This window comes from Marmota flaviventris, chromosome 12 (genome assembly GCF_047511675.1).
Source record: "Marmota flaviventris isolate mMarFla1 chromosome 12, mMarFla1.hap1, whole genome shotgun sequence".
Classification (NCBI taxonomy): domain Eukaryota; kingdom Metazoa; phylum Chordata; class Mammalia; order Rodentia; family Sciuridae; genus Marmota; species Marmota flaviventris.
The window spans coordinates 67,867,126-68,405,812 of record NC_092509.1 but is presented as its reverse complement, the minus strand read 5'-3'; the positions used below and the strand labels follow the sequence as shown (position 1 = coordinate 68,405,812).

General features: G+C 39.9%; 3 protein-coding genes across 9 annotated transcripts; 2 read left to right on the top strand and 1 right to left on the bottom strand.

The window, feature by feature from the left end:
- Positions 1 to 198,129: 198,129 nt before the first annotated feature.
- Smyd2 (SET and MYND domain containing 2) lies at positions 198,130 to 245,728 on the top strand. Its single transcript, XM_027934705.2, has 12 exons — positions 198,130 to 198,465; positions 217,400 to 217,463; positions 225,891 to 226,001; positions 228,297 to 228,357; positions 229,064 to 229,188; positions 234,995 to 235,062; positions 237,562 to 237,664; positions 239,557 to 239,667; positions 240,584 to 240,704; positions 241,837 to 242,011; positions 243,941 to 244,049; positions 245,314 to 245,728. Exons 1-12 carry the CDS (start codon positions 198,293 to 198,295, stop codon positions 245,392 to 245,394), a joined length of 1,302 nt encoding a protein of 433 aa, XP_027790506.1. The 5' UTR covers positions 198,130 to 198,292; the 3' UTR covers positions 245,395 to 245,728.
- Positions 245,729 to 245,785: 57 nt separating this feature from the next.
- On the bottom strand, positions 245,786 to 425,983 carry Ptpn14 (protein tyrosine phosphatase non-receptor type 14). Of its 4 annotated transcripts, none has more exons than XM_071600087.1 (19): positions 425,808 to 425,983; positions 354,052 to 354,379; positions 340,214 to 340,383; positions 309,249 to 309,346; positions 307,093 to 307,160; positions 297,293 to 297,363; positions 296,186 to 296,273; positions 291,402 to 291,490; positions 287,989 to 288,076; positions 287,104 to 287,186; positions 284,347 to 284,404; positions 281,011 to 281,089; positions 277,382 to 278,856; positions 272,540 to 272,683; positions 271,185 to 271,403; positions 268,213 to 268,341; positions 265,530 to 265,764; positions 261,525 to 261,688; positions 245,786 to 256,088 (listed from the first exon to the last, which is right to left on the bottom strand). In XM_071600087.1, exons 2-19 carry the CDS (start codon positions 354,223 to 354,225, stop codon positions 255,960 to 255,962), a joined length of 3,561 nt encoding a protein of 1,186 aa, XP_071456188.1. In that variant the 5' UTR covers positions 354,226 to 354,379; positions 425,808 to 425,983; the 3' UTR covers positions 245,786 to 255,959. The 4 variants fall into 4 exon arrangements, with proteins under 4 accessions (XP_071456188.1, XP_027790505.1, XP_071456186.1 ...); XM_027934704.2 differs by lacking the exon at positions 425,808 to 425,983 and adding an exon at positions 425,012 to 425,536; XM_071600085.1 differs by lacking the exon at positions 425,808 to 425,983 and adding an exon at positions 424,779 to 424,988.
- A 26,288-nt stretch (positions 425,984 to 452,271) lies between these two features.
- Cenpf (centromere protein F) lies at positions 452,272 to 521,400 on the top strand. 4 transcript variants are annotated; one of them, XM_071600082.1, is made up of 18 exons: positions 452,276 to 452,352; positions 469,471 to 469,673; positions 471,073 to 471,269; positions 477,686 to 477,807; positions 478,204 to 478,295; positions 480,448 to 480,739; positions 482,298 to 482,500; positions 490,662 to 490,787; positions 491,741 to 491,869; positions 495,626 to 495,748; positions 501,147 to 501,282; positions 503,646 to 507,040; positions 508,636 to 511,491; positions 512,711 to 512,833; positions 513,262 to 513,421; positions 514,548 to 515,024; positions 516,722 to 516,900; positions 520,404 to 521,400. In XM_071600082.1, the coding sequence occupies exons 2-18, from the start codon at positions 469,512 to 469,514 to the stop codon at positions 520,605 to 520,607; spliced, it is 8,976 nt and encodes a 2,991-aa protein (XP_071456183.1). In that variant the 5' UTR covers positions 452,276 to 452,352; positions 469,471 to 469,511; the 3' UTR covers positions 520,608 to 521,400. The 4 variants fall into 4 exon arrangements, with proteins under 4 accessions (XP_071456185.1, XP_071456183.1, XP_071456184.1 ...); XM_071600083.1 differs by lacking the exon at positions 452,276 to 452,352 and adding an exon at positions 467,855 to 467,947 and having other exon boundaries at positions 516,743 to 516,900; XM_027934756.2 differs by lacking the exon at positions 452,276 to 452,352 and adding an exon at positions 467,855 to 467,947.
- Positions 521,401 to 538,687: the final 17,287 nt, after the last annotated feature.

The following is a 538,687-nucleotide window of genomic DNA, read 5'->3' as shown; positions in this document are numbered from 1 at the left end:
TCTGAAACCATGAGACCCCAAATAAACTTCCTTTGAAGGCATTCCTCGACTATACATTTAAAGTAGAAGTTCCCAGTTCCCCCCACCTCCTGTGATGACACCCTCACCCCCCAACCCTGTGTTATTTTCTTTCTCCTAACTTCTTATTACCCGCCATCTATTAAACCAACTTGTTCATTTATTATCCCCCTCCACTAGAACTTAAGCTCCCCAATGGCAGAAACACCATCTTTTTTGATGATGGATGCATCCCTAGGACTTAAAACAATGTCTCATACATTGAAAGCATTCAAGAAGTTATTTCCAGAACTATATACTAACAATGACAATGAAATTGTCAAAAAATATGAAGGAGGAGGTTAGTAAAGAATTGAGGGTAGAATCTAAATGAGTGAAATTCCCATTCTTAAAGCAGGAAGTCAGCAAATAACATCTGACTCTTACAGAAACACCCAACAAATTAATTAAAATTGTACAGCAAAAGTGGCTGCCTCTACAGTGGAGGAGATACTGTTGCTATTCATAGAAGCCCCTTGTGCACTAGTTGATGTTTTTAATGTACTATCTAACACCTAGATTAAATTTTTAAATTTTAATTTTTGCACCACATCCCCTGAATCTTTTCCAAACAAAATGTTTTATACCTTACTCTGTATTATTCCTGAGCCTGGGTTATTATTGTCCAGCATGGTTTCCATGTGGGCAGAAGAAATTAGTGGCCCTGTCGTCCATCAGACCTTCTGAATTTGAGGGCTGGCTCCACCATTCCCTAGCTGTTCCACCCTGGGTAACTTTCCCAACCTCTTCCACAATCCACAAAGCAGGGATAATAATACTATCTACTTTACAGGATTAATGCTTAAATCAATATTCTGTGTGAGTGCTTAAAATAGGATCCAGCAGTAATGAGTTAAGAATAAATACAGGGAATAAAATGGATGGAGGGAAAACGTATCACAATAAACTATGGGAAGGTGCAAACTGAAAGTCTTAAATATCCTGGGACTAGGGGACCCCAAGGATCAGTCTTACATTCTGCCTTGGAGGAACATGCTATGTCATCATCCTCATAGAAGGTCTCTCTAGCATCTTTAAGAATGACATGCAGCCGGAAGCGGTGGCACATGCCTGTAATCCCAGTGGCTCTGGAGGCTGAGACAGGAGGATCATAAGTTCAAAGCCAGCCTCAGCAAAAGCAAGGCACTAAGCAACTCATTGAGACCCTGTCTCTAAAAAAAAATACAAAAAGGGGCTGGGATGTGGTTCAGTGGTTGAGTGCCCCTGAGTTTAATCCCTGGTACCAAAGGGTGGGGGGAGAATGACGTGCCAATGATTAGCTACATGCTAATATCTCAAAGGCCTCTAGTCTTCAGAGGTAGCTGTCCTCTCTTCAATTCTGTGTGGTCCCCAGTATTGGAACACCCCTTAAGTTTCCCCATTTATTGTGTAGTCTTGTGCAATCCCCATACTTTGAATATAGGAAGAATCTATAACTGTGATAAGAGATAATTCCATGGTTTGATCACATTATATGGCAAAGGCAAAGGTATTTTACCAATATAATTAAGGTCCCTAAACAGCTGACTTTGAGTTAATAGAAATAGATATTATCCTGAGTGTATCTGGTCTGGATTGCATAAGCTCTTAGAAGAGAGTCTCCTGCTGGCCTTGAAAGAGCAATCGTGTTGTAAACTGTCTGTGGATGAGACCACATGGTAAGGGCCAGAGAATAACCACTAAGTGTCCCTGAAAGTTAACCTTCATCACCAGCTAGCAAAAAATCAGGGACTTTAGTCCTGTAGCCACAAAGAACTGAAATATGTCAACAATTGGAGAACCTGGACAAAACCCCCAATTCTTGTGGGAGATCATAGTCCTGGCTGACCACCTGACTTCAGCTTCATGGGACCCTGAGCAGAGCACCCAGACTCTTCCCCATGAGGATGCTGAAATAATAAATCTGTGTTGCTTCAAGTCTCTAAATTTGTGCTAATTTGTTACAAAGCCTTAGAAAAAATAATGCATACTACAATGTCAATGGCAATGTCCAGTAGGGTGACCCGGGCACTTGGTGCAGTGGCCATCATGCAGAACCTTGGGCCTAACATGTTCCAGCTCAAGGAACCTTAGTCCAGGAGGCAGAAAAGGTGACTGCTGAGGAGACTTCTACCCAGGGCATCGTGTGGAATGTGTCTTCAAGAGAGGGCTGGGTACCTGGTGATTTGTACATGTTATAGCCTAGGGCTAACAAACGCTTTTCAGAAAAGGAGACAAAAAAGGAGAAATTTAAGAACAGAGGAGGATCTTGGTATGCTACAAAACCTGTAATGCAATGAATTAGGCAGAGGCCGGAAAAGGAAGAGCAGTAATCACAAGAGAAGAAAACTGCCTTCACGCATAGCAGGCATGAGCACTAGAATAAGACAGATTTGGGTTCAAATCCCTCATCCCATCTCTTATTCTTTGCTCATAAATAAGTTACCTGAACTGCAGTTTCATGATCTCTTAAATAAGCTTCAGAATACCCCCATTACCAGGCTGCTATGAGAATTAAGACACTATATCCCAATACAAAGCCAGGTGCACCTTAGACAACCAATAAGTGGCAGTTGTTACCATAGGATAGTGAGATATTAGAATGTCTTATTTTTTATGGTTACACAACAATTCATCAAAAAATGCAGTGGTTGGAAGCAACACAAATTCATTATCCCATAGTTTCTGTAGGGTAAGAGTTGAGACATAGGTTGGCTAAACCCTCCAGCTTTCATGGGGACAGTTTCCCCAAAAAGGAGGATATACATTTGGGAATCAGACACATTTGGGAAGAATGGTGCCAGCCATGGGGATAGCAGCCATCAGTGTAGGAGTGACAGGGAAGCAGAGCGAGGGATAGCGAAGGCCTGATTGGTGCTCATCAGAAGCAGCTGTCAGACAACAGACCAGGAACAGAGAAGACAGTCCGAGTCAGCACCAGCCCCCTCTCCCACCTTTCAGTTTTGCATCTGGAGCTGTGTCTTGCTAGCTAATGGAGCTGTCTGAGAGAATGGCACTGATTCACCAGCAGACAGATATTATTTCTGTACATCATCAAGTTCATGGCTATTTGTAATTCTGGTAGGTTAAAATAGCCTCATCCAGAGAATGGTATCCCTATCCAAGTGAACATTCATGGATGGTCTGTGTACCTCCAAAGTACTTGACTCCCTTCCCTTAAATATTCTTCTAGGGCCTGGAGAATGGGATATCCTCAGAGAGGGGATATGTCCACCTGTTTCCAAGCACCAGCTTCTCTCTAATCATCACCACGGGGCTGAGCATCAAGGATGACTCACAAATCCTTACTGGCAGATCAGTTCATCACTTATCTCCCATCACCCTGCAGTACACACCACCTGGACCAAACACAAGCACCAACTTACCAATACTCTGTACTTTCTCTCCAAACCTGAAATCACCTCAATCCTGGGAACACTTGAAGCAACCAGGCTTGATGATCTCTCTCTCATGGGCAAGTTCATAAATCTGATTTATGATTTGAGAGTAAACCCAAGACTTCTGAATCCCATCTAGCCTGCTGTCCACCCCACCCCTCTTTCTACTAGGTCTCTACCATCCATTTTCCGCCTCACCCTAAACATGTCTCCAAGCTCAATTAATTAATACTCAAACAGAAGTCACAGAAGTCTCCCAAGTGCTGCAAAAATTCAGGATGGAAGCTGCAAAAATTCAGGATGGAAGCTGATCAGAAAATTTTGCTTTTCTATCTCCCTTGTGCTGGGGGCCATCTTCATGAGCATGCAGCCCATGCCATCACAAGGAACCCTGTGCCATCAAACAGGACCCTGTGCTCCAGAGGGTTCTTGCTGGCTTTACTACTCTGCTGATACCCCCTTAAAACTCTGAATAATTTTTGAACAAGGGGCCACACATTTTCATTTTGAATTGAGCCATGCAGATTATGTCACCAGGGCTGCCTGCAAAAAAATGTTTTTTTTTTCAAACTGAGGAGAGAATCAAAATCCCTTTTCTTATTGGTCAAATAAGCCATAGGTATTTGTTGTTATTTAGCATATCAACATGACCCTTCATAAAACTGGATTGGTTCTCCTAGCCTGCAGACCATGAAAATAGCCAAAGAGAAACAGGTATTTGTAGGAGCAACATGGAAAACATCATGGCTGGACTGCCACCTCAGGAGGACACCTGAAAATTCCTCTCTTTCCCCTACCACCTCCATCCTGGAACCCTTCTCCACTCTCAACCCACACCCCCTTCTCCACTGGAGCTGTGTCATGGACAACATTCCCTTGAAATCTCCTCCAATATATTTTGGCTTGCTGGTTCCTTCCCTCATCTCCTACTGCTCATCTGTGTTTGTTAAATATTATTTGGCACATAGTAAGCTCTTCAAAACAAGAGACTTGGATTGCAAAAGCAGGCAGTGGGTTTGTGCGTTGTGCAGGAATGAGCCTGCCCTGATTCCTCTCCCCATCCCTCCCCAATCTACCCCAACACCATGACACACGAGTGTGCTGAGAAGGAAAAGGAGCAGAGCCCCCACATGCTGGTAACTTACCTGAATTTACAAGTGGGGATTCTAAAGGAGGCTAGATCTGAGGCTGTTGAATGCTCCGTTTGTTTTCTAAGCTTGTTTCGTCCCTTGGCACTTCAACCAGAACTTTCCCCAATGAACCATCATGGGTCAGGAGCTGGTAGCACCATGATCTCTAAAGTGCCCAGTGTGAAAAAAACAAAATAGTTGTTGATGGACATAGCTCTTCAGCCAGGGGTTCTGCTGTCCTCAGGTCATGTAATGAGTGTATATTCTGATGCTACAGCATTTTTCTGACAATGGAGTTTTGATAGAGAACTCCCAAGGTGCAGGGCAATTTCTCCTTTCAGTGTAAGACCCCCATACCCTCCTGTTCTCAGAATAGTGCTTCCAACCTTAACAATGACAGTCACAAGTAGCACTTCCTATTTCTCAAGGCACTTGCTAATCCAGCATCTTAGATGATCTTCTTGGCACACCTGAGAAAGAAGAAACAGAGCAACTGTTAGCCCCATTTTACAGAAGAGGCAGCTGAGTCTAAATGATGCTCATTCTACGCGGTAGCAAACAGCCTCATGTGTGTGACAGCACAATTGAAGCCATAATCCTAGATTCTGTTTAGTAATTAATGGGTTAAAGGTGCAGCTCAGTGGCAGAGCACCTGCTTAGCATGCACAAGGCCCTGGGTTCAATTCCTATAACCTTAAAAAAAAAGAAAAGAAAAGAAAGTATTGAGTTCTCATGGCAAAGCATAAGCAATGAGAAGTCTTTTATCCTTAGAATATGAAAACGTCTACACTCATTTCCTATTTAGTCCTAATATTAGACCCAACCTGCCTCCAATTAGGCCATCCGGGCATCGTTGTAAAAGAAAGAATGGCCAGGTAAGAAGATTCCCTGAAAGGAGAGAGGCGGTTCCAAGGCTGCAAGAAAAGAGCCTGAATGGGCAGGTTGAGAATGGAAGAGCAGAGAGAGGCACTGATTGAAAAGAAATGGGGGGAAATTATCCCAATTCTAGCCCTGCTGGAAAATGGGAAAGTTATTGCTGCACAAAGACCCTCTCGAACCGCCTGCCTTCCAAAATTTCTACTGCACTCTCTGCAGTTACTTGTGTATGGCAGAAGCAGCATCTTTGTATTATATGAACAGTCTGCTTCATAATCAAATACCATCTGTCGCTACATCTGAACTTGTTTTCAACATCTGTGCGTTCTGGTCTTAACAAAGCTTTAAAAACTAATTCAAAAACTTTCACAGATCACTGACTAAATATGTACATGGACCATCTTTCCACATTGGTGTGCAATGTTTCTTCTATAGGTGCCTCCCTCTGCCCAGGAAGAGGGAAGACGTACACACTTGGTGGCTTTATTAAGCTTATTTCCTAATGGCCTTGGGTAGCCAAGTGCAAGAGAGGGACACTTGCTTATGCACCGAGAGGACCCATCATATTCTTTCTTGGTGCCAATACGGTCCCTTTCTGCCAATGAGAAACCTGTAAGTTGATCAGCTACCATACCCCAATTACTCAAAATGACACTACAGATAAAACGGCAACCAAGGGGAGAATCAACTGTATGGCTCATACGCAGCTAAAGTGTGTTTGAACAAATGGTGAAGTAAAACCATGAGAGCTCTCGGGAGGATAAGGACGCTGTTACTTTGCACATGCTTCAGAAATGTGAAGTACATCTTTACAGAACTTTTGGCCAACCCCCTGGCAGATGTTGACCAGTTTTGCTTATGTATACATCAGTTGCAGAACACTAAAACAGAGATTGGAAATTTTAATTTAGTCAAGGCAGTTGGGCTAAAATGATGGCTTTTGTTGAAACCATTAAATAGAGCTGCCTAATGAAGTACAGTACAGGGCTGGCAAACAGAGCCCTGATGGGAGGCTCCTGCTTCCAAGCAGGAGAGAGGGAAGGCAGCGGCCGAGCGGGTCTCAGAAAGCAGCCAGCATGGCGTCCTTGGACAGAGCCAGAGGGCTTGGGGTGGTGAGGCAGAAAGCATGGAAGGGCTGGGAACCATGAGCAGAGGGGTACCTGTGTACGGTATGGACACTGGTGGCAACTCAGAGGCGTGTGTGTGTGTGTGTGTGTGTGTGTGTGTGAGTGAGCGTGCATAGGTGTTGGGGGCCATTGAGGATTTTATTTTGGAAATATTTCTCTTTTCACTTTCAGCTGCACCTTGGCAAGGACCGGCTGGTCAGGAGGGAAGTGTGGGGTACTGAGCAGGTGCATGGCCTCTAGAATGTGCTTTGAACAAACTGAGAGCATAAGGCAATGGGAGAGCAATGGCCGACTATAAATCTAGGGAGCTCATGGGAGGGGAAGGAGGCGACCAGGTTAATGAGTCTGGTGATAGATTCCTGTGCTCCAGGACACTTGGTTGGTTGCTTGAAGGCAAGTAGCCATTAGGTGCGACCGGGTGGCTCTTCCTTTTGCAATCAGGGTCAGCTGAGGCAAAGCCAAGACAGCCTTGGTATTGATGGAAACCCACTTTAGTGAGATGAGGCTAACTGATAATATTTAGAGGACTGGACATCACTTCTTATACAGTGCCTAATATATTAAAGGAGATGAGACCTGTGTGTATTTTTCTGTCCTTTTCCTGTTTTAGCGGGAATTTTACCATTTGACTACCTAATAACCTAGTAGTCATGTATGTTTAAAAAGATAAGAATTTTAGTAAAAATGATGATTATTGTTAGGGCATGGTTTTGGTACCAAGGATTGAACCCAGGAGTGCTTTCCCACTCAAATACATCCCCCACCCCTTTTTAAATCTTTTTTTTTTTTTTAAATTTTGAAGACAGGGTCTCACTAAGTTGCTGAGTCTGGTCTTGAACTTGTAATCCTCCTGCCTTAGCCTCCGAGTCACTGGGATTACAGATGTTCCCACCACACCAGGCTGGGCGTACCTTTTATGTGCTGTGTATATAGAGAGGTGAAACTGAATTCAGTAAACACCAAGCATTACAGAAAACAGAAAGATCCAGCCCTTGTTCATCCTGTAAAGAAGAGGATGAAACAGTGGTTAATTTTCACCAAACAGCTGTTTATTTTGAAAGCCACCAATGGAATTTGTCAATACTTGCGAGAAATTATTGCTTGAGATTAAGTAGATGTTGGTGTATTTGTTTAAGCTGGCTCATATGTATAGACATGACCCTAGGTATCCAAGAGACAAAAATCCATACCCATGAAAAATCATGTTGTTACTGTTTAGTAATGGGGATGTGGGCGTAACCTGGTGATGTTTGTTCTTCAAGTGAACCTGGCAAAAGCCCAGGATTAAAGCCAGAAAGTTCTATGTTCTAGGAAAGAGTCCCAATATCTTTAGGGGTTAGCTCTCTGTTGTGACCCCTGGCATCCTGTGACATTCATTCTGTACACAGATGATGTGTAGTGGACACAGAGAGTCACTGGCCCCTTGAAATCCCTCTGTAAATTCACAATGTCCTTGACCCCAACGCTGGTGATGGCTGCTCCAGAATGGTGAAAATTCTCATGTCTCAGTTTTAACCATGGTTATCAATAAGTCTTTCATAATTACAGAGGCATATTAATCCCACAATTGGTTAAGTAATATTCATATTCACTCAGGTAAATATTAAAATAAGGTGAATTTCTTCAACACATATTCACTGACTGTCTGGTGGAAAATGACCAGGAGAGTTCTGGGTGGTAAGGAAAATGGTCTGGAATGAAATATTTGCTAAAATATTTATATCCTAATTCTCAAAGATGGATTCTGTCTCTCTCTCTCCTATGTGATTGAAATTTGTCAGTAATCTTTTTCACACTGGTTCTGTTAAATATCCAGATTTGTCTCAAAATGAAGATGTTTTCAGGAGGTTAGGAGTAAAAGAAAAGAAGTAAAATCCCACTTAGGTCCTTTATGATTGTTGTATCTCATAAAGGGAAAATAGCAGATGCAATTTTGAAAGCCAAATTATTTGGAGGAGGGTGAGAAGAAAAATCCGGACTCAGTTGACATTGATGATCACCCCAATGTACAGTTTCCAGTTCATTTCTCTTTCCCCAGGATATAGTATCAGTAAATGTCACTGCACTTAAAGGTTGGCCAATATTTCTATAAGAAATCCCTATCCTTTCTGCTGTGGGGTTGCTATCACTTGGCAATTTGTAAACACATTGGGCTGAAGAGTGGTAGACACACTGACAGTCCAGCTGCAATCTTCTGTGGCAATTGCCAAAAAAAATGAAAGCAAAGAAGTGCTTGGAATTTTCATTTATAGGGACACTGGTAAAAAAAAAATGGAATGTTCATATTTCTCTTATCTTGCTGCTACTTTTATTCCTATCATTCATGTTTATCTCAGATTAAATTCATGTTAGAAAAACTAAAGTTTAAATGCACATCAAAAAGTCTAGGTGGATTTCTTTTTAGGATGGTGTCCTTGTTGTGGCTTTATAAAGGGACTTAAATATGGTTTTTACAAATGTGATTTCTTACTGGTAGGAGCTAAGGACAGAACTTATCCCTTCTTCCCAGATATAAGATTTTTGGCTTTCACCTGGACACAGTAGAATTATTCTTATCCTTGTGTTGTTTTCCTCAAGTTTCTTTGGGTTTTCTGAGTGCCCTGCATTTTAGTCTGCATCGGTTATTTGGTGGGCCACTTCTGTGGAAACCATTCTGTGCAAGACCTCACACAAGCTCACCCACATGACCACCTCAGTGTGCAGCCACAGAATTTGACTGACTAGAGAACTTTTATTGACAACTGTCTGAACAGATTTTTCAACTGAATAAACCAGATCAACTGATTCCTATGACTTGGACAACTTGAAGACACACGACTTCAGTCATGATTAGTAAATATTTTTTGAATGAAATATGATGTAGGAAGGGATTTCTAGATCCATCATCAGCTTACTAAAGACCCGGATTATAAGAAGGAAAAGTTTTTGTTGACTTCAGTGAATGAAGTCATTCCCATGTCATAGGAATGGAGTTGGGACTTGAAGATAAAACTAGCGTCATCACTAGATCAGTTTTATTCAAAATGAGGTTGAAAACTCCCTTAAAAATAGATAACAGGTGACTCCTAAGGGAACCTGGCACATACAGCAATTACTGATTGGCTGAACACAAAGCCCAAAGAAATGGAGTGTGAAATTAAGTAGAGCTCACTAACACTACAGCTCCTCCCAAGAAGAGAGGTTTATTTTCTTGGCTGTGTCATCTACCTCTGCTCCTGTGTTTAAATACTTCTAAGAAAGGATTGGCTCCTACCCGAATCTCTAGAAACTCTTAGTGATTCTGTCTCAAAAGGATTCTTCCATCTGGGATTTCTCCAATCCACTACTGTTTCACTATTTTCTACTTTTTTTATTCTGTTCTTCAAAAAGTGTGGGCGGGGGGGGGGCAGGAGAAGAAGGAAGGAAGGAAGGAAGGGAGGAAGGAAGGAAGGAAGGAAGGAAAGAAGGAAGGAAGGAAGGAAGGAAGGAAGGAAATGAGGTAAAGAGAAAATAACAACTCTTGTACATATTTCCCGGACTTCCATTTTTTTCTGATTTCAACGATGGCTCCTCCCATCACCTTGTGCTCTGATGTGCTGAGCTGAAAGCCATTTGAGGACTAGCAGAAAGAGAACAACCTTGGCCTTGCTGACAAGACACACCGCAGCATCTGGGGTACTCCTGGGAGACCTGTGGCCAGGCGAACCTGGCCTTACTTTGCTGAGCTTGTAAAACCTAGAGGATGAGGTCACATTTGGCCATGACTATAAATAGGATCAGTGACAACTAAAACCAAGAGGGAGCATGGCCTCTGATTCACAGGCTGACATCTCGGAACAAAGGAATGGGGCATGCATCATTATCTAGCAATCTCAAGAAGATTTCGACACAATATGGGAAATAATTCTTGCGCCTCTCTTATTGCTTCCCTTGAATTCCTTTGATCTTGGAAAGAGAGCCCTTGGATTCCAATGTCAAGATGAGATAGGATTCTCTGGAATTCCCTCTTGCCTGGTGTTTTCTAAGAAAAATTATTCAGCCTTGCCTTCTAGTGAAAGAAATCATGGCAGACCTCTAAGATACACCATGAGTTTGTAACAGGAACCACTTTATCTATTATAGATAACACGTTATCTATTCACAGGGAGATCTAACCTGGTCATTTACGTCCCCACTGTCCTCAGGGTTGCTTTTTATTACATATAAATCATTATCTTCAGAGGACTCACCCTTAAGATAATAACTTAGTAGGACTGAATGAGAGTAAAAGAGCATTCTGCACTTCCAACTCAGTCTATAAGAAACAGGGTCCCACCTTTGGCAGGTGATAACCTTTCAGGCAATTGAGGAGAGCTATTTGTCTTCCACATCATTGAGAATTCATATGAGGAAGCAACCTTCTTCCATGTCATGGAGAAGCAGGACCAACCGCCTAGGAATCATCCTTCTATCTCTTTGGGATCTCTGAGTCTCTGAACTCTCTTTCAGCTAAACAGTGTCAACCTGCATTGGCAAAATAACAGGATCCCCAGTCCCGAGTTCTAACATTAATAACAGTATCTGAGCAGAGTCTGTTCAATCAGAGAAATGCAAGTACAACTCTCAAAAACTGCCATCTGGTCTAGGGAAACATGTCACCGTTCAGACTCTACATAGCATCAGTGTTGTTCTCACAAATTTAGCACTCTGCCCCCCCTCCTGCCGCCTCGCCCCCTTCCCTCACTCCGCCTCCCCCTTCGCCCTCTCCACAGCTCTGTCATTTGAGAAGCCCCTGTCTTCTACTTTTCTTTGTCTTTAATTTTTCATATCGTTCGCAGGACAGATCACATATTTGTTGTGATTTATTCAATACCCAGCCCTCCTCTGACTTGGGAAAAGGCTATCACCTTCCCCTCCTGCTCCGGCAGAATCTGCCAAGCCCGCAATTTCTGCTTCTTGTCATAATCCATGTGCTTAAGCAGTCAGGGGAGACTGCCTCGAGATTCAGCAGGTCCCCAAACCTGCTTCCCACCCATTATCTGCCCACTTGGATTAATTACGGAGGAGGCAGGGCAAGCCTGGGCTAGAACCATGGGACATGACCTCACTGACACTGGGAAACTCTTTTATTTCTTCTTGTTTACTCCTTAGAAAGGAAGGTATTTGTATTTGTCATAATACATATACCTGTGATTTAAGTTTGCCCTAACATGCTGGGGACATTCAAGTGTTAGAAAATGAAACTTTTCTGCCATCGTAGTTAATGATGACGGGCCAATACCTACTGGCTCCATCTTCCAAATGGCAAAGTGTTCATACTGAGAGATGGACAGACAGAGAGAAAGATGCACAAAGAAAAATAAACACTCCAACTACTGATATAGGTCACTTGTCTATTAAGATCAATTTCAGTAAGAAATCTCTAGAAACCAAAAGGAGGAATAATACCATCATCTGGATGTCAGCAAATATTTATGAGCATCAGTCATGTTCAGAGTCCTGCTGGGAAACCAAAAAGAATAAGCCTCAATCCATTTCTTATAAAAGAACCAGATGATGCCCATTATAAGCTAGTCTAGCAAACAAAGGACCCAGCAAGGCTTTTTAAAAAATAGGTATTACTCTGTTCATTTACTCTGTTCTTACCTTGTTCATTATTATACAGGCACAGATTTTAGCTCTCTTACTGCACAGTAAACTGCTTAAAGTCAAAAATCTATGACCAACTACATATGATAGGAGCCAAGAGGAAGTGGATTGCCAATGATTTCAATAGGTGAATGGTCACTTGCCATCGGTGATCTCACCAGGCAGGTCAGGGATCTCTCTCTCTCTATCTCTATCTATCTCTATTGCTATCTCTATCTCAGTCTATGAAGGAGATGCAATAGGGAGAGCACTCAGGAATTTCATCCGTTGTAATTTTTGCCCCTGTTCTTTCAGAGTATCCCATACTTCTTGTTTGTGAATGACTGATATGCCACCACAGTCCTGTCATAGCCACGTATGAATTTTTTTTTTTTTTTTTGCCAAGACTGTATCATGATGTGTGAACTCCAGGCGTCTGTGTACTCTTAACACTTTTGCTGGAAGTTTGTTTTAAGCCTTCAACCTGGATGGACCCCCAGCCCTCTTCCTGTTCTTCTTCAGTTTGCCTCCTCGGCAGCTGGTCTTCCCCAACCCTGCTTTTTTCTGTAGAATCATTAGAAGTGGAACCTCAACATTTTGACGTTTCTTTCTTTCCATACTGCTTAGAGTCTCCCCATTTCTCCAGAAATCCTGTTGATCCACATGAAATATATAAAAGCCAACCCCACTACTGTATTTTCTCAAGCAAGTCACCTAACCATCTTCATGTATCCCTTCTCTAAAATGGAAAAAATACTAACCCCTCTCCTACAGAATTTGGTGATACTCGAATAAGATAAAATTATATGCATGTGTAGCAAAACTGTAGAATGTTTTACAAATGCAAGGTGTAACTGATATCCACGCTGCCCAAGAATTCTTTTTTTTTCCGTGACATTGAGAGCATCCTTTGACATTTGTGGATCTTTGTTTTGCCCACCTTTCAAGGCAGAAATTTGTTTTGAGATCTTGAGCAAAAGATATTGTGGCACTACAAATTACCATGATCTAATTAGGCCTCCCTCCATAAATCTGTCATTTGAAAGCCATTCAGGCCTGCTCAGCCCAGCCCTTGATTTAAACTGCTCCAGGAGTCTAGCCGAAGACATGTCCAGGACAGAATCCAACACAATATTCTGGTCTCCTCCCACTGCTCCCTGGAGGATGGGCTGTTCACCAATTTTGGCCACAATAACAGTTATGTAGAAGAGAGATTCATTATAGTTTGGGCATAGATCTTAACCAGTGCCCATGCAACCTCGTGACAACATTATTTAGCATTCAGATTGGTTGTGAGCTCTTATTGGGAAAAGAATATTGCTGAAGATGAGCATTGCTGGGCCCTCGAAGCAAAGAGAGACAGGAAAGATGCATATTTTCTCCATTGAATTGACAGGTGTATCCAGCATGCCCTAACTATGATGAATACTTTGCAATGGCATATAACATAGAATTATGGTTTTAAAAACAACAACAACAACAAAAATTCTGGTGCTAGCCAAATCAACAAATAGCCATTCCTGGTTGTTATTCTGGGTGAAGAAGATTAAGAGGAAAAAAAAAAAGAGGTCTGGAAAATCCAAAGCAGTGGGTAATCCAACAATCATTTATACTGGGCTTTAGAATGTGTGTTTATACAATGTGTGTCTCTGAGGTTCTGGATACTCATACCTCACGATGACAATTCAGCAGCATCAATGTGTCCTTCCCCAGGAAAACCTGGGAATGGGAAATACTTCCTTGTGTTCCTTTTTCCCATCCCCTTCCTCACCTGTGATATTTCTGCTTTCCTATCCTTGCTCCACCATCCCCAAACACCCACACCCCCACCCCACACCTCTACCTGAATATGCACCTCATCCCAAGCTGTTTGGGTTTCAAAGAAATGCTCTGTGTGCACAGCAAACAGAAAGGGGTAGAATATCAACAAAGCATTATTAAACAGCTAATGGACTTGTATTCTCTGGAGGAGCTGCTGATATTGGGCTGGAAAAACCCAACGCAACGCAAACGAACTCATGGAACTATACCCCCCTGACTTCCTCAAATCAGAGTTGGAAGGTATGGAGCAGTCAGGTAGCTGGCAAAAATGTCATAGGATTGGCCACAAGGATAAGGAAGGAGTTGTGGTGTGAGAATCCGACGAGATGTTCCAGCAATTTCACCGAGAGAGCAATCAGCCGTTCATGCAGCTAGAAAGGGGCAGGAGGAAAAAGGGGTGATGTCAGAGCCCCTGGCAGCACGTCAGGGCCTCCCTGCCGTTTGCCTCCCCTCCAGTGTGTGGAGGTTTTGCTAGACAGCCCTCGGCTCCAACCGGCTGACGGCAATAGGAAGGTTCCAGTGTGTGTCTAGTGCTGAGGGATGAGGCGATTAGGGAGGAGGAGGGCAGTGAGCAATGAACAGAGGATCAGAGGGAAGAAGGGGGAGAGGAATTACCCAAGAAAGGGCCACTTCGGCTTCCCCTTTCACGTCGGTTCTGATTAATGGGGGAGGCGAGTGCCCACACATCAAGGGGAGCCCACACCCGGGCTTTTCAAGCAGAGCCTCACAGGAAGGAAAGTCTGAGGAAACCTGAGCAGGGGCTTGAAGCCGTACGAAGGAAAGGGGTCAGATTCATGTTTTCAAAATAAAAAAGCCTGAGAAGAGAACAGTGAAACGGGCTTGGCCCCAGAGGTCAAACAGCACATTCAAGTGTTTTATTGTTGCTATCAAAAAGATGCTGGGAAAGGAAGGGGAAGAAGGAAAAACGCTTTCAAGTTTTAAGTTCCTTTTTTCTTTCCTCAAAAAAAAAAAAAAAAAAAGAGGCATTTGAGAGATGGAGCAGCAGAGGATTATTTTCTTCTATTTTGGGAGACGATGCTGGTGTCATTGGACTCCAACCAGCCCAGGACTGAAGAGGCAGGCGGCTGAGCGTGAGCCTGTTTCTCTGAGGCTGAGAGTGGGACCATGTGAGCGCAGGAGCCAGGTACAAGTGCACAGGGATGTGTGCCTGCCCCTGACACCCCTGAGCCAATGGATCAAGACACAGGCGGAGCTGTCACTTTGGGGCTGTTCCCTTCCACTTTCAAGACAAGAAAAGAAAGGGGAAGAGAAAACAAACAAAAAAAAACCTTCCCGAAGAACCACTCTGGACTCCATGCCAACCTGAGACAGCTGCTGATGTTGAACAACAACATCAAGGCCCTCCTGTCCCTTCCTGCCCCTCCTCCTCCTCCACCACCACCACCACCACAGAAAGAACTGTGAAAAGACCAAGAGCTGGTGGGCGGCCAACAAGAACTAAAGAACTTGCAGCTGGTTAAACCACCTGTGCCTTGTCAGATTCCAGCCAAAACAATCCCTTCCCCAGAGTCTCCGGTTAAAGAGAGAGGGAGAAAAAAATCTGATAATAAGATGAGAATCAAGGGGTGGAAAGTGAGTGTGGCAGCTTCCGACCTTGCACTGAGCCAGTTGGAGAAGGGAATATTGGGAACTGGTGCCAACCGAGGTCAAAAACCCAGCCCTGTGTTCATGAGAGAAAGAGAACAACTGGATGCAACCAAGCCAAGCAATCCAAGCTCAGAATTCAGCTTCGCTGAGGGGCAGTGCTTTGCCACCCCAAGGCTGATGTCCGGATCCTTGTGACGAATGGCACGAGGAAGGTGGCAGGAGTTCGTATGTTGGGTGTGCATGGAACATTCCAGAAAGAGCCCCCTCACCCTTTCTACTTCCAAAAACCCAAAGTTGTCAGTGGCTAAGCACTCTCTGATTACATTGCTTATCTGTAATGCATGGTCTGCCCAGGAGGCCTTTGTTCAGAGGCTGAGGTCCCTGGCCAGGCCCCATAGAAGGTACAAACACACAGGATCAAGAAGACATCAAAGGGTTAGTGAGAAACAGCACATCTTGAATGAGACACATTCTCAAATTCACTCTCTAATGTGGTGTCCTTCTCTTTCAACCCCATTTCTTTTCTTTCTTCTTCTCCTCACTAAAAATGAAGTTGCCCTAGGTTGAATTATTTTTCCTCTAGCTGCAGCATTTAAAAGGAGTCACCCATTGGTCTGAAGCACTAATAAACGTCCATTCTAAAATTAGAAATGCTCTCTTTGTCCTTTGAAGAGTGGCTAAATCTCTACTGTTATCATTGGCCAGGTACCCTTGGCACGAACCAGAGTTGAGCTGATGTAGCCCCATCGCAGTTGATACCCATTCAAGATCATTAAGTCATTCCCTGTAATAAAATTTCATTTTCAAAATATTTATTTATTTAAATGAGGAACGCCATCCCCGCTCAGATTCCAAGACAGTGTTGCGATCTGAATGTGGTGAGAATGAAGAACCTCTTGGTTGGTATCCATTGTAAACACCTAAAGTCACATCCTGTTATTCATTAGAGGAAGGAGTGGTATCATTGGTGATAATGGGAAAAGAGGCAATCGTTTTTCTAGAGTCTTCATTTTTAATTACAAGGTAAATCTTCATCATAACAAATTTCAACCATATCTTCTTATTAAAAGCACCCCTCTTGAACGACACTTTTGCAGTATTCTGCTCCAGATGGGTAATTTTAATCTAATTACAGCAAACAAACCCTAATTGAGGAATGTCTTATAAAGATAACTGGCTTGAACTCTTCAAAAAATGTCAAGATTAAGGAAGACACAGAAATGTTCCAGATTAAACGAAACCAAAGAGCCCTGGCAACTCAATGAAATGCATGATCCTGAATTAGATCCTAGGCCAAAAAAAAAAAAAATAGTTACAAAAGAATTCCTGGGAAATCTGAATATAGATTCTGTAATAATACATCATTAATATTTAATTTCCTGATTTTAATATTTTACTGTTTTTGCTCATAGAAAATAAATGAGTTACTGAGAAGCAAAGGGGTATACTAACTTACTCTCAAATGGTTCAAAAAGAAAAAATCAACGAGTGTATATATGAACATTTGTAGAGACAGAAAGAATGACATAGCAAATTGAACCAAATAGAAATAATTTGTTAATCTGGGTAAACGGATGTACAGGAGGTCCTTGTACTATTCTTACAAAATTTCCTTACATTTGGAAGACTATTTCAAAAATGAAACCCCCTTGATTCTCTGCCTAGGAGAACTATTTACATATTTGTAGTCCAATACATATTGTCTGTGGTAGGTAGCTACTAAAATGGTTCCAAATACCCGCAAATTTGGGGTATCTGTGTCCCTTGTGTGTGGGATGAAGCTAGGGAGTTGGTTCTAATTAACTGCAAAAGTGATGGACATCATCACTTCCCATCACATTCAAGATTATGCTGAGAAAGACTATGACTTCCATTTGCTCAGTCTCCTTCTTCAGCTTTTCTCATTCTGAAGGAAGCTGGCTGCCATCTTGTGAGCTGCCCTATGAAGAAGCCAAGTTTACCTGTCAGCTTTCCATTACGATAGCAAGTTTTTCTTTGGCTCACAGTTTTGGAGGTTTCAGCCCATGACTGCTTTGGGTCTGTGGCAAGGCAGCATGCTACATTATGGTAACATCATATGGCAAAACCACTCACCTCAAGATGCAAAAGAGACTCCATAATCCCTTTCAAGGTCTTCCCCCAACGACTGGAAGATCTCCCTCTGGGTCCCACCTCTTAGAGTTTTCACCACCTCCCAGTAGCACCAAGCTTGAGATGATTAAGCCCTTAACAAATGGGTCTTCGAGGGGCATTGTAGATCCAAACTATGGCATCAAGGAACTAAGAGGCAGTTTCCAATGGTTCCTCCACTGAGAAACCCAAGCCTTCAGTGCAGACAAGAAACAAAATCCTGTCAACAGCCACAATTGGACATGGATGCTGATCCTTCCATGGTGGAGCCCTGAGATGACCATGACCCTCATTAACATCTTGATTATACTCTTGTGAGAGACCCTGAGCCAGAGGACCCAGGTAAGTGGTACCAAGAATCCTGACCTGCAGAAACTGTGAGATAACAAATATTTGGGCTATTTTGTTTTATTGTGGTGCTGAGAATCAAACTCAGGGTCTCAGGCATGTTAGACAAGTGCTGTGTCACTAAGCTACATCCTGAGTCACACTATTTGTTGTTTTTAAGAACTATGTTCTAGAGAAATCTATGATAAAGTAATAGATAAGCAATACATTCTCCACTTCCTTTACTTCTTTTCTATTTTCCTTTTTTTCCCTTGGGAAGAAAAAATGAACAGGATCATGGACAGCCTTCTATATCATCATATATAATTCTTTCTCTTCTTTTTAACACCTAAGTTTATTAAAAAAAAATTGTTCAGGTTGTGCACTGTAAAGAAGAACCTTGAAGGGGAGAGTAAATAGAGAGTTAAAATTCAGTCTCTGCTCCATTCAACAAATGTTGCTCCTTGGCATGTGCTTTGTTCACCTAGAAACAAAGGACTCTTTTTCTAATATATGCAAAGGTGGCCTTTGGGCTAGTGGCATCTCTGTTCATAGTTATATAATATTCCTTGGTATCAATGTGCTATAATTTATTTAACCATTCTCATTTCGCTGGCCACCAATACTGCTTCCTGTATTGTTATTAAAAACAGCACTATGATTAACAATATCCTTGTATATAGATCTTTGCATTCCTGTACAAACATTTCTGTAGAAAAGATTACAACATAAGATAGACCATAACCTATGTCCATCTTTAAATTTCATAGATCCTGGCAAATTAATCTTACTAAAAGGTTTTGCCTGTTTATAGGCCCAGCATGGATAAAGAAATTCCTTATTTCTTGATCTCTTCACTGGCCCTGGATGAGCTCAATCTTTTAAATATTTGCCAATCTGATAAGTGAAAAATTTTATCTCACAGTTTTATAGATCCGTTGTAGCAGACCAAATATTTTTAACTTTCTCTTCTCTGAGTCAAGACAATTTCATGTAATACTGAGTCAGTCTTTTTCCTCAAATATGCAGGCAATGTTGAATAAATCTGCTAGAGATCAGAGAATCAGTCTCTACCCAACCAAGGCTCATTCACTCAGTCCTATCTCTTGTGTGAAATGTGAGTAGGAGACAGAAACACAATGCCAGACAAATGCAGTTAAGTGTAAGGTTTCAGCAAAGGTTTTCCAGCATTTGACTTTCTGATCACAAGTCTCAATAAAAATCTTGTCAACTCTTTACCAGATTTGCTTCTTTAGCCACCACCAACCCCTTTGCAAATAAGATAACTTTCATCCAATTATTTTGATGTGGTTTGTATGAGCAGAACCAAATGGTAGTGAGAATACCAAGGTTTAGGACCTGCAGCAATGTAAGTTTTGCTCCTTTGCTAGGTGTATGTGTTAATCCAGAGCCTCTGAAAAGCACATGCCAAGATGAGATTACAGGTGCAAGAATTTTAGTGAAGGAATGGCCTGTGGTGGAAAATGCTGAAGGACACAGGAAAAGCTGGAAGAGTCACCAGACAGAGATGCTAGCCCGACCCACAGGGAAGGAGAGAGGTATAGATTGGATGGAAGCATGCTAGATTGCCATGCAGTTTAAAGAATGTTCAGCCAAACATTGGGGAACCCTCCAAAAAAAAAGTCAGGAATCAGAGGAGTCCGGTGTCTCCTAGGACCCAACCTACCTTAATAATCCTACCACATTCAGTCATTGACCAAAGAAGCCTGTGGATGGACTTCAGAGCACAGCAGTTGGGGACCTTGGTCTATTACACTGCCTAGAGTTGGAGGCTCACTACAATCATTGTCAAGGCCACCACCACCCATTATCAATGAGCTCAACTGAATCCAGGGCCTGAACAGAATTATAAAAATCGAAAACAGAGGATCTATATTTCATTCTTAGTTTCTCAATTCCATCATTTCCATGCAACTGTTCACCTTACTGTCACATAATGAAAGATGGAATTTATATCTGATTGTCGATTGCATAACTTTCCTAAGTTCCTATCAGTAGAAGGTAAAAACCCATAAAGTAAAGAAATAACAGGAATTCTGTGCAGAAGAAGCAAAGAAATGAGCAGGAATTGGGACATGGGAAAAACAAAAAGGAAAATAGAAAAAAGAGGGATGAACCACTTGGCAACAACTGAGACATCTTCAGAGGCAGGTGGCCAAAGAAAAATTTCCATTGGGAGGTTGGGGGAAGGAAAATAAGAATGTCTAGGATAAGAATCAGAACAAGGTTTATTTTTTCTGCAAAGCATCAGCAAACAGATATACACATTGCCAATTTCCTACTTGGTTTTTAAATGCAAATTTTTTTTTTTTTTATATTGGGGATGTGGATTAAACACAGTGCCTCTCTAGATGTAGGACTCAGTTTTATGGTTTAACAATTAGGGGTCCCTCAAAATCTTATGTGTGAGGCAATGCAAGAAGGTTTAGAGGTGAAATCATTGGGTTATGAGACCTTTAACCCAATCAGTGAATTAATCCCCAATTAATGGGGATTAACTGAGTGGTAGCTGTGGGTAGGGTGTGGCTGGAGGAAGTGGTCTCTGGGTGTGTGCCTTTGAGCATATATTTTGTATCTGGAAAGTGGAGTATCTATCTCTCTCTCTCTCTCTCTCTCTCTCTCTCTCTCTCTCTCTCTCTCTCTCTCCTTCCTGGTGTCTCTCTCTCTGCTTCCTGGTGTAATACCTTGAGCCGCTTCCCTCCCCCACACTCTTCTGCCATGATGTTCTGTTTTATCTAGAGCCCCAAGGAATGGAGCACGCAGTCTATGGTCTGAGACCTCTGAAACCTTGAGCCCCAAAATAAACTTTTCCTCCTTTAAAATTGTTCTTGTCGGGTCTTTTGGTCACAACAGCAAAAAATTTGACCAAAACAGAAAATGGTACCCAGAGGTGGGGTTGTTGCCATGACTAACCTGACTAGGTGGTTCAGAAGCTTTTGGAGCTTTTTGGAATTTGTGGAAAGAATTTTTGGAAAGTTTAGTGATGCAAGCTGGAAAAGCTTTAGATTGTTGTAAGCAGAGCTGAACGGGTGATTCTGGTGGGAGCTAAGAAGACCAGAATGCTGTTACAACTGTGGACAGTAAAAACAGTTCAAGAAGTTTCAAAGGAAAAGGAGGACAATATTGGTAATTGCACTAGAGGCCACTCCTGTTACATTCTGGCTAAGAAGTTGTCTACATTTTACCCATGTCCTGAGGTTGACTTTAAAAGCGATGGACTTCTTAACCTGGTGGAAGAAATTTCTAGTTGAATTCAAGTTTATGTTCCTCAAATATTCTTTTAAAGGCCGTAAGCTAGAACTTGGAAATGTCTCATACTATGCAAAAGCTGTCATAACAATTCAATCAGTGTATGTATTTGTGCAGGTCAAATCTTTTCCTTACCTTTTAGATTGGAAACTCCATAGGAATAGTTTTGAGAATATAAATATTTTCTAAAGTCTCTGCATCTCTCACAACAGGATCATGATTTGATCACAATCATGATGCTTGAATACTACTCATCTACATACAAAACTAAAGTACCTTTGTATGCACATGCTAATGAAAATCCAAGAGGCTTCATGTTCGTCTATTTCCTTCTCATTTCTTTACTGCACTTGATACTGTTGATTAATCACTTATCAAATGTCCCTTCTTTCTGGACTTCCATGGTATCAACTTCTTGGCTCTCTTTCTAGTTCCCTGCCTCCTCATCCTGCCTATCTTTAGCTTTCTATCATTTCTTTATTTTGGATATCACACATCAATCATTAAAAAGCCTTCTATTTCATAGCTTTCATGATCACCACAAACCTAATGCTCCTATTTATATCCCCAAATCTTACTGAGCCTCTGGCCCTCCAACTTCGAGGATCTCTCCTCTAAAACATTCTATGATGGTTGATCATTTCATTTGGTCCAAAGTGTTCTCTTGCTGTCACTTATCACTTTTCCCTTCATCAACAGCACCATGTCATCTTCCATACCCTCAAGGAATTTTGGGTATTTTTGAATTCTTGTTCTTTCCTCTCCCCACACATGACTGCTTTACCAAATTGTATTTCTGTTTTCTTTGTGAAACAATACGTCAGCTTCCTGTTTGACCCTAGTTGTCCAACTAACTGTGGTTTCCTAGTCCTTTAGAATACAAGTAAAAACTGGGTCAAATCTCCTTTCACCATTTAGGAAGAAACTCAGGTGTGTCCCAGTGTTTCCAGAGTTTTCTGAGAATCACACACTTCAGCTTGCTGGTCCCTATTTGCTGCTTTAAATAAATTTTAACCTTTCTTATAGATCATCTTATACATCTGTTCACACATCTTGTATTTTGTGTGGACTATCCAAATGAAAAACGAGCCTTTTTCCTCATTTTGCTCTAAATATCTCTCACTCAACAAATTTCTAGAGAGCAGACTTCACTGAAGATTTCAATAGCAATGACAAAGAGGCTCAGGTGGTCATCCTCAGAGCAGATAGAAAAACTAAATATTCAACTGCTCCTTTTTATTATTTATTTATTTATTTATATGGACAGAATGACTTTTTGTTGTTGTTGTTGTTAATTTTTATGTGGTGCTAAGGATCGAACCCAGTGCCTCACATGGGCAAGGCAAGAGCTATACCACTGAGCTACAACCCCAGCCCTCAACTGCTCCATTTTTAAGAGTTAAATATGCATTTATGTCACCAGGGAATGTTCACTAACCATTCCTCTACTAGGACTCCAGCCCACATAATGTTTCTGAATTCTCTCTCTTAATTCCTCCTCCTCCCCTCCTCCTCCTCCTCCTCCTCCTCCTCCTCCTCCTCCTCCTCCTCTTCTTATCTATCTATCTATCTATCTATCTATCTATCCATCTTTGGTCTTCTTAGGCTTCTCAACCTCAGTTTCCAAAGTTTCCATTCCTTTCTTATACAGATGCTGTTGATAAAGGGAAAAGTGATAAGGCTCTCATAACCCAATTGTATCACCTCTGAAAATGCATACATTGTCTAACGTGAACTTTTGGGGGACACCTCAAAAACTAGTGAGCTCTCACATTATATAACAATATTAATAGCTTCATATTGTACTCATTTTTGCAATCCCTACAGAGCCTGGCCCAGTGACTGTCACACAGTAGGTTCTAAGTAAATGCCAAAGAAATTTAATTTGAACAGGGTTGATTTCCTTTGAAAATGGGAATTATTTTTTCATGCCATAATTATTCTTTCAATTCAGATGACTAATCTCATTCTAACAGGTGAATAAGATTCAGAAATATATGATATATATGCTACCAAATAATTTGTTGAATTATTTTTTGGCATTCAAATGTTCATTTCCTTGGAAACTATTTAACAGAAATTTTGTTGAGGGCTGTGGCTGTGGCTCAGTGGTACAGCACTTGCCTAGCATGGGTGAGGCACTGGGTTTGATCCTCAGCACCACAAAAAAATAAATAAATAAATAAATAAAAGTAAAGGTATTGTTTCCATCTACAACTAAAAAAATTTTTAAGAAAATTTTTTTTTATTAATTTAGTAAATAGTCATTAGACACCATCTGTATATAAAGACCTAGGCTGGGAGTTTTTTAGGATCCAAAACTAAATCTCACATAGTCCTACTTCAAGATGGCTGAGTGCCATGGTGCAACAAGCATATAGATAAAAATAGTTAAAATATAAGGCAAATGTGCAGCATACAGATGTTATATTCTCCCAGTTGGTATAGGAATGGTCCAACTAAAACCTTCAGAGGTACACAGGCTGTTGGATACTGGTAGTAGTATTGTGACCATGTGGTCATTGACATTGACACTAGTGGGTTTACATCAAGTTCACAATTATGTTTTTACTGCCTGTTTTAGTTAGCTTTTTCATTGCTGTGACCAAAAAACCTGACAAAAATGACTAGAGGAAGAAAAGTTTATTTGGCTCACTGTTTCAGAGGACTCACTCCGTAGACGGTAACTGCATAAGTCTGGGCCTAGAGTGAGAGAGAACATCATGGCAATAGGGTGTAGTGAAGGAAAGCCATTCAGGACATCATAATCAGGAAATAGAGAACTATGCTCACAAGGGACAAAATATAAACCCCAAAGCCATACTCCCAGTGACCTATCTCCTCCAGCCACATCCTACCTATCTACAATTACAACTCAGTTAATCCGTATCAGTTGGTTAATCCACTGGTTACGTTAAAGCTCTCATAATCCAATTGTATCACCTCTGAAAATGCATATATTGTCTAATGTGAACTTTTGGGGGACACATCATATCTAACCATAACATTTACACGTTTTATTTTGAAAAGCTTATAATTTTAAATACCTTTATAAAACAAATAGAATTTTTGACTTAGAATTCACGGCTTTTATTTTTTTTTAAAGAGAGAGTGAGAGACAGACAGAATTTTTTTTTTTAATATTTATTTTTTAGTTTTCGGCAGACACAACATCTTTGTTTGTATGTGGTGCTGAGGATCGAACCCGGGCTGCACGCATGCCAGGCGAGCGCGCTACCGCTTGAGCCACATCCCCAGCCCCTTTTCATGGCTTTTATAAATGTTCTCATTTTTTTTTTCTCAAAAACACAATCAACATTCTACTTCTACCCACTGAGGATATCAAAGATAGCTATGAAATTCAGCTGGACGCCCTCTAAGTCAGTAGCGTGATCTCAGCTAATTGACCACTTCTAAGTGAAAAAGGCCCATTTAGTTGAACCCCATCTAAACACCAAAATCCCTCTGTAATGCTCTTGCCATGTGATTGTGCACCTGGGATTGGCTATTCTCTCCAGTGAAAAAGGCCTCACTACCTCTTCAGGCTGCCCATTCTAATTCCACACATCTCTCTGAGAAATAACTTTCCTTACAGCATGTGAAAATCTGTTTCTAAACATCTTCATCCACTAGTAGCAGTTCTATCCCTTGTGGGGGGGGCCTCAAAAACAAATCTAATCACTCTTAAACTATAATATTTCCCACTGAGTCTTTTTCTTTTCCAGACCAAAAATCTCCCTCTAGACTAAGAAAAGCCTCAAACAGCACTTCATTGAACTTGATTTGGAGTCCTTTTTCTGGCCTACCTACCTTCTTTGAGACATACTATTCTTCATTCATTTCTCTTTTAAAATATGACATCTAGACAACATGATTCATGGATGTTCTAAACACTATGGAAGAAGACAAGAAAGCCACCTCCTTCATTTTATTTATTTATTTACTTATTTATTTTTGGTACTGATAATCAAGCCTAGGGCACATTACCAGGGACTCACATCTTCAGTCCTTTTTATTTATTTATTTTATTTTGACAGGATCTTGCTAAGTTGCTGAGTTTAGCCTAGAACTTGTGATCCTCCTGCCTCAGCCTTCTGAGTCACTGAATTACAGGCATGTGCCACTGCTCCTGGGACCTCCTTGTTTTAAAAGATACTATTAATACCTCTTAAAAGGATTACTATTTTTGTGGTCCTTTTCAATATTTTTTATATACTGAAATTTATGTACATTAAAATGTCTCTTTCTCACATATGCTGTGCCTGAGCCATATGTACTGGCCATATAGTAAGAGCCTATCATCTGTCATTGTTAGAAGTTATCCCGTATGTATTAATAAAATTAATAAGTATGTTCTTCAGAATTTGTCTAACCATTGATTTAAACTTTTTAAAGTATGATTGAAGGTAGAATCCATAGGATACTTTTACCACCTTCTCTCCTCAGTGATATCAGTTCTGCACATGAACTTCTTGTAGCATGGACATTCAACCAGCTTCTGACCTACCCTGATGTCTTTTTTTTTTTTAGAGAGAATTTATTTATTTATTTTTAGTTTTTCGGCGGACACAACATCTTTGTTTGTATGTGGTGCTGAGGATCGAACCGGGCCGCACGCATGCCAGGCGAGCGCGCTACCGCTTGAGCCACATCCCCAGCCCCTACCCTGATGTCTTTAGAAAACAAACTTTCCTCAGTTTTCATCAGCTCTGGATATGATAAGGTCCCATAGAATACAAAGAGCTCTCATTGGTTTTGCTTTTCTCTGCTTTTGCAAATCCTTCTGGGCCAATAGAACATTCTCCCCATCTTCCTCCCTTCAACTCCACCACACCAGCTGAGTATAGTTCTTTTGGATGTTCCCCGTGGTGTCTAGTACTTGGGAATGTACAGGTTTTTTCAGTTCCTTTGTGTCCTCTACTAGGCATCATTGCCAATCCACTGGATACAGTTGCTTTGGGTGAGCACAGCAACTATCCCTTCTGGATATAGTGCCTGCTGCCTCTGCTGAGAACCAGTAGATGTGTGCCAAACTGGTTTCTCATGAAGCACTGTTTCCACCTTTGCCAACTCTTGCTCAACACCATTACTAGAATCCTCAATTTGCCAGAGCAGGCTGTGGTTTGTGGCAGATTTGGTGAGGCCAACTTTTTCACATTTTGGAGCTACCATCTATTGGAAGGCGCAGTGCAGTACTGCCTGGAACCTGACATCTTCATCAGTGTTGTGTGTGCTTTGGTTTTAATGTGACCCCTCCAAAATTCAGGTGGTGAAACTTAAGGGTCAATATGATAGTACCAAGGGGTGGGACTTCTAGAGGTGATTAGCTAGCAGGTCCCCACTGTGAATAAAATGGAAGCTCTTATAAGAGAGACTTCACACAGCATTAGGCTCTTATTCCCTGTTTACCTTCTGCCCTATGCCATATGAGAGCCCAGTGTTTGTCTTCATCTAAAGATGCAGCAAAGAGGTACCATTTTGGAAGCGAAGAGCATTCCTTACTAGACTACTAAATCCTCCAGCCACCTTGATCTTGGACTTAGCCTCCAGAACTGTGGCCAATAAATCTCTGTTCTTTATAAATTACCAATTTTCATTTGTTTTGGTGTTTGTTTTTTTAAGCAGCTCAGACTGACCAATCTAATGATTTTTTTCCCAAAATCTTTCTTTTAGTTTACATATCTAACTTTTCTCCCAGGGCCTGAACATGAGCTTCTATGGTTGAACTAGGGAGTGGGTCAGATTTACTCTTTCCCTCCAATCATAGGCTTTATTTTCTTATCAAGTTTATAACTGGTTCCCTCTTCTTATTGGATGAACTCTTTCCAAGGATAGCTCAGCATTGATTGATTAGACAAAAAAAACTTGAACCTCAAATTTACCCTCAACATGTGACCTCTAAAATACACACAAACACACACACACACACACACACACACACACACACACACCGTGGGCTCCTTTCTTTTCCTTTTAAAAAAATTTTTAAATTTGTTTTAATTAAAAAACATGATAGTAGAATGTATTTATGCACTTTAATATGTCATACATAGATGGGATATGATTTCTCATCTTTCTGAGTGCACATGTTGTGGAATCATATTGGTCATGTAGTCGCCTAAATACATTCGGTAATAATGTCTGTTTTGTTCTACTATCTTTCCTATCCCCACATCCCCTCCCCTCCCCTTCCACCACTTATCTCTACCTAATCTAAGATAACACTATTCTTCCCTAGTGCCTCCCGCCTTATTGTGAATTAGTATCTGCATATTAGAGAAAACATTCAGCCTTTGGTTTTGTGGGATAGGTCTATTTCGCTTAGCATGATATTCTCCAACTCCAACCACTTACTGGCAAATGCCATAATTTTATTCTTCTTTAAAGCTGAGTAATATTCCATTGAGTATATAGACCACATTTCTTTATCCATTCATCTATTGAGGGTACTTAGGTTGGTTCCATAGTCTAGTTATTGTGAATTGAGCTGCTATAAACATTGATGTGACTGCGTCACTATAGTATGCTGACTTTAAGTCCTTTGGGTATAAATCAAGGAGTGGGATAGTTGGATCAAATGGTGGTTCCATTCCAAGTTTTCTGAGGAATCTCCATACTGCTTTCCATAGTGGTTGCACCAATTTGCAGTCCCACCAGCAATGTATGAGTGTGCCTTTTTCCCCATATCCTTGCCAACATTTATTGTTGCCTGTACTCTTGGTGATTGCCACTCTGACAGGAGTGAGATGAAATCTTAGAGTAGTTTTGATTTGCATTTCTCTAATTGCTAGAGAAATTGTATTTCTTCTTCTGTGAGGTGTCTGTTCAGTTCCTTAGCCCATTTTATTGATTGGGCTATTTGTTTTTTTTTTTTGTTTGTTTGCTTGTTTGTTGGTTGGTGTTAAGTTTTTTGAGTTCTTTATACATCCTGGAGATTAATGCTTTATCAAAGGTGCATGTGGTAAAGATTTTCTCCCAATCTGTAGGCTCTCTCCTCATGCTATTAATTGTTTCCTTTGCTGAGAAGAAGCTTTTTAATTTGAATCCATCCCATTTATTAATTCTTGATTTTACTTCTTGTGCTTTAGGAGTCCTGTTAAGGAAGTCAGAACCTCGTCCGACGTGGTGAGGATTTGGCCCTATTTTTTCTTCTATTAGGTGCAGGGTCTGTTTGAGTGTCTAAATCTTTGATCCACTTTGAGTTGATTTTTGTGCAGGATGAGAGACAGAGTTTTAATTTCCTTTTGCTACATATGGATTTCCAGTTTTGCCAGTACCATTTGTGAAATAGGCTATCTTTAATCCACTGAAAGAGAAATTAGGAAAACTACTCCATTCACAAAAGCCTCAAAAAAAAAAAAAAAAAAAACCTTGGAACCGATTTAACAAAAGAGGTGAAAGACCTCTAAATAAAAACTACAGAACACTAAAGAAAGAAATTGAAGAAAACTTTAGAAAATGGAAAGATCTCCCATGCTCCTGAATAGGAAGAATTAATATTGTCAAAATGGCCATACTACCAAGAGCACGATTCTTCATAGACTCAGAATAGCTAAAGCAATCCATAGCAAGAAAAGTGAAGCAGGAGGCATCACAATACCAGATCTTAAACTATACTACAGAGAGCTATAGTAACAAAAACAGTATTGGCACCAAAATAGACTTGTAGACCAATGGTACAGAATAGAGGACACTAAGACAAACCCATATAAATACAATTATCTCATACAGTGGGCTCCTTTCCATGTGTATGTCCCATGAAAAACTTTACTTTCAATTATCTTATTTTGGTCCTCAAAAAAATCCATATGAGGCAAATATTATGATCACTGTTTCATAAATGGGGACACTAAGACTCTTAAGAGTTTCTGTGACTTTCTAAAGGTCACATAATAAGATAATGAAAGAAGTGTGACTTAACTTTAACTTTTAATTGCCATATTATTTTCCCTTCATGTATCCAGTCCTTCTTCCTCTTTGGTCTCCCCAAATTTCAAGCAATGAGACATCTTTATTCTTCAGTTCCACATCCATATCCATTAATCAAAAATCCCTGTCAAAGATAGACATGAGACTATTTCATTATGACCTGTTCTTGGTAAAGACATCCTAGGTCTTGGATAATATGAAGTTTTTGCAAAATCCCCAGGGAAAATCTGTATAGCACCATATTGTCAAATAGTTTCCCTGATTTATGTTTTTTTATTTCTTTTCAGGTTAGAAGAAAACTTGTTCAAATTTAGTCTTCTGGTACCTCTCATTCCTACTAGTTCCTGAAAGACTTCCAACTTGGCTTGCAGTGACCAAATTTACAAGACTTTTCACAACCTGGAATCTAAGTTTTCTCTAGTTCCATACCTTAAAAGAATCTGTGATTCCTTCTTTCACTGACTGAATTCAAATACTTGTTAATTACTTATGCTATGTATAAGGTCAGGTGAAGGAGGTACAGAAACCAGACCTTGGGGTCCCCTGTCTTAAGAGGCCCAGTCTAGTGCAGCTGACAAACACATAAAAACTTAGTAGTCATCAGTATGATAGAGGCAGGAACAGAATCTATGGCCAAAAGGAGGCCTTGAGAAGATATGAGGGTTAATTCTATCCTGAGGCATCTGGGGAGATTAAACATGGCTACTGTCTGTTATACTAGGTCCAGAAGGATGACTAGGAATTTTCAAAGTAAAATTTAAATGCATGAAAGTAGTTATCATAATTATTAACACAAATCACTTTCCTTAGATAACACAGCCAACAAAATTTTCTACTCAAGAGACCTAGTGAATTTTCTCCTGCTATCATATTTATTCCAAATGCCTCAGTCTAACTAACCTTCAAGACTTGCACTAGTTTGATTCACTGATTCACTCAACCAATAGGTTGAATTTATTTATTGTGATTCTACTATGATCTGAGCACTTTTCTAGGCACTTATTATACAATAGAAAATAAAATAGAAAGCCTTCACCTCAAACTTAATCTCAACTGTGCCTCTGGGAAGCTCACCTGCTAGTAGAAGATGATAAAAATAAATACATATGTGTATATACATACATACATAAATAGAAAATCAGATATGTGTGATAAGTGCAGAAGGGAAGATGGGTCGATGAATGCCAGGCAGAGGTGGAGGGGTGGTCCAGGAAGACCTCCATGAGAAGATATCATTTAAATAAAGACCTTAAAGAAATAATGGTATCAGTGTGGCCTTGACCCCTCAAGGCCAAGGAAGTCCTAAGTGGAAAGGTTCTGAGGCAGGAGTGTTGGGTCATGTCTGAGCAATAGCTGGAGTCCAGTTAGGGTGGAATCAAATAAGTGAGATGGGCAAGAGGGGTGAGCAAGGCCAACGGATCAGACACTGCAAGGACTTTTACTTTATTCTGAGTGATACAGGAATGACTGCAGGGCTTTGAGCAGAGAGGTAAGGTGACCCAATCCATCTTCATAGGATCGTTCTGGCTGCAGTCATAGAAAGACTGAGAAGGCAGTGAGGGCAGACATAGGAACAGAGGAGAGGCTGCTGAACTATTCCAGGTGACAGACAATGGACCAAGCTAGGTTACGATGGTGATATAAAAGGATAAATTTTAAGTATAAAAATTTGGGGGGTACCAAAGATTAAACCCAAGATCACTTAACTACTGAGCCACTTCCCTAGACCCCCTCTTTTTTATAGTTTATTTAGAGACTGATTCTTGCTGAGTTGCTCAGGGACTCGCTAAGTTGCTGAGGCTGGCTTTGAACTCAAATCCTCTTGCCTCAGACTCCAGAACTGCTGCGCCATTGGAGGTTAAGGCTTCCATAGTTGAATTTTAAATAAATTGATTTGGCCCCATAATAGGGAGTAATAAGCTTATTGACAGAAATTAGCGGAGATTATTAAAGCAATGAACATATGAAAAGGGAGACAAGGTGTGAGGCTGAAGCTCCGGTGCCCTTCTGTGTTTAGAAATCAGCAAGAACAACACAAACCAGCCAAGGTGAAGAGGAGTGGCCAGTGAGCTGGAGGAAATCCAGAAATGTGTGATTTCCTAAGAGCCTAGCAAAGGGGAAGCTTCAAGAAAGAGTGCGTCATTTACATAGTTAAATGCTTCTGAGACACTAGGAAGATTAAGAGTTGAGAAGTGACCACTGAATTTAGAAACATGGATGACACTGGCGACTTGGATGAGAGCAGTTTGGGTTATTTGGAGGAAAAGAAAGGAGGTCTGGAGTGAACTGTGCATTGAAAACAGATTGTGACATACAATATCACCAATTCTTGAGTATTGCCACAAAAGGAGAATAGAGAAATAAAGAAGAAACTTCGGGGCAAAGAGGGGTCACAGCAGGGATTATTTTAAGACGGGGATATAAATAGCAATGGTTGCATGCTAACTGGATTGGTGCATCAGACAGGAGGAAGGGGATAATGCAGAGGAATTGCTGGAGGATGTCCTTGAGCAGCAAGACTCAAGGCTACTCACGGTATCAGGTAGCACAAGTGAGGGGTTTTCCTTATCTAGGAACCTGAACGTCAAATGCAGAGCACAAAGGTGGTTGTAAAGGTTATGGAATTTCCCTTCTGAGTCTGCTTGGGAGGGGAGAGATTGGATATTTGAGGAAAGAAAAAGGGTGTAAAATAATTGTCTAGGCCAGAAGGAAAGTGAATGGTGTAGGGAATGATAGTGGAATTAGCAACCAACTCTGAGAGCAAACTTGAAGTTTAAGCCAAGGCCACTCACCATCGTGGTGTATTTTTTCCCCAGCCATCTTCAGCTAGGAAGGTAGAGGTGCCATTAGACTGAGTTAAATTTAATCAGGGTTGGGTTTTTGTGTTTTGTTTTGTTTTGTTTTCAGACAAGTCCAACAAGGAGAGAAGGGGTAAGAGAAAATGCTACAAAAGGAAATTACTGTAATGATGGACTTTGGAATCTCCACTAGGGAAGAAGAGAGACAAGGACATCATTCAAGGGAGTGACTGTAAAGTGGTGGTAGGATCAAAGGAGATGCATGCTAGTGAAGCAATTGAATTGCTGGAGTCAGAGTACTAAAGAGAGAGAGCTGAAAAGACAGAGGGGTTAGTCAGAAAGCTCTTTTCTCATCTCTCCTAAATGACAGTTGTATTGCAGAAGCAGGGACTAGATATTTACTTATTTGTCTATTCCCAGAAGTCTCTATTCAAAAGTTCATATAATAGACATCGCCTGATGAGTGGCCCATTACTGTGCTTCCAATTTGATGATGACTTTCAGGAGACAGCAGGAGAAGAGTGTAGCTGTACGATCAGAGGAGCAAGATCATTCAAGTTCAAGTTTAGACTTTGCCTTTTGCTCTTTGCAGTGGGCTCATTTCTTAACTATTGTGAGCTTCACTTGGCTCATCTGTAATGTGAAGAAAATAAATAACTGCCCTGTGGTTATTATGAAGATCAAATGTGATAAGGTATGTGGAAGTGCTTTGTAAACCAAAAGGCCAATTAACAATAGCCTGAAATAGTCGCAAGATCATGAATCATCCAGTGAAGGGAGAAACATCAGCAGCCAAGGACTTTTGAGGGGGACTTCTGCTCTGCTTTCAACGTCCATGACTAAGTCAAACATCATGCTTGTCGGGCTCCAGGCTCTGCACTTTTCTCATTTATTCAGCCCCTTTATTTCATGCTCTAAAGCTCTATGTCCTATCAGAGAAGGAAATAAAAGGGGAAAGGGGGAACCATAGAGGAGTGGTAGATGGGAGGATGGAAATAACAGTTTCAAACCACCTATGTATACCAGGCACTTTGCAAAAACTCTCACTTATTCCTCTCTCCACTGGTATTCAGTGTAACTCTTCCAGTTTACAGATGAAATAATGTACTCAAAGTTTGCTATTTTGAACCAAATGACACAATGAGGAAATGGTGGAGTAAGGAGTTAACATCTTCTCTTTTTGAATCCAAAAACCAAGGCTTTCTTGGGGTAAAGAAAATCCCAAGCAATTTCAATACCCCTCCCCCCAAAAAAAAATTACTTCTGGGAGGGTTGTTTTTTTAAATCTCAAATTTTCATTTCTCTGTGTTGCATAAGTTCCCAGAACAGGAAGAGCATGTAATCAAAGAGAAGAAGCATTTTAAAATAGTAAAATTACTAAAATTCTTAGAGCAAGGAGTTATTAACCCAAAGTGAAAATCACTTAAGTTCTACTTAGCTTCTCATTGGCTCAGAATTTCTCTACTAGAAGTTTTATGGCCCCATAAGAGAAAGAAAGAGCAATGTACAAGCAGCTCAGATTCCTTATGAGGCACCAAGATATTGAGTGGTCTCTGGTCAGGATATCTACTTTTGAAGAAGTATTGGCTTAAAGGGAAATGCCACAATTTCTCCTGGCTCTTAGAGCTTGCTGGGCCCTGCTGAGAGGTTCTCACTTAGGATTTCTCCATGAGTTTAGAATCAGGTGTTGACCAGGCTGTAGCCATTTGAAGGGTCAACAGGGATGAACATCCAAAATGACTCCTCTCCTGACTGACATTTGGTGCTGACTGGTGACAGGGGGTTCAGTGAGCACATCAATCACAGGGCCCATGTGTGACCTCTTCATACAGCTAGGGCTACTCACAGCATGGTGGCTGGGTTCTAAGCACAACAGTTCCAAGAGTGAATGCTCCATGAAGTAAGAGACAGACACTTCCAGGTTAGGTCAGAGCCGTGCTGAGAACTGGCATAGCCTCGCTTTGGCTGTGCTCTATTAGTCAAGGCAGTCACAGATTCCACCTGGATTCCCAAAGACAGAGAAATCAGCTGTATTCTCTTAGTGGGTGAAAGGCAGGTCACACTGCAGAAGAAGGCAGGAGATGGGAGATATTGTTGCTTCCATCTTTGGAAAATGCAACCTGCCATAGTCATCAACCCAGTGACATGACTGAAGTCAGCATGGCCTCGCAGTCAGGCCAGTTTCTGGCCTTGGAGTTGGATCTAGCCCACACCAGCCTCTCTGCCCACATCTCACACCATGCGCTTGCTAGGCTGCAGCTACACTCTCTCTTTTCATTTTTACCCCAGAGTTTAAGCACAAAATGCCCAATGCTTAGTTCTTCTCATTCAGCCTCCCTCTTATCATTCAGGTCTCTGCTCAAATGTCACTTTTCCTGGGAGAACTTCCCTGACTAATCCATGACTTCTTTATGTCCACTATAGCCTTTGTGTTTTTGCTTTCTTATCTACCATCTCTGTCCCACCACTACAGCATAAGTCAGTGACTTTGTCTCTATTTTGTCTACTATAGTATCCCCCAGAGCCTACACTAATGTCCACTGCATTATGGACAGTACATTTTTATTGAGTAAATAAATAAAGGAACAAATGAATATCCCTGCCAATCACAAGCCAATGACTGCTTAGATTCTTCCTATGATGGGATTCTGCACTGCTAGCTATTTTATCTTTAGAATCTTAGACAACTCCTGGATGATGTTATCAAATTACCTAACTAGTCAAAAACGTCCATTATTATTTATTAATAAGGAGTTTTCAAACTGTAATTCCAAGTGCTTTAGCTCTGCCATTGAACATCTCCCCACTCCCAGGAAGAGGCTAAGGGAGAGAAAGGGGAAGAGGAAACCGGTGTTGGGAATGGGGGGGCATCATCGTTTTCATCATCAATCCTTTCATTTGTTCTATTTATTGGGGTTTTGTGCAAGATTTAATTTGGAAAACAGTTACAGTGCTAAAAATTAAACCAGATGATCTCTTCAATTCTGTTCTATGCTTTCATGGTGATATTTCTCAACATGAGGCCTTCCAACTCTCCTACCTCATAGTTAATACCTTGGATACCTACACAAAATTCAGATTCTATGGATCCTACTGAATTGAAACTTCTGGCCATGTTACTAAGGAGTTTGTATTTTAACAAACACATTAAGGAATTCTTAGGTACTTTAAAGTTTGGGAAATACTGCTTCATGAAAAGAGAATAATCTGGAAAAAAAAATAGAGAAATAAACTGTCATGCAAATAAAACATTCTTTCCTTGCAGGAGACTTCTTGCAAAAGTAACATCTGTTCTCAGCATATACAGAATTTTTTGGAGGAGTGGGCATGGCTGATTGACCTTAAAATATCCAGAACGTGTATTTTCTTTCATAGAGGCCCTGACTGGTCCCACTAATATTTCTCTTTAGCCCAGTAATTGAAGCTGTCACGCATATATGTGTACACACGCGCGCGCAAAATGCCTGTGGCCAGCATCACAGCCAACCTATCACCTTACTCAGCTGAGTCCTGCCAGTTAAGCACTTGTCAAGTGGTATAAGAGCAGGGCCCTTAAAATTGCAAGCATAAAACAGCCAATAAGAGTATCGTGTTCAACTAAGTAATAAGAAAAAAAAAAACCGAGACCAAAAAAAAAAGCTGCAAAGTTTTCTTTGTGATCATTGTTTAACACTGTATGTAATTAAATATTAATGAAAGTATGCTACTTTCATTTTGTGAGCAATTTAATTCAATTAAAAATAAATGGGTCTCCTTGGCTCAGTGGGCATACTGATATACAGAATAGCACTGCCCTTAACTTGGTTTCCACTGTGTTTGAATCCAGCATTGAGCAAAGCTACTGAAATACAACCCCAGGCTAAGGCCTGCTTAACTCCTTACAACCCAAGAGCAGGCCTCTACCAGTCAACTGAGTACTGCTCTGCAGCATTCACTAACTACAAAGCATAATGCAGTTTAATTTAAAAAGACGTTTTTATCAAGCATTTGCTTTGTGGGATGAAAAGACATTTAAGACATCCCATAAAAGTCAAAACTGCTAATCTCAGGGAGCCAATCTGTGCATTGGTTTGTAATTGTGTGCGCAATCACACACACACACACACACACAATCTATATCTATCTATTGTATATGTGTGTGAGAATGAGTGTGTAGACACACAAGCTGGGCTGCACACTTAAGATTAGTGCACATAGCCCCAGCACGGTTATCTATTCCTGTAATGCTCAGGAACTGAGGCAGGTGGATTGTTAGGTTTGAAGCCAGACTGGGCAACTTAGACCCCATCTGAAAATTTTGAGACCCTATCTTAAAATAAAATAAAAATGGCTATGGGTATAGCTCAGTGGTAGAGCAACCCTGGATTCAAACCCCAGTACTGAAAAAAAGAAATAGTTCACTTTATACAAATATTTTATACCTCAATGGGAGAAAAGGAGATTTCTTCTACCCTGGAAGACCTTGCACTCTGGCATTATTAGGCACCATGAGAGGCTACATGGACATCAAGAAACCTCCCAGTTAACATCTGGCTGGGAAAACTCATTTTTAAAACTTAAGGGCATTTATTTTATGATAAAAACATACTCCGATCTTAAAGTATCCTTAGGAAGAACTCAACAAACAAGAAGTAGGGTAGTACATTTTTGTGCTCAGGGTCATCAGCAATAGGGGCTCCCTGGGTGTGGGAGTTTTGAGGTTTGGAAGGTGGGGGGAAGAGAAGAGAGGAGACATTGGGGACACAGAAAGTGGCATGGGCCAGAATTAAAGTGTCAGGGAGGCAGCAAGGGAAGTGGCAGGGATCGACCCAGGGTCCTACCTCCTGCCTAAGGGGTTGGCCAGGGAGTGGGGTGGGAGGTGGGTCGTGATGGCAGGAAGCGCCAGGGCGGGCAAGGGGCAGATGATCGTTGGTCCTGGGCACCGGTTCCAACCCAGGTTCCCGGATGACTCTCTGGGAGGAGCGGGAGGTAATGGATCCGCGCCACAGCGATAGCTGGCGCTTCTCTTTCATTTCACCCAGAAGAGCCGTTGTTTGGGAATGAACTCGGGCATTCCAGAGGCCACGTCTAATAATAACAATGTTATCAAGGCTGCGAGGCTGAAGCGAGCCCGAGTGTGTGTGTGTCTCCGGGTACCCAGGGGCCAGCGCCCAGCTCTGAAAGGAGAGCTGGGTCCTTGTGAATGGAAAGGAAAATGCCAATCTGTTGAAAAAAAGTTCGCTGCTAAAAACGAAACCCCGGCCAACATTTTACAACCTGGACACATTGTTAATGTGGTGGTTTATCTGGCAGGAATAGGAAGCTGTGTTTGAAAACAATGCATCCTTTTTAGGTGCAAGGTCAGCTTCTGTGGGACCTCAGGGTTACAGTCACCACACTGCCACCCCCATGGGAGAACAGCCCCAAAGCCAGGCCATCAGCTTCCTGGGCGGAGGTGGGGGGGACACTTACTGGCACAGGATTGAGGGAAGATGCTATGCAAGAGGGCTTTGGGGGAGCCCACCGCACACAGGCCCCATTAAGCCCTGTGAACCCCACCCCTACCAGCTGCAGGAACAGGTAGAGGGAGGAGAATCCAAAGGAGCCTCCTGGAAACTACTTCTCAGTAAGAAAGAAAATGCCAGGTGCTTGAGCCAGCCCTGAGTGAGATAGCTGACTCCTTCCCTTTGTGACTTGAACAAGAAATTTAACCTCCCCAATCTCCAGTTTACTCCCCTGCCAAAGCAGATTGAAAATGATGCCCACCATAGAGAGCTGCAGTGAGGACTGAGCACAAAAGGGACACAGTGAGCTTGGTGCCTGGCCTCGGCAGGGCCAGCGCCCAGTGAGGGGCCTTTGGACTGGCTGTTCCCTCTACCCAGAACATTTATTTTCCTTTCCCTCATTTCCTACAGGTCCCTTCTCTGTTTTATTTTTCTCTATTGTGTTTACCTGATACACTATGGCTCTTACTTTTTTAATCTTATTTACTATCTGTCATTCCCAGACCAGAGGAAAGCTTTGAGAAGATTTTGTATTTTGTCTACTGCTGAATCCCTGGAACCCAGAATGCCTAGATCAGTGTCCAGTATGTAATGGTTGTCCAAAAGTATTGAATAAAGGTTGTCCTCGTTCATTTTCTGTTGCCCAGAGCACCTGAGACTGGGTAATCTTTAAAAAAAGAAAAATAGATTTATCGGACTGACAGTTCTGGAGACTGGGAAGTCCAAGGGCAGGGGACTAGCATCTGTTCTTCCTTATTTCATGGTAGAAGGAGGAAGGGCAAGAGAGGGTGAGAGCTAGAAAAATAAGAGAAGGCTGAGCTCTCTTTTCTAACAGTCTACTCTCATCATAAGCACTCCCAAAGTGATGACAAAATTTATTCAAGGAGGCAAAGACCTCATAATCTAATTACCCTTCATTAGGCCCTATCTCTCAACACTATTGCATTGGGGTTTAAGTTTCCAAATCATGCACTTTAGGGAGCACATGCAAACCATACCAATGATGATAAAGATGAGGGTCATAGTGTCAAAAGTCCCCAGTTAACCTTCTATTTTCAAATTTCTTTGAGTCAGCACTCTCTACTATAAGCAACTGAGAGGCAAGAGCTGTATCTTTTAAGACTAGATTTTCCACAGCCATAGACCATTTTTAAATTTTTTGTTTTATTTTTTTAGAGAACAAAAAACAAGAAAACCAGTTAAATGTCAATTTCAGACAAACATTACATTTTTAGTATAAATGTATCCAAAATTTGCATAAGACATACTATAAGATTGTTTATCGGAACATTGTTTATCTGAAATTAAAATTTAGCTAAGTACCCTGAATTTTATCTGGCAACCTATCTGTAGATCTTTTGCAGAGTAGACTTGAACCAAGTACTTGCTACATGAGTGACTAATATGTTCAAAATCCAGAGAAATCAGAGCAAACCTAAATAAAATTAAAAAGTCAGGCTCAGAGAAGTTCTAAAATTTTTAAGAACTAGTTTTTCATGGGTAGGAAAAAAGCCTTGATCTACATTTTCCAAATCCCATGGTGTAAATATGCATTCTAAGGACAACTGCAGGCTATGAAAGAGATACAACTGAATAGAAGGTTGGAAAAGCAAGAACACAGTCAGCTTTGGCAAGCCACTACAAGCTAGTTTCAGCACAGACTCCAGCCTAAAAGCCACAGGGTTAAAGAAATTAAAAAACAAGCAAATATAAAAAGTGAAAAATAAAATCCTACTACACCCTATCAAGGTCTTATTAACCACTTCCTCAGGCACACTAACTCAACCTTGAAATTCTGAGATAGAAGCTATTACCTCCATTTTTTTTTATAAATGGAGAAAAGAGGAGTTCAAAAATAGTCTAATTATACAGTTAGTAAGTCATCCCAAGCTCTTCTGCCTAAACCATTCGGCCTCTGTAGTCACTGGACATGGAAGACAAACAAGCTTCGAAAGTCAGCAGGTCAACCTCTCTGTTGCTCAGAAAAGAAAAACAAGGCAAGAAGCAAAGGGGTTAGAATTCCAGTCAGAGCTGGGATTAGAACCTGTATCACTTGGCTCCTGCCTTTGAACATGAGGAGCCTATGAAATAAGCATGGGCACCCCCAAAGGAGTCAGCATGAAATGAGTCTGCTCATTCTTTTTTTTTTTTTTTTTAATGTTTTGCCAATCTGGACTTGGGTTTCTGCTTTCTTCATTTCACCCAGGTGATTTGCAAACCTACAGAACAGGGAATGTTTGTTCCAAAGACATGGTCAGAGTAGCAGTGGCAGCTGCAGAGACACTGGTGGTGGTGACCATGAGGAAGAGGAGGAAGGAGAGGACCTTTTTCTTTACCAAAGATCAGCAGTGTGACACATTGCTTGAAATGAGAACCCACACATTCTACAAAAGTCCCCAGCATATGTCTCTCTTTACTTCCCCCTCTAGGGCTCCCAGAGAGGACAGAGCCATGGATGAGACCCTGCTCTGTCATGACCATGTGTATGGCCACACTTGCAAGTTTCTTTGCCACTCTCAATTGCATTTTCCCAGCTAGAAAATGAAAAGGGGATCTCTGGGGCCTTTTCCAAAAATGACATCTATGATATTCTCTCTTCAAACCAACTTCGTCCCTCCTTCGCTCTCACGCTCATTCCTCATTAACTTCTTTTTTTTTTTCCCCCTTTTCATTTCTTAAAAATCCTCTTTCCCTTGCATCCCTCAGCCCCATCCTGGCTCAGCCTCCTCCCCCTTCTGCACCTCAGCCTTGCTTTCTCTCTCTGTCTCTTCATCCTCTATACCCTCGCCCACTCTACCTCACACCCCCACACTGCTGGAAGCAACATTGAAACTCCCAAGTAAAAAGAAATTCTCTTAATAAAATGAAGAAAGAAAACAGGAAAGCCAGATCTCCTTCAGAGCAGGTGGCCTCCGATGCTACTCTTCTATTCATCTGTGTTCTGCGCCCTTCTCTCATCTAGAGAGCACTTTGCTAGCTATACAAACAAAAGATATGCAGATTATTATAAGTATAAAGAAAAAAAAATATTGTCTTAACTAAACCTTCCCAAATGTAAGCCCCCTGAATGGGGAAACTGGGGCATCCCAAGGCCACATGCACCCTCTAGAATGAGAAAGACACTGGCCTCTGCCCGCAGTCCCTCACTGTGGGCAGCACAGAGCCCTGAGAGGTAAGCATGCCTTGAGATTTCCCAGCTTGCTGGAAACTCTGAAAGCAAATAAGAGCCCTCAAGGCTCATTAGACCTATTTAGACAGTTCTTCATTGGGAAAAATTAAATCTTCCAAACACAGATAAATACAGCCCTGTGACAAATGAAGTAGCTAGTCACGTTTAAACCCAGCTCCACTGCTGACTAATGTACCAGTTGAGCCCCCCCAGGCAAAGTAAACATATTTCTTTATCTCAGATTCCCTTTGGTTGGGAGAAAAGGAACACAGGGCTACCACGTATGTGTATGCGCAGAGATGGAGGCCGGATGCAGGAAGAAAAGTGGGAGGGGCAATGCAGTAAGGTAGGAAATCTGCATCATGAAGGTCACCAGCTGAGCAGGTAACCAGGGCACATCCTGGCTCTCTGCCTAGCTTCACCTAGGTCATGTGATATCCTTGAGGATGTCTCAACTCAGCCTTGCTGGCCACTCGCTCGCCATTACCTTCACATGGTAGCTTTGAGACTCCAAACACACAGGGTGACAAAAGAGTGCCCTCAAAATGGCTCAGTGCCCGCCCCCTCTGTATTTCTCAATAGGCCCTGTCTTTTCCAGGAACCACTCCTTTTCTGGGAAAGGTTGGCAGCATGAGAGAATGACCCCATCAGGAAATGGCCAGGCCTATGTGAGGCCCTCTCAGAAGAGATAGTGATAAGATAGAAGAGGGAAAAGAGAGGGCTTTGCTGACTCTTGGGAATCTCCATTCCTAGAGGGTAGCTACAGGATCTCCAGCTGCCCTTCCAATCCACTGGCCTCTAGCCATGGGTGGCCACTGAGCACTTGAAAGGCGACTGGCCTGAATCAAGATATGCTGTAAACATGAATTACACCCTGGACTTTGAAGGATAAATACGAAGGAAGGAGGAAGGGAGGAGGAAGAAAAAATGAATTTTTAATAATTATTAATATAATAATTACATGTCAAAACGATAATATTTTAGCTTAAATAAAATGTATTTCTAAAATTGATTTCACCCTCCTTTTTAAATGCAGCCACTAGAAAACCGTAAGTTACTTTGGTCTCATCTTCTATTTCCATTGGACAGTGAAGCTCTAGAGAATCTTTGGCCACACATTTGAATCCAGGTTTTCTCAAGACTTTATTTCCGGAATTTTTCCTCTTTATGAAACCCTTGAATGCTAGAACTGAAGTGGAGTGGATTTGTGCTTTCTTTTTCCCCAGCATATGGCCCCTAAAGTTAAACTCATCCCAAATTCCCAAGCCATGCGATGGAAATCTAGCCTCAGGAGCTCCTCACTTTAGCATCTGGACCTCTTTCGTTTTATAACATTGCTTGCTCTTGTTCCTCCCACTCCTGTCCTCAGAACATCAGCCCTTCTATGCCTGCCTTTGGTTTGGAAATAGCAGGGTAAATAGGCTGATAGGAACCTGAGGAGAACATCAAACCTATTCAGATTGGTCCACTTGACCCAACCCAAGCAAAACACAGCTGCATTGGTCTAATTCTTTTTTAAAATGCAATAATTCTCATTTGTTTTCAAATACTCGGTTCATTGTTGTTGTTGTTGTTGTTTTAATAGGAAAACGGAAGCCAAAAGAAGAAAATCATTCACCATCCCAACCTCAGGCTAGCCATTGTTGATGTTTTAGGGTGCATCCAGCCAATATTTCATTTTTGTACAACAGAAATAAAAACTAGAACATTTATTGAGCACTTAGTATGTCCAGGTACCATGCTGAACATTTTAAACATATTTTCTTCATAGTAATTCCAAAGTGGGTTTGGTTATTATCCCTAGTTTATAGTTACTAAGACTTTACAAGATTAAATATCTTGCCCAAAGAGAAATAACTGGGTAAGTGACCCAACTGATTAAGTATAGACCCCAAACTGACTGCAGACATAAAGCATTTAGCCTCTTTGATGCAAGTCCTCCAAGGAGAGATGCCATCACCACCTCTGTGGAAAAGTTCTCTTAAAAGCATCCATTTCCATCCAACCCTCCTGAACTCACAGTACCATTCTTTATGCACTTCCTAACCCACCATTAACTGCTTTCTATTTATATAGTCACTCACTCATTCAACAATACTTGTCAAATACTTCCTTCGTGCTTGGTGGTATTTTAGGCAACGGGACTACAGCCGTGAGCACAGTTGACGAAGTTCCTTTACTCTTGTGGCAGATGGGCCATAAAGAAACAAATATATATTATACCACAAAATCAGTGATACAATCAGTAAGTACAGCAAATCGAGTAGATGTCGAGGGGAATGGTGGTAAGTTTCACCACGGTAGGTTGATTTATTATTTGCCATTATTCACACTATACATAGCCAAATCTGGTTAAAGCCATTGCTGTGTTTTAGGGTGGTCAAGGAAGACTAAGAGGTCAGGTGATATCTGAGCAGAGACCTTGAAAGAGGAAAGGAAGGAAGCCATTTGGGAGAGGAGCTTCCCAGGGTGGAATGTGCTCTAAGCTCAGAATCAGACCCTCTATGTCTAAGGAAAGCCAAAGGACCTGGTGGTGAGGAGGACAGTGATAGGAGATTAGAGATGAGCAGAGTGAAAACAAATCACAGAGATCCTTCTGAGCCACTGCAGAACCCTGGCTTTTAATCTGAATGAGATGGGAAGCCACTGGAAGGGTGTTAGCAGACACGGGACTTACATCTCAGGTCACTCTAACAATTGTCCTGAGACCATATGGGAAGGGCAGTGTGTGTGGAAGCAGAGGGACCTGGAGGCAGGTCTCGCTGGCAAGGATCAGCATCGTGAAGGAGGCCCACAGCAGTCAGATTCTAGGCTTGTTTTGAAGTCAGAGCCAGAAGGATTTGGTGACGGATGAATGTGGGATGTGGGAGAAAGCAACAAGGATTTCAGCTTTGGGCAACCTGAAAGAGGGGAAAGCCGGTACCCAAGATGGGGAAAGTATAAGAGGAATTTTTTTGAAGGGTGTAGAAATCATGGCACAATTTTGGGCAACGTTAAGTTGGAGAGGCCTACCCAACATCAAAGTCAGTGAGGTCCAGTGAAAACTTGTCTGCTAACTGAATTAGAATCATCCAAACTTGAGAGATGAACTTTCAAGTTCTAAGAATGAAGTTATTTGAAAATATCACCCTGAATCACTGTATCTTGACAGCGATTAGCTTACAACAGAGATGCAGTCTTTACGCCAACTTTAGACCTTCCAAATAGTAGATCTTAAATAGGGAGGAAGGAACCTCAAAGGACACTGTGACGAGATAGCCAGGGAGGTTCATGAATAAACCAGCAGAAAGAGGCATCAGGAGCTCATGAAGCTGCTTGGAGAAGAAGGGAGAGATCAACCCTGTTAAATGCTACTGACAAAATACAAAACAAACTGAAAATTGGCCATTGGGTAGTACATTTACCCAGTGTTGGCAAATGAGGCAAGACAAGAAATTATTCCAAAAGGGCACCAGATGAGGGATGTAATGGACCACATCCTTTCATCCTTCATGACTCTTAGGAAGACCAAGGGGTCAGTTATCCTCATTCAACTTCTTTCTTTGTTCGAGTTTCAGATGTCTCATTATCACTTAGAAATATTCATGATAAAACAATGATCAACTGTGATTTAAGTTCATGTTGATTGGTGCAGTTTCCCATTTGAACTACTCTGGAACCAACACACCTCTCAAAGCTTTGGTGAGGTGACAATCCTTTCCAGCCTTTTATGAACAAGCAAGATGGGTTGTATTTTGTTTGTTTGTTTATTTGTTTGTTTTTGGCTTATTTTTTGTCATAAAGGTACATAATACCTTTATTTTATTTATTTATTTTTATGTGGTGCAGAGGATTGAAGCCAGTGCCTCACACGTGCTAGGCAAGTGCTCTACCACTGAGCCACAACCCCAGCCCTAGATGGGTTATTATCAGATTATCATGCCTACAACCAGGAAAGGACTCGTGTCAGCTGCAGAATATTATAATATGTTATGTGAGTGACACTTTACTAGCAAGTGAAGAAATCATATTTGCAGTAAGTTCCTTGGGCTTTATACTATGAGACCTAAGGAGCCCAGTAACTATAAATCAATGCTAATTATCTCATTTTGCCCTTCCATTTTCTGACAATATCAAGGTAGTAGTCTTCCGCCAAATTCTATCATTAAATTGTCTAAAGCCTTGTTCTGGACTGTTGAGCCTCCAATCTCACACATACATGATGTGCTTGTTTTCTTGCCTCCAACTCGTTCTGCTGAGTTAAACTTGAATCTCAGGATGTACATCTCATGTCTCCTTGCTCATTCCTTAAATAATTCATCCAGAAGCTCTTAAATGTCCTTGGCTAAATAAGGTCCAAATCATGTGAAATGGGGATATGAGTCACTCAGCAAGGCTGCACTTGGAATTCACTCAGTCCTTCAGTGTTAAGAGCAGGAGAGAGAGATTTTATCTGGATGGTGATAGAGGACAATTTCCAGAGCCTAAAGGAAATGCCAATCATAAGCATGTGTCCTTCCTTCAAAAATAAGAAAAGTTGGCTCTGGGAAGAAGAGAAACACATCAGAATTATTTGTATCTGGAGCCTTGTCCTCTAAATTCAGAGGCCTCTAGAAAGCAACAAAGTTGAGAATGCAGACTTTGCTCAAAAAATTGTTATTTTGAATAATTGCAGCTTTTTTCTCTCTAAAACTCTACATGCTCTTTCAATGAGCTGGACTGTTTTTCTAGCCTTCTGAAGAGTTTCAGGAGTGTTTCCTTTATCCATTCCACCTATGGTGCTCTAGAAGCTTCCATCTTAACAAGCAGCAGCTCTTTTAAAAGATGCACATTAGGGTTTGTGTAAATGAAGATTTTAAAATGTTTGAGAACTCTTTGTGACCTCAGCTGCCCAAATCTACATATCCTACAGAGAAGTTTCTCAAAGTGTGGACTACATTCATTCCTTCAACACATATTCATTGAGCAACTATTGTTCTAGGTACCACTGAAGGTCCCAGAGTGCGCAGCAATGAACAAAATAGATAAAAAATATTTTTTTTCTCATGGAATTACATACTAGTGGCACAAGACTGAAAACAAAATAAATAAGTGGGACATATAATAAGTCAATGATGGTGAGAGCCATGGATAAGTCAACCACAGAAGAAAGACAGAGTGTACCCAGAACACAGGAGGAAAGAGGGTTATCATTTTAAATAGAGTTGCCAGGGAGAAACTCGTTAAGAAGATATCATTTGAGCTAAGACCAGAAACCAATGAGGGTATGAGTCTTGCAGTACTCTTTGAAGAGATCTCATCAGGAACAGGTTACTACAATAGCACACATCCTGGGGCTAGGTCTGCCTGGTGTATTCAAAGTACAAGAAGAAGACCACTGTGGCCCAGGTAGAGGAACAATGGGCAGAGTAGTGGGAGGGAGTTTTTGAGGACCCAAATCATGCAGGTCCTGTAATGATTTCAGCTTTTCTGTAGTGAGAGGAGGAGTCACTGAGAATTTTGAATAATGGAGTGCTATATTCTAACTTATATTTAAATATTATCACTTGGTTACTGCTATGGCTTGGATGTGGTAGTTTCCCCAAAAGTCCATGTACTAAACCCTTAAAAGGTGGGGTCCAGTGTAATGTAATCAGGTCACTGGGAACACTGCCTTAGGAAAGGATTAATGCTGGACTTTTGAAGTCAATTCATTCTTGTGAGAGTAGATTATTATAAAACAAAGCCACCTCTCATACTTGGCTTCTTCTAAACAAAGTCACATCCTTTCTGCTTCTCTATATGTGGTGACCCAGCCAAGGGTGACTTCACCAGAGACCAAAGAGATGGGACTGTCCCAACGCAGGATTTTCATCTTCCAAAACTGTAAACAAAGTTAAACCTTTTTCTTTATAGGTACCCAGCCTTGGTCATTTTGCTATAGCAGCAGAAAACAGACTGGGAAATCTGCTGTGTGAAAGTAAATGATACAGTAATAGGAAGGGAATTAGGTCACCAATTAGGAGAATATGGTAGATGATCATCAAAATGATCTGGAGCATCTCTCAAAACTATGAATTCCAGGACTAAGCTTAGATATGCTGAGCCAGAATGTGGGGCCCTGGGACAAGCATCCCCCATGAATTGCTTATATGTAAGAGAGTATAATGGCCAATCTTTTAAGGCATACCAATTATCAATTTATTGCCTCTAAGTTCCAAATACATCCTTCATTGCCTGCTCTACAAAAATGAATCTGAGCCCTTTAAATCCTTTTTCCCTTTGCCAGCTGGCACAATGTTAAATTTTATCAGTAGAAAGCCATGGAGAGACATTGAAACAGGAAGGAGCTTTCCATCCGGGTTCTGGTGTTCTGGTTTTGAAGGTTCTTGCAGCACACTTTTTCCAGTGGTTCTCAAGCATCCACCTCCTTTAGTGCATGGAGCTACCCCAGCACTCAGCTCCTGGAGATCAGACAGGTTCCTGCAGCACACAGCAGCCAGCAGTACTCCATACCCAGCAGCTTCCCCCAACATCTCAGTGTCTCCAGAGAGAGACTTCCCTCTGAATCTCAGGTATTTCATAGGAAGTAACTTCAGAAAGACAATCTCTCTGAATACCTGTTCCAGCACACAAAAGAGTTGATTTATAACAAATTCCATTAGTTCAGCCACTCCTCTTCTAACAGTGGGCCACACCTAATGCTCTGTGCAATAATGTCTGGGTCTCAGCCCTTGGAAGAAGTGGGGCAGGGGAGGAGATATATATTTAACCTTTGTTTCAGTCCTAAGTTTAATGGTCACTGATTATCTATGCTAACCCTATTTTGTTTTTGTTTTTTTTTCCGGTGGTGTACTAGGGATTGAACTCAGGGGCACTCAACCACTGAGCCACATTCCCCAAGCCCTCTTTTATGTTTTATTTAGAAACAGGGTCTCACTAAGTTGCTTAGTGCCCTACTTTTGCTGAGACTGGCTTTGAACTCAAGATCCTCCTGCCTTAACCTTCTGAGCCACTGGAATTACAGGCGTGCACCACCATGCCCGTCTCTATGTTATTACAGTTCTCTTAACTTATTCCTGGCCAATTCCTCATCATTGTAATCCTCAGTTATAGAAAGTAATATTTTTTGAGACTGAAACCAGGTTTTCATGCATGCTAAGCCTATGCTCTACCAGCAGCCCCAATAATTCTTTATACTAACTTTTCCAAATTCAAATTAATGTGTGGTTACTTTCTCATGATTGGACCCTGACTGTTAACCTATAGCATCACATACTAAAAGTAAGCTTAAAAGTTCAGTCTCTTACTTACCAAGTCTGAATGTTTAAAAATGGCTGGATAAACCAGGCATGGTCATGCACACCTGTAACACTTGTAATCCCAGCAATTTGGGAGACAGGGCAAGAGGATCACAAATTCAAGGATAACCTCAGGAACTTAGTGAGGCCCTAAGCAACTTAGCAAAACCCTGTCTCAAAATAAAAAATAAAAAAGACTGGGGATATAGCTTAGTGGTAAAATTCCCCTGGGTTCAATCCCCAGTACAGAAAAGTTGGATAATGGTTGCTTGGTAGAGCTTTGCACATGTACATTGTAAATAATTGTTTCCATCTGCATTACCACTGTCTGTCTTCAACTGAAGAGCCTAGAATGCATAATCCCTTTAAAATGCTGGGATTCAGAGCCTAAAGGAGCACTTCTGCCTGAATGGTGGGCAGTGATGGATAGGCTTTCTAAGATTAATATAAATAATTCCTGAGCCCTCCTGAAAGTTCTTCAAACACCACTATCCTTCCCACAAAATAGATACTTTTTTTTTTCATTTTTCAACTGGTTACAAATGGAGAAACTGAAAGCCCTTGGATTAGTTAGTATTGCCCAGTGATTACATTATAAGCTTTTTAGTCAAATGCACTTTTATGTGTGAACCCAGCCCTATCACTAACTAGTTTTATGATCTTGGGAAAGTTATCTAACTTCTCTTGAAAGTTATTTAATCTCCCCACTTTCCCACATTTTATTGGTGCATTATAGTTGTACATAATGGTAGAATTTGTTGTTACATACTCCTGTGTACACATGATGTAACAATGTTATTTAGACAATATCATTCTGTGAAATTTGCATAATAGAAATTACTTCCAGAGGAATGGAGCCATTGTATGACCCAAGTATACTCCTTGGTATTTACCCTAAAGAATTAAAGTCATCATACTATAGCAATACATGCATACCCACATTTATAGCAGGACCATTCACAACAGCCCAACTATGAAACCAGCCTACGTGTCCATCATTGGATGAATGGGTAAAGAAAATGTGGTATGTATACATAATGGAGTTTTACTCAGCAATAATGAAAAATAAAATTATGTCATTTGCATGAAAATGGATGGAACTTGAGAACACTATGTTAAGGGAAATAAGCCAAACTCAGAAAGTCAAGGGTCTTTTGTTTTCTCTCATATGTGGAAGCTTGGAGAGGGAAAGGAAAACAAAAGTTGGGGGTGGGGTGTCTCATGAAAACTGAAGGGAGATCAATAGAATAAAGTAGGGGAAGGAGGAGGGGAGGGAAAGGGGAAATATTAGGGAATGATATTGCCCAAATTACATTGTTACATCAAGTGTATATATGAATATGGAACAACAAATTCCACAGTTATATACAACTATAATGAACCAGTAAAAAATAAGTGTGTGTGTGTGTGTGTGTGTGAAAGATTTACTTCCATAGGGTTGTTATAAGAATTATACAAAACTATGCAAGTAAAAAATTTCACCTGTAAATGTAATGGTGGTTGCTCTTGCTAAAAAAGTGCAAAACAACATTTGCATCTGCCTGTTTAGTCAATATGTTGTCAAATACAAGTTGATGCCTGTGAATAGGCAAGAGACAAGTGAGGGAAAGGTAGAGGGAGGGTGGACATGACCAATACATGATATATGCATGTATGGAATGTCACAATGAAGCCCAATGATTTATACAACTTATATGTGTTCATAATAATATTAATAATGCAAGTCAATTTATAGTCAAATTGAGTGGTTGTTATGGGTCCCAGTAGACAGAGCTGGTGCCATTCCCATGGGTAGCTCCTTTGTGCTTTCACCTTGGTTTCATTTCCTACCCTCATCACCATCTCCAGACACAGGGGGTCATAAATAAAGGTTAACAAGTCATAAGAAAATTCTAGAAAGCACTGTCCAATAAAAATATAGTATCATCTCTATATATATTTAAAAGTTGTAGTAGCCACATTTCTAAAAAGGAACAGGCAAAATTAATTTTAATCATATAGTTCATATATATATATTTTTTTAATTTATTCCAGATCCAAACCATAATAATTATATATATATTATGTATATGTATATATATAATTGCTATGGTTTGGACCTGGAATGTCCCCCCAAAGCTCATGTGTTTAAGTCTTGGTCTCTAATGCATCAGAGTTCAGAGGTGAGGGAAATGATTAGATAATCAGGGTTCCAACCTTATCAATGGACTAATTCATTGAGGAATTCATGGGTTAATGGACCTCTGGAGGTGGTGGAAACTTTAAAAGGTGGGCCTCGTTGGAATAAGTAGGTCAGTGGGAGCATGTCCTGGCTGGGTATATTTTGTAACTGGTCTCTTCCGGCCACCCTTCTCCTTCCCAGTCACCATGAGGTGAGCAACTCTGCTCTGTCCTATGATGCTTCCCTCGATGATATTCTGCCTCACCACAACCCCGTAGCAATGGAGTCAAGTTGCCAAAGACTGAAAATTCTGAAATTGTGAGCCAAAATAAATCTTTTCTCCTTTTAAGTTGTTCATCTTGAGTATTTTGTCACAGCAATGGAAAACTAACACAATAATATGTTATCATTTTTTTAAGTAATTAATATTTAAAATACAATTGAGATATCTCAATTTTTTCCCCCTGTATTAGGTCTTTGAGATCAGTATGTACTGTAGGCTTACCACATTTCTCAATTCTGGCCAGGCACTTCAAGCTCCCTATAGAGTGAGTGACCACCACAGGATAGAGCAGAGGAGGGACAGCCTCCCTCATGTTAGGAAAAAGATACAGAGACTCACAGAAGCTTCCTGAATTGTCCTTCCTGAGTCACACAGCCAGAGAGTGCAAAACCAAGAACAGGATCCCAAGCACCTGCCACCTTGCCTGAATTTGAAACCCAATTCCACCCCTTATTAGCTGTGTGGCTCAGACATGTTTCCTTACCTCTCAGAGCTTCAGCTTCCTTTTCTATAAAAGGAAATGATAGCATGTTCCCAAGAGTTGTGGCAGGGATTAAATATGGTGATGATGTAAAGCACTCAGCAAGCACTGGCTAAATGGAGTAAGAAGTCATCTTAATCAACGGATCACACTGTCTTTCAACCAACCTCAGCCTGATTTAGCAGGAGACAGAGGAGGGACAGCCTCCCTCTGCACACCAGTGGCATTGGATATGGCCTTAGTCTAGCCAGCCAGAACCATGTTACAATGTTCCCATGCTGTACCTGCCCGTCACTGCTTTTGCCTGGCCCTCCCTTTATTTACAAGTCAAGAAACAGAAAACTGGTTTTCCTTCCAAGGTTCTCTTTATAACAGAATCATGATGACTTTTATTAAAGTTCAGCAATAAGATCCGAAATTGTAGGAAGACATTCATTAAATGCCCCACAAGTCCCCTTCCCGGGTGACTCCAAGGCTCCTGACTCACCTGGCTTCCCTATTGACCCTCCTTGTCCAGCCAGAAGCCACAGAGATTGCTCAAAGGGAGATAATGTCATTTGTTGACATTTCCCAGGTGACAACAAAGTCAAGCCCTCTTTTAGGGAGCTGAGACTTTGAATATAATTAGCAGGTCAAATTACCCTCAGGGGATTGAGGCTTGGCTTTCCTCCTTGTCAAAAAGAACCACAGCTACCAGAGAAAGGATAGAAGTTGAACCACAGAAACTTCTCCTCGGGGCCCTTCTTTACTGAAGGTTCTCAAATGGAGCAGTACATGAGGAAGGAACAAAGGGTTCCAGGTTCTATCTCTCATTGATCTTATAAATTTACTTCTAGGGACATTTATTTTGAAAGTTAGAGTTCCTAGTCTGATCAGCAAATGTGATATCTCTGCTTTCAATGAGAAGTGGATATTATGCATCCTACCATTTGTAAAATCCTAGGCTAAAAGTTGTTTTCAAGTTTCAAGAAATTTATGACCTATTTTAGAAGAAATAGGTTTACATAATATAGATGGCAATATAATATAATGTGTTACATATGATATTAATTATCAATATATAATTATATCTATATAATTAGTCATATAAGACTGTTAATTAAAGAACTAAAGATGTGGTACACGGAGCAGTTTAGGAATTAAGAGGCGTGAAATAACATCAGGCTGGAGCGATGGGGGGAGGCATGAGCCAGGAGGTAGTTTGATCCTCCAGTCAACTTTAAAGGCGATCTTAGGCAGTTTCAGGGGTCAGTAGGGAAAGCTGGCTGGAGAAAACAGGAAGGACAGTCCTTGGCTTGTCTAGGGGACCAGGAGGGACAGAGCAGGCTGATCTCAGGGATTCATTAAAGTAAGTGGGAAAAGTAGGTTCAACACTGTTTTGTCAATAGATGGCTCCAGCTCCCACCCAGCCAAGCCCTATGCAGGTCCTTGGGGAGGGAACTGTTGACAAAGTCCCTATAGCACTGCTGAGCCCAAACTACCTGAAGGCACCTGCGGAAGACCTCAAATTCCAGCCTTCAAGGTTGGGTCCACTAACCAGCTCGCCTACTAAAAGACTTGGCAAAGGAGAAACTTGGCCCTTCCTCTGAGCTTCTAGCCGCACAGAGACTTCCCAACAGTGAGTGAGTGATGCAGACCTGACCTTGAAGTACAGACTCACTGATAACAAAAACAAAACTAGAAGTGCAAAGTAGAAGAAGATTCACTGAAATTTAGGTGAGAAAAGCAGAAATGGGGCACCCCTATCAGGAGAGCTTTTAGAAATCTGAGAACTTTTAATAAATGTGATCTTATTGCATTTACACCCTGGACTTGGCTTCCTGAAGGATACATTATGATAGTTCTATAACGCTGTGAACTAATAAGGAGGCCTCCTTCATTAAACTGAAGGCATTTTTAGCTATGTTGATATTTAATTCACCAAAGTTATTTTGTTTCACATTTATTATATGGAGGTCTTATCCTGGTTTTATAAAATAAATACTCATCACAGGAGCTGGTCTTAATTGCTTCCTGCCATTTGCCTATCTTATTTAGGCCTTCTCTTTGAAATTATGTTTGCACTTCTCCTCTTAACACAGTTTTTCTCAAGAGTCCAGCAAGAGTATTTTAAAAACATACATGAAAAAAAACTTGAAAGCAAATATACCCATTTGGTTGCATTTAGTTTTAAAAGTCTTCCCAACAAAGCACCTTTAATTTCCTGACAAACTTCGGAATCTGTAAACAGTACCAAAAAAATCACATTAAAGTGTTCATTTAACAAATCCATCACACGGCTGTGCTGAGTGTCTGGTCATCCTCAGTCTACCATCTTACCTGAGACTTTAGTATTTTTCCTAGGAGTAGACAACTTCCTTAACTCATACCTGAAACTTACAGAAAGCTGATGTCAGCCCAAAGCAGTCCTTCCTTCTTCATAGCTTCTTTCCCTTTGCCAGGGAACTGAAATCAGATGAGTTGCTGACATCTGGTGGCTGCTAAGCAGAGTGTAAACTCAGTCTTAGAAGGACTTTTGCCTCTGATTCCAATAAACTTCTCAATCTCTGATGCCTGGAGATCTCTCCTTGAGCTAACATATATACATGCATGTTTTGTCCAAAAGGAAAGCAGGAATGCAAACTAAGAAGTAATGGGAACACTTTCCCATGGTTCTGAGAAGATGAGTGTTGGGTGCCAGAAGAAAAAGTTGACCTTCCAGGAGACATCCAACACTGTTTGGATTTAGACAAAGATTATTTTGACCCCAACAGACTTGATGGATCATGCAAAATGCATAGCACAAGGGAGTCCCTTTTGGTTTAAAGATAATTCTTTTCTTGAAGCTGCAAATAATTTTCCATTCATTTATTCTTCACCACTCAAATATATTTTTAAAAGCTCTCCATTTTGTTGGAGGCCATAAGGTGGGACATGGGTTTGGAAACCCTCTATGTTCTTCTACTCTTCTACCTCTTGACTCATTGAATCCAACCAGGAGTTGGTGAAGCATAAGAAACCCCAAACCTTTGCTCATAGAAATTCTTAAAATTCATCTTCAGAGAAAAATGTAGAATCCTTACTCTGGATAGAACAAAGGCATTCATTCACCAGGTATGGCAAGTGACTCTGAAGTATTAGCGACTAAGGAAGGACACTTCCAAAAATTGCAGACCAAAAGAAAATTAGTCACTATTGTAAAATGCTATTTGATTTTTTCATAGCATTTATGACTCAATAAATGCATTTCATTTGTTTGTTTACTTGTTTTTGCCTATTTACTTTTGATTTTGCCTCCTCTTCTCAACATACCCTTCTTCCTGAAAATGAGGAAGTAAATTTGAGAACAAAGACCTTGCCTGTCTCGTCCACCATTATGTCCCCAACAGCTAAAACTTCGTAGAGTACATGGTAAAGTTCTCAAGACTTTGTCTAAAAATAAAAATTCCTTTACAGAATTTCTCTCTGGAAAGTCCACAGAAGCATCTCATTCAGGGACCCTATGGAAGCTCCATAATGACTCTCTACCGCATTGATTGACAGCCCAGAGCAAAGGCCAACAAGCAGAGGCTGGTCTAACTTCCTCCCCGGGGCTCCTGGAGGTTGCCTAGTGTTAGCATGGATGAAGGGGGATGAAAACTACCTTCACCACAAGGCCTTCCAAATGCTTCCAGGCACTGAGGACAGAATTCTTCATAGGCAGGTTATGTCACAGCATATGTTCTTGGTGCTCGATTGCTATCTGAGTGTGCAGTAATCTGGGGGGGGGGGGGGGGGGGAGGGGCAGGGTGCTGGAAAACTTTCCCTCTGTCTCCAGCTGAATGGTTTCCTGAGGAAATGAGAAATGGGGGGTGGGGTGGGTGGGAAGGAATGAGAAAATTCCAGTAAGGAAAAAAATGACTTTTGTCTTTGGAACAGGGAATGTTATTGGCAGATCTGAAATTCCAGTACTTCTGTGTGTTAGAAGAGAGACATTTAAAAATAAAAAGAGAGAAAATAAAAATAAAAGTCCATGGGGCATGAGACTTTAGGATAAACACCGAAAAGGTAACATGTTTAAAAGAAGAGGTTTGGGGAAGCTTGGCCCAGAGGGCTCAGAATGTGGGATTCATGGTCTTTCCCTCCATTCAGCCCAGGAGAGAAGGTACTTTCTGTCATCCATTAATATAGTTTATGGTTAAATTGCAGGACCCCATGTGGACTGAAAGGGCCTCTTTATCTTTAAACAAACAGAGGAGGAAAGAGGTTCTCCCCCACCCATAGCCTAGACCAGTATTATGAGACCACACCATGGGTTTTTCCATTCCAGCTATCAATCTTCCCTTGTTATGGTTTGAGAGGAAAAAAAAAAAGAGAGAGAAGTATGAGAGAAGGGAGGTGTACTCAGAAAGGTAACTCAGCCCCAGTTTAGCAGACTTTGAAATAGGGAAGTTGGTCTGACTTTTCTTGAAGACTAGATGGAAACTGGGAGTTGGCAAGAACATGTTGTGAGTGCCCACCGCCACCACATCACACCATCCATAGCTCCATCCAGCTTCCTGTGACACCCAGGCTTACCCTTGCATGCAGTGTCCCAGCCCACAGCACTACAGGTCACATCTGAGGTTCCCACTTAGATTGTTGTCACAAAGCCTTGATTAAGTGACTCCTGCACACAGCATCATGTTGGATCAATGGATATTGATTGGTTTGGTCTTGCCATCCATGTGCCCTCTGGGGAAAACCAGTTCTTTAAATACTAACCCAAAACAAAACACATAGGCTAGATAAAAGCTTCAAGTTTCAGATTTTTATGAAAAAATAAATTCATAATTGACTGGTGAGAATTACAATAAAGCTCTTTAAGGAAATTGCTAGAGAAAACGTCACTGCCACAACTACCATATTAGAGTTTAGCCTCTAAGAACAACCAAATAGCCTTCTTGAGAAGCATCATGCATGCTAATGACAAGGAAATTTTTTGCTTCATTTTATTTTGTTTTGATCACAGTGCCATATGATGGTAAATATCACAAGTTTGGGTGCCATACAAAATGGGGTTAGAAATTCACTTCTTTTTCGGGACTGGGGATGTGGCTCAAGTGGTGGCGCGCTCGCCTAGCATGCGTGAGGCACTGGGTTCGATTCTCAGCACCACATAAAAATAAAATAATGTGTCCACCTACAACTAAAAAATAAATATTAAAAAAATTCACTTCTTTTTCCTTTTAGTGTGTGACTTTAAGAAAACTGTGAAATCTCTCTGTGCCTCACTCTTCTCATCTAGAAAGTGGAGAGAACAATTATCATAAGAATTGTCATGAAGGTAAAATGAAGGAATCCACAACAAGCATAACATGGTGCCTGTCACATAGCTGATTCCCTGTAACTGACTACAGAGAGAAAGAAGAGCGTTTTCTGGAGGACAGCTATGGGCAAGGTTCTGTTCTAAGCACTTTGCTTACATTATTCATTTCACCTCCTGAGAATCCTGTGGGGTAAGCACTACTCTTATCCTCATTTTGTACTTAGGAAAACTTGTCCATGGGTCATTTACCCATAGCTACATGGGTAATTTGGTTCACCATGGGAAATGGTGAACCAAAGCTATCTAGCTCCAGAAGACTTCCTCAGAAAGGATGTGTCCAGTTGTTGTTCTAAACTGTTGAGCTGTGATTTTTTGCCTAGAAAACCCGAGTGGAAGATTTCATCCCTGTCCCCCTCATTTGTTGACTCCAGTCAGTGAACATCCAACGTCAACTGGACTCTGCCTCCTTGGAAAGTCCCCAGGCCCAGTCTGGATGGATGACCTCTATGAACAGTTACCTTTGACCTGGCCTTCCAACTGAAAACAAAAAGGAGGACAGTTACATAAAATAATGATGACCTACATTCTTGACACCCTAAGTTGCCTCTGGAGCCCCAGAACCAACACCAAGCATCGCCAGGAGAAAAATACAAACCGATGTCCAATCTGCTGTTATCCCTCAAAGGCCTCAGCATTAGCTCAGCTTGGCTGAGCATCAGTGGATATTGATTGGTTTGGTTTTGCCGCCCATGTTCCCTCAAGGGAGGACCAGCATTTTTTAACATTAATCCAAGATGAAATTTAAAACAAAAAATACATAGACTAGATAAGAGCTTAAAATTTCAGAATTTTTTATGGAGACATAATTTGCAAGAAGCTTCTTGGAGTTACAGAAGGATCCTTTAAAGAAATTGCTTACGTTTTAAATGCTAAACATTATGAAATAAGAGGGAACAGCAGTCCTCCCTTTTCACGGGGGAAACATTGCAAGACATCCACCAGATGCCTGTAACCGTGGAGTCTAGTGAACTCTATATCTGAATACCTTTCCATCTTAACCAAATTCTCATCATACACTGTAATCATAACTTTTCCAATTAAGGTGTGACAGCAAAACTAGCACAGATTTCTTTTTTCTTCTTCACAATTTCAGATACAATATTCATTTTTATGGTAGCTCTTAGCAACCTCTGCATTTTTTTTTTCTGTTCTTAAGTCAATAACTCTCACCTTTTAAAGGAAACATTTTAAGCCTTCTCTTTGGCATATCTGAATTGTCAGCATCACTTTGGGGCCATTATTGAGTTAAACAAGGGTTACTTGATCATAGCACTACTGTGACAGTCTGATAACTAAAATTGCTATTAGCAATTAACAGGTGAATAGTATATAGAGTATGGATACAATGAACAAAGGGATTATTTATGTCCCAGGAGGGTAGAGTTAGGCTGGCTTGTGATCTCACCACACTACTCAGAACAGCACTCAATTTAAAACAGATTTCTTATTTCTGGAATTTTCCATTTAATATTTTTAGACAGCAGATGACCAAAAGTAATGTAACTGTAGAAAATGAAAATGCAGATAAAGGGGGATTATCATACTGCCAAATGAGGGTCTTGAAACAGGATTTAACAAATGAGTGATAAAATCTTATAATTATTCCATTTCATATTCTTCATGTACACATAGTTTTGTTGCTCTATTAAACATGGCTTCTATTAACTTGTTTTGCTAATTGGCTTAGAAGATACTTCCTCCAAATAAAAATCAAAAGTTTAATTTTTTAAAATCCAAATTAATGAACATCTTATTACAGAAATTTTAAGTTATGTTTGCTATTCTTTTCTTTTTTAAAGGATGCCCAAAAAAATCCACCAATAAAATCTCTGGAGTTATCAACATCAGACAAGCAAAAGCAGTGACTGAGATCCAGGGTCATCAATACTGAGTTAAAGTACATGGCCCAGTCTTTATAATGTCTCCAAAGTGCCACTACCTAGTTCCCTGACAGGAGTCAGAAACTCAAGTTCAAATACAGAAAACCACAAAATTACCTGATGACACCTAAAACATCACCTAACTTGTCCAGGTCTCAGTTTCATCCCTCCTATAGATGATCAAACCACCTCCCCAGGTTCCTCAGAGATGATAATGATGACATCGATGTTGATGATGATTGATGATGGTGGTGGTCATGGTGGCGTTAATGAAAACAGAAGCTACTATTCAGTGAGTCTTACCATAAGCCAAAGCATTATTCTAAGTCTTTGACTTAAGTTAATTCACAATATCCTCTTGGAAACCCTGTGCCAGAGATTTCTTTACAAATCCCTATCTAGTATGCTCTCTGGTACAAAGGACACTGTGCCAGGTTGCATTTTCAAAGTGTAGCCACGACAATATCTTCTGTCCCACAGGCACTTCATAAAATGTGTTTTGACACTTCTCTCATGTAGAGTAGGGTCTATATCTCCTCTATTTGAATCTGGGTGGGTTCACACTATGGGAGAAGCCATGCCCTGTGATTTCCAAGGATAGGTCATAAAACAAGTGACTGCTCTTACTGAGTTCTTCTTGGGATGCTTGCTCTTAAATCCAACCACTGTGCTACAGGGAAGCCCAGGCCACATGGAGAGACCTGTGTAAACCCTGGTCAACAACTCCAGTGAAGATCCATGCCAATGGCCAACGGTCACTGCAGACCAGTGAGTGGGGATACCTCAGGTGATCTCAGCCCCAGCCAAGGAGTCATGGCTGGCCTTCTAGTCTTCCCAGTGGAGTCCCCAGCCTACCAGATCTGTCCCTACTGTAAGTCTTTTCTGCATTCCTGGTCCACAGCAGCTGTCAGCATAACAAAATAAGTTGTCATTTCAGGTCCCCTAGTGGGGAGTGCTTTGTGATATAGCAATACAGACTCTGTTCTCTCCCTTAAAGCCTAATGAGAGCCATGCTTAGGACCTCCTTGGTCCTATCCCTAACATGTGCAGGCCTGGAAGCCAGAATACAGACAGAGGTTAAGGTATCATATGTTGAAACATTTGAAAGCTATAAATCAAGCTAACAAATAGTTAAAGTATGTTCAGCCCTCCTATATTGATTAATACACCCAAATAACAACACTGAAATGTTCTAATTTGAAATACCTATACTTCTCAGGGTTTTGTACTGGAGCATGAGAGCTATGTGAGAATTGACCATCGGCCTGTGGTTTGCCCCTTCCTCTTTCTGTATCCACCATCTCCACCCGACACTGCAACATAGAATATTGAAGCTTGTGGCAGTGGTAGGATCCAACTTCAGAAGAGGGACACACAGCAAGAGGGAGATACTTATCAACCACAGTAGAAGTCCAACAAACTCTGGAGTGGGCTTAGGGCCATTTAGGTATGAAGTTCCTAAACATGATCGAGAAAGAGGGTATGGTCTCCAGATGGCTTTTCCTAAAGAGGAGCACTGCGAGAGAAAATCCATTTAGAGGCCCACTAAACACAGGGCCTAGGGTAGGGTCCTTCCTACCTTGGTCTAAGGATAGCACTGCCCCTGGGCCTTGCCTTGATCCCTCCTCAGAACTGAGGAAATTATAAAAGACATACCTAATATCTTCCTGTGGAAACATGAAAAGAAGAAAGAAAGTTTAAGGGCTTCTAGAATCACTTTACCTCACCCTGTGCCAAGCTGAGGAAAGGATCAGGAGGGCATTGCTATATATTGTTCATGGTGTCTCCTGGCTGGCTCTCTCTCTCTCTCTCTCTCTCTCTCTCTCTCTCTCTCTCTCTCTCTCGCTGGGACTTTCCTGTTTTTAACAGAGCATGCACTTCCTGTGTTGTTCTCCAATTCAACTCTGCCAACAATTGGCCAGAAAATTCATTTTATCCTCATTTGCCTCCTTAGGTGTAATTATCAGTGGGTTAGGATTCAAGAAAGGGGAATGCTCTGGAGGCTGATTTGTACCCTGAACCTCCAACACTGAGCAACTCTCAAGCACTCCTGCCTCCACGCCCTCCACCCAGGCCCCCTTCTGAACTCGGCCTTTCAGAGCCCTAAGGAGACAAACAAACTGGCTGAACTGACAGGAATTATTGCATCAGGCAAGCAGTGGAAAAGAAATAGAATCAATATTGAGATTGTTTTCAACTGTCTACTTTAGCCACACACACACTCTAAAATGTAAAGGCGTTAAGATGATGAAAAGACTGGGGATCTGTAAAAAGAAAAAAAAGATTTTATTAATGGAAATATATCTGGGGGAGAGGGTAGGATCAAGGATAGAGGACCCGAATCTCCAGCTCATAACCTAACTGTCCCTCAGCGACACTTCCTATTCACTGCCCACGAAGTCAGGAGGCTACAGGAGTGCAACAGCCCCTGTCTGCTCCTGTTGCTGAGAGAACAGAACAAAACATAAATATGAAGCTTGGCTCAGTATCGCCCTTCCTGTCACCACCCCCATCACCACCAGACTCTCCTAAAGCAAATTCCAATCCACTAATGAACTTGTATATGCATAATAAGTTACACTGGGCAGGCACCAATGAACATGCTCGTCTCTCAGCATGAGCAATTTAGGCGGAAATTCAGCTCTATTACATTATTAAGGTTGTCTGTCAGACTACAGAACTACTTAGGGTTAATACACATTATTAAGAGTAAGATAATATCAATGGGGTGATAGAAATGGAAGAATTTGTTTCCAGTCAGCAAAATGATGTCCAAATGATATATGCATATTTATAAATTCATATGAACATATATATAAGAGATGCTGAGCTGTCATGAGTTTTGGAAGCCACTAGCACAGGTGTTATATAACATATATGAACAAGTTATAGCCAATGACTAGAAAATCAGACATTTGTTTTTTCCTCCTTGAAACTTAAGTGCTGTGGGGACACTATGTATTTGTGCTATTGAATAGGGAGCAAAATGACCTATGACCTAATAAATTAGATCTTTACTTAGATATAATTTATTATTATTATTATTTAGATCTTCTTTATTTAGAGTTCTGGAATAATTGCTGGTGACCTGTTCCTCTCACTGGAGATTCCTGATGCTAGGTTGTCATTATTGTTGTTGTTTTTTTTTAATCTCCACCTCCTTTCATCTACACTCAAAATTTTCATCTCCCTTTTCCTCTGGTACCACTGATGCCCTCTGGAATGTGGAGTTACAGCCCCCTGAGCTAACACCTTGTTACTCAAAGCATCTACAAGCTGCCAACAACGCAGACTCCCACTAACCACCTTCCACCCCACCTAAAGATCCTCATGAGATCTGTGTGCACTTTAAAATTTGAGAAGCACGGCTCTCAAATGCCGCCCCGCATACACGTACACACAGAGCAAGCTTTCTGCTAACTCACTGATCAAACTTAATTATTGTGAGCTGATCATCAATTTATCCTATTACTCACGCCACGTGGTTCTCTCTTCCTTAATCTGACTCACTCTCTCTCACGTTGATTTTGTTCCTCTCTGGCGCCTTCTCACAAAGGCCGGGCATGGAAAATCAAATAGAAGTCATTTCAAGACTATTCTTTTTAGCAAGTTGGGTAAAAAGCTCAGTGAGGAAGGAGTTACGAAGTAGATTCTTAAAAGGACTTCTGATTATTTGCACACAACCCAGATGTCAGCTGCAGTCGCCCTGTCACATGAGATTTAGATTAAATTAGCTCAAGCTGACTGTGATGGCCACTGGAAAGCCCAATGCCCTCCTTAAGACTGCTGCGGATTCCAGGGGTGGGGGCATGCTTCTTGGGCCACTTTTGGCTCTGAACTGGTGTCCATAAACTGTGAGTCTTACTCAATCTTTATAGAAAGTCGTTCTGTCCTTGATTGTACCCCTTCCCAACCATGTTCAGAGCCTTCACTGAATGCTTAGGGGATGGAAATGGTTTACACCTCAAGCAATACCGAATCCTCATGGGATATTTTGTTTTTAATGTTCTTTGCCAACTCCACTCGGCAGTTCCAGGTTCCCACCCTACTGACGGTTTGCTGTCTCCCTCCCCTGGTCTCTGCTTCTCCATTGCCAGATTCCTGTCCCATTTCTCATACATGATACTTTGGCACTTTTGTTCTAAGGGTACCTTCTACCAAATTGTTTCCTGAAAATGAGTCTTTCCTACATCATTCCCTAGTTAGAGCCGGGTCAGCCCACACTGTAGGAGCAAGACTTCGAGCTATTGCACTGTCCTTGGATTTTGCCAAAGTGATCTGGGGGTTCCTGGCTTAGTAGTTTCAAGAAGTGCTGGGAATCAGACAGGTTCGAAGGGGAGGATGAAGAGATGCATAGAAAAAGATTCTACAAAAAGAATTTATTTCTTATTTGCCTTTCTAATCCCCAGCTAGTACCACATTGAACCACTTCTCTTATACTGTCTATTTACATATTGACTTATCAAACTTAAATAAAATACAATTATACCTCTTTTCTTCATCCCAGCTGTTGTAGCTCATCCACCACAGCTCTTGACATCCATATACCACTGAATAGTTGTGAGATCCAACATGGTTTGGATAGTGATGGAACAAGTACGTTTTATCCTTGCAAAATAAATCTCACCAAATGGTTTATTCAATAAGCAATTACAATGACCAACTTCTTGGAGGGTTTTGTTTTATTTATTTATTGGGTTTTTCGTGTGTGTGCACTTAATACATCATAGATAAGAAGCACTTAACATTGGGCCTGGTACATTGTACACCCTCAATTTTATTGTGTGTCGTTGATACTTGACATTAGTACCATCTTCTTTACCTGTGCTCCTGACTGCTCCCCTTCTAATGGTGGTAGAAAGAGGCCAGCATTTCTATTCCTCAAATACATCTCTCACCCCCTACTTAGACGTAGAAAAAAAAAAAAAAAAAAAAAAAATATATATATATATATATATATATATATATATATATATATATATATATATGGCCTAGCAGCCATTATTCTTGACCTTGCTTGATCCACCTTGAAGGAAGGGAAAGGGATATATATCTAAAGACAGGTAAGGACTCCTCCAGTATAGCAGAATAGCAGAGGTGAACAGGTACCTCCTCATAACTTTTCATGGTTTTCCACCTGCCTTATGCTTTTCTCAGCAAGAAGAGCAAGCTGAGCCCCTGGACACCATGCCTGGGGCCTGGCCTCCTGGCGGACAGAGGGGGACCCATGTCAGCCAAGACAGAAGGCTGGAGGGGAAAGGAGGAAAGAAGGAGAGTCACCCAAGTCTTTTGGACACTTCTCTTGCCCTCCAGCACAGACTCTAGCATCAAAACTGGGAATCTCTGAAGGTTAGCCAAACCCACAATGGCTTCCATCCCCCAGCTGAGGACAAGCCCGGGAAACCACAGGAATCGATGGGTTAATGCGAATTTTCCAGGGCTGGAGTAGTGAGAGTTGCAGCAGCTGGGATGAGGAGAAGGAGAGCCATTATTTTTAATTTCAGCCAAGTCCATGTGTTAATAAAGGTGTTGAATGAAATGTGAGGATGGTGACTGGGGGCGGGGAGGCGTTAAGAGAAGAGCCCGTCACTTTTTAAATGTTTGCCCGCATGATCTTTGAAATCAAGAGTGGAGAATTCTTGGAGTCTGGCAATAGCAAACACTCTTCATCACGCCCTTCAGTGGCTGCTGACTGCAGACAGCTTTTTTCCCCCTTAACAATAGGAGAGATGGAAAAGAAAAGGCAAGCTTTTGGCCTCAGGGTTTTTTTTTTTTTTAAACCACAGCTCTTTCCGCTCCAACCTACATCTAAGAGGAAGGGAAACTATCTTTTGTTATCACTCAATCTCCCTTAAATTTAAGAACAGCTGGGGATATTTTTCATGATTCATTAAATTCACATCATTCCAAAGAAATCTTCCTGCCGATTTATCTCTGCCTCAGCAGTTGGGGCTCCAGGAGAGTGCTGTTTCCTGAATGCCATCAACCTGGGTCCACTGTTTTGGGCTGAGTCTGTGATCTTTCATGCTGGAAAAGCTTTTTTTGAGGGTGAAAGAGAGCGGGAAAAGGAATCAGGGTATTGAAATGAATCTTTCCAGTCAATTTTTCCCTTTCTAGAGATAAAGAGAAAGTCATACGGCTGTCACAGCTAAAGACTAAACCCCAGCTAATGTCCTCAGCAGGGAAGAATAATTAGTAAATTCTCTAATTAGAGTCCTGTTTACATTTCTCTTTTCATGGAGGCTAATCCTTGTGTTTAAAGAAGATATTCTGCCTTGATTAAAACCATTGGTTTTAATCGGAGTCCTACTAGAATCCATATGGTAAATGCAAATGTGCCCGAGTTCCATAAGTATTCATTCATGCAGTCATTCATTCATTGAAAATCAACAATATGTTGAGTGCTGTACTAGATTATAATGCAAATATGACATGATCTCTATCCCTGTGGACCGGGACAAGCATGACAAGCATCCTCCATGCCAACTGTCATCTCTTAGAGGTGGTTCCCTAGAGCATCCTGAGGCCATGTCCTGGTTCTAGAGGAAAAGGAGCTCAACAGAGTTATTGATATCCATCAGAGTCTGGAAGTGGAGCATCCAAAGGTAAGGGAGACTGCCCAGGTTATTTGTTGAATACCCAGAGGTGTGGAGACTGTACCACGGACTTTCAAATGCTTTCACAGGATCCTCACACAGGCATGCAAAGAAAAAATTGAGCAGGCTTAGAGAGGCAGTTGGGGAAACCCTGGTCTTTCCCTCTCTAGGAACTTGCAGTTCTATATTCAAGTGGCACAGGGGCCCAGATGTATCAACGTGTGTTAGGGTCTGTAAACAAGTCAGGATGGCACCTGGCATTTTGCCAGAGGGAGTGTTTTGAGAAGTAATGCCAGTGAGCCATTAAGTGTGGAGATTCCTTATTGGTTGACTGCTGTATCTAGTTTATGTTAATTAAGATAAGCTGTGTGGAATGTATATATACCCTTCCTGTCCTACAATAAACGGCTCCCACTCCTGCTGTATCCATGTACACAAGTTGTTCGTCACCCCCCCCCCCCCCCCCCCCGGTTATTTTGCTGCGGCTGGACTGCGGCAAACGTGCTCACATGCAGATACCTGAAATTAAAAAGTCTTTATTATCATAATTCACTGGGCTGCATGGGCAGCAGAACATAAGTATCACAAGCTCACGTTCTGGAACCAGCTCATCTGGGTAACATCCTAGCTCTGCCATTTGTGGCTGAGTGGAATTAGGCAAATTCTTTCACCTCCCTCTGCCACAGTGTTATCACCTATAAAGTGGAGTAATAAGAATCTAGTTATTGGATTGTTAGGAAAGTTAAAAGAATTATAATTGGGAAGGTATAGTGCCAGGCTCTTAGTAAGTACCATTGTGTGCATCCGTGATGTGGTTATGGCTGGGTATTCCTATGGACTTAGCCTGGTCACATAGATGAACACCTTCCTCTCTCCTTCCCTTCATCCCTTGTGGGTTTCCTTTCAATAGAATTAAGTCCAAGTAGGAAAAAAAATAAAGAAACAAAAATTTCCATTTTCTCTGTTTGGGGTTAGAAAGCCTCAAATCCTGAGAGATTAACTCCTCAATAAAAATCAAGTATAACCACATCTGCCTCTTCTGGGATGAAGTACAACAAGCTTATTTTTCAATAAGCTTTTGAGGAACTTGATAATGGTGATATTTAACTGATAAGTAAGAAACCATGGGCACAGTCACTGGTCCTGAGTAAGCATAAGATAAAAAGCTTAAGGAATTCCAATAAATTATTATTTCACTAACTTCTGTGGTGAAATACAATTCTATTCCCTCCATAGTGTTTGTGTCCTTTCTACCCGATGACCAACAAATGCCACATTTGTGACTTTCCCTCCCTATGGTGATATTGCAGGAATGTTCGAAAAAATTCTCAAAGTTGGCTTTTGCCCCCTGGGAGCTTGGCTACAGAGACTCCTAACACTCATATCTGAAGGAGCAAACCACTGGAAAAAAGGTATTACCATAGGGCCTCTAGTTGTTGAAAGGACAAATTGAAAAGGGGTCTGGATCATGAAGTTCATAAGGACAGATGGCTGAATTTGAGAGGGCTGTTAGATGACCAAGTCTCAGTGGGAAGGAAGGAAAGGGAAATAACAGGTAACCTACAAGAAACCAAGTACAGTGGTCCCCCATAACCACCATTCTATTTTCAGTCATCCTTCCATTTTGCCTTCTGCAATTTGGGGCACCTGTGATCAACTATGGTGCAAAAATATTAAATGGAAAATTCCAGAAATAAGCAAGTCATAAATTTGAAATTCTGTGCCATTCTGAGTAGCATGTGAAATCTTTTTATGTCCTACTCTCTCCCACCCAGGTCACTAAGCATTCCTTGTTCAGTGTTGGAATGGTTAATATGAATTGTCAACTTGATTGAATTGAGAGATGCCAAAGATTAAGAGGGTTATGGGTGTGTCAATGAGGGTGTGTCTAGGAATGATTGGCATGTGGGATAGCCAACTGAAATGGAGACCCTCCCTAAGAATGGGCAGCACCAATAGGATGATGACCTGGATGGAATAAATGTTGGAAGAACAAAGAAGCAGCAGCAGATACAAGCTCTATTCTTGAACAGGTTCTTGATTGCTGCTTCCATGGTCTGATGATATTGGACTCTGGCTTTTCTGCTTCTCCAAAGCAGACTCTGACAGTGATTCTCCAGAAGGCTTAGGTCTCAGACTAGGGTAGCATTGTTTTGATCCCTCTTATTCTGGGGCTTCAGCCTCGTGGACTGCGCAGCTACTGTTCTTCCAGCTCCCCAGCCTGCAGGCGGCCATTGTAGACTACCCAGCTTCTGGTTGCATAAGCCAACCTAATAAGTCCCCTTTTTATAATTTTACTTCCTATTGATTCTGTTCCTCTAGAGAACCCTGACTAATACAAGTGCATCCATGCTGTTTATGCTAAATGCCCATTAACTACCTAGTAGCTGCCCCAGTTATTACATCAACTAGTGCTATAGTTTAGTGCTAGTGTTCATCCTTACATAGTAGCCTATGTTATGCCACAATGCCTTACCTATATCATTCACCTCTTTTCATCTCTCTCTCTCTCTCTCTTTCTTTCTTTCTTTTTTTTTTTTTTTTTTTTTGTATTGGGCATTTGGCCACTGAGCCACATCCTAGCATTTTATTTAGAGATGGGGGTCTCACTGAGTTGCTTAACGCCTTGCTTTTGCTGAGACTGGCTTTGACTTCTCAATCCTCCTGTCTCAGCCTCCCGAGCTCCTGGGATTACAGGTGTGTGACACTGTGTCCAGCTCCTCATTTCATCTTATCATGTAGGGGTTGTGTCATCTCACAGCATCACATGAAGAAGAGTGAGAACAATAAAATCTTCTATTTCATTATTAATTATTATGTTAGTCTCTTACTGTGTCTACTATGTGAATTAAGCTTTATCATAGTTATGTATAAGAAAAAAACACAGCATGTGTAAGGTTTGGTACTATGCAGTTTCAGACTTCCATTAGGGGTCTTGGAACCTACACACCATGGACAAGGGGAGACTACTATCTTCTCAAATAATTTGTCTCATTTTGTTGCCAATTAACCTCTGGATTGATATTAACTTGTCCTTTTTATAGATGAGGAAATGGAGACTAAGTGCCTTAGGGTCAAATATTTCTGAGTCTGGGATCCAGTTAGAGCAGATCCCCAAAGCACTTTCCTCCTGTTTCCTGGAAAGCATGAAAGGTGAGAATATCACATATAAAAGATCTCACAAATAAGAAGATGATGGACCTGTAGAAAGTCTCTACATAGAAGATTGGGCATTAGAAGGAGAATCTCTCAGGAAGATTTGGAAAACACCCTGTGCAAAAAGCAAAAAGCAAAGGGGGTGGGAGAATCATAGAAATGACAGAGAGAGGTTTTCAGTTAATTCTCATTTGTGTGTGTGTTTAATTTTAACTAAATCTTATTAGGCGCTGTAAAGACTTAAACTTTTCCTTAATTTCATAATGAAAATTGCCTTTCGGAACCATTTTATTTCTCATGTATATGAAGCTGCAATATACAGATAATTTTCCATAATGAAGCCAAACCACCAACAACAAATCATCTTTCTAAAATGCATAGCTCTTCATGTCACCTCTCTCCTTAAAATTCATTAATAGTTTTCCATTTCTCTAAAGTTGCTCAAATCTCTTCACTATATAATACAGTGATTTAGGACTCTGGCTTTGTAAAAAGACACTATCTGCATTTGAATCCTAATTCTAAAATTCACTAGCTACACAATCTCAGGCAAGTTACATAATTTAAGTCTCAGTTTTTTCCCCTGTAAAATGGGCTTAACAACTGTACCCATAAGGTTTTTGTAAGGCCAAAATTATACAAAATACACAAAGCTCTTAGCTTTGAGTTATGAACCCCATTGATGACTGTGTAAGTCAGCTTTCTGTTATCATAACAAATATTGGAGATAAATTAACTTATAAAGAGAAAAGTTTAATTTGGGGCTCAGAATTTTGGAGGTGTCAGTTCATGACCCATTGGCCCCATTGATTTGGACCTCTGTCACTGGTGGGAGAATAAGGCAAATGAAGATTGTTCGTCTCATGGTAGCCAACAAATGAAGAGAGAGAGGAAGAGAGCAGAGTCCCACAATCCTCTTCAAGATCACACCCACTATGATCTAACTTCCTCTCACTAAGCACCACCTTTTAAAGGCTCCACCACCTCTCTATAGAGTCACAGATTATAGACCAAGCTATTAAAATGTAGGCCTTTGGGGGACATTTATTATCCAAGCTATATCAAGGACTTTATCCCCATTAATTCTCCAACATAATTTCTTAGTTTTCCCTACTCCCTGGTATTTCCAGACATACTGAATTTTATTTCATTTCCTCTAAGGGCACAGTTTTCTCTCTCATGGTCTGTGCCTTTGCACCTGTTATTCTCTCTGTGTAGGATATTCTGATTCCTTCTCTTGACATGGTAATTGTTATCATCCTTCACACGTTAGGTGCCCATGTGTGTGCTACTATGGCACCTCATGTATTCTGTACCACGTCACTTCTCAGTTGACTACTTTCCTGCTCAAGTATATGCACCATGAAGCCTTCCCATGATTTCCCTAAGATAGGTCCAGTGCCTAGTATATACTTAAATATGCTTAAATATTTATAAATGAGTGATGGTCACAATGGTATTATGGAATACACATGGCACCCAATCACCCTTCTGAGAGCCCAAGAAGATGATGGGCTTTTGCTCAAGCCTCTCATCCCTGATTATTTATAGCCATAGGGAAACTAACTATTTTAAGGGAATCATAACTCTAACACCTCTCTCTGAATCCACTGAGTCCCAGGCAGTGACCACACTGGAGAGCAATGGGCTAGTGCTCCTAGGACTAGTAGTTACCCTTGTTTAAATAAATATATATTAAGAATTCCGGGGCTGTAGCTCAGTAGCAAAGCACTTGCCTACCATGTGTGAGGCACTGGGTTTGATCCTCAGCACCATAGAAAAAAAATTAATGAAGGTATACTGTCCATTTACAACTATAATACAGATTTTTTAAAAAAAGCATTCCAAGAGGCTATAGGTGTGGCTCAGTGGTAGAACACAAGCACATGCTAAGTGTGCACAAGTCCCTGGGTTCTACCCCCAGCATACACAGAAAAAGAAGGCACTTCAAGATGGTGACAGTAGAGTAATAAAAGCATGGGGGCTTCCTAAACATGGCACCCCATGCTACTGCCTATGCCAATGAAGCCAGCCCTGACCAAAAATCCTGTACCCAGGAGGATCTGACACTGTTTTCCTCTAGGACATTAGGCACTTATGCACTCTCTCTTCAGGAATCAAATGATTTTTTAAGATAACAGCTGAAATGACAAGCTTAAAACTAAGAAATGAATAACTGATAGTGGAATTTCTGGCCTCTATAACAGAAATACTTTTGATGGGGCTTAAAGGTCAAGCAAAAACCTTAAATTTCATTATTTTGCTAATACTCCCATCCCATATTAATTTTTTATTTTAGTATTTGTAAATGTATGTGTAGTTTATACATACACATATTTATTTGCTGCATTAAGAACATTTCTTAGGGCTGGGATTGTGGCTCACTGATAAAGCACTTGCCTCACATGCATGAGGCACTGGGATCAATCCTCAGCACCACATAAAAATAGATAAATAAAATAAAGATATTGTTTCCATCTACAACTAAAAAAAATTTTTTTAAAGAAAATTTCTTTTCTAACCTCATTCTCTCCATCAGTAAAGCTGACATTACAATATTAATTTCTTAGTATTCCCTCCTCCCTGGTATTTCCAGACACACTGAATTTTATTTCATTTCCTCTAAGGGCACAGTTTTCTCTCTCATGGTCCAAATAGATGCTCTGAAGGTGATCCAAATAGATGCTCTGAAGTTTCATATTAGTAAAGAGATTAGAAATCTCCCATTGATGCCCCATAAACATAAACATTTATGTTTACCAGTTAAACAATGAACTCTAGAAATTCAGATGTTAGGTCTCTGCAGCAAATTCCATGATAGACTGACATGTGGTTTCTGAGTTTACCATAGCTTAGTAGCTCTCAATCCTGTCTACTCATTAGAATCACTTTGGAAAGTTTCTAAACACGAAGACACCTAGGTTCCCCCATCAACAAAATACCTGATGCCCAGTGTGGCCAGGGCATCAGTAGTTTACAAGACTCTTCTGATGGCTTAAAGGTGCATCAGGACTGAGCACCTGCTCTAATGAGGCAGGTAAGTCAGTCACGGGCTCAGGAATTGGTGAAATGCAGAGAAATCGGTGTTGTGAGCTGAACTCCATCGATGGTGACAAAAATCACGTGCTGCTTAATAGCTTATTAATTTAAATCCACACACAAGGAAAATAGGCTGCTCCCACCAACCATCATTATTATACATTTGAAAGCAGTGAAATCCCTTTACAAAAGAGAGAAAGAGAGAGAGAAAAAGAGAGGGGGAGAGAGAGAGGGTCTAGCTTAAGCCTTAAAATCATCAATAAAATATAATATCAGTTTCCTCCCATGCTACAAATCCCAATCTCCATCTGAAACTGCCTGATCCTAAATATATCAGGAGCTTGTTCTAATCACAGGAGATGTATTCTGAATAGGACCACTCTTCTCCCAACGGCTAAGTCTGCAAGTCACTGTTTTTACCATAGCTGAAAAATTAATTCCTTTTCAGAAATATCCTCATCTCTTCCTAAAAGGGGGTGGGGGGAAAAGCTTTTTTGATGTCAAGTGACAGGATTATGAAGTGACCCTCTGGGTCAGAAGGAGACTTTTCTTTTTCTCATCAAGGAAATCAATTTCTAAGTCCAAGTCTCTTAAAATAATATATTCTTGTGGCACGCATGCAGCTTTTTTGATCTGCTATGAAAAGAATAAGAGGTAAAGAGGATCAGGGGTGGCGATGGAATATTATAATCTGCCACACTCACACATCAGCCTTTCACTAAGTAATTCCAGATAAATTGAGGATTTACATATTTAAGATTAAATGGGAGAAAGAGTACTGATGCATAAATAGAGGAATACAAAGATATAACTGAAGCAAGTTAACTCTTAAAACTTGAAGTTACTTGGGGCTTATTTCACTGCTCCACTTTTAAGTTCAATGTTCATTAGTGACTAACCAAGATAATCTCTTTCAGATCAATTGAACTCACAACCCGCCCTTAGGGAATTTTTTCCCCTGTCCTCAGAAAATCCCAATTACACCGACAAGCAACAGTTAAATGCATACAAAGACGCATAAACGCAGCAGATGGAAAACACGGGGAAGCAGCTGGAAGTGTTTCCCTCAGACCTGTTTTTAACAGCCTGTGCACAAATAATGCCTCTCTAATACCGAGATAAAAATAAAACATAAATATTGAAAAGGTGACTGGTCACAGCAACAAGATGGCGTGAGATGCTGTTATCTTCCCCGGTTCTCTTACCCTTGGATTGTTCTAGATATTGTCCTGCTTTGGGGCTTCTGAAAATCGGATTTGACCTCAGGATCCTGGTTTTACTGGATCAACCAAAACTTGAACTTTTCCCTGATGCTGTTTCCAAGAATCAAGTCCCTGTACATTTTGTCAAAAGCCACGATTTCACTCTCAATTCCTAAAGGCTCCAATGGCAACTTAGCAAAGCAGCTCCTCTCCTCCTTCAGGACTCTGATCCCATAGGGCTCAGTGCTCTTCAGCCTGTCAGTGCTCTTAAAATAACAAGGTGATCAAGGAGCCTGCATCTTGCATCTAGAGACAGACTTCTGACCCACCATTAGGAGAAAAAACTGGGTCCTTTTTCCTGTGGTGATAATCCAACCCATGTTCCCTTTAACTGTACATACCTCCCCTTATATTCATTTATCCTTCCAGCATTTTCTGATCTCTCACTAAGCCCAAACCTCTGTAGCAAAGAAAGAGAGGAATGTGGATATGGTGGAGTCGGGGTGGGGATTGGCATATGCCTGCAAATGGCGGGGACTTCTGAAGTACTATCCACGTTTGATTTCTTGATCTGGGTGCTGGTAACTGGCTGTTCTCTTTGTAATAATTTATTAAGCAGTATGTTGGGGTTTGTGTGCAGTTTTACAATCATCAGCTACTTTTCAGAATAAAAAGAAATGTGAAATGCAGAAAGAAGAAAAAGAAAGATATGGAAAACCGTATCAAGGAGTTCCCAATTAAGTAGAGAAGATAACATACAAAGTTATTTTGCATATAACCAAAGGATACTTGTGATCAATGCCATAAGATAGATAAGATCACTATAGGAATTAGAAAATGCATTGGGATAGACTGAGGCTATGAGATAAGGCTTCATAAGAAAGGAGCTGTTGAGATCCAAGATGGCAGCATTCTGTGTCACTCCTATGACCTTTGATTCAAGTGGGAATACTGCTTCACTGGGAGTGATGGAGGACCCTCCACAACTGCTCCCGCTCAGGAATCACACCTCCATACCCACACAGGGCTACAGGCCTCAAGGTCAGAACAGGACCCCCAACTACTTGCACACACAGGGCTCCTGGCCGTCCACCTGTGCAGGAATCCTGAAGGCCAATCCCATGCAGGATCCCCAGCTGCTACCCAAGCACAGGAACTACAGCCACCACTCCCACATGGACCCCCATCTACCAACATGGGGCTCCCCCAGTCGCCTTCATCTTGGGACTCTTCAGCCACTGCCATAGTCCCCTACGCTCTGTAGCCTGCCTGCACCTGAAGACATGGCACAGAAAGGAGCAGTTCAAATAGGCCTTGAAAGATGAGCAAGAATGAACAACCAAGCTGGGGCTTGTGGGAGCTGGGCATTGACCAGGAAGCAGGGCAGGAGCAAAGAGACTCTAGGCAGAAATGGGAGACTCCCAGCTTAAAGAACAGGAGCAGAGGGCTGGGGATGTGGCTCAAGCGGTAGCACGCCGCTTGGCATGCGTGCGGCCCAGGTTCGATCCTCAGCACCACATACAAACAATGATGTTGTGTCTGCCAAAAACTAAAAAAAAAAAAAAAAAAGAACAGGAGCAGAAACCAAGCACAGAGAGAGATGCAGGGAGCTAGGAAAGTTAGTGGAAACTGGGGAGTGGGAAAGTTGAAATCTAAATTAAGGAGTCTATATTTCATTCAATGGACAAAGGACAACCATAGAAAAATTGTGATCAAGAGAAAGCATTATATATTAGGACTGTGTTTAGAATGAATTTGGTAATGATGTACAGGATGAGTGGAAGAGAACAGAGCAACAAGAAGTGCCACTAGATGATACTGGATTATCCTTGACCTTCAGAACACCACAGCGAGGGAGGGAGAGGTGGCTCCCTAAAGGCTCTCAGGAACTCAAGGACCTAAGTCCATGTTGCCATGGGTTCCTCCTTCACTTATCATGCCCCCTGTTTGTTGCCATGGGCAAAAGGTGCAACTTATGCAGTCGAGGGGGAGAAATAAAGAATGTCCACGTGCTTCTGCCCTTTTCAATGCTTTATTCACTCAGATCACCCAATACAATTTCACTCTATTGGTTCCTCATCAAGAAAATGACAATCCTTAATGCTAGGCACTGCAATAGACATAATCAATTGACAGCAAACAATTTTAGATTAATTTTAAGCACTGCAAACACACTTAATCATGACAGGCTCATAATGGACATTCCCTCTGCATGCTTAGCCCAAGTGTCAGATCAAAAGTCTCAAGCCTTAGGCTTTAAGTCCAGCAGATGCACACTCATTCAGACCGTGGTGATCAGGTCAGGAACCAAGGCAGGGTTCTCCTAGGGTGAAGCTGACGGCTGGAAGTCTCAGATCTCACCAGGGTCAAGATGTGGCTGTAGAGTTTGAGAGCAGTGAGGAAGATGCAGAGGATCAGGCAAATGATGAGAAGAGTTGGGATGTCAGTCCAGGTCCTCATCAGGCTCTCCAGCGTGAGGGCTCCGTGTCCGCTGGCTGGATGTCTGTTCATTTGCTCCATCATTTACACTAAATCTTGGGGCTTCTGACCACCCTTTCCATCTCTATCAGCTGCCACCGGATTTCTCAGTGACGTCATTTCTCCTGGGGTTAAAGCATCTGGTCTGGTGGTCCCCACCCTGATTTTCTTGCCTCCCCCCATTATTGGGGGGAGGACAACATGACAGAGACTTCACTCTGAGCTTGTCAGGGTGGGGAGAAGTGACTTGTTTATGTCAGGGCTATGTCTGATGATCATATTGGAGGGCTCCATAGGCGTGCCTGGTGAGACTGCAGGTTTTAAAGTGGAGTTTTTAAAATGGGGTTGCTTAGGCTAAGGCCTGAAGCCATCCTTACACTGTCTTTCTTGAAAAATTCCTCACCACATTGTCATTCAGCTCCACCATCATATCTTTCCTATACTCATTCATTTTACTCTAGGAAAATTTACATTTACAGAAGAAAGTTGCAAATATCTGTCGATCTGAATAAAGTAATGCCCAAATCTCATGGCCTTTCTTTTTGCATTAGAGTTTAACTCCCCTTCCCCTTCTAATCCATTCTTGCAGTTTATGTGGATAGGATGCTGCTCATGAGCGTGTGTAGATATGTGTGCATGTGTGGGAGTGTGCCTAACTATGTCTTCTTGGTGCTTTTTATAAAAGTTTAATTCATTCCTTTGAGAATTCCAATAACTCAAAACTGTTGCTACCTCACTTTTCACAGCCATGAGAAGACAACTATTAGCATGGTAAGAAATAGCCACAGTGTCACTAGTTTTGCTCCTGTGGCTTCTCTTCTTAGACTCTATCAGGAGATGTCAGAAATAGGAAAAATAACTTAAGAGTCTATGTTTATTGGTATGTTTATTCTTTTTTAACTGTAGACGAATTGAGACATTTTGTAATAAATCAAAGGAGATAAAGGAATTAGCTCCACTGTTTGTTTATTTATATCAAGGGCTTTTAGTGGAGCCAGAATTACACATATTTCTTTATTGCTTTTCATGCATTAGAACAGTTGTTCCCTGTCTGATTCTGAGGTCTGCTGTGTCAGATGACTTGTGCACAGTGTTTTGTTACTTGTTCTGTTGCTGGTACCTTGCATTTATAAATAAGGACAGTTTGAGGAAGGTCAAGGTTCAAAAGGACTCAATGACAATGGGAAATAAACCTCTCTCTCCATTTGCACAGGTTTGCTCACACCCCACAGCTGGGTCAGGTTCATGGTCAAAGGGAAGCTTATTGTTGTTGGCTGGCTGGGAAACCAACTGTCAACTTGCACATATGGCTGTCTTAGTTCCCACCGTTTCCTCTGTGACTCATTTATTTCAGGTGCTATAGCAACAGGTCTGGGATGCAGACTTGATGAACTTGAGTTCCTCTCCAGCCTGAGTTCAAAGGACCGCCTGCCCTTCAATGGGTCAAAAGAAATTTTTTTTTTTAAATATCTGTCAGCTGACCCAGAGCTGGCCACAAGATAATAAAATTTTTCACCAGGCGTTAGTAGGATCTTGGGAACTATTTCTAAATAACTTAGTATATTGGATTGATAAAAGCTCCCCTACAAACTAGAACCTTAGATAGTAGCTTAGATCTACCAGAACCAGCTAAGACACTAACACTCTGAATTGGACCAAGTTCAGTGGTTCATGCTCCCAGGCCAGGTGTAGTTTCCATGGAGAAGTGAGAATAATCGGAAGAATGTAGTAAATTTTTTTCATTAAGCTGAAATGTGTTATCCTTTAAATTTTCTATCTCTGATATTTAAAAAAAAAAAAATCATTCAAGGCCTAGTTCAACTACTAGCTTCTCTTAGAAGCCTATTCAGTTATCTTCAATCTATCCTGATGGTTCCCTTAATTCCTATAGTACTTGATATTTATCTTACTCAGTGATGTTAAAAAGCCCTTCCCTTTGTGAAAATGATAAATATGTGTTTTACACTTACACATGAGTTAAGGAAAAGGTGGTGGGTTGACAGCTACATGCAACTTTTTTATTTTGTCAATCCATCTACTTTATTTTTAAAACCCATCAACAAAATTCAAAGGTCTGCTGAGATGTGTCTGAAGAATTCTAAGGATCATTCTAGGACAGCAATTTTTAGCATTTCAGTCAGTGTTTATTCCTATTACCACAAATTGTTCCCACAAAATCTTAGTAAGGTGCCTGTTATTGAGATAATCCTTTTACATTCATTCATCCATCCCATCAGTTAAAAATACCTAATATGTGCTGAGTGCTGACTTCTGACTTCAGGAATCTCCCAGTTCAGAGAGGTTGGCATTTGTGTAAACATATACTAAAAATAAATGTGCATTCCAGCCTTTGTGAGTGTGTGTGTGTGTGTGTGCGTGTACCTCAAATAAATATCAGACAACTATACAGGGTACTTTTCTGGTTGTATTTATTTAGGTATATATTCTCTTTTATTCCACTCCCATTCCACTGTCTTCTCCATAGCCAGCCTTCTTAAAGAGTATCCTTATCCTTTTATTTGAATGTGTTCTTGCAAAATATATACGGCTGGTTTGAATGAATGTGTTTTTAATTTTGCAGATGGTATTACTACATATCATCTTCTGTTCTCTGCTTTTTTTTCCATGTCAGATCCCACCCATGCTCCTGGCATGCATACAATTTTGATGGAATTGATTTCATCTCCTCTTTTTCTTTTTCTATTCCTTTATTCTTCTCCCCTCCCCCCATCCCTTGGCCTTAAGGTCTGTGTTTTTAAAATTTGTTTAAGACTTTCCCACCCCTCATCACACAGATATTCTCCTGGATTTTCTTGTATCCGTTTGTAATTTGATCTTTCTCATGTAGCAATTTAATCCATCCTAGTGATTTAATGTGCAGATTCAGTTTTTTTTTCCCCCCCGCTGTAAGTCATCCTGTTGTCCTGATGTTGTCCCTGCAGTCAAGGCTCCCCCACTTGATTTGAAGTGCCTCCTTTTTTGCACAATAAGTGCCTACATGTACCCATGCGTGTCTCCAAAGTAGGTATTTTTAGAGTGACTCTCCCAAGGTCACCCGGTCTGTAGGCAGCTTAACTGAGATTACATGCTCTCTAGTCCATTTGATCACATTGCTCCCCCAAGATTAATAAAGCATACTCTGAAGTCACAGGATGTTGAGCTGGAAGGGAGCCTGGGGGTCACATAGGCTAACCTTTTCATTTTACATTCAATAACTAAAGCCAGAGAGGTTGAGTGTTTGCCAGAATCACAGAGCAAAAGAGCCTGAGCTTCAGTACACTTCAGGCCTACTGATGCCCAGGCTCCTGCTCTGTCCCCTGTACCTTAGAGCTTTCTCAGGATAACCCTAGGGCCTACGCTGACCTCTTGAACCAACTAGTATGGCAGATACGTTCGGCGTTCAAATTTAAAACATATCCTGACCGAATCTACTGAGTCCTGTTATCCAAGAACAGAGCAGAGAAACAGGGAGAGAGGGGGGAAAAAAAAAGGAAAGAACACTTCTGTGTGTACACGATGGGTGTCACAAAATCCACTGTATTTACTGGAGTGAACCTGAGATCATTCCTCAGTGCCTCTTTGCTTTTTACTTTATAGACAAGTTAACCAAATTTGGTTATCTGATTCCCAGGCAGATGGTAGATTATAAACAATAAATCAGAGGGAAGGGGAGGGAGTTAATAAAGACACCAAGAGGAAAAGGAATTAGAAAGATTACAAAAGAAAAGAATGAAATTCCAATAGCCTGACAGCTTGGCACCACAGTTTACAGCAAATCATCTTCCAAACTCACTGGGAACAGAGTTGAACTCTGTATCATAGCCAGATAACCAGCATTCAGTATGTGAGTCCCCAAGAGCAGGTTAGATTATGTTGATATATTCTGTTCTCAATGCAGGAAAGTGTGCAATAAGTATTATCAGTATTTTTATCCAAAATGCCTAAAGCAGTCATCAAAATTGGAGGTCAACGGAGAAGGCTTAGATGCAGTGATATTACAGTCTCAACAAGCACACCCAGTGCCCTGATCTTGGTTTCTAACACCATTCTCCAACAAAGGAGCCAGGCTCTTGGAGAAATGGCCAATTCTAGGACTCAGAAAGTATATAAACAAGAGGAACCTGGAGCCATTTTTTTGTGCCAGAAGGTAAGAAAAAGCTCCAAACAACATCGGTAATAATAGAACACAAACACAATGAGGTGGGAATATACCAAAGAGACAGAGAAACCAAAGAATTCCCAATATCCAAAGCTGAAACAAGTTGAGCCACAAAATAAACAGCATCGAACTGAATTATGACCAAATATATACAACAAATACCTATTGGTCACAATTACATAAACACAACTACATAAACAATTTATTGGATGAATAAATGTGGGAGAAGACACAAATCTTCCATGCAGAATTATTCCAAATAATTCATGTAGATACACCATCCTAAAGTAGAGGGTACAACACTTTTCACTCTTTCAGGATGTACTCTTCCTTTCATAGAGTATATGAAGAAGGGAGTAAAGAGTAACTCTACAGTGGAGAAGACTGACAAGTACAATCTCAGACAGGTGATGAAGGTCCCCATTGACAGAAAGTCTCATTGATAGTACATGCCCTTGGCAGCATGTGATGAAACTACGCTTTACCTCGATAGTTTTCCTCCTCAAAACCAATAATCTCAGTCTAATCATGAGAAAACCATCAGAAAAATTCTAGTAGAGAAACAGTGAATAGCACACCTGACCAGTATGCCTCAAAACTATCAAGGTCATCAAAAACAAGGAGAGTCAAAGAAACTGTCACAATCAAGAAAAACCTAGGTGCAAATGTGGTATCCTGGGTGGAATCCAGGAAAGAAGAAAAGAAAACACACACACACACACACACACACACACACACACATATATTTGGTACCAATTAGAAAAATTAATAAACAATGTAAGTGTTACCATATTGGCTCATCATCCATTGTGACAAATGCACCATCCTAACATAGGGTGGTAGAAATAGGTTGAGGGCTTTCTGAGAACTCTATACTAACCTCAGAGCAAAGTCAAAACTGTTCTAAACCAAGCACACACCTGTCATCCCAGGAGCTCAGGAGGATGAAGCAGGAGGATTGCAAGTTCAAAGCCAGCCTCAGCAACTTAGCTAGACCCTAAGCAACTTAATGAAACCCTGTCTCAAAATAAAATATAGGGCTGGGGCTATAGCTCAGCAGCAGGCACTTGCCTAGCATGCATGAGGCACTGGGTTCAATCCTCAGCACCCCATAAAAATAAACAAATAAAATAAAGGCATTGTGTTCATCTATAACTACAAAAAAATAAAATATAATAACAAAGGAAGGGGGTGCTGCTGGGGATATGGCTTAGTGATTAACAGCCTATGGGTTCAAACTTTTGCAAAAAAAATTCTAAAACATAAAATTTCTTTTTTTAAATTTTTTTACTTTTAGATGGACATAGTATCTTAATTTTGTTTGTTTATTTATATATTTATATATTGGTGCTGAGGATCAAACCCAGTGCCTCACATGTGCGAGGCAAGAGCTCTGCCACTGAGCCACAACCCCAGCCCAATAAAATTTCTTTTAAAAAATTAAAAATGAGGTTCAATCTCTGGAATCACCAAAAATAAAACAAAATAAAAATAAAAATTAGGACCTAAAAGCCATCATATATCAGAAAACTTGAATCCAGAAATCATAACATCAGGGTTCTGGGTAATGAAGCTTTTGTCACATATAATTTGAATGGCAATTGTTATGGTTTATATCTTAAAAGTGTCCCCCAAACATCCATTTGTGCTACAAGCATGGTCCCAGTGTGCGTGGTCCTGTTGGGAGATGGTGGAACCCTTAAGGTAAGAGAAAGCAAGGCTATTGGCGATGTGCCCTTTAAGGAGATATTGGAACTTCAACCCCTTTCTCCTGCTTTCTTTCCCAGCCTCCATGAGGTGAGCAGCCTCCTCCACTCCTGTCTCAATTGCCATGACGAGCTACCTTGCCAGAGAGTCAAGAACGAAGGGGCCAAGCAACCAAGGACTGAAACCTCTGAAACCATGAGGTTTAAGTTTATTTAAAACTTAATTATATTTATTTGAAACATAGGGTAATAATGTCTGATTCATTCTACTAGCTTTCCTACCCCCACATCCTCTCCCTTCCTTTCACTTCTCTCTGCCTAATCCAGAGTGTACCTCTATTCTTCCCTAGCCCAACCCCTTGTGAATTAGCATCCACATATCAGATAAAACATTTGGCCTTTGGTTCTCTGGAATTGGTTTATTTTGCTTAGCATAATATTGTCCATCTCCATCTATTTACTGGCAAATGCTACCTTAAATAAACATTTCCTCCTTTTAAGTTGTTTATTTCTGTTATTTTGTCACAGCAACAAAAAGCTGACTAACAATAATATTTTCAAATACAGCTATCAGGGGAATAATTTATACATTTGAGTAAAAAAAAAAACCATAATTTTACACTCATAGCCAAACTCAACCCTGAATATTTAGAAAGCCATGGTGGTCCTACTCATCAGGACTTCCCAGAACCTAGGACAGTAGATATCAGGTATTGGGCTATCTAGTTGAAGTTTAGATAAATAAAGAAAGGAAGACATTTAAGATGACAGGTTTAAGTCAATTTAATACAGCAAAGATTGTTCTCTGAAGATGGAAAATAATTTAGAGTTGTAAATTACAAACAGGTAAAACTGAAACACTCAAAGATTCGGAGTGATCCCCTTCACATCCACTAGGAAGGTTGTTACTTAACAACAAAGCAAAACAGAAAATAACAAATGTTGGTGAGGATGCGGAGAAACTGGCAGCATTGTCCAGTGCTGGTGGGAATGTAAAAATGGTACAGACGCTATGAAAAATGTTCTGGAGGGTTTTCCAAAAAATTAAAAATAAAACTTCCAAGGGATCCAGCAATTCCACTGCTAGATAAATATCCAAAAGAATTGGAACAGGGCTCCAACAGATATTTATATAGCATGTTCATAGCTGCAATATTCACAGTAGCCCAACGTGAACGCAATTCAAACGACCACTGATAGATGAATGGATAAGCAAAATCCAATACATGTGAACACACACACACACAGAGGCACACACAGACACACACATACACAATGGAGTATTATTCAGCCTTAAAAAGGCTGACACGTGATATAGCATGTACAAACCTTGGAGACATTATGTTAAATAAAATAAGTGCATCCCAAAAGAATAAATACATGATTCTATTTACATGACATGACTAGAGTAGTCAAATTTTTAGAGATGGAAGTAAAATGGTGGTTTCCAGGGACTTGGGGAGAGGGGAATGAAGAGATATTGTTTAATGGATCTAGAGTTTCCCTTTTACAAAATGAAAAGTTCTAGAGAGGGTCAGTGGGAAGGGGTACACAATGATGCCAACATACTTAATGCTACTAAGCACTTAAAATGGTAAATTTTATGTTACATATAATTTACCACAATTTTAAAAATTAAAATTAAGACATTTTTTTAATTTTTAAAATTAAAATTAAGAAATCAACATACAACCACCACCACAAAAAGATTCAGAGTGAGATTGAAGCAAAGTTGCTCAAATACCATTAACCTGGAAGTTTGGCAAGGGGTCAAAAAAGAAGTCTAGAAATCCGTGAGCCATTTCAGAGAGCATTTGCAAAGCTGCCCAAGAACAGATGGTGAATATTTTCATACTTGCTTTTTTAGCTATATTCTAGACATTTCTATTTTCATTGTCATTAAAAATATTTAATTATAACAATAACCTCTAAGTCTGCTTAGTGCTTTTTCATTTACAAAGCACCCTCACATCCATTTGCATTTGCTCCTCCGAGCAACTTCGGAGGGGTAGACAGGACAGCAAGCATTGCCTCACTGTAGATTAGCCCACCCCTCCAACATTTTGTGCAGAACACTCTGCAGCATGGGAAGCCACAAACACAGCTGGAGCCAGACTGCCTGCATTGAAATCCCGGCTGCCCACTTCCCCGAAGCATGCCCTGAACCTTTTGACTTAGACCTCTGTGCCTTGTCTTTCTCATCCATGAAATGGCTTGTTTGAGGATGACACGAGTTCATAAATTTACCACTTAGAATGGTGCCTGGCACAAGAATGTAGGGGGGAAAGTACACTCATACATTGCTGGTGGAGCTGCAAATTGGTACAGCCACTCTGGAAAGCAGTATGGAGATTCCTCAGAAAACCTAGAATGGAACCACCACTTGATCCAGTTATCCTACTCCTAGGTTTAAACCCAGAGGACTTAAAATCAGCATACTACAGTGATGTGACTGCTCAATTTACAATAGCTAAACTATAGAACCAACCTAAGTGCCCTTCAACAGGTAAATGGATAAAGAAAATGTGGTATATATACACAATGGACTATTTTACTCAGTCTTAAAGAAGAATTCAATTATGGCATTTGCCGGGAAATAGATGGAGATGGACAATATTACACTAAGCAAAATAAGCCAATTCCAAAGAACCAAAAGCCAAATGTTTTCTCTGATATGTGGATGCTAATTCACAAGGGGTTGGGCTAGGGAAGAATAGAGGTACACTCTGGATTAGGCAGAGAGAAGTGAAAGGAAGGGAAGGGATGTGGGGGTAGGAAGGATAGTAGAATGAATCAGACATTATTACCCTATGTGTATATATGATTATATGACCAGTGTGATTCTACATCATGTACAACCAGAAGAATGAGAAGTTATACTGCATTACTCTGTATGATGTGTCAAAATGCATTCTACTGTCATGTATAACTACGTAGAACAAATTAAAAAAAGAACAGTGCCTGGCACATAATGAATCTCAAGAACGTTAGTTGAATTGCTGTTGCTATGGGTTGAGAGAAGCATGGGACAAAGACATGATAACAAGACCGGCTGGATAGGGCAGTCTAAGGGGCGGGGGATCTGCCTGGGAAGATCAGGGAACTTTCTTAGAGGAGACATATGGGCTTTGAATATGGAAAAGGAGAATGAATAACCGAGAGCTGGATAACATGAAGCAGCTGCAGGCCTGTTCCCACTAATAACCACACCCAGACTCACAGCACCTGTGGTCTTCAAAGCATGACCGCATCCATCTTTCTACCCTGCTGCTGAGACTGCAGGCCTGGGAGGCAGCCAGGGCCAAGGCCACAGTGATCTCCACTTCAGGGATGAGTATCTGTGGGCTCAGTGTTTAAACAGTCAGTTTAGGGTCTTAAACGTTCAGTGGCTTAAAGTGGCTTAAACAAAGCAAAACCAGCACAAAATGAGTTCCTCCAACATCTAGGCTAAGACCTCTCCACCGTGCCAAAGAGAAACACGGGTCTTTTAACCCCAAATTCATTCACTTGTTCAGCTGGTCTTTACTGAACACCTGCCAGGTACATTATTCTGAGCCTATGGGTGAAAAAACATCCACTGTAGTGCCTATATCCTTGCAAGAGGGAACACAAATTATGCCATAAACAAGCCAACTGAAGAAAGTTCTAAGCTGCTAAAAGATGAAGAATGAAAGAAAAAATAATGAGTCAAAAGGGAGAGGTGATCACTTATATCATGAATTTGGATGCCAGGGTGAGAAGCTGAAATTATAAACAATCTCAGGTCCATGATGCACCCTAGTGCCACTCCTCAAGGGAGGAGCCCCAATGGACCGTCTCTCTCCCAGCTTGGGTCTGTAGGGTGCAAAATGTGGCCTGCAATTCAGTCTCAATCCTTTGTCCTCTTCTGAGAGAACCAACATTTCATCCTCCAGCCCCTCACTAGCCTCCTCTCCCCCCTAAACCCATTGTTCCCCCCATCTCCAGACCTTGCTCTGCTCTGAAAATCTTTAGGAAGAAGAAAATGTGTGATGGTTTTTTCTTTCCTAAGCAATAGCCCAGTGTTCACGGGTTCACCCAATGAAATGAGAAGGTTCCACTTTTGGCCCACCGGAGTCCTTGGATTGTGGGTTGCTCAGCTTTGATTTTGACCTCATTCAAGCAAAGAGAAGATCACTTCAGCCACCACACAGGTGGTCAGTTTGGAGCCGTTTCATATCCCAAGGCAAACCAGGAAATCGCTGGGTTCTTTGTCTTTGCCCAAACACAAGCCCTCTTCTTGTAGACCAGGACAGGGGTTGACACATCCCATCCAGATCAAGGTAAGGAAAGACAAAGAAGGACACTTCTTTAAGTCAGAGGGGAATGCTCAGGGGAGGCACTCAACCCAATGGGGCCCTGGAAGTCAGAGAGCTCCTTCCAGCTCTGTGGCTTCATTTATTTCCTCTGCCCCAGCTGGGTCCTTCACCCCCTCGCTCCACATATTGCTTCTGGAAACAAAAAGTGGTGATGTTAGGAAGTCACTACCTGTGCCCAGATGGATAAAGAAAGGCTCATCCCGGCCTCCAGCTCTGGCCTATCTCATCAGAGTCACAAAATGGGAGCAGGGCGGTATAAAGGAAGCCAAAGGCAAGTCCCTAAATCACTATCCCCAGCTCCACCTCCCAGACTTTCAACCGCAATAAAACCTACTTCCTGACAGATCACAAAGGCAGCCCAGCATTTAGGGGCAAAAATAGGCTTTCTTCAGTGTATCTGCTTTCATTTCAGGCGGTCTTTGATTTGAGCTGAATAAGCAATACCAGGCTGGCCGGGGTGGGTGTTTGAAAAGACTTTGGTAGGGTGTGAGATACCACATATGCCCAAGTCAAATAACCTAACCATCAGCTACATTTGAACCCCTTCCTCTGCAGTCCAGTTTCTTAGAACTGTTCTATGGCAGTACAAACTAAAGAGGACTTCCATCTTCCCCTGACCCCGCTGGCCTTCGCAGCTGGAATGTGCTGAGAATCACTTCTGGCACTGAAAAGGTTAATTGTCTCCTGCTGTGAAGTAGAAGCTGAGAAAAGGGTCCTGGGCAGGGGAGGAATTATGGTAAATGAGGTTTTCTTTATAGTACTGCTCATTCTCAACATGCTGAAAGGGCATTAGTTCACAGTCACTTTCTCTGGAATTACCAAATCTGCTCAGGAAGCCTTCATTAGGATATTAAACAAGACTTAATAAGTGAAAGCGATTTGCATCGCTGATAATCATGGGCATTAATCAAGACAGCTTCTGTCTCTCTCCCTGCAATATGGTTCATGTTCTCTTGTAAAGCCCCTTTAATTCTGGAGGGCTTCTTAAAAGGGAAATATTACATTTAGAAAGCCATTTTTAAAATGATTTACTTAGCAAAGATCACTATAAATAATGTTCTACTCCCTTCTCAGCTTTAACTATCAGGATAATTAATACTGTGAGGTTTGTGTCACCGATAGAGCCAGATGTGTTCCCATTTATCAGACATGGGTTGCACTTATTCTAATAAGTGCTTCAGCCTTTAAAGAGAACATTAAGTATGACCCCAAATCAAATGACCACATTCTACACTTCTGCTTGAAGTCGCTCGTCGCTGCCAGGTTCTAAGCCGGACCAGGGGCCGTCACCTTGCACCGTAACTTCTGTACCACCCAAAAGCCCTCGATGGTGAGCAGTAAAATCAGGCAACCTGCTCGTGGTGGTCCATAAAATTAGAAACAAATAAAAGAAAAGCTATTTAGGAGTGCTGCTGCTTCTCTTTATAAGGCAGCTGTCTCTTGTTAAAACCAGTGGCTTCAGAATGAAGGGACTCCCAACCCAGGGAAGCTTGTTTTATGACTATTAGAAAGAAGAGGAATAAGAGTTAACACTTTGGTTTAGGCAAGTAAAACATCAAGGGTTTTGCTGGATTTTTTTTTCTCTCCCCTTCTCTTTTTTTTTTTTTTTTTCTTTTAAATTCCTGGTTTTCAGCTTCACGAATGGATTATTTTTCAAGGCTTTTGGAACAAAAGATCAAGGCAATCTTGTTACTTTTCATGGTTTAAAACAGTGTGGGAAACACCAGTTTTCTGTATATAAAGCAATATAAGTTGGGGGCAGGAGAAGGGAAAGCAGAGAATGGATGTCTCTGGGGTGAACTTGTGCCTGCAAAACGGTTCTGCCCAGTCTCACCACTTGCCCCTGGGATTTCTCCCTCCCGGGGTCTCTACCCACTTAGCCCTGTTGAAGCTGTTTGTGGCAGAGAGATCTGTGCATCTACAGATTTCTAACACACCTGGAGTTGATATGTAGACACCTGCACGCACCCAAAGTTGGGCCACTTAGAGGTTTCAGATCTCTTGCATAATTCAATTGCTGCTTCTGCCCTACTTGGGAGATAGCATCTACCCTCCTTCTCCCTTCAATTCAAGCTGCCTCATTTGTTATGTCTCTGCTAAAATTAACTCCACACTAATTTCTGGAGGCTTTGGAGTTTATTGCTGGAGGAAAAAAAAAAGGAAAGAAAGGTTATTTGCTGGCAGTAACTAGGGACATGATGGTTTGCATGCACTAGGGCTCAGCACACTATTTAAATGGAGCTCAAGAGATGAGCTTTCTGTGAAGCAGAGGAGACTTGATCCATCCTAATGGACTGCAGCGTGAATTATATGCCCTACTTCACCACCTCCCTGCTTCACTAATCTGGGATAGTTCACATGGAGCCGTTTATCCAGAATGGAGAGGATGTGATTTCCAACTGAGGGCGCTCGCTCTCTCTCACTCGCTCTCGCTCTCTCTTCTCTACCTTTCCTGTTCTTTTCTTGTTTTTCTTCCTTTTTTCTTCCACCCCACACTACTTTGGGTATTGCTGTACCCATTAGGAAGATACCTCCACGTTTTTGTTCTTCCATAATAACTTGGTGACCACCTCTCCTTAGGCACCTGTTAAGTATCAGGCAACTGTGCTCAGCAATTGACAAGCACTGTCTCCAATCCTTCAAAAAAAGATGAAATTATCATTCCTCATTTACAGATGAGGCTCAGAGCCACTAAGTAACTAGTGCACATTCTCACAGCCATTGAGTGATAAAGCCACCCAGAAGCTGATCATAGCCCATTGGGTCTATTAAATGCCAAATCTCTCACACCTTTCCAAAATCACCTTGTCCCCTTTTGCTACTCTTGGGTAGAATGAATGATCATGTATACGTGGGGATGAACACTAGAAATTTGGGTGCCGCTTCACCTACGACTGTCATTATTCCTGTCACAATCTGAAGGGTCCTTTTACCTCTTGTGATTAGAGAGAAAAGCCCTACAACCATGAGCATGGTTTTTGTCACAGTCCCAGAAGTTACAAGGCCACTTCTATTATTTTCAGGACACAGGGCAAAGGCCAGACATCTTAAAAACGCAGAGAATTAAAGGGTTTCCCCAAAAAACATTTAGATGCCAGAAAATAATCTATGCAGTTTACACAAATGTCAGTGTTCAGAAATACTTTCTTCGTGTTAGACCTGTAAAATGTTAGATACAACCACCTCTTGATAACTCAAGATAATGAAGTTTGAGTACTAGTTGCCATCACTTTTCTTCTTTCCCAACTCAACTATTCATACATTTGGGGTGGGGGGAAGATAACATTATAGGGATGACATGCAGATTAGATAACTGTCATACATATCCATTTTTTAAGTATTGTAGGGAAGAAAAGTAAAGAGTTAAAACTATTTGTTTAAAATAATTTAAGATACATAAGTATAGCAGTTGTCCACCTTAGACTGAATACATGCATTGAACTTCTATTTCCTTCAGACTCTCCACTAAGATGAGAATCTTTTTGTTTGTTTTTTTAAGAAATAAACTCATAGGGACAAGATGAGGGAAAAAGACAAAATCATATTTTGGAATCTGGAAAACAGATGCCCAAATGATAATTGACAGCAGATTCAAGAAAATTGCATCATCTCTCCCACACACACACACACACACCAAAATATATATATATATATAGCAATAAAGTTGGTTTAAACCCAGAGTCTTGTACTTTTGGAAGTTAGACTTGAAAAAGAGGAAGGCTGGTTGAAAGTCTGGTGAGAAGCACAAATCTCCATCCTCAGCTAAGGGAGACAGATGCCCCTCCTCTGATCAACCAGCTGAAGACTCAAGACCTGCTCTCTGGAGAAGGCCTCTGGACCGAGGACAAGGGACACTTGAGGTTCGGAGTTGTAATGAGATGAGATGTCCCCCAAAAGCTCATCTGGGAAACAATGCAAGAATTTTCAGAAGTTAAATAATTAGATTAGGAAAAGGGTATCCTAAATCAGTGGATTAATCCACAGATATGGTTTAACTGGGCAATAAGTGTGGGCAAGTAGGGTGTGGCTGAAGAAAGTAGATCACTGAGGGTGTGACTTTGGGGTTTATATTTTGTCCCTGGTGTGTAGAATAATCTCTCTCTCTCTCTCTCTCTCTCCCCCCCCCACCCCCCGTCTTCTTGGCTGCCATGTCCTGAGCCCTTCTATCACAATGCTCCAACTCACCTCAGGTTCAGAGCAATGAAGTCAGCCAACAAGAGACCACCCTTCAAAACCATGAGTCAAAGTAAATTTTTCCTCCTTTAAAAGTCCTTGTCAGGTATTTTGGTCAAAGTAATTAAAAACTGACTAAAACAGGGTTACTATAGTGAAAACAGAAAGAACAGCAGAAAATTCATGTCATGAATATTGAGCCCCAACTATCCTGCCTCCTCACCATGACTTCTTCCCCACTTGGCTTCCAGAATACTAGCAGCAGTATTGCAGGATGGACCTACATAAAAACTGGCCCATGAGGTCAAATGTCATAATAACTGGGGTCCAAAAAGCTAGAATAAAGTAAAAGGAGAAGAGAAAATAATTAATAAAATATTTGAAGGAAATCTCCCAAGGGTAAAGGGATGTGATTTTCTATATTTATGGAATCCACTAAGTACTCCCAACAGTGAATAAAAACAGATGCATGTCAAGGCATGCCATTGTTAAATTTTAGCACACTGGAGACAAAGAGAATGGCTATACCCTCCCAGAGAGTAAACCCAGGTTTCTTAGAAAGGATCAAGCATTGGTCTAGGGCCAGACTTTTCCCCAGAAATTCTGAATGGTATGAAGATATTTCCTTCAAAATTTTGAAGAAAAATTATCCCTGTGAATGAAATATCAAAGTAAAATAAAGGTACCTTCAAACACACAAGATCTCTGTTATGTGTCTTTCGCCTACACCATTTCTCAGATAATTACTGGAGAATGTGCTCCTCTAGAATAAAAAGGAAGACTGAAACCCCCCAAAACAATGTATCCCATGCTTGAGGGGGTAGAAGGAATGTCCAATTCAATAAAAAACTGACTAAAACAGGGTTAGAAATTGTGACACATCATATCTAGGTAGAGGATAACTTCCCATTCTTGGGATTGACCATGATGTGGAGTTCCACTGATAATGTATTCATATATGAATATATGATGGTGAAGGATGGACCTACAATAATAGCTACACAGCTGTTCTGGTGGACAGCCCAGGTAGGAACAGACCAGGAGGCTCTGGGAGAATTTCCTTCGAGAAAATGAAATTAATAAGATGCCCATTGTGTTCGAAAGTATTGAATAGAGAGTTACATACCTGAGAGGAAAAAATGGGGAAATGAACTAATGATTAGCACATAAAACACTAAATGAATTTTTTAGAAAAGGCAATAGTAAGAATATACAAAATACTGTAAAAGAAAAATAATCCTAGGAAATGCATGGAGCATCTGTGAATAGCATTTGCACAGCCATAATAATATGAACACTGAATACTGGTCTAATCAAAACCAACTCTGAAAGAACAGGAAGCATGTGTAGGGTGGGGCAGGAAGGCAAATCCTCAATTCTTAAGTGAGACATCAATAGAATACCTAAAACCAAAATACCAAAAAAGTAGAAATATTAATATGCTCTCTGAATATATGTAGGTAAATGTCAAAAGAGTCAGTTGAAAATGGCAGAAGCAGGGCTGAGGCTGTAGTTCAGTGGCAGAGTGCTTGCCTACCCTGTATGAGGCACTGGGTTTGATCCTTAGCACCACATAGAATTAAATAAATAAAGGCATGCTATCCATCTACAGCTATTAAAAAATTTTAAAAAGAAAATGGAAGAAGCAAAAAATTGAAGGTACTAGGAATGCTGGTGGGTACTTGAGACACACCCTTTAATCTGATGAAAATTAAAACTAGCTAAAAATCAATAACATTTTAAGAATATCTATTTTTTAACTTCTCCCAGAGGGTGGTTTGGCAAAATTATTTTCAGCATGTAGCCAATTATATTTCAGGACAAGGATTTTAAAACTGCTTGTTGGGGCCTATGAGTAGGTTCTGAGGTCAGTTTAGTGGTACTCTTCAGCAAATTTGGAATAGAATAGTACAATAGAAAACGCCACTACTTTTAAGCAAATACCCACTCACCATTTATCCTTCAAGGAATATATTCTAAGTTTTAGGTAGACAGGCATATGACCACAAACTAGAATAAATTTGCAGGTATTATCATATAGCTAGATTTGGGCCAGTGAAATAGGAAAAGTAGTAATATGTGTGCCACATCCAGGTCGTCTCTGGATGTGGCACACATATTACTACTTTTCCTATTTTTTGTTGGGACATCCCTTTCTTCTTCCCTGTAGGCTAGCACAAGAATTTGTGGGTGAGCCAGATTCAAGCCACTCAATAAGGACAACGCACTGAGACAAAGGAGACCAGCAAAACAGAAGGAGCTATGTCCCTGAACAACCTAGTCAGACAAAGCTACATGAGGAGTCCTGAAACATTTCACTGCCTGAGAAAAAAACCTTTATCTTATTTAAGGCAAGAGCTTTGGATCGCTATGCTATAGCAGCTATTGTGTAACTATACATAAATAGAAAATATCAGAGCACACCGCTTATTATTATGGTAATTATTGTTTTATGAAATTTTTGTTTCATTGTACATGTGTTTGTTCACATACATGTTTCTTTTATCTTTCTCTTTTTATTTGTTCACTTTAGATATACATGACAGCAGAATGTATTGTGACATATCATGTGTATATAGAGGATAACTTCCCATTCTTGTGATTGAACATAATGTGGAGTTACACTGGTCATGTATTCATATATGAAGATAGGAAAGTTATATCCAATTCATTCTACTGTCTTCATGTTTCTTTATACTGTATTGGGTTTTAACTACTGGATTGCAGTTTTTAAAAAAAAATTCTAAAGCCACTGCTTAAGATACATCTCTCATGTTTAAAAGATGCTGTTTAGTGAACTAAGTATTTTTTAATGAGGCCTCAGAGTAGAAGGGAATGTAAGCTAATAAACCCTGTGACCCAGGTTACCCTATTAGTTGGTTACCTGGGCCTCAGTTTCCTAATATCAAAAATGACTATTTCAGTTTATAGTGTTTCCATCCCTTTCAAGTCTCAAATTCTGTTATTCAATTGATTTGTAATTCAACTCAACATCCTTTATCATTGGTAAGTATCCAAACAGCCAGAAAGATTAGGGACCCTTTATACAACAAGCTGGGGAGAAGCGCTATCCAGAGAAAGTGAGATAGGCATAGCCTGTCTTTATTTAGGTGCTATCGAAATAAAGATCTACTTACTCAAATTTGAAAGATGCTGCAAAATGAGAAGCTACCAAAGAGGTGGGTTGAAACTGTGCCACTGGGTAAACACGTAGACTAAACAACAGAACGATGATAGATATACCCCAGTTGTCCTCCAAATCTGGGAAGGTAGGGAGAAATAAGAAAGATAAGAATTATTACACAAAGATAAGAATTATTAAAAAGTAGTAAAAAAAATTCAAGGAAGTGGGAATATTTAAAGGATAACGGGCTGGGGTTGTTGCTCAGAGGTAAAGCGCTCACCTGGCATGCAGGAGGCACTGGGTTCGATCCTTAGCACCACATGACAATAAAATAAAGATATTGTGTTCACCTGTAACTAAAAATAATTTTTTAAAATAAAGGCTAAGAAACCTAGGGACCTTTGGGTATTTCCCAGGAAGAGCAGTATAATTCTAAACCAAGAGCCCATCAACATATTCTGGACACCCATCAACATATTCTAGATATAGATCAGTGATTTTTCAATCTTTTTTTTTATTTATTTAGGAACAGAATAATTTTTCCAAATGCAATTTTACACTGTATCCCTAAAGTATTAAAAAAAAAACATGTTTTTAATGGTTGAATTCATGTAAGGGGCATCCTACTTGCCATCCCAAGTACCATTTTTGTAACACAAAAGTTTAAGTTTTTCAAATATTTTTCACCATAATCTATAGGACCACACCTCTTGCCAGCACACACACACATACCTGGAAAAAAAAAAAGTTCCATGACAACTTTACATTTTTCAGTCTATTAGTCTATTCTGTTCTGTTCTATTTTTTAATGTCAAGCTTGATCCACTTGATGGACTTCAACGCCCATTAATGAATATGTTCCAACCACCAGCTGAAAAAGATGTGGATTGAGAAAAGATGGATACAAATAGTTACCTCAATATCATGTTAAATTTCTTCCTTGGTGACATAATTAACAGGAACAGACAATCATAACTGATTGTTGGTTTATAGTTGTTGAGGTCTTAAGGACAGGATCAACAGGTCCTTGTTAAGAATGTCTTCAGAAGAGTAGGGAGTCTGGCTTTGTCTTTAACTCCTAGAATTCTTTTTTTTAAATGAGGGGGGCGGTTATGCTAAAGGCATAAATTTATTTAGTAAAAATAGGAATTACAGATCATCTGAGGCTACTCATCAAGATGTATGTATGAGATTATTAGAGATGCTATATTAATAAACCATGGTCATTGTAATTTTGCAAAAAGAACTGAACTATGTATATTAATGAGGGACATCACAAAGAACACATCATATACCATAACATAATAAAAATCACTTATTATGTATGCTTGCCAATATTTCATGACTTTATAATTAGCATAATTATTCTAATCAGTAATTAATTATTCTAATAGACAAATGCTTATGAAACATTTTGGTCTAACTCCTAGAATTCTATGGTTTGACTTTGGCAATGGGGGTGGGTGAATGGTGGAGGTGGAAGTGGGCAATCATTCCTACTTCTTAAGCAATGCACGTGGTGGAAATATTACACAGAAGAAGGTCCATTAGGTTTGCTGTGTTGATACACTCTGAGAGAAAATTAAAGACCCAGACACTGTAACACTATACATGAATCAATTTCACCTAGTAAAAGCAATGCTCCTTTTCAAAATCCTTCTTTACTCATCAAAAAGCTACTGAAAAAAATTAAAATGTAATTTAATAAAAAAGTCATCTGGGCTGGGGTTGTGGCTCAGTGGTAAAGGGCTTGCCTAGCATGCATGAGGAACTGGGTTCAATCCCCAGCACTATATAAAAATAAAAAATAAAGTAATCTACAACTTAAAAAAAGAAAGGAAAAAAAAAGTCATCTGGGATCTGGAAAAGAAGGCAGGATAAATCCTACAAGCCATTCACAAATATCTAGTTCATAGCTCATGTGGGAAAGAATACAGAGAAATGAGTGACAACTGAGAAATAATAAATTCTTATAGAATTCTAGTTGACGTACAAACAAATGACTGCAAATAGTGCCATTCTTCTTAAAGTTGATGTTTGAAATTAAAACTCTCCACATGTAAGGAAGAAACAATAAATGTGCCCTCAAAATTCTAATAATTTAAATAATTAACAGTTCATTTTTGTGTGCCTTGTGGTTGCAGCCCAGAGTCTAGGAAATGCCTCAAATAAACCAATCCACTGGAGTAGAGAAGAGCAGAGGCTGCGGGCTGGCCCACACAGCCCTCTGCCGGTGTGAGCTGGGGATGAGGAGCTGGCTGTTGGTGAATAGGAATGGAGACAGCTCCAGAATTCGAAATTCAATGATGAGCACACTGAACGTCAAGCACTTGCAAATGGAAGGTCTGTGCACCCTTTGTAATTAATTTGTCAGCTACATTTTAGAAGGTGGCCAACACTCTGCTGCTAACTTGGCCACATACAAAACCAAAATAATGGATGAGTCTGAAACAAAGGAGTTTCATCCGCGTGCTAATGAAGTGGGAGTGAGAATTAGAAAGGTCACATGCCACTGAGTCCTAAGCATTATTTGTAACTTGGTGTATTCGGAGGGTTTTATTCATTTGGGTGATTAAGTTGTTCTTTGTAACCTTAACTTGATCTACTCCTTGTATTACCGCTTCTCAAACATCTCTTCAATTTCCTTATAAGATTTCAAAATAAAACAACCCATAGAATCTTTGGTGCTCAATAAATGGCAATTCCTTCTCTTCTTCCCTTTAAAAGTGATGTTTTGGGAAAGGAAGGTAGATGTGATTCTGGGGTAATGGCTTCCCTTGGCATCCTATTCTCGTACTGAGAAGAAAAAAGGTGAACATTTGGTGGACCCTACAGCACCTGCAGAAACAGAGCAGTCATATATGATGGGAAATTGACATGATAATGAGCTCATTTGTATTCCTCTTTGCGGCCCTTCCACTGACTTGCTCTCCGACTGCTTAGCCAAATCCTTTTGATAGAATCTGACACGGCCTCCTCAATCTGGAGGTTTCTGTTTTTCTATTAAGGCGATCCCGAGACCCATTACAATTCACCATTTCTGCCATATTCATCCTTAGAGAGAAATCAAAAGAAGAGGGGGAGCAGCTTCAGACAAATGAACTTTGGGAAAAACATTAATTCTCCAATACTGAAAAACTTTCTTAATCTCAACTAATTAGGTATGAAGTTCAATCTGAAGGAGAGTAAATTTTATGTTGAAAAGTTGTTTTGTAAAAACTATCTCAAATCCCCATTAGAATGAAATGGAATATAAATACATGTTTTTTAAAATATTAATGGTTGCACAACACAAAAATATTAAATCATTTCCAAGTAGAGAATATTCTTTAATGGATAGCTAAGATAATATGGTCATACACAGCAATTATTTGCATACAAACAAGGTGCTAAATTCTTCATGAACTATTTAAAGCAACAGCAACAATATTTTTGTAGGGGTTTTAGACAGAGCCAAAATTACCCAGGATATTTTCAAAATGAAGATGCACAGTCTCATTCCAAACTTGTGCCTTGAGGACACTTGTATGTAGAATGACAGGAAAAGCATAAGTTTCTACCCTTTGGAAAAACTCTCAAGTTGATTTTGTGCACCCTCTTAACCAAGAACAAGAATTCATTGAACATCCACTGTCTTAAAACATTTTGCTTAGGGGTGGAAATAGGAAAGACAGTAGAATTAACTGAACATAACTTTCCTATGTTCAGATATGAATACAGGACCAGTGAAACTCCACATCACGTACAACCACAAGAATGGGATCCCAATTAGAATTAAGTTATACTCTATATATGTATAATATCTCAAAATACACTCAACTGTCATGTGTACCTAAACAGAACAAATTTTAAAAAGAAAAAAAAATGGTCAGTACTTTATCCTAAAAAACAACAACAACAACAAAGAAAGATTTTGCTCAGATAATCTTAAAGATGGATCTGGTTCCAGATTCAATGCTTTGTCCTTAGTATCACGTGCCTCCTAAGATGAGGAAGCCCAGAGGTATTTTCTAACGAGCTTTAACGAAAAGTTAAGAAATTGATTCTGGTCCCAAACAAAAACATGTTAGTCCCTGGATACTTAGCGAACAGAGCGCAATCCAAACTTCCTTGGATGTACAGAGGGGTGGAGCAGATTTTTCCTGTAGGAAGAAAAGGCAGCAGTTATGCCCGCCAGCTTGACTTTCTCTCTTCCTACACATGTGGTAGGAATTGTCACCTACCCCAGAGCTATATTTTATACCTGAACAAGCCTTTATCCAAACACGTAGTGTTTTCTTGCTAGGACACATCTGGACTGCTCCTTGTCCTGGAGCTCTGAGATTAGCTGGCCAGATTCCAGCAGAGACAGCTTTTTATCTTTCTCACAGTGACAGGCAACATTTGGAAGCCCCAGAGATCAGGCACAGGAAGGATGTTGATGTTATTGTGGATGATGTTGCTGTTGTTATCTGAGAGAATCATCTTCCTTGAGTGCCATCACATCCATGACATTGTCACCTGACAGGCAAGACTCTATAGCAGTCTCTCTCTATCAGAATTAATCTAAATCTCTCAACCTGTCTGCAAGTGTCCCCCACTAATTGCCACCATATCAGGGCCCACCCACCCCATTAATCTATTCTTTAGCCTGATTCATCCTTTGCAGATGCAGGGCCCGGTTCTTAACCCACTCGGTGTGCACCAAGTCTTTCCTAGAGGAAGCACCATCCTGGTGAGCCCCCAACATCTTCATTACACAGAGGCAGGGGCAGCTGCACAGGCTTGCAATGCACAAATCTGGAAGTCAGATTACCTGGATTACCTGGACGTGCACCCTACCTTTGGGCAAATCATTTAAATTCCCAGAATCTCTGTTTTCTAATCTGCAAACAAGCACGGTTTCACCTGTTGTGTGAGATCAAGGCTAAGAGAGCTTGAAGAATACCAGCATCGGCTTCTGAGTGTCTGCCTCAGAACAGAATTGAGTAAGATTATAGTCTCAGTATATAAATCACCAGCTGGAGGGCTCATCTGTCCCCCATCCACCATCTTCACTCAGTACAAGGGAGATGACAGCTTTCGTGTGTGTTATTGAGTTATTCGACTGATGGTTCTCTGCTTTTAGAATCTTCCCTAAGGACTACAGATACCATGAGGCTGTGTCACCTCCCACAGGATCTTCCCAGACCTTTCTACAACACCCAAGTTGAAGACCCTTTCTCATCTGCTCTCCTTCAAAAAGGGAAAGTATAGACAGCCACTACAAGCTAGAAAAGAGACCTTTCTTGGAGCTGAAGACACCACGGGCCATCTCCATTTCACTTCCCAATGGGTGGAGGCAGTAGTGAGGATCTCTGGGTCAGGAAAGGTTGGGGAGACCGCCAGAGCCTAATCTGGGAGCTGACACCCCTGATTCTGCCATAGCTGGACCTTCCTCACACAAATCATCGTCCTTGCTTTTCTTCAGTTGCAGCTTCTATAATATGACAAGGTTGACTGGATCATCCCTAAGGTCCCTTCAAGCCACATGATTCAGTAACCTACATTAATGCCTAGTAGTCAGCAGTAATTGTACTGCTGCATATTGTCATTATGAAATTGCTCATATTTGTGACACCTCTTTTACATAGTTTACATGTCTTTTGGTAATATAAGCAATCATAATTCTCTGACCAGAAGAAGGAAGTCCTAGGGAAGAAAGCCACAATCTACACAATAAACCTTCTTCAGATGTGGAGAGAGACTGAATTGGGGTCCTCACCATGAACAGACGGTACTGGCCCCAAACAGCATCCTTTTTTTTTTCATATATACATATATACACACACATACACACAATAATAGGCTTTTACCTTGAGCTTCTTCCTATGTGCCCCACTCCACCAAGTTCAGGGAGGAAATCTCAGGAATTTTGCTATGTTGGAACTTTAAGAATACTCACCCACATATAGACATATAGAGCCTTTCAAACGATCATGAATAAATAGAGCAATATTGTACCTAGACCTATTTTTATTTTATTTTTCCCTAAAGCGTGTTCTATGTTCTTCAAAGCAATTTTTCTTTAAAAGTATATTTTTCAACTGGTCATTCTCACCACCTTCTTGTGCACCTCTTAATTTTCTGTAGGACAGATTTATACATTCCAGATGCTGAGAGGGAGCCGCTATAATTCCACCTGCCACATCTGGCCCTTTGGCACGCCAGGCCAGAAGCTTCAAAGTTGCATCTCTGTTCCATACGTGGTTCGACTGCTGGCTGCTGCTTTATCTCCTTGGATGTAATTTTCCTTTGATTCACCTATAATTCTGAAGAATTGATGCATTTGTATCCATTTTGAATAAGGTTCTATACAAATGCTTCATTTGATCTCTGAGCAGACCTTTTTATTTCCTCTCATGTGGCCTCGCCTTTAATTCAGGCATATGCCTTAGAGCAACTCAGAACCACTGTGCCGGATTCTTTGCACAAGCAGTTTTGTTTGTTCCAAGTGCCCTGCTTCTTGTTCTTGGAGGGAGAAAAGGAAGCGGTGGGGGGAGGGGAGCCATTCATGTTCTTGTTTGAGAAGGGGAAGGGACAGGCAGGTGTGGCTCACTGGTGGCTACTCCACCTCTTTCACATTCAGAGGCAGCCTTAAAATTACACTCCCTTCCCCCCCTCCCCACCCCCGCCCCCAACAACCCGATTCCTTTGGGAGGGACTGACTAGGAAATACGAAGTATTGCTACAAGCATCATTCCTTAAAGTGTGTGCTAGTTCATCAGCTAGAAGCTTTGAATAGCCCCCTGCAGAGAACACAGTGTATATTAACATAGTAAATGTTCTGAGAAGGCTAGGCATGGAAAAACAGACACATTTGATTTTCTTAAGCAGTTTCCTAAACTTACTTAAATATAAACTCTTTTTTTTTTTAACATATCGCCCATTAACCTCCCACCAGAACCCAATCTGCCGGTGCTGCTGTGAGGGAATGTTCTTGATTCCCCTTACTGAGCACACAGCATCCACAGCCCAGTGGCTCCTGCAGTGCTGTTGGGGAGTTAGTTGGGCATTCACTGGTGTGAGAGTGCCATCGTTCCCAACAACTGTAATTAAAAGAGAGAATGTGCTGGAATAGTAATCACTTTTCCTGAGCATCTCAAACAATGAAAACAAACAAAAATTAACTCTTGTCTCCAAAATATCAGAGAAATTTTAGAATAATTTTCCCAAAAGAAATTCTATTTAAGTAAAGATAAATAAGGGAAAAGGATATTGTATCTGCTAAGTTTGAACATTAAATGCCCTTCAAAAGTCCCTATGTAAAAGGCTTGGTCTCCAGAGTACTGCCATTGGGAGGTGGTAGAAGGGTTAGGAGGCGGGGCCTAGTGGGAGGTTTTTAAGTCATTGGGAGTGTGCCTTCAAAGGGATTATGGAACCCCATCCCCTTCTTCTTCCTCTTTTGCTTCCTGGCTATGTGGTAAGCAGTTTCCTAGCCACATGGTCCCCACTGTTGCCATCTGGATGATCCACCAGAGGCCCAAAGCAATAGGTCTGTGAGAACCTCCAAAATTGAGAGACAAACATTTTCTCTTTATAAGTTAATTATCTGAGGCATTGCATTATAGTAAGAAAAAGTTGTATCCTAAGAAAATAACTTTGTGGAAATTTTATTTGAATGTCTAAGTTTTGACTCTTTTACCTAAAAGACTTTACCAGTCTTTTTACTTATACACCCTATGGTCCATATATATGGACATGGTTATGGTGGAGCCCACATCTTTCCTAGATTTAACATTAGAAAATTCAGCTGTTCACAAGGGACTCCAAAGACCCAGGGCATGTCCCTTTCCATTTGCTAAAACCCAAGATGTGCCTTTCATAGTGAATGAGTTCAAATGACCATCCGGCATCTTATGTCTATGAAGTTTGCTTTTCTCTCTTCTGTAGGCAGCAATTCTATGAAAATTGTAAAACTTTTAAGATTGAGATGAATCTACATGTAGGATCACTATTATAATAATACAATGTGATATATAGTTGTTAGAACAGACTTTTAAAATAATGACTTTATAAATTACTTGACTATTTCTAAAATCATGGAGGGTCAGGGACATCCTAAAGGTTTCAGTTATTCATTATTGTGTTTATTAGAAAAATTCTATGTTGTTTTTTTTTTTTTGTGAAATTGGAGGGTTTTTATTTTTAAGGGATTTTTGAGCTATTTATCTGATTTGTAACTGGTTCATCTTCTCCTTTCACTTTTCTATTTCTTGTACAAATCAAATTAAATTAGTAGATCTGAGATAATTTTAAGCATCACGAATATGTTAAAAGGCGGGTTTACATTGAACCACATAGCCTATGATGTTTGTTTCAAAATAAGAGCTTTTCCAAAGTGGTAATGACAATTGAAGTTTTCAAGGTCAGTTTTCTATTTGAACATCAACTCCAGCTATCATCATCTCAGATGATTCTCAAAAAGCCCTAAAAGGCAGGTGAGTAAGATATTATCATAAATCTATGTATAAGGGAAATGAGATTCAGGAAAGTTTAGTAATTTGTTCAAGGTGGCATAGTTGGTAAGGGGCAAAGTAAGATCTCAGAAGTGGTTCCTCTAACCAAGAGTGCCTCTGTCATCTCCAGGAACCAGGACAAGAGTACAAATGGAAGCTTATAAGTCAGACATCTGAACATTGAAAAGTTATAAATCAAATAACAATCTTTTTCTTTGAACCTAGGGGTACTTAGCCATTGATCCACAACACCATCCCTTTTTTGTATTTTATTCAGAGATAGAGTCTTGCTAAGTGGCTTAGAGCCTCACTAAGTTGCTGAGGCTGATTTTGAACTTACAATCCTCCTGCCCTAGCCTCCTGAGCTGTGGGATTACAGGCATGTGACCACACACCTGGAACTCACAAACTTTTAAATGCAGTATGTTCTAGTCTTCTCCTTGGCAAGCATTTCTTCACAATGAAAAAATAGAGAAGCAAGTGGAAAATAAGCTAAAATTTATATATATATATATACTTATATTCAACAGCCAGTTACTATTGAACATGTCTAAATTTTATATTGATAGGCCAGAAATATTTGAATGAGCAATAAAATTACATATATATATTATTCACACATATGTATGTGTATATATATATATATATATATATATATATATATATACACACACATATGGATATTATGTGTACACATAGACCTAAATGTATATGCATACACACACACACACACACACACACACACACACACACACTGGAGAGACAAAGGAAGGAAAAGGGGGACAGAGATAAAATACTCATTATTTGTATTCATCCATAAAATTTATTTATCTTACTTCTATTTCAGCAAAGTCACTAATAACATTATGATAAAAAATTTCACGTAATCTGTGTTCTGTCCTCAGTGATACCAAATTTATTAATTTTTCTTAAACCATTGAGAAATAATCATTTTATTAATTTCAATTTGGAGAGACTTTGCAATAGGAAGTGGAATTGTCAGTAGAAAAAACAATACTTAGATTCAGTAACACACCATGAGTTTTACATTAATGGAGTCATATATGAAGATTACCTTCATTTCAGAAAATATTAGGAAGTATTGGATGTTTATCATATAAATTATCACTCATATTGTGATTTCATTATCTCTTAGAGCAGTATCTAGAGTGATACAGTATTTCCCATGTCCTTTCAATTTTTTTCAGGGTTTGACTATTTAAGGAAAAAAGCCAAAAATTTTGCATTATGCTATTCAATTTACTAAAAATCTCTTTTCATTTGAGACTACTTCTTGTTGCTTCTTTTCTGTGGTCATATAAATGTTTTTCTTTCCTTGTTTTTGCTTTAATATTTTTTATTTATGTTTAATTTTGCTTTTGCATATATCACACATGACTCCTTTAAATATAAAAAAAATTCTCTATATAACTTAAAAGTATTTTAAGCCATTTTTGTAAATGAAATAACCAAGCTTAGAACTATTTGAGTGTTTTGTAATCTTTTATGACATTATACAGCAACTTAGAGTTTATACCAAATAACCATGTGTAGCACAAATTCAATTAATTTCATTTTCTACCAACATCTACAGTCTCCTTTTGAATTTTCTATCATTTTTCTTAACTGGTGAATCTCTTATCTTATGTAAGTTAAATCTAATTGCTCTAACAGCATTTAGTTAACAGTCTCTTATTCATCTTCGAGTAGATTTAAGGTCAAATTTTATATGTTTCATATTTAGGCAGATCTAGAGAAGAGGGCACATGATCTTTGAAGTGTTACAAAAAATATCATCATTATCAGTTGATGTCATGTCTCCTGGTAACAAATTTAAAATATGCACATAATGTGACGTAAAGAATGTATCTACTTCCACTGCCATGTTCATTTTTCTCTAATCAACCACTTTAGTGCCATTACTACAGGCTTGCTCTTGACATTCTTAAATCAGTGCCTAACTTTGAAAGATGTTTTCTGCCTTTCTTCAATTATAAAATTATCTCAAATGTAAAAACTGGAATTTTCATTTATTTTGATTTCTTTATTTTCTTTCCAAAATTATATGCAATAAATGCTCTATTTCAACATCATTTTGGTCACTTGCACAATCTAGTGCATAATATTTCCCATTTCATGCATAATTTCTTCTCCTATTTTATAATACCTTTGCAATAGTCAGGTTTTACTGCAATAACAAATAGCCCCCACTTCTCAATGCCTTCCAAGAATAAACACTTATTTTTGCTCACTGAGATCTTAGGTAGAACTGTGAAAAGAGTGGGCCTCTCTAAACTGTTCTGGACTCCTCTGAGCTCCAATTGAGTCCACATATCTTCACATTTCAGGACCCAGGATGAAGGAGCACCCATGATCTAGGGCCTGTGGTTCTCATAGAAGAAGTAGAAAATCATTGATTGATAGAGACAAGCCAAACCATATAGGCATATTTAAAACTTCTGCTTGGACAAGCATATATCATGTCCAGTCACGTTCCCCTGCCCAGAAAAACACCGGGCCAACCCAGAAGTCAATAGGGTAGAAAAGTATATTCCAACTAGAGGAAAGCAAAGCAAGGGCAGGGAAAGCATGAATAATTATAAACAAACAGTACAAGACCATGCTCTTGATCACAAATATTTGCTTTCTTCCTGAGAACCAAAGTCCCATCCAATCAATTCTTTGGGCTTCAAGCCTAGGATCCCTTAGTGTCCATTAAATCAGGTTGCATCTTCTATTGATCTGGAGACCTGTGAATTTAAAAGACAAATCAGTGCTCCCTTTCCCACCTCCATATGCACATTCAGCATGCAGCAGTAAGTCAAGAACAGGAAACCTCAATGAATACTTCTGTTCAGAAGGAGAGGAATGGAAAGCACCAGTTCACAGCTATTCTGAAATCTCACTGAGAAAATACTGCAGGTAGAAAATGTTCCAGGGCCCACTCCCATTCCCTGGGAGCACTGCCCCCATCTACTTCCTCCACTCTGCAGGAGTTCCATTCTCTTTTATTTCCATCCTTAGCCATATTGGAAAAGGGCATTGGAAAATACCATCTCCTGGTGGTCAAGCAGCTTCCTAACCCTGCTTCCTGTCCCTACAAAGTTATCTTACATCACAGTGAAGTCTGTTAGTCCATGCTAAAAGCACTTTTGGTAACATAGGCCTATTTTAAATGTTGGAGTGTTTGGTTTGCTTATTTTTTAATCTATTTGATTCTAGTCTACTTCTATGTTAATAGCCACATGCACAATTATTTTCAACTCATGTACCTCCCTCTCTGGTGTACTTTCCTCCCTTAATTACAGGAACCTTTAGCTTGTCAGACCTCAGTGGGACCATGCCCTCCTTTTTTGCTCTAAGCTATTTTGTCCAACTGAAATAATTCACTGGGAGCCACATTATTAATCCAATCAAACATCTGAACCAGAGGTGTGAGCCATGGATCTGATTTGGTCCTATTCCCAGGCTGTTTTAGCGGCTACATTCCCTTGCCCTCAGGTTATTTGTTAAAATGAGAAATTGTTTTTTGTTTTTGTTTTTGTTTGGGGGATCGGGGGCGGGGGCAAAGCAGTAGCATATATTAAATCAGCAAATCCCAGAATTTTTTTGTTCTCCCTTTCCCCTTTCATTCCTCATTGTAAACAGGGCAATTCTTTTCTCAGCTTATCATTTTCATAGTTTCTGATCAAATGCAGGTAATAATCACCCACAACATTCTGTCTCAAAGCCCTGTGACACAAAACCACAAACTCAATGGGTACCAAACTATCCACCTAGGATAGTTTTGCCAAGTGTTTCATTAATGCACACTGTGGTTGTTGTTTTTCCAGATCCCTATTATAATTTGCTCAATACCTGAAGCAATGACACATCTCTGAAGGTTTTGTTATGGTAAAACCCACTCTTGATACCACCTCCTATATTAATCAGCTTTTGTTGTTATACCAACCACAAAAAAAAAAAAAAAAAAATCTGTAGCTTTTAACAACTGGCACTGATTTCTTGCCCATGTTGCTTGAGGCCTATGGATTAGAACAGTTCTGCTGAGTTCTACTGGCTCCACAGGTTCTTCAGGGCTCCAGTGGGATTCTGATTGGCCTGACAGATCTTGCCTACCTGAGGCCCAGGATGAAGGACCACCCACTACTTCAGCATGTTTTCCCCATGGGAGAGGGCATAAGATCAACGGGGAGGTAAAGACAAGTCACAGAAGCACATTTAAAGTTTCAGCTTGGATTTTATGACAGTCATATCCATAGACCAAAGTGAGTCATATGGCCAAATTCTAGGTTAGAGGGGTAAGGAATTTATCATGCCTTCAACAATGCATCACAATGAAGAGGAGGAATCAAATAACTAGGAATAAATAATATAACCTATCAGTACCATTGATCATGTCATTTTGAATTCTCCATTCTAGATAGTTAACATTTGTTTCATTTTTAAACACATATACATCATTGCATTAAGTTCTTCAATATGAAGAGCAAGTAGAAGAGATTTGGTCTTGTGGCAATAAATTCCAGAGCCTGAAGAAATGCCATATAGAGGCATATTGACTTTCAATGTCTATACTTCTCTCCTCAAGATCCAGCTACAAATATTTTACAGACTGATACCAGACAGTCCACAAACTGCACTTCTCTATAATATAAACCTGAGTGGCAGCTAAACATATGGGTTAACAGCAGCTACCCACATTAAGACAATAAAGTTAATTCTAGACCCCTTCTAAAGGTGGGGATATGGCTTCCTACTAAAGGTTTTCAGGCAGGATTATAGGGTGTAGGGTACCTAAAGGTGAAGGAGAGGAAAAAGCAGATTGAGACAGTGAAATGAGAGAGACCAAGGAATGTAGGGAGGCACAGAGGACACTCATTGATAGGAAGAAGACCTGCGTTCTTACAGAGTAATGGAGAAGAAAGAGTTTAAGAAGGTATTTTTTTAAATATATATTTTTAGTTGTTGATGGGCCTTTATTTCATTCATTTATTTATATGCGGTGCTGAGAATTAAACCCAGTGCCTCACACATGTGAGGCAAATGTTTTACCACTGAGCCACACCCCTAGCCCTTAAGAAAGTAGTAATCAATGCTAAGAAATTGCCCTTGAATTACAGGTTAATGAGGAACATTAAGGAACATTAGCACTCATCAGAAGAAATCTACTATCAAAATTAGAACCATGTGCCTTGAAGACAGAACACATTTACAGACATTTCCATCTTAAATATTGAAGTGTTCATCTATTCCCAAATTAAGGACAGTAGACATATTGAGCAAAGGTTGCCATTTATCAGGAGAGGATGAGGCTGTATCAGGTGCCTGGGAAGAGACTGATACACCATACCTGGGTAATCTTTGTACAAAATTTCACAACAAGTGAGGGATGACAAACAAGTACTATGTACAGGGATACAGTCAAAGGGCCTAGAAGATTGAAAAAGAGGAGATGGAGAGACTAAGATATTAACACAGTCTTGGTCTACTTGGTCACAGTTTTACATGTGCCCAGCCCAGAGAACTTCCTTAAATCTTTATCCTTTAGTTATGTTGCAGGTGATTTGAACATAGCTAAAACCTACACAATCACAAAGTGTGCTGTGCTCCAGTTCTGCTGTGTCTGTCTGCTGCTAGGAAATTTTTGATATAAATAACTTAAAATGCCTCAGAGAGATAGAGAAGAGAGGATCATTATCTTTTTCTGTCTAGGCTGCACAGATACAAAGTCCTCTTCACAAATGCCATACAGCAAGCAGCTGACCCAGAAATACAAAGACTGACTTGCAAAACCATTATTGTGCTTGTTTGAGGAAAAAACCTTGCTAGATATTAAACCAAGAGGGAGCCTTGGCCTCACTCCATGGTACAACAGTCTTACTAGTTAAAATTTGTAATGTGGCATATTAGAAGGTATTTTATGGGTAGTGCAACCATATAATTTATAATACACACAAAGACTATTGTCAGAGTACAGGAAGGTACTAGTAATTATTGAAGGACAATGGGGAGACACTAGGAGGGCTGGTGTATATGTTAGATAGCTTCCAAAGATGGCCTCTCTCCATAGTCTGTGCAGGTGTTGCTCTTCCTATCTAGAGATGGAGTCTAGTTCCTCTCCCTTTGAATCCTGAACTGGCCATGTGACTTAATCTAACCAACAGACTTCAGTGGAAGAAATGTGCCATTTGCAGACCTATCTTATGCTTGGTAGCTGCTAACTTCTTTCTCTTCTTTGCTGTGAAGAAGCCCAGAACCTAAAAGACACAAGCACACAAGGGATCCTCAATCAAACCACTTGGAGTACAAAAGGACCACCCCAGTGTACTACAGAATCATGAGAAATAATAAATCGTTGTCTTAAAGCACAACGTTTTGGAATGGTTTGTTATGCAGCAATAGACAACTGATCACCATCCTGCTAGATAACAGTTCATCACATACAACATTGCTTAAATTAGTATTCATCCATAAAAGCTCCACATTCAATTTCACCACAATTTGAGAGTCCTTACAGAGGTAAAACCCAAGAGATCTGAAAGCACGAGCATAGTTGCCAGATATGTATGATGTGACCTTGAGCATAGGCAACTACATTTAGAAAGTGTTCCCTCAATAATTTCTCCAGAGTTTGCAAGGAGAAACCAATGTTAATATTTGCACTGATCTCTACTTTTTTTTTTCTTTTTAAATATCTTGCCCAATTGTTTCTGATAACAAGTTTAACTTTGGATGTTCAGGTATCTGTTTACAAACTTGTTGTCTTTGCTAAGTAGTTTGAAAAGTCAAATAAATCTCTCTTACTCAGATCCCTTTAAAATTCCTAACAGTAAAGTCCTGAAAAGCTTGTCATTCATCAACAACAGTAGGTGAGTCCTACTGTGACACTGAATAAAGTAATTGTAGCAGGGCAGAAATGGGGAGCAGGGGACAGCCTCTGCTGAGGTAGAACACTCCCAGCCTCTACCCATGTGGTACTTGCAGCAACAGCTAATAAAACAAAACTCTGAAAGCTCATGGTACCCTTTAGGAAACCAGCTTCCTCCTATAGAAGAAATAAGTTTTGTCTGGGAGGTGACAGCAGTTGGAGATGAGCTATGCTATAATGCAAGTAAAAATCAATTCTGCAAGTCTCTAAATATAACCAAGCACTAGAACATGATGTGAACAGGGAGGAAGGCCAGTATGACCTAGTGAAAACTCTTCATGCAAGAATATTACAAAATTATACCTTCATAGTTTGCTTTCAGTGAAATTTTCAAGTAGAAATCATTTGAGTAATGGTTTTAAGGAATAGATAAACATCATCTGAAATAAGTACATCCAATTAAAAGAATGGATACTTCTACCTGCTTGACAAATCCTTCACAAATAGAACAAGAGCAAACTTGAGCACAGATGTTTTTGCTATTTTTAGAATTTTCCAACCAGGGATGCCTGACTTATTGCAGTTTTTATTAGTTTGGTCAGCCACTCTAAAAATAGAAAGCAAAAGGAACTATAGAGAAATAAAATTAATGATTTCTAGTAGAATCTACATATTGTTAGTGAACATCAAAGAAGGATCGTTGTATTATATGCTTTGGGAAGAAACAGTTTTGGATGAAAATGTTTTGATCTGCCAAGCTAACATCTATAGCACCACTTTTGACAACCTGCCAGATTAATGTACTATTGCTACCTATCAGTCAAGGTAAAAACAAACAAAAACACCAAAACAATATAAAACAAAAACAATTATAAAACTGAAAAGTAATCTGGTGCAATGATCATGTATGTTCATACTCCTTCTACTATTTTTTTCTCCCTTACTGATTGTCTACAAACTCAGTTCTTTCATCTGCTTTGGCCAGTGAGCCTTGGTTAATTCACAGTCATTTTTATTCAGATTGAAAGGCATTTCACTTATGTGGCCTCTGAATCCTGCAGCCCAAAAAACCAGGGTGACTTGCTCTGCAACATCCCTAGGAAAGAGAACACGGGCTCTAGAGACTCGGAGACTTAGGCTTGAATGTGGGCTCTGCCACATGCCAATATGTCATCTTGGATTTTTTTCATCCCAGATTACTACGGGGCGGGGCGGGGGGGGGCATTTTCTGAACTTCAGCACAAGGAAGAGGTACCAAAGTTGAATCTGGAAATAACCCTGAATGGAAAAGGAAAAGAAAAGAGTTTGATGAACCATAGTCACCCAGAATTTATAGAGTAGAGGACCAAAGAGGTGCAATTTGGTAAAATATGTGTAGGAGACTTTCTGAACTTTTCACTGAAGAATATGCTATTAATACACAAAATGAAAATCCACAAGGCCAAACAAGGAACAACTAGGAGCTGTAGTTGAAAACACCTTTTGCAAATTACACAATACTAAAAGGAGTTCAAGGTCTAACTGGCTAAAATGGAGAGACTGGTTCATTCAGCAGAGATTCCAGAGCTATTTAATTTAGCTCTAAGTAGAATAGAAATTACTCTAGACTAGTCCTTTAAAAGCTTTAAGTAAGGTCAAAAAAAGAAAGCTGGTCTTTAATTAATTTAATTACCTTAATTCTATACAAATATAGAACAATAAATTCTATAGACATTCAACAATGTAAGGGTCACAATGTCCAGCACCCAATCAAAAATACCACACATGATAAGTAGCAGAAAAAAATGTGACTGATAATTAGAAGGAAAATAAGTCAATAGAAATTGATACAGAAATGACAGAGATGATGAAATTAATAAACAAGAATATTGAAAACAGCTATTATAAGTATGCCAAAGAATTTAGGGGAAGATGTAGACATAATGAAGAGTGGAAGATAGTAAAATAAATAACTAAATGAAACTTCTGTCGTGAAAAAAATATATCTCAAATGGAAAATTCAGTGGATAAAGTTATCAAAGATTAAAGGTTGAACACTATTTAAATAAAGTCAGTAAACTTGAGGACAGATCAGTTCACACTGATCCAAAATCAAGCAAAGGGGTTTCAGTGACTATAACATTATATCAGTAGTGTAACATATGTATACTGAAATACCAGAGAAGGGAAAAATTATTTGTAGAAATGGTGGTCAGAAATTTTCAAAACTTGAAAGCAAGAAACCTAGAGATCAAGAAAAAAAAACTTCAAGCAGAAGTTTTATTATTTTTTCAATAAGAAAACCACATCAAGCCACATCATTATCAAAGTGATATAAACAAGTGAAAAAAAGGAAATCATAAAAAGTCACCAATGGAAAAAATATATCACACACAGGAGAATAAAGATAAGAATGTCAAACTTCCTATCAGAAACAATTAAAGCTAGAAGACAACATAATAAATCTTTGAAGTCCTGAGGAATTAAAAAAAAAAAAAAAAAGCCAGCCTGGAATTCTATACCCAGTAAAAATATCCATCCAAAATGAACATAAAGGGGCTGGGGCTGTAGCTCAGTGGTAAAGCACTTGTCTCCCAGGTATGAGGCTCTGGGTTCAATCCTCAGCACCACATAAAAAATAAATAAGTAAATAAACTATTGTGCCTATCTACAACTAAAAAAAAAAATTTAAAAAAAGAAAAGAAAATAAATATTTTGAGAAAAGCAATAGGAAGTATCTCAAATTAAAGGAATAAAGGGCATTGGAAATGATAAATATTAAGTTAATATAAAATACTCTTATTATTTTTTAATAATTACATGTTTGTATAATTATTTCTTTAAATCTTTTTCAGATGTTGATAGACCTTTATTTTATTCATTTATTTATATGTGGTGCTGAGAATTGAACCCAGTGCCTCACAAATGCTAGGCAAGCACTCTACCACTGAGCCACAACCCCAGCCCCTTATGTAATTATTTATTAAAAAATAAAACCAGGGGGCCAGGGTTTTGGCTCAGTGGCAGAGCGCTTGCCTAGCATTTGTGAGGCACTGGGTTCAATTCTCAGTACCACATATAAATAAATGAATAAAATAAAAGTCCATCAACATCTAAAAAAAATCTTAAAAAAAAACATATTATGGTACTTATGGCATATGTAAAGAACACAGTTTATGTCAAAAATAATAGGATAAGAAAGTACATTATTACAAGTTTCTAAGCATGAAGTGGTAAGATAGCATTTATAGTTTGTTATGGTTTGGACCTGGAATGTCCCCCAAAATCTCACCTGTGCAGAGGTGGAGCTTTGGGGAAATGATTGGATCATGAAGGTTCTGCCCTCTTCAGTGGATTAATGCATTCATGGCTGAATAGCTACCAGGAGATGGGTGGGACCTAATTCAAGGAAATAGGTCACTGGGGGTGTGACCTGGAAGAGTTTATCTTTTCTCTCTGGTCCCCCACCACCACCCATTCTTGTTCCCACAAGCAGAGCAGATTTACCCTTCTGCCTTGATGTTCTACCTCACCTCAGGCTCAGAGTAATGGAGCTGACTGATCAAGGACTCCAATCTCTGAAATGACGATGGGCCAAAATAAATTTTCCTCCTCCAAGTTGTTTGTGTCAGGCATTTTACACAGCAACTAAAAGCCAACTAACACAAAGTTTAACTGTGATAAGTTAAAAATACAAAGAGCAAACCCCAAAGGAGCCATTAAAAACCAAATGAAGTGTAGCTAACACACAACAAGGAAGATAACATGAAATATTTGAAAATAGCTAATTCCTTGAAAGAGAAAACAGAAAGAGAGGAAGAGCAAAGAGAGAAAAAGACAAATAGAAAACAAATAGTAAGATGATAAGTTAAAACAACTTCACCAAGCAATCCATTAAATGTAAATGTTCTAACTGCTCCAATTAAAAGAAAGAGATTGTCATCCTGAAAGAAAAGAAAAAAAAAAAAAAAGAAAAGCAGGACCCCACGGTGTGCCTATTATAAGACATATACTTTAAATATAAAGAAGAAATAGGTAAAAAATCAAAGGACAAAAAATACATACTAGGCATATACCAAATTAGAATAACGGTAAAATAGCTACATTAATATAAGACAAAATAGACTTCTGGATATATATATAATCTGTAACAAAGATAGCCATTTTATAGATAACTATCTTGCATATCTTATGTTTCCAATGTGGTAATAAAGGAGCAAAATGATATGAAATGATGTTGAAGAAATTGAGTATAGGATCAGACCATGTAGATTTTTACAAAATAAAAGGAAGGTGTTGCTGAGAGCCATAGCCAAGTAGAAATGATGCATGGCATTTTTGGTTGAAAGGTGATACCAGCAAGCCATTGAGATGATAAGATTATGTTAAGATCTGCATTCAATTGGATATTAGACTCCTGCTGTCCTCCTTGGCCTGCTACTTTGGAGCTCTAGCAGGACTCCCGGAGAGTTCCCATTGGTTGGGGAAGTGCGGTAGGAGGGATTTTCCTGTTGGTGTAGTGTGGCCCGGGAGAACACCTCGTGGGTGGTTTGGCATATTTCCCAGGAGTGTGCGTGGCATTGGCAGGAGTTTCAGAAATAAAGTTTGTTCCTGCTTGAGTGGCTCGTGATTTTGTGTCCAGCCAGACTGCGGCCAGGTGTTAACAGGTTTTTTTAACAAGGGCACAATTTCATTTACATTTAAAGAAAATCTTTGAGGGGAGAAAGGATTGCCCAGGGAAATAAATGCATGCAGGAAGCCTAGTTAGAGCTAGCACAGAAGTCTAAATGATAGACAAGGGTGATTTGGATGAGAGTAGTGATTTAAAAAAAAAAAAAAAAAAAAAAAAACTAAGTGAAAAGGACAACTTCAATATTCTTTTAAAAGTTTGAAAGGTATAACAAAAGCTTTTAAAAGTTTAAAAGACATAACGTCTCACTGGTTGGGTATAGAGTTAAAGGAGATGGAAAGACATGACTCAGGTTTGTGGTATGAACTACAGGATGAAAACAGTGTCATTTTCTGAAATAAGAGCAGACTAGAGGAATAGGCAGCTGCATTCTGAGACTTTCAAATGGAAATAGCAAGGAGGCAAATAAATGCATAAGTCAGAAGGGAGCAAAGAAAAAGCAGAAAATAAAATCTAAGAGTCATCAGCATGGAAATGGTGTGAAATCCATAAGATGGATGAATTTGCCAAGGAAGAGAAAGGAGAGTGATTGAGTCCTGGAGCACTCTGGTGTTTAGAAGTAGAGCAGAGGGAAACCATGGAGAGATCAATAGTATGAGAGACAAAATGACAAGGTCACATATATACCTCCATTTATATCAGAAGAAAAGAGTAGAGACAATATTACAGAGACGGAAATGAGTACTTCCAATAATAGAATGATAATAGAATGCTCAGATTTGGGAATCACAACAAGCACCAAGCAATAAGAAATTCTCAAGTAGACATGTTATATAACATCAGACAAAGAGAAATTCTTAAAAGCAATCAGAGAATAAATAAATGTTTAAAAAAATCAGAAAAGCTAGATGAGTCACAAAGGAATGATGAGACATGTTTGGGGTTTTGTTTGTTTGTTTGGTACCAGGGATTGAACCCAGGGGCACTTAACCACCAAGCCACATCTCTAGCCCTTTTTTATATTTTATTAGAGACAGGGTCTTGCTGAGTCACTAAAGGCCTCTCTAAGTTGCTGAGACTGGTTTGAATTCACCATCCTCCTGCTTCAGGATCTCTAGGATTACAGGCATGTACCACTATGCCCAGCTGACAGCATGCTTTTAACCCCAACAATGGAAGCCAAAACTCAGTGGAACTATATCTTCCACCATGCTGAGGGGAACTAGCCATCAAGCTGTAACTGTAGACAGAAACCATTAAGTGCAAAATGAAGGCAATTTCAAACCAAAATGTAAACATACATAAATACATAAGAAAATTATACAAGGGAAAAAAACAAGAGTGACTTACCCTGTCAGATATGAAATATTATGAAGATACAGTAATTAAAATAGCTGAATAAATGGCAAATGATTAAGCCCACACATGAACAGCCAAATGTAGTGCCCCCCAATGCAGTTTTGGGGGGAATGGTACTAGGGATTTAATCTAGGGGTGCTTTACCATTGAGTCACATATCCCCAGAGGTCTCACTAAGTTGTTTAGGGCCTCGCTAAGTTGGCAATTCTGGCTTTGAACTTGGAAGCCTCCTGCCTCAGCCTCCCGAGTCGCTGGTGTTACAGGGATGCATTGCACCCAGAAAAAAAAAATGTAATTCTTAATAAAGTTAGCTCAGACTTAGGAAAAAAGATAGACTATTCAATAAAAATTTCAAGACAACTGTATAGGCACTTTAAAAAGAAATTAGGATCTCTATCATATTATACCCCCCCCCCAAAAAAAATGCCAGAAAGATCAAAGATCTAATGCAAAGAAGAAAAAAATGAAACCTTAAAAGTACTAGAAAAAAATGAGAAACTTTAAATTTTAGAATGAGAAAAACTTAATTATGACCTATAAAAGAAATATGACTATAAAAGAAAAAAACAGTAAATTTGACTTCATAAAAATAAAAAGTTTGGCATGTTAAATGTTTTAATCAGCTTTTTCACCCCTGTGAATAAAAGACCTGACCAGACAATATCAGAGGAGGAAAAGTTTATCTGGGGGCTCACGGTTTTAGCAGTCTTAACCCATAGACAGCAGGTTCCATTCCTCAGGTCTCAAGGTGAGGCAGAACATCACCGCAGAAGAGTATGGCGGAGGGAAGCAGCTCATGCAATGATCAGAAAGCAGAGAAAGAGATTCCGCTTGCTAGATACAAAATATAAACCCCCAATGACCCACCTCCTCCAACCACACCCCACCTGCCTCCAATCTTCACTCAATTAATCCCATCAGGTGATTAATTCACTGGTTGGGTTAAGGCTCGCACAAGCCAATCATCTCCCCTCTGAACCATCTTGCATTGTCTCACATGTGAGCTTTTGCAGGGGACACCTCACATCCAAACAATAAGAGTAAAGAAACTCTGTAAAGTAAATAAACAAACTACAGTGAAGGAAAAAAAAAAAAGACAAATGTATTAATGCTGAAGTTTTTGAAGAAACCAATAAATGACACCCCTCTACCCTGCCTTATTTCAAACTGAGAAATAAAATTTCAGATATATGGGATAAATAAGTCTAGGTATCCATCAGTCAAGATGAGGACTATAGTTGTTAATTCTGTCTTATATACTGGAAATTTGCTAATAGAGTCGATTTTAGGTACTTTAACCACTAAATAAATAAATAAAAGGTAACTATGTAAAGATGATGGATAATTTGTTTAACTGCAGAAATCATTGCTCTGTGTATGTGGTGTGAAAACATCATATCTATACTTTAAACATATATGACTTGGGCTGGGGATGGGGCTCAAGTGGTAGCGCGCTCACCTGGCATGCGTGCGGCCCGGGTTCGATCCTCAGCACCACATACAAACAAAGATGTTGTGTCCGCCGAGAACTAAAAAAAAATAAATATTAAAATTCTCATTCTCTCTCTCTCTCTCTCTCTCTCTAAAAAAAATAAATAAACATATGACTTTAAAAAGAAGGAAAAGAAATAGCAACTTTATTTCTGGTAAAGTCTTAGTTGTAATGCTCAATAAGAAGACCAGATGGGCCTGCTAACAGGACCCCAGGTTGAGACAGGTCCTGAAAAGTATGACATGCTTGATACATAATATTAACACTGGCTTTCTGTCTTCAACACACCAATCTCCTACCTCTCTCAGGAACTTTGTGCTTGTTTCTCTTCTGCAAATAAATGAGCTTTGTTAGATATTCTCAGGTTGGTTCCTTTTCAATAGTCACACCTCAGTTCAGATCTGTATTCCTCACAGAGACCTGCTCAATACCTGCCTGAAGTTGGCCTCCTACCTTCATCACAATTATCACAGTCACAAATTTTCCTATTTATTTATTTGAGTAGCTATATGATATTTCTTTTCCACTAAAATATAAGCTCCATTAGAACATAGATTTGTCTTATTCATCATTGTGTCTCCAGAACAGTACCCAATACAGATTATGTGTTCAATAAATATTCACCAGCATAGACAGAAGGTGTGCTGACACAGCCTAGAAGGGTCTGTACCTTGGAGACGTGTGGGACTAAAAAGTCACATTAAAAAAAAAAAATGATAAAGAAAATAACCTGGTAGAGGGGGCAGAGCCCAATAGTCCCATATGGCAGGAACTCAAATATGTAAAAGGAGAGCAAAAGTTAAAGCTGAAAATATAAGCAGAGAGTAAGATCATAAAGGAGTTTTGCTCCAAATTTGGGCATTTAGTAGTCAGATTTACATTTTGAAAAAGTTCTTCATCCCTGACATTAAATAAAGTCTATGGCTAGGCTAATTTCTTTAAAAAAAAAAAATTAATGAATGAGGGCTGGGGTTGTGGATCAGCGGTAGAGCACTCGCCTAGCATGTGCAAGGTGCTGGGTTTGATCCTCAGCACCACATAAAAATAAATAAATAAAATTAAAGGTATTGTGTCCAACTACAACTAAAAAATATATATCAATGAATGAATTCAATATGGAGAATGGGTTTGAGAGGAGCACTTGTAGAGGTGGTGGACCAACCCCAAATCTTCTGCAATCACCTGAGAAATGTTGGCTGCCTTCAGGAAATACCCTGCGGTGGAGAGAAGTGCTTAGATATAAAACCACCAACAAAGGTTGATCCCTCTTCCCTTGCCCCCTGATCATGTCTCTTCATAACTTTCTGAAGGGCAGAAGTCACCATTCTGATTACACTCCCCACATGTCCCGCTGAGTGATTACTCTCCTGCACTTGGGAAAAATCACAAAACAAAGGGAGTCTCACAAGGTAGAGAAAAAATACTGGGTTTGAGGGGCTGTGGCAGGGAGGCAGAAAGCGACTAGTGCAAGTCTCTCCACCAAGGTGTCCTGTTGGAGCTGCAGTTACCCTTCCACAATGATCCACTTTGCTTGAGGACAACAGGAGGGAAGACGAACAGGTTTTCTTTTCAGTGTCCTTCATTCTTCATCTCAAATTTGTCAAAGTCTCTTTTTCTGATTCTGCAACCTAATCATTAGCCCTAGACAGCCTTTGAGCATATCCCTATCTTTCAAACAAAGGCCTGAAAAAGAAATGGCAAGAACCACTCAAATGAATCTTTGGGCGAATCTACAAAATTCTGATTTTCCTCAAGGAGAAGGGCTCATTAAGTATAAGACCCTACATTCAGCCATGGCCCATGTTTACTAAAAAACGAAAAGAGGGAAAACTCTACAAAGCTAGCTCCAGAAAAAGAGGGGAGTCCATCCTGTGTCAAACCACGATCCTAGAAATTGAATGTTTAATTCATAGAGTAAATTACAAGAGATTACTTGTACAAGTAGCTGCAATGTCCTTAAAATTATTCTTTAACTGAGGAAAAGTTTTTTGACCTTTGGAGAAAATGCTTGCTTCTAGCTATGACTAAAAAGAGATTTCCTTCTTTCTCTGTTGTGTTAAGAATCTTTTCTTCTTATAAAGAAGGCACCACAGTGATTTATAACTGTCATAAAAGCCTGGAATCCTTTTGAGGTTAAGCTACTCAGCTATTCAACTTTTACTACAGAAACTTTGAAATTCAAAAAGAAAAAATAATGTAAGTTTTTGAAGGACATGTGTTGCTGTAGGTGATCCTGTTAATTAAAAGTGATTGCCTGCTAGGAAATCATACTTTAAAAAGTTTCATGAATTTATTAGAACCCTGAAGGTATCTTTGTATGCACAGAGCTTTACATGCCATTTATGCAATTTTGTTTCAGATCTGCTTAAAGCCTTGCTGACACTCCCAGAGCAGCTAAAGCTCTGCTAGCATGCGTATGTGTTTTGGCTAATTGAATTATGTGAAAATACATACTAATGAAGCGTTAGCAGAGGTGTTTGCTGAGTAGACTCTGAGTCTAATTTCTTCTAAATTAGGAGCATCTTTTTGCAGCAGATTAATGTTTTAGGAAAGGCTGTCTCCTTATAGGGGAAAAAAAACATCAGTACATTGTCTAATATCGTGATTCATTTTTTTGCATGCTAAAAAGCTTTCTGCACACCTGATGAGTATGTTGCATGGGAGAAATCTAAAAGGCTTTTCTAATAATTTTTTAAAAGTGCACTACTCCGGAAAGACCAATGGTGTGTAATTATCCAATCAAATTAATGAGCAAATTATTAATCTTCTCTTAAAACATTTGAGGCTCACCCCCCCCCTTCTTTTTAATACACTTTTAAGAATGATTGTGTTTGGTTTGGTTTGGGGTTTAATGAAGATTATTATTTAATGGTTCTATTTGGATTTTTTTTCCTCGTGTCTATATGGAAAATATTACCTCGTAACATTTGTTGCTGTAATTCTGCGATCCCCTGATGCTGGTATTTGAGAAACACGCTCTGGCAACGCGGCGGTTGTTTTTCACGGGAACCCAGGGAGCTATCAAAGTCAGAGAACGTGCCTCTGTTTGCAGGAGAGGTGGGCAGGCAGCGAGATCCTGCGCGCTCCTCGCTCGCTGGCTGCGGCTGCGGGCGGGCAGCAATCAGCTAATTGCCTACGAGGAATGGGGAATCGGTGTGTGTTCTCCGCGGTCGCCTTGCGGGTCACAGACACCCGATAGCGGCTGTTCTCTCGGTCTCATCATCGTCTTGTACCTTGTGGTCTGTTGCAGGGGATGGGGCAGAGCAAGAGGAGCGGGCAGGCAGCGCTCGTCACAGCGCGAGAGAGCCAAGCCCTTAGCTGTCCGTGAGCGCTCAGAGCGAGCACCACCGGGCTCGGGGACAGGAACCCGTGAGAAAACAGCTCCCGCGCTCTGCTCTCCTGCGAGTGCTTTAGGACGCACGATAGCCTTTAGAAATAAATGTAATCAGAGACTAATCTGGAAATCGTCCATGCAGCAAAAATATCGGATGCTTGGAAATAGTACAGCAAGCCGTGGAAAACAATTCGGGGGGCTGGGGGGTTACATATATAAGATCTAAGACAACATCCATACAGTATAAAATTAAATGTCACATCTATAGGTACATGTGTGTCATTTGTGCAACCAAAGAGAGAATCGTCCTTCATTATGAAAAGATGACCATCTTGATGGAAGTGGTGTGAGTCACGTAGGACCATGAAATCCGAAACAGAAAAGTTGCTTTTTCAGTTAACAGTTAGAGTTACCAACCCCAGAAACCCTTTAACCAGGTCTGTTTTCAGTTTCATCACAGAGAGCCCCAACCATCTTCAAGGATCCCCACATCTCTCATCCCCACTGTCTGGGAGAGTTCCCTGGCCAGCTGGCATTTCCGTTGCTGTGATTATCATTGGTCACACATTTATGCCATATACCTCAGTAGATCTTTTTCACAATTCTTCTGCCTCCCTATCTGTGTTTTTCCCACAAATCTCCATCCTTTAGATTTTTTTTAGGACAGCTCCATCATATTTTAGTAGGATTCAAAGCCAGGATTGAAAGAGTTCAGTCCAAAGTTCTTATTCTGCACTTTCTAGTCATAGGTTCTTGTTCTGTTCCTCAGTTTTCAAATCTGCAAAATGGGCAAAAACAGACAAACCTGTCCTGCCTACCTTACAAGGTTTTTGAGATGACCAAATGTGGAAAAGGCTAAAACTTAAAGTGAACTGACTGTATTCCTGAAGAGTAAAATACCTGTATGATCTTATCGGGTCTTCCCACTTCTTTAAAATTTAACATTGCTTTCCATACCATGTTAACAAACTAGTGTAACTACTAATTTCCTGAAAGACAAGCTGATCAGCCTTGAAAAGTAGCTCTAGGGTGGAGATGAACTTACAGGTGATTTTTTAGGGTGTGTTCTTGGGATCAACACCTGGGAAAATGAAGGAAGAGGCGAGAGCGAAAGGAACAGAAATGGGCAGGGGGGGACGTTGAGCTGTGAGGCCGACTCTGCAGTCCTCAACCCATCCTGCTTGGAGCTCTGGGGCTGGAGTGCACCTTCAGGATTGGCGTGAGGAGGCTGTAAGTTTTTTCTCCCTATTTGAGCAGTCACTGGACTCAGGCATTCCCTGAAAGGGTTTCTTCAGCAAAGGCAAATGCCTAGAAGCAACTGACAGGCTAGGGTTTTCCAGCAGGAGGGAAAGTCCTCTGTTCTGAGCAGGGAGCTGCGGAGCACCCATCACAACATGCACCACGCTGATTCTTTTGCTTTGGGCTTTTTACTTTTGGAATATGCCTGGTGCATTGTCCTGCTGGCAGAATATATTGATTTTCTGTGCTGGTTTTCAGGAATTTCCAGGAGTCAGAACATCCAGGCTTTAGGTATAATTCTGTACAGGTCTGAATTAGCTCAGCATTTTTAACAATTTGTGTGGCAGATCCCTGGTAAAAAGCTAACTTACTCTCACACACTGTCTCTCTGCCCCTAACCTAGTGTTGTTTGTGTTACCCTCTGGGATCTGCTTCTTAAATCATCCTATCCTAACTTTACCCTAGTCTCACCCTTCAGAGGTCTATCTCTGAGTCTCAGACTTGACTTCCAGGACCTGCTGTCACATATCAGTTCTGCACACACCCATCCCTGGACTCCAATCCAAATCAACGTCCCCTGAGTCCCCATCAGAGAAAGTCAGATATTACTAATCTGCTGTGTCTCCTTAAGCAAAGTCATTCAGTAACTCTTTCAACTATAAAGCAAGAATATACATTGTTTTCTGGTTTGCCTCAAAATTATGAGATTTTATAACCCAATCAGACAATGGAAATACACATTGTGTTTCTATTGAGTGTGTATGTTTATATGTGTACATGCTCATGTACATGTTTGTGTGTGTTCATTTCATGCACATGTATTTGCTGAATGGTAGGTGGATGGATATGTGTGTCCCATAGCTTGCATGAATTGTGCAAATAGTTCATATTCTATCCATGTTTCATTTGTGTGCTTTTGGGGAACAAGTCATTATCATGCAATAGCTAATTGTAACATAAGAGTATTTTACAAGGAATTTTTGATTAATGTTATAGTATATGGAGCAAAAGCCTAGTATCTAATACAAACTAGATTTTCTAATAGCTGTCAGTAACTACCATATCATCTTCTAAATAGCTAAAGCCTATGTCTAGCACCAGTTTTCATTCATTCATTCATTCATTCAATAAGCATAGAATGCCTTCTATGTGCCAGACGCTGTCCTAATCGCTAGAGATGGGGCTATAACTAATTCACAGTCCTTGCCCCAAGCAGCAACCAGATGCCTTAATGCAAATTTAAACATGGTCATTAGAAAATGAAATTAGGCTGTATAGAAAATAACTATATTCCTTTTAGTAAGGTATGTTTTTAGTGATATGTCTTTTTAAAGATGCTCAATTTTTCTTAGGAGTTTATGTTAATATACATTTACATAGAAAGTTTTCCCCCACATACTGCCAAATATAATAGCCATTCAGTTACTTGAATCCATATGGAAATTTTGTACTCTTAATTCATTTTCCAAATCATTTTATTGGGCCACTGTAAAAAAAAAAAAAAAAAAAAAAAAAAAAAACCTCAAATGAAAACATATCTTTATTGTATTTTAAAGTATTTCCATATCTACTAACAACAAGCCTCACAAAAAGTGTAGTAAACCCATTATACTGAAAAGGAAACCAAAGCACAGAGAAAGTTAAGACTGTCCAAGATCACTCCGCTGATCTAGTAGGCAGATCTCTTTACACTGAGAAGCTTGTGTATTTAGGGTTTTCCATAGTAAGTGAATGACCATAACCTCAGTCGCACATGCCACTTCACCCCTACCAACAACCTCAGTGCAAATCTCTCAGCTTGTCTGCAATCTGTGTGGCTACTGCACAAAATGATTTACCATCAGTTGATATGAATTGCCAGTTAAGGAGGATAGCTATAAATTGATTAATGTTATAGTATATGGAGCAAAAGCCTAGTATCTAATACAAACTAGATTTTCTAATAGGGCCTCAATTTGTTGAGCCCCAGGACACAGTTCACACCTTCTATAATCTGGCTACGTGCTACTGGTTATAAGAGCTTGAAATTTTTCAAAATGATTACATATTTTAAGGAGTGCTTACAAATTCTCTGTGTACCTTGAAACATAATCCCTTAGCAGGCAGCAGAGAAGTTTCTGCCCTTCCGTATCATCTCCTCTCCCCTTTGATGTTCAAGTCAGTGCTCAGTAAGAGCACCCTGATCTTAGAGTCTATCAGGAGGACGCCTCTCACCAAGAAGCCTGGCTTCCAACGGGGAGGACACCTACAACGCTAGGATCCATAAAACGAGCCCTTGTCCTGCACCTACAGTAGAAAGTGAACCCAGCCTGCAATGCTTTACGAGGTTCAGAGACTTGAGCCACAGGAGACAACTGAGAGGAGCATGGCAGGTACAGTGGATGTGGGGCTTGCTCCAGAAAGCTCCATCCTAATAGGTTACAATCCTTCTTTCACTTCCCTTTATCTTAAATCCATCTGGCCTCTTTATGGATAGTAACCGCATGAAGCCATACTACAACGAAAAACAGAAAAAAATCAGGCAATCTACATATTTAGTTTCATAAGACAATTTACAAAATAATGCTGAAGAAAAAGGCATTTGATATCTTTGGTATAATTTTATCTTCATAAATTCAAATATTAATGATGGAGATACACACACACACACACACACACTTACATGGAAAAACATTGCAAAGATAATCAGCGAAATTCACCCTTCTTTTTTCTTAAATGAATGGGTGTTTTCTGTACTAAAAATGGCTTATTTTTCACACTAGGAAAATATGTTACTTATAAAAATAAGTATAATCCAAGCCTACCACATCTATGTATACATAAATATTTTTAAAGGTGAGAATTGGCTCCATAATAGGCATGTGCCCTTTCACAGTGCTGCTTGGTCCAGTCAATGACTGGATGCAAAGCCCATCTCCCAGTTTCCATGGGAAGGGAAGAACCTAACTTCAATTAACTCCAGTTAGCAACACTTAAGAATGATTTCCAGTGTTAAATTTCACATTATGAGTAAACATAATTCTTCTATGATCAAACTCTATAAGTTTAGGGCTGGGGTTGTAACTAAGAGGCAGAGAGAGCACTTGCCTAGCATGTGTGAAGCACTGGGTTCAATCCTCAGCACCATAAATAAATAAATAAATAAAAATAAAAGTATTGTGTCCATCTACAACTAAAAAAAAAAAACCTTTTTTTTTTAAAAAAAAAAGTCTAAGTTTAGAAATGGGGTGGTGGCTCAGCGGTAGAGCACTCACCTAGCATGTGAGAGGCCCTAGGTTCAATCCTAAGCACCACATAAAAATAAATAAGTAAAATAAAGGTATTAAAAAAAGTCTAAGTTTAAAGGAAAAAAGAAATAATGGTCAATGATGACTTTTCCTTTTTCGAGAGAGTCAATTGCAGTTAATAGTTACTTCATTTTCATCTTTATTGTTTTATGTATTTTTAAAATTTTGCATAAGATAATTAACATTACTCTAAAATTTTGCCAAAAGTTCATTCCATGATTTCACAAATACTCAATAAAAATAGTGACTGTGTATATCAATTTGTCCTTGTTGACATGATGTTTTGTATTTATTTTCATGTTCTTTCATGTGCAGATTTTCTTTCCTCAAGGGGACTGCTGATTCCTAGTGGATCTTCTAGTTGTTTTGTTGTCTTCAGAGAGTTTTACACACATTGAAGTTTGCATGTTCATCTGTGACACTCTCATCTACGCGCATAAAGGAGAAAAAAGCTTGCTCTGACCAAATTCTGACTGCTACCATTGCTGATCTTCTGCAAAGTCAGAAAGTGTTCCATTATCTCTTGCATTTCTTCTACAAATATAAATATCTGATCTTGAGACTGCCTGAAACAAAGTCGGTCAAAAACAAGAGAGACGTGTGAGCTACTCTTACTGTTGTTATTGTGCTCATTATGGGCCTGAAAACTCATCTATGTTAATTTTGACCAGACTTTCCATCCTTTTCCTCCAGGCACAAGGCCACACACTGAGCAGGCATCCTTGCTGTGAGTTGAACAAAGCGATTTGTTGTTATTGGCAAGTTGGCCAATTTCATCATTAATCGATCATTCACTTTTTCCAGTATGGTCCTGAGGTACTCCTCTAGGGAGTACAGGAAGGCAGCACGATGTGCTCTGTGGAGCATGGCAGCCACCAACTGTGAAAGAAGATTTCAAGGTATTTCATCAATAATGGAAGGTCACTTGCCTTTGCAACAACATGCATTTCAAGTAAAGGAAAATCAGGCCTAGGGGTTCCATCATTTTGGGCTTTTCAGCAAGTTTTTGTTATTAATGCCCTTCCTAAGCAGTGACTGTTTTTCCCCAGAGGGATGTAGCATAATTTTTATATAAAGGAAAGTACCAGAGGGACCTGTACTGTGTCCTGTACCCCCCACTGCTTTGCCCTTGCTGTTGATTCATCTCTCATCTGCTATTATATGTGAAGGCACAGGGACAATTCTGTGGTGCCTAATCCAGAGCTGGATGCTCCATGCACAATGTGTACTTGTGAAATTAATAGAAACTCGCACACACACAGGGTATGTTCCAGTAATCACTGCACTCCTCCATCTGGGTATATCTTATTGCATCCTGCTGAGCTGAGAGCAGAAAATGGAAGCACCAAAGTGTTGACTTATCCTATATCATGGAGCAAGTAGGACGGAAATGAAACCAGCACTCAGGTTCTACTTTTGCTCATATTTTTTGTGACCAGAGATGATGAGTTTCCCACTTTGAAAAGATAAACCATGGTCAGAAGATGGTACTGAGAGAGTGACTGAGTTAAGAAGGTATCTTAAGAATTGGGCCATGGTTGGTTCTAAAAGTTCAAATCATCTGGTTAAAATTAAAATAGGGAAAGAAATATGTGTTTATGTATTGAATTGACTCATTGGAATCCTTGATTTGGGAGAGTTCACAGGTTGTGAACGTGACATTCATCTTGAACATAGTCTCCACTCATTCTGCTATGCCAGGTGGAAGAGTGGACTACTCAGGCATCCCAACACAATTTCTGAGAACCTGAAAATGAACACTTCAAAAAGAAGATGGCCTCATTTATACACTATACCATGTGGTTCTTGCATATATTTCCCAAGTTAATTTATTTCGTGTAAAATGGATAAGTTACCTCTTTACCAGTTCTGCTAGGACAATCTGGAGTGTATAATAAGCACTCTTTCTACAAAGGATTTTCTGTTCCTTCCAGTTAACAGCTAAAGACAGAGCCACTGACTCCCAGTTTCAGTGGGAAGGTAGGAACCTAACTTCAATAAACCCCAGTTAGCAAAGCCAGATGTTTTTCATGAACCAACACAACCCCTTCCTGCTTTGGTAATGTTTCACATCTCTGATTCTATCAAGCCCCAACTCACCTTTCTCCCTTCTCCCCCATTCTATTTTTAAAATACTCAGTTGCCAATATACAAATTGAAGTTGAGTTCAGTTCATGCTGGACTCTTGCCCTTATTTCAGTAGTTATTACTAATTAAAATCTGTCCTGAGCAGTTGATCTAGTGTCCTGCTTTGGTTATCTGTGACAGAAGGGACACTTCTGTTGTATTTACTTCTGTATTTCTGATGTTTGTTTGTTTACAGCATCTACTTAATGGGTATCTGTTGAAAGAATAAGTGAACATGAGCTATAGCTGTAGCTCAGTGGTAGAAAGCTTGCCTAGCACATGCGAGGCACTGGGTTCGATCCTCAGCACCACATAAAAATAAATAAATAAAAGAAAGGTACCATGTCCATCTACAATTAGAAAGAAAGAGAGAGAGAAAGAAAGAAAGAATATATGAACACATAACATATAATGAGTACTCATTATGGATAACTCATTGAGCTTTCAGTCTACAAAGCCCACTCACCTGATCTACACCCCTGACATTTTATTCTTTGATGGGCTCATGGTACACTACCTTGGAATCCACTTCTCAGCTTTCCCAGAATGTCACAACAGGAACTGACTTCTGCCTATCACCTGACCCATTGAACATAATTCCATTGACCCAACAGTGCTTTCCTTCTCTAGAACACATTTTTTTCAAAGGTATTCAACCTATCTATCCCGAGTGATTTGCAGGGAGGGTGGATTTTATCAGCATGGAAACTCTTCAAGGTTGTGGGTTCTAAATTTGAACTTGAGATTCTCTTCGGTTCAAGTTGCAATAAGTGCTGGCAAAAATGTGACCTCTTAATTCAAGAATAAAGGCTCTGAGGGTTTTTTTTTTAGCTATCAAGTTGCTTTTACAAAGGAAGATTCTGATGAGTCGAGTGTAAAAGAATCAGAGTCTGAAGGATTTAATTTCTCTTGTAATATTTGACAGTTTTGTGGTAAAGGAGATATTTATTAATAATATGTATGTGGGCTTTCACTCATCCAAAAATGTTCAAAAGGAGATGAAGACATTTTTCTAATACCACTGTCTTATTAGGCCCTCTATTCCTTTTCCTTCTCAAATACAGAGACTGAAAAGTTGCACTAAATAGTCTCAGGCTAATTTTGCACTGACTAGAAACCAACACTGTCCTAGATAAGATTAATTCAGGACATAGAAATGAAGCAGAACTTTAAGTTCAAATCATATTTCTAAAATAAAACAAGAACAAGAGAAAAAAGAAAAAACAAAAGTTGTCCAGATTCATCATCCATGGAATGTAGGACCCCTAAAATATGGGCCTGGTTTGAGCATGGAATATATATAGTTTCTTTTTAATGTTATCTGTTGAAAAAAGGTTTGCCTATAGCTATAAATATTTCTTATGACTATCTCAGAAAGTTTCAGAGGCCACTGGCCTTTCTGACCAAATATGGGTTTCTTCTGGGTTCAGAACTATCATTTACCTTTACACTTTTACTGCCTGGAATGTTTCAGGGAAATGTTGGGAAGCACCCTGGATCCTCTGGACTCTGATGTGTCCTTCTACTTCCAACAATTAAGGAATTCGTAATCATATATAGATTTGCTCTATGCTTAGGATTACAGAAGAGAGAGAAGACAGAATAAAGAGAAACAGTCCCTATCCAAAAGAAGTTTATAACCTGGGACAAGACACAAGATTTACACAGATGAAAGAACTTATAAGCAAGAGTATCCTAATAATAATGATGATGTCAATAGCTAATATTTATCACATATTTACTAGTGAAGGGCACTGTTCTAAGTCCTTTGCAGGCATTATGTCATTGTCCTCTGAGTATTGGTCTTACAAGACAGATGCTAGAATTATCCCCAGTTTCACAAAGGAACACACATCTTTAGGATAGGTTGAAGACCTTGCCCAAGATCACACAGCTGGGGAGTGGCAAATCCAGGATACAGAGTCAAGGTGGGCCGTGGGCCCAGAAGCAAAATGACAGACCTCTTACCGCCACTGCCTTCAAACATGTGCATGCACATTTAAAGATCAGTGCACATGTGTGTACATACAGAAACTGAAAGCAGAACTTGCCAATTCAATCCAAAAGGAAACATTGCTTTAATATTTTCCATGCATTTTAACCTGCAATTAATTAAAAAATATTTATTAATTAATAATAAATATTTTATTTATTATTAATTTTCATAAATTTTTATAATTATTATAAATATTTATTAATATATATAAGTTAAAGCTTTAAAACACAGACTTTCTGAAGGAAGAATAAAAGAACACTGAAATTTTTTTTTTTTTCAGTGAAAAGGGAGCAAATATATGCCCTCCTGGGGATGTAGGACAGTTTTGATAGAAAAGAGATTAATTGAGCTGGAGTAGAATTCCACGGAGATGAAACTGGGGAGAGCAGTGTGGCGTCTGTGTACGATTATCTATAATCTGAAGGAAGCCATTTTCTTTTCTTTTCTTTTTTTTTTTTTCCTGGTATCAGAGATTGAACCCAGGGGTGCTTAACCACTGAGCCACATCCCCAGCCCTTTTTCGTATTTTATTTAGAGACTCACTGAGTTATTTAGGGCCTCGCTAAGTTGCTGAGGCTGGCTTTGAACTCGTGATGCTCCTGCCTCAGTCTCCCAAGATACTGGGATTACAGGCGTGCGCCATGCCCGGCTAAGGAAGCCATTTTTAGACCACCATTTTGTTACCATTTTCCTCCATCTTATTTTCTTACATGGCAACCCAGTTGCTTACTATCACTGACCCAGGCCTTGTTCATCAAAATGGAATAAAAGACAAAAGAGAAAGAGTCAGCCTCATCCTGAATTGAGGCTGTCGAACCAGCTCAGAGAACTCCAAGGGGGTCAAATACAGACAAATTTGGGGCAGCAATTTCCACAGAGTAAGCATCAAATTCATAACTATTTAACAGCATTGAGCAGCAGCTTCTTTCAATGCCTCTGTCCCTATTTCCCAGTCTCCCCTCTTTAAACACCCTGCAGCTTAAAGTGATCCCTTTAGTTGAGCAGTTGCTCAAACTTCATGTCTTCTAAATGTTCCTTCCTAATAGGAGAATGTTACTTCCTAATAGGAGAATGTTACCCAATTCCTTTTTGCCCCTCCCTTTCTGACCATGAAACTTTCAAAACAACCCCCATCAGGTTATGTATTCTTTTTTAATATTTATTTTTTTAGTTATAGGTGGACACAATATCTTTATTTTATTTTTATATGGTACTGAGGATCAAACCCAGTGTCTCACACATGGTAGACAAGCACTCAACCTCTGAGCCACAACCCCAGCCCCCAGGTTATATATTCTTAAAAACTATTTCCCCTGTGCCCTCCAAGTTGCTGTAACATAGGATCAGAACAACATCGAGGACTCAGTAATAATAATAATAATAATAATAATAATAATAATAATAATAATAAAATAGGCTTTAAGAAAATGCAAATATAAATAAGCCAAGAGAATTCATCAGAGACTTGAAAAATCAGGGTTCCTATTCAACTATAATTCTTTAAAATGAACCAACATATTTATGTTTTAGCTCTTAGGCCATTTCTCTTCTCCACCCTTGGTTTTCAAAAACACACATGCCTCCTTCAGCACACCTTTCTGCTCTCACCACCCACCTTCATTACTTCTCCACTTAGCCATCAGTTTTCCAGTTTTCAAACTGCCCTGGGGTTTAGTACCAAATTTTGCTTCCACTGCTATTTTGTCCTACCTGGATCCAGAAGGCCTCTTCCTGCTTTGATGGGGCCCAGGTGAACTTGTGTAATAAAAGAATAAGGCTAACAGAAACATCATAAAAGCAGGAGAGGTTATTGCAAATGTTCTTTCCCTAAGTAGATACATCCCCAAAACATACACAGGGAAAATTAATAAGTATGTGGGACTAGAAGAGGAAATGAAACAAATATGGAGATCGTGGGACATCAAAGGAAAGCTCACCATCATGTCCAGGGAGGGTTGTGCATTAATGTTGTATGTTGGAAGAGGAGGGACTCATTATGCATTCCTCTCAAATCAAAATCTTAGACCTCTGGACGCTCAATGCATAACAAGGATATTTGCATTTCACACTGGATGATGAATTGTATTTGGCTCGTCCACGCTGTTTTAACACAAAGATCACATTAGAATCAACGTGTATTGAGCTGTATGGGTGCTCCACGAGGGCCTCAGTTACTGGGATAAGTAAACACAGGATAGGCAGTGGAAGCGAGTCATTCTTTGAATAGATTCTGGTTTTCCAGAATCTTCTATAAGAAACCACATATAAAATGAATGACAATATCTAAGCAAGTAAATTATTCAGCAGACATAAGTGTTTTTGGCTTTTGTTTGTATGTTGGTACAGGGGATTGAACCTAGTAATGTTTTACCACTGAGCTACATCCCCAGTTCTTTCTATTTTGAAGCAGGGTCTTGCTAAATTGCTCAGGCTGGCCTCAGACTTGCAATCCTCCTTCCCTAGCCTCCTAAGAAGCTGAGTAACCAGGATGTGCCACTGTGCCATGCTTCAGCAATGAGCTTTCAAGAAGGAATTTTGCTCACTTTCTCCTTAAGAAATAAAAATAGAGACTGTAGGCATAAATATTCATGTGCCCTAAATAATGACAAGCAGAAAGTAAGAAAATTGTCACCATTAAGAAAATAATTAGCAACTGTTACTTGATAATGCTGATAACTTTGATGAAAATGGATTGAAATAACATACAGGTGAAGGAAAATAAAATTTTTCATTCCTCCAATATATATAAAGAAAGCAAAGGAAGGACTGGGGGTGTGGCTCAGTGATAGAGTACTTGCCTAGCCTGCTAGAGCACCATCCAAAAAAAAAAAAAAAAAAAAAAGCAAAGGTTTAAAACTCATTCACAGGCCTGGGGTTGTAACTCAGTGGCAGAGTGCTTGCCTAGCATGTGTGAGGCACTGGGTTCAGTCCTTAGCAACACATAAAAATAAATAAAGGCATCCTGTCCATATATAACTACAAAAAAAAAAAAAAAAAACTCATTCACAGTCATAGCAAAGGTACTTTGGACTTTGGTTTTCTATCTTTGCTCTGTGACATTGTATTTTACTTATCAAAAAAAAAATACTAAAATCTATTATTAAAAAACTGTTTGCTAGCTAGACACAGTGGCCCATGCCTGTAATCCCAGTGCCTTGAGAGACTGCATGAGGATCACAAGTTCAAGGCCAGCCTCAGCAACTTACCAAGACTCTGCTCAAAATAAAAAAGGACTCTGAGTTCAATCCCAATTACTCCCCCCACCAAAAAAAAAAAAAAAAACCTTTTTACTTAGTGAAAAACTATATTTTTGTACAACAAATACAAGCAAGTGTGTTAAATTGTGTTAAATTCTGGTTCCCTTAATTATCCACAATGAAAGAAAGCTGAAGGCCTAAGAAAGAATAACCATTCAACAGATGCTGACAAGCACCAGGAAAGAAGGTAACTATAGCCAAGAAGCTAATCCGTTTCCTAGAGCTCCACTTTTGCCCTTCAAACATTTTGTTGCTAGAACTAGTCACTAACTTACTCAATTAGTACATTATCTTATGATTTCACTTTGGAAGGCATCAATATTTCAAAATAACCTGGGTTTTGAACCAGACAGACTAGATTCTAATCAGTGACCTGCCATTTTTTAACCAATGACCTTTAGAAATTTCATACAATTTCATGGATCCCCATTTCCCTACCTGCAAAACTGATGGTAAAATAAGACCTACAATGCAAGATTCATCTCTGGCTAGAATTGATAAATACCTAAAGCATAAAGCATACCAATGGCAAAGAACATAAGTAGACATTTCTCAAAAGAAGACATACAAATGGCCAACAGATATACAAAAAAAAAAAATGTTCAACATTATTAATCATTAGGAAAGTACAAATAAAGCCACAATGAGTTATCACCTCCTACCTATTAGGATGGCAACTATCAAAAAAATGAAAGATAGCATTGGTGAGGATGTGGAGAAAAGCAAACCTTTGTATACTATTAATGGTAATACAAATTAATATAGCCATTGTGGAAAACTGTATGGTGGTTCCTCAAAGAACTCAAAATGAAATTACCCTATGAACTAGCAATCCTACTTCTGGGTATTTAACCAAAAGATGTGAAATCAGTATGTTGAAGACATGTATGCATTCCCATCCTCATTACAGCACCAGTCATATCAGCCAAATTACGGAATGAATCTAGCACTCAATAACAAATGAATAAAAAGAAAATGTGGTATATATAAACAGTGGAATCTTACTCAGTCTTTTTTTTTTAGATATTTATTTTTTAGTTGTAGTTGGACACAATACCTTTATTTTATTTATTTATTTTTTAATGTGGTGCTGAGGATCAAACCCAGGGCCTTGCACATACTAGGCAAGCACTCTACCACTGAGCCACAATCCCAGCCCTTACTCAGTCTTTAAAAAGAAAGAAAAAGAAAAGAAAAGAAATTCTGTCGTTTCCCACAATGTGGATAAAATTAGAGAACAATATGCCAAGTGAAATAAGCCATGCACAAGAGAAAGATACCACACATTTTCACTTACATGTGGATTATGAAATAATTGGATTCTCAGAAGTATAGAGTAGAATCATGGTTACCAGAAACTGGAGAAGTGGAGGAAATGGGGAGATGATGGTCAAAAGGAACAAAGCCTCAGTTAGACAGGAGATTAGTCTGATTTTTTTTTTTAAGTTATCACACAGCATGGTAAGTATGATAGTGTATTGCTACTGCACATTTCAGAATCCCTGAGAGTGAATTTCAAATGTTCTCACAACAAAAAAAGAAGTATTTGAAGTGATAGATTTAGCAGTCTGGCTTGATTTAATCCGCACTGTAGTCATAAACCAACATCATCCCATAATATATACAACTATAATTTATCAATTCACAACAAAAATTTTATAATAAGTAAAGCATAACACTTTGCACAGGGTAAGCAAGGAGATGTTAGTTATTTTTTTCTTTTGATATTTTACATTCTCAATGTGACAAATTCAAAATTCCCTAAGAAAGCATGGATCTTTAAATACATTTCTAACCTCCTGGAACTAGATAACACTTTGTAATATTAGGTGATATTTTTTTCTGCATTTTCTCTAACACTCTGGATCTGTCCTTAACAACTCGGCTCAACAGCAGTTCTCAAACCTAACTACAGCTAGAACCTGCTGAGGAACTTTTAAAATAACCCCCATGCCTGTGCCCACTCCAGACCCATCAAATCAGAAACTCTGCCAGTGGACTTACTGCATGCGTATTAGTTTTGGGTGCTCAAAGAGATGTACATGTGTGGTTGAGAGCCCCAAGCTAGAACTTCCTGGATTCTGTAACTCAGAAAAAGTGACAAGGGAAGACACAGATTTGAGAGATATCTCAGAGAAAATGAGAACATAAGCCCTAAACAACAAAAAAAAAAATTTTGGAAAATATATGAAAACTAAAAGCCAAGTTTTTCCACTACCCCCATTTCTTTATCCCACAACCAGAAGATTCCAAAAGCTAGAGAAAAATATGGCACATTTTCATTTACATGAATGGAAAGAAAATTCCTGAATGGAATGGAAAGAAAGTTCCAAAAGGAGGTAATGAAAGCTTTGAAGCTGGTAGTCCCTGGGAAATGGGAACCCTGCCCCTGACCTTCCTGGAGTGGAGGACAGAAGGGAGACAGACCCCTTCCTGATGCAGTTGCAAGCTCCAAGACCAGAGGGTGCACTGCCCGGCTTCCTAAATAGGTGGCCACTGGAACTCAAAGAAGCGCCTGTGATAAAACAAAGCAAGACCTAGTTCACAGAGCCAAGAAGCCAGAGCTGGGTCCTGCCACCCTGGGAGCAGCATGGCAGTCTTTCCAGAATGACCTAGGAGTAGCCATCAAGAGCTGATGAGAGTCAGCAGGTTAATGTTAGGTCATCTCATCAGAGGCCAGCTTGGAGAGTTGATGACTGAAGGGCTGACACCCCCATCTTCCACATCCACCAATGTCATCCTAAAGCCCTGGGATTTAGGGGAAACTAAGGAATAGAGGAGACGATTCCTGGATTGAGGAAAGTTCAATATTCTACACATGATAGATGAGCTTTGAAAAATAAGTTGATTATAGAAGAATTAATGGAGTCCTACATCCCTTGTACCCAAAATTGTGGACAGAGATTTCTACCCTCCTCCTTACTTTACTGCATTTATGAATTTTAGGGCCACATACCAGGTTCACCTGCACTCCATACTCTGGCTGCACTGAAGATTCTTCCCTTCCTGAACACTCCTCTGGCCCTCTGTGCACACTTACTTTTTCTGCCTAGAATGCAGACCTTCCTTGGAAGGTCATTTGCTATATGAATGAATTAAAGCATTAATTAAAATTATAAATAATTATTATGAGCAAGCCACAGTGCTACTTCTTCAGTGTAATAGAAAAGTTTCCAGAGTGCTGTTTTTTTTTTTTAAAGATCACTCCTAATAGCCCTGAAAGTATGCAAGTAAAAGATCATTCTCCCCTTTGGCATCGTTCCTTATAATCACATTCCCATTGTCAAGTGCATCTACTTTAATTAGAATAGATGGAATAGCTAGCTAACCAAACCCCAAGAAAATCATTTCCAATTGGCCTCTTCAGACCAAAGTTATTTCTATGCATCTATATAATGCCAGTGCCTTCAATCAATCTGTAGAAAATCAATTGAATGACTGATTATAACCAGGGGATTCCAGAGTGGCAAATGCCTAATTTGTACCCAGTAACAAATAAACATATTTGCTCCATGAAATAGCTAGCTGTACAGTGGCCATGTGCCCTCAAAATTCAGCTGGGTCCCTAAAATATTTGTAGTACCCTTTCTTATATTTTAATTTCAAGAAATTAAAGAGCTAAATAGGACCTCCATGCATATAAAAGTAAACTTAAATACCGAAAAAAAAAGTTAATAAAGATGAAAACAGAATATTAAGCCAGCTTCAGAGGAGAAATGTCTGTTTATTTGGGAAATCAGGACCAGGCAAGAGTAGTGTACACATGAGAGCTGGAGGATTCATTCATTTAAACTAAAAACCAGATTGATTGATGGGATCGTCCTGGGTTTAAACCACAGTGTCTATGAGATATTTCACATTACTGGGTGTTCGTTATAATGGAGACACAATCATAAGCTTCAAGTCCTATAGTGCCTGCTTTCATTCCCTGCTGGCCCCAAACTGTACCCTGTCCTTCATGATGAAGACCTCATCTTTCTGATTCACCCTGGTCATCCCTCTGGCCTGGGAAGTGTCAGTTCTAATGAGCAGGAGGAGAAGGACTGAGATTCTTCAATGAGCTTGGAAGAATGGAGGGACGCCAGTTAAATGCCATTCACACTCTAAATAGCCATTCAGATTAGTGGCCATGGTTCCTAAAGGACAGATCCCACACTGATGTGTGTGCAATCCCCTTTCGAGGTCAGTGATCCATGCAACTCAAGTGGTGATGGGATCCGACCCTTGGTGTCAAAACCTGCACCTGTTAGGCTTGGAACAATGGGTCATTCTGAAGTTAGCCACTGCAACTTGCTCTTTTCCAGACCAGTGAAAAGAGTATCTTGTTTCTCTTGGAACTTGAAAATGATGCTATTACAATGTATAATACAGACCAGCTAGCACCCTCACATTTTGAAAATAACGCATATCTGTCGTATCTTCCTTCCATTCCAGTGGACTGTAAACAAGGCTCACATGAACGGCTGGGTAGAGAAGCATGAATGCATACACAGATACCCCAGGGGTACTCATTAAGTATATGTGAAGAGCACAGTGGCTTATAATCTGAAGTGCTCCATCCCAGGCTCACTTCTCACACCACCAGCCTGAATTTGGGTAAGTCCAGTCATTACGTTTCTCTGTGCAATGGAGAGAGTATCAACCTCAGAACATCACCGGGGCTCAGCAAATGTAGCTTCCCTCTGCTTTGCTTTCAGTCTCAACCTCCTTGAAAACTTTGGATTAAATAATTTCTGAAGTTTATTTTAATCCTAAAGTTCTATTATTCTACTTAGTTCTTGACTTAAAAGTGTTTTATGATTTAGTGTGATCATAAGACATTGCTCCTTACATTCCAGCAGAGGAACCCTAAGGGTTCCAGCCAGGAACCCTAAGCATCACTAGATTACACCATGAACTAAAATGTGTATTACGCAATTGCCCGAATCTGTATTTACTTTCTTATTCTCCCAAAAATAAGAACTGTGTCATTTTTAATGAGTTTAAGAAGGTAACATTTTCAACTACATTGCCTTCAGTAAAATAATCAAAATACTCTTGGAATTTTGAAAAAAGAAGATTCCATATCCTCCCTTCACAGTAGCTGTTAGTTTGTAGTCACACTCCACCAGAAACTGGCTGGTGGCTGACAGTCCAGTTTCCTGTTTCCTCCTGATCACGCAGCTAGACTACATTTCCAGGTTCCCTTGCATTTGAGAAGTCAGGTGACTTAGTTTTACCCAATAGAATGTGGACAGGAGTAACAGGCCACTTATAGTTCTGGCCCATAAAATCCTTCCATGTATAAACTTCCCTATCTGCCCACTTAATGGAGAGAACTTCAAGGATTAAAGGATGTGTGGCCGTAAGATGGCAGGTTTCCCTATCCCTAGGTCAAATTCGTGTTGGATTGGTGTTGAACCAAAAACCAGTTTGTTAAATGAGTTTGATGGGGGATTTTTTATTACCAGAATGAAATAGCCCTGATGAATATTATGTGGAAATCACCTGGCAGCCTTCAAGTACACCACCGGGCACACTGCCTCAGTGGTCACAGAACAGAAGCGCTCAGTGAGCATGGAAAAGTGTTCCAATAACACGGGTTACTGAATTAACTTTAACACATAGTGAGAGCAAGAAGAAAAGAGAGGGGAAAGTTAACCACTGAGAGAACTTGCTAACTAAATCCTGGGGTACACCAAGTTCACATGTCCTGCCTCTGATTCAACAATCTTCCCTCGTGATGGTGTAGTTAGGAGGACCAAAGATGGGGTTCATGCAACCCAGAGCCTCAGAGAGCTTTATAAGTCCCCTCCTGTGCCTGCAGGCTGCTGGAAGGATCTTGTCTTCTCCCTGCCTGTCTGGAACTGCTCATTTCATCACAACCAATCACAGGAAATGTCTAGGTCCAAACCTTGTCACCTCAAAAAAGTGGTAGATGAAAGTGTGCCTTGCAGTTCTTTTGTCAAGAGCTAATGTTCTGCCAAATAACAGGGAGGCAGCTCTTTTCCATCATGAAACATGAGTTGTTATTTTCTTCCTTGTTATTTAGCGCTGTGAAATCCTCCAGAAACTCTTCAATCATCAGCAGCTATTTTCCTCAAGACAAATCAAAGTATAATAAATGGTGTTTTGCATATTGAGAGGATAATGGAAATTGCAAAAAAGAAAAAAAAAATCCTCTGCTCAATTATTCTAAGTTAGCCTAATTTGGGCTCCCTTACTAAGATGAAGACTGGCAGCTGATAAGAAATTAATCACCAATGACATAAGATTATGCTCAGGGGGCTAAAGCTTATAACATTTAGTTTTTAAAAAACTGAAGTATCTTATTTTTGAACATTAAGTAAAATATGGATCCATGGGGGCTAGGGATATAGCTCAGTTGTTAGAGTGCCTGCCTTGCATGCCCAAGGCCCTGGATTCAATCCCCAATACCACACAAAAAGAAAAAAAAAAGCATGTGTGTGTGTGTGTGTATCTCCATCCATGCAATCACATTTCTAAACATCTTTTGGAGCCTTGAAAACAGTCTATGGAGGTGAGAAGCCAGGAACCCTAAGCATCATTCACTCATGGTAAAACCATCTATAACTGAGGGTATCCTTGAGTTATAGATTTGTTCCAGAAGTTTATGAATCTGTTTCTACAAGAAAAGTTTGAAAGGAAGTGACAGAAAAACATGATATTAAAACATTTAAAAACAGGATTTCCACATTTCCATCCAATTAAAAATCATAGTTACAAGTGGATATTTCAATAACATTCCATTCAGTTATTTTCTATTCCTCAGAAACAACCAAATAACCAGATGATATCTAAAATACCTTCAGCAAAAACCTCATGGGACAAGGGTGACAATAAATCTCCAACTATCTTCTAGGAAACAGTTTTTGTGTTCTGCTCCATGATACCTCGGGAGATCTCTCTCTCTCTCTCTCTCTCTCTCTCTCTCTCTCTCTCACACACACACACACACACACACACACACACACACTCACACACACACACACACACACACACACATCTGTTGTAAGCTACAGTGAGAAGAAGGAAACATAGAACCTAAAAGGAACCCACAGTTCCTTTCCAAGTCCGCCTCTGCTTCCCCTGGGTTTGCTCACAGGCTGCGGGTGTTCGGGAAAGAGGACAGGCTCAAGTGGCCCAGGTCCCTTTCCTGGTGCTTTATCCCTGGCTTTCATTTTCTGGGAATCCCACAGAGTCAGCACAATCAGGATAAGCCGAGCTCAGGCTTGGACAAAGAGCAGACAAAGTCCCCTGGAGCTTGGTGCTCCCCGCTTCACAAAGCTTGAGGGGGGGGGGGGGCGCGGGGTGGAGGGAAACCCAGAGAACCACCTGAGGCAAAGAAACTCGGAAACCTTTATCTTTCAGCTTGGGTCACTTCTTCCCATCTAAATGCAAAAGTGATAGAAGAGACAGGTTTCTCTAGAACAATCAGTTGGAAATAGCCAGGAGGTTGTTTTGTAGTCCCCCGGGCAAACATCTGTGCCTGTGGAAACACCTGGAGAACTGACCATATTCAGATTCCAGCTAGATGTTAGGCACCATGTAGACAATGTCCTCTCCCCTGTGGTGGTCATTTCCGTAGCTAATTGTTTACCTGATCCTTTGGAGAGGCTTTGTTGGAGAGCCCTAAATTATCCTGGTGCTCCCTCACCTCCACCTGGGAGTAGAGGATAGTGAGACACACCAGGGTACCTGGGTCAGACATAACCCTTGCACCAAGGCCCACTGCATGGCAGCCTCTGTTATTTCCAAAGGACAAACTAAAAAGGATGGTGTTTTATTTTCCTGGCAGAGCCTCAGTCCTGCACAGAAAGGATCTACTGTCAGAACAACCCAGCAGTTTCAAAGGCCAGAGGGTCCCTGAAAGGAGTGCAGCTTCCTGCTGTGTACTAGGGGTCACACCTTGTGGCAGGCGAACGTGCTCAGCTCCTTGCTGGCTGCCCTGCCCTGCCTGAGGAAAACGAATCCCTGCTTTAGAGCCAGAGGAACACAATGACCTCCTTATCCATTTTTAAACAGCCTCTTCCCTTGCAAATCTCTGCTAATAAGCACAGCTTATCTTTATTTACCAGGTAGCTCCTTTCCCCACTGAGATACCAGAAGGCCAATGAAGGGAAGCAGAGAGAAAAGCGTTTTCTACAAAATGACAAGGAGACAGCACTTTCCCATCTAAAAATACACAGATGTCCTTCCCCTTAGTGAATTCGAACTTGTTATAGATAGTTTGGGGACAGCTTGAAAAACTTTTTAGGAGAATTCAGTGTCGCCTGTAATTGATGGGGTTACCATTTAACTGTTCTGCTTATCCTTTCACTGACTGAACTAAACACCACAATGTAAAAGAAACTTTTAACGTCCTCTGCTTTGTGGCCCTTACCTCTGAACAGTTACTCTTAAATATTGCAAATTCTTAGATTAAAGGAGATTAATAAACACTCTGGGTTCCCCATCTCCTCCCTGCTATAAACCAGCAAAGGCCCTTATCTGAGTTTAGATAATGGGAATTTCTTTCTTCTCCTTCTCTTTTTCCCCTCCCCCTACCCCTTACCCCTTCCTTCTTCCCCCTCTCCTTCCCTCTTCTTCTTCTTCTTCCTCTTCCTCTTCCCCCTCCTCTTCCCCTTCCCCTTCTTCTTCTTCTGAAACACACTTTGTAACTTCTGTGCCATTAATGCTAAAAATGCTACTTTCCTAATTAGATGACTCCTGTGCTGTATGATAGCACTCAAGCCTATTTTATTTTTTGGAACTTTGGAACACGCTGAACAATATAAGCCACAGCTTGGCATAAATGTATAACAAAAGGCACAAAATCTGGGCCTCCTAAAAAGGCTAAGTTTCAGCCTGGCAAAAACCAATAGGTCTAGTGAAGACTCTAATCTCTATCCCAGTTTCATAGGGAGCTCTAGAGAAACAAAGTGGGTGTGGTAAGTAAAAGCCAGGACCCTCCTCCTCTAGGTCACAATATTGCAAATTTCCAAAGGAAAATCTTTTCCCTTTCTAGAATGGTAGGCCATGTTCTACCTGGATCACTTATGAAAGGTTGTTACTAAATTCCAGAATCTATTAAACTGTGAGGGGTTTGAGGGCAGGGAACATCTTTTATTCATTTTTTAAATCCTTAGGTTAAACACACACACCAGCAATGGTGGTGGTCATGATTATGGTAGCAACTATAATTTGTTGAGCACTTACATTGTGCCAAGGACCCCATTACATTAATTTATTTATATCCTGTATATACATTAATTTATTTATTCTTCACAACAACCTATAAGGCAGGTACTATTAACAACCTTATTCTGAAGAAACTCAGCAACAAACTCAGAGGGCTATTAAATAACTGCCTGAAGTCACACCTCTGGTAAGTGGTAGAGATGGAATTCCAACCCAAGTCTTCCTGACTCTGGAAGTTGTGAATTGGACTGGTCCATGGTAGTCCATGGTAGTCCATGGTAGCTTAATAAATGCATGTTGAACAAAACTGAGCAGATGTAACAATGTGGTGGGATGCCTCCCTCCTTGCTTTCAACTCCTATCTGACTTTCAAAGGCATTTGTTATAGATCCTATGATGATGATGATGATGATGATGGTTTTAGTGCTCCAACTAGACTCCAAGTCCCTTGAGAGAAGGAAACACATTATTCACAATCCATTCTTTATGTACATTTTGAATCCTTACTATAGCTCTGAAAGGAATATATTCCTATTTTTCAGATGAGGAAAACTTGCCCATAGGTGCAAATCTAGCGGTAGAAGATTCAAACCCCTGTCCTGGTGTTTCTGGGAACTTAGATTGTAAAGATGTACCATTTTTATTCTCAATGGGCCTTCTCATTAGGTAATACCCAACTGGTAGCTGAGGGTATGGGAAGGGGTCACCTTTCCTTGATACTTGGTCACTTGGTGCCCTTGTTGGCACAATAGTAGGTGCTAAATAAGAATTTGATGAATAAATGTTGAATATCATTAAGAAAGTCTCCTTTGGCTGCGGTCTGCAGAAGTAAAATGTAAAAAGGATCATAGGGAATAACAGCTTAGTGATCCCACATGGTCCCTGGGTCTCAACAGACTAGGATCTTTGTATCTAATAAAAGGTAGCAGTGATGTTCTGATGGGTTTCTGTTACCTCTCAAGAATTGCAAGTGAAATTGGGGAATAAATATTTTGACATCTAGACCCAAAGCTCAGGTCATTTCAGCACAAATGAGACTAACCATCAGTGATGGGATGGCAGAGGTAAGGAACCTTTCATAGCATCAGGCTATGAAAATACAATTCCATAGGATGTGGATGAGGCATGGAAGACCAGCTTCAGATATGAACCCTCCTTTTAGTCTCACAAAAATTAGTATCCAGCACATAACTCCTTGCATACAGTCTAAAGGTGAGCCTTATTCCCTGTCCTTCCCTTTGTCCTTCCTCATGTACATTTTTGGCATGCCACAAAGTCCCCAGCCTTGAATCTTGGTAACATTCCATTTCATGTGAGGCAAGTCTCTCTATTCTCCATCTATAGGATGGACTCAATTCGTATTTCCTCTACCTGATTCAGAATTCCTGGGGGAATCAAATGAGATTATTCATTCATCCTTTCAATAAACATTTATTGAGTAGTTGCTAAATAACATACAAGATGATGTACCAGAGTGGTTCTGATTCTTAGGAACCCAAGAAATGTTCAAGGTAAGGCAGATCTAGATTCCATGATGGAAATCCTCAGTCAAAGAGAAGTCCAGTTACGGGGTTGTCAGAGCTCACAAGGAATATGAATTATTCCAGCAAGAGGTGATAAGGAAAGTTGCTGCTTTCCAATTGAGTCTCCAAACTTTAAATGGAGGCAGTCTGTGTCTGCTACAGACACAGCAGGCAAAGATTACAAACAACTAATTTAGGAATTGCTTTCTGTTCCATGCAAATCTAGTGGTAGAATATTCAAATGCTTAAGTAGATTTCAAGCAAGTAACAGATAATACTTACTGAGTGCTTAAGAGGTGCACGGTACTAAAGTCTTTACATATGTAAACTCAGGAGTCAAAACTGAGAGGCAAGATCTAGTATCATTCCCATGTCAAAAAATGAGGCAACTGGGGCAGCAAGAGATTTCATTTCTTGCCCAAAATCAGACAGACAATAAATCTCGTAGACACAAGATTTAAACACAGGTGACCAAAATTACTTCAGGTGCATGTTCTATGAAACCACAGAACCCGCTAATATGTATGATTATAATGCACCAATCTGTTTTTTACAAATAAAATAAAAAATAAGCACATGTGATCAGAGTTCAAACACTGCCTCTCAAAGGAACAAAAATAATAAAACGATTTCTCAGAAATTTAATCTCCCTAGAGCTGTTTTCAGGGAAATAAATGATGGATACTGGTGCATTGCGACCCAGCTTATCTGGGAAATCACACTTCAAATTGAAAAGCTTTCAACTTCCTCCCTGGCATCTCCTGAAGTAATTGCAGAGTATTTCATACTATGGCCGGTAGATGGCAGGAAGTGACAAGAAAAGGACTGGAAACCACAGTGGGACTCCCCACCACTACCTCCAGTCTAGTTCCCAACTAGCAGGACAAAATGCATTTTACCTCCAATATGGTTTATTTAAAGGAATAAATCCTCCCTCAAAGGCTGCTCCTAAGTAGAAATCATCGGGGGTTTTTTTGTTTTGTTTTTAATTCTTCTGTCGCCAAGTGGTAATGACGAGGAGAAACTGCCTCTGCAGCCCTGCAAGGTGTTGACTCCATAAAGCTGTGTCCAGCTCTGGCTGGAGCTGACCAGGTCACCCCATCCTTGTCAACAGCCTCTCTTTCTAGGGGAGAAAAGCTTGGCGCTGTGCGTGTGATAAAGTTGGGAAAGTATGTGGCGACTTATGAAGAGTGGATCCCTGTTGAGTTAAAACACAAGTCAGCAGAGATCATTCAACAAAGCTGAGCACCTGTTGTGCCTTGGATTTGAAAAGCAATTGAACCTCCTCCTGGTTCACCAGCAGCCAGCAGTACAATGTGGCCAAATGAGCCGGGAAAGAAGTTTCTGTGGGTTCATTCCTGAGCAGCTGTGCCATGAAAATGAGAGAAACCAAAGACATGCTGGAAACTCTAATTAAAGAAAACCTCAGAGAATCATATCATTAGATTATAAGATCTCTCAAGTGTAAAAGAAAACTCAGAAGCTGTAAAAGAATACATATGATTAACTTGATTACATAAAAATCTTAATCTTCTGAACTACAAAAAGCATTTTTAAAATCAAGAGAAAAGTCAGGCGCCGTGGTGCGTGCCTGCAATCCCAGCACAGGAGGCTGAGGCAGGAAGGTCACAAGTTCAAAGCCAGCCGTGGCAACTTGGCAATGTCCTAAGCAACTTAGCAAGACCTTGTTTCTAAATAAAAAATATAAAAAGGATTGGGGATGTGGCTTAGTATTTAAGTGCCCTGTGTTCAATCCTTGGTACAAAAAAAAAAAAAATCAAGAGAAAAAATTTAAAATTGCAAGTCATATGGCAAAGAATTAATATCCTTATATACAAATATTCTAAGAATGCCTCTCTAAGTTCATGAATTTCTATGTCAGCAAATCTTATAAATCAGTAATCTTATAAATTAATCTTACTGATCGGCAAAGGACAACAGGGAACCCATAAGAAAAAGAAGAAGAAAAGGGCCAATAAAACATTAGAAATGTGCTCAATTTCATTCACAATAAATAAATAAGAATTTAAGAAAAAAACAATAACTCAATTTTCACCCCAGGTTATGCAAGTCCAGCATTCTCTAGGGGTATCGGTAAGTTTAGTTTGGTGAAACTTTTTCAAAGACTATTTGACAACATTTACCTTTGGTTAAAACTAAACCAAATGTCCTAAGAAGCTGGCTTTGTTCTAAATCTTCTCCCTCCTTTTTAGGCCAAGTCCCTATCACCTCATCCTCCCCCAAAAAAACACTGGGTAAAGTTTTTGTGGGTTTTATGGGTAACTCGGAGAGAAATGAATGGAAGCTCCATCCTTGGTGACATTCATTAAAGAATACTTTGCAAAACTGAGCCTGCTGCTTATTTGCAGAAAAGCATGCTCAGCTCCTAAAATTCTTCAGTAACACTTCTGCTCAGTTCCATCCAGATATCTTCCTTATTACTAAATCTAAAATTAAGTGAAGAGTTTTTGGAGTGGGACTATTCCTGTTCGTTTTGTAAAAGAAGATATTTGAATGATCCTGTTCTCTATAACTATAAACCTTTCAAACTTGAATCTTGAGTCTAAAGATAAATTGCCTTTCAAACTCTTTCCAAAGAATTTCCACTTAAATTTAGCAATTCCTGCACTTAACCGTCACTCCTTTGGATTTTCCCCTACAAGTCTGCATATCTTTTTCAGCCTTCCCCACAGCCCCCTAGTTCTCCTGGCCATCAATATATGCCTTAGCCGGTGGTTCTTTCTAAGGGCAGGTCAGGCAGGAAAGGCTTGTAGCAACTCATCAGGAAATTGGATGGATGCATCTCTTCCCTCCTTCCTTGACCATACTCCCCATGGAAAATCCAGCATAGTTATGGGAAGAGATAATAGAAAGTTTGCTGTGGAGAAATAATACAGGGAACGTGATGGGGGGGGCGGGGGTGGAGCAGGTAGGAGTGCTCTTATTAATAGGGAGACAACTGGGGATGGGATCAAAGGATGAATTCTGATGAGTACATAGAAAACCAAGCAAAGCAAAACATGAGATAATCATCAACTCAGGAAAACAAACCATTGTGCAAGAAAAAAGGCATAATCATAATGTATTACATGGCTCACGTGTGAAAAGCACTCATATAGTCTGAATAATGTCAATGCTGGATAGGAGTCTAACTGAAAGTGTAATTTAAATATACGGGGAGGATGCAGATGGGTGGACAAGAAGGAATCTGTGTATAGTGGAAGAGGACAGTGAAGAAGAAAAAAAAAATGTTTCTCTTCCATTTAAGAATGATTTGTAAAACTGAGGAATTCTGAGTACCAGAAAATAAGACGAAAAGGCAGAGGAGCCAGGAGTATTTAATGCCAGTGGAGGCAGAAGTGTACAAAGCATTAGTGGACTTTTTTTGCTTTTGTCTTTTTTTTTTTTTTTTTTTTTTTTGGTTTATTAATACTGAAGATTGAATCCAGGGTTACTGAACCACTGAGCTGCATCTCCAGCCCTTTTTTATATTTTGTTTAGAGATGAAAAACCAGCCTCTACCTCAGAGCAAAGCCTGTCCAAGGAAGGGACATGACCTTTGTCCTTGGAAAAACCCACAGAGCACTCCTAAGCACATTCCCACCCTGCTAAGTTGTTTATCTACAAATAACAGGAGAGATCTGCTGTGCCAGGTGTCCCTGACTCAGTCAGGCTAGGTGGAGATCCATAGCAACCCCCTAGCAGCCACCAATCAGCATGAGACAGGAAAATACCTGGGATGCCAGATGACCCTCCCAGAAGTTTATGGTAGTTGATAACCTGTTGGGAAACCATGTAGTTCAGCACGTACACCCCTCTTGGCTCAAACCAATCAGTTCAAACGAATACCCCTTTTGTACTGACCAATCACCCCTATCCAACTTGTTCCCGCCAGTGAATGTGCTAATCATGTTTTAGAGTTGTTATTTGATTTTCCCGTGGTGTGTGATGATTTGCTATGATGTATGTGAAGTCCCTGCCCTCTCCAAAAAGTATATAAAAATGCTGCAAACCCTGGGCTCAGGGCCTCTCAGCGTCACCAGTTGCTGTGTGTGCGTGTGGAGGACCGAGCTAGCTCGCAATAAACACCTCTTTGCTGCTTACATCGATCTTGGGTCTCTGGTAGTCTTCGGGGGTCCCGAATTCGAGCATAACAGAGACAGGGTCTCAATAAGTTGCTAATTGCTTTGCTAAGTTGTTAAGGTTGGTTTTGAACTCATGATCCTCCTGCCTCAGCCTCCTGAGCCCCTGGAATTACAGGCATGCGCCACCACTCCCGGCAGCATTAGTGGTTTTTATAATCAGCCTTGCATAACGATTTGACTTTAAACTATGTGCATGTATGTCTTTTATTTTTTAAAAAACATTTTTTTCTTTAATTTAAAGGTTCATTGTCATCTAGAGAGATGTCCATCTTTCTTGGCCTGGAAACACCTACTACAGTTTCAGAAAAACTATATAAAGTACCAGTTAAATCATGAAAGTGAAAGACAAAGAATCGTTTTAGGTGGGAAAAATCTCTCAGGTTAAAGCTTTTCTACAACAAACCAAAAGATAGAAGCTGTGGAAAGCTGTTGGACTATTCCGTGTCATTAACTAGATAATACTTTCAAAGAGCTGATTCTATCAAAAACAAAAAGGGTTTTATTTTTTTCTTACTGTGTTAGTGTCCTAGAGCTGCCATAACGAAGAAACACAGCCCGCATGGCTTTAACAGCAGAAATGGATTTTCTCACAGTTCCAAAGCTAAAAGTGCAAGACCAAATTGTTAGTAGGGCTAGTTTTTTCTGAGCCTTCTTCCCTGCCCTGGGGTTAGATGTCTATCTTCTTTCTGGGTCTTCATGTGGCCCTTCCTCTAGGCAAGAACATCCTTGTGTCCTGTGTGCCCCAATTTCCTCTTCTTCTAAGGACACACTCAGATTAGGCTAGCTCCACCCTCATGGCCTCATTTAACCTTAATTACCTCTTTAAAGACTCTAGATCCAAATACAGTCACATTCAGAGGTACTGGAGGTTTGGGCTTCATCATATTCATTTTCGGGGGTGGTGCATAAACAGTCCATACCACCCATTTTTCCCCACTAAATGAATAAATGCAATAATTAACACATAGAGAAGGAAGGTGATTTCACTCACAAGAGTATGCCAAGAGCATCAGATGCCCAAAGAAAAAGAAGTCATAAGAAGAAAGGGCAGTTTTGTGTCCAGATTCTGGAAAAAAGAGGAATTGGAACATGAGTTCTAAGAGTAGAAGTGGCAAACTCAAATGTTACTGAGACCCAGGGAGGTGAAGCACATGGATCAAGTTGGAAGGCCAACACAGGTGCACATACACATAATCGAAGTATGAAGAAGACAGTGGCAGCTGCTCATTGAACAGAGGCTGTACTCAGCTCCAAGCAGGTCGAATGGTACCTATTATTGCCAATCTTTATAATCTTCCAAGGAAGCCAAAATCTAGATTTTCGTTTAGATGACTGCTTTGAATTTTTTTCTAAATACTATCCAAGTCAATTAAAATTCATTTACTGACTAAACCAACTATAAAACATGAGTTTTACTCTTGCTCTAGGTGTTGCTAAACTACAAAGGAACCTGAGGGAAAGAACCAAATGCAATCAGCCCTCCATAGCCAAGGGTTTTGCATTCAGAGATTGAACCAACTGTGTGTCAAAATATTCACACACATACACACACACACACAAACTGGATATGACTATTCAGTCATATACAGATTTTTTTCTGGTCACTTTCCCTTAAATAATACAGTGTAACAACTATTTGCATTGCATTTGCAATGTATTAAATATTGTAAGTAATCCAGAGATGACTTAAGGTATATGGGAGAATGTGTATAGGTTATATACAAGGGTTATTCCATTTTATATAAGGAACTTGAGATGCCTCAAGCTTTGATATTTGCAGGGCCCTGTGGAATCAATCTTCCATGAATACCAAGGAACAACTGTAATTATATTGAATGTATATATCTAGCACTGTCCTAGGAACTGAACATAATTTAATTAAACCTTCCAGTCTTAAGAAGAAGTTATTATTATCCCCTGTTCTCACCCTGGGAGTCTCAGGTGGTACACATCCAAGGTTACCTAGCCAATCAAAGGCAGATCCGGATTCACCCCAGGATTATCCCCTGTTCTCACCCTGGGAGTCTCAGGTGGCACACGTCCAAGGTTACCTAGCCAATCAAAGACAGATCCGGATTCATCCCAGGGTGAAACAGCCCATGTGTGTCCACACCACCCCCATCTTCTATACCAGCTCTTTTCCACCTTGATTGGTATATGCACATTACCTGGGGAGCCTTTAAAAGTCTCAAACCCTAGGTCACACCCAGATCAGTAAAATCAGAATCTTTGCGGGTGAGAGCCAGAAATCATTCTTTTTAAAACCTCTCTGGATAATTCAAGAGGAAACAAGAACTATGAACCAAGAAACACTGGCAGTATCTGACAGCTTGTTAGAAATGCAGAATCTAGACCCCACCCCAGACCTAATGCACCAGAACCTCAATTTAGCAAGATCTCCCATGTGATAAATGCACATCAAAATTTGAAAAGCATTGGTCTAGGAGAAAACTAACAAAGGCCTAAATAAGCCCTCCCAAGTCTGGCTTCATCTTCAAATTTTATTTATTTATTGCTCTTTTAAAAAATTTTTTTAGTCAACAAATCATTTATAAAGGAGTAATCCATAGACTGAAAAAGTATTGCAATACACATATTTGTTTACAAAATATATAAAAACTGGAAAACTCAACCATCAGCAAATAATGCAATTAAAAGTTAGCAAAACAAATAAACAGGTATTTCATTGAAGAGGATAATCAAATGGCATATAAGTATATTAAAAAATATCCAGCATTATTTGATTATTTGTTGTTAGAGAATTTCACATTAAAACCATAATGGGATACCTAAGAGATTGTCTATGTTTCTCTCCCTCCCTCTTTCTGTGTGTGTGTGTATGTGTGTGTGTGTGTGTGTGTATACACATGTATATTTACATATATGTGTATATTATTTTGTATTTTCAAAATTAAAAAGTGTTCAAAAATTTAATATTTTCTAAAGTTTTAAAGGAAACTGGGGGAGGGAGAGAGGAGGAAGAGAAAAGAAGGATCTATACCTCCTGACTAGTAAACCAGATCCCTGAATCTGAATGTTATACTTTCACCTCCAGGGACTTCTTGTGTGCTTCATTATTTCCTTTGGCATTTTCTCCAGATTATTAAAAGATAACTGGCCCTCTCTTTTCCATTTCAGACTCTATCTCAAGAATAAGGAAACAGAGAAATTACCATCAGCCAAGGCTCAACTAAATATAGATCAAGCTTCGTGCAAATAATTGGTGTTCTGCAAACGTTCATGGAGCATCCTCTTTGAATGCACACTAAATCATCAGGGAGAAACAGAGGTGGTAGCCTCGCCCTAACCAGCTGGCTTTTACCTATAAACCACTCCGGACTTCCCATGTCCATGTGGAATAAATGTAATCAGGATAAACCCATCTCTCTGGAGCTCCTCTCTGTGTCAGGCCTGGTCTGCAGGGCCCCCAGCACCTGATCCTTCCTGCCTTCGCTCTCCCCCTCCTTGTTCATTAGGAGCTGCCATGCCCGGCTCTGGGGAGGTGCTGGGCTGGCCCTGTGTGTTTTACAGCTCTTTAATTCTGCCTTATTATCTTCTGTTCTTACAACCATGGTCTTTGACTACTGCTTTCATTGTGTTTTCAGGTTTCTCTTTGATGCCTAAATTAATACTAATGGGAAGCTCTCTCAACTGTTTGCTTACTTCTCTTTCTACTCAGCTTCTCCCAGCATTCCTTGGTCTGTGCTGTGTGCTCTTCTGTCAGCCTTTCTTGGGACTTTAAAAGCAGCCCAAGTATGTTAGTCGTGGGGTGCCCTCCAGAGCTGAGCGGTCCAGAGGGGTGAGAGAAAGGAGACTGTACAAAAACAAGGTGGCCACCTGGATGCCACCTTGGAACTACAGTCCCTTGGCTCAGCTTCTTTGTCAATTGAGATGAATGACTGCCCTTCACACTTGGTTAGTATTCCTCATTTAGCCTGTTAAGTCCCATGGTCCCAGACACCGATAAAAAACTGAAGAATAAACAAACCACTTGGGGTAACTTTTAAAATAAATATCATGTGTTGAGGGCCACAGCCGAGTCAGGGTGGCACCTGGCATTTTTGCCAGAAGTAGTGGTTGAGAGGTGACACCAGCGAGCCATTAAGATGATGACTTTTGAGTTCTTGCGGAGTTCCCGTTGAGTTCCGGTTGAGCTTTCGCGGGGGATTCCTGAAGAGTTCGCATTGGTTGGTGAAGTTCCGGTGGTGGGAGTTCTGGTTGGTGTGTGGGGTGCCGGAGAGGAGCCTCTTGGGTGGCGTTGGGGAGAGTTCCTGGGGAGTGTGCGTGGAGTGCTATTGGAGTTCAGGCAATAAAGCTTCCTGTTTGAAGATACAAGTGCTGTGTGGCGGTTCAGTGACTTGTGCCCAGCCAGACTTCAGCAATCATGGTTTTAGAGTTCTACTCTTTTGGAAAAAGTAGTAGGTGATTGATTTATGAAAAAATATATAAAAGATATGTAAGCTCTAGATTATTATTTGCAACCTATTTTTATCTACCTGAGTTAATTTCATTGAAATATTTTAAAACTTGAGACTGAATGAGTTAATGATTCTTCTAGAGGACAGCTCCTATCATTTGAGGAGCTGGGGGAAAGCTTTCTTTACCCCAAATACTTTCTTCCATGACTTGCAATATCTGAAATTTTACCTCTTCTGAAGTTATTCCTTTAGGTTGTTTCCAAAGAAAGGAGCACAGCCTTGGGAGGTTTTGAATATTAAAGTCATGATTATACCTATTTGGGCAGGGGACTCCATTGACAGGTAGCTGAGATCAAGATGGAGAAAGGAGATATCTGATAGGATGTTTCCAAAGAAAGGAGCACAGCCTTGGGAGGTTTTGAATATTAAAGTCATGATTATACCTATTTGGGCAGGGGACTCCATTGACAGGTAGCTGAGATCAAGATGGAGAAAGGAGATATCTGATATCATATATATATATAATATCATATATCATATATAAGGAGGCAGGGAACCACCTGCCTCTTTATAACTTTGCCTGAGAGCAGCTGGAATTTTAAGAAAAAAATGCTAACCACCTGGTTTCTTTTGCTTTGTTGCCCAGACTAGTCTTTAACTCATGGCTCAAGTGATCCTCCTGCCTCAATCTCTTAAGTAGTTAGGACTTCAGATACCCACAGCACTCATCTCTCCTTGTTTCTTTCCCTCCTTAAGCAACAGTATTCAACAAGTCTTTACCAAGGGCCAGCAGTTCTGGCCAGAGTGCAAAGAAAAAGAAATGGAACAGAAAGATAAAAGTAAATTAGTCACCAATCTTTTCTTGTAGATTCAGCATATAATCCACCAAAGAAACATACAAAGGACACGAACATATAGACTTTGCCTTTGAAAACTTAGTGTGAGGTATGAAGAGATACACATACCTGGAGGTTAGGAACATATGTACATATTTAAGTATATACACAACAAACATATGAATTATACAAATATGTATTCAATAAATGCCTTTCTTAGTTGACGGTTTAAGAATATAAACTTACATATACACATACAGTGTTCTATTCATAGAAAAAAGTGCAAATTAATAACATCTTCTTCACTGCTGATCAGCTCTGGATCAGGAGCTAGAGGAGCTGTTCCCTTTTTCTCTCGTAGCCTTGATTCAGAGAAATGTTCTCTTATTCTTTATTATTGCCTCTCCTCCATCTCTCCCATTTTATCCTTCTTTTCTTTTATTTTTGTCTGTACCCAGGATTGAACCCTGAGGCTTAACCTCTGAGCCATATCCCCAGCCCTTTTTTATATCTTATTTAGAGATGCTGTCTCACTGAGTTGCTTAGGGACTTGCCAAGCTGGCTTTGAACATGTGATCCTCCTGCCTCAGCCTCCTGAGCTGCTGGAATTATAGGCGTGAGCCATGGCATCCAGCCCTTTTCATATTATATAAACTTACAGTCACATGTTAGCCAGCCAGGATTTATTCTACACTTTCCTTATCTTTTCCCTATTATTTTCTTCCCCTTATTTGGTTGATTTTGTTTTCTTTATTGCTGTAAGATATCCATCCCCCAACTTGATCTTCCAAATTATTAACTTGACTCTTTTAAATTACAGGGGGCGGGCATTTGTTTTGTTTTGTTTTGTTTTAATTATTGCTTCTTGGTTGTGCTGGAGTTGAACCCAGGGCTTCACACATGCTAGGCAAGCTCTCTACCACTGAAGTACATCCCTGGTTCCAAATCAGTGTTCTGTTGGCAAGTCTTTTTTTGAGTTGTCTTTGATTTTCCTTAAGTGGTCTCATTGTTCTTCAAGTCAACAAATATGTCCAAGGCTGCTCTGCTTGACTCAGGTTGCTCTATCTGATCTTCAGATTTGGATGTGTCCTTGGATATTTGGATGTGTCCTTTTGTGTGTTGTGTGTCTTTTCCTGATCATAGGGGCCTCTCCCAGTTGTTGGGACTCCCATGGAGTCTATGTCCTTAATTGCTGCAAGCCACCTGCCATCTCTTGCAACTGCTTGGCTCAGGACCTGACAACAAGGTCTAGAGTAGGGAATGAAGGGGAAGTGGGATGAAGTCAACTGCCATTGGCCCCAAAGCCCTGGAAAGCTCTGGAAGCTGAACAAGTAACTCACACTCCACTGTATTTTCACATGTAGAGTCAAATCTGGCTTTAAATTTTTACTCACCATTTGAGTGACCGAGTGCATGTCCTTTAAAACACTGGGCTCCTCTTCCTCATGGATCATTGACAATTAGCCACAATTCTCCTTATGCCTCCAGTATTCATTGTGAGGATCAAATAAAACACAATTAAGTCAGTTGTGACATGATGGATTCCTGTGATTGCTATTCTCCTCAATCTTCCTCTCTCTCTCTCTCTCTCTCTCTCTCTCTCTCTCTCTCTCTCTCCCCTAAAGAAATAGAACTGGAAGAGAAAAGTATTTGAAAAAATTATGAAATATATATAGCTGCTGCTAGAGACCTACAGGAAAGTGCTCACAAACAGAACAACCATATGTATTTTCCAGAAAAATGGCAGATTTGTCTGTTCAGCAAAAACCACAGACAGCAAGAAAGAAGGAGAGTGACTGCAAACATACCCCAGTGCCTCCTCCCTTGCCACATAGAAAGCAAGGGTAGGGAAAGGAGGAGAGCGAGAGCAGGCTTCCAAAGAAGGGAGGAAGGTCTCTTGCCAGACACCATTGATGAAAGAAAAACTTGGTACAAAGTACATTTAACAGTTTTTTCAGCAAGTAACTATTTGCTCATCGGGCAGCTAGCTCTACTCTGTAACAACAGTAGTGAGTACTTACAGACATGAAGAGGTTGAAGAAAGCAGAAACAAGGAAAGAACAGCAATTGGTCATTTCAAAGTTCCTTTCCTTGTAAGGGTTAAGCAGACTTCCCATATCGTACTAGCTAAAGCTGGCCTTGTTCAGGATTTGGCTATTTCTCTTTCTCTCTCTCTCTCTCTCTCTCTCTCTCTCTCTCTCTCTCTCTCTCTCTCTCTCTCTCTCTCTCCTGACTTTCTAAAAGGTCAAACAGCTCAGTTTCAATTTGACTGCATGGATCATTAACATGAGTGATTCCATTTCAGTTTGTTCTGTAGGGGCCCAATACAGGAGCTCAATCCAAATCAATGGGCCCCAATAAATTTTACTTAACACCATTTTCAAGACATTAAGCAAGCTATTTTCTCTCTTTGAACTTATTCCCTCATCTGTAGAATGGGGAGATAACAGTTTCACCATGGGATTTTGTGATGATAAATTGGGATTAATAACATTATATGCAAAATTCCTGATGCATAATAAATTCTCAGCAAATGAGAGGATGCTGTACATGTGTTTCCCTTTTCAGCCTGCTCATGCTGCATTTGCTTTTCTTTACAGACTTTTTAAATTTTTTTCTAATTTAAGCCTCCAACCCATTACTCATAAATTTAGGTGGGGTGGCTGGGGGAAATCTTTCTTGAGTTGGAAAATGACAGCCCTTTGTGATTGGATTGAATGATGAGTTTTTCCTCTGCCAAGAATAAAAATAAAGTGAAAGTGACGTTCTCATCAACCTAGAACAGGCCCCAGAGAGACTGGCAACTGTCACTACGCCATCGTGGGGACACACTGACAAGTAGGGACACAGAGTGCCTGCTGTAACACCGTAGCTCTAATTATAGAATCTTTAATTCACTGGCCTACTTTGGCAGGCATGGCCCCCAGCACAGATTCATGCAGACAAATAAAGCTTCTGCATATTAACACTTGGCTTGACAGCCAACAAACACTTACCCAACACCTGCCCAGTGCTAAGCACTGAGCATTAGGGGGAAGCAAAAAAAAAAAAATTAAAGAGGTGGTCCCTGCCCTTAAAGAGCTTATGGTCTACATGAGCTAGTTGCTGCTGCATTCTTGCTTTAAAAAGTGATATGTAGGGCCACACAATTCTGATTTGCAGACCCTTGTTTTAAAAAAACCTTTAATTTTGTGTTATTCGGCCCTGTTCATTTTATAGTTTAAGTAACTGGAAGGCCTGCAGAGTTTGTCTTATTTGTTCATGCAAAACATCATATTATTTAAAAGAAAATAACAGATGGGTGATAGTTTCCAAGAACAAACCTAATGAACTTCTTTAAAATCATATTAACTTCCTTTGTAGGCATTAGGCAAGCCAAGTGAAGTGTGTGACCCAAGTCTTAATCACATCTTTTTCTGTCTTTTTAGTCAACACACAGATGCAGAAGAAAACTGGTTTAAATGGAAAAAGGGACCCTTCCAAAGAAGAAGCATGAAAGTTACAATGTGTAGGTTGGCAGCCAGCCTTGGGGATAACTGGGGTCTTAGCAGCAACCTGGTGGCCACTTTCTCACCTCCATGACACAGGAGCCCATGAAGTTGCTCCACCTTAAGCTATATGTAGATAGTTCTCCCAGAAGGAGCAGGTGGAGGGCAAGCTCCCTGAATGGCATCTATTTTAGGAACGTCTATGGCTAAGGAATTAGAAAAAGATAATAACCATTTACTTGCAGAAGCTCATTCAAAGCCTATTTAATTTAATCCAAATGCCACACAGCAAGAACTTCTGGTCCTCAGAACTCTGCACACCGCCTCTCAACCCAACTATAATTAATATGTGATATAACTAATGATCTCTACAGCTGGGTACATGTGGGTTTCCATCCCTGCTCCCACACTAATTGGTTCTATAAATTAGGCACATTACTGACCCACTCACTGTAAGTCGAAATTGTCATGTCTATAAAGTTGGGCTCATGAGTAATCCTCAGGGGACATTGTGAGCTCATTGGCACGTGGGAGTGAAGGGCCTGGAACAAGGAGTCATCCAGGGGTGGTGGCGGCTTTTCTTCTCTGTTCTAACTCTGGTTTTCCCAGGTGACCTTATTTGTGTGATCTTTCAGCAAAGCTCAGTTCTGGGCTCTTTATTAGAAATGTCCAGATGTGTTCCAGAACACCTCTGGAGATGAAGGACTACAGAAGCTACTTGGGGGGGGGGGGGGGAAAAAACCTTCCACTAAGAATCACAGCCCTGGGTGGGACTAAGTAATCACCCAGACTTTTCCAGATGAGGAAACTTGAGCAAAGTATAAACTTCTCAGTGAGTTAGTTTTCAAATTGGTATAATACCCTGCCTCAGGAGAGTATTATAAGGGTTCAAAATAATTAACTTTTACAGTGCTAAAGATAGTGTATGCCCACAGTGTTTAAAATAAGAAATACCTTCTCTATTCCACTCCAGCAAATTGATGACAAATTACAAAACAACATACTGTTATTTATAAGAAAACTTGGACATAACTCAAATTTTATGCAGGAAACCAGAAGGGATTAATACTGCCTAAAAAGAATGATCAAGTTAATGTCTCATGCCTGAAAACAGATTGATTGATCACCATGTACAACAAACTCCCCAAGTTAAAGGAGATTATTTGATTCAGTCCAAGTTCTCATGCATCAAACAACAGGCAGAGCTGTTCTTCTTGTGGTCTTGGTTTGCAAGAACTTTGCTTTGCTGCCTGGCCCCAGAGTCCTCCTGTCACTGTATGATGACATTGGAGTATCATGTTACTTCTCTTGAAAGAAGGGAAACAGCAGTTCTTTAATTCCTCTACTTTCCATAAAATATAAAATTTATGTATATATGTGTATATATATATATATATATATATATATATATATATATATATATATAAATTTCAAATAACTACCTGATCTCAGTCACACATAAGTAATGTTTTTCTTCCCCTATCCCCCCAACCAACGTCAGAATCCAACACACATCTTTTCCCTTTTGCCAAAAATGGGTCCCCATCAAAGACCTTGGTATGGTCTAAACCATGTACCCCCAATTCTACAGACTGTACCAGGAGACAGGACCTTGAAGGAGGTAACTCAGGTTAAATGAGGTGCCAAGGGTGAGGCCTCTGATTCAACAGGATGAGTGTCCTCATGAGAAGAGAAGAGGTACTAGTAGCATGTGGGCACAGAAGAAAGACATACAAGGTCACAAAAGACACCATCTACGAGCCAGGAAGGAGGGACATCTCCAGAGACAAGTCCTGATGGAGCCTTGGTTTTAGACCCTCAGGCTGCAGAATTGTGAGAAAATAAATGCTGTTTAAGCCACCCAGTCTGTCATATTCTGTTATGCCTGCCCTAGCAGACAAATACAGACCCCTCTGGTTCCCTGATGTGGAGAGGGAAAACATTAATGCATGTATCCCTGTAGGATGAAGGAGAAAGCCACGAAAACATTCACTTTTCCCCGCTAAATTTACATTGGCAAAAAGGGAGGGAAAAAAGTGCGATAAGGCCTTGTCATTTTTCTGTAAGGAAAAAAAAAACACAACTGGATTTATCTTTTTGTAATTATTAAAATGAGAAAGTCCATCTCTTCATTCCATAATGAAAAATAAATTGTTTTCGTTTCCCTATATTTCCTGCTATATTTTGAGGTAGGATGTAAAATCTTGGGAATAGTGTTTTGTTTTTTCCAAGTGTTCATTTCACTCAAAGCAAATTAGTCAGAATCACAGGCAGTATGAATCTGTCATCATTGTGACCCTTGCTCTCGGAACACGACTGTGCTGAAATCCTGAGATAAATCTTTATGCCAAAACCCTATTATTTAGAAATATAATAAAAATAACAATCAGAGAATGACATCAAGACTGTGAGAACACTGCCCTCCTTTGCACATCAGAAGAAGCTAACTTCCGCTCGTCGCTGGCTGAAATGACAATACCAGAGCCTGGAAAATATCTGCTTGTTTCCAACATAAATAGTCTTCTGTCCTCTGGGGGAAAAATCCTTTTTTTTTTTCTTTTTTTTTTACTCCATGGCTTCAGACAGGCTACTGGCTTGGGCACACTAACACCTTCTGGAGATGGCATGGAAATATCATTCAGTGAGTTGAAAACAGATAAGGATGTGTTTTTACACTTACGGATAAGTAGATATTACTTGGAGTGTAGTGATCACTTTTGTCAACAGGCTTTCTCCTCCACCCTTGACCTCTGACTCATTTAAAGGCATAACGGGGAGTATTGGTTGGTAGTGGAGGGAAGAGCATTTAGGTAGAAGATACTGGCAAGAGTGCAACAGAGATAAAATTGAAGAGATGAAGCGAGGCAAGAGGAAACATCTGGATACCTGGCAAGGCTGACCTTTGACTCCTCGCCTGAAATGGCTCATTACTGACTTTTCTTCATTGTTGACCAATTATCTGTCTTTTTTTCCTACTTTTGCATATTTCTCTAAAAACAAGTAAGATAAAGATTGCCATTTACTTTAAAGGTTCATAAGATGTCCAGTCAAATCTCTAGGGCAGAACATACTTCAATAATTCACAAATAGTTGAGCATTTTCTTAGTCTGCTCTTCAAAACAATACTGAACCCGAAGAACATGGAGCCAAGAAGCCAGGCAGTTTCCTGAGTCCACTCACATCTAAAAGAAGACCTGTGACTGTGTTCCTGGATCTGACTAGGCAGGTTTGCTTTTGTTTTCAAGCAACAGCACATTGATCTGGAATGATCAGCCATTTAGGTTTTAAAAACATTTTATTTTAGCCAGGCATGGGGGCACATGCGTGTAATCCCAGTGGCTCAGGAAGCTGAGGCAGGAGGATCATGAGTTCAAAGCCAGCCTCAACAAAAGCAAGGTGCTAAGTAACTCAGTGAGACCCTGTCTCTAAATAAAATGCAAAAAAGGGCTGGGGATATGACTCAATGGTTGAGTGCCCCTGAGTTCAATGCCTGATAACCACCCCCTCCCAAATTTTTATTTCATTGCAGTATGATCACTTCACATGAAATCTAGCTTCTCAACAAATTTTCAGTGTACAAAATGTTTTTGTTCCATGCTGTACAGCAGAGCTCCAGCACTTGCTCATCTTATTTAAATGAAGTTTAAAGCCATTAATGAATAATTCTCCTTTTATCCTCTCAACCCCTAGCAATCACCATTCCTCTCTTTGATTCTATGAATTTGACTCTTTTAGATATTCAGAACATGGAGTCCTGCGGTATTTATCCATCTGTGACTGGCTTATTTCATTTAGCATAATGTACTCAAGGTTCTTCTATATGACTTGAAATATGGCCGTTTAAAGCAGTAGATCAAGCAGATCCATTCTATACCAAAGCCCTCTGCCCAGGGGAAGCCCTCTCCAGGCTCATCTAGCAGGTGCTCCTGAGTCTTGCAGAGCCACAGGGGTCTGAGGCTAACTCTCAGGCACAGTGGAGCAAATTCCATAGGAGCTGCAAGTTTGATTGACACAACACAGACATTGCTTTGGAGAACAAATCTCAGATATTTTTTGCCTTATCATATTTTACTTTCTCAAAAATGAACTATTAGATATTTCTGTGACCTTGGTCTCTTCCCTCTACTTCAGTTACAAATTTCTGATGACATTTCAATCCTGACATGTTTGAGACTCAGCTCTTTGATGACTAAAATTAGTAAAGTGGACACTACTAACTGCAATATGAAAAACAAATGCATAGGGATTTTGATTTCAAACAGCATCTCGTTACACCCTGATTATGCAAAGAGCTAAAATAAAATTTCTACTGTATATTCTTTCTCATTGTATTTTTAGAGTTGTTTTTTGTTTTTTGGTTTGGGGCACTGGGGATTGAACTCAGGGGCTCTAAAGCTCTGAGCCATACCCCCGGCCCTTTTTTTTATATTTAGAGATTGAGTCTCTCTGAGTTTACTTAGGGTCTCACTAAGTTGCTGAGGCTGACCTTGAACTCATGATCTTCCTGTCTTAGCCTCCTGAGCTGCTGTGATTACAGGTATGTGCCATCCCGCCCTACTCAGAATTTTCCTACAAAATATAGTCTATCCCTAAATAATTGCTATTCATAAACTACTGGATCAAATTGGGTCCTGGAAAATTCTCAGTTATATTTCATTGCAGTGTTAGTATACAAAAGAGGTCCTTCAATAAGAGGTTCATCTGCTTATATCTGATAATTTGTTTTGGCTATCAGAGATAATAATTCCTTTCATGTTCATGTGGCAGCTCCTGCACTGTATTTTTCCTCTGGACAAATATTGTTTTTATAGAGTAGCTAATTCTGTAAAAACAGATTTAATTATTTCAAAATCAAAACTTAAAATGCAAATAAAAAGTCGATGTTTCTCTTGAATCCATAAAATACTCAGAAATTATCAAGTTATTAAATATTTATCTTCTTCCTCCATCAGTCATATTCATTTTAAAAACTGTCATTTTAAAAAAAATATGACTTTACTTAGAAATGGGGATAAATTGTAGAAAGATAAGAACAGGCCAGGTAGGATTCCACTGGACTGAGGACACAGCACCCTCTGGTGCAGGTGATCCCTGTCTCCACCTCATGATGCTAGTGGACAAGGACAGCTCAACTGGACACACAACTGCATGTGAAGAACAGCAACCAGTGGTTGGGTGCTTATCTGGAATTATGCTATGCTATTTATATGTATTATTTCAATAAATACTGCCATGAAATCTCTAAGAGAGACATCACTATGCACATTTTGAAATGAGGAAATTGAATCTTTGTGAGATTCAGCAATTTGGTTAATTAGTGAGTGACAGAGCCAGAATTTAAACCAGTATGGCAGTGGTTTTTCATTATCCCATGATAATGGGTAATCCCAGTGGCTCAGGAAGCTGAGGCAGGAGGATCGTGAGTTCAAAGCCTATCCAAGTCCAAAGTTATTCTCATAATATAAAGATTGCTTTTTAAAAAAGTTTCTTCATATATGTATGTTCAAATTTTTTAAAAGCTGCACAATGTTTGATGACAACTAATAGAATTTGGACTTGTTTATTCTTATATTTTAAAAATGTATCCATTCTCAGAAAAAATATCAGTAGAGGAGGAAGAATAGGAGTAGGGAGGGGGGACACTAGGGACTGAAAGAAGCATTATTAATGCATGTATGATTATGTCAAAATAAACCTCACTATTATGTAAAACTATAATATACTAATAAATTCATTTAAAATGTATTCTTTCTTAACAGAAATATTATTAAATATTATTTATTCACAGAAACAACCCAGATAAACCAAAGTTCTTTGGGGACTTGAATAATTTTTAAGAATGTGTAAAGTAGACCTGAGAGTAGAGAATCTGACAGCCATAGCATTGTATTATGCTGTCTGACACAAATTAAAGATGTCCCAAATTTGCTGGGGATGTAACTCACTGGTAGAATGCTTGCCTACCATGCATAAGGCCTTGGGTTCAATCCCAAACACCAAAAAAAAAGACACCCCAACTTCAGAGCAAGCAGTCCAGTAAAATCTACCATCAAACAAGGAAAATCTTGTCAATTAAGATTTTTTTTTCCTTTCCCCCAAAACCAAGGCTTTTGTTGTATTTTATGGGGTGGGAATTCTTCATTTCAAGATTAAAGAGAAATGATGGGTTGGTTCCTAGGTGTAGTTTTAAGTCAGATTTTCCTGGACTCTGGGAGATGTCCATATTGCTGCGCCTTTACCTACAACTTTCTTTTGAAGTCAAGTAATAAATTTCTCTTCTTTATAGGTCATAGTTTAGAGCATAAGAGAGTGGTTAAGCATTCAAAGTCAGACTGCTTGCTTCCAAATCCTGGCTTATGGGCCACAGGCAAGTTACATTTACTCCTCTGAACCTGTAACGTTATAGTAATAGTAATATTATAGGGTTCTTGGGAAGATTAAATGAGCTAATGCTTCTCAAAAGTAAATGAAATAAATACCACTTAGGACTCTTAGCATACCATCCTTAGTGTATAGTAAATACTTAATACATTTTGCTCTTATTACCATGATTTGGGGGTCAACTAGTAAATAAACAGATTCCTCAATGTGGTCTCACTTTCCCCTCTAAATTCCACTCTGATTTCAGTGAACAGTTGGTTCTTTCTTTGGCAAGGAATTAATGCTTCCTCTTCTATCACATTTTTAGTAACAAAGTGACTAAGAATAATCAGGAAATTTTTCAAGAGGCAGCTCAGCTGGTTGCTTCTCCCTTTTGAGGAGCCATCTGTCAAAACTGGGGATTGTAGAAATCAACTGTGGACCTCCATCTCACACCTGCCTCTGCTGAGAACTGTGGGTGTGGCCTAGAGCAGATGGTGTCCCCCTTTGAGAAGGGAAGGGGTCTCAGTGCACGGTTCATAAAGAGTCTTATAGCAGGGCTGAGAATATAGCTCAGTTGATAGAAGGCTTGCCTTGCATGCACAAGGCCCTGGGTTCAATCCCCAGCAACACACACACACACACACACACACAAAGATTCCTGTAGCTATGTCTTTCTATGAGGGTATATTTTCAGATGTAATCACCAGTGTTTTCCTGAAAAAGCAATAGAATATCCAACGTGTTCATTGTATTGTACTTTGATACATATTTAAATAAAACCCAGTACATTTTGCAAACATCAGCTACAAGTATAAAACATCAGCATAAGCATATTGTTCTTTAAATTTCCAGGTAAAATGTAGATTTAAATATGTGCATGGTATTTGATCCATTTTCTTGAGCATTTCTGATTTATCATAAGAACAGAATCTAATCCTAGACTGATTTCCCTTAGGGATTAGTCAACATTTATTTTAATGCCTCTTAAATCGTTGGGTTCATAAAATCTTACATCTCTCAATTTAAATCAAATATTGATTTCCTGGAAATCCTGGTTAATGTCAACAATCCCTTGAATCCTTAAAAAGTAGTTGGTAACTCATGAAAACATTTGAAGCAGATTAACTCTTAGTGATCACAGTTTTCCTACATGGACAGCAATACATTTTTAGCCTTGTTTATTCACACATTTTAATGAGGAAAACAAAAACAAACTTTGAAGTTAGTTACCAAATATTTATTGAGTACTTTCTGTTTTATGATACTACATTTTTTGTAGTATCATAAAATATTTAAAAAAATAATTTATTCACTTCAGTTAATCTCTCAATTATCTGGGTGTTAATCATTCCTTTTTTCCTCCTTCACATCATTGTTAGAGATTACATTTACACTCATTCATTCGTAAATGTTCTTCAGTGAATTACTATTCTAGTTTTCAATCAAGCTGTCCAAAAATGAACAAGTAAGTAATATGTTAGAATACATATGTACAAAAGTATATATATTTGTGTGTGTATGTATATATATATATATGTATGTATATATATATATATATATATATATATATATATATACTATGCATATACAAATATATATTTTGTATATATATTTGTATATGCATAGTATATAGTCATATGTATATACTTGCTTACTAATTGTAGAAGCTTAAAAATAGCAAGGATTATATTGTCTTGCATTTATTGCTTCCTCTCTCCCATATCTAATAAAATAGTGTTCTGAACATTGTAAGGATAACCATTGCTGACTTATTGCTGTCATTCTGGAGAGCAGAGTACCAGTGCTAAAGAGCTGAACCTATTCTGTGATATTTAAAGGGGAGTTCTTACAGCATTAGCCAGGAACGAAGGAGTGAAAAGCATATACCATCTTCATCCATCAGCATTATCATCAACCAAGTACAATAATCCAGGAACTCCCTGGGTAGAGTGACCTTGGAGTCTTCCTCACTCCTTTGTGTCTCTCTATGCAGGGAGGGGATGAGGAGGGAGATCATGCAGGAAAAGGCAGCCCCCCTGGCTGCTTCTTAATGGTTTTGAGAAATATCTCTAAGTCTCCTCCATTAGGAATTGGAATAAGCCTAAAAATTAGGAGACAGTGAGAAAGCATACAAAAATGTGGAAAAGATTTGGAAATCAGATTTGCAATTCTTTGGAACAAAAGAAACAAGAGACACTAGAGAGGAGAAAAGGAAAGGCATGTTAGGGAACCTGGGAGGGAATCCTGCCCGGGATTCTGATCTGCAGCATCTGGGGAGTGAACAAATAGATGGCTAAGCCACTAACATGAGCTTGAAGACTTTACATAATGTCCAAATACATTCATTGACATACTCAAAATGAGAATTATTTGGAGTAATTATAACAACACATCCTTACAGATGTTATTTTAGAAATGTGACACTCAGCTTTACAGACTTTTAAATAATTTTAACTGAAAACTGGAATTAAAATTAGGTAATAAAATGTCTGGAGACTGATCTACTACTTAAAAAGTGAAGCCACAGATATGAAAAGCCCAGTTGGTTGGAAATTGTGTACGTGGCCAACCATCAGGCAGTGTACCTCCATACACAACTCCACGGTATGGGTCAAACTGTCAGGATGCAGACTTTCTAAGGATAATATAGCCTAAGTTCTTATTCAGATGTGCAGGATCCCTTTTGTTGGGTGCAGAGCAGGCTGAACTGTGTTGTCTGCAGGGCAGGCTGAACAGATGTTGGCTGCAAGATAGCCCACGCACTCAAACCCCGCTCTATCTGGTCCTTTATCACCTGTTTGCCTCAAGTCTGAACATTCAACCCTGCTTAAGGCTGAACACTTAACCCCGCCTTGGGCCAACAAGGCAGCTTGCAGACCCAGAGGCCCCATTAGATTTGGGCTATAAAAACTCCCTCCTGCCAGGCCCCCTCTCTCTTGCTCTTTCTCTCTTGCTCCCTCTCTCTCTTGCTCCCTCTTTCTCTTGCTCTTTCTCTCTTGCTCTTTATTTTTCTTATGCACGCTCTCTCTCTCTCTTGCTCTTGCTCTCTCCCTGTTCATCTCTTCTCTTTTCTCTCTCTCTCTTTCCTTCTTTCCTTTCTCTTTGTTGCACTGCTGCAATAAAGATCTTTTGGTTGCTCTGGGTGTTGTGGTCACTTTCCTTTCACGTGCAAGGCCCTGGGTTTGATCCTCAATACCCACATAAAAATAAATAAATAAAGTTTAAAAAGAAAAACTGCAATGCTATTTGCTGGTAATTTATGCTTAGTTCTATCTTTTAATTGGAAATAGAGGCATCAGAGTCTTCTCACTGCAGCACTAGAGAACTAGGTCACAACACATAGTGTGCATCAGAACTTTCCAGGCTGCTTGCTGAAGTTGGAGATTGCTCAGAATTCCTGCCCTCTCACCTCCCCATCTTCACAGCTCTTGATTCCTCAGGTCTGCAGTAGCTCCAGGGATTCGCACTTAAATCAATCCTCCTAGGCAATTTTGATATAGATGGTCTAAACACTTGGCAATATATTGCAAATATAGCCTTGTACACTTTTTATGGGGAGTACCAGGGATTGAACTCAGGAGCACTCGGTCACTGAGCCACATCCCCAGCCCTATTTTGTATTTTATTTAGAGACAGAGTCTCACTGAGTGGTTTAGCACCTTGCTTTTGCTGAGGCTGCCTTTGAACTCACGATCCTCCTGTCTCAACCTCCCAAGCCACTGGGATTACAGGCGTGCATGGCCCTTGTACATTTTTTTAAATATCATAATGAGATGGGGATTTGGGATTAAGAGAGCACTATACTGAGTCTCAAAGGAAATATTCAGGCAACAATGAGATGCAAAAAGTGCCTAGGAACAATCAACTCCTGAGCAACATGCCCTTGTGAAATGAGGGCAATGCACAAGTGCAGGGAAAACAGGTGGAAAATTGTGTAGCTCCATCCTGGCTCGACCTCTACTCCAGCACTTAGCACTCAATGTCTATAAATATTAATAACCCACACCAAAGGGTTGCTGTCTGTCCCTTGGAGATAGCCTGCATTCTTCCTTAAATGTATAGTCCTTGCTTTACCTCACAGATCTCTCTCTTGAGATTGCCCCCATGCTCCCTTGAATTTGTATCTACTTTCCTAAATAAACCTATGGCTATGCCTTTGGCTTGTATGTGCTAAAAATTCTTTTTCATTGGGTATGCCAAGAACCCAGCAGGTCCTGAGTCAAGTTTCCCCTTCTTCTTCAGAACTCCTTGGACCCTTCTTCTAAGACATGTCTTCTTCCATGACAATAAGATGTCTTAATGTTTGCCACATTTTAGTCTCTCCAGGTCTATAAAACAATTCTAGAAAACAAAATCTTTACTATCACTACCAAAACCATTGACATTAAGTCAATTTTAAGGAAAGAGAGAGAGAGTGAGTGAGTGTGTGTGTGTGTGTGTGTGTGTGTGTGTGTGTTTTGTTGGTGAAGACAGATCAAAAATGATAGATGGATGGATGATAGATAGATAGACAGATAGATAGACACATACATATGATAAACTATTCAGAACCCCTTCTGCTTAGGCTTCATATGATATTGCCGTGGGATTAGAAATACATTTCCAATAGAAATACACTCTGTACAGGAGTATTAATGCCCAAGCCTGCAACTATGTTAATAATTCAAAGAGATGTTGAAATGAGAGTATCTTGACTTTTCTATTTTCTTGAGATAAACATGCCAATTTGCAATGATGAGATATTCTGAGATTGCCTGGAAAAAAAAAAAAAGGTATCTATAAAATCAATTTGTTGTCATTCCTTAAATTCATTTAGACCCAACTTTTATTCACTTCAAGGAATTGAGGAGGAAGTGGGGAAGTGGGGTGTAGATATATCAGTCAGGCTGCATTTCTTCAGACCTCCGTTCTTCAAGGCTCTTTTGGTCAAGTCTCAGGGCTCACTGTGAGGGAAAAAAAAACAAAACAAGAAAAAAACCTGATGTTACCATTCAGACAGATAAATGGGAACAAGAAAGCCTTTCCACAGCTCTCTCCCCAGAGCCTAAGAGGGTGCCTAGAGAACATAGCTTCTCAATCAATAGTTGTTGAATGAATTAATTCTCCTATATGTTGTTCATAAGGCATTTAATTTTTTTACTTCTTCACAAAAAAAGAGAAATCTGAAAATTTTTATACTAGTCTAAATCTTCTCCATATCTTTGTACATACAGATATAGAGGTTTTTATACTATTAGGATCGAGTGTGTATTAATTACAACTCAAAAGTTGTTTCATGGACTGGAGAGGTAGCTCAGTGGTAAAGCACCTGCATAGCATTCGTGAGGCCCTGACTTTGGTCTCTGTTAACACACACACACACACACACACACACACGCAAGCACACACACACACCCCAAAATTGTTTCATGATCCTGAGTTTCTTCTCCAAAACTGTTCTGAGTGAACTACAAGAAGCGTCATTTCTCTTGTCCATTGTGATTGCCTCTCCCAATTTCAGAAATGCTCCAAAGTCACAATCCATGACTTCGAGATGGCTTCTCAGTTAAAGCCACAGCTCCAAGGAGTAAAGAGGCAAGAGCTTAGTTCAATTGCTATAGTGCTGCCTAAGAAATTTTCTTGGGTCAATTTAGCTAAAATGATTTTGTAGCCCGTTCCTCCTCTTTTGAAGCTATCTGGGAACTAGAAAAGACTTATTCCCGGCCCCCCACCTCTCCTCAGCTTACCTCTGTCCCAAATACAATCAAAAACTCTTATACACAACACACACACACACACACACACACACAACTGTCTAAGACAAATTCCAATTAAATGCTTCTGGGATTGCCCTCCAAAACTTTAACTTTTCCCCCAAAACACTCTTACCTGACTTTGTTATCAGGTATATAGAATCCAAATTTCCTGTCTTCCTTGCTGTGGCTCCTTTCTAGTCTTTATTGTTTATTTAATGTGGTCTTAAATTCAAAGCAGTCACACCATATTCCTTCAAAAATGAAAGAAAAACTATCAGAGAAACAGCAGTTTCAATTTCAGACTTTAAAAAATCTTCATTATGTTGTTTCTATTCCATGTGGCTTTACCATGTCGTTTTTTGAATCTTGCATTGAACTCTCAGAACCGTGCAGAAGACTGAGCCCTGTCCCTGGGGTGAAAACAATTTAACGTGACTCCAAATTTGCTTATTTAAAGACAGACGTCACCCATCTACCGAATGACCATAGAAAGAAAGTATCTGGATCAACTTTATAGTGGTAAGATTGAAAACCAGAGCTTTATAAATTACAATTAGCTAGTTGACCCACAATGCAAAATCCTATAAGGACCAGACTATCAAGAGTGATCCTCTCTTTTCTGATCTGAAGGTTTGAGTCTCAGAAACACACACACACATACAATGTGGAGGATGTCACTGTGGAAAAAACCACAAGATAATGAGATGAAACATTGCCAACACACCACATCAGTACATGAGATTGCAGTGACAGTCATAGCTTTCTTCTGAAAAGTGTACGAGAACCCCATTGCAAAGATGGTGTTTCTTCTTTACTTTTTATTTTTATATGATAATTTCAAAGATGCCTTATCTTTGTTTCTAATAGACAGAAACGTAAAAAACTATTTCTCTTCACTTAACTGCCTGCAAGGAATTAATAATAAATGAGCACATAAAAGCATTATAGGTTATATAAAAAGATATGAAAAATTTTGCTTTATATGTGTAATAAGAATTGTAATGCATTTCACTGTCATGTACTTAGAAAAATAAAATCAATTAAATTTTAAAAAAAGCATTATAGGACCTTTCAATTTCAGAGAATCTTAAAAGCAGAAAGGGCTCCAGAATTCATTCACTGCACTGTTTCTCAAACTTGGTTATGTTGGACCCACAACTGGAGAATATGATTGTACAGATAGGGAGGGAAACTGGGCGCATGTTCACTTAAAAAGCTCCAGAGTTGTTTTGCTATCTGGCCAGTGTGTGCAAATCTAGTCCAAACATCTTATTTTCAATGAGAGAAACTAGAAATCGTAGAAACCAAGTGAATTATTAAAGAGTCACTTAAACCCATTTTGGAAAGAATAAATATTTTCAATTATTCAACAAATGCTAATCACATATCTACTATGCACTCTGCTAAATATTAGGCAAAAACAGTTCGAAGCCAAATAAGACATAGACCTTATCCTCATATCTTTTCTAGTCAAGGCAAATAATTGTTTAATTATTAAATGAATGATTGCATATTAAAAGCTAAACTTGAAAACTATAAAATGCTATGCAGATATAATGTGTAATTAATTACTGCTTCCCTACATTTAAACTCTGAAATTCTATCTGAAGTAAATGTCCCTAAACTGGTTTTTCTTTTCAGGAAATAATGGTAACTTTTCACATATAATGAGACTTCCTAATGATACCACATCACTAATTTGGGAGGACTGATAAGTAACTTCCTTGTACCAACTGAACTTAGCAGGTAGAAACCACCATGCTCTATCTCAGTTGACCTAGGTACATATACTTGCTCATCAATATGAGAGGAGACAAACTTCAGCTTTTCCAAACTATTTTACTACTGCCCCTCAGCAGAAGACATAAGATGATAACAACCCCTTTGGATGTATTGAGATTCAGAACGTACATTTCATTTCCAACAAATGTTTTTCCTGAGTACTGTCCTCTCCATGGTCCATCTTCTATTAATCCCTATGTCTGCTGGTGATGCAGGTGCCCCCTGAAAACCCCATGGTGGGAAACTATGTCAGCTTAAGTACTGAGCTGGGGTGGGGGGGACCTGAATTTCTTTTCCATTCCTACAGCTAGTGCTGGTGCATTGACTCCCTGATAGAGTGCTCTAGAAGATTAGCAAGGGCATTCATTTTCCGCTAACTGCACACAAATACCATGAGACTACTCTGGGGCTCGCTGATACCTCACACAATCCTGTTTTCCAAGTTTGCTTTTTCACTCTTCGGTGTCTTTTTGTGTGCCATTTGGCAGTGTCTCTATTCCGCAGGGAACTAACTTTTGGATTTTTTTCATTTGTATCCAGATTCTCTTGTTTTTCATTTGGGGCAGAATTTTACTAATAAATGCTTGAACAGCAATGGCACAGTTATGAGTGGTTTTTATTGCCAGAATAAAACACCCACTTACTAGTTACATAAGAAGGTCCTTGACTGGCTTGGGAAAATTTCATTTTATTGTTAAGAACAAATAATAGAAGGGAAATTTCTTGCAGACAGAGTCACAGTGCTCCATAAAGAAGGATTAATGATATAATATTTGGGGCACATCCCTAACACTTTAAGAAAGGCATCCTAAAGGATAATGATAATTCTTTTTCTACAAATGAACCTTCAGGTCCTATTTTCTGGGGAAAAAATCCTGAGATGATGAACCATATATCTCGCTGAAAATGGCCTCTGATATGCTTGCTTTTATGAAAGAACACAGATACAAATACAGGCTCATGTCCCCAAAGGAGAGTTACTTATGGGTTTATAATGTTCAGCTATTCTACCGTTGATTTTCCTTCTTTATTCTTGTCTCTATCCGGAATGAATTAAGTGTTAAGTGAAATTACCCCACAAGAGGATGTGGTGGAAACTTTCGTCCCATGACAAGGATCCTTTCATAGCATTTGAATCATGCATTTCCTCTTGGAGTCCGTTTCTGGAGGGAGATGATCCTCCTCAGTGACAATGCCTTCAATCCATCACTCAGAGCCAAAGTCTTATCTCAGGTTCGCTCTCAAACACTATGTACCAAGCATCCGTGGCCATCTTTCAAGCTCTTTTCCTGTTTATTGCCTTAAAACTGGGAAATGGTTCACTGAACAAAGGCAGGCCCCCAAGGCCAAGCAGTGAACGGGACACCCTGATAAATATTCAGGCCAATGTCTTTCAAACGTTATTGTGAATCATCTTCCCTCCTTCCTTCCCATGCTTCAGTCATCTTGCTGGCTCCGAATTGTCACCTTTTGTCTCAGGCCTCAGCTGCCTTCAGTTTACTGCATATGACTGCAATTGTCTTTGTCTCCTTTATCCGCTTCACTGTGTCTCATTTTCCTAAAGTATCTGGCACCCATTTTTCCACAACATTGTTCCTTTTGTTCCAGGAAAAAAAATAATCTGGGGATGCAGCAGAAACACAGTTCCAAAGGCCACGGGGTGACATCCTCTCTCACCTGATCTTTATTCATATCTGGTTTTTAATTGCATTTTTCCCCCATTTCTCAAGCACCATACACCTCCCTTCCTCCCTGACAGGAAGGAGCATTTTATTTCTCATTCAAAACGCTTTCCTACTGATCTCAATTCTTCAGAAGCTCCAGAGGCCCCTTGTTACCTGTTGGTTTGTCTCATGTTGGTTGATCTGTTGGCCTTGCTGTAGTTTATTACCTTTTCAACCTTTTTTTGTTCCCCCTCCCATTTCCCAACTTAGGCCAGAACTTACAACCCGCTGTCTTTTCTCATCTTCACTATCATTATCTTCAGACCCAGTCTTCCCAAAATGGATTTTTTTTTTTTTAACCAACCCCGTGCTCTTTAAAGAAACAAAGAGGAGAATTATGTGATGGTTTCCACTGTCGGAGCGTCTGAGGCTTTGTTTGAGCGAGAGCTTCAAATCCAAAGCTAAACCTTGACTTAACACACAAACTCAATTGACTAGAGGAGTGCCCATGTTCAAGCCCACCAATTGGCTGAGGACGCAATCAGAGGGTTATTGGCAGGTATCTTCTTATCTCCCTGGTGCACTGAAAAAACTCAATTCATTAAAATAATAAAAAAAGATCTTGGTCCCTCATGTGAGCGGCATGTGATTTTCCATGAACGTTCAGCTCAGAAGGCATCGTGCCTATTATACATTCCATTTATAAATCAAACACCCCTCGTCCTGCGGCTGCACGCTGACATGTCAGCGAGGCTTGGGTCAGCCGCACACACTTCCACGTGAACAGCAGATGAAGGCAAAGAGACAGGGAAGCGGCTCTTTTTTGCCCCCCTTTTCTACCAGTAATAGGCAGCTCGAACGTTAAAATTGGGCTGAGACTCCAAAACCAAAGTCCCATGAACCATAGAAGCAAAGAGACTTGAGATAAAAGGCAGGATCTGTCTGTTCTCTTGGATCCTTCACCTTTCTTTCCTCTCCCCTTCATCATGTTCATTGGAAAGGAAAGTATGTGCATGTGTGTGAATTAAAGAATATATCTAGGAAAAGATGGGGAAAAATCTGGCCCAAGAAATACTTTGGTTTCTAAAACCTCTGAAGGCGGTTTGGGCCTCCGAGACCAGGGCTTTGTCCATGCCCAGAAGTGAACGGGGAAAGAGGACGTGCAGGTTGCCAATCAGAAGGTCGTGGAGAACCCCTCTGAGGAGCTCCACCATGAAAGCAACAGGTACCAAGTCAGCCGGGCCTTGTTTTAAAGTCGCTGTGCCCTGCCTCATTGCATGTGGAATCAGTGTGATCTGGTGGCCTCCAATACATGCCCCAAAAATGCAGTTCACCAAGATCCACTGGGGAGAAGATCTTGTTAAGAAATTAATTTCCTACGATCAAGGTATGTCAAAAATTTCCAATCTTTGCTCCTTTGTCCCCACCCCTACGACTTCTAACCCTATCATCTTTTGTCATGAGTAATAGAAAACAAAATTAGACGGAGGGTAAAGGAGAAGAACACCAGTGGCAACTTTCATTTCCTTGGATTTTTTTTCTTTTTCTTTTTCCTACTACTAGACAAGAGCCAGGGAGTGAAGGAGTTGAGGGGATCCAGAAAGATCAAACACAGACAAAAGTTGAAAACTGTTCCCATACTTGGGGATTGAGCCTATGTACAAGCATGGGAAAGACAGAAGGGGAAAGGAGAAATTTAAAAGTGGTCATATCATTTTTTACCTTTTTTTCTTTCTATGTGTTGATTCCAAAGACTTAGAGACCATCCTGCTCTCGAGACTTTAAGAAATATAGAATAAATAATCCAAAAAACCTCCTAAAAAGGAAAAAGAGTGAAGATAATGAAAGAAGAAAACAAGTAATTATTTTCTTTGAAATAATGAAATCTTGTCAAAACAAGTAGACCATGGTGTGTTGAGACAACAGAACTAGTTGCTACCATTTCCCTCCAGAGGACAGATCTAAAGTAGTGTCCTGGAATTCTAGTACAATTTAGGATAAATTGGTCATGTCAGAAATGTCTCATCAAAGGGTTCAGTTATCATACAGAGTAATCTTTTTCAACCATCGGTTGATATTTGAAATAGCATTTAGTGTAATTTTCAAAAATATATAGATTAGAGGTTGGAGTTGTGGCTCAGTGGTAGAGCGCTTACCTAGCATGTGTGAGGCACTGAGTTTGTTTCTCAGCACCGCATATAAATAAATAAATAAATAAAGGTTCATTAACAACTAAAAAAATATTTTAAAAATATAGAAAGAGATTATAAATGAACTGAACAAAATAACAAGGGACAGGTCCAGGTACACAAATGTGAAAAATAAAAAAATTCTCAGTTCTAATATATGTCAGAAGTTGGAAATCATTGAGATAGTAACTTGGCCCATGATGAATTTAAGGACTTTATATAACAAATAATGTGCAATTTTTTAAAACAAAGAATTAACATTCCATAGTAACAGAAATAAATCAGTGTTTGCCTTTATGGCATGGCATTTGCCTGAGGTGGCAGATCTGAGAAAGGAAAAGCCAACTGTCCTCTAACTATAGGTCAGCTCTCCCTAGCAGCACAGAGACCTTCCTGCCTGGACAGACCAATGTTGAAGTGAGCACACAGTAGCCTGCTTGGGTTTGACACAACTCTCATTGTTAAAATCAGTGTTATTGTTTTCATTCAATGCAGCAACTAAATTGAAGACATTTTTTCTTTCATGTGCATAATGTATACTTTCTGAGCATTTTTATGTTAGAGTGTGATATTGTTTTTTAGGATAGTTTTTAATTCTTTAATTAACTGAGTACAGATGACTTATGTTTTCAAGGTATTCATTTGATTTTGCAAAGTCAGCTTCTGCCCCGGCTGGCAATATCCCAGGATGCATAAAGCAGCGGTGATAGTCGTAGTGGGATAAAACTGAATGGATTAATATTTAAAGAAGGTAATTTGCTTAGAAGCAATGTTTAGAAAATATATGCCCCATTTGCTCACAACCGTGTTGTAACTAGTTAAGGAAGAATTATCTCTAGAATGTCACATTACCTAAGTTGCCAGTGTAGAATGCAACATTAATAATGTTTTTTATTTTAAAATATTTCCTGGGCTCTTTACCCAGATGTGTTCTTTGCTGGTAACTTAAGTCAATGTTGTTCTTTCTTTAAGTTCTTATTTGTCAAATAATTGTACAAACTGAGATCCAGACCTTTATCAAAAAGCCATGTTAGTTCACACTGTGATTAATCTTGCATTAAAGCATTTCGATAAGTGCATTACTCAGAATCATACTCTGAAGGTGAAGTACTTCTATGTAAACATTTCCATTAACAAGTGGGAAACTAAAGAGGTAAGACTCTAAAATGGCCCAACCAGGACAGCAATTGAGTCTCCTGACTCTTGGTCCTGTAGTTTTCCCATTAAATCATGTTGCCCTGATCTTATTAATTGGCAGGGTTCCAATTAATTTTAAAAAATGGGAGATACTGATTCTTGACTAAGAAATGTGATCCATCAGCTTACAGAGATGTGAGCAGAGGAAGGAGACACCACCAGTGAATTATAGGAAAGAAAGGCTTATGTGCGCTCCTGGGAAGAGAACTCCCTGGGGCTAAATGGCCAGCCAGTCATAACAACTGACATAAAAAGAGATGGAATTGTTTTAGCTATAAATGGCTTCACTAATAAGATACTTAGAGTTTTTCATTTCTACATATTTTAGGTAGGGTTAAATTTGAACCAAAACAAAATAATTCACTTTCAATAACAAAACAGGAGATATCTCTCTTCAGCATAACTCCATAAAGAGTAATGTATCTGCAATGTCCTTAGGTCACACCACATGCAGCAAGCGGATCTGTCATTAGAAAGTTATTACTGAGGTTTTTTAAATGTCAAACACGACTTGTAAGCTCCAATATAGATCGTCAAGGACAGAAAATTTTGTTAGCAATTCTTGGGTTACCACTGGTTTATTTCAAAGTTAAATGCCATACATACTCAAGTTATTTACACATAGCTTAAAATTTCAAATAATTCAAAGACTTCTTAGAAAATAAAAGTTCCCTGACCCAAGAGCAATCCTCCAGAGGTAACCTCTTGATTCTTTCTGCTACTTATTTTATGTTAATATGATCTTCCAATAACATGTTTACTTGTATAGAATAAGTTTTCAAGATCAAGGATCAATAACTGCTTTCATATCTTAGAAATTAAGAATTTAGCTTTGCTTCACCATTACTGCATTCATCACCACCATCTAATATATATGGATACTTTCATATATTACTTTTGTATGCATCATATATATGTATTTTCTGTATTCATTACTGTCATATGTGTGTGTGTAAAATATATTTATATATGTTAGCACTCTCATATTCACCTAATATGGTTACATCTTACCGTTTGTTAGTTAGTTCATATTCAGTATTTGTAGTATTGTTACTATGCTCATCCTAATCATAGATAAGCATTTTATTAAGTTGATTCTAAGATTTTTTCCCATATTTTAAGAACTCTGAAAATGGTATGTGTGTGTGTGTATATATTTTAAAATTTTTTCTAGCTTTGTTAAGTTATCCTACATATATATATATATATATATACATATATATATATATATATATGTATATATATATATATATATATATATGTATATATATATATATATATATCTCCTATATATATATTTAGTAACTTGGCCCATGATGAATTTAAAGACTTTATATAACAAATAATGTGCAATTTTTTAAACAACAAATTAGCATTCCATAGTAATAGAAATAAATCAGTTAGCCAGAGAGCCTTTGTAATATAGTTGACATTGCATATATACAAGTTTGCACAAAGCTAATAATGTCATGACTAATAATGTCATGACTCGTTGAGCATATACACAGTTGGCACTAGCATACTGAGTTTAACTGCCACATAAAGTATCTCCAAGAAGAAATGAAATTGTGAAAGTTATTATGTACATAGAAAGACAAAAAGAAAAAAAGGAGCATAAATTTATTATTAGTAACATAAATATTTGTCACTGGAAGAATGACAGCAATTGAATATTTACTTGCAAAGCATAACCAAGTGCTTTATGAAATCTAAGAATAAAGATACCCATGAGTAGATGAAACTAGGTTATGTTGGCTAATAAGAGTGTGGAAAGGATTCTCTGTCACAGTCAATGCAGACAGGAGGAAAGATGGAAGATATTTCAAAGCAACAATAGACAAATGTGACTGATTTATGTGGACTAACATTAAGTCATTGTGTCATCATTTATAGAGATTTTTTCTTCTGTAGTGGTGCATAACATATTGGTGCATCTTATAGTTGATGATATCTTAGAGTCAACAAGGTATGGACGGTAATATACAATGATTCTATTTATTGTTTTGAATAACATTTTGTTTCCCTAGTTATTATTTTATTCTTTCATTTGGTTGTTTTCTAAATGCTCATCACAAACTCAACCAAAAAAAGTGTTCTCTAAAAGTACAAATCTTCCCCATGAAAAGGAAAGACCAGAAAGATTCCCAGTTTCATCTGACTGGTCTGATCTGCACAGGTGCTCTGTAAGTCTACTGCATAACTGAAGTCCTAGAATAATTTTTGAGAACTTGCATGTCAGAAAATATCTTTAATCTGAATAGTAATTTTACAGAATATAAAATTCCAGGTTGGAAATTATTTGCTGTCAGAACCTTTAAAATGTTATTTCATTATCTTCTAACTTCCAGTGTTACTATTAACTCAAATGTCATTCTGATATTATATGCATGTGACTTAGTGTCTATTTCCATTCTCTCCATAGGCTTTGTTATCTTCTCTTTATCTCTGATATTTCAAAATTTTATGGAGATAATAATGGGTGTCTCTTTTCATCCATTATGCTAAGTTCATGGTGGGCTCATTGTCACTAATGAAATTTCATAATTTATTTATATGATGATTTCTACCTCTTCTGTTGACCCATTTTCTCCTTATTGAGCTCATATTATTTGAATATGTACATTCTTGAACTAATCCTCTTAAGTTTTTAAAATTTTTTCTAGCTTTGTTAAGTTATCCTACATTATTAGAAATGTCCACTATTTTATCTCCCTCCTTTTTTCCTTTCATTTCTGCAATCATATTTTAAATTTAAAGGGTTCTTTTATATTCTTAGAGTATTCTTTTTTTATAGCATCATGTTCTTGTTTCATAGATATAATGATTTTTTATATTTTTGAGGCTAGTTTTTCCTCAAAATGTTCTTTATGATCTCTGTTTTCTGTAAATGTCTTTTTCTATTGTTTGGTCTCTGTCTTTTCTGTTAAAGCCTTCTCTCAAATGTATGGTTATCTTCTTAGATTTTTAGATAGAGAACTAAAGAGTTGATTGGAAGCTTTAAGGGTGTGAGTCTTCAAGATGAAAGGACTTCACTCTCAGATGATTTATCATGGCCTTTTAATACTGGATCCTTTGCCTTCAGTACTTTTAGGTCTATGCTCCTGGACTAGTCAGAGAAGGAATTTCAAGTCTCTTTCCTAATTTTTATCATTTAAGGAGTCTGGTAAGAGAATGAAACCAGTTTTCTCCTCTCTTATTATGTAGGCTTTTATCTGATCACCCTGTTTTTTAGGAGGTTGCTCCTTCTGTTGTGCCAGTCCAGAGACTCTCTGGTTCATGTCTCCTGAAAGTAAATCTCTTTTCTTTATATTATGGTGTGAGAGATGGAGAAGGGGAGCAAGTGCCACCTAAATAGCATGAGTATACTTACCTGGGGCTCAACTGATTCTCTAACACCCTCACTGTTTTAGTCAGCTTTTTCACTGCTGTGACTGAAGGATCGGACCAGAACAATTACAGAGGAGGAAGAGTTTGTTTGAGGGCTGGTCCATAGAAGGCCAGCTCTATTCCTTGGGGCTTGAGATGAGGCTGAACATCATGGGGGAGCGTGTGGCAGGGGGAAGCAGCTCACATCACGGTAATTAAGAAGCAGAGATAGAGTCTCCACTCTCAAGATTCAAAATATATGCCATGCCCCAATTCCCACCTCTTCCAGACACACCCTACCACTTCAGTTAATTAATCCCTATCAGGAGATTAATTCACTGATTGGGTTAAGATTCTTACAACCCAATCATTTCTCCTCTGAATCTTCTTGCATTGTCCCACATGTGAGTTTTTGGGGGACACCTCAGATCCAAACCGTAACATTCACCCACAATTCTGTTTCGGGTCCCATTTATACTTTCATGATCATAGACACCTTGTTCTGTTGGTTCCTGAGGCCTTTTGTGGTTCAGAGGCTCAAATTAGATTGCTTCTGAGTTTCATCTGATTTTCATGGTCTGATGCTTGTCCATTGCCTTCTCAGCTGCCAACATTTTGTTACTGGCGTCTTCTCCCATGCTCTCTCTGTCCTTGAAGATTTCTGCCTTTAAAACATCTTTACTTTCATTTTAGTATGTTTTTAGGAGGAAGATGTAATAATCACATGTTTAATTCATCAACTTTAATTGAAAACCTCCCAATAAACTGGAACCTAAATATGACATCTCTTTTGTAATGGTGATCCATATAATGGAATTTCAAATAAACTTCTATCATACAACTTTGTTCATACAGCATATGCAACAGAGAAGTGCTAATATGAAAATGATATTTATGTCTATGTTGTTTGAGATCTGTTCTGGTAACAGGAAAAAAAAAAGACATCCTCTCTAGATGCACTAAAGTGTTAAAACTGTTTATATCAGTTAATAACAAGATAAGTAAAATTTTTCATCTTGCCCATGTCTCCTGAGTTTGAATTCAAATTTTTTTATTAAGTAGATACTGTTGGGTTTCTGTTACCACCCAATGGAGAGAGGCCCTGAGATAAATAAAATATTTGGAGACTGAGTCTCAACAACAAATCCAAGTGGCGTAAGTGTTAAGTTTGGATCATCTGGCTGACTCTGGCCCCATGAGGTACCCATGATGATTATGTCAACAACCCACCAGTTCACCCTCACTGTGGTACAGTGTGTGCGTCAAAGGGCACTGACCCCACTGACATCTCCAAAGACGTAAGCAAGCAAGGGAATCCTTCTGACTTGATCCCATGGACTGAGGCCTTAAGACTGTTAACACATGGCATGGCATTCTATTGGCCACAAGAATTGGCACTGAGCACGGATCACTTGCCTGATAATTGAAGGAGGGCATTCCTTCTCCTTGGGCATTTTCAAGAAAGCAAATAGCCCAACTACTTTGGCAGCCTCTCTAGACCTGTTAAAAAAAAAAAAAAAAAGCCAGCTTTCAAAGACAGCAATTTGGATGGTAGAGAAGAGAGGAATGAAAAAATAAATAAATAAACAAAGACAACTAAATTCTTGATCAACACACCCAGAAACCTGATCTACCTCTATATTTTCTTTCTTTTTTTTTTAAAGAGAGAGTGAAAGAGGGAGAGAGAGAGAGGGAGAGAGAGAGAATTTTAATATTTTATTTTTTTAATTATCAGCGGACACAACATCTTGGTTTGTATGTGGTGCTGAGGACCGAACCCGGGCCGCACGCATGCCAGGAGAGCGCGCTACCGCTTGAGCCACATCCCCAGCCCAACCTCTATATTTTCTAATGTATGAGTCCATCCTCTCCCTTATTTTAAATGTTGGGTTAAATTGGGTTGTTCTTTCTTTCTTTCTTTTTTATTTATTTTTTTGTTGTTGGGGAGATTACTGGGGATTGAACCCAGGGGCACTTAACCACTGAGCCACATCCCCAACCCTATTTTTTATTTTATTTAGAGACAGGGTCTCACTGAGTTGCTTAGGGCCTTGCCAGATTGACGAGGCTGGCTTTGAACTTGCGATCCTCCCGAGCTACTGGGTTAACAGGCATGTGCCATAGTGCCTGGTGGATTTTTCTTTATGAATAAACCTCATCACGTGTCTATCTTATCTAGACTATCCACCACGGTTATACAATTCATTGTGGGGAAAGAAAGCTTCTGAGCTTGCCCATATTTATTTACTCAATTAACTAAGGGAAGAGTGTTATAATGGCTCTGACATTAAAATTCAAATATTACTGATAAAATGCATTTACTACATGGGCTTATTTGCAGTTCAGTGAACTCCTTATCTTCACCAGTTGTTTTTATTAGATAAAACAAGTATATTTAAATATCTTTGTTCACAGACAGCATTTTCTCCTCTTTTGGTCCTTGATTAACATGAGCTCTGCTTGGGTGTAACTTTAAAAAGCCATTTTACTCCCTCACCAAAAGAAACCTGTCAAAGTCATAAACATAAGAAAAAAGGGGAAAGAATTGTCATAGTCCAACAAAACATCTGATTTTAATTCAGAAAGTAAACACAGATGAGGATTACTCCCTATAGAAAATCACTTGAAAGAATTTTTGCACTTTACTGTCCCAAAGATTAATGTATTATTGATTAAATAACAGTACGATAAAACAACTCAACATATAGCTGTCCTAGTACTGAATAATGCAGGCAATTGTAGAAAATGAAACCAGATAATTGAGGAGAATTAATATACTTTGCAAATTTAATTATTTGATTGGCTATCTTCAGTAATTTAGATAATTGTCAATTTTCCCTTTTATTTTGAGCAGCGTAATAATTTTCTAAACAAAATGAGAACTGTAACAAGTATAAACATGCAAAACAGAATAATTGCAAGGTCATGGTCCTTAAAAATCTTCTCCTCTACCACATTCACCATTTCATCAACCGATCTAGGCTCATGGTTTTAAATACCATCTATACACCAATTAGGACCAGTTATAAATCTCTTGCCCCCACTGCTCTCCATTCTCCAGACTTCTGTATAAACTACTTTTATGACAGGTAACTCCTTCTGGATTTCTAATGGGCATCTCCAACTCAGAATGTTCAAAACTCAACTCTTGATCTTCTCCCTCAAAATATGCCCTACCTGGTCTTTCCCATCCCAGTGGAATGCAACTTTATCTTTCCAGGTACTTAGGAGAAAACTTTCAAGTCTCCCTGGACAGTTTCTTTCTCCCAAACTCATCTCTGACTCATTGGTAAATCCTCTCACTTGGCTCTCCCATCTCAACTTGCCCAGAATCCCATCGCATCCCTCCAATCCCAACTGTACTGTCCTGCACTGAGTCACCATCACTTTTTGCTTGGATTGTTGCAACAGCCTCCCAATGGGAGAGGCTGATCCCACATATGTCTCCCTATGAGATTTATTATTTTATATTAATTTTGATCATCATTCCTCTGCTCAAAATCATCCAATGATACCCTATTATATTCAACATTTAAATCAAAGCTTTCATTGTGACCTCTATGAATTCATCTTCTAATTCCATCCTGATTTCATGTTTTCTGCTCTCTCCTCTCTTACTCTGTTCCAACCATCATCGAGGCATGCGCTCACCTTAGGGTCTTTCTCTACTATTCTCTTCCACTTTCCTTCCAAGTGTCATGTTTGAATGAAACCCTGGGAAATTCCTGTTTAAAATGGCAAAGCTTTTGCTTTGCAACTACCTGTTCAATGTCCCACTTTCCTGCTCTGTTGTTCTGCTTTGTCTTGGCAATGATCACTCTCTAACACTTCTCTGGGCTACCATGTTTATTGCCTCTCTCTTTTTCACCAGAAGGTAAGCACTGTGAATCCAGGCATCTTGTTTGTTCACTGCTGTATCCCATCATCTATACCAGTACCTAGAACAAAATACATGTGCTGAATAAATAGGAATGACAGACTCCTAAATATGCCTTCTTTACTGATGACAAAAATGGACTAATTCCAAGACTAAAATGAGACCTTTCTAAACTTGATAAAAGGCTTTACAACTTGCATTGTTTATTTTCTATTGGTTGAAAACTTGAATACTTAAAAGTATATAATGATGCATGTAGTACCCAGTACAAATGGAAAGACACTAATAAATAAGCTTTAACATTTCACACACCCACACAGAGCACATGTCCACAGATTTCAAAGTTTGCCTATGGATCCCAACATGCTTCTCTGGTTTATCTTCACCCAGAGTGGTCCAGGCAGATCCATTGTTTATATTTATGTCTGATTCTCATTTTGAGATAAAGCTTATTTTTCCTCCCTTTTTTAACTCTAAAAATTTCGAACCTAGAAAAAAGCTTTAAAAATAGTATCGTGAACATCATATACTCCTACCCAGTTTCTCCATTTTTTCCACATTTGCTTTCTCTTTTAGATTTCTCACAAATATTTCTAATATTTTTTCCTGGATATTTGTTGATATCATGACATTTTACCCCTAAATACATCATCAAGGATCTCTTAATAACAAGGACATAACTCATTCTCTTTTAGACCATCATAAAAGGAGCATACTTGAGAAATTTAACATTATTATCCAATATATAATCCAAATTCAAATCCCCAAATATCCAGTGCTGTGTATAGCTTTGTTTTTTATATTTAGGATACAATCATGGGAAACAAATTATGTTTAGTTGTCATAGCTCTAGAATAATTCTATTTTTCTCCTCCTCCCCTACTTCATCTTCCTTCTCCTATCCTTTCTCTTTGTCTATTATATATTGCTGACATTTTTCAAGTGTCTGAGCCAATTGTTTCCTCAGATCAATATTAAAGATTTTTAGCAAAATCTCTACCTAAAAATTAAATTTGTAATGCATACCTTAATAGCTACAAAAGAGGCTGTACAGTGGACTGATACTAAGCCTAGTCTACGCAACCAGACATACCTGTATTCAAATTCAGCTCTGCCACTCATGAACTGTGATAAGTACTTGGCAATTCCTGCTTCTACTACAGAATTTATAATATGGAGATGATCATACTACCCACCTTTCAGGAGTATTGGGTAGATTAAACAGGTTAATAAATGTGATATACTTAGAATAGTACCTGGCATGTGGTAAATGCTTTGAGTGTTAGCCCTATTTATAGTTTTAAGACAACCTTGACATTTCTATTTAGTGGCTGAGATATGATGTGAGAAATACAGGGTAGAAGCTTTTCATTTTCCTTGAGTACATAGTAATTATAAGCGGTCTGGCTTGGAATTTTAATTAAAATGTATCATTGGTTTTGGCACTTCAGAGTGTTTTGGCCTCATCTCTTTTTGACAAACAGAATCAGTTGGAGATTTAAAAGGGAAAGTAAAGGTGACACTCACAGATGAGCAGTCTTGACCTGATGGGCCTCTAGAGGGCAGCAGAGGCAATCATGCCTCTGGCGGGGACCTGTATGAGTCACTCCTGTCCACAAACCATAAACAGGATGGGAGGTCTGCTTGACTCAATAGACTAAATTGGTGTGCGATTGTTCACTTGGGGACATGAAGTGAGTAACCATGAGTAATGTCAGCATATATTATCTTTTTGGTAATAAAGCTAATCTTACATTTAACTGTTTCTAGAGGCTAAATATATCACACTAATGTGCTCACCTCATCCAAACCATGGTAACCTGAGGCTTATTAGATCTAGTTCCAGCAATTTAATTCTTAGCAAGCAGCTGAGTATTGAGAGTGACTTAGTAATATAAATGCTGCCAGTTCCAGTTCCCTATGGGCAGGGAGTACCATCATTTGTATACAGAACAAAGAGTTCCTCTGCCTGGCTGCCACCTCTTTCTCTAAATTTTCCTAACATGCATAACTTCATATCAACTTTAAGACCATTTCATAAGTGTTTCTTGCTGTCAGAACTCAAGTATTTTTCTAGAGTTTAGCTTTGACCAAGATTTGGATAGGGATCTGTTTCAAAAATAGCAAAGCATTCAGAAATAAACTACAAATGAGGATTAGCAACATTATCAGCATGATTCCTGATGGTCTAGGGCAAAAATGGGTAAGAGTATAGAATCTAAAAGCAGATAACTTGTGCTCACATCACAGCTCTTCAGCTAACTGGCTGTGTGATCCTGACCACGTTATTTAATCTCTGTGCCTCTGTTACCTTGTTTGTAAATAAGAGCATCTACCTTATTGGATTATTAAGAGATTTTAAGAAGTTAATATCTGTACAACACTTCCAGCAGTGCCTCTCCCTTGGTAACCACTATACAAATGTCAGTTCCCATGATCTAGAATCTGAAAATCTTTCATAGCATTCAAGCCTGTCCCTCCTCCACTCTTCCCTACTTGACAATCAGGATGCACACAACAATTAGGGTTCAGTGTATCCATAGAGCATCACCCTCCACATGAAAAAAAGGAGCATTTCCCCCTTTCACTGAAACACATAGGAAGAAAACTTCTGCATTTCTTAAGTCTTCCTCTTAAAATGCTCTTACTTTATTTAGGCCCCCTGTTCTCCCTGGTATCATCTTTTCTGGGCCAGCGAGGATCTATGGGATTCTCTTGATGCAGGTCATATTACCACTTATATCTCTCTTGTTTATTTGCATTGTCACATAGCCATTCTGAAAACCTAAAGAGCACCACTTACCTGGGCCCTCACCATGCACAAACTCCTGCCCTCCATTTTTTTTTTTTTTTTTGCATAGGAGATTAATCTAGGAGCGCTCTAGCACACGGAGCTTCATCCCCAGCCCTTCTTATTTTCTATTTTGACTTAAAATCTCATTAAGTCATCCAGGCTGGCCTCAAAACTTGTGATCCTCCTGCCTTGGCCTCCCTAGTTGCTGGGATCACATGGGTGTGCTACTCTGTCCAGATATACCTCTTATTTAGAAAGACCCACAAAACCACATTTTACACAATTCTATAAGGGCTGGGCAGATTTCATTAGTTAGAGTGGTTTGGGAGTATATGTTCTTCCAGGTACTCCAGTGGTCTAGTTTTAAATATTTGATTTTACCTTTGTTGGGGGTTGCCTCTCTAAAACATAGTGCAACATAGCATTAATGGATTTCATCCCAGACATACTTTCAAAATTTTAAGAAACCTAATAAAATCAAAATAGTTTGTTAAGCAGTCCATTGTGAAAATTGTAGAAAATGTATTGATAATGCCATAGCATGCTGTAAATATAGGAGGGTGGTGAAGCACATGGCTTTTAGAATCAAACTGCAAGTTTCCAAATCCCAGCTATTCCCCTGAGCTTTGAGGTCTTGGGCAAGACTCTGTGGCCTTTACTGTTACATGGAGATAATAGTATCTACCTGTTCTACTCCTCTTGGTACACAACCTGTTGCTCTCCGTTTGTAGATTATGCACACACACACACCCAAACACACCCACCTGTTATGGGGCAGACCGTTCAGAAAATATACCAAGTCCATTTTGTCTGAATTGGAGAGTCTTTATTTAGCCAGCCAGCAACTGCTCCCTGTAGGACTCATAACTATCTCTGCAAGGAACAGCCCAAGCCTGAGAGTTTCAAGGTATTTAAAGGCAAAAACCGCACCTGGGTTGCCATAGCTGCAAGCAAGCAAGTGGGTTTATAGAAGCTGAATTAAGCCGTTAGCGAAACAATGCAGTGTCCATCATATTTTCATTCTGGGTACATTCAGTATTTCCCATGGGACTTTTCATAATAGAAATTAAAGAATGGTTACTAATGTCTACATAATCAATCTCTGACAAGATATGTTGTATAAGAATTGCCATTTTGTGTTGCCAAACATGCTATGTTAAGCAACTATTGAAAGGTACAGAGGAGGAGGTTCCCATGGGAGAAGCATTTCTCATATGACATGGAATCTCAGAGTAAAATGAAGTCTGCCTGGTCATTGCCCAGATAGCCTGGCCCATAACAACCTTTCTTGCCACCATGAAGGCTGTCAGCCACTGACTGTACAGAGGAATGGAAGCCCTGTTCCTTTCCTGGCCCACACCCCAGAGTTGCCCTGTGGGGCCAGGCTGAAGCTACCTCCTGAAGCACTTGGACCTGACAGAGACCCTTTGCTTTGACTGAGTCCCTTTCCGTTCCTACTTCTACTACTCTGTTACTTTTATCTCCTGGTGCCACCCTTGCCTTTGAACTCCATCCCAGTATCTGCTTCTGGAGACCTAGGACTTAATACTTCACCCTCATGGGATCTGGAAAGGATGGATTACCATGGCACGACTAAAGCACCAACAACAGTATTGGCTCTTGTTATGCTCCAAGGATGGATCTATGACACCAAGTATAACCGCTCAGAAATATACAGGGACTTCAAAGATCACAAATACACAAACTCTTGAGAAATGTTGAAGGAGCAGAATGATCCACATAATTGCTTCCATTCACATCCCCGGTTGCACCCTTGGCCTTAATTACAAGGGAATAAATGCTTCTGGCTGAGCTGTAATGGGAAGAGGCTGCCACTGTGTGCTCCCCTGAGACCCACTGCAGGCATTCAATTTAGCTAATAAGTATGGATACTAGAAGACTTGAATGTTCTCTCTCCTGTGCGCCTTTTTTTTTTTTTTTAAATAAGTGAAACTCTTTGGTTCGTCCTTTAACCGGGTTTCATAGAGTAGTTTCAAGGTGGCTTGTTTGAAGGTAAGCAGCAGGAGTCTTAAGAACTTAATTTTAAGAAATTCAAAGAGCAAAGAATGCTCTTTGTTCTTTGAGTTTCTTAAACCTATATTTCATATCCTTTCATAATAATTTGTCTTTTAAATATACACAAATCACCAAGGAAAAAAGGCATCTGAAATGACCTTGGGCGACCAAGTTCTTCTGTTTTTAAACAGCATGCACAGGGCATATTATTAAGATTTCTATATGGTAGCATTTCTAGTACATAGAAAGGCTCAGAAAGAGAATTTACCATTTCTTTATTTTTCAGTTCAAAAATAAGGGCAAAGAAACTTACTCATAGGATTTCTTTTAAAAAAAAAATAAAGGTTTTCATTTATCAGCTCCTGGAAAAAAAATGATATAGGCAAAATCCCAACATGATAAAACCAGAACTAAAGTAATAGTGGCTGGGGGCGGGGGGGGGGGCTCTAAGTGAATTATTATGATCCTAGGTCCTAAAAAAATTATTCTTCTCCCGTTCTCTCATCTGACCCCACTGCAGACTGGCTTTTGTCCACTTGACAGCACTTGAGCCATTAATGATCTCCTCCAGGCCAAATTGAATGTTCTCTCTTCTATCCTGTTCACTTTAATCTATTTGTTGCCTTTGTTCGACTCCACCACTATCTTCCTCCTCCTCCATAAGCCTCTCTTCTCCTAATTTTGTCTGATCCTTTAGTATTTCTTTTCTTTTCCATTTCATAAAATATTTTTAAAATAAAAATGAAAACGGTAATTAGAAAAGAGAGAGAGAAAAAAAGAACCCAATCTAAAATACAATTATTATATTTTCCTCTATTTTTTTCTGGTTAGTTTTATGAATAGGATTTCATATCCTCATTCTACCAATATTTTCTATCAAACATTTTCTTTTAATTATTTCGCACATTGCTAAAGAGTCTTTATAACCCCCCTCCTTAATTTCTAATACTTTCCACTCTCTCTCCCTCTGACTCTTGCCTCCTTGGTCTATTCTTTCCCCATGGGAATTCAGGACTCTGCACCCCACCCCTCAATCAATCCACAATGAGCCAAAACCTGGATCTCAAATTCTCCTTTCTCTGTTCATATGTCCCTTTTGTTCTAATGATATAAAGGGGCTGGGGTTGTGGCTCAGTGGTAGAGCGCTTGCCTTGCAGATGTGAGGTGCTGGGTTCAATCCTCAGCACCACATAAAAATAAATGAAAAAGTATTGTGTACATCTACAACAACAAAAATGTTTTAAAAAAATCATTTAAAACAAAAAACCTCCAGTGATCCCATAAAATTCAAACCAAAACACTACTTACTCTGCTGGCAGTTAATTTGACAGTTTATATATATCAAAGATGTATTCTCTAGAATGTCTAAAATACATATTTCTTCTAAATAATTCCCAGGATTTTTTTTTCAGAGTTTATAGAAAAGTGACATGTAGATACTTAGTAGTTTTGAACAAAACAGAAATAGAATACCCTTTTCCAAAGTCTCTCCTAGGTTACACTAGTAAAATATTAGTAAACTAAAGGTGGGGGTGGGGGGCTTCCATGAGCAGAAAATAGTTAGGAAACCCTAAATTAATAAAAATTACCAAATTTCTTTACTGTAAGAATTCTCAGAGCCATTAAAATATTAATCCCCAAACCTAACATTGGTGGTTAAAAATCCAAAGAATTCTAACATCTATGAGTTGAGGGTTGGTTAAACAAATTACAGTGACTGTGTAGCCATTACAAATTATGATATAGGTCAGTATTTATTGACATTAAAAGATGTCAATTACATATGGGAACATAATAGTATAAAATTTTGGATGCTATCTTTCTAGCTAAATCACATAAAGTACAAATACATAAGTAAAAGATGACATAGATGTATACCAAAAAGCTAATAGCAATTGTTTTGGGTTGGTGGGTAATACATGATTTACTGTGTATTTTATATTTTCATTATTATTATTATTATTTTACAATGAATATGTCTTATTTAATTAGAAAAGGAATAGATCTATCTCAAGTTAACTTCTAGAATGAAGTTTTTGGACTAGATGATATGTAGGATCCCTTTATCCAAAGTTTGATGATTTCATCTAAGATGTTTCATATCAGCAGTGACGAATTTTTTGGAAATGAAATTAAATGCAGCCAGGCGCAGTGGCATACGCCTGTAGTTCCAGGGGCTCAGAAGGCTGAGACAGGAGGATCAAGAGTTCAAAGCCAGCCTCAGCAAAAGCAAGATGCTAAGCAATTCAGTGAAACTCTGTCTCTAAATAAAAATACAAAATCGGGCCAGGGATGTGGTTCAGTGATTGAGTGCCCCTGAATTCCATCCCTGGTACCCCCAATCCCTGCAAAAAATACATATGCAAATAACCAATACATTCATTTTTATATTAAGTCATATAATGTATCAAGTTTTATCAATTTGTATATACTTTACCCAGAAATTCCTAACAAATTGTTGTAAATAAGAATGTAAGAATGTAAATAAATCCAGCATGGTGGCACACACCTACAATTCCAGAGATTCAGAAGACTGAGACAGGAGGATTGAAAGTTTGAGGAGAGCCTCAGCATCTTAGCAAGGCCCTAAGCAGCTTAGTGAGACCCTGTCTCATATAGAAAATAAAAATGGCTGGGCTGGGGATGTAGCTCAGTGGTTCAATCCCCAGTACCAAAATTTTAAAAAAGTAAATAAAGTTTTAACCTGACAAAGATGTTCATTTCAACATTAAAAATTTTTTTTAAAAAGGGCATCAACAGTATCTAATAACAATAAAGTAATTAAACAGATGAGAGTACATTGTAGAATATCACAATCTGAAGCCATTAAAATTATGTAGGAAAATGTTTAATGTCATAGAAGGAGATTCACAACCTGTTAAGTTGAAAAATCAGGTTATAAAACAGCATGTACGATATAATCCCTTTTTTGTTGTAAAATATTTATTGTTTATAAAGAAAGATATAGAAGATTCTACAATAAAAATTTTTATCTTGGTAACCACTAGGTTTATATTTGTTTTCTAAACTTTATAAAATTTATACACATCATTTATAGACCAATAAAATCAGTGGCCTTGTAAATTTTTGCTGTAGTTCATTTCCTCAATATTCTAAGTAAAAAAAATAAATCATTTCTGGTCAAAGAAAAACACAGGATTAAATTAAACTACATCAGTAAATATTTGCTTAATATTGATAGTGTTAATAACACTGTTAACAATGATACTTAATCTCTTTTTCCAAAAATAATGAAATTATGGTAAAAACAGAAATAAATGTTTAAAGAAACAATAGTTTTCTATTTAATTATGGGAGGGCCTATATTTCTCAATACATAGTAAGTAGTCTGGTATATTAAATGATGTAGACATGCACATTAAGCATTTAGCATAAGCTTATTTGAAGACGCAATAATGTGTGTTAAGGAATAATTCCTAGTACTCTGTGATGATACTGTAATGCTATTTGTAACTATCATGCCGTTCTGAATTGGATCTGGGTGTCCCTCAAAACCTCATGTGTGTAGAGGAGGGACTTTAGGGAAGAGAGTGAATCAGGAAGGCTCTGATCCCATCAGTGGATTAATACATTCATGGCTGAATGAACTCCTAGGAGGGGGAACCTAGCTGGAGGAAGCAGGTCACTGGGAGCATGCCCCTGGGAGGGTTATCTTCTCTACTGCCCTTTCCTCTCTCTGAGTTTCCTGGCTGCCATGAGTTGAAGAGTGCTCTTCTACAAGATGTTCTGCCTCACCTCAGGCCCAGAGCAATGGAGTAGCCAACCATGGATTTTTTCCTCTTCTAAATTGTTCTTGTCAGGTGTTTTGATCACAGTGATGCAAAGCTGACTAACACACATTCCTCTAAAATTCAGAAACTAGTAAAATGCTTTTTAAAGAGATCCACAGAGGGTTATCAACTTTGTTTAGAACATTGAAAGAAAAGCTATCTGCAGCTTCCATCATTTAAAAAGAATAAAAGGAACGATATTCTAGCATTGAAAATGTTTTGATCTCACTTTTTAAAAATTTTTTAATTTAAATTTTCAAAAGCCCTGTAAAGTGAGTCAGTTTAGCTTTATAAACATAAGTAATACATTGCTCATAGTCTCCTCATTTTGCTACAGATTTCGTGAAACCTATAACAGGCACTGGCACCATTTCTCATGTGGTACTTCTAGTAAAGAAGTCCACTGAGTAAACGGCCCAAGAAACAGGCATGGTGGCTACTCTGGAGGCTGAGACAGGAGTATCTCAAGGTCATGGCCAGTCTGGGCAACTTAGTGAGACTTTATCACAAAATAAAAAATAAAAAAGGGCTGGGGATATAGCTTGGTGGTAGAGCAACCCTAGATTCTATACCCAGTACCACAAAAAAGAAAGAAAAAAGAAAACATCCCAAAGACAGACCCTGTGTATGTTTTGTCAAATATTCAGAAAGCTGCTGATAAACAATTCAGGGGCTTTCAGAATGTGAACTAAGGTTACATATTATTTTGGTGGGACAAAGACAATTTTGCCTTCCTTCCCTATGTTCCCCAAATGTTAGTCATTCATGTCTTACCTTCACAATTGTCATATATGCATAACACCTCTAGCATTATTTATTTAATGTTTTTTTCTTCTAAGTTTCCCTCCAAGACAAGAATCAGGGGGTTAATGGGCTAGGAGTACACGTTTAATGATTCTGTCACCTTAAAGGATCTTGCATATTTGAGCCAGTAAACACTCTGCTAGCCTGACTTCCTTATGCCACTGAAGCCCAGTATATTAAGAAATGTCCATGATGTTATACCAAGAGGATGGCAGAGAAGTTGATGGAATTGAAAAATAATAGCAATGCCCAGGAGATTCTGTTTATGGCTTGATTATCAGCTTAATTATCTGCAAGTTTAAAATATAATTTCAGTGATGCTGGCAGTTACCTGTCCCTACTATTACCAATTTTGCTATTTATTTATTTGCAATGCTCATATGATTGAATACTATCCGCCTTTGTATTATTCATTCCACCAACGAGTATTTATGGAGCACCTACCTTGTGTCTGGCACTTGTTGGGCTACTGCAGTGAGCAAAACAAACAGCCTAAACCTCAAGAGGTTACGGTCTGGTAGATTTTGATAGCTTTCTAAGTATATATCATGTTTTCTATTTTAAATTCTCAATTCCTAGAGGACAAGATCCAGCTCTAATTTAATTTGGGGTCTTCAACAGTACCCAAGAGCATGAATTACACTGTTAAATCAATAACTGATTAAATAACCAGGAGATCCACAAGTTTTTCCAGTTGATTTATCTTTTGGTCCTGAAAGCTACACTTATTTTCTTTTCTTTTCCACTTAACATATTTTCTCCTAGTTTTCTATTTGTCTGATTTCAATTTACAAAATGAAAAAAAAAAAAAAAAAAAGATGTAACTTACAGTGAAGAGACACAGGCAATAGACCCAAGAAAACATCATCTGTTACAAAGTGTGCTGTTTCAAGCTTGTGAAATCCGCCTCTGAATTCTTTCAATTCCATAAAAAGTAGCCTTTAGAATGTATCAAGATAAAATACCTATTTGACTTCTCAATAGTTTGCAAAGCAATTCAAATAATTATTTAGGTCTTAAATTAGTTGCATTTAAGGATAATATTTCATAAATTCATTTGTTGTCAACCAAACAGAAATCCCTTTTCCAGCTGAAGAAATATTCAATTTTAATAATTTGCCAAATAGCAAAGATTTAACATAATTAATTATTAACCTTTAATATGAAAGAAAATCAAGTCAAAAATTTTTAAAATAACTGTCTCAAGGATTCCCAGTGAAGATGAAGATATCCAACCAGATTCAGTTTCTGGTGGATTGACAACATTTGTCTGTTTTTGTTTGTCTGTTTATTTACTGGGGATTGAAGTTGAACCCGGGATGCTTTACTACCGAGCCACATCCCCAGCCATTTTTATTTTGTATTTTGAGAGAGGATCTTGCTGAGTCTTGTCTGGAACTTGAGATCCTCCATCCCAAACCCACCTAGTCGATGGGATTACAGGTGGGTGCCACAGCGCCTGGGGCCTGTTAGTTTTTACATGGATTTTTCCTCAACTCACAGCTATCTGGTTTTTTCCTTCTGTATTTTTTCCCTCATATAAAATAAATAAACTGTAATGATACATTTGCAGTCTATGTAAAGATTAAGCCTAGAAAAGAGGTGAGATAAAGCTTTAGGACTTTGAATATCCCATCTCACCTCTTCTTTTTATGGTACTTTTCTGCCCACACCTGAAGTCTGTGTGCATATCCCAAGGTGGTACAGAAGACAGAAAATCTGGCTTCCTGTGAATTGCTAAAGGTCATAACCTTTGGGAGCAAACCCAAATTCTGTATTGAGACCCCCTCCTCTAGCCACTGGATGATGCTCTCTCCCCCAAATCAGAACGCTGTTATCTGTCCTCTACAAGAGAAAAGTGTGCAGGACTCCTGAACTCACATTTAAGACTTTTTTTTAATAGGTTAAAAATAAAGTAATGAGACTTCCCAGAGAGAAAATTTTTAAAAATTTAAGTCTAGATCAGGATCACATGTGTGGGTCGTGGGGCCTTTCCTTGAGTCTTTGTTGCCTCTTCATTCAGTTTTTTTTAAAAAAAAATATATATATATATATATATTTAGTTGTAGATGGACACAATATCTTTATTTTATTTTTATGTGGTCCTGAGGATGAAACCCAGTGCCTCACGTGCACCAAGCAAGCGTTCTGCCACTGAGCCCCGGCCCCAGCCCCTTTGTTCAGTTTTTAGTGTCTGGTTAGAACTATAATATTGCCTGAACCATGAGGACAAAGCCAGCTTAAATTTCTTTTTGTCCTTTTTTTCCTTCAAATATGAAAGCACATGACTGGCAGTTTAGGAAGTGATCAATCTGCCCCTCTATAATTACTTATGTTCCACTTCTCTGGCTTTCTTACTCCTCCCACTGGTATAAATAGTTTCTTCTGGGGTAATTTGGCACCTGGTAAAAACACTGCAATGCAGGAGTTGCTGGTGTTGGGACTGTAAATTATGCATGAGGGTTCTCTGCTCTTGCTGCAGTTCAGCCTGGAAGTAGAGGACTATTTCTGTTCAAGTCCACATCTCTGCTTCCCACAGAGCACAGCATGGGTGCCTTTGGTTCACAGGCATTCCAAGCCAACACTTAGAACTCATCACATTTATAACTAATTACCTCAAAATAAAGATTCTGATCAATAAGGATATTGCTCTCTTTAAACTCCTTATAGGCTTGCTACTTGTAGATTTGTGGGCAATGCTTTTTGAATTGCGGCTTTCCCCTGCTCTTATTGGTATCTTGGGGTGGGTGGGGGGCAGCTGGAAGGGCTTGTGTTCTCTTCCTGGGGGAACCCTTTACCTACCTGTCCCACCAGCAGGTCCAGGGCTGTACATCATTACTCATTCTTCGAATTTAATAAAATCTAGGAGCTATGTTAAAAACCTTACCTTTACCCTGGCTGGGTGAGGTGGCATGCCTATAATTCCAGCAGCTCAGGAGGCTGAGGCAGGAGGATCCCAAGTTCAAAGCCAGCCTCAGCAACTGAGAGAGACCCTGTCTAAAAATAATAAAATAAATAAATAAATAAAAGGGCTGGGATTGTTGCTCAGTGGTTAAGTACCCCTGGGTTCAATTCCTGGCAGCACCCCTCCCCCACAAAAATACCTCTTACTCCTATAACATATTCTTAAAATCAAATGGCCACCACCCATCAAAACTTTATTAGTCACTTCAGTACTTCTTCAGTCACTCAGAAACTATTAACACATAAAAAGCATCATTTTATCCACACAGAATACATACTATTTTCCTTTAAAGATCTTTTAACTAATATGGGTAGACAGACAGATGGGTAGATGATTAGCTGTTTGTACACACACACACACTCCAAGTTGATGATTCATATATCTACAGAGTTGGTGATTATATGCCCAGATAACACTTGCCTTAAGAAGTAGAGATAGATGATTATAAGAAATGTTGGAGATGGCTTCTCAGAATAGGTAGAACTCAATCTGAATAAGATAGAAGTTGGGTTTTTAAAGCCAGCCAGAAGAACTTGGCCTTGAAGAGGTAGACAGTAAATGGAGACTGTAAGGTCTTCAGCAGAAAGAGTCATTATCATAGTACTTATTTTAAGATAATATCTTTAACAGCAGTAACTGAGGCACATGGAATGGGAACAAGCCATCCAGATGAAGTGCATCTACAGCCTGATGTATTTAAGAAACTGTGACAATTTTCATTAGGACCCCTTATTTTCTCTGGGTAGTAAAGTCATCATCTCAGTCGATTTCTGTCTCTCTTGGTGGTTCCATGATGCTAAGGTATGAACTGTTTGGCAGGGATGGGAAAGTCTGGTCCTTGGTTATCAATCCACTCAGGTCCCTGTGTGTCTCTTGTTCTCATTCCCAGTGATGCTCTTGAGTGGTGTCTTAGTCTATTCTGGCTGCTATAACTAAATATCAGTTATTGCTCACAGTTCTAGAAGCTGGGAAGTCCAAGATCAAGACATGCTAGGCAAGCACTCTGCCCCTGAGCTAAACCCTAAAGTCCCTCAGACATGGTATCCATGGCTCACATTCCCCCCTCTCCTTTCTCTTCTTCCTCCTTACTATCACTGTCCTGCTCACACCAGTATCATTTCTCCCTGAACCACTATTGCTTAGCATTCCTTAGTTCTTTCTCTCTTTCCTCTCAGCCCCTTATAAATTGTTCTCTATTCAGCTATGCAAATGACCTTTCTAAAGGAAAAATCTGATCATGTCAGACAAAATTCTTCTCTGATTCCATGGTGCTTACATCGTGTGATCAAACTGCTAAGCACATGACTTCAGCACAGGGCCACTCCGCATCAGACATCCCTGACCCAGGGTTGTGGCTCTGGCTGAACAGGGAGGCAGCACAGTGGCATGGTCCAGGGCATGGAGTCATTACCAGACAACTGGCTTTGCTTGGACACATGATTTAGGAGGATTAAATGAGAATAGATTTCAAAGGCACACCTGCTACACTGCCAGAGCTCTGTAAACATTTGTTAAATAAAAGAAAACCGTTCCCTAGATTGTCAAATTATCTCCTATCCCAGTGACTTTGCACCTTTAATGTCTTTAATCCATTTGGGGAGGCCTCTTTGCTCTGTTCAGTTTTTTTTTTTTCCTTCAGAAACAGCTGGCATGTCAGGTACATAATGAAGCTTTCAATGGTACTTTGTTCAACCCTGCATTAAAATTTTATTGTTTTATAAATTGTATTAGTTTTCTGTGGCTGCTATGACAAATTACCACAAACAGGTCAGCTTAGAACAACAGAAATGTATCCTCTCACAGTTCAGGAGGCCAGAAGTCTAAACTCAGCATCACTGAGCTGAAATCGAGTTGTCAGCAGGGTTTCCAGAGGCTCCAGGGGGAATATCCTTGTCTCTTCCAGCTTCTGGAATCCTTTGGCTTATAGCCACACCAATCCAATCTCTGCCTCTGTAGTCATGTTGCTTCCTCCTCTTCTGTCCATGTTCAATCTCCTTCTTCCTCTCCCATGAAGATCCTCCTGACTACATTGAGGGCCCACCTGGATAGTCCAGGATCCTCTATTTCCAATCCTTAATTTAATACATCTGTAAAATCATTTAAAAATCATATAAGGTAATGTTTACAGGTTCCATGGATAAGGACCTAGTATCTTTGAGCACCTTATTTAGCTACTTCATAACTATTCACATGCACATTGATCTTTTTACCATTATATGACTAGGGTCCATCATAGTGTGGAAGTACACAAAATGTACTCAATAAATGAAAGGCATGCAGAGGCCCAGCAGCATGGGTAGAGGTCCCCTATCTGTGTTCATTGGTATTCCTTCTTTGCTAAGACTTCATTTCCCTGAGCCAGAGCTATTTCTTTCATGTACTAATCCCTGTTTGGAAGGATGTTTTACTCATGAATTAGATCAACTTCCAGGCTGGAGAAATCAAGCAAAGGGGGCCTTCATCCTGGTACCACTTCTCCAGCATTTCAGGCAAAGTAATGTCAAACTCCTCTCCAAGCCATGCGAAGCTGGGAGTGGAAAATGTGGCTGGGTCCTGGCAGCACCACGGCTTCTTTCACGGAATGTAAGAATGCAGGGTGGCAGTGATAAGTATGAGCTGCATGAAGAGTGCTGTCATCGGTTGCCCCTGCTGATTGGTTGCCATTCCTTGGCTGTTTATTTTAAACACAGTTTTATTCGTAATTTAAGCTCCTAAATTCATGGCTATTGCTTCACTGACCATTCCCAGGTAAAGTCACTTAAGTTCAGCACAGGGATTTTTCTGAAATGAGGCTGCTTCTTTTCCAGTGTTCTCATATGACGGTCACCTCCACCCACAAGATTAAGTCTGTTGGAGCCACTACTCACCTGGAAAGATAACTCCCTGTGTTATTGTTTTTTTTCCCCCCTCAGCTGTTGTAATCTGTCCCAATGAAAGAGGCAAACTACGTGTAATAAAAATGAACAAACAGATTACTTTGCACAATTTTCAATCCCTGAAACAGTAAATTTTCTACTATAGTAAAAATGTCTGTTGTTTGTTGACTTCTGTCAGATTTTTCATCTTTGGATTGGTTAGAGCCTTCAGAAAAGTGGATGTTAAAAAAAAAAAAAAAAACAACTTTATCATCCAAAAATATATCCATGATTTTCCTAGGTAGATGTTTATTCAGAAGCTTCTAAGATTTGAGAAAACTCTTTCCTTTGTATATACTATCCACCAGTAAGAAAACACAATGGTGAGGCTGGGGCTGTAGCTCAGAGGCCCTTGCCTCACATGTGTGAGGCACTGGGTTCCATCCTCAGCCACATAAAAATAAACAAGTAAATAAAATAAAGGTATTAAACACACACACACACACACACACAAACACAATTGTCACAATGGACTTGGATAATGTGACTGGAGTAAAGCCCATCTAGCATAGTAGCCTGGAACCTGTCAGAGTTTTTGTATTGCAGAGATGAACGCCTACAGCCTGGTGTTAGTCTGTTCTGTTACTGTCACTAAACAAATGAGACTGGATTTTTTTTTTTTTTAAAGATTTAATTAGCTCATAGTTCCAGAGGCCCAAGAGCATGGCAGCAACATCTTGCTCAGGTTCTGGTGAGGGTCATGTCCTGTTCCATATATGGCAGAAAAGCAGAAGGGCCGGCAGCACATGTGGAAGAGAGGGCATATGGCAAGAGAGACCAAGGGAAGTACGTCAGTTCTTATAAAGGTCCACTTTAGAAGAACTTGCTTGCTCAAGAACTAAAACATTCCTTAGAAACCTAACTCACACAGAAGGGGACATAATCTATTCCTGAGGGCAGCACCCCATGACCTATGCATGTCCCAAAAGGCCCCCCAATACTACCATATTGAGAGTCAAATTTCAACATGAGTATTGGTGGGGACAAATTATATTCAAACTATAGCACTTGGCCAAGAAGAACTAACTAAAATACTGAACACTCGCCTTCCAGCTCTGTTCCAATCCTTTTATGTCTTAGTCTTTTATATAGGCCATGCTTCTTCAAACCAATGGAATTTTGCATAAGACTTTAAATGGTGGTCCTGTGTTTCAGTCTCTCCCCTTCTATGCTGCAATGCTGGTAGCAGAAATCAGACTAAAACACTGGATTGGTTGTGTTAACATTCTATTCAAGCACTTTCAATGGCTCCATGTGTCCTCTAGGATGAAACTCACCTCTGGAGAAGATGCCTTTCCACTGTTCTTACCTCACCTCTGTCCTCTTGAGAACCTATTCTCTATTCAGAACTGCTCAGTAGGCCCCACTACACACTTTATTCTTTCAGGTTCCTGTCTTTGAACGCACTTCTCTCTGCCCAGAACGTTCATCTCTCCTCCTCCACTTGCAGAGTACTGTCCATTCCTCAGGCTCAGGTCAAATAAATGTTACTTGAATATAGTGCACTCTTGAACATTCTCTAGGCTTAATTTGCCACCCACTGCCTGTATTTTCATAGAACACTTTGTACAGCTACTGTAATAATACTTGTACCAATGAATTGTGTTTGTAAAAACATTGTGGTTAGGAGGATGGCCTCAAATTCAGAATGAATTTGAAATCAATTTATTGTAAGCAATTTTTAGAAATCATGTCTGAGTCTTAGTTTTCTAATGTTGGAAGTGGGAGACATTAATAAGACCTAACTCACTGTTGTAAGGATTACTGAAATGTGCTTAATGCCTGGCTCCTATGCTCAATAACTAATGGTAATTATTATTGGCTTTGAGTGTATCAGATACAAGGTCCGGTGCTATTTTGGTCCTTCCTTCTTTCTCAATGATTGGTCCATAAGTCAGTCAATGCTTTTAAAAATGCATAAATTAATTCATATCCACTCTTTTTCACTTCACGAAGGAGGGCTAGAGGCCTTTGTCATTAATAAAAGGAATTTTATTGGTGTGCCCCAAATTCTACTGATCATATGATACACTCCAAATCATATTCTTTTCCTTTTCTAGATTAATTATGAACTTAAAGGTACATCACAGTTTGAGATCATAGTTTGTAGTGTCTTCTGCTATATCATCTCTCCACACTTAAAAAAAAAAAAAACACGCACATTAATCTCAGCCTTTATGGCTATGTGGAATACTGTATTCTTTCCCATATGAATAACAGCATGCCTGTGTAAAGGACTTATATGCTAGGCACTGTTCACCAGCTTTTTATGGTGTTTTAAATCCTCTGTGACTGGTAACCTAAATGGCCTTTCTAAGATCACAGCTGGTGGGAGGTCAGGCTCACCACAACCACAGCAAGTTTTAGTGCAGTATTCTGGCCACCATGCTACTGGCCCCAACAAGAGTCCAAGTTCCTTGAAGGCAAGGTTATCTCCTGCTTCCTGAACTGCAGCGTTCAGAGAGTGGGCTGAGCAGCGCACTTCCTCTTCCGTCCAGACAACTAACTTCCACTAGAGGGGCAGAGGGCCAACCCCGCTCCCCTTAAGGCCTCACACGGGTTAAAAACCTTGGGAAAGCCGTCTTGCTCCCTCGGCATTCCGAACTTTTCCACTGTTTCCCCTTTGCCAGTTTCTCCTCGGGGCTCCGGGAGCAGCAGTCTTAAACAAAGACCTGAGAACAGTATGGAGAACGGTCTGGGCCCCCTTCTAGCTGCCAGGCGCGCGGCATCCGTTGGGCCGGGCCGACGTCGCAGCGGAGCTCCGGGACACCTGCCCTGGCCCACTCGACCCCGCCACCCGTGGCTGGCTGGGGGTCGCCGCCGGGGCGCACCCGCCTCCCGCCCTCGCGCGGCAGAGGAGGTCGGCTGCACCGGAAGCGTCGGGGCGCGTGCGGGCGGGACCGGGGGTCCGCGCGGGGCGGGGGGGGGCGGGCGCCGAGGCTGCCCCTCCCCCGGGGCGCGCGAGGCCCGGGCGGGGCCGCCGTCCCTTCCGGGGCGCGGGCGGCCGCGGCGTCTCGGGCGGCTTCCCACCCCGCCCCCCGCAGCTCAGGGTGACGCGTCTCCAATAACAGCTCGCGGGGAGCCGCAGCCCGGGCACAGCGGCGCCGGCGCCCCTTCGCGCGCGCCCGCCCGCCCGACCGCTGCCACCATGAGGGCCGAGGGCCACGGCGGCCTGGAGCGGTTCTGCAGCCCGGGTAAGGGCAGGGGGCTGCGGGCCCTGCAGCCCTTCCAGGTGGGGGACTTGCTCTTCTCCTGCCCGGCTTACGCCTACGTGCTCACGGTCAATGAGCGGGGCAACCACTGCGAGTACTGCTTCGCCAGGTAGGCGGCGGCGGCGGGCGGGAGCGGGCGGCGCGGACCGCCGCGGGAGGAAGTGCGCAGGGCGCGCGGGGTCCTAGCGCCGGCGGCCAGGGCTGCGGCCGCTGGGTAGGGCGGGCTCCGGGAGCGACCCGCTCCTTTTCAGCCCCACGCCCGCTAGGGCCACGTGCTCTTGGGGACTGGAGCCAAGTTTCCACTGCACGTTTACAAGCGCTAGCGTAGAATATGCAAACTGGGCGTGTAGGTTCCTGCCCTCAAAGCTGAGCTTGGAGCCAAGCTTGTTCTGAGCATGGCATGCCCGGCCCATTGGGTGCACTGGCAGCGGGGGACCCCAGATTCGAGCAGCCACAGTCTGTCACCTTTAACTGTGCTTCCTGAAGTGTGTTCTGTCCCCCACAGTCCAACCCTGCTTTGGTTTGGCCATTTCCTTCAAGGAATTTAATGAGTTGATATGTAAAGTACATGACCCCTGTTCCTTCTTGCTCTTCAGTGGGTATTAGGAGAAGCCTAGGGGACACTCGTGATTCTCAGGAGCTGCAATGGTAACACATATCTCGCCCTTGTTTGCGATTAGGAAAACATGATCGCTGGGGAGATGAGGCAAAATGTGTGGTGGAAACATTAGTTAATTGTAACGTTACTGTATATGATGTCCATATTCCAATGTATGACCTGTACATACATATTAACATACCCATAGTTAAACAAGACTTATGACAGTTTCAGAACTGAAAGGAGCACCAGAAAACACCAATCTGATCCTGTCTCCCTTCATTTTACAGATGACAACCGCAAAGTATGTTGTGTATACACACACTTATGCCATTAATTAGGGGATGGAAACTGGCTTCAGTGTTACTGTTTTCCCCTCCTCGTAGGTGGTCTGTACATTTACTAAGGCAGGAGGCATGATGTTGGAGTCAAGTTTGTACCAGGTCTTCCACTGCTATCTGAGGAAGTGACTTTGCTTTACTCTCTTTGAACCTCAGTTTCTTCATCTTTGAAATGGAGATTTCTGGGCTAGATTATGCACACCTGAGGTCCTGCAGGTACCTTTTGGGTACAGGTCTCAAGGCCAGCATACACTGAAGCACAATCTCTAAGACCTGTGTGCCTCATTCTACAATAAGACATAGCAAAAGAAGGGACAAAGGCTGAATATTATAGTAATCTTGCCTGGACTCCCTGCCAGAACTGTCTTCCGCTTGGGGGGACCTGGAAAGGAACTAGACACAGAATCATGCCGTGGGCAGCTGAAGGGCTGTATGTGATGTGGCTCTTTGAATTGGTGAGCCAAGAGCTAAAGGGTCATGGCACCACTTTGCGACGTTTGAGTGAAGTGAGCATTGGGTTTTCCCAAAGTTAAAAAGGCTGCTGCGACTGGTCCCTTGATCTTCTGAGCCTTGCTGTGGCTCGGAGTCTGCAGCAGTGTGGGTGTCTGCAGTGGCGGGAGCAAAGCAGGTGACCCAGCATAGAAGGAGCCTCCCGCTAGGGATCCTGGTGATTCCTGGAAGCCTTGGGATGAGATAAGACTCTGCATGGCAGGTGCTTAGTAGGTACACATAGGATGGTTGCTAGTCTTCTCCAATGAATTAAAGATCAAATCTCTGAATTTAAAGGGAGAAGAGGAACTGAGAGATGTTTCTCTTTGGCTGAGTGTTCTAATTGTATCTACTACATATACACAACCCAACCTTAGATTGTTAATGTACTGTCAGATGCAGCTTCTCTAATCACCATCCTGTCTCAGGTATTCTACCACACATGACAAAGTTTGGTGCCCCATTTTTTACATTTTTATGATTGACATTTGTTAGTGTCACTAACCATTGCCTTAGGCCCCTCTCTAGGGCTGCCACATGGAATGAGGTGGTACTACTGCACTTCCACCCCTTTCTGTTTGGCTTAGGTGAACTTCTACATGTATAGTTCCTTTTCTCTCTCTCCTCAGTCATTTGAAATCAAGTAAAGTAATACACAAGAAATCTACTCAGGAGACCCATTCATTTAGAAACACAAGGGTGCCTGCCTACACTTTACTTTCTGTTAAATCCAGTTAGTTTAAAAGTAATGGTTAGATCATTCTAATTGATTCAGCACCAGTTTCTTTGTTAACTATTTTTATATGACTGAAAACAAACCAGTCCCGAGGTATTAGGAGATCACATGGGCTTCCACAGGGCCTCACAGGAGTAGGAGCAGAAATCTACAAATACCGCATACATGTCAAAATCCACTACCTCTCCCTGTCCCACATACCTAAAAGAAAACTACCCCTTATCTATTCTTGTGCCAGAAGTTTAATATAAATAGTATCTTTGAGATCAATGAGCCATCCAGATTTTTCTATGTCATATTGGTTATATCAGAATGTAACTTATTTCAAAGGTGAAAAATGATTTCTTCATGAATGAATGTATTCTATAAATTGAAAAATAATTGGAAATTCTTAGCTTTCTGCTAAATAGTATTTTTTTTTTTATTACCAGGACAATTCAAAGACTTGTCTCAGGAGGTTGAAATTAGTATCACATTTTCCCAGTTTGGTGGATGACACTGGGGAAGATGTGTATTTTATCTCAGGTGCTATAAGGCAGCTTCTAAAAATATAAATGTCTTCTACTAGGAGCTGTCCCTGTCGGAGAGCTGACCCCTTGATATGTTTTATTCACAAATGTGCCTGTGTAGGTGCACATGTGCAGGATGCACACCCATGGTTAAATTTTTGTGGCAGGTTTTAAAAAGATATGCAGTTACATAGAGGGTAGATGGGCAGATGTCTGCCTCATGATCCTTATTCTCTGGGTTCATGGGTCACTTAAGACCATGAATTTTGTTTTTCTTTGTTTGCTTATTCTGAGCATGGTGAAACTTGGAAGCCCTCCTGGGCCTCCTTGGAATAGAGGTGTTAAAACCCAGTTGTAGTGAATTTCTGTTATGTCTGACTCTCTTAAAGTGGTTGTTTTTAAAAACTGAAATACTTGGGTGAGCAAAACACTATCTTTAGGATGTCATTGTTATAAGCAGCTGTAAAGACTTTTCCCTTAATCTTTAATAACCTTCATCTTATCTTTCCGATTGTTTTATCAGACGGGCAAAGTAAACTTTGCCATTATCTTCATTATTAAGGGTCATGAAATTTTGATGGTGTTGTCTTTTATTTATTTATTTATTTATTTATTTATTAGTTGTAGTTGGACACAATACTTTTATTTCACTTATTTATTCTATGTGGTGCTGAGGATCGAACCCAGGGTCTCACGCATATGAGGCAAATGCTGTATCACTAACCCATGCTCCCAGCCCGATGGTGTTGTCTTGAAATTCTCTGAAGTAGCCCTGGTCCAGGCCACCTGAACCTCTGCATTGGTAGGAGACATTATCCCCAGGGTTGCTGTGATTCCAGTTATTCAGAGAACATTCTCTGAAAGTTGTCCAGGGGGAGAAATGAGTTCAGATGTTCTCAAATCATCATGCTTTCTGAAAGGAAAATTGGACACATGCAATAATAGGTTTCCTTCTTTTTAGATGTAGTTCTATAAAATGGATAATAAGATTAAAATAGACAACAGATTTCCTCTAAATGGTTACATTAAAGACTACAAAGTCAGCTGCCTGTATATTAGGTAAGGAAATTTATGTGTGAGTTAGCTTTGTATCCCTGTGACAAATACCCGAGAAAAACAACTTAAAAGAGGAAAGATTTATTTGGCTCACAGTTTCAGACATGGCTGGCTGGCTTCATTACTTTGGATCTGAGTTGAGGCCGAGCTTCACACCTGAAGGGCAAAGCTGTTCACCTTATGGAGCCAGGAAGCCCCAGGGGTGGGTGCAAGGGCATGACCCCAAGGACCCACTCCCTGCAACTAGGTCCCCTTCCCACAGCCTTCACCTCCCAGTAATTCATCCAGCTATCGATGATTAATCCACTGATGAGATCAGAGCCCTATGATCCAATTATTTCCCTAAATCCCCATCTGAACTTGGGGACCAAACAAACCTTCAATACATGAATCATTGGGGGGTCACTTCCTATCCAAACCATAACATAATGTGTTTTTACTTTCAATATTTCCAGTTTTTTATTTATTTAGATAGAGATAGCGAAATAGGGACTTTGTGCCACATTAACTATATCTGAATTCTAGTGTCCTCCCTTCCGATGGTTGTCTTATTTACATAGGTTATTTCTTGACCTCTCTGAACTCCCAGGTGCCTTTGTCTGTAAAATAAGATCTGCATTCTAACACCTACCCTATCAAGCTAGCCTAAATGAGATTAAAAGTCAGGTTCTCAGCACAATACTGGCAGCTAGTAAACTGCCAGTCACCCTGCTCTCCTGCTTGTTCTTATCTGATGAGCTCTTGTGGCTAAATGCTCCTGGCTTAGTTGAATCCTGTGGTAAAAATTATAATTTCAGGGGCATTTATAGCAGTAGGGTGGCAGTGGAAGATAATGGGAAGGGTATTGGCAAATTATTGCTGGTTGAAGCCCTACCAACATAGCAGCCTGACCCAGAGTTGAAACCAGCATTTCTTCATTTTGAGTCCCCCAGAAATAATAATGGGTGTTTGGGATCATATTTCATTGTGTTGCAAATCCTAATGGAAATGCTATGACACATCTGTACAGGTAAAGCCTCTTGAAGAAGACCTTCTTCTAACTCCAGAGTTCTTAGACACTTTTAATACTGTTTTAACATAAGATTAAACAAATATTTGTGAAGAGAAATGGAACAGAATTTTCCATATAGCAAAGATATTGTGATTTCATTTTCCTCTTTACTTTTAACATGATTCTTTCAGCTATGTCAGGGATCCATACTTTTAAGACTTCAAATGTGCCAGGAGCCATAACACATATATTTTTCATATGCAGAGAATATAATTTCTCTTACAGTTTATAGGGAATCAGTGACCAAGCTTCACATTTGGAAGCGATTTCAGATGAAAGAGACAGACTAGCAGCAGGATATCCTGAAGTGAAATTCAAACCCTGGAGAGTTAAAAACCACCATCTAACACCTTTCCCTCCTGAAAGCAATTGCACAAAATCCTTTCCATCAAAAAAAATATGAAGATCCCATATAAAATGACATTCCTTTAAATCACTTTGCTCTTTGCAGCTCGTAAAGCGTTTCCAGATACGTTCATATTTTGATCCTTCCAAGGATGAGTGTTGTAGACAGGGCTTTATCCCATTTTGCATAGAAAGAAGCTGAGTATTGAAGAGGCTAAGTGATTTCCCTGGGTTTCACATATTTGGTTTTTTGTTTTTATCATATATATATATACATATATATATATAGTGCCTCCTAAGAGTTAGGCTCTGTGATCTTCAGGGACAGAGCCAAATCTTCTGCCCCCAGTGAGATTTTCCTTCTTGTGCTCCTTTGGCCTGTACCCCCTGTGTGGTTTACGTGGCACTTAATTCTACTTAATCACACTGTGTGTGGTTCATTGGAGATGAGGCTTTAATTTATCTCTGATATCTTCTTGAGCAAATGCAATTTTTATGTCCTCTTTTCTTTTGTTTCGCCCCTCCCTCAACAGGTTTGTCAACAAACTAATGCACTGTTTTAAAAAGTTTTCGGGCTGGGGATGTGGCTCAAGCGGTAGCACGCTTGCCTGGCATGCACGGGGCGCTGGGTTCGATCCTCAGCACCACATAAAATAAAATAAAATAAAGATGTTGTGTCCACCGAAAACTGAAAAATAAATATTTAAAAATTTTCTCTCTCTCTCTCTCTTTAAAAAAAAGTTTTTAAGAAAATCTATTGATTCAGCTCACTCATATTTATATCTTAGGCTGATACAGGTTCAGAGATTGTTTTGTTACAGTGCTTTGGATTTAACATTAAGAGCCACATACATTCTTTTGTATTTATCAACTATTACATAGTTATATGTAAAAAGAACATGAGACTTTGGTCTTTTTGTGTGCTTGAAATATTTAAAAATATTATGCTGGAAGTAAACTACGGTTCATCATTTCAGTGCCTTTATACCTACATATAATGGGTTTGTTTCTGTGCTGTGTGGCAGGGCAACACCTACGAATAAACTTTTTTCTTTTCTTCAATCCATTCTCATAATCTAACATGGTACACATGTTACATAGGTGAGGTATGGAAATGGAATTTGTGCTGCAGTTCTACTACAAGGCCCCAGATGGTATTCTTGCAGGACAGGAATACTCCCTATCAGACACTCTTTAAAAATGCTTAAAAAAAAAAAAAAAAAAGGAAAGAAAGCCTGTTGTTCCTTAATGAGGGAGCCAGCTGTGGCATAAACATGTAATACCAACCCATCTGGAGATTGAGGCAGGAGGACCTCAAGTTTAATGACAACCTCATCAATTTAGACCTGTCTTAAAATAAAAAGGCCTGGGGATATAGCTCAGTTGTAGAGTGCTTGCCTAGCATGTGTGAGGCCTGGGTTTGATCCCTAGCACCCTCTCCCTCCAAAAAGCTAAAGAAGTCTTTAATTTCTTTGGAAGGATCTAGGCTCTGTCCCGTAGCTTGGCAGGAATCTGGTCTTCATGAGAACCCTGAATTGGTGAGAAATTGAAACAATAAAGATGCTTGTTTTTAGAATTTGAAACAGAGACTTGTAAAGAAAGTTTCTAGTTTATTTCAGTATTTTATACTTAACCTCTTTGGTTTAGGTTGATCTCCCTATTCTTTTTTCTGGTAGCATATAAAAATAAATAATCACAAATTTAGATCACTTTATTTCTGCCTTCCAAGGAGGCAGTAGATAATTATAAGCATCCTTTATATTCCTGGAGTAATGAATAACTAAATTCATTCTCCCTCTTTCCTATACCTTCTTTTTGGACCTCAGATGTGGAGTTGAGGCCATCACACTCCCTAGTTTAAGACTTGCTTTCACCAGGTATGTGCAAGGCCTGTCTGATTTTTTTAGAATTCCATTTCCTGCATGTGTCACAGATAGCCTATCTTTGAATATGTGTGTATGTTTCCTGCGCATCACCAGGGACTAGATGGACCTAGAACAAGGCACCCTATTGTACTTAACCGAGTTCAGAAATCAGCCCTCCTCTAGTGAGCCTGGCTGCTCAGCAGCTTCCCCCAAGCAGGTGGCCTGTTCTGGGACTGCTGGGAGCTGGGTGTGCTAAGGTCTTCCCCTCTCAGGGACTTGCATTCTCAGCCTCTGTAAGTCCCTGGTGCCCTTCCCACCCACATCCCCAGCTCTCACATCTTTGGATTTCTAGAAAATCTGCAGTAGTTTAGGGGTGCAGTTCTCCAGCAGGAATTGACTGAAGTACCTGCCTTTTCAGGGTTGAACCGGTGACCTTGGCCTCATTAGCGCTCTATCCAGTCACAAAGCCACATAGCTCACTTTGTGTAACTTCTGCTGACTCCGTTCCTGCCACCCTCCGTGGCCTCCTTTTCAATTGCAAAGGCGTTCACAGGGACACAATAGAACAGAAGGAAATCAGATCTCTTCAAGACTGCTCTGAAGGACAGGAATATGCAATTTAGCAGGAAAATAATACAAAAAAGTCTTGAAGGTTCAGGAAACAACTTATCTTTTTAGGGCATGCATTCGCTGAGAATCCAGCTGTGTCCCTGAGAATCTTCAATCAAAAAATGTTAAAATAGTAAGGAACTCCTTGTGCCAATTTATTAACATAAAATCTGGTGACTTTTGTAGTGAAGTGGAAGGTTTCAGATGACTAAGTAGAAATGTTGCATGCAACCATTAAAATAGTTTGGGTTCTTAAAGGAAAGAGTGGATCTGAGAATTCATAAGTGCTTATTTTTGTCAGGTATAATAGTCCATCGAGACCAAAATGAATGCTTATCATAATAACTAAGACAGTATTGTGTATCAGCCCAGACACTGATGCATGAAGCCCGTAAGTGCCCAGGGAATAGGAGTTAGTGTGGAGGAGAGAAGGATAGGAAAGGACAGCCTGCTAGAGAGTTGAATTTCACACTGGGACTTGCAGACGTGGACCTCTCTTGGAGGAGAACCATGAAAAGAAATATGGCTGCCCAACAAGATGCAGGTTTCCATCCAAGACAAATAAAAATCCCAAGTGGTTTTTTTTTTTTTTTTAAATATCCTGGCACTTGTCAGGAGTTACATTAAAATTTGTGACAAAATTAAATATTTTTGGATAGGAAGGACTTTCTTCAATCTTTGAGCACCAGGAAAGAGTCTTCAGGATGTGGATGCTGGCTCATATTTTGATGGTACTTCTGAATGTGGGAAAGTTTTTATAAAGAAACACTTGCCCATTTGCTACCTGAAAAATCTCTTACCTGTCAGTTCCACAAATGTGCAGTATATTGACAATTGCTGTTCACAGTAATAAGTTTATGTTCTTAGAAAAAAAACTCAGTAGTAATAGGAATTTAGTTATGAACCAATGATAAACTCTCTGAGGGTAGGGATTCTTTTTTAAAAATTATTTAAAAATCCTTATGGAGCACATACAGTGTTCTGTATCCCTAGGAAACAATGGGGGGTGGGGAGGAGAAAGAAAATCCCTTATATCCTAGTAGATTTTATTCATCTTTATTTTATCCCAGTGCCTTGAACTTTATATTTTGGAAAATGTTGTGTAGAAGGCAGTAAGGTTCAGGGGTTGAGTATTTTAATGAGTTGAAAATTGATAATCCATTTGTCAGGAATTAACCAGAACGCTTAACCATAACACCCTGGTTCATGACTTACGTAAAATAAAAGAGCTTTGATCAGATAATACTGAAGTCTAATGAAGTTGTAACATTCCTGCATTATGTTAAAAGAGCAGCCAAGCACATATCCCAGCAACTCAGAAGGCTGAAGCAGGGGGATTTCAAGTTCGAGGCCAGCCTCAGCAATTTAGCAACATACTGTGTTAAAGTAAAAAGGGCTAGGGATGTAGCTCAGTGGTTAAGCACCGAGTACCAAAAAACAAAACAAAACAAAAAGCCAGCAGCAGCTTTACATAGACATATTTTGAAAGGTAGTGAAATATAGCTTACCCATGCACATCAGTAAACATTTCTAAACATCATTTTTTAAGAAAATCTTTAGCGTTTTTTTCAATATTGTAAACATTCCAATTAACAAGGAAAGTAAGGATTTACAAACAATCTACTTATTTCGCCTAATATTTAATTGATTACAGCACTTGCTCAGACTTTACAAGACACCCAGCTACAGAAATGGTGACGAAATCCTCCTGCTCCTTGTCTTTCTCTGAATCTTCAGAGAATGGCATTGATAGAGCTTCATGGTAGCATCAGGGAGCCTCACCTGAGTCCGACTTGTTCTGCCGTGTGGGTTTCACTCCTCCAGCGCCTGCCCAGTGCTTACAGTGATGCACACACATACATGCACTCTCCTGATCTTCGTGTCCTCTTTGCCAAAGTCCACTTTCTGAGCAGTGTATCCTGATTCTGCAGCTAGATTAGTCCCCTTGGTCTTTGCTCCCACAGTATGTCCTACATACTTCCTTTATCACACTTTGCTACAAGTGGAACAATGATTTTTTGCTCATCTTCCTAACCCCAGCACTTAGCAAGAGGCCAGGCACTCTGTATTCCCAGTATAAATTTGTGAAATGAATAGTCTCATTTCTTCAACACCTATCTAAACATACAACCTTGTTCACTCTTAGAAATGCAGCCTTATTAATACTCTAAGAACCCTTTGTTGAGTTCTGTTTGCTTCAAGTCAAAATGTGGACACTCAAGCCCTTCCTTCTGAGTGCCCTTCCCACCCATCCAGCATTATCTATGGCTACCTGTTTTTTTTTTTTTTACTTAGACTGTAAACTCAGTCTGGGAGGTCTTTCCAGTACCCTACTATGCTAAGAAAGCTGCCATGTCACTCTTCATCTTTCCTCTTGTCCATTTGCGACATAGAATGCTTTTCTCTGCATTATTCCCTTCCTTCTCAGCTTTCTTCCCAGGTAAGGTCTTACTTGAGTCTGTCCATATTCAAGAAGACCTGGTTCAAATCACATCTCTTATAAAAGTTCCAGGAACCACTCTGGTCCACAATTTTTAAAATTTATTTACTCTTTTTACTTATTTTATAGTAGCTTGCTATTTACATGTATTGACCGTCCTGTTATTCCAAGCCTTGTGTTCTGAGGGGACTCAGATGAGGATCACAAACTTCTCTGTGAAGTGTTGTTGCCCTTATTTTTGTGTCCTCAGCCCATTCCCAGGAAGAGTTTCCTGCACTCCATTCTGTGTCATTTAGACCATTCAGGTGTTGAGTCTTTTGGCCTCATGATCTGTATTTACCACTTTGATGTAGGCAGGACTTAGTTTCCCAGATAGCTTCTGTTTTGCCAAACTGGCATTCCCTAGAGCCTAGCACAGTGCTTTGTACATGGAATATAATCTTTTTGAATAGAAATTACTTGGCTGTGGTCGATTAATATTATCTCCATACTGCCTCATTAGCAAAGTTTTATATAGTATAAAAAATGTTTTCCACTCCAACATACAAATGAAATTGAAAAAGATTGAAAGAAAAATTTGTCTGTTAAATCTTTTCAGATAATATCTGATAAGTTGGAGTTCTCTCTCTCTCTCTTTTTTCTTGGTACTGGGAATTGAACCAAGGCTCACTTGCTAGGTGAGGGCTGTACCACTGAGCCATGTCCCTGGCAAGTTTGAGTTCTTAAGGTGAAGTTTACATTTGGGGTAATTTGAAACAAATTGGAATTCAGGAAAATAAAACCAAGGTAATTGAGAGTGTCAACTCTTTAAAAAACTCCTTTCTAAGCAATTAAAAAGACCCATATTCCTGTGAATAAGATTCAAAACAGGTCTTTCTGGGGCAAGGAGTTAATATTTTTGTCTGTAGAGATCCTAACCATGTCCTGGGAACTCACATTTAGCATTAGATTACAAAAATATTTTTATGGTGGTCTATTTCCATTTTCTGGACCTAGTGTTGAAGAGAGAAATTTCATTGAGACTATTTTAAAATAGTTAAATTTTCTTACTTTGCTTTTGCCATTTTCCTTAATATTCAATCACATGACTATTGTGCAGGTTAGAGCAACAGCAGTCATATGGGGATCTAAAATTTGGTACTTGATCCAAATCTATAACATTTGTGATTTATGGTACTGTTGGAAGAAATGGTAGATGTTTTTTATTATCAGAGCCTTATGAGAGAACTGAGTTAAAAACAAGCATTAGTTGTCTCTTTTAACCTATTAGTAGGTATAAGAGAAATAAAGAAGAAAGTAACAAAGAAGTGTCATACCAATCTTGCACAAAAGTTAAGACATAGAGTATTTCCAGAAGCAAACATGAGAATTTAAAAGTGTATAGGTTCGAGCCAGCTTTAACTCTTTCTGAGATTGTATAAGGCCTACAAGAGGAGGTTTAGATATAGGTGTCATCCTGTAGCTGAAAAGAGTAATTTAATGTTCAGTGTTTCATGGGCTGAGTGTTTCTGTCCTGTGCCCATAAGCTTTGTGAATTATTCTTTCTATGACAAAGGTAAACTTCATTTTGGCGAGAGCCTGCATTAAAACAAATCCTAAATCAATGTCATCATTTTATAACAAGGCCAGTCATTGCCCTGACCACCAGGCCCAGCTTTAATTCCAATAGTTGGGAAAACCTATTAGTTGCTACCTTACTGTCCTAAATATTTCCTGCCTCCCCTAGAGGACGCGGGCTCTAAATTTTAACAAGCCTCAGAACAAAGCTCAGCACAGAGGCGGAGGCTCGGCACAGCTCTGGGAAGAAGCCCCCTGCTGCACGTGGGTCCCGTTTCACTGTACATAGTGGATTAAAGTGATGTCTGGAGCATCTTTCACTGTTACACAAAAACCTGTAGCCTGAGTATTATCCTTGTCCCCTGACCAGGGTTATAATAGGGTTTTGCCACAATTCCTCCAATTTTTATTTCTCTGCAACAAGACTGCATGCCTTGCTAGTGTGACCACCCTCGCTGGGTGGGAGGCTAACTTTGTTTCTGATTGTCTTATTTCAACCTATGGTGAAGTTATATTGCGCTGCTGGGCTTTTTTCCTTTTCTCTTTTTCATTTGGCTAGGGCTGCCTCTGTTCGGCAGAACATACTTGTCACTTCTTCTGTCACCGCTAGTTAAAAGTAATTGTTATTGCAAGCCCCCTGTATGCCAGTATCATTTTCTTTCATGGTGAAACCCACTAAGCATTCAGTAGCAGAAAGTAGGGAGCTTATAGAAGCAAATTCTTTTTATCTAGACCAACAGCACCTGCGGCAACGCATTAACTAGCAGGAGTTGTTAATTACGTTTCTAACTTGTTGATCTTCATGGCTTCTGATTTTTTAAAGCAAGGAAATTAATCACTGTGTGTGTCTCCTCCAGTAGAAAATGACAGGAGCGTGTCTTCTAAGTTCTGTTCCAGTCTCTAATAATCAAATACTTGCATTTTCTGTAACATTTCTTTTCCCCCTTTGTGGATAAAACCATTTCTTAAGTTCAAAGATCCCTTCTATTCACAGCAGGGTAGACATTTGCCCATAAAACAAAGGCTTCAGAAACAAATCCTGTAGCCCTGAGTCTGAGTGAGATTGCACTAAAAGGTATTTCAGCAATTGACATTACTTTAAAAAAACAAAAGCACAAAGAAGACTAATTAAAAGTGCAGTAATACTCAACATTTATTGAATATTTACGGTGGTCCCAGCAGTATATTAAACACTCTGCTTCTATTTTCTCATTTTATCTCCATAGCAAACCTGCGTGGTACAAACTATACCTTTATTTTACAGTTGGAGAAACTGAGGTTCAAAAGGATTATTAACTTGCCCATGATCACATAGCATCTCAAGCACCAAAAAGGGAAAAGGATTTGAGATAGGGGGGTCAGAAGAGTAAGTCATCAGATCCATCCTAAAATTGTGAAGCAGGAATAGGAAGAAGGGGAAAGGAAACTGAGGCTTTCTTTTTTGAAACTTACATCTGACTCTTAAAATACTTCCTATCATGATTAGAAGGCACAATGGTGACCACTTTATTCTTACCTATATAGTCGTCAAGGTAGCTGAACAACCTAAGTCACCCAGCCTTTGCTCTTAAGAAGAGTCATTCTGACGAGGGTCTGCTTGCAGAGTGCTTCAACAGGAAATAGTGTGTGGGACATGAGACTGCCCTCAAGTGCTTTACCAGTGGGTTAGTGGTTGTGCATGCTGGGAGCACATCAGAATCTTCTGGGAGCTTAAGAAGCCTAGCACCTGAGCCCCACAGACCAGCCACAGAATGGATGGGTCCTTCCCCAGCAGCCAAAGCCTAGAACCTGTGTGAGAGATCATCAGTGATCCACTCTTGTGCTTTTCTTTTAGTTCCATCCCTTTTAGGGTGTTTCAGTTATTTGTTTTTAGGGAAATTTTGTTTTCTTTGTTTGGCAAGGCCTTTCCCCAAACCTCCTGGATAGTTCAGATTAGGTTACATTGAAACTATGAGTTTCTCAACTGTGTATTCTGAAGGCACCCAGTTTATTGCAAATGCCTTGTATATTCCTACTGTGACAATGGATAGCCCAGATGAAGTTTCTCTCTGGCTAGAATTCCTCAGTCAGCTAGTCAGACACTCTCAGCCTTGCTCTTTCTCTTTTTCTCCCAAGAACATACACCCTCACAGTGCAGATCCCAGCTCAGCAAATTTTAGTTTGAGTTTCAGCCATGAGACTTTTGAAAAGAGTTTACACCTCTCCCTAGCTATGGAAAGAATTGAAGCACTTGTCTGGATAATTCAAACAGATATCCCTACCCAGTCCCCACCCCACTGTATCTAGAGTGCCCAAACCAAAATAGATCAAAGTAGATTCTTATTTATTATCAGTAACAGTAGCTTTCAAAACTTGACTTTTCTATTTCTCTCCTATGAAGGCTGGCTCAGGAGGCTGTGTATTAAGAAAAGTAACACAGAAGCAGGAAGTTGGCCCAGGGAGATGGATGTAGTAAAACTGGCCCTAGAGCCAAGCAAGGCTTTTTCAGTTTCATGGGGCACCCAGAGTTGTATCGCCAGGTTTCCAGAGGACACATCCAAATTAGACTCTCCCGGTTCTTGCCTGAGGAACATGTTAGTTTCCCATGGTAGGTAAGAGGGAGGCACCTTTGCTATATAGAAAATGTACCAGTCCTTTGTTTCTTCCAGTCTGTTTCAAGTGAAATTGATTCCTTCTATCACCTTTGGTTGAGACACCCTTCTTGTAGGGATGCTCCCTCCCCAAATCTCATTTTTAAAACTGATTCTGTATTGCCTCCCCCGTACCCCACCCCATCTCATTACATCTCTGAAGTGAAGTGACATTGATGGGATACCTTTGGAACTGGGACATTATGCAAAACAGAGAAAAGAATGTCTCTTCTGTGTTTTGTTATTACTATTAGTTTATCCAGTTACCCAGATTACTTCTGTGCCATGTAGGCTATTCTCCTGGACAGTTGCCCTCATGGAAGACTATTTTTATATGATAAACAAAATGTGTGAATTCATTTCTGCTCCCTACTTGCTGACCAAGTTAGTTATTTCATCTTTATGGTCCTTAGCATCTTCATTTCAAAAATAGGAATCATAATAACTTCTTTGGATTCGCAGTCTTCAAACTTTCTGATCTCAGGGTCTCTATGCTTTTTTAAATTTAAATTTAATTTTTTTAAATTTTTTGATATTTGCTGATGGAGAGCATGCCTTTATTTTATTTATTTTTATGTTGTGTTAAGAATTGAACCCAGTGCCTCACATGTTAGGCAAGTGCTCTGCCACTGTTCTACAGCCCCAGCCCACTTGTACGCTTTTAAAAATTGAGAATCCCAAAGAGCTTTTGTTAATATGGGTTAAATATCAATATTCATCATATTTAAAATCAAAACAAAGATTATTGTATTCATTTTAAAATGAATTACTGTTACCATGGGTTCTTTTTTTTTGAGTTATAGTTGGACACAGTACCTTTATTTATTTATTTTTATGTGATGCTGAGGATTGAACCCAGCACCTCGCACATCAGGCGAGCACTCTACCGCTGAGCCACAACCCCAGCACCCCCATAGGTTCTTTTATGAAAAATATTTTCCAAAATAAAATAATTAGTGAGAAGAGTAGTGTTGTTTTACATTTCTGCACATCTCTGTAATGTCTGGGTTTATAGAAGGCAATTGGATTTTCAGATATCTTTCTGAATTCAGTCTGATATTGTTTTGATTGAAGTATGTGGTAAAAATAAAGTTTTCCATAGATATGTACAGGAACAGGAGGACTATTTCAATAACCTTTTTGGTTTAATATGGATATTCTTTGATTCAGCATTAAAACTCATTTAGTCATATTTTGAAGGTTAGTTGTAATGTGCCATCTGAAGTCATGTCAGTGAACTTTGTATATTCTATTATATTAAAATCTATTGATTTACCTTGCACTTTGAATGATCCTTTTAGCCACTTCATAATTGAGCATAGGAGGAATAGACGAACTCTAGATAGGGCAGAGGGGTGGGAGAGGAAGGGAGGGAGCAGGGGAAATAAAACCAAAAAAAGTCATAATTGACTATTTGGACAATAGGAGTTCAAGTGATACAGATCTTCCAAAAGTTGAATCAGTTTATCAAACCATATTAAAGAATCATAGCAGTTAATTATTTGTTTATTGATACCACAGATTGAACCCAGGAGAGCTTAACCACTGAATTACATCCCCATCCCTTTTTTATATTTTCTTTACAGACAGGGTCTCACTGAGTTGCTTAGAGTCTCACTGAGTTGTTGAGGCTGGCTTTGAATTCACTATCCTCCTGCTTCAGCTTCCTGAGTTCTTGGAATTACCAGGCATGCACCACTACACCTGGTCCATAGTTAATATTCGTAGTTAATATTAACACCAGTTTCACCTGGAGAGTGTTAAGTGCTAAGAAATTGTCAAGCTTGGAGTGGCAGATAACATGGTTTCCAAAATTCTAATTTTTGCTTTAAAGTTCACAATTACTATTGGCAGCAAATAGTGTTTTCCTGAAAATGATGGGCTCACTTCATTCTTTTCATTAACGTATCTGCCAGATGCTTAAGTCTGGGGGCAGGAGAAGTATTCCAGGAAAACAGTGGCTAGTCCAGTTTACAGTGCCAGCAGTTACACTCGTGCTTTCGGCATAGGGGAAGTCCTTCCTGCATTCTTCCCTTCCTGTTTGTCGTGGAATATCAAAAAGAGACTCAAGTGGAGATTTAATAAAAGTAATATTCAGCTAGGCATGGTGGTGCACATCTGTAATCCCAGGGGTGTGGGAGGCTGAGTCAGGGGATCGAGAGTTCAAATCCAGTCTCAGCAAAAGCAAGGTGCTAAGCAACTCAGTGAGACCCTGTCTCCAAATAAAATACAAAATACAGCTGGGGATGTATACAGTGGTCGAATGCCCCTGAGTTCAATCCTTAGTACCTAAATAAATAAATAAAAGTAATATTTATTACTGCTATCAGGGACATTCTTCAGTGAAACTGTCTTTGTGTCACCGCTTTCACTTGTGCTAAGGGTACCCAAATTTTATTCTCCAGGCCTCTGAACACCTTAAAACTTCTGTAATGCAAAATGTCAAGGTCGTGGGGGAAAGGAGAATGTAATGTCATGGTGGTATTTTGACTTCACCAATTCCCTGAAAGGGTCTCTGAGACCCCAGCAGTCTGCAGGCCCCAAGCTGAGATCCACAGTGAGAACACAACTCTCACATCTACAGTGAGAACACATATGTAGCTGATTGCCAGCACTGAAGAGATAGCCTTTTCCTCCTGCTCTTTCTTGTTTGTGGTTTGTGGACTTGGTAGGTAGCTGGTCCACTGAGGCCAGCCTTTGGAAGATGGGTTATTTTGATGAAATCCCACTAGAGTTCTTTCCTGGCTCCATGGAGCCCCATTGCTTTTTCTCTCCCTGGGATGTTATGTTGAGGCTGAAAACAAACTTTGGTTTCCGATTGACTTACTACTGGCTTCTGTGCAAGAAGAACTGTATAATTCTTGCTTTTATTGTATGTTGCAGAGCTAGTAAATATATTTTAAAATGTGATAATTTCCTAATTCTTTTACAGCACTTTGGTTTCAGAGGCTATTTGGTTGTCTATAGCAGGGCTTTATGTGGCTCATGAGTCCATGAAATTTTACAAAATTTTCTGGGTTTTTTTTTGGGGGGGGGGGTGAAGGAGAAGGTGAGTTGTTGGAGGGATTTAATAGCTTCAACCAAATTCTCAAAAGTTTTCTGACCTGTCTTCCTACAAAAATAAAAACAAAATTTATAAAAGACTTCTTCTGATTGACATTTTTTGGGGGCGTCATTTCCCCATCTATTGTCTATTTCCTGACTTAACTCTTTTTGGAAAGAATTTTGAAAGCTTCCTGGCCTGGCTCATCTTTTCTTTTCAGCCCCTTGGCACCTCTTCCTAGTCCACAGCACCTGGCACGTTCTCATGCTGAAGTGTCATGCTGAAGTGTCGCTTCCCAGTTGTTTCTGAGAGTACCTTCTCATCTTTTTTGCCTTGCAAGCAGGCAGCTACCATGCATCTCATTTCCTTTATATTAAAAGATACAAGAGTCAGAGTTTGAATCCCTTCAGTGTACCCTTGAGTATTTTAGGGCCAGAGAATGCACTCACCTAAATTAGTGGGCTCCTTTTTGAACTATTGAGATGTATAAACTTGGAATATTTATTTATGCCTCATCCCTAAGATGTGTTTTTCTCCCACACATTCTTCAGTCTGCTTCTTGGAATCCAAGTGCTGTCATGGAAGCTGCAAGGCAGTCTGTTTAGTTCCAACAGTAGCAATTTTGGATCACTTTCTCAATTCGTGGGAGGAGTGTGGTGACTACCGCTGGCTGACAAGAAGCAGCGGAGGACTTGCAGCGTGGAATGTGTACATCTGTATTATAAAATGTCAGTCCCCCGCATGCACCCTCTCCTGGTGTCAGCTCTGCTGGGCTGCAGAGGAGGTACAGGGTTGTAGCACCCCTTGCAGCAGCAAGAATAGCCCTGATGGTGTCAGCCTCTCTGCAGTGAGAATTAGCAGGTTTTTCAGATGAAGCTCTGACTTATGTGGCTATTCCCCCCTTTACAAAGAAGTTGTTTTTTTTGTTTTGTTTTTTTTGTTTTTTTAGCATGTGGTTTAATTTAGTGCTGTCACAGTTTTTGAAAGAACTTTGGCTTATCTCATGCAACACACATACTACTGTCTAACATTTGGGAAGCCACACCACTCTTGTCCTTTAGGGGAAAGCAGGAAAATACTATAGCAAGAAAGAGGCTGAATTGACCTAGTTATGAAGAGGAAGCAGAATCATTAAGTTGAACACCGGTAAGGTGGGTGTGTAAACCAAACAGATCCAGTCATATTGTATTCAAGAATGTATCTCCTGCTTGCTAAGTTGTGTTATTTTTAAACTTAGCTTTCCTGACAGCTGGTGGATCACAGGGCACACTGAATTCTACTTCTATATTGTCCACTCTCTCAAGATAGAGTGTTGTTCCTCACATGATGTTTAGTGTAGATGCACCACAACACTCCATGAGGTCAAGTCTGCAATAGATTTGTTTATTTCTGTGCCTCCTCAGTAGATGAGGCAATTAGAACATAAGATAATTTGACTTTCCCCTAAAGCTGAGTAACAGAATAGGTGGTGTTGTGTCCCTGGGTTCCAGGTCAGGGTTGCTGAGTCAGAGCATGGTTCTTCATCTCTTTGGATGGTGCCCTTCATGCTGACAGGGCTCGGTGATGTGCATGTATTCTTTGACCAACTGCCTCCTGAAGGGGGGCTGAATCTGGTCACAGTCTCCTTTGGGAAAATGCCATTTACCAGGGGAGAGTCAGGTAAGGTGAATCTTGGCTCTGCATTGTGACCAGATGGCCCTGTTATTGCATGATCAAATGTGCTGCTTCTTGTCTCTGTGTCTCTTGCCACTACAGTACCCTTTCTGTTTTTAAGGAAAGAAGGATTGTCGAAATGTGGAAGATGCAAGCAGGCATTTTACTGCAATGTGGAGTGTCAGGTAGGTGCTGGGCCAGCTGGCAAGGAGGGCCTTCTTTCCTCTGAAGATCAGGTCCCCAGTGTGTCCTCTTCATTGTCATGGCATTATGCAGCAGCCAGAGGACACATTGTGTGTGTGCTGCCCCTGGACTAACAGGCAGCCAGTGACAAGCATGCAAGACTAAAAATGAGGTGCAGGAAAAATGGGAAGGACACAAGGAAAAAACCGTATTAGGTATAAATAAGTATGAAACCAAGGTCTATGTTTTGCCCCCAAGGATGCCAGCAACTGGTGGAAAATACAGAGATGACAAATGGAAAATGTTAAAATGCTGTCTTTAAAAGTTACATTTGGGGCTGGGGTTGTGGTTCAGTGGTAAGGCGCTTGCCTAGAATGTGTGAAGCACTGGGTTCAATTCTCAGCACTGCATATAAATAAAATAAAGATCCATCAACAACTAATAAAAATATTTCTTTTAAAGTTACATTTTGTTGCCATGGGTCTATAATTTTAGAAATCCCTATAGCAAGTTGGGCATGGTGGTGCATGTCTATAATCCCAGCCACCTTGGAGGCTGAGGCAGCAGTCACAAGTTTGAGGCCAATCTGAGCTATTTAGGGAGACCCTGTATCAAAAAAGAAAAAGGGCTGGGGATACAGCACCCTTGGGTTCAATCATCAATACCAAAAGGAAAGCCAACAAATCTGAATCAGAACTCCCCACAGCAGCCTCCCTTACCCTCAACTATTGTAGGCCAGGCACAGCCTTTGATTAGGCAAAGACTGACATGCACTTGTACCAAGCCAGTGGCTGGGAAGCAGCCAGGGGGCCTTGAGTTCTGGAAGCTGGGTCAGACACATAAGCCCCCTGTGACAGATTGGGAAGGTACATGAGGATATTGGAGGAAGCCTTGGCAGGCTTTTTGAAGGGCTAAGAAGTTTTGGGGGACTTGGAAAAATGGGAAGGACACAAGGAAAGAATTACTTTAAAACCTTTTAATTACTTCAGAACCTTTTTTTAGTCTTACATATGCTAGTATGCATTGGGGATTTCTTATCTGATCCTCCTGAACTTTTTAAAAAAGGGAACCTTTTACTCCACCTTGGAAAAGGCCAGTGCTATTGAAGAGTGGCTCTAAGTAACAGGGAAGATTTCTGCTATCTATACCTCTTTTTTGTTCTTCCAGTACCCAGAGTTATCCACTGTATACCTCCCCAGTCCCTCCTTCTCCTCTACCCTGATTACCCACTAGTTTAATTTTTTCTTTTCACCTCCCTATTCTTTTTGGCCTCTGAAAGGCCTCAGAGAACATTACTTAGCAGAGGGAGAGATTGCTAAGCCCTGGTGGCTCATCTAACAGCAGAGCTCCAATGACAGTGGCCCCTTGCCAGAGTGAAGCACATACAGGCTTGGGAAATGCAAAGTCCCTTGGCTTTAAAGACTGGGGCAGAGTCCCTTTGCCTGTGTCAGCCACAACAGGCCTCCTGAAACAGCCATCCTGTATGACAGTGAAGATAGAAATGAGGCTCATAGTTAAGTTTCGGGAAGTTCCTTCTAGTGAAGAGAAGAAATCATACTTTGCTCTACTGGCTGTGGATAGGATGCTTTATGCTGGCACTGCCTCGGTATTGTAGAGACCAGCAGGCCCTGGAAAATTCATCGTGTGACTGTTTTTACATATAAATGGTGCCCATCTTGTTGACCTGTAGGAATCAAGTGATGTGACAGATATGAGGATTCCATATAAATTGTGATACTCTGAACAGATGTAAGGGGTTATTATAAATAATGATATAAAGTTGAATTTGTATAATTCAGTCTGGACTGAGGGTTAGCTTTATGCAAAGGATAAACAGCATACTTTTTTATTTAAGGGGGGGGCTTATTTTTTTAACCTGTGAGAATGGCTGCCTCTAAGAACTTGAAGGTACTAACTATGTACATTAGGTGCATAATGATTATTATAAAATGAGGCTTCACTTCTCTGAGTAACTGAGAACAGAGCATTAACACAGAACCACAGAATGTGTGACATGTAGCCATAGCTGTGGGTCTCCCGGGCATGCTCTTAAGCTGTATTCTGTTAGGCCTCTCTAGGTGGCAGTATTTTGATGAAATGTCATATTCCAAGTTGGGATTTCAAAGTGCCCCTCATGATCCTCTAGGACTTAATCTACCAGATTTGCAGGCTCAGAAGCCTCATCTGTGGGCTTGCAATGGGGGTCCATCCCTTGGGGGAGGCTCAGTAACCAAACACTCCAACCTATATGTGCCAGAATGCTGTTATAGTGAGCCCTTGACAGTTGGTGCATTCTCCCTGGAGTTAAACAAGACCTGCAGTGGTCTTAAACAAGAATTGCAGTGGTCACATCATAATGAGACAAGTACTCAAGTAGCTGGGAACCCAAGGATGGACAGGAGAGTTTCAGGATTTTAATGTTCAAAGGCAGCAGGCTGAGATAGTATCCTTAGTTTCTGGGCAAAAACACCTTGAACCCTAGACAGTGCTTTTGCAATTCTGTTTTTCTGTGCTTCGGTTTAGTGTCTAGTGACCAGAGTACCCTCTTGAGTGGCAAGCAGTGACATAGCTCTTACACTCATTTCCAGAAGTGGAAGCCTGGATTTGACTTGTTTCATTTTTATTTCATCTATCACCCACTGCTGAAGGAAGAGGCTAATGGCCATTAGGGTTTTCAGTCTTTAGCACTGAAGAGTTAAGTAAGCCCGGGGCAGTGAATTATAATGAAGTAGAATGCGCATAAAGACTGAGTAAGAGGAAGTGCCTAGAAATGGAGGGAGGTGCCAGGGCTTCATTCAGGAAGTCATTAGGAATCCGGGGCATTTGCATTGATGGAAATATATTCAGGGTTCAACTTAAGGGAAATTTGGATGGGATCAAAGTGGAGGCGCTGCTGAAGGATAAAAAGCATGGCCCTAGACCAGAGCAGCTGTGAGGGTCATGTGAGGGGTTCTCTGCTTGAGAGAGCACAGCACTGCTGCTGCACAAGGGGCCTTCTTCCAAGGCAACCCTGCCCCTTGGAGTCTGCAGGCAGCCGGTACCACATAGCAGATGTGGGGCTAATGGAGGTCACGCTGTTCAACCCAACATTATATGAGAACACTCCCGAGGGTGGTTGGATGACCCATCCAAGGTCAACAGGACCTCACACACCACTAGGGGATGGCTCTCCCCACTTCACGGGCATGTGCATGGAGTACTAGGGTACTGGGGACCACTTGGAGAGCAGGCCCTGTCAGAGGACACATCAAAGAAAGAGAAGTGGGTGTGAAAGGGAATAGCCTGTCCATTGCTGCTGTCTCGGTGAACCTTTCCAAGAATGCCAAGCCACCATCGGTTTCCTTTTCCTCAGAACAAAGCATCTTTAGGGACCCCTGTACTGGGTACGTTCTCCCGGGCCTCCTTTCTGTCCACAGCACTTAGGACTTTGGATTATTTGCTGTACTTGGGTCTGCCTCGTTGGATGGTGGTTTACTTCCCTCTGAGCCACTTGACCCCATCCAGTGGTGCCAGAGGGAAGGTTCAGTGGGTGATGCGTAGAAACGTAACAGGAGGAAATATAGAAGACACAGAAATTGCTTTTTAGGTAGGCTGTTATTTTACAACCTGTGTGTTTTAATGAACTATATTTATATTTTTATAAATATATCTGGAAAGCTACGTTATACTGTTCACTCAGACTTGTTCATTGAGTTGTACCATGACACATTCAAGAAAATGGTTTTAGGAAATTTTTATATAAGGTAATCATTGTGCAATAGAGCAATCTGGAAAATATTTCTTTCTTTCTTTTTTTTTTCTTCCCATTTTTGATACTAGTGATTGAATCCAGTGGCACTTTACCACTGAGCTATATTCCCAGTCCTTTTTATTTTTTATTTTGAGACAGAGTCTTGCTGAGTTGCTGAGGCTGGCCTCAAACTTATTATCCTCCTGTCTCAGTCTCCTGCATCACTGGGATTATAGGCATGAGCCACCATGCCTGTCTTCTGAAGAATATTTCTTTACCTTAATATAAAGGAACTTTCTTGTGTTTTGTTAATGGAAGTGATAGGGCTATGAGTGTGCTTTTGAAAGTAGAAGGGGCATGTCCTTATAGGGATAGGGTCAAAAAAAAGGGAAGAAAGATGTAGGAAATTTTGATTAGAAATTTATGGAAGTGTAGGAAATGTCTGATCCATGCTTGTTGGCCCCTGTTATCGTCATGTATTGTTAGCGAATGGGACAAAGTCCTGTTTTTGGTGCTGGTTGAGCTCTTAACACAGCCATAGGGTAGCATCCTAAACTTGGCCCATTCTTTTTTTCTAATGTATAACATCACCAGTAGGAAGAAATGTATGTGAATGACTGAGGAGGTCCCATCACTCTGGGAGTACAAAGCAAAGTTCAGGCCCGAGTGACGGCTCTGCAGCAGTGGTCATTTCCCTGCAAGATGGCCAGTTATCCACCTGACCCCTTTTCCCACTATTTCTCCTGAAGATAATGGTAGTGGAAAGCATAATTCCTGTGCCATTTTCTTGGTAGTCCACATTTTAAGAAATCACATATGCACATGTACAGGATGGATTGCTTTGAAAATTTCATTAGAACAATAAAAACACTGAATGTTAGAGTTTGAAAAGGGGTTTCACAATGACAATTGGGTTGCCTTATCCAGGAAGGCAGTGTCATTTGCTCAGCAGAAAAGTGGATCCTGCAGTACTCTTTCTTTTCTTCTAGTGCTGGAAATGCTTGTGTACCATGAAACAATTTTGTAACTCTTTATGCATATTAAAACATTTTTTGTCCATGCAGAGAAATGAAAGTTATGCATAGCACTCACCATCTTGGCTGCAAATGAGTTAGAAGTTTAGAAAGAACAATCATTACAAAAAAGTGTCTTGTCTCAATTTGGTTTTGTAAGTTTATTATATCACCAAATCTGTGCTCATTATAGAAAAATCAGAAAAGTACAATCTGAAAGAAGAATAGAACAAGTATCTTATTCCTTGAGAGAAAAACCACTAGTGACATATCCTTTGTTACATGTCTTTCTGGATCCTTTTTGTGCATGTATATTAGTTTTTTAAAAAATGGATCCTAGTTTATACACAGTTTTTCAAAGATTGTCATCAGGGCAGAAAAAATAGCTTGAATTTTGGAAAAAAATATAAAATTTTAGAAAAACTGAAAAAATGTTTTAAAAAAGAGTAGCAAAATCAATGTATACAACAAAACTGCCAATATTAAAAACAAACTGTTAAAGAATATAATTCATTTGTATTCATCTGGTTAGCCTTTTTTTTTTTTTTTTTTCCTGTTTTGCCTAATGTGGTTGCTTATGGTTTCTTATGAGCAAAATTAGGGCAGGTTGCTTCTGTCACATTTTCTAAGATATGTGGATTCTGTGATAAAAGAGCGTTTCAGAATACACTCAAAATAGGGACTGAGGGTGTGACGCAGTGGTTGAATACCTGCTAGCATGCATCAGGCCCTGGGCTTAGTCCCCAGCATTCAGGGATTCTTTCTTTCTTTCGAATTAGAGCTGAGTATTGCCCTTGTGACATATCTTATCATTCTTTCCTCAATCCATATTTCTCATCACCTTCAAAAAAGAAAGTGAGACATTATTATTATGGTAAATCTCCCTTGGTGAAACTTGTGTGATTTTGCATGTCCTGAAGTTTGTCCAGCTATCTGATTTAACTGCCATATGTGGGACTGCATCGAGTTATAGGTGCTCTTTTTTTACCTTGTGTTGTGACATGGTCATAAACTGCTTGAAGTCAAAAAAGACTTCCCAGGCCTGCCTCTAGGGTCAGTGGCAGACATGTTGAATGACTAAATGACCCAATAAATGAGCAGTTATCAGCCTTTGTTAAGAGTGTGCTGTGTGTCAGGGGGCCCTGTGCTTCTCCTGGATTAGTTGATGGGATCCTCAGAGGACCCCTTAGTGATTGCGTGAATGCCTGATTATCCCAATTCGAAAGGTCCTGCCTTTGTTGGTAGTCTTCAAGCTTTATATCTAATTATCACTGTTGGAAGGTGTAAAATCATAGACTTAGGATTCTGGACCTGTTAAGTAACTTGGGGATCATGTTATTTGCAGGCAAGGAGACAGGCGCAAAGGGATTAAGAGGTCTGCAGCGTCGCATACTGCAGAGTAGAAGAAGAATGCAGGTTTCCACATTCCAGGCCAGTGTCCCTCCTGCTTCCCAGGACTCTCCTTTCCTCCCAGAACCTTTGTGATGGTTAAATTCTTTCCCTTGAGGACATTTACTTCATAAACATCAATATTACTTATTATTTATGTAGACATTAATCTTAATTATTTATACATGATAAATTATATAAATGTTAATACTTCTTTCTCCCAGGAGTTCATCATTGTTTATAAACAACCAAAGCACAACCCAGAATTCAGAAAACCAATAGCTTAAAGTTTCATCAGAGACAGAAATCTTAAGTTAAACTTTCCTTAGAGTTCCTGGGGTCATAGTGGGCACTTGTTAATTATTCTCTGTCCCTGTTGGTGATCTTCATTTTGTTCAGGTGTCCAAATACCTCTTTTGTCCTTTCCTGTCTGCTTTGCTGCTGGGGAGGGAGCTGATTAGACTGTTGGGAGCTGGACCCACCTGTCCCCACTTCTTCACTTCATCACTGTGCGCTTGTTTTAGACTTTGGCTAAAAACAGATCCTCTGCTCCCTTGTGCATATCTTGTCATTTCTTTCTCTCCCTGCTCCCAGTTATATTTGGCATGGTGTTATTTAACTCTGCAGAACATCTTGGCACAGAACTTGGGCCATGGGGTTGTGCCAGGTACGGCACTACATCATTAGTGATATTGTGTCATCCCTTTTCAGGATTGGGGTAGAGGGAAGGAGACAGGGGACATCTTTATTCAACGACTCTGTTGAGTGCCTAATATATTAAATATAATATATTAGGTGGTAAGAAGCAGCAGAAAACAAGGAAAGGAAGTGATGGAGAAAGGGCTTTTTTGGACAGAGTGGTCAAAGCAGCTGTCTTGAGAAGGTGACCTGAGCAAGATGTGGAAGGGAGGAAGGAGAGAGCCACGTGGGGAGCTAGGAGAAGCCAGTGCTAGACAGGAAGTAGTGCAAGGTGAGGAGAGCGTGGCAGGAGGTGGTGGTGGAGTATCAGGTGCTCCTGTCCCCTGTGGCCCTGCAGTTCATCTCTAGTACTTTGCTTGTGTCTGAGATGAGAAGCCACTAGAAGGTTCTGTGCTGAGGACTGGTATGACCTGAGTTTGTTTTACAAGATCTCCTGGCTGCTCTCTTGAGCACAGTCTGTGAGGGCCAAGGGCAGAAATGGGCATCCAGATAGAAGGCAATGGCATGTCCCTGGTGAGAGATATCGGGGCTGCTCCCGGGTTGAGAGGCATGTGGCCAGAAGGGATCAGAGTCTAGATAGTTTCTAAGGGCAGAGACAGGATTGCCAGAGTTCAGTGTGGGGCGTGGTGAAAACATTGTGGCGGGGATGGCTTCAGGTTTTGATGCTGGCATCTGAAAGAAAGCACTTGCCATTTTCTGAGCCCAGGAAGGCTGAGAGAGCAGAACAGGACAGGTACTTAATTCCCTGTGCAAGAGAGTTCTGCAGGCTCCCATACAGAAACTCTGACATTTGCCTTCCCGAAAGAAATTTTCCCTTAGCCCTTTATCCCTGTAAGCCTTTACCCCATTTCTCCCACTTTCCACGTATCCTTCCATCCTCTCCTGAATCCACTCCCAGCAGCTCATCACTCTTCCAAAGCTGAGTTTGTGTGTGTATGTGTGTGTGAAGCCTCTGAAGATACAAACAATTCGATACCATCTGATGGCTTACCTACCCTGAACCTCTGTCTGCCATGCCCTCCATGATGCCTGATCAGTTTTCAGTCATCAGCAGCTCCCGTGCCATCATTTACTCCCTTGTCCTCCAAGTACATTTCTTCTTCTGGCCTTCAAAATGCCGTTGTGTGCTTCCTCTCCCTCCACCTTCCCCATCACAGTGGACAGCGTCTCCATCCTTCCAGGAGGGAGAGCTGACCCTTTACCACTCTATCTGGGCACAAAAGCTTCAAGATGTGACAGAAAGGAATATGGTTCTTTTTGAAAAAAATCAAGTAAATCTGAGAAATCGGCGTGCTCCATGGGAAGGGTCTGTGTAGTTTGGAATTATGAAGGTCTGCGAAACGGCATGAGATGCTCAGTATAAAAGCGCAAAGCAAGTCGTCTTATCCCAGCAACCTTGGCCAGGCCTGTGTCCAAGTTACAGTCATAGCTATCTTAAAAGATATTGTCAATCTTTGGCATTTGTGGCCATCCTCATGTTGTCCAGAAGGAAACATATTGCACTTGACCTTAGCAAGGGGCACTTACTGCATCCTCTCTTCTCACACTTGATTCTACTGCGTGTGCGTGTTTTAATAATGTTTTAAAAATCTTCCCAGAAAGAAGATTGGCCCATGCACAAGCTGGAGTGTTCTCCCATGGTTGTTTTTGGGGAAAACTGGAGTCCTTCAGAGACTGTGAGGCTAACAGCGAGGATTCTGGCCAAACAGGTGAGGAAATTAGGACACTGTTCAAGTGCATTTGTTTATTTTTCCTCAGAGGTCAGAAAATGAGACACTGACCGATGGTGATGATATCCTGTTGAACATCTGTGGATGCCGTTCATGTCCGTGTGGAAGTGTGGGAGGAACACTGCAGGCTCGAGCTTGGTTCACTGTCTGCCCTGGGCAGTTAGGGTGTTCCTTAACCCAGACCAGAAGTGTAGCCACGCCTATTAAATTCTGGGTTTTCTTTGAAACCAGTTTACATAGAAAAACCTGACTGCAAATAATTACTAGAGCTTCCTCAGGAACCAGACCAGTCTGAGAAACTTTGAGATTTTCCCTCTTTCCTTTCTGAGTGGAATGCACGGCTGTCCCCTTTTCCTTTCTGCTCTTTGCTGTCTCCTTATTTTCTTGCCTGCACATAGGCAGGGATGCAGAGCATGCCACCAGGATGATGGCACGTGCAGAGAAGAGAAAGAGTGGCAAAGTAGAAACTGAGGCAAGTTGGGGAAGGAAGAGGGGAAGGAAGAAGAAAGAGATGGCGTTCTCCAAAGATGATACGAGACTGTTTCCCCCCTGTTTGGTTGGTCTTTCCCACCTTTAGGATCACTGAACACATTATCTTCAGTGGCCCAAACTGAGAATGGGGAAGCACCATAGGACTGGCTCGTCCCTGTGGCCAATGCAGTAGGTGGTATGAAGTTCAGGAGGCATGAATCCGTGGAAGTCTTTTCTCTGTGTTGATGGAGAAGTTGGTAGCAAGGCCTCAGTGTTGTTAATCTTTGAAGGCCAAAAATTTTATCCACCTCTTTCTTCCATATACCTTCTAGCACCTATCCCCGCTTAAAATTTCTCTATATTTTTTAGTCTAAACCAAGTGTGAGTGCAGACATACATCTGTACCCAGGCTAGCATCCTGGGGTGTATAAACAGAACACTATGTTCACCTTGGGTCATGTTACCAAAAGGCCACATTGCTGATCAGAGTAACCAGAAACATTCAAGGGATGCCATGGACTGAGACCAGAAAATCAGAATTGTTTTCCCTGGAGGGGGCTAACTTTTGGGTCCTTAAGAACAATTGCCTTTAAATTTATGCAGAGTAGATGGTGGATAAAATGGGTTCAGGGAAATGTTCTGGCAGGCTGAGGTTCAGGGCAAATAAGCCATCAGATGGTATCGAATTGTGTGTATCTTCAGAGGCTTAGGAGACTGGTCTTCTGACTTACTGGTGTTATTTATAGTGTCATGTTAAGAATTCAGAAGAAGCTGGTCTGCTTTCCTGAATGAAAGGTTTCCCAGGCAAGATGACTTATTAGTCTTACAAAAGTGCATCCTGTGAATGGAAGATTTTGACTCCCAAAAAAGAACTATTGAAATGTTTTGACACCAGGAGGGGAGTCTGAATGCTATGATGAGTTTACACTAGTTTCATTCAACTTTTGTTATAATTACTACTACCACTAATAGTCTATTAAATGAAAAGTTACCTGTCCGTCTTTTCATCTCTATAGGCCTTGATGATTAAAAAACCAGGCCATTTGTATTCTAGTAGCTTGCAAAGGATTAGGGGAGACAGGCTACCAAACTACCAAGGGGAAGCTTAACATGTTAACTAGGGAGGTGAGAGCGCCCTGCTAGACCACCTGTATCCCCAAACTGAATAGCCAGATTACAAAGAGGAGGCCTGGGGCCAGCTCCAGAGCTCTGCGTTTGAACTCTTGTCAACATCAAGTTTATTCATGTTCTCAAAGCCTAGCGGGTTTACTATTGTTAGCTCCTCTTGGGGTGTCTAGAACAAAGACAGCAACACGTTTAAAGTGAATCTGGGCTCACAGATACAACCAAAAGTGTTCTTTTTGAAACACAGAATTCGAGATCATTTTAGCCTATGCTTAAAGAAAGTGTAAAATGGATGGGGGGTTTGATTTTGTTCCTTTTTAGAAGGAGAAATAATAAATAGGATGGTTTGCCTGTAGACTCAGCCCTTTTAAGTAAGGGCCCTAAAAAGTTGTTTTCTGGCCCTGTTCTTTCCCATAACAAGCATTTCTGAGCCTACTATGTGCGTAGTATCCTCAGGGTGTTGGAAACGCAGCAGACACTTCAGAAAGCTTTTTAAAAGAGCCCTTTGGATTTGGATGTTGGGCAAAGCACTCAGAGACCAAATGGTGGCTCCTTGGGTAGCTTTCTTTACTTCCTTGAAAACTATTGTTTTTCTTTATGTTGGTGTAAAAGTGAAAGCACTACTTTTTTACACTGGTTGTTAACATCTATGTCTGTGATTTCTTCCCCAATTACTAGAAAATCCACCCAGAGAGAACACCTTCAGAGAAACTGTTAGCTGTGAAGGAGTTTGAATCACGTAAGTCTTTCTGTGACCGGCTAGGCAGTTATTTTAGCCACGAATTTAATGTAGATTAGATGGGATTGAAGCAAGAAAGAGGCTAGCTTCATCTCTTAGTAGGGATAGTGATTTTTAAATTATTTATATATTTATATAATATTAATAGTGATATTTAAATTATTTTGACTTGTGTGCTATTTTGAAAAGTGCTTTTAACCTTTTTTCTCTGAGTTGACAGGTTTATTAGGAAATAATTAAAGGGAGATAAGAAGTCATCAGATGAATTATTTCATCCCAAGCCATGTCCTGCTGGCTCTCCCAGCATGCAAAGTATTTTTGGGTCTTTGCTGAATTGCAATCTGTAAACCAGTGTTCTTACTGAAAGGCATTAAATCAGGGCGATCCAGTTGCTTGTCCCTGCCCAGGTTCCAAGGCTACTTGGGGGTCCTTGACCACACTAGGTTGGTTATCAGTTTTTACCCCTTAGTCCTGACCCCACTGCTAATGGTCAGTTGAAATTTCACATCCTGAGTGACTTCCAATTGTTAGAGCAAGAGAAGGAAGAAATGACATGCTGTTCTTTCCTTAGGTTTTGTCATTAGATCGAATGATAGGGAAAAATGTTGACATTTTGGATTTTACCCTTTCTTTTTCATGGTGTTTAGAGTAAGGAAACTAGCAATAGTGTTTCCTCCAGGGTTAGTAATGGGCTTCTTACCCACAGATCTGGATAAGCTAGACAATGAGAAGAAGGATTTGATTCAGAGTGACATTGCTGCTCTCCATCAGTTCTACTCCAAGCACCTTGAGTTCCCTGACCACAGCAGCCTCGTAGTACTCTTTGCACAGGTAAGGATGCTGGGGTCAGGCAGTGCTTTGGCCCCTCCCTCTCTGAGCTCCTGGCCTGAGCACGAACTCAGCAAGGCTGAAGTGAAATAGAACGTTGGCATCCCTTGACAACAAGGCACTCGGCCCCTGGGTCCTACATTGTCACACCTCACTAGGTGACCTGAGCAGGCCAAGGTCCTCTCTGTGCTGACCCTCACTGAGTAGGGAGCAGAGGACATCCCCCTTGCCATTGCCTCACAAAGAGTTCATGAAAACAAAGGAGCTGCCAGTGCTCCAGTTTTCTAGCACATGTCCAGCTGTCTAATTCTGACACCGTTTTACTTTCCCGTTCTTCAATCTTCTATTTGATAGAAAATGTCCTTTTGTCTCCACTGGCGAAGGCTGTGCTGATAAAGCAGAGGTTTACAGATACCCCGAGAAGGGGGCCCTCTCGGATGCCTGGGCAGCCCCACTCGTCCAGTGCATGGAGTCTTTGCTGCAGGTTGCTTGAGGGTCTTGCTTAGAGAAGCACAGGTTTTCCAAGATCAGATATGAGAAACAAATCTAAAAGGCTTCCAGACAACAACACCTTGGAAGTGATTAAAGACTTGGACACTAGACCATTGGAAAGGCTAAAGCTTGAACAGTGTTGGAACAAGAGGAGAAAGGATGCCACCATCAGAATTTGGCAGGACGCAGTCTTCTCCTTGTTGCAAGGGCTGCCCTTCCTGGCCTGACTTGCTACACTGGGTTTCTCTTCCTCCATAACCTTGTAGTTTTCTCTACATGTTGGACATTTCGTTGAAGGGAACCTTCCCATAGAAGGAAAGCCTGGAATGCTATTCTTGGGTGCAAGTGGCTACATCTGTTGCCAGAACCTTCAGTCTCTAGGTGTATGAAGAACCCTGGGGGCACCAACACGTTTTTGTCTTAGAATGGAATGTACATCACCTGTGTTCCCTTTGACCTAGTAATTCCATTTTCAGGAATCTGTTCTAAGGAAGCAATCAGAGATATGGTCAGAGATTGACCTGCACGTTGTTGGTTATAGGGTTCTTTTAAAGTAAAAGGAAGAAAGGACTGGAGGGAAGGAAGGAAAAGGAGAAAGGGAAAGGGGCCAGCAGTCAGAGTGTGATTAAACAGATTGTGGTGTAGCCCCTGATTGAAGTAACATAGCCTTCAACACAACAAATAAATTGTGTTTGAAGACTGCCTGGAGATGTGGGAAATGCTGATGACACAGCATGACATATAAAAGCAGGATGGAACGTGTGTAATATGGAAACATCCCTGCGTGGAAGGACTGCATGAGGTCAGCTGGTTTCTTCTGAGGTGTGGGAAGTGTTTGCTTTTTTTTGAGGGGCTGGGGATTGAACCCAGGGTCTTGTGCATTCGAGGCAGGCATTCTAATGGGTGATTTTTCTGGATTTTCTACAATGAACATGTATAACTGAAAAAATATAAAGAAGAAAAAGGTTAAAAGGCACACTTCCTAGGATCTGACTTCCTTAACAAGACCCCTAAATCACAAGAATTAAAATCAAGAATCAATAAATCGGATTCAAATTAAAAAGCTTCTTCTTAGCAAAGGAAACAATCAATAACTTGAGGAGAGAGCCCACAGATTGGGAGAAAATCTTTACTACATGCACCTCCAATAAAGCATTAATCTCTGGGCTATCTAAAGAACTCAAAAAAATCAACACCAAAAAATCAAATAACCCAATCAATAAGTGGACTAAGGAACTGAACTGACACTTCACAGAAGAAGAAATACAATTGATCAACAAATATATGAAAAAGTGTTCAACATCTCTAGTAATTAGAGAAATGCAAATCAGAACTACTCTAAGATTTCATCTCACTTTGGTCAGAATTGCAATCATCAAGAATACATGCAACAATAAATGTTGGCAAAAATGCTGGTGGGACTGCAAATTGGTGCAACCACTATGGAAAGTAGTATTGAGATTCCTCAGAAAACTTGGAATGGAACCACCATTTGACCTAGCTATCCCACTCCTTGGTTTATACCCAAAGGACTTAAAATCAGCATACTACAGTAATGCAACCACATCAGTGTTTATAGCCGCTCAATTCACAATAGCTAAACTATGGAACCAACGTAGGTGTCCTTTAATAGATGAATGTATAAAGACATGTGGAATATATAGTCAATAGAATATTACTTAGCTTTAAGGAAGAATAAAATATGGCATTTGCCAGTAATTGGATGGAGTTGGAGAATTTTGTGCTAAGCGAAATAAGCCAATCCCAAAAAACCAAAGGCTGAATGTTTTCTCTAATATGTGGGTGCTAATTCACAATAAAGTTGGGGGGCACTAGAGAAGAATAGAGTTACCTTAAATTAGGTAGGGAGAAGTGAAGGGAAGGGAGGAGAAAGGATGTGGGGATAGGAAAAATAGTAGAATGAAACAGGCATTATTACTGTATGTGACTGCATGACCAATATGATTCTACAACATGTACACTCAGAAAAATGAGACATTATATCCCATCTGTGTATGATATATCAAAGTGCATAAATGTGTTATACTGTCATGTATAACTAATTAAAACAAATTAAAAAAAAAAAAACCTTACACATAGAAAGAAAGGTCTTTCATTACTTTTACCCACTTCTATGCCCTGAAGAACCACTGTTAAAATTCAGTGAATTATTTTAATAGACTTTATTTATGTAGATATATTTCACTCTGTAACTGTCATAATCAGAAAAAAGTTATTCCTTATAGGATAAATAATCAATTGAAGTTATGAGATAGAAGTAATTAAAAACCTTTCTGATTTTCACATTATCCTAATTTACACCATATTTTGGTAAGCATCCTAAGATGGAGGATTGGGGCAACAGTGGAAAGCTGAAGAATTGACATCTCTTAAATTTTTTGAGAAACTAGATTTGTGATTTTTTTTTTTTTTTAATGAGACATGCATGTCTGTATGAGAAAGCAGAGCATTGAAATAGATCATCTCTTAAGCTGGGAAAAAAGATAACTTTTCCCCTTAACACAATCATACATGTTGATGTGACTTGTCCGTATTGAAGTGATATTTTCATAACAAAGTAAAAGCACTTGCTCTCACAAGTACAGGTATATTTGTGGTGGAAATGAGTCAGTTTTTGGACTCGGAAACACAGAGCATTTATGTGCCTAAGAGAAAAATACACTCACACAAAACTGTAGTAATTCATTTCTTTTTAGACTTTATATTTATCAAATTACAGTATTCATTCTAAGATCGTATGGATACACACAAACATTCACACATCTTTTTTCATATGGAAATTTGAAAAGGTGCATTTAGTATCCCAAGCAAAAATGAGAAGTGCAGCTCCCTCCCCATGCCACCCTGGTCCTGTGCCTCAGCGAATGTCTGCTGTCTCAGCTTCTGAGCCCTTCCTCAGAGGAGACTGCTGGGGATTAAGTGGCAGCCCAGCAGCAGCTGGTAGCCAAAGGTGACTGCGCTCCTTCAACAGCATAGTTAGGTGTGTTTTAATCACTGGGAATGTATACATGGTTGGGAAGTGTATTTTTGGTGTGTAGCCTACATCTGTTCTAAATGCTAATTATGAAAATAGCTTTAGCAAGGCACTTACGCCTGATTTGACTTGATTTGACTTGAGGAAAAAAGGACTATGGCCCATATACCTTTCTCGATGTGCAAGTACACTTTTCTTCTCTAGGGATATCTCAGAAGGGAGGGAAAGCTGGCAGGAAAATTGCTATGCAGTTTGGCTTAAACACTATCACCACCTCCCCAAAAGGAACAGTAATGACTCTTAAGCTTCCAAGAGCCTCTGAAGAAACACCTGCACTCTTCCCCAGTACGGGGAGCAAGGGCAGGGAATAAAGTGAGTGATGGTCAGGATGGTTCAGCCTGAAGGAACCCAGAGTTGTAGGCTGGTCCATCTGGGCTCGCTGCAGAGGAGGGGATTAAAAAGCAGAGGAGCAAAAATCCCATCATCCAAGGTGGTCAGGGCCTATCTGTCTCTGGATTCATTTTGATAATTCTTGCTAAATTCTCTTACTGATTCTGCAAAAAGCTATTGTCATTATGGGTGCCGGACCTTGTCTAGTGTGAGACTGTGTAGGTCATTTTAGTACCTAGCCAATAAAGTGCTGGACACATGGTTCATACTCTAATGGATTAATTTTGTTGAATGAATTAAAATCCTAACTTACTTCTACTTAGTGTTGGTTGATAGTCATTGGTAATGGTCATTGAGTAATGTCCCATGACAGACTTGGTCAGGACACTTGGAATTGGCACACAAAAATATAGTATGCTAAGTAATCTACTTAGAAGGGCCCAACCCCTGGGGATTACAAACAAAGGCTATTATTTTACAACCTGTAGTGCCTTCCCATCTCCCATTTTTTTTTCTCTCTTTTGGTAAATAAATCAAACCTGTCACTGCCCTTACTTGAGTGCGTACCACAGTTTCCAAGCCTTTGCCAGTGGCCCTTTTGCTTTAAGTGAAAGAGCTCCATTAATATTTGAGAAAGCCATCTACTTTTAGAAGAAACATGGTAGAGTGTGAAGAAGCCAGGCTTTGCAGTCAGACTTGTCTGAATTCTGACTCCTGACATGCTACTTACTATTTCATGTCCTTGAACAAGTCATTTAGCCCAAACCCCCCATCCAGCCTCAGTTTTCACATCTGTAAAATGGATTGCTATAATAATGCAAGAGTTGCTGTGGATTTATGAAGTGTTAGATCTTCAGTATCTAACCTGGAGTATGTGCTCACTGAGTCTGACTAGGTGAGACTCAGTGCTGTTTTTACAAGCTCTTCTGCTGATCTGAGATGTTGCAATGCAGGTGTGCAAGGGTGAAGTCATTCAGCACGCAGGCCTCACAGGATCAGCAGGAGTCTGGGCCTTTCCAAAGCTCACTTTGTGACTGTAGAGTGCTCTTTCCAGATCTCAGATTCATCTTTTAGAAAGTGAAGTGGCTCAGTTCCCTTCCAGCTGTGAAATTTTAGATATGTATGGAGAACATCCACTGAGTTGTCTCCCAAGAGACTGTGTGTACATGGAGGCCTCAGATTTTTGGTGATTTCTATTTCTATGCATAGTACCCTGCACATTGAGCCTCTTGATAAGTATCTGTGGAAAGAATGAATTTATACAATCTGGAAATTGGTATGTGGAGTCCATTTTCAGCCTGCTCATTCTGAGATCTTCAGAATGGTGAGAGTTGCCTTGGACATGTTGGTTGAACATTTCTTTTCAGGGATGAGAAGGTGACCAGTGGTTGATTTGGCTGAGACATGAAAGGCAAGGCCTCAATTCTCTTGGCTTCTGACCCTTGGTCCCTCTGCCTATCAAAGGGAGGGACAGCAATTCTATTAGAAGAATAAAGGCTTTTGCAGATACTTTCTCACCTTCTAAGATAGGCCCTGGATTAAGTGGTTCCTTTTTTAAGAGCAAAGGACTTGGCAACGAGCTCTACATCACATCAAAAAGCTGTGGCTTAATTAGAATTAGACCAAGTACCCTGGCTCCCCTGTTAATATGCAGACTGTAGTCTGTGCAGCCACAGGAGTCCGTCCACTGTGTGCAGGCCGGTGCACGAAGAGTTAGTCAACCCCCACCAGTTCTGCTTTTGTTTGTTTACACATGGGACTGCTGAGTAAATTTTTTTGAACAAAGGTCGCCCTGGCTAAAAGGTTTTAAAACCACTAAACTGGAACATCTTCACAGTTAATTTGTTAAAAGTCAAAATTAAAGAAATGATCCCTAAAGCTTGAGGGAAGCTTTAGCTCGTTTTTTTTCTGTCTCACCCCTTTTCACTACAGGTTAACTGTAATGGCTTCACAATTGAAGATGAAGAGCTTTCTCATTTGGGATCTGCGATATTTCCTGAGTAGGTTGAGTCTGACTTCTTTTCTTTTCTTTGTACTTATTTAACACTAATTTGATTTTTTTAAAGAATTTTTATATAACCCACCTAACTGCATGTGGCAGACATGAAACTCCAAGTGAATTAAGACAGCTTTTTAATCTGCCAGATTTCAAAATATTTCCCCTACACTTAAGGATCTGAAGGTAGTAGTTAGGAGAACAGTTGCTTGTTAAGTCCTACTAAGCAGAGAGCTATTATTAAAAGAATATTTTACAGTGTGCATGGAAGGAGCAGCCCATGCCCTGCTGAGAAATTTGCTTTCTGCACGTGTATGCTGTGGAAATCTTTGGGTTTCTTAAACTCAAAGTGAAACATTAATTTCTAAACAAAAAATTGGCCACAGACTTATGTAGAAAATACACAAACTTCTTGTTTCAATTGTCCTTTTTTGAAAAATCCAATAAAAAAACAGCACAGTTTGGAGAGAGACTCTGCTAAAGTAGTGAACTAGAGAAAAAATTCGAAGAACTGTCAGATTTTTCTCTATATTTCAGGAGTAATTTAAGAAAGGCTAGCCAGTTGACAAATGAAGATCTTTATAGCTCTGACTTTAATGGAATGCCAAGATTAGCTTTGCCCTTGTCCTGATGGAATGGGTATTTCCAAAATAACTCAGTGCCCTGAAATTCTCAGGTGAAGTTGGGGGAGCCTTCCTGTATACCTCTGTCTGAATTAATCCCCATTGTAGATTACGTCCATCTAAAAGGAGATTGCTCGCTACATACCATAGGGTCCTTGGTTACCTTAACATGTGTGGAAACCCCTAACACTATGCACTGGCCGAGGGTGCTATTTTTACTCCTGGAATGTGTGTAGCTGCCAGGCTTCATTCACCAAGTGGGTCAGAAGGAGAAGAATCCGTACAGGTCTGCATCTCCTGAGCACCTGTCACAGGCTTGTTGGAACCAGAGATACAGAAAGTTTCCTCATGATGCTACTGTTCCTGAGACCAGCCTAAGCAGTTTGAATTGTGATAATAAGGAAAGAGATGTATTTTGGGAAAGGTTCTTTTTAGCCTTTTGCTCTTGGGAAAAGGAAGAGAGAGAGAAGGGGCATTGGATTCTGTGGAAGAGGTGTATTACAGCAACTTCGGTAATCACATGGTCTCTGCAGGGTTTTGTGCCCAGTATCTTAAAGAGGAGGCTAAGAGGAAGTGGTGGTGTCTAGGTATCACCCTCTTCCCCCAGTGATGATCCAGAACAGGACTTACTTTAGGCCCCCTGCCTTAATGAAGTTCTCCCACCTTCTTACAAAGATACACAGAGGTCTATTGAAATAAGGAATTACTTAACACTTTCTGTAAGGAGATTTTAGAAATCGTTGGGGAACCACCCTTTTGGTGCCTTTGTTTATCAGATTTCCTGGGCCCTGGTTCCCTGTGCATCACTTGTCAGGAAGCTGGGTGGGCTGTGGTGCAGGGAAGAAGTATCCCCCCCCCCTCCCGCCCCCAAGACGAGACTACAAGACTGGAACGTGCTACCTGTGTGTCCCAGGCACAAGCCTAGCTACACACTATACGCAGACCTCTAGCAGGGGACGGCCACACCCAACCTGGACATGGCACACCCTTGAGCATATTCTCATCAATCTTGGCGACCCCTTTCCTTTTTTGTATGTTTGGGGCAGGCAGGAGAGGTGTTCCGGTCACCAAAGATCAGACATGTGGCACTGGCCATCAGAACAGTGATACATACATATGTAGGAGTGTGAGCCCCAGTTTCTGGGCAGTTTTAATTGGGGGAAAAATCCCCTTGGGCAGAAATCATATCGGCATTGTGATTTCAAAGGCAGCATTTTCAGAGATCAAGCACTCTTTCCCTGTAGTTTAGAAATTTCTGTTCTCAGAACTTTGACCTTGATATAATCAGAAAGCTCAAAGCCCCTCGCATAGGCGAATCTCTCTCCTTCTCGTTGTCCCTGAAAATCAGACAGTGAGCAGCAGGAGCAGTAATGTCCCAATTTTCCAGATGAGGAAATTGAGGTGCAGACAGACTCCAATGGGCTTCTCTGCAGCTTCAGGGGCCACAAGCCCTCCCTCACGCAGGCAGCTGGTATTTCTTTGCCTCTTAAGGAAGTGTGAGAAATGATCCATTTGGACAAAAAGCCACTTGGAAACAATAACTCATTTGTCTTGTATATAATGTAGCTGAAGGTATTGCATTTTGGTCCCGCGTCTACCAGGAAGGAATATTTATGGCATTTTTAAAAATTGTGTTTAGCTTAGATAGCAGTGTTTTGATTTGTGGGTTTCACTTTTCAATATAGAGTTTAAGATTTTAAATATTATTTTAAATGCATACAGATCAACTTTTTAGAGTAGTCTAAGCTGGCTTTCACCTGTTTTTTTGTTGTTTTACAAAGACTCGTTTCCTCTAACTCAGCAAATAAGTGGCCAAGGAGTTACTGAAACTGTGCTGTCTGTGCTATTCACAAAACTGGGGTTTCTCTTCTGGTTGACAGTGTTGCGTTGATGAATCATAGCTGTTGCCCCAATGTCATTGTGACCTACAAGGGGACCCTGGCGGAAGTAAGAGCTGTACAGGAAATCAGTCCTGGAGAAGAGGTATGTGGCCACAGGTAGCTGTGACAGTGGGCTCACGCAGCTGTTCTAAAAGGCAGTGCAGACAAAGCCGTGTGGTGTCGGGGAGGTACTGTTGGAGTGATTCCAGCATTAAACTGCCAGTAGGAGCACTGGTAGGGGAGGTAGAGGCACCACCAGCCCTTCCCTCCCCCAGTGTAGGGACTGGGAAACAGCAGGTCTCCATCACCTGCTCACTTATCCCTTCTCCCTTTCCCAGACTTCTCACCTGGAAAAGGCTGGCCTAGTGGATGGCTGTGCAAATTTTCTGTGCTCTTTAAGTAGCTCCCTAGCAGGACATATGAACTTTCAGGCACTGTGATCACATATTTGAAGTTCAATTTCTGTTTAATTTGTAATGCTATTTTATGGACATTTTAAATATAATTATTGGGGTGCTAAATGAGAAATGCTTAGATTTCTTTGAAAGGTATTAACTAGTTCTCAGGTAGATGAGGAATTGGTGCCCAGTATATAGATTGGCCCCTCTACCCGCTGCTAAGCCCGTGGTGCCGAGGGTGTCCTATTCAGGGCCAGGCTGTCTAGGTTTACAGATGTCTGATGGAGGCATCCTAGATTCCTCCTTGTTAAAACATAGTTTTAACTAGGGGTCAGAGTACAACTGTTGGGCCCCAGAGCTCCTGTGGGCTGACTGGAGGGACAAGGGGTTTGTCTCCTAGAAAGGCTCAGCTTGAGCCATGAACAGTGACACTGGAGTGGCCTTTGTCGCCATCTTCTGGAACCTTCTGTTGGTTGCACTGTGTCCATCAGTCATTTCTAAGAAAATCAGGCCAACTGTTGCCGTGTGTGGCAAGGCAGGGCCGGCCACGGTTTCTATCGCCCGCAAGGTCTCACAGATCTTAAATGCAGTAACTTCATTTGGGGAATTCACTACTTTGGGGGCTTCTTACCCTTCAGAGAGGAAGGAATCCATTCCTCAGTATCAGAATGAGCCGTGTGTCCAGTCCTGTTCTTTGGTTGGAGAGCTTGGCTGCCCCTGCTGCTCCTAGCCCTGTGCTGCTCCCCTGCTGCTTGCCTGGCAGTGCCTGAGGTCACTGGCACACTGGCGGCTTTGAGAAATCCATCTGTTCAGGCAGACATTTGCCTGATTGTGTGGGATGAGCAGCCAGTGCTGGCCCTCTCCATATGCTCCAAGTCTTAGTTATGGACCCTGTTACAAAAAAAGCAAGGACAGAACAACCCTGTGAGCCCAGAGGTAAGACTGTCCACTTCAGGATCAGGAACTGCCTGCTGGCTGAGGCCACAGCAGGTGGAGTCCTGAAAGCTGTTTTCCCTGCCCTGACTTCCGAGGCCACCAGAGCCACAGGTGTCAGGCTCTAGAGCTGTGCCTCTTGCTCTGTAGCCTTCTGATGTCAGGAGAAAAGGTGAACTTAGCAGGACGTGTGTGTTCCCACTCTCCCCTGTGTGCACCCAGCAGTAGCAGCAGCATCACCCAAGCATGCCAGGTTGTGAAATAAAAGAGGCCAAACAAAGGCCGGGCAGAGAGCACACAGGCCCAAACCCAGGGATGAGTCGACTCTTAGCCCAGTGGGTCCATGGCTTCTGTCCATGAGACTAAGGACACACCCACAGCCTGCTCTGTTTGGTGAAGAACAAGAAGGCAGGGAACCTTTCAGCCCTCCAAGTTGTGGTTTAGGAGCTTGGGTTCTGTAGATACTCTACACCGCCAGGAGCTGGACATGTTAGGTGGCTAGAGTTTCCGAAATCAGTGCCTTAAGGTAAACAGCAGGTTCCTCGGTGGTGGCCTCCTTATCCTCTGTCCCTGCAGTACTACCTCAGGTGTCCACAGAGTTATGAGAGTAGTATGGTTGACTTTCTCTGTGGTAGATTGAAGCTTGACCTTCTTGGCCCCTTAGGTATTTACCAGCTATATCGACCTCCTGTACCCAACAGAAGACAGAAATGATCGGCTGAGAGATTCTTACTTTTTTACCTGTGAGTGCCAGGAGTGCACCACAAAAGACAAGGTATGTCACTGATTGGCCAATGGCTGGGACTTGTGCTCTGGCTTGGGACCTCTGCTGTGGATGCGCTCCCCTGTCTTCCGGGCAGATTTCCTCCTGTGGTGTTTTTGACCCTTTTGACCCACCTTACCAGACAGCCAGAGGGAATCCAGTCAGACCAGGTCTCTGTTGAGACCTGTTTCCCAAAGCTAATGAACACATTTCCATTCACTGTACAAATAAGAGAAGGATCTGCCAGATGCCTGTGTCTTGAAAATGACTGTTCAAAAGAGGGGAGAGAAGAGAGCAGGTGAGACTCGGGTCCAAGCTCTCCCACCTCCTCATGGAGTTCATGGGATTTACCCCTGCTCTGCCCAGGTTTGTTTTGTCAGTGCCACCCCTCCTTACTCTCGTCTCTTGATGCATTGTTAGGTGAACACCATCTGCCCATAGCAGATATATTCTTTGTTTCCTACCTAGGGAAAATCATCTAGAAAATCAAGATTTTCGTTTTTTTTTAAAAAGGTAATTGAGTGCCAGGCAAGCTCCAATAATAATAACAACAACAACAATAATCTCAGCTACTCTAGAAGCTCAGGCAGGAGGATAACAAGTTTGAGGATAGCCTGTATAATTTACTGAGACCCTGTCTCAAAATAAAGCCTGCTGGGATGTAGCTCAGTGGTAGAGCATCTCTGGATTTAGTCTCCAATAATACACACAAGCACGCACATACACACACATACATATGGGTGTGTGCTCGAGAAGGATAATGGCTTATTGAATCCGCCTCTTAGATATTGTCCAGTTTCCTCCTTTTCTGCTGTAACTTTAGAATGGCCAAGTCTTGCCTCTGCGTAGGAATATGTATTGAGAGGTTTCCTTATCTGTATGGTTTCCATGGGAGGTAAAGCCTCGCACTTGTGGATGTTTCCCTCAGGATACAGCCAAGGTGGAAATCCGCAAGCTCAGCGACCCCCCAAAAGCAGAAGCCATCCGTGACATGGTCAGATATGCGCGCAACGTCATTGAGGAATTCCGGAGGGCCAAGCACTACAAATATATCCTTTACAACTGTGCGGGCAGCTTACTGTCCCTCGCTGATGAGAAGTGGCAGGAAGTTGGCAAGAAGGAGCAGGAGGGGGTATATTTGAGATTCTGGATATTGAAAGAGGCCTGCCTCTTGGTGATGTGTGAAGATATATTGACCAACCATGACATGGCATCAACTTTGTCATGCATCACTGTGCTGTTCTTATTTCTCCATACTTGACTCCTTTGGTCAGGAGCTGCTATTGCAGAAGACTGGGGAGCCATCCCTGGCAGGCTCTGATTTGCTGGATATTGTGCTTTGGGTAGAGCAGTGTCAAGAGTCTGATTATTTCAACTCCTCCCAAGGGCACCAAGTAGGGCTGTTGCCACATAGCAGATGAGGTGGCAGTCTTGTAGGTGCCAAGTAGCAACTTGCCCAGGGTATACGGTTGATGGTGACACACCTAGGTTCCCAGCCTTGCTGATTACCAGAATCCATGTTCTCAACCACTGTATTATAGCATTTTTGGGGGATTTGAAAAGGGATTGGATTTGTACCCCAGAGGGCAGACCTTAAAACTGGTGCGAGGAAATTGTGGAAAGCTGTTGTTTTTCAGCATAAGAATCTTGAAGGTAGAGGGTGTAGCTAGGTGGTGGAGTGTATGTTTACTATATGAGCAGTTTTGGGTTCAGTACCCAGCACCAGAAAAAAAACCACACCTTGTCATGGTGGGTACAACTTCATTAAAAAGGCTGCAGCTAAAGTGCTCAGGGTTTCAGTTTGGTTGAGAATTTGAATTCAGTGAAAAGACTGAGAACTGATTCTAATCAACATTGTTTATATCAGAGCTGAGGGTCGGTACACTGTGGCTGAAATTTCTTTCCTAGTTTATTTCTTAGAGAAAAAATGTAATTCCTTTCTCTTTTGTTTGGCTTTCTGTAATTTACTGAACTCAGGCCTTGCACACGCTAAGCAAGCCCTTGGCCACTGAGCTATGCCCCAGCCCTGTAACTTATTTTTTTCAGGTGGTGAGGGAAAGCATGGAGGGGACTAAAATAACTCCTTGAATACTGCCTGGGGAAGGACAGGGCAGCATCCCCTGCTCACCCCCTCCTGCTGTTTACCCCCATCCCTCAGTCATTTCCTTGACACCACAGCACCCCCTAGTGAGCTGCTGGAGATCTGCGAGCTCAGCCAGGAGAAGATGAGCTCAGTGTTTGAGGATAGTAATGTATATATGTTGCACATGATGTACCAGGCCATGGGGGTCTGCTTGTACATGCAGGACTGGGAAGGAGCCCTGAGATACGGTCAGAAGATCATTAAGCCCTACAGGTAATTGCAGTGGCTATTTCGATTATCCTAGCATGGAGTGGGATTGGGTTGTTTCAAGGGCACAGGGTAGCTGTTTCATCTTCCTGTCCTGTGTTATAATACACCTAGAATGGCTGCTGCTTCTCTAACCACACGTAGAGGTGCAGATGCAGGTGCAGCTGCTTCACTGACCCTGGCCCGCTCCCTGCTCCTAAGGAGGCAGATTAAAGTTAGGCAGGGGAAAGAGTAAAATCCCTCTTCAGTCCCATTCAGACCTGTATTCATAATAGATAGTTGAAAGTAATATTAAAAAGTATTAAAAAGCACCAGTTTGCCTCTGTACCCCTTCCAAAGTAGATGGCCCTTATGAACTGGTAATTGTTGGTCTTCAAACTCTGCTTTTTCATCACTTTTCACAACTTCTCCTCTTTTTGCCTTTTCAAGTTGCAGTCTCACTTTGTGTATGGGAAAACTGGACTAGCATGTTGTCTGTGGTCATTTAATGCCTCCCTCACAGGTTTGAAGAAAGCAAGTTGGGTTTTATTTTGTAGTAGTAATACTTAAGCCATAGGGAAATGTCCTGTCCCTAGGGGGTTATTAAACTTCAAAGTATGTGACAGATGGAAGTAGTGGCATTGTCATCTGTCTCTGACTGGGATGGGCTGGATCTGATTGCTGGAGGGCTCCCCAAAGACCTGGACATTATGCCATTTATAAGATCTGCCTAAGATCACAAAGATCAAAACCTCTGGGCATTAAACCAGGAAATCCCTGTGTCCCAAAAGCACCCCAGGTGTTTTTCATGAGTTTGAGAAGCCCTCAGTACCCACTCAAGCTGTAAGATTGGGGACTGTAAAGCTTGTGTCTGGTCTGAATTTGTACTGATTCTGCCATCCACTTACCCCACTGTGCCGTGAGTAGCCAGCAGGGGGAGCGCAAGGGGAAGCCAGTCCTTAAAGTCTTAGAAACAATTTGTTGGATTAGAAATAATCTCAGCCTTCCCTTCCTCCTGGTGTGAGTGAGAAGTCCTCTCCTCTCATGCACACCTCTTTTGAGAAAGCAACAGCAGACTTGAGATTGTTCTCAGCTTTGTGATTGTTCTTCCAGCAGGGCCTTGCTGTGCTGGACCGTTTCTTAGTTTAGCCTCTCCTGGAGGCCCAGCTCTGCCCTGAGGGCTGCTGGTCCCAGGACTGCCTCCAGGCGGCAAGCTGCCTCCTACCGGGGCTTTCAGCTGGACATAGTTTCAGGGTAGACTGGGTGGAATAGACTACATGTAAATAAGCACCTCTTACACACTGTCACCTGCAAACTGCCTCCTACGCCCTGTTCCCAGGGCAATGGCTCTTTCCTACGCAGACTCCAACAGTCAGCAATCTTCTCAAACCAGAGAGTACCTTCTGGATACAAAACCCTCTGCTGGACAATAGTGAAGGAATGCCTAGAAGAAACGGGAGGTCTTTGCTTACACCAAAGGGCTTATAGTTTTGCTAAACTAATTTACAGAGTGCAGCAGAAAGGTGGGGTTAGTACACTCGCACACACAGTGTGTCTTATCTTTCTAATGGGAGAGGACAGAACCGATTGCTGCCCTCATAAATGGGACATTTAATTTAAAAAATGTTTTCCCAGAGCCTTGCTTTGGGTATACCAGGAGTAGGAAACTCGACCAAGATTGAATGTTGCATTCACAAATATTTTTGTGTAGAGTTTCTCTAGTGGTTTTGATGTAGCTTTTTTGAAATGCAAAAACTGCAAAAAGTGGCTAGCATTTGTGATGAGGCGGTGGTATCAACCCATCCGAGCCCTGCCCATAGCCCAGCAGGATATGGAGCAATCCTCCGCCATGGAGTACTGGGTCTCAAGCTCAGGGGCCACAGGCTTCCTGTACCCACTCCATGGTCCTCTGTGCAGCGCTGACGAGGCGGCCTGTTGTCTCTCCCTTTCTTCCAGTAAGCACTATCCCTTGTACTCCCTCAACGTGGCCTCCATGTGGTTGAAGCTGGGAAGACTGTACATGGGCCTGGAAAACAAAGCTGCCGGAGAGAAAGCCCTGAAGAAGGTATGTGTGGGACTCAAGGTCAGGAGTCCAGTGGCTGGGAGGCCTCCTTAATGGAGAAGCAGCTCCTGTCCACCCTTCAGCCACAGGCTCAGGGGTGTGTTCAGCGGGGCGGGGTAGGTGTACAGCAGGAGGGGCTGGCTGAGATCACAGGCCTAGCCCTGGCTGAGGAGGAGGGATACTACCCACCCCTTGGGAAGCCATGGAAGTAGAAAGGCCACCAATTGGGCCAGGAGACAGTGGCAAGGAATTCTCCATTTGTCCCTTTAGGATTCAAAATAAGATGCCTGATGATGCATTTGCAGTTTCTAAAATGCACTCCATCATCATTCTTCCAGTACCAGTTAAACACTAGGACCCTTATGTGTTATTTCTCTTTTAATTCTCACAAAAATGAGATAAGCTTTCCTGATGAAGGAAGTAAGGCTCAAGTGGCTGTAAGGAGCCTGGGTACGTGGCGGGGCCTTCCATCAAATAGGGGTCTTTCTGAGTTGAGAGCTTTAGTCCCTCCCAGTCATGCAAGGACCAGGGGTGGTGGGAGACTGGACTTGGGAGGCAGTTCCTCTTAGTGTGATGGCTCTTCTGTGCCTCCCCTTACAGTAGCTCAGAAACATACTCCTGGGTATTGATTCTCCTCGTTCTTTATGTGGAAGTTAACAGCACAGTGTAATCTGAGAAACAGTCGTTTGCTCCTTCCTGTAAGAGACTGTTTATAATTGTTGTGGTCACAAACTAGGCCTGGAGGCCTAATTCTCCACATTCCCAATGGACTATTCAGGGAAATGGGCTAAGGCCTCACATCACAAACTGAAGGGTCAGGGCACAGCCAGGACGGAACTATGAATCAAACGAAAAATTTTCTTTAGACTATGGATTTTGTCATCTTGTTTATTGACTTAACGAGGCTGAAGGAAAATTATCGTTAGGTCATAATTGGAAAGTGTTGACAGTTATAGAAATACCTAGAATATTGGAGCAAAAGAATTTCATGAAAACAGTTTCTCTACATCATTTCTCCAGCTACTACCCTTCATATTTTTTGCAGAATGTGTTACTCAGTCCAAAGGATAACTGTTCGATTATCATATAATCTTGTCTGATTTTTTTGTAAGAAATAGACTGTGGAGGAGAACAAAAGCTCTGGAAGCCAGTTTGCCTTCCATCCCTTAAAGCAGAGAAGTCCTCCTCGAATTCCAGTTCCCCTGGGCGGAGGTATGAGGAACTGGCTTTGAAGCTCTCATCTATTCTTTGTCTCGCTCTTTCCTAGGCCATTGCAATCATGGAAGTAGCTCATGGCAAAGATCATCCATATATTTCTGAGATAAAACAAGAAATTGAAAGCCACTGAAATTGCATCATTTCAGTTTTCATTCAGAAACCTTAAAGGATTTGAATATTTCAGATCTTATGCACCACTCCAGCATTTCTATAAACTAATTGGAATGAGAACACTTCTTGCACTTCAACCTTGCACATGCCATACTTTGAGGGTGTTCTTGATAGTTCACCATAATATTAATTTTGAATGCTTTCTTTTTTCTAAGAGGTAATGGCATGGTTTCATATAATATATACTGTGGACACACCGAGTTTTTAAAAATGCATTTATTTTTGCCTTCATGCCTATTGTAACATCCTGAACAAATTTGACTGATGTAAGAGAATAAAGATAGAGTACTCAAGGTTTGTGTTTGCCTCTGTCTATGGGGAGGATTTCCAAGGGTGGGAGCTTGGTCTACAGTGGAAGTGATACTTATTCTCCATTGTTCAGTGCACCTAGGTCTCCTCCCCAGAGGTGGGGTCAGGCAGCCCCTTTATTCTGCAGTTTGAATCGTCTCTCTGGTATCTTACATGCTTAGAGCATGCATTACTTTCTTGGCCTTTTTTTTTTCCCCCTTCACTGTCTGAAAGCAGTTTCCATCTCTCATTCCATTAACTGTTCTGTGCAGTACTCTCCTTTTTTGGAAAGCCTCCAGAGTAAGCTTGAGATGGAAAAAAATTTTTTTCCTTACCAACTCTGTGTTGTGAGCAAACACTGATCTCTACCCACACAGCCAGCAGGAATCCAACTTTTTGCAGCTTAAAGCCTAGACAGCAGAAACCTAGGGAATTGTTTGTTAGCAACCATGGCACTAAAGGACACAGCAAGCACTCCTAAGTACAGGGATGTTTCTCAAGAAAAGTGTCTTGGCCAGGCGCAGTGGCACATGCCTGTAATCCCAGCAGCTTGGGAGACTGAGGTAGGAAAATAATAAGTTCAAAGCCAGTCTCAGCAATTTAGCAAGATCATGTCTCAAAATAAGAACATGAAAAGGGATGGGGATATGGCTCAGTGGTTAAGCACCCTGTTCACTCCCTGATATTAGGAAGAAAAAAAAAAGTGTTTTACAGCTCAAAGAGAAATACTTTTGCATCAGTTAAAAAATAAGCAAAGTCTGGTGGTGCTGACACTTGATTATCTTTCATAATCATGATCTGAATACAGTTCAAATGGTGGTAGATCTGCTATGGTTTCTTCCCTTCCTTGTCCATACAGACCTTTCAGTTTGTTGCACACAGTGGGATTTAGCAGGCAGAATGTATCCTCTTCTATGTAGTCCAGTAAGATATTTATTGAACATCTACTTATGCAAAATACTCAGTATCTCTTCAGTGCAGGTTGTGGTTCAGGGGAGTTTAGTGTTTTATGGATGCTAGTTTGCAGTCATGGAAGTAGCTCATGGCAAAATATCTGTAGATAAACCTAAAATAAGTTCACCATCTTTGACAAAGTTTCATAAAATTTATGAAATTTCTCAACAAGTAATACAAACATGAATGAAAAATGTGGACCATTCTTTCTTCCTCATCAGCTCTGTCCTGAAGGTAAGATCTCTGTAAACAGTTTGCTTTATCTGGTCTCCCTTTTTCCCATGCTTGTATAAAGCATCTAAATAAAGAGATTTAGAAAAAGGCAGCATGTGATATGATTTTGTAATCTGCTTCTCTGACTTAACATGGGCCTCTTTTCATTTCAGCACTTACAGATGTGGCTCGTTCTTGTTAGAGGCAGAACATTGCATTGAATGCAGAATCATAATTTATTTATAATTCCATTTATGGACAGGTGGTTTTGCCCCTTGATGCTATTACAAAATGCCACACTGAATAGTGTAGGGGGGAGGGGAATAGATTCTAGGAAATATAATTTCAGGATCAAATAACAATCTTTTTAAAAATTTATATATGGCTACATTTCCTTAAAAAAAAACTTCACTAGGTATGAAATAGAATATAATTGCATTGGTTTTCCTCTCCCTCATAACACGATACCATCATTTTTTTGGCCCAATCGAATGTGTGAAATATCTTTGTTTTTTGTGCACTTATTATTATTAGTGAGGATGGGCACGTCCACATATATTTAGAGATTATTGTATTTCTTCTGTGAATTGATATTCAATTCATGGCTGAGATGTTTTTACGAAACATGTGCATGTTTTTCATTTCAGTGCTAAGGCCACCCAGAGTTAGTGGTAGACTGCATGTGTTTATGGTCTCAGTCCCACAGGGCTGTACCCACTTCTGATACCAGTCACCATGATCACTGTCCCATTTCTGTCTGACCTGGTTACAGAGTCGGGGGTCCCATACACCATTGCCCATTGTGTTCAACAATTTGCTACAATGGCTCCCCAAACTCCAGGAAATACTTTTACTTACTATTAGCAGTTTATTATAAAGGCTGCAAAATGGAACAGGCAAACGAAGAGGCTGAGCACATGAGATCTGACGCCATGGAGTTGGATTGCCCTGTTATTTATCATGAAGCACGAGCCCACCTCATTATGAAGGGGTCACTGGGTTTGTGCCATGGCAGCCAATTGGATGGAAATCTGGGACACAGGGTGACAACCTTTCAATCCAGAGATGAAGTGAGCTGTTAAAAAGTCGAAAGACAAAATACAAGAATTTGGATTTTCAATAGCAGCCTGGTGCCTGCCTTTTCCACATCAACAATTTGGTGTCTGAGAAAATGACAGTGGAGGCCGAGGGGCTTGGGGTTTAATGAAGGTTATCACTGCATTTGTGAGAAAGACCATTTCCATACATTGTTCACTCCATTTGGCTAGTGATCACCGCTCTGATTTCTTCTAACCAAGACAACTTTGAAAATTTCATATACAAATCTTCATTATGATCAGATTATACAGGATAAAAGGTAGGTAGCAATAAATTGGCTTTATAAAGGCAGATTTTTCCTAGACACCTTTGCTTTGAAAAGAATCTTAGAAGTAAGGGATAGGTATATGCCTTCAACTAATGCCAACAGTGCTAAAGAGAGAAGACTGTTTTCTCTGGGAAAAAAAAAAAAGGTTTATTGCATATGGAAATCAATAGATATCTTTTATATAAAAAAAAAAGGTTAGAATAAAGATCTCACATTTGTAAAGGCACATATGAAACATGTTACAGCAATGACAAGGACAGTGAGAACATCATCTAGGACCAATATCTAAATAAGACTTTATAAAAACAGATAGAAAACAGTGCAAAAAATACTGTCAAAGTCAGTTTTATACACCCCAATTGTGTATGAAACTGGCAAGCATAAGCTTATTTACTGATATAAAATAGCACATAGAATAGCATGCATAGTTTCATTTAAGGCTTTTAATATTATTAAACTGACAGGGAGTCTACACCAAAGTACAGTTGACATGACTACAGATAAAGTCACTCCCTGACTTAGGGAATGTCCTATAAACTCCTCAGTCCGTCTCCCCGCCATAACAACTGTAGTTTGGTAGTAAAGAGACTTGGCTTTCATCTTGCCAAGTATACCAAGTGGCCTCCATGGGGAGGAGAATGTGTCCCCAGGATCCCAAGTCCCAACTTGGAATGCATTTCTCACCACAACAACATAATAGTTCCGTGGTTCCATTTGCAGGTCCGTCCATGAAACTCAACCAGTTCTGACACAGGCCTGTGTTTTGGCTGTGTTGGAAGTCAGTGGGCTTCTGTGGGCTGACCCAAGAACTTTAATAAGAACAAACTGGTTTCTAAGTTGGGGACTTTCCTGAATATCATTTCAAAACAAAACCTATTAGACATCAATTATTTTGAAGGATAGCAAAATTCACAACATTTTACAAAACAGACCAAGGAGAGCATCACAATACTGAGATCACAGAGTACAACAGTCCAGTGAAACAAAATAGATTAGGCTGTTATTTGATGTAACACTAGTTACATAAGGTTATACATTTAATAGTCATCTGCATATGTAAATCTGTTTTCCCTCCCATCCTCAACCAGGTTAGTTGACTTCTGAAGGCACAAGGGATACACAGAATCGTCTCTAATGGAGAGTGTACCTTATATGTCTGAAGGATAATGTTAAAGAATTTTAGGATTCCAAACAATGGCAAGAAAGTTCAGAAGAAACTGCAGTGAAATTTTACAGTGTTCAAGTTGGGGGTGGAGGGAATAGCTCTGAATGACAGTTTTGGTTCTATGCTGAAAGTATTTACTAGCTAACACTGCAGTTGAAGGAGGAGGTGGGAGGCCCTGAGAAATGCTGAGAATGCCAGGCGCCCCTTCCCTGAGAGTCACCTGGCTAAACTCAAAGCAGCATTCCTGAGATTTTAGCAAAAAGGTTTCACCCCAAGGCACAGAAAGATCCCAATCTCAGCTTTTTTCCTCTAAACCTTTTGTCAGATGAGATGGCATTTCTGTTTCCCTGAAGGACGAGGTTATAAGAACTTCCACACAGACTGGATAAACTGCTTATTCTGCCCTCCTAGATGACTGAATTATTGATCACAATCTACCTTTTGATGTTCCTTGGCAGCCCAGAGACACAAATCTGCCTCCCCAGATTGGTCAGTGTGTGTAAAGGCCATGATGAAGGGAACATGGTCCGGCGGCAAGAAGCTAGAAACCAATTAGACCACAGATGTCACCGCACCAATGTGAAGCTACCTAAGTTCTCCTCAAAATAAATATTAAATACCATGGCAATCATTGTCTTAGGAGTGTTACCTACTTTTGCTTTCATTCGTTCTAATAATGATAGCTGTGATCACTGAGGGAACAAAAGGGTAAATAAGGACAGCTTCCCCAAGGCTGACAGTTTTCTAAGCTACTTCTGGTTATTTTCACTTGTCAGATCCAATTCCTGGAAACAGTAAGTTTTTTTTTTAAAGAAAGATTAAAAGATTCCCTAGTTACATATTTTGGAGAGGTTCAAGACAATGATGATGACCAGACTAACTTCTGTAGGGGTTGCACAAATGGGGTACGGAAAGAAAAAAAGCGTGCTCAAGAGATGAACCAGGAAGCAAATGGAAAAAGCATGAAGAGCCAGCAGAGCCTTGAGTGAATGAAACACCCTAGGAATAAAGATGTGATGTAACACATGCTGCCTGAGAGATGGGAAACGAATGCAATCACTGTGTTTATATTCTACATTTTTGTGCTCTGGTTAGATACTCGATCTATAAAGGAAAAACTTTCTGCAGCACCTGAGATCACTGACGAGAGGAAACCTAGATGTTTGGGAGGTCTGCTCACTAACCCTGAGAGCTACGTAGCTGAGCAGAGCCCTCAGCATAAGGCTGCGAGGAAAGGAAGGGCTACCAGTGCAAGACGAAAGATGTGCTCTTGAGCAGCTAACCCAGGCACACAGCATACACGGCATCAGGGTTCATGATACTCACCCAGCTGCCCCTCAGCTAGGAGGATGCAGTTGGACACTAGAAGCCAGGGTAAAACAGATCCCAGTGCTACAGCAATCTTTTCCCTGGGTGCCACTTCATAGTTTCCAACACTCTGACATTGCACAAAGCAGGGTAGGGAATAGGAGAGATATTCCAGGGTACAAAAAATTGTGAATTAACATTTTCAGAGGAACATCAGGGCTAATCTAAAACCATTATAACTCTTCTCTCCATGTATATCTTATCTTTGGGCAAGCTTAGGGCACTAAGAATGATCCTGGTGGCCCAGAGCATGGCAGAAGGAACAGTGACTTTCTACACATATTGAGGTTGTCTTTGAACTCCAGCTCTCTTGCTTTAAAACTCAATGTCCCTGAAATTATTTGTTAAAATGGGAAAGCTGGACAAAGCTTTGAACAGTAGGAATGAATACACATCCTTCCTTTTACTGCATCAAACAACAAATTATGCAGGCTGTGAAATCGATTGATGCCAGATACTGAATGCTAGGGTCAGGGATGTGTTAACAGGGAACTTTTTTAGTTTGATCTTGAAAAAGAAGATACAGCTATATTAAGCTGAAAAAGATAAGAAAGGTAGTCTATTGGACAAAAATGCTTACCTACCTGAGTTTCTACTGGAAATGCAAAAGCTGGATAAAGGTTGGGCAAGCTAATGGTTGAATTTCACAGAGCCCTTTGAATAAATGGCTTCTGGACAACCTGGTTTCGCAGAATTTGGTTAGTTCACTCTCACATTTCTCCCAGGCACGTTGCTGTTACTTTCTAAAGGTGTAGCAGCAAGGTATTTTTGCTCCCAAATGACTTGGAAGCTGAGGTAAAAACAAGAATCATTCTGCCCACTTTGCTTGGACATCAAGGGAAGTGTCAAAAGCAATTTAATACCTGAGAGTGTTATTTCTACCCTGTAGGACCAATTGGGATTATTTCCATCCTATAGAGTTAACTAAGTTGGTCACCCACCAAGTCTATTGGGAAATAAGCAGTTCCCATGGAAGGCCCACATTCTCCTTTGGTAAGATAGATGAATAGTTGCTCTGCTCATAAAAAGAAAGTGCCAAATAAGAGCATGATGTGTGTCTAATAAAAATCAATGGCGAAAATTAAAACATGGCAGCAGAAGAATCTTGGGTAAAATGGGAAAGCTGAATTCCCCACAAAACAACTTCTTACATTAAGAGCCCAATAGTGATTACTTGGTGTTTCTGAAAATTTCCTTCCCTGAGGAGCCCAATGGAGCTAGCATTCCTCAAACTGAGGAGGAATGGTGGATAGATTAACACCAACATGGGTCTGAACCAATCATATCCCCTGAATTTATGTTCCCTGGCATACATTCTGTCTAGAATATCCCTATACTCTTCCCCCCACCCTGCCTCCATGGATTGGCATTTCTTTACCAAATAAAAATCAATAATTATGCTTCTTCCCCCATCAAACACAGCGTTGGAAGTAAGAGTGAGATTAGATGGTACATTCTGTTTTTTGACTATGGACAGCTTTGGGACCCATGTCATGTTTTCTAATGAATGGACTGAAGTCAGCTAATACAGATCAAAGTAGTCAATACATCAAGAAAGGACAATAGTTGAAAATTCCATAAAAATGTATTTGATGGCCAACCCAGCCTGTCAGAATCAACCATGCACTATCACCTCTGCCAAAAGTGACTTCTGAGCCCTGGGAGACAGCCTGCTCACCTTGTAGGGGAGGATCACAGCAGCAAGGCCATGTGCTCACAAGCCAGGCTGCCCGCTACGCACGCACACTTTTGTGTTCATTAGCGCTTCCTTAGAGAAAAGACATAAGGCATTGGGATCCACTGTATCGGGAAAGAAACAAACTGTACATAGTAGGTTGACCCATATGAAGTTTTTATGTTCATAGAAAATAGGCTTAATTAGTGGAAATTACATATGGGTCAACCTATATTAAACTAGAAAAGGAAAAAAAAAAGCAGTTAACTGGATAAAAATGCTGACTTACTATGCCTAGCAGAATTTGGAACTGCAAAGCAGAAGCCAAAAGAAGGCAGGATAAAGGCTGAGTACGAGCCAGTAGTTGGGTCCCATAGCCTGTCTTTAGCAGAGTCCCAAAAGACCCTCCATCCAGGCTAATGGAAACTGACTCAGGTAAATAATGACTGTCGTTATAATCACAAAGTAATTTGTCTTTATCTAGAACCACAAAGGTTGGAAAAGTAAAACTGTCTCAGTTTAAGCTCCTTGAAAGTTTATTCCTCATCAATTCCCTGTGGAGATGTTTTTACCTTCCTGATTGCGTGGCTCACCTCCAAATGAGCATAGAAGCTGGTTTGTCTTTACTCTCATATAAATAAATGTCTGACATACCTCTCTAATGCAGCTAGATCCTCTTATGTACTTTGTATCCAGGGAAAGATCTGTGTGTGTCTCCCAAGAACCCCACAAAATATAGCCCAGCAGGACACTTCACAGCATTGCCAGCAAGCTTATCTTCATCTCAAGGATGAAGACATCAAATTCAGCCCCGGGATCCAGGGACCATGCTGAACAAGGAAGATCACTTTAGGTCAACATATCTAAATGAATGCAAATGAAAGAAGCAAAATATCTCAACTGGAAAACTTCAAAACTAGAGGTTGGAAAATATTAGATAGCCTTGGTGTGAGAGGGTACCTTTTATTACCACCATTTTAATTTTTTTCCCTTCAAATCCAAACTGCAGCAATAGACCCTGACAGCTCTAGCTTCAGACTTGATACATCATCAGGAAGTCATTCCAAAAGCTCTAACTAGATAACTAATTTAATACACTTTGCTTCAAAGTTTATTCCTTGGCTTGCTTCCCAGATATAAAGCATCTCTGGGCAATTATTATGCAGATGCCACTAAAAACACTTTGAATGGCTGCTGATAATTTAACAGGAGATACACTGGCATTCACTGGAGATGTGAAGAGGAAGGCAAAATGTGCTAAAGAACCAGAAGCATTTGCTTTTAAAAATGAAATATGTGGAATAACTTTTAAATGTTTTCCTCTGGGTTTCAATATAAACTTTGGCTAGGAAGTTGGATATAAGACCTACTTCCTCTCTGCAATCTTGTGCATTAATGAATATTCTGATAGCATAACCCTTTTCATTGGGTTTCAATGAAGCCCAAAAGTGATGAGCTCAAAGAGACATCAACTTTACATGCTGCCCGCAGGAGACATTTTAACAGTATTCACATTAGGGCTTCGAGTTAAAAGATAAATACTGAAGGTATCATTGTACAATAAAATAGTAACTGAGACAGTTCTTAGAATATTCCAAGGATGAAAAATCTCTTGAGGAAAGGACGTCAATACTTTTCTGCCTGCTGATGAGCTTCTCTGTTCCATTTAAAACACATGTGGTACTAATGATTTTCTTTTCAGAACATATACCCAAACTCCACAATCTACAAAGCTCAGTTCAAGTAAAGACTCTATAACTGCATCTCACACCTTTTGTATAGAAGAAAAGAGAGGAAGTTCTCCAGATATTCTGAGTGTAACCACACCCAATACCACACTGGCCCACAGTGGAAGGAACTGGTTGGTACCTCTTCCCAATGAGTTAATGGGGAATCTGGTTTCATAGGCAGCTGTTAGTATGTGGGATGGGAGTCACAAGAGCAAGCTCTCTTTGGTCAGTGTGATGCCATTCTTTTTCTCTTTTCATTCAGGAAAAAAAAAAAAAAAGCAATGGAGGAAGGCAGGTAGAACACCCACCATGTTCTAAGAATAAAAACCCCAATCAAAAAGTGTGTCCAAGAAAAACTAGATATAGAAAAGGAAATTCCCCAGAATTCAGGAAGATGGAAAATGTGTGATACATGATTTATTGTATAATAACCTAAGAAATTCAGAAGGATTCGGATGAATGAAGTCATAGGAAGAAACTAAAGAACCAAGCTTTAAACTGATGGTGGTTCATACCATAACTGACCAGAGAGGGGGTTACATGGAGTAAAGGGAGCAATGGGAGACTCTGAAAGACAAATTCTACCATCTCATCAGGGTGGCAAGATTTGGAATACAGGGTCCTGAGAGAGATTAACTATACTCTTGTAGGCCAAAGCCTGGAGATGATACCAGCACAGTGAGGGTCACATTGTTGGTGACTCCTGGCCAGGGCCCCTGCTAACTAAGTGCCAAACAGCTCCCAGAAATTAGTTTCGTCAATGGTTTTCTTTATAACCTTTTCCATGACTGTGATTGAGAGAAAAATGGAATGCACCCAGCACCTCAACCTGCAGGATCTTGTCCAGCACACACTTGATATTTAAATAAGAAACAATATCAAGACCCTGCCCAACTCTGTTCTTTACCCACCCTGGGCCATTATCCTCTCCCAATCAGGCAAGAGGCCGAGCTGCACAGATGGCCTGGCCCAGGGCCTCAACATCAGCAGCCTGGAGTCTGAGAAAACAGAGAGATGCAGCAGATATACAGGGTGCAGTCCCAGCAGGAAGATAGGCTCCAGAGCCCAGAATAAGGGGTGGTTGAGAAAGACACAAAGAGCTCCTCATTCGCCTGAAAGATGTCACTATGTCCTATAAAGGGAGAATTTTCTCTCACTGTTCTCATCTTCAATTCAAGCTTTTGGGGACATAGGAGGGCAAGAAAAGAGATTATAGAGGATAAGGGCAGAAAGGGAGAGGAAAGTGACTGTCTATCCAGGGCTCATGAGCCCCCAAAATATGAGAGAATAATGTGTTTTCTTCAGTAAAGGGTCTTGGCCCTTTTCTTTATATTTCAGGATGAATTAATTTTCTTGCCATTTTTTATTTGGACATGAGCAATTAATTAGGCTGATGAATTTCAGGATGGGCTACAAATCTGGCTTCAGCTTCACTAGAGATGTGTTCCCTTATGCCTCTGTCCCCAAAATGACCCACTATACAACCTTCCCTCCTGACATATTACAATGCAGATCAGTCAAAATGTGGTTCAAATGAAAAGTACTATATTAATATGAAAACTGCATTATAATAATTCACAAAAGTTATTCCAAAGGGGGAAAAATAAATTATCTCATATAAAATAATACATGACATTTCTGGGTAATCTTGGCTCCTGGCCTATTGCCAGCCATCTGCCCCCAACTGGGGGAGCAGATGTTGTCTGGAGGTGATTCCACCTGCAGGATGGAGCTGGATCCCTCCTCCAGGATCTGGATCTGGAGATTAAATGAGTCTGGAGTTTTGGAGAAACTGGATGAGGACTTGGTAGACAAACTTGTACTGAGTGATGGTCTGGATCATGAACATTCTTTGCTCCCTGAGGAGCCTCAGCATCATGGGGACTTCCACCTTCTGCAAGAAAAGAGAAAAGACATAAATCCTGAGATGCAAAACTTTCTTCAGGTGGTTCTTCATCTGCTCATTCAGGAAGCATTCACCCACTGACCACACCCAGGTACAGACAAAGCAAAGGACCCTGGCCCCACTAGGTTTTAGGAATCAGAGTCTATACTAGTAATTAGAGAACTTGATCACCAGTTGTCACTGGTGTGATATTTTAAATATAGCCTAGACTGCTAGATAAAACTTAGAGGCTGGGGGGTCAACCTGATTGCTACTGTCAAATCTGCCAGACCCAATGACAGGATTTCAGGCATCTCTGGGTCTTGTGTAAAGGAAGGAGCATAATGTGTTCCTTTAACAGCAGGGTATGGCCTTGCCCATGTTAGGTGCAGTTCCTCAGTATGCACCTACAGGATCAAATGATGAAATGCATGCAGAGAATTTAGTGCACAGTTCTTAATGAATGCAACTCATAAATGTATTGTTAATGTGATTATGTCCATCTTGCTGTCTCTCAGGACTGTGGTCATGATCAAGCAAGATAATGTATGATAAGCCTTTGAAACATCAAAGCATCTCTGAATACCAGTTTGCAGTAAATGACTTTCATTAAAAATATCTTGAGTATTAAGTAAGACTGCCTGTGTATGAATCCTTTGAAAACACAGCTCTCTTGAATGGAAGGAAATTAATACCTTGGGTCATTGGTGCTGACACAGACCAGAGACTGTCCCAGTGACCCCTCACCCTCACCATTTCTACCTTCCCCAACCAGCCAGCCATGCACAGCTGAATAGCCACTGGGCTGTGAGGCCACTATGCCTAGCCACTCACTCTGATCTAGGAGATGTCAACCCAAAACAGATGGTACCCATGAAGTTATCAAGAATGCAGAAAGCATTCAAAGTTACATAATAAAAACTGATCTGCATGCCATACTTTGTAACCTCCAAACCTTGAAAAATAATCTCAGTTATTTCCAAATTTTGGGTAGCTATGATAACAGGGGCCATCCTTAGAAGTCATTCTTATCAAAACCAACTAAAGAATGTACACCACAGTCTTAAAGGGACACAGTCAAGTCCTGGGTAATGATGACAATAAAGGCATATGAATCCCCAAACTATTAGTCAAAATGTAGAGCTGAGTTTATAAGCCTCTAAAACAAATGGGTCTTTGCCTAAATTACACTCTAATGTGATCTCTGTCAGGCTGGAGTAGTGGCTCAGTGTTACAGCCCTTGCCTAACACATGTGAGGCACTGGGTTTGAACCTCAGCACCACATAAAATAAATAATAAATAAAGGTACTGTGCCCATTTACAACTAAAAACTAAATAAAATTTTTAAAAAATAAAGTGGTTTGTCATGACATACAACAATCAAGAGACAACTAATGATGGACTTAATTAATGTTTGATGACTGCTGCTCTGTGTTGGGCACTGAAGAGTTGGGGGCAGAGAACAAGGCCACCAAAGGCTTTGACAGGGAAGGTAGGGGGCACAGGAGCTTGGTGCACAGGAGCTCAAAGCGCAGAGCTCTGACAACCTGGTGAGGTTTCTTCTGTGGAATCCCCGCTCTAGCACTTCCTGGGCATATTACTTCATGTACCGTGACTCAGTTTCTCTTCTGTTACTTAAGAGCATTAAGAGAACCCATCTCAGTGTTACTGTGAAGGCCTTTTGAGTTAAAGCCACAAGGCTCCTGGAATGGTGACGATGCATGGTAAACGCTAAATATAGGGCAGCTGCTATTTCCACTGTCATTATCACTACCTCTGCCTGTCCCACCTCCTCCATCACCCAGCTCTGGTACAGACCTCCACCACCACCAACACGCCACCTCCCCTTTTTCAACCACCACACCTCCTCATTTTCCACCTTCCCCACCACTACCTCCTCTTTCCCACCACCATCCACCTCCTCCTCCTCTACCTCCACCGCCACCTCCTTTACCCCTACACTTACCACCACACCTTCACCTTCTCTACCACTTCCATCCCACTGCCATCTTCCCCACACTCTACCTCTTCCACATCTACCATCCCCTCCACCTCCTACACCCCATTCCCAAGTCTTCCCCATCATCACCTCCCCTTCCTCCTCTACACTGCCAGCACCTCTCTTCCACTACTCCCACCACTTCCTCCTCTATCACCCTCTCACCATTTCCTTCAGAACTATCACCATCCTCATCTCTATAATCTATACAACTTGGCCCCCAAACCAATTTATTTTCTCTTTCTGATACAGAGCAGTTGGAAACAAAGCAAAGAAAGTTCCCCTGGTCCTCAATGAGAGAATTTTAACCACCCTAAAGATTCACTCCCACAGGCTCTGCTGCTAACTGCCCTGTATCCTGGCCTACTGCCAGCCATCTGCCCCCAACTGGGGGAGCAGATGTTGTCTGGAGGTTATTCCACCTGCAGGATGGAGCTGGATCCCTCCTCCAGGATCCGGATCTGGAGATTAAATGAGTCTGGAGTTTTGGAGAAACTGGATGAGGACTTGGTAGACAAACTTGTACTGAGTACACTTATGAGGAGTGGATCTTTGCTCAATCTCACCCAGAGGACATTTTCTCCTCCTCACTCAGTGGGGGAGAGAGAACTTATTTGGGAACAGCAGCAAGATCAAGACATCTTTTCCTTGGCTAGTGAGAATGGCACTTTTTGTAATGACTTGTGGCTGCACCAGGCAGCCACATCTAGAGGATCAAGAGAGAAGCTTGAAAAAGGAAGAACAGGTGCTCCCTGGCAAATGTGTGAGCAGGAAGATGTTGTTATTAACACTCAGTGACCAAAAGCACTGGGTCATGGGGAAGCTTCACAGAGCAGCCCAAGAGAGCTATCCTTTCCAGTCCCCAACTCGCAGCTACCAACCTTGCTGTAAGCATCTCTGATTCAGTATTTATGCTCAACTTTTCTATTTACAAATGAGACTAAGAGGGAAAAGTGCAAGAAACAGAAATGCCATTTTGCTGACAAAACCACATGAATTACAAGCTAAAATATAAAGTAAGCTAAATCTCGATGTGGAAAGAAGGCAAAAAAATTTTGGACAAGAGACACACGGGACACATGATTCCATATTCATTTGTCAAAACCTCTGTTTAAAACACAAAATAGCTACACACATTCCACTCTTATTTTGAAATGTAGGCTTGAATCCGACTAGACAGCACTGAAATGGCTTCAAAACAAAGTAGAGTTTTTTTCCCTTCACCATCCACCAATAGCAATTATGGGAAACAGGACCGATAAGGCTGGCTATATTTGTGCTGGGGAAAAGGAAGTGAAAAATATGAGTCATCTTGCTATCTTTGAGTATCAATGGAAACAGAAGTTCTTTTTGGATTGACCACATACAAGCAAGGAATGTTCTGGCATGCAATTGGGCACCGAGGAAACCCTCTGCCTTTGGACACACCACGGAGTGCAACCTTTCCAAGTCTCAGGAGTCCACAGGAAGTTCTACCAGCCCATCCCTCACTGTACAACGGGGCTGGCTTTGATGGGTACTGTTTGTGTCCCTATAATATCAGGTGAGCAATGGACCTCATGTCATGCTTCATGGAACCACAGTGCTTGATGGGTCTCCAAAGAGCTCCGAACAAACAATCTTTCATGTCAGACAAGATGGGCAGAATAATCGCTCGAATTGAAAAGGGGAAGAGGTCACTGAAGAAGAGTGGCAGGAAATGAAAAAAGGGATGATTTGGTGAAAACAGTGATATGAGAGGATTAAAAGATGTGGAAGTGGAAGTGGAAGTGGAAGGTGGTGGCAGCAGTCTCCTCCTTGCACTGGGGCCACCAGGGCCACCAGCGTGAGCACAGACACGTTCAAACCATGTGCACACTAATTCCATTGCACCTCATTCCATTTTCCTGAAGGACTGGGACTTAGTGTCAAGTTATTCATTGTACCTGAGACTTCCAGATACTTCCAGTAGTGACAGGGTACAGAGAAATCCCCAGGTGAGACAGAGTGATTAAAAAAAAAAAGAGAAGACAATGACATTTCTGCTTTGTGATCTCAACTTATTCCATAATAAGAGTTTATCAGCAAGTTTCATGTTTTGTTTTGTTTGGGCTTGGGTTTGGATTTATGGTTTTAAATATTAGGCTGCAGTTGGGATAGCCCCTCTTCTATCTTCTAGTAGCATAAAATTCCTTTGTGCAGACTGAAAGTCTCCAAACTTTACCTTTTTATAGGCAGGAGTTTTAAAATCCTTTGCAAGTACATGTTAAGTTTAAACAAGAGACTTCTTTAAACTCAACATGTACTATTTTCCAATTAGTCTGAACACAACAAATTTCATAGGGCAATATTTAATCTGATGGTCAACCTACTGAAGCTAGTCAGTAAGCATGTGTATTAGCATATCAATTTCTCCATTATAACATTCTATAATTTTAAAACTTCCAAACCACTACCAGAGTTTCCTTGCATCTTCCAAGCCTTATGGTGTGGAAACAGAATAGAACCAAATGGCATGAGGCATTAACAGTAGAGGTGAGGATGATGAGGGAGCAGGGAGTGAAAGCCCTTCAAATGGCCAAAATACATTTTACTGTCATGTGTAACTAGAAATAAAAATTAACAACAACAACAACAGCCTGGGCTTGGGGGTAGAGCTCAGTAGCAGAGTGCTTGCCTTTCCAAGCATGCACCAGGTCCTGGGTTCCATCCTAGCACCATAAAAATAAATAAATAAATGAATAAGTAAAACCCAACCTGATAGCCTCATGTCAATAGAAGGCAGAACTGTCCTTCAGCCTTCAGCTGCTGTTCAAGCTTCTCAGTGTAACGCCCTGATTGTACAGCAGGTAAGGGAATTCCACATGCCATGTGCCCACAGGCCCAGCAGCAGCCTGCTTCTGCAGGAAATATAGCCACAGGGCAGCCCAGGCCAAGACCAATAATGCCTGTGTGCTCAGAGCATCTCTCCTGCTCTGCTTACCACACAGCTGCTCATCTAGACAAGAGCAAATACCCTCTTTAAATAAAAACATCCCTCTGAAGAATGAAAAACATCTTCTGAGCAGATAAATCTGCACATAGGATTAGGACAAGACACCTCCCAGAAATGTAAGACACAACTAAACTACGTGTGGCAAAATAACTCACCGTGAAAATCACCCACAATAAAACCAGACTGTCTACTTCGGGAAATAGACGCCAACTAAGGTCAGATTTTCTGGACGTTTCCTAACTCAGACTCTCATTTCTTCTATATTATTTTAGGTACCTACACAGAACAGGGAGAGGCCCAAACCAGAAGGACTATAAATGTCAGACTCAAACTTGGAACAATGGGTCTGGAAAACTGTTGGAGAGAGAAAGGAAATTAACCATTGAACTTGAGAGGGCACAGGCCGGGTGTGGCCACGGTGCAGATTTGTCCCCAAGGTGGAGCATTCAGAAAGATCCCAGAATGACTCACTTCGTTATGCTCCAGGCAGTAGATCATCAGCTCAGACAGAATGACCACTCCGGTCCTTCCCACCCCAGCACTGCAGTGGACCACGATGGGGGGGTGCTGGATCTGGGTGCCTTCTAACATGCTGTTGGTATGGCGACGGACTGACTGGATCTCCTCCAAGTAGGCTGCAGGACAAAATGCAAATATCGTCACCCAGGTCTTACATGGCTTTACGTACAAGTGTTGGGGGCTGGGCACAGGAGCAGAACGACTGGTAAATTTTTTTTTTTAAGTGACAATAATTTGCAGTTCTTATAAGACAATAATTATTGGTCTGGTACCTGCTGTACAGTCCTGGATCCAGAAAGGACCAGCTGGGAGTCAATTAGTCCATGGGAGAATTTGTTCTTTAAATTAAATAGTTCTTTTTTAAAAATCAAATTCTATTTCCCCCTCTGCAAATCCCTAAGTCCCTCAAGCAGATGATTCTAGACATTACTTACAGCAATTTCTCCTATTAACAGACTGGGATCAGAACAACAGCTAAGTCCCCTTGAAACGCCCGCTTGTCAGAGCCGATTTCTGGTGGGGAAAGAGCATCCATCTGCCACGTCCCCCTTCCCCTCACTGAAAAAGTGAATGTCAACTGAGGCTTGACTTCATTTTTGGATTTAAAAATAGACTTTGGGGAGTCCGCTTTTCAGCACGATTCCTATGGGGTTCTGTGAGCCGCTCAAGAGGAGCCCTGCTTCTGAAGGCAACATGCATAGGGGGTGGAGGGGGTCTCGGCACCCCCAACCCCTTCTAACATCTGCCTCACCCAGCGGGGCAGCACAAGGGTCTGCTCACAACTCCAACTGGCACAGAAGAACAATTACAGCAATCTAAGCCTTAATGACTTTTTTTTTTTTCATAGTCACAGAAAAAGGGAAGTATATAAATATAATCCTCAGAAAATCCAAAAATCAGAAAAAGCCAATTAGTAATTTAGATTTTCCAGTAGCTAAGGGAAGAAACAGGCTTAAAAGTTCTTGATACTTGGAAAACTTTACCTTAATGCAACAGCATTTACAAGGCTATAAGGTAAATGCTATAATTGTTGAAGAGAAAAAAAGCACATGAATACCATTCCAGTAATTTAAAAGCATCTATTTATATTAATAAATATCAATGCTTTGCTTTATAACTTGATCCAATTACAAAAATAATTTGAAGTAGTTAACAAAATAGACAAACTACTATTATCACTTTTCTGATGATGACTATTTAGAAATAACACTAGTTGTGCTGATTGGAGCCTTACAACTAGCAGGAATATAAAATGAGGTAGAACAGAACAAAAACACATACTGAGGTGAACAGAGAGAAAGATAACTATTGGGCACCATCACGAACTAAATACTATGCACAGAATTCTCATCGCAATTTTTCTGCAAGGAGAAAAGATGCCAAGTCACTGAGTTTCTGTCTGAAAAAGGGTCACATACAAGAGATACAGCTTTTCTTGACCTAAATAAAAAACCCAGCTACTCAGGAGACTGAGGCAGGCAGGAGGATCGCCACTTCAAGGCCAGCCTTGGCAACTTTGTGAGACCCTATCGCCAAATAAAAAGTAAATAAAAATAAGAGAAGAAAAATAAGAGGAATGTGGGGCAATACTTATTAATCTTAGTAATCTTTCTAATTCACGTTATTAGAATGGAATGTAGGAGTGCATGTGGGGAGGAGGAGGAGGAAGAAAGAGAGAGAATAGGCTTTTAAGTCCTAATAATAACCAGTTTACAAGATTGAGACTCTTTCTCTCTAAAAAATAGTGTTTCATAAAAGGCAGAGAAAGTGGATTCAAATGGATGTTTCCTCTACCAGAGTAATAAAGTTCCTGAAATTGTAACTGAATGAAAATTTCTGAAGGGTGGGAGACAATTTGGCTTAGGTACTCTGCATCTAGGTAATCTTACTTAAACACGGACAAGGATCCTTAAAACCTAGATAAAACAGAGAGGAAACATTTCTAAGGCAGTGGGCAGCTTACTTATTTTGAGTTTCTTTGAAATGTAACTTAAAAATCAATATATATCTTTTTAAAAATGCTGTTTTTCAGTAATTTAGGTCTACTTTCCTTAAGTTGGCTCTAATTTAAAAGATCTGATCACATTTACAACCTCCTTATATAAACTTAAGATTTTATCAGAACTATAAGCCAATCATCAAACCCATCTACTTTTTTGCTTCTTAGAGAAAATTTTAAAAGTTAATTAGCAAAAGATTATCTGAAGCCAGGCATGGTGGCACACACCTGTCATCCCAGTGGCTTGGGAGGCTGAAACAGAAGGATTGAAAGTTCAGAGACAGCCTCAGCAATGGTGAAGCGCTAAGCAACTCAGTGAGATCCTGCCTCTAAATAAAATACAAAATAGGGCTAGGATGTGGCTCAGCGGTTGAGTGCCCCAGTGTTTAACCTCCAGTACCCCACCTCAAAAAACAAAAAAATAAGATTTATCTGAAAGGAATAAAAGAAGGAAAGAAGGTTATACAAAGGGCACCTGCCTCCTTATTGATATTTAGTGCTCTGTATAAGTGGCTGTCTGACCCCAGGCAAATCACTAACCTACTCAAACTAGGACTCCAGTCATCTTTCTAATTTCAGTGCCCAACCCCTCAAGTACCATTGCCACTTCCATGGCAAATGAAATCCTTGTACCAATGGGTAAATATGTATCACAGTCTCTCAATCTTGTAAACTGGTTATTATTAGGACTTAAAAGCCTGTTCTCTCTCTTTCTTCCTCTTCCTCCCCACATGCACTCCTACATTCCATTCTAATAACGTGAAGATAAAAATCAAGGTTTTTGACATTGCCCAACATCTGGGTGATGGGCCCTTTGTGGTCACAGGTCTCCCATAGCTGGAGAAGACAATACAGCAGGAATAAATCTGCCTCTTCCCTAGCTGCATAAGGAAAGAATAGGGTTTCTCCACACGTGCAGGACATTTAGGACCATGTGAAAAGGGAAGGGGACAGTGCAGGCACCGTGAAAAGCAGATGGCAGCATTGGATCTCAGCCCTGCACTCTAAATACTGGCCTGTCCTTTCAGCTGGACTAGGAACATCCTTAAAGCAAAGACTGTGAGCCTAGTTTCATCACTGTGTCCCAAGCTTGATCCAATGCCTGGCACACAGTGGGCACCCATCCAGGTTTTAGTCCCTCAAGTGAAGTCCTACATATACTCTGGTGAATTTGTTTCTAAAAAAAAAAATAACCATATCCTGAAAATAAATGAATGAGGTAGTCTTCTAAGCACATTTCAGTTTGGAACACTCCAAGCTGATTCCAGTAATTCTTAGCATCTCTCAGTCACAGGTGGGAGAAAGTACTGAAAGGGATGTACTGCTAGAGAGAAATATAGGGTGGTGAAATGCAAGCCTTTGTGAGAAATTAAAAATGAATTACTTTTCAGTGATTTCTTTGCGGCATTTTCTTGGAAGTAAAATAGACATAACATAAAATTTGCCATTTTAACCATTTTTAAGAGAAAATTCAATGCCATTAAGTACATTCGCAATGTTGTGCAAACATCATCACTATCCATTTCCAGAACTTTTTCATTGTCACAAACAGAAATTTTGTGCACATGAAACAACAATTTCCTGTTTTCTCTTCTTGTCGGCTCCTCTGTCCCTTCAGATTTGCCTATTCTAGGTGCTTTATGTAGTGGAACCATACATTTGTCCTTTTATGTCTGGCTTATTTCACTTACCATTACATATTCAACTTTGTGTCATGTACCAGGACAGTTATTGATGAATGAGTAGCTATAGGCCTAAATCCACGTAGAACTAGATTACCACAGTCTTAGCTTATTTGCGTAATAGGTATACAGAATAAGTGACATGCATTATATTCTTCTTTGATAGACATAGATATTTTGATGTTATCATACTTTAGCACTTAAGAGAAAGCATCCTCTCATTAGGATAAACCATTGATGCAGCTGGTAAAACACAGACCAGAAAAAAACACTTACACAAAAATCCTTGGACATCCTCTGGGCAGCCGTGATCTGGCCAGTCAGTATACTGCAAATGCCACACCGTCCTTTCCTGCCCAGACAAAAGGTGCTTGACCTTCAAGCCTGTGGTTGCATAGCAACCAGAATCTGTTCGGAACTTTGTGGTGACCTTGAACTTGCCATAGGTGGCTGAGCTGTGCTTGGAACCCAGTTTGGGCCAATATCGATGGCTTTTGGTTCGTCCACCCTCCTGAATCACATGAAAGCAAAATTGGAAAAAAGTCAGGAGAAACTCTTATCCTCTTAATCTTTTTTTTGTATTGGGGATTGAACCCAGGGGTCCTTAAGCACTGAGCCACATCCCCAGCCCTTTTTATAGTTTTATTTAGAGACAGAATCTCCCCAAGTTGCTTAGGGCCTTGCTAAGTTGCTAAGGCCAACTTTGAACTTGTGATCTTCCTGCCTCAGCCTCCCAAATTGCTGGGATTACAGGCATAGCCCAGTCTATCCTCTTAATCTTAAAAACTGGAAACAGTTTCTAAATCACTAACTCATGGGGGCACTGGGCAATGTCTATCACAGGGAAAATCCTTTACAATTGAGCTCAGGCCAATTACAAGATTGACAATGGAAAACTTAGAGAAAAGCAAGCACAAAGTTCAGAGGAGAATAAATTTAGTGTGTTCAAGAAAGAAAGACATCTTCAGGGCAGTTGGAGCATAGCAAGTAAACCTGGATTTTTCTCCACGGTTGGAGTAAAATTTAAGTAGAGCAGCAACAGATTCTAGTCATCTTTCTAAGTCATGCTTCTTGTTCTGGGGCACAGTCCAGAGCTCTATCATACCATACTGACTACTGATACTGTCTCTCTATCATCTAGGGTTAATCTTGCTTTTTTTCCCCCTCTCAAAATCTGACCAGTTTCAATTCAAAACAGAGAACATCTGGTTACATTATCATTCTTTCTGACAGTAATTATCTTTTCTGAAGATATGCATTGTCAACCATTTACAAAAGGTCTAGTTTTAAGTTATGTACAGTTTTGCAATCACTAGAGTCTGACAAAAACCATGAAAGGGTTGGTGGTTTATGAAGAGATCTTGGACGGGGGCTTTGTGGAGAAAAGAAGGCACCCAGAGGATACAGAGCCATCTGCAGCAGGTACAGGCTCTGGGAGTCCTGTTGGCTGCTGGGGAGAAGCCTAATGGCCATCCCTCTTGTAAAGGAACACTTCTTTGGGGGATAGAAGTCATTTTGTATGGAGTCACTGAGTTTAACTGAGTCTTTGAAGCATATCTTCCTCTTCCATTTACCAAACCTACAAAGATGGGCTTACCTGAAATCTTGAATTTATATTTCTACTGAGTGTGCCTCGGTCAGTTCTGGCCTGGTAAGTTCCTGGATGTCCCTTTTTGTCACTCAGGTTTCAGCTCAAATACCAACCCCTGTGAGGGGCCTCAGCTGCCCACCTGACCTAAAGCTGCCCCTGGTCACACTCCTTCACATGCCCTTGTTTTTTCTCCATGGCACTTACTACTATCTGAACTGAACTTCTTCAGTTCACAAGTGACTGTCCCTCTCACTAAGAAATAAGCTCCATGGGAACAGGGGCAGTGCCCGTCTCATTCACCACGTGCCCTGGGGTTAGCAGAGTTGGCACTTGACATTCAATTGAATGAATCCCTTGCAGGGATGTGATCCAATCAGGCAAGGAATCTACTCTAGAAACTTTAAGAAGAATTCTATCTCTTGATGAGAAGGTCAAAAAACATAAAAATAAAAAAATAAGGTCTGCCCAGGACGTGCAAATGACTTTAAAGAGCTTGAAGTCCCCTTTGCCACTATCTTTCAACAGGCTGTTTCTGAAAGCAACTTCCCAAAACAGACACGGGAGGGGACATGACTTCCCCTTACAATTTTCTCTGCTCCTACCACAGTTAGAAAGGGGTTTTGGGATACCATGAAAATTGGTAAAGATGCCTGAAGCTTGTCCCTTAAATGAGTTCAAAAACAAGTTGGGATGTCATGAAAGGTACAAAAAAAAGGTAGTTAAAATTTTTTGAGACCGTGACAAGAGAAAAAACACTATGCTCCATCCCCCAAAGGGGAGAGTCAAGTAGACAGGACTGGAGGGTGGGACATGCCGGTCTGCATCACAGAGCTATATTTGGCTATATTTGGCTTGGCAAAGAAAGAATTTTTTCCCCAAAGAATGGAGACCTCTCCAGGAACGGCAGCTTCTGGTCCCTTTTCAGCTGATAAGCAGGAGGGCATGTGGGGCTGACCATGCCTGGGGCTGGGAATGTAGGTCTTCTTGCCCAGAGCGGCTGAGGTTCTCAAATTCCAGTGGAAAGATCACTGCTTTGTTTGGCACACACAGTCAGCTGGTTGAACCAAAGTTTGGTCGTTTTTTATTTTTTGTTGCTTTGTTTTCACTGTAGTATATGGAGGAGCCAAAGGAAAGAGTTCAAGCCAAACGAGAACAGGAGAAAAGAGCACAAAACCAAATCATCCTTGGTGGGTTGGGGAGAATTATATGCAAAAGCAGAGGAAAAAAACGTGCCAAAGGGAGAAGGATCTGCAGAGAAACAGAGCTGCAGGAAGGAGGATGGGCAGCAAAGTCCCTGGCACTAGGCCCATCTTCTGGCCACCCACTCCCACAGGAAAAGGATATTAGGAGAGGGGGAGTAACCCTTACCTCTTCTGCGGTGACCATGGCAATCACATTCACTCCTTGCTCCCACACCATCTGCCAGAAGTCGTGGCATGTGTGTGGCAGGGGCCCCTGAGTTGCTATGTAGTGCCATTCTGCCCCACCAACCACCACCTGCAAACCAAGGAAAGCATCAGGAAATGAACCAAGTCCAAGATTGTCATCTGCTCACCCTCGTCCATTTGTAGCCACCTTCCACCTGGAGTAATACTTTTTAGACTAAATGGATTAGCACAACTCTCAAAACCTCTGTCACGTGTTTCTCACGTGAAGACAGTTTTTTTACTAAGCAAAATATATTCGCTCAATTCTTGGGGGATCTGCAATGCGTAGTACATACACACACATATATATGCCCACATATAGGTGTACATATGACAGTGTATGACATGTATATATATAAAGTAAAAGGATTTACTTGTAGCACAATAGTTAAGCTTACTCTATACAGTGTACCCCAATATTTTGATTTTTTCCTTTATTTTAATTGATTTCATTAAAACACACATATACTCATAGATGTACACACAAAACTAATTGTGCCCATGAAATGGGTTTCATAACCCCCTACTGTGATGATTCACCATTTGAAAAAGTGTTCTGTGACATCCTCTGAAACAATTAAAAAAAAAAAAAGTCTCCCACAGAATAACATCCCTTCTGGAGTAATATCTTTCTGCTGCTGACCTGATATGAAGCATGTCACAAACCTCTGTTGTTAATACAATTCTGCAGTGCCATGTATGGCAGAAGTGTTATGAGCTCACTTGTCAATGGTTCATGTATTATTGATAGCTCCACTTTGTGCAGCACCATAGCATCCAACTGAACTATGGAGTCATGAGATAATTTTGGATAATAAAATTATTACCAGCTCAGGATGATCGTGGGAGGATAATTCTGTAGCTATAAATACCAGCTGCAGAGAATCATATGTTGAGCCCAAAGCATTGACAGTCACGTTATCAAGGTGAAACAGTAACCTTTGGAGGAATTCTTTCGACTCCCCCTTCCATTCTTGGGCCTTGATAATGCAAAGACAGGCCTCCTTATCATTCATACAACGTAGGCCTCTCGAGAGTTCCAGTAGCAATGAGGTGATCACTGTCAGAAACTTTTCCCCTTCATTTATTTTATGTAACCACATACTAACTTGATTCAAACAAAAACAATGTCAGTTATTGTCTCATTACACAAGATGTGTTTAGGTCAAAGCTGGCAAGAAAAATCCATTTTTCAAGTACTGGTGGGAGATAACATTCATATATTCACTGGCTAGGAGTTTGGTTTATTTGAATTCTGATTTTAAACATTAGCCTCTCTGGCACCCCACATATAGGAACCATAAATATATGCAGAGAATGCTGTAGCCTGGGGCCTTTCGGCATACACCAAGTATTGACAGGAGGCTATTAAAAACTGTGTTAAAAACACAACAACCAATGCTACTGAGGTAGATTTCACAGATGTGATTCCACCTCTGGAGCAAATAAATCTCTGTTCTGTGTTAACAGCTGCTTGGAACCCAGCAGAGAAAACACTGGCAAAATACACAATCTATTCCAAAAACACAAGGACAAGTTCTTGCAAGCTCTATGGGTCTATTAAAGGCACCCATGTCTACCCCAATTCAAAGATAAAAAGTGGGTCTCAGAGAACGCTGAGGAGGGGAAGGCATCGCAGTTAACAATACCCGACGGGTATCATTTACACAGAGTGACAGTTCCCCCCACCCCCAGAGAGCAGATGGAAAATGGTGGAAGAGACTGGCCAAAGAAAGAGGACAGAAGAATATTGCTTGCAAGATTTTAATAGATACTCTATCAAGAAGCAGCTGTATCATCCGCATCTTTGACTACATTATTCCGGTCATTATTTCATAATCTAAACCAAGCCCATCATCAGTTACTTGAGTTTCCTAGGGTTCATTCTCAAAGGCAAAAATACTTTTCTAATTCTTAAAAAAAAAAATCATGGTTATTTATGCTTTGTGCTCCTAAACACTATATCCAACCAAAGGTTGGTTGCATTCAACAGATACACAAGCCAGACATCTACCTACATTTAAGGGGCTCAAAGGAACTTCAAGATAATTCTGCTACAGTTGAAAAGTTCCATGAAAAAATGAGATAATTCTGGATGGGGCCAGAAACAGATTTCTAAGGCTTTCAATCACAATGGACTATTGAGGTCAACTTTGTGTTGTTTCAAAACTTCCAGTAATAACTTAACATTAGTACATGAACAAATTCATCCACTTCAGAGTGCAGACCAAATATGCAGATATTAGTAAATTACTTAGGAAATATTTAACCATATGTACATATGTATCCCTAACTATAAATTCTATCTGGGGTTTACTAGCTATGAATTACTGAGATATGAAGAATAAATAAAAATTTAACACCAACTCATTGACTAATGTGGCAAACCTTGCAAGATTCAATATCAACTACATTTTTATGGCTTGCATATAAATTATCCACTCTTCCAAATACCATGCCAAACTGAGACTTTAGCTCTAAAATGAATAACCCATAGTACTTCAAGGGAGAAATGACAGTTTCTGTTGCTACTGAACAGGATATAAACTTCAATGACAATAACACCTACAATTCCCAACATCTCTGTCACCTGCTAATTACAAACTGACAAGGACAACCCCCACGTTCCCCTGTGACTTTAGGAAGGGTATTTATGATGTGCATAGAGATGAAAAAGCTCCTCTGTGATAAACAAGCTTCAGAAAATAGCTGCCCTAAGGTTTTGCTGAGGCTGTTCATCTTCCTTCTCCCTACAGTGACAGACATCCTTTCCAGTTGACTAAGAAAAGCATGGGAGTTCAAAAGCACTCCCTAGGGGACTGGGGACAAGTCAGGAAGTACAGTTGCAGCCCATGTATTTTTCTTCCTGCATTTCTCTCCCTTCACCCAGTGATCTTGCATATACCTTCTCACCTTGATATGGGAGGCATTGATGTAGCCCGTGTTGTTCTCTTTGGTTGGTATCAGCTCCACCCGATTCTCCTCATAAGGGACAACTTCACGGATTCGGCTGCGTTCTGCATTTTCTGGCAAAGCCGCGGTGCTAAATATGCCGTTGGCCTTTTTCTTTGGGATTTGCTCATACTCTGTGAACACCATTCCCTCTTCTAGCTTCTTCTTCAGGGTTCTGAACTGCAACAGAAATTAATCTTCAGTTCTCTGAATTACCTATCTCCAAATCTCCAATAAAATACCAGAGTTCTTCCAATATTTGCAATGACTGTGTTAGGGGATTTCAAGACATAGAACTCATTCAGCACTTGATTACTGGGTCTCATTTGTAACCATATTGCTAGTTCCTCTTGTCTCATAACCATTCTTTCTCATGCTATAAAACAAATCTGTAAGAACTGGTGAGAGCTGAAATTCAAAATCAATACTTAGGTTATTAGTACCTACTTATAAGTTCTAATGATAAGGAGGTGGTTAGTCTTCATTATCCAAACATCTAGTTCTCCACTTACACAGGTGTTTTTACTGAGCTAAATTTTAAGATGATACTGATCTACAGTTGTATTTCTCCGAGGATTAGGTACCCCACTCCCTTTCTTCCCTCTCTGGCCAAACTGCTAATTATAATAATGTGGTATTAACTGGAAGAAACGATCTTTCCGGAGTTTATTCTGGCTCCAAAACATTCTAATACCAAACATATACTGGCAGGAATCTGACGCCCTAATGTTACTAGCACTCTATTATAAATTTATGCAGCCCATTCCTTAACCTCCTGACAGCAATTTCGGGAACTGAAGGAAATCTTTCATCACCTGGAAATATTGCCATGCCACAAATATCTGCTTTTAAAAACCCAAGTTCTCACAATGCATTGTCCTAACAACTATAAATCAGCTTCGTTTCATCAGCATACAGGGGAACAGCATATTGAAAGAAACTTATAAATGCTTGCATAAAAGCATCACTTCCTAAGAAATGGTAATTATTCACAAAAATCACAGAAATAGAGAGAGACAAGCATGGTTTCATTTTCTCCTCTTACAAAAAGGGAAATATGTCAAAAGAAACTGAATGGCTTGATCATATGGCTCATTAGGGGCTGATCTTTTGAGCCAGCAGTGACACACCAACGTGATTAAGAAACATTAGGTGCTGAGAAGCATGGATTGAATACAGCACTCACTAGATCTTCCTAATCTCAAATTGAAGAATTCATTCTTCCAACAGAATCAGCATGTTTGGGCAAGGAGAGCGCTTTGGGATCTTAAGACCACAGAGAAATGAATCATGCACCTGACTAGCCCAGCACTTACCCTCTCATCCATAGGAACTCGGGTGGCATCATGTCGACTCTCTTCCCGCCCTGAGACCCGAGCCACCGAGAGCCCATTCAATGCTGCCAACATCAGCGGCCTCTTCTGTGCCTCCAGGCCTGCCATCTTCTGCTTCTCTAGATTCTTGCAGCAAGAAAAGGCATGTTCTCATTGTTTATATACCAGTAGAAGGCTGGAATGTGTTTTAATCTTCCCAAATCTGTAACTCCCCAGCCAAGGAATGCAGACACTCAGTAGGGCAAAGTCAAACACAGCCCTCCCATTCCCACTGTGCCTGAGGAAGCCAGTTCCTACAGGACTCCTGTGCTTTTCTTTTTAATTCATTATCTCAGTAGATAAATAGATAAATGACATTCTAATAAACATACCAGGCCATAAGGCTCACAAAAACATAAGGGTATGTACAATACACTTTAGAAGCAAAGAGCTAAAGGGAGGTGTACATGAATAATCTGATCCAATTGCAATGTGGGTCTGTACACAGACTGAGTGGTGTACAGCTTAGAAGACAGTTGTGTTGTTGATGGGGAAATCCAGGCATGAAAGTGGTAGAAGAAAATCTTCTTAGGCTTCTATCCTGAGGGATTCAGACTGAGGATGTGAATCTTACATTTAATATCTGGCTCTCGGGGCACCTACTGGCATCAGCCCCAGATAAAAGAACTAATATAGTTTAGCAAAGTCACAATACTAATCAGGCTGGGGCCTCCTAAGATGAGCTACAGGCATTGACCCTTGGGCTCCATCCAGGGGAGATAGTGGGACATCAGTGGATGTAGCTAACTTTTGGGGAGAACGTGGATGACAGCTGAGCAGACTTCACTCAGGGGAAGCTGCTGACGTTTTTCCCCGGCCTTCACTTGTGGCTTCTCACAGCCATACTCTGTCCTCACTGGGTGGCACCTATAGCCTGAACCCAGCTCAGTCAGGGCTTAGTTTATTGCCGAGCTTCCTCATGTCTGAAAACTGACAGAGAGATACGAAAAACCTGGTTTTACTCACTTCAGACAACCCACTAGCCCATTTCCTAAAAGTAATTTTGTCTGAGATGGTAGAAAAGAACAGAGGGACTTCATTAAGCTTAGAAACAGGTGAGATAAGAGAACTGAAAATGTGGATTGAAACCAAAGTGAAAGCAACTTTCAGGCTCATGTGACTGCCACAGATGAAGGGGTCATCCATCCTACTCTGGTTTTTTCTTTAGCGGTTCTTTTCTTAATTTGGCCACTTATAAATTTACTTCCTAGGGAGTTGTCTCAATGAAGTCACGGTGCCATCCAGTGCATAGCATTAGTGGATTACTGCACGTGGGGTGAAAGGGATTACCCAATTCCCTAATATGGGTCTCACTGGCACTACAGGGTCACCTACAATCAGAATAAGGCCTCTGTGGGTGAAGTTGACACCTGTTCCTGTGATGGGCTGACCCAGCAAACAAGCCAAAGGTGCATTTAAGAGGACGGTTAACTGAGAACGGTGAAAAGCAGCCACAGACTTTTGGCTTGAAGAAACCCTTAATAAAATAATCTTGATTTCTCAATTCCAGGCACCCTCCTAGGTGAAGATATTGGATTAGGTGTTGAGTTCTTCATTAGTATGCTTTTTTATTTTTAGTTTTGTGAAAGATAATTTTGCTTATGTCACTTCTTTTAGTTGGACTGTTTCAAAGTTTAAGAAAGCAATAATTCCAGAAAAACCTCCCCAGGGTCCTCTCAACAGGTCTTCTTGCCATCTTTCCCCTGCGCTATGAGGTGGTCCTGACTGAGCCCAAGACCAAAAGGAACTCACTTGTTTTTCTTGGGAAAGGATTACTACAACTGAGTGAGAACTGAAACCCCAGAAATATTTTTTAAAAAACCCATCTCTTGGCTTCCTCTCACTAATCCTGTTAGTTTTTCACCAGAGAACAATAAAATAACAACTTAAAGAGCTGATCTGTCTTCTTCTCTTCTCTAGATCTGACTTCTGGTTAGGAGCCGGAAGCAATAAAGTATCTTCCGGGTTGCACTAGGAGCAAGCAGGAGCCCAGCAGGCAACAGGCCTGAGTCATCCATCAAATAGATAAGTGGCTCCAGAACCAGGAAAGCTGCCCAGAGGGAAAATTCTCACCATACCTGTCCTCCACCTCCTACCCCAGCTTCTATCTGCCTTAAGTTTCTCATTGTCTTCTTATCTACAAGGCCCTAGATGGCTGTGGCAGCCTCCTCTCTCATCCATTCCCACCAAGCTGGCAAAAGCTACCCATCCGAGATGGAAGGGATGCTGCTTAGGTGAGGGGGTGAGGTTCTAGTATCTGTCTCCACCTTGGGCTTCAGAGCTTCTGGAATCATCTTTATCCACCCTGCCTGGCCACCTGGCTCCATGAAGACTCCTTCCACCAAGGTCAGGGCTCTGGCTGAGGGTGGCAGTCCTTGAACTCCCAGGCTTATAAGGTTTGGGGAAAATAATCAACAGGGAAAATGAAGTAGCATGGGGTTATGATGTAAATGAAACTAAAAGTTAATGAGTGAAATTTGCTGGTTGCTATTATCCACATGGATAGAATGAAATAGCATATGGGAAAGAACAGCAGAATATCCCTCGTTCTTCTGTGATAATGTAAGATGCTGGAAATCAGGGACCTGTGCAGTGATTTGGGCTATAGGCTATTTGTTTAATGTGGGTAACGAGAAGAGGACAAATATGACCCAAATGAGGTTACAGGACCATGTGGACATCATTAAGTATCAACTTGGCAGGAGAAACAGCTAAGCTGAATGCTTAGACTGATAGATTCTTGATGCTAATGTTGCTTTTAAGAGGCCCGGGGCCAAGAAGTGTTGAAAACTGCCTTTAAAACAATCAATTACTTTTTTCCAAGCTGGGAAAGCTCTCCCCTCAAAGCACCCACCCCACATTTCACTCCATCCCCAGCCAAAGGTTTTCTTTGCCAGAGGTGGAGGTACGGCTTCATCATTTCCCTCTTGGTTTGCAAAAACTGGAAAAAGTTATGCCTCTACTGAATTCTTAGCACTGCTTTACTGTTGGCCAAAAAGGCAAGGCTGACTGTGTCCTTGAGGATTTTCTAAAGTAACAAATTTGCTATGGATTAGTTTTCTGAACCCAGCAACGTGGCTTCCTTAAAACTTTGGTCCTTGATTCTTCTCTTCAAGTTGATTCCCAATGATGAGTTTGGAAGACTTAGAAATGGAGTCTAGTGAACTTCATCAAAGCAAATTTTAATGACAGCTGTCTGGAGTTCCTAAAAGGTCCAGCTACCTGATGGTGCAGCTATGGTGAATGAAAAGAAGTCAATCTGGGTTTGATTAGTCATGTAATCAAATGATTTTTTTTTTTAAGAAAGTGAAAATTTCCAGGACAAGCAGCAATGGAGATTTTTAAAGTAATAACTACAATCCGACAATGTTCTCATTACTAAGAGATGGATTCACTTTATTGTTCTGCATGTACATTGACTACCTGCGTAGTCTTGCTCTGATAACATAATTGGCCTTCTAGAGTATACATATTCTGAAGAAGGGTTATTCGTATCTAATGTTAGGATGTATCTTCAAATGTAATAAGTATGCATGTATATATCCAAATGAGTGAAATTTTTATCGAACAAATATGATAGAGAATTGAAGTCCAACAGTAAGCTCCCAAGTTATATATCCAGTTACTCAAATTTTCTTGAATTTGTGGTTAAATATCTATTAGCACAGTCCTGACAATGTAGCAAGCCATCTTGACATACAGAACCAAACAGAAAGCTGTACACTAAGCTGGGTGCAGTGGTATATCCTACATGCAATCCCAGTTATTTGGGAGGCTAAGGAAAGAGGATCACAAGATCAAGGCCAGCCTCAGCAACTTGTGAAACCCTGGGATGGGTGTAGGGTGGGTGTAGCTTAGTGGTAGAACACTTGCCTAGCATGCACAATGTCCTGGGTTCCATCCCTCAGACCACCAAAAAGAGAAAGAAAGAAAGCTGTACCCTGTAGGGATATTGTTCTTCTAATATCTGACAATGGAAAACAATGCATCCCCCACACCGCCCCCTGCCCTGAAAACAAAAACACAAATGTTCAATATGGAAAATGAAAAATCCCAAGGTAGTGTGGCCTTAGAAAAGGAAGTGGAAAAAAAAGCCATACACTGATAGCTTTCATCTCTTTCAAGATAAATCCTTTTCAGATCTGGCCACTGGTGGGGAGAAAGTGTTTCATCACACCTAGAATGACATCATCCCCCTCTTCATCATCCCCTAATCTCATCCAAGATAAACCCTCTCCAGGTGCTGGCCACTGAACCCAAACCCCCGAATCCAGATTTCTAAGTGCTCTAACTGACATGCTCACTAAATCACCTCTCAGTAGAACCTCCAAGCCCAAACTCCTCCTTTGGCCAGTGGCTCATTTTCCACCAGGAGAGTGGGTCCATTCCTGTGGGTGTAATGCCGTTCCTGAATAAAAGGCTGAGATGATCCGTGAAGTATGTGTCCGGCCTGGTCCTTTCATGCTAACCATGAAGAGATGTAGATAGGCAAGCTTCTAGCAGCAACTGGAAGTCTGAACCCTGAATAGAGAGCAAAATCCTGGCCCTGACCTAGGCACTGACCTCGATAGCATCCTAACTCAATTTTGTAGCACTTTGTACAAACTAAACCCACTAGAAGTCATGAATGAGAATGGAAAACAAGGTCTGGTGAACTGAAATGCTGCCTGTTAATGCCCAGTGATTCTGTAAACACATGGCATGTTCCCTGCGAAGGCCTCACGCCTCCTTCAGTGACTCCAGTACTTGTGCTTTCCCACTAACGATGCCCTGGGAGGAACTTACCCTAATCATCATCTCTCTTTCTATAATGCTGTCTTCCAGGGAAAACATTTCCGACACGGGTCTCTCCTTCACAGGCTCTTTTTTGACCCGCTCCTTCACACTTGTCAGGTCGGGTTCGGAGATGGACGGCCCCAGAGAGGACCCGTTGATGGCCAGCTGATCAGTTCGGGAGACACTGAGGGCCTTGGCCGGCCCGTGCCTCATTACCCGGGCTCTGGCAATGGCAGGAGGAAGGTTCCCCTGGTCTTGCCTCAGAGCCCCGTTGCTAACACTCTTCCTGGGCCCGGGGTACTCGGGCGGGGGCTTGTTTGGAATCCGGGCCAGGGCGGCCTGCAGCTGGGCGCTGTACTCCATCTTCCCCCGCAGCACGGGGATCTGCGGCACTGATTCCGGGGCCTCCTCCTCCTCCTCGCTCTCGCTGCTGTGGATCAGCATGGTGGCATCGGAGAACGTCTTCTTGTGGTGGTACTGAGGAAGCTGGTGGACCTCGTGGCCACCGGGCCCCTCCTCTGGAGGCCCCTGCTCCCGCAGCGTGTTGCGGCGGGCCATGGGGATGTTAAGCGACTTCAGAGTCATGGCCTCCATGCCTCGCACCATGCTGTTCATCACCTCCAGGCTGTGGCGCTTGTTCACCGTGCCATGGTGCTTGGTGGCTGTGAGGGGCTCGCTGACCTCCTGGAGAGACTGGTGCACCACGGGAGAGCTGTCCTCTTGGAAGGTCTTCACTGACAGCTGCACCTTCCGTGTCACCAGGTCCGGACTACTGCCACTGACGTACTTGTGGCGGTGGCTGGCGAGGTCTGGGGTGCTGGTGGCAGGGCGGGGCCGCGGGTAGGGGGGAGGTGGCCTGAAGAGATAGTTCTTGAGCATGTGGGCAGTGCTATAGTTATGGCTGCCTTGGAGCTGCATGTTGGCCAACTCCGGGGTGCTCACCGTGTGTGAGATGGCACTTGCCCCCGGCTTGCTGGGCACCGTGGCGTTCTTCGGGTTCATCTGGTCAGATGGACTGACAAGTTTGTGACTATAGCCCCCTTGTGGCCCATACGGGACCGTGTAGGGGTGTCTCTCACGCATCTCCGGCTGGCTGTACACCAGGTCCTCGGGCTGGTTGTAGGCGTGGGTGTTGATGATGTTGAGGTTCCGCAGAGACTGGCTCTGGCTGTCTGCGTGCATCATCCCCCTCTTCATCTGCCGCATGACCGTCTCATAATCGGGGGTTGGCCTGTAAGATGGCACGATGATGGCACTGTGCCGGTGGCTAGGGATGTAGTCAGCCCGCATGATGTCGCTCCCAGGGATACTGAGGTTGGAGGAGACGGGAGAAGCCTGGATGAAGCTTTGGGAGCAGCTGAGGGAGTTGACACTGTGAACGCTACACACACTGCCATTGGTGACAGTGCCATTTAAGTAATTTAAGTCCAGGCTGTTGTGAGAATTGCAATACAAGGCCTCTTCATTCCCATGGAAAATGCTGTCTGTGAGAAGTCAAACAGAGACATATGAATCTTCATAATCTGCTTCAATAAAGAGCATCCCTACATGTGTGAGGTGACTTATTTAAATTTCAATTAATTTTAATTTAAAAAGTGAGATTCCATCTTCTCTACCCACATATTCCACAGGAGAACTAATAAAATCTTGGATGAGATGTCAACACATAGAAAGAACATCTTGGAAAGAGTGAACCTAAACAAAGACACACACACACGGCACAGATGTCACCTACGTAAGTTCTACATTTTGCCATGAGCTTTATAATCAGACACCAACAATGGCCGTGACCTTGGATAGCCCCATCCTCTGAGCAGGGCTCAGCAACAGGACTGGCTATTTGGGCTAGAACATCAAGAACTTCAAAAGGGTGATAGTTTCCTCTAGTACTTGGACATGCTCTTTCTGACTATAATGGAAAAGGTCCCTTTACCCAAGGAACTACTGAACTTTCATCAAGAAACCAGACCAATTCTGAGACTAGGAGGTTAACATGGCTCACTCCTTCTGAGGCAAAATTAGAATCGGGATTTCTTTCAGCCATTCCTGAAGTCTTCTTCTGGCTCTGGTTCTGTCACTGAGATCAAGTCAAGTAAAAAGTAACTATAGTGTGAAGAAGTACTAAAAGAGAGATAAAAGCCATCTTCTCAAGTCAGGCCCATTCCAGATGCCCAGTGTGTCCTTAACACATGCACAAACCCCAGGAGGGCAAACTCTTACCAAAGTCCCTTTTGTGGTCTAAATGCATTCGCTATCACACTACAGATTTAAGCAAGAGCAAAGCAGAAAAAGACAAAGTCAAGCTGGGTGAGGTGACACAAACCTGTAATCCCAGCAGCTCAGGAGGCTGAGGGAGGAGGATCACGAGTTCAAAGCCAGCCTCAGCAAAACAGTGAGGCACCAAGCAACTCAGTGAGACCCTGTCTCTAAATAAAATACAAAATAGGGCTGGGGATGTGGCTCAGGGGTCGACTGCCCCCCTGAGTTCAATCCCCAGTACAAAAAAAAAAAGACAAAGTCAGAAAAGGTGAAAACCAGAAATGGTGACTGAAAATATTTAACCAAAAGGAGGAATGTGGACACAGACTGGATTGGATAAGACAGGCAGGAAAAGCTAGAACACAGAGACCAAAGTGTTGCAATTTATCCACCCCAAGGGGGATTTGGTGTCTTCCCACAGAAGCAACTGCTTATAAAATGTACTGTTGTATCATCCAGAAGGTGATAACATAAGACTTTTTTTTTTAACCATCTCCTGTTTTTATATGATAATTAAGATACTGAAGTTCACATCCAAACACAACCATTAACCTCTCTGCATCCTAGCTTCTATTTCTATAAAATGAAAATAATAATAGTACCTATAGGTATAATTTGAGGATTAAATGAGACAATATATAGCAAGTATTTAGAAGAGTGCCTGGCATATTTTAATGGCTCTATAAATGCTGATTGCTACAACTGTAATTGTTATTACTAATGGAATGGGCTTTTTCATGCATTCTACATGGGAGATATTTTTGGAGAAAAAGAAAAATAAAGCAGATTTTGTTTATTCTGAGTGGCAACAAATAAGTTTGCTAAGAAAGGGACTGGAGGGAGACATGAGAAAAGTGTTAAAACAAGAGGCTGAAACTGTTCCTTCCAGTGATAACTGGATACCTGTATTCTCTTTCTTTTTAAAATTTTTTTTAGACATTGATGGACCTCCTTTATTTTATTCATTTATTTATTTGCGGTGCTAAGAATCAAACCCAGTGCCTCACACAAGCTAGGCAAGTGCTCTTTCTCTACCACTATGAGAAACTGGCTGCTACTACAAGCTCCTGCTGTTGGCAAGGAGGGTGAGGCACACTCCAGGTGGGCTAAGCAGTCACTCTCTTCTCTAGGCCCACTTATGACAAGGAGGAAGCAAGAACTCGTCCCTGCCTTGACCTCACCTCCAAGCAGCTGATTCTGGGGCATTTTTCTTTCAGGGGTAATCGATATCCTAGGTCTTCCACAGTAGCTGCTGGCTACTGTCACTCAGACAATGACAAAGTTAAAGTGAAAGCATCAATGTCATAAAAGCTGAGAACTTCTCTGTTGCTTACTGGTACTTGGCTTTGTCTTAAGAAGGGAGATGGCGGGCCAGTTACCTTGTGAAGTGTGTGTTTCCGAGTACTGCTCGCCACACTGCATGTGCACGGGAGGCAAAATGTACGGCTGCTGTCTGGGCTGAAACAGAGAACACAGTGGAGCTGGGGAAAGCTTTGCCAGAGAACCAGCCCCAGCCGTGACAGTCCCCATAACCCACAACCATGGGGAAACACACTGGTGCCACTCTCCCAGCTGCCCCTCCAACTTACCCCTCTCCCACCCATCTGTACCCGCATCTCATCACCAAGTTCAAGGAAACAAGGGAGAACCTGAGTAACTGTCTCAAGGTCAGAAAGAGAAAGAGGCCACAATCAAAAACTGGGTCAGCTATTTATTCTCTTTTTCTCTTACACCTGCAAAGTTCTCTATGCCTTAACAGGTACAATCAGAGCAGATTCATTATCATGACCCATCCAAGCTATAGAAAGGAGAAAACTTGTTTTGTTCTATTCAACATTGGCTCCCCCCGAGCTCCTATTCATCAGCATAACCCAAGACCTTTGTCACAGGTCCACAGCAACCTCAAATAGGACAGGGTTAGTGTTAGGATGAGTCCAGGGTGAATTTATATAAAAATCTAAAAATGTGACCTACAACATTGAGTGTGTGGTTCTCAAGGTCACTTACTCATCCTTCCCACAGCAGAACCAAATGTGTGGGAGAGGCCTGACAGGGAATTCAGTCTAACTGTCTACTTCCCACGCCAATGCAGAATCTTTTCCATTAGACTCCTAAAGATGGCCATTTAGACTCAACGTGAATCACTTTCCATTGCACAAGAGGGGAAAACTTTTAAAGAGAAACAAAAAAACTCAACAGATTGAATATTTGGTGAACTGACAAAGGAAATTCGATGATTCTTAGATGATCTGCAAGTTATCAAAAGCTCAACAGGTTTTAGTTTCCTATCAAATCAAGCTCCTCCCTCCCTGTACCTTGAACATTATCCATATTACTTATATATTGAGGTTCCAGATAAATTTGTTGGATGAAGGAGTTTTGATGAGAAGAAAAGAAAAAAAAAAAAAAAAACCGAGCATTATAAACCACCAATCAAGATGATCTCTCCTGTATCTTTTAGTATAGGTTTGACTTTAAGTTGACTGTTTCAGGCAGAGAACTTTTAAGAAGCTAACATCAAACCAAGAATCCCAGAGCCAGCAGGGGTCACACTTTCTCAGCATCTTTGAAGAGAAGAGCACTCCCCAGTGTTAGATGCTAGGGAAATAACTCTCGTTTTCTCTAGAACAAATAACGGCAGGGCACCAAAAAGGCAAGTAAGAAGGTGATGGATATAAAGGATCAAAAATCTTCAAGGAATAAAGAAGGAAGAAATAAAGAATTGAGATTAAACTAAGAGGACAGTGTCGGGTACCAAGGAAAAGTTTTTCTAAATACTCCCAGGTGTCCCTGTGGCTGATTTTTGAGTTGCAATTTAAAAATATTTCCCCCCTCTTTGGCAATACATAATTCAACTAAAATTTTCCACAGTAGCACTGTTGGTTTTAAGGTTTTTTTTTTTTTTTTTAACAGTGCAGAGAAATTTGTAGAAGGGAATAGAAATTCATGGCAGGCAAAGCTGGTCTACTGCCTCCTCCTGCTCTTATTTTTTTTTTTTTAATTCAACAAGCAAATGACTGTTTATGAATTGGCACAGATATATGAGCAAAGGAAGCTAATCCTTCAAACACGATTTCAGGATTATATTATTTATCTCATATCTTTATCTATTCTAATATATTATTCTTTTTCTTTCTAGATCCGCTAACACAGACACAGATTAGATGTTATAACACAGGCAGCAAGAGGGATGAGAAAACAGCAACGGGCAGTCCTGGTGACTGGCAAGGAAGCCAACAGGCCACATCATCTGGTCGTACTCTTGCTCATTATGGGGAACTCTGGGTGAACAATTTAAATCCAAAAAATCCAAAAGGCAGGGGAAAGGGGGATGCCCTGAATCTGTCTTCCTATTGATTATCTTCATCCAAGTAAGAAAGGTAAGTTTCTGCCCCTTCTCTGGATAATTAGGACAAAATCAGATCACAACATGGCCTTAAAACCCTTTGCCTCTCATGAAGTTTCCTGGACATAAATGAGAAATGATCTCACTAATTAAGACCCTTGGACTAAAAAAAAGAAGGAAAGTCACACTAATAAGGAATAGAAAAATAAAGAAACCAGGGCCACAAACGAATCCACTGGTGCTCCTGGGGAAATTCCAGAGGTTCCCACCAAATGTCCACGGCAAAGGGCCACATGTGAGATACTGTGCATAAAAATGAGATTAATAATAGTAACATGGAGATTCAGGGACTCTCCTTTGATGATATAATGGCTCAGCTCTAGAATTCTGGAGTCCATGTCCATGTATTTTCCATAAAAATAAAAAAGTTTCCCTCCACAACTTTTAAAGAGTTAAATACGTGCTAATATATATGTATATATAATATATATGTATGTATATATATATCTAATATATATGTACATATATGTATGTATACACTGTACACATAGAAAAACTCTAGTGATACCCCTATCAACTCAAAGGAACTGTTCACCTAGAAAAATAAAAAGGCTATGTGTTTATTTTGACTATGTATAAAAAGTCATAACCTAAAAAATAAAAGAATGTGACAAAGCACGCAGAAAACTTTAAAGGAAACTAGCTAGTCATATCTATTACATTATCATTGAGTAATCTGCAAAATAGAACACAGCCATGGTTCCTTATTCATGTGATGAAGAGAACAGGTTTTTTTTTTTTTTAATAAAAGAAAAAGAAGCTAAAGGTAAGGGAAAAAGTAGATCAATCCAAATTTTGTTGGCTAATAAAAGCCTTAAAAATTTAAGTTTCATAAATTCTGTATCAGATACTCTGAGACAATTAATCAGATTCATTCTTTTATTTTCTCATTTAAAAAGCATTTTTGTATATTAAACTAGTTTATTAAACTCTATCTGTAGCAGTCAATACAAAAAAAAATGTGTGGAACTTGTAACTGAGAACATTCCTTCACATAAAGACCAGAACAGATGAACAAGTGGAGAAAAACACATAGTATGTTGAATACTAAAAGTACATAGTCACATGGACCTGGAAAGAGAATTATAGGGGTGCACCTCAAGTCACACCTAGATAATGATGGTCACATAAGATGGGAAAGCAGCCTGGACAACATGACATCATGACAACACTACTTAGCAGGGCGGTACCCTCCTGAACTCTCACAAGATCTCCCCTGGTCATGATGCCCTGCTCCCCTCTACCTCAAAGTGCTAACACAACACTCCATCCAAGTCAGACTACTGGACTGCTGAAGATTCATACGTACCAGGGAAGATCGGCTCCAGGTGGGCTGGCGTCTGATGGGGGGTGGCGAATTTGATTGTCTACGTGAAAAGTTGAAAAAATGAGAAAGGCCATTATTTCTGATTAGATATAAACAGACCAGACAGACAGGGAGAGAGAGAAAGGGAAAACAGACGAGATCAGTGAGACACACCCAAACACGAAGGTTGTTCATTTCTGGATGCTGACCTTTTTCATTCTCCTCTTTATTCTCAAAATGGTTGGGATATCTGATACTGTGTAACAAGTTTTACAAACTGATAATAAAGGAATAAGGCATATTTATAAAGATTCTGAGAGAAATAAGACTGAAAAACATCAGCATTATTATGTATGTTAAAAAACTGTACTCTTGTTCTCTGGTGTGTGTATAAAATCTTTCATAATAAAAAAGAGAAGAAGAAAAAAATATTTTCAGAATGCTTCCAGCCAAATGATATTTCACAAGTAGACAAAATACTTTGTGTATGACCATAAAGAAGCACTTTTATTAAGATAATACATATTAGAAATATTTATCTGACCAGATGGAGTTTTTTGGTTTGGGGAAGAGATTTTGGGGACTGAACCCAGGACCTTACACAAGCTGGGCAAATGCTCCACCACTGAGCTACATCCTCAGCCCCTGATCAGATCCTTTACAGATGAAGAACATGGATTTTCTTTTTTTTTAAAAGGAGAGTGGGAACTAGGATACGATCAAATTCTTCAGAACTGAAATCAAAGGTGCCTTTTGGCAATGAGTCCCAAATGCCATAACAATATTTCCCCTATTCCTCAGTGTTAATAAAAATAAAAAACAAAACAAACAAAAACCGCAAAGACAGAAGAGTTTTTCATTAAGTTAAAGTTCATCAATCCAACAGCACTCTCCTTATTCTGAGTGCCACCTTCTCTCTTTGGCAATAAAGTAGCTTTTCTCTTATGAAATGATGTAATACTAAATTTTTTAAATAACTGGCCAAATACAATATCACCAGATTTATGTTAAACACATTCCTCCCATCCTAGGAAGCACCCCCCCCCCCCAAAGCTACACTTCCAGATGACAGTGAGCAGCTCTGCAGAAGGAGAGGCAAAGACAAAGGCAGATCTTGGTGGTTAGCGAGTGGAGAAGGACACTGGGGAAGGACACGCTATCCCTACCTGGGGAAGGAGGCTGCTGAGGCAATGCTATTTCGTAACCCTCCAGAGGGAGGCACCAGGTCTCAGCAGAGCTTTGCTGAGCTTTGGAAATTGTATATAGAATTCAATAGGTATATGGAGAGAAAGACCCATATTTTAATCAGATGAGAGGTGAGGAAACGCCCACACCATGTCAGGAGAAAGAAAGAGTTATTGCGGAGGCAGAATAAATACCAGAACTGTGCCTTGGTTTGTAGTCCAATATGCAATGTTCGTGAATATTAGAAGGAAAGACGACAAAAGAAATACTGATACGCAGTAAATTCTATAGTAAAGCTATTTGCTGAGAAATGGTTAAATCAGAAGACTACAGTGAAATCCACTGTTCGGAACTTTTTTTATTCACCCTACAGAAGACAGCCATGGAATTCTTGTTAACATCAAGGATGCTCCCACAGGTCAAAGGCAACACCGCAGAGTGGAACTGCACAGAATGACCAGGGAACCTGCTCAAAAGAATGGTGTGTTTGGGGGAGAGGGGCGGGTATGCGAGAACATGTCCACGAGAAAGACACAGCTGCCTAATTTAAACTCCCCATCAGTCCTTCTGATTTGCCTTTGCCAACTTTGTTGGTGGGCCTAAGTGTATCAGATACACATTTTGACCCCAGCAGTGACCAGTTGCAGTGCTTGGCTTGAAAGAGCCTCCATCACATGGAGAAAAAAGTCTGCCTTGACCTGGGAATCCAGTTCTGAAGCAGCCACGCTCTCCGCAGCACCTGCACTAGGGCAGCCTCGACCACTCTTGGATGTGCCCACTATGGGAGTGGAAAAGCAGCTCCTCTCTTGCATTTACATCCCTGACGTTCTTTGAACCAAAATTAAACACCTTAGATGCCCAAACTGTGAATGGACTCCGCTGAGGAACGTCTTTTGAAGGCAACTAAGGTAAAGATGAGGATAGAGCGAGCCCCGGCACGCTATCTCCGAGGTCAGGCCACATATAAGTGCCCTCATCAGACTCCCCTTTATCATCTTTATTTCCAAATTAAATTAAAAAAAAAAAAAAAAAAAGACACGCAGATGTGTGACAACGCCGAGCGCCTTCCACATCTTCCTCTAATTACCCTGGCCTCTCATTTGCAGTCAGGTGACATGACCCAGGAGCACACGCAGGGTTAGCCAACTGTGTGAGCGGAACGGGGCTGAGGATGACAGCAGCGTCTTCTCTTTCAAGTTGGCTCACCGCTCCGTTACCCACTTCTGAACATACTCCACATCTGACGCGAAGGGCACCCTGGCAAATTGGGAACTGCTCGGCTCCTCCGAACTCAGAGCCGAGGGTTGGAAGGTACTAATGTGGCCAACCCATCCAGGCAGTCGAGCGCTCACAGTCAATTTGCGGATCGTTTTCTCTCTAGGCATATGGACTACACGAGACAGTCTTCATCATTAAAGTTCTTTCGCTCCTGCCCGGCTTTAGCCTACTTCTTTGGCTTCTACAAGGATCAAGGGAAAAGAGTAAATGGGAAAAGTGATCTACGCCCTCCCTGGAGCACACGCATTTGATCTGAAAGAGCCTTCTAGAGAGAGGGTGAACTAAACGTGTACTTACTCAGTGCAGATTTTGTTTTGTTTGTAAAACTTGTGCCGTGTAGTAAATAACCGAGAAATATACTTGGCATTTTCGATATCATCCTTGGAAAAAAGAAGAGACGAAGAAAAACAAAATCAGTTTGATTAGATGCACATTTTACTAGGATCCTCTAGGCTGGGACACATCCCTCCCTCTCTTCGTCTCAAGTATAAAGTGACACATGGGCCAGGAAGCAAATGAACCTGAATTTTCAGTGGCAGCTGTGTCTACAGAGTTCACCAAAAAATGGCAGAAAATGTGAAGGAATTCCTTATGTCCAAGGCACTGGGTCTGCACTGATAAATTGGAATCCTTATCTAATTCTGAACCAAGTCCTTTTAAAATAAATAATTGAATCAAGGCAAAGCATAGAATATAAACACCAGACTTCATTAAATTGGAAACAGTGAGATGCATGAACTGCCCCGGCTCTTGAGGAGGAACCCAAGTGGAGGTCAACTGCTCAGCTGACTTTGATTAAGCTGGGGCTATGATGGGAATGGAAATCCAGGACAGCCAGCTGAAGAAAATGCAATGTAAAATAATAAGGGGTCACTTGATGAGGGCTACAACTGAAGTTCCGAGGAACAGAGCACAGCAGGCAAGGCTATCACAGTAAATAAGGCACCTAGGAGAGCCCCAAATCTAGAGTCCAGAGTAAGCTTGGAAACCTGCCTTCTTGAGCATGATACTTCACCAGCACTACCCTGAAATGAGTAACGATAACACTGAGCAAGTATTACAAAGACTCTCTTCAATAAAATATTTATTCTCTTAAGATAGGGAGAACAAGGAAATGATATTATGAATTGAAAAGTCAAAAGGCACGTTGTTCATTGAACCCTCTCCATCCATTTTGCTTACCGTGTGAAAGAGGGCAGTCTCTTCCTTGTTGATGAGCTCCAATAGAATGGTCGACTTGTTGTGAGTGATGTTCCCGATGTCATTCCACCTGGGACAAAAGAAATGCAACTGTGTTTGTCCACAGATGATCCCTGCATTTAGTTCCAGTATGGGAGGGTTCTGTCTGCTACTGTCAAATCGCATTTGACAAATTACAGTTTAACTTTTTTAAAAAGTTAAATGTTTCTCAAAGGACAGAAAAAGAAGGAAAAATGCAATGTGTATCTATTTACACAGGCAAAAATTATATGTATATGTAAAATGTATCTAAACACTGATATTCATAAAATATATTTTCCTTTATGAATAGGTATGAGAATAATTTCTATGAGACCTTCGTGGCCCTTTTCCCCCATATTTCCAACCTGCCAAAGCATTTCCCATGGGCCTTGCTCCCATGACCCCTGCTTTGTAGCATAAAAAAGCACAGTATTAAAAAGTCATGTTGCCAAGAGTCTAGACTGAAGACTCCACATGGACTCTGTGTTGCAATGTCCACTACAGCTCAATCATCCCATCGAGAAAAAAATGTGTACGGAATAATACTACTCCATAATGGTGATCTAGACACGGGTACACTCGTGAATGTACACATAAGAGAATTTCCTTCCTTGTCATGGAGACCTTGTCTAAAATGAGATGCAATAAAATAAGCACCAGGCAAGAGAAGACAAGCCAAGCAGTGGCTTTCTGCTTGGAGCCAGTTCACTGTCTACCCTTCATTCAGTCCTAACCTGCAATTTCCTGCGCACTGTATTCCGTCACGCACCTGTCAGCTCCTTATGCTTCTAGCATCCCCTGCCTGGATAATTCTCCTAAGACTCAAAACCAGAATTCCCTTCTCCAAGAAGACCTTCCTCACTCCTCACCATCCATGTGAAAAGAGAAGAACCTGCTGGAGTCCTCTATTCGCCACCACAACGTGTCTTAAATTTTCACTTCCATGACAAGCTTTCAAAGTAGACCCAACATGGCCCTGTGGGGATTCTGCTTCTTTTATCTGTATTCCAAGCATTGAGTCAACTACCTCACATAGATCACTCAATAAATATTTGCTGAAAGAATGAAAAACAGAATGAGGGGCACGACAGCTCAGTGGTAGAGCACTTGCCTAGCATGCATCAGACCCTGGCTTCCCTCCCCAGCACTGTAAAAATAAAAAATGTGAAAAGTAATACTATGGCCTCTCGTCTGTACCGAGAAGGATTCTTATACCCACTCTAAAGCAAACAAGGAAGCTATTTCTCCTCCTACTTTAGGGAAAAGGCCATTTAGACTCGAATGAGTCTGACTCAGCCATTCACTCTGCTGGTCAGGGAGGGATGAGTTCTTCACCTGGGGTTTCCAGATTCCCAGTTTCCAGCCATCTTTCCATTACAGCAGCCCAACTGTGTTTAACACATGTGCTGTGGCACGACTCTACTGTGCTCAGCCCAGAGTGCTGCCACCTCCACCAGATTCTAGCTACATGAACTCATGGCTACATGCTCCTCAAGAGACGAAAGAATGGGTTTCCTCTGGCTCCATTCCTTCAAAGCAACTGCCAAAACTCAACAGACACTCTGCTCTACCATGACTTCACTCGGTGGCACAGTGAACATGACACTAGTAGAAGTCATATCCTGTAGGGGCTTCAAGAAAAGGGCAATATCTAGAAGCATAGGGAACAGCAAAACTTGTGAGTGGCTTAGGCTCATCACACTTCGATGCTGCTATTCTTTTTCAACTCACCCCAATAGGTATTGTGTAGAACTGGTCTACTTCCCTTCTGTAGGATAAATGAGAAACTGAAACATCAGTTTAACTTGGAGAACTGATGGGACAAAATATCTAGACAGCTTTGAAAGGGCACAAAAATTTAGAGTTACCACTCTGTGATTATTCCCATACTTTATTCAGTTGATTGACACTTTGTTACAGGTGTATGGAGTTGACTCTGAATATGTTCAAAAGTCAAAAATTATATTCTGTTCCAAGCTCTGAAGATCTCTCTCCCCATTCTAGCTTCACTAATGTCTCTATTCAAAGAATAAAAATTTAAAAAAACAAAAAGGCATAACAATAATGGCAGGGTATGGACCTTGGGAAACAAAAGCAATCAAGAAGGTTTTGGATGGAAATTGATCTCAAAATGCTGTAATAGCTGATACAGAGAGTATGTGGTTGGTCAAGATTCACTTCCAGAAGTGGGCTGTGCTTTGTCTCTGACAGCTGTCTTTGATCATCTGCCCTAAATGCAGAGCTCTGCCTATCAGATGTATATACAGGAAAGCTGCTCTTCCAGTAAGCAATGAGCCATACTGCCCTTGTAAATGAAAGCAAGCTTTCCAACGTTATAATAGAATCTATGGGCACCAATACCAAGAACAAGGTCATGGATATAAAATGGGACATGGGTACACCACCATATCCCTACATTGAAACTATTTGTGTTAAGTAGAAAAGAGGCTTCAAGTGTCAAAATAACTTTCAAAAACTACCAAAGTATTTAAATTTGTTACAGTAAATTGAATGCTTTTTAAGGTACATTTTTACAAATAATGCCCTTGCATTACTATAAAAGTTAGTTTGCACCCTTCCACTCATGTGGTTAGGTAGAGGGTGCAGAACAAGGGAAGAAGTCAGTTTTTTTTTTCTTTATTTTTTTGTAGTTGTACACAATAACTTTATTTTATTTATTTTTATGGGGTGCTGAGGATCGAACCCAGGGCCTTGCACATGCGAGGTGAGCACTCTACCACTAAGCCATAACCCCAGCCCCAGGAAGAAGTCAGTTTACATCCAGCAAGTGATCATGGATAGTCCCAACAAAAATAACTGTCAAGAGATTATCTGAGTTGGGCACAGTGGCACATGCTTATATTTCCCAGCAGCTCGGGAGGCTGAGGCAGGAGGATCACAAGTTCAAAGCCAGATTCCACAAAGGTAAGGTGTTAAGCAATTCAATGTGACCCTGTCTCTAAATAAAATGCAAAATAGGGCTGGGGATGTGGCTCAGTGGTCGAGTGTCCCTGGGTTCAATCCCTGGTACCTCACCCCACTTCACTCCCCCCAAAAAGAGATGATCTGGAGAGCTGATTCCAACCACAGAGTTTAGTTCCACTGTTCCAACTCAGTGGGATTCAATGATGCATTTTCTGGAGTCGGGGGGGAAGAAGGGGTTTCCCCTCCTGAATGAGGCTTTCAGGAAAAGTGAGATGAATTTTACCATAACTATGTGAACTCCATAAAGAGATGATCTTATGAGTTGACAAAAGCTCAACTCTGATCCACAGTCTGGCTCTTAACTCATGTGGATAATTTAACAGCTGATGTACTTGTCAAGAATCTCTCACAGAGGAAAAGGAAAAAGAGGGGTTGGCAAATAAGATTACCTATATATTACTGCTTGTCTTCCAATTCTGTTTCTCACAAAGATCCCCATAAAGAAAATGCCAAGGTGCGTACTGTTTCCATGATTGTCCTGCATTGAAAAAAAAAAAAAACACAAAACTTATTAGGATCCATGTTCATTGCAAAACTATTCACATCAGGCAAGATAGGGAATCAACCTAGTTGTTCATTAATGAATGAGTGGATAAAGAAAATGTGGTTTATACACAACGGGATATTATGTAGTCTTAGAAAAGAGAAGGAAACCCTGTCATTTGAAACAATATGGGCAAATGTGGAGGACATTATATTAAGTATATCAAACCAGGCACAGAAAAACAAATACAGCATCTCACTTAGATATAGAATCTACTAAAGTTAAGCTCATCAAAGAAGAGAGCAAGTCAGGTGCGGTGGCGCACACCTGTAATCCCAGTGGCTCGGGAGGCTAAGGCAGGAGGATTGCAAGTTCAAAGTCAGCCTCAGCAATTTAGCAAGGCCCTAAGCAACTTAGTGAGACCCTGTCTCTAAATAGAAAATAAAAAGGGTGGGGATGTGGCTCAGTGGTTAAGTACCTCAGGTTCAATCACTGGTGAGAGAGAGAGAGAGGGAGGGAGGGAGGGAGGAATGGTGATTACCAGAGACTAAAGAGAGGAGGGGGTATTGGGAGATGTTGACCCAAGGACACAAAATTTAAATTACGTTGGATTTAAAATTTCATGCTGACTCTAGTTAGTAACAATGTACTGTATTCTTGAAAGTCCGTTACAGAGGAGATTTTAAGTATATTTTGAAGAATTGAATTTTCAGTAGAACCCCCTGCCCCCCATTTTGCCTGCCCAGAGGCAGCAAACTTCCATCTCTTGGAGCCCTACTGTGTGATTCTACATCCGAGCTTGGTTCTTTCCATGGAGAACCTCATGTTCCTCAACACTGGGCTATTTTCTTAAATTACTCCCTCCCTTTCCTCTGTTAACTGTTTTTAGAACTTGCATCATTCTGCCCTTCAATAGACGAATGGATAAAAAAAATGTGGCATTTATACACAATGGAGTATTACTCTGCATTAAAAAATGACAAAATCATAGAATTTGCAGGGAAATGGATGACATTAGAGCAGATTATGCTAAGTGAAGCTAGCCAATCCCTAAAAAACAAATGCCAAATGTCTTCTTTGATATAAGGAGAGTAACTAAGATCAGAGTAGGGACGAAGAGCAGGAGAAGAAGATTAACATTTAACAGGGATGAGAGGTGGGAGGGAAAGGGAGAGAGAAGGGAAACTGCATGGAAATGGAAGGAGACCCTCAGGGTTATACAGTGGAGGGGGTAGAGAGAGAGGAGGGGAGGGGAGGGGAGAGGTGGGGAGGGGGGAGGGGGGAGGATGGGAAAGGCAGCGGAGCACAACAGACACTAGTATGGCAATATGTAAATCAATGGATGTGTAACTGATGTGATTCTGCAATCTGTGTATGGGGTGAAGGTGGGAGTTCATAACCCACTTGAATCAAAGTGTGGAATATGATATGTCAAGAAATTTGTAATGTTTTGAACAACCAACAATAAAAAATTAAAAAAAAAAAAAAAGAACTTGCATCATTCAGACATTAGACATCCTAGATAAGTCCTCTAATTCTTTTATCTCTGGTCTCCCAATATTTATTACTTTGGATTTCCTGGTGAGCTTTTCTCAATTTTCTTTTTCAACCTATTAAGTATTCCATTTCCAATATTATAAATTTCGGAGTTTTTAACTTTCTAAATATTTGTTTTCTAATTTTCCTTTTTATAAGCACCCTATTCCTTTAAGACGATATATTTTTTTTAATTCTGAGACCTTGAAGGTAGTACCCTAAACAGGGGGTTCTTCTCCCTGATTCTTTGCTTCTTACGGGCCACTTTATTCTCATCATGTCAGCCTCTGCCACTCCTATTAGGAATGTAGAGTGGGTGATGCTGGTGCTTTGCACTGGCAAGGGTATGCTTAACCCTGGATGGGAACTTGTGAGCACAGGAAGAGCCTGTGTAAGACTATCAGGTGAGCTGAGGGCCCTGTGTTGGGGAATCCCAAATATCTGATCTTCAGTCTGGTTTCTTGATGAAGTCAGGTGCTTCCAGTCTCCTGCTAGGAAGACTCTTGCTGCCAGGGCTCTGAGAGTAGAATGGGAACAAGGCTCAATATCTAGTAGATAAACTGTCACTCAGTCCCCTGCTTGCAGTGGGTGGGGAGGTCCTGTTTCTAGGGCACAGTAAGGGACATGTGCAACTAGACCAAGGACACTTGCCCCAAAGAAGAAAGAATCCCTTCTCGTGATCCTGTCTCAACCTACCCACCAAAGCTTTGCTAGCATAGGAGTCTCTAGCAGGGATAGAGCAAGTAGGAAAGACAACCACTGGTTGCAAAAGCAGGGAAGAGGGTTAAGAGAGAAAAAACTGGGGAGGAAGAAAGAACTGTCTTGGTAATGACAGAAAGTTAAAAGGCAAGTTATAGTAAATAAAAATACATGTGGGAAAAGATCAGGAGTCAGGATGGAAGGAGATGGAAAAATTCTACCAAAAGACTTCCCTGGCACCTTTCCAATAGGTCCACACTGGAGTCTGGTGATGATGGGGATAAGGGAAGAACAGCTACAGGATGGGGAAGGGGATGAAAATTCACAGAAGGGATGCCCCAGAATGCTGGGGGTGTTGTACTAGTCAAAAAATAAAAAATAAAAGTTCTGCATCCAACTGAACAAAGCTTGGAAAATCCAGATTCTGTCTTTGCCAGCCCAGAAGCACCCTTCTCCATGGTCAATGCCGTGACAATACAGGAGCCACTCAGATAGCAGCTATGCCTTTATTTGTGGAGGAGAAGCAGGGGCAGAGCTGTCAGGAAGTGGACTGGCACCCTTCCAGCCCTGGAATGTTTTCAGGAACTTCATGTGGAAAAGACCACACTAAATAGAAGTGTCTTCCCCAGGACGTAGTGTGACACGCTTTCAACTTCTTTGGGTGTATTATTTGGGCTGGGGATGTGGCTCAAGCGGTAGCACGCTCGCCTGGCATGCGTGCGGCCCGGGTTCGATCCTTAGCACCACATACAAAGATGCTGTGTCCGCTGGAAACTAAAAAATAAATATTTAAAAATTCTCTCTCTCTCTCTCTCTCTCACTCACTTTAAAAGGACCTGTATTAACCAAAAGGGCCTATGGCACCCCTCACTCTTTCCCTGCACACTTTCCTGTCTGCTTTTAAAACTGATTTCAGGGCTAGGGTTGTGGCTCAGTGGTAAAGTGCTCGCCTAGCATGTACAAAGCAATGGGTTCAATCCTCAGCACCACATAAATGTAAAATAAAGATACTGTGTCCACCTAAAACTTAAGAATATTAAAAAAAAAACTGATTTCAGGGATCATTACATCACCAACCCCACTGGTCTTGCTGTTCCCACCCACCATCTTGGGTTACTAGGTATCATGTGATCTGTAGGTGGTCACCTCAGTCATGGACAGTCATGTGGGGGAAAACCCAGTGGAGCAGCCGAGTTATACCCACCTGACAATGAGTCAGAAGAAGGCCAACTGTCCCTTTTGGTTCCACTAAAGAATCTATTAAGAAGAGCACAGAAGCCCGCACAGTGGATTTCAACACTACTACCTCCACTGTGTCTCTGTCCCACAGTTCAGAATTACTAAAAACAAACAAGAAAATGACTGCAACAACAAAACTCCCAACTTCCAAGCACTGAGAAGTCAGTTTTCTAGCAATGGAGAAAAGTTTACTGATTTCTGAATGACCCAAAATATCATGACTCTATATGGGCTGCTGAAATGTAAGTGGGATGCAGATGGCTTCATAAGGCATTATCGCAAGGAAAATGGATTACAACCCTACGAAGGGCAGCCATTAGAGAAGCAAAAGAAAATTAAACAAATCTAAAAAAGAGCCATTTAGCCCTTTTCACAAGCTGCGACCACCCTGCTTGATTCTACTTGATGCACATGGGCAGTTCTCATTAAGGCAAATTGCAAACGTGCAACAGAGGGGGAACAGAACACATATAAAACAGCCAGTGGAGCCAGTCTGGAGTGAAATGTTTGTGCCGGAATTGCAGGCGTCTCCCAAATTGCTGGAATGTGCCAGTTGATAGAACTCCATTTTTTGAAAAGTCGGTCAGCAGAGAGAGGAAAATGAGTGTGGATTACAGGCTTAGCTCTATAAGTGACCATGCACCATGAACCCTGACCACACCCACTTGAGGACATGGATCTATTGCAGAGGATGCGATATGCTATTTTCTAGGTATAGTTTCCACAAAGCACCAAAAGGGCTGGAAACCCACAATGGAGAGCTCTGCAGAGCTGGAGAAATAAAACGCACCCCATATAGGAAATGTTTTATTCTAGTTCACTGACAATTATTCCTATATTCATTCAAGGAAAAGCAACAGGCACAGGGAAGAAAACTATTAGCCAGAGTCTCTGTCGATAGACACATGACACAAGCTACTTGTCCCACTGAGACTAAATACAGTCTCAGTACCTTCCAGGAGCCTGATAAGCTGACGTATGATACTCAGATGGTTGTCTTGACAAATGAGGTATTCTGCTGACCATGGAAATCTTCAAAATCTCTTAGCTAAGAATAAGTGTTTGCTTTACCAAAAGTAAAGGGGACTTGCCAATTAATGCCATGTAGCAACAAGAAGGACAAGCCATGCTGGTCCACTGCTATCAACACTGGTTTTTCCAAATGCCTGCACAGTTCTGAAAAGGCTGAAGCAAGAATGGGGCGTGACACGCTACCTTCACAGGGAAGATTTCCTGTCCAAATCCATCCAGACGTTCCACTTCATTGATGTACATTAGCTCAGCTTCTGCTGGCAGGACTCCGCTACAATGAAAATAGCATTAAAGGAGGAAATAGTGAAGGGCCACAAAGTCAGTGGAACTTCCTACCTTCCTGATGGCAAATTCCAGAGCTGTGGTTTAGCTCTAGTTTCTGGGAAGAGCAATCATCACCCAACTGTAAGGGTACGGTACATTACTGGTGATTCATTAACACAACCCCTGGTAGCCTTTTACTCAACAGGAACAATAAGAAGGTGGGTAAAGTATTTAATTAAGAGTCACAGCCCTGAAAACACTAAATAATTATTCCAGACATCCCTGTGAATAATATTCCTTGCTTTAAAAACAAGGTCTCCCCACCAAGTTGGAAAAATTTCTACTTGAAAGGAAAAAAAAAATTTTTAGGGTTTATTATGATTTACTTGAGGGTGATATTTGGGGAGCCAAGAGGCCAAGATATAATACTGCCTGGGTTCTCAGAGTTTTCAAGGTTGGATGGAAAGGATGTCTGTTGAATACTGGTCCAGCACAGACAGCTCCAAGGAACCCTGTTACCAAACACTCAGTGAAGTCAGTCTCCCTCCTCTTCCCTCTTGATCTTCACCTTCCCACCCAGCACGGCACTTGGCTCCATGCTCAGAGCAGGCAGCGCTGGGCTTTTCCCCATGTGGCAACAGATTTTGAGGAGGTTCAAAGAGAGGAACGTTGATGGGTAACGACTCCACCTCTATGTGGAATTTCGGTGAGAAGGGGGAGAAGGAAGAGGAGGAGGAAGCAAGGAGGTGAAGAAGAGAGCAAAGGAGGAGGAGAAAGGGAGGAGAAGGAAAGAACAAAGAAGGGAAGGAATGAAAGGAGGAAGGAAGGAAGGAAAAGGAACAAAGAAGAACAGGAGGGGGAAGGAGGGGTTTTCAAGACCTCAGGAAAGTTCAGAGTTGAGTCACACAGTAGAAGAAGCAGACCATGCTGACCAAGGCCAGGAGTGGGGTCGGGAGATGAAGGTGCCCTGTCTGTTGTCAGTGGGTGTCTGCTGGCTGGGGAGCCCTGGGCCCTCTGCCTCCTCACCTGTGAGCTTTATGTTCTTGGGCCACTTTCTGGGTCAGCTCTTCTAGAACAGCCTCTTCCAGGGCCAAATCCTAGAGAAGTAGAAAACAGGTCCAGAGGGTATGAGCAATGGTCATTTTGCTTGCAAACCATAAAAGTTCCCTATTTTAGAGCAACACTCCAACATATAGGCACAGGCAGTGATGTCCTTTCTCAATAGTGGACTCCTAAAGCTCAGGAAATAATGCCAAGAATTAATAAATGGGATAGCATTGAATTAAAAATCTTCTGCACACTGAAAAAGGAAACAAGAGCATGAAGACAATGCCTACAGAATGGGAGAAAATCTTTGCCAGTTATCCTTCAGAGAGAGGATTAAAATCCAGAATATTAAAAGAACCCAATAACTTGACACCAAAAAACAAAATAACCCAATCAAAAAATGGGCAAATGGCCAGGCGAGGTGCCGCATGTCTGTAATGCCAGTGGCTTGGAAGGCTGAGGCAGGAGAATCTCAAGGTCAAAGCCAGCCTCAGCAACAGCGAGTTGAAACCCTGTCTCTAAATTAAATTCAAAGTAGGGCTGGGGATGTGGCTAAATGGTTGAGTGCCCATGAGTTCAATTCCTGATAAAAATAAATGGGCAAATGAACTAAATGGACATTTCTCAAAGAAATAAAAATGTCCAACAAATATATTTAAAGAAATGTTCAATATTCTTAGCTATCAGGGAAATGTAAATCAAAACAACAATGAGATTTCATGGTACCCTGATTAGAATGGCAATCATTAAGAATACAAATAATAAATTCTGGCAAGGATGCAGGGGAAAAGAAACACTTGTTCACTGCTGGTGGAACTGTGTATGGTACGATCACTATGGAAATCAATATGGAGGTTCCTCCAAAGACTAGGAATGGAACCACCATGTAAACCAGTTATACCATTGCTTAATATTTATCCAAAAGCACTGAGGTCAGTATACTGTACATACATGCATACCCGTGTATATAGCAGCACAATTCACAATAGCCAAGCTATGGAAACAGCCTAACAGATAAATGAGTAAAGAAAATGTGGTATATATATAATAGTGTCTTTGCTCTAAAGAACAAAATTATATTATTAGGAGAAAAATAGATGGAATGGGAGAACATCATGTTAAGTGAAATAAGTCAGACTCAGAAAGCCAAGAGTAGCATGTTTTCCCTCATATGTAGAAGCTAAAGGAGAAAAATGCATCTTACGAAAACAGAAGGGAAACCAGTAGATTAGAGGAAAGGAATGGGGGTGGGGAAGAGGAAAGGGATAACAGAGGTACAGGGGAATGAAATGGATCAAATTATGTTATGTGTACAAGTGTCACAATAAATGTCACAATAAATTCCACTATTAGGAATAATTATAATGTAGCAATTAATAAAACTTTTTTTAAAAAAATTCCCTGTTTTAGAATATCACCTAACTAGCCTTACTTTCTCAATCTCTCCTTTACTCCTGCAAAAGCAAGGCCTATAATGTTGAGGACTGAGCTGTGATTCCTACTGTTGTGAAATGGCTTTCCACTGTAACTTAGGTTATTTCAAGGTGTCATTTGGATTACCATCTAAATTCTCTAAGACTCAGGAATAATTCTTCATTTACTTTTTTCCCTATCTGTCTGTCTCTCAAATGTACTTTCATCAGAATCGCTTGGTATATACTTATGTAGTTTTAATAATAAGAGTGCAGACCAGTGAGTTTCTAAGCCACCATCCTTTCAAAAGGTGAACTCAGGTAGGCACTGGTGCAGATCTGTGTGTCCACTTCTAAAATACCACAGACTTATTCAGACCACATGAAGGCAGAGCCAGCTGATTGCACTGTTACTGGGCAGTCACAGGAGGGAAGCAGTCATGATGGCTGAAAAGTCTCAAGAGCATTCTGTAAGGCAACAGGCATGGAGCCAACCAGTCAGTGTCTCAACCACATGGGATCCATGCTGGTGAGCACCACAAAGGGCACAGGTGTGCTCCTTCTTCCTCTAAGCTCTGGAGGAGAGGGCAGAAGGGACTCAGCTGAATCCTGATGAGGGCACCCTGAGGCTCATGACATTGGAGGTACAGAGTGGGGCTCATATTTGGGCAGAGATCATATAAACTGCCTCATACCCTTCTTTCTAAATTACCATTTATATAGAGATTCACCTCCCGTTTAACAACTGTTCGTGGATGAAACACCACCCCCCAAAACATACACTTCAAACTGTAAGAAATATTCCATCTCAAAACATTGAAGTGTGAAAAAAATGATATTTTTAAAAGTGGGAAATGAGGATGTAAATATATCCTGGAAATTTTATAGCTCTGCATATTCTGCAAAGTCCAGAGCCCACGAGAGAGTCCTTAGAGAACACAGAGGGAACCAGCAGAGCTCTTATTTTTCACACCTACTGATTAACTTGTTGTTTCCTGCTTAGCCTTTCCACTGAGTTGAGTCCACAATGAGAAATGAGCTCAATGCTTTTAGCTTTACGTCGTGGACGAACAAAGATATCACAAGGCTTAGAAACTTAGCTGTGTGTGTGCATCTCAGTATCAAGTTTTCGTCTCCAATATGATATTAATTTTGAAAAGCTAGTGAAAGATATGTGGCAACAGAATAAACCAGGGGTAAGTGAAGATCAAAAAAGGTTCCATTAAACCTCCACTTCCTAGTTTTATAAAAGAAAAAGCCCAAAGGAACCCCTCTGCTATTGTACTCCACTGCCTCCACCTGCGCTTGGGGCCTCCCTGAGGCCTGTGCCCCACCAGAGAAATGTGCGAGAGTGGCCCTGGGTGAATGAGAGACGGCAGAGTGAGTGCCTTACGCAGCTGCACACCTGTGGAGCGCCTGTGTACTTAACTTTGTTCTTTTTCTGCTGAAGAAATGCCATTTGACAAATTCAGTAACTTTGTAAGATCAAACACAGCTATTCATCCTATCTTCCCTCCCCCACCAAAGGAATGCATTCTTCTCTTTGAAAGCTCTGGTGGAATCAAGCAGAAAGTTTACAACCTTCCATGGCTCCCCACTGCCTCCTCAATTAGGTCAACAGCTAAGCCCTGCTATGGCACCATTCTTCAACATGACCCAGCCTTTCCTTCTATATCTCCTCCCCCAAGGGTTTAGGGCCTCAGGCCACCTCGTGTTCGAATACAAACTGCTTTTAGATCTCTGTTCATGCTCATGTCTACCCTTTTTTGGAAGAACCATCCAGTGCCACCACAGCGTGTGAAATGTCACATTGTCCTTCACATCTCCGTCTCAGCAATCCTTGCCCTCCATAGGGCTTTCCTGCTTCCCCCGCTGGAAGTAGCCTCTCTCACCCCAGACCTGTCTGTGCGTCTCTTACATTCTCCCTGCTACGTTTCTAACACAGTCATTTGTGTACCCGTTCCTTATTCTTGTCTCCCTCTATTAGAATTTAGGCCCCTCAAGGGCAATGATTCCTCTTTATATCACTTACGGAGTCTGTCACAGTGCTTTTCCAGAGTGACAACTTATAAGTTCTCCATACAGAGACAATGATCAATAAATGTTCAGTGAACGCACTACTTAGAGTGTAAGTTTCATACTATGAGACAAGAGTTTTTGATTATGCAAAGCTGGTTAGTGATCATTTGTACCTTCTGCCTGTTCTCGGCTCACATTTCAAAATGCAAACAGTGCCAGGCACAGGGGCAAGTGCCTATCATCCCAGGTACTTTGGCACCTGAGGCAGGAGGAGCAGAAGTTCCAGGCCAGCCTGGGCAGCTCAACGAGACCTTGTCTCAAAATAAAAATGGCTGGGGATATGGCTCAGTGACAGAGTACTCCTGGCTTCAATGCCCGGTATCACACACACACACACACACACACACAGACACACAAACACACAATGCACACAGTGATTTTACCTGGAAAGCGCACTCTTTAACATCCTTATGTTTGCCTACGTAAAGATATAAAGATACAAGAATTATGCTAACAATGACAGGACAACTGAACACACAGTTACTGAGAATTTCACCTGTGCCAAATTAGATACTTCACGTACATTTTTTTTCTTTGAATGTTCACAAAGGGATTAGCTTTGTTAGCTTCATTTTATTTTATTATATCTTTTTAAAATATTTATTTAATTGTAGATGAACACACAATATCTGTTTTTTTAATTTGTTTTTTATGTGGTGCTGAGGATTGAACCCAGGGCCTCATACATGCAAGGCAAGCACTTTACCACTGAGCTACAGTCTCAGCCCTGTTTAGCTTTATTTTAGATGAGGAAAATGAGACTTAGAAGGCTACCGTGCCCAAGGTGGGCTGTGAGTGGCTCAGTCAGGATGTGGGCACAGCACGGCTTGGCAACTCTGCTGAGAAATTTCTGACCGCCGACCGCAGTGCACGCAGGACACAGGACACAACACGGTGGGGCAGGGTGGGGACGTGCAGGGAGCAATGAAAGAAGATGGCTACAGGCAGAGGCCTGGGAACATTTGCAACTCAGACATATACTCTGACGACAATCAGTTTGTGCCACATCATCTTGGGCACTGTTCAACAGGACTGTGTGGGATGGTGAGAATGTTCATATCTGAGCTTTCCAATACAGTTAGCCACTAGGCAGCCAATGCTACCAAGGAGCTGATTTTTAACTTTATTTAACTTTAAATTTGAATATAAATATGCACCAGGAGCTAGCAGCTCCCGTCCAGAAGAAAGCTATTTTAGAACCCCAAAATACTAATGTCAGGATCTGTCTGCCCACTGGTGAGATGTGTGGAGTCCAGGCTGTTTCAGTAGATGATCTGCTCAGAGCCCAGTAAGGAATGAATCTCCAAAAGGAAGCATGGTGCACAAAACAACAAAACTTACTCTCTTGACTGCTTCCTAACACCTGTCAAAGCATCTTACAAACTCATCAATCTCATGCTGGCAATTACTTTTGCAAACTCTGGCAACCTAACCTGGTCTCTTCCTTCAGATAATGCGAGTAAGTCTTTTAATAAGATTGGGGTGAAAAAAAATGTAGAAAATGCTCAACCCTCCATGATCAACTACTTCGTCTGACATAAAACTGACACTCTTAAAATCTGAGCTCACATCAAGCATGATGATAAATATCCCAGTGAACTTCTGCAATATCAGAGGTTCATTTAAGCATACTGACATTAAATCCTATGAAGAACTTGTCTGCTAAGTAACTGCTAATCTCTTTGAATGGAAGTTGATAGAATGGGTAGAATTATTAATACATTAATAAAAGCAGGCATAAAGATATTACTGCTGTTTCCTTAGAGGGAAGAAGAATAGAGTTATTCTTGAAAAGATAGAGATCTGCAGTATTTTCCTAACATCTAAGAACAAGGTACGCTTTGGACCAATGCAGTTGTACTCATATACTAAGATGGATAGTAACACCAGTCTTACTTACTCTAGTGACTCAAAACTTAAAACCCATCCCACCTCTGGCCTCAGCTGTGAGAAGATGGCAGTAACCTAGGCTTTGATGGTCCCCATCAGGTGCCTATTGTCTCTGCATGCAGTGGCAGCAGTCTGTGAGCTTGGGGGCCTGGAGTGGCCTCCCTTTGGCCTGCTTCTCAAAAGGTTCAGTTCATACAGCACTTCATTTCCGCAAGAATATGCTCTTAACACCCCCCTGATTTCACCACCTTGGTTGGAAATGGTTCTGCCAGACCCAGGTGAGGACAGCAGACCCCACACATAGGTTGCGGAGAAGGTGAATAAGCTGATGGCCCTGCACCCCGCACAGCTGGTTCTCAGGAAGGTGGTTTTTGAAGAGCCAATTTTAAGTGAAAATGAGACATTGTATGTGGACAGAGGATTTGATTGGAGAAGGTCCCTGTGGTTGGGGTAGAAAACTTCATGCATGCTAGTTGGCAAGTCACTCCTTGGAAAGGGTCATGTTCAAGTCAAAGCCACAGACAAGACAAAGAATCATGGTTGAGAGTCAATATGAAGTTTAAGGAAAAACTTCTGGGAGAAAATAATTATTGGGACCTCACAGACCATCCATTGGACAAATGCCACCGAGGCTGCTTCATATTTGTTGTGATCACTGAGCTAACACACACAGAAGTATAAAAAATAAATTCATTTTCCAAAAAACAAAAAAAAAATTAAAGACCTTAAAACCTTTGTCACCAGACTCTCCACTTTCTCCTGTCTGTCATAGCTGATAAGACTCCAAATTTTGCCTATTTTGCTTCCAAAATATCTCCTGTTTTGCTTTCTTGTTTTCATCTCGCTGCTAGCCACCTAAATTAGATCTCTTCTCCAGACCACCACAACAGACTCCCAGCTGACTTCCTCCCACAAATGGTCTCACTGCTTAAGCCAGCAGTTTTCAAAGTGTAGAGTCTGCGAAGCTCTGGAAAAAGCTCAGGCATTCCGCCTTCTCTGAAGTTTTCAGTTTCATACACCAGGATTCCCCCCAAACACCACCAAGCTACAGTCACACTATCCACTTGACTCTTTCCCAAATATTCCAGGTACCTCACCTCTTCCCTCCCCTCTGTCTAGATCATTCCTTGCTCCTTCCCCCTCCCCTTCTTACAATCCTGCTACCCTTTAAGAAAATAGCCCACACTCCATTCGTCTCTAAGCCTTCCCAAGCACACTGTCCTCTCCCCACGTAAAATGCCCATCGCACTTTCTTATACTTGGCTTCACAGTCTGATTTTGCAAACTTCCTTTTTACCCAACCACACTGGAGCCTCCTGAGAATACGCACCATTTCTTGTAGAATTTCATGCCCTGGGTGTTAGTTACCCAGGTCAGTGTTTTGGGCAAAACAACTGATTTTTTTTTAAGTGGTGAATAATCATGATTTCTAAATTCAGAGCCAGCATGTCAGGCTGGTTATAGCTCTTCCCTAAAATGGGCTTTGCAGATGTTTTCATCCTCTCTCACAAAAATTCCTCACGTTTACCCCAAAGCCAACCAACCAAGCAACCAACAAAAATCCCCGGGGGTTAAAATCCAGTCTCACTCTTACTTCAAAAACGGAAAGAGCTGTGAAGTACAGAAAGTGGCTAATGATTAGGGTATATCGACAGCAGGTGATGAAGGAAAAGGAAGTCCTCTCTGAAAAGGTGGTGTTTGAATTGGACCTCAGTGATGTAAAGATTGGGGGCAGATCATTTCCAAGTAGAGGAAACCCAGGTACGTAGGCTCTGGGGTGGGAACAACCCAGAAAGGAAAACCAGACCGCCAGCTTGCTGGAGTGTAATGAGTAAATGAGGAGCGCTTGACAAAGAAGCACCTTTGAAAAAAAAAAAATATTGACAAAAATCTTATATATTTATGAGACACAATGTGATTTTTCTTCTTTTCTTTTTTATTTTTTTCTTAAGTAATAGTAGTCCCCTACCACTGAACTGCACCCCTGAGCTCTTCTATTTTTGAGACAGGGTCTCACTAAGTTACGCAGGTTGGCCTCAAACTTGCAATCCTCCTGCCTCAGCCTCCAGAGTAGCTGGGATTACAAGAGTGAGTCTACCATGATCGGCTACAATGTGATATTTTGATCATATATACATTGTTGGAACAAGCCAATCAGGCTAATTAACCTATCTCTTGCCCCACCCAATTCTCATTTCTTTGTGATGAGCCCATTTAAAATCTACTCCTTCGGTGATTTTGAAATATACATAATTATTGAGTGTAGTCACCATGCTGTGAAATCCATGACCACAGCTTGTCCCTCCTATCTAAATAAAACTTTGCACCCGTTCATCCACATTTTCCCTTTCCCTTCCTGCCCCTTCACCTCTGGTAACCACCATTCTACTCTTTACCTTTATGAGTTCGAATTTTTAGATTCCACACAGAAATGAGACCTTGCGGCACTCATCTTTCTGTGCCTGGCTTATTTTACCTACCATAATATCCTCTAGACTTATCCACATTATTGTAAGTGACAGGATTTTGTTCTTTTTAAGGTTGTATAGTGTTCCATTGTGTATATAAACCCCACTTTTTAAATTGATTGCTCCATTTTGGGGAATTTAGGGTGTTTCTATATCTTGGCTATTGTGGATGATGCAGCAGTAGTGATTGGAGTACAGAGATCTCCTCCACACACTGATTCAATTCTTCTGAATTTATAATCAAAGGTGGGATTGCTGGGTCACATGATAATTCTATTTTAGTTTTTCTGGAGGAACTTCCACACTGCGTTCCCTATGGTGGTACTAACTTACATCACCACCAACTGTATACAGGGCTCCCCTTTTTTCCACATCTTCATCAACACTTGTTCTCTTTCTTCTTTTTGACAACAGTCACCCTAACAGGTGGTAGCCGACATCTCGTTGTGGTTTTAGTCTGCATTTCCTGAATTTGTATGTCTTCTTTTAAGAAATGTCTATTCAGGCCTGTTGCCCGTTTGTTTTTTAACGGGATTTTCTTGCTATTGAGTAGTTGGAAGTTTCTTGCGTATTTTAAATATGACCCCCTTATCTGATGAATGACTTGTAAACACTTTCTCCCAGTCTGTGAATTGTCTCTTTGCTCTGTTAATTATTTCCTTTGCTGTGGCAAAAGCTTCCAAGCTTGTTACAATCTATTTGTTTATTTGGGCTTTTGCTGCCTATATAATTGGGGGGTCGTATACAAGAAATCGTTGCCCGGACCAATGTCCTGTATCTTTTCCTGTTTTCTTTGAGCAGTTCTCCAGTTTCTCATCATACACCAAATCTGTCATCCATCTGGAGCTGATTCTCGTGTAAGGGGTGAGATAAGGGCCCGGTTTCATTCCTTTCCATGTAGATTGCCAGCTTTCTCAACACCATGGATTGGAGAAATTGTCCTTATCCCATGTATGTTTTGGTCCCCTGTGTCAAAACTCAATTGATCACAGATGTGTGGATTTACTTCTGGGCTCTCTAATCTATTCCAATGGTCAATGTGTCTATTATTCTGCCAGGACCATGTTGCTTTAATGACTATAGCTTGGTAATATAGTTTGAAGTCAGGTAGCTTAGTACCTCCAACTTTGTTCATTTTGCTCAACAATGCTTTGGCTATCAGGGTCTCTTTTGTAGTTCCATATAAATTTTAGGATAATTTTCTATTTCTTTTAACAATGACACTGAAAATTTGATAAGGATTGCATTAAATCTGTAGATTGCTTTGGGTAACATGAACATGTAAACAGTATTGATTCTTCTGATCTATGAACATATTATATCATTCTATTTGCTACCTTTAATTTCTCTCATTAATGTTTGATAGTTTTCAGTACATAAATCTTTCAGCTTCTTAAGTAAATGAATCCCTAAGTTTGACTGTCTGTCGGTTGGTTTTAGGCTACTCTATATGTGACTGGTTTCTGCCCACTCTCACCATTTCTATTCAGCATAGTCCTGGAAGCCCAGATGAGAACAATCAGTCAAGAAAATAAATAAATAGATGCATCCAAATAGGAAAAAAAGTGTCTCGATTTAGTGACTATATAATTTATACAAAGCTTCCACCAAAAATCTGTTAGAATTGATAAACAAATTCAGGAAAATTGCAGGTTATAGTATCGATATACAAAAATCAGTGGTATTTCTAAACAGCAACAAGGAACTATCTGAAAAAGAAATTAGGGAGTGTCTTGAGGCAAAAAGGATGACTTTAGTGTCTCAATGTGTTTTATAGACCTTGTCCCTCTTTTATTAATGCATAGGCTTTCCTCCCCTGAAAACATGTATAGGCCCAATTCTCTAAGGAAAGAATTCTCTTTTCAAAGGCAAGAATTAAATGCCCAAAGGAGGTAGAAAATTAAGCAAGAAGAAAAGAAAATGCACTTACCATAGGAAATAGCACATACTCTCGGAGGAAATCTTGAGAATCAAACTGATTATAATCTCCAAAATCAGCTGAGAAGAAGATGGGGGAGAGGGGAGTAGTTATTATGTGAAATTAAAGATGGAATAAAACACTGCAAACTTGTCACCATATTTATTCTTCCTACTGTATCCTTTTTCTGCACCACTATTAAATGAAAATAGTGCCAGAAGGTGCTTGATATAGTAACTACATTTACCTAACAACTCTAAATATCAGCACATGAGCACCACTGCACAATTTAAAATATATATATAGTGAAAGCTATTCCTAAAAAGTTATTTAAATATTTAAAAACAAATCTATAGGCTGGGGTTGTGGCTCTGTGGTACAGCATTTGCCTAGCATGTGTGAGGCACTGGGTTTGATCCTCAGCACCTCATAAACATGTATGTATATACATACATACAGAAATAAATAAAAGTTATTTTTAAAAAAGAAAGAACTATATTTATCTGTTAAATGTGCCTCAGTTCATATCTTTAGGCTATCTACCAAGGGGACTTTTTAAATCAAGGTTAATTTGGAGAACCACAGAGCTAAATGTATCTTCATCTGATCACGTATTTGCAGCTGGAAATTCCCACTGCAGATCACCCTTGGCAAGCAACCTCAGAAAATCTTTACACCTCCTAAACAACTTTGCATGTTACAAGATGTCAGAAATTCTGTTCTGTCATGTTTTCATCTCTCAGTGGTATATTGGAGCACATGCAAAACGAACATGCACAGCCTATGCCATAAACATCAACATAGGAACGTATGTCTTGCTCCTTATCTCACTCACTTTCACAAAAACCAAACCTGCGTCAAATCTTGATTTCATGTAAAAGACTTAGCAGCCAATAGAAATGGACTCAGATATATTTAAGATTATATTTAACAACAGATGCAGAATAAAAGAATACACAGATATACAGAAGGTCAACACAACAAAGTTGCTGAAATACCAAAGAGCCATCGACAAATGTAGCACATGATCTGTTCTGCCTATTTTGAAGATCAATCATCAGTTATCACCTTCCTTCCCAACTTATATTTTGGATGATGCATCTTTCTAAAAACCCAATAAGAATCCCCAGGATCTACTCACTCCTCCCTCTATTAAGGGTGCCTACTCCATTATTTCAATGATGCTTCCACTGCTCCTTCTACCATTACTGGCCATTCTTTCTTCCCCTTCCAGGCTCTATGTAGACAGGTGTAATACAACATATTTGGGGCATTTTCATCCAAAGAGTAATAACAGAAGCTAACTCTGTAGGAAATTTATGTCTAACAGAAATGGCTATGTCACTGATATGAAAGAGGTCAGGGAAAGGCCACTTTCTCTAGACATTTAGAAACCAAAAGGTTCAACTTCAGTTCAAAGTTTGGGAAGTTCAGTTCACGGCTTCTAAATCAACAGTCCACACAGCGAGAACTTGGCTGCTGGCAGGGTTATACTTGGACACCAGCTGATTTTTAGGGAAAAGGAGGATTGAAAGGGAAATTAGTTCTCCTTTCAAAAATTGTATTTACCAGCTTCTTGTTTTCAATATGACTAAAAAAATTAAACTACTAATATAATAAAATGTATTTTAAAAGAATTGACACATAACAATGTAGAGAAGGTAAAAAAAAATAGCTGTCTGATAAATCTAAATAAGATAGGTTGAAGATAAATTTATTCCAAGAGAAGTTGGTTATTTCACATTACCAACTTGGATTTTAAGTTTCTCTCTTTAACTATATTAAAATAAATCATACGACAATGATTAAGGCTATTACACTGGAAGTTGCTGTGACAATAACACAGTCCTTTAAGCCACAGAATACAACCACATTGTGCAGCGGAATGTCCCATCAACTCTAAAACACAGCTTTAAAGCTACTATTTCTTGGAATAAAACTATAATGAAATAAGCAAGAGCAGTTTGCAAACAGTTTTGAGACAGAAACTGTCCTGCCATCAAAAATCACTAGTTGTTCTTCTTATTAACGTAAGACCTCTTGAAATGAGAAGGGAGTATTAATGAGGGGTCATTTAGGTCAGTGTATCTTTTCACACTAAGAAGACACCAACACCATAAATCCAACAGAAAATAGAATTTCACACGCTGGTGGTGACTACATCTTACCTTGCACAGCTAAGCCAGCCAGTCGAATCACCTGTTCCAAGGTACACCGCAACCGGCCTTCAAGCACGTCTTTTTTGACTTGCAGGTAATACTGATATCTGTTCATGGGAAGAGAGGAACACACAAACTCAAAAACACATACTTGGAATGTATTCCCACAAAAGACGTCCCTGGATGCAAACCCTTGTGTACACAGCAGGATACACAGGTGATGTTGACAAAAGTCATCTATAAAAGATGGAAAGTGACCTCAGCCTGTGTTTGTCTTTGTTTGATGTAGCAGGTGCCACATCCCATTTACTTTGAGATTGAGAACATTCTCATCAAATCACTTGCTTTTAGGCCAACAGGATAAACTAGTGATATGAACCAGTTCTTCATAACAGAGACCAAGAATGAAAAAGCTCTCTACACCTGGACACACATGACACTGTGACAGCAGAAACTATACTCAACACACTCAAAATACGTATGCATTGCTGAAAATTCCAGAAACACATCAACTTTCTTTTCTTTTTTTGCATAGTACTAGGGATTGAACACAAGGGCACTCTACCACTGAGCTACATCCCCAACCCTTTAATTTTTTTTTTTTTTTTTTTTTGAGACAGGGTCTTGCTAACTTGCCCAGGTTGACCACTAGTCATCTTTTAAATGCAAAATTTTGGTAGGGCAGATTACAAATATGTCATATAATTTGGAATTCTGCTAAAGGATGGGATAAAGCTTTTCAGAGCCATACTTCACCTCCCAGGTCGGTGACTCATAAAAATCAATTTAAATGCAACTTTCCAAACTGAACTATATTCCCAAACCAAAAAAAAAAAAAAAATACAGAGAGAATGTTCCCATACATGACACCAACCGCAGACCAGTAGCTAAAACAGTGTGTTGTTTTCTTGCCAATAAAATCACACATTTAGAATGACCTAAACATGTAGAAATCTCCTCACTCTTGATGATCACGTCCCGGGACACCACTTCCTCTGACCACATTCCTACAACAGAGTCACCTCTCTAACACACCTTCCTGGCAAACACTCCTGGTAACTGTCACTCTCTCTTTCAAATCAACTGCAACATCTCAATCCAGAGAACTCAGAGATGACCCCAAAGCTCAGCTTTCCCAGAGACAGGCGATCACTGCTAAGACCTAACGATGGCTGGTTCTACCGGCAATATCAAAGGAACCGTGACATATCAGCCTAATTGGGAGAAGGCCTGGGCTCTCTACACACCCCAGCCCAGCCCTCACTTCTTTGTGGTTGGGTCCACTGTACAGGGCAAAGGCAAACATGTCAGTCTTGGGTGGGAAAAATCTAACCTAGACTCAAATCAGAAGGGTAAACACTGAGAATTATTTGAAAACCCTTCTTAATCAACTTAGGATAGAAAAAAACTTCTACCCTGCCCTCATGCAGTCTTTCATCTGATTAATTCATAAACATTTTACAGGTTTCACTATCCAATCAATAATTTTACTTCCTGCTCACATCATGTGACCACATAATGATGTATGTAACAAATGCTTCCACTGGCTTTTAGAGACCAATTCCTCACAGATGTAGAAAAGCCAATTGTGGTGAGCTGGGGCCACTCACCACTCTTGAGTTCAGTAGATCTGGCTCTGCCCTGACCTTGTCATTACAGCCTTAGAATCCATGACTCCTCTAACTAGTTGAGTCCCAGCAAAAAGAAAGAATGCTTATGTGTAAGAACGTCTGGTCAAAACTGTTTTACTGGTAATCTCATTTCTGAATGTGCACAAACTAATAAGGAGGACACATTATGTGGGACCATTTTTAAAATGCTGTGAAATCAAAGGCACTTTGTGTGGTATATATGTATGTGTGAAAGAGCCAGAAGATTTGTAAAAGCTGTTTTGGGTAATATTATATGATGGGCAGGAAAAGCAAAGTTGTGACCTGTCACTCTCTATTCTTCATAGGAGAAAATCAAAATAAAAAACAAATTTGAGAGCAGTGCCTATATATGAATTTAAAGAAACAATACAGGAGTAAATCATGATACTCAACACTAAAGCTTTCTGAATTACTACAATAAAATATGCTACATAAATATCTTTTAGCTTCCTTTTTTCCCCATTTAGAATCAGGTCCCCAGCTCAGGCATAGTTTCAAGTACAGATGAACCCAAAGTGAGTTTACATTACAACCTTGTTTAAATAAAAGATTCATGCAATATGGCTAATTAATGATAGTATTAGTTCATCTTCTGGGATGTAGCTCTATAAAAATGGGGAAAATAAGGGCTCTGGAAGATCGCTTCTCATACCACAGAGCCTGTTTCTTGTTTGTGTTCTGCACCTTCTCTTTGAGGTTTTTCTTCAGCACCTTCTGCCTTCTTGTTCACCATCCCCAGCCTGGTTCCTACTTTTCCTCTGACATGCTTCTTGGGTCTCTGGGCCACTTCTCAAGGGAATGATGAAAGGTCCACTCATTCGTGCAAGGTAACCTTCTCTTCAAGAGACTCTGGGAACTGCCCAGGAGTCTTTTATGGAAGACCTTTCATGTTTGTAACTTAGTTCTTAGAAAGGAGAAACCTAAGCAAGTAAGAGGGTCCCTAAGTTATCAAAACCTCTTTTAAGTGCCAAGAGCTCATTCTTAAAGCAGACCCATCTTTGAAGACGAGCCACTTAGATTCTGAAGACCCTACTTTCAAAACTGGGGGAACAAGAACAAGAGAGATGCAAGGAAGAGTGTTAACTTCATCCTATTTCCAGAGTGTCCTGCTCCAACTTTCTTCAGTGAAGTTAAAAGATATGGAAGAAAAAAAAAAAGCAAACAAGGAAAATGTATACTCACACGCACCCGCATACACACACAAACCCAAAAGCAAAGACTCAGGATAGAAAGAAATAGCAAAGCCTACTAAAGAAACAACAGTGAGATTCTCAAAGCAAAGCAAACCAGAAGGCAAATCTCAAGGTAGGAAACGATGATAAAAGTTGACCTGTTCCTATTAATCATACCCTGTTCTCTTCCATGTGCTATCTGTCCCTTTCCATCTTGAGTGGTTTCACTTATTTTCTGCTCTTCCAGCCAGAAGACAGATGGACAGTAACATGCTCTTATTAAGCACTCTCTGTGCTTAGGTCTGCAGGATACTGTGCTTGCCCTGGAGAGAGCTAAGACAGGACACCCTGGCCTCTCTGACCACTGCGCCATGTTTCTCCAGTACACAACCTAAGGGTTCAATGTTCAAGAACCAAGGAATAAAACATTTGAGAAGTTGTTATGCTGGCATCACCTACCTTTTTAACATGGTAACTTGGAGTCAAAAATGATCCCCAAAGATTGTGTGTGCGTGTGTGTGTGTGTGTGTGTGTGTCTCAGTCAACTCCTTTGGGAATAAACACCAACCAATTAATCCACAGGATCCAGAAAAACAACCATTTCCATTTTTCTTAGCCTCCTGCTCCCAACTCTCACCCACAACACATGAGCAAGTTCTATTAAAAATTCATCCTATCTAAGGATACAGTGAATCAGGATCCCTAGCAAGTAGTGCTAGAACATTCTGGTCACGTAGGTTGGATGTAGTCTTGTGCTGGGATATAAAACCCTGGAGCTGAGGAAAGCAGTAGTCTATCTTGGAAGCTATCCAGCCAAGAGAATCTGCACACCAGTAATGATATGGTGCCATTACCACATGAGACTGTGGTTATTGCTATGTAAGATTGCAGAAACGAGAAAGAGATTTGGACCACATGGGAAACTGCTTGGTTGGTACTCTTCTGCACAGAAGTGTTTTTGCAAAATATAAAAATTGTATCCTGTTTGAAGACTGGAGAGTATGAGCTGAAATTTTTATTTTTAGAGTGCTTGAGTTCTGCTTATTTTTGATGAGAGATTCAATTACAACAGCAGTAAAATGCAACTGTGAATCCTATTTTGGAAACATGCAATTTCATGGAAGTATACTCCACCCTGTCACAGCTCTGGGTGGAGGGAGGGAAAAGGGGGAGAGAGAGAGAAAAAAAAAACAAAACAAAAAAAACAATCCTCATGCCAGGAAATTAAGTGTGTGCCAACTTTCCAAAGAGATCCTCTTTGAAAATCTAAGTTCACAAGGAACGCTTTTTAATATTTTTCGTATTCAAAGACCTAGAAATAGTCTATCTCACAATTCAGGCCCAGTGATTACTTTTAGGTTAGGACTCTGCTCTCCCTGTAAGAACTAGTGAACATAACTATGCTTGTTGAAATGAAGAAAACAAAATTCTCATTTCAAATTATTTTCGTTTGTTTTGCTTTTAATCTAAAGATTCATTTGCTGATTAAATGCAGGTTTCTCTGGGTGAAGCATAAAAGGGTTCCTGATAATCAGTGTCACCAAACATTACAACTGGAAGCTGAATGATGCTATGAACTAGCCTCTAGACACTGCATCTATCTGGAATGTTCTTACCCCAACATAAGAAAATAAGAGACTTTTCCAAGTTCCTTCCTCCTCTAAAAATTTGAAAAGAAAAATTTAAATTCCATATTGGGTCAAATTAATAGAGCATTCAGTATTCTATCAGAAATATCAAAGAACTCTTTCAAAGTCACACCCCACAGCGTTATTGTCAACATTTGGAGATGCATCACTAAGATCTCTAATCTCTCCTTTTAATTCATGTACAAAGAATTAATCTCAGCACTGATACAACTGTGTTCTACTTGCAGGTCTGTTCATTCTTCTCAGATTGAGAAATCCTTGGTGGTATTCTGCAAAGTAGAGACTGCACTACCACAGAACCACAAATAAGACACTAGGGACTCAGAGGCTGAGTATGTGATGCTTTGAAAATATGTTTCCCACCCTTCCCACAAGTGAAAGCTTCATTCCAAGTCCAGATCAGCAGAATTGCCCCCAGCAGGAAAGAGCCATGTAAATAGCAAAGCTTTAGGATCTGATTTTGGTCCTACTTCCACCCAAGGATGCAACATGGCAGAGATAGGAGGGGCAGTAGACTTCTAGCACTGCTCCAAACGTTTGCTGGGAGGATCCTCCTCAACAGGGTCATCCATGCTGACCCGACCCTGTTTCCCTTATGAACTGTTCTGGGGCCAATGAATGGGGAATAAAAGTGCTGTGACCCCCAGCAGAAGCCCTCAGAACCAGTGCCTGGGTCATCTCTGTTTCCCTTTGTTCTGAGACCTGCAGTGTCCAGCAAGGACTGCAGCTGGGTTAGCCTGTGCCCTGGGCAAAGACACCAGAGACCAAAACTTGAGCCCAGATGGACAAGTGAGATGCACGAGAAATACCAATAAATCTTTGTTTGTGAAAGCCACAGAAATATGGGGCCATATATACTGCAGGATGGCTGAGCCAAAGCTATCGAACAAAGGAAAGATGTTTATAAAACCCAAGGCCAGGCCTTTCATGTCTAGAAGAAGAAACCATCTTGAAAGTGAATGACTTGCTTAAGGTAACACTGCTTCCTAAAGGCAAGGCCATATCATACCACAGCCGGGCCAACCACAGAGGCAAGGAGGGAGGAACCCGATCCCCCAGGCACTCTGGGCAAAACCTCGATTCCACTGAAGTCTAAAAATAAAAATGAAAATAAAAAACACTACCACCTGTGATGTTTACCTATGCTTCTGAGGAAGGGCTCTGATAATCAAGCTCTCCCCTCCCCTCAATTAGACTGTCTGGGCCACAGCACACCAGGCAACTACTGAAATGAGAAGCTTTTCTATAAAATCCTATTACAGGGTGTGTTTCCAACAGTGGCCCACAGACTCTTCAGATCTGGGTTTTCTCCTGGTAGTAGCCTCTGGATATTTCACTTTCCTCCTTCGTAAAGAGAAGGAAGCTTAAGAACCCCTGAGCATGCAATCTACCCACTTGCTCATGACCTTGTAAGAAGCACTGAGGGATACAAGTAAAATCTAAAAGCAGGGTCTTGGTTTATAGGCGACTACCAAGCATGAGGGGCTATGTTCAGCAGCAGGTGGGAAATGAGCCCTTAACAATAGGTATTCCTAATACAGATTAGTTTTGAAAACTAAAATGCAGTTCATCATCGGGATCCCACATGTCCTTCCTGATGCTTGCTGTGAGTAGCCTCCACCTCTAGGATCATCACAAGAGCAATCCAGATTCATTTCTGTTACTACCCTAATAACACCTAAAACTATATGAACAGCATTTGTGTCCCATGTGTCACTCCTTCTCTTTGTTCTTCCACAGTTAAAAACAGATGAGTGAAGCTGGTTGTTGTGTAATCCCAGTCACTCGGGAGGCGGAGGCAGGAGGATCGCAAGTTCAAGGCCAGATTCAGCAGATGAGCAAGGCCCTCAGCAACTAAGTGAGACCCTGTCTCAAAACGCTGTGCCTATTAACCTGTAGCATCTCTAGTATCATCACTTGGCTCCTGTCTGCCCTTCCCTCCTCTACAGCTCAAATGCAATCAAACCAACTTCTCTCTTTGCATCCTCAGGGTCAGTAGGGATATGGGACATCATAGAGGCAGGACTACCCTTCCATTCCTGTCTTTGAAGTCTTTCCTGGAAACTAGTGGGGTTGGAGGACCAGAAGGGGAAAGATTATTTTATCATTATTATTAAGAGCAATTTCCTTTACAGCTAGCCATATCAGAAAATTATTGTTAAACTGTACTAGAACCCAGTTCTCCCAGGACAGCACAGAATGTAGCAAAGAGCTGGCTCTTCTTTTTATTTTTTTTCCTGGTTGATGTTATGCTGTGTAAATAAGAAACAAATGTAAAAGTTTCTCTACTATAAAAGACAAAAAAGAGGAGACAGAGGACAAGTTGTCCTAGAATTCTGGGATATAGAAAAGCAAAGAACAATTTTAAATCTCAGATTGACAGGGATACCAACAGGGAGAGAAGGGGCACATTCCATCCATTCCAAAGGGTGTTCACAGCTGTAAATCCAGATAATGGACAGGGTGGCCCACACTGCGGCGCTCTGTCTGCCAGGACCAGATAAACAGTATATACACAGGCATGCAACCAGATAAACCTGAATGCCTCCCTCCCTCTGTCCCTCAATCCTCAAAACCCTTGGGAAGAATTTCAGTTTATGACTTCTGAAATATAATAATGGGTCTGGTAGCTGATCTATGCACTATCTAAAAAGCTGTTACATTTAATGAATGTCCCAGCCAACAGTCAATTAAAACTCTGCACCAACAGATTACAAAAGCAACACTCTTGCCAGTATGCAAAATGGAAATAACTCACAAGGAAAAAAGAAAAAAAAAAAGTAAAGAAAAAAAAAACAGAAGGAAAAAGCAAAACTAAAACTGATGAAGATAACCTTAAAAGGAAACGTTTTTCTTGTATCCTTTTTCACGTCACAAGATCATACATGTGCATGTGTGAAAACAGAAACACACGCATACACTCCAACACATACAGACGAGGTTTCCTTGGCAAAAGGTCAGTTCCGGAAGTTTTCGGCATTCACTGATCAATAAATACCTTCTTTTGCCAGAGACTCCTTGAGTTTCAATGAGTCAAAGGATTGCAATTCTTTCCTAAAAAGGACAATGTTTGTTTAAATGCACACAAACACACACGGACCTTAAGTACTAGTGAAAGAAGGCCAATGATAGCAAGGTGTTGCAAAAGAGAAAGGCATGTCACAACCTGATCCCTGCTTTTTGCTCTTGAACTCTTGCATTAATTATAACAAATTACAGGGAATCCAAGTTCTGTTTATAAGTACAATAAATTCCCTAATAATAGCCTATAATTTAATCAGGGGTTCTGTTTAAAAAAAGAAGACTCATTTTCTGTAATACATCACAAAGAGAGGGAGGGAATGCCCTGACATCACCTCTCTCTGTCCCCCTCCTAGGCTATTGGCTACAGATTCCTTGTCAACAATCCTACCTATAGGACGTGAAAGAGCCAGACGGGGCTCGCTGCTGTGGTCTGTGATGCTTTGACCTAGGAAAACATGACAGCAAAAGTAAAAATATTTATTCTTTAAAAAAAAAATAGTGGGCTAAAGTGTTTGAGGTCAAAATAAAATCTGAGTCTGTTTTGATCCATCTTAAAATCTCCAATGACTTGGAAAACAATTTTGCAGTTCCTCAAAAAGTTAAATATAGAATTAGCACATGACCCAGTAATTACACTCCTAGGTATATACTCAAGAAAAATGAGAACACATGTTCACACAAAAACTTATACGTGAATAGCAATACTATCCACAATAGCCCAAAGAGAAAACACCCCAAATGTCTACCAACTGGCAAATGGAGAAAGAAAATATGGTCTGTTCATACAATGGAATATAATTTAGCCATAAAAAGGAACGGAGCTTCAGCATGGAGGAAGCTTCAAAGTAATGCTAAGCTGAAGATGCCAGACACAAAAAGCCACATTTTGCATGATTCCATTTATACGAAATGTCCAGAATAGATAAACCCACCAGAGACACAAAAGTACAAAAGTAGATTTGTGGTTGCCAGAGGCTGGAGGGTGGGTGGGAACAAGGAATGACTGCTGATATTCTGAAGTTAGATTATAAAGATGGTTGCACAACTTTGTGAATACACTATAAACCGCTGAGTTGTATACTTTTAAATGGTTAAAATGGTGAATCTAATGTGAATTTTATCTCAAATAGATGAAAACACTTAGTGATCTTTGTAAGGAAAAAGTCCAAACTCCTGACATAGCACACCAGGCTCTTTAGGATCTGCTCAAAGCCTTCTTTCCATCTTCATGGCTCCCTATGCATCCGACACCAGAGCTGTGATATATTTACTGTATTTCCCAACTGTCGCCATGTTCTCTCCTGCCTCCTTGCCATTTCCCCTGTCTGAAGGCCTTTACTCAACTTGCATTTGCATAATCACCCAACCTTCCATGTTCTTCAATCAACAGGCCCCTTGAGGCCTCCATGTCCTTCCTTCACCAGGCCTGTCCTGCACTGCCACTGGCACCTCCCTCCGCTCCACCATGACCTCCCCATGAACCACTTAACAGAAGTGCCTGGATGGTCAATAAATGTTTCTGAGTAGATGAAATACTGACAGAGAGACAAAATAGGAGGAGGGGGAAAGAGAAATGAGTCACTTCCTAGTAAGGGTATATGTTATTTCTATCGTATGACAGAGGCACCTAAAGGCTTCAGAAACGTAACCCATCACACACCCAGTAGGAAGCCTCAAAGAACTCCTTTGTAAAGGACAAAAGTACTCCCTTAGTGTGGACTATTTGTATACTTGTAAATAAGTTAAACGGCTCCCTGAGCTACTGTACAACAAAGGAGAAACTCAGAGATAAATCTCAGTCAGGAACCAACAGCATCAAAGAAACCCTCATGGTGGGCAAAAGAACCAGAAATCAAGGTGCAAGAAGGCTCCATGCTGATTAGCCAGCAGAACCACTCCTCTAAATTGCAGCTGTAAAATGTGGAGTCTTCTCCCTCTTACACTAGTAATAAATATGCCTTGACTCATCCAGCTCAAAATACGCACCTGCCTGCCCTAAAAATCATGTGTTCATAATATTACCCACCACTCCACTGTGGGAAAAGGGAGCTTAAATTACATCTGGAAGCAGGTGAGTCAACTGCCCAGAGATCTGTCTTTCTGGTAAAGAGCCAGGTTCGTGGCTAAGAAGCCTGCATAAGAGCCTGAGCATTGGTGAGCTAGCAGTTGGAGGAGCAGCATTAGTAAAATGCAGGTCTGAAGAAGAAAAGATATCAAAACTGACAAAAGGAGGCTGAGAGGATTGTCTCTGGAAACAGGCCTGAGCTCTACCTTAGCATGCCTAATTAAAGGTAGCACCTATCTTTTCACACATGAGCAACTGCCAAAAGAGGTCAGTTCTCTGTAGATGAAGTAATGTCCCAGAAATGAGTAGGAAATTCTGGCTATGGGCTTCATAAATATTTGATGGATGAATGAGGCAATGGAAGTAATTAATTAATTATAGATCCCTAGAGACTATGATAAAAATAGGGGGGGGGGAAGAAATCCAGCTCCAGATTAAGTCATTATGGCTAGACTCATGACCAATGACCTTGAAACTTAGTAGATGGGAGGAAACAAGAAGACTGCTGAGTGCCAGGTTTCTAACTCCTTCTATCCTTCGTCCTGCCATCTGAGCAGAATAAGCGCAAGGACGGGCCTCCTCAGCACTTGTCAATGGAAGGTGCTCCTCCACAAACTCTCACACAGACCTGCAGGACTCAAGCAAGGTAAGGTTCTGCATTAGCCAAAAGGCAAGTGACAAGCCAGACGGAGGGAGCACCTGCAAGCTGTGGGGACCTCGACCTGGCTAAGTGTTGGGAGGGAATGATGTCACTGTGATTTTTTTTCTGTTCACAGTGAAGCAAGGAGAGTCCTTCCTACCTTGAGTCAATCATGTCTTTGGCTCTTGACACCTGAGGACTCTATGGGAGCAATACCAGCAATACCTTCTCCATCCCCTCATTGCAACCTTGACCTCACCCAAGCTTTGGCCCTAACTAAGAGCTAGACAAGCCCAACTTAAATTCTGGGTGGTACTTATATTTATTGACCAATCTTGAATTTGAAAGATTTCTAATTGCCAGGTGCTTAAATGCTGCTGGAGCCCACACAAGCCACGCTCTTAATCACCTGATACACACTTTCTCATTCACAGCTGAAATACATCTGAACACCCTAAGAGTGACCCTATGCTTTAAAAGTGAAAATATCAGCAGGTCAAAAACAATGTGATGTTTATCAGAAATGGCAAAATAGTTATTACTTCTGCTTGCAAGTCCAAAATATAGGAGACACTTCTGAGATCCTGCCTTAATTTCCATAGCATGGACTACTGGTGAAACAAATATCCACCTCACCTTCCTGGCTAGTGTGATCCATGTGCAACCTCTTCCCCAAAATAGCACTTGAATGTGTTAGCTTTTCTGTTGTGGTGGTTAAAAAACTTGACAAGCACAACTTAGAGGAAGGAAGAATTATTTTGTCTCATGGCTTCACAGGTTTGGTACATGGTCAGCTGGCTCTAAGGCAGAAACATCATGGCAGAAGTTAATGGCAAAGGAAAGCTTCTCAGCTCATGGCAGCTGGAAAGCAGAGAAAGAGAAAATAGAGGGGGCTAGGAATAAGATAAACCCTTCCAGCGCACACACTCAGTGACCAACTTCCCCCAACTAGGTCCTACCTTTCAGAAGTCCATTCAGCTATCTATGAACTAAAACATCAAATGGATTCATCTACTGTTCAAATGGATTAATTCACTGATGAGGTCAGAGTCCTCATGATCCAATCATTGCCTAAAAGCCCCACCTTTGAACCTTACTGCACTGAGGGCCATGCTTTCAACACATGAGCTTTGGGGGGTACAGACATTCCAGATCCAAACCATAACATTCCACATCACAGGTTTTATACATTTCTCATAGCAATTCATCTTTATTTTGCCCCATCAGTACCTTAAAATCAGGGCCTATTTCCCTTTGTTTTATAATTCACAGTAGATGATCTTGTAGCTGTGCAAAAAGCATTCTGGTCATTTGCTAACTTGAGGAAATCCAGGGGGCTAAAAAAGGGAAAAAATGCTTTTTTTTTTTTTTTTTTGGAAGTTAGCCACCTAAACAATTGACATAAAACAATACCAGACTCAGCAGCAAAACAAAAAAGCAAAATCACCCAAACTTCAGGCGTTACATAACAGAAAGCCTTTCTCCAGGCACCAAATTGGAATAATTCATTCTGCCCTCTGTTAGCAAGGCATTTTAATTGTTCAGGCCATTTAATTATGCATATCTATTTTTGCCTCCTTGGGAATTATTTAGATTTTCTTTATTCATCTTCATATTTCGACTCAAAATCTAGTACACAGTGGGCCTCCACTGTACATTTACATTGCGGCAAGACGTCAATACAGCCACATATGATGCGGCCTTACTGGAGTCAACTGCAAGTGGGTGAAAGAAACGTCACCATGTTTCTTGAGCACACTGGAAAAAAATAATAAAAACACATTCTAGGTACAGCAAAAGTTTTGAAAGACTTGAATTTTCCACAATTGGAATTAAAGTTCATTTCCGTAGATATGAAGACACTAGAGCAGTTCAAGCAGTTATTAACTATGACAGTGCTTCACATTGTAGAGTGGGCTTCCAAGTGTTTTCATGGGCATCATTTCATGTCATATTCACAACAACCCTCTAGGACAAACACTGTAATTCCCACTTCACAAGAGAAACTGGAGGTTCCAAGAGCCAAGGAAACCTGCCACGACTTCCAATGTTACAGCCAAGTGCGCTTTTGTTATGACATTGCGCTTGTTTAGTAAACTGAAACAGTCAGGCATTTCTATAGTCAGAAGCGTCAATCTTGAGAGTAAAATGGGAAGGAAGGAGAGAAAAACACTATAGGTGATAAACATGTTACAACATGAACCACTGACCATTTGCTCAGGTTTTAAATACTGGAAATGAATCATTTTCTCTTACAGAATCCTCCAAAGTAGCTGAGGATATCAAATGTGGCAACAATTGCCACTGATAAAATACCAACCCAGCCGACATCTCGCTGCCCAAGAATCTAGTATTATCTTCCTATGCTGCAATTTCTGCCAAAATCATGCTCGATGTTTTTAAGAGTGGAAATGTCTCTCTACAATTTCTCCTTTCAAACCCCTTTCTGAGGCTATAGGATTAAAGGAGAGGGTACTCTGCTTGTTGAATGAAATTAAAAACAATTTTACCTGGGCGTCATGGCAGAAACCTATAATTCCAGCAACTCAGGAAGCTGAGGCAGGAGGATTGCAAGTTCAAAGCCAGCCTCAGACAACTTAGTGAGGCCCTAAGAAACTTAGACAATGTCTCACAGCAAAAAATAGAAAGGACCAGGGATATGGCTCAGTGGTTAAGTTCAATCCCTGGTACCTAATAATAATGATGATGGTGGTAACAACAATGATTTCAGATATCATTTCTCCTTTTAGAGTTTTAGTTTTTTAACTGTCTCAGTCTCCAACCATAAAATATTTTATAACCCTTGACACATTGGAAACCTTATGGTAGGAACTAAAATTTCCTGGGGGGGGTGGGGGGGTGGATGACCTAAAGTGACACAGGACTACATATAAGTGGAAGAAAGATCTTTGTTTAGAACATTGGGACAGGGATGGTAGAAAATCAGAGTATTATAATTCCCAAATCAGAGAAAAATCCTTATCTCTTTCATTCCATGTGACTTCTAAAAACACACTCCTCCTCTTTATCCTAGGTTTGAAATGCTAAAACTATCTTCTTAAAACAGAGAATGAGAAAACATTATCTCCTTAAGAAGGAAGTACCTGGGCATGAAACTTGGAGAGGATGCTGGTTTGGGACAGTCAGTATCCCTGGGCATATGGCCACATTCAAATGAAAGGATTCCTACAGAAAAATATCAAGTAGGAATCAAATTCCCCCTTGAACAACAACCTCAGAAGTTTCTTCTAAACATTTATGACTTTAGAAAATATATGAGCCCCCTATATTTTGTTAATGGATTCACATAAACCAACAAAGTGAAATCATTTTAAAAACCATCAAATTCTATTACTATAATAACCCAGTGTTTGGCAAAAATCACTGCAAAGGCCAAATCAAGGGCACTTCCCATTGATCTCCTTTATAATAAAACTGTCATCCTTTAAAAACAACAAAATCAAACTAAAGGTAGTTACACTAAAAATGATCTTTGAGGCAGAACTTGATTAAAAGACACGCTCTAAAAAGATGGGGGGAGGGGACAAGTTGATGTAATTAACAGTTACTAATCTATACATTTTTTCATTTAAATTGTATTATTTTTATGAAGACTGCGTCCTGTACACATTCCACGCAGAACTAAACCCCAAGCATGTCTCTACTTTCTCATGCTAGTGAATTCTATATATCTTCATCAACTAAGGTGCATGGGTGTGCTTGGAGACTAGCTGGCTCCCTCATAAAGTCAGGACCACAGATTTCAGATAAGACCAAAGGAGACTTTTTTTCAGAAGCTTAGGCAAATAAAAACAAACATATTAACAGATTCTTTTATACTTTTTCCTCTATTCACATGCTATATAAACATTTTCTATATGTTTATCATCTCTCTGGAGGAGAACTATGATAATTACATGAAAATAAAACATTTGAGGGGAAATACATAACATTATTTTGCCATCTTTTTTGGAAAATACAACTTGGTACCTAACTTTATTTACTTTTATTTTTTATTATTTTGGTACCAGGGATTGAACCCTGAGGCACTCAACCACTGAGCCATATCCCCAGCCCCTTTTAAAAACACTTTTTTTTTTTTTTAATTTTAAGGCAACATCTTTCTTAGTTTCTTAGGGCATTGCTAAGTTGCTGAGGCTGGCCTCAAACTTGCAATCCTCCTGCCTCAACCTCCTGGGCTGCTGGGATTATAGGTGTGTGTCCATACCAAGCCTAACTTGAATAACTGAGATAACTAGGGCACCATATGCTTTTATAATTCCCAGCCAAAATTTAATAAAAATGATGAGGCATTTATAAATTACTAAGATATTTTAAAAATGTGACCTAAAGGAAGGCAGGCATTTCTTCTACTTCTGTACCACAAGTAACCAGAAAATTCCTAGCATACAAAGATGCTCATCAAATACCTACTGAATGTATGCATGAATGTAAAATTCAACTGATTGGTACCATGTCCAAAATGGGTTGCTCAAGCTAACTAAAATATTAATTGTGTAAAACTGTATGTTACACTAATTATTTCATGCTAAGTATAAATATGTTACACTTAATAAAAACACTTTTTAATAATTAGTAAAGGTAGACACTTCTTTTCTTTTCCAAAACATGGGGTTTTATAAGAAGAAGAAAATGTGAAACAGGTTTCCTTATAATAAAAATACTGGAAACTCTAGCATTAGAATATATTCTTCATTAATGACCTCACCAAATTAAAAATCTAAACAAGAAATTGCATAACTGTAATTTCAAGATATAGAAAGAGGTTTCATACTAGGAACATGTGACCCAATAATAACCAGAAAACCTTGAACTTTAAAACAATCTTTCTTCCAAGAAATCAAAATTTAATGTAATAAGATTTGAGGATTTCTCTAAGATAGAAATATTGTTAATCTTACTATGGTAAAGGAGATGTTATTTAGCAAACTTGGAAATGACAGAGAAGCCCAAGATTCCACAGTAAGTTTCCAGGGGCACCAACAGTCACATTCAACTGCTAGCCTCAACCTTGCTCTGTTTCAACATAATTCAGCAAGTGGGAATAGGGCACAGTTGGCACATGCCTATAATCCCAGAGGCTTAGGAGGCTGAGGCAAGAGGATTGCAAGTTCAAAGCCAGCTTCAGCAATTTTAGCAAGACCCTGTCTCAAAATAAAAAATAAAAAAGGTTGGGGATGTACCTGTGTTTAAGCGCCCCTGGGGTCAATCCCTGGTACTAAAAAAAAAAAAAATTCCAGCAAATGGGTATACTTGTGTTGTTGGAAGGGAAGACTAGTCATCCCTATTTCTATTTTATAGACACAGAAACTGGCTCACAAAATAGAAACACAAGGCTCTATCCGCTACAATTTAACTGCTTCGAGCCGCAGTCTAGATATCCTTGAAGACCTCACACTGCAATACTTCCTCTCTTCTTCTGTTTTCCTCTGCTAGGAATGCTCTCCCTCTACGCCTTCAGCCTCCATCCATCAGTGAAACTCTGCTACTGATGGGAGCTGACTTACCTTAAGGTACTTTGGAAACAAACCAGGCTTAAAGCTCCTGGCCAAACTTGTTTTCCTGTCCAAGAGGAAACTTCATTCACTTAGCAATGTCTTCTTCAAAGACTCACTTTCAACTTTTTAACTGATATCTCTGGTGATGGTTTTTCAGGATTTCGAGAAGTGAGCTCTCTACATTTGATGTTGTTTGGAAGTGAAAAAAAGGCCACAGGTTCAGGAGTAGAGGTCCCCTTGATACCCTTCAAGAGGCCCATGCAAGCGAAATCAATGATGGACATAATTTTTCAAGGATTTGGGAATGAACAGATAACCAAGAACAATAGAAACAACAGCTAAATAAACAAAGTAAACAACAACAACAAAAAAACCCACCAGACATCCAAAGGTAAGAGAAACATTAAAGAGCAATTAAAAAGCAAAAGGCATGGATGGGCATGAATGTAGCTCAGTGGTGGGGTGCTCACCTCACAAGTGGGGAGTCGTGGGTTCAATCCCTAACATCTCAAAGAAAATAAAAGGAAAAAAAGTAAAATGAATATTGTGTTGTTCTGTTTTGTTTTATGCTTTTTTGCTGGGGATTGAATCCAGGCACTCATGCTTGCTAAGATTGGTCTACCCCTGAGCTACACCTCCTAAACCTGTTCATTTTTAATACAGAAAAAATAAAGTGTGGCTGGAAACAGAAACAGATATTAAAAATACTTGAAAATCAAGGAAAGACTGAACTCATTGTAGATGAAGCTGGAGTCATCCAACACAGGGCAGAAAACAGTCTTCCTGGCTGGGGAAACAGGGAAGGGGGGTGACCGGGGATGCCACTCCAGAAGCAGCTGCCTGGGCTTCTTTTTTTTGTGGGCTCTGATTGATAATCATGCAATTGTTCAGGTCTTTTTTTTTTTTTAAAGGACAGATCTCATCTCATTACTTCTACTATTCCTCATCACTACCAAATTCTGTTTCTTAAATGAAAACTGTTATACTAAAATCTGCACAATGCCCGGGTGAGCCTCCTTCGTAATATCACACAAACATTATTCTAAATACTTAAAAATGTGTTCCATTCCCCATGATCAAAACCTGAACTGATTCCTAAGGGTAAAGAGAGGTAAAATAGTTGTGTGTGCGTGCATGTGTGTGTGTGTGTGTGCGTGCGTGCGTGTGTATAAAATGAAAGTATCACAGAGCAATACATAGGAATATCTAGCCAGGCACAGTGTGCATGCTTGTGACCTCAGTGACTCAGGAGGCCGATGCAGGAGGATTGCAAGTTCAAGAACTGCTTCAATGACTTAGAGAGAACCTGTCTCAAGATTAAAATAAATAAATAAAGAGAGCTGGGGGTATAACTCAGGGGTATGGCACCCCGAGGCCCAATTCCTAGTACCAAACAAACAAACAAAAAAGATTATCTGTAGTTCATTTCTTTCTATAGATGTTCATAACTCTAAATGGGTTTTCTAATTATACCTAGTTTTAATTATACAATGTCTTCAATTAGCAAATAATGATATTAAATCAGAAAGGAGAAATGTGTACGTTAGAGCATAGTAATTAAATAATTCACGACGCCCTTTTGAAATACAGCTTTCCTTTTTCTAGTATTTTTCAACTGCTTGCAGATAAATATTTTTGCCTGTAGATGTCTTTGTTGTTGTTGTTTTTACATTAGAGTGAATTTTTTTTGTGAAAAATTGCCAGAATACTAGCTCTCAGGACAATGCTTTCAGTACTGCTAGAGAAAGTCTGCACATCATAAAAACACAGGTATGTGTGATCATGAAAAGAAACTTTAATGTTTTCACAACTTTGGTTGAAATGATTTTAATATCTCTAAATTTACCTATTATTTACTCTTACACTGATTGACATACAGAAACAACAACAAAATCAGAAAAAGGCAAGAAAATTACTAAAACCAATTTAGGGAACATACTATACACTATATTATGCATAATGTATTATGCATTATAGAAACTGAAATCAAAGGCTAAAAAGAGTTTGAAAGACAGGAAGCACAAAGTGACCCAAAGTCCAAATCTTGGGTTCTTCATTCTGCTCATTCTGGAACCCCCCAGGAATTATTTAGCAGAATTATTTATTTAGCACAATTCTTCTACTAAATCAAAAGCACACCAACTCTTCTTTAAATTTCTCAGTCTAAACCAGACATCTCCTCTGCCTTGCAATTTCCTCTCCAAAATTTGCCCTGAGAGTCTCTAACATCCCCTACTAACAATAAGTCATCAGTTATAGCTGAAACTGACAAAAGTAAGAATTGCCTATTGCATTACTTAAAGAAAGATTTTAATTCAGGATGCCAGGAGTAGGTTTCAAGAACTGACATTTTATAAAACATTGCAGAGGGCTCTGAAGTGGGCAGTCTGAAGATGACACTTAAAGCACCACTAGGCTCTACTTTTTCAGGGGTTTTGTGGGTTTGTTGTTGTTGTTGCTTTTTGTGATGGTGGTGGTGCTGGGGGGGTACTTGGGATAGAAGTCACAGGGGTTAAACCACTGAGCCACATCCCCAGCCCTTTTTTATATTTTATTTAGAGACAAGGTCTCACTAAGTTGTTGAGGCTGGCTTTGAACTTGCAGCCCTACTGCCTCAGCCTCCGGAGCTGTTGGGATTATGGGCATTCGCCACCATGCCCGACTCCGTTTTGTTTTTTAATAATCATCACTTGCCAAGAGTCCATCATCTCCTTAAATAATCTTTCATTAGAATCACTTTATCTTTTCAGATGACACCTTCTTCAAGTTACAAGTGCTTCAAGATTAGCATCAGATCATCCTGGCCTATCCCTGCTGGCTTCACTGTCCTGAACAGTTAGCTGCCTGACCATCTGGGAACTCCCCCGCTGCACCCACCTTATCCTGTTTCCTCACACATACCTGATGACCTCAGTGTGTCCATGTTCTGCACAGGATGCAAGACCAGCTGGACACTCTGCAGTGAATCTGCTCCTTCCTATGGGACAGGGCTGAGGATAGGGAACTTCCTTAGGAAATCTATGTTTATGATAAAATAAAATTTTCCCTTGAATTAGTTTTCTCAACTTCACCTCTGCTCTGGGCAGTACCTAAGAATATAAGGGTCAGATCTGAACGCATCTTCAATTATATCAAAACTTTTGTCTTTGGGGGGCTAATTTTGTTTTTTTTGGAATTCCTACCAAATTTGTTCTTAATTGAGTAGTTTCTATTAAAACAGGTTGTGGAGTGATATGAGGTTTACTCATCATTACTCATGCACTAAGCTCTCTGGTAGTATTATAACACTTCAAGGTGACTAGACTGAACTACATTTCCTAGCATGTTCTCTCTTTCCCATAGTTTTCTGGTTGATGTGGGCCGGAGACAATCTTCTGCCAATTGTTAGATACTAGTTAAATATTCCTTGTCTGAAATGCTTTCCAGATTTCAGAGTTTTTCAGATTTTGGAATATTTTCATGGAGTTTACCCAGTCAAGCCTCCCTAATATGAAAATCCAAATCTGAAATGCTCTAAAACATTTTAGATTTCAGTGCATTTTAGGTTTCAGATATTTGGATTTTCAGATTAAGGATGCTCAACATGGGCTGGGGTTGTGCTCAGCGGTAGAGCACTCGCCTAGCACATGTGAGGCCCTGGGTTCGATCCGCAGCACCACATATAAATAAATAAAATAAAGGTATTGTGTCCAACTACAACTAAAAAATAAATATTAAAATAAAGGATGCTCCACATGTACCTGAGGGATGCATCAGCTACTCACCACCTTCCAGTGTATCAAATTATGTGTTTTCTGAAGACTATATGCCAAACACAGTGACAGGCACTCCCTAAATTAATCCCTTCAATAGTTGTGCTAGCACCATGTCTGACTAATTATACAGAAAGAGACTGAATTTGGCAGAGTACATGGACCTTTAACATGAAATAAATACCTGAGAAGTCTTCTGGTTTCTACTTAAGTTCATTCTACTATAGCAGTTTTAATTTTATACTACATTCTATTTCTACCTATTATTTTCCTTGAATATTAAACCAAAACATTAGTTGTTGTTGTTTGGGGGAGGGTACCAGGGATTGAGCTCAGGGGCACTCAACCTCTGAGCCACATCCCCAGCCCTATTTTGTATTTTATTTAGAGACTGGATCTCACTGAGTTGCTTAGCACCTCGCTGTTGCTGAGGCTGGCTTTGAACTCGCAATCCTCCTGCCTCAACCTCCCGAGCCACTGGGATTACAGGCGTGCGTCACCACACCCGGCAAAATGTTAGTTATTTTGATGATTTCAGCAATCAATCAAAAATACAGAACAGAATTCCAGCAGATACGAAACTTCAACTTTTCCATTAGATCCTCCTCATCAGTCTGCCTCTTTCCACAGTGGGAATTTATTTCAGGGATCTCGATTAATGACACTGTCAAGTTTTCCTTAGAGCTATTGCTTTGTCACTTTGTCATCATCCTCAATGTCTTTAAAAAAAATTTTTTTTCTTTTTTCAAAATATTTGTGCCAGTCAAAAACATTTGTTTCTAACACTGCTTCATCTCCAGGATTTTCTATTGAAATATCAAGTATCTGACTTGCATTTTGGTTTCACTTACGTCAAATTTGCTGGGCTTTGCTCTGAATAGCAGTAACTCATTTTTATGCTGGCAGGAAACAGCAGGGGAAATGTCTACTCACTGTCCCCAGCTGCAAGCACAAGATTGACAGGCTGACCTTGAAAAGAGTTGGGCGGCTGTAAACTGAAACATGTTGCAACATGTCCCGCTATGATTACTCCTCCTTGGCTTTCACAAACCACAACAGAAAGCAGGATCACTATTTCATAATCACACCTGGAAACCTGACACCTTTCTACTGTTTATTTCCAATGTCTCACTTTTCCACTCTTCTAAAGGACCTAGTGTCATATGAAAGCCTGGCACTTTCACTATGGACCCAGAGCTGGAGATGACTGATAAAAATGCTAATTAAAACCCATCTGAGTTCCAATCTCTACATAATGCTCACTATTTAAAGGACTCCATTCAAAGAAGTGCCTGTTTCCCCCTACCCTTTGTTTCCTCTGTCTACACTACTTCCTTCTCTTTGACAAAACTCATCCCATCCCAATTCCATGGTGTCTCTCAGTGGCTGCAGGCAGAGGAGGGAGGATTGGCAAGGGTCCTCTGAGAGCTGGAATAAACCCCACCCACCCATGGGCTCTCCCTTGTCAGCATGCTTGGTTCCTGTAAAACCATTCCAGGGATTCAACTGGGAACCAGGCTTCTGTCACTAAGCAGCTGTGTGACTGTTGGCAAAATCCCTTTGTTGTTCTGGTTCTGTATTACTTTACCTATAAAATAAAGGAACCAGCCTTGTGATCTGTGGGGTTTTATGTTTAGATGTAACATTCTGATTCTGTTAAAATGATGTGTCTCGCTAGGACTCAAGCTGTTCCTTCTTACATAGGCTGTGTTCAAGGTTTGGGTACAAAACACCTGGTATCCTTGCTATGGATGAAACCTTCTGTGGGTGTTCAGAGATGTGTCAGATGCTGAAAGCAATAAAGAGAGAAAATCTGAAAAAGTTGAGCCTCATCTCTCCAACAAGTACACAGACCTATAATCTAGTACCCTGGAAGGTTCCTTATACAGGAACAAAGTTTTCAAGTGAGTATGTACAGAGAAATTAGAGTCTCACTCGCAGCTCAGCCATCTCATGCTCTCATAGGCAGTTAGCATCTTAAGACAGCTGGATACTGAACAGCATAAAACCATCTAGGCCTCTGAGGAGGTACGGCTGACCCAAGCCTTCAGAGGGACTTCTCGTTGTATGGAAAGTGCAAGTACCAGCAGCCGTGACCTAAATTCCTATAGAGCCACACAAGTCACATGAAGGAGTGAACATCCCCAACTATAACGCCTTGGGAGTGGGGAACAAGACCAAGCCAGACAGCATCTGCCTATCTGTAAGGCAGCTCAATTCAATTCTTTCAAAAATAATCCCAGTGAAATAAAACCCACCTGGAGACCAGAACCAGCCCTCCTGGTACCAGTTAATAACCTCTAGCTTTACTGGTACTTTGGTCCTCTGGATTTCTTTGCTGACACTTCAGCAGAAGCAAAACTCCTTGTTAACTCTGATAAGCTGTTGATGGGAGGTGTGTGTGGACGGATGCATTTCTCCAAAAAATAATGCAAAAGATTCCATTTATTTGGTGACCCAAATCTCTATTTGTTAAGAATAAAGTTGTATTATTTATTAAAAAATAATAATAAATATACCTTTTTCAGGGGCTAGTAACAGCATCCACTTCATAGGGTTTAGTGAGGACTGGAAAAAGATAATCATTTAAGATGCTAAACACAGCATCTTGTGCATAAATACTAACAAACAACGTGTCATTATTACTATTAGGAAATTGAATTTGGCAATTGAATAAAAACTACATTCTTCCATAAAACCTCAAAGAGGGGTCAGGGTTGTGGCTCAGTGGTAGAGCACTTGCCTAGCATGCATGAGACACAGGGTTCGATCCCTAGCACCACATAAAAATAAACAAATAAAATAAATAAAGGTATTGTGTCCATCTACAACTAAAAAAAAATAAAAATTAAAAAAAAAAAAAAAACAATCTCAAAGAATCAGAATATCCTCAGGCTAGGGAGGGTAGAGGGTCTTGGAATCTGTGCTTTCCAGATTCTGCTGCTCTCAGACACTGAGTCCCTTTGATGTGTGGATACAGTGCATCTGTCCCCTTCCCCCTCCCTCCCCACCCACTTAATGTCCCAACACTGATATTTCCAGGGAAAAGGTAGAGCAGAGGATTCTAAAGAATCTACTCCTTTGTCTTCCCTACCCCAAGATATTTTTAAAACCCATTTTTTAAAATCAGGATTTTTATTCCCAGTCCCACCCATTATAGTGATAACCCTACAAATCTTAAGAGTGCTCTATAGTGGATGCCATTCAAAAATTCATAAAGCATAGCTTGCATGCTTTGACATGACATCTCTTCCCACAGCTTCTGTTTGTTTTTCTCTCTCTCTCCACCCATTCCTTAAAGGTAAACACTGCAGTGTGGCATCACCACTATTCTACTCAGCCTTTGAAAAAACTCATTTAAGAATTTTAATCCATGCACTATTCCAAACATTTCATATTTCATGTGTTGAATGTTGAAAATTTTTTTCAGTTTTACAGTGTCATAGTAATAAAGAAGCATTTGGAATGAATTAATGATTATATCTGTGATAGCCAAGGAGCTGCTGGCCATGGTGGTACCTGCCTATAATCACAGACTTAGGAAGTTAAGGCAGGAGGATCACAAATTCAAGACCAGCCTCAGTAACTTAGCGAGACCCTGTTCCAAATAATAGACCATTAAATAACACATTAAGCATATCATTAAAATATGCAATAATAAAATTATCACCTTAAAGGCAAAGGTTTCTTTGATGTATACTCTACCCATTTTTTTTTTTAAATAAACTTAGCTTTATTGATGGGTAAAGCACAGAGAAGCATTCTTGCTTTACAAAGAGTGCAAATCAAATATTTCAGATGCATTACTGAATGCTAACAATACATGAAAATTCCCTTTGAAATATGAATGAGGGTTAGATCCACCCATCCTAAGAACAAATCACAAGGCCACAACAAGAAAAAGCAGAGGCAAATAAGTGTGGGGAGCAGGGGGCTGCCCTTGGCTGGCTACTTAATGTGCAGAGTTCAGGGCAAAATGAAAGTGTAGGACCTGTCATTCAAAAATAAGAATTTTAAGATGGTGACAATGGAGAACTAAAACACTTTGGGGTCCATTCTGAGAACCAGGCCATGTACAACAAACTGCAAAGGTCTCAGACCCACAATGCTGGCCCTGGTCCTGGGAAAACCCTGCCCGGCTCCCAGGGCTTCACCAAAGCAGAGACAGACCCTTCTCCAGGATGAGAACAGGGTCAGTAATGGAAGTTTTAAGGACAAATGCAAATACATCTTCAATAAATCAAAAACATGGAATTGAAGTAAAAGCTGCTTGAAGACACAGCTCTTTGGTGGCAGGAGTGGGGAGCACTGTGATCTGTTCGTTTTAAAATTCCCATTGAGTAGCAAAATATCTACCACAGAAGGTATTTAGTGGAGGTTGAAATGAAAAGGAATGCAAATGGTAAATAACCTTTTAATCAATATTTTAATGTTCTTTGGGGAAAGTAATTCTTCTCTGAGGTCCCTCTGTTTATTATAGACAGGCATTTCCTCTCTTCTCTCATCATACATAACATTAACTGTACAGAGTGTTTGAGATTAGATCTCAGTATCAACTGCATCTTAAAATATCTAAAGCGCCTGGCCCAGACAACGCTGCTCTCAGTAGCCAGCGGAGAGAGAACAAGTTCCCATTCACCAGCTCAGGCTGCCAGGAGGGGGTTTGCCATTCTCAGCAAATTATATTATCCACAGGGAATTCATGCTGAATCTTAAGTCTGACTTGAAGGGAGTCCCTATTTCCAAGCCCACGGGTAAACTTTAAATATTCCATTAAAATGACATTTCAAAATAATAAAGGAACCGGAGGAACAAAATAAAGGGTGTTGTAAAAGGAAATGGAAACATTACCATAATTAGGGCTTTGAAAATAGACACTCTGAGCCCTTGTTGAAGACTAACTCCTCTGCATCAGCACACAAGGCAGACTGCAAAAGTCTAAGGGGAAAAGCAGTGGTATTTATAACAATAGAAAGGTAAAGAAAGCTTTTCTAAGGTCATTGGAACTGCTTCCTGAAACCTAGTTAAAAAAAAAAAAAAAAATATATATATATATATATATATATATATATATACACCAAATACCATTTCATCTTTCATGGGATGCAGGGCTTTATCTACCCTGGCTTTGCCATCAATATGCCACAGGCTTGAACGTGTAAGTGCAAGAAAAGGGCCCCTCCTTATCATCACAGTCTAAAAATGCAATCACCTAACTCCTTTGTCACTCACTATCACCAAAAAATGCACTCACACTCATTATGGCACGTAAACAGCACAGCTTTAAATGTGGGCATTTATTCCAGTTGGTTGAAAGACAACTTGTCCAGTCAGCTCTTCCCAGGTAAGAACCACGTCTAACATTCAAGAATGCCCCATACAAGCCCACACAGAGATTAAGCATTTTAAAGATTCTCAGGTAATAACTGCCAGGCAGTATTGCCTAGCAGACAAGACTACAGCCTCATAGTCCAATACTCTGAAGCAGTTGGAGATGTACGGAAGAGTGATCCTAAGAGCAGGGCAGGCCCTCGGTGGCTGAGAAGCTCAGAAAACACAGAGGAAGCACCCGGAGATGGAGAGTAACTGGCACAGGTCCCGTAGCCCTGGGGCTTCCTCCAGTTTACAACAGTGTACTCAGACTGTCCTAGGCAAGGGGAGAAACTGTGTTGGCTTCCGCAGTAGTGGCACTATGTAAATTCCGTAGAGGGCTCATCATCCCTAACAGGATGGACAGTCCCAACCCAACAGGCAAGTTAGCAACATGTCCTGGAAAAGGAAGAAATGTTATGTGAGCTCATTAGGACAATTAGAAGCTCCTTTGCACTAGGCAAACATACCATTCATCAGTGCGTAGTATAAAGATAAATATGTTTTGGTAGAGAAAAATTTTAGAAGCCATGCACGCACTCAGCAACTGAAACTCTAAAGCCTAAATTCATTCTTCAAAAATTCCTTTTTTTTTTTTAAATTGTTCTCCTTAGTACTGAAAAAACTAGAGAGAGACTTCCTCGCTTGATGAAGACTTGGAAAAATCCCAGACCTAAACTAAAAGCAATGGTTGTGGCCAGCAGTTTTCTGGCTTCCCTTTGCAATTGTTAAGTATCCTTCTGTTTGACTAACAATTTCTCCACCTCTTACAAACCATTTTTTTTCTTCTTCTTCTTCTTTTTGGGTCCAGAAAAATCTGAAAACCATGTGTTTATAATGAGCCTGTTGCTACGCAGATCATTCAAACACATTACAAAAATCTTTCCTTTGAGTCAGGAGGGCATAATGGGGGGGTGGGGAATGAACTGTAGCAAAAGTCCCTTTGCTGATCAGAAAATCTGGCAAAAAGAAATAAGAGAAGCAAAGCAAAATGGAAAAAATTATGGTGGTCCCCCATCCTTTGAGTCATCTGAACCAAAGGGGGAAAACTAACATTTTTAAAGCCCCAAGGTAATATATCTTAGTGAAGTTAACAAAACTCAGTGGTTCTTAATCTCTTTAATTCCTATGGTTTCGTGACTCATCCCCATCTGTCCGCTAGTATGTCCTTTTTGCCAGTTTTTTCACACTTCTGAATAATGTCCAAATTTCTCTGTTCCCACGTTGATATGTACTCCTATGTGTATTCTTCTGATATCTCTTGTCTTCTCATTCAGTTGTCAGCTTAAGGTAAGGTCTGACTTGACCATTTCTTCTCCAACATGATCATGGATGTTGGCAGGCTTCCCTCGCCGTAAAAAGATCTATTCCCCAACGGTCACATCCAGAGGATGAGATGAGACATACGGAGACAAATTAGTGTCAAAAAGGCAATGCCTCCCAATTTTCTAATTCAAAATGATTTGGAGTTGATAATTTTAATAAAGTCAACCACCTTATCAGACAGTTTGCAATCGACATCATTCTCAAATTTTTGTTGTGTTGTTCTGAACACCCTATTTGAAACGGAGAACTCTTGAACTTCCTCATTCTGAGGATTAAAAAGTACTACCCTGGCCCAGCAGCAGAGCACTACCTAGCATTGCCTAGGTATATTAATTAATGTATTTATACATATACATATATATGTATGTGTATGTATATAATAATTTATACATACATATGTATAATACATAATACACATGCATATACACACATATCATCTGACTTTTGTTTCTATAAATTGTAACTACTTCTGTAGAACCTATGGAGAAACAATGTACCTGCTTCTCCCCAGTATAATCAAACTGTGTAAAATTCTTTTTCCTTTTTAGATCATTTACTTGTTTCTGAGGCAGGCAGGTGGCTGACTCTGGCCAGGCAGGATCCACAGAGACCCTGGCTTAGCTGCTGATAGCATGTTAACCTATAAATTTCCACAGGTGGGACCATCTGGGGACAAGAAGTGAAATAAATACTTTAAAAAAATCTTTTACCCCCATATGTCTTGAGATTATACACACCCATGTACACATGCACACACACATGTGTGTGTGTTTAGGTTCACATACACACCAAAACCCCAGAGTATTAACCCTAGATTCTCTGCCCCTATTCATAGGGGAAAAAAAAAAAAAAGGCTGGTCATGACTAATGCTATAGAACCTGTTTTACTCCTAAACAGAAGTAACCAAACCAAGACAAACATGTGTGGCTGGAAACAAGTTTGGTTGGCTCCAGACAAAGGCTTATTTTTTAAGCACAGATGGCTGAATCCTTGCCTCCTCCAATAGGTTGCCCATTGCCTGCCAATCAAAAGCAGATTTTTATTTCTAATCTATGCAAATATCTTACTCGGAGGGACGGACATCACAAAGACTAACTGTTTTGTGTCAGACACAGCGGATCCCAGGTGCTCTGGGAGATGCCAGACCCCATCTCCACCTGGGATGACAGGGGACCAAGGGCTAGAGAGTTAGTCATTAACCAGCTCCTAATGAATATTGTTGGGGCCTCCTGTGAAACATGCCACTGGAATCCAGCCCCACCTCCCTGCTTCCCCTGGGCTACTCTGCCTGGAAGGCAGTTTCAGCAATTCAGTTTAGACCTTAGATGCTTCTAAAACTCTGATTTTCAAAGGCTCCTACTGACTGTTAATGGATTCTTCACCTCGAGTGTAGCTCATTTATTCATGTCTAACAATAAACCCAGAAAACTTCAGCATTTAAACATGTTATTGTGTTCAAACCAGCTCTCCTTTATACTCTAGTCCACGTCCCTACAACTCATGACAAGACTCACGGAATCACACCTGGGTCATTGTTGGTGGCCCTCAGAAACCCAAGCACAACAATTCTCTTTTTTTTTTTTTTTCTTTTTTCCTCCTGTTATCAACTTTCCTTTCTTTACTTTCTTTACTTACAACACTCTTTTCTCTTATTTCTCCACCTCCTGGGCTTAAGTCTTTCACTTGCTATGACACCCCTTGGCACATTCCATTTTAGGGCCCCTTGAGACAAAAAAATATAATTTTTTTTTTGGAATGCTAAAAACAAACACAGACACTCCTTGATGCTAACCCAACTCCTAACTTTAAACATCATTTGCCCAAAAAAACAGATTATGCCTGAAATCTCCACAGTTTACTTCCAAAGTTTAAGTCTGAAAATGTCTTTCAAAACTTTTTTCTTCATTGATTTTTCTGCTTGCATGACAGTAAGAGTTTATTTCAAAATCCTGTATTGGAAAACACTTCTTTCCCCCCTTATTAACCTTTATCTAAATGGACCAGACTAGCTGAGCAGAAAGAAATTCTAAAGCAAAAGGAAAGAAGTTCTTTCTAACCAATAGCCACCTCCCAAACTTCTTATTCTACAACTCAAACCTTGAAATCCAAACACTTTTTGTTTCAGTTTATAAATGCAAATATTATTGACAGTCTGTTCAAATGATGCAGCTTTAAGTTTACTTTCTGAGAAAATCTAAGACTACAGAGAGTTTTAGAGGTTAACTCATCCACCTAGTCCCAAGTTTGAACACATGAGGTGTCCTATTTCTTTTTATCTCCTCCTGATTTCCAGCCCTAGGCATTCCAATTCAAACTTCTGCTAAAGCTCCAGAATCCATATTTATCATAAATGATCCACATAATTATAAAATAGCAGGCCCTGGTCCGAGAACCGCTGATCCATTCCAACATCCTACACAATATAGTGGCCTCCTCAATAAGACACACACAGGCCATCTAGGCTGCAATATTCCCAGAGATCTCATTCTTTTGTAAGTCTTGTTTCGCTTTTATATGGCTTCAGTATTAGAAACTGTGTTCTTATATAGGACCAAATAGCCAAAGTCTTTCAATTCCTTGAACTTCACCTTGTCGGCTCTAATTTTGTGCTCCTGAGTTAACAGAATACCCCCTAGAGAGAGACAAGTCTTTAAATACCTAAAGGCAGCTACTGTGCCCTTGTAAGTCTTCATTTTTCTAAGTTAAGTCAACTCTTTTTCTTTAACTTCACAAAGCACAATTTCTGAGTCCTGCACCATTTCAACTACTCTTCCTCCACATCAGACATTACAGAATAAGTCTCTCCATAGTAACAAAACTTCATTTTTCTTACAATATTTTTTTTTCAATGTGCACTAATTTGTAGTATTTTGCCCTTGTCACTTGGCTTGAATTTAGTGATCCAAGAGCTGAGTTTCAGCAAGTACTTATTATCCTAATGCTGTGTGCCTAGCACTGTGTTAAGTACCCAAGCAGGATTCTAAACAGCAGAAACTGCTTCATTGGAGGAGGTGGTCATTTCTTATACAAGAAGGACTTGATGAAATAACTTGAAAACAAGTGCATGATAGTAAATGTCAAAGTGCTTCAAATGATTATCATGATAATGGATAAATTGCTGCATACTTGATTTTCTGAGTCAGACTGTGAGTTAACCCATGGCCTCTATTTTCAGACACAACACCTATTTAACAAAAGCATGCTTTTGGTTTTTTCGTTTTGGCTTTTTGGTACCAGAGATTGAACTCAAGCGTACTTAACCACTAAGCCCTTTGTTATATTTTATCTGGAGACAGCATATCACTGAATTGCGTAGGGCCTCCCTAAGTTTTTGATTTAAAAAAAAAGAGACTATCGGGGGCGAGGATTGTGGCTCAACGGTAGAGCACTCTCCTTGCACAATGAGACCCTGGGTTCAATCCTCAGCACCATATAAAAATGAATAAATAAATAAAATAAAGGTATTGTGTCCATCTACAATTAAAAAAACATTTTTTAAAAAAGAGACTATCAAAAACATATATAAAAATTTCAAGTGCACCCTTATTTCAAAACTTTAAAATCTACCAAACTATGTAAGTGAAAAGTAGCAGAACACTGTGCCTTCCTATAAGTATGTCACTTATTGGTTTAGCTTCCGAAGCACTCTGAATGCCAAGGTGAAATGCAGCGCATTAGAGATGCAGCTCAGTGGTGGAGCGCTGGCCTAGCACATGTGAGGCCCTGGTTCAATTTCCAGCACTACAGAGAAAGGTGGGGTGGGGGGAGTAGAGGGTTTATTGGATTCCCTTTCCTGCTGGAAATATTCATTTGCTAAGGAGTCTCCCAAGGCATTTTCATGGAAAATTCTTACTAGTAAATAAATCTTACTATATCAACAAAAATGTATTTGTTTTATTGACAGAATTATAAATTACCAGAACTTTATGAACTCTTACAAATATCTCAATTTACAAATAAGAGGGGGAAATATCAAGTGATTCAAGATGGCAAATGGTTTCTCCAAGGTACAGCAGAATAGGGCCAATATCCAGAGCTTCTCTCTACTGTTTACTTCCTGTCCCCTCTTATTTAACCCATTAAGTTCCAAGTTTTCCATTTTGCAGATATTCCATGAAATTGACATAAGTGCATTAAAATAGGTTGAAAATCATGATCTAGAGCTTATGTATTTTATATACATTTTCATATATATGTGTGTGTAGGTGTATATGCATATAGATAAATTAGAGGATGTGAAGTGAATATCTATCTATTAGTTTTCTCAAAGGAACAGAACTATATAAACATAATACTTATTTTCAAAGTTATCATAAGTGGCATATTTGTTGCTCAATTTAAGTTTTAATACATATGCCATGTCTAGAATGATGGGATCTAATGGGTTAACCCAGAACAATCAAAACTCTCTCAACATTTCCTCCTTAATTTTACATCCATCTTTAGTTACCTTCCTAATCTTCAAATCCAAAGCCTGATAAATTATAAATTCCACCATCCCCCCTCAAATTCTTCTATGCTGCTTGACACAATATTCTGCCTGGCTCAAAATCACTGCTGCCTTACCACTGTTACAGGGAACCACTGGGGTTAGCCAGATGGATTCAACCATGCAGAGAGTACTTGCTTAGCAGATGTGAGGCTCTGGTTCAATCTACAGCTGCAAAGCTACAGGTCAACACTGTCCAACTGCCCCACCCTCTCTGCCACTATACAAACCACTACATCAACCAGCTCATCTGCTTCATCAAGAGTATCACAGTTATTTCATACCCTTGTATGGGGAGAGGGGGCGTGCACCTACCTTGTGGCCTCTTGTTGAAGCCATGACACGTTTGGCACATAGAACATGACTCCGAAGAAAAGCAGAGGCTCATTAGCGAATTTGTCCAGATGTTTCTTCAGCGGTTTCTCCAGCTCCACCCATCGTGCTTGCTGGCTCTTGCTGAGAAACCAAAGGCCAAAGTAGTGCGTCTAGATAAAAGGGTATAAAACTGCATCAGTTCATGTTTTCCACATGTATCCTGAGATCACACAAAACACAAGATTGCAGTTTCTGCATCATTTTCAGTTCCTCAACTTATACACAAGGATCCAGCTTCGATTTTCTAGGTTTGGAACAAATTAAAGGCAATCATATCCACAGAATACTGTAACTGACACTGATCATCCAGATGCAGCATCCTATCCAGTGTGGCCTTTTGTAAATGTTGGTCCCTATCCAACTGTATTAGGAAAGAGGGTGGTGCAGGGTGTGGACAGTGCTGACCCCCTTTTTTTTTTCTAGGAGCTAAAGGCTGGTTTTCCTGTGTGTCTTCCCAATGCCTGGTGATTGCATATGGAGCTCGCTGGCAAAGGCTAACATAGTTATTGCACCTGCTACAGAGTAACTTATTACTCAACCCCTAAGATAAAACCTGCCAACTGAAAGCTTCTGCACTGTAGAATGTGTTCCTACAATGCCAGATTTTAACCAAAACTGTAGTCATTCTTTTTGAACTTTAATGAAGTACTTTAAAAGCATCACCCTGTCACTTTATTATTCATGAACTGCAGCATCTCTCTCCAGGTACCAAGTGCAGAAAGGGGAAGGCTCTCCTCTCCACAGCTGCCCCAAGAGCCCCTGATGGCTGTTCTTGGCAGACTGGTGGGATTTGACAGATGAAAGTGAGATTTTTCACCCTTAGACCCTTAGCCTCAACTGGTTTAGTTTTGAACAACATGCTCAATGATTAAAACAGGTACTTTTATGCACCCAATCCTGTCTTTATATTAATTCATGCTAGGATTTCAGGATTAGCACAATAATCACCAAAAAACAGAACACTGCTTTTGAAGATTCTTTTATATTTCAATTATAGCCTACGATCGTTTACAGCAGCACACCTGGAAATCTGCCTTCAAAAGAATGTTTTCATTACAAGGTTTAATTTCCAAAGGCATTCTTACACTGATGCTCCTGCTCCAGCTGGCTGTCCCCTCAATTTACCAAAGATCAATCTCTGCCATGACCCTACCAAAATCTCTAATGAAACTCTGACTCTGATTTTCCTAGGAAACCAGATGTCCCCTGCCTACACAAAGCTGCAAACCCAGGTGCTTTTAAAGGACATTTTAAAATGGATTTACTTTCAGATGGGCACAATGATTTCATCAGCCTTCTTCCATGATGTTCCAAAGAGCAAGTTCAGAATCAGAAATCTATCCATTTCTCAAGTGACAAAAATGCCAACAATCAGAGTCCCAGTCATATTTTTATCAACTTAGGCACACTTGAGTGAATTCTGACCCTACTATTCATTTCCTAGCTTCAGTGAGTCCATCAGGTGTTCCAACACAAGCTCAGGCTCACGTAGAGGAAATGAAATGCCGCTAAAGAGCAAGAAACAGGCTTTGAAGCCAATTCATTTCCCAGCTTTTGCACCGTTCATATAGTAACTTTGTGCAAGTCACTGGGCGCCTCCCTCCACCCTAGCCCACACAAGACTCTGAGCTTTCTCACTTGTAAATGGGAATAACTAGGATTGTTGTAAGGAGTGGACTTCAGATAATGCTTGCCACCCAGGTGCATGGCACGTGGTAAGTACTTCATAAACACTGCCTTCTGTGGCTGCTGACTCTGCTACTCCTGCTGTTACCACCACCATCACCAGTAAACGGTGTGAACTCAAAGGGATTTTGGGACCCCAGACTCTTCTTCATCTTCTTCTCTTTTGCTTTCTATCCATGAGGGACATGGTTTTGCTCTTCCAGGCACCTCCACCCTGAAATGTTGCCTTCAAAGGCCCAAAGCAACAGGGCCAATCAACCATGAACTGGTACCGTGACACCATAAGCCAGAATAAACTCTTTCTCTTTATAAGTCAATTATCTCAGGTATTTTTATTACAATAACAGAAAGCTAACAAAGAATTAGAAAACAGAGATCATTCTGGAAGTAATGAAAAAAGTAGACAAAAGTAGAAGCTGGACCTAAGGAGTATAAGGGGAAAAATAACAACAAAGCAGTGTGACTCCCCTAAATTAGTCTTTAAAAATCTCAGTATAGGCATTTAGGGACACTGGAACATCAGTCTGATGATATTCTTGGGGATCTATGATAAAGACTTAGGCTAGCTTCCAAAAAGGTAACTTGGGTCATTAATTCAGCAAACTTGTTTGATAAAGGTCAAAGGCATTTCTGCATTATTCTGAATCCCTTTGTGGAGGATAGTGCCATATAAGGGTCTCCCACTACATTTTGGATGACTAGGAGTGTTTACATATAATAAATGAGGTAATATACATAAACTGTAACATGCTATGCAATAATTAGAGTTGGAAAAGAGCCCTTTTATAAGCATGGGTGGAGGAAGGGAGGGCAAGCTTCACAATTGCTTAATACAGTAACCATGATTTATGATCTTTCACTAAAAGTAGTTTTGACATTTGGCGGGTATTTTTATGGTCCTTACCTCATTCTAATTGTAATATTTCCTCAAATTGGTAACATTCAAATTATAAAGGGTCACAGGAACCACATAAACATTTGACAACTGATTTTACAAAACAAAACAAAATATTATTGCTCCTATGACTTAAAGGTTAATGTTTCAAATTTCCTCTTTTTCATTCCCACCCATTCAAATCATGAAACCAGATCTGAATGCTTGCAAAACACATCCAAAGAATATTCTATGGAGTGCACACATCTGCACATGCACATGAAGAAGTACATGCTCCTGCACACCAACACGCACACACCCACATGTAGAAATGAAGAAGTAGAAGAAAACTCAGAGTAAGGTGATAATCTTGAGCCACAGTTAATAATATAGAGTTCCAAATAACAATGCAAACCACTTCAAGTGGAAAAACCTAATTTATGGCATTTTTTGCTGCTGCTGCTGCTGCTGCTGCTGCTTAAATACAGCATTTTCCAGAGGACGAAGAGTATTTCAGAGTGACTCACTATGCAATTACCCAATGAAATGGTTACATAACTATTCCAGAAATGGGGTTCCCAGTGCAGTGTAGAATTAGGGGAGGCAAGTTATCTGCAGCACACAGTTTACAACTACTCACACCCAGGATATCCTGATTTAAGTGCTGAATTCAGTTATCCAGCAGGAAGGAAAATCCATTTATGAGGTTCCCATCCCTACACTATCTTTTTGATGCTGTGCCCAAAATAACCTTCTCCATTCCCACCACACTTCTGTCCTTCTGCCTCTGGTTACACCCCTACTCTAGAGCAGAAAGATCCTGATTCGAAGCTCTTACAATCCTTTGTTGAATTTCAACATAGCCATGTCTACACAGTGCCTCACAGGAAATGGAATCAGAACCTGAGCCCTCAGTTCAACTCACATGTGCACCAACCAACTTCCTGTGTACTGCCCAAGGGACTATTAATCCCATTGAGCCCAGCTGAGACCACACCAGGCCTGTTCATAACAGACCTGCCAATTTAAACTCTAGCTGCATTTTGTGAGCTGGGCTCCACTGCTGAACACTGCCACGTGGGTGAGGAAAATGTAGGAGATGATTCCAAACAGAAACCACCTTCTCCCTAACCAGAAGGATCTCCTCGCATTACCTGAGTAAATGCCTGAAACGTCTGTTTCATGTCTAAGGGACCAAAGGTAAGCCAGACCCAGAGGATCCTCATGATACCCTCTGGGCTGGGTAAAAATCCCATTTTCCTCTCTAGTTTTAGAGCCCACAGAGCTGGTGCCCTGAGTTCTGCAATGACTTTGCTGCAATGAAAAAAGAAGACCAAAGAACCAATTCCCAGGGAGAGGAACCACATCTCTGAACCAATTACTAAAAACGTACTATGATGAAACAACGTAGGAAAGCCACACTAAAATGTTATTTTTATGTGATAGTTTTGATTTGGTTTGAGGTTTTGTATTTTAACAGAGGAAGCATAAATAGAACAAAAAGTCTGCTGGTTTCTTCAGTTGGCAGATTGGTCTATCTTTGACTTTAGCATTAAAATGTCCATTGGTCCGTATTGTGAAAAGATTCTAGGGAATAAAGTTCATTATAAATAGCTTGAGGCAGTGGGTATATTGGAAATCTCCATTCCTTCTGCTCAATTTTGCTGTGAATCTGAAACCGTTCTAAAAAAATAAAGTCTATTGAAAATAGCTTGGAGTATTTTTGATTTGTTCAATCATTTATGTGTAAAGACATGATATATTTCTGAACATTAACAACTAATAAGATTTTTTCTTTTTTGAGGGTTTTGTTTTTCCAGTTTTGTGACCTATGGAATGGCTTTAATATTTAATATTATTTGTAAGGGTAACAGATTCAGGCTTGGCAATTACAAGGGATTAAACTCTTTATCTTAATTAAAGCATTTTGAAGAACTAATCATCCAGAAGCAAAAGTTCAAAACATCTTGCCTTTAGTTGTAACAGGTTGCCAGTCTTACCCAGTATTTCCATTGTCAATTAAGAAACAATGTTGGTGTGCGTCCACATAAAAAGTACAGGAGTTATGTGCAAGCATTAGCAGTTTCACCGTTTCACCGAGGCATGGAAAATATTTCAAAAAGGTGACCATAAGCAGACTCTGAAACAGCACTTCATGCAATTACATTCCAACAGCTTTGGAAAATAAACCACTTTAAACTGTAAGAACCAAATGGTGTGCAATCAACCTCCACTACAGGTAGGTCCGGGACTTCTACAACTGACACATCTATAATTAACAACTGCGCCATCTTCATTTTCCTAGCCATTATCTCCATGAAAGGACAGGAAAACAAACTGCAGAATCACACAGATATAGGAGGCACTGCTCCCTTGGCATATAAAAAAAGATGAAGCCTTACAGTGGAAGACGGGGGAAGTTATCTCACCTATGGTCTCAACTCCTAGAAAATGGAGTCCAAATGCCAATTCACACTGTAGGTCTGACAGAGAGCTAGTGAGATTTCATATCATAATCTATTTTAAATTTTTTTTATTTATATATGACAGTGGAATGCATTACAATTCTAATTACACATATAGAGCACAGTTTTTCATATCTCTGGTTATATACATAACATATTCACAACAATCCGTGTCTTCATACCTATACTTTGGATAATAATGATAATCACATTCCACCATCATTAATAACCTCCTGCACCCTCCCTCTGCCCTATCTAGAGTTCATCTATTACTCCCATGCCCCCTCCCGCTCCCTATCCCACTCTAAATCAGCTTCCTTATATCAGAGAAAACATTCGGCATTTGTTTTTTTGGGATTGGCTAACTTCACTTAGCATTATCTTCTCTAACTCCATCCATTTATCTGCAAATGCCATGATTTTACTCTCTTTTATTGCTGAGTAATATTCCATTGTGTATATATACCACATTTTCTTTATCCATTCATCTACTGAAGGGCATCTAGGTTGGTTCCACAGTTTAGCTATTGTGAATTGTGCTGCTATAAACATTGATGTGGCTGTGTCCCTGTAGTATGCTGTTTTTAAGTCCTTTGGGTACAGACAGAGGAGAGGGATAGCTGGGTCAAATGGTGGTTCCATTCCCAATTTTCCAAGAAATCTCCATACTGCTTTCCATATTGGCTACACCAATTTGCAGTCCCTCCAGCAGTGTACAAGTGTACCTTTTCCCCCACATCCTCAATCAACACTTATTGTTGTTTGTATGCATAATAGTTGCCATTCTGACTGGAGTGAGATGAAATCTTAGAGTGGTTTTGATTTGCATTTCTCTAATAGCTAGTGATGATGAACATTTATTTATTTATTTTTAAATGTTAATTATTTTTAATTTTTTAAATTTATTTTCAATTTTATTTTTTAGTTGTAGTGGACACAATAGATTTATTTTATTTATCTATTTATTTATCTATTTATTTATCTATTTTTTTATTTTTATGTGCTGCTGAGGATCGAACCCAGTATCTCACACGTACTAGACTCGAGGCAAGCGCTCTACCACTGAGCTACAAGCCCAGCCCCTCACATCATAATCTTTATAGAGACAAAAATACAACACGAAATTCTAGCACCAGCAATTTATCCCAACAGTCTATCTACTCTTGGCAGATTCCTAATCAGTGTTGATTATTACAATCCCCTCCAAATGTACAATCATATAGATGTGGTTAAAGAAGTTATGAATACAGCAAGAGTCCACCATTATCTGCCAGGGCCAGAGGGAATAAGAGGTTTCAAGGGCTCCCCAAATCACACATAAAGTACCAACTATAAGTAGATTAGTTTGAATCAAACCACACAATTATTCTTAACATAAGTTAACTTTTCTTTGATGATAAGAAATGCATACAAGGATCTTGTGTCTTGATACACTCTAGCCATATGTGGAAATTTCTACTGCTGCTGACAACTGTGGATACATCAGCTTTTAGTAAAGATGAAAATATGAATTTGAAAAAAAGGGGGGAGGTAGTTAAATTAGAGAATAACTACCTGCCTTATGAAATTATTCTGAATTTGTTGTTTTAGACTCCCTTAAAAGCTAGGATTCTCAGTCTAGCCTTAGGAGAGATAGAAGTGTTATCAAATTCAATATTCTCCAGAGCTCTGGATTTTCCAATAAAATAAAAGCTTTCTTCCTCAAATAGGGTAGAGCAATGAGTGAAGAGTATCTGAGATGCCTTTGTTAAATCATTTATCTCTCCCTCTTCCACTTGTTGCTTTTTAAATAGTCAAAGATTATCCTTAAAGATATCATTCTATCTTATTTTTACATTTCACTGGAATTCTTGTGGTTGTCTGTCTGTTGTAGCAATGCTGGGGATCAAACCCAGGGCCTTATGCATGCTAAACAAATGCTATACCACTAAGCCACAACCCCAGCCTGGAATTCTCGATATTCATTATTACTATTAACACAGCCATCTTTGCCTTTCTTAGAACAGTACTGATGATATAACGTGAGACTGGGCTTGGTGGCACTCGCCTATAATCTCAGCAGCTCAGGAGGCTGAAGCAGGAGGGTTGCAAATTTTAAGCTAGCCTCAGCAACAGAGCCAGGCCCTAAGCACATTATCAAAACCCTGTTTCTAAAGAAAACAAAAGGACTTGGGGATGGGGCTCATTGGTAAAGCACTCTGGGTTAAATCCTCATTACTAAAAAATTAAATTAAATTTTAAAAAGAAATATAATGTGAGTCACAGATTCATTTTTAAATCATCTTATAGCTACCTTTAAAAAGTACCAAAAGGTGATTAATTTTAACAAATTTTATTTAAAATGATAAATTCAAAATCTCATCTAAACCTGTAATCAACATAACAGTTAATACTGAGATATTTTAACCCTTTTTTTATACTAATTCTTCAAAATCTGACATCAAATTCACACTTAACCATATGTCCATCTAGCCACAACCCAAGTGCTCAGTAGCCACATACAGACCAAACTGAACAGCACAATTTTTAGTAACTATTCAAGGAGTTGAAAGACTCTGCCCTCAGATCATAGGCTCTAATCATTAAATTCATCTAAAAATGGAACAAGCAGATTTTTAGAAGGGTGAGAGAGAAGCCTCTGGAAGCTTTATCACAGAGGCTGGGCAACCTGTGTGGTATCTTGCAAAGGGCATGGCCCTACCGACACGTTTCTCTGTGGCAGGCACTGTGACACTGTGACAACTTTGCAAAACTGACTCATCCCATCAGCTCACAGATGTTGCTACTATTACTATCTTCATTTTACAGATGAGAAAACCAAGGCACCAGGTAATTTAGTAACTATCTAGAATTACACAGCTGCTGAGTGGCAGAGTCAAAATTAGAACTCAGGCAGTCTGGTCCAAGATCACACTTCCAGCCACTACACTCCTGCAGCAGAGGGTGCCTAACAACGGAAAGTAGCTAAGACAATTGACAGTACCATGGCATCCTATGCAAATCTCATTTGTTCCACATCCTCACCATGGTCAGTATGTTCACTTTATTCTCCATTCCAGCTTGTGTGTGTAATGGTAGTAAAATATTGTGAACTACATATGCCACATAAGTCACAAAACAGGTATACACTGTATAAAGGACAATAAACATAGAGTCAGCCCTTGGGATTCGTTCCAGATCTCCTGGGATAATAAAATCTGCAGATACTCAAGCCCCTTTTTATAAAAAGGCATGTAACCTACACACATCCTCCTGTTACACATTAATCCATCTTTAGATTACTCAGAGTGCCAAAGACAATGTAAATGCTATGTAGTGGTTATTGAACTGTTTAGGGAACAAGAAGGGGTAAAAAAGCTGCCTATGTTCAGTACAGAATACTTGGAATATTCTGAATTTTAAAAAACCCTGTGATTAGTTGAATCCACATATGAGGAACCCATGCATACAGAGAAATGACAACATCAAATTTTCAAATATATGATTTAGTTATAAGGCAGCATGATTTTAGGTATTTCTTTCTTAGCCTAGGTTTACAAATTGAGATGGGAGCTCCAGATACAGCACCCTTCTGTAAATAGAACAGCACTATTTTACACATGATATTTCCTAGGATTTTATTTGGGGAAAAGGAAAAGGATTAATCCCATTGATTCAGATATGTTGTAGTTATATTATCTGAATTCTGATTTTATCAGTCCCCTCTCTCAAATCTCTTCCTTAATAGAAACTCATACCTGTAAGTTTTGTCTGACCTTGAAAATGATTGAAAAGATATTTTTTTCCTAAAAAGTTCATTCTTATTACCTCTTGCCAGGATCACTATGGTCTCCACTGGAGTCCCTGTTCCTCCTGTCCCTCCCTTCCAATCCCCATTCTGTTCATCATTGGGTCCTTTTCCTCATACAAAAGTTGATCACATCACGCTCCTCCTTGGAGTCCTCTGATGTCTTCACATCTCACAGCAGTATTTCCCCCCACTCCCCAAAGTTTAAGAGTATTTACTAGAAGGTTAAAATAATTGTGAAACATTGTTATGGTTTGGATGTGAGGTGTCCCCCAAAAGCTCACGTGTGAGACAATGCAAGAAGATTCAGAGGAGAAATGACTGGGTTGTGAGAGTCTTAACCCAATCAGTGAACTGAGTGGTAACTGAAGTGGTGGGGTGTGGCTGGAGGAGATGGGAATTGGGGCATGGCTCTGGAACTGGTATCTGGCAAGTGGAGACCTCTCTCTCTGCTTTCTGATCTTCATGTGAGCCGCTTCCCTCTGCCACACTCTTCTGCCATGATGTTCAGCCACACCTTGAGTCCCAAGGAATGGAGCCTGCTGTCTATGGATGGAGACCTCTGAAATTGAGCCCTCAAACTTTTCCTCCTCTACAGTTGTTCTGATGGGGTCTTTTAGTCACAGCAGTGAAAACTAAAACAAACACCTTTTTGGTTTCTTTCTGCAATGCTAGGGGTTGAAGCAGGGCCTTGCACGCGCTAGGCAAGCGCTCTACCACTGAGCTGCACCCCAGCTCTGCCACATTTGTTTGTCTGTCTTCTTGCTGCAGAACTTCGGAGAGTGGTTCCCAAAACATGTTACCAAAACCCTTCTCCTCCACTTCACTCTTCTGGGAACTAGACCTGGAGAGTCACCTGCCTCAGTTTGGACCAGCCTCACAATTTACCAGCACAATGCCTGTATACAGGTCATCCTGAGCTCTAATGTGGGGACAGCACAGACTCACGAGATGTAAGTGAGCTGATAGGTGGAAAGTGTTCCACGCGTACATGGGACATGAAAAGGTGATGACTTCTGAAGTCTTTGTGAGACATTTTAGAAACTGCCCTACAGGATCTAGTTAAAACTCAAGGATCCAGCCTGCCTCACCACACTCCCCGCCTTTCCCTGCCATGACCCCCTCCACACTCACAAACGCAATGGTGAAAATCACCCTCTTCCCTGTCCTAAAAATTCTGTGTTCTTTCCCGCTTCTGCCCTTTGGCATGAACTGTACCCTGGGCTTGATTTCTCATTCCTCTGCTCCCCTAGTTCCTGGGGGCAGGCACCCTTCACATGCAGCTTCACATCACCCTTCACATGAACCAGACCTGGACCCTCTGAATGCCGTGGGAACCAGCAGCACACAAATACACCTGAAACAGACTTGCTGCTCAGTGTACCGCGCACCTCCAAGCCTTCACACATCTGCCCAAACCCACAGAACATGCAGCTGCAACAGTGAACCCTAATGCAAACTAAGGGCTTTAGGTGATAGTGATGTGAGGACATAAGTTCATTAATATTAACAAACATCTGACTAGCAGGGGTGAGGGGCTATGCATGAGTTGGGATGGGGAGTACAATCTCTGTACCTTCCTCTCAAACCTAAAACTACTCTAAAAGATAGTCTTTAAAATTTTTTGAAGATGCCTGTAATCCCAGCAGCTTGGGAGGCTGAGACAGGAGGATCACAAGTTCAAAGCCAGCCTTAGCAACTTAGCAATGCACGTAGAACTCAATGAAACCTGTCTCTAAATTAAAATAAATACATTACACACACACACACACACGAGCTGGGGATGTTGCTCAGTGGCTAAGCCCCCCTGGGTTCAATCCCTGGTACCAAAAAAAAAAAAAAAAAAATCTTTGAAGCCTATTTTACAACTATCTTACAAGATTAACTGGTAAAAGAATTAACATAGATCACAAAGTTTTTAAAAAGTGTTTTAAGTTTACTATACATCCTTTCCTTTATAAATTATTAGCTATTATAAAATTTAGGATACAACTAAACTAGTTCCAATGTCAAGGCCAAATATCCATCATCATCTGGTTTCTAAGGCTTCATCAGGACTAAACACTTTGTTATACTTTAGATTGATTTTCACCTTCTCTTCTAAAGCACCATCAGTTCTATTTGGAAAAGGTCAAGGTCTGAGGTACAGACCCTGCACTCTCCCCTGCTACTTGTGCTTTTAGCTGTCCTGCTCCAGGTGTGCGTGTGTAAATGAAGAACAAAGCACCAGCTGACTCCATCTGCCCTTTCACTCAAGAATATTGACAGGACTGATTTACGCAAGGTCAGACCTTCAGTGTTATCTGTCATAGAATGAAAGCACAAAACTCAAAGAGAAAGTGATTTGCTCCAATGTGATGGACTTATTTAGGGCGTGTCAAAATAAAGCCAGTGTTAAATGCAAGGCCCCCTTCGTAATGGGACATCAATCACAGCTCCACACACACTTGACGGGAATCTAACTGCACTTCACCCTTTGTCAATGCGTAGCTGTGGGATAATCCCAGGCTGCCCTTTGCCCTCTCACTAGGAGCAATGACAGTCTGAGTCAAGTATTTATTACCATGCACATGTCCAGACACCTCACCTTTCTCCTTTCACTCTAGCTCTACCTGGTGACTGGCCAAGATCCCTTCTCAGCCCCCAAGACTGGTAGCTGTTCTTTCACATCCTTGAATCTTTTAAAATCCAATTCTGAGTGCTCAGGATGACCTGCCTCTTTTCTACCTGCTGAATTCCTAAGTATCCTTGGAGTCCCAGTTCAAAGACTGGAGGCTCTGTTTGCCTTTCACTGAGACTTTCTTTCCCAAGCTGCAGTGGGTCAGTGAGTGCACTGCACAACTCTTAAGGAGAACAGTTGCTTTTCAGGCCTGCTCCTAATTTCTGTTTTAGCACAGATAGCATTCAATCTGAATGTTTTTTTATGTGCTACGTTCCCCTACTGTTCTGTGCATATCTTGAAGACAAAACTGTAGCTTATTTATCTTTGTTTCATCAAGTCCTAAAATAGAACCTGATATAATACATTGGCTCAATATTTTCTTTCCATGTAAAACTGTTAAGACATTCAAATTTAAACAATATAAGTTATTAGATACAGCATTACACATTTTCCACACAAACTTCCAGGATTTACAATAGTCCCAGTAGATCAGCATCATTATTGTCAATCACAGGTGGGAAAATCAATCCCCAGAGAGCTTCAGTAACTTTTCCAAGGATACCCAGCTAGTAAGTGACAGAATAATGCTCTGAACCCAAGTTCAAGACTACAAAGCCTATTGGGAACAGTGGTACACACCTGTAATCCCAGCAACCCAGGAGACTGAGGTAGAGGATCACAAAGTTTAAGACCCATAAGGCAAGTTAGCAAGACCCTCAAAAACTGAGTGAGAACTTGACTCAAAATGAAAAAAAAAAAAAAACCCAAAAACCTGGGGCTGTAGCTCAGGTAAAGCACCTCTGGGTTCCATCTCCAGCACCCCCTCCCAAAAAAAGCACTACAAGCCTGTGCTTATAGCTACTTAGCCACATGCTATCAATGCCTACAAATAATACACAGTTAGCATGAGTGACTTAAAGTCCTCAAAAGTAAAAGCACTTCATGTCTTTTAATGTGCTATAATTGAATTTCTTCCAAGAATTTAGAGCCTACTGCCCAACTATTCAGCAATATCAGGGTTTTTCCTTTATGCCTGTGCTTGCGTGTGTGTGTGTGTGTGTGTGTGTGTGTGTGTGTTCGTTCAAAACCCTAATGTGCTACCCATCAGGACATTTCACATGTGGCCTCTATTGTGTCGCCTCCCCTTCTCTGGTCTAGAACAGGCTTCTGCACTGCAAAGCAAACCTCAAAGGAGGGATTACCACTGCATCCAAAGTCTCAACACAAAGAACAGCAGGAGACAGAGGGTTCAGATGGACCAGTCTCCCAGGGAACAGCACAGGGGTGGACAGGGGAGGGGAGGACTCTTTGGCACGGGGCCTTTGTGCAGAGGGAAAGAAACCGCATATGCTCACTCCCAACAGTGACCATCACCTCCTCTGTCACCTACAGTCCTGGGCAGTGCTGTCACCTGGACCCCACAAGAGCCTCAGATGATTGCAAAGCATTTTCTGATGCTCAGGACCATGCACCTTAGGGCCTGCAGCAGTCAACATTGACCGCCATCCAGCCCGCCCCCTTTGCCCACCCCCTCCGCCCACCCACCAGCCAGGATACCAGGCTGTCGAGACCCAGACACACAGGTCTGTGCCGCTTGTCCTGAATGTCTGTAAGTGTAAGCCCGTGAAAAGCAAGGCTGGCTGGTCATGAACAACACAGAGCCCCTATGCTGCCCCAGTTCTCTTCTAAAGAGTGACGACGTGACCTTCTAAATGCTCATCCCTTGGGATGCCTGAAGTCCAAGCAGTCTCACAGATGGTATGAAAAAACTCAGGTCAGTGAGGATCTTAAGAGGAACAAATCCTCCTTTTACGATCCCTCCCCAAAGTCTCACTGGTCACGCTCACTTTAAATGCTTTTTCTCTTCTTCAAGAGGAAAATATAGAAACAAACAAACAGAAGAGCAGCTGCACCCATTCTGAATGTGGGCGTTTTCTCCTTGATCTGTGTCGGAGATGCCAAGATACCAACTACCCACTCGTTGTTTCAAAGTAAGAAAATGACTTTGGTGGGGAGAGTCTCACATTTTTACCTCCCAGAAAACCTCCTTTCTGGTGGGAACAACTGGGATCTGCCACCCTGTGCCAGCTCCAGGCAGGGTGCCTGTTCCGCCACCTTGGCCCAGGTCTGACCCACTGAAGTCTGAGATCAGTCTCATGCTAAGAAGAGCAGGATCTCATGAACACAGCACTTGGGCTAAAGGGCATGGCAGGTGCCAAGAAACAGCTGGCTGGGTCCACTAGGGATTTCTTCCTCCTATGCCCACCCGACACATGGGCACGGTGTCCACACACACTCGCTTACCTCCCGCAACTCCAGCCTCTGGGCCACAGCCTCCAGGCACTCTTGCCCCGTGCTTTCCACAGACAGTGTGCATTCAATAACATTGCTGTCCAACAGGCGGATCCGAGTGACAAAGCAGTTCTTGCTCAGGACGTTGTAGCGCCGTGTCCGGCGGAGCTTCAGACCAAAAGGCATGGCTCTGTGGCCCTCCGACGCCGCCTTCCTGTCCTGGCGCACACGCCCCTGAGATGGCCTTAGCAGTTTTGTGACCAAGTGATCACACTACCCCCTGTGCTCCTGCAGTTATAGAAAGCGGTGTCCATGCCCAGCGTGGCCTTCTGGAAGACAGCTGCAGAAAGAAAAGAAAGAGCCTGGTCATGTGCTGGAAGGGAAGTCTCAATAGTGTGGTACATACTACACACACACACACACACACACACACACACACACAGAGGCAGGTGAACAACCAGGTCCCAGCACCAGGAACTCTAAGCTCCTGAGGGTTTTGGTGGAGGCCACGTGCTCTCCCCTATTTTATGAGGCTTCTATGATAAAAGCCACTTCAAGCTGAAGATGTAGAGTTCAGACCAACTCAACAGTGTTCACTGCAAGGCCAGAATTCAAACCAGCGTCCGTGCAACTTCAACTCACATGCTTTTCCCACTCCACAACACTATCTGCTCATAAAAAGCACTAGGAGCATAATTTGAGCACTTTAACTTCTATATTCTCGTTTTAATCTCATGAACCTTCCTAGAGAATAAATTTCTTTACAGATGAAAAGAAGTTCAGTGATTTCACTACCTTGCTGAACTTAAAATCTGATCTTGTTCCTCCTCGCTCTTAGTAACACTACCTCCTTTTTTTTTTAATTAATGTCTTTAGCTTTTATTTTTAACATTTATCTTTATTTTATTATATATTATATTTACTTAGGATGATGTGAAATGGTAGGAATACACATTTCATATAATCAGCTACTTTCCTCTTTTTAAAAATAATTTAAAATATATCTGTGTGTATGTGTATATATATATATATTTGAGGGGTTTCTGGAGATTGAACCCAGGAACCCTGGCACATGCTAAGCCCATGCTCTATCACTGAGCTACACTCCTGGCCCCCAAAAATCTGTGAGTCTTTAATGCACTTAAATACACAACCCTTTGTCCTTTTTTTCAACAAATATTTAGACAGATGTGTGGAACCATCCTACCATCATTTTGTTCCTTTACCCAAAAAAAATGCCTGATGCAAAAAAACCTGTGACTAAAATTACAGATAATTTAACTTAACTAATAACAAGATTTACTGGCACCCTGATGTCCCACCAAATGAGAAGGATGACTTCATTGCCAATGGAGAACACCAAATAAAATAACAACAACAAAAGCGGCTTTACCGTTCTATCCTGCACGCACAATGTTCCGGCTGGGAGGTTTGTGAAACTAATCTTTCAAAGATCCCAGAAATATCCAGAAAGCTTTTCTATCCGAATGGTCTGTTCTCCATTAAGCTTCAAGGACCATCTCTAGCTCATTTGTTTGGTGAACTCGATTTCCTAACTCCAGCAGACCCACCCATGCTTCACCCCCTCCCTCTATCCACCAACACGAAATATCCCTGAGCCTCGGGACACTCAGGAGGACAAACAGGAGTAACTCATAGTCGCAGGAATTCTTAAGATTAATAAATAAGATGGCTTCGATATTTATAGACCACACCCTGCCAGCCCCCAGGCCTCCGGGAGGTTGTCAGGGCATAAGCTACAACACAGCAAAACACACTCCTGCACTCCCACAGCAGGTCTTTTGATATTTGCCTTTGGCACATTCCTTAACATGACAGGTATATGCTTTATGACGGCTTAAAATACATGTGCTAGAGACTCTGGCTTGGTAAAATCTATTAACATTTCTAACTTACTTCTCATTGGCAGCGCATCGTATTTACCTCCAAGGTAGCCCGACCTGATCTCCTGATAGGTACAGAAATATGGAGGGACCCACCCAAAGGAAAAGAAAGGGATGGCAGCCCAGAATCCAAATATACAGCCCTGAAGTGTTTACGACTGACAAATTCCCCTCAACTTACTGAAGCACAGGGCAGAGAGGCCAGGATTTCATGCCTCCATTAGTCAGAGAACCTCCAACAGAGACAACTATTTGCTCTGTGATCACAAACCACTTTTCTAATCTTGGGCCAGGCACTTATATTTGGGTGTGTCTCACCTTAAACACCCATGCAGGAATGTGGCTGGCTTGTTGCATGTCTATCCTACCAAAAACAATCTCCACAACTTATTCTACAGGACCACATTCACAATGCACAGCTAGTGAAATAGAACTCTGCACGGCAATGTGTGTAGATGATGGCAGTAGTCAGAATAAATAAGACATGTACATAGGAAAGAATGTAAGTTCAGCAAAATTGCCACCACAGGGTAATATCAGTAGTTATTAAACAGAACTCTAACCTTACGTATGTTTTAGTTGTTCCAGTGTCTTCTGACTGTCCTATATTATTTTTGTAAATAAAGATTATTTTGCAGATTACCTATTAAAAATAGTATGTCAGGAGCAATATCTTTACATGCATGGCTAATAACAATCTGGTAGCATTTTTCTTAGAAAATACCTATTCTCAGTTGGTTTTTTGTTTGTTTGGTTCAGGGATTGAACCCAGGGGGCATTGTACCACTGAGCCATATCCCCAGCCCTTTTTATTTTTAACTTTGAGACAGGATCTCACTAAGTTGCTTAGGCTGGCCTTGAATTTGTGATCCTCCTGCCTCAGCCTCCCAAGAGTCACTGGGATTACAGGTGGGTGCCACCACACCCCACCCCATTCTGAGTTTTAAAAAGACTTTCTAAATCCTCCATTTGCAAGTAACTTATAGGATAAGATCTCAACAAAAAAGTTGTGAGAAAATCAGCCTAGTCCTTCTGAAAGTCAATATCATGGAACAAAAAACGAATGGGGGAAAGGAGCTGGAAGGGGCAGGCAGAAAGGGCTGCCTTTGAGTCCAAGAGATTTAGGAGTCAGGAAAATAAAATACAATGTGTCCATCTTGATTGATTAAATCAAGGGTTTTTTGTTTTTGTTTTTTTTTTGGTGGGAGGGAGGGGGGAGCTACCAAAGCTAAATGAGACTGCTAGAAAAACTTAAAAATAGAAATTAGATGATACCAATGTGTTATTGTTAATTTTCTTGAGTTTTTGATAGTGGATTGCAGTTATGGAGAAGAATGGTGTTAGGAGATGGCAGTGGGCTTTATCAGGGATAAAATTATCGTGATGCCTGCCCCAACTTTAAAATGGTTAAAACATATACAAAAATTCAGAATTGAAACAAATGCTAAAAAATGGTTAACAGTTGTTGAATCCAGCTGTCTGAATATCTGCATACAGATATCCACTGCAACCCTTTTAGCTTTCCTATTTCAAAACCAAAAATTAAAAAGAAGGTAATAAACATGTTCGTACCTACTCTCTAAAGCTCTATTTAAATGATGCTGCTTCTTTTAATAAACTTCTCTGGACCCTTCTCAACACAAGGAGTCCTTTCTTTCAACACCCACAGTCATTTGTTCTTATTTTAATATACTAATAAAAATATTAATACACTTTAGATGATATACTCCTCCAGAGCTAGCACTTTTCCACCTCTCCCACACACATCATTTTCCTGGGTTTAAAGCCTGTGACATCTAGATCTCTGCTTCTGGAAAGAACTTTCAGGCACTCATTTGGGATGACCCTTACCTTTAGGAAGTACTATGCCTAAATTTACCCCAGGTAACAATCTGTCTGAGATTAACCAGACAGATTAGCAATCTCTTAGTTCCTTTCAGTTTTAACATTTTTAATAGTCAATGAATTATCCATTATTTTTAAGCTCTCCGAGAATCCACAGCACACCTGTCAAGTTCCCCCTTTTAACCACCCAAGAGCCATATAGTTCTACCTCAAACAAAACTTAGCTCCCTGCTCCTCATGGATAGAGCAGGGATTGAAATATGCCACCATACTGTGGACTTGACGCAAAATCCACTCTGAACCATCTCCTTTTCTATTCAATGCTTGGCTCCAAGAAACTGATTCTCCCCATGTGACTCTTTGGGGCTTCGTCCCATTCACTTTATAACATGAATATTATAAAACTTATACGTAAATGCCATATGGTCACAGAAAGGTCCCAAGTGTACAACACCTTAGATCTTCTCAATGCAAACTGCTTTTCAAAATAGAGTCCTTATTCTGTTTACTATTTATTTAAAAAAAAAAAAAAAAAGGATAGCCCCTTTAAAAAAAAATCAGAATGAATCCTAAGGTAAATGATGAATTTTAGGGAATTTGCAACATAAGTTCATAAATTGTAGCAAACATACCACGCTGGTGGTAGGTGCCAACAGTAGAGGCTGTGTAGGTTTTGGGGAGGGGTGTGGGGAATAGCTGTTATCTTTCATTCAATTTTGCTGTGAACCTACTCTACAAAATAAAGTCAAGTTTAAAAACAAATAAAAAGTTACTTCAAATAGGTAGTTTTATTTATCTATGGTTCCAGAACATATCTAGTAAATAATAGCAAGCTGCTGCAGCTATTGCCAAGGATCATGCATGAAATTAGGGCAAAAATAATTTTTTTAATATGGATGGTAAAACTAAATGCTAGCTGAATGAGTAGCATACATGTAATCTCAACTAATCAAGAGACTAAGGCAGGAGGATCACAAGTTTAAGGCCAGCCTGGGCAACTTAGCAAGAACCAACAATGCCAACTCCTGATGTCTTCCAAGACAAACAGCAATTTATTCTGATCTCAAAACAGTCTGCAAATTTCTGTGCCTGGGTGCATTTTAGAAAGGAAAGTAGCCTTGGATAAGAGAGTTAGGTTTTATTAGGCCTTCAATGACTGGAGAAATTTGGAATACAAAGCAAAGCAGGAAAGTGCCACTAACTCCTCGAGCTCACTAGCTCCCAGGGTCCCTATCGCAGTCAAGAAATTACAAAGTGAATGCTAAACACCACAGTGAGGAAAGATGTTGCTGGACCAAGGAGGGAGAGCTGCAGCTGAGCTAAGGACTCTCCCTACAGACCAAGGTTTACTGTAGGGGACAGGAACAAACTTTCAAAAGCAGGAACTAGTGTTAACCAGAGGTCAGGATTAAATGGCAAATCATCCATCTTCTGAGGCTCATCTCTGAAGATAGTATCCCCCATCTATTTGTGAGAAGGAAATGAGAAAAGTCTTCTCCTGTGCTTCAGGGTAGTGGGCAAGCTCCCTTCCCATCCTGACCAGAGCATGCAAGGTTTGCTCAAGGATGGCCACGCAGGGGTGCAAAGAACTTCACTCACCAGCCCCCATGGAGAAAGTCTCTCAGAAGGAGGCAGGAAAGCAAAGGATAGAGATCAGTGAAGCAAAGACAGTCCCATGGGGACATGGACAGAGAATGAAGTGCATTCTCCCAGCCCAGCCACTGCTACCTGGTTTTTCTCCCAACTCTGACACCTGAGGCAGGAGGGAGCTCATCATAGACTAAATATCCTCTTAAGGGACCATCCTGAATGGGGCAGATCCCAGCCTCCTTTTTATCTTAGCCAATACATATCTAATGTTGCCAACCGTCCTCTTTCTCCTGCAGGAGAGAAAATGGATCCCAAGTTACCTTTGATCTTAGAATGGATAAGGCTGCATCTTTAAGCTGCTGGCCTGGTACAGTCTCTCTCATACTATAGTGACACCCGCACTTAGCTCCCTGGTTAGAATACTGAAAGGAAAGATGTATGTGGGTTCTCTGGGTGGTCTCCTATAATCATAAAATGGAGCTCTGCGCACAGCAGGAAGCTAAGTGAATGTTTGTCATTATGATGAAAGAGAGAAAAATGACGCTGAGTTTTGATGCCAAAGCAGGGCAAGAGCCTACAGAGTGACTTCAATGGCTCTTTAGATCACTGGAGAAATTTGGAGCCTTATGAGCCTCACTTTTGGGGTCTTAAGAGAGGGTTACACTGTGAAGAACAGACATGAGAGTTATTATTCAGCTCACTGGTGCTTTCGAGGGTAAAAAAAAAACAGAGCTCAGATTTCCAAAAGAAATTCCCCACCACCCTGGTTTCCTTTTTCCAGCCCTTGCTGTGGCTTATAAACTGGGGGTAGTCTCAGGGAGAGATGTAGTGCATCCCATGAAAGTACCCTGGAAAGAAAAAAAAAATTACAGTGGAACTTAATGATGTGATACAAAGTGTTTTTAGTGTGCTGAAAGCAATTTCTTGGGATATTTGCTCTGTAAACACCACACTTAAAAGAACTTCTATAGAATAGGCTACAGGGGCAGAGAACACACAGAGAAGCTTCAAAGTCACTCTAAAATCCACTCCCCAGCAGTCCATCAGCTCACTACAAGCCATAAGGTGTAACTTTCCATCATTAACTAGGAACTATGAATTTCCAGCATTTTGTATTTCCATTCTTAATGAGCAAAAATCATATCACACATGCACATGCACATACACACACACCCACACCCTTCAAAGCAGAAAACACAAAGCAAAGACAGCTTTCTCATCCTATGGAAAAAGGTCTCAGCTGATTAAATAAATTCTTTAAAAGGAAGGGTAAGAAGTACAGAGATCTTTCACTAATATCATCCAAATATAGCTTAATCTTCTTCACTAAATGACCCACAGTCTTTAGGGAACTGAAAGAAATTAAAACTGAAGTCCTAAACGTGTTTGTTGCACTTTCTTTTTTATTTTCCATGTTATGTTAGGTACACTTGACTTTATCTAAGTGTAGATTCTGAAAACGCCCAAAGAAGCTAACAGCTATTCAGCTGCATCCTATATTTACCAACACCCTCTGGAACTTTTCCAGCATTCCACATTATTACAGCTCCCAAGCACACCTCACAGAACTATGTAACCCTGACCTGGGTGTGAGAAAGGAAAAATCAATGCAACTATTCCATCCTGTGCACAGATGCACCTCACACAGCTCTGGGTTCATGTACACTCTCTCATCTTCCTAAGGGGAAGCTAAAAAATAGATAGGGAAAGGAGGGAAAGAAAGGAGTATTAAAACTGGTCTTCTCTGATTTTCCCCTAAAGAGGAGAAAGGCAGTGAGATTTGTTTGGTATAAATTAGACTATAACAGCTTCTTCTTCATCATCATCTTTCTTAAAGACAGGGTCTAGCTATGTGACCCAGGCTGGCCTTAAACTTCTGAGCTCAATCTATCCTCCTGCCTCAGTTTCCCAAACAGCTGGGGCTATCCATCAACTTTAGAACTGTATACTCTTTCCCTATCCTTTTTAATATTTATTTATTTTTTTTAGTTTTCGGCAGACACAACATCTTTGTTTGTATGTGGTGCTGAGGATCCAACCCAGGCCGCACACATGCCAGCGAGCACGCTACCGCTTGAGCCACATCCCCAGCCCTCCCTATCCTTATATCAAATTACTTTTAGCCAAGTAAAGGTATGGTACAAGGTTTAAAACACAAGTCCCTAACTTTAGTTGCTAAAGAAAATAACTATGATGAGAAGAATTTTAAAGAGCACATTTAGAAATTCCATTATTTCCTTCCTGCTTTCAAATATTCAGTGGTGAGGTGGAAATTTTTCCAACTTTCCTACGCACTAGCCACGTAAATGACCTTTCAAAGCCTTTCTTTAGCTACATTTGAAATTAGGAGACGTAGATTTCTGCTCTGCTACTCTCCTGTACGATGATACATCACCTACACATGATGGCTACAATGCAACCAGTCTAGGCAGCATGTAGCTGAAAACTGAGAAATGGGGCTGCGACATCCTAGATTCCAGCATCACAGACAGTGCTGGGGAAACGGAAATATATTCTTGGTCCATTTTCTCTAATTTTATATATAGTTCCTTGTGAATTCCTTGACCTTGCTTTCTATCACCCTTTGCAAATTTCAAAGAGACAAGTTTGGCTATCATAGACAAACACGGTAATACACAATACAAGTGGCAATAAGGGAGGTGACAGGGTAAATGATAAAAATAAACACATTTCCACAGCAAGGAAAGCTGTATCCAAAATTGCCTGTATTAAATATAAACAATTAAATAATATGCAGCATAATCCTGGGCAACTTAGCAAGACTCAACAATGCTGACTCCTGATTGCTTCCAAGACAAAAAGCAATTCATTCTAATTTCTATACAATCGGCTAATTTCTATGGCCAGGTGCATCTTAGAAAAGTAGCATAATCTAAGTAAGAAGACAGAAAATAAATACATTTTAAAATAAGTCCCATTCATGGCAGTTAAAAAGAAGAAGAAGAAGAAGAAAAAGGCTCCTGAAGAGGTAAAGGCTCTGCTATGTTGGACCACTTTCCCCATACAAGGCACTTTTCTGTCTTTTTTTTTCCCAAAAAAATATTTCTTTTTTAGTTGTAGTTGGACACAATACTTTTGCTTTATTTATTTATTTTTATGTGGTGCTGAGGATCCAACCCAGGGCATCACAAGTGCTTAGACAAGTGCTCTACCACTGAGCCACCGCCCCAGCCCCTGCTTCTCTGTCTTACAGTCCTCTAACAGAGGCAAACCAGCTCCATGAACCATCACATGCCATGATTTTCCACTTGGCGGGTATGGGGGGCTGCAAGAAGTGATCCTCTGGGAGGACAAGAAATTTGGAAAGCCCCCTGTTTTAAAAAAAACAAAAAACTTCCCCATGCCTTGCTTTGAGGATTACTGCCTTGAGACTACTAGATACTTGATTTTTGATTTTCCCACGGTATGGATCCAAGTCTTCATTTTTTACCTTACATTAGTAAAACTTTTCTCTTAAGGTAGCCAAAGTGCATCTTGAATACTTATGGATAAACTATTGCCTGGGATCTGCTTTTAAAAATCATGACAGTACAGTAATAGAGTAGGAGTATAGCTGAAGCCCCACTGGCTATAAGCTGACAAGAGTCAAAGCTGGAAGACAGCGTATCAGAGATCACCTCCATTCTCTACGTGTCTGTTTTGCATGTATGTGAAATTTCCCATGATAAAAAGCCGGATTTTTTTTTTTAATTAAAATGTTTCTTAAATGATACTTTTAGAGTGATCAGGTAAAAATAGGTAACAGTGCCCACTTTGTAGAAGTATAATACAGGAAAAAAGGGGTCCAAATTTTGCCTCCAACTTAAACTTCTTTTCCTTCCAAAATAAAGCATGGATTTTGATAGATCAAACTGACAGCAGGAAAAAAAAATTCTTAAATATGTAAGAGATAAGTTGTTTAAAATGCTAAAAAAAAAAAAAAAAAGCCCACCAGGCGTAAGTATGGGCCTCTTCCTAGGCAGCTTACATAATCAAAGCTATCAGGAGAACACCTGACCCTGTATTACTTCTCAAATGAGTATTCTGTCTACTCATGCCAGGAATGCTTAGTCCTGAGACACCCCACCCTTCTTTGAGAGAAGGTGGAATCTGCAACTCTCCAATTCAGTTCTTTTGCCGTCAGAGTCTACACACCCACTACGATGTGTCCTAGAATACCAGACTAATCATAACAAGAACTAGAAGGGGAGATGCCCCAAAGTGTCAGACTACCCTCACTTATCAAGCAGACAAAATGACAGGACATTCTGCTAAGCATTATCTCCGACATCCTATAAGAGGGCTATTTCTATGATCCCACTTTACAAACCAGGGCACCAAGGCTGGAGGGGTGAAAGGACTTGCCCAAGATCATACAGTGACCAACAACAGTCAAGCTTAGAACCTTACACTTTCTCTGACACAATGAATCATGCTGCTTTTACAAAGAAGGGAGTCAAAAGCTATGACCTAGTGATAGAAAAGTAACAATGAGGGCTGGGGCTGTAGCTCAGTGGCAGAGCCACTTGCCTAGCACATGTGGGACCCAGGGTTTGGTCCCCAGCACCACATAAAAATAAATAAATAAAACAAAGGTATTGTCTCCATCTACAACTAAAAAATATTTTTAAAAAAAGGAAGAAAAGTAACAATGACAATAGCAAGAACTGCATTGTACAAGGCTGTGACACAGCATCTGCAGTCTATCTTTGTGCACCCACAGTGGATGTTATCCAGATGTGGCAGAGATGGACTATAAGGCTGGGACGCAAGTTCAGTCCTAAGATGCTTTATCCAGAGGCAGCAACAGAATCTAGGTCCCATTCCAGCCACAGAACCCTGCCAGTGCCTCTCCCCTAGATGGCTTCCCACCCACTGTAGCATCCTGCGTTGTCACATGGGAAAATCCAAGTACATTACACAGAACCTCTTTTTCAAAAACACAATCATAAAAGCAATCAAAGAGGTTTTGCAATCTGGGCATATGACCTAAAGCAAAGGAAACTCACGGAGGATAAACACACCTTTAATTCGCTTCACCCTCCTGCAGAAATGTGCATCCAGAAGGGAAAGAACTGGAGAAGAGAGGGACTCTTCGTGAGAGCCAGCTGCCTGTGACTTCCCTCAGCAAAGTTTCCACACCTCCCTTTCCCTTCCTTTTCCTTCCTGCCCATGCCTGAGTGAGTTCCCTCAACTTCCCTCATGGGTACAGGGCTCTCGGATGGGAGGACTCATCCGTGTCACTTCCTATCCAAACAGTCAGTAGCGGCCAAGCAACTCTGCCAATTCTGTCTAGGTCTGAGCATCTAGTACTTACTACCTTCCCTGGGTATGTCGCCCGCTTGCTCATAGGTTTCTCCAGCCCCACAAGCAAGGCTCACCCTGATGCAGTCACTTCCATGAATGTCATTTACCCACTGCATAACCACGGCTTCATCACTTTAATTTCATAGAGTTGCTGGGACAATTATATCAGTTAAGAATACAAGTGAGATAACCTTTATCTAAAATACTTGGGACCAAAAGTACTTCAGTTTTCTGGTTTTGTTTTTCCTTTAGATTTTGGAAGAGTATATAATTAAATATCTTGGACCTGGGACCTAAGTCTCAACATGAAATTCATTTATGTTTTATATACACCTTGTACACGGTCTCTGAAGGTCATTTTACAGAATATCTTTAATAATTTTGTGCATGAAACAAAGCTTCATGGCATGGAACTGTCCATTTGCAGCATCATGATCATGCTCAAAAAGTTTTGGATTTTGCAAACATTTTAGATTTTCAGATTAGGGAAGCTGAACCTGTATCTAAATTCCTGACACACGGTAAGCATGAGTTACGTGTTTGTAATCAATGCCATTATCATTGCAGTTGCTATTTCACTGACTATGACAGTAAATCTAAGGAAACACACAGACTGCCCTGTACCCCAAACTTTCAAAAAGCCAGTTACAGAACAATTTTTAAATTAAAGCTATTCATCATAAAGACACAAAATGTGACAGCAAAGCAAGCAACTACAGATCCCACTGAGTTGGAAGTGTGACAGGGTGGGTTTCAGATCTGTGACCACTTTGGGAAGTCAGGGAGATGACCAAGCAAGCTCTAAAGTGTCATGATGCAATCACTGCACAAGAGCCAAGAAGCTGAATCAGGGGCAAGAAAGAATGAAAACAGGTATGAACTAGTGTCAGCTGTTACAGAGCTATGTAATCCCAACTGATGTAACCAAATGCTAATTGCTAATGAAAGAAAACAAAGCTTCTAAACAGACATAGTCCTGCTACTTATTGCAGGTAGACTACATGCACACACATGCAGCACAGACCCATCTCAAGTGCCCTTTCTTCTCTCTGTCCCCTGCCTTGTAAAGACACATACCCTACACTACTTAAGTGGGCACTTGGAAAAACTTATGTTATACCAAGTAGTTCACAGTGACCTTACAGAGAAAAAGAGCCTGTCTACCTGTAGCAGGTGGCTCACTGCTTTAAAGACACAGTTAGTGTCTATCATTCCAGTTATCATTGGTAACCTCAACATGAAGATTGCTCAGAAGCGTGTGCATCAGTGCTGAGCAAGCCTGGGCCTCTGGAGGTGGGTGCTGTCTGCAGGGATAGCTCCACTGCCTTCTGCACCCATGTAGGGTGTTAGCACACCAGGGACAGGAAAGCAAATGTCAATTGCTTGAGTTTTTAAGTGGGTCTTTTAGGTCTAAAACACTGCAAAAATTTAAGACAGCCAGGTGTGGTGGCACACATCTGTAATATCAGCAGCTCAAGAGACTGAGGCAGGAGGATCTCAAGTTCAAAGTCAGCCTCAGCAACTTAGCAAGACCCTAAGCAACTCAGTGAGACCCTGTCTCTACATAAAATACAAAAAAAGGGTTGGGGATGTGGCTCAGTGTTTGAGTGCCTGGATTCATTCTCCAGTACCAAAACAAAACAAAAAACCTTAAAGCATGCGCAATTTCTAGCAAATCTGTATCTAATAAACATAGCAAATACCACATAGAGTAAACCTAATTCAAAGCATCCCTTTGCTCTTCTGGTTTATACCTATGCTTCAGAATGCTAAGATTTCAAACATCCCTGCAACTAAATACCCTTTAATAAAAATTTTCTACATAAGTTTTTTTAAAAACTGGGAAAATAAATACATATCTGTTCTCCATTTAGATTGTATGGAGGCAGCAATCAACAAAGCTTACACTGCTTTTGTCATCCCAAGTCCTTCTGCACTATAATTAGCACATACTGTGACTCAGCAATGCCACTTTGGGGAAACTTTCATTAGAAATAAAAGCAACAAATCTTAAGTACTGTTCATAAGGATGCAGAAGCAAACAATGACTGCAGTAGAGGGTGAGAAATTATAGCAACCTGTATGTTATGTCCAAATAACTTTCAGCATCATGCAGTTCTCAACAAATACTGACTCTGAGCAACTCCCATGGTATGCTTTTAAGTAGGAAAAGTTGCAAAGTCATATGTAGGGCAAAACCAGCAAAAATCCAGTCATCTTGTATGTGTTTATATCAATATGAGCTTGGAAAAGGTCATGAGAGCATTTCCATCCTCAGAGGGAAGAGGAACAGAGAAGAAACACTACTTTATACAGTCTTCAAGTTAACATTGTATTAGAAAAAAAAAATTTAAATCACTTAACATCTGCCATTCCTAAATACTGTACTTAAGGGAATTTGGGGAAAAGTGTTTCTTCAACGTGGTAATAATATAGTAGCCACCACTTGTCATTCCAGCTATAATCAAACTTAATGATTGCTATGTGCCAAGAATTGTACTAAAGACTTCTACACGTATTATCTCATTTAATCCTCACAATCACAATTTACAGATAAGGAAACTGAGACTACATAACCTGGTCAAAGTTCCATGGCTATCAGGTAGCAGAAGCTGGCTCAAAGCCCAGCTATACTATAAGATGCATGGTTGCCATATCTGCCCCTTTATAATAACAATATTCAGAACGCTCCCCTTACTAAATGGCTTTGAGTACCACATACAATCATATGTTGACCAGAAGAAAAACAAAAATAACTTGGGATCAAGCATTCCTTTTCAAAATCAGAACTGATTAAAACCAATAAAACCATGGAACTTGGAAGAGTTTTCAATCTTTTAAATTATTGGCATTAGAAATGTCAATCTTCTATTACTTTAAAATTTTTTGATAATATTTAGTATTTTCTGATAGCAAATTATAAAAAAAAATCAGAAATTACTACATGAAACTAAAAGAGAAATATAAAAATAGCCCATCATGTCACTACCCAGGTTACTTTAAAACTTTTGCATATTTTGTCATTCTGTTAATTAAGTATAAGTTTAATTTATTTACCTGATTGAGCCTGTAGTAAGTTGAATATATTTCATTAATTGTATTATTTTCTCATATAAAAGTTTTCAAAAAATAATTTTAAGTTCTTTCACAATATTCTACTGAATAATCACCATTTATTTAACCATGCTCTATTGTTGGAATGTTAGATTATTTTGATTTTCACTATCAAAAGATCTGCCTGTGCCTTTGACTTTTTTTTTTTTTTTTTAATGGTGCTGGGGATCAAGCCCAAGCCCTGTGCACATGCTAGGTAAGGCCTCTACCACTGAGCTACACCCCTAGCCCTGGTTCTTTCTTTAGACTCTTAAGGACCCTTATCAAATTGAAGGCTACATAAAGCTATATACTTACAAGTTTCATATTGCATATTCCTAAACTGCTGACAAATGCAAAAGCTACGACTTCCATTTCTTTACCTATAAAATAGTTGAAATATGTGTTCTCCCAAGTACTTCAATAAGCTGCATAGGGAGCTGGGCACAGTGGTACATGCCTGTAATCCCAGCAAGTAGGGAGGATGAGGCAGGAGGATCATGAGTTCAAAGCCAGCCTCAGCAAAAGCGAGGCGCTAAGCAACTCAGTGAGGCTCTGTCTCTAAATAAAATACAAAATAGGGCTGGGGATGTGGCTCAGTGGTTGAGTGCCTCTGGGTTCAACCCCCAGTACAAAAAAAATAAAATAAAATGAGCTGCGTAGTATAAAAAAGAAAGGGAACAAACTTGGAATCAAAGGAACCAAGTCCATCAGGTCTGCAGTTAAGGCTCCATCTTCAGCCCTTAAGCATGGCTTCTAAAGATGGCAGAAATAATAAAAGAAAATCTCAATTCAAGAAAGGAATGTATCAATGTCTCAGTGTTCTCTTGTAACAGAAAATCTAAGAGGCAGAATGCCTCCCAAAGCCAGGTCTGCAATAAATTGGGGAATTGTGACTCTCAGGCATATAGCCTGGGGTGGGATGAACCATCAAAGATGTCAGCAAGCCCTTTTCTCAGTAGCTCCAATGGCTAAGCCACTGCACCACAACTTCAGAGGCAGTGTTCTAAGGACAGTTAAAAAACAAAACAAAACATGTTGCCCTCCACCAAGTGGTAACTACAGAAAATATTATTAGGCCTGAACATTAAATAACTTGCTTCCTCAAACAATATTATTCATACAGCACAGAAATATTGATTGTGATATTCCCAAAGGCCACGATAAGGGGCCCTTTTCTGCCTACCAAGTCCTATGAAATGCTAGGTAAGAATTAAAAAACAAGTATGGTAGATACATTGGGCAGCAGGGAAGAGGTCAGAGCAAATCAACCAACCAAATATCTGGAGACTGTTCTAGGGTTCAGGGTAATCTACAAAGATATGAAGGAAAAAGGGAGATGCCAAAGGAACATGGCTCAGCAAAGGAACAAGACCTTCCAGTGTGGAGAGGTTTTAGCTAAAGCTTATGCCTAAGAACATTGTAGTTCATATAAATATAATACTTTCAGCAGAAACAACAGGAGACGCAAACTCAGACAAGAATAAAGATTTAAATATTTTTATCTCAAAATTGCATATGATTGTTTCATTCACACAAATGCTGGAACTATATGAAGTTATTAGCTCTCAAGAGCACAGAGCATGGACTTCAGATTGGTGAAGTAAAACACGCAAGTAGTGAAGAATGAAGACCTCCTTCTAGTATCTAAGCCTGGACACTCTCAAGGGAGATGAACTGATTCAGAAGAAATGTAATGTAGTTTTTAGTTCCTTGTAGGCTAAGTTGGAACCTTTAGATACTGTAGTAACACATCAAAGAAAAATTACTCAAGGTGGCTACAGCTTGACAGCTCATCCCAGAAACCATCATCACTGAGTTCAAACTTCTTTGTAAAATATACTGACTCCACTTGCTACTCTCATGCACTACTCTGCTATTTATATACACTATTATTAATGTCATCCATTTCCCCTTGAATGTTTTCTTCTTGAGAAGGGCAACTGGGAGCCCCTGTCCCTACATTTCACCTTTATATTTAATGCTCTTATGAGGACACTCCCTGCCTCATATTTCCCAACATAAATAACCCTTCCTTTCTTACCATCTCCTTTGAAGCACTGTTTCCTCACCCTTTAATTATCTCTGTTGTTCTCTATTACCTCTAAATTCTCCTTGTATTATTTAAATTGCAATATTAAAATGAGAAAAGCTACCTCACAGAGATGGGCTTATTATTCAGAACAGACCTTTTGTTTTTGTTTTTGTATAAAAATCTGCATTTGAAGAAAAGGCTCTCTCACTAGAGATAGACACTAGAGACAGCCCCCCCCCCCCATGTAAGCAGGCTCTCCTTTGTATCAGATAAGGAAGAACAATAGGACAAAAGAAAAAAGAAAGAAGAGAATGGGTCTGGGATATCCAGGATTATTAAATTCCTTATTTGCTTATTACTTTAATTTGGCCAATAATTAGAAACTTTAGAGTTAAAAGTTAGAGATGGGTAGGTTTAAATGGTGAAATGAAGATGCTGTCACCTTTTTCCTGATTGAAAAATCACTCCAACTCAACAAAGCCTAGATGAAACAAGACTTCAGAAAAGTCCACACTACAAAACTCAAACAGGGGGTAAAATTTGACCCCGTCCAATGGGCCTTCTGGGCACTTAACTTTGAGAGACAAGGCACTAGGAACTGAATAGGTTGTGAGCTGGGAAGGGACCAGAAAATAGAACTGTCTAATGTCTTTATAAGGAAGTGGTACCCCTCCCAATGCAGATAGGAACGGAAGTCACAGGGCTCCAAGAGGGTGCCATGGGGGGGGGGGGGCGCGTGCCAAAATGCTCTGCCAAGGCTGGACCACGAAGAAAGCTATGACAGGCGATTCACAAAGCAGTTGGAGGGAGGTGTGTGGGAAGACTTAGTCAGATGTTCAAAGAAACCCAAGCAAATGAAAAGGTGAGGCATTTCCTCATTGAAGGAAAAACAAAAATGGGCTCAAAAAAGAAAACATCATCTACACAACACCTTTGACTTAAGCAGCAAACAATACTTACATATTTATGCTGAACAGAAAGCACTTAACCGAGCCTACCAGAGCATTAGTGCTGCTAATTATATTGGAAGAAGGGTGGTGGGGAAAAATGAGAGCCCAAACTGGCTTCAGTCCCCACCATCATCACTGTCATCTCAGGTAGCATTACTGAGCAGTTACTATATTTCATAATTTTTTTTTTTTTTTTTAGAGCATGTATTGGACCTCAGGTCTGCCCCAGGAGCCGGGAGGCTGCCAAATACTAAATGCACCATGGAATCTCCCACCAGATTCAGCAAACAGGAGCATTTCTCAGGTTAGGAAGACTCTCCATGGATACCTTGAAGGAAGGCTTTGGAACTCTGACTGCAAGGGAGAAAGCAGGAGCATCACACTCAGTTTAGGGAATCTGTGGGTACCCACCAGGTGCAAGCCGTCCCTGGGAAAAAGGTAAGAAATTCTTCACAGAATTGCTGAGGTGAATAAAGAAGAGCCAATGGACACTGAATTGGGAGAAGCAGACCTAAAGAGAAATCCAAAGCTTAATTGCCCTAAACCTACAGCTCCCCATCTCCACCACTGGAACAGTAGAGAAGGCTGATGTAACTGCAAAAGTTGGACCTAGACCAAATCCATGAAGAAGAGTGACCCCCAGACTGAAGACAACCGGCCTTTTTACATTTAAGTGGTGATTCCTTGAGCAGAGATTTCTACAGATGCTGACACCAACATGATCTGTATCACTGTGTGTGTGTATGTGTGTGGCAGGGAATATCAAAAAGTTATGATTAGTCAGTGTTCACAGCATCAAATCATGCCTTAATTTTTCCAAAGACTATAGTTGCCACTTCTGGAGAATTTCTTCCGTACTGAACCCTGTGCATACCTTATTTCTAATACATCCCCAACCCTTATTAGGCATTATCCCCATTTTACAGATGGGTATATTGAAGCTTGCAGAGTCTATGTAAGTTACCTAAGATAACACTGGCTAGTACGGGAGTCGATGCTGTCTCCAATAGGCTATGTTGTCTACCATTTGCCATAACATCACACTTGAGTACAACTTTTCCATACAGCATAGAGGGAAAAAGAGAAGTAATTCTCTACTAATGAAAGTATTCCTTACAGTCAAGACCAACTTGCATTATTTTCTTTTTTTAGTTGTTGCTGGACCTTTATTTTATTCATTTATTTATATGCAGTGCTACGTATCGAACCCAGTACTTCACACATGTGAGGCAAGCGCTCTACCACTGAGTCACAACCCCAATATTATATAAAAAGAGTTGCCTCAGTAGGAAAATGGACCCTTTGGAGTAACTTGGCTGTAACAATAGGAACAAAGTTGCTAGGTCACCTAGGGCCCAGAATATAAAGGAAAAGAACTGTGGTGAGAGGGAGTAGGAGGCAGGAAATCCATGTCTTTTTCAGTACATATGTGTGCCTGCCTCCAGTCTGGACATCTGCCCACTGGCATTTACTAATACTGTTCCCCTTCTGATCAAACAACAAAAACAACCTCCCTGAGCCCTCACACTCCCCTTAAGCAGTGGACACAGGCCAATCTTGATATTGTAGTGGTGAAAATATAAACCAAAACATGCTTAGGTTCTCAGATGTTTACATGACAAACTGGCATATCCCAAATTTTATATTTGGCATAACTCTGTAAATCTGGAAAAGCCCAATGTCGCCCAGACATGTCTACCTTATACCTTTGCATGTTAACTTGGTGAAATTCCCCAAAGCATCTTCTTTTCATTCTACCAACAGAATAACAAATACCAGGGGGGAGGGGAACCTGTATACTTCTATATTTTCAAGGGTAAGTGCAGAAATTAACCCAAATCGCTCTGCTCCTGCTCCTCAGCAGCCAATTCCAGCATAAAAGCAAATTCTAGTAGAGTATGCCTGTTTTCCAAGGTACCCCCTGAAGTCACTGGATCATGACTGGAGACAGGAAAGGAGGAGAGATGCAGAAAGTGAAGTGAAGAAAGGCGGAGGAGGCAGGGAACACTTTATGAGGGGTTTCAAGACCCAGACAGACTAGAATTACAGAAGGTGAGTCAAAGATGGTAAGATCCAAGTGCAAGAGCAACAGGAAAAAAGTATCAACTTATCCTTTGCAAACAGCACAAGGAAAATGTTTGAAAGGATTTCGTGAAGCAATAACACACTGAGCAGCATCTTAAAAGACAAGCTGGGTGGGTAGAAGGAGCCTGCTGTGAGGCGCCAAGGAAGAGTAAATGCTGTCAATGTCATTCTCTTTCAACCAATGGCAACATAAATGGCTGCATCTGAGGGGAGACCCTTGCAGGACGGCTTCCCTAGAGATGCTACAAGCTACCTTCAACATACCGAGCAGACACCAGTACAGAGCTGGTATGCTGTATCCATGCAGCCCAAAGTTCTTAGGACTGCAAGTTCAAGGCCAGCCTCCGCAACTTAGTGGGAATCCGAAGCAATTTAATGAGACCCTGTCTCAAAAAATAAAATGTGCTAGGAATGTGGCTCTGTGGTAAAGCAGCTCCAATTTTAAGCCCCAGAACCAAAAAACAACAAGAACAACAACAATAAAAAAAAAAAAAAAAAAACCAATAAGGACACAAGAAGAGCAGGCAAGTTCTAAATACACCATGCAGTGCATAAGCCAACTGTTTAAATACAGGATAATCTCCGCTCAGACTCAAACTGAATTTTGTATTGAACACAGGCAATCTTCTTCCTTATAGGCCAAAAACAATCAACGAGAAGTCAAATGGTTGGTTTTGTTATGATTACATTTCAGGGCAAAGCACGATGGCACACAGCTGTAATCCCAGGAAGCTGAGGAAGCTGAGACAGGAGGATCCCCAGTTGGAGGACAGCCTGGGTAACTTAGTGAGACCCTGCCTCAAAATAAAAAATAAAAATGGCTATTTGTATAGCTCAGTGGTAGAGCACTCCTGAGCTCAATCCCCAGTATGGAAAAAAAAAAAAAAAAAATAGAAAGATTACATTTCAGAACAATGACCTGATCCACACTTTTAATAAAAAAATAAAATTTCTATTTAAAAAATTATTGCACCAGTTGTGTACATTGTGTCAAAATGCTTTCTACTGTCATGTGTAACTAATTATAACAAAATTAAAAACATATGTTGCAAATATTTATCAAGTCCCTACAAAATGCCAAGCACTATACTAGACAGTGGGGACAAAACAGTTTTAAGACAGACACAGCTGGACATTCTCATAAATACCACCTATCATAAAATGCTTTAATCATCTCCAAAAACAACTCTCTACGTAAGTATACAAAAACATCAAAATCAATAAAGCAACAAAACAGGGCAGGATCACAACTGGGCACATAAAAATTATTTACAAGTACCCAATTAAGGCACCTTTATAAACCTTATTGTTTTTTCTACCAACTGTCTTCTTAAAATGCCAAATACCTAGAATGTTCTAGAATACCATGAGCTTTCATCCATAGAACTAATTTTCACTGAGCAGCTAAAAGATGTCAGGCACTAGATCTAAGGATGAGTGCTACGTACTTCCTAGCTTTTGTGTTCGAGAAGTTCATCATCTAGTGAAGATCCATTCTTTAATGGGAGATGAAAAACAGCTTAATTCACAGCAGGCTTCAAATCACCTATATCAGATGGCTGAGCAAATGAATGAAGACAAGAGAACTGAAGCTAAGACCTGATTCCAGGACAGTCTCTGGAGCCAGACATGCCTGAATTCAAGTCCTGACTCTGTACCTTACCAACTTGACCAGTTTGTTCAGACCTTGCTGAGACTCACTGCCTCACCTATGAAATAAAAGCTAACAGGAGTATCTAGCTCAAAAATCTATTCAGAGAACTCAAATTTAGCAGCTTTGCTCAGTAAGTGGCCTACAGTATGTGTGATAAATGTTAGCTATTAGTAATAAAGTACAAGTCAAAAACTAAGGCCATGATCATAAGGGACTTTGCTCTTGGTACCCAGCTCCTCTTTCCCTTTAATCCCAAAGTTGTGAACAAATACAAGGCCACCCTCCCCAATAACTGGTTATAGGGCGGGGGAACTTGTGACAACCAGTCCAAGTTTCTTCCAGAGGTAAACGTTTAAAGATACTTTAGTTTTTTCTATAAAGCTAGGAGGGGTAAAATATGTTTCTCACATAATCTTAAATTTAACCTTTTCTCCCTAGGAACTGATGCACTTGCTCAGAATAAAGCAATTGTTACTGTGTCATTTACCTTTAACAGAACACTCTCAGTAGTTATATCAGTGTTGATTACTGGATCAAAGTAAAACTACGTAGGCAAAAGCCTTACTTCATGCCACATTCATCAAACATCCTAGACTCCAAACAAGACAACAGAAGTGTTCCCCACTTGCATATATAAATGGAAATATCTGAAAGATGTCCAAACTTATATTTATGCCACTTTAAGAAATATGATTTGCTTGATAGCGCATAACCCTCTATTCAGCAAAATTCCTTTTAGAAATTACTTTTTCTTTAAAAATTACATTTTCAAAAATATATAAATTTCATTATGGCAATTGTGTAGGACGTGGGGAAATTCTAAACTCAAACCTCACTTTCTGTGTTCTCATGATGCAGTGATATAGTATTGCTTCATGGATTAAAGTGCCAGGGAAGGCTCTACAGTGACTGCAGACTGCCAGGGCCGCCTGAGCATCCCAAGTTCTATTCAAGGGTTTTTAGAAAGCACAGCTGGACCCCCTCTAAACTTATAATAAGAACTTCAGCAGCTAGAAAGTTGGTTTTAAGAAAGAAATTACAGGATTAGAGGCAGAATCTACAGCCAGATCACCCTGAAGGAGCCCCATCTGCTCTAATCCAGGAAGCTAAGCAAGGTGGGGCTAGGTTAGAGCTTGGATAGAGCATGGAGACGCAGGAAGACTTCCCCCAAGGTCTAGTTCATCTGAATAGCCCACCCGAGAAAGCTTCCACCTTTTCTCTTCCATTCTTTGAATCTTGCCTCTTTATCCTCGCCTCTCAAAAACAGTTTTACCACACTAGACCTTAACCTAAAGACAAAGATGTGTTATGTGATATGCAGCAAATATAGCATTTATAGTTACATACAGATTACTCAGTCTATTCATAAAGACTAATTAGTCTCTTCAATTTTCAGGCTGCCTATCCTATAGAGAATTTCCCTTTTCTACCCCGTATTTTACTTACTATTTACTTACTTATTCTGGGATGGGATCTTATTTTACAATGTGGTATTTAGTAATTCATTTAATGAGGACACATTTAACAAAAACCTACTAAAGGCAGGATACTGTGTTAGAAACTTTGGGGACTAGGGATGTAACTCAGTGGGAAAACACTTACTTAGCATGCCTGAGGCCCTGGGTTTGATCCCCAGCACCACGAAAAGAAAAAAGAAAAAACAAATCTTTGAGGATTACAAAAATGAGTAAAAAGTTGGTCTGAATCTTTGTCACCTGCAGATTCAGCATTTGTAAACTGAACCCCAAGGATCCACAAACACCCTAAAAATTTGTGAACATGCAATGCTGATTTAATTTTGACAGTGTAATTCACTTAACAGTTCTATAAAATATTTTAGTTTTGTGTGACCCCAATGAGGATCAGATAAGTTGCAGATATATATAGTGACATTTGATGGGTGACATAAAGTGTCATAATGATGTTTTCAAAGACAAGGTTCTCCTGGCTCCCTTTAGAGTGACAAGAGATGGGTGATAAACAGTGTGTTATTAGGGGTGGTAGACACAGGGGCAGTTAAGACACCTGTCAGGCAGCTATGAGGAAGGTGCCATGAAAGAGACCCAGTCTGTTCTTTGTGCCTATCAGGACTCAAGCAAGCAGTGGTGGTGGCAGTGGTGGTTTTGGGAGTGAGGGATACTCATTCTGAAGATTTGGAGTCTCAATGGAAAAAGATAAGGCATGTTTGGAAGTCAGACGGTGCAAATCTGGGCTGGCTGGAGGGCAGAGAAGTCACAGGTGCTAGAAGGTTCAGAAGGACTTGCCCACCAGATTCTGACTGGGGAGACCAGCAAGGAAGGCAATGGTCAGAGTGCATGGGAGTGATGGACTGGGAGAAGTGACTAAAGAAAGGAATTTCAAATTCAAGAACTTGCAGGTAAGAAGGGCTTCAAGAGCTGGGGAATAAAATGGATCAAATTATACTGTTTTATTGTGTGCATGTATGAATATATTATAACCAATCCCACCGTTCTGTATAATTATAATGTGCCCATTAAAAAAAGAAAATAGAAGAAAAAAGGGCTCCAGGAGATGAAGAAGAAATTAATCAGTTAACAAAGAGTTGTCATAACAGAATGAATAGGTAGTGATTGGCAGAGAAGATAAAATAGGAAATTTATCTTTTATCCACAATTGTGATCTATGGTGCGATCAGGGAGATAAGGGAAGATAACATAAGGTAAAAAATTGGTCCACACTAGAACCAGTTTATACACAATAGCTTTACAATTGAGGTCATAATGATATGGCCAAGAGCTGCTCAACTCTGAAATACTGGCAGAATATTATATTAGGAGGATTTTTTTTTTTTTTTTTTTTTTTTTGTACTAGGGATGGAACCCAGTAGAGGCACTTTACCACTGAACTATATCCCCAGCCCTTTTTGAGACAGGGTCTTGCAAATTTGCTTAGGACCTTGTTAAGCTGCTGCAGCTGACCCAGAACCTGCAATCCTCCTGCCTGAGCCTCCCAAGTCACTGGGATTATAGCTGTGTGTGCCACCGTGCCCACTCTGAGGATGATCTTTTATAAACATTCCTACATTTCTATTAGCATCTATTAGAGAAAATGAGAACAACTTCTGAAGTTGAGACACTCAGTTTACATGGAGACACCTGTCCCCTTCTCCTGTTTTTAGACCCTCTGCCTCCTCTTCCTTACCTTAAGAATTTCACCAATGTCTTCTTGTCAGTTCTGGTTCAGGAGCTCATTTTCCCCATGGCTCCAGAGGCTGGTGACACATATGCTTCCGTGCTTTCTGGTTAAAAGAGAGTAAGCCCTGAACATATTTCTTTTTACCTGCTGAGCTACTCAACTGATTAAACAATCCCCGTTGTGTTCCACTAACTTTTAAAAAAGTTAGAACTGCTCATTTTTCTGCAAGGCTGGAAAGAAAGAATGCTGAGAAGCCATTCATATAAATAAGGATCTTTCCTGTACAAAGCAGAAAAACCAAAGCTAACAAATGTTTCAAAATCTAAAGGAAGAGTGGACTCTCAGAGATGGTTGTAAGGATTGAGAGTCATGAGTGCATTATTGGATGGAAGGAAGGATGGAAGGGAGGTGACAGGGTGGCTCTTTTCCTTGATAAAATTCAATAAAAAAGAAGAGCAAGGTATAATCAGCAATGCTGACCATGCATCACCTCTACCACAAAAGCACTTAAGTGAAGGGGATCCCGAAAGAGCTGGAATCTCTCTTGTCTGACTCACAAAGCTGACCAGGACCTAGAGGTTACTTAACGTTGAAATTGCTTTGGTTGAAGACACAACTATCTGAGAACTGAGATTGTGAGCAGCAAGATGATTTTCTCCTTTAGTCTCATCTCAGAAAGAGATGGAAACATATTGAGTTACTCATTAAGATGAAAAGATCTAAAGAAATTACAATAGCTAAAAGCTTGGACTTTGACCTAACAGAGTCCTGAATTTGTGTACTAATTTTGAGTTTCAAGTAACTGTAGCATCTTAAGCAAATTATTTAACCTCCTTGAGCCTCAGTTTCCTCATCTGTAAGATGAAAATCATAGTAAACACATTCAGTGTTACCAGAAGGATTAAATGAGGTAATGCATGTAAAGATGTCACCAAAGTATCTGGCACTCCAATAAATGCAGGTGGGTTATCTATTAATTATGGTTATTAGGATTAGGGGAAATGTAGTCCCCAAAAAAAGAAAAACAACAACCCTCATGAAATAAAAGGGAGATCTGAAAGGTGATATTAAGAACTAAATTTATTTACTATCTTCTGGAAAAAAAAATGAATACCATTAAGGTGAGGAAGAAAAATGGGTGAGAATTTATATCCCCAACCCTTTTTGAGACAGGGTCTTGCTAATTCACTGCAAGAGAAAAGGTATTTAGACAAGTCTACACTTATCAAATTAAGATGGGGCAGGGGGAAGAAGACTTCTCTAAACAATTATGCGCTGCTTTAAAGTATTCTTCACACCAGCCAACAAACATCACTTTGTGTTTCTTTTCTAAACATAAAAACAAAACTCTCCTGACATTCTCGGTCCTGAGCTTATAATGTGCTCAGTAATTTTCCACTTCAGTATTGTGCTCACAGATTTTAAAATGTACTTCAGTTCTTAACAAAAATATTTATGTTCTGCAGCATTGCTTCGGCATAACTGGATGCCAGTGAACAGATGAGAAAGGTATCCAAGAGGAAATGTGAGATAATAGTGTGCAAAGTGTTCCAGAGCAGAAGGTCAAAATATGGAACATACTTTATTACTGTAACAGGATAGCACTGGAAGCAGCAATGGTTGGACCCCACCCAGCCCAGACCCAAAGGCAGGGAATTCTAGTGTCCTCCCCACACAACATTGACCACATGCACCACCAAACACAGCCACCCCTGGGAGGAAATAGGTTACTATTACCTACCTGCTCCCAACACTTCAAATAGATTTGCAGCTCAGTGGCTGCCCTTTTCTTTTTTTTCTTTTTTCCCCCCCAAGATAAAAGCAGAGCTGGTTGGATGACATCTATGTGTTCTTTATGCCTCCCCTTCAAATTCTAGATGCTCAAAGGTAATCAGGAAACATTATTTGAAAATTTTAACCTCAGTGCCAGATGGAGAGAGATTTGGAAAGTCTTAAAAAAACAATTTATCTACAAAAGGTGAATTTTCATCATTGTGTTTCAGTTTAATCTATAACTTGATTTTGAGTATTCAGAATTGTTTTGGTAAACAAAAATCCTATAAAAATACATTGGTTTCTGTAATTAAACTACAGGGGAAAGGTAATAGACTTCAGTCATTCAATCAACCTAGCTCAGTCTTTGTAAGAAAATCACTGAAGTGCGCATATATATATATATATATATATATATATATATATATATATATACACACACACACACACATACATACATACATACATACATATATATATATACACATTATAAATTTGAAGGTAGGGAATTTTTTTTTTGCTAAATAAGATCCAAAACTAGGGGCTGGAGGTGTAGCTCAATGGTATAGGGCTTGCTTACTGTGTACAGGTCCCTGGGTTCCATCCCCAGCACTGCCCCGCCCCATCCCAAAAAGTTCCAAAATTAAGAAACTATAACAGATTTTATTGAATAATTTTAAACTCCTATGTGGCTAATGACAACATAAAGCAGGTTAGAAAACAACCACCTGGGACCAAAAAACAACGGCAATGATTATCCATAACTAGTAGAGTTCTGAGTCATTTTTATTATTGCTTTCTGAAAGTTCCTGTATTTCTTATAATTTCTCTAATGATCAGTATTACTTTTATATTCAGAAAAATAAGAATTATGCTTACAATGTTATCATGGAGTGTTTGAGGAGGCTCTAAGACACACAAGGATAGTATTTATTGAATGTTATTGTTTCTGTCACAAGAACTAGATAAAAATCATATGGTAAGGTCAAGGGTTAAACCCCTCTTTGCTCTTCCATTCTAAAAATCACAGTTTTCCAAATGTAGTACACAAACGTGACACAGATTGATTTTAAGAAAAGCATATTATGCAGTACAGGCTCTAACTGCTGTCCCAGGTCAAGAGAGCTACAATAATTATAGAAAATTACATGGAAGAAGGCAAGACTAAGCTGGGCCTAAAATGAATTCACAAGGGCATAAATAAGAAAGAGAGGACATGAAACCAAAAGTTCCTCAAGTTACTGTATTATTCCTATTTTCTCAATCTGATAGCTCTCAGGGTTTGAAAATTTCCACTTGCTTCCAAAGGAATCTCAAATATGATTACCCAATAATGAAGTATATATGGAAACATCTAAATACATACATACATATTTACATATTATAGACCTAAATATGTATATTTTAAAATTCCTAAATTCTTATTTCCAAGAAAAAGCCTTGAAAGGCAATTGTCTACAACACACCACAACATGTTGGTGGTGGATAATTTCTCCATCAAGCAATTTGGTAATTTCAATTAAAACTATGAATGTTTATATCTTTTGACCCAGCCAGTCCGCTAACAGGAATTTATTCTAAGATTCAAACACAAGTGGGAAAACTCTTTGTAACTGCAAAATCTGGAAATAATCTAAAAATTCCACCCTGGATAATGTATGTTTTTAACAGAAAAGTGAATGAGGAGACCCTATCTATACTGAAATGCAAGGCTTTCTTAGCAACTGACCTCTAGGAGGGGAACCTGGAGTTTACAAAATAGAACTGGAACGAAGACTTTTTACAGTACAATCCTTGGAATGTCAAAAATCTTGCATCATGTTTGCCATTACCCCATGCAAACAAAAATAAACAAAATTTAAATTTAACATATTTGATCTCCCCTCCAAAAAAAAACCTTCACAGCCAACACTTTGCATAGAAAAATCATCTATTCATGTGAATTCAGAAATCTGCCAAACTTCACATAATTTTTTAAAAATAGTTAAGCTTTTAAATTCTCTATAAAGTTGTCCTATGATTGCTAATCTAAATATACATTTTTTAAAAAAATTGCTATGAGACAGCCCCTAAAAAGAAAATAATACTCAGTTTTGTTTTATGTCTCAAATACAGAAACACTGTTCACATTACAGGAAACTCAACTTCAAAAGCCATTACATTTCCGACAGGAACTCCTGCCCCTGGCCACACTTCAGTACCAGCCACATGAGGAGGGGAAAGGGCAAACACTTCTACCTGCCAGCATTTCATGCTGCTCTTTGTGTGTGACATTTCCCCACTCTAGGCAATGAATCACAATTCCAATTTATTTGTTTTGAATTTGATCCTAATGCATGTGTGAGGAAGTCCCCAAGAATGAAAGTTCCCTACAGAATATTTACCCAAATAAGAAACACATCCTCACTTACCTGTGCCCATATTGTTGATACATCTGTGGCAATTAGCAAGAACACTGGAAAAATACTCTCAGAAGCCTGGAACAAGATGGACTCAGGTGGAGCAGGTGGAGAGGAAGGTAGAGGGGCTGGGGATATAGCTCAGTTGGTAGAGTACTTGCCTCAAATGCCCAGGCTCCTGGGTCCAATCCTCAGCACCACAAAAAAAAAAAAAAAGAGAAAGGTAGAGGGGGAAGAGATCTGCCCCTTTTCCTCCTCGGTAATGCTGCTGTCTCCTCTCCAACACTCCTGATTCAATTCAAACTTCTTTAAAGCCCCCAGCTTTTCCAGGACATGGGCTCAACTCTATTCGAGATGCTTCTCAAAACCGGTACCATCCTTTCAGCAGCAAAGAAGAAAAGTCTCTGACAACCTCCTCCTTCAATTCAGTAAAGGACAAGCCTTTCACAAGTTCCTAATACAAGAGGCTTGGGACAACTGGTTTACTAAGTGAAGTGCTAAAATCTCTGGGAAGAAGTACAACATTCTAAGATTTCAGAACCACTGAGGGACAGACAGAAGAAATCCATTCACCACCGGGCTTTCCAGATGTTCATGGATACAAGGAACGTCAACCATCCCAGAAGCAGACAAGGGTATAATTTGTTACAGCCTATCTAAGTCCTCATAAAAAAGTTTGAAAAGAATTTGAAGCTGACAGATGACTGTCCCAGAACAGCAACATCTGTGAGGCGTGTGGGGCCTCAGGTTCCTCATCATTAATAGGAAGAGAAGGCAGATTAATTTTGAATGATGGCTGTGAGCACTAGAGGAAAGATTACAAAACATCTAGCACTTGGTAATTATTCATTCCTGTTGGAAACTATGAAAAATACTAACAGTAAAAAGATTCACCATGCCCAATAGGAGCTTGAGAAAACTAAATACAGTAAAAATTCCAAATTGGTAGGTTGTGCAGTTTTAAGTAAATACCAAAATTTTAAGGAATAAAGCAATAATGACATTCATGGGATGGAACTGGTTCAAAAAGTCCAGTCTGTCTTGTCACATTTCAATAATATCACATTGTGACAGTTATTAAGCCATAACAGTGCTACTGAAACTCAGAAAACATCGTCAATGAAAAAATAATAAGAATTCTATAAACAAGTAGGCTATAAACTCCTTAAGAGGTGACCCCATGCCTGTGTTATCTCTGTTGAATATCGACCTCACACCATGCCTGGAACCTATCAGGAGCTCAGTAAATATTTGTCAAGGAAATGAATTGGGATCACCAGGTATAATATAGACAAAAATTAACTTGAATCATTTTTCATGCCACATACACAATTAATCCCAAGATATTTTTAAACCATTTTATAAAGTATGGCTGACACACAAAAAGCTGTACATGTTTGATGTACAGAACTGGATTTCAGAATGCTTTGATGACATTTTTTTTTAACCATAGGTGGTTGCTAAATTGCTTCTTCTACAGAGGATAGGAATTAAGACCTCCTATTCCACCATCTTGCTGAAATTTAATTTGGGGGTAGGAGGGCACTAGGAATTGAACTCAGGGAAACTCAACTACTAAGCCACATCCCCAGCCCTATTTTGTATTTTATTTAGAGACAGGGTCTGAGTTGCTCAGCCCTCAGCATTGCTGAGAGTGGCTTTGAATTTGTGATCCTCCTGTCTCAACCTCCCAAACTGCTGAGATTACAGACGTGTACCACCATGCCCAGCCATCTTGCTGATCTTGATTACCTGTTTTTAAAGAGTTTTACTGTGGAAGTTAAGAGCCCAAGATGTGGGAACATGGAGACCTGTGTTCAATCCAGTTCTGTTCTTTACTAGCTAGGCAAATGACATGGATTTTTAAACCTGTTTTCCCATGTCCAAAACAAGTCTCATCCTACCGAACAGCTCAGAGTGGCAAAGAGTAAACAAGGAAAAAAAATGTAAATAGTGCATAACACTAGTAAGTCCAGAAAAATAATATTAACTAAGTATTTTTATCATGTAAAAATTAAGGGGAAGTGGAGACTGGGGCTGTGGCTCAATAGTACAGCACTTGCCTAGCATGCGTGAGGCACTCGGTTTGATCCCCAGCACCACATAAAAAAAAAAAATACATAATCAAAATAAAGGTATTATGTCCATCTATAACTACAAATATTTACAAAAAAATTAAGGGAAATGATAGGCATTTTAATTTAAGCTGGGGAGGAAATGTTGAAAAAGAAGTTATCAAAACCTTTATTTTGATATGTGAAAGTGTTCCATAATAAAATATAGCACATAACATTTTTTGAATCACAGAAAAAAATACATATATATAAAAAATGAAAGTGTTATCATTCTTACATCAATATTTGCATAGGCTATAACCGGATTTCCCTCAATTTTTAAAGGTAATTAGAAAAATTAGACTAAAAGTTGTTCATACTTGTAATTTTTAAAAACCTTTTAGTATCAATTATCAAAAATATGGCCGGGTGCGGTGCACTTGTAATCCCAGCAGCTTGGGAGGCTGAGACAGGAGGATCACGAGTTCAAAGCCAGCCTCAGCAAATGCAAGGCACTAAGCAACTCAGTGAGATCCTGTCTCCAAAAAAAAAAAAAAATACAAAATAAGGCTGGGGATGTGGCTTAGTGGGCTAGTGCCCCTGAATTCAATCCCTGGTACCAAAAAAAAATATGTGTGTGTGTGTGTGTATATATCTCCAGCCAAAACCTAATAAGTAGACAAGCACCTTAAAAGAAAATTCCAATGAAAGGACAAAATCCAATTAATGAGGAGGTTTAAATTTCTAATTCAAATAGTGAAAAGTATATTTAATGTATTTGGAGAAACAACACTAAAAGTAAATCTAAATAAAATTTTGTTTAAAATAAACACTAACATTAATGGTATAATGGAAAGCACTAGTGTTTACTAAAACAGATAATATTCTAAGTATTTTATTTGAACTCACTAAATCTTCAAAAATATCATCTAATGACATACAAGAGGCAATCTGACCTGATCATATATTGAATGTCAGGGGTTGACATAAGGAAAGAAGCTGATTTCTTTTTCTTAGATATGTGTTAGTCAGCTTTCCACAGCTGTGATAAAATACCTGAGAAATAATTTATGAGGAGGAAAGATTTACTTTGGCTCATGACTCCGTCAGTTTTGGTCCGTGGTTGGTTCACTCTGTTGTTTTAGGGCCTGTGGTGAAGCAGAACACCATTGTCAGGAAGGCCTGGTAAAGCAAAGCAGCTTGCCTCATGGAGGTGGGAAGCAAAGAGAGGGTCCTAATGTCCCTCAGAGACACACTCTCAATGACCTAACTTCCTCCCAACAGGCCCACCTTCTAAAGGGTCTACCACTTCCCAGTAGTGCCACAGGCTGGGGACCCAGGCTTCAGTGCGTGGCCTGAGGCAGACATTTAAGATCCAAACCATAACAACATGGCATTTGAGGCCAGTCTCAGTAATCAGAAGGACTGGATCTTACTTAAACACACGAAGAGGCCATAACTTAACATCAGCTGCCTCTCTTTGATTCTTATCTATAATATATAGACTTATATTTGCAAGACACTTTAAACACAAAATTGAAGAAACAGAAAAATCAAATCCTGCTTTCAGTTTTCACTTCGAATCTCGGGAATTATTACATTTCAGCCAACTCTCCCAAGGTCCACTCTTTCCTCTCTCACAGCAAAGGGCAGCACTTTCATAGGTGGGCTTGCGATCCTACTGTGTATTGGTCTGTGAACGGTTGCTCAGTGCAACTCAGGAAATTCATATGACATATGGAAGCACAGACTGACATCAGCAATACTGTGAGTTGCTAACCTGCGGATAAAATGTTTCAATCTTTTCAGAAGCAACCATCCCTGACCTCACCTCTTTCAGAAACACTTGCCTTATGTCTTTTCTGTTTATGTTAGATCAAAGGTGAGCCTCTGAGTGTCCCCAGTAATGACAAGCCTCCAGTCAATGAGAGTTCCCGGGATGCTAACCATATTGTACACAGAGCTTTCTTGTGATGGGTAAGGGAGAGAAATGGCCAAGAAACCCAGAGACCTTCCTCAAATGTACCTTTCCTGCAAAAACCAGGAAATGGCTGTTAAGATGCTGCCAAGGAGGCCACCACTTCCAATAGTGTTGGGAGGTAGAAAACTTAGCATGAAAGAAGCCTTTCAACTCAACATTCTAGAACACGGAGCAACTGCCACTGCACCCCCTTCAGCCCTGCCTCTGCAAAGAAAGACCTTACACAGTCAGAATTACATCAGGAAGGTGCCCCACAGTGCACTGCCACTTAGGCAGACAAGAAACCTTTTTGGCATAGTTGCATCTGAGCAACTGGCCCAGTCCCTGACAATGGGCGGCTCCCTAACCACACCATTCCTGAAAGGATTCTGCATTGGGTGCTTCGGTGCATATTCTCTCCTCATCTCACATCAAAGTCTGAAGTCTGTGCTCTTTCTGCTACACCAAAACTGCCTCCTGCCCTCAGGCACCCTCCCACAGCTGTACTGGATGCAACCATACAAGTGGCAGGTACCAGGACTTGGGACTAGAATGTCCCAAGTGATGTCCCAGCCCCATTTCTGAATGTCTAGAGTAACACATCCCACAGGATGAAAGTGCACCAAGACACCTCCACTAAGCTGCACATTCCCTGCTCTGCCCTGGAGAGAATATGGTGATTGAGGCACAGCGCCAGCCTCGGGTAGGCTCAACTATGGTAAAGACCAACCCCAGGATGAAGAGCTGGGACTCTGCGGAACCTCCCAGAGGATGCAAGATATCAATTGGATCTAAAGCACAAGTAGGATTGGCATGGATTAGAAAAAAAAAAGTAGCAACCTTAGATGAAGAGAAGGAATCACTGTGTAAGGAGGGTGCAGGAGGAGGACTTGAGGTTGACCTAGGCCCCCAGTTGCTTTAATTCAATTGAACTTGACACTCTCACCATGGTAGGAACAGGTATGGGGAGAAAGCAAGTGGATTCTGTTTGTAACATTCTGAGTTTAATATATTTGCAGTTAATCACATGGAAAGATCCCCTCAGGCAGTTGGAATCTGGGGGGCGGGGGTGTCCTTGAAGAGAGAAGTTTGAATTGCAGAACAGCTCAATTTGGTAGATGTGGGTGTGGCTGTGAATACCCCTGAGAACAGAGACAGGAAGACAGGATCAGATGCTAGATGACACCCACATTCACTGGGTGACCAGCAGAAGAGTCTTCAGAGGACACAAAATGGGAACATCCAGAGAAGCAGGAGGACCAACAGGGGGCTCAGGAGGCAAGACATCAAGAAGCAGGATGTGGTCAATGTAAAATTCCAAAGGAAGGTCAGAAGAGAAACACGCCCCTCGGCTGTTAGGTGACTGGTCCCTTGGCAAGACAGTGATGGGGCTGCCAGCCACGAGGCTGAGAGCGGAGCAATGGGTGGGAGAGGCAACCAGCTCTGTTGAGAAAGAGTTATAAAGAACCCAGTCCTTTACTTATTATTTACGTATCTATTTATTTAGGGCAGTGCTGAGGATTGAACACAGGGTTACTCTACCACTGAGCTACACTCCCAGTCCTTTTTCTATTTTTATTTTTGAGACAGGGTTTCGCCAAGTTGCCTAGGCTGGCCTCAAACTTGTGATCCTCCTGCCTCAGCCTCCAGAGTTGCCTAGAGTATTAAAGGTGTATGCCATCATATCCAACTAGAAACCAGGCCTTTAAAAGAATATTTTTATTTTAAAACAAGAGTTTGTAATAAACAAGAAATATTCCGACCTGGCCTGAGCAGTCAGTTTGGAACAGATTTACAATGAATTCTCAGAGGTAAATCTAAGCCCAAAGATAGAGCAGAGAAATACAGGCCATGTGAGCCTCGTATCCTCGGCTTAGGCAGCAGACAGTGGCCAGGAAGAAGGAAAACTAAAGAGAATTCCTTAGATAAATTACTCAAAGGAAAGGAAACGAGGGCCCTGATAAGAAGTGTGGAATACTTAATACCACACTGATCATACTCTTCTCAGAACTGACAAGAACCAATACCCCAGCAGCTCAGGAGGCTGAAGCAGGAGGATGGCATGTTCAAAGACAGCCTCAGCAACTTAGCAAGTCCTCAAGCAACTTGGCAAGACCCTGTCTCAAAATAAAAAGGGATGGGGATATGGCTCAGTGGTTAAGCACTCTTGGGTTCGTTCAATCCCTGGTACCAAAAAAAAAAAAAAAAAAAATTCCAGCTCAAGTTTTTTGTGTTTTTTTTTTTTAAATACAAAGACTGTTTCTAATGTTTACGGAATGTTTTTTAAGTAGGCAAGAGAACCAAAAGCTTTAGTTGGATGCCATAAATGGCTAACCCAAAACTGCATCTTCCTACTTGTGGCAGCCTGCCAGGTGACGGATACTCATTAGCCAGGGGTCGGGTGGCTCTCCCAGGAGTCTACCATCAAATCACAGACACTGCACCCAGCTCAAAGCAATCCCTCAGATTTTTCTTTGCTCTCTTTATTTTTATTCTTTTCCCAATCCACCTGACAAGTTCCTATAAACAAGAATGTCTCTCTGTCATGTGCAGCACAGCCAACGAAAAGAATGTATCTGTTTACAAAGTCACTTTTTTTTTTTTTTTAATTCTGTACTGAGGAAAGGACCATTTTATATTGGCCTCTCACTGCACGGCTGTGGGCTGTGTTCAAATTAAATGAAAATTTGGTAGCAACCCTTCTACTGGGCTCTAAAAGATGGCAAACTATTTGTGGATACCACCTGCTTTCTTTGCAAGGAATGAGTCATAAAGCTTCTATGCTATGTGAATTTTATTTGCAAAAAAAAAAAAAAACAAAGTCCCACATATTTAAAAGAATAAACTGTGAAAGGTAAATAGTCTTAGTCAAAGGCAAGTAAGGGTTAATATTATTCCCTCTGAGCAGTAGGTTGCATCAGAGATTAGGTGTATGTGTGGCATGTTGCAGGGGTTAACCATTAACCAACCCATGAACAATACCGGACAACCCTTCCGAGCCCTCCACTCTACAAGCCAGTAGGGCAGGAATGCCACCTGCTTCTGGGGCCTCAGGTCTGGCTAATTCTGCTTCAGTGCTCTATCAGTCAAGGACATCTAGGGGTCCAGACCTCAACTTACTACCTTTTTCAATTCAGTTTTAATCAGTAGATGTTCACCCTAGTTTATAAAATCCTTAAGAAATGTGCATAACACCTTTTAACTGTGAAACTGATAACTCTGTTATCACAGAGTTTAAATTTACCCTTCACGAGGATTTATTTATTTGTTTATTCTTTTCTTTCTCTCCCTCCTGCTGTGCTAGAACTCAAGGCCTCACACATGCTAGGCAAGTGCTCTATCACTGAGCTTCTATTATTCTTACCAGACTGATTTGAACAATTTTATTTTGTTCTAGTCAGTACCAACTAATGATACAGTTAGAGATATATAAATATAAAAGAAAGATCATTTACTTACTTCTTCTATATGGCCACGTTAGTTTATCAATCCTAAGTACACTGAACTCTGCCACTCTCGATTGGTACAGCTTTCTAATAATCACAATCTCTTCAACTTCTTCCTTTCTGTTGATGTCATCTCAAAAAGTTTAATCCATTCCCTTGGGAAAGTGACCTCAGATATAAAGGAACCTTCCCATGCTGGAAAAATGGCTAGAGATCCTCTTAATAGCTGGCACAGGAGTGCACATCTATAATCCCAGTAATTCAAGGAGGCTGATGACCACAAGTTCAAGACCAGCCTCAGCAACTTAGTGAGACCCTGTTTCAAAATAAAAAATAAAAAAGGGCTGGGGATGTAGTTCAGTGGTAAAGTGCCCCTGGGTTCAACCCCCAGTACCAAAGGAAAAAAAAGAGAAAGAGAGAGAGAGATAGGAAGGGAGGGAGGGAAAAGGCGGGGGAAGGGAGAGAAAGAGAGAAGCAGTATGGATGGATCTAAACTGTGGCCAGCACACAGTAAGTCCTCTGTGAATAAATGGTCTGTGCTCCAAGCAGTTAGAGCTAGAGGCCAGGGTTCCCAGTGTTTGTTTCTGATTCTTTACTGAACCAAGGTGGTTGGATAAGCTCTTACATCTCTGAGCAAGAATGCAATTGCCTTGAGAAGCTTCCCCCAAATATGTGCAGGTAATCTTAAAAACTACATTGAAAAGCTCTTGGAAACTCAGAGACTTAGAGCTAGTCGATTATAAAATATAAAACAAAACGATGAATAGTAAATTGCATGTAAAAAAGATGCTTGGCAACACCAGCCATCAGGGAGACAGAAATCAAAGTCATTATGAGATACCACCTCACACAATGGTTTTTTTTTTTTTTTAAAGAGAGAGAGAGAGAGAGAATTTTTTTAATATTTATTTTTTAGTTTTCGGCGGACACAACATCTTTGTATGTGGTGCTAAGGATCGAACCCAGGCTGCACGCATGCCAGGCGAGCGCGCTACAGCTTGAGCCACATCCCCAGCCCCACACAATGGTTTTTGCAGTGTCAAAAATCACAGAACAGCTTGGCATGGTGGCACACGCCTATAATCCCAGCAGCTCAGGAGGTTGAAGCAGGAGGATCAAGAGTTCAAAGCCAGCCTCATCAACTTAGTGAGACCCTAAGCAACTCATTGAGACCCTGTCTCTAAATAAAATACAAAAAAGGGCTGGGGATGTGGCTCAATGGTTAAGAGCCCCTGGGTTCAATCCCCAGTACCAAAAAAAGAAAAAATATCATAGAACAAGTGTTGGCTAAGATGCATGAGCGACTGGAACTCTCCTGAATGGTTGGTAAAAATGCAAAGTAGTACAGCTGCTATAGAAAATGGTGTGTAGTTCCTTGGAAATTTTAAAGTAGAATTATTTTAGGATCCAGGGATTCTGCATCTGGGTATACATCCAAAAGAACTAAAAACAAGGTCTGGAAGAGGTATTTATACAGCCACATTGAATAGACAGACAAACCACATGTACATAATGGAACATTATTCAGCCTTAAAAAGGAAGGAAATCCTTTCACATGCTACAACATGACTGGCCCTTTAGAACATTAGGCTTAGTAAGATAGGGATTAGCATTTTCCTAGATTCTGTATTTGTCCATTTGATATCCATTCATCACAGAGTCAATCATACTGACTGTATCTTCTGACTGTGTAGATTCTTGATGCTCTGACATTTGTGGCTTTGCTGACTGGGGAGAGATGCCCTCCTCCCAGTCAGTTCGAAGAGCACAGGGCTCATGTCCCTCATCTTTTACTTGCAAACAAACCAAGTCAGTCCCTGTAGGGGACTGATCTCCTTATCAAACCAAGCCAGTGCCCTTCCTGTCCTAAATCAACCAGGACAGGACAGCCCCCCAAGCCCATCAGAATTACTCAAACTTGCCAATTCTTGACTTTACCCTGTCCTGTCTTTCCTGCTAAAAAAGGGAATAAAGGTTTTGACCTAGCTTTCCCTTCCCTGCTTCTACCTCCTGACCCACCTTGCTCCTCCAGCCAAGGTCTGGCCTGCCCCCTCCTCTTGGGAAAAGAAAGTAATAAAAATCCTTTAATGGTATTAGCTTCTCCATACCATCACCCAGTCAGCACCATGCATTAACATCCCTTGGGTACACCAGGTACAATAAGCCAGACATGCAAAGACAAATACTGCATGATTCCACCTACACGAAGTATCTAAATAGTCAAGATTCACAGAAAGTAGAATGGGAAGTGAAGAGGGGCTGAAGGCAGGACAGAACAGAGACATGTTCAATCGATTACAGAATTTCAGTTTTGCAAGATGACAGTATTCTGGAGATCTGCTGCACAACAATGTTAATACATGCAACCCGCCTCAACTATACCCTTAAAAATGGTGAAGATGGGAAAATCCACGTTATGTGTTTCTTACTGTAATTTTTTTTAAATAAAAACAAAAACATCTCCACTAGCAATCCTGATCTAAACACCAACTTGAACTAAAGGAATTTAACCTTTAATATATGTGACCTACACACTTAAGTCTGGTCAGGAATAAGAGGTGGCAAAAAAAATCTAAAGGTAGTTGGGGAAAGTAAGAGAGCAGAAGTTAAAAAATGGTCACCTGACAGTATAATACAGCCCACAAATATGCATTCATTCATCCAATTAACTTAAGGTCTCCTGTGCGCCAAGCACTGTTCTAGATGCTGTGCATGTTAACAGTAAAGACAACAAATTAAAAATCCTGCTGACTATCTGATGTTTTAAGACAGGCAAGATGGTGCACACCTATAATCCCAGCAATGTGGGAGGCTAAAGCAGGAGACTTGAAAAGTCTGAGGCCAATCTAGACAACCTGGTAAGACTCTGTCCCAAAATAAAAAATAAAAAGGACTGGGTGATATAGCTCAGTGGTAGAGCACCCCTGGGTTCAATCCTCAGTACTGGGGGGCAGGGGAGGAGTTTTTTAAAAAAACAATTTTATGCTTTATTTGGCCCAGTTTCACTTAAAAATTTGAATGTCTTGCCACCATTGAACCATCTTTTTTTTTTCCACATAATATTAACTTCCATTAGTTCTTAGAAAGAAGAATCTGACAGCACTGGACAGAATTTCAGTCTAGCAACAATTAACTGGGACGTAAGTAACAACCCATGGACAGAGCAAGCACTTTTCCTTTGGTCACAGACTCCTTGTGTGCTTTACTGCCAACTCTTCCACCTTACCCCACAGATATTTGAGTTTTAACCTACACAGTGTCTTGTGCATGGACTCCCAAGTCAAACTTCACAAAATTTGAATCCCACATCTGCCAGTACTAGATATTTGACTGGAGCTAAACACTCTGCCTCATTTTCCCCATCGATAAATTGGGATTGATAAAAGTGGTAGTTTTTTCATAGAGCTGTCATAAAAATTAACTGAGCTAATGTGCCCACAGTATTTAGCACAGTCCTTAGCAAAGAGTGTATCCTCATTAAATACCAATTTTATTATTTTTGTTACTATCATCATCATCATCATCAGGAATATTAAAATAGGGAGGGAATTCCAGGACTCATCTAATGTTGACAAATCCCCTCCATGGGGGTGGATCTCATGAAAATCCTAGGGAGATCAGTAGAGGAAAGGGACCAGGGTGAAAGGCAGGCAGGGAGGGAGGGGGGAAGTGCGGGAAAGTGATATGGATCAAAATATATTGTTATTATTGTTATATTTGTGTGCATGTATGAGAATGTAACAACAAATACTATCATTATGTATAACTATAATGCATAAATAAAAAATATGGGGTGAAAAAAGATCCCCTATTTGCATAATCTTCTCCTTCACCCAATTTTTCTTTTTTTTAAAAAAAAAATGATAATTTTGAGAGTTGCCTCAGCAATTCCAGGTGGTCTTTTACTATCTGGATGCTGCCAGACTTTAGATGCACAGTATGTATGTATGTATGTATGTATGTATATATATATATATATATATATATATATTTTTTTTTTTTATATACACACACACACACATACATACACACACACACACACACACACACACCATGGATCAAAATTGAAAGTCTGAGTTGTCCTCAAACAAGATAAAGCAATAAACCTTGTGCCTGAAATCCCTCAAGTTCTCTTCAGACGTATTATGAAGTGTCCATAATTTTAAGATATGCTGCATATATGGGCCCTGCTGGTCATAGCAACCACTCTAGGCCACCTCCCCCACCATCCCATAGATGGATCATTTGAGAGAAGATTTCTAAAAATTATTAATTGGGTTTAGAGTAGTCATCTGTGGACAGGAAAGTATAAACCAGTGGCTTTCCAAATGATAAGACACCCAGAGAATTGGTTAAAATGCAGATTCCAAGGTTATACCAATAGGTGGTCTGATTCTCTCAATCTGGGGTCCCTCAAGGGAAACTTAATTTTAATGTACTCCCAGGCAGGCAGGCAGGCAGGTAGGCAAGCCCCAGACTAGTCTGAGAATAAAGCCAATGAGTCCAACTCTTCCATCATCAGATCAAGCCTTCACCCCATGACTCTAGCTCAATCCACTTTGTACAAGGAGACCTACCAACCCAAGACTCCAAGAGACCTGCTGTGTGACCTCAGGACCCTCCTCTTTAAAAGGGAATAAGAATGTATCTAAATTGAGAGGAATTGAACAAGGCAGAGAATCTGGGAGTCCCAAAGCACAGCTTATGGACCAGAGTAGGCACTAGAGGCATTTAGAACAAGTCACATGCCCTCTTGACCCTGCCCAATCCCCCAGCAGCTCTCTCCTCCAGTCTACAACCAACAGGCCTCATCTCCCTTCACCATCCACAGCACAGGCTGAGAAGGACCAACAGCAAGAGAAGAAATGCTCCTCCTGCTATGTCCTCTAAATTAATAATGTGCCCCACAGTCTCTTCAATACCTTAGAATTAGTCTCCTATTTACAGTGACCTTTCAATAGAAAGTCCTCCATATGCAGAAGGGGGAGGGCTCATCTCAGGGATTAGAAGACAATGAAGAATTTATACATTAGCTAATGAGTTTTTAAAATCCGAGTTCAATGCATTGTTAATCCCATGAAAAAGATCTTTTTTTTTTTACTTCCTTCTCTAAGAAATTTCTTGCTGGGCTGGGATTGTAGCTCAGTGGTAGAGTACTGGGAAGTGATATTGATCAAAATATATTGTTATTATTGTTATATTTGTGTGTATATATGAGAATGTAACAACAAATACTATCATTATGTATAACTATGATGCACAAATAAAAAATATGGCGGAAAAAACGATCCCCTATCTGCATAATCTTCTCCCTCACCCAATTTTTCTTTCTTTAAAAAAGAAAATTCGATCCTCAGCACCACATAAAAATAAATATATAAAATATAGGTATTGTGTCCATCTGTAACTAAAAAAATAATATTTTTAAAAGAAATCTCTTGCTATTTCACACACCTCTGGAAAAGTTTTAGTTGGCAAAATTCTATTTTTCCAGGCCAAACTGCAATGGGGCTGATATTCTTATTGAGTCCTGGACCTATATCTAAAAAAGAGCGTCATATGCGCCTTTTCAAAACAACTCTTCATGTCTGGGTATAATTCTCTTGAACTCCTTTTCCAAAAGCATAAATACAGGAAGTACACCTCCACCCACCCCAGAGGAGCTAGATTCACCCCACCCACGCCACCCTAGCACCCCCAGGTTCTCATGGAAACTCCCTGCATTTACACCACACACAGTGAATAAGCCCAGTCAAATATAAGAACAAATTATTTGCTTCTCTAATTTCTTCACCCTCCTCTCAGAGTTGAAGCCACAGTACTGCAGAGGTAGGAACAATTTCTCTATGACACTCTCTGTTTGGTGTGGTTTTATTCTTGATGCTGACAGTACAAGACGCCCAGGTATGTACACAAATTAAAAAGGATTTCACAGACCTTTAGACCATCCTCTGCAAAGATGGCAGTGACCAACAAAATACACTGCTGTCCCCCTGGAATGGGTTTGACAGTCGACACTGTGAGTGAATACCAGGCAGATATGACATCTGCCAGAAAGCTAGCATTCCGACTAAGCAGATGGTTTATTAAGATATGTTGACTTTCCTGATGGACATCATTCTTGCCAGATTAGCACCAGAGCAAACCAAACACACAATGTGGTTTGGTAAACTCTGTTTGAAGTTACCTATTACTAAAAGCTTACCTAAGCAATATACATATTACTACCAGGACTGTAAATATTTATTTTCCCTGGGAACAGATTCAAAGGAAACAGACGAGCAGTTTCTGTTTGAAAAACACCGGATTAACTTTGATACAAGGGGAAAAAACTCAGTAAGGCAGGCAGGTACAAAGTGTCCCATCCAGGAAAATTCCCATTTTCCATAGAAGTCACATTCCTTAGTTATCCTCATATTCTGACTGGAAGGCAAGTCCCATTCCCGATCCCAGCCCACTCACCCTAAACACCATTCTGGATGACTCCCAGCTTCCTGACCATGCTCTGAACTTTAAGGCATCTCTGCTCCATTCCTCACAGCTTGTCTCCTTCCCTCTCTTCTCCTGGAGACATTCTTTCTCATCTTCCATTCCTGCTCTATTCATCCTTCCAGACCCAGCTACGTCCTCCTCTGCTAAAGTTGTCTCCTGCCATCAAGGCAAATGCAATCAGTCCCAAGCCTTCCACATTATTGTGCTCATATCATTTATGGAGCAATCATCAACCCTGTTCATCTATCTCCTCCTGTCTCAAGGCCACTACTGCCTCCATTTGTGTGAATGCATGACAGGTGCAGGGCAAGACCTTCCCAGGAAGCAAGCTGTGTGTATGCATAACAAAATAAACGATATTTCTTTCTTTCTGAAATTACACTGCACCAAAACCTAAAGAACCTAAATGCAGAAGGGAGAACTCTTCCTCAAGTATGTCTCATTGGCCTGTCAACCATCAGGGTTAAAAACAACTGAAGACAAAGCCACGTTGAATCCAAAGAAGCAGCCTGAGTTGCTGCTACCATCTTACCAAACGTACTGAGGATAACAGCAAAAATAGCTAAGTAAAAATAATTGCTTAACCACCTGAATTCAAAAGTCTTATCATGGCATTAATCAAAAGCCGTTAAGTGAAAAATAAAGAATACACCAACAAAGTGAACCAAGTCTTTCTTCTAGGATGGGAAGGGAAAAAGGCAGAGGAGGAAGGGGGGGAGGGACTTAAAAATATAGAAAGCTATAATAAAGTTCTCTAAAGAAGGAAGCTAAAATATACTAAACTGGGCTGGGGATGTGGCTCAAGCGGTAGCGCGCTCACCTGGCATGCGTGCGGCCCGGGTTCAATCCTCAGCACCACATACAAAAAAAGATGTTGTGTCCGCCGAAAACTAAAAAATAAATATTAAAATTCTCTCTCTCTCTCTCTCCCTCTCTTTAAAAAAATAAAATAAAATATACTAAACTTATAAAGTCCTCTAAAAAAGAAACTATGCTTTGGCATCTTTTCCTACCCCCTTAACTAACACTCCATCTCACCTAGCACATAACAAACAATAAAAGCTTGCAGAAAGGGGGCTGCGGATGTGGCTCAAGCGGTAGCGCACTCGCCTGGCATGCGTGCGGCCCGGGTTCGATCCTCAGCACCACATACAAACAAAGATGTTGTGTCCGCAGAGAACTAAAACAAAAATAAATAAATATATAAAAAAAAAAAAAAGCTTGCAGAAAGACAGTGTGGCTGGACTTTTCTTTCCAAGTGTGAAATTATGGGATGGGGGCACAGCTTAGTGGTAAAGTGACTACCTGACATGCATGAGACTCTGGGTTTGATTCCTAGCATTGTAAAACAAACAAGAAAGAAAAAAGAAAATATTATATGGAGGAACGGATAAAGAAGCATCACATCATGTAACAATGTTAGAGATATTTCTACCTAACCAAAATATGATTCCACCATATCAAAACCACTACTAACTTCCTAGGTAGAGTCAGAGATAATAATATTTCTAATTTGGAAAATTATATCCCCAGAATGACAGCATTTTATTTCACCTCTTTGTTCATTAAGCAGACTAAATGTTATATTATACCAACCGTCCCAAATATAGACTCTTTAGTCCAAAACACAATTATTCTCCATTCTCCATTATAGCAGATGACGCATTTCACAAAGAATGAAAAACAGTAGATAATGATCAAATAATTTATTCACACAGAGAGGATGAAGCTTCAGAAATGAATTTCCTATGAGTTCTCTTGAGTCCAAGGAGCATCCAAAATCCCCCTAAAAAGATAGGTCTGCTCAGAGAGAACAAGGAAGGGGGACAGTCACTCTGTTATTTGTGCTACCTTGAAATACAACAGCTATTCATTTTATCATAAAGTTATATTCAGCTAAACTGAAATAGGTAAAATTTAAAAAGTTACTGTACCCAAAAAAAAAAAGTTACTGTACAAAAAAGTCTTTATCTTCAAATAGCAAACTAAAACAAATGGTAGCCTCAGGAAAAAAATCATAAGAAGAATGTCCCTGTGTTCTGTTTTATATTATAACAATGCTGGTTCTAAACTATATTCTTAGATAACTTAATTAGTGCTGTTTAAAAAAAAAAAAAACTCAAAAAAGTTGGTATACAATCCCACAGCAGCATCAATTGCATTTCTGTATCAAAGCCCTCACCACTCTCAGAAGGATCTGATACTGGCAACACAGCAAGTTCTCAAGGACACTTGCTGATCCATAATAAACTGATGTAACTGCTTAAGATACACTAATACATTCCAGAGAGAGTTTGAATGATAGAAATACCCAGATAATAATAAAGATCTCACTTCTAAAACCAAAGCATTCTTATTTGTACAACAGGCTAACACTAAATTAGTCTTATTTACTCATTGAAAGAATCTTGCCTAAACTTCTGCCAGGTCATAGAGTTCATACTTGTATAAACTGTGTTTCTAGTAGTGTATTAAACGAAAGCTCTTTCAAATTAATCTAGATTATTAGTATTCACAGAGTTCAAACCTCCCACCCCATGAAATCTTGGATTTGTGATATAAAAATTCAGAGCCACACCAGATATGAATGAAAACCCTGTTTGCTCATCTTTTAGCAGAGATACAAAGAGAAGATGAGCAGCAGCCAAATCTGGAATACCAGGAATTGACTCTGGATCGCAGAGCTTACTATGGTGGGTCTCCTGGGGAGAAATATTATGGAGCGCTGGGTGTAGTGGCGCATGCCTGTAATCCCAACAGCTCAAGAGACTGAAGCAGGAGGATCATGAGTTCAAAGCCAGCTTCAGCAATTTAGCAAGGTACTAAGCAACTCGGTGAGACCCTGTCTCTCACTAATATTGAAAAGGGATAGATGTGGCTCAGTGGTTAAGTACCCCTGGATTCAATCACTGGTACCAAGAAAGAGAGAGAGAGACAGAAAGAGAGAGAGAGAAAATATTATGGACTATTTATCTAGAGGCACTACTTGGTGGGGTTTTTTTAGTTTGGTTTGGTTGCTGTTGTTGATTCTCTACAAATTACATCTAAACAAATAAAAAAATACAGTAACAATAAAGTGACAAAACTGAAAAGGTTCTTGGAATGTTTTTTCCCTTAGACTCAGACTGCAGTAACCAATGAAACTGAGCCATCAATTCAAGCACAACAGAACATAGCAAATGCACTATGGATGGCAAATGAGACATTCTGAGTGGAGAAGGTAAAAGAAAAAGAATGAAAATTTTTCAGCAATACAAAATTCAAATGCTGCTTGAGGCCTAGAACCTAAAAGCAAAATGTCAACAGTTCCGCAGCAGGTGGGAACAGAATGGATCTAATTACATTCCTCATCAAATCCAGCCGTGACCATCCTTCCACAGCGGGACAGGTTAAATGCAGTCTACAGACCCTTCCAGACCCCACTTTTACTGTTTTGCATGCCTCATATACTTTCCTCCATCACTCTGACCTGTTGAGTTTATTGGGATCAGTCTTGTGATTAAGTGCCTTGTAAAGAAATACAAAACATTTCACCAGTTCACTCAAATGTTTTACGGCCTGACCTCCTGCTTGGAGGTTACACATGGAGCTGAAGAAAAGAATGCTTATGACATTCTTTTTCTACCCACCTGGACTAAATTGTTATTTACCCCAGGCTAGTAACTCTTTAAAGGGGGCTAAAATGCCACCCTTGCTTTTTGTAACACCAGGGAAAATAAAACAGATTGACAATGGCTGCCAGATCCACTTGTTAGTTCACAGAAGGAACTTTAGAGAAAAGAGAGTCATCTGCTTTTCTAAATAGGAAATGAAATTTGTCTCTGAAAATGATAGTTTTTTTCTTAAAAGCATCTCAATGCAATTTAAAAACCAAAGTTATGTTTTCACTGAAAAGGGATGGATCAGTCAAAGGTCTTCGCGAGGCACAGTAACAGCATACGCAGAGACCTGGCATATAAATGCATATCCATGTATGTTGTCTTCATAAAATAGTTGCAGTGTGTGACAGAAAGGAGTTAACCTCTAGCCCATGTACAAAAAAAAGAACTTTCTGATACAACTATACATTTAAAATAGCAGATAGATCCCCACCTGAGAGAAAAAAAAAAAGTACAAATACTAAGCCAATGACGGCATAAACAAATATAAACAAGAAAGAGCAAGAAGAGTTCAGTAAGAAAAATTATTAAAGGTAGGAAAATAGGAAGTTAGGAAAAGTCTAGGCAACACTAATTTAGCATATGTTCCCAATTGTTCAACAGAAGGTACCAAAACCATGTTTCAAGATATTTTAATTGGGCTGGGGATGTGGCTCAAGCGGTAGCGCGCTCGCCTGGCATGTGTGTGGCCTGGGTTCGATCCTCAGCACCACATACAAACCAAGATGTTGTGTCCGCCGAGAACTAAAATAAATTAAAAAAAAAAAAAGATATTTTAATTTTTACTTTCTTTGCAAGAAAATATAAATCAAAAGCGTCTTGAGTCGTTTTTCTTCATAACAATGAGATTTCATATCAGTTATGTAGCATCTTAAAGATTCAAAAGTCGCTTCAATGGAATATGGAAATCTATGGCTAAACTTGGGGTTGGTACAATTACCACCCCCATAAACTTTAGATTAAACTAATACAAGTTAAACATCCCTAATCGAAAATACAAAATGCATCAACACTCAGATTTGGGAGCATTTTGGATTTTCAGATTAGAGAAGTTCAGCAATGTAAAGTCTATGCAAATATTCCAAAACTGGAAAAAAAATCTGAAATCTCAACAACTTCTGGTCCTGAACATTTCAGATAAGAGCTACTCAACTTGTATCTCCTTTGCAAAAACAACCCGCAAAATGACTGATCAACAAACAGCTACTTCAAGGAACTCAAATCATTATCTGTCTTCAGAAAAAGAAACATTCAGAATACAAGCACTGAGGCAAGGAGGACATAACCAAGGAATATATATGCTTTATATCAGAAACAAGCCCGTTGTCCTTATTACGTTTTTTCTTAAATCAGCATAAAAAAATAGCTCACATTCCTTGAGCCTAAACCAAATGGTGATAAGTGGAGGAGGGAGGTTGCTTAGAGTGCAGTAAGCTGACTCCAGGCTATTTAAATGCAGAACAAGAGAAGTGTAAATGAAGACCTTCAGAGGGGCAGAGCAGAAAGTAAGGCTTTAAAAGATAACTATTGTGTTTGTAATAATTTAATGTGTAACTTCATGTTTAATAATTCATAAAACTGCAGGGAAAATAATATATACAAAACGCTGGGAAAAAGAGACAGACACTGGGACTATGAAGGAGCAGAGAAATACCAACTCCAGATCTTTAAAATTACAGTGGTCATCAGGAGTCAACTGTGGATCAAAATACTGACACTTTTTCTGACTTTTAAGCCTCAATTCATACTCACAGAGACAATTAAAATAACACAAAATTGATACACAATTAATCCTTGGGCAATCCACAATATAAACTCTCTAAGGACAGGTCTGACCCGTCATCATGGGACAGTGTCCTTGCACCTAGCATCCAAGGGTCAATACCATCTCTCATTGCTTCCTGTCCGCACCCCCTCTTATCTTTTCCTTGCACATCCCTTATTGGTAGTCCTTCATAACCAATAATAAAACCCAGAGGACATACTCAGATTGGATCCACAGATTTGACAACCAGGGGGAATTCAGGTGGAAGTGTGCACTGAGTACAGTTTCAGTCAAAGCTTCAGGGGGAATGGAAACCTCCTTAAGCGGTATTCACTAGGCAGCAGACCCCAGGAACACTGGCTCTCTACAGAGCCTGGAGCTCCACCTCCTGCTGGGGCTGACTAGGAGCCTCAAGCTCCTATCACTGAGTCTTGGAGTTGGGAACTTATTTTTTGCAATGAAATACTTGAAAGAGCGGCTAGATTCTACAGTATGCTATAAAAGAGGCAAATAAAAACAGGAACATAGCACCAATTTTAACATCATTCCATTGGAAACCAAGTCCTCATTCTGAGCTCATTGACAAACTTTTGGGACCATTCTTTTATAAAGTAGGACGAGAAGGAGAGGCAACATCCATGAGTAGTATATGCAAAAGAACAAAAATCTATTTCAATAAAAATAAATTGCGTGTGCGTCTATGTCTTGAAGGAAAACAAAAAATAGAGGTTTATGGTTAAATTAAAATTCAGTTGCTAGAGTAGAAAATAAGCAACATAAAACAACTTTAAAAATATGAAAGGACTCAAAATAAATGTTGAGCATCCCTAATCTAAAAATCCAAAATCTGAAATGAACCCAAAATATGAAAACTTTTGAGCATTGACGTATCACAATATGACATTCAAAAAAGTTTGGATTTTGAAGCATTAAGGATTTTAAATTTTCATATTAGGGATGCTCAACAAATAATGTCTACAAATATTCCAAAATCTGAAACACCTCTGGTCCTAAGCACTTCAGATAAGGGATACTCAATCTGCAAACCAGGCATGATCATAGAAAGACAACAAGTGTATTGGGAAATCTTTTTTCTTTTTTTCAAACTATGCTTCTCTCCAGCAATCCCTCACATACCAGATATGGTTCCCTATTTGGAAGTTATTCACCACCCCCCTTCCTAATCTTCCCTTTTCTCTTTTGTCTTTCACTACATCCTGATCTCTAGACTGAAGACTTCCAGCGCAGAATTTGAAACACCCCCAACATCTCAAATTATTTCAAAATAAGTGATGAAATTCTCAAAACAAATTAATGTAATATGCGTATCCTATAAAGAAATCTGCCCCAGAGGGTGTCAGGAAACCTAAAACCCTGGAGATGATGTTGCAATTCCCAGAAGGAAACAAGCTCAGAGTAGGCCAAAGAGGCACATGTGCAACATAGAATAAGCCACAGGAGCCAAAGAGCTACACAGTATCAGCGCTGCCCAAGGCACTGACCATTAAGTGCCTGCATTCACTAGGAAGTCAGTAACCACTCTGTGACCTAATAAAGCAATGTTTTGCCATGGCAGGGAGGTACCACAGGATATCTTTTCACATAATACGAGAAACTTCTGCTAAATTCCACTACTCCCCTCACCCTGACTTCCAACTTCTGATAGGACAACACCTATTTCAAATGACCTAAGAGAGGTCATTTGAGAGCGAAACTGAAAATACATCCACACAAAACTAATGTTAATTTAGGCTGGGGATGTAGCTCAGATACCATGTGCAGGCCCTGGGTTCAATCCCCAGCACCAAAATAAGTAAATAAATATTAATGTCAATGAATCAAAAAACAAGAATATTGCACATATGACCATCCCATTTTTTCCCCACTGGGGATGGTCAACACTCTATGCCACTAAAGCGATTAAATAAAGTGAACTATCACTGCAAAAACAAAGTCTATATTTACTATGTAAATTTGCATCTTGAATCTTTCTCTGGACAAAAATAAATCTGAAAACTAGTAGTTTCTTCTGAGAAGAGTAAAGCACAGAGGTTTCCTTCTTTGCTTTGACCACAAATTCAACCCCAGAGTCAAGACCAAAAGTTTTGTGGAATGAGTAGATTTCTCAGACTTTTGGAAATGGGAATCTAAGGAATCATATTCTACTAGACCAACTGCCAGATGAGGACAGGGAAACTGAGTCATGAGTGGCTAAGTAACTTGCCTAAAAATCATAATAGCTGATTAGTGGCAGAAATAGGACTTAGGTCCCTGAAATTCCACAGGAGTGTACTTTCCACTAGAACACGCAGGCATGGTGGGGGTGGCAGGAGAGCTTGCAGAAATTCAAAAGGCACTTGGCCCATTACACATCTGCACACAGTGGTTTCATCTTACATGGCCTAAGGGACTCTCTTGCAGCAAGCTAGAATCTCTTCTAATGAAGCCTGGGTAGGTTTTTTTAGACGTCTAAGTGATTAAAAGAAGCTCAACTTAGAGTATATATTACTGATAATAATTAAAAAGTCACAGTTTATATTCTAAAGGTCAAATAATAATTTATTGAAAAGTAGTATTATTGAACCTATTCAATTGCCAGTAAAACATATAATAGACTACCTTTAGAATCTGTTAAGGACTTAAAAGTCCTCAGATGAGAGCAGGCAGGTAGGTGCACACAACATAGAGCATTTTAATAGAAAAGATGCCCCAGTTCTTTGGGCCCTGCAGCCAGAAACAAAACAATTAACGGAAGGGACCCAAAATTACACCTAAAGTGGACTGACCCAAACAAAGCAGAGAAGAGTGACAATGTTTGAAATGTCAGGTAGTACTTTGGTTTTTGTTCAAATTGGAGATGTGGGGAAGAAATAACAGGAGACAGAAGAGCACCAAAAAAGTAGGATCTCAAAAGAGAGGAAAGGGAATAGTGAAGAGGTAAGGAGCAGGTGATACAAACAAGGCCAGGTGTAGCTCCCAGAGAAGGCAGCAGCAGAGCCTCTGCCTTAGGAGAACCCTCCAGTCAAGACAGAAGGACAAGACAGATGGTCCAGGGTCGCTGGAGGTTTCTGCCTGCAGGCAGGGGTTTCTCTAGAGCATACTGGGTCTGTTCTTCTGCTCTGCCTGTTCGGGAACTTGATTTTATGATTTCAACCAGGAGTGACCAATGCCAAATGAGAAATTTATATTAAGAAATCTAATTGCCAAGGGGATTCAGCTCATTCTCAACCCAGAAGGGCTAGTGTCTGGGCAAATAAATTTAGTATTAAAAAATCTTGAATGAAGGGAATTTATCCTCCAAACACTTGTAAGAAAAGGAAGAGAGCCTCAATGCATGCATGGCACATCTGCACTTATTCAGGGGTTCCCCTAAAAAGCAATTACAGTTTTAACACTTCAATATTCCCTTCATTAACCCCAAACTTCTATTGGTGTAACAGTATTTCTTCCCAGGAGATACATTTGAGATTCAGAAGAGTCATGTAGCTAAAAAATGGTCTGGAATTTCACAGTAGCACAGAAATGCATGCTGGGAAGCATCTTAGTGACATGCAATCAATCAAACAGGAAAATCTACAGGGTACTGGGAAATCAGGCAGAATGTGCAGTGTGGAAGCCAAAGGCAGTCTGGCGGGGGGAGAGGGCTTTCAGTATTTTCCTCATCGTAACTTTTCATTAAAAACTTATAAAGAACATTTAAAAATCAATAAGGTGCACAGAAAGATGAATAGTTACAATATTAGAAACACTAACTTATTGATAAGCACTTCTTTCTAAAGTTTGATTTATTAAAATTTACAGAGCACCTACCAAGGATTAACAATAGCATAACTCTCACTTCCAGGGGCTGGGGCTGGGGCTCAGTGGTAGAGTGCTTGCCTCACATGTGTGAGGCACTGGGTTCAATTCTCAGCACCACATATAAATAAATGAATAAAATAAAGGTCCATCAACAACACTAAAACAGGGGCTGGGGATGTGGCTCAAGCAGTAGCGCACTCGCCTGGCATGCGTGCGGCCCGGTTTCGATCCTCAGCACCACATACAAACAAAGATGTTGTGTCCGCCAAAAAATAAAAAATAAATTTTAAAAAAACACTAAAACATATATTAAAAAAATTTAAAAAGACTCTCACTTCCAATCATCAATAGCCTAATAATAAATATTTAATATAAATCTGTAAAATGAATCAAAAACAATGACTAAAAATGAGCCTTACAAATCATGAAATCTGGCAGTATATAAATGGGGCAATCGTTGGAAGAGGAGTTTTACCAACTAAGGACATAAAAATGTGAATGTTATTTTCTTTGATGCATTAATCCTTCTCCTGGATATTCAACCAAAAAATAATTTGAAACAAGGACACTACATATACAAAGATATTAATGACCTTGTATTTGTAATAGCTAATTTTAACCCAAATAATAAATGAATGAAAATTGCTAATTATAACATATTAACTTAATGAACTATATACCATTATTGTTATAAATATATTAATAGGTAGAAACAGGGAAAAGTGTTAATAAAGATTAGTGGGGGTGGGGGATAGTTCAGTGGAAGAGTGCATGCTTGGCATAAGCAAGGCCCTGGGTTTGATCCCTTGTACCAAAAACAAAATAGAAAGAAAAGAGAGAGGTATATATAAACTGGGGGGCAGGGCAGAATAATAAAAAGTATTTCCTCAATATATTATTCTAGATATATATTTACAATTATATGGTTAATAGATTAGAAAGAAAATAAAGACAAGATATACCTGAGTAGCAAGAAGATCAGTGTGAACACTCTTGCAATATTTTAAAAGCTTAAGTACTGTTGTTTTAGAAAACAGGTGTCAATTTGAAACCCACAACCTAGAAGTCAAGAAGATGAGTTCTAATCCTATGTCATGGACACCTGACCTTAAGTATGTGTGTGTGAGATTGAAGTCCTCGAAGCAGCAGAGTGTGGAAGGAACGATGGTGACAGATCACACATAAGACAGCTACCCAGAAAACGCACTGGAACTTGACATCTGAGCCCATTAGCAAAACAGAGAGTGCGACACATGCCTTTTCGGGGATTTGTAGCAAGAAGACAAGAGAGAACACAGTTCTGGCCACTGCCCTCCTTACAAGCAACCACTAACAATTCACAGACATCAACATGTACTGATGACCACAAGGTCCCATAGGCTATCACCCAGACCAAAAAGCTCCATACACATCAGAAAGTTTTACTCCCTTACCATCAGCTCTCCCAAAATAAAGAACTCAGTGAAGTAGAACCCATGACAAGGATAGACAGTCCTTTTTTTTTTTTTTGTCAAAACCAGTGGCAGCATATGGAAATATTTATCATGTACATGACAACCTTTAAGAAGAGTTCAGTAAGTAATCTTTTTATAAACTCAGACAAGATATGGAACAATTCAACATGAATAAGCAGACTATTTTACTGTTCGGATGTTTAAAGGCTTTTATTCCAAATTACTTGGTTTCTTCTATGTTAACACAAAACATGCTCATTCCATTTACTCTGAGCCTTATGAACCAATTTTCCCAAAAGATGTACCTACTCCAAAACCAAAAACTCCATAAACCAACAGGTCCTTAACTTTTAAAGAAATTCCAATGAATTCCAGGAAGGCTTCCATAAAGTGAACTGACATTGAAATAAAAATCCATTTCAGGGAAAAGAAGTGCAAAAACTTTCATGGCAAATCTATTGAAACTCGTATTTCTTCAACAGGCATCCAAGACTTAAAATTCACACCACGAATACTTAATACTTACCATTTTTAACATTCTGCAGCCAGTAACTACTGCTGTTGAAATAAACTCTGGTTCACACACTGACACACATCAAGCAGCTTCTTCCACACTTGCACATCCTTCTCACAGAGCTGTAATATTTCTTACCAGTTTCACCAGGCTGTTTCCTCAAAATACAGAGAACAGATTCCTCAGATCTGAGGATTTTTGACATTCCTTTGTCAAATGAGGTGTGAGGCATTTGCACTCCAAAGGCAGTTGCAAGATCCAACTACCATTCCCAAATCCATCTCACCTTCCCAATCCTATACCCCCCTCCTTTCCCTCTGCTCTCTCTCCCACTTCTGCCCCTCAAGTTTTCTTGCCTCTGCTGTGAGGTCTCAGGGCCTCACCTGAGAAAACAGAACCAATAATGTTTATAGGTATGTCTAGACACCAGTGTTTATAAGCAGAGGCCAAAGACACTGTAGCAGCCAGCAACCTGACACCTGCAAAGTCAATGGAGTTAGAGGATACAGTCAGCAATGAGAAGGCTTCCTTTACAGTTTGCAGGGAGAGAGGAAGGAAGACCCAGGTTATGTTTCAATGTGGCATTTTCTTTTGCATAAACCATACAGCAACCTGCAAACCTAAAAATAATGGAATTAAAAGCCATCCAATATGTTAGGTAAGAGAACAATAATAAATTGCCTCTGGAAGACTTTAAAATCTGCAACAAAATTCAGCAAGTTAGGGCTGGGATTGTGGCTCAGTGGCAGAGCCCTTACCTTGCATATATGAGGCACTGGGTTCGATCCTCAGCATCACATAAAAATAAATAAATAAAGGTATTGTGTCCATCTAAAACTAAACAAATTTTTTTTTAAAAATTCATCAATTTGAAGAGGTTTGGACCTTCCCAGTTCCACAATATTATGATTTGATTCAGATAAAAGCTGTTAAATCTCCTACAAAGTATGTGTTTTATTTTTGCTTTTTTCACTGCTTTATTTTAATGTAAGAATAAAGGTGTGTTTCAGAAACAGTTACTGAGAAAAAAATGTAAAGTGAAGGATACAAAGACAGGATGAAAATGCATATTTTTTACACTGACTTTCAGAAACCAGGAAAGAAAACTATACGTAGCCCTTGCTTTATTCAACTTATTAGATGAACAACGACAATTTGTTCTAAGGATTTGGGTTTCAAAAATACGATCTGCAAAACTGTAAGCAACTATGAAACTAGCAAAATGAAAACTGCAGAACCCAAAAGTAGCAGGATATGAGGAAAGTTGTAAACTTAAATATTAATGATGACATGATAAGCTGATAGTCTTTCCTGGGAACAATCTGGCAGCATGTAACAAGATCTACAAGCAATTCTTGCCCTCTCACCCCCAGAACCCACGTTGGAAGCCATACACTACGAGGATAGTCTCCAAGTAAAATAAATGTAATTACTTCAATAATCTTTGTAAAGATGCTATTTGTAATTGCTAAAAAAAAAAAAAAAAGACATAAGCTACATATCAAACTACAATTATATCATAATAAAAGATGGAAGTATTGATCCCAAATCTTTGCTCCCTTCCTATAATATATTCTGTCCATTTCCCCATGACTTGCCTGAAAATCCTAAGGGATGAATACCAGTCCCCAACTCAATGACTTTTGGCTTGGCCACATGTATTTGTGAGATATGAGCAGACAACCCATTTGCCACCTCCATATGTCAGCTTTAAATGAAATTACATGCTTTTCACCATGCCATGAAAACAGCATGGCCCACATAGGGACTACCCTTTAGCCAGGATCCCAGAATGAGAAAATATGTAAAGCACAATTGAGCCTAGTTGATACAAGATCTGAGCTGAGCTGCAGTCCACTCAAAGCACAAACATATACTAGACAGGAAATTAAAGCTGCAAGCCACTAAGATATTGGAAACTTTTTGTTACCATAGCAAAAAACAATAGCTTGTCATCAAAATATGGTAAGCTATAGAGTGGCTGATATAAGAAATTATGTATTTGTAAAAAATAGACAAAAATAAAAGGAGATACCATGACAGCTAATGAATAAACACCAGGAATTAATTAACTGAGAAAGATATAATCGTTTATATAATTATTTCTTTTTTTTTCAATGAGCATATGTTCATATATAGCAACCCATATCTTTTATATGTTATATCATATGTTATAATCTGTGTTTAAAGTTTTTAAAACATTTGTAAATATATTTTCCAGAAATTGTGTGTCCACCATGTTACTTACATATATTTCTATCCAAAAACTTTTCTGTTTCAAATGATGCAAGGATTAGTGAATATTTATGGCAAAAGTGAATCTAATCCAAGGGTTATTATTCAACCTTAGTATGATTTACTATTCAACAATTCTTTTGTCAAACTATAAAGAACTGTAAAAACTGACAAAACCAAGAATCAGGAGAAACTGTTGCCTGAGACAAAATCCACTTTCTCAGCATCAAAAGTTGTGCAAAACCAAGATCTGAAAGATCCTCAACTATGTGAAAATAAAGTTGTTGTCTTTAAATCTATCTTTGTGACCTATGTGTGAAATTCTGTTGCATCTGTCTGATTCAAGAATTTACAAAAATGTTCACCCTAATAATCCCACTTATGGAAATTTATCCTGAAATAAATTCAACAATAATAAAAAAAATGTATCAGGTATCACCTCCTACAGGGTAGCAAATATGTAAAATGCATGTACTTCCAATAAGTGAAAACAATAAAGAAATTTATATCATATCAATCTATGTAATTTTACTCAAAATTTCAGGTAAGTGTGGGAAGCATGTATATTCACAAAGAAGTATACATAGCTACAACCTAAGAAAATATGTCTACATATGAACATAAAAAGTTTTTAAAAACTGGAAAAATAAGTTTTTAAAATAGTTTGGAAGATTGATTATGTTTTTTTGGTGCTTAGCTTTTTGAGTTCTTTACATACCCTAGAGATTAGTGCTCTATCTGATGTGTGAGGGGTAAAGATTTGTTCCCAAGATGTAGGCTCTCTATTCACCTCACAGATTGTTTCTTCTGCTGAGAAGAAACTTTTTAGTTTGAGTCCATCCCATTTATTGATTTTTTATTTTCATTCTTGTGCCAAAAGAGTCTTATTAAGGAAGTTGGGGCCTAATCCCACATGATGGAGATTAGGGCCTACTTTTTCTTCTACTAGACGCAGGATCTCTAGTTTTATTCCTAGGTCCTTGATCCATTTTGAGTTGAGTTTTGTGCATGGTAAGAGATAGTGGTTTAATTTCATTTTGTTGCATATGGATTTCCAGTTTTCCTAGCACCATTTGTTGAAGAGGCTATCTTTTCTCCAATGCATGTTTGGCACCTTTGTTTAATATAAGATAACTGTAATTTTGTGGGTTAGTCTCTGGTCCTCTATATTGGTCTACCAGTCTGTTTGGTGCCAATACCATGCTGTTTTGTTACTATTGCTCTGAACAAACACTTCTCAGAAGATGATATACAATCAATCAACAAATATATGAAAAAAAATGTTCATCATCACTAGCAATTAGAGAAATGTGTATCAAAACTACTCTAAGATTTCATCTCACTCCCGTCAGAATGGCAGCTATTATGAAGACAAACAACAATAAGTTTTGATTGAGGATGTGGGGGAAAATGTACACTCATACACCGCTGGTGGGACTGCAAACTGGTGTAGCCAACATGGAAAGCAGTATGGAGATTTCTTGGAAAATTGAGAATGGAGCTACCATTTGATCCAACTGTCCCTCTCCTCAGTCTATAGCCAAAGGACTTAAAAACAGCATACTACAGGGACACAGCCACATCAATGTTTATAGCAGCACAATTCACAATAGCTAAACTGTGGAACCAACCTAGATGCCCTTCAATAGACGAATGGATAAAAAAAAAATGTGGCATATACACACAATGGAATATTACTCAGCAATAAAAGAGAAGAAAATCATGGCAGTTGCAAGTAAATGGATGGAGTTAGAGAAGATAATGCTAAGTGAAGTTAGCCAATCCCAAAAAACCAAATGCAAAATGTTTTCTCTGATATAAGGAGGCTGATTCATAGTGGGGTAGGGACGGGGAGCATGGGACAAACAGACAAACTCTAGATAGGGCAGAGGGATGGGAGGGGAAGGGAAGGGGCATGGGGTTAGAAATGATGGTGGAATGTGATGCACATATCCAAAGTACATGTATGAAGACACGAATTGATGTGAATATACTTCGTATACAACCAGAGATCTGAAAAATTGTGCTCTATATGTGTAATAAGAATTGTAATACATTCCACTGTCATATATAAATTTTAAAAATCAATTAAAAAATTGAAAAATAAAGTAGCTTGGAAGAGATTTGTGGGTACTTTCTACCCTTTTTTTAAAAAAAAAAACTGTCACATTAAGGAATAATGCTTGTATTTACAAAATCTGTACTTGCTATGAAGTACAGCAACATCTCTCAGTTTAAAAAAAGTATCTTAAGTACATTTCAGCTGGGCACAGTGGTGCACACCTATAATCCCAGCAGCTTCGGAGGCTGAGGCAGGTTCATGAGTTCAAAAGCCAGCCTCAGCAAAAAGTAAGGCGCTAAGCAATTCAGTGACACCCTGTCTCTAAATAAAATACAAAATAGGGCTGGGGGTGTAGTTCAGTAGTCGAGTGCCCCGGAGTTCAATCTCCAGTACCAAAAAAAAAAAAAAAAGTACGTTTCAAGTTTTAAAAACAATTTCTGTTAAATAGCTTCCTAATTAAGATGGGGTTAGTAGACATAATTTTATCATTTCTTGATAGCGTAAGGTCATTCTTAGGAACATCAATTGTTGTAGCATCTTTTGTAATTGGAAGGTGCTGTTTCATTACTGTGGAGAAGAATGAGCACATTGGTGGGCACTGAATGAGGAAAAGGCTAGGATGGCAGTGCTCCCTCTTCTGCTCTTAGAGGTGGTAATGCAGAGTGGTGACAAGCACAAGCTCTGGATTTGTGCCCAGGTTTCACACTCAGCTCATCATTTACCAGTACTTGCATACCAGCGAGGTTGCAGAGTAAACTGGTATTTATTTACTAGTTGTTGGATCTTGTGCAAGCTACTTAGCCTTTCTAAGCCCTAGCTCTCTCAACTCTAAAAAAAGGGCCAACGACAGTGCTCTAAAACAGGCCATTAACTTCACAGGGGTTGATGTAAAGATCAAGGAAGATAATCCACTTAAAGTGCTAGACAAAGTGTTTGCACATGGCAAGCACTAAAAAAATGTAGGCTAATATTAGTCTCTCTCTGTTGGTTGTCTCAGGTGTCATCGGGCTTGCTTCTTACCATCACCAACAGCTATTTCCAGTTTCTGCCTCTAACCATTCTTTCCCCAGTCCTTGGAAGCATCACTAAAGGAGTGGGGCTCCTAGGAGTAGTTTGATAACCATCTAAAACAATACAAAAGAAATATAACAGGAACCATAAATGCAAGCCATGTAGAGATTCTTTATTTCCTTGTAGTCACATATAAAAAGCAAATCAATCCTGGTGAAACTAATTTTGATAATGAATTTAACTCTGTATGTCCAAAATATTAGCATTTCAATGTCATCAATTTTAAAAACCATGAGATAGTTGACATTTTTCTTTTTGTACTAACTCTTCAAAGTCCTGACAGCAACACTTGAACTCAAACTAGTTACATTTCAAGTACTGAATGGACACCACATGGTGCTAATGGCTATGTTACAAATTGCTTATTCTTTTAAAGATCACGACCATGGGAAAACACTGCCACCTTCAAAACATCAAAGTGCATTTATTAAACTGATGGATGCATGAAAGGAAAGAGGAGGAGGAAGGAAAGAGGAGAGGAAGGGGCAAATGCACTTGATCATACTTTATTTACAATACCTTTGTGAATGCCTGATTACACAAACAATTTAAACAGAGGCAGCTGTTAATAAAATAACTGCAATGACATTTCTGAAGTCCCCCCAAGCCTGCCTGCTTTTTTTCTCGGCAGTATTTTATTTTATTTTATTTTTTTTTAAAGGTTGTTGAATGTTGAAGCCTTTTTTTTTTTTTTAAAGAGAGAGAGAGAGAATGAGAGAGAGAGAGAGAGAGAGAGAGAGTATTTTAATATTTATTTTTTAGTTTTCGGCGGACATAACATCTTTCTTTGTATGTGGTGCTGAGGATCGAACCCGGGCCGCACGCACGCCAGGCAAGCGCGCTACCACTTGAGCCACATCCCCAGCCCCTCTCGGCAGTATTTTAATTAAGGAGGAAAAGAAAAGCTCATGGCCAGAACATGCAGAACCAAGATTTATTTAATAGGACATATATTACCCTCATTTTCTGGCATCCGTAAAATAAACTACTGAATATACTGAAGGATGAGTCTCCTATTATGCCACATATTTAATCTGAACCTTACATTTCACTGTATTATAAATAAGTAAAAATTAAATCAAATGTTTACTGTCCTTTAAATTTCCCCTGAAAGTTAATTTTGTGAATAAATTCCTAATATTTTACGTTAGAATTGCTCTTATACTACATTCTAAAAAGTCCAGTTAATTTTTTTAAATTAAAGCTAATTCCGGTCTGCTATCAAGAGCTGAAATGTTTAACCATCCAAGTCATTATACTAAGATGTTGAGTTAAGGATAGTAGAATGAAAAAGATACTATTACCTTATGTACTTATTTGACTGCATGACCAATGTGATTCTACAACATGTACAATCAAAGAAATTAACACCCCGTTTATGTGTATCAATGTGCTTCAATGTACTCTGTCATGTGTAACTAATTAGAACAAATTTTTAAAAATTAAAAACAAAAAAACAACAAATGTGTCTTTTCTATCCCAGGCGCTGTATGTGTGGGTGCGTGCGTGCGCGCGTGTGTGTGTGCGCGCGTGCCTGTGTGTGTGTGTGTGGTGCTGGGGATTGAACCCAGGGCCTTATGCATGTGAGGCAAGCTCTCTACCAACTGAGCTATATCCCCAGCCCCCCAGGCACCTTCTAAACAAACATTTCTCTAGGAAAGTATTCCCTGTCATATTAGTGTTCCTTTAAGATTACAGGTGTTCCATGAAATAATTTTTTTTTTTTAAAGAGAGAGTGAGAGAGAGGTAGAGAGAGAGAATTTTAATATTTATTTTTTAGTATTTGGCGGACACAACATCTTTGTATGTGGTGCTGAGGATCGAACCCGGGCCGCACGCATGCCAGGCAAGCGCGCTACTGCTTGAGCCACATCCCCAGCCCCATGAAATAATTTTTTAAAAAAAGACCATCCTTGCTAAAATGAATCTAGCTCTGGAATACTTTCATTGCCTGCAGGGCTTCTCAGAGTCTTTAATGCACTAATGTACACACAGTTCAAAGTGCTATGCTTGGTTATTTTTTAATATTTTTTTAATTGTTGATAGAATAGACTTTTATTTATTTATATGCGGTGCTGAGAATAGAACTCAGTGCCTCACACATGCCAGGCAAGTACGCTACCGCTGAGCCCCAGCCCTAGCCTCACTACTATAGTTTTTATCAATCTACAAATGAGAAAAAAATAATAATAATGCGAACCAAGAACCAAACAGTAGGCCACTAGCCTAATTATCCTGTGTAAAGGGACCTCCTACCCTGAACTCTGCATCACGTCCTGGCTGGGCCTGATGCTCTGCTCTGTGCGTTGCTCCCTTTTGTCATACCTGAAGAGACACTGATTTTGAATATGCATATGCTAGTTAATCTATCAAATCCTCCAAGTGGAGATAATTTATACCAAATGAAGGAAGAAGGAGAGGGAGGAAGTGAAAGAGGTAATAGGGAGGAGTAGAGAAGCCAAAGAAATTTGTTTGAATAACTTAACCAAATATCACTTCATATTTGCAAGCAGAGCTAAAAATCCTAAACACATTCATAAGGATGAAGTGACACAAAGTACACATTTATACCTAACCTGGCATGCAGAAAATAAGCCTCATTTTGAAAACAACCAGACAGCTGCTCAACAGAAGCACAGCACAAATCATCCTTTCCAGCCTTTATTTTTAGATGCCTCTTAAGTAAAACAATAATTTTCTAAAGAATATAATTAAGATCAGTAGGTGTCATTTCATTATTTTGGAGTCCTGATTCATTTCACATCAGTCACATTTTTCCCCCCATAAGTCACATAATGATATAATATTCCATATCAGATTCCTTACCTGTGAATAAAATAATTTATATAACCTTTTAAACACGAATTGACTTTAAAAACATAATGCATCCAAAACGCTCATTAGTATAACCCACAGATTTGAACCCAGGGTGTTTAAAGTCAATGCTGTTTTTCAAATGATAATTTGGAGACATGCTTATAACTTTAAAAATGTGTAACTTCATCATCTGAAGCACATTTGACACTATGTCCAATGATAAAGAATATGCTGCAGAGATCCCAGGTTTCCCTTGGCAGAAGGGGATGCTAATTGCCTCCTGGAGTCTCAAATGAAACCTAATTGCTGGCTTGAGATGTCACCACTGACCCTGGTAACAGACTGGTGCACCCTTCATAAACCTAATATGGCATAATCCTCCTTCATTATGGTTATTATAGCTCCGCAGTGGGACACGTCTGCCACAGAAATAAACTCTGCAGCCTCTCCTCCAAATGGATGTGTTGCTTTTCTGTCCCAGAGCAAGTAGGGCTGATGGCAGAATTCATTGCTGCAGTAAGTAGTACCAGTTCACAGCCAGGCTGTACTTCCATATGAGAGACAAAGACAGATGAACGGACCGACATACAGATGGACACACACAGAGACAGACAGATGGATACACACAGAGACAGAAGGACACACACACAAAAAAAAAAAAAAAAAAAAAAAAAAAAAAACTATGAAGAAATCCACAGAAACCAGAAACAAAATCCATGTGATAGAGGAGAAAAGAGGAGGGGGAGCATGAATGGCTATTTAAATAAAATAACAATAATAAAATAAATGGGAAAAGTAGAAAAATAGATTCTAAGCAAACCATAGTTTGAATCAGGAAATCCATCTGTAAATTCATTAAATTTATCATCACAATGTCAGCTATTGCCAGGCACAGTGGCCCACACCTGTAATACCAGCGGCTCAGGAGACTGACGCAGGAGGATAGTAATTCAAAGCCAGCCTCAGCAATGGCAAGGCACTAAGCAACTTGGTGAGACCCTGTCTCTAAATAAAATACAAAACAGGGCTGGGGATGTGGCTCAATGGCCGAGCGCCCCTGAGTTCAATCTGTAGTGCCAAAAAAAAAAAAAAAAAAAATCAGCTATTAAGCCTCAATTTTCTTTTTTTTTTTTTTTTTTGGACACTCTTAAAAAAACATTTCAATTATAAACATTTATCTTGCATCTACTACTCATCAATTTCCCAAACATTTACTGAACATCTCTGCATCAGATGCCAAGAACCCAAGGATAAATAAATTATAAATATGTCCTCCAAGAGCTCACAACCTTGGGGAGACAGATAAACAGGCAATTATAATACACTAACACATATCTTAGTATAAAGGGTATGTAAAGTACCAGAGGATAGTCAGATAAGGTGACAGTGAATTTTCCAAGAAAAAAGGGAATGTTAGATAAAAAACACCCAAAAAGATATAAAAATCACAGCAGAAATTAAAGAATGAGTAGGAGGTTATTATGTGACCAGATATGAAAAGGAATTCATGGAAGAAGTAACAATAATATCCCAAATCAAAGCAACAAGGTTTCAACTATGAGAAATGTTCAGAGGACAATGACAGGAGGCCAAGGGAGGCTCAGGGTAGAGGTCCAAGCTAGGAAACGAGTTGGGATCAAGAACTGTGCAGAGCCTTGAATGTTCTGCTAGGGAGTGGGCCCTTAACCAATAGGCAATGCATGTGTTTTAAAACTGAAATCTTTTAGATGTAAGGGAAGCTGGGCATAGTGGTGCACACACCTGTAATCCCACTAGCTAGGGAGCCAGAGACAGGAGGACTGAAAGTTCAAAGCCAACCTCGGCAAAAGTGAGGCACTTAGCAACTCAGTAAGACCCTGTCTCTAAATAAAATACAAAATTGGAGCTGGGGATGTGGCTCAGTAGTCGAGTGCCCCCGAGTACAATCCCTAGTACCCAACATCAACAAAAAAAATTTAGATGTAAGGAAGAATACCACGAATACAACAGCACATCTATGTCCTCGCCTCCAGGAGCCCCTGCACTGTTTTTAGAGTTCATCCTTCGGGCATTTCTTTAAACCTTTACTGCATATAGACATATCCCTTAATAACATAAAGTGGCAAGTGAGCTTGTAAATGAGAGAGTGGAAATATCAGGTATGTCTGAGAATGATGCTATAGTGTAGAAGACAGACTGGCCCAGCTATAGGATAGGGACAGCTTAGACAGTGTGGTGCTGGACAGCTGTCTCCCCAGAAGGATTCATCACCCAAAGGCAAAGGGAAGGCATTTTCATGTGAAGAAGCCACAGGGGCCATCAGCAGGCAAGAAGCCACAATCTAGAGGAGTGAAGCAGAAGGCCACAGGTTAATGAGGGGGGGTGAAGCAGGTGAACCAGGCCACAAAACACAGGTGGTAAATACCAACAGCAAAATAGCAGGAGGAAGGCCTGACCTTGGAGGGAGAGAGGGGAAGGCTGCCCAAGAAAGCATTGTTTGAGATGGGCCCTGGGAGAGTGTTAGGGTGCCTGCACAAGAGAACAGCTTGACCCAGGTGGAAAGCTCAGGAGTTACAACAGCTGGGCAGAACCATGGCGGCAGTGGGACATCAGCATGAAGAAACTGCAGGTCCCTTTGGGGATTATGCATGGAAAACCTTAAATATCCAGCTGAAGTATATATGTAATTCATGACAAATTCACTTTCATAACCATGAAATCTGCCTTAATCCCTTCTACTTCAGAACTAAATCATGGCAAGAGTCTATCTAGTGATCTGGGGAAACATCAATGATATCATTGCTGCTTATTACCATGCTGTAAGTAGAACAGGCCTCCTTGGCCATGGGCAGGCTGGCAAATCCGCTTTGACAACAGTGTCAAGGAGCCTGTCTCCCTCTCACTTCAAAACTGAGTGACTTACTGGTGGATTAATGAGAGATTCTGCGCTTTCCTCTTCTACATGAGGTTCTGAAGAAAAAATGCATAGAAATGAATTCAGCATATTCTAATCACTACATCTAAACCTGCAAAAACATTAGTTTTAGGCCTTGATCACAAACATTCCTACTTCCTAACTTTTTGTGACATTTACAGTCAGTCCCTTGATCTACAAGGTTGCCTGGATTTGAAAATGAGAAAAAAAATGGTCATGTTTTTGAAGTATCCAAGTAAAGTGAAATGACAATAAGAACCATATTATTAGTAACTTCAAACAACATCTTAGAAGTGTGATTTTTCTTCTCAAATGAACAAATAAAATGTATATAATAAATAGCCCTGTTTTCTGAGGTTTCTGTGTTGTTTTGACAGTGCTATGATGAAATACATGGTCTTGCACATGCTACACAAGTGCTCCACCACTGAGCCACATCCCCAGCCCTCTGTTTAATTTTTTTTTTAATCATGTACATCATTAACAAGATGCCATTTCCCACAGCCCAGTAACTATTCATTAGAGAATAAATAATAAATTCTAAACCAAGCTCAGCTGTCAAACCCTCAGATCTGCATTTCAGAAAGGCCCTCATACACTGATTCTAAAAATACATGTTTTTTAAAAACTGATTCCATTTTGTTATCTACAAAATGACAATAATAAGGGCATCACCATGGTTACTGCTATCAACTGCACACAGGATAGAGATTCTGACTTGGAACAGAATGAGATCCTTACCCAGAGAAGCTTATAACTCAGTAGAGGAGACCGAGAAGTGAACAAGGGTAAATATGGTGAATCTGCCAAAGTGGGTAAGTTCAAAGTGCTAGGGGACTATAAAGAAAGGAATGCTAGCCGGTGGTAGGGAGGAGAGGCTCGTCCAGCATGGAGGGGGCTCAGCAGGTAGCTGGGGGAGTGGATGGGAATGTAATAAAAAAAGGAAATTAATGCTACCAAAGGTTAGAAGCACTGGAATGGATGGAAGGAAACAGCAGCAGATGGGAAGAGAAGGGAGGGGAAAAGGAAGCTCCCCCCACCCCAACACTGGGGATCAAACCAAGGGCCTTGCACATGCAAGGCATGTGCTCTACCACTGAGCCACATTCCCAGCCGGAAGCCTTAACTTAAAGGGAATAAGAAGCAAAAGAATTTAAATGGCATTTAAGAAAACACAGATTTTTTTTTTTTAATTTGTCCTTTAAAAAACCCTTTTTACAGCACTAAGTAGACAAAGAATATAGAAAGACAAGCCAGGTGCCATGGCACATGCCTGTAATCCAAACGGCTTGAGAGGCTGAAGAAGAGGGTCAAAGCCAGCCTCAACAACTTAGGCCCTCAGCAATTTAGTAAGACCCTGTTTCAAAAACAAAAATATATATATATATATAAAGAGCTGGGAATGTGGCTCAGTGGTTAAGCACCCCTGGTACCAAAAAAAAAAAAAAAGACTATATGAAAGACAGCCTTTAATGCTCTTGGAAAAAACCCTAAGGGACAGCAGAGAGAGAGGGAAGGAAGCAAATTGAGAATATTTTAGAGTAAGACTCAAAGGACCTAATAATTGCTGGGATTTGTTAGGGGAGGGTTAAGAAAAGGGGTTGAGGGTGCTAAAAAAGAGAAGTCCAAGAGCCCACCTCAAGCAGCTAACTCAACATAAAGTGATGTCACCAAGACAGGAATACAAAAGTAGTAAATTTTATAGCAAGAAACTGGAGAGCTCAATGAAAGAGGGGTAGAATTTAGCACATATATCAAATACTCAGAGGATATTAGCACCAGATAAACCAAACTGCAAGTGGAGAGTTTGGATTAGACAATAGCCAACAAAACCCACTAAAATAGATACATTGAATTCATATTCTGGCCGGGGACAAGTGGCCATCAAGTAGTATCCAGCCTCTCTGCAGCTCTAAAGCAAGCAGACAAAATCATTTAAACCAATATAGTAGAAAAGTTCAATGACCACCACACAGAGCCTGAGCAAAAAAGGGGGGGTAGACCCAACTGAGATTTCTTAGCTCAGTTTTTCTCAAAGTACAGTTAATCAGAAAGTAGAACATTAGCATGGCTTGGAAGGTCCTTGCTCAGACCCACCCCAAAGCTACTAAATCAGAACATAAGGTTCTGTGTGGGGAGCAGCAAGCTGTGTTTTAATAAGCCATTCAGGTGACTCTGATGCCTTCTAGAGTTTGAGACCTACTACCTTAGTTAATGCCCCAATCACTTAAGAAATTAAAAAAAAGGCGGGGGGTGGGGGGGGTGGTAAGAGATGAATTTCCCAAACAGAAAATTGAGTATGTATAAGTAAAGTATACAGTTCACACCTGCATAAGTACTAGGAACTTGTGCTAATTTTCCACAATGAGTAGTTTCTCTCTGTGAGCTAAAAACACTGTAAGGCAAAGAAGAGCAAATCAGTGGCCGATAGAATGGCTTCCTAATTTAGGATTATTTCTCAACAGTAAAATCTCAAGACATTCCAAACATGAAGAGGATATTCTACTACTCAGAGGCGACTACACAACCCATGGATCTCTTTCTCATTTTCTCCAGACTCCTCCCTGTTGACCAACATGGAGCATTTGTGGGCTGTCCAGATAGAGTTACAGGATCTCTGGATATGCAGCAGTCCTCTGAGTCAAGCTGATTGACCAGGCTCAGGATGCAACCCTTGACCTGGGCCTAATTTAGCCGCCTAAGGAACTAAGCTAAATCATCCTCAGATCAAATTTTACACATAACACTGATCTAAGAAACTAAGAAAAATCACCCTGAGATCAAATTTTACCTGTAAGGCTCGATGACTATGGTATGTTCTCTCTCATAGCCATCACCATGAAGCAAATGATACAAACGTTTGATGCAAGAAACACCCAACCAACAGGAAAAATCGAAAGGAAATGAAGCAATGTTAATATGCCATTGATAATCCAACTTAGACCCATAACCACTCTATGGCACAAAAATCTACTTACCTTTTATCCTCAGCTGCGTTAAGCTTTTCATCTACAACCACTGCATCATCATATCCTTTAATTCAGATTCATAAATAATTCCAAGATAATGTATCTTTAAAATCAGTGAGTGCAAGGTATGGTAAAAGTACTCCTGACCAAAAATCCTAGTCAGACTTGCATTTTTCTAGGCTTTCTCCTCCTGACCTCTCCAAGGGGTAGGGTACCTACACATGACCTCCTGGAATGTGAGAGATTTAACCAATTATTTGCCATAACAATACATTCTGCTTCAAGAAAACAGACTGCACACCTGCCCTATAGTCCCTATGTGAGTAGTTCCTTTCTTCTAAAACTCCCTCCTGCTGGGAAATTGATACGAAGATCAGTGAGTTAATGTTTGTCAAATACTTTAGGCTTCTCGGATAAAAGACAACAACAAAATTCAAATGACCTGTGCAGCTGGCATTACACTAGGTGTTATAGTTGACTCTGTATTCAGGCTTCAAAGAAGGAAATTGAGGCTGCCAAGAAACTCCTTTGTGAAAACTGGCTGGCTTTTGCACTCCCACTAAAGGCAGGCAGTTATTCTAGCATTCTGTAATTAACTGGATTTCAACATTAGAGATGCAAAGACCCTTGCATAATACATTGGACCTTTGTTATAGTAAGGGGTATACAGGGAAAAAGAATCTTTTTCTCTGCCCTTTCTCCCTAAGTGGCTCTAGCTCCCTAAACTTTTACTGCCTGGTGGTATAGCTCTCAACCTCCTCTAGCGTGAGGGACCACATGGCAGCTGCCAGCCAATGTGTTTGCTTTGAGCCAATAGACTGGAAAAAAAAAAAAAGTCAAAGACAAAGCTTTATGTGTATGTTGGCACGCATGTGGATTCAGGCTGCTGAATAACAAACAAAGAACACATTCATGGCCACATACAACTCCTTGAACATATAAATAGCCATCCTTGACCTAGTCTGTCTGAGGTGCTATGTTATATAGCATTACACTGAATTCTCCATAAATATCATGGCAAGCTAAATACTACTGGCTCTGTCTTGCATGTGAAGAAACTGAATATCAGAAAGATTAAGTCTGCCCAACATCACACAGCTAGAATGTGGCAGAGCTGGAATTCAAACCTGGCTCTATAGCAAACTCCCAAATCTGGATCACGGCTCCAGTACACTGATAGCCTGGAAAGGGGTGCAGATTTTGCCAGACACACCCCAGGGACAACTCAACAAAGCCTCCTGGGGAGACAGGCAAAGTAAATTAAATCAATTTAAATCAGTAAAGGGGCAATCAGAAAGTTTTAGACATTAACTTCCTCCCTACCAAAGTTTTTGTGTTTGTTTTCCCTCATTCCTTAATTGGCTAATTAAGTGTTTCATCCTCTTCCCTGGCTTATATCTAACAAAGTGCAAAGCAGTGTTCTGAGGCTAAGAATGAATTTTTTTTAAATACAGCACTTGGTGACTATGTAATGAAGTTCAAATGCAGGAATTTGACCAAATTCTTATTCAAAAGGACAAGAATATGGAACTCAGGTAAGCTATCATGTGTAATCAAAGGGTTGATACTTGCATCCCTGAAGCAAACTTAAGCCAGAAAGCAGACAATGAAGAAAAAAAAAAAAAAAAAAAAAACTTCACAGTTCTTAAATCTTGTCCCATCCATTCAGGGCAAGCAAGAAATCTTCTAAAAATTCTGATTTTCCTCTGAATTATTTATGGTTTTTCCATATCAAAATAGTCTTCCCCAATTGTTCTTGCTATTGTAGTTGTGCATGCAACATAGTTTGTACAAATCTGAATAACTAGTGTTAATAACAATTACGTTAGTAATAATGGAACCTGGGCGGTGATCTAGAATTAGCTGAAAGGGCTTCTCCTTAGCCACTTCTCTCACACAGGTGTTACACCTTCAGGAAAACCATCAAGGGGGCTGTTCTTGAGATAAGACAAGGTGCTGGTAGAGGGCCTGGATAAACATGTGAAGTTGTAGGAAGCTAGTGTGCTCTTCCCACTCTGATGTACTCTCTGAGGTTGCTGAAAGCTAGACGTCTGCCACCTCAGCCAAGACTCAGCCACTGTGAATACTACTACAACACCACTTCAACGCAAGTGAAGAGGCACTGCAAAAAGACAAGCCTGTACAAAATGCTATTATGCTATAAGGAAATTTTCTAGGCAGGATGTGCTGAATTCTGGGTCCGTGAGGCTACAACAACCTGCAGGAAGAGTTCAGTCTTAAGTTTCAGAGAAAGCAATGGTAGTCCTCACCCCTCTGGTAACACAATAAAGTTGAGTTTTTAAAGTAGAGAATACTACGATAAACAGCATCACATAAGTGAACTAATTCTGCACATCATGACCATCCATTCAGATTAGGCAACAGGACATCATTCAGCTCCGGGCTGTGAAAGTTGTCATTTCTATAGCACAAGCTGTTAACCACATCACCAAATAATAAGGCAACTTTTAATACAAGGTCTGTAGCACTGCCGTGTTGTCATCACCTATTGCTGTCAGGTGTCTCTTTAAAAGGAATCAATATCATTTTAATGAACCAGACATGGGTCAATTAATATCAATTAAAATGGGGACAGCTGCTGGTGGCAGAAATGCATCAGGAACAGAGGCATTTCCAAAGAGGAATTTTTGCTCCTCTGAAAGCTACCAGTAGTTCCCATAAGTATGTAACGCTTCTATTTAATTTCTAGTATAAGGAAAGGAGGAGAGACTGCTATGCCAGCAACATTGCCCCAACCCATCCATAAATCTTCCTTGGGTCCCAGACAGCTAGGAATGACTTTTCTGTTCTCTTTGGGTTCACTTCTCATTAACTGTTTTCTCTACCAGGAGTGTTTCGCTGCTAAACACTCCACCAAGAGAGGACCTCTTCAGCCCCAGGACCAAGTCTTCCCCCAGAACCCCTCTGCCACCACACAGTAGTTCTCCATCAGCCTACAGGGCTGCAGACTCCTGTACTGTGATCTTGTTCTAGCAGAGTAGAAGCTGATACTCGGTTTGTTGAATGAATGACTGAACTGAACTAATTCATTTCACAAATTAACACACTGGTGGAAACTCCATAAGCATACACGCTAGACCTGCAGTCTAGAGATTCCTCACCTTCGCTGGGAATCCCAAACAGCCAGTCCCTCAACAGGCTGGAGTTGAAAACCTACAATCTCCTTAAATTGTAGGTAGGTATGGGGGTGGGGGTGACAGGAACTGAAGGAAGTGTGAGGGAAAGGGAGGTAAGGACAAGACTGCCTCATTGCTCTCTCCAGAAGAAAAGGTAAAAAACCCACTCACAAGTATTCAAAACCTAGGTTTAAGCGTCACGTGGGAGAGGGGGTTGTTAATACGCAGAATTTTGGAAGTCAGATCTGGTCTGAATGTACGTGGCCACAGGTTTTTCCCTATGAGCCTGCCCGACCACCCAAGTAGGAGCCAAGACACTCGGGAGTTCGGTGGCACGGCTGGGGCCTAGTGGAATGGCATGAAAACTCCTCTCCCTTCCAAATCCTATCCTATGCGGGGACCTGAAGGGGAGTCGGGGAACTGCATTCCCCGCGTGGGCGACAGCAGCGTCGTTTGTCTCTCATCCTCCTGGCCCCACGGTCTAGCTATCTCTGGCAGCCCTTGGCCTGCCCTCTCACGTCCCCAAAATGCAGACGGGATCTGAGAGGAGGGGGCGAGGGAATTGGGTTTAGCCACAAACTCTGCAGACTTCCCCTACCTTCCAGCTCACTTCCCAAATAAGCGGTGCGCCCCGTGGCCCGCAGCTCCCACCGGGAAAGGAAACGCGCGGCCCGGCCACCCTGCGCCCCCGCTGCCCTGCCTGCCAGGCGTCGGAGACCGCCAATCTCAAGTTGGTGTTGCCAGCGTTTGCCCAAGTCATCTGCAAGGCGCCCGGAGCACCAAGGCTACCAGCGACCTCGGCCCGATTTCCCCGCCTCGGGACGGGCTTACCTGCTTACATGACCCCGTGGTGCCCGGAGTCCCGAGCGGAAAGGCTGTCCTCCGCGGCGACGGAGCCCCAATTCCCCACGGAATTGATTCCAGTGGCTGGCGGAGGAGGGGAGGAGGGAAGCAGCCGCAGGAGGCGAAAGGGGAGGGAGGTTTCCGCTGAGGTCCGGACGCGAGAGTCGGCTCAGGGGCGCACCGGCGAAGGGGAAAGGGAGAAGAACCTGAGTACCCGGGCTGTCCCGCCCGAGGGAACCGGGACCAGGAGGCCAAGGAGGATGGGTGAGGTGGGAGGGGAAGGACCGCCAGCGGCCACTTTGTGTGTGCTGCTCCCAGAGGACCTGCCCAGGAGAGGAGGCAGCTGAGACCAGAGGAGCGCAGCAACCTGCCCCCGATACTGCGCCCGCTCGGCCGAGAAAAAGTTGGGAAGAACTTTGAGGGGCCGGGAGAGCCAGAGCGGCAGGAAATGCGAGCAGCCGGGAGAGGAGGGAGGAAGGGGCCGTGCGAGTGGGAGGGGACCGAGCAGGCGCCGGCGGCCGTGGCTCCCCCACCCCCGGGCCGGGCTCAGCGGTGCTGGGGGCCGGGAGGCGGAGGGAGCGCGAGGCGCGTGGCCGGGGCGGAGAGGAATGCGGACGGCGAGGACGCGCGTCGGGGGCGCGGGCGCGCGCGGGGGAAGCGCTGAAACGTGGAGCCCAAGCTCCGGAGCTGGAGGCGCGCTGTCCTTGGGGACGTCACAGCGCTGGAATCCAAGGAATGCCGGGCTGCAGGAGTTCTTTCTGCAGGCCCGGGAGAAGTTGCTTACTTTTGATGGGGTAGCTTTGGAAAATGTTTCCAAAGGTTGGAACTGAAGACAAGATGAGACTCCATGGAGTAAGAGACGTGGGAGGGGAGAAGGCAAGGAGACGGTAGTCAGCCCAACTCTGCGCTGTTCCGGCGGTTTGAGGGAAAGCGGTAAAGACAGGAAGATCCCACCTAGATTTCGTAGACAGCAAGAGCGGGAAGGTGGTAAGAACTAGCCCACTCAGACCCAGAGCAACGACAGTCCAGCTTATTTTGGGAGACCCTCCAAGCAGGATGCACCCATGCAGCCACAGCACAGGGGAGGGCAGTCCTGGAGAAATTTAGGTGGCCTCACTGAGCAGGCAGTCCCAGAGATCGCTCCTAAAAAAAAAAAAAACTGGAACCTCTGGGTAGTGTGATTGTGTCTTTCTTCTATCTTTCCCTCCACCCCCGTAATGGCCAAAGCAGACTATGCTGAAAGTTGGAATATGTCGTTTTCCCGGTTTGTTCCATGCCACAGAATCGCCCCACCCTGCCCGGGTAGGCACTGGGAGGGAACTTCCTTAGCACTTTCGGAGGTGGAGTTAATGAGGCGCCCCTGGTATGATGGAAAAAGCACTGAGCCAGGCAGAGAACCTAGGTTTAGGCCCTTACCAACTTGTGACGGATAACTGAGGAGTATCCCAACCCCCGAGATCCTTGGTTTCTGTAATTATAAAGTTGAAGGGGTTGCCTACATTTCTGTGGTCCTTTGCATTGCTCCAAACATGTCTGGGCAGCTGTTATCTCACCAGGACTCAAGCTCAGTCCTTTCAACTTTTCAAGGACCTTGAAGTCCTTGTCACAGAAGATACTGTATCAAATTACTTTCCAACAACTCCTACAATTCCAGGCCTTTTGGGAAAGAGAACTGGGAACCAAAAGGCAAAGCCTTCTTGTACCCACCATGTGTAAATCTGTAATGACCTCGACTTCTCTGACCATTGGCCAATGTCCAGAATTTTAAAGAAGTCGAGAAGAATAGAGGGGCCATAAAAATGATGGAAGGAAAAGGGTAAAAGGAAATAAGGTCAGTTTCTCAAACTTTCAAGGAAATCGCTGTATATAGTTGCTAATTTTCAAAAGAAAACATTAGTGAATAACATACCGTATCACAGAAGACTGGAAAAGCACTTTACTTGATCCTCCATCTTTAGCCCCATTTGCCAGATGAGGAAGGGAAGACAGGAAGAGATTACCTGTCTCACCAGGGGTCTCGCAGCAAGTGAAATATGATAATGGACCCCAGTCCCTCTGGCCCAAAGTTCTTGCTCTAAATCTCCAAAATTTGACAAAAACAAGATTAGGATTAAAGATAAGGAAACTCCTGCAGACTCTAAGTGTGAAATCCAGGGTGCTGCTCCTTCCTGTGAGATGGAAGATCTTTTGGCATCATTCATAGTAGAAAGGAAGTAGCAGATGCACATTGTTGGTCTGAAGTCACTGTGATTCCAAACTGAGCACAATACCCTGAGGCAACTGAATTAAAAGAAAGAGCAAGTGATTTGCATGCAGACCCAAGAATTCAGTTCTGCCTCAGACAGGCCTTGTGACCCTGAGCAAACCATTCACTTGATGCTTGAGTTTATTTTTTAAGTGTAATATAGAGCACAGAGCTTGATTGGATTAGTTCATCTCTGAGGTCTTTCTCAGGTCTGAACTTGCACGAACGTGTGTACTCCTCCAGAGAGAGGACGTGCCTATGGAGGAAGCAAGCGATAAAGCCAATGTTGAGTGGAGAAATGAATATTGAGAGGCTGGGGTTTGGCTCAGTGGTACAACACTCACCTAGCATGTGTGAGGCGCAGGGTTCGATCCTCAGCACCACATAAAAATAAATAAATAAAATAAAGGTATTGTGTCCAACTACAACTAAAAAAATTTAAAATAAATAAAATAAGGTTAAAAAAAAAAATATTGGGAATTCAGTGAAGTTGCTGAGTGTTCAGTGAGAAGTAAAACTATGTTTTAGCAATAACCCTGTGAACTAATTTTCAATATTTAAATAAATATAATAGTAAAAAGTGTATTATTAAATGTAAAGCCTTTCAGGTGCATCTGACCAGCTACATTTCTTTTTCTTTATACTACAGAAAGGCAATACAAATACGGTTTTTTGTTTGTTCTGGATTCTCTCTTTTTCTTTCTCTCTCTCTATTTTTCTCCTGTGCTAGGGATTAAAAAATTGCTAGATTATCATTGAGCTCTTCCCCCAACACAATAATAATAATCATTTTGTTTGTTTATTTGTTTGCTTGTTTTTCTTTTTTTGGGACTGAGGATTGAACCCAGAGCACATTGCCACTGAACTACATCCCAACCCTTTTTATTGTTATTTTGAGACAGGGTCTCACTAAATTGCTGAGGCAGGCCTCAAACTTGTAATCCTCAGCCCCCTCAGCTGGGGATATATCTCCATGGTAGAGTTCTTGCCTAGCATGCATGAAACCCTGGATTCAAGATTCAATTCCCAGCACTGCGACAACAACCAAAAAAGAAAAGAAAGAAAGTACAACTTGAAGGGATAAAAAGCTTTCATTCTCTTTGTAGGTATAGACAGAAATCTAGATAAGCTAGTCATAAGCTTCTTTCAAAAAGTCAGCCAATTTCCTAAGTCTGCATCACACTCAAGTATTCCCTAATATGCATCAGGGTGAGCAGAAGTTGGGTTGATGGGATAGGCTCTGAACACATCAGCCCATCCATCACTACATGTTTGCTTTAAAGCTTTGCAATTTTAGGAACTTGTGGATGTTTAATTTTCCAAAGCAATATTTCTACTTGTCCTGAGCCTAATTCAAACTAAATGCAGGATGCAAGCAGAATCTCAGGGGCCTCCATGATTCCTCCCACCTCCAATATGTTCTTGTCATTAATGTATTAATTTTATACCTTCAAAGACACTGAAAGTAAATAAGTTCCTGAATTGAAGCAAACTGGAAAGTTAGCAGGCTATTTGATGATCTCCAGAGGCTTTCTGCAGATTTTAGTTATATGCAAACACACAGGGAAATGGGGAGCTTTTTCAAAACATTCATTGTCTCTGAATCCCTTGCTTTCATATCTTATTCCTAGATCTAGGGTAGAGATAGGCTGGGTTGTGTGAGTGCATAATATTTTTAGCGTTTTGTTGAAGTACAGTTCACATTCAGTAAAAAGCACAAAACTTAAGTGTGCATACAGCTGAAACATACAGCTCAAACACTTATTCATATATGTACCACTACCCAGGTTAAGACATGGAAAATGTCCATTATCACAGGAAATTCCCTATGTAAATTTTTAATCAGTATCACCCCTCTACGCTACCTTCTGCCCCCAAAGATTTGTCTTGCTAATTCTCAGACTTTGTGTAAATGAAATCATATGGTATTTATACATAATGTCTATATCTGGGAATCTGGCTTCTTTGGCTCAAAGTAATGTTTCTGAGTTTTATTCATGTTAATGAATGTATGAGGAGTTTATTCCCTTTTCTAGCAGAATATATTCCATTGTGTGGACATGACACAATTTGCAGATTCATTCTCCTGTTGACATATTGGGTAGGTATATTTTAGGAACACTTCCCAAGTAATTCTGTTATGCCTGCACCCTTCAATTCAGAACCACAAATATACAGCAAAAATATAACTCAATCAGCTTAGATTTCTAGTACCAAAAAAAAAAAAAAGTTAACAGAAAGAAAGAGAACATTTAAGAACAATACACTTAAGAATGCTTTGGGGCTAGGGATATAGCTCAGCAGTAGAGCACTTTACTAACATTCATGGGGCCCTTGGTTCGACTCCCAGCACTGCAAAAGAAGAAAAGAAAAAAGAATGCTTTAATGGTAGTATACATTCAGAGCTTTTTATTGACAAAAGCCAAGTTAGGAAAGTCACTGAACATGAATTCCTTGCTATCTAGTGTTTTTCTTAAACTGTATGATTATGCAGAACTGTAACATACAACCGCACACAAGGTATACAATGCAACTCCAGGAGCTAAAATAGACTCTAATATAAGTGACATCCCTGAAGTGTGCCATGATCTGGTGATTTCCCCTGTAAAAATGGCTTCTTGGTATTTGCTCCAGGATGATGTTTGCTGATACAGAAGACTGAGCCCTCCTTCCCTCTTGGTTGCATCTTTGAGATCTTTCAGTAAGGGGAAACACCTTCAGTAAGGTGGAAGAGAACACCCATAGTTCAGCCTACTTCTGGTCTGTTGAGGCCAGGAAGCCTCACTACTCTACAACATTGATAAAGTGGAAAAAAGGAAGACTTTTGCAGAGGCATAGATAAGACAAAATTGAAAGCGTTTTATTTGGGGTTGCTCGCCAGCCTCTTCTGGAGGACCAGGATACCAGCCCCTTTTATGTAGCATGTTATCTCCTGTTTCATTTTTACTCATCTCTCAAATCTCTCATTCCAGATGTTCCCCTATTCCTGACCACTTCTCCATCTCATTTCTCTTTCCTCTTTTCTCTATCTTCCTCTCAGTCAAGGCTCCCTGTTTTCCAAAGGGACCACCTCTTATAAGCCCCTGTTCTGTGCCTGCTAACCTAGGCCACAAATGAATTATTTCCTTTGGGAAAGAATGCCAAAGTTTAGATTGCATATATTCAAGCTGGGAGGAGAAAGATGGAGTGTCCTTCTGGGTCAATATGCCAGCTCCTCTGGCACCAGTGGCTAACCCTGTGGGCCATGATGTCAGGTAGAGTAATGACATTGCAAAGGCAGGAGCACTGATTTTTTTTTTCCAAGATTCAGCCAATTGTTTACTTTTTATAAAAATTCCATGAGAGCAATGCATGTTCATCAATACAGTATAGAAAGGATAATTCACATATATTATTAGTACTTTTAGCAAGATTTAAAAGAAATGAAATCTAAACACAATTAAAAGTTTTATCCTGTGAATTTCAATCTCTATTTGCTTTCATTTTCTACATAAGCACATATGTAGATGCACATATGTGTTTGAGTGTGTGCTGGGGATTAAACCCAGGGTTGTTTAACCACTGAGTTATATCACCAGTGCTTTTTATGTTTCATTTTGAGACAGGGTCTCACCAAGTTGCTGAGGGTCCTGCTAAATTTCTGAGGCTGGCCATAAACTTGAGATCCTCCTGCTTCAGCCTCCCAAGTGGCTGGGATTACAGGTTTTGCACTACCATTCCCTGTACCTTTTCTACTAATTTTATCTTAGATAGCAAACACACTTTGAACCATGACTTCATGGTATATGCTTCCTGATCGCAGTCATCTGGCTCAGATTGCTTACTTTTCTCCCTCCTTCAGACACCACCTAGACTTCCAGCTTCTCCAGGCTTGATAGAAACACACAATTTAGCTAATCTTTGTGCCTCATGCCTGTAATCCCAGCAACTTGGGAGACAGAGGCAGGAGAATAAAATAATTCAAGACCAGCCTGGGCAATTTGGTCAGAACTTGACGCAAAAATAAAAATAAAAAGGACTGAGAATGTAGTTCAGTGGTAGAGCACCCCCAGGCTCAATCCCCAGTACTGCAAACACACACACACAAACACAAATACAAGAGGATTTGCCTACCCATAGACAAAGATCTAACTCTCATCCTATGTTCTCGAAACACATTGCTGATGAAGAATTTACCCGTCCCTGCTGCTGAAATGTGTCATCTACTATCCAGACACTTTCTCTGAGATCTCTTCTTGATTTTGATTTAAACAATTTTAAACACTGCAATGGAAGTGAGTCATTTAAAACAAATTCTTCATAATCATTTGCATACAGTTGTTAAAGACTGAACTCTAATGCTGAGTGTGACAGATCTGGTAGACAAGGTGAGTGGCTTTATAAAACTTCCCTTGATTTATGAAGAATAAACCCTATTTCAAATCATTGCAGAAAAAAAAAAAGTACATTTTATTGGCAGGACACTGGAACATGTCATGGAGTCCATGTTAATGATGGTTGGAGCCAGAGATTCATGAAATACCCTGCTTTTCTCCCTTTGGCCGAGAGTACCATCCTCCACTTTTGACTATATCCAGATGAATAGCTATGTGATATTGGCAAAGTACTAAACCTCTCAGGCCTCAGTTTCCTCACCTGCAAAATAGGTATATGAAAGCATCTACCTCACAGTGTAGTAGTAATTCAATGTGTGAAAGACCCTTGGGGCTATACTTGGTACATACTGAGTTCTCAGTGTGTTACTCGATATCATCATTCACCTAATTCTCTTGTTGCAGACTGCATTGTACTCCTTCAGCAGAGACTCAATCTCAGATCCAAATTCCCAAGAGAATCTGACTTGAGTCATCAGTCTACAGAAGAACCAGGTTTCCTTTTTCCAAGGAAAACTTGGGAATCCCATAGTTCATTTAACTGTCTATACCATCTAGACCATGTGCCTGACCTGGCTTCTTATGTGCAAAGACGAGGGGCTACTCCCTAGAGGAGAAGGTGACATGGGAGGCAGCTGAGGAGACCAGTGTCTATGGAATACTTCTGTGTTAAGGGGACAAGATTAGGTGTCTTACACACATAATCTAGAGTAATTCTTATAACTAGTATTTAGTATATAAGTACTATGGGCTGAATTGTGTCCCTGCCAAATTCCCATGTTAAAGCCTTTAATCCCCACTATAGCTATAGTTAGAGACGTATGTAGTGTGTTTTTGTACCAGGGATTGAACCCAGTGCTTAACCACTGACTCACATCCCCAGCCCTTTTTATATTTTAATTTGGAAACTGTGTCTCACTAAGTTGCTTAGAGCCTTGCTAAATTGCCAAGGCTAACTTTGAACTTGTGATCTTTCTGCTTCAGTCTCTCCAACTGCTGGGATTACAGGACTGGGCCACTGTACCCAGCTATAGTTAGAGATATGTTCTTTAAGGAGACAGTTAAAGTTAAATGAGGTCAGAAGGCTGGGAGGGATCCTAATTCAATGGGACTTTTGTTCATATAAGAAGAGGAAGAGACACTGCAGCCCCTTTTCTTTGCACATTCAGGGAGGGAAGATCAAGTAAGGGCACAACAAGAAGTTTGCCATCTGCAAGCCAAGGAGAGAGAACTCACCAGAAATCAACCCTGAGGGCACTTTCATCTTAGACTTCCAGCCAGACTGTGAGAAAAGTAATGCATAGTCTATGGCATTTTATTATTGCAGTCCAATCAAGCTAATATATTGAGGTTGATTTAGGTATATTTGTATGATCTTTTTTTGGGGGGGCGGTGGGGGATTGAACTCAGGAGCACTCAACCACTGAGCCACATCCCCAGCCCTATTTTGTATTTTATCTAGAGACAGAGTCTCAGTGAGTTGCTTAGTGCCTTGTTTTTACTGAGGCCGGCTTTGAACTTTTAATCCTCCTGCTTCAGCCTCCCAAGACGCAGGGAATACAGGCATGCACCATCGTGTCTGGCCTTGATCTGTTTTTTTAAGAGAAAAATAAACTTGGACGCCCTTGCACTTGTACATGGACCAAGATATAAAGTACCTAAATACATGATAGAAGCAAGATTCAAACTTGGAGATCTCTAATTCCAAAATTCACGTTCTTTCTAAAGTGTTATGTTGCAGTTCAGGTTACTGAGCATCTTGTATGGTAAAAAAAGAAAGAAAATATAAAAACATTATCAAATTAGAGTATTTTTGTTTTCAAATTTCTCCATTTTAGCAGTTTACCAGGGAACAACTCTACTGGGTTGATATTAAACTGGATGTGTGAGAAGAAACATATCCAGAGTATGTGTCTTGGATAGTTTTAAATTCTTTTCCCATGTTTTTCTGAGGGTACCCAATACAAAGAGGGGAATGGAAGCTACTGCTACAAGATCAAGGAGAATTCCTTTCAAAGAACATTAATATCTATCTCATTACTGTTTATTTCATTAGCCTCTGAGATTCCTATGACTCTTCATCTATTAGCCATGTGAAGTCCAAAGAAAGTCAAGTTGAACCAATGGTCCTTGTAGCACACAAGAATTTGCGTTTCAGTGGCATGAGGTCACATTTTCTTGGACTGTGGAGTAGTTTCTGGTCATGACATCAAACTCAAAAGGTCAGAAATGTCCTAATTTCCAAAAATAGCTGGTTATGAATCTCTCATCCATAAACTGAGCTAAACAGCTCTTCATCCTGTCTATAACTTAGCTGGGCCACTTCCTAGAAAGACACACAGCTATAGAGTTGAGTCTGGCCAAGGAGCCATCAACACCTTAAAGGAATGGCATAAGGGAAGGTAAATCATATCCGTAATTATTCTCACCTAATCTTCACTAAAACATCTGCTTACTGCTATTTTGTGTCATGAGAGTGGGAATAGATGCCAGATTGCTAAGCACATCTAGGATCAAGAAGTTCTAAGCAGCTCTTTTACATCACTGTTCATAGGAGATAAAGGAAATGATAGGCATGCTATAAGAAGTCAAGTCGTCAAGGACACTTCTGGGTTAAAAATCAGTAGAGCCAGGCATGGTGGTACACACCTATAATCCCAGCAACTCAGGAGGCTGAAGAGGAGGATCGCAAGTTCAAAGTCAGCCTCAGCAATTTAGTGAGGCCCTAAAGTACTTAGTGAGAGCCTATCTTAAAAAGGCTGAGGATGTGGCTCAGTGGTTAAGGGCCCCTGGTTTCAATCCCTGATACCCACCCCCCAAAAAAGTCAATAGATGCTCCTGTTATGTATGTTTTTTGTTTTTTAATCCTTTCCCATTGAACTCAGAAGAAAAATATTTAGAGCTAGATGTCTGTTTTTGCCTTCTTGTAATTATGATGTTCAGAATAAGGGCCAGCCCACATCTGACACTCTCACTGTTGGTGATATTTGTACCTGCACTGACCTCCTAAGAGTGCATCTAGCTTGAAGTAAAGACCCGAGAAAACTGGATTCCAATCTTATGGGCCATTGCCTCATTTCCTTCTAATAGTCCTACCAGCTAAATTTAAAATATAGCCCCAAGAGGTAGCAACTCATTCATTTGTTTTTCTCTTACATCTTTGGTTCTGGGCTGAATTTTTAAATACAATTTAAGTACCTAGATGAAAATGTCAACAAAAAAATTATGCAAACCAGATTGATAGAGGTGAAAATTGGACGGCCTTCAAAACCAATTACAAATTTGGAAAGTAAAACAAGAACAGGGGTACATTTGCTGCATTTATTTCCAACACCAGCAGCTGCAGCCATAACACCCCTCTGAGAGGTATAGGACATGAAAGGAATCTTCTGCTGTGATTAGCGACCAGGAACAACCTTCGCTGGGGGAGGGAAGAATCAGGTCATGTTTGGGATGCCATTCTAAAGAACATGGACACCCCAGCCCAAAGGGGTGAGATAGGGTGACCCACGGGATAGGCCAGGCTGGGTAAGAATATCCGGCAGCACTAAATCAAAACCTCCCTCAAGACCGGCTGCTTCCTGGCCGCCTCCCCTAGAATGAGGGGGTGACTCAGAGCGTGACTGGCTCTGGTACTTCAAGCATGTCTGAGTAATGCCCATGGACCCGGACAAGGGCAATTAGAGGACTGGTTTGGAATGACCACTGAGGATTGAAAGCAGCCAGCAGGGTAAAGGCAAGTTACCCAGAAAACTCCATTTTGAGGTGCCTTCTGCTACAACTGTGAAGCAGAGGTATCTTCTGACATCATAAATCTTAGAGGCTAGAAAGAGTTGCTCATATAACAAGGTACCCACCAGGCTTCAGACTGTACCTCTGATTTAATGTGAAAGTACACAACAAAAATTTTCAAATGATGAAAGAGCAACTGATTTTTTCATGACAGATGAAGACCCAAATGATCTGGCTCCTGGCTACATTGGTAATTTTATTTCCAAATACTGCCCCCCGGCTCACTCTGTCCTGACCATACTGGCATTTGGCCATTCCTTGAACATGCCAGGTACATGTTCTCCCACCTCAGGACCTTTGTGCTTCCTATTCCCTCCACCAAGAACTCCATTCATCCAGGTGTTTCCTGACTTGGTAGACCTTTCCCAACCATGCTGTCTACATAACCTCTTCACTCCTGTATGCCATTTCTTTTTTCTTTTTAATTTTTGTTTTTGGGTACCAGGGATTGAACTCAGGGGCACTCGACCACTGAGCCACATCTCTAGCCGTGTTTTGTGTTTTATTAGAGACAGGGTCTGTGCTTAGCACCTCAATAAATTGCTCAGATTACAGCCGTGTGCCACCGTGCCTGGCCAGTTTATACCATTTCTTTACCTCGCCCTGATTGCTTGCTAGTACTTAACACTGCCTCCCATTGTACATCTATTTACGTTTACTTGCTATTGTCTTTCTTTCCTACCAAAAGCTCAATCTCAGTGGGAATTTTTGTCTGTTTTGGGCCTATAAGAGTCTCAACAAATATTTATTTAAAGTTGGAATAAATACAATTCTTATTTTATTTTATTTATTTATTTTGGGGGGGAGAGAGTACTGGGGATTGAACTCAGGGGCACTAGAGCACTGAGCCACATCCCCAGCCCTATTTTTTGTATTTTATTTAGAGACAGGATTTCACTGAGTTGTTTAGCACCTTGGTTTTTGCTGAGACTGGCTTTGAACTCACCATCCTCCTGTATCAGCCTCCAATCCACTGGGATTACAGGCCTGCATCACTGCGCCTGGCAATTTTTATTATTTTTGTCATATCTGGGCAGTTATTCTCCTGTGCTCAGAATTCCACAGTTATTTAATCTTTAAAACCACTCAATGAGATAGGCTTTATACTTTCTCATTTATAGATGAAGAAATTGAATTGAAGTGTCTTGTCTATTCTTTTTTGGGGGGGTGTAGCGGGGAGGGTTTCTGAGAATGGAACCCAGGTGCACTTTACTACTGAACTACCTCCCCAGTCTTTTTTTTTTTTTTTTTAAATTTTGAGACAGGTTTTACTAAGTTGCTGAAGTTGGCCTTGAATTTTTGATCCTCCTTCCTCAGCCAAAGTAGTTGCTGGGATTATAGGCATGCACCATCACCACACCTGGCTGTTTGTGCTTTTACAGGACTTCAGTCACATGGAGTTGAGACACTCAGGCTTACTGTGACACACTATCTTCCAAAAGTTCATGTACTACCACCTCTCTTCTGTTGATTTCATAATCCCCACCCCCTGCCTTTATGCCTCCTAACTTAATTCTTCTCCAGACTGGCATCTGATGAGACATACCTCAAGCATAAATAATAGTTAAGAATATGTACTTGAGCCAGATTTCTGGGCTGGCCCCCAGGGTTGGCTATTTACAGGCTGTGTGACATTGGGAAATTCTTATCATCGTGCATGAAAGATTTGCTCCCCTCCGTTTCTTTTTTCTTTCTTATGGGTTCCCCAAGAAACTGCCTTTGGTGCTTAATTGATTCTCCAAATTTCTTCATCTCTCTTTTCCCATTCTATATCCTTATCCTTTCCTGATGTTTCCCAGGGAAACTCTATAACCTAATCTTCCACTCATTTATTTACTAGATACTTTCACTACTGAAGTAATCCATCTAATTTTCTATTCAATAATAGAGCTGGGGATATAGTTCAGTGGTAGAGCATTTGCCTAGCATCCATGAGGCCCAGCAGCAGCAGTATGAAATAGGATTCATTCTTATTTGTTTGTTTGTTTATTTATTTTGGTATCAGGGATTGATTCCAGAAGTATATAACCACTGAGCCACATCCCTCCCCAGCCCTTTTTTTGTATTTTATTTAGAGACAGGGTCTTGCTAAGTTGCTTACGGCCTCGCTAAGTTGCTGAGGTAGGCTTTGAACTCACAATCTTCCTGCCTCAGCCTCCCAAACCATTGGGATTACATGTGTGAGCCGCCATGCCCAGCAGAATTTGTTCTTAATATTTCTAATTCATTTACCAAACCACTTATTCTTACTTCAGCATATTTCTCATTCTTGTTTTAAGTTCTTTCTCTGGTATAAATTGTTCAGTTCATTGTTCCTCAAACTTTCAGTTCTCAGAATTAGACCTCTGAGCTCCTCCTGTCCATTTGGGACCATTGGCTAGTAAAAGGCACCTGTAGAGAGGGGCCACATTTTGGCTATTGTGTGAATACTACAGCAACAATCAAAATCACAATAAAATGTCATCTCACTCATGCTCTGATGGCTATTACCAAAAATCAAAAGACAATACAATTGGTGAGGATAGAGAAATTGGAACTTTTGTACATATTTAGAGAGAATGAAACATGGTGCAACCTCTATGGAAAAACAACATACCGATTCCATTGAATTTTTATTATAAAAATCTAACTACCTTATGATTCAGCAATCCCATGTCTGGATAAGTATTTCAAAAATCTTGAGTTAATTTAATTCCCAGCACCAAAAAGAAAAAAGAAAAAAAGAATTTCCATCAAGTTGGGCAACTTGGTAGGCTGAGGTTGAGTTTATTGTAATGCTATTCACAATAGTCAAAATGTAGGTATATACTAAACGTTCATGAACAGATGAATGATTAAAGAAAATGTGGTATATAATGTAATTTTTAATTTTTTCAACCTTTAAAAAAGGAAATTCAGCAAAATGTAACAATATGAATGAACTTCAAGGACATTATGTTAAGTGGAATGAACTAGTTACAGAAGAATAAATACTGCATGATTCCACTTACATTTGATATCAAAAACAATCAAACTCATAGAAGCAGAGAACAAACCTGTGGTTGCCAAGGATGGGGAGACAGGGAAATGAGGAATTGCTAAAAATATCCTTTATATAAAGTATAATCCCAGCAGGTGGGGAGGCTGAGACAGGAGGATGGTGAGTTCAAAGCCAGCCTCAGCAATGGCAAGGCACTAAGCAACTCAGTGAGACCCTGTCTCTAAATAAAATACAAAATAGGGCTGAGGATGTGGCTAGAGGTCGAGTGCCCCTGAATTCAATCCCTGGTACCTCTTCCCCCAATAAAAGATAATGGCATGAATTTACTTTTTTAAAAAAGAACATAATGGTAATTAACTGAAACACTACAGTTATTTACATTCATAAGTTGATAATGGCATAATAAAAAATTAGTCACCATTAGAACTGGCTCATTATTTTGAAAAATGAGAAATTAAAAAATAGAAATAAATAATTTATCTTATCTTTCTTTTTTATATCTTTATTTTATTTGGGTATTTTTTGTGGTGCTGAGGATGAAATCCAGTGTCTCACATGTGCTAGGCAAGCACCCTACCACTGAGCTAAAACCTCAACCATTATCTTGCCTTTCTTAAAAAATGATACCATTGGTAATCGAGAAGTAAATGAGGATGGTTTTTTTCATTATGGAAACATTCTAGATAATAAAGGAAAGAGATGATAAAACTAGAATATTGCCATTTTGTGACTTCTGATATAGTAATAGATCTAGGTATGAGTGTCAATGGTTGCTAATGGGACAAAAACCAGAGATGATCAGACATTATACTATCACCATTTTGCTTTAGAAGGATAACTTAAATCTGACCAACACTCTAGAATAGATTCAACCAATTTACCAACCCAAAATACAAGAACAAAGGAACGTGTTCAAAAGAGTTAGAGATGCAGTCAGCATAATTTAGGCTGTGGGAAACATAGGAAGACTTTTGTTTTTCTTCTTCTTCATTTTTTTTAAACAAATACATTTCACAACATGTGACATTATTTGTATCCTAACTCAAATAACTAAAACTAAAAGCCGTTTGTGTTTTTGATGAAAAAATGTGAATATTGACAAGATTAAGGAATTATTGTGAAATATTTCCAATGTGATAACTGGTATTGTGTTTATGCTTAAAATAAAGAGTCCCCTTCTTTTAGAGTTACAAATTGAAATATTTATGGTTGAAGTTTCAGACTTCTGGGGTTTGCTTCCAAATAACACAGGAGTTGGGGAATGGATAAGGGTGTAGATAAAGCAGGTTGGCAGTGTTAACAGTGAGGTGATGGCTGTTGAAGCTGGGCGAAAGGGATGTGGTAGCTCATTATGTTATTCTGTTTAATTTTGTGCAGTCTTGGTGGAATAATAAAGTTAAAAACTTAATAAAAAGTTTTAAAAGAAAAACATTATAAAATTAATGTATTCTTGTTTCCAACAATATCAAAGTATATCATTGAACAGTTGTCTGTTTTCACAACCCATTTCCACCTTTAGCAATCCCTCAAGGTAATCACTTTCATTCTCTTCTATACTATTGCAGACAAAGGTCTGAGGTATGTGTATGTTTGTGTGCACATGTGCACATGTGTGCAAAAAAAAAGGTAAGGAAGCCGGGCACAGTGGCACTCGCCTGTAATTCCAGTGACTCAGGAGGCTAGACAGGAGGATCATGGGTTCAAAGCCAGCCTCAGCAATGTCGAGGCACTAAGCAACTCAATGAGATCCTGTCTCTAAATAATATACAACAAAGGGCTGGGAATGTGGCTCAGTGGTCGAGTGACCCTGAGTTCAATCCCTGTATCAAAAAAAAAATAAAAAGTGAAGTAAATCATTAGATGCCACAATATGTTGACTGTGGTCAATCCACATTTTTAGTTGGATATAGACAAGATTTTATTTTTTTTAAAAGTCTGGAGATATATAGATAGACCAATAGACCAAACTATTCACCATATGGTAAGAAAAAAATATTGCCAGTTGTACCAAATTGGTAATTTAAACTTAGAATAAAATCAAGGTGACTCACTTTGAAGAAGAAACAAAAAAAATTCCAAATGTAGAAAACAAATTTGTTTTGGATTGGATAGAAAATTTTTCACTATAGGAAAGATACATACATATATCAAGGACTCCCTTTAATTATGAATAAAAATTTTTGACTTTGACATTTCATTTAATTTATACATAACTTTTCAAATTTATTCACATGTACATACCCCATGGCCCCTGATCTGGATTTGAAGTTAGGAGACCTGAGTCTTTATAAGGTAACCCTTGTATAGGGCATGAAAGTTATGATTCAATCTTAATGATGCAGTTTTTTTTTAAGCCATCTTATTCAACTAGAATTATTTCATAAAAATAGCTGGCTAATGGCTGGGGTTGTAGCTCAATGGTAGAGCACTTGCCTTGCTCTTGTGAGGCACTAGGTCCTATCCTCAGCACCACATAAAAATAAATAAACAAAATTAAGATATGGTGTCCATGTATAAACAAACAAACAAACAAACAAAACCCCAGCTGGTTAATCACAGTGGACTTGTCCAGGAAAGAGAAGGAGAAAAGAAAGCTCAGAAAGCATAAAAATATAAATAAAAACTAAGAAAGATGTCTGTATGGGCCTTATTTAAAAACAGAGAAACACTTAGTTCACACGGATCTTATTATCTCTCCTCTAACAAGAAGCAGGAAAATGGATTTATAGGGTCCTCTGCACGCTGGGAACCACCTACTCCACCCATCTGTCAAGTCAGCTCCATATGTTCTATAAATTCAATGTACTCTTTTTGAGAATTTTTAATTGGGGGGGGGAGCATGTTTTCTACCCAATTTTTCTACGAACTCCTTATAAACACTTACACCATTGTATTTGTGTAGAATGCAAACATTTACAGGCTATATACAGGTTAATATTGACCAATGCTAATTATCCTTTTCTGTATGTATGATAGTTAACATTTAATTTTACAACCTTTAGTAAACCTCTACTGTTAGCTAAGTGCTGATAATACACAGCTGAGGAAGACATATTTTAGGTTGAGTTTTTAAATACCTTCCATTTTTAGACTGAAGCAGTTTTTTGTCGTTATTTTTTGAAATCTTCCTTTATTTAATATGTCATTTGCAATGAATATTTGTTTTTTGATAAAGACAAAGGGTGCATTTTTTAAAATAATAGAATACAAGGAAAATTTTCAATAGCTAGTTTGTTTGTTTGTTTTATTTTTGTTCAGTATCAGGGATTGAACTCAGGGCCTCACTCATGCTAGGAAAACGCTTACCACTGAGCTACATCCCCAGGGCTTTTGTTTTTTTATTTTTAGACAAGGTCTCCCCAAGTTGCGCAGGCTGGCCTCAAACTTGCAATTTTCCTGCCTCAGTCTCCAGAGTAGCTAAAATTACTGGTGAGCATCCCCACGCCTAATGTCTCTGTTTTCTTGAGAGAACATTATTACCACATTATCTGTATTCTTTAAAAAAAAGAATTGCCACTGGGTCTGCTGGCACATGCTTGTAATCCCAGAGGCTTGGGAGGCTGATACAGGAGAATCACTAGTTCAAAGCCAGCCTCAGCAATGGCGAGGCCCTAAGCAACTCAGTGAGACCCTGTCTCTAAATAAAATACAAAATAGGGCTGGGGATGTGGCTCAGTGGTCAAGTGCCCTGAGTTCAATCCCCACCCCCCATACCTAAAAAAAAAAAAAAAATTGTTCAAATTAAATAATACTTGACATGAAACTTTAAAAAAATTATGAAATCATCAAATCATGAAAATGGGAGTAAGATTTATTAACCTAAAGAAACAGTGTTGAGACAGACGCAGTCAGCTGACCTCTAGGAATTTGGTGGTGCTGCTTTGGAGGCAACCATACTTACATTTTGCATAGTTCATAGGTCATTATATTGCCAGTGACAAACTATTTCATATTTCACCATTTATGGTAATAAGCCTTTTCCCCAGAAATACTATAAAGTTTCTGTGATGTATTGTCATCAGTTGCAATCAAAATTTCTGAGTTGCATCAACTGAAGATAAAAAAAAAGGAATCAAAAGATTTAAGAAAACAATCCTTAGTAGGAACACTGAACACCATTTCTAGCTAAAATAACATTTGCTAAGAGAACTGTAAGTGAACAGTATAAAGGATTCTAACTTCATTCTTTTTAAAATATGAGATTCATAGAAAGGAAGGAAACAATGCTAAAATAGGGACCAAAATATTTCAGTGTAAATAGTAGCTGTTCTGAAAAGTGAATTAGATTTTCATGCGTTTTTTCCGCATTTTTAAATGGCGCATTATAGTTGTATAAAATGGTTGGATTTGTTGTTACATATTCATACGTGCACAGAATGTAACAATATAATTTGGCCAATATAATTCCCCAGTATTTTTCCTTCCCTCTTCTCCTCCTTCCCATTGGTCCCTTTCCTCTGTTCTACTGATCTCCCTTTGATTTTTCATGAGATTTCCCCAACATTCTTTTCCTTTTTGTGTGTGTTTTCTTTTCTTTTCAATATTTTTTAATTACAGTTGGACATGATACTTTTATTTATTTATTTATTTTTAAATATTTTTTTTAGTTGTAGGTGGACACAATACCTTTTTATTTCATTTATGTGGCACTGAAGATAGAACCCAGGGCCTCACACATGCGAAATGAGTGCTCTACCGCTGAGCCACAGCCCACCCCCAATACCTTTATTTTATTTATCGATTTGTATGCGGTGCTGAGGATAGAATCCAATGTCTCCCATGTGCTAGGCAAGTGCTCTACCACTGAGCCACAACCCCAACCCCAACCCCTTGTGTGTGTTTTCTGTATGAGTAAATACATACCTTTATTGATTTTCAGCTAGTAGATCCATCGGTGTGGATTTTAGGATAGAAAGCAAGTACTCTAAGAGAAAAAAAAAACTGACAAAATTCCCTAATTATAGGGAGATTAGTCATTTCTTAAACAAATTCTGTTACCATGAAAATACATATTAATATGTGGTTGCATAAAGCTATCAGTTTCCTCATAAATGTGCAGAAATAAGTGTCATTAAAAAGTTGGCAGAGTAGAGATTTATTTATGCTCCATGTGTCAGAGTCCTCTGCTCCAGCTGTTGGCTGCCATGCCTGGGCTGCTGGAGCACATGGCTATGGCCTCACTGTTTGACATGTAGTGAGCTCACTACAGTGTCTCAGCAAGAGTTTGTAAGAGGAGAAAGTGACATTTTCATTTGTACCAAAATTGGGGTTTCATCAGAGTAGTTTAGTGATGCCTAACTTTGGAGAAAACCTATAAAAATTCCAGACTTATGAAATAAATATGTATGGGGTGGCTTCTCATTCAAGGTAAATCACCAGGACTATAAACAGAGGCTCTTTTATAGCCTGTGTACCAACCACTATTGATTATAATTATACATTCAATATTTACACAAATTTTCACACCTACACCCAGGATTTAGGGCCTGGACTTGAGGTCAGACACATGAGATTATTACAAGTTGTCAGGACCAGCTGTGTGATCCTACAATGCCTTTATAGGCCCTTACTGTACAGTAAGGGAAAATGGACTAAAGATTCTTTTCAGTCTAAAATTATAAGATCCTCTGATTTTTTCCAAGACAAGCTTTCTATTATTCAGAGGCATTAGAAGTTCAGTTTTCTCATAAGTTTCTTCTTCAAATGTCCCATTTTGAAGAGCCATGGTTTTAGCCAGTGTTATATGAACTATACTAGTAGTGGACTTCCCATGGTTCTAGAACATTGCATCTGGACTTTTTGAGACACATCAATATAAACATAACCTTTCAATCTTCAAACACCAGCACAGAATTCTCCATTAGTACCAAGATATTTCACAATTAAAATATAATAACAATTGTCTTCTCTAAAAATCCCTGAAAAAGTTAATACATAAAATTTTCTCAATTTCCTGTGTTTCTCCCACAGTTTCTTAAATTTCTAGTGCCTATTACCACATGTCTATTACCAGAGGAGAGCGATATAAACAAGTAGCTAATTAACATATATAGAAAAACATAGAAGATCACTGACATCTAGTTCACAAATTTATGCCTACAAACTTATGGCCATAATTTTCTACTCCTATGTATATATTTGTTATTTATTAACTCAACAACTATATCTAGGTTCCAGTCCTTGCTTTGGACACTAGCTACAAGTGGATTCAACAACAGACTCTTTTTCTCATGGAAGTTATCGTCACATGTGGACATAAATGTCAAATAAATTATATCAGATATATTCACAAATACAAATTGTACTAAATGTTATGAAGGAACAAAGAAGAAACGATATTAAGAAAGGGAACAAGTCTCTTAACGCAGAACTCAGGAAACTCGAATCTTCAAAATAATCCATCATCGATTTAGGGTGTGTCCTGTAGACCAAAACTGTAGGTGGTCTCAGAGGCCAGAATGGAGAATAATGAACACCTTATCCTTCCTTTCCTCATCTCTCCTCTCTTCCCTCCTCATCCCTAGGCACTCAGATACCAACTTCTCGCCTTCCTTCTTTCAGGAAAACAAACAAGCAAACAAAACCAGACCCCCCTGAATACCCAGGAAATCCAGGGACCACCTGGAATTGGCCATGACAATAGTCTCCCTGTTATAAATAGGCTGCCAACGGTAAACCAGAAAGTCTGAAGCAAATAAGCAGACACAGCCCACACCAGAACTCACTGTGCTGGGCCATGCTTCCAAACCCTACCTTCATTTTTCTATCTTTATTTTGTTGACTTCTTGGCAGACTTCACATGTTGACTACCTCTTTCTTGAAACCCAGCCTCTTTTGGCACACTAATTTTTGTTTAGTTTCTTCTATCCATCTCTCTGGCTGCTTTTGCAACCTACCTCTAAATGTCAGATTCACCCAGGTTTCAAGTCCTGGATTCTCTGTCTTCTCTCCTTAATCACTTTCATTCATGAGCCTTTAAAAGTATCCTATGAAGTGATGACTTCCAATTCTGAAACCCCTTCTTCTGCACTCTAGTACCGAAACTAAACTCTTAATTTGGATTATTTCATCCTGTGCTTCTCTCGGTCTACATAATTTCATTAAGTAACACCATCATCAGCTGTTCAAGCTAGAAATCTGGAAGCATACTTGATGCTTCCAGCTCCTGCCTTCTCCCTCCATTCCATCAGGGAGTCTTGAGTCAGCCCACATCTTCCTCTCCTCTCTGCCAAAGCACTGGATCATGCCTCATAAATTTCTACCTGAACCATTACAGTAACCTTTGAAGTTTCTATCTACCTCCATTTTTGGTGCCTTCCAGTTTCTTCTCCATGAAGCATCTATCTTTATCCAAATGAATAATCTTCAATAGCTCCCTACAGTAGTTTGAAAAACAAGTCCAAATATTTTACTAAGTCATGTATGAGCCAACTCTGCAAACCTCTCTGCCCTCATCATGGACCAAAGCTCTTTGACTCACTGTATCTAAGACATCCCGATTTCTTTCTTTCTTTCTTTTGTTGTTGTTGTAGATGGACACAATCTCTTTATTTTTATTTATTTATTTATTATATGTGGTGCTGAGGATCGAACCCAGGGCCTCACGTGTGCAAGGCAAGTGCTCTACTGCTGAGCTACAACCCCAGCCCCTGATTTCTTATTTATCTCTTCTCTTTCTTTTTTCTTCCTTCCTTCCTTCCTCCACCCTCCTTTCTTTCCTTCCTTCTTTCGTGCTGAGGATCAAGCCAAGAGCCTTGCACATGACAGGCCAGATGCTCTAATACTGAGCTGCATCCTCAGCCTTCCACTCTCTTATTTATGCCAACTTCTTTTCTGTCTCAGGGTCTTTGGTATGCTCTTCCCTTTGCAAAGAACACAATTAACCTCGGCTTTTCACATGGTTGGCTCCATATCCATTGAGGGCTCAGTTTAACTGTCACTTCTTCAGTCCTTCCTAATTACCCTGTCAGGATTCTGCAGAGAAACAGAACCAGATAGATAGACAAATGGGCAAATGGATAGATGAATGAATGGATAGAGGGATAGACAGGCAGACAGAGCTTAACACTTTGTAAGGCTGGCAAGTCTAAAATCTGTAGGGCAAGCTTCCAAGCTGAAAACTCTGAGGCAGGGGCTGATGGTTCAGTCTGAAGGCAGAATTTCTTCTCCTTCCTCTGAGAAATCTGTTTTTTCTTTTAAGGCTCTTCAAAGGATTGGATGAGGCCCATCTGTATTGTCTGGAATAATCTCCTTTACTTAAAGTCACCTGCTTTTAGATATTAACTGCATCTACAAAATGCCTCCCACAGCAATACCTAGATGAGTATTGGGTAGAATAGCTAGGTCCTATAGCCCGGCCAAGTTGACACATAAAACTAACTAATCACACCCTGCTAGAAAGATTGGACTTTTGCCATCTTTATTTTTGTGTGGTAGATAAATGTATCTTATTTCCTCATACCAGTATCTTGATAAGGGTCTAGAACATTTTTCTTGTTACTATTTCCAAGCCTGGACTGAGACACTCTTGGTATGCAACAGAATTCTTGGTTAGGAATGATTTCCTTAAATATCCCCCTCAATTGTGTTTTTTCAGTCCAAAATTTTACCCATTAGAGATAATATTTAAGTGTCACTGTTAAAATGTAAGCTCCACACGTGGTAGTGATAGTTACCTGTTACTGTGAATTCTAAGTAGGTGTTGGTAAGAAAAGGGAAGAGGGACATGAGGTTGACTCAGCTCCCAGTTTGGATCAGGCCTCCCTCTGACTCACAGAAAAATACCTTCCCCAACCTCTTTTCCGTCTAGTCTTCATGTTTACATTGAGTCACAGGAAGGCATGGTGATAGCTAAGGCACAGATTCTCCCCTCTCTTTATCATGGCATCCTGTAATCTCCGAATAGACGTTTTTTGCATTTCAGGCTAATTTTTCCTGAATACTTACTGTCTGATGGTCCCCAAATTAGAATCTAGATGTGTTGTTATTTATGAATGTGTTATTTATTATGAATTTATTTATTTATGAATCCATAAGTTCTTCTTGCAAGAAAATAATTTTCCTATGTTGAAAACTATAGGAAATTATACCCTTTCCTTATTAAGAAGAATAGATGCACGCTGTCCTGGACACTGGTAGTCCCAGCTACCTGGGAGTCTGAGTCAGGAATTTGATGCCAACCTGGACAATATAGTGAAATTCTGTCTCTGGAAAAAAAAAAGTATATAAACCATAAAATGTCAGAGGAAAATATTATTTGAGAGAGACAGAGTCTCAATTATTTTTCAGTGCAAGCAATAATTAATAGGCATATCCTATGGAGAATAATGCTAAATTCTGCCTTATCAAAGAATATAAAAATTGCAAATACAGAAGTTCATTAACTATAGTCAGATGACCTCATTAGCTATAATTATGCTAAGTTTCCCAAACTTGGCAAAATGTAGTGTACTGACAAATTGGAAGCAGACCAAAACTAGATATGATTTTCATATTAATTGTAATCAATATTAAATGTGACAGCTACCTGCAATCTTCGCACAGTGAAGCCACGGAGAGAGGCCAGGTGGGCTGTGAGCCACGTGGGTCACTTGCTTTGTCTCCTTCTGTGATAATGGCCTTCCACCCAACCTACTGAGCACCTTTAGGGTCGGGTAGGGTGGGAGTGGGGACAGGATATTATCTTTAATTTGGTCTACTTTGCTTTTCTTTAGAAGTATCAAAATGAGGGTACAGAGGTTGAAATTAATGGGGTGGAAATGAGATTCTGAATTATCAGTGCATTTCAATTATCTCTGCTCACTCTTGCAGGTTGACTGCACCCAATTTCCTTTAGGTAGAGAAGTCCAGAGAATTACTTCTCTCCCATGGATGTGCTATTCCCTATCTCTACCTCTATTATTTTAAAGGGAGATTTTAGCACTTCAGGGAGTAGAGAAAAAAAAAAAAAAATATATATATATATATATATATATATATATATATATATATATATATATATATATATTTGTTGTTTTTTGAAAAGCCTTTAAAATATTTTTGTTAACAGAGAAAAGGTTTTCCCTAATGTCTTTGCAGCACATTTGTGGAAAGCCCTTCCTTGTTATTTCTCTGCATGTGTTCCCCAAAGTAGAGGACCATAAGTGATATAATATACCCTTTATGTACTAACTTCTTCCTCGGTTCATCCTGTCCTTGTTGGAAGAATAACTTCATTCTTTGGATTGTTTTTGAATTCTAATGTCAGAGAACTTTTGCAAAAACCAAATATGGGCTTGCATTGATGTTCAGTGGATCAAGAAGTTAAGTAACACACTGTCTTGGTGTAACAGCAGAAAAAAGTCATGTTCTACCTCTGTGGGTACAGAAAACAATGATAAAAGTCAGGTAAAGGGATCATAAAGTCATTATTCTTTTTGTTTGTTTCTTTTAAGAAAAAGAAACATACATCCAGGAAAGAAAGGAGAAGTTTTTTTTTTTTTTTTTGTCTGTAGTCTATCAACTACATCAAAACCTCTACCATAAATAGTGAAAACCATAGCAACTTGATGGCTTATGGGAAAGTCTTTCATAAAGTAAGGCTTTTTGGAGGACTTAGGGTTATTCCTGGAAGAAAGGTTGGGTTAAAGGGAGGTGGGGAGACAGAATTCCAAGCAGAATTTGTAAGAAGGCACAGAGGTGGGAATGAGCCAGCCGAGTGATGGTGGTCAGAACTGAGGAGGCTGTCTCTTCCCATCCTGCCATGGGAGGGGACTGCTTCAGAGGAGATGTACTAGTCTCTTCCTCTCTGAAGGAGAGACAGGGACAGGTCTCAGCACGACAAGATTGGTGGCCTGCACTGGTTCTGTTTGGAAGAAGTCTTCCTTAAAATGTTTTGAACTGCCCAGGAAATTAGTCCTCATGTCAGCCACATTAAAATACAACTTCTATCATTCTCTTTATCCCTGCTGCCTCAGCCGAAGAGTTTGTCTTTTTGCCATAAGACCTTGAAAATCTTTGGAAAAATAGGCTGGGTATGGTGGCATACGCTTGTAATCCCAGCTTTTTGGGAGGCTGAGGCAGGCGGATTGTGAATTCAAAGCCAGCCTCAGCAATTTAGCAAGGCCCTAAGCCACTCAGCAAGACCCTGTCTCAAAATACAATATAAAAAAAAGGTGGGTGATGTGGCTCCGTGATTAAGCACCCCTGAGTTCAATTCAATTCCTAGTATCACAAAAAAGAAAAAAAAGTTGGAAAAATGGGGCAGAAAAGAAAAGGTTAACAGTTTTTCCTGACCAATGCTGTTCAAATAAATTTGAATATGCTATTTGAATAAGTAGTATTCTCTTAGTTTTGTTTTCTACTGAAGATTCACATCAGACTTGTAGCTACTCCTTTTAAGAAGTTCTGGAACTAACTAACTCTCTCCCTCTCTCTCTCATACACACACAGACACACACACCCACACACATCCGTGCGCATGCATGCACATCTTTCAGAGTTGTATCTTCCCTCTCTCAGTTTCCAGTAGGTTCTGACTTGGGCCCATTTAATTTGGCTCTAGTGGCTGAAGGCGGTGGAGGAAACTCCAACGTTTCACTTTCAACTTCTAACAAAGATATGGCTGTGTATACAGCCTGCATCGGAAAGCCCTGAATAATCTTATCACTTGAAAAAGCTCTGCCATTTCTTCCCCCGGGGGAACAAATCCTTTTGGCCCAAGAATCTAATCATGTACTCTTCCTCCTTTCCCTTTTACTTCAACTCCCTTTTTTCTCTTTATTCCCCCAAAACTTCCAAGAAGATCCTAGGGAAGGTTTGGAGTTTTCCAAGTTTGATTCTCAGTTATTTTGAAACATTCCTTTTGGGGCTATACACAGGTGTATGGATGTTTGTTAGATACCATCTTTACCCAAATGCCTAACTCTATGTTCTGCCTGCTCTGTTATCTTCAAGTAAAATCCAAATCTCTGGAAGGAACTCTTTTTTTTTTTTTTTTAATAACACCTGGTCTGGCACCCAGAACCTTAAGATCTGGAAGCCACTGCAGATTCTCCAAGTGTAAGAATCAAACCATTCATTGTCTGGCCTTGGGGGTCTGCCAGCTGAGAAGGAACAGGAAGCTTGCTTGTGAGTGGCAGGAATATGGAATGCAGAACTCCAAGTAGTTACTTGCTGTGGTTTAAGCTCTGTTAGGGAAATTAAGAACAATGTGAACTTCTCTTCGAAACAGCATTTCTAACCCATAAATACCTGCCTAGAACCTAAAGTCTTTGAATCCACTCTAATATGTGCCTTTTACATAATATTTTAATACCATATTAGTTTTTAAAAACCAATTTAATATGGTCCTAGTGTACAAATTGCCTAGATTGCCAATCTGATTAGGTTGCTATTTAAGACTCCAACAGATCAAATATCCTCCCTAAAAATCCCTACTGGGCATTTTGATGCTTCGTGTAAACCTCAGCCAGCTACTGGACAACATTTCTCATGGGTCACACTTGATTTATAGTTCACCAATTGGTAGAGGGGTGGGAAAGGGGTGGCAGTTTGAGAGGAAGGTTCTGCGTTTACTCTGGTTAACCCATGTGTGCCCTTAGACTCTATGTTTGCTGGCAAGCCAACTCATTTTCAAATCCCTTCTTGGAAAAGGAATTCAGATTACATAATCGTGAAAAACAAACCTGTTGCCACCCAGCATGAGCCAACATGTTACAGTACATGATGGCCCAAGGTTATTAAGCCAGCACCCAGTTTCATGCACCAGGGAAAATGAAAATTTGCAAGTTTTGTTAAAGTTAGGTCGCTTCGTCATGGTGACAATAGCTAATTCACCTTTCTCGAGTCAATTCAGGATTCCTTAGGACCTTGGGTTAATTAAATAAATGCTCATTTACTGCTAAATTAGTGCTGAATGATTATTAGCAATCTAGAAGCCTATTAGAGAATTTTTTGGATTAGGTCTTCTCAGTAGGAAGATCACCTTGGCTATTCCTAGTCACCCCATGATCCCCATCAGCTGTGTTGTTGGATAGGAAGCTTTTCCGGACACTGGCCATGGGTGGAGTGTAATAATGAGTACTATGTAGAGTAGCTCTCCACATCATAAATTATCTATTAATTCTGCTGAAGAATTCTGGAGTTCTGAGTGGGTTTTTGTTTGTTTGCTTGTTCTATTTATTTATTTATTTATTTTTTGCAGTGCTGTGGGTGGAAGCCAGGGTCTTGTGCATGCTAGGTACATGCTCTACGGCTGAGCTATATCCCCAGTCATGGGTTTTAAAATTTTTCATTTCTGGTGGGTTTGGAGATAAAGAGACTGTGTCTAAAATTTAATCTACGCTACCTGGTTTCAGAGCCATATCCAGACTCTGTCTTTAAATTCCTACCTCAGCTTCTCAAAGGAAATCTGTCAACGTCAGCTGTGGAGCTGAATAGGTGGCCAGACATTAAGAGAGGTTATTTGTTCATTTCAGACAGGTAATCAGGGGAAGAAGGTTTTCTGCCTCAAGCAGAACTTTGACCTAAATTTCTATTTTCAACATAGAAGTGAAAAAAAAAAAAAAAAAGAAAACAATCTGACTCATCAAATTAGGCAACATCTAACTCAGTGTATGACCTTTTCTGTGATTAATATACCTTATAAACTTATTATGGGGTGTAAAAATTACTTTAGTCCTTCTAGCAGAAATTGTAGGCAATTAGATGACACAATCTGTCTAGAACAATAAGTACCAATAGTTATATTGTGAGTATTTACCATGTGGTTTTGTGCTAAGGGCTTTACATTGATTCTTTTGCATAATTCTTATAACTACCCTACCTACTAGGTGAAGAAAGGTGAAGAGAAGTTGCCCAGTGTCTCACAGGTGGTCGGTTGTAGCACTTAAGCTGTTCTTGGTTTTGATGTCTCCATCTCTGGGCTGTGCTGCCTCCTGGCTGCCAAGAAATCTAGAAGGTAAGAATAGCACTTCTCAACTGCAGTGGTCAGCAGGTTGCCTTTACATGTCCTGAATACAGATTCTGTTATATTTGAATTTTTCAGAAATCATGCCTTTTCACTTGGTAATAAAAGAATCATCAGCAAATCTGAAAAGTGTGACTAATTGCTTTCTATACATTGAAGTGGTCCTGTTTTCTGATTCTTAAATCCCAGAAGCAAATTCTTCTAGAAGGGAATACAATAAATAATTTTATGCCCTTTATCTTTTAGGCATCTGGTCAGTAGAGATCAGCTAGGAGAGAACTTAGGTTCCTTCAGCTATTCTTGCCTTTTCAATTTCCAAGAGACTAAGGTGAGAGAGATGAAGTTTTTCCTCAGTTTATTTGTGGTTCATCTGCACTTCACCTTGGCCACTGAGCTCTTGGGCAGGGCAGAAAGGAAAATGATTATTTTCCAACGTTTTTCCCATTCCTCTCCCGGCTTTTACCAAATAGCGGGGAGAGTATAGTCTGATGATTTCCTACTCTTTGGGGCTTTTCAGTTCACCACTCAGAAAGTCTACATATTTTCTTTGGAAGCTCTTATGTGCCCAGCACTGAATGAGGTGTGAAGGTTTGAAGCTCAGCCTTTTGGGGGCCACACTGAGAGCTGAGTCTCTGTGAAGTCAGGTAGGACCCCATGCTGTGTAGACAGGGGGCATTTTAGGGCTGGGAGGATGAAGGTTCAGTCAAGACACCCCTGGGAAGGAAGGGAAAGGAAGTGAATATCACCAGATATTTGTCAGGGTTTTTCTCTGGTTGGAGAAGAGAGAACTGCAATACAAGGGAATCCCTGAGTTGCTGCCTATTTATTTCGCAATATACCAGAGGTAAAGAGCACCTCTTTTGAAACCATGGCTCACGGGCTCCCCTCCCTTAAACACATGGAGGTATGAAGTCATGTAATAGATGTGGGGAGACCACCATCCCTAGTTTTTTGGGAATCTCTCAGTTTTAGCACTGAAAGCCTGATGTCCAGGGAAATTCCTCCATCCCAGGCATATTGTCAGATTGATCACCCTACCTGCTTCTTGAAATTCAGCAAGTTCTACTATGTACCTTCATATGCAGGTAGGATATGATTCATATGATTCTATTTTGCTTAGAATCAACTGAGACAGTTTTTATTTTATTTTATTTATTTATTTTGGTACAAGAGATTGAACCCAGGGGCACTTAACCACTGAGCCACATCCCCAGTTCTTCTTATTTTGAGACAGGGTCTCACTCGGTGTTAGGACCTTTGCTATATTGCTGAAGCTGTCTTTGAACTTGTGATCCTCCTGTCTCAGCCTCCAGAGTTGCTGGGATTACAGATGTGTGCCACCATGCCTGGTGAGACAGTTTTAAAATGTTACATTTTCTGGTCCTTCTTTTCCATGTCCTGTATCCTAAATAGAAGGACCTTGACCCAAATTCGTTTAAAAATATTCTAGAACTATTCTTACCGATTTGGGGCATAAAGGATTTAATTGTTTCTCAAATTTGAGCTTCAAATAGGGTGACTATACACTTTAGGTGCCAAATTAAGACAATTTGAGAATAAAAGAAAAGACTAAAATTATTAAAAATTTATATTTGTAACATTTGTTTACCAACAAAAAATATTTATATTGTTGGATCTATAAAATACTTTCATTAAAAAACATTTTTGAAAACCCAAATGTTTTTGAAGACCACATATCCATGTACATTAAAGCAAAACTTTTGAATCTTTTTTTTTTTGGGGGGGGTGGGGGGTGCCAGGGATTGAACTCAGGGGTACTCGAATACTGAGCCACAACCCCAGCCCTATTTTGTATTTTATTTGGAGACATGGTCTCACTGAGTTGATTAGTGCCTTGCTTTTGCTTAGGCTGACTTTGGCCTTGTGATCCTCCTGCCTCAGCCTCTCAAGCCACTGGGATTACAAGCGCCAGGCTCTGATCATGTTTTTTTTGATGGACCTTTATTTTATTTATTTATTTGTATGTGGTGCTGAGAATCAAACCCAGTGCTCACACATGCTAGGCAAGTGCTCTACCACTGACCTACAACTCTACCCTCTTGAATTATATTTATATTGATTATCTGAATATTAAAAAATAGAATAATTGTCATTGGTACATATTTATGCACTTTATTTGGTTTCTTAGCTGTGTTTTTTTTTTTTTTTTTTTTTTTGCTGATAGGACCCAATTACTGAGATGTTTCTGTGGTACATTTTTTCCAATATGTTTTTATTGTTTTAATTTTTTTCCCATAAATTTCAATTGACTCTATAACCCACAGTGTATTCACCTGAGAGATTATTCTCTGGTAAACACAGAACAAGTTCTGTGAAACAGAGGAAATTCTCAATTCTATTCTGTTTTGAAATGCACAAATATTTCAGTATAGTTGTTTTCACAGATATCCTCTGTTTGCCTCCATTTATATTAGATTTTGTTAATGAACATTCTTTTTTTTTGAGAGAGAGAGAGACAGAGAGAGAGAGAGAGAGAATTTTTTAATATTTATTTTTTAGTTTTCGGTGGACACAACATCTTTATTTTATTTTTAAGTGGTGCTGAGGACTGAACCCAGTGCCCCGCGCATGCCAGGCGAGCGCGCTACCGCTTGAGCCACAACCCCAGCCCAATGAACACCTTTTTTAAGACAAAACATCAATAAGGTGTCTCTATACTTCTTTAAAATATTTTGTGTATACGTGCTTCAAATTTTTTAACTTTTCAAATTCTTCCATTCCATTCTGCTACAGAATATACATTTTAAAATTTCTTTTCTTTTTATTCATTCTCCTTCTCCTTCTTCTTTTTTAATGATGCTGGGGATCAAGGCCTTTTGCATGCTAAGCAAGTGCTCTACCATGGAGCCACAGCTTTAGCCCAAGAATACAAATTTACAAAATAAAAACAAGGAACTCCATCAAAAAACTATTTCACAAATTTATATATTCTACGGCACAATTATGGAATTTCAAAATTAAATCTCCTCATTTAATTCTTCCTTGCTCTTATAGGATAACTTTCAATATCTCCCTGTTTAAGTTTTCTTGCAAGTCTAAAATCTTCATAGAACATCTCTGCACTGTAGCTTTCTAATTTGGCAGAAAATTTACTGACAAGGAATAAAATATTTGCATCATCAGAAAATGTGTTCATAGAATCCTCACAAAACAATTTTATCTTCAATGTTCTACTTTTCCTACTGAATCTGTAATAGTTACAATTGATTAACTTTCAAAAGCTTTGATTCCATGGATTTTATGAAAAAATTGAGCAAATATGGGAATTGACTAGTATTTAATTTGAAGCATCTGGTGACACAAAAAAATAGGAATCATATAGCTGTTTGTAGAGTTCTGCTAATTAAAACAAACACATCGTGGCTGGGGATGTGGCTCAAGCGGTCGCGCGCTCGCCTGGCATGCGTGCGGCCCGGGTCCGATCCTCAGCACCACATACAGACAAAAATGTTGTGTCCGCCAAATACTAAAAAATAAGTATTAAAATTCTCTCTCTCCTCTCTCTCTCACTCTTAAAAAAAAACAAAAACACATCAACAGCTTTTGCTTCATATTTCATACCTGTCCAAGAAAATATTAAAATAACATTTAAGGTTTGTAAGAAATTCTAGAACTTCTTTAGGATATTTAACTTCTTATTTTTATCACTACAGCCCTCATGGAGGGTAGTAAACGTTGATAAACATTTTATGTATGTTATATATTCATTATCAACTTTACTGAGAAATGAAAATTCTTTACTCAAATTTTCATTTAAACATATATGTTTCTGCCCCAACTCAATGCTGGAGATGGAACCAAGGGCCTCACCCAAATTAGGCGAGTGTTCTACCACAGGGCTACAATCCCAGCCCTTAAACATGCATTTTTATTTTGTTTTGTTTCTTGAGCACTTTGTGGATCAGAGGAGGGTTCATTACAAAATTTTCAACAAGTTTACCAAAAAATAAGTAGTTATAGATTTACCCTATCTAGTACATGACAAAACCTATTTTCCAGGGTCATTCACAACACCCTATTGTTATTCACCAACTTTTCTAATTTCCCACATTTCACATTTCACATTGTTGAACTGGCTTCATCATCTCACTGGCCCCACCAGAGACCAAGGGAGAGTGAGTCATACAACAGGTAGCCAGCAGGGGCAGCAGCCACAACCACTTCTCCATGTCACATTAGTGAGTTGTCCCAAGCTACCTGGAGGCACCACATTTTATCAACAAGCATGCTGTATGCTGTCCTACCCATGTCAAGAAAGGTTTGGGAAGAGTGAGAGGGGTTGTCACTGATAGTTCAGATTCAACACATGCTAAACTCAGTTTGTAGCACATGTATCACACACATAAATAGAGGAGATTATGGTAGCATATAGAAGTACAAAGTGATCACTAAACTCATCCTTGCTTGCTTCCATGCCACTAAGAACAATAATATTTCATTAAAATAATAATGATGGGCTAGATGCAGTGGCACATGCCTGTAATCCAAGCTATTCTGGAGGTTGAGGCAGGGAAATCATAAATTCAAGGTCAGCCTGGGAAATTTGGCAACACCTGGTCCCAAAATAAAAAGGGCTGGCAGGTAGTTCAGTGGTAGTGCTCTTACCTAGCATGGTCTAGGCTCTGGGTTTCATCCTCAGTACTGCAAAAAGAAACAAACAACAACTCTAGAAAATCAGAGAGGTATTAGGAAAATTGAGGTAAAATAGGAGGTATGTACACCTTCTCTGTTGGGCTCCCATGTGCTTCATAAAATGGAGTTTAGTACACTATCCCACCTGCTCAACCAGAACTAGGTATGCTTTCAAAGTAGGCATTTTATTTTATATATATATATTTTTTTTGGGGGGGGGAGGGTACCAGGAATTGAACCCTAAGGGGTACTTAACCACTGAGCCACCTCTCCAATCCTTTTTATTTTATTTTTTTATTTTGAGACAGGGTCTCACTGAATTACTTAGAACCTTGCTATGTTGCTGAGTCCAGCCTTGAATTTACAATCCTTCTGCCTCAGCCTCCGATGTCTCTGGGATTATAGGCATGCTCCACTATACCTGATTTAAGCATTTTAAAACTGCTTTCCATGTTATCCTTAGGGACACTAAAGTTTATTCCTGGTGTAAGTAATTCTCTCACCTTTTATTCTGAGGTGTCAAGCCACCTGATCATAGTGCTCAGAAAAATCATGTACTTTAATCCAGGGTTAGTCTAGTACCTAGATCAAAATGATTATTGAAAGTAATATAGAGACGAATTGATCTTTAACTCAGTCATGTGATGATAAAAACTGTCATCTCTTTCAGCAAACTTGTCCGACAAGTTGGCAGGTTCATTTTTGATTATATTATTTTCTTTTTGGACTTGTAAAAGCCACTTTCTTTGAAAATCAGGTTTCTAACTAAAAATTTTAAAAAATGTAATAAACATTTTTTTCTTTAAAACATTTGTGTTTTAAATAATTTAAATATTTTGGAAGCTATGGGCATTAGGTAAGTGTTTTCCTAAGAAATGCAACTGAAATCTTTTAGAGATTTTTTGGTTTTGTTTGTGGTACATGTAATAGAACTCAGGAGGGCCTTGTGCATGCTAAATGCATGCTCTACCATTGAGATACACCTCCCAGCCTTTGAAATTTTTTAAAAATGTAAATTATTTTACTTCATTCATAAAAATCTCTACTGCAAGAATATTAAGAAAGTGTTCCAAATTTCTGTAAAGTAATTGATTCCAGAATGATATTTTATCTATTAAACTATTTTTTCCTTTTCCTTTTCTTTTTCTTTTTTGTCAGTAACTAGTTGTATGAATTACAAAAATCTTAATCTCACTACCTTCAGCTATAGAATGAGAATTTAGTGGAGCTAAGGTTGTGGCCCAGTGGTAGCGTGCTTGCCTAGCATACATGAGGCACTGGGTTTGATCCTTATAATCACATAAAATGTGAAATAAAGATATTGTGTCCACCTAAAACTAAAAAATAAATATTAAAAAAATGAGGATTTAGACTAGTGAATGTCCTATATTCATTCTAGTTTTCCAAATTTATCTCTTTTTTGAGTGTTTGAAATTTCTTATCATCTTATTATTTTATTATATTGTTAGTAAGGAAGATTAAGTAGGTAGTAGGATTATGAGCCATTGTGTGTGTGTTTTTTTTTTAATTTTTCTGTCCTTTAAATAAGCAAATGTGATTTTAAAAAGAGAGGGAGCAGGAGCAGAAGAGTGAAAGAAGAGAAAATGCAGGAGAGAGAAAGAGTGCAGGATGTGGGACTGGAAGTTTACTTTCAAAGCCTTTCTTAGGTATAGAGAATCACCTAGTGGTGGGAATAGAAAAAGCTCTTAAAAAGTTGATCCTTTTTCTTGTGCTTCTGGTCATACCACTAAGTAGTGTTCACATGCTTTGTAATCAACTTACCCAAAACCTACTGAGATGTTGAACTTTACTTTTGTAAGGAAATTCATTTAAATCATATCATTTGAATATTTAACTTTTATCCCCAAGACTTTCCTAGAAGTTCCCTAATATCAAGCTTTGAAAATAAATTCTTGCCCCAAAGAATGCGTTAAATTCCTTATTCTATACTCAAAAGGAGTCTAGGGACATGTACAAAACAAGCACTAGAGAATGGTCCTTACCTACAGAAACTTCTGGTCAGAAACCACCATGCAGGCCAGTCCCATGATGATGACACTTTTAATTTCCCATGTCAGTAACTGAGGTTCCATGTACATAATAGAAGTTTTTACAACATTTGGGAAAGCAGCATGTATATTTTTGCTTGCTGAAATTCATGCAGCATAGGTGTAAGAAGCCTTCTGTTTACTTTGGGTTCCTTCCCAAACAAAAGTCAAATGTACTCAGATGGAAATAGTTGATTTGGTGGTTTATTTGAGTGATGATTTCAGGAACCAAAGTGGTGAGCAGGGAGAGAGAGACTGGGAAGGAGGAAAAGTCAATATCAGGATGCAATAGTACTATTGTTGCAGTAGGTACTGGGCTTGATTCTTCCGAATCTCTCAGAATTGTCAATGTGGAGGATGGAAGGTTAGGATGTTTATCCACTGGCTCTTGACCTCCTTTGTTGAGGTTCGCCCCTGGAAGTCATAACTGCCCCCACACTTCCTGACTGTGCTTGGGTGCTGGACAAGATGGCGCCCTCCACTTCTGAGAAAGCCTGGAGCAGAAACACTGAGAGATCCATAAATTGAACTTGAGGGATGAATAGTCTGAGTCTCCACAGAACTGTCCATCACACCTGTGGCTGAAGTCACAGGTAGGTCAACGGAATGTCTTTATGAGCTATAGCCCACCACCTCCCCTGTTCAGATCCATTTGCCCCTATATTGAGTTCATTTTTTTCATTGTATTGTCAAGGTGGTGGTAGCCATAATCTCTAAAAAACACTTATTAAAAGAGAATTGAGCCAGGTGCTCTGGGTGCATGCCTGTAATCCCAGTGGCTCAGTGTGGGGTGGGTGGGACAGGAGGATCACAAGTTCAAGGACAGCTTTAGCAACTTCTCAAGGTGCTAAGCAACTTAGCGAGACGATTTCTCAAAATAAAAAATAAAAAGGACTTAACTACCGGCTCAGTGGTTAAGCAGTCCTGTGTTCAATCCCTGGCATCAAAAGGGGAAAAAAAATGATGGAATTAGCTATGGCTCTGCCATTATAACAACTCCCAAAGCTATGCTTCATATTCCTAGTGGTCTTTTCTACCACTCATCCTAGATTTCCCCAGCCTGGGCCAATGTCAGCTGGTCTAATTTATTTGCTTGGTCAGGGATCCCAGAACTTCATCCCAGAATGTTCTGGCATTGGGTTGCTTTGCCCTGTTGAGCTATAGTAACTGCAATTGCTTGTTCATTGTTTTTCCTAGACACAAAAGCAGATAGGAGTACCCCAATGATCTCCTGAGTTCTAGACACATTTTTCTTGTCCCCTTTTTGTAGTAGTGAAGCCAGATTTAAAGTTAGGTAGTCAGTGTAGTTAGGTAAATCGGGTCTAATATGGAGTGAAATCTAAAATGGAGGCCATGCTGAAAATGAATTCAGAGAAACACTGGACAACTCATGGAATGTTAATGAAGTCCAGAGAAAAGCCCTAGGCCCTAAGGCCATCCCAAAGAAGCGTTAATGAAGTCCTTCCTGCCCAGATTACTTCTTTGGCCTACCTGTGTCCCACCCCTCGGGCCTTCCAACCTACATTCCATCACTGGAAGAACTATAAAAAGGGGAAACAACTGCACTTCCACGGATTCCACCTCTTGGGTCCCCTTCTTCCTCTGGGAGAAGTCTTTTCTGCTGTCCTTTAATAAACTTCTAATTTTCTACTCTGACCTTGCCTTGGCATCCTTCTATGGTGTTATTCTTCAACATTGGGGAAGCAAGGACTCGTCACTGGTCAACAGTGGTAACAGTAGTGAGCCTAACTTTTCATGATAATCGGGGTGGATCAACCTCTCACCAGTATTGTAACTCCTTTCTTTGCCTACTAGTTCACCACATAAGAAAATCAGAAAAAGGTGTAGCTTCAAGTTTTGTGGAACACTTTTTGTCATAGGAGTAAAGTTCTGCACTCTTCCCCTTACTCAGTGGATCCTAGAGTAGAAGGAATGAGAAGCACAAATGCCTGGGCGAGGTGGTACACACCTGTAATCCCAGCGGCTCGGGAGGCTGAGACAAGAGGATTGTGAGTTCAAAGCCAGCCTCAGCAATGTTGAGGCACTAAGCAACTCAGTGAGACCCTGCCTATAAATAAAATCAAAATAGGGTTGGGGATGTCGTTCAGTATTTGAGAGTGCCCCTGAGTTCAATCCCTGTAACCCCAAGCCCCCCTCCCCTCCCCCCAAAAAAGAGAGAAGTGCAAATGGGTTATTTGGAGCAATAGTGAGAAGAGTCAATTCTTCCATTTTTGGTTTCTAGACCTGTATATTCTGGCTATTGGGGACATTATTTGAAATACTGGCTCAATGCTTTTAGTGCATCATAGAGGATAGCTCCCTATTCTATGAGATATTATCACTGAACTGATGTCTTAATTGAGTCTTTTATAAAGCATTTCAGTTTGGTATTTGTATTAGCTTCCCAGGACTGCTATAACAAAGTTCCAAAACCTGGGTAGATATAGAACAATAGAAATTGTCTTACAGATATGGAAGATGGTCTGAGATTAAGGTGTTGGTGGATTGGTTCCTTCTGAGGGCTATAAAGCAGTATCTTCCAAGCCTGTAGCCTAGCTTCTGATGGTTTACTGGCAGCCTTTGGTGTCCCTGTCTTGTGGCAGTATAACCATAATTTTTACATGGTATTATCCCAGTGTCTCTGTATTCACACATCCCTCTTTTTTAAAAAAATATTTATTTTTTTAGTTGTAAGTGCATACAATACCTTTATTTTATTTTTATGTGGTGCTGAAGATCAAACCCAGTGCCTCAGGCATGCTAGGTGAGCACTCTATCACTGAACCACAACATCCCTCTTTTTATAAGGACATATTCATATTTGATTAGGGTCCATTGTAATGACTTTATTGTAACTAATTATATCTGCAACTACCCTGTTTTCAATTTAAGTCACCTTCTGGGGGTTAGGATTTCAGGATGTGAATTTATACAAGACACAATCCAACACACAACACTGTCAGACCAGCTATGTTCAGGAAATAAGCAGGATATGGTAGAATAAATGATACCTATGGTCATGTATATATTTCTCAATAAAACGGGTCTCTTGGTCCAAAGCAATAATAGTATGCAGGATCCCATAGGCCTATACTAGATATTCTCTAAATTTTCAGAGAATAGTACCTACACAGCATTGAAGAAAAAGTAGATATCAATTCTTTTAGGGTAGAAGGAATCTCATGCAATTGAATTGCCATGAAGGAGCTATTTCTACTTAGGATGGTTCCATACTGAGGGCTTAGTGTTAGTCTTCTAACAACATGGCTATTTATCAGAGATAGTGGCGATGCCTGTCTGGTAAAAGGGAGATCACGCTCTTAGGCTCATGTATACCCACCACCCCTAATACCATAGTTACTCTGATGATGAGTTGGTGACTGAAGACATCCTCTGAAAAATCCAACAAATCACCTTATCCATTCATCTGTTTCCTGCTCCTCTATAGTGGATGTTCTCTGGTGGCACTGACATAAGACAGAAAGGCTTACATATGTTGTTCCCATTCCTTTAATTCCTTTAAGGTCTATCCATAGTCCTCTCAAACTCTATGGCTCCAATAATTTAATCTTGTTCCTTCCACATCTCTGACCTATCAGTGAAATCAATCATTTCCCAGGAGTACACTCTGAACTCAAACTACAGTATGCAATACCTAATCGACTGTTCTGCTCACAGCTCTGTCTGGTGGAGTTGCCCTGCTGGAGTAGTACTGCAAGAGCAACAGTCTATTTCTAGGGCATACCAATATACTAAGTCATCTCATCTGTGATGACTTCTTTGTGGGCTAGTTTTGGGGAGCCCACCATAAGGCCATAAATGTACATTGACAGAAACAGTAGATGTGATTTGTGGCTACCTATTTATGTAAGTTCTTTGGACCTGCTTGAGCCTTATTATAGGATGCTTTATTGCTGGCCTCATGAGAACCTCTGACATTGTGGTTTTGACAACACACAGTGATAGACAGTTCTGTTTACATATCTAATGTTCCACAGTCTGTGCTTAGTTTTTTATCAAGGCCCAGTAGCACAATAGGTGCTGCATTTTAAATGGTAAGTCATTCTATAATAGAGAAAACATGTCTTTGCTCCAGAATACTTGAGAATTTGTGTAAAAGATCTTTTACTAAAGCTTGCTGGAGGGGTTAACCTTTCCATGGTTATTGCCATCAGTTATGGTTTGAATGTGAGATGTCCCTCCCAAAACTCCCATGTTAATACAGGAATGTTCAGGGGTGAAATGAATGGATTGTGAGAGCTGTAAACCTGACCAGTCCATTCTAGTTCGAATGGAACAACTGTGTGTTAACTATAGGAAGGTGGGGCTTGGCTTGAGGAGGTGCATCACTGCAGACCTATTTTGAGAGGGTTCATCTTCCCTGTGGTCTCTACCCACCCCGCCTTTGCTTCCTGGCTGCCATGAAAAATGGAGTAGCACTACTCCACCATACCCTTCCACCATGATGTTCTGCCTCAACTTCAGCCCAGAGCAATAGAGTTGGCCCACCATGAACTGAACTTCTGAAACTGTGAATAAAATAAATTTTTTCTTCTCTAAGTTGTTCTTTTCAGGTATTTTGGTCACAGAAATGGAAGCCTAACTGATACTATCATTGTTAGATCATCCAAATGATATGGCCAAGCACAAGATGCTTAATTGATTTTGCATTATAGTGGCTTTCAGCTTTCTTCTGGGCCATTGTATGAGTTTTTCTGGTTACATAAATCAAGCAAAACTCAAATATGCTGTTCAACTCTCTCTTTTCCTAGGAACACAATATAATCTATTAACCATAGTTACAGGTCCTTACTGTCTAGTTTCTACTCCAGTTGTGTTGTACATTGTAGAAATAACTTTCATTTTGTTTTGACAAGATGGTTAAATACTGGTCCTGGTCTAGGACATTCTGGAATCCTATCTTCCACCTCAACACTTCGGTGCCCAGTTCCATAGTAACATGTCCTATTGTCAGTCCTGGCCTACAGAGGTTAGCTACCATTAAACTTTTTTTTTTTTTTAGAGAGAGAGAGAGAGAGAGAGAGAGAGAGAGAGAGAGAGAGAGAGAATTTTTTAATATTTATTTTTTAGTTTTCGGTGGACACAACATCTTTATTTGTATGTGGTGCTGAGGATTGAATCCAGCGCTGCCCGCATGCCAGGTGAGCACGCTACCACTTGAGCCACATTCCCAGCCCTACACTTCTTAAAGACATTGGTATTCCACTTACTAGAATGTTATTTATTGTCTTATTGAAGGCATTGTTCTCTAGGCCCTCCTAGAAATGATAATCAGGTGGTGGTCTTAGGTAATAAATCCAGTCTAACTTTCCTATTTTCTTGAGACTTATAATCCTTTCAGTACTCTTAAATATGGTTCTATTATCTCAACCTCACTAAATGTCACCTTCAGGTTCAAGTGGTAGGGAGCCATCCTCATAGTACCAGCTCCAGGTGCCCTTGCCAGGATGTTAAATCCCCTGTAGAGAGAGAGTTCTCCCATGCCTATAAGCCTTAACCTACCAGCTCTATATTTTATAATTCCTTGCTTCCCAATGTCCTTAAGATCTCCTCTCATACTATACATCCCTGATTTCAGCCAGCACAAGTTTTTTTCAGTAACTATTTCAGAAGCTGTTTCCTGGCATAAGGAGAGGTATAGAGACAAGGAAGGAAAGTGGGTTAGGGATTACAGAGTCTTGACTAGAAAAATCATCATGAAAGGAGCTGATTTGGACACATTTGAATATTTTCAATTTAGGTCTCATCTCTTTCATATCAAAGTCCTAAATTAAAGTAATAAAATCTCAGTTGTAAGACCAACCCGGAGGCTTTTGCAGTAACAAAGAATTGATGGTAGGTAGGACTATGTACGGAGCAGTAAGAATGGAGCACACAGGACAGATTTGGGGATATTTGTGGGGGTCAGTCTTGATATGATAGAGAAGAAGCAGACAAGGGTGACTGTAAAGTCTCCATCTTGGGCAGCTGAGTGAATTGGGATGTTATTTATTCAGAATGGATAGTTGAATACACAAGTATGAAATTTAAGAGGAGACCTGGGTTAGAAATGCAGATTTGAGAATTAAATTTATTGATGGTTATAGAGATTGCAATACTGCTAGAGCCAAAGGAGAGGATATATAAGTCAGAATTTGGGGGAGGCCACAGAAGGTGAGATTTATAGAAAAGAGGACCAGAGAGGAAGCAGTGATGCAGAGGTGAAACCTAGGAAATCCGATGTGGGTCTCCTGAGTCTTTGAATATATATCTGCACATTCATATCTGCGCATTCTGTGTGAAGTTTGGAAAACAACAACTGTCAGGAAAAGAACAATTTGGGGGAGAGCTGTGAGTCACACATTCAAAGAGCTCATTCAGGACTACAGGTTGTCCGAGTTCCCATCAACCAAGAATGGAAAGAACTTGCTAACTACACGGGGAAGTGCAATAGAAACCCAGAAGAAACATGTCTTACAAATGCCCTAAATAGAGTGAGGCATTGGGCTTGATCTTCAGCCCCACATTAAATAAATATATAAATAAAATAAAGGTATTGTGTCCATCTACAACTAAAAAAAATATTAAAGAAAGAAATGGCATAAATAGCCCTAGAAGAGAGGCTACTCTCAGAATTATCTTTATGAAATTTAAAAACAGGGGCTGGGATTGTGGCTCAGCGGTAGAGCGCTTGCCTAGCACGTGCAAGGCCCTGGGTTCAACCCTCAGCACCACATAAAAATAAAATAAAGATATTGTGTTCAACTACAACTAAAAAATAATAAATATTAAAAAAATTTAATAACAACTTACAAAATAAACTAAATCTTGAGTAACCTGTCAGAATTACATGTGTCATTCTTTCGAGCAATAAAACAAAATTAAAAATGTAGAATTTACCATATCTGGCATCCAATTAAAAAATCTCTATAAAAATGGAAAAAAAACCCAGGAAATGAGAATCTTAACCGACAAGATAATAAGTCAAGAGCTGGAAGTAAAAATTCAGTGGACAAAATGAGCAGCAGAATAAATATTAGAAAAGAGAAGATCAGTAAACCTGAAAAAACATTAGTAGATCCTATCTAAAAGGAAATGTAGACTGGAGAAGAAAAAAACTGGAGAAATAAATAAAGCCTCCGTGACATTTAGAACCACATTAAATAGTTTAAAACCAATGAAGTAGTGGTATAAGCATTGCCTTCAAAATGTTTTTGCTTGTGGAACGAGAACTATACAATTGAAGACAAAGAAATATCAAAGAAATTACTAGAATAGTTTTGTCACCTGATTCCTTTGCTCAAGAAGGGAATGTATTATTTTTGTTTATTCTAGAATGCAGCACAAGGCTTGGTTATTCAGTGGCCCCTAGATAAATATCTTCTAAGTAATGAATAAAATGAACATTGTGCATTCAAACCTTTAAAATCTTCTATTATTTTTCTTTCCATTTTTATTTTCCTTAGGCAGCTAATAAATAATTGAAAAATTACTGTAGGAGGCAATGAAATAGCAATTGGTATTGGAACTAGAATTTGGGTCAAATCCCAGAACTACCAGATACTAGACTGATCTAACTGTGTACCACAAAAGTTCTTCTTCCATGTGTTCCCTGTTCTCCTCTTGGGGATTCAAAGATCTCAGGGAACTTGATCTTTCTTCAGATGGCAGTTTTATCTCCAAAGAAGATGTTTTTTAAATTAATATACGTGCAAAAATAAAACAGATTTTACTCAAAAGGAATTTTTGAGTCTGATGGAGGAACCAACTATGGCCATAAATATAAGACATGTCAAAAAACTTAAAACTGAAGTATAGCCAAGTATCAGGAAAGAACTAGGAAATAACTATTTTTAAGGGGTGGGCCGGGACAGAGAGTTTTCATAAAGAAAATGCCTTTTGAATTGGAGCAGACTAGGCTCTAGGAATACTTTAATGAAAGGTAGTGTTTGGAACTTATTGAAGAGAACAACACATTAGACGTATATTAATTTAGCAAGTCACAGCTTGCTCTTGCGTTTAGAAGCTTACTTGTAGTTGAATAGGAAAATAAACAATTATATAAGAATATACAAAATCAGTGGGCTTCATAAAAAGGAGAAATTAATTACATCCAATTTTGATGCAATATTTCTGAGTATTTGAGTCTGATGGAATGTTTTTCCCTCAAATTCCGGTTAGCAAGTGTTCAGAATCATCCCCTTCAAAACGTGATCAATAGAGGTCAGCAGGAAAAAGGGGGAGTCTGTCTGTCCAGATCCAATTTCAAATTACTTGGCTTCTACGTGCTTCAGTTAACTTTTAAATAAGGCTAATAGTTCTCTCAAAGAATTAAGAATTTTCGCTGGTTGAAGAATGCATGACAAGCTTAGTACTTTGTATTTACGTCTTAAATTTAATACAGAAGTAGATATGTGTAAGTTTTCACCAGACAGCACCCTCCCGCAGTCAGTCCGCGATAGCCCACACCCTTCTAATCGAGCCGGCACATTCCCTGGCTCTTGCGGAAGTAGCTGTTCAAAAATTTGTCCAGCTTCAGCAAAAGCACATGGTCTCCGTCTCCAAGGCAACAGTAAAAATGCTTCTGAGCCCTGGCGCAGGCACCACCAGCAGTGAGGGCTGTTTTTTTAAAATTCATCCAAAAGAGCCAATCAGAGGCGGCAGGCCGAATGAACGGAAACTGATTGGTGCACATCTCCTTACAGTGACCAATAGAATTGAAGGGGAGTTTGGTCGGGACCGGAAGTGGGAGAGTGGATCGCGGGCAGTTTGAATCGGGATCAGGGCTTCAGCCTCGCGGAGGCTGCATCGGAACCGGACACTCTGAGAGATTGTTTTCTCTCCTTCCAACAACCTTAGAAACAACCTTAAAGCAAGGTAGCAAGGTGAGCGTACTGCCTGCGTCCCGGCTCTGGTGGCCGGCCCAGTGACCGCTAGTTGCTGCCCGCGGATGCTGGGTAGGGCTGCCTCTGACTCGCGCTCGCGTCCCTGTGGTGCTGGTGGCCGGTCCCATTCCTAACCGCGCTGGAGTGTGGGGTGAGGTTCGTGGGTTGGGCCCACCTCGGCTCGGGCTGAAACGGCTCATACTAGGGAGCGGAGAAGCTGTTCCGTCACGGACTAGCACTTTGGGGGAATCGGTTTCCTCCTCCTTAAGGTAACAGAACTGGAGATGACCAGGTATTTTCAAGCAGCTCTCCGGGAACCATGGCTTCTATTTAGAAATAGGAACCTAGTCCTTTGTTGTTTTGGTCTGGGCGGCGGAGTTTGCCTATTGTTGGTTAGGAGATAGTTCCTCCTCCCTCTTCTCACTTTTCCTCTCTTCCACATTTATTGGGAAGGATCTGTGTGTCAGGCTCTGCTATGTGATGACCCAGAAATGAATTACACGGACCCTGTCCGGAGGCAGAATACTTAACCAGCCCCGGGACCATAGGCGGGGACTCCGGGTTTTTAGTGAAGGGGAATTTTGATAAAGGGAAAGGTGAATGTGGGCCTGAAAAGCTGGGGATGGGTGGGTCACAGAAAAGAATTGCCTTGGGGATTTTACAGGGGTTAGGTGATTGAGGCATGAAGAGTGCCCTGTACATATTTAATATATAAAGACAAAGCATTTTTCTGGAAAGGATGTGTTAGTCCTGAAAATCCTCCTTGCTGGAACCTTCACATACAGAATTTTCTTCTACCGTCTTCCTTCTCCCACCCAAACCATGCTCCTCAAATTTTATTTTTCAGGTTTACTTTTTCTTTTGTCCCAGTGGGTCAGTACAGATGGCTGAGAGCTGATGCCTTACTTTGTCAAAATGTGTGTTAATTATATATGTAGCATATATTAAGTATATTTATAAATATAAATATATTTAGATAGATATATTTACATAGCTGTGTGTTAGACTTTGGAGTGGAGAAACATTTAACTTACCAGTTTTCCTTGTTTATTTCCCTCTATCATCTAAGTTGCTCCTTTTTATCTCAGAAAGTTTTCCCAGAAGATGCGGGATGAGGTGTGAGTGGTAATTATTGATGTGAAGAGGGAAAGAAGAGAATTTGCAAATTAATTTTGTACTTTATTTGTTTATATGTAGGGCATATTTCACCTGAAAACAACCTTAGAGCAAAATATTCATGTTTTATGTAATGAAAGCAAACTAAGCAGTAGAAAGCAGGTAGCCATATAAGAAGTCAAAACTGAGACAGAAGAAAAACAAAAAGCAAGGGGAAACCCAACAAATGTATTATATACTTCATAATCAGAATTATTGGTAGTCACCTTTCAGAGGATGGAGAAGATAAATACACTGCATTATCTTTTGAAAGTTGTCATTTTTTGAAACTTGATTCTTTGAGGTAGTCTCTGACTTTAAGTTTCCTTTTACTGCAGTAAGACCAACAATCTGGTTATTCTTTTCAGTTTTCTTATAAATGTTGGAATAATACAGAAAGGAGAACAGAATGAGCTGGGCTTTGGAAGAATGGAAGGAAGGCCTCCCTACAAGAGCTCTACAGAAAATTCAAGAGCTTGAAGGACAGCTAGACAAACTGAAGAAAGAAAAGCAGCAAAGACAGTTTCAACTTGATACTCTAGAGGCTGCACTGCAAAAACAGAAACAGAAGGTATCACTGACATTTGACAGTATTCACTTGTTTTTTGGATTAATTATTTCACCTTTAAATTTAGAGAGAGGGCTGGGGTTGTGGCTCAGCAGTAGAGTGCTTGCCTAGACTGAGTTCGATTCTCAGCACTACATATAAATAAATGAATAAAATAAAGGTCCATCAATGTCTAAAAAATACTTTTTAAAAAATTTGATTTAATTAGTTACACATGACAGGACAATGATCTTGACATATCATATATTTGAATCAGATGGGATATAATTTCTCATTTTTCTGAGTGTACAGGTTGCAGAATCACATTGGTCATGCATCAATGCATCAATGTCTAAAAAATACTTTAAAAAAATTAGAAGTGATTTTGTGGTAATCCCCTTCCTTCTCTTCAGACTTTTTATTTTTTTAAAATTTGTTTTAATTTTTTATTCTAATTTGTTATATATGACAGCAGAATGTATTACAACTCATATTACACTTATAGAGCACAATTTTTCATATCTCTGGTTGTATACAAAGTATATTCATATTGTTTGTGTCTTCATACATGTACTTAGGGTAATGATGTCCATCTTATTCCACTGTCTTTCCTACCCCCTTGCCCCCTCCCTTCCCCTCCCATCCCTTTGCCCTGTCTAGAGTTTGTCTAATCTTCCCATGCTCCCCCTCCCAACCCCACTATATCTTCAGACATTTTTAATTGCCTCAAATTTTCTTGATCTTTTCCCCCTTTTCGGCCTATTTGCTGATATTTAGGGCTGTTGAGTTCCTTTTAAACCTATGTTTGGGAACCTGAATTGGAAATTGCAGTTGCATTTCACAGCAAAGGCCAAAGTTCCTGGCTTCAAATCGGGTTATTATTACAGCCTTTTTATAGAAAATGGAGACCACTTTCTGATATGGGCTTTTTATCTTGGTATTCCCCAATTTCTCTTCGGGGCTAGTAAATGAAAACTTAAATAGTACTTCTTTGTACCTCTGTATTAACCAACAAAGTAGTGGTATGATCATTGCTTCTAAAATTTTTTTTGTTTATTTTGTTTTTTTGCTTGTGGGAGAATTTTCTGATTTCTTGCAATAACTGACTTTAGCCAGACTTGAAAATGAATTGCTGAGGGAGAGGTATAGTGTTCATTTGTAATTTTTTTATTCTTAAAACGATGATAAAGCTTGACTTGCTAGATGAATAGGGGTAGCCCTGACCAAAAGATAGTGTAAAATGTGATTTTGTAGAACTTTTCTGTTTATAGGCTTCAGAATGTGGTGACCTAAAATTTCTGTGTTCAGAAACATTGACGTCTTGCTTATTACAACTTTACCTCAGAGGATTGTTAAATCCACAAGTACACTTGGTAAATTTGCAAAATAAGGGACCTGTTTCCTTCCCAATGATTCCTATTAGGTTGAAAATGAAAAAACCGAGGGTACAAACCTGAAAAGGGAGAATCAAAGATTGATGGAAATATGTGAAAATTTGGAGAAAACTAAGCAAAAGATTTCTCATGAACTTCAAGTCAAGGAGTCACAAGTGAATTTCCAAGAAGGACAATTGAGTGCAGGCAAAAAACAAATAGAAAAACTGGAACAGGAACTTAAAAGGTAATTTATTTGAATGGGATTTATATGAATATTATTTCTATGTCATCAGATACATTTATTATTTTCTTTAATGATATAGTTGATATATTTTGAAATATATTTTTCCTCTGGTGGAGTAAGCAGTGATTCAGTTCAGTTATGACATGGCTCAATACAAATTCATCAAATGGTTGCTTATTTATTCATTTAACTTTATTAGGCTGGTCCATGCGATAGATGCTATATTGGTCACTGGGATGATACAATAATGGATAATAGCTCATTTGTTAATAATGGTCACTAATAGATGGAAGGAAGTGAAAGCATGGCTTATCCTGATGGCTCATGTTTTCTCTGGCTGGAAAAACTATTATAGAGAATGAAGGGGAGAACTAAAACTAGGGAATTGTGAAAGGATTGAGGAGCAAAAAAGGCCCAGTTGAAGTTGCAGATTAGAAATTTGTAGCAGAACCAATATGGAGGAGTGTGTAGGGTGGGGTGAGGTGAGGGTTTCTTATAGCATCTGGGATCTGAAGTGCTGAGAAACTGAATGGGCAGATTGATTTAAGTTTGTTTGGGGCAGGATAATGGGATTGAATACAATGGAATAATTGAGGGTAAAGCAAAACTAAGCAAAAGATTTCTCATGAGCTTTAAGTCAAGGAGTCACAGAGAGTGGTTTAATATACCATAGGTTCTAAGCTGGAGGGAGTAAGTGAAGTCCTGAAGAGGTTCCTACTGAGATTCTTCTCTGAGAGTTCCATCTTTCATTTTAAGCATTATAAAATCAGTTTGCCAGTTTAAGCAATAAAAAAGTTGTTTAGTACCACTTTCATTAAAAAAATCCCCCAATTGGAGGTGTTAATACAAATAAATTCAATGGAGTCTAATCATTACTAGCTAAGAAAGGCTATACTCTTGTTCTAATGATAGAATTTTGTCAAAATAATAAGGAGTGATGCTGCAGTCTGGCTGGGCACAAAATAACCGAGCCGCCATGAGGCACTTGTAGGTTCAAACAGGAACTCCTTTATTGCCCGAACTCCCGCGAATGCCACCCACGCGAATGCCACCCACGCGGCCCTTCCAGGAACACCACTCCAACTGGAACTCCCTCCACCAGAACTTCACCCACCAACTCGAACTCCCCAGGAATCCCTGTGAGAACTGCGGACAGCAGGGGTTTATATACAATTGAATACACAGCTTAACTTAACCATCATTTCAATGGCTCCCTGGCATCACCTCTCAACCACTCCCTCTGGCAAAATGCCAGGTGCCACCCCTATTTGGAGAAAGCCAAATGATTCCATAAAAGGTAGTGGGACCATTTCAAAGATGCCTAATGATGAAGGTAAGAACATGAAATCCACACATTATGTCCATCAAAATAAACTCCAGATGCTCAGAGACATTAAATGTAGAAATCATCAAAGTACAGGAATAAAATAAATGAAAGTTTGCACGATATAGGAGGATTTCTGAACCTCAATATGGAAAGCAAGGACTCGGCTGTGGCCCTCAACAGAGTGATAATAGCTTAAAGGACTTAAGTACATTGTCCCATTGACTCCACAAACATACACAGAAATTAAAAAGTAAACAACCACCACCTTATTTTTGAAGTAAACTTGAAACTTGAAAAAATTTGCAAGCCTAGTAGAGTTCTTTTATATCCTTTATCCAGATTTCTTCTGTTGTTAATACCTTATATAACAAAGTACACTCCCAAGCAGGAAATAACACTGATTTTGTACTATTAACTATAGATTTCATTAGAGTTTCACTGGTATTACTAGTCATGTCCTTTTTCTGTGCCCAGGATTCCACACTGCATTTAGTTGAGGTTTTCTTTGCCTCTTCTAAGTTGTGATGGTTCCTTATCTTTTGTGACCTTCATATTTTGAAAAATACCTGTCAGTTGTTTTGGAGAATGGCTTCAATTTGGGTTTGGCTGATGTTTTTTTTTTACTGATTAGATCAGTGTTTCTGAACAGTAGCCCTCTTGATGTTTTGGACTGGATTACCTGCTTGTTGTAGGATACTGGACAGCATCCATATCTCCTAACCACTAGATGCCAGTATCATCTACTCCATTCCATTGGGATGATCAAACAAGTCTCCAGGCTTTGCTAAATGTCCTTTGGAAGAGTGAAATTTTCTCTGGTTGAGAATCACTGGATCAGATTGGGGTTATGAATTTTACTGCAGAAGTACCAATGTGCTTTTCTCCGTATAGCATATCAGATGTCTGTAACTTAAGTTTCTTCCTTTGTAAAGGTCCGGGACCGCTACTATAAAGTTACTGTTTTTTTCCTTTGTAACTAATGAATACCTTGATATCATGAAATTAATTTTTCTGGCATAGCTATAATAATTTCAATTGTAACTGTTACCACTGTTGACCGGTGATGAGTCCTTGCTTCCCCAATGTTGAAGAATAACACCAGAGAAGCACGCCGAGGCAAGGTCAGAGTAGAAATTAGAAGTTTATTAAAGGACAGCAGAAAAGACTTCTCCCAGAGGAAGAAGGGGACCCAAGAGGTGGAATCCCTGGAAGTGCAGTTGTTTCCCCTTTTTATAATTCTTTCAGTGATGGAATGTAGGTTGGAAGGCCCGAGGGGTGGGACACAGGTGGGCCAAAGAAGTAAACTGGGCAGGAAGGACTTCATTAACATTCCTTTGGGATGGGCTATCTTCAAATATGCTGGGGCTGTTCATTAACATTTCTTTGGGATGGACTTTGGGCCTAGGGCTTTTCTTGGGACTTCATTAACATTCCATGGCCTCCATTTTAGATCTTACTTGATATTAGACCCGATTTACCTAACTACACTGACTACCTAATTTTAAATCTGGCTTCATAACTACATATCAACAATATTTTTGAAAGTTAAAATATTTAAAAATCACTCTCATCTTTCTGTGAAGGTGATAATTTTCCTGTATAAAAATCGTTTTTCTAATTTTTCTTCCTCTTCATGTAGAATGATGGCTATTTGTAAGTTGCATGTTAAAAAGATAAACTTCTATCTCACTTAGTTCTATGAGAACAGGAACCTTCTTTTTTTTTGCCAGTAATTTTATAAACAATTATTTATTTAAAAAATACTACAGAGGAGAGATTTAGATTAAACACACACACACACACACACACACACACACACACACAGAGTCATATTCAGAAACAAAAATGTATTGGACCAAGGGAGAGAAAAGAGGACCCCTTGGCATCCAGAAGGGAGTACAGTGGAAAACCATTTTATACATCATTTATAAAAGAGCATGTCTATAAAAGAGTAGAATATACAAAGCATAAATGCAAAATATAGTGGCACATCATGTAAGAAGAGAGACCAGTACCTCCTGGACACGGGCAGTTGGGGAGTGGGAGGGTGTGTGGCTTTGTCTCAAGGCTGCTGGCAGTGTGGTGGTGAACAGGGACCTTTTCTGTCTTGTTCAGTGCTATATCCATAGCACCTGAAGTGGTGTATCTTCAAATATTTGTTGAAGGAATCAAAGAAAGATAATTAGTTTTGGAAGACAGGAGTTAGGGAAGTAGGAAGCTCACCTTATTATGCTGGAATCTCTGCTTCTTTGGAAAGCACATTTTGGGAGCTGGATTTAGAAATACTGGTTTTGGTAATTTAGGTAGAAATAGAAATGCTTATATTTTTAACATCTTAATAAAAGGTTACTATTGTATGCATTTCTATATTTGATTGCAAAGTGTCATTTGGTAGCAATACCAATATACACCCAGGTTTGTGCAAGACATCTAGCAACTATAAATATTATCCATTTTAATAGTTGTCACCTGGCACCGTGGCATAAGCCTGTAATCCTAGCAGCTCAGGAGGCTGAGGCAGAAAGATTGCAAGCTTAAAGCCAGCCTCACCAATTTAGCAAGGTCCTAAGCAACTCAGTGATCCCCTGGCTCTAAGCAAAAACATAAAAAAGGGCTGAAGATGTGGCTCAGTGATTAAGCGCCCCTGGGTTCAATCGCTGGTACCAAAAAAAAAAAAAAAAAAAAAAGTTGACACTGTCGTCCTCATGGGGTTAGGACACTTTTATGGTATATTTAGTTTAAAAATATTACCAGGCATGGTAGCCTATAATCCCAGCTACTCTGGAAGCCAATGCAAGAAAATTGCAGGTTCAGGGCCAACCTGGGCAACCTGTATAAAAATAAAATAATTATTAGCTATATGGTTATACATGTAAGGGTCCCGCGAAACGTCGGAGAAAGAGACCACCAAGTGACCACTCATGCAATTGGCAGAAGGGGGGATTTATTGAACCAGCATGCTGGGGCTCTGTGCCCACTCAAGAAGAGAAAGCAGCCCAGAGCCCCAAGCAGGGGCTGAGGATTGCTTAAGTACAGTTTTTGGGGAGGGCGGAGGGCTTTGTATACATCAGAACAAATCATCATTAGGCGCGGGAAAATTGAACAACAACTCCTAAACATGATTGGTTCATTCATTGGCGGGAACAGGTCAGGCTGGAGTGATAGGTCATTCCTAAGGAGGGGGTTACATTTAAACTGATTGGTCCAGGCCCTGCAATGCCTGCGTGCAACCACACAGACCCCTTCAGTTATTAAACAACCAGACAATCAGGGGAAATGTTTACTGGGCGGTTCTAAGCATTGTCTTAACAGCTAACTCAGACCTTGCAGCTTAGAAACTTTTACAACACCCGATCTTTTACCCTTTAACTTTTATGCTTTAACTTCAATTTCTTTTACCCTTACAACATACTATAGAGTATAGAAACTTGAATGTAGGTTTCTACATTATAAAAATTTATGAGTGCAATAACTATAGATTGCAGAAAAGATTGAATATAATTTTTAGATTCTTACTGACAACTTTCAAATGGCAGGAATTTATTTACTCTATCAGTAACTACTGATTAGGTTTCCGGAGAGTCTTCAACAAGTTAGACTTAACCTTTTAGAATATTTGTCGAAAGTATAGGTATTGGCAATCTAAAAGGTTCAACATAGTAGAAACAATTTAATTTAGTGCTTTATTGGTGTCTTTTATTTTTCTACCTGGGGTGGAAGGAGGAAAAAAAATGTTACAGTAGGATATATTTTTACTTAATATTAAGATAAAGTATATATTTTTTGTTTATAAATGAAAGGATAGTGAAGAGGAAGTAAGATGTGAATTTGAGAGGGAAAAGAAACATTAGTTTTGCAAGGTTCTTCAAAATTTGTCTCTAGAATCAGCTTGTTACGCCTTTTATAGCCTATACACTTGCACTGCCAATATGGTACCCACTGGCTACATATGGCTCTTAAAATGTGCTCCTAATTGAGATGTGTTGTAAATGTATATTGCGTACTTAGTTCTGAAGATTTACTACAAAAAATGTCTCAATTTTTAAATTTCAAGTCAAACAGAGTATCTCCACAGTGGCAAGTTAACAAAACGTAAAAATTAATTTCACTTGTTTGCTGTTGCTCTTTAAATACTAGCAGAAGATTTCTATTGGGCATTGCTTTCCCAACTGTAAACTTTCATGTGCTGAGTTGTCATTATTTTTAGCTCAATTGGTGTTTCTTCCTTCCCAGATTGAATTGGAGCTGGGAGAAGTTAAGGGCACTGACTTACTTCCTTTACTACTTTCTTCACTCCTTGCTTTGAGTAATATACCCAAGGAAAGAGAGCATATCCTTAGCCATTTTAATAGGGTGTTGATTTTATTTCTTACATTAAGCAAAATTTGAGACATTAGAGACTTGCAAGAGTTGAAAATTCTTTAACATCAGAATTGAACCCTTTTTTTAACCTGGATTATTTTGTTCTGAGATGTATTTAAAATTTACTTGTAGGATAGGAATATTATTCTATTCATATATAAATTACTTAACTCATTTCTTTGTAACTATTTCTAGCCATATCTTTTCTAGGTGTATATTATTAATTTTTATATAAAAATGTCATATAATGCCTGATCTAGACATCAAGACTGATTTTGAAATGATTAAATATCATAAGTTGTATCATCCATTCTTGTGATTTGTGATTGCTTCAATGATATAATTTTTTCCCCATGTTTCCGAAGTTCTGAGCTTACAAGTCCCTATTCTTTCTTTGACCTAGAATATAAAATTTGTTGTAATATATCCTCAACCCTCCAACTCTTTGCTGATGTAGTGGTTATTACAGATCTTCATTAAAGTCTTTATAACATTTTAATTATTGGCGTATAGTTATATTTCTGTAACTTTTGACTCCATTCTTTTGAGGAATTACTGCATTTATAATTAGCACTTATTAAATTAATTTTTATTCAATGTCTATGGTTAGTAGTTCTTCAACAATGGGTTTCTTTGTAAGTCCTTTTTCCACTGGTAATGTATGACATTGGTATTCTGTAGCCTTTCTTCTAACTGATTTGTCACGTTTTGCATTATTTTCTAACAGGTATAAATCTGAACTTGAAAGAAGTCAACAAGCTGCACAGTCTGCAGATGTCTCCCTGAATCTGTGCAATACACCACAAAAACTTTTTGCAACTCCACTAACACCAAGTCATTATTACAGTGGTAAAGATTATTTTTCTTGGTATTAACAGATTTTTAAATTTGAGATTTTAATTCTGTGAAAAATTAATTCAACTGTGAATTCAGTTTTTAATTTCGGTGTTTAAAAAAATTCATTGGCACGTCTGTGGAATTATGTTGAGCTATAGGGGTAAGTGCTCACCTTTTCACTTTATCTTTGTGTGGTGTGTTTTAAAACAGATTGTTTCAGAACATTCCTGTGTCTCCCAAGTATGTTGATACTTGATCAATATTTTGATCTGTTGCCCTAACCAAATGTTCCTTCTACTTGGTGCTCTATGATACTCTACTTCTAGACTATCACAGTGATTATTGATCTGTGAATTCCTTCATGAAATCAATGACTGAAATAAAATAGTATTTGTTGTCTATGTTTAGGTTCCAAGTATGAAGATCTAAAAGAAAAATATAATAAAGAAGTTGAAGAACGAAAAAGATTAGAGGCAGAGGTTAAAGCCTTGCAGTCTAAAGTAAGTTAATGATGGGCCCTGTAATGTAGAATATGCATTCATAGAAATCCTTGATTATAGGATAGAACAAGATTAGAGAAGAATCTGTTTTATGTAGAGTTGATTTTTTTTTTTTTTCTTATACTGGAAACAATTCCTGGCTCATTGGCACTGTTAATTCTTATTTTTAAAACTAGGTAGGAGTGAGTAAAATAGAGAGGTTAATTTGTCCTTAAATTCTAGGAGAACCATAGCCATATAATTATTTCCTTATTAAGATCTAGGGATAAGAAGTTTGTTTGGAGAGAGCAGGACCCAAGAGTTATTCCTGATACTGGCTGGCTTTGGCACCTGGAGGCGGCTGCTTCCTATATGGTCCTCTGATGAAATGCGATTGCTACTAGGGACATGTTATTTGTGACATGTTCATTTCAGAGAAGAATGTTATCAACTCAATTTTCTCAATTTTTTAAAAAAATAAGCTGCTGAGGAGGGGTTTGCACTCCATTTTGATATGCAGAAACAAACAGAAAATGGCAAAGAGGTTTATTCAATGTCAATAAAATTAAAAAATAATGCAGGTTTCTAAAACCCCTACATGTAGTTCAGGGACTGACTTTGAAAATACCTGATGCCTGTTGAATTTTACCTTCACCAGTTCTGTTCACATGATGTCATTTTCTTAAAAAAATCTAAGTTTGCTACTTACAATACATTTCTTTGTTATGAACTATTTTTTTTTTTTGGTACCAGGGATTGAACTCAGGGGCCCTTGACCACTAAGCCACATCCCTAGCCCTATTTTGTATTGTATTTAAAGAAAGGGTCTCACTGAGTTGCTTAGTGCCTTGCTTTTTGCTGAGGCAAGCCACTGGGATTACAGGTGTGTGCCAACACACCTGGCTCCTAGTTAGGAACTTAATGTAATAAACATAGAAACTTACTAAGGTGGCATAATTCAGCAAACAGTTTAAGGGTGCATTTATAAGTAGGCCCCTTTAACTTTTGAGAATCACAATCAACCTATATCATAGAATTTTTTTTTTTTTTTTTTTGGTGTCAGGGATTAAACTCTAGGGTGCTTAACACTGAGTCATAACTCCAGCCCTGTGTTATATTTTATTAGAGACAAGGTGTCACTGAGTTGCTTAGGACCTTACTGAGTTGCTTAGGGCCTCGCTAAGTTGCTGAAGCTGGGTTTGAACTCTTGATCCTCCTGCCTTAGCCTCCTGAGTTGCTGGGATTACAGGAGTGTGCCACTGCACCTGGCTATTTCTTAGAATTTTAACAAGTATTTACCTTCTCATGCCTTTAACCCTTGTTTTGAGTTCACCAAAGGCATTGCTCCTCAAGATGAATGAAAAGTAATAAGTCTCTCATTTGTCCTAGAAATGTCATGTGCTTTGTCATCCAGTTCAGTCATTGGTACCTGTTCTGCCCCTGACATTGTTTCTCCCATAGTTACTTTATGTGGAATGTGAATCTTCATCAACGCTAAACCTTTTCCTATGGCAAAAAACAAGTTCTTGGTATAAAAAGTTTAACGTAGCATCTAGAGCCAAGTCTTGATATTTGTGAGAAAGAGCAATTCAAAACTGTAGATAATTCACAAATGTGTATATTCTGTAATGTAAAACATCCTAAATAGCATTTTTGGGTGAAGTGATATGGTTGAAAGGGTTCTGCAGGCTAATATTTAATTTTGATTCTGAAGTTGTAGAAAGGTGACCAATGATAGGCAAAGGAAAGCCAATTTTGGTATTTAAAATGTCAGCAAATACTCACATGTTGAATGGAGTTGATAAGCAATGCAGAAAAAAGTCCTTTTGAAATAGGTCAGGCTTAGATGATACGGCTTGCCCCTTCAATGACAAGAAGGATTGACATTTAGAATATTCTGTCACTGTAAATTGGGACTTAATGGTTTCCTTGACTTGATGGTATGCAATGCAAGTGTCAACAGCTTGTAATTTTAGCTTTATATTCTACCTGAAAATATTCTACCTGAAAAGAAATAGTCTTGTGGGGCTGGGGTTGGGGCTCAGAGGTAGAGCACACGCCTAGCATGCATGAGGTACTGAATGCAATCCTCAGTACCACATTAAAAAAAAAAAAGAAATAGTCTTGAATATTGCAATTTCCAATGGTCTCTAAAGAGTTTCTGTTTTTACAGAAAGCTAGCCAGGCTGTTCCCCAAACCCTCATGAATCATCGGGACATTGCTCGACATCAGACATCATCATCTGTGTTCTCGTGGCAACAGGAGAAGACCCCAAATAGACTTTCCTCTAATTCTCAGAAAACTCCAAATAGGAGAGATTTCTTTGCATCTCACATTTTTGGGGAAGAAGAGGTGACTCCAAGCAGATCAACTTTTCAAACAGGAAAAAGAGATGTTAGTAGTAGTGGCTGTGATAATTCTAGCAATTCTCATCTTTTGGATCAATGTAAAGCCCAGAATCAAGGTAACTTCTATAGCTAAATTAAGTTTAAATTAAAATTTGCTGAGATAACTTCAGAGGCATTTCCAGATATTTTTATTCCTGGTTCGTGCTTATGTGTTTTAGACACATCAGTGGTCAACATCCTTGACTGATGATGTGAAATACTGTCTTTTCAATAGTAAAAAAGACATCACAGATTTGAAATGTACTTTTATTTGTATTGAAAGCTGGTGCCCTGAGCCTTTAAAAGTAGGCTGAGAGGCTTAGATTTATCTTTCCTGAAGTGGAGCAAGTAGGTTGGTAGCAGTTTGCACTCTCCACACTTCTTATCTGGCTCCTGTTGTGGCCCATGGAAAAAGCCTATGTTCTGATCAGCTTTGGCCAGAGGCAGGGTGTGTATCAGCAGAGCAGCTTTTCCCTGCACTGCCAGGCTGTCCATATGGGAGCAAACCTGTAACCCTGGCTGCTGTGTCATGAAGCAGCTGACAGCCAAGCGTACCAGGTGGTGTTTGGGAATCTACTCTGGAGAATATGGTAATTTACAGTACTGTGATATATTGGAAATCATTCTCAGTGTTCACTGGTGAGAGCTGTCATGCTGCCAGTGCCATTGGAAACACTATTGTGTGCATGTAGGAAAAAAATGGAAAAAAAAATCAGTGTTAAATTTGGTAGTATGAGAGGTTCACGCCATCTTGATTTTTACCTAAGGTAAAGCCACCAGAGACTGTACAAGGGTGAATTTTTACTGCTTAGCATTAATTTGGGGCACAGAACAAATATTTTTTGCCAGTGTATAATACCAAGTGGTAATTTTTATTTTTTGATACCAGGAATTGAACCCAGGTGTGCTTTACCACTGAATCACATCCCTAGCCCTTTTTTATTTTTATTTTTTAATTTTGAGACAGGGTCTTGCTAAGTTGCTTGAGGCCTTGATAAGTTGCTGAGGCTGGTTTTAAACTTGACTATCCTCCTACCTTAGCTTCCCTCATCACTGGGATCACAGGCATGTGTCATCACGCCCAGCTAAGTGATAATTTTAGATTTTAGGTGTTTGTTGTACAAGTTGTACTTTTTTTTTTTGCAGCTCTGTAAGATGCTGTTTGTATTTTAGAGAAGCATTTTCTCCCCATATTTCTCTGTGAAAACATAAGAAAACCTATTTCTCTGCTTTCTATAGAATATTTAAATACAAATGAGTTGGGTGTGGTGGTACACATCTTTAATCCCAGCTACTGGGGAGGTTGAGGCAGGAGGATCTCAAGTTCAATGCCAGTCTAGGAAATATGGTGAGACCATGCCTCAAGTAAATAAGAAGGGCTAGGGATGTATGTAGCTCACTGGTAGTGTACCATTGGATCTAATCACAAACACTACAAAAAGAAAAGAAAAGGAGAAAAAAAAAAGACAATAGACATTAACCACTGAAATTAAATACAGTTAGTTTCTATGTGTAATAAAAATTATTTATATTTATCTCACCAAAGATGTTAGAGTAAATTAAAATACATAATAAATTCTGAACATTTTGTAAAAATATAGATGAATTGGAGTTTGTTTTCATTTGTGGTTTAAGAGCTAAGAAGCAAGGTTAATGAATTGGAACTACGTCTACAAGGACAAGAAAAAGAAATGAAAGGCCAATTGAATAAATTTCTAGAGGTGCAACTCCAACTGGAGAAAACAAAAATGGAATTAACTGAAAAGGAGAAAGTTTTGAATAGAAATAAGGATGAACTGGTGAGAACAACAGCACAGTATGACCAGGCAGCAACCAAGGTACTTGACTTTCCATGAATTACTAAAAAGTTGCCATCTTTTCATACAGTTCTTTGGAAAGAGTGTTTTATACTTAAGTTTATAACATAAATGCTTGTAATGATTTTTGTTAGCGTGTTCTAGGCAGTGTTGATGGAGTTAAACTAGAATTACAGGTCTAGAATCAATCATGGCTGAACTTTTTCCAGTTGAGTAACTTTGGGCAAGTCACTGGTTTCTTTTATAAAGTCTCTGGGGGTGGTGAAAAATGCACCTGGCATAGAGTATGGCACGTAGCATAGGCACTTAAACAAATAGAGGTTTTAAACAGTTTTGGAAGATGTGCTGGAATTTAATTGATCTATTCGTGGGATCCAGTAAATATACTCTTTGCCATAGAATCTTTTTTTTTTTTAAATATTTTTTAGTTGTAGATGAACACAATAACTGTATTTTGTTTATTTATTTATTTTAATTTGTTATATGTGACAGTACATTACAATTTGTATTACACATAGAGAGCACAATTTTTCATATCTCTGGTTGTACACAAAGTAGTGTCACACTTGTTTATTTTTTATATGGTGCTGAGGATCAAACCCAGCGCCTCACATGTGCGAGGCAAGTGCTCTGCCACTGAGCCACAACCCCAGTCCCTTGCCATTGAATCTTAAGACTAGCCTTCCTATTTCTTTGATAATTTATTTTTGCTTTGGCCTGGATCTACTTTACCAGTTGTCTCCTTTTTCTATTACTCATTTGTTCATTCACTCATTTATTTATTGAGTGCCTACAATATATTAGGCACTGTTCTAGACCTGGGGATACAGTGGTAATAGACAAATATCCTTGCCTTATGGAGCTTCATCGTAATGGAGGGAGGCAGAAAATAACAAAAACAAATAAGTAAACATAGATAATATAGTATGTGGTAACAAGTATTATGGAGGAAAATGAATTACATCCTAAGACTAACAATAATGATTTGAAGTCTCCTGAACCTAGTCTTCCTCTGGGCCCATTGTTTGCTTTTATCTTCCTGTCTGCTTGGAGTATCCTGCTGTCTTGGACTAACTTTTTTTTGGGGTACCTGGGATTGAACTCAGGTTACTCAGCCACTGAGCTACATTCCCAGCCTTATTTTGTATTTTATTTAGAGACAGGGTCTCACTGAGTTGCTTAGGGCCTTGCTGTTGCTGAGGCTGTCTTTGAACTCAGGATTTTACTATCTCAGCCTCCCAAGCTGCTGGGATTACAGGCATGCACCACAGCACCCAGCCTGGTCTAACTCTGGATTTTTAATGTGTTTCTTATTCTTGTGAGCTCCTTTCCTCGTAAGATATTTTCTCTGGCATCCCCTTTTTGCTTTCTTTGGATAGGTCTGTCTATCCTTCCTTCCTTTCTTCCTTTAATTAAATAATAATAATTATTTTTTTTTTGTTTTGAGATAATTATAGATTGTTGCAGTTGAATAAAATAATAAATTGTTAAGGTAGCGGATTACACTGAATTCTACATATTTGAATGAGTCTTACATTTTGGGAATAAACCCCACTTGGTTTTATTTATAGTTGGTTTTGTTATATAATTCTTTATATATTTCTGAATTTTATTTGCTAAAAACTAGTTAAGATTTTTGTGCATACTTTCATGAGGGATATTGGTTTGTTCTTTTTTTTCTACCATCTTGGTCTGACATTTGTATCAAGGTAATTCTAGTTTTATAAAATGAATAAGAAAGTCTTCCTTCTTCTTCAATTACTGAAAGATTGAATACAATTGGTATATTTTCTTCTTTATGCATTTGAGAGAATTCTCTAGTGAATTTATTTGGGCCTGGAGATTTCTTTTGGGGAGTTTTAGAATGATAAATTCCATTTCTTTAGCAATTACCAAACTATTAAAGTTACCTATTTCATACTGGGAGAATTGGAATAGTTTGTGTATTTCTCTAAGTTGTCAAATTTATGTATTCTTGTCTTTTGACTTTTGATATGCCTACATTGTTAATTTGAAGTGAGTTTCATGTAGAATGTATATAGTTGAGTGATATTTTTTAATGCACTCTTCCACTATGGCCCCCCCACCCCACATTTTTTATTGGTCCATTATAGTTATTCATACTGATGGGATTTGTTTGACCAGTATCATTCCTCAGTACTCCTCCTGCTCCCCATCCCTTGGTCCCTTTCCTCTTCGCATCTCTTTGATTTTCATGAGATCTACCCTAACCTTTGTTTTTCTCTTCCTCTCTAGCTTCCACATATGACAGAAAACATAAGACCCTTAACTTTCTGAGTTAACTTCTATAATGATTTTACTGGATGTTTTATTATATACACATAATTTATCACATTCTGTTGATGACTTTGTTTTACCAGTTCTAATAAATTATAAAACATTTATCTTCCTTTTCATGCTTTTATATCCTTCCCCATTTATAGAATAATCTTAGTTTCTATGGGTATATTTGGTACTATATTGACTTGTAATTTTGGTATCAATTGTTGAACTTATTTTAAAAAGCTCAAGAACAGAAGGAGGCCTGGGTTTGTAGCTCAGTGGTAGAGCACTTGCCTAGCATGTGTTTGGCACTGGGTTCGATTATCAGTACCACATATAAATAAGTAAAATAAAGGTCCTTTGACAACTTTAAAAAAAAAAAAAAAAAAAAAATATATATATATATATATATATATATAAAGAACAGAAGGAGTTGGTTACATATGTTTATATTGTTGCTTAACTTGTTCTTTCTTTCTAGATGCCTCCCAGGGATCCTTCTTTCATCCTTTCTTCTCAGTTTAGAGAACTTCCTGTACTCATTCTTTTAAAGTAGGTCTGTTGGCCACACATTCTTTCAATTTTCCTTCACTTGAGGATATATTGTTTTCATCTTCATTCCTAAAGGGTATTTCTGCTGCATTGAGATTTTGGGTTGTCAGTGGTAGGGTGTTTTTTTCTGGGGTCCCGAGCTCCCTCATCAGTCTGCCACTGTCTCTCCACTCTTTCTTATGTCCATCTTACTGTCCAGAGTTTTTATTTGTTCTTATTGGGATTAATAGGGAAAAGTGTGTTTATTCCATCTTTCTGGAAGTAGAAGCCGTTTTTCCACATTCTCCTCATGCAGTACTTTATGCAGGGACGTCTTGAGGAGCATTGACTAGATGTGTGAAGGAGCAGTGGAGCCTTAGTGGGACGTGGCCTCTCTGGATCTGTGCATTTATTCTGTTGACACAGAGTGTGTAATAGGAATTTGGTCTTTCAAGATAGAAGGAGTTGGATTTGAGCTCTGGCCCTGCTACATTCTAATTGTGTTGCTTTTGGAACTGTTTAATTAACTTCTGAACAGTCAACTAATCAATAAAGTGGTGTTAATGATGATAGCTGGGCCGAAGGTCAGTGTAAAGATTGAGATAATTTTTGTAAAGGCTTTAGTACCTGGTACACGGTGAACATGTAATGACATTAGTTGTTATTATTATCAGAGCTTAATTGTTGAGTTCTTATTCAATTAAGATAATTGAATTCCTGCTTGGCCAGGACTTCTTGTATGTAAGAATTACCATTCTTTTACATTTTATCTTGTTAGTTTTGTTGAGATAAAAAATCACCAAATCCTTGCTCTAACATATCTGATGAAATTTTTTTCTTAACAGATCTTGAGTTAAATTTGTTTTGAGTAGACCAGTGCTGAGAACATAAATCTGGCTTTCTTTCTATTAGTGTTCCTTCCAGGTTCCAAACACTCATTTGTTTAATGCTTTCTGGATTCCTTTTTTCTCCCAACTAGCTACAAATTCATCTTAACTGAAAATCCAGTTTGCGAAATGTTTTGCTGAAGTTGTTTTTCTGGCCTAGACATTACAACTACTTATTAAATAGAGCTAATGTAATACTGTTTTTTTTTTTTGGGTACTGGGGATTGAACTCAGGGGCACTCGATCACCTAGCCATATCCCCAGCCCGATTTTGGATTTTATTTAGAGACAGGGTCTCAATGAGTTGCTTAGTGCCTCACCATAGCTGAGGCTGACTTTGAACTCTCAATCCTCCTGTCTCAGCCTCATGAGCCGCTAGGATTACAGGTATGTGTCACCATGCCTGGATTCTAATACTGTATTCTTAAGTGAATGTTAGCTATTTTATAATATGTTTTTTCCCCCAAGTATTTGTAGACTTTGTGGGGTACAAGGCTTAAATTCATGAGAAAAGAGTGTTGGGGGGGTGGTGGCTGCAGACTTGGAATTCAGTACTCATATAAATATATTTTTAAATTTATTTATTCTAATTTGTTATACATGACAGCAGAATGCATTTCAATTTATAGTATACATATAGAGCACAAATTTTCATGTCTCTGGTTGTGCAAAAAAGTAGAGTCATGGCATTTGTGTCTTCGTACATGTACTTAGGGTAATGAGGTCCGTCTCATTCTACCATCTATCCTACCCTCATACCCCCTCTCTATCCCTCCTCTCCTTTGCCCTATCTAAAGTTCCTCCATTCCTCCCATGCTCCCCTCCCACCTCCATTATAGACCAGCATCCACATATCAGATAAAACATTTGGTTTTTGTTTTTTTAGGATTGGCTTACTTCACTTAGGATGACATTCTCCAGTTCCATCCATTTACCTGCAAATGCCATGATTTTATTCTCTTTTAATGCTGAGTAATATCCCATTGTGTATACATACCACAGTTTCTTTATTCATTTATCTATTGAAGGGCATCTAGGTTGGTTCCACAATTTAGCTATTGTGAATTGTGCTGCTATAAACATTGATGTGGCTGTGTCACTGTGTGCCTTTTCCCCCACATCCTCGTCAACACTTATTGTTGTTTGTATTCTGGAGTGAGAAATCTTAGAGTGGTTTTTATTTGCATTTCTCTAATTGCTAGAGATGTTGAACATTTTTTCATATATTTGTTGATTGATTGTATATCATCTTCTGAAAGGTGTTTGTTCAGTTCCTTGGCCCAATTATTGAACGGGTTATTTGTTTTTTTTTGGTGTTAAGATTTTTGAGTTCTTTATATATCCTGTAGATTAGTGCTCTATCTGATGTGCTTGTGGTAAAAATTTGTTCCAAATATAGGTTCTCTCCTCACCTCACTGATTGTTACTTTTGCTGAGAAGAAGCTTTTTAGTTTGAATCCATTCCATTTATTGATTCTTGGGAGTTTTAAAAAATATATGCAGAAATCTTAAAGAAGTGTACAGGGTCACATGCTACATACTTTCAAAGGACTTGAGCTCTGGACACTTATTTTAGAACACCATGGAGCATTTATGACACCTACTGATTAACTATTTTTACATGGATTGTGCATTATTGATACTAAAATGCTATTTAGAAAGGTTTATATAAAATATAAATACCTTGTAAAGGGTCTTTTTAAACCTGCAATGTCTTTTTTTTTTTTTTTAATTTTTTATTGTTGGCTGTTCAAAACATTACATAGTTCTTGATATATCATATTTCACAATTTGATTCAAGTGGGTTATGAGCTCCCATTTTTACCCCATATACAGATTGCAGAATCACATCAGTTACACATCCATTGATTTACATATTGCCATACTAGTGTCTGTTGTATTCTGCTGCCTTTCCTATCCTCTACTATCACCCCTCCCCTCCCCTCCCCTCCCCTCTTCTCTCTCTGCCCCCTCTACTGACATTCGTTTGTCCCCCTTGTATTATTTTTCCCCTTCCCCTCACTTCCTCTTGTATGTACTTTTGTATAACTCTGAGGGTCTCCTTCCGTTTCCATGCATTTTCCCTTCTCTCTCCCTTTCCCTCCCACCTCTCATCCCTGTTTAATGTTAATCTTCTTCTCATGCTCTTCGACCCTACTCTGTTCTTAGTTACTCTCCTTATATCAAAGAAGACATTTGGCATTTGTTTTTTAGGGATTGGCTAGCTTCACTTAACATAATCTGCTCTAATGCCATCCATTTCCCTGTAAATTCTATGATTTTGTCATTTTTTAATGCAGAGTAATACTCCATTGTGTATAAATGCCACATTTTTTTTATCCATTCATCCATTGAAGGGCATCTAGGTTGGTTCCACAGTCTAGCTATTGTGAATTGTGCTGCTATGAACATCGATGTAGCAGTGTCCCTGTAGCATGCTCTTTTTAGGTCTTTAGGGAATAGACCGAGAAGGGGAATAGCTGGGTCAAATGGTGGCTCCATTCCCAGCTTTCCAAGAAATCTCCATACTGCTTTCCAAATTGGCTGCACCAATTTGCAGTCCCACCAGCAATGTACAAGTGTACCCTTTTCCCCACATCCTCGCCAGCACTTGTTGTTTGACTTCATAATGGCTGCCAATCTAACTGGAGTGAGATGGTATCTTAGGGTGGTTTTGATTTGCATTTCTCTGACTGCTAGAGATGGTGAGCATTTTTTCATGTACTTGTTGATTGATTGTATGTCCTCCTCTGAGAAGTGTCTGTTCAGGTCCTTGGCCCATTTGTTGATTGGGTTGTTTGTTCTCTTATTGTCTAATTTTTTGAGTTCTTTGTATACTCTGGATATTATAAACCTGCAATGTCTTAATAGGAAAGGATTGTTGATTCTGAGATGGGAGTAGTGGAATCTGTTGCAGTTTGAGGGAATGCCAGTAGAGGGCACCAAGGGTTCATTAGTAGTACATGTAGGTTTTGTATATGTTTTTTTTTTTCTTTTTTCCCTGAGAATTGTCAATCATCCAAATTTTAGGCCATCATCTGGGCAGTGATTTGTGTCTGAGTTTTTTACTGTTATATCTTCAGTGCCTATAACAGTTCATAACCTAAAGTTCATAACCCAAGTATTGTTGTAATCTCTGTAATACTCTTTCTTGGGCATTTAAAAACTCAAGGATGATATAAAAATAATGACAAAAGTGTCATAATGTTCAATGTAGTGGACTGGTTTGAACCACTGGTTCAAAATTTTGCTGTTTAAATTTGATATTTTTAAAGTTCTGATATTTCCAAAATCATTTAGTCATTATTGACCAACTCTACACTTTTTATCTCTGGTTACTTAATAATTGGTGTCTGACTGGTCTTCCAGCAAAGTGTTATATAGTGTTTTCTTTTTCTCTGAATTCCCAGTTAAATTTCTAATATTTCTAATAGCTATAAATTAGACTATGAAGAGTCTTAGAGAAAAAAATCATAGAGAGATTTGCCAACTTGGGACACATTTCTTTTGGAGTGAAGAGTTCCTTTCCACCAAGACAAAGTTTTCTTATTATCCCCTGGGTCCTTAGAGTGGTTTTAGAGGGCAGTTTAAGGATTTGAGTACAAGGGGATGATACAGAGGAATGGATTTCACCACTTAAAGAATTACGACTCTTTTGTTCCAATCTGTTTTTAGAAGAGCATTCTAAATTTTCATGTAGTTCACATTTTCGAATTTACTTTATGGATAACTAGGTATTAGGAAGGCAGTAGAATGTTCTTTGTGTTGCTTATAGCAGTTTGATTAAAAACAAGTTGTGGGGCTGGGGTTATGGCTCAGAGGTAGAGTGCTTACCTAGCATGTATGAGGCACTAGTTTCGACTTTCATCACCACATAAAGTAAAATAAAGACATTGTGTCCGCCTATAACATTGTGTCCACCTATAACTAAAAAAAAAAAAAAAAAAAAGGAATTAAACAAACAAACAAAAAACCTAGTTGTGATATTCTTGAGCCCTGTGAACCCTCAGAAATGTAAAGTGGCATAGTGGGAGCCACATTGTGGAAAGAAGGATTTTAATATTTAAAATTTCCTGCAAGATCCATTATGCTTGAAAGAGACTATCAGAGAAAGTTAATGGGCACCCTCTAATTACTGGGTCAACACCATTACCTTTTAACCTCTCCTTCCCAGCAGCAGTATGTTAGATGAATCATTAGACATCCTGTCTCAGTTTTCATAGTATGAAGTTATTTATTTAAATGGGTTAATTCTTACATACTTGCTAATATTTCCCAAATATAGATTTTATATGTGCTGAGATATAGTGGTTTTTGTATTTGGCTGATAGGTTCAAACCCAACTTTTTATGAAATAAAAAGATCAAAACAATGGTAAACTTAAAACAGATTTTGGGGCTAAGATTTTTTTCTAAAAAACAAAATATTTGCTTCTTTCCTTGAATAACTTTTCTTTGGTGTCAAACATTTTTATCTGTTAGTGTACTGCATTGGAACAAAAGTTGAAAAAATTGACTGAAGATTTGAGTTGTCAGCGACAAAATGCAGAAAGTGCCAGGTGTTCTCTGGAACAGAAAATCAAGGAGAAAGAAAAGGAGCTTCAAGAGGTAAGGCAAATGGGTTCACAAAGAGTGTGTCTGAAAGGCTCTTGTGGAGTCTGTGTTCTTGAGAAGTTTGATTACTTGGAAAGAGAAGCAGTTTGTCATAATTTGGGAAATCATTAGAGGGAAATGCTTTGTGGACAACAGGTCACTTATTTCTCTCATGTTTCTGGTTTTGATTGGAGAGAGAGGATTAGTAGTCCAGAGTTTTCTTTTTTATTCATGTTTTCCGAGGTGCTTGAGATACTGACTAGGAACAAGTTCTGTTGCTTCTTTCAAACACTTTATTTGCAGTGAAGAGAATTACATAAGATTCTCCAGTCTGTTAAGCCTGTGGGATGGCAAATGAACTAGGAAGGTAGTTAATGCACAGGGAGAGAAGTCGGAGGAGTTAGGGCAGAAGGTGGGCTGATAGGTATTGCTGCCAGTTTGGTCCTTTCAGGCGATTTAGCTTGAGAATCTAGTCTTTTAGTAAGAGTGACTGGGAATGTTAGCTGGTATCCTATGGTTATCAGAGTTAATTGTGTCCTTTATTTTCTATCTTTTAAAATTTAAGAACATTATAAGTGGTATAACTTTGGTTTTTGATTATTTAACCCATCTTGAGTGTTTGATTGCTTGTCTGAGTTGTGATCTTTGCAGTTCAGCTCTTCTCACCTGCCTGATTCACCCAAATAGAGATGGTTAATTTAAAATGAGGGATGAGGTGGGAGTCTGCTGGGCTGGTTACCACATGGTCAACTTTTAGACTCCTTTGCCTTCCTTTCAGAGACCTGGATTTGATTGTGGGGTCCACTGCTTAGGCTGATTGAACTTGTCAGTCAGTGGATCGTTGGTTTGGCTCCCTGTTGTCTTGTGCTCTTTCTATGTAGCATTAACTGACGGGATGTTTGTGCCTCATCTTGGAATCTCCCTTGTCAATCATTGTCAGTTTGATGCATGTATCCTTTGCTTTTCAGGAACTTTCCCGTCAGCATCGTTCTTTCCAAACCCTGGACCAAGAGTGCACTCAGATGAAAGCCAGGCTTACCCAAGAGTTACAGCAAGCCAAGAATACTCTTAATATCCTACAGGCTGAACTGGATAAAGTAGGACACGAACTTATTTCTCTCTCCCTCTTTTCCTTATGCATGTTACTTCTCAGCCACAGTTGACATAAGATGTTTTTATTTTGGGGAGAAGGGGTAACTGGGGATTGAACCCAGGGCACTCAACAACTGAGCCATTTCCCCATCCCTATTTTGTATTTTATTTAGAGACAGAGTCTCACTGAGTTGCTTAGCAACTTGATTTTGCTGAGGCTGACTTTGAACTTGTGATCCTCCTGCCTCAGCCTCCTGAGCCACTGAGATTACAGGTGTGCACCATTGTGTCTGGCAACATAAAATATTTTTAAAATCAGTATCTGAAAACATAAAAGTTGTACATATGAATGGGGTACTATGCATGTTTGATACATGTGTACATTGCATATCGTTTAAATCAAGGTAGACATCCTTATCTCATTTATCATTTCTATATGGTGAAAACTTGCAAAATCCTTTTAATTTTTTGAAATATATAGTGCATTATTGTCATCATAGTCACCCTACTGTGCAATAGCACATCAGTACTTCTTTGATCTTCTGTCACTTATCACCCACTGATCAACCTCTCCCCGTTCTCCTTTCCCTTCCTCTGCTCTTCCCAGCCTCTGGTAACCACAGCTTTACTCTCAATTTGTGAGAGCAACTGTGTCATATTCCATGTGTGAGTGAAGATTCTTTTAAAGCAAAAATGTTCTATCTTCACTTTTTTTACTCATCAAAGTGGAGAGTGAACAGATCCTTTCTGATGTCCATTTTCTCATCCAGAGAAAGCAGGATGTAGAATTAGGATTTCAGATCTGAAGGTCAGTAGAGGTTTCTGAGATTCTGCTTGTTCTGGATCATGTGAACAGATGGGAACTGTCCCAAGTAATTTATGCTCTCTGATAGCTAATGCACCGGAGAGTAAAACCAATTGTCTTATTTGAAACTCACTCCAAATGTGATCTCACCTAGGTTTATAACTTTATGTCCCTGGTTTGGAGGTCTCCTCTGAACTTTAGATTTGTAGTATGTGCTTGATGTTCCACCTGGCAGTTGACAGGCATCTCGTGCTTAATGTGTTCATAACAGTTTTTTTTTTAAACTTGCTTCTTCCTTAGTCTTCCCCATCCTAATAAAGAGCCATTCCTTTCTCCACATTGCTCAGGCATATTAGAAATTGAAATCCATGTCATCTTCAATTCTTTTTCTTTCACACCTGAACCCTTTCTGTTAAAACTGCTGACTTGATTCTTATTTGTGTGTGCTCTCTCTCTCTCTCTCTCTCTCACACACACACACACACACACAGACTTGTGCATATCTGTGTATGTGGATTTATGTGTATATTTGTACGTGAATGATATAATAGTATATTTAAACTTTTGGTGTAAAAGATACAAAAGCTGCATAGAATGAATGTGAAACTCAATAAATTATTATATGAAATGATCTCTTATAAAGGTACCTATGTCAGAAGCTAGAATCTTGTGGGCCACCCTACAAAACTTACATGTGTCTCTATCTCTCTTTTAAGCATAAACCTGACTTTTTATGTCTATCTTTATACTGTATATTGAATATGACTACTTTCTGTCCCATCTGGTGCTGTAGCCTGGCCTAGGTCATCATCCATCTCTGCAGATTCCATATCTGTGGACTTAAATATCAAAAATATAAAATATATTTTTTTTGTGGCACTGGTGTTTGAGCCCAGTACACTTTACCACTAAGTTATATCCCTAACCCTTTTTACTTTTAATTTCAAAAAAATTTGGAAACAGGTGCTCCCTAAGTTGTTGAGATTGGCCTTGAACTTGTGATCCTTCTTCTTCAAGCTGCCCAAGTAGCTGAGATTATAGATATGTGTCACCATGCCCGGCTCAAAAATATTCTTAGAAAACAAAATTCCAGAACATTTCAAACAGCAAAACATGAATTTGCTGTGCATCAAGTGCTATCCTGAATCCACACGAATGAGGTGGTGTGTAGATGCGTCCTGCTGTAGCCTCTACCACATCACAAGTCCTGTTTCTGCAGCACTCATTATTTGAGGGTTGCTTGCCTTGCATATGTTTCACATACTATATAGTTAATCCTGTGATGTACTGAACCATACGTACTTTTATCCTTGTTATTCCTTGAATAATATAGTTTAACACCTATTTACGTACCATTTAGTTTGTATTTGGCACTATAAGCAATTGAAAGATGATTTAAAGTGTATGAGAGTATGTGCATAGGCAAATACTACCATGTTCTAATGTGAGGGACTCACAGCTTCTGAGATTTAGGTACCCTTGCTAACACCAAAGGTCAATGAGTGTATGGTATTCCAGTCCTTTTCTTATCTTTACTTTTTTCCTGTTTTCTCTGAGTTCTCCAAACTTTACCTCTTTTTTCTATATATTGCCCACCAAATGATGTCAGAGGCTCTCATAACGGTGTTTTAATTTAGCATTTAGTTGTGACATATATTTGGTTTCCACCAGAATAGTTAACATCAATTCTTAGGATCCTTGAAGTTTTTTTTTTTTAATGAGAATAATGGATGTTTTTTAATTATAAAAATTACATATTATAATGGTAAAGTAGACAAATAGTATTCTTCCAGAATTTTTCTACGTATATATGGGTACAATTCTGCTTTTTTTTTTTTTTTTTTTAGTTATAGGTAGACACAATATCTTTATTTTATTTTTATGTGGGGCTGGATTGAACTCAGTGCCTCACGTATGCGAGGTGAGCACTCTCCCTCTCTGCCACAATCCCAGCCTCCAATTCTACTTCTTGAAAATACAAATAAAGGCATAGGGCATGATTTGTGCTCCATCTTATTTTTTCAATTAATATGTCTTGGTCATATTTCATATCAGGACTGTGGATCTATCTGAATTGTAACATTGGTTATATGGAACTTGAGCAAATAGCTGTATCATTACTTACTTTGCCAAGTGATTTTTTTAAACTTTATTCTAATTAGTTGTCCATGACAGTAGAATGCATTTTGATGCATCATACATTTTTCTGGTTTTACATGATGTAGAAATCACACTGGCAGTGTAATCATATGTACTCCCTTCTGTCTAATGCAAAGTACCTTGAACTTATTTTATTTATTGTGGGGGTACTTGGGATTGAACTCACTGAACCACATCCCCATCCATTGCTGAGGCTGGCTTTGAACTCACCATTCTCCTGCCTCCAACTCCAGGGCCACGGGAATACAGGTGTGATCCACTGCTCCTGGCTTGAACTTTTTTTTATTTAAGAATGAAATTGTGGTATAAAGGTGTATTAAGAATTGTAATGCAAATAATAATAATAATAATAATAATAATAATAATAATAGAGCTCATGTTAAAAAAAAAAGAGCTAGGGAGGAAAATTACCTCTAGATAGGGAATAGGGGTGGGAGGGAAAGGGAGGGAGATGGGGAATAGCTAGGACGGTATAAGGAGACGGTCATCATTATACAAAATACATGTATGAAGATGTGAATTTGGTCTCAACATACCTTATATACAAACAGAGATGATTAATGGTGGTATAAAGGTGTATTAAGAATTGTATGCAAAAAAAAAAAAAAGAACTCATGCATAATTTGGCATGAACATACTTTATATACAGAGTTACGAAAAATTGTGCTGTGAATGGATAATTATGAATGTAATGCACTCCACTATTGTCATGTATGTAAGAAATAAAAAAAGAGAATGATTATTTACAAATAAAAAACATAAAAAGAATGCTTTTTCTTTTTCCTCCCCATTGTAGGTCACATCTGTAAAGCAACAATTAGAAAAGAATTTGGAAGAGTTTAAGCAGAGGGTCAGCAAAATGGAGCAGGCTATCCAGGCGAGTCAGATCAAGGAGGATGAGCTGAGGAGAAGCAGTGAGGTAAGTAGGGGCAGAGCTGAGTATTTCTCAACTGCTGTGCAGGATGAGGTACGAGGATTAGAAGAATTTCTGTTCATCTGTCAGTAGTTTATCATAAGTGTATATATTTTTCCTTATTTGCCAGAAGTAAGTATTACAACTGTTCTATTATATAACTATGACATAGAATATGTGTTTTTTACTTTGCATTACTTGCATGCATCTAGCATTTATAAGAAAATATGATTTGTATTGAGAACATAGACTCAGTTGTTTTTTAGAATCATTCCACCTGGGAGGTAGAAGAAAGAAAAGAAAGGAGTGGATTTTCTGAATGGAAAGAAACAGTACTGTTGTCGTAAGCTATTGATTAAATCCCTTCACTAAGGGTTGGCTTTTGAGTTAGGTAATATTAAAAACCTGTAGAAAGTCATATATTTAAATAAAGAAGAAAAGTAATGACAGTGTATAGATTTAAAATTCTTATAAAAAATCGAGAAGCTGGAGGTGTAGTGCAGTGGCCGAGCACTTGCCTAACATAAGTGAGGCCTTGGGTTTGATACACAGTACCACCACCAAAAAAAAAAAAAAAAAAAAATCATTATCAATTGTATTTTATTACTCTGTCTTCAAAACTAAACACCAATCTTGGTGTTCAGCATGTGCAAACACTGGTAAACATTGTTTTTGGAGATTCCTGTTTATCCTACAGAATGGTGGATAAGGGTCTCTAGGTGGTGGTGTGGATGCCAGGAGTACCCCAGTGTTTCTACTGATAAGATTTTGTTCATGCATACATGGTTTCTTTCTGAATTTATTTAGTGTCCTAGACTTTATTTAAAGGGCTTTAAACAGGCAATACACTGAAACAATTTGAATAGAATCAGTATTGTAACTTCAGAAGGAGGAGCAGCAAAATAGAATCAGTATTGTAACTTCAGTGGAGGTTTCTTTCCCCTGGGACATAATAGGAAAGAATATTTTCCTGCTTATTTAAATGTTCTGTGATCAGTATTTAGATTATAAAGATTAAAGAAAAAAATTCTCTATAAAGCATAGTTCCTTATACAGGTGATGAAAATCTAAGTGTACTTTCCTCCAGGGCTTTGCAGAGTGTGTCACAGTTGTGAAATCAGAACATCTGTCATGGTGAAGAAGTGGTTATTTCAGCAGGTAGCTATGAAGGGGGAGCACTGCTGGAAAGGTGGGCCTCCCTCCTGCAACCCGAGAAGAAGGAACTTCACATCCAGTGATGGTTTTTCAAATGGAAGTGTTTGTTGCAACAAAACAAATGTTTGCCTTTTGGCCAGTGGGGAGCAACCAACAGATGCTTCTGCTAACATTTCCACAGGCAGACTGGCATCGACTCTTCCCTCTGTGAGCTTCTCTTTCAGCCAGAAACTCTTCTGCGACTCCTCTGGCTTCCCGGAGGAAACATTTTGTGAAAGCAATCTTCTGGTCAAGAGAGTCCAAACACTTTTCAAGTGGCATGCTAGGCTGAGTCATAGTACTGGGCTGGATGTCATCATGCAGGTGTTTCTGAAGACTTGTGCATCTTTGCAGGGTCTGGCTGTCATTTGTAGAGCTGTCTCCAATGAACTCCCCCTATCCTCAGTTACATGCATATCATGTTTCACTTATATTTCACTGATTTCTGTCACATAAGGGTAGTCAGTCATGTGTGGAAAGTACCTAGCACAGGGCCTGGGAATGAATTTAGTGTTTTTCTTAATTGATGTATATGATCACATGTGTCTTTCAAAAATAACATCATGAATTGACAGGGGTCAGCTGGCACTTGTCCTTTGAATTGGGATTGGGATCAGATAAGTGACTTATCAGTAAGAGTGATGGTATGATGCTGGTTGCAGTAGTGCACACCTATAGTCCAAGTGACTAGCAAGGCTGATGCAGGAGGATTGCATGTTGGAGGCCAGTCTGGGCAATTTATCGAGCCCCTGTCTCAAAAAAGACTGGGGATATAGTTCAGTTGTAGAGCATCCATAGGCTTAATCCTCGGTACTGCAAAAAAGAAAAAAAAAAGAAGTGGTGGTAGGACTGGGGGTATAAATGGTGGTGTCTTTGGAGGGAGCGAGGTCTGAATTTGCATTGCTTTTCTGCCACTTACCTTCTCTGTAACCTTGAGTTGGTGACTTAGCTTTTCTGAGGGACAAATAATACCTTTCACTTTTCAAGGCTATATTCATGATTAAATTAAATATTGTACATAAAATCCTTGGCTCCATGCCCAGCACAAAAATGCTCAGTAAATTATTGTAACCCACCTGCTCATTGCTTTGGCCTTCACATCTATTAGGGCCATTTTGATGTTAACACTGTTTGCTGTCACCTATAGGCACAGAAGGTCATGACCAGGGGACAGTGCATTTGAGATTTTTCATATTTAAAAATTTGCCTGTTCTATTATACTACCACTCTGGGTGTCTTTCCATATCTAATTATAAGTAAGTACAAACAAGTTTAGCAAACGCTTATAGGTTTTGGATGCTGAAACAATGTGACAGTTGTACTGAAATTTTCCTTGTTCGTGTTTAGTAAACTAATATGCTGCTCACAATGAGAAATTATCAGTGCTGGAAACGTGATTTAATGGCCCAACCAAGGGTAAAGTTAACATTTAGTATCAAAGTGAGTGGAGGGTTTAGATGGACTGCTTATCTGGAACCCAGTGCCAGCCCCCATTGCATTGGGGTTTGGCAATAAAATCCCATCATTTGACAGGCAAGATGAGGGAACACTTGCTTGGGGACCTTTCTAAACATAGGGATCTGTATTGTACTAGATACTCTAAGGAGCTCAGTCTGGCAGGCAAGAATGATGAGGTGGAAGGGGAAAAGCGCATCTTCTGCTTTCATTTCATAGTCACATAGAGACTTCACCCTGGCAGGGGACATATTAAGCTATATTCAGGGATGGGATCATGAAACACCGCACACTAGCTGAAATTTGTTTTGTCTGGCCCTAGGAAGTGATGCTTCCCTTGCTGCTCCTAAACCAAAGTTGATCTGGGTGGAATTGCTTGCTAAGCTCTAATGCTGGCTCCTGCTTATAGGGATTTTTGTCGTGTTTTTCCTGAGTAGTGCCCAATTTTGCAATCATGTGAGGATGCACAAGGTGCCTAGGAGAATATATCCTTGTACGCTTAGCTCATTGTTGGTAATGAGCTACCCAATCAAGTCTTAAGTGGCTGTAGCCTCGCAGAAAACTAATTGCTGATGGATGGCAGCCTGCACATCCATTTTCAGATGTTCGTTTTCTAAATTCTGGCCTTTTAAAATTCTTGGGTTGGTCATAGCTGTGGCATTATAAGCCTGCTGAGTCCCAGGGTTGGCTGAACATTTTTTCATTAGAAACAAATATTTACGAAACTAGTGCCAGAATAGAGAAAGACACTCTAAATCTTTCCATTGAGCTTACTATTCACTTAAATGTCTCCAGTTATGGACAGAGAAGAATGGAGATCAACAGACACATACCATAAATTACCCCTTGCCTTGCTGGTCCCTTCCCTCCCTTTTCTCCTTTTTATTACCTTTCTTCCTGTTGGGATGTCTTCTCAGCTTTGTCAGTCCCCCAAAGATTAGATGTGATTTGATTTGATTAATTTTTTAGGGTGAGAATATTTTCTAGGCTGTAAAATAAAAGTGGTAAGTCAACCCAGGTAGTTATGTTCTAGTTAGTCTTAAAGTTGACCTTATTTGCTATTGATCATGATCTTGCAAATTAAACTTTGGAAAGAAAAAAATAATAATAAAGCTCCATTACACTTGTCAGAGCACTTCCATCTGTGATCTCATTGACTGGGAGATTTTACTGAGCCTGAAGAACAAACAAGGGATTACATTTTCTGTGGTTTAATGATGCTAACTTAAATCAATAACATTATTTCACCTTCATGATCTTTCTTTGCAAAATTTAACACTGACTGATGTGAGTTAGCCTCTGTCTAGAGTTCACTGGACAGTCAGCCCTTTAGTTCTGATTGATATCTTAATTTGACAGAGTGAGAGTTTTGCCATGGAAGAAAGGCAGGAATAGGATGTGGGAGACAGGAGTATAATACCGATAACAGGTTCTGTCTCATTTTAATGAAGAAATGAATGTATATACATGAACAGAGCAGCTGCCAGCAAGTTTTCAAGTACTTTCTACTAGCCAGATTCTCCCTCTTCTTGAATTTGGCTTTGTTGCATCAGTACCCATCTGCTGGTAGTAACCAGACTGATAATTGAAGGCAGTCTTCCAACACAGCTTTGCCAGGGCCATCTGTTTTCAAACGGTGCTGTAGGATTTTGGAGGATGGGTCTTAATTGTTTCTTTAAGATTCAGAAATTTCCCTCTGCTTCTCAAGAAAGGTATTTTTGAAAGGCAGTTTTTTAAAAACATTAGCCTTTTTCCTCACTCAAAAGATGTGAGGCACTTGGTTCTGTCAGTTTATAATGATATCTGCTAATTCCATGTGGTCCAGAGTGTGGTACATAATATAGGTTGAGATACTTATCAGCATAAAAAACTATGATAAGTTTCAAGTAGGTATAGAGTATTCATAATGTTTATTATATGAGTCCTATGTGGTTAAGGAGTAATCATGCTTTCATTTGGCATGTAAATATTGCTTAGTTTTTAAGATCAGAGGTCTCCCGAGATAATGGGTTGGAACTGTATATGTATGCATCTCTGCTACCTTATTGCACACAGATGCATGGGTACTTATTTAATCAAACAGCCAATGAATCTGTTTTCATTGTGAGAGCTCAAATTCTCCTATATGGAATTAATTATTCGTCTACTCCCCAACCTTTGCTTTTTCACCCACACTCAATGTCTGTTTGGTATTTGGCACGTTCTGGTGGGTATTCAGTGATTATTATTATTATTATTTATATTTGTTCTTCTCATAATTACATCCCAGCATCTTGAACATTGTATATTTTCTTGATGAAAATGTTTCTTGAAGGTAATTTTACTCATAAATACATTCCCCAACAATAAACCTTTAGATGGTTTTATAATGAAAAGTAAAAATTTATCATGCGAATAATTTGTTTTAGGAATGCATCAACTCTTTGCAAAGATATATTTGATAAGAACTTGGAACTTTTGTCCTTGAGGATCTTGTAAACAGATTTTTCCATGTAAGCTAACTCTTTAGCAGGTATAAGCACAACAAGACAGTGCAAAGAGATACATTTTTTTTTTTTTTTGAAGGAAAAAGATTATCATCTGTTTGGCTTTGATTTCAATTCATGACATTTGATTCAAGGAAGAATGTCTATCTTCATGAGGTTCTTGAAGGGAGAGATATACAAACAGTTCTGCTAAGGACCCTTATGAAGGCAGAAGTCATGACTTGTTTGAGCATTTGTTTTTATTGTAATCAACTTAATGTGTATTTTAGGAAATGAAAAAGGAAAATGGCCTCCTTAAGAGTCAGTCTGAGCAAAGGGCCAGAGAAGTCTGCCACCTGGAGGAAGAACTCAGGAAAGTCAAAGCGAGTTTAAATCAGAGCCAGAATTTTGCAGAAGAAATGAGAGGTGAGTAAACTTAGTATTTTAGTTAGTTCTCTAAGTTATTACCCCAGTGAAGGAGGATGGATGACTTTAACATATTAAAGAAACTGAATTTTATAATATATTCACCCCAAAAGATCCTGTAGATGATGTGGGAAAAGTATTCTCTCTTCCACTTTTTAATTTCCAGAGGAATAGTTGTACTTTAAAAAATGAATGTTTTGAGTCCTTGAATGCATGGTTTTCACCACTTTGAAACCAGAGGGTAAATATTTCCCACAGGAAGCTCAATTGTCAGTGCCGTCTCTCGTCCCAGTGTTGTTCTTTTTGTCCAAAGTGTGTTTGCCCATTACCTCCATTTCCCTTAGAATGGAAAAACCCCTATGTTTAGTGTATGTTTTCCAAACCCTGTAATGACTATTTGCATTTTTTTAATTAAAAAATTTTTTTAATATTTACTTTTTTTAGTTGTCAATGGACCTTTTATTTATTTATTTATACGTGGTGCTGAGAATGGAACCCAGCGCCTTGCACATGCTAGGCACGTGCTGTACCACTGAGCTACAACCTCAGCCCTGACCATTGCAATTTGAATAACTTATTTGACTGAATGATTTTTTTTTTTTTTTTAATTTTGACTGAATGATTTTATTTCCTGACTTTAAAGTCAAGGAATTATCTATATACACCAAATGAACCCATCAATTGTTTCTTTTTTGTCTGTGCTATGTTTTTAAAGTATATATATATATTTTCTTCTCTGGGGTGTCTGCATGTCTGGGATTTCTTCTCAAAGAAATCTGACCCATGAATATGTGTCAATGTCCCCATGACTATTCTATTTGTGTGTTTGTTTGTTTATGCAATTGGGTCTTCCTGTGTTGCCCAGGCTGGTCTCGAACTCCTGGGCTCAAGTTATTCTCCTGCTTCAGCCTTATAAGGAGCTAGGACTACGTCTGCTGAAGATGACTTTCATTTTCCAGTAGGCAAAAATGCCAGTTTTTTAGCTTTCCTGAAGGAAAATTGTAACAGGGTGTAACGGTTAGGACACTTTTAAGTGTTGTTTACCAGTGTCATTATTGGAGGGCCTTCCACATAGAGCAAATTTTGGATCATTGCTCCACAAGCCATTAATGCCTAGTGATAGATTTGAGACTAGCAGGTTAGAAATGTGTATGATTATCATTCAGTATTGCTTCTGAGAGTGTAATACATGCTGCCTCTGTTGTACTGTTGAGGTTCTAAACTTTTTTCCTCCCCCAACATACTTGAGGAATATGAAGCCTTCTCATCACTGTTCTATGAACACATTATGTTTATCCCCCACTGCGAGGGGCTGTGGGTAGAGGTGAGGCATTGGGCAGAAAACAAGGTCATGAAAGCTTCCAGATGATTCTCATATCCTCTTGTCATCCTTACTGTGAGAAGCTGAACTGTGGGTGATATTGTTCTCCAAGATTACTTATAGGCCTTGAGAGTTAACTGATATGTAGCGTGATGAACTTGTAGCTAAAATGGTGTTGTGAGTTTTTGAGACATCAGAATTACCACAGTGTGATTTAGGATATTTCAATTTTAGTTCTATTCTCCTAGTTTTCTTGGAATAAATACATCAAAATATGGGGAAAATATAGATATACACAAAGAAAAAGAAGTAAAGAAGTGCTCAAGAAAATATCCTCTTGGTATTTTATATAGCACTGTTATTAAGCTGCTTAAAAGATGACTTAGTGTGATACTATCCTTAAAATGAGCCCTTTCCTCACTGTCTTTATATAAACTTAGATAATTATTAGGTGACCTGCTTTCCAAGAGGGATATAGCAATAATGTTTTATCATTCAGTATTTTTACAAGGCTTAAGAAGTTATTTATTTGTTTCTTTTTTTTTTTTTAATGTCAGTACTGGGGATTGAACTCAGGGCTTTATGCATGCTAGGCAAGCACCCTGCCACTGAGCTATATTCCTAGCCCTTGCTATGTTATTTTGAGACAGGTTCTCCCTAAGTTGCCCAGGTTGGCCTTTAAATTACAATCCTCCTGCCTCAGCCTCCAGAGTTCCTGGGATTTCAGGTGTGTACCACTGTACATGGCTAGAGGGTAGAATTCTTTTTTTTTTTTTTTTGGTACCAGGGATTGAACCCAGGGCCACTTAACTACCAAGCTACCTCCCCAGGATCCCCCACCCCCTTTTAAAAAAATTTTTGAGACAGGTCTTGCTAGGTGGTTAGGGCTTCACTAAGTTGCTGAGGCTGGCTTTGAACTTGTGACTTTCTGCATCAGCCTCCTGAGCCACTGGGATTATGGGCGTATGCCACCATGCTTGGCTAGAATTCTTATAGAATAGATAAATATTAAAACATTGACAATTTTTTCTTTTTAAACTAGCTAAGAATACCTCTCAGGAAACCATGTTAAGAGATCTTCAAGACAAAATTAATCAGCAGGAAAACTCCTTGACCTTAGAAAAACTGAAGCTTGCCTTGGCCGATCTGGAAAAACAACGGGACTGTTCTCAAGACCTTTTGAAGAAGAGGGAACATCACATTGAACAACTGACTGATAAATTAAGCAAGATAGAGAAAGAATCCAAAGCTTTATTGAGTGCTTTGGAGTTAAAAAAGAAAGAGTATGAAGAACTGAAAGAAGAGAAAACTCAGTTTTCTCATTGGAAAAATGAAAATGAAAAACTATTAAATCAGTTGGAATCAGAAAAGGAAAGCTTGCAGAATAAAATCAATCACTTGGAAACCTGCCTTAAGACTCAGCAAATAAAAAGTCAGGAATACAATGAGAGAGTAAAGACCCTGGAGATGGAACGAGAAAGCCTAAATGTTGAGATCAGAAACCTTCACAATGTGATAGATAGCAAGACCACGGAGATAGAGACACAGAAAAAAGCTTATGTAGAACTACAGCAGAAAGCTGAGATCTCTGATCAGAAGCATAAGAAGGAAATAGAAAATATGTGTCTGAAAACTTCAGAGCTTACTGGGCAAGTTGGAGATCTTGAACACAAGCTTCAGTTACTGTCAAGTGAAATAATGGACAAAGACCAGCATTACCAAAACTTGCATGCTGAATATGAGAACCTCAGGGAACTCCTCAGATCCAAGGATTCTAATCTGGTGTCGAATGAGGATCATCACAGAAGTTGTTTGGTTTTTGAACAGCAGCCTACAGTGAATAATTCCTTTGCAAATCTAACAGGGGAACAAGGAACCATGCTTTCCGAAATAAACAAATGCCACTTAGGTGCAGACCAAAGTCCAAAGCATTCAGCTCTCTTACAAAACAGAGTTGTTTCACTTGAATTTTCCTTAGAGTCTCAAAAGCAGATGAACTCAGATCTGCAGAAGCAGTGTGAAGAGTTGGTGCAAGTCAAAGGAGAAATAGAAGAAAATCTCATGAAAGCAGAACAGATGCATCAAAGCTTCGTGGCTGAAACGAGTCATCGCATTAGTAAGTTACAGGAAGACACTGCCGTTCATCAGAATGTGGTTAATGAAACTTTAGTTGCCCTGGAGAACAAGGAAAAGGAGTTGCAACTTTTGAAAGAACAACTAGAAGCTGAGCAAGCAGAGATTCAAGAATTAAAAAAGAGCAACCATCTACTTGAAGTCTCTCTAAAGGAGCTACAACTTTTATCTGAAACCCTGAGCTCAGAGAAAAAGGATATGAGTTCCATCATTTCTTTAAGCAAAAAAGAAATTGAAGAATTGACCCAAGAGAATGGGGTGCTCAAAGAAATTAATGAAACCTTAAGTCAAGAGAAAATGAACTTAATCCAAAAAAATGAGAATTTTTCCAGCTGTATAGAGGAACGAGAGAAAAGCATTTCAGAGTTATCTGATCAGTATAAGCAAGAAAGACTTCTTTTACAACAGAGATGTGAAGAAACCGGAAGTGCATTGGAGGATCTTCGTGAAAAATACAAAGCAGTGCAAGAAAAGAACTCTGAATTAGAATGCTTACTAAAGGAATGCACTGGCATTTGTGAAGACAAAAAAACTGAATTGGAACAGCTAAAGGAAGCATTTGCAAAGGAACATCAAGAATTCTTAACAAAATTAGCTTTAGCTGAAGAAAGAAACCAGAAACTAATGCTAGAGTTGGGGATAGTACAACAAACTCTGAGATCTGAGATTACAGACATCCAAAACAATTCTCAGAATGAGGCTAATGGTTTAAAACAAGAAATCATGACTCTAAAGGAAGAACAAAATAAGCTGCAAAAGGAAGTCAATGACTTATTACAAGAGAATGAGCAACTGATGAAGCTGACAAAGACTGAGCTGGAACAGCAGCATCCAGATTTGGAAACAATTAGGGACTCTGTGAAAGAAACGGAGAATGAGATAAATAAATGTGATTTTCAGCTTCACATGGATCTTGAAGTTAAAGACATTGCTCCAGGCAGTTGTACTACACAGTTTATACAATTAGAAGCTTTGGTGAAAAATATGGAATTGAAACTTCAACAAAGTGAGAAGGAGAAAGAGTACTTGCAGCAGGAATTACAGACAATTAGAGGAAAATTAGGAACTGGAAATTTGCAAGATGATCAGCCACAGGAAATTAGTGGCCTTAAAGACTGTGAAATAGATACAGAAGAAAGGTACCTTTCGGTGCTTCATGAATTGTCAACCAGTCAGAATGACAATGCACAGCTTCATTGCTCTCTGCAGACAGCAGTGAACAAGCTGAATGAGCTAGAGAAAATGTGTGAGGCACTGCGGGCTGAAAAGCTGGAACTGGTATCTGAGCTTAATGATTCAAGATCAGAGTGTATCACAACGAGTAAAATGGCAGAAGAGGTAGAGAAACTAGTAAGTGAAGTTAAAATATTAAATGATGAAAATGGTCTTCTTCAAGATGAGTTAGTGAAAGAAATGTCAGATGGTGAATTTGGTGAGCAACAAAACGAGCAGACGTCATTGTCCTTGAATCCTTTGGATGACAGTAATTCCTATGAGCGCTTGACCTTGTCAAATAAAGAAGTTCAAATGCATTTTGCAGAATTACAGGAGAAATTCTCATCTTTACAAAGTGAACACAAAATTTTACATGATCAGCACTGTCAGATGAGCTCTAAGATGGCAGAGCTACGGTCCTATGTTGATACATTGAAGGCTGAAAATTCGGCTTTGTCAGTGAATCTGAGAAACTTGCAAGGTGAATTGGTAAAGGACTTGAAGCCAGAACCTGAGGAGGGGCGTAATCTGTCACTGTCCTTCTCTTGTGTGACAGACAGCCCTAGCCTGACAAGTTTTGGAGAATCCTCTTTTTACAAAGATGTTTTAGAACAGACTGGAGACCTTTCTCTCTTGAGTAGTTTAGAAGGGAGTATTTCAGCAAACTTGTCTAACATAGATGAAGTATCTTGTAGCCGTCTGGAGGAAAATCTGGCAAAGAAAGAAATCCCAACTGCCCCCATGAAGAGTGTGGAAGAACTTGAGACCCTCTGTCAGGTGTACTTGGAATCCCTCAAGAATCTGGAAGAGAAAATCAAAAGTGAAGGGATTCTGAAAAATAAAGAAATTCAAGAGCTTGAGCAGTTATTAAGTTCTGAAAGGAAAGAGCTTGATTGTCTCAGGAAGCAGTATTTGTCAGAAAATGAACAGTGGCAGCAAAAGCTGACAAGTGTGACTTTGGAGATGGAGTCCAAGTTGGCAGCAGAAAAGAAGCAGACGGAACACCTGTCACTTGAGCTTGAAGTAGCACGACTCCAGCTGCAAGGGCTGGACTTAAGTTCTCGGTCTTTGCTTGACTCTGAAGTAGAAGTAAGTACCTGGGATTACGTGCTATTTCTGTTAGCATGATCAGTAGTCACTCAACAAATGTTGACTTGAAATTGACATGAAATCTAAGTTAGTGTATAAATATATGGTTCAAGGAAATATAAAATATTCCAAAATTTTTCTAAAACCAACTATAACTTTAGAAAAATGAGTAAATCTTATTTGAGGAATACATTTCTATAAGGAGTAGATTTAAAGTGCTACTATTTCAACTATTACTACTATTTATTACATGGGAAATTATTTAAGGTGTTGCTAAAGTCGGGGAAAATTATGGATTCAGAAGGTCTTTAGAATCTGTGTGTTTTCATTGAGAGTCAATAAGGCACACTTATCAATGGCAATATGATAAGGATTTTATAACTCATGCCCTTTTTAGCCTATTGTAATGTTACAGCATTATAGTCATGAAACTAAATATAGCAGATTGTTTAAAATATTGCTTAACAATTTCTCTCTAACAATTTGCTGTGGTACAAATCTGTGATTTGGTATTATGTCATTTAAAGAGAACTTTATTTCTTTCTCCTTTGTTTTTGTACAAGGAATGGAACCCAGGGGTGCTTAACCTCTGAGCCACTTCCCCATTCCTTTTTATTTTTTTGTTTTGAAACAAGGTCTTGATAAGTTGCATAGGGCCTTGCTGAGGCTGGCTTTGACCTTGTGATCCTCTTGCCTCAGCCTCCTGAGCTGCTGGGATTCCAGGCATGTGCCACTGAGACTGGCAGTCTTTATTTATTGGATACGTACTTGTTTAGTTATTAAGGACTTGGTCCTTTCTCGTTGACCAGTTAAAATAACAGTACTGTATAGTTTGAGTCTCTCTCTGTATATTTCTATGAGGTGGGGAGGGAGTTCATGATGAGGGTCAAGAGGACTAGCCAAAATATCAACTCCTTATTTTGTAGACGAAAGGGAAATGAAATGCTTATATGTAATTTATCTAAGAATGTACATGGTAAGTGCTGTATTGGGCATGGAGACCTTGGGCTGGAAATCTGGTTATGAAACATTATACCTTCTTTTATTAAGGAGTATCATAAATATTGAGGATGGAAGCTAAACATTTATATGGAATTTGTTGGCTACTTAATTGATAATCACAAAGAAATCTTTAAATAAAATTTAGTTATAGTTGGGCACAATACCATTATTTTATTTGTTTATTTTTATGTGGTGCTGAGGATTGAACTCAGCCCCTTGCATGTGCTACGCAAGTGCTCTATTGCTGAGCCACAACCCCAGCCCCACAAAGAAATCTTATATGTAGAGCTAGAGTATTCCTAGCAAGGAAGAAAAAAATTTCAATATATTAAATTTAATTGATAAAGTAACTTATATCTTCATGATGAATACATTGTCATTGCCTTGCACATATTTGGAACCTATTGAATGTTTAATTGTGTTGAGTATTTGGACAGAGAAAGCAGATGGAAAGATGTGATAGGAAATATGTGGTTTGGAAAGATCTGCTTTTAGCAGAAGCCAGATAACATTTTCTATAAAGTAGTAATATTGATTCTCTTTGATGCTTCTTGAAAAATAAAATGCATTCTTGTGATCTATTATAATAACAGGCTATTCGGGACCAAAATGATAGCTGTGACATAAAGGAAGAACATAATTCAGAAACTACAGAAGAAACACTCAAGCAGGATATTCATCAGATTTGTGATAAAGATGTTCAGCAAGACCTCAGTCTAGAGATTGAGAAAATCAGTGAGACCAATACCAATACAGCCAGACTAACAGGAGAGGAGTCTGGGGAGAAGTCCTCAAAAACCAATTATGAGATACCAGCAGAAGACAAAATCCAGGGCTATTCAGGATGTATTTCTGAATTGGCATTTTCTGGTCCAAATACTTTGGTACCCATGGATTTTCTAGAGAATCAGGCATACATCCAAAATCTCCAACTGCAAGTGAAAGAGACATCAAACGAGAATTCAAGATTACTTTATGCAATAGAAGACCGGGACAAAAAAGTTGAAAGTTTGCTACATGAAATAAAAGAGTTAGACTCAAAACTCAATTTACAGGAAGCACAACTGAAGACCAAGATTGAAACATGCATGCAATGGGAGAAAATAGTTGAGGAACTCAAGAAAGAAAAATCTGACTTAAGTGAAAAGTTGGAATCCTTTTCTCATAACCAGGATAACCAGGAGTCATGCCAGAGAGTGGAAGCTTCAGATGGCTTTAGTTCTGATTTGGAGATGGGCACAGATGAATCATCGCATGAAGTTATTGAAGGTAACATATCCCTGGCAGATGACAAATGGAAAGAGAAATTTCTTGATGTGGAAAATGAGCTGAACAGGCTCACATCTGAGAAAGCTAGAATTGAACATCATGCCCTTTCTGTGGAAGCTGACTTGGAAATAGTTCAAACAGAGAAGGTACGTTTAGAAAAAGACAGAGAAAATAAGCAGAAAGTTATTGTCTGCCTTGAAGAGGAGCTCTCTGTGGTCACAAGTGAGAGAAACCGGCTTCAGGGAGAATTAGATTCTGTGTCAAAAGAAAATGAGGCCCTGGATCAGATGTCTGCAAAGATGAAGGAAAAAATTCAAGAGCTGGAGTCTCAACAAGGTGAGAGTCTTCATCATATTCAGGTGGTAGAGGCTGAGGTCAAGGACAAAACAGAACTCCTTCAGACTCTGTCCTCTGATGTGAGTGAGCTGTTGAAAGACAAAGCTCATCTCCAGGAGCAGCTTCAGAATTTGGAAGAGGACTCAGAGGCCCTGTCTCTTGCAAAGTGTGAACTGGAGAACCAAATTGGACAACTGAATCAAGAGAAAGGATCACTGATGAGGGAATCTGAAAGCCTGCAGGCCAAACTGCAGGAGTCAGAACATGAAAAGTTGGCTGTCTCCAAGGCCTTGGAAGTTGCACTGATGGAGAAAGGTGAGTTTGCAGAGAGGCTGGGCTCAACCCAGGAGGAGGTGCATCAGCTGAGAAGAGGCATCGAGAAACTGAGAGTCCGCATTGAGGCTGATGAAAAGAAGCAGCTCCATGTCATGGAGAAACTGAGAGAAAGCCAGCGGGAGAATGATTCCCTGAAAGATAAAGTGGAGAACCTTGAGAGGGAATTGCAGATGTCAGAAGAAAACCAAGAGCTGGTGATTCTCGATGCTGAGAATTTCAAAGCAGAGATGGAGACCCAAAAAACTCAGATGGAAGAGATGGCTGAAAGCCTGAATGTTTTCAAGTCAGACCTTGTCACAGTTAGGGCTGAAAAAGAAAATCTGACAAAGCAACTACAAGAAAAACAAGGGCAAGTGTCAGAATTAGACGAGTTGCTCTCTTCATTAAAAAATCTGTTAGAAGAAAAAGAGCAAGAGAAAATACGAATGAAAGAAGAATCTAGAACCGAAGTGGAGATGCTTCAAACACAATTGAAAGAGCTAAACGAGGAAGTAGAAGCCTTGTATAATGACCAAGAAACCCAGAAAGCCAAGGAACAGAATTTAGACCCACCGGGGGAAGAAGTCTGTCAGCTGAGAAGCAGCTTTGAAAAGCTGAAAGTGCACATAGAAGCTGATAGAAAGAACCAGCTCCAGGTCTTGGAACAACTGAAAGAAAGTAAGCATCATGCAGATTTGCTTAAAGAGAGAGCTGAGAACCTTGAAAGAGAACTAGAGCTGTCCGAGAAAACCCAAGAACACGTGATTCTTGAGGCCAGGAACTCCAAAGCAGAGGTAGAGACTCTGAAAGCAGAAATTGGAGAGATGACCCGAAACCTGAGAGACATGGAATTAGATCTTGTTCATACAAGGTCAGAAAAAGAAAATCTGACAAAAGAATTACAAAAAGAGCAAACACGAGTATCTGAATTAGAAACACAGAATTCCTCATTTGAAAATCTATTGCAAGAAAAAGAGCAAGAGAAAATACAGATGAAAGAAGAATCTGAAATTGCAGTGGAGATGCTTCAATCACAATTAAAAGAGCTAAATGAAAAAATGACCACATTATGTAATGACCAAGAGGCCTGTAAGACCAAAGAACAGAATCTGAGTAATCAAGTAGATTCTCTTGAACTTGAGAAGGCTCAGTTGCTACAGAGCCTTGATGAAGCCAAAACTAATTATATTCTTTTGCAATCTTCTGTGAACGGTCTTATTCAAGAAGTGGAGGATGGCAAACAGAAACTAGAGAAGAAGGATAAAGAAGTCAGTAGGCTAAAACATCAAATTCAAGACCAAGAACAGCTTGCCTCTAAACTGTCCCAGGTGGAAGGAGAGAAGCAAGTTTGGCAGAAGCAAAAAGCAGAACTGGGAAATGTGGCAGTGGAATTGGAGCAGAAAGTTCAAATGCTGCAATCCAGAAATGACACTTTGCAGGACACCTTCCAAGCACTGCAGCACTCTTATAAGGCTCTAGAGAGTGAGCTTGAACTAACAAAAAGGGAAAAAATGTCTTTTGTTGAAAAGGTAAGTGGCTACATATATTTATATTTAAATATGTAATCACAAGGGAGGGAAACCACTTGTGAATTATAATTCCTTCTAGATGGTGTGTGTCCTGTTGTACCATACTGTGTAAAGATGTATTTGTGGGGTTTTGAACTGTGGGAATGCTGAGTTGGCTCTGATGTAGTAACTGCTGTGACACATTCATAAGGGACATCTTCATGGATTGAATCAAATTTTTAATGTGACACCTGCACATGGGGTAAGCTTTGGATTATGTGTAGTTACTGGTTCTTGTTGTAGTTCCCTTTCTTCCAGTAAGTACATCAGAGTGGCAGCCTCCCCTTACCCAGTTGAGAGCCACTAATATCAGAGTAACAGGCACTGGTTGGTATTGGAGGGGTCTCTTGCCTTTTTGCCCTGCCTTTTTTACTTTTAGGAGAAAATAAAGACACTGAGCATTCATGGCTCCTAAGATTTGTCTGAGGTGCTTTGTGGTATGAGCTCCTTCTTTTATTACCTTCTTTTGTGCAGTCTTCTGTCTTGTGAGGTGATGATTAAAGGGGAGATCTGCCATTAAAAAGCTTAAATTATTAAAGAAAAAATAAGTGTGGCCCAATATGTTTACTCACTGATCTAGGAAGTAATTTTAATCAAATTAAAATTTTAGTGAACAAATCATAGAAATTGTCAGGAAAATGTAATTCATCATAACTCTTGTGTTTTCCATGTTTCAGGTTTTTGTGCTCTTTGTGAGAGATGGCAGTTAATGTAGACATGATAAGACAAACTGTACCAGGTTGTTTCAACCTGAGGGGGCAAATGCAAATAATACAACTGGTTTTAACTAATCATAGGCATGTTTCTGCAGATGAGTACAATACAGGGGGATTCGTAGAGGTTTACGAACTGATAATTAGCTAAGGTGTGCCTCACTGATTATTCTCTGATGCTTCATTCAAATTAATACCTTTATGAAGGATTTTGAGACATAGTAATATTAGCTATCCTTATTATTCTTTTCCTTATTCCTGTCTTTTATTAAATCTTTGCTGAGAAGAAGAGGTAAGCTTGCCGGTAGGTTTTGAGGGTACTGGTTTAGTGGAATAGAAAGGAAGATTAGCCAGGTTTCATTTCATTATCTCAGGCTAAAGCAATGTCACAAATAGGTTGTATCAGAGTAGTTAATTTGATCAAAACAGACCACCAAAAGCAGAACCTAATGAACATTAAATTTCAGGTAAACACAATGACTGCGAAGGAAACTGAACTGCAGAGGGAAATGCACGAGATGGTACAGAAAACAACAGAGCTGAAAAAAGAATTTAGTGAAGAGAAGAGCAGGCTAACTGAAGAATTGAAGGTGATGTTGGAAGAACTAAATAACAGCAAAGTGACTTACTCTGGGGCAGGCTCTTTACACTCTGATAATTCAGTGTGCACATTTCCCTTGTTTTTTTTTCCTAAGACCTGTAATGCACCATACTCTTTTTAGCTTTTGAAAAACTGATACCAGACTTATGTTCTGATCAGATTTGCAGTGATCTCACTATCATGGCCCTGAAGGAGCCATGCGACATTATCTTAGGAAACGTGGTTGATGATTGTGAGACTAACAAAGGAAAGGAGAGAACATTATGTTTTGGGAGACTTAGGAAACTGAGTGGAGGGGTACTGTTGTGTGTGTCTTCAGAAGTTCCGTTTTGCACACAATTCTTAAATTTACAATATATGATTCTTTATTATGTCTTGTAATTCATGATTTTAATTGGAATTACTTCTGTTTTGTAGAAGGACCATCTAAAATATGTAAATCAGCTAAAGAAGGAAAATGAACATGCCCAGGGCAAAATAAAATTGTTGCTCAAATCCTGTAAACAGCTGGAAGAGGAAAAGAAAACACTGCAGAAAGAGCTCTCTCAACTTGAAGCTGCACTGAAGCAGAAGACAGGTGGGCATTAGCTAAGCACATCAGTTACAAGACTGTCTCCCAGTGGTGAAATAGCATTGTAGTGTGCATGTATAGGATCTGTTTATAGTGCCCTATTCTCAGTGTTGATTTTGAGCACTTATCTATTTTCCAATTTCTGAATTTTGTTCTTGAAGTCATTATAGAATGCAGAAGCAGGCCTGCATTTTGAAATAGAATTATTTCATCTACTCTTCTATAAAATATGCAAAAACCTGATAGTTTTTTAAACAATAGTACCTTTCGTTAATGAGCCTCTAAGAAGAGCTTTTCATGTTGATGCCTACTTAAGTCCTTTCTCCATCAAAGGCAGATTGGCATTTGATCTGCATTGACATTGCTAATTTATAATTGGCTGATTCTGGTTCACTGTGGCCCATCCTCATGGTTTGCTTAAAGGGAAAATGTAGGGAGCTGTATTTTTGGGTACGTTGGCAAAATTAAAAAAGCAAAGAAATGATAACTTTCCCTATCAGTTTTCTCCACTTAGCCCTCAGTGTAGCCTGCCTCCTGTATGGGCAGATGGTGGCGGGCACGGTGTAAGTGTGCTTAGAATGCAGCGTGCAGGACACACAGCACTCTCCCCTGTCGGAAGTGCTCTGGGTGGGAGTAGGTTGGAGTTTCAGGGAGATTTGTAGTGCCCCCAAACTCCTGTCCACCAGGCCCTATATTACCTCTAAATGGTTTCAGAGCCTTTTTGGACTTCCCTATTCACTGGTCCCCTACACTTTTTCAAAGCCATACAATAGAGACTTATGTTTATTCACTTATGTTTAAAAGAATGGGTGAGGAAAAAGCCATTTTTCATGTAAGCGCTCATGTAATTAGTTTTACAAGGAAGTTTTAATAGGGTGGCTGAAATAGGAGTTTCAGATTTTGGTGACTTTTATTTAAGCTATTCCAATAAGAGCATGCTAAAATTCTGCTAGAATAAGTAGATTCTTCCCAAAATAGAAGTTGTTTGAACTCTTAGAACATGAATAGATAAATCTCCATAAATCCTCTAAAAAATTCAAAGAACAGGCCTAAAATTGTTTGCTGCTTCTCAATGCCCAATGTGTCTGGGTCAGCATCAAATTACTATAATATGTCATTTTATTTTGGACAGGCAATGTTGTGGAAGCTAAAGTGGATGAATTAATGACTGAGCTCAAAGAGCTAAAAGAAACTCTTGAAGAAAAAACCAAGGAGGCAGATGAATATTTGGATAAGTACTGTTCCCTGCTCATAAGCCATGAAAATCTGGAGAAAGCAAAAGAGATGTTAGAAGCACAAGTTGCTAGTCTGAGTTTACAGCAATCTAAACGTGATCTCAGAAGTTCTCCTTTGCTAACTTCACCCGTTCCAGGACCATCTTCAGTCTCTTCTGTTAGAGAAAAGAAGTCATCATCTGGTCAAAATAAAGCTTCAGGCAAGAGGCAAAGGTCCAGTGGGATTTGGGAGAATGGTGGAGGACTAACACCTTCTACCCCAGAGATGTTTCCTAAAAAAATTAGAAAAACCAGCAAAAGTGGGGTTCAACCTGCTGAGGATGAAGAAGAGACTGAATACGAGCCAGAGGGACTCCCTGAGGTTGTAAAGAAAGGTATGCATAATTTTAAAACAAAATTCTAGGGCTGGGAGTATAGCTGGGCGATGAGTGCATGCTTAGCTTTTGCAGTCTCTAGAACCAAAATTAAAACAAATAAAACAACACCACCAACAAAATAACTAAAATTATATGTGTTGTTTTGAAAAATTCACATGTAAAAGAGTTAGAGGTATTAGATTATTGTGCAACAATCCTAACTGGCCTCTAGAAACCACTTTTGAATTGATAAGATATATATCTTCCTTTTGGTCATGAGGGAATGAGTAGGATTAATTACTCATGGCATACTACCTAAAGAACTGGTTGGTTTGAAAAATGACTGTCAAAACCCTTTTAGAATTTGATATTTCTTTGCAGACAAATCTACAAATCAAGGACCCCTCAAGCTTTCTTTTCTTGAGTTGGGTCCAACTCAGATAGTATACAAGCTGGACAGAGGGCCTGGTGAGGTTGACTACCCTGCCTGAAACCACTGAAAACTTTTTTTTTTTTTCAAAAAAACCAAGTGTGGCTCAGGTACCTGGGGCTGGTCTACAAACTGCCCATTACTAGTTCATGACAAAGAAAGGTTCAGAAATTGAAAGTAAGAGTTTGGAAATTTTCATAGCAATGTGATAATTGCTGTAACGTCAAAGCACATAGACTTTTTTCTATTTTTTTTTTTTTTTTTTTTTGGTGGTTCTGGGAATTGAACCCAGGGCTCTGTGCATTCGAGGCAAGCACTCCACCAACTGAGCTATATCCCCAGCCCTGATTCAGTCTTATTATACAAAAATATTACTCCACAGCAGATTGACATTTTGCCTTATCTCTTCCTACCCCCACAAAAATCAGGATGCATTCTTTGCCATAGATGGTTTGAGAAACATTGTTCTGAATAACTAGCCACTATATAGGTAGCTATCTCTCTCTCTCTCTTTTTTTTTTTTTAGAGAGAGAGAGAGATAATTTTTTAATATTTACCTTTTAGTTTTCAGTGGACACAACATCTTTATTTTTTTAATTTTTTATGTTGTGCTGAGGATTGAACCCAGCGCCCCGTGCATGCCAGGCGAGCACACTACCGCTTGAGTTACATCCTCAGACTTAGCTATCTCTTTTTGATAGGAGATTTTTATTTATAAAGGCTTAGAAATGATCACTGCTTAGTTAGCCCTGAAGGTCCTTGTGGAGTGTGACATGATTTTATTGTCCTTGGGATTGATCTCCTCTCTTAGTCATGAAGGTCATGTCATTTCCTTCTCTAGAAGGAGATACCCCTAGGGAGTGTAAAGTCCTTATCTGGAAGGCTAGTCTGTCCTACCTAGTCCTGCATGGGAGTGGCTGCCTAAAGCTGCTGTTACCATTTTACATTCCCCTCTTTTTTTTCTCCAATTCGTATTTTTTAATGAGGCCTGTTAGTGTCCTTCAGATCTTAAAAGAAGAAGCAGATTTTTTTTTTCTGTGTAATGCTATTTCCCCCCTTTTTTTCCATTACAGTTTTTTATGTTTCTAATAAAAGATAACATATAAATTATTCATTCAATTTGATAACTCCTAGAATAACTATTAAATTTACTACATTGTCTCTGTGACTGAGAGAAGATAGTTTTGGACCTTTATCTTTGTTAAAATTTTGCCTAATAAATGTCATTTGAAGCCTATATAGTATTGGACCTACCAGTGTTGACAGTCACCTTTTTTGGACTTAGGGTTTGCTGACATCCCAACAGGAAAGATTAGCCCATATGTCCTGCGGAGAACAACAATGGCGACTAGGACCAGTCCTCGCCTTGCTGCACAGAAGTTAGCCCTGTCACCCTTAACTTCAGGCAAAGAAAACCTTGCAGAATCCTCCAAACCAACAGCTGGTGGCAGCAGATCACAAAAGGTAAACTACTGTGAACATCCATCCATCTCCTATCTTCGATTCAGAAACTGCAGTGCTATCTGAGCCAGGGTTAGACTCTGCATCCTTTCAAGTCTGACCTTCTTTCTTTCTAATGTGGTATAGATAAGTCATCAGTGAGCAAGCCCCAGGATAAGCATTACAGTGTCCTGCAGCATGATCTCATTCTCCACCCAACCGACCACTTACAAATAGTTTGCTGAGAAATGACATTGTTGTGTGAAACCTCGGTGGACTTGTAGGAAAGTTTGAAGCATGACTGCTAAAGGATTCAAAGATAGGTTTTGCTTCTGGCCATGCGTATTGCTTATTGTTTGTTTCAGACTTTTTATTCTCACTCATCTGCCTCCAGCTACTTATTGTTTATGGCTTTTATTCTTTATTTTCTGCAGAAAGCACTATTTCATTAGCTATCCAAAGAAAAGAGCTGTTTATGGATTTCTCTGTTGTGATTGTTGAGGATAGGGCAGAATGTTTGAGACCTCTGTATTTCTGAAAGTAGCTTATAAGCAGCCCAGAAAATGTATTTGAAGTATAGAGAATATTTGCTTAACAGATCTTTTTATTTAATATTTATTTTTTAGTTGTATTTGGACATAATACCTTTATTTTTATGTGTTGCTGAGGATCGAACCCAGGGCCTTGCATGTGCTAGGTGAGTGCTCTACCGCTGAGCCACAACACCCAGCCCCTGCTTAACAGATCTTTATTCCTAATACTACATATTCCAACAGCTGCTGTTTCTGTACACAGAGTCAGGAGGAGTCAGGTTTGGGTTTCTGGTATAGACTGTGTCATTTCCTGGAGAGTTGACTAGGAGCCACCCTTACTCCCAGTAGAAACCAATATCTATTCCTGTTTGATACTTATGGAGAGCAAATGAAGTATTTGGCCCTCCCTTGAAACAGAAAACTATGGCACTTCGCTAGTCCTCTGTACTTCTACTATCCTAAGGCAGTTGCCTTTCTTGTACTTGCTCAATGTCTGTCTTCTGATTTGCAGAGTGAGTAGGTAGCTGATTATGTCTGTGGTTTACCTGTGTCTTCTTCATGTCTAATGAGAAGCCTGACAGTGAGCAAATATTTGTTGAATGAATGGAGCTGTGAATGTTGTCTTGAAGTGACCAAAGTAATAGATGTTTATAAAGGTATTTTACGAAATCATCTTATGAAATCAGCTTGTGTTGCTGTTCCCCCTTCTTTCATGAGGAATTGATGGTAAAAGCTGTTCGCATGTAGTGTTCAGATTTATTATCTAAGAAAAAGCTCTTTGCACACTAGGGGGCCTGCTTTCTACATTATTGTTGAGCCTGCTGCTCCAGAGCAGTAACCATGGTTTCCTGCAGATTTGTGTTCTGTGCATTAGCTATGCAGTTCAGTAGGCACCAGTAGTCATGATGAATTGCTAAGCAATGTTGTGCACTTTGGAGATGAATGGTGGGGGGTCCTCTTGAGAGGAGTGTATAGGAGGCTTCATGATTAAATTCAGCCTTTTCAAAACCTAGCCTAGTAATTTTCAATTTAATCCCGTATTTTCTGAGTTGCCCTGTAAACTTGCTTCAATCTGTTAATCATATTTTATTGTTTAGTTTTGAAAATATAGAAGAAGGTATTCCTTCAAAATCACTTGCTTAGACACCCAGGATTATGAGCTTTCCCCTAAGGTGACTGGCTGAATTTTGAGAGAGAGAGTTCTCTCTCACATTGAGTGACATCTGATAAGTTCAAAGGGGGAAAATGGATGAAATGCAGATTATGTTGAATCCCCAATCTTTATTGGGGATGAATAAATCAGGAGCTCCCAGTTTGCTGGGGACAAGGAAGCCCGTGATAGATGGTAGACTTAATCTGACCATGGACTTGGCATTCAGTGCCAGAGGACCAGCCTTATGTTATAAGCCCATCACGGACAGTGGTGGTTCTGTCTGTGTTTCAATGGGAACCTTGCATAGTTTTCTGCCAGTGAAGTTTGTTTTCACTGAGACATGCACATCATCACTCTCTCCCCACTGTGGCTGCCTTCACTGGTAAGATGATTGGGGTATGGATACAATATCTTAATAGACTAAATACTTGGTGAATTTGACTTCATCTGTTCATGGACCATTCTAAGGTTAACTAACCAGTGTGAGGTTCAAATCCCTAGTTTAAACTCTAATCACAGAATATAGCTTCTTCGATTGAGTATCAGAGAAATAGGGTCTGGAGAGCAGAAGTCAAGGAGTGCACTTTAGGCATTTAATTGGGATTAAGAAAAAGCTTTACTGATTCAATTTATTATTTCTTATGCATTTTCTCTCTTAGGTAGAAAAGATTTGACATTCCTATATTTTGATGCATTCAAGGGAAACACTTGCTTTGATATTACTCTCTCTCTCTCTCTTTCTCTCTCTCTCTCTTTTAAGATAATACCAATAAAACCCTGTTCTTTTCCTTCAGCTTTTCATGGATGGTAATTTTCCACTTAGTCCTGGTCCTTCATTGCTGCACATGATCTGAGATAGAAGTAAGCTTTCCAGGGTTTGAATTGTTGGCCAGATTCACTGTTTTCCATAATGAAAAGTATTTAACTGCCTTTTAAAGTTACATACTTCCTATGGAAAGAATATAAAGGGGAAAATAATTTCCATTCTCTTTTCTTCTTGCTTCAGAAGGGGGTCCCTGGAAGTCATTCACTCAGGGAACGTTTGTAACATCATGATTTTCCAACATCTGTGCTGACCACCTGTTGGCTTTCTCTTTTTCTTTTAAAGATCTCCTTACTTGTTGCTTCAATTTTTGCCTTTAACTGAGTTGAAGCTTTTCTATACTTCATTTGTCTTGCTCTTACTGTTTTCTGACTCCGTATTTTTTTTCACTACTAGATAAGTCTCAAATCTTGACTCAGTTTTTTTGGATACCTCCTTCTCTTGAAAGGCAGGGCCTTATAGAGGGCATCTGATAGCTGCCCTGCAGCTGTAATGCAAATCTAGTGGTGAGACAAACAACAACATAAGGAGCCCAATTATAATATCTTTATATGAAGAATAGGTCCTGGGTCTTCTAAATGTTGTAAATAGAGCTCCTACCTATGAGGTTAGTATTACTCATTTGGATTATACTTATTTTAAATGACAACAGAGGTTCAGTTGGGACAAATGGAGGCAGATTTTGGTCCTCACTTAGGAGTATATTAAACATTTCCCAAGTAATGGAGCATATTGTTGGCAGTGGAGATACAAAAGTAAGAAAGATAGTCTTTGCCTTCTAAGAGTTTTAAATTCTTTCTTGGGAACAAGCTTGGCCATCAGAGGTGTCCAGGGAAGTTGGATGACTTGTTATAAGTTCATGTCTGATGTTCTAACTCCTCTGTTAGGTGAAGCCTGTTCTCAGGGAAGAATATATTAAAATTGTATACAACTTATGAGCTTGGTGACGTAGCGCTGTATTTTCATGTTATATACATGTGATTATGATTTTAGTCTCTAACAGAGGTGTGTGTTGCAGGTCAAGGTTGCTCAACAGAGCCAAGGCGGTTCAGGCTCTGCCTTCCAAGAGTCCACCACGAAATCTCTGTCTGTCAATCATCCTCCTGAGAGAAGTTCAGCTGCCAACCCCAGAGAGGGCCTGAGAGCCACTGGAGGCCGTCCTGCCCCAAGCCCAGGTGCTGCACCTGAGCCCAGGAGTAGTGAGAACTGCAAGGTCCAGTGAAGAGCCTCGAGGGTTTGGACTCCTTGATAATGACTGTGGCTGACCAGAAGATACTGCCTATAGGGACTTTTCTTTGGTCAGGGAGCACTTTGTCAGTAGGGAGCAAACCATTCCTTATCTTCTGGATATATTGTCCTCTTTAGATCTCCACATGTAAGTACTGGAGAAGTTTGGAAGCACTGATCCCTTGGCCACCATTGCTGGTGTAACATATCTATTGTAATGTAAATAGTGCTGTATAAAGCGTTTTGGTAATCTGTTTAAAGTAAATAGCAAACAACTAACAACCTCTATTTGTATGTAGATTTTAACCACCTCCCCCCCCAAAAATGCAATCAACAACTCCCAGGAAAATGCAAAATTTTGCTTTATACTCTTTCCTTTACATGTGTTAGGCATGAAATAATTCTAGATTGAATTTCTGTAAGCTTAGTAAAATGAAAGAAAACCATGCTATGTTTCTAAGGAAAACATGTACATTTGCATACGTGGGTATGTTCATCCTGTTCTTCCAATGTGTTTTAAAAATCATTGCTCATACAGCCTGTACATACATGTGTGGGGGGTACTGGGGAGGTATGTGTGTTTATTTCTTAGTCTGTTGTAGGCTCCTTAGAGGTGTACTGTATCATGATTTCTGTCATTGTGCTTTCTTCATCTTAAAGACCATTATAGTTCTTTGGTCACATCTGGTTTTGTATTAAAATATGGCCTTTTCTCCCTCTAATTAAAAAAAAATTACTTTCTCGTGTTTTTAAAAGTGAGTCATTCCTAAATATAAAGGTATTATGAATGTTGGCATTATTACTTGTTAACTACAACAGCCTCTTATGAAAGTAAAATATTTGGGAAAATGATATAGATCTTTGAGCACACGTTCAGTGAACATATTCAGGTATATGAAAAGATATGATTTACAATGCAGGTCATAAAGATTGAATGAAAATATGTCCAGCCTCATGCCTAGCACATTGGGTATACCCACTAAATCACATTAGCAAGGATGCAAGTGTATGACATTTTCCAGCTCCATTTATTGATGAGAGTGTTTTGAAAATATGCATGTGTTACGAGCCATTTCAAATTAAAAAAATTCCAATAAGCCTTTATGTCCTTGAATCAGGGGAAAAAAGTTTTTCAGGACATGAGTTAGTAAAAGGTAATTAATTCTTGGCTTTTGGTTCAGATTGATGGTCAACCCTTGACAAAAACATCATTTTATATTTTAAAATTGCCCTTTGCAAACTGGCCTCTATGGTTGGATAATGCTTCAGTCATATTAAGCGACTTAGTATTCATGTACTGAAAGTGATAGCCTACTTTCCTCTTGTTTCTTCAGTTGCTCAGGGTTGTGGCCGGGTACAAAATCCTTATCATAAATCATCCCAAGGTTTCCATGTGCTCAAGGGCACATCCCTGAATAAACATTGCTGGGATCAGGCCATCAGCTTTACTGGCTGTCTCTAGTGACTGGAAGATTCCACTCCATACACCCTGCTGGGCAGCTTCTTGGGTCCTTGAAAGCATCTTCATCTTTTCTTAGGTTTGCTGGAGCTCCTGATTTTGTTGCACAAATACTTCTGTTACTGACAGTAATAGGTTTGCCCCTTGGTGAGTGCAAAGCCCATAAGCACAACTGGGAGAGAAAAAGATACATTCCTGAGCATGCTCAGTTCCAGGTCATGCTTCTTTATACATGGCATGTTCAAAAATGGCAGACAGGAAGGTCTCCTAGGTGGAAAATTTAGCATTATAATGGGCAAAGTTTGCTTTAGGTCACGGAGAAGAGGGGCTGTGTTACTTTAGGTGATTTTTATCAATTCCTGTCTTCTCTAGTGGGCCTTATCTGAAATGCAACTTGAAAAATTAGCGGTCATTTAAAGGGGCAGCAACTCTTGCCCTTAAGGAGCTTGCCCCTAGAAGTACTTGCCTCAGCTACCATCTTCATTTTTGTAATCATAGATAATTGTTCAGAATTTTAGAAATAAACAGTGGGTCATTCAGTATTATGTTTTCCTTGAGCTGGTAATATGTCTTGTACTGAGAGCTGATCTATGTATGGGTTACAGCCTGGTTCTCAAGTACTTTATAAACTGGTTGAATCACCAATAAGATCCTAGCTGACAAAACACAGTGAAATAGACCAAGTTCAGAAATCTGGGAATCTGATTCTCATTTGTACAATGAGGGTCTTGGTTGAAATTGATACTTTTTCCTTGAACATTCTACAGGAACCGAAATGGCTCTTTGTGTTATTGGCAGTTTTCAGGAGTACAAAGAAATGGCACCTTCAGTAAGAATGGAATTAAACCTTCTGTTTAAATGTAGCCTGATTCCTTAAGAGTTACCTGACACACCTTTAAGATTTGTACTTTTTCTCATTGGACCTCAATTTATTTGTTTAATTTGAACTGTCAATTTTTTTGGATGTTTGAGCCTGGAAAGAGGTCAGGGCACTTATTCCCTAACTGGGAGGGGACACCTGCTTCACTTTCCTACTAGCTTGAATTTGCAAAGGGCTTCTTACTACTCTGAAGCGTGGTTCAGCACATGGATTGTTATTTTAGAACTTCAAAGTTGTTCCAAAGATTTGGACTCTGGCAATACATCATGAAAGAAATTGAAGTGGAAGACCAACTGATCAATTCTTGCAGGGCATAGATTTTATTGCACCACTGATAGAAGCTGAGCTCATCACTAACATGTTTTCATGGTTCTTTGTGGTTGAGTGGGAGTTGCAATTATTTTTTGAAGAGGATACTGCTTGAAATTGGTACCTGCCAGCTGGTACTTGAGTGTTGCTGTCTCCCATTTCTATTGGGATAAGCTGCCTTCCCTTTGGGGGAACAGGCTTTATGCCAAGTTCACTGGCTAAGAACCCTGGGGACCTATGGCTTGTGTCAATCCCCAGGTGCTGTGTATCTCCTGCCACTACTCAACCTAAACTATGGCTCAACGCATGAATGCTGTGTGGGAAGTTCTATATGTTTCACAAGATGTTTTCACAGGTTTGCTCAAAACTTATACCTTTGTGAGACAGACAACTCTCCATTGTGTAGGCTGAGATTAAGTGATGCTTAGAATTCGGGTAGAACATGTTTAATAATTACAATGTATTTTGCCAACAACCTTGCAAAGTGGGGATCATCAATATAAGAGTTGAAGTATTTACTCAAAAGCGGCCAAGATGAGTTTCAACCCCTTTCGTTTGTCATTCTGCCACTCTGGAGGCAAGCTGTTCCTGGATAATTCTGATAGTAGATGTTCAGGTTACATAAGTAGCTTTTCTACTGTCTATGTGTGATGGAGACATCCCTAAGTCTAGGATGATTGCATCTAACTTGTGCTACCTTATATTGAATTTTCAAAACATGAGACTAGCTATATATTTTAATCCCCCAAATTGTAACTAGTCACTTCATTATTACTTAGTAAAGTATTGTACTTAAATAAAGTTAAATTTTTTAAAAAGAGTCTTTTGGAAATATGTAAAATCTAAATATTTGCAAGGCTTTGATTACAAAAGTTTAGTATAATATTGACATTACAAGTGAAAGGTGTGGGAAAACTTGGGATTCCATATGACTTTGAAAAAATTACTTACATTGTGTGCCTTTTTTAACTCATTGGTGAAGTTGCAATCACACCTTTTGGAGTCCTTTTGATGATTAAGTTGATTGGATAGTACTTAGCTATTCTTATGATATTGCACTTCATAAAATGTTGGTCATACTATATATGCAGTTAATTGCATGGACAATTAAAAAAAATATTTCAACTGTTAGATAAACTTGTTCATCTTACATAAAGCATTAGTTTCATATTGTTTTCCTATAAAATTTTCATCTCAATAATGCTAATGCTTTTTTTGCAAATAAAATTTAATTACCTTAGATTTGTACATATAATCCTATTGCTGATCATGCAAATGAACCATACACTGTTTTTTGTTTTTGTCTGTTTGGCTCATTAAAAATGCCCAAAGAAAACAATTACTGCAATTTTGCTTACAAAATTGACTTGTTTTTGTACACCTGAAGTTCGAATATAAATTGGTTATTTGCAACTCAGACTACATTTCCTTATAAAAACAACATAACAAACTGTTCTTAAATTCAAGCCCAGAAAGACAATTTAGCTCGTAACATGTCAAAATGGCAATTAGGTTCGTTTCAAACTATACAAAACCTCCACTCATAGCATTTTTTTTCTCTACAAAAACATTTTAAGAAAAGAGATTGTCCAAAACTTATTTTCCTATCCTTTAACTATTTTTCCAGTGTTTCCCACTCTTCTGCTTCTGTGCTAACAGACAGGAAGTGTCTAGTGGTCTCAGGACAGAGACAAGGGGATGCAGGCTCCTGTCTGGGATAGCAGCTGTTCCCAGTGTGAAAGGAAAAGTGGTGGCTTTATGTTGGTTTTGATGCTGCAGGCAAAGGCAGCTGGATAATGTTGGTATGTTTGCGTGTGTAAATTTAAATGGTTCCATTGATGTTTTAGAAAATCACAAGGAAGCACACATATCCCCAAGCTTTGTACATTTTTTGCTCACTTGCAGACTTGAGTTCCAGCCCACAAAATTCCCACCAGCCCCTGTCCCTTTAATTCAAGGATTAGCAGTTGAATAGATTACTGTATTCCTTTCTCCTTTAGGGCATCTTGCCTATGATCAGAGGATAATGTGTAAAAAAACCACAATATTTGCCAAATCAAATCCTTATGGTTTCAAATGCTTTATCTCTTTGATATTAAGTCATCTTGCAAAGTGAGCCCTATATTACCATTCAAGAAAGACCCAAACAGGTTAAGTTTGTGTCAAAACACAACTGAGGGTTGTAGTCTTGACCTCCCAGTCCAAAGATCTTCATAGATAATCATATGCCTCTCTGTCAGCTAAGAGGCTGACCACCAGCCTGTCAGGTTTCTTTTAGAATTCCATTCTGAACCCAGTGGGAAATTTACTTCTGTTAGGGACCAAGACAGCTCCACTCAAGAAAAATGCACTTTACCTCATTTACTCTTTTTGCTATAGTGGGGAGTTTGCCATCCAAATTTCTAGTTGAGATTACCCTGTTATCAGAACAGGGAGTTTTATATCTGTTTTCTCCAGTGCTTCTTATGCAAGGGGGTGGGAAAATTTCCCAACTATGCACTTTCTAGTGAAATTGGGATATTCCCGAGTTTGAAATGTGAACAGATCCCTTTGGTGTTGAAATCACAGCTGTGTTATCTGACAGCGTTTGCTGGCTGTGTGCCCACTCCCTCCTGCTAGACCTTGACTCCTTGGGCAGTCCACAGGAGGGGGTTATTTGTCCTGGTTACCATCTGTTTGTTGTTTTAGTGGCCATCTTCCTAGACTTAGGCCAGTTGAGGGTCATGAAGGTGTCCTGCGTTAGCCCACAATGATTTGTTCCCTCTGTGATGTTTATGTACAGCCTACGTGGATGCCTGTACAGTGGCCTGGTGGCGATTTGCCTTGGACATGTGGGGAAAGAGAGAAGTATCACTGTTCAGATTTGTTAACAAGCACCATAAGTGTGGGGACCATGTTCCTCCTGAAATGGCCAAGACTTGGTTGGTAACAGGTGAACTACCTCTTGGCTCTACCCAACTCGTGTTTTTAGAGTTTGGAGACTGCATGTATGAAACCATCAGAGGCTCTTTCCATGTGGACATACCAGATGTTCCTGGATTTGCATATAACCTATTTGCATGGCAGGACTAATAAATGGAGGATACCCATCATTCCTAGAATTCAAAATAAATTCTCATTGAGAAGATTTACTGCAAATTCCACCTACCTCTCCGGTGTTATGAAAGCCAGAGGCCCAAATTGGCATCCTAAATCCTGTTCCAATATGTCTAACAAAATTAGATTTTCTCCCCCCCCCCCCCTTGAGTTTGTCATATACTCATTTAAGAAGAGAATATGTTGATTTGGAAGTCTCACACTGATTGCCCAAATGTGGCATAGATTGTAGTTAATGAAGAGAGATTATTTAAACCAAGTTTAGCCATGTTTTAATTGTCTATAGACAGAACATAGTTGGTGTGGCAGAGATGGTGATTGCCTATCCAACTGCCACTTTTACTTTCTTGTCACAAGACCCTCACTTTTATTCAGATGTTGGGCAGCAATTTGCTGGTTGAGTACAGACCCATCACCAAAGAAGGAAGAATAATTAGGATTAGTCAATTTCAGTCACCCCATTCTCTTTTGATGGTGATTGGTTATAATGACCACCCTGGAATAACCAACTTTGAGACCCAAAATGAGGTATTTCCAACACACTGAGGCTGCCAAATCAGAAAGATGGAAAGCCACCGGGTCCTTGATAACTTTGTTAAACTTCTGATCCAACTTGGGACTTCTTGTCATGTTAGAAAACTTAAAATTATATTTTATTTAACTTATTTTTGGTACTGAGGATTGAACCTAGAGGTACTTAGCCACTGAGCTGCATCCCCCAGCCCTTTTTAAATTTTTTAAAATTTTGAGACAGGGTCTTGCTAAGCTGCTTAGGGACTCAGTAAATTGCTGAGACTGGCTTTGAACTTTTGATCCTCCTGCCTCAGCCTCCTGAGCCACTGGGATTACAGGTGTGTGTAAAGCATCTTTTAGTGGAAGATTCTGTTATTTCACTCATAAGCTTCCTGATAACAGTTGCAAAGCCTGTTTTCACACAGGTCAGTCAGCACACACTCTGTCTATACTTTCTTGAGTCTGGTCTGCTATAGAGTGAAACCCAGTTGCTTAACAACCCTCCTTTCCTGAGGTATGTCATTGAAAACAACCAATGTATGGGGGAACCTGTCTGAAACCCAATTTTAGCCTTGAAATGAACTGAATTGCATAGAGGAATTCACGAAAAAAAGTATATATATATATATATATATATATATATATATATATATATATATATATATATATATTTTTTTTTTTTTTTTTTTTTTTTTTTTTTTGGTGGTACTGGTGATTGAATCCAGGGCTTTCCACATACTAGGCAAGTGCTCTACCACTGAGTTATACCCACAGCTCTTTTTAAATAAAAATTTTGTTTTGAGACAATGTCATTAAGTTGTCCAGCCTGGCCTGAAATGCATGATCCTTCTGCCTCAGCCTCCTGAGTAGCTGGGATTATAGGCAATCACCATTGCATCTAGTTCTTGATTCAAATATTTAAAATGATTCATTACTCCATGAATTGTAATCTCCTTAAACATCACATAATTCAAGTTATAGTCACCAAAGATCCAAAATTAGATGACTTTTGGGGTATCTATAACTGTTATTATAACAATATGGTTTAAGGATCTAAGTTTACTTTATCACTTTGAAGGTGAAGAAATTGAGATCCAGAGGGAAATAATTTTCTCTACACAGCCTACTATGTTCCAGAACTGACATTCCAGGAGACCAGAATGGTGTTTTAGAGCTGGTTGTGGCTCAGAGGAAAGAGTGCTCACCTAGCATGTGTGAGGCTCTGGGTTTGGTCCTCAGCACCACATAAAAATAAAATAAAGGTATTGTATCCACCTACAACTAAAAAATAAATGTAGAAAAATATATAGAGCTTGTGGTGTCTGTTAATATGAGTAATTTTCACCCTTTTTTCCCCCCTTTCATGGCATTGATGGACAGCAAGGGAACTGGGTCTTACGTTCCATGTAACAGAGCCTCCCTCTGCTCTGCCTTCAAAACCAGGGAATAGTCCTAGATGAAGCTGAAGGTGTGTGTGTGTGTGTGTGTGTGTGTGTGTGTGTGTGTGTGTGTTAGGAATCCATATGTGAGTCCACTGTCAGAACCACAATCATCTGCAATTCCTTCATTTTCCCCCAAGCCCACACTCACTCATCCGCCCCCTGCATTCCAGAGCTTCTCTGTTCACAGCTCTCAATCATGGCGGTGAGTGGCTTTTACACAATTTGGGCTTTAACATTTAAAAATATTTCCTCAGCTAGAACCTGTCAGAATTTTAAGACCTCCTTCTTTCTTCCCCCAGACCTCTTTGCTTTACATGGACAACCTACTTGGAATCATTAACAATTTATGAAAACCAGGGCAAAATCAGAGGATAGATACTGACATTTCCAAACTATTCCTTAGTATTCTCTTTAAATAACAGTGGTAAGAGTGCTGTCAAATTATTTTGGAGACCTTGAACCACTTGACAGAAAGACTGGGTTTTGGAGAAAAATTTAACAGCAAGGTGTTAGAGGGTCACACTCGACTGAAGATCAAAAAGCAAGATGAAGAATCTCTGAAATGGTCACTGGAAAAGCAAAGTACTGTATCTTTTAAGTCAACCAAATAGTCAAAACAAATTTAGAAAATATTGTTTATAAACCCAAGCTAACTCTAAAAATTATTTTTATCTGTAGAAAGAGATACTGAGGACACATTTCTTCTCAGGTGACTTTTCATGACACATCCATGGAGAAAACGGGCTAACCATGTCGCCTACTGAGACAGCTTTACCAGGGTTTCCTCTCAATTCTGTCCTTTGTTTATTGCTGACTTGAAGTGTGAAAGAGGCAGACATTTTCAAAAGTCTTTTGTTTTATAGTTTTTTGTATCAAATGAGCACTTTAACTGGATCCTAGTCTTTAAACTCAAATAAAAATGATTGAGGTAAATAAACCAGGAAACTTTTTAAATTTTGGTTGGCTTAGATACCATATCCACTTCATAAGTAATCGATAATGGATATACTATAGAAGGCAATGGGACAGGAAGAGCTAAGAGATGGTCAATAAGAAAAATACAAAAACGAAAACCAACCCTCACTGGTACAAAGGTTTACACCTTGAAGTGATGTTGAAAACTAGAATCTTCACATGACCACAATGGTCACCCATGAGATCCACTCCATGGAGGTCAAACATTCATCTGAAAGTTAATGCCAGTGGTGGGGAAGGCAAATTTCATAGAAAAGTTAGCCCCTAGAGCTTGGTAATTTTCCGTGTACCCCGTCTCCCCTTTTCTGAGAAGCTCTTCTCAGTTTAGTCTCTGCAGTCCAGAAGGCTAGAATCATTCTGGAATTGGCTCTCATATCAACAGGGAGGTGGCTCAGCTATCAAGGCTGTCTGAATGTGACATTTGGACCCGGCTTCTCTGTTGGTCTCCATCCTGCTCCCTTTTATTTTCTTTTCCCTTGGCCTGGACCCATGACTCATCTGTTCCTGACCAGGATGACTTATTTGTTGTCAATCTCCATACGGTTTTGACTCTCTACCAAAAAAAGCAAGCCAATGAAACACAAAGTTTCTCTTCCTAGTTATAAAATATACCCATACACACATCCCTTGTAGAAAAATCAGAAAATATTTTTTAAAACATGGAAATAAAATAATTTACCCATGATTCCAACAAAGTCATGACCCAAAAATTTGTTTAGTTTTTTTCATTCTACATGTTGAAATTTTAAATATAATGAATTCGACTTTTTTTTTATTGTATGAGTGTTCACCAGTGTAAATTCGAGAAATATAGAAAAACAAAAATAAGTAATCTCATCATCCATCATTAAGAGATGACATCGTATTACCCCACCCCCAATTTAATAAATGGCACTTCATCCTCCTCCAATTAATTAAATGGCACTTCCATCTTTTCTGTGTCTTAAGCCAAGAACCTGGGAGACATCCTTGGCTTTTCTTTCTGCTTTATATGTTGACTATAATTAATCACCAAAACTGTTAATTCTGTCCTCTAAAAAAATATCCTGATTCCATCTACTTCTTTCATTGTTCACCAATGCCACCCTATTCTAAGCCATCTGGATTGCTTACTGCCCCAGATTCCTCCTGGGTCTTCCTGCATCCCATGGGGCGCTGCCATCTTGCCTGTTCTTCTCCCTTCAACCAACCTCATGCATTTCTCTTCCTCCTTTCTCCTTCTCTCTGGCACAATACTGGTTTATTTAGTCCAAGATTAATGCACACTTACTTGGTAACAGTTACTCAAGCAGCAGACATACTCCCTCCATTCCAGGCTACAAAACACAATGGTCATTAATACTATGTAACTCATTTTCTATTCATCATGCATTGCCTTATTTTTTTTTATTGCTTATCATATCCAATGTCTCCAAATGAAACATATCTTAAAATTCTTTGCAGATTTGGTAATCCCCAGCACAGGGCCCTTCATGGAGAAAACTTTAACTCACTATAGCTGAGTGATGAATGAAAAAAAAATGGAATATAGCCTGAATATGGATTTTTTTTTTACAAATGGAAAAACAATAATATAATTATGGTCTTTTGGATTTTTCTAAAAAGAAGAAAACTCTAGTGTTAATTGAGTTTTATTTTTCAAGCTGCTGTAGTTATAATCATTTCTCAAAACATTATATTTTACTATACCTTAGAACTAACATTCACTTCAACCAAATTACATGGTTTATGATTCCCTAATTCACCTATTCTTATTCCTGCTTCCAACCTATTTTCACTGTTCCTTAGACTCCTTCCTGATCCTAAGTCCTACTTAATTCTCCAATGCCCAGTGTGATTCCACTTTCTCTGTACAGTTTTTTCCTGACCACCTCCTTGTTGATTGCTTCGTCTTGGGATGAACTTGGTGACTTCTCATTTGGTTATCATTTTAATCACCCCAATGTAACATGTGCTATAATAATGTATATATTTCTACCTCCTCATCTGAATTTGAAGACTCCTTGGGGACAATAGAGCATTTTACATTTTTTATATTTCCCATTCAAATACAGGGTCCAGCCTATAAATATTTATTGATGATTATTTCTGGGATGACATTTGCCTTCTTTCTTTTGCCAGGATACAGGAAGGACGGGAGATGGATAGACATGGACTAACTTGTAAACGTTAGCCTGGGACTGGTAATGAGAGCACCACTTTCCAGGGCTCGTTTTTGTTAAGACCAGACCAAACACATCTTAATAAACAACCAAATATTTGCCCACAGTTGCTTTAACTGATGGATGGGGTGAACATCTCATGGAAAATTCCCATGTGATTAATCTGTCCTGGAATCCACAGAGCCATTCTTATTATCCAAAGAGTTATTGTCATTACCCAGATGAGCACTTTCCTCCCACTTGTTTGGTGACTATTTATTTGTTTGCCATCCAGGACAACTAGTTCTCAATCTTTCATTGAGATAAATAGAGATGGCATACAGTTCAAAGATCTAATCACAGAAAGGTCAGGAAGTTGGAGCCCAGCAGGTTTGCGTACACTTCATCTTTTTCTCCTTTAATTGGATTATCTCATATGACTCTACAAGTTACAGTAGAACCTAAACCTATTCTTCATGAGTTTAGAATTTGTGAGAATGTCTTACAGACTCTGTCTCTGCATTATCTCGAAAGAATAGGTTTTCTAAAGGAATTCCGTTAGGATCTCTGGAGAAATGTTTAAGCCGGTAACTTTTAAAGTTTATTTTTATTTTTTAGACATTTATTATTTGCTTTAAGTCTTTCCCTCTCCCATCAATGGTTTGCCATAAAATACCATCAAAAGAGCTCTTTTCTCTCTGCTTCTCATCTATTCTGCACGTGCTTTGTGGAAGAAGTCCTGTGTGATTGGCTTCTGGCTTTCTCAGTAATTAGGGGTTTGAGGGTCACTGAAAACTTAGGGGACCAGCCACTTGCTGTTTACTTCCTGTCTGCATTGCCTTCAGCCTCTCTTCTTCACTCTGACAGTGGCAGTTTATTTCAGTAGCAGCATCTGGATTCCGTTTACAACTCTCCCGACAAGCCTCAGCCTCGTCATGCTCCCTTAGAGAACCAGCAACAGTGAGGCCCTTGCTCCAGGCTTTTACGTTTTAATAATTTACACCTCTTCCCTTTGGCCTTAAAAATGGTCGCTGCTTATTGCAGTTGCAACTTCTCTGTGCGTGCTGTGTTCTTTTCTCCTTCTCATTTCCATACCGACTTAGCAGTTCTTCAGATGAAGTTCACTGTATTTAAATAATAGAAAGGATTTCTTTTGCTTGTCTGGACCTTGACTGAGGAAGATCATGTTGGCTGTCTTATATATTTGGAGTTTAATAAAAATAAATTCTTTATGCATATTTTTCCTTTTGTTACTTTTCTACCAAATGTGTCTGAATTAGTGACACGTTCTAGAAACCATCCCCCACCCCCATGATAATCTACTCATCAGGGTTGGTGCTACTACCAACAAACAAATAAACAAACATAACAAAAATCAAAAACAAAAACCCCCCCAAACAACAACAACAACAACAAAAACCAAAATCTCTATTTCTAGGAGGTGAGAATTGATACTGCTCAGAATCTTCAGGAATAAAGGGGTTGACTTGGAATGGGAATGTGTAAGTCAGTCCCTCTCTCAAGACACTTCTAAATCAAAGGATGGAGACACAAAGATGCCTTAAGAATCATCAGTTCCAGGATGCTGATGAACCTGACCCTTTGTTATGCCCACCAGGGGGAGGAGTAGCCCCCATGGGAGCAGCAGAGTTGTTTTAAATGTTCCTTTCAACATTGCTCAGCATGTGTGCAGAGGGATTTTAGGGATAGATACTTTGGGTTGAAGTTGGCTATTTTAGGTCAATGCAAAATTTCTCCCTTGAGCACTTCAATGCTCAGAGGTACACGTTGCTCTTCATCACCTGATTGCTACCTAGGCTCCCCTGTCACATGTCTTTTCCTCATTAAGGGATAGTAATCATCATCAATCACTCACATGAAGGTCTGATTATGACTAATGACTGCTCTAGGAAATGTCCATTGACCACCTACGTTAGGCAGCGGTTGTTGGGTTTCTTCATTTTGAAATTACTCCCCTCATCCTGGCCACAGGTTGCTCTTTGCAGGAGCTCACGATACTCAGCCCCCACTTAAAGAATGGGGAGTTTTGAACTTGTTCCTCTAGGGTAGAGTATCTAAATAAAATGTTTAGAATTCTTCTGAATGGGAATTTTATCACTTCTTTCCATTTATTAATTCACCAAATCATTTATTTATATTAGTCTGGATTCTGGGTGTTTATTTTATATTTGGATTCTAATCCAATGCCATTTTTTTTTTTGTTGTTGTTTAAATGATTCCAGCTTTGGACATTGGGAGCTCTTTCAGTTGGCTCCTGTGCCAGTTTGACATACCCCCACTATTATAGCTACTCTCCTTACTTATCTATAAACTCCCACTCCAGCAGTAAGAAACCTGACTTCCATCAGCCATCAGTTGTTTACTTAACTGTTCAATTCTAGTACAGTGCAGCAATATTGGCATCATTAACTCATTCTCACAGGCCACAATTGTGTCAACTAGAGTACATTTCTCCTATGTAGTTCATTTAAAATTTACTCTTATAGACTCTGACTTATTTCCATAGTTACTCATTTCCAAAGTCAGCACCTTTTCCTCATGTCTTCACTGAGATTATTTATACGTATGTAAGATAGGGTTTCTTGTCATAGGCTCTATTCCTTCCCGGAATATCCTTACCTCTTAAATGATTTTTTTTAACCTTTAATTTTTACTCGTAGGTGGTCACAATATCTTTATTTTATTTTTATGTGGTGCTGAGAATTGAACCCAGTGGCTCACACATGCTAGGCGAGTACTCTACCTCTGAGCCACAAGCCCAACCTCTCTTAAATGATTTTAAAAATTACTTATATACATGAAAGTTAATACTTTGTATCATAAATTCCAATAGATTTTGACAAATACACAGTATCATGCTTCCACTATTATAGTATAATAAAGAATAGTTTTATTGCCCTAAAAATCCTGGGTCCTTTTAACTATGTATCTCTTCTCCTTACTCATGAACTACTGAGAGCCACTAATATTTTTGTTGTGTTTATAATTTTGCATTTTCTAGAAGCCTATAGTAGTTGTCCATTTTTTATATACCTTTTTTAAAAAAAATTATTTATGTGGTGCTGAGGATAGAACCCAGTGCCCAATGCATGCAAGGCAAGCGCTCTACCACTGAGCCACAACCCCAGCGCCCAGTTTTTGTTACTATAATAAAAGACCTAAGGCAAGCAAACTTTAAAAAGAGAAGAAGTTAATTTAGATCACAGAAAATTCAAGGGCATGACACTGATATCTGGCTGGGTTCTGGTGAGGGCTTCCTGGTGGATGGGAACACAATGGTGGGAGCATGAACGGGAGTGAGAAACACACTGTCATATAGGATGCTGAAGAGGAATTTGAGGGTCAGGCTCATTCTTTTTTTTTTTTTTGTGTGTGTGTGAGAGAGAGAGAGAGAGAGAGAGAGAGAGAGAGAGAGAGAGAGAGAATTTTATTATTTATTTTTTAGTTTTTGGTGGTCACAACATCTTTATTTGTATGTGGTACTGAGGATCGAACCCAGGCCACATGCATGCCAGGCGAACACGCTACCGCTTGAGCCACATCTCCAGCCCCAGGCTCATTCTTAACAAATTTCTCTTGGGACAACTAACTCAAATTCCATGGGAATTAACTTAATCCCTTCTAAGGGGAGTGCCAGAGCCATCAATGACCTAAGGTCCTCTCACTAGACTCTAGTTCTTAAAGGTCCCATCAGCAATCACATTGTCACAGCAAAGACCAATTTTTCCAACACAGAAATGTTTGGGGGACAAACCACATCCAAACCTAGCAGTCATATAATTGGAATCAACAGCACATCACCTTTTAAAGACTGGCTTCTTTCACTTAGTAATATACATTTAACGCTCCTGCTTATCTTCTTATGGCTTGAAATTTCATTTCTTTTTATTGATGAATAATACTCTATTGTATGGATGTAATATGTGGTTTAACCATTTACCTATTGAAGGACATGGATTCCTTCTTGATTTGTTAACCATTAGTCAGGCTTCTAAAAGCAGGCATGGACAGGTTTTCTGTGCGGACGTGTTTTTCAAATCAATTGGATAAGTATCTGGGAAAGCAATTACTGCATCATATGGTAAGATTATGTTTAGCTACAAAACTGCCACATCACCTTTCAAAATAGCTGTAGCATTTTGCATTCCTACCAGTAATGAAAGAGAATCTCTATGGCTATCCTGTCAGCATTGGTATTGTTAGTGTTCTGAATTTAGCAATTCTAACTGGTATATGGTGGTGTCTCTTGTCTTAAATTGCAGTTCCCAGATGCTAACTGATGTTGGGCCTCATTTTTATGCTTATTTGTTATCTTTTGCTCATTTAAAAAAATTTTTTAGTTGTAGTTGGACACAATACCTTTATTTCACTTATTTATTTTTATGTGGTGCTGAGGATCGAACCTAGGGTCTTGCACGTGCGAGGCGAGCGCTCTACCGCTGAGCCACAACTCCAGCCCCATTTTTTGCTCATTTTAAAGACTTTCTTTTTTCTCAAAACAGCAGACGTTTATTTTCTCATAGTTCAAGTGGTCAGAAGTACAAAACAACGTGTGTCGGGCAGCAGTGGATCCTTTTGGGTGCCCTGAGAGGGAATCTGTCTCATGCCTCTCTCCTAGATTCTGGTGTTCCTTGTCTTTTTGATGTACCACTGCAATCTCTATCTTTGCTTTCTCTGACATTCTCTCTTGTCTCTATGTGTGTCATCCTATTTGAAAACATTTTTTTTATTGTTGAGTTTTAAGAGTTCTTTGTATATTTTGGATACAGATCCTTTACTAGGTAAGTGTTTTATAAAGATAAAAATTCCAGTCCGTGGCTTATCTTTTTATTCTCTTAACAGTATCTTTTGCAGAACAGAAGTTTTTAATTTTAGTGAAGCCTAAATTAACAATGTTTGCTTCCATGGATCACACTTTTGGTGTTATATTTAAAAATTTTCCACCATACCCAAACATGCATAGATTTTCCCCTTGGCTTTATTTTGGAAGTTTTATAGGTTTACCTATTTTGCTGAAGATTAATTCCACTAAAGAACAAATAGTGCTATGACATATTTCAAGATTTATATAAACAATTCCATGTGCCTTTGACAGTTTTATCATATTTTCAGAGAGTTACAAAAATATTTTCTTTCCTATAGTATGTTAGGATCGTAACTTGGAAGTTGAGGAGTGTCTTAGGAAGCATATAAATGATTATATAGTCAATCCAGTAACATTAAATGTTTTTACCAAAGTTGGTCTAGTAAAAAACTAGGAAAGATCTTTTTTTTCTTTATTTTATTCAATAAAGTACAACTAAGAAAGAATGGAGGATTTCCTGAATCTATGTTTGTCCTCATAATTCTATACATTTTTTTTTTGCACATTACAACAACAACAACAAAAAAGAATTTATGCTTTGCAAGATGACACTGAGTCTCTTCATTCGGTGTTTTTATTCTTAGTTTGTCTTAGAGTTTTGGGGATGGAAAGAACTGCTTACATTTTGCTGTGCGAAGTCTGACTACAATATTGAATTTTTCTTTGCCTATGGACACATTTTCTTAGGCTCACAAAGGGGAAGAAAAAGTCGACTCGGTACTCTTTTTATTCCCTTGGAGGGTTCTTCCTGTTCTTTTCTTCCTCCATTTGGTTCAAGGAGCAAAGATGGATGTGAATGTTTATTAAGTCATCACTTGTTACAAATAGCTGATTAGGAATTTGGGTTATGTCAACAATTGCTGCTTGCCAGGCTCTTGGCAGAGCTGTGATCACGTTAGGTTTTGGATAATCAATTTATTCTAATACAAACCATATTGGATAATGGAGATTTTATGCCTTTTTATTTCCTTTAAACAGCCTTCTGAACCAAATGCTTATTATTTTGAAATGCAGCCAAATTCTGGCCACCCCAGGAGTCCACTGTTGAGATGGAACTCCTAATACTTCAGATGTTTTGCTGAGGCAGAAACACTTAGGAAGCTGCACAGAAAAGTGTTTCTGATTTTCTTCCCTATCTTCTGATTATCTGAATTTTATTAGGAAACTGACCCTATTTTTTTACCTAATGGAACTCTTTCTATAATAAAATCTTCTTCCTACTTTATTTTACCTACTTTTTGGTCATCAAAGAGTACTCGAGAATTCGGGATTCAAATCTAGCCATCAACAGCAATGAGATACCAAACCCAGAGAAGCGGGGACCTGGTCAAACAAATTGACATCCAGCAATGCAGAGGATTAGAAGGTCGATTAAGCTGAGAGTTTGAGCTTAGGAGTTGTTTCAGGGCCTGCGTAGGAAGGGGGCTATAACAAAGCCACATTTCTAAAGGTCACATAAGGATAATGTCAACAAGCCAGATATTTTGAGATGCGGAGGACAGCAGAGGAAAGACAGGAACTGTAGATGAACATGTGTGCTTGAAGATGGGAAGCATCTGAGGTTCCAGCCGAGGTGGCACACTCTGACACCCGTGAGGAGTGGCCAGGTGGCAAACATGCAGGGATACTGATAAGGCACCAGCACTTCCCCGTCAGAAGAGGGCCAATACCCTTCCCAGGCCACTGGCATTTCTCCTTGTTTTCTGGATGGTAAGGAGGTCTGGAGTATTCTTGTGGAGTGCATCTGGGACAGCTAGAGAAGAAGAGATACATTTGTAAGCCATAAAATAATGCTGGCTTACCAACCAATATAAACTCTTTCAATTCTTAATTTTTTTTTTGGTACTGGGGATTAAGCCCAGGGTGCTTAACCATTGAGCCACATTCCAAGGCCTTTTTAAGATTTTGAGACAGGGTCTTCCAAAGTTGCTTTGGGCCTTGATAAATTGCTTAGGTTGGACTAGAAACAGTGATCCTCCTGCCTCAGCCTCCCAAGTAGCTGGGATTACAGGCATGTGCCACGATGCCTGGGTTAAACTCTTTCAATATTTTAACAATACGTTTGGCTAACCTGGTGTGTACTAGTAGATTATCAGCCCTTCTTGCATGGTTAAACACAGCTGTGTGAAGAAATAGATGTCTACTCCTCACACTTGTCTATTCCTCACAGGTGATCTTGAGCAGATGTGTCACTGGTACCCAGTATTAGCTGTAGTGCAATGGACTATTATGTCCATTGGAAATATCTCTTCTCAAATCTCTTCTTTAACCCTGAGTGGGTGAAACAAAACACACCTGTAGGATGGTCATGGGCATTTGTTATCATGTAAGACTTCATACTGAGGTTTTTATCTTAAGTCTTATATCACTGGTGA

Bases quoted from the DNA above. Each gene is read 5' to 3' on its own strand.
- Smyd2 (XM_027934705.2), top strand. From the start codon at position 198,293: ATGAGGGCCGAGGGCCACGGCGGCCTGGAGCGGTTCTGCAGCCCGGGT. The intron at 217,464-225,890 runs GTAGGTGCTGGG...AAATCTTCCCAG, and splicing joins ACTGCAATGTGGAGTGTCAG to AAAGAAGATTGGCCCATGCA. The intron at 226,002-228,296 runs GTGAGGAAATTA...CCCAATTACTAG, and splicing joins CGAGGATTCTGGCCAAACAG to AAAATCCACCCAGAGAGAAC.
- Ptpn14 (XM_071600087.1), bottom strand. From the start codon at position 354,225: ATGCCTTTTGGTCTGAAGCTCCGCCGGACACGGCGCTACAACGTCCTG. The intron at 265,765-268,212 runs GTAAGGGTTACT...CATGTGATTCAG, and splicing joins CCATGGTCACCGCAGAAGAG to GAGGGTGGACGAACCAAAAG. The intron at 256,089-261,524 runs GTGAGTCATTCT...CTTTTCTTGCAG, and splicing joins ACTGCCTGGAGCATAACGAA to AAGGTGGAAGTCCCCATGAT.
- Cenpf (XM_071600082.1), top strand. From the start codon at position 469,512: ATGAGCTGGGCTTTGGAAGAATGGAAGGAAGGCCTCCCTACAAGAGCT. The intron at 477,808-478,203 runs GTAAAGATTATT...GTCTATGTTTAG, and splicing joins ACCAAGTCATTATTACAGTG to GTTCCAAGTATGAAGATCTA. The intron at 495,749-501,146 runs GTAAGTAGGGGC...TGTGTATTTTAG, and splicing joins AGCTGAGGAGAAGCAGTGAG to GAAATGAAAAAGGAAAATGG.